Source organism: Topomyia yanbarensis, chromosome 3 (genome assembly GCF_030247195.1).
Source record: "Topomyia yanbarensis strain Yona2022 chromosome 3, ASM3024719v1, whole genome shotgun sequence".
Taxonomy (NCBI): domain Eukaryota; kingdom Metazoa; phylum Arthropoda; class Insecta; order Diptera; family Culicidae; genus Topomyia; species Topomyia yanbarensis.
The window spans coordinates 68,400,055-68,959,832 of NC_080672.1; the positions used below are offsets into that span (position 1 = coordinate 68,400,055).

The 559,778-nt window shown below is 37.6% G+C and overlaps 4 protein-coding genes across 5 annotated transcripts; 3 read left to right on the plus strand and 1 right to left on the minus strand.

The window, feature by feature from the left end:
• The first annotated feature begins 3,760 nt into the window (after positions 1-3,760).
• On the plus strand, positions 3,761-221,299 carry LOC131691768 (serine/threonine-protein phosphatase rdgC). 2 transcript variants are annotated; one of them, XM_058978400.1, is made up of 11 exons: positions 3,761-4,478; positions 105,404-106,204; positions 172,060-172,187; positions 183,160-183,253; positions 183,313-183,626; positions 183,685-184,038; positions 184,110-184,190; positions 210,426-210,611; positions 210,809-211,061; positions 219,080-219,261; positions 219,546-221,299. In XM_058978400.1, the coding sequence occupies exons 2-11, from the start codon at positions 105,991-105,993 to the stop codon at positions 220,158-220,160; spliced, it is 2,421 nt and encodes an 806-aa protein (XP_058834383.1). In that variant the 5' UTR covers positions 3,761-4,478; positions 105,404-105,990; the 3' UTR covers positions 220,161-221,299. The 2 variants fall into 2 exon arrangements, with proteins under 2 accessions (XP_058834383.1, XP_058834382.1); XM_058978399.1 differs by having other exon boundaries at positions 183,310-183,626; positions 219,546-221,298.
• On the plus strand, positions 67,325-68,137 carry LOC131686974 (collagen alpha-1(I) chain-like). Its single transcript, XM_058971007.1, has one exon. The coding sequence runs from the start codon at positions 67,325-67,327 to the stop codon at positions 68,135-68,137; it is 813 nt and encodes a 270-aa protein (XP_058826990.1).
• Positions 172,711-173,094, minus strand: LOC131691770 (histone H2A.v-like). The gene has a single exon (XM_058978401.1). It carries the CDS (start codon positions 173,089-173,091, stop codon positions 172,711-172,713), a length of 381 nt encoding a protein of 126 aa, XP_058834384.1. The 5' UTR covers positions 173,092-173,094.
• Positions 221,300-336,225: 114,926 nt separating the features above from the next.
• LOC131690866 (peritrophin-48-like) lies at positions 336,226-337,112 on the plus strand. Its single transcript, XM_058976939.1, has 2 exons — positions 336,226-336,302; positions 336,365-337,112. Exons 1-2 carry the CDS (start codon positions 336,246-336,248, stop codon positions 337,028-337,030), a joined length of 723 nt encoding a protein of 240 aa, XP_058832922.1. The 5' UTR covers positions 336,226-336,245; the 3' UTR covers positions 337,031-337,112.
• The last annotated feature ends 222,666 nt before the right edge of the window (positions 337,113-559,778 follow it).

The following is a 559,778-nucleotide window of genomic DNA, read 5'->3' on the forward strand; positions in this document are numbered from 1 at the left end:
ACAACTATTTCCAATCAGCGCAAAAATCGAAGATTTTCATTCAGTACAATAGCAGATTTTCACTTTTAGAAAAACAGGCAACATTCTGGCGAAATTTTTGAAAAATTTCGAAAAAAGGCAAAATTTTGAAACGGAGCACCTATATCGAAATGTTAGAAAACGTTCGATTTTTGTAAATTGAATCATTACACTAACCTGTCTACAAATCACACAAATAACTTTTTTATTTTGTGCCATTCTACTTGAAAGCGACGATATTGTTCACAAGTGGCTCACTTACCATCCAACGCTCTTGGCAAGCCACTTTCTGATGCTTGTAATAAAATTTCAATTCGATTCTTTGTCGATAAATTGATGGCCCTGAAAAGGGCCTTTTCTTTGGGCAGTTTTCGAAATTTACTTGGTGCTGGTGTATATGGTAACAGTTTTGGTGCCATCGAAGACGGCGTGCTTGGCCAACTCTTCTGACAGCAGCAAATGGACGGTGGTTTGAATTTTGCGGGAGACGCTGCAAACGAACTGCTGCATGCTGATGCTGCAAGCGAACTGATCGTGAACAACAGCATGCTGAGTTTTTATACCTGACTACAGCACAATGTAAGCTCGTCCTTTTTTGTGTTGTCCTCAATATGTGTTCGTCGTAGCTCCACCCCTTGGTTGGTCGACCACATATTTTTGATAAAGAACAAAATTGAAATTGTGTTTCCAATACGGAGGTTATCGAACACTCAGGGTAAAAAGAGTAATGTAATATGGCACCTTGGTAAAATGTTTGAGAATTGAAACCTTTTTTGAATGCGCCTAGTAAACACGAAACTGTAAACAAACACACAAATGATAACTTTTTATTTTATGTCATTCTACGTGAAATCTACGATATTGTTCACAAGTAGCTCACTTGCCATCGAACGCTCTTGGCAAGCTACTTTCGGATGCTTGTAATAACAAAATTTCAATTCGATTCTTTGTTGATAAATGGCCCGTACCAAACATACCGCTCGTAAGTTCACCGGAGGAAAGCCTCCCCGCAAGCAGTAAGCAACGAAGGCCGTGTAAAAGTGCCCCAGTCACGGTTGGCGTTAGGAAGCCTCATCACTACTGAACAGAAACTGTCGCCCTGCGAGAAATTCACAGCTATCAGCAATCGAGCAGGCCTAAATTGTGACCCAAAATAAACCACAAACCAACAAGTTGTTTTCAGGACCAGCCAATTATATTCCAGTAAGATATAAATGAAATTTTCGTTTTCCATTGCCTTACAACCTCTTTCCTCCCGGCTTGAATTACTATCAATCTTGATGATGCTGTGCGGCTGGGCACAGGCAGTTTCCATTATAGTGAAAAATTTAGGTTTGCGCGTTTTTCCCAAAAGTTTTTTAGCTGTGCTGTTTTCAAGGAAGTTGTAGTTGAATTCATAGTAAAATAGTTTACTTCTATTGTCAGAGGTGGACCTTCCAACGAAAACTAGTCTGGCTTGGAATCGAATTGTATGGACCAACCACTGCTTTCACAAAATCCGTTATTTTCAGTAATTGTACATTCTACAGAATTAGTCACAACTATTTCCAATCAGCGCAAAAATCGAAGGTTTTCATTCAATACAACAGCAGATTTTCACGTTTGAAAAAACAGGCAGCATTCTGGCCGAAAATTTTGAAACGGAGCCCCTATATCGAAACGTTCGATTTTTGTAAATTGAATCATTACACTAAACTGTCTATAAATCACAAATAACTTCATTTTGTGCCATTCTAGTGAAAGCGACGATATTGTTCACAAGTGGCTCACTTACCGTCCAACGCTCTTGACAAGCTGATGCTTGTAATAACAAAACTTCAATTTCATTCTTTGTCGATAAATTGATGGCCCTGAAAAGGGCCTTTTCTTTGGGCAGTTTTCGAAATTTACTTGGTGCTGGTGTATATGGTAACAGTTTTGGTGCCATCGAAGACGGCGTGCTTGGCCAACTCTTCTGTGACAGCAGCAAATGGACGGCGGTTTGAATTTCGCGGAACATGCTGCAAACGAACCGCTGCATGCTGATGCTGGAAACGAACTGAGCGTAAGCAACAGCATGCTGAGTTTTTATACCTGACTACAGCACAACGTAAGCTCGTCCTTTTTTGTGTTGTCCTCAATGTGTTCGTCGTAGCTCCACCCCTTGGTTGGTCGACCACATATTTTTGATAAAGAACAAAATTGAAATTGTGTTTCCACTACGGAGATTATCGAACACTAAGGGTAAAGAGAGTAATGTAATACGGCACCTTTGTAAAATGTTTGAGAATTGAAACCTTTTTTGAATGCGCCTAGTAAAAATTCACTTCACTCCAGTTTGTTTCTGACCATATTTGCAATTTGCGTACTGAAATAAATCATAATTTAGGGTTTAACCCAAATAGCTCTCCAGGGAGAAACAGTCCATGAAACAGAAAATGCAAACTCATTCTTTGAAATGATTTTGGTGGCTCTGAAAAGGGCCTTTTTTATAATGATACAAGTGAGTTCTACCTTTTCAACTTCCAAATCCATACAAAGTGCGTCCCTGCCGCTTCAGAGTATAGACGACATTCATTGCGGTTTTGCGCTTGGCGTGTTCAGTGTAGGTCACGGCATCTCGGATGACATTTTTCTGCACACCATCAGCATTCGTAGATTAAATTGGAGATGCATTTTACATCACCACGACGAGCCAGACGCCGACTGGCAGATTTGGTGATTCCCTAGATTTTATCACGAAGAACCTGGCGATGACGCTTGGTACGGGAACGCAAACATGATACCGCTCATTGTACCGTCCGGACGAGCATGTTGCTCGTGTGGTAAGCGAGCACCCACTGATACAAAACAAGCTCGCGTGACCTGTATATATAACATTCCCGTATGTAATGAAACGCTTACATGCTCCTTTTTGACGGCTCTGCGTGGGATATGCTGACAAATTGCGCATTTTCCTCGCTGTTTCCGAAGGATTTTCTGAAAATCCTTGTTTTGGTTTATTTATAGTAGTCGCAGTAATTCCGAAATTTAATACGATATACGTGCACAAATTTCCGATCAGATAGTGCAAAAATATTGCAATTTCGTCCAGTAGAACGGAAGATACTCGCATTTCAAACCTGGGAAAATTTCTCAACTGAAATTTTTGAAACGGGACCCCATATTGAAACGTTAGAAGTATTCTACTTCAAAATATAATTAAAATAGATTGAAGCATAAAACTTGTTAATCCTCATTCAGACAGCATGTAGTTATTCGTCAAACCACTTATTAACCGAGAAGCATCTTATCTGTAGAATGTTTGGACATTATTTTTTCTCGCGCAGTAAAACATATGAATAATTGCTCAATCATCCACTAAACTGCATTGAACTGGATGAGTTCCTCAATTCTTTCCGAGATAAATTTCGCCCGTTCGATTCTCTGGCTGCGTGCTGAGTAAGTTTTATACTCGCTCTTTCTCTCCCCAATCGTTCGCTTTCAGAAATCCGAACAGAGAACGCCGTCGTCGGTAGCCGTCATGCATGCAGCCGATCGGCATGAAAAGCAGAGAGAAAACATACCAACCGCCCGCCGTGGGAATGTTTTGACTGCTCGCCTAATGTGTCCCGAAATGTTTTCCTCGCAATGGGGTTTCGCTCCCGGCTCGAACTCGTCCTATCCCCAGCTGCCGTTGCTCACATCAGCTGGCTATTGTTGGTCCTGCCTGGCCGGTCCGGTTCTTTTGTGTGATTTTCGCCACATCCAGCAGTCGGTCGATTCACTCGCTGCTAGTATGACGTGCTTTTGCTGTCGTCGTCTCTGATCGGTTGGCGCGTGATGTGGAAAACGCTTTCCTCCACCACCCCCACCGACGGGAACGCAGTGAGTTTTCTTTCCGGTTTGCGCGTATCGTTCCGTCAGGCGTCAGTCAGTCAGTCAGTTGCTCGTGAACAGTGGAATCGAACGGGCGGAAGTGTAGTGTTTCGGGTGATCTCAGTAGGATGTTACTACTGATCCTTGGTAGTAAGTGGATAGCTCGCTTTCTGGATGGACTGGCGTTGGATGGAAAAGTTTTGAATTATTTAACCCGGGAGGAAGTTGGCTCCTTCCGTTGTGACACCGAGGATGTGTATTTGGCCGTGTAATTTATGTGAAAAGTTTCGATACCGTGGATGTGAGTCTATGTGAGAAACAAAGCCCGAAGGTAGTGGTTAGAAACAAAGAAGTGCGTTGCATACCGATAACGAAAGTGCTCCCTGAAGAGTTCAGATAGAATATTAGATATGCAGTGTGGTGAAAAAAATAACTTCAACAGTGAGTTTTAGTTGTGCAAACCCGACGATCAATTGTGCCAAAAATATCAAAGAAAAAAATATTCAAACCTTTCACACTGGATTGGCTTGTTGGCGCACCACAGTCTTCAAGTAGAGTTAAAAGGCAATTCAGCAGTTACATCCATGGTTGGACAGTAAAATCGCTTAATTGAGGCTAATTCGGTTAGTAGATTAAATTAACAATTGAATGTTTGCCTTTTATTAGCACTGCACAACAGTCCCTTCCGAAACAAAAAAAAGAGGGGGAAACGAGCGACTGATTGAGTTAGTCCGCTTGAACGAACCACCGTGCGGCTCCATCCATTTGAGAAGTTATTGCACTATTAAAGGCTGGTTGTTATTTCCGACCTACCCAGCATCCGGCCGGTCTGGTGGTTCCGACGGTGATGATGGTAAGCCTTATTTTTATGGCTTTCCCACCAACTGCGGGAATTGGCAATGGCTGAAAAACAGAGCAACAAAGGTAGCCAGAATCGACCGAAACCGACGGAAAGGTATTGATGGCGGAAATTGCAAACTTTGCAAAATTGAGGGGATGGAGAAGAATTTCTGATGAATTATTAGCATTACAACGATTTGGGTGTACCGTTCAAGCACATAATGGTATACATTTTGTAGTGGCATCACTTGGTGTGGGAAGTAAAGTAATGTATCGCATGATAGCGATTTTTTTTGCGTTGTATTTCTTTAGTAGGGGAAACCGAAGCTAATACTGTGGGGGTAATTCAGAACCCCTCGATTTCTCAGACAATCGTAAGACTTTCTGACTATCGTACATATTCGTGGAGGCGTCATTCTGAAATATAAATTTTGACAGATGAGTCTCATTGTGCAGTTTTTTTAGAAAGGAGATACAACTTATTTTTCCATTCTCAAAGCAAAATCATTATAACGGCAAACCCGTGATTAAAGTAACAAATAAAAACTACAAGGGACAGCCCCAACCATTGCACGAACTGTAGACGTAGGACTATATTGCTTAATACAAAATATTTAATTTCTTAGTACATTTAGAGTAATAATAAATCAAATATATTTCTTACGTATAGTTTGAGTACAACCAAACAACATCGAATGTTACATATTGAACCAAACCTTCTTGGTTATTAGGTAATTTCATTTGTAGTAGGTGATCGAATCCGATTAAACTTATTTGAGAAGATCTGAAGGAAGAAGGCAGAAAACTGTGACCGAACTAATATCTGGAACTAAATCGTTATACCACAAGATCAGCTTCTAAAAATTGTAAAAACTTTTCGATTGTGTATGGTAAAGCACCCGGACCGGTGAAGAAAAATCAAATTTTAGACAATCACATTTCATGTATAGACCAAGCTTTCTAGTTATATTTTGCCATTATTGTAACTTTCCTAAAGTACGCATACAAATGTAGCGAATGCAATGGTCTTAATCATATATCGAAACTATAAATATACAAGAATCGAAAACAATTTTATAAATGGACTTAGATGCGTTTTTGCAACGGTTTTTCGAGTGGCAGTGTTCATAAATAGGATTTGTAGTATGTACCTATTAGCAGAATCAGAATAGGATAGGCTGAGTGGAAATGAATCACTTGAAGTGGAAATGAATTGATCGAAAGTAAATAATAAACTTTCGTTGGGCTTTACATCGATCCGCGTAAATTTGTTGCTAAGAAAGTTTTCGGCTTTGCGCAACGAAATCACAGATTGCTATCGTGCAGTTTATGCATGCAATCGCTAACAAACAAGGATGCCACGTTGAAATCTGTGTTTCGGTCAAAAATATCTTTTTACCATCTGTGCTAACTGAAACAGGAAAAAAAATCTGTGAAAGTCTGTGATAAATTTCCGAAAAATTTGTGAAAAATCACAATATTTCAAAAAATCTTTGAAATTTTCATCAAAATGCCAAAATTCTGCCATTTGGATCAAAAATTGTGAAAAAAAATCTGTGACAAACTGTGAATATGGCAACCCTGTAACAAATTAGATATATCTACCTGCACATTCGCCTCAAACATTGAACCCAAGCGCACAAAGCAAAATGAGCCAACGCTGATGATGATGGGTAGAGTGAAATAGACAACTAGTACCACGACACTATGTTAACCGTGTTTGCAAATGGAGCTCGAATGTACAAGCGATTTTGTGTACGAATAATTGTGTTCGAGATTGTACATAAAAGTGTTTTGAAACGAGCACAACACAAAAGAAAGCGTAGTGTTTGAATGGACAAACTCAGTCGCTTGTTGGAAGGCACTGGGTAGCGTACCTCCACAGCCAGTGTAAAGGGCTTCTAACACACAGCGCAGTGATCTGCTCCGCCTGCCGTTCAACGGGCAACTGAGCTTGTCCGGCCAAATCCGTTCTTTAAATAGTCGATGATGACGTCATTCATAGAAGCGTAGCGCGCTAGGTACATTAATTAAATTTTCAATACCATGATATCAAAAATCTTTGGGTTTATCTATTGGAATCTATTCTTAGAAGTATTTCGAGGCGATATGTGCAAAAAGTTTAAAAATTTATCGTGAGATGGCTGAATTATATGCCTATAAAATTGGACCACTTTTCGTTACATAGCAGTTTTGTAGAATTTGCAACGTGCACCCACTATCGAAAACAAAGACGTAATCCTATGTCAAAATTTTAAAAAGATTGAGGCTCCTATTCTATGGAATGATGTTCTTTGGGTGAAAACAAATATTTTAAAGACGCTTACCATTTTTGTGTGAAATGAGCGTATGGGGCTATTTGTACCGCCAATTCCATCAACCACCGTTCAGCGGCTTGCGTCGGCGTACACGATTGCCACGCCACAGCAAACTAGATAATTTGGACTCATATTGTTAATATTTTAAATTCGTTTTGTCAGCTTCTTTCTACATTTTTTTTTCCAAATGAATGCACTGGATTTGCTCAAACTTCGAAAAAAAATCCGAGGCCCGCAGGGACTAGTATCATATGCCAATCGAATCAGCTCGACAAATTCGGACAATACGTAGAATACCTATCCGTCTTTCAATTTCATTTACTTTCGTTTCTCTTAGTCTTAAATTTGTCGAAAATAGCCAACAAAATCGATACAGTAAATTCGGACAATGTATGTGCATGTATTTTTTTTGCTAGGGCAAACTTTGCCACTGCGACCACTATTCAGGTTATCTTTTGTGGCTGCCCCTGTTTGCTCTACATGTTACGATGTCCCGCAAATAAACCTGTGATTATACGTAAATCTGATCCACCGAACATGTTTGATGAACCACGCCTGGCTAATTCGTCGGCCACTTCGTCACCATCGATTCCTTGGTGGCCAGGTACCCAGAATATCATTACTTTATTCTGAGTTGCCAGTTATTGTAAAGATGTGATGCACTCCCAAACCAGTTTGGACTCACATTTCGGCGACCTTAATGCCAACAGTGCTGCTTGGCTGTCCGAGAAGATTGCGATTTTTACATGTCTGTAGCTAGGATAGGATCCGCCAGCTGGCTTCTTCTTATATTTTACTAATCCCTGTTGAAAACGACATACCCCCACTCGACCAATGTTGCCAAAATATTTGTTTTGTTTCGGTCGTATATTTGTTCTGATTAAAATATTCTATATTATGTACCAATTTCATGGAAAAATCAAAGATTTAGTCTTTATATCCGCATTTAAACGATTATAACGTTTTTTCCATCGGAATACAGCAAAACAAAATAATATATATTCGTTGTTGGACATTACGAAAAATATCTTCACGCCTCTTCATTTTTGTAAGTTGCTTTCTGAGTCAAGCAACCTCTGTCACAAGAATAATTTTCTCTGTTCGGATTTATTTTAAATATTCTAAAACTACTTTTCTGCAAGGTTTAATTTTTGTTTTGGAGGAATGTATAGGTTTTTACATGTGATTGTTTCGGAGAAAACAGCAGTAGAAAATACACTCTCCTATTTACACCGATGATCGATTCAGTTGAAAACTGTACAATTCAACTGTATCGATAATACCAAAGGAAGAACAAGAAGCGACTTCCGGGATAACTTTCTCCCTGTTTGCTCAGTACTTCCAATTTACTCGGTACTGGAACAAAGACAATTTTTACATGATGTTCAAAATATTTTCATACTTACGCTACACAGCCTGTTGATTTCGAAAAGAGGCATTTCCGCATTACTCCGCACACAGAACAGAATCCACGATAACCGCGCTACCGGATCTCTCGGGAATTTCAGTTCTGGATAATATGTTTGATTTCGTCTGCCAAATAATGCCTGCACTTCATAATTACAGACGGATGTTATAGAAAGAAAGCGGTATCTCGAGAAAACAAAAAAATCAACACGGTTAACAATCGTCGTTTTATGTTTGATATCACAATATGACAACACTTCCAAGCAGCCCTTTGGTACTTTTAGTTTCCAAGCCGAAGGTTTGCCTATGTCACTTTCGTCCAATCACGAGCTGGTTCAGAATTGGTTCAAAAACAGAAGACAGAGCTGGCGGATCCTATCCTAGGTCTGTAGTTTCGTTTCCTGCAGACCTGGTGTATATTGCATATACCACTTCCTAGAAAATTGTAGGCCACTTTCCCATTGATATCGTTTCTTTAATTCTTGGTCTGTAGACTCCTGAGCCAGTCAGCTCACCCATTTTAGAACAATTCGTATAGAATGATATTGCACCTTGCGGTAGTATGGGACCCCCTACATCCCATATCTGACGATGTGGACCTTAAATAAGATATCGAAGTTCGGTTTAGCCTCCATTTGATCTTGAACTGTAGTCAAAACAGGGCTTAGTTTCAGTTCCTTTATTATACTCAGGTGACCATTTAAATCCCCATCAAATAGTGGTTTACCCTTTAGCACTATCAGAGAGCCAAGTCTCGCTTTCCCCATAACATGTTTGTGCAATGAAGGTAGATGCAGCATGACATCTGTATGTATGCACACTAATGTCATGTAATTACCTCAACAATAGCTGAACAGATCTTAAGGGGGTCCTCTTATATAATTGTACAAAAAGTACCAAATGTTTGATAATTTTTTTCGAAGAAGTAAAATGACTTAGACATTTGCGCTATTCTGCAAAATGTTTATTAGGACTTAATCTATACAATAAAAAATTTCGAGAGTAAAGCGTCAAAAATTGCGTCCAAAATGGCGGCTCCAGCTAAAGGTGTTTTGAAAACCGACCTCGTCTGCGGGTACGATACAGGTCACAATTCGCCGTCTACAAGCAGCAAACCAGAACGGTCTTAAAGATTACATTCAGTAGAGGCGCCTCAACCTAAAAAAACATGAAAAAATTCGATATAGAAACAAAATGGCGGCCACTTGAAAATAAAGAACCGTTTTTTTTTGTATGATTTTTCCACTTTGGCCGGCTGTAAAAATCGTTAATGATCACAATATTTCGATTTTGTAGGTTACAGCGCCCGAGAATGTTGTCTTCTTTTAGGCGGGCAAAACCGAAAGTTGATTGGTTAAATAGATCAAAAACGAGAATGAAGGACAGAACCGAGAAGATTCGAAAAATCTTGTTCCGTGAAAGCCGCCATTTCGAACGCCATTTTTGGTACCTTACACTCGAAACTTTTTATTTTATGGATGAAACATTAATAAACATTTTGCAGAATAGCGCACATGTGAAAGTCATTTTACTTCTTCAAAAAAATTATTAAACATTAGTTTCTTTTGACATTAAAAATGTCTTACTCCACTATCTGGGGCTGGGTGTTATTCTAAATTTTGAAAATCTCCTATGTAACGAAACTATGTAAGGTTTGTACGGTTATAACTTCGCAATTAGTTGACGGATTTCAATCATTTATACACCAATCGTTTCAGAAACACCTGACTTGAATATAATTGCCAATTAGATTGATGTACTATATAAGTATTCTGTTGAAAATCGGTTGAATTAGAATTGAAAAATTTCACGAAAAAAGGGAAAATATGCATACACGAGGCGGCTATTCCGAGCAGAGCCATCAATACAGAGCATTTAAGAGGTCAATCAAACAAAAGTTATAAATATATGTGCTGAATTTCATTTTTGCCTTATCATTCGATACTTGATGGTCGACGAGTAGTGTACGGACGTACGTACCTAACGATTCCCACAAACAAACGGCCAATAATTGCCGCTGTACTGTACGGAACAAACAGATTCTTGCGTGATTTGGGAAATAATCATAACAATTGTGTAGGAGATTCCGTAGAGGATGTGATTACCGTAAATTTTGATAGAAACAATTTTGTAAAAGCATTAATTAGCCGTGCTTTGATTGGTGGTTTACTCGTTAGTACCGCCTTTTTGGCGATGAACCACATCTGAGATACGTAAAACGAATTGTCTGAGGGAAAATGTTTTCAGTTTGCATTTGATCATCGTTGAAATCACTTCGTTTACCGCCGGCGACCCGCTTCGTTAGTTCCTGGAAGGAACGCTCTCCGTTAGCAGCAACAAACAAAGGCGCTCTCAAAATTGCCTCCATCACTAGACGTGTACAAAAGTCGCATTGTTGTTGGCAAGGAAAAGGTGAAATAATATTAACAACAAACGGTCCTTATTAGGACCACAAAATCGTTCTCAGAAGAATTACAAATGAAATTTCCATTTCGTGATTTGGCAAATAACTTCCCTCTTATCGGGTTAGTTATCTTCTATAATAATATCCGAAAAATGTGCGATAAAACAAATAAACTGACCAATTGGATGGAAGCAAGAAAATACCTACAAAAATTTGAATCAGAAAAGTGACATTGACGGAAAAATGCTTCGATCGTTTCTTTGGCAACTGAAGTTGCCGATTTGTTTTCCACGAATAATATGGCTGGCTCACAAAAATGGTCGCATTTTTAATGTCATCGTGGTCGTGTATTGTACACAACCCTTTAATTTTTTTCCACAATTGTATAAGAGGATCCCCTTAAAAACATAAATGAATAAAATAGATTAAATTATTGAAATTGAAAAAATCAATATTGTATACAAATGGAACGAAATTATGGAAAGAAAAAAATTACTAAAATGAAAAAAACTGAAAAACATGATTAAAACTGATAAAATGAATGTCATAAATAGAACAAATTAAAAAAAATAAACCAAAAATAAATGATATGAGTAAAAAGACAATAGTGAATAAAATTAACTAAATAAATTAAAACAAAGAAATTGTCTAAAATGGATAGAATAAAATGAATCAAATGTTAAAAGTGAATAAAATATTTTCTGATTCCTGATGCCTGGCTTACCAGTATCTGAAGAAGGTACTAAATAAAATTACAATAAACCTTTCTGTGTTTCCATTATATGTGTAAGCTTATTCGGCATACAGTCTGTAAAATATTGTGGGCAGATTTTTACCTTTTCTCCTACGTTTCGAAAATGTATTCTTCGCTTGCCCAGGGGTTGCGTCAAACGATTGTTTACGAGTTATTGAAAACATGCTTGTTATTTTTCGTTTACTCACAATGTTTTCTGTATCTTTGTGACCTTTTTGTGAAATCATCGAAATTTTCTATTTACTATTTAGTGTAATTGGAATTATATGAAAAAGTTGTTTGCGTTGTTAGCATTAGGCAACTATGTGACTTACTAACCAGTATTTTGAATTAAAATTATAAATTAAAACTCATCCTAATTAAAAAGCTACACTATCACGTAGCTTTGGGAATTTATTGTGCTATAATAATTTTACCTTTTAATCGAGAGCCAACCCAATTGCTTATTCGGATCCAAATAAACATGCAGGTTCAGAAGCTGGTAGGAGAGCCGGGAGCATGTCCGATCTCTTAAGCGCAATCATTTTTCTAAAATTCCACAAAACTCCTACAATTGTAAATTATGTAAATAATCCTTGTTTAGATGGTTCTTTATGAGATATAAAATTTTTCAGTGCTTTCAAAAATTGGATTCATTAAAAATTTTTGATTGCCATGAAATAGAGAAACATGATATTTTTAAAGCGCTGCGGGTAAGACCGACACCCTTTTTTGTTTCTTTAAAAACGGTTTTATTTCTGTAACTTTCATAATTTTTATTTTCTACTAAAGTATGCTTTGGACAACTTTAATATTGCTTTAGGGAGCACAGTTTTTTATACACCAATTACTAAACGTGTTTCATTAAAAAGTTATGAAAAGTTTGCCAAGCAAAATATTTTTTTCAAAGAGCATTATCTTCGATTAGTGCACGTAACATCAAATACCGTGGCTAAATGAAACTTCATGCTTTGTTGTGTAGATCACCAAAAAATGGGAAATACGATTTTTTCTTCTATCTTACAATATTTATTCAAAAATAGTTTTATTTGTATAAAAAGTATATACAACTTTCGACCGAAAGAAGGTAGAAGAGGTTCAGTATATTAAGGCAAACTGTTCTCCTTCACAATATCTGAAAAAAATTCCAAAATTATCTCAATGTAATATCAAAACTGCAAAAATTATAGAAATAAAACCATTTCTTATGAAGGAACATTTTTTTGGTAAATCTCTGGTAAAAGTTTCAGTTTCTTCGATAAAGTTTTTCAAAATCTGATTTTCATTAATTCCCTGGAAGACTCCGACCCATTAAAAAGTAAATTTTTTGATTTTAATAAATTTAGAACATCCCTGCTCCCTATATAAAATAATAGAAAAGTCTTCAAAATGCAAATTTTATCATTAAAACGAAATCTTTCATATTGTCTACCGTGAAAGTTATTTCAACATATAACCAAGGGTTAATTAATGAAATCTAAACTTTTAATATAACTTTTCCAGTTTCCATTTTTTTTCTAACATATTTAGATGTTTTTCATAATTTTTGAAAACGAACATTTTCTTCTAACACATCAAAACTTTAGCTTCTTCTATTCAAAAGATACAGGTACCTACTTATAATATTAAAAATTGATTTTTTGAAATCAATTTTGTGAAATTTAAAAAATTATCGTCTTAGCCATTTTTTGCTCAATTATACCTCGAATCATGATCTTATATGTAGTTGAAAAAGAATTATCTTTCTGTTTGTCATAGTGAGCGATATTGGTATGCCAAAGAACCTCATTTTCGAGGAAAACGTGCTCATAACATTTTAGCGATAATAGTTGAATATGTGGTGCTATGAAACAAATTATTCGCCCTAAAACGATCTTAAAGATGTGTGAAGACTACCTTAGTTGTAAATTAATACTGCAATAGTTACATGAAAAAAAAACCGTTTTTCTAAGAAACACCCTAAGCCTTGATTACTAAAACATGTCAGTCGCGCACGGAGCATTATGGGTTCAACACTTACTTGAAGAAAAATATTCACAAAATCGTGAATAAAGTGCAATGAATTCTGGAACAATCACATTTTTGCGTTACGAAAAAAGGACCACGAACAAAAATCATGTGTTTTAAAATTATGTTCGATTTCCCTTCAATAACGCCCGCATAGCATAGTTTTATTAATGGAAAGATTTGGTTCTGTTTTGTGAACTTCAATCACTGTTTCGGTCATTTCATTAGCAAGTAGATTTTCTGTACGTGAATTAGTTCACAACTTCATGAATATTATTTTTAAAACCAAAAGTTGACTCATGCTGTTATTCATAGATTTAGTAACACTAGTTCACAAAATTCAAACATTCCGGATATTTTCTCGTGAACTAATTCACGAAACTTGGAATTTATTCATGAATCCATTCAATCCTCATGAACTAATTCATGTCTCCTATTATTTTATTCACGATCCAATATTCGTTAACTTACCATTCGTGTCCGTCAAATAGTTCACAAAATCATTAAATATTATTCATGGAATCGAAAACTAATTGATTTCATAAATATGATATATTTTGCGTGCTTGTAATATTTTGAAGATATCCCTAATCATTTTCAATTTCATTCAGCATGGTAATCAAATTTCCATGCAAACTATTTTACTAAATTTGGAAAATTATTCGTGGAATCATTTTTGTTCCATGCACTTTTTCATGAAATGTCACCTTACCGTAACCGTCTTCGAGATTCAAAAGGACTCGAGAGTGTCTCTGATACTCGAACAACGCACATCACGCGATCCATCGTCGCTTTGACTGACGTGTTAGCTTATCCGGAATACCGTGATCGTTTGCCATTTCAACCTGATATGGGCAGATATCCCAACTCGCTTGGTGTCTTCATAAACAATAGTTAGAATAGCACACATTAATCTCCACCATAAACGTACAGCAACTATTAATTTATCTCGACTTATACAGAAAGGTAAAGTTTCCATATCGTTGTTTCAAGAACCGTACTTTCCTGAAGGAAACTTCTATATGGGTCATTCCATGCGAAGTGATCAAGGCACGTGTAATCGACCTTCACGGATTTCAACCAAATTTGGAGTAATTGTTCATCTGAGGTGAATATACAAAAACCCAATTTTTTGTGACAATTGAACCGCCCCTCGGGTCATGGGAGCACCCCCCGTTTTGGCAAATTGCCAAAACCCTTGATTTTCTTTTGATCATATCTCCGGTTCTATTTACTCTAGATTCAAACCGCAAGATGGCTTTTGAAGAAAATTGTTCAAGGAATCTAGAAAAAATATTAATTTTTGGCGGCAGTGCTGCCAACTATGCGATTTTTTCAGTTAAATATTAAAAGGTTATTTTTCTCTCAATACATATATTTTAATTTTGAAAATTCTAATGCCATCGTGTTCCTCAGACATTTTTAGATAAAAAACACTTATAATCTCAATATAATTTGAACGAATCCTGAGATACACCGTTTTGAAGACAAAAAACCACAACTTCCCATATAAAATAGCAAGCGTACAACACTAAAAAACCAATTTGAGTATTCTGAGTTCAAACATAATTTTTCGTGAAGTAGACAAGAAATGATGAAAAACTGCGTTTTTGGTTTGCTTCTAGCAGATCAGGGTCAATTTTTATGACCATTTGAAGATTTTCTCAATTTTGGCCAATAAAAATGGATTTTTATATGAGAAAATGGGAGTTTTTCCCTTCAAAACGGTATATCTCAGGATGCGGTCATATTATATTGAGATGATAAGTGTTTTTTTATGTAAAAAAATGTGAGGAACGCGATGGCATTAGAATTTTCAAAATTAAAATATATGTATTGAGGGAAAAATTAACGGCAAAAATGATTTTTTTCTGACTCCTTGAACAATTTTCTTCAAAAGCCAACTTGCGGTTTGATTCTAGAGTAAATAGAACCGGAGATATGATCAAAAGAAAATCAAGGGTTTTGGCAATTTGCCAAAACGGGGGGTGCTCCCATGACTCGAGGAGTGGTTCAATTGACACAAAAATTTGGGTTTTTATATATTGACCCTAGATGAACAATTCCTCCAAATTTGGTTGAAATCCGTGAAGGTCGATTTCAAGTTTGCATCTTTTTTTGATCACTTCGCGTGGAATGACCCATATTGATGGGCCAGTCTGATCCACGTGATATGTCTCGTGCATGCATTTCTGCAAATAAGGCTATTGACGCATGTCTTTTTTCGGAGCTCTCAACTCGTGATATGTGTGCTGTCAAAAATACTCTGACTGTTGGTAACATAGACAAAAAGTATATACATACTGTTCGGCATATCTGTCGCATAAAGAGACATCACCTTCTAATGATTTCCAAAGTGTTGTATCATTGTAGCACAACTGGGCTTCCGCAGCTCAGATATCAATTTGAGAGGCTCTGAACTGATGGAGTACATAAGTAGTGCAAATCTCCATATTCTTAATGTAGGAAACCGATCAGCTTTTGCGAGGTCTGGGAGAGAGGAGGTGTTAGACATAACACTTTTGCTATGAAAGAGTTTCGCATGAGCTGGGAAATTGGCAAGTTTCAAATGAAACTGAACCTTCCCTATCAGATAATCAAATATATTTTTCGATAATCTTGATGTCTCGTCGAACAACAGTTCTTTTTGTAAAACCGTGTCCAGCGATTTTTAAAAACCCTCTTACACTTTTCGACACAATACTGTGGTATGCTGATCAGGGCTTTAACCGGCCGCCACACACTCATGTGGCTGCTATTCAGCGCGCTGAGTCGTTTTCATGTGATCTTTGGGAATTTGACTACGGAACCTTACATCATCTGATATGTAACTGCCGAGAAGCATCACTATTGCGATTTAGAGTATTCGGTTGTCCTTACATTGTTGAATCTGTGTTTGAGCGACTGAAAAATGCTACAGTTTTTAGCCCCTTGCTGTAAAGAGCTCAACGCTTTCTCGCAGACGATTTTAACAAATTATGAGTCTAGCTTACCTACAGATGCGAAGACACAACAAGGCACAAACTCCTAACTACACTCGGGGAACGTACCATTGGAGTGACTATTGGCTATTGATGCTCCCACTTATGAATATATAAACGTAATAAAAGAATAATTTGACAATCATGGATTGCAAAACTTTCCATCGAGTTTCTTTATATTACTCTGATTTTACCCCTGATTTAGGATTCAGCTCACATTTCTTCCTTTTCTTCCCATCATCTTTGACAACGAACGTCAATAGAGAGTCTACAAATCCCCGTTCTAAGAGTAACTCAATTTTGCCAGCCTCCTGAAATATTCCAACCTATCCTCGTCGGTAAATTTATTCCTCCACTTTTTATTAATATAAGTCAATTTGCCTATTTTACTTCACCGCGTTCGGCGCTTCTCGATTCACATCACTGACTACGGGATAATCTCGGATCGGAAGCTTAAGGACGATGCCGCCGCCATCACCACCACCACCACCAATGCCGTTACAATGCCTGACTGGAGGATAAAACAAATTTGAGTTTTCGCTGAAAGAATGCCTCTCTGCTCGGTTTGCTAGCTGTTGAAGTTTACCGAGCAGGCCCGTTAGGCAGAACTGATGTGACGCAGGGCCTTAATCTTCACTGAGCCGATTTACGGGACGGGATTACATCATTCCACTTTACCTACAGGCATATGCTGCCACCTTTCCGATATCGGCGATGAGTAAGAATCCTTTTCTGGAATCGAACAACCGCCGTCCCGACCCTTCGTCGTTGGAAACCAGGGGCCTCATTTCAACCCAACCTAAATCCAATATGTATTTGATGGAAGAGCGACACGATAAATTAATATTGATGATGGTGCAATTTACATGACAGTCGGTTGTTTTGCATAAAAATAGTAACGGATAGGATATGCGGGCGGAGTGTTCGTTTGGACTGAAAAGTTTACATCTAGGTCACGGCTGGTTGGCATATTTTAAAAACATGGTGTCGAGTGTTTGGGATTTATTGCTTCAAAACGAGAAAAGGAATATCACAGGGAAGATTTTTTCCAGCAAGTTATGCAGAATATTTGATGTTTTAGTGTAAAAACAAGTAATGTTCTTTTTTTGTATTCGACGCCGTCGCGTCGGTTGTCATATACTGAAAAAAACTAAGCGTTTATCATAAATTACCAAAGAATATTTCATCGGTTTTTCTCAACTACATAAAGTTTTTTTTTTCTAAAATTTAAAACGAGCAAGGATTAACACAGGAAAGATTATTCCGAACAGTTTCCAACAGGTAGAGCAGTTTAGTTTTGTTACAGTTCTAAAATTCGTTGATTCTTATTGTATTGAACTTGTCATTAGCCGCAAAGTAGTGTGTAGTAATGCATTATTTTCGTATAATTGTGCCATACACAGGTCCCATCAGCAGAGGCAACTACCTCCGGGCCCGTGTCTTTTTGGGGGTCCGTAATTTTACCTGAAAATATAACTAAATGGATGGAAAAAAGATTTTCAGATAATCAGAGTAGAATAGTTTTCCAGATTTGATGCATAAGTAAATGTCGTTGATAAATATGAGAAAAACAACTGGCCTCAGGTGGCTTCCTTGAGAAGCATCGGTTAGCGTTTCAAATACGCTTAAGCGCGTGATGCCAATTTTAACAAGAGCGGATCGTTCGGCGAGGTAAGATTGCTGTCATCTGGAGGAGATCCAAGTTGCTCCGGTTTCATAACAGCAATGTTGACGGTCATCTTGTCCAATGCTTTCGCGGAATAAAAAGATATTGTATCTACAGATTTTCGACAGCTGAAACTAGAAAACTTGTGTACGTAGTCTTGAAGAGGCCGACAGTTTTTTTAGAAATCCGTCCCCTCATTCGTCAATTATGCTGGAAGATGCAGCGTACATCGCTTTGTAGATAAACTTTTCCAGAAAATTATCTTATAACATATTGGTGTTCATTCGTCTTAAATTATTATATAATGAAAGGGGGTTTACTAAAACCAGCCTCAAAAAATATTTAAATTTACTAACTTAAAATTTTGAACCCTTATTGAGGGTATCAAACGTTTATTTTGATGATTTTATTTTGTTAAAATAAAAGATTTTGAGGTAATGATCTACTTCGCAAGGTCAAAGAAATCACGAATTTAGTACTTGATTTGATAGGTAAACTATCAAGGCATATACTACAAAAATTCAGAATCCAATTCAAAGTATTTCCGAAGCCCAGGGTAATGGAGCGCAAACATGCATGCACACGTTTGGATGAACATTGTGATGGGAATGCCAATCGTTTGTGCAACCAGGTGTCCATGTCTTCTCTTCTTTTCCATTATAAGATTGTTTGAATTAGATTTAACCAAATCAACTCTTCTCATCTGAATTGAATTTTCTTCTAAATGGAAATAAATCTTTGATTAAAATGGTTGTTTTTGTTTGTATTTTCGTAAAATGAATATTTCCCGAAAAATACATTGTGTCGAGACAGACTTTTCGAAACGTCCCCTAAACATTCGCAAGTTGGTGGAAAAATTATCAATAGAGCAAATTGAGCGTAAGAGGGCAGATGTTTACAGCCTACAATTTCATCATGTCAGACATAGCATACTGATAATGTTCCCAGACCATTACCACAGTAGAATGGTTTGTTGCATAACCAATATGTATCACCTCGTCGAATGTGAAAACGCAATATATAGGATCATAGTTGGAACCTGTGTACATTTTTCGCGACATGTCAAGCCACCCGCACATTCACGCTCTGCTGAAAATGTCTCATGTCTCAAACATGTTAGCTTCCAAGCCTCGATGGTTGGTCTCGTGACATGTCATGGAATTTAAATGCGTCATTGGTCTTGAGACTGGTCATGAGGATAATTTACCTGTCGCACGTAAGGCGATACCAGTCACAAAGTTTACGAACCTGTACAAAGATGAACATTTTGTTATGGTTTGCTAGTTTGACCTGTATCTTATTCTTGATCGTTTAAGTACCGTGCAGTGGCATATAAACGGAATGGTAGACGCTATATAAATTATTTTGAACTTTTTTCAACTTTTTGATAATAAATGTTGCGAGTTACGAGGAGTAGAAAATCAATAGTTTTAGACATTTTAAACGCACACTGGGAAATGCGCCAAATCGAAATTTTTTTACAGATAAATATTATATATTCCTTGTTTGGACGTGAGTCTTTGTTTTTTTCCTTTCTTAAGGATTTTTTTATGAACGTGTCCACTGGAAAACAGACAGAGAAAGAATGACTGGAACGGTGAGAATGAAGAAACGGTAAAAATTCATCTTTATTGGAAACACTGAGAAAAGATATGTCCTCAAGCAGGAATCCATAGCTCTTTCACTGCCAACTGTCTGGTGGCGACTGAGTTAGGAAATGGGGGCAAACAGTGATAATAAATATCTCAAGCCTAGAGCGCAGTCCACTGGACCTAAAAATAGATAATGAAAGAGATTTGGCCCGATCGGTGAGAGGGAGAGGTGACGATCTGCTTATAGGAGACATTGGGGGTCGATGGGTCAATTAGGCGGTATTGGAGGCTGCAGCGGTGATCACAAAAGTTGTTAGGAACATGTGATGGCATCATCTCAGTTCCTCGATGGCGGAGTGGTTAACGCACCCAACTAGAGACAGGGAGATCGCAGGTTCGATTCCTGCTTGAGGACATATATTTCTCAGTGTTTCCAATAAAGGTGAATTTTCACCGTTTCTTCATTCTCAACGTTCCGGTCATTCTTTCTCTGTCTGTTTTCCAGTGGACACGTTCATAAAAAAATCCATAAGATAAATATTGTTTGTTATTGCGAGTTACAAGGAGTTGAAAATCAATAGTTTTATACATTTTAAACGCACACTGGGAAATAAATGCGTCAAAATCGAAAAATTTTCAACTTTTCACAGATAAATATTGTTTGTTATTGCGAGTTACGAGGAGTTGAAAATTAATAGTTTTAGACATTTTAAACGCACACTGGGAAGTAAATGCGTCAAAATGGAAAAAAATCAACTTTCACACAAAATTTTTATTTGTTATTGCTAGTTACGTGAAGTTGAAAAACGATAGTTTTGGACTTTTTAGACACACATTAGTAAGTAAATGGAAAATTTTTCAATTTTTCGCTAATAATTTGTTTTTTGTTTTTCGAGTTATGTACTAATATATGAAAATCACTAGTTTTGAACATTTTAAACGCACATGGGGAAGTAAATGCGTCAAAATCGCTAAACTCACAACTTTTAACAGATAGACACAGAGATTTGGACTTGAAAATCAAAAGCTTTGAACATTTGAAATGCACAATGGGAAGTAATTTCGACAAAATGGAAATTTAAAAATGCGTTTAAAATTAGAGGTGTGCCCAGCCTGAAATCGGCGGCGCGTCGCACACCAATATTTAAAATGCCTAAAACTATTGATTTTCAACACCTCGTAACTCGCAATGACAAACAATATTTATCTGTGAAAAGTAGAAAAAATTTCGATTTTGACGCATTTACTCTTCAGTGAGCGTCTAAAATGTCTAAAACTATTGATTTTCAACACCTCTAAACCGCAATAACAAACAATATTTATTTGTGAAATGTTGAAAGAAATACAATTATCTCATTTTCTATATTTCCAATTATCCGCCTAAGTACGGTATTCAATATTTTACCCATTTTCAATACCGGTTTTTTGTCGACATGTCATATAACAAGCAAGCCTGTTTTTCTATTGTCGCGACCGTTCGCAAACGAACATACATGTCACAGTTCAGTAAATGTACAGCCGCTTGACAAACCAGTTTTGTTTTGAAACATGTACAAATTTTATGACATGTCACGGGGAAAATGTATAGTGTCATAGTACACGCGCTTGTGTCACATGTCGCAAGAATCCGCAACTTGTACATGTCACGAGCAAACATGCAACCAGTCACCAGATGACTGGTCATAACCATGACATTTTCCAGCTATGTATAGGATACTTATATGGAGGAATGTGACTGTATACATAGGCGATGACACAATCGGGGTACGAATACACGATTTCTCACCGCCTACCTTCAATATCGTTGCAAATCGATATGTCTTTAACTTTCCGGTAGTCGCGCTAGTGCACTGATCGCACTGATGCTCTGAAAATCTAGCGAAATCGTCTTAGGAAACTTCCGGGTCTGGATTTCCAGTTACCCACAAATTGAAAAGCACATAACCATGACTATTTCAACCAATTAGGTTACCATGGAGTAAAATGCTGCCGAAATCAGTATGCCTGTCAAATAATCTACGAATATTACAAAATAAGTTAGCCCTTTACAGCATTCTGGATCATACACAGACATCTGCATCGACGAATGCTTCCAAAATGAAAGTCTCACTAAATTTTGAATATATTTTACGTCCTTCCAGTATGCCCGGAGCGCCTTAAACGTTCATAAAAGTAATAATTTTGTGTTTTGAACCGTGGTAGATCAACCATCTCAACATTCAGGAGCTACCATCAGGGTAGATCAGAGGTAGATCAACCATCTAAACATGCACCCTACCGTTGCATTTAAGACACGATTGTCTTAACTGACTACTTTCATTAGGGCATTGTATTTTTTTTTAATTCGCAAAAGCCCCCCCCCCTCTTATATTGTGACAAATGTCAAAGTAAGCTCAGATGCCAAATTTCACATCATTTGAACAATTCTAGACACCCGCCCACTTTGCTTGAAATTTTTGAACTTGGTGCTATGGGAAAATATGGAAGAAAAATATATTAAATGCTATAAAATTACAATTTATACCTCATTTTAAAGAAAAAAAAACCTTAGCATTTGAATGAAGATATTTCTGTTGCTATAAAAATACGGGAAAGTGGGGTACTGGGTCATTTTGGCCCCAAAATTCCCCATTTTCGTATAATTTTTCTCCTCCGTGATGAAAACTATACATATTTTACAGTTTTTCTAATCTGAAAAAATGTCACAAATCGAACGGAACCTTTTTGACCTTTGTCCGAATACGAAAAGTTGGGGTTATAGAGCCTTTAGTCATTCATATTAAATTTTATTATTTTCTCGTGCATATATCTCAATTATTCTTTAATCAATCAAATTCATAAAACATATTTTGATAAGCATGGAAAATTCTTAGGAATGCTACAGAAATAGATCCGTTAGCGGTAAAATTCAGAAACGTCAAATGTTTTGACATTATCTCCACAAATCACATTTTTTCATCAAATGTCATAATACCTCAACTTCCCCTATTTTTCCAGGATGGAAACTTTTCTCATGGAATCCCCAAACGTATTTTACGCCAAAAGTAGTAAATTAAATAAGAATTTTGTTGTTAAATGGAGTTAATATGTGCGATTTTATAATAAAAATGTGAAATCGAGACTATATGTCAGATAAAATGATGTTTCTGAATTTTACCGGTAATAAATCTACTTTTATTTTGTTCTTAAGGATTTTTCACGTTCAATAAAGGTACAATTTATTAAAATTTATTGAAGAGTAATAGAAATATATGTACGAGAAAACGATAAAATTTAATATGAATGACAAAAGGCCCTATAACCCCAATTTCTAGTATTCGGACAAAGATCAAAAAGGTTCCGTTCGATTTCTGAGATTTGTATGATTTGAATCACGGAGCGGAAACATTAAAAATAGGGGATTTTTGGTGCCAAAATGACCCAGAACTCCACTTTCCCGTATTTTTATAGAAACAGAAATATTTCTATTTAAATACTAAGGTTATAAATTGTAATTTTCTAATTGCTACTTCAAAAGTTATAGTATTTATTATAGTTTTCCTCCATATTTTCCCATAGCACCAATTTCAAAAATTTCAAGCGAAGTGGGCGGGAGTCTAGAATTGTCCAAATGGTGTGAAATTTGGCATCGGAGCTTACTTTGACATTTGTTACAATGTGAGAGGGAGAAGGGGTTTCAGAATTCAAAAAAAAAATTTTTTTGCGGTGCCCTAACTTTCATGATTGAAAGGGGTAAAACCCCAAAAAATATAGGGAAAGCTATGGTTTCAGGTGTGCACGCAGACATCAAGTAATACCCAAAAAGACCAGTACTCTGGTTTGTCCAAAGTGGTGGAGCTGAGGCAAAAAGTCGAAGAGCTCTGCGAATTCGTGAAAAGTAAGGGAAACTCTCACGGACAGAGCAGGGATCTAGTGATTAGCATCAAATACACCGTAGCACCTACCGAATGCGAACAGATGGTATTACTGGAGAATGGTGAAATCACCGAAGAGGCACTGAAGAACACGGAGGTATCGAAAGCAGAAGCCTATGAGACGCCGAAGAGTGACCGTTATTCCCGTGCCATGAAAAAATAGTGAGGGAAACAGCAGGAGATGAAGAAGAACCGAAGAATGCCAAGAAGAGCGGTGAAGGTTAGCGAAACAACTGAAAAATGGAAAGTGGATGGCAAGCTATAGAATCCGTAGAAGGGAGGAGGAGAAAAAACAGAAAAAAGGATGAAAAGAAAAAAAAGAAGACCTTCGACTGCGTCAGGAGAGGTATTAAGAAGACGCTCTAGTCCTCAAAGCAAACGACGACTTAGCCTACACTGCGATCCTCAAAATGATGAGAGAGGATCCCAAGCTCAAGGACCTGCTGAAGAATGTAATAAGAACAAGGCGCACTCAGAAAGGTGAGATACGGTTTTAGCTGAAGAAGGATGCAATTATCGTGAACTCTTGACAGAAGCGGTGGGAGCAGAAGCGAAGGTTAGAGCTTTAGTCCAAAAAGCAGCGGTCGAGTGCAGGAATCTGGATGAGATCACAACGGAAGACGAATTGAGGAGCGCGGGAGAAGGAAGACATTGCTGGAAATTGAACAAAGCAACCGAAGTGCATGTTCTACCCAAAGGAAGACGGAAGGTACCACACGACGGGAGGCTTCGTATGCCAAGAGTACAAAAAGGCGGGGGCCAGCGTGACCTCAATCATTGCGACATTGTATAGCAACTGTTGTGACAGTCAACAACAAAAAAGAAGTGCGACGTTGTAATTAACAAGTACTAACCGTTCCGTTAGTCGGACGAATACCGGTTGTTGTAGGAGGGTTTAACACTTGGGACTTGGGGTGAGGTAGCGGGCTGACCAACGTAAGATGCTACAGCTTTTTTTTTATCGTGGAGGGCCTTTTCCTGAAGCAGGATCCAACCGCATGGCCGCCTACATTGTAAGTTGATGCAAACAGGTGTAAATGCTGGTGACGATCGAGTCTCCAACGACGAGCTCCTTAGAGTGGCGAAAGAGCTGAAAGCGAAGAAAGCTCCCGAACTGGACGGTTCCCCCAACGTGGCACGAAAGACCGCGATCCTGACGTTTCCAGATATGTTCAGGAAAGGTCCACAGAAATGCTTGAACGAAGGCTACTTCCCGGATAGGTAGAAGATCCAGAAGCGCGTATTACTGCCAAAATCAGGGAAGTCACCAGGAGATCCTGCATCATATCGGCTAATTTGCCTGCTGGATACTCGCGGTAAACTTCTGGAAAGAGTCATTCTCACCAGGTTGACGAACTACGCTGAAAGTGAGAACGGATTGTCGCAGAGGCAGTTTGGATTCCGGGAAAGGATCTTGATGGTGGACGTCATTCGCACAGTCATCGCGAGCGCGGAGAAAGCATAGAAGCAAAAGACGTGAAGAACGTCTTCAACAGTGCTAGCTGCGGGGCTATCGCCATAGCACTGCAAAAAATACGGGTTCCGGATTATCTGTGTAAGGTTCTCAAAAGTTGCTTCCAGAACCGAGTACTGATCTACGAAACGAACATGGGGCAGAGGTCGATTAGGGTTACGGCGGTAGTACCTCCGGGTTTCATACTCTGGCCCAATGCTCTGGAATATAATGTACAATGGAGTGTAAACACTGGAACTGCCCAGGGGAGTTGAGATCGTCGGCTTTGCAGATGATGTTGTCCTGACGATATAAAGCAAGACCCTTGAGGAGGTGGAGATGTTGACGGCAGAGACAATAGGTATCGTGGAAACCTGGATGGCTGATGTCAAGTTGCAGCTGGCTCACCATAAGACCGAAGTAGTGCTGGTCAGTATCCGTTACAAAAATCCAGCGTGTCGAGATCAGCGTCGGTGGACAATCCATCCTATCGATGCGTGCGCTAAAGCACCTGGGTGTGATGGTCGACGATCGGTTAAATTACAACAGTCATGTCGACTATGTATGTGAGAAGGCTACGAGGACAATTGACGCATTGGCAAGGATCATGACGAATCAAGGAGGAGCAAGAGGCAGCACAAGACGTCTTCTGGCGAGTGTTTCATCCTCAATACTGAGGTACGGCCTGGGCTGCTGCGCTGAACTCAAAGGGGAACCGGACGAAGTTGAGAAGCACGTTTCGCCTAATGGCTGTTCGTGTCGCGAGTGCGTACAGAACGATATCGTCGGTGGCGGTATGTGTATGTATGATTCCCAACTGCATCACTCTGGCTGACGACGTGGAATGCAAGAAGACTGGTCAGAGCGGACTCGTTGGCTCTTTGCCCGGAGTGTGTGAACGTGCAAGAGACGCCGGAACACGTGGTATTTGAATGCCCTAGGTTTGTAGAAGTTCGAAGGGGTCCGGCAGTGATAGTCGACAATATCGTCGAAGAGATGTAGCAAGATGAGCATATATCCGATGCGGTCAACAGCGTAGTTATGAGTGTATTCTCTGAGCTACAGATGAAGTGACGAAGGAACCAACAAATCAGGACCGCTGACTGGAAATTCACCATAAAAAAACAAATCGTATTCGGGAAAATATCTGCCGCAGGGCAACGCTCCACCGCAGTAGATTAGATCCACCGCCGGGGACTAGTTGAGTAGTACACGATGCTGCACCGGGTTTGCATCATCGGGGCGCCAGTGAACCGGACACCAGGCTCCACTGCAATCACCGGACCAACCTCGTCACCCTACTGCTCGTTAGTAGGCTAGATCTACCGCCGGGGATTAGAGCGAATATACCGCGTCGAAAAGTTAGCAGTGGGTTGTTGAAGCGCCAGTGAACCAGAAGCTAGGCTCCACCCGCAATCGCTGGACAGACCTTAGCACCTACTGGTTGGCTTGTTGCGTAGGCTAGATCAACCGCCGGGGACTAGATCGAGTAGATTGGAACGAAGCGGAAAGCTAAATGGCTCACGAAAACAAACATTGGTATTGGGGTTAATCCATCGCCGACGAATTCATAGTAGGGTAGATTCTAATTGGCTGGGAGCTAATTGGCTCACGAAACTGACATCGGTACCGACTAAAATTTCACTGCCAGGGAACTCTCAGTTGAAGTAGGATATATTCACCACCAGATAATATCCGAGTAGATCTCGATATAGTTGAATACTGATTGGATAAAGAAAGCGGGTATCTGCATCGGGAGAAATTCCTCCGTCGGGGAACTCTCAGTCGGAGTAGGGTGAGTTAACCGCCCGGGACTATCCGACTAGATAAGGCTAGGAGCTGAATGACAGGAGCTAAATGTCTCAGGAAATCAGTGGCTCACTGAGACGAGATCAAAATGGCGAAGTAATAGAAGGAAACGAAAAGCAAGAAAAGAATCGAGAGCAAAATGATTTAAAAGTCGAGCCATTTTATGGATCTAATAGACATGTGTGCGTGTATCGCTATAGAAAGTACGACCTTGACCCGGAAGAGCTGCTGCTGTTACGATCTCTAGGTTCTGAACAGAGTTGCCAGTCTTCTCGTTATGTAATTTTCGATATGAGATAATGTAAAATTTAGTCAAAATGGCGAATTTCGAGACTGGGCGAATTTTGAGTCCCACCGGAATTCGCCTTATTAAAGTTGGTTAGAAGCGGATAGAATGCATAAATGCAAACATGCAAGGCGTTACAGCTCTTGAAATCGCAGGAGATTCATGCAAAAATGATAACATAATTCAGGTCATGTTTGAGCTCTATCATTTTCGGTACAAATTTGTACCTCATCGGCAAAAATCTATAACGCAACGGCATTTGCTTGAAATAATTTTGCAAGCGTATTTTTCTCTGCTAAATAACATCAATATAGGGTGGAAAAAAGAAGACCGTCTCGCCGTCTTCGCATGTCCCGTCCCAGGCTTTTACTAAATTATGCTCAGTAATGTTCAACCGGAAATGAGCTGGAATTTTGGCTGGTTCTAATTCGTATTCCTAGAACTAGAATCGGTTGTGTCACTGGAGCAGGAATACGAATTAGGAACACCCAGTATTTCGGTTGAGCTTAACTGGGTACCTGCAGCTTTCGAACCAAGCCGTAGGTTGCTAGATTGATGAGCCTCATTCTGTACGCGGAATTGAAGCACACCCGCTTCTATTCCGTTGTCGAGTGTTTGCATTTTAATCTGGTTACAAATTACAGTTTTTTCGCGTCTTCTAGACTGCCTACCCACACGGCTGGTTTCCTTCTATTGGATCGCGTTCCATCGTGATTATAATAGGAGAAGCTTTTCGTATCTGAATCATAACACCACAATCCACACGCAGCAGGCGACGCTTTGTTCACCAGACAAAGAAAATGAAGAAGAATCTTTTCCCATGCATACTCGCTGTTCCTTTTTGCAAGCTTTCTTCGAGATAATGTGGCTTCCCGAGTTGAAAAGAGCACGTTATTTCAGTGGAAATTAGAATGCTCATATATAAGAGGATCCTTCGTCTTATCTCGCGGGTTTTGAATAATTGAAACCTTTTTGTTATGAAAAGCTTTTCTGGTGCTGTAAGCTAATGCGCATCTTTTCGAGGTTATGTCGTCTATTGAAAGCAAACAGTGGAAACGTATAGCAGTTTTGAATTGGGTTTAGAGATGAGTGATTTTGTTGAAAGCTGTCGTAATTTAAAAAAAAATCACATGTCGAAATTCAGAACAACGTGACGCCAACGAAACATGAAAACAAAAAACATTTCTCTAAAAATATGACGAGATCCATATAAGAAATATTTCATAGGAACAAAAAATGTTTTCTGTACACAGAGCATTCCCAGGACACCTCACTAGAGACTGAAGTATTTTATTAGATTCACAAAACTGTTATGCCAACAATAAAAGATCGTCTCCATCACTGCCACCCATCCCAATCGACACTCACTCTTGAGTCTTGGTGGAATTCCAAACATGTCACTTTCATGGTTGGCACATACGGTGCAAAACTGTCGTCATCAACCAGTCAGTACATACAGTAGTGGATACCGCTCCCCGGCAAGCAATGGCGAGGTTACTCGCTGGTCGACCGGGCTGTACCGGGATGGTGTGGCGGAACTGAAATATGTTTCCGCTTTTCCTTTCTTCCTCACTCGAACTCGTGGCGTAATTTCATATCCTATCATCCAACATACATATGAGTGGTGGCAATCTGCCAGGGTCTAGAGATCTCGAATCGATTCCGTGCTCCTTCACTGCATCTGTGTGTATGTGTCTGTGTCTATGTGTTTATTTGGTACCATTTCCGTTGATGGCTTCTAGCCTCCTTCTAGACCTTCCCGCATTATTGTCGAGGACAATAAAATAAGGCGACAAAATCCGGGTCATGCCGGCGCAAAGCCGGAAAGTGAGATTTTTTCCCACGAGACCTTTCCGGGCACGGATGAATGTGGGACAAAAGGTCTTCTGTCGCCAACGTACAAATTGCTTGCCTGGAAGGCTATTATCGCAGATTTTCGAATTGTGTGCGTTGGAATTAGACCGGGTAGCGTGGTTATGACATTTTGCGCAGTCTACAATCGAATTATTTTCGATTGTTAGGCGAGAATTGTTTGCTCTCACACGTCGAATACAGTGCCGTCGTCGGGCCCGGAATTTTGGGAGCCCCGCACACGGGATAAATAATTACATTATAGGGTAGGCGATCCTTTATTCTTCTCATTAGTAGCACGGAAAAATTTGATTCTTCTGCAATATATTTAACAATTAATAAAAGTTTTAGGCAAAGATAGCTTACTACATATAGACCTACAAAACTTGAAAACTGAAACTTTGACACTAATTTCACTTAATAATGTTTTAAAGTTGTGACTATCGCGCCCCTGATTTCAACTCAATGCTCCTAAGAGTTCGTCGCAGCGATGCCACATGTTTTTTTGTGAAACATCTGTAGAAGAATAGTTAAAATGTCTGTAAAAGTCTGTAGATGGTTGTGTAAATCCTAGTTACAATAGAATATTGCTTCAAAATTAGATTGAAATTCGAATACTATTGTTAAGAGGTGATCCCTTGTATTCAAATACAGCTATTATAGTGTAATTTTACTAAATAATTATACTTTTTAATAGTCTGTAGATCCCTGGCTCTTTCTGTAGGAGACTATCTGAAGTCTGTAAAATACATACATATCTGTAAATCTGACATCGCTGGTTCGTCGTACAGTTCCCAAATTCCGCTCAATTAATGAAGGTAAAAAAAGAATTAAAAGCTCCCAGTCAAACCCAACTGGAAATTGAATCGGATTTTCGAATGACTTTCGCTGAAATTCAGACTCAAATGAAACAACAAAATTCCGAGTAGGGATCGGTTGTGTTATTTGAGCAGGATTTCTGACAGAATTCAGCCAATCATATTCCGATTAATTTCAATGGGGTGTACTGAAGTACTAACACACATGTAAAAATCATCACAATAATTTTCGAAAGGGCCTAATACAATATTTAGTTCCGCTGAGTGCAGAAGTTTCTATATTCTAGATTCAGATCCAAAGTCATTAACCGTTATGTGTCCGACGCGGTACCCGGGTACCTTTTTTGGCTTCAGTTAATGAAATTTCCATGTTTTATCCACAGCTGGAAATTGAAACTTTGTGACATCTTAGAACTCCACTAAGTCAAGCTTTTGAGTTAATAATATTGTTGATATAGTAAGGGGGGTGAGTAAGGAGAGGCTCCTAATTTTTTTACTACGTAACAGGCCGACGTGGGTACCCGAGTACCCACAAAACTGAAATGCCAATAACTAAGGTAATTTCCAACCGATTTTGATACTTTTGGGTGTTTTAGATTCGGGAACTCATCCACTTTGGTAGTCAACCTAAAAGTAAAGCCATTTGATGAAGAGTACACAACGATTAGATTTTATCCCAGGTTTGCAAGCATTTTTATTGTATGTTGTTCAAATTCCGTAGGGCATATTAAGCAGCGTTGTATTTTATATAGAAGGTTCAAAGAAAAACTGGAACGGAAAGAAACCTTGCATATTATTTTTTTATTTTAAATATTAAAAGTGGTACACGCCGCCATTCTCTTTATTGCTTCAATTGAAACACGCTTAGAACTTCTGTAGTACAGTTCTAGATTCATAATTGTGATAGTTCCATAATATAAAACTGAAAATTTTAAAACTAGAACTTTAGTATTAGGAGGTGAATTTTACTACAACGTGGTAGTTTTGTAACATATGTAAAAAAAGAAACACCGGCGTAAAAAGCTTTTGCAAATGCGTTTATAAAAAAAAAGAATTATGGAAAATTTAATTGGAAAATAATATTTCATATGTCATTGTAAAACCAAATATTTAATTTAGAGAGCGTGGGGTTATCGTCAGTAGACCGTTGAGTGTATCGATTTTGTTTCACAAAGTTGCCAATCGCGATAAATGCTAATAGATAATTGATTAATTGAAATAATCGATTAGATTAAACGCATAACAGAAAGTATGGTGTTGTACTAGAATTTACTATTTTCGGAGAGCAAATAATAAATTAGGCTTACGGGTATAAAACAAATTGTAACATATAGAATCGGAAAGTAAACTAGCTTGTGCCGTAACCTGTTTTTACCGACAACACCAACAATTTTGAAAAAAAACTGCATTTTCAATGTCATAGTGGTTGTGTTCCTTTAATTTTTTTTGCTATCTATAGTATTACTGTAAATTTTCTGAGAAAACTCTGCGTGAAAAAATGTGGAAACACTAAAAACCACATCGTTCAACAATTGTTGTGAATATAAATGTTTGCTTATATACAGTAAATATAATAATAAACAGCGCTTGGCCAAAAATGATTTCCCTGGAATTTTCTTTTTAGATGGAATTTGACATCTAGTTTTTATACTTAATTATCGAGGGTTTATCTTTAACTCACGGTCGGCATCGGTGGCGACGAAATCGAGGTGGTTGAAGAGTTCGTGTACTTGGGCTCACTGGTGACCGCCGACAATGATACCAGCAGAGAGATTCGTAGACGCATCGTGGCAAGAAATCGTGCTGACTTTGGCCTCCGCAAGGCACTTCGGTCGAACAGAGTTCGCCGTCGTACGAAGTTGACCATCTACAAGACGCTGATTAGACCGGTAGTTCTCTACGGGCACGAGACCTGGACCATGCTCGTGGAGGACCAATGCGCACTTGGTGTCTTCGAACGGAAAGTGCTGCGTACCATCTACGGTGGAGTGCAGATGGAAGACGGCACATGGAGACGGCGAATGAACCATGAGTTGCATCAGCTGTTGGGGGAGCCGCCCATCTGTCATACCGCGAAAATCGGACGACTACGGTGGGCCGGGCACGTAGCCAGAATGTCGGACAATAGCCCGGTGAAAACGGTTCTCAATTGCAATCCGACCGGTACAAGAAGACGTGGCGCGCAGCGAGCACGATGGATCGACCAGGTGGAAGACGATTTGCGGACCCTTCGCAGACTGCGTGGCTGGCGACGCGCGGCCATGGACCGAGTGGAATTGAGGAATCTTTTGTATACGGCACAGGCCACTTCGGCCTTAATCTGTTAATAAATAAATAAAAATCTTTAACTCACCATGACGCAGGTGTACTCCAAAGTAAGCCAAATGAAGAGGCATCTATCATGATATGCAGATATTGTGAATTTACTCTAAAGCTGGATTTTAGCGGCTACTTCTGCAGGTTCTCAAAGCACGCGTTTAAATACAGGGGATATACGAATGATGTATGCGATTTCGCACTGCATGGGGTATTGAGTCATTCAAATTCGCATATATGAGACCATTCATAAATTACGTAACGCAAAAATTGCAAAAAATATACTTCCTCTCCTATACAACAAATTGTCACAAATTTCCCTACCCCCTCTCACCTATTACGTAATAAAGTCTTTAAAAACAATTTTGACGTAGGACTACGTCTTTGTTTTCGATATAGGGGTGCACGTTGCAAATTCTACAAAAATGGTATGTAACGAAAAGTGGTCCAATTTTAAACGCATATAATTCAGCCATCTCACGATAAATTTTCAAATTTTTTGCGCATATCGCCCCGAAATACTTCTAAGAATAGATTCCAATAGATAAACCCAAAGATTTTGGATATCATGGCATTAAAAATTTAAATAATGAGCAACCTAGTCAAAATATCGCGCATTTACACACAGAAGATAGCGCTTTCCAAGTCCGGCACGACATATTTGTGTACCTAGCGCGCTGCGCTTCTATGAATGACGTCATCAGCGACTATTTAAACGGACGGATTTCGCCAGAGCAGCTTAGTTGCCTGTTGATCTGCAGACGAAGCAGGTCACTGCGTTGTGTGTTTTCACAGCCAGTGCAGCTGAGTTAGAAGTCCGTTACACTGCCTGTGGAGGTACGCTACCCAGTGATTGCGACTGTGCTTGCCGTTCAAACATTATGCCACGGCTCACAGAAAGTAGGCTTGCTATTCCGCGAATTGACAGTTTTCGGTGACGTCAGAGAAATCGTTGAGATAAACAAATGGATTTCTCGAAAGTTGTTAATTGACAATATTTGAGCTCTTACGGTGCACACCTAGAAAAACATGACATATACGAGCATCAAAAATGACTTAGTTTTACGTTTGATTATAATTTTACATGACGTTTAATTTCGTAAATCATATAAAATTACTCCACATACAGCGTTTGTTCTGAATGGTAGGAAGTGTAATTTTATGTCATTGCGCATGTAAAGTATATGTAGCATGTAAAATTAAACGGAACACGGTAATGTTTCGTCATTTCGTGAATAACTAGTTGTTGAATTGTGTCATGTTTGCAATTACGTCAACGATAAAATTCAGATTTTTTTGGTGTGTGGAAAAAATAGTGTTCACTGGATTTTTTACGTAAATTACGCCATAATTCCACTAGACAGAGTGGATAATCAGTGCATCTACGTGATTATTAGCGTAAATCGGGAATTTGGATGCATGCCATAGAAAACATATCCCACCGTAATTTTCTGATCACAGCAAAGGTTTTGAACCATCGCATAGCTTCCTTTTGATTTACCAGGTGCCGACCATTCGTTAGCAGTAAACAATATATGAATTTCATGTAATTGTTTTCGCCGGCGATTTCTATGACGCGCTCTTGTCGTTTCCAGCACACTTTTATGTATAATTATTCGTACACAAAATATTTTGTACATGCGAGCTCCATTTGCAAACACGGTTAACATAGTGTCGTGGTATTAGTTGTCTCTTTCGCTCTACCCATCATCATCAGCGTTGATTCATTTTGCTTTGTGCGCTTGGGTTTAATGTTTGAGGCGAGTGTGTAGGTAGGTAGATCTAATTTGTTACTAAATTGCATAACGAAAGTTTATTATTTCCGGTCGATCAATTCATTGATTCATTTACCCTTCACGTGATTCATTTTCACTCAGCCTATAGTATTTTGATTCTACTAATAGGTACATACTACAAAGCCTATTTATGAATGAATACACTGCCACTTGAAAAACCGTTGCAAAAACGCATCTTGTCCATATATAAAATTGTTTTCGATTCTTGTATATTGATTGCTTCGATATATGATTAAGACCACTGCATTCGCTATATTTGTATGCGTACTTTAGGAAAGTTACAATAATGGCAAAATATAACTAGAATGCTTGGTCTATACATGAAATGTGATTATATTGTCTAAAATTTGATTTTTCTTCACTGGTTCAGGTTTTTACCACACACAATCGAAAAGTTTTTACAAGCTAATCTTATGCTATAAAGATTTAGTTCCAGATATTACTTCGGTCACAGTTTCTTTCTTCAGATCTTTTTAAATAAGTTTAATCGGATTCGATCACCTACTACAAATGAAATGACCTGATAACCAAGAAGGTTTGGTTCAATATGTAATATTCGATGTTGATTAGTTGTGATTAAACCATACGTAAGAAATATATTTGATTTCTTATTACTATAAATGTACTAAGAAAATAAATATTTTACATTAAGTAGTATAGTCCTACGTCTACAGCTCGTGCAACCCCATAGGGCTGCCCCTTGAAGTATTTTCTTCAGTTAAAACATGTTACGTGACGTTCTAGCTTACTCCCCCTCCCCAACTTGTCACAATATGTCACAACCCCTTTACGCGTCACGTAATTTATGAATGGTCCCTATGTCTGTCGAAAAAGCAGTACTTTCAAAATGCAAACAACGATGACATATTTGAAATGTTTGCAAAATATAATTTATTATCTACACGTAAAAATAAAACAACACAAAGAATAAGTTCTTTTAACTTAATTTTGAGTGGCGCGTCGCTTTCGCACTTATTAGTGTTGTCAAAAACAAAACGAGAGATTCGACTCAGTCGAGGTCTTCCGTGCAGTAAGGTACTTTTGAGTTGTTTGGGGTATACTCAAAATTAGGAAAATTCAACTTAAATTTAAGTAAATTGAACTCAAGGTTGAGTTATGATTTTTTCCGTAGTTAAATGGAAACTACCTTCAATGCGTTTTTTCTAATTTTTCCTTCTTGCACGATACCCCGAGATTTGTCAAAAGTACTCAATTTTAGGTAGTTTTTCATTTGCGTGTAAAAAAATTATTTTATTCATCAGCCTTCTAATAATTACGAGTATTGTGACCCTCCGTGCGGTAGAAGTCAACCCAAAACAATCATTATGCACTCGCTGTCTCTTGCTGTTTCATTCATTTGTTGGTGTTTTCAAGATTGACGGTGCGGTATGTACATATTTTCCTTTCATATTCCTACACGCAAACGAAAAACTACCTAAAATTTACTTTTGACTCAATCTTGGGGTATCGTGAAAGAAGGAAAAATTAGGTAAACCGTGTTGAAGGTAGTTTCCATTTAACTACAGCAAAAATCATAACTCAACTTTGAGTTTAATTTATTTCAATTTAAGGTGAATTTAGGTAACTTTACTTTTGAGTATACCCCAAACAACTCAAAAGTATCTTACTGCACGGAAGACCTCGACTGAGTCGAATCTCTCATTTTGCTTTTGACAACTATAATAAGTGCGAAAGAGACGCACAACTCAAAACTACTCAAATTTAAGTTAAAAGTACTTATTCTGTGAGTTGTTCTATATTTGCGTGTACATGTACGTGATAACGCTGAATATGAAAATCGCAGACCAAAAAAATGACAATCGCTCCTAAATATCAAAATAGATCCAGCGACAGTGTTGTTGTATTTTTTGTTTAAAGTTGAGCAATAGGGCATTGCAAACTTTTTTTTTTGAATTCTCATATTGTGACAAATGTCAAAGTAAGCTCAGATGCCAAATTTCTCATCATTTGGATAATTTTAGACCCCCGCCCACATCGCATGAAATTTTTTGAAATTGGTGCTATGGGAAAATTTGGAAGAAAATATATTAAATGCTGTAACTTTTGAAGTAGCGCTCAGAAATTTCCTTTTTTAAAGGAAATAACCTTAGTATTTGAATGGAGATATTTTTATTCCTCGAAAAATACGGGAAAGTGGGGTACTGAGTCATTTTGTCCCCAAAATCTCCTATTTTCAATAATTTTTCTGCTCCGTGATGCAAATCATACACATTTTGCAGTTTTCTTTTGTGAAAAAATCTCTGAAATCGAACGGAACCTTTTTGACTATTATACGAGAAGTTGGAGTTATAGGACCTTTTGTCATCCATATTAAATTTTCCCATTCTCTCGTGCATATATCTCTATTATTCTTCAATCAATTTTCATAAAATGTAACTTGTTGTACATGGAAAATTCTTAGGAATAAAACAAAAATAGATTCGTTACCGGTAAAATTCATATCGCCGTTACAGAACATTGAATCCAAATATCTCACAAATATAAGTAACTGTTTTTACATTTCTTAGAAAAGAAATGTATAGAATTCGCTCAAACTTTCGAGATTTTTTCCGAGGCCCTGAGGGCCGAGTCTTATATACCAATCGACTCAGCCCGACGATTTGGGACAATGTCTGTGTGTGTCTGTGTGTGTATGTAACAGACAAACTCTCATTCGTGTTTCTCAGCAATGGCTGAGCCGATCTTATCCAAACTAATTTTTAAATAAAAAAGGCCTATCACCCAGACAGAACGCTATTAAATGGTTTTTTATTCTGATGTTTAGTTTCCAAGATATGAATGTTTGATGGTGCAAAAATCGTTTTTTTGCAGTTTTTTGAAATTTTCTGCCGAAATTGACAACGTAACTGAACAATTTATATATTTTTAGAAAGGTACGAATACTTTTCGAACGAACTATAGATTGTTGAAATCGGACTATTATCAAAAGAGATATTCAACATTAAATGCGGACGAAAGATTTTTATCATTTCCCATAGCTAGAAATAAGACAAAAAACATTCAATGTATTATTAGCATCAAAACGGATTATTTTAGGTCAATAGTATCTTCGGAGAAGAGTGGGATATTTTCATAAATTTTCTTGGAAGTGATTTTATTGAAATAATGCCTTCAGCAAATTTGCTCTTCCTTTGCGAATAACTTTACTGAAGACATCAAATACATATTTCGAATACTTTAAAAGTTATGGCTTGTTGTTTGTGGATTTCCCTTTGTCACCTATTTATTGTTCAATATAGTAATAATCCATTTAAATGAGCCAAATATTATTTCGATAAAGCGAATTTCGTATTTCATTTTTCTATTTGCAACCGCTAGAATAACCACCAAACAATTCCAAGTTGTCTAGATGGAACTTGATCACTTATCGGTGCAAAAAAAATTCATTTGCGTGAACCTTCTGACTTATAACCATCGGATAGATCTGAAACATATCTCGGAAAGCGAAATGAATAACTCCAAGCAGTGGTGTAGCCAATAGGATGCTTTGGGGTTTAACCACCCCCCCCCCCTCAACAAACAAAAATTGGATTGAAATTAAAAATTTATTGATGCTGACTGATTTAATTCAATATTACAATGATAATTATCTGATCAGTACATTGATAACCTATTGTTTGAAACATCATGAGGACATTTGAAAAATTGTGGGAATGCGATCCTGATCTGTAACTGATCTATTGGTTTTGATCTCACAGTTGTCTAATAACATCAATATCAAATACCTGCCTAAAAACATTCCAATAGAAATTCATTTCAGAGTTCTGAAATTAATCATAATCATAATCATAATTTCCTATCATATTCAGTTTTGAAAGGGTTTACTGCAATATGGATTAGGGCCATTTTTTAATAAGAAGCGAAATTGGAATTGCTTTAATGTCTATGAAACGTAGAATTGTTCATCGAAAAATTGCATTACTTCCAACATTTGCTGAAAATATTTTTATTTTGGGAATGCATCGATTTGAAACGAAAACTTTATAGAATTAATAGCTGATAAGATAGAGGTACGGCTACACGACTTAGCGTCGCGTACCTCCAGTGAACCAATTACAAAATACGGAAAAAGGTAAACTTGTTACACCTGATACTTGCAAAATTTTTTTTGGGTTTTCCTGACGGTGTTTTTATCGTAAGCGTGTAGTTCGAAAGACCTGATCCCTCCCCACTTGTTACACAATTCAAAACACATCGAACTATCACTAAACAAACCGCACTACATACCTATCAAGAACAGATTCCTACGTGCCAGTTATAAAATCGAACACCACTGAGTCTGGTTCCTCTAAACCAACACACAGTACTACCAGCAAACAAGCAGATGACAAACAAGACCCGTAAGACCAACGGACAAACAAAAACATACAATAGTGTCCCCAACACATCATCAGCGATGACAGTGTGAACGAGTATGATAGGTGAATAGAAAGCGGACTAACTTACTCTCAAGTAGCAGATGGCGAATCGGCAAATGAATTCTCTAAGAGAAAGAATATCTTCACTCGTAATAACAAATTCAGTAAGCAGTACTGTAAATACAGAAAGGAAACCACCTTCCAAAAGTGGGGGAATTTATGAAAAATGGCATTTTCCGTTCCGCCAATTTAGTATCTTCGATGATTTTGCAAACGTTAAACAGCACATCATTTGATAAAATAATTTTGGCGTTATATCCTCCAAGAAGTATTTATGGCGAATTTACTCTTCAAACAAATTTAGTTCCAGACTTAATGTCTTCTATTCTATTCTATTCTATTCTATTCTAACCCTTACACAGCCAGTATTAAAAAGCATCCTGGAAAACACTGCAGTTATTCTGTAGTGTTTTTCTTGTCAATATTAATATTTGAAGCATATTTTCATATGTCGCAAACGCAACGGCTAGGACTACTGTGCAGAGTTGGGTTTGAAGATGTTTCAAAAATAGACGGCAATAAAATTATTCATTTAATGAATAATTTAATTACCGAATTGTTTTTAATCTGAAAGGAGGAAGAAACGAGGACAACCGTACCGACCGCTTCAGTTTTAAGGGGATATGTATAATAAATCGTTGGGAGTGACTTTGCTAAGAAGGTTAATGTCACTCCTTTGGTCCTTTGGGATGGGACAGAGGTATTTACACCTTGCCCTGGCTAATAAGCCTAGGTTATTGCGCCTTTACTCGCTCTAGTTCCAAACTTAATGTCTTCAGCAAAATTTTGTGGAGTGCTATTGCGAACCACTTTGTTGAAGACATGAAGGCTCCACGTGTTCAAGGTATTAACATATTTTAGGCTATTTCTATTTAATTTTAAATTAAATTATTATAATTTTACTGTTTATGATAAATCTCTTCTATAAATCTTCTACATATCTTCTTTCAAAATGGATATATGAGCTAGGAAGGAAACTCCGAGTGCATTGCCAATTTTTCGTCTTATCTTTCGTAGAACCATGAAGATTTTTTCTACTATTTGAATAAAGTTTCTGAAATAATCTGCACATAAAATGTGCAATAAGTTGCTAAAAGCCGCAAGTATAAACACAGTTGTTTAATTCAAGAATACTTGAAACGTTCCTAAAAATCCAAGTACTTGAAAACAGGAAAAGCTTTCACCTGTTCCTGAGTGTTTCGTGTTGCAAGCCGTATTAAATAGCAGAGAACATAATGCAATGAAATTGTACCGGCTTGGAATGGTGGTGGGTGTTTCGTGCAGTATTAAGCACAGAGAACTTTTCTGCCACTGTTCCTGGAAATATGTACATAACTCTGAGGTAGCGGTTTTAGAGCCATGCCGCTGAATCAAAGGTCAAGCGCCAGATACGTTACAGTATTCAAATGTCGGCAACCTGTTTCGGGTATCTGCTGTAATTGCTTAGCTTCTACCTTCGCCATTCACCGTAATTACTGTGATATAATTGCATGTACATTTCAACCCACAAATGCAAGCACAGAGACCAATCAATTCGTCCCACACAGAAACGGAACCAAACTCAACTTTATTGATTTCAATCGCATTAGTTGGGAATTGAATCTACATACAGAAGGTAGAAAATATTGAAGCAAAGTTAATCTGATTTCGAGCATTGACTTTTTGTAATCTAATATATCTACAATTAAAATTCTTATTCGCGATTTTGTGATTTTTCTTTCGTTTAAATATTCATCCTATGTGAAAACGTGAAGAAAATGTGAACGTTTTGCACCCGAAATATATCGTTTTTGACAAACATTGACGTGTTTTTATTATTTGTGCAATGTACGAGGATCTACTTATGAATGGAATACTATTTTCCTGTTCAAATGTTGACTAAGACAAAAAATTCAATATTAATATCACGTTCAAAAGTGTTGTATTATTTGGCGAAATTAATTTTACCTGATCTATTAAAAATTCCTTTGCTAACCATTATTTTAGTCAATTTCTTTCAAAATCAACAATGCGTTCTTTTCAAGAAAATAAACATAGCTATGAGGGGTGGGCGTAGCGTAGTTGGTAAATCGATTGCCTTGTACACAGCGCACCTGGGTTCGAGTCCCGAAGAGGCGAATGACCTTAAGGTTAAAACCACTATAATCGAAATTTAAAAAATAACAGCTATGAATAATTCGAAATATAATTCATCCTTGCAGAAAATCAGTAGCATTTGCTGGGAAAGGTGCAACACAAGATTCGTCGTAGTCAAATAAAGCATTATTCAAACAAAAACGCTCAATGTACAGCACCATATCGCTTTCGCACAATTACAAACCGGGCGAATAGAAGACGTGTTCCATCTCGATGTGATCGAATCTGTAAGCTCTGTAGGAAATCCCTCTCAATGTGGAGGAGCAAACAATTTGGTCTACTGGAAAAGAGCTTAAGTAGACGAATGGAAATTTCTTCCTCGAAAACGCCGCCATTGTTGCATCGGTGAAGGAAAGGCTGCTGGAACAATGAATGCCTTTTCCGAGAAATGGGCAACTTGATGTGTATTTTGATGTTGATACATTGAAGAGCAAGGGATTTGTAGAGCTAGTGCATTTGTGAAACATGTTTGGAAACTAACTTGAGTATTGGATAGTGTTTCTTATTTGAAGAATGGCAAAACATCAGTTGCAAAAATATATCGTCGCTGTTGTGCTATCTTATGACAAACACCATTTTGGGGTAAACTGAGTTATATATGCCATATAACTTGTCTAAAAAATCTCTATAAAGTGGCGTTTTCAGAATTTTGGTATTCTGCTTGGTTACTGAGATATTGCTGAGAAATTGTGGAGTTTTTGCTTCATATTACTGTGTCTGGGGATTGGATAAAATTATCTTGATGTATTGATGCTTTTCTGTGTAAAACTACCTGAGAAACACAATGTCATAATCATTTTCAAAATAAAAATGTACGAATTGTGAGAAAAATGCATTTTAAGTTTTAAACTGGAAATATAGCATATTTGGCAACACTGCACCTAAATAAGATAGCACAACAGCGACGATATGTGGTTGTGGTTGCATAGGGTGATGAGCCTATTTTGGCACCATTGGGGAGAGGGTCGCACTATTTGTTGAACAGTTTTAAAAGAAGCCATATTATCTATAACCTTTCTCAGAATAAAGTATCAGTGTACTGTTTCTTAAACATCTATATAATGCTTATTTAGCAGAATTGCCTCAATTTTCAGCATAAATGAAAATAAATGTTCCATTCTGTGCATCTATTCCCACCTCAACGATTCAATTATCGCCTCATGGGTGTGCCAATTTCCACCTCATCAAAAAACAATCTAGTTGAAACGCAATGCCTCATATTCCATTTGCGTCGATTCTAACTAGGTATCCAGATCATGGACGCCAACGTGTGATTTGTAAAACGAATCATTCTGCTTTTTTCAGCCGATCAAAACAAACGTAAACATCACGCACATCAATGAAACTCATCAGCTGTTAGTAGAAGAGCGCCCAGAATTGCGCACGCAGAAAAAAACCATTCGAAGGTTAGCAACTGGAATGACAAGTTTCACATCACACATTGCTTTCTCGCGATCCGAATTGTATGTGCAGATGAAAATAAAATATCTGCAATCAACAATTAGTTGAATAACTTGAAATATTTGATTACTTATACCTGAAATTGCATTACATTATATTTACAAGTTCATGTTTTGGTTTGGCCGCACTGGTGATTCTTTTATGTATGATGGATGCAAAAAGTTGGTTTTGATTGTGGTAGTGTATCAGCAAAACATGCCAATAATAGGAACCCCCGTATTTAGTTTTATCCTATTATAACACTAGGCCTATTCTAGTGTTTGACGAGTGATTTTAAAGTGAAATTATCGTAAAAAGGTTCTCCAGCTAAAATAAATGTTACGTAACGTTCTAGCTTACTCCCCCTCCCCCACTTGTCACAATATGTCACAACTTGTCGAACCCCCCCCCAATAAAAGCGTTACGTAATCTGTAAATGGTTCCCTATCTGACGGAATCATAGGCGGCTACAGCCGCACGTCAACGTGAGGTCACGGCTTCTTAAAAAATATAGTCTTTCCACTTAGTTAATTTACACGTGTCTCCACAAGTCATTAAAGGGAACAAATGGGAATAAAAACAAATAAAAGAGAATAAAAAGAAATAAAAGGGAATAAAATAAAATGAATATAATGAATAAAATGAATAAAAGTAATAAAATGAATAAAATGAATAATATCAATAAAATCAATAAAATGAATAAAATCAATAAATTGAATGAAATCAATTAAATGAATGAAATCAATGAAATCAACGAAATCAATGAAATCAATGAAATCAATGAAATCAATGAAATCAATGAAATCAATGAAATGTATGAAATGTATGAAATGTATGAAATGTATGAAATGTATGAAATGTATGAAATGTATGAAATGTATGAAATGTATGAAATGTATGAAATGAATGAAATGAATGAAATGAATGAAATGAATGAAATTAATGAAATGAATGAAATGAACGAAATAAACGAAATGAACGAAATGAACGAAATGAACGAAATGAACGAAATGAACGAAATGAACGAAATGAACGAAATGAACGAAATGAACGAAATGAATGAAATGAACGAAATGAACGAAATGAACGAAATGAACGAAATGAACGAAATGAACGAAATGAACGAAATGAACGAAATGAACGAAATGAACGAAATGAACGAAATGAACGAAATGAACGAAATGAACGAAATGAACGAAATGAACGAAATGAACGAAATGAACGAAATGAACGAAATGAACGAAATGAACGAAATGAACGAAATGAACGAAATGAACGAAATGAACGAAATGAACGAAATGAACGAAATGAACGAAATGAACGAAATGAACGAAATGAACGAAATGAACGAAATGAACGAAATGAACGAAATGAACGAAATGAACGAAATGAACGAAATGAACGAAATGAACGAAATGAACGAAATGAACGAAATGAACGAAATGAACGAAATGAACGAAATGAACGAAATGAACGAAATGAACGAAATGAACGAAATGAACGAAATGAACGAAATGAACGAAATGAACGAAATGAACGAAATGAACGAAATGAACGAAATGAACGAAATGAACGAAATGAACGAAATGAACGAAATGAACGAAATGAACGAAATGAACGAAATGAACGAAATGAACGAAATGAACGAAATGAACGAATTGAACTAAATGAACGAAATGAACGAAATGAACGAAATGAACGAAATGAACGAAATGAACGAAATGAACGAAATGAACGAAATGAACGAAATGAACGAAATGAACGAAATGAACGAAATGAACGAAATGAACGAAATGAACGAAATGAACGAAATGAACGAAATGAACGAAATGAACGAAATGAACGAAATGAACGAAATGAACGAAATGAACGAAATGAACGAAATGAACGAAATGAACGAAATGAACGAAATGAACGAAATGAACGAAATGAACGAAATGAACGAAATGAACGAAATGAACGAAATGAACGAAATGAACGAAATGAACGAAATGAACGAAATGAACGAAATGAACGAAATGAACGAAATGAACGAAATGAACGAAATGAACGAAATGAACGAAATGAACGAAATGAACGAAATGAACGAAATGAACGAAATGAACGAAATGAACGAAATGAACGAAATGAACGAAATGAACGAAATGAACGAAATGAACGAAATGAACGAAATGAACGAAATGAACGAAATGAACGAAATGAACGAAATGAACGAAATGAACGAAATGAACGAAATGAACGAAATGAACGAAATGAACGAAATGAACGAAATGAACGAAATGAACGAAATGAACGAAATGAACGAAATGAACGAAATGAACGAAATGAACGAAATGCACGAAATGAACGAAATGAACGAAATGAACGAAATGAACGAAATGAACGAAATGAACGAAATGAACGAAATGAACGAAATGAACGAAATGAACGAAATGAACGAAATGAACGAAATGAACGAAATGAACGAAATGAACGAAATGAACGAAATGAACGAAATGAACGAAATGAACGAAATGAACGAAATGAACGAAAAGAACGAAATGAACTAAAAGAACGAAATGAACGAAATCAACGAAATGAACGGAATGAACGAAATTAATAAAAGGAATAAAGTGTATGAAATGAATTAAAAAAATAAAATGAATAAAATTAATAAAATTAATAAAATGAATAAAATGAATAAAATGAATAAAATTAATAAAATGAATAAAAGGAATAAAATGAATGAAATGAATCAAATTAATCCAATAAGTAAAATTAATCAAATTAATGAAATGAATAAAATAAGTAAAATGAAAAAAGTCAATAAAATGAATAAAATGAATAAAAATCAATAAAATGAATGAAAACATTGAACTCAATGAAATGAATGAAATGAACGAAATGAACGAAATGAACGAAATGAACGAAATGAACGAAATGAACGAAATGAACGAAATGAACGAAATGAACGAAATGAACGAAATGAACGAAATGAACGAAATGAACGAAATGAACGAAAAGAACGAAATGAACGAAATGAACGAAAAGAACGATTTGAACGAAATGAACGAAATGAACGAAATGAACGAAATGAACGAAATGAACGAAATGAACGAAATGAACGAAATGAACGAAATGAACGAAATGAACGAAATGAACGAAATGAACGAAATGAACGAAATGAACGAAATGAACGAAATGAACGAAATGAACGAAATGAACGAAATGAACGAAATGAACGAAATGAACGAAATGAACGAAATGAACGAAATGAACGAAATGAACGAAATGAACGAAATGAACGAAATGAACGAAATGAACGAAATGAACGAAATGAACGAAATGAACGAAATGAACGAAATGAACGAAATGAACGAAATGAACGAAATGAACGAAATGAACGAAATGAACGAAATGAACGAAATGAACGAAAAGAACGAAAAGAACGAAATGAACGAAAAGAACGAAATCAACGAAATGAACGGAATGAACGAAATTAATAAAAGGAATAAAGTGTATGAAATGAATTAAAAAATAAAATGAATAAAATTAATAAAATTAATAAAATTAATAAAATTAATAAAATGAATAAAATGAATAAAATGAATAAAATGAATAAAAGGAATAAAATGAATGAAATGAATCAAATTAATCCAATAAGTAAAATTAATCAAATTAATGAAATGAATAAAATAAGTAAAATGAAAAAAATCAATAAAATGAATAAAATGAATAAAATCAATAAAATGAATGAAAACATTGAACTCAATGAAATGAACGAAATGAACGAAATGAACGAAATGAACGAAATGAACGAAATGAACGAAATGAACGAAATGAACGAAATGAACGAAATGAACGAAATGAACGAAATGAACGAAATGAACGAAATGAACGAAATGAACGAAATGAACGAAATGAACGAAATGAACGAAATGAACGAAATGAACGAAATGAACGAAATGAATGAAATGAACGAAATGAACGAAATGAACGAAATGAACGAAATGAACGAAATGAACGAAATGAACGAAATGAACGAAATGAACGAAATGAACGAAATGAACGAAATGAACGAAATGAACGAAATGAACGAAATGAACGAAATGAACGAAATGAACGAAATGAACGAAATGAACGAAATGAACGAAATGAACGAAATGAACGAAATGAACGAAATGAACGAAATGAACGAAATGAACGAAATGAACGAAATGAACGAAATGAACGAAATGAACGAAATGAACGAAATGAACGAAATGAACGAAATGAACGAAATGAACGAAATGAACGAAATGAACGAAATGAACGAAATGAACGAAATGAACGAAATGAACGAAATGAACGAAATGAACGAAATGAACGAAATGAACGAAATGAACGAAATGAACGAAATGAACGAAATGAACGAAATGAACGAAATGAACGAAATGAACGAAATGAACGAAATGAACGAAATGAACGAAATGAACGAAATGAACGAAATGAACGAAATGAACGAAATGAACGAAATGAACGAAATGAACGAAATGAACGAAATGAACGAAATGAACGAAATGAACGAAATGAACGAAATGAACGAAATGAACGAAATGAACGAAATGAACGAAATGAACGAAATGAACGAAATGAACGAAATGAACGAAATGAACGAAATGAACGAAATGAACGAAATGAACGAAATGAACGAAAAGAACGAAATGAACGAAATGAACGAAAAGAACGAAATGAACGAAATGAACGAAATCAACGAAATGAACGGAATGAACGAAATTAATAAAAGGAATAAAGTGTATGAAATGAATTAAAAAAATAAAATGAATAAAATTAATAAAATTAATAAAATTAATAAAATTAATATAATGAACAAAATGAATAAAATTAATAAAATGAATAAAAGGAATAAAATGAATGAAATGAATCAAATTAATCCAATAAGTAAAATTAATCAAATTAATGAAATGAATAAAATAAGTAAAATGAATAAAAAAATCAAATGTATAAAATAAATAAAATCAATAAAATGAACCATTTTTGAAGGAGACGATGTAGTGCGACCAGTGTGTTTTCAGATCTGTTATTCCCTGTTCCTTCCTTAATCTAAGTGTCGGAGAGTATCGCCGGTTGTGGGTCGGCACCGGTTGAAGGCCATCCGCTACATTTGACGTGCATATTTTAGTAGCCTCGAGACACAATTATGTAAGCTTTAGTACATATCAAACCGAAATCTATTCGCACTTTTTGTGCCAAACTCTGTGTTGAAAATCAACCGAAAACGGATTTTTTACATTTTAGTAATTGATTTTTTCCCCGTAAAATCATAAAACCATCGAGATGGAAAGTAAAAAATGTCTTAATAAATTATTAAAAGTGTTATTTATGAGCATGAGCATGATGACCGTACACACCGCAGTTGCTACTCCCTGATTGACCTGAACAAACGAAATTGCGTACAAAATCAACGAGTTGGGTCTGAGAGTAGCTATCCATCCTCAATTTGTACGCTTCGAGTTTAGTATACTTTTAAATTTCAATAACGACACCGGCCACTTCTTTACAGCCATCGGGCAAGGAAAGGAATGTTAGTGCAGCAAACGTTGTTATGGAGACCGTGTGTACTTCTGCATCTCCGCGCTTGCCACGGGAAGGTGTTTTTGTTAGTAGGATGGGGTAACGAGTAAGATAAATTTGGATTCATCTTGATAAGTGATACCCAGTAGGGTTATCATGTGTTTATTGCTCTGGGCAGCTGGCTGCTGAGAATTTATAATAAATTTATCGTTCATTGAATTAATTTTGAAATTCTCAATTTGTAGAAAGAGCAACTTCAACTTCGGTCAGCCGGCAGTTGGGAGTTTAATTTAATCAAACGTCAGGTGAACGATTTTGTTATTTCTTGATACTTCATTCCGGAGAAACACGGCATTCCAAAAACAATATAGTATAATGAAAAGCGATTACCTCTAGTGTCTCGAGATTTTTGTTAATATACCTGTATAGTTAAAGGTTTCGTAAAACACGCATTATTTATCGGGTGTAAACTTCGGTATTATTATTAATGACAATTATGTATTGACTTCCTTATCCGCGGACGATTGATTCTTATGTTTTATTTATTCGCGCGTGTTGTTATGCTATCTAAGGCATATTTTAAACGGTATAAAATCGGCACTACCGAAATATCTGAAACGACTAACTTTGTATGTGTGATATACAACCGATGACATGTATGCGTTTTTTACGCTAACTACTTCAACAAGATTGAAACCAACTTGTCGCCTTTTGCGTCAATAATCAAGCTAGAATATTTTTATACTAATGAAGAAATATGGAAAACGTGACAGTAATATGGTGCATTTATTACTCCAAAGCTTATGCAAGTACTCAATACAATAAGAAAAATTAATATAATTTATTGATGATTGAATGGAATAAAAGTAAACCAATGAATATGACAATAAAACATATGTTCTTCGTGCTGATATGACTGGTAAAAATTGGTAACTGCTTATGAAATCTTCTTGTGAATAGTAAATTCTCAACACTCATACATACATAATTCGAAAGTCATCATTCACTTAGACAAGACCATGCGTATTCGACACGCGCATTAAATACCCAGTGGATTAGTTGGTCAAATAGACACTAAACAAGCAAATAAATTAGTTTGCTCAGTCTGAAGAAATGTCAGCTCGATTGGTATCAACCGGTTGATATGTGTTCCCTTCCCAAGTAACAATTGAAGTTTTATAGCACGCTACAACTGCAATCTAAGTTTTATGAGTGGGTATAAAACTATCATAAAACCACAGTTGTTACTAGGGTTACAATGCCATCAAATCAAGGAACATTTAAAATTACATACGACAAAATATGTGCAATTCTAAATAGAGCGAAACGAAACCTGCTTAATTATTTGCATTAAATAAGATCGGAAAGAGCTAATTGTATAACCTAGGTGGTTCATTTTCAAAGATAGCACTACTGATGAATCATTTAATAAAAATAAGTGATAAGGGACGCGGACGAAAATAGCTGACCACCGTCTATTTTTATTGGCGCATACGGTACTGCTGATAAAAAATATTTAAAAATGAGTAAGTGTTATCTACCAAATTATTTGTTTCGACATGTCCGCTCCGAAGAACTTTGCACATCCCATATCATCCTTGGGCGATAATTCGTACTGCTGATCCCGTATGTAAATTGGTATTCCCTTGTTTCCGATATTAGCGGAAAAAGACTACCAAGATAAATGATCGGTATCGTATAATATATTCAAAAACCATTATGTCTGCACATAAGGTGCGCACATTGCATAGTATTGAGCGGTATGAGTTCATTTAGAAAATTCCATCCTCCAAGTAACGATTCAATATTGAAATTTTCATAATGGTGTTAGTGTCCGTACCTACATCCCCGCACTAGACTGGCTTACGAATATGGTACAGACGGAAATTTAGCAAACATGAGTTTGGCAAATGCGACTAACTTTTTTTTTGTCGGCAAGGATTGCAAACATCCTATACCTATAGTAAACATACATACAACCAGAACGTGTTCAGTTTTTCCAATGTTAACACTCACTCCCCCCTCGGAACCAGCAGAAACTAAAAAATAGTGACATGTTAATTTCATTGCTTGTAAATTGTGTCACGTTTCTTTTATCTGACCATTAGGGAAATTTTTGCCGGTTTGAAATTATGTATCTGCCAGATTGCGACCGGAACGTTATCAAACCTGGAACGATTTTGCCTCGGCAGTCGTAGGCTACGTTGTAGCCAGGGCACTTTAATCCTGCATCAAAAAGACTCTCTCGGTTCAGAGGGAACGCCGGCACGCGTGACCGTTTTTCCCCCAAGTGCGCGACGATGGTCAGGATTCAGGGGCAGTAAAATACACATTTTATGGACCAACATTCTTTCCCACATATTTATATATCCATGCATGTTGGAGGTCGGTTTTTCCCTTTCCGCTGGGTGACCTTGCCTTCGGGCGGGACAAAGCGTGGGTGGGACAAAGTTTTACGATAATGATGATCGCATTTTCGTTTAGTGTTCGTTCATCTTACGATAAGCCCTTCTTGTCGCTAGCGACATAATAGATTTGTGACTTTTTCGCTGGATTTGTAGGTGGGCGTACTAAACCTGCAGAGAATCGGTGTAGTGCAAGAGTACAAGAACAGTTGAAGGTCAACTGAATTGCTTTTTGGTTACCGGCTTCATCGTGTCTTTACCAAATTCGCAACAGCGCACCGATGAGAATAAATCGACCAGAAAGAGATTATTTATTTCCATTCCAATTCATTTGATTTAGACATTGATTGGTGCGTACTTCCGATCAACGGCCGGAAGGATCCGGAAAAAACATCCAAACCGTCAGCAAACCATACCGAACCAGCCGTCAAAAGTATTCGGAAAATTCGTTGATACGGTTCGTAAAAAGGCGAAGAAAAACTTTCCTTTTCACGTCTACTTCATGGGGGGGGGTGAACTTTTCCGTACTCAATTTGTACAGCGCGCGGACAGAGTGAACTCAAGTTGAAGGTTGAACTATACTTGATATAGGAAAGTCAGTTGTTTTTTTTTGTTGGCTTGGTTCGGTGAAACAGCTGTTTGACGGAACGCTTCGTGATGAGTGCAGTAGAGGGGGCCTTGTGCGTTTCGTTTAGCGGAGGAGAAGGTAATGAGCGTGTTATAGCACGCAAAACAAACAGGTTGTCATGTGTTATAAATCTGGGTTGGATTGCATCTGAATAGCTCCTCGGTTTTTATTTTTACTCTTAGCTTGCTTGTAGATGGACAGACAGGATTAATGTGCTAAAAGATGTCTTCAAAACTGCCTACACTTTCAAAGGTATTAATTTTCATACTGAAAACTGAAATATTGCATATATGTATTGGACTGTGAGCGAAAATTTTTTTCACATGACTGCCACTGAATGCATTTTCAATCGATGTGTTTAAAACATAGAGTAATTTCGGGAGAGATGCAGCACATCTCTAAAAATCAATTAAAGTAAACCATAAAATAATTGATGAAATTATTTCTATCAATTCTAACAAGTATCCAAAATACATTGACCTAATAATTGAAGATGTGAAAATACGACAAGCTCTGTTTTCTCTGTGGAGTATTTGAAACGACAGCCTTGGAACCTGTAATGGAGACCACACCGACATCTGCGAGCTGCCTTAGCGTGCATTAATTTACAACAATTCCATCATTGTCATTTACGTACATATTGTAGAGGAGGGGGCTAAAACATGAGCTCTGAGGAAGCCCCATGAATTTTTGAGGGTAATCTTGCCCCTCATGACTGGAGACAAGTGAAAGTCATCGCCAACCAAAAGCTAGGAAAACCGACCACAATTCGCATCGACCGATTGCAATGACGTTCTTTATCCGGAAGTTGTTCGAGAAATGATCGTAATCCGCCTCGACAATTGGGTCGAAGCAAATGGCATTCGTGATGTCTATTATTCACCATGCGAAAAATGCATGTGTTTTTCAGACAACAAGTTTACAAGATAGTTGTTTATAATCGGTGAAAGACCATGCTGGTGCAGCTTCTCAGAAATAATTTTAATGGAAACTGAATCAAAAGCCCCCTTAATATCCCGAAAACTGATGCTATCTGCTCTTTACTGGCATTGGCCATTTAGATTTCTTTTGAAAACAACGCAAGACAATCATTCGTCCCTCTGCCTTTTGTGGAAACCAAATTGTGTATCTGACAGTAAGCCATTTGCTTCGACCCAATTATCGAGGCGGATTACGATCATTTCTCGAACAACTTCCGGATACAGAACAGCATTGCAATCGGTCGATACGAATTGTGGTAGAAGGCTGGTTTTCCTAGTTTGTGGATGGCGATGACTTTCACTTGTCTCCAGTCATGAGGGGCAAGATTATCCTCAAGAAACTTATTAAGTAAATTCAACAAGCGTCTCTTAGCAGAGTCTGACAGATTCTTTAACATATTAAATTTGATTCTGTCTGGCCCTGGGGCTTTATTGTTACATGATAAGAGAGCAAGCGAGAACTCCACTATGGAGAACGGCGATTCGTTTGCATTATCGTGAGGGGACGCGGCGCGGTAGATCTTCTGTATCGGGGCGGAATCCGGACAAACCTTCTTGTCGAAATCGAATATCCAACGGTTTGAATATTTCACGCTCTCGTTAGTACTGTTACGGTTTCGCAAGCGTCGGGGTGTGCTCTAAAGAGTGCTCATCGATGGTTCTCTCGTTAGCCCGTCAACGAATCGGTACCAGTAGCTACGTTTTTTGGCTTTTATCAATCTCTTCATCTTCTCGTTTTCGCCATCGCGTACTTATACGCCACAGCCTCCTCCGCGTACACGTCTGAGCACTCTTTGTCCCACCATGGATTGGGAAGACACCCGCGAGAGTTCGCATCTGATATGCGTTTAGTCTGAGCTTGAATTGCGGTATCGAGAATCAAGCCAGCCAGGAACCCGTACACTTCCTTCGGAGGAAGCTCTTGAGTGGACTTGATTTTGTCGGATATCGCGGACGCGTAGCTCTTCCAATCAATATTTCGTGTGAGGTCATACAAAACATTGATTGTATTCGGTGGTCCTGAACCGTTAGCAATATTAATTACGATTGGCAAATGGTCGCTGCCGTGTGGATCAGAGACTACCTTCCACATGCAATCTAACCGCAGCGATGTCAACCAGAGGGAAGGTCCAAGGGGCTCGGACGCGCTGGAGAGGCAGAAATCCGTGTCATTTCACCCGTGTTCAAAATGATCATTCCCGGACAAACTGACGCGATTAGTGAAGGCGACGATGGATCGGGTGATGTGCGTAGTACGTGTCTCAGGGACGCTCTCGAGTCCCTTCGAATCACGCAGAGGGTTACGGCAAGGTGATGGTCTCTCGTGTCTGTTATTCAACATCGCGCTGGAAGGTGTAATAAGAAGAGCAGGGATCGACACGAGTGGTACGATTTTCACAAAGTCCGTTCAGCTACTTGGCCTCGCCGATGACGTTGATATTGTTGCACGAAACTTTGAGAAGATGGAGGAAGCCTACATTAGACTGAAAAGAGAAGCCAAGCGCGTCGGATTTGCCATCAACACGTCGAAGACAAAGTACATGATAGGAAGAGGTTCACGAGAAGAGAATGAGAACCGCCCGCTTCGAGTTTGCATCGGTGGCGACGAAATCGAGGTGGTTGAAGAGTTCGTGTACTTGGGCTCACTGGTGACCGCCGACAATGATACCAGCAGAGAGATTCGTAGACGCATCGTGGCAGGAAATCGTGCTTACTTTGGCCTCCGCAAGACACTTCGGTCGAACAGAGTTCGCCGTCGTACGAAGTTGACCATCTACAAGACGCTGATTAGACCGGTAGTTCTCTACGGGCACGAGACCTGGACCATGCTCGTGGAGGACCAATGCGCACTTGGTGTCTTCGAACGGAAAGTGCTGCGTACCATCTACGGTGGAGTGCAGATGGAAGACGGCACATGGAGACGGCGAATGAACCATGAGTTGCATCAGCTGTTGGGGGAGCCGCCCATCTGTCATACCGCGAAAATCGGACGACTACGGTGGGCCGGGCACGTAGCCAGAATGTCGGACAATAGCCCGCTGAAAACGGTTCTCAATTGCAATCCGACCGGTACAAGAAGACGTGGCGCGCAGCGAGCACGATGGATCGACCAGGTGGAAGACGATTTGCGGACCCTTCGCAGACTGCGTGGCTGGCGACGCGTGGCCATGGACCGAGTGGAATGGAGGAATCTTTTGTATACGGCACAGGCCACTTCGGCCTTAATCTGTTAATAAATAAAATAAGGGGGGGGGGTCGTTGCGGCCGTTCTGGAACACACGAGCTATAAGAAGAGAGTACTTGCCACACTCCTACCGTCGAAGATTTCTCCTGATTCAGTATCGGGAACAGAGTTCTTGGGTTCCGATCTCGATCGCAGGGACATGGCGGTTCCGGAATCGTGGTATTGGCCTGAGTGCTTCTTTATTGGGCTATAGCAAGCGGGGGAATACCCGCCGGGCCTCACCAGAACCCTCACCTCCAAAGCTGTGGTTACCGTCCTCCCGCAGCGTGTGACACAACATAAACGGGTACTCGTTGGCCACCAGCACGGAGCTCAACGGCTTTCGTCTTGATCGACGTAACACGCCAACCTTTTTCGTCTTCGAAACGCTTCCGTCCTCGGCTACCTTCCTTTGTTCGACGCAGTATCCGATGTCACTTGGTTCCGGACAGGAGTTCTCTCGACTCGACACAGCAGACAGGCAGCATGGGCGACCAATCAGGCCCATACACGAGGTCTCTTCTCCTTTTAACGACCTTCGGGCGAACTCACTTTTTTAAGTCTCCGATACGTTTAACGCCATATTAACTGCATCAAAAATGTTTTTACTGCGGGGAGAAAGTTTATCAAGATACTTGTAAGAGGGTCAGATATTAAAAGCTGTTGAAATACGGTCCATTATATCAGAGAAATTTATTAATCCCGCGCTAGTTTCTTTTCTTGGCTGAGATATGGGAACACTAGAGGTGTTTGATGTCCCAGGAAGTGCTGGGAAATTATTTTCTGAGCTCAGGTTTCTGACACCGGAAACCACTTGCTTCGGTTTTACAACAGTGCATTCTCGAGTAGTTACTTTTGGAGGAACTTGGAGAGGTACCTTCTTGGTTTTGCAACGAAGCTAAGGAGAGGAAATGTTCCCCCTTTATCTATTACTTCTAGATAGAGCAGAAAATGTTCCCTTCTGGGGTTCATCCTTGTTTAGTAGACAAGTTAGTAAAGATATTTGTAGAATCCGGTTCTGAAAAAGTTCGCTTAGAACGTCCTTGAAGGAAAGCTTAAGTTTTTCCTCGCGTTTTTTGTACGTGGGACCTGTCGAAGATCGTGTGGGTTTCCCCACAATAGAGACACTTTGGATCATCCCTTCCACAAGAATCATCCACATGATTACCACACCATGTCCTACAACAAACCTGATTGTTACAATGGGAGGTTGTGTGTCCCAGTTGTTTGCAGCTGGTACAGTTCATGACCGGTGGCACAAAAAGGCGAACAGGTAGACGAGCCTTGCAAAGGAGCAGGAAGGGGACCATTCATAAATTACGTAACGCAAAAATTGCCCCCCCCCCTCCCCCCATGTAACAAATTGTCACAAATTTCATTATCCCCCCCTCCCCTATTATTTAACAAATTTCTTGAAAAAAAAATTTTTCTTCGGTGAAAACATGTTACGTAACGATCTAGCTTACTCCCCCTCCCCCCTATGTCACAATATGTAACAACTTGCCGAACCACCTCCCCCCCCCCCCCCTAAAAGCGTTACGTAATTTATGAATGGTCCCTAGTTAGGTAGTGCAGATCCGGTGACGGTCACCTGATAAGAGTCGTGCGCAGAAAATTCTCAAGGGGGGGGGGGTTGAATTTTAAAAGAAACGTATCGAAACTCTCAAACTTTGAACATGTTTTCAGAGGCCTGGACCTAGTCTTGTGCACCAAACGACTTAGCTCAACAAATTGGGTAAATATTCTGTTATCGAAAAGGAGTCATCAAAAGACACCGCTGCATAGTGGTCAGAAACCCCAAAAACGAGAACTTAATTCACTAGAGGCCAAACCATCGAATATATTTACAAGGTATCTTTGGATGAATTATTCGTAAGAATATTCCCCACAACCTAATAAAAATTAAAATTAGGCTTGGCTTACTACGCTCAAACTAAAAAAATAACTTTTTATGCTGAAGAAGTAGAAAGTTGGTGTCTTCGACAAAGTTTTAGAAATGCTCGTAATGAAGAATTTGGTGAACAAATTGAACTTGAGGAACTTAAAATTATCGATTTATAAAGCGTTTTCTATGCCAACACACTTAAATTTAGTTTTTTATTAATATAACTTTTTCCACTGTGACTTTTCGTGCAAACCATGTTCCAAACAAATGTGAAGGCATTAAAACCACATAATATTGTTGAAGACTGTAAGTAAAAATATTCATTCATTTCAAAGTTATTGAAGATGTTAACATTTTTTTTTACCGTTAGGTACAAAATTTTATGAAAAAACCGAAAAAAAAAATTTCGTTGATTTTTATATGGAAAAAGTAAAAAATATTACAAAGAGAGCTTACCCTATTCATAGGGTTCTAGAATGCCACTCATCAAACCTTCTTACCTTTATTATGCGTAGTCTGGACATTGCAAATAGTGCCTGCTCGTCCAGTTTGGTTTGCACCTTTCTCTCGTATACGCAGTTGAACTTGGCGTAAAAAATTTAAAATTCTTCGATAACTCCAAACGAATGAGTATTTTTACAAAAGGTGTGCGCCGCGCCGCCGATTTCAGGTAATTTTTTTTCATGCGGTCTTCAACAATATTTTTGCATGCAGTCTTCAACAATATTATGTGGTTTTAATACCTCAACATTTGTCTGGAACATCGCTTTCACGAAAAGTCACAGTGAAAAATTTATATTGAAAAACTAAATTTAAGAGGTTTGCGCTAGAAAACGATTTATAAATCGATAATCTTAAATCTTATTATTTCAAGTTGTTCAACAGAATTCTTCATTATAAGCACTTCTAAAATTTTGTCGAAGACACCAACTTTATACCTCGTCAGTATAAAAAGTTATTTTTTCTAGTTCAATCATACTAAGCCATGCTTCAATTTAATTTTTATCAGATTGTGAGGAATATTCATACGAACAATTCCTCCAAAGATACCCTGTGAATATATTCGATGGTTTGGCCTCTAGTGAATTAAGTTCACGTTTTTGGCATTTACGACCACTGTGCACTGCCGGCTGGCTCGTGGTAGATTCGGATTGGTTTGTAGTAATAGTTAAGCCAACTGACTAAACCTAAATCTCTTGTATCTTGTTATCCTCATCCATCCGAGGCAACCGTTAAGTATTGCTTTAGTAGCGATTGCGTTCTTGCTTATTTTGTTTTGTGTTAATCGTCATGTTTTCATCCATAGCTACTTTTCCTTACTTGCTGTCCACCTTTTGCGATATATCTGACCTGCTCAGGTCTGCTGCAAATATCGTCACCTGTTGACTCAGGAACCGATCCGGAGGAGTCGACTATAAGGATATACATCTGTTTACTTCGCCGGGCTTCTTATCCTTCTTGGTGCTAGTCGTTACTATTGATCTGCTAACTGGTGCTGAGAACTTCTCGGCGGCGGTATTTCACCCTATACCGATGCCCATTTTCGCGATCCATTTCGCTGCCACTCCAACGGTAACTATGTTGCTAATATCGACGCTTGTCGAAACGTGAATCGATCCTTCAGAGAAGCCGTCCAACTGACACACATCCCTTTCCAGCCACCCTCGCAAAGTTTCGTCCTTGGTTTCTTCATTGACTTGTTTGTAGAGTGACCAATCTCAAATGACATTTTATGTGTCAAAGCGGTTTGCAGTATATTTTTTTCCTGAACAGGATAATAAATTTTTAAAAGTTATTCAAGACCCTCATGGGGGGTGTGTTTGAACCCTCAAAGCCCCCCCCCCCTTGCGAACGGGGCTGAGAGTCTGTGTTGACATACGTCCTCTTTCCGTCAGCTGCTGCGACTGATACTGAATACAAACATTTGCACCCCAGTTCAGGAGTGCAAACGTTTGCATTCAGTCTTTAAAATTCCGTGTGTCCTCGCAATTCAAACTCGAATCGGAGACGACCCCGCAAACTACAACCCGATTTTCTGGTATATATGTATACTCTGTACTACTTCGTAAAGGGCCCGTAGCTAGCGTTATCATTTACCTGAATTAAACTGTTTCTGTCAGATCCGTGAATATTGGGTTTGCAGCCTCTTGTGATTTAGCATAAGATGCAAGCTTTTCCATGGTGTAGTGTTTCATTACAGAATTGGCACGTAGGAATCTGACCTGGGTGCGTGACCAGCGTTCTCAGATTAAAAGTGGCATTTTCGGTTGATCTGGTTATAATGGTCACGTATGAAGGTAATGGTTTGATCGGACGCATTCGAACACCATTTGTAACACCCGGGAAGAAGTTCCTCCAAGTATCAGCTGTGACGGAATCCACTTCTCCGTATCTTGACATGCATTTTTAGCACGATGTCGGGGGTACGCAGGGATCAGTCATGTAAGCGAACTTCCATAGAGTCGTTGTCAATAAATACGGGGATGCTGATTTTAACATTGGCGCATTCAGTGGAGTGCTGAATATTGTTACGCGAATCGAATGACTCCGCTTGGATAATATCCTTGAACATAATTAGCACTTGATGTGAAATATGATGCAGTTGAGGAGTGTTGACTTCTGCTAGCTTCAGCTCCATCTGCACTTTTCATAAAATTTATTTTGTTCCACTTCCCGAATAGCTGGTCTTACGGGACATTTTGAAAAGTCAATATCAACACAATTAGTCCACTTTTCCAATCACTTCGCTAAGAGGATCGAAGGACATATGGTCAAGGCTCCGAAAATGGCAACCACAGGCGAAATTTTTTTTTATCAAACTATGCGTCAAACTGTTTGTTTTCCGTACGTATATAACCTCTTATATTAAAAAATATGAATGGTGATCCCAGAAAAAAAAATTCATGTCTGTCATTTATAAAAGTTTGTTGATGTTACTTTCATGACCTGAAAATGACTAAAAGAACGTAAGGAGATAAAAAGGTAAACAAAATCCATATTTTCAACTTTTTACTTGCAACCACATTTTTCTATCGTAGTTTAATTTAAATTCAATGATATTGCTTGAAAATTTTTGATGAATATGGATTATTGCATATTTTCAGTTGTGAAGTAATGGAAACCAAATAACTTGTAACGTGACAGATCAAAAATTCAAAAACGTTTCGTGGACCACACCAACAGCATGCATTCAATGTCTAACCTGCATTTTTTCTTACTACTTTGAGTCTACAGTCTAACACAGTTTATCTTATGTAACGTGACAGATTTTTTCTGCTGTAAAGCAATTACATCAAGTTTGACGGCGCCGGTGGTTGAGTGGTAAGCGTGACCGCCACTCATTCCAATTTGCCTGGGTTCAATTCCAGCCGAGGTCATTGAGGTTTTTCTGAGGTGACAAAATCTGTGGTCACGTCTTCCTTCGGAAGGGAAGTAAAGCCGTCGGTCCCCGGTCTATGAGTTTGGTGGATCGATATCTAGTCCAGATAGTGAAGTCACCTTTCTGGCGTCGGTAAAGAAGAAGTGATCCAACTTCTATACTCTTACTAACAAAAATATCCTCCTCCTGTAATTCTTGTGGAGTGCGCTGTAGTATATACAGCCTCTAGCAAAAGCAAGTATCGGACTAACCATTCCTTCCCTTTCCTTCGGCGATCTACGTTCGGGCCTGGCCGGCGCCGGTATTGATCAATACTTTAGTATTACCAGGAGTTGCACATTGAAAGATGTTTCGCTATTCCCAAGCATAATTATCTACTTATTCTCTGTGCAACTTCAGCTAGTCCAGATCGATAACGGAGTAGCAGCCAGGGGTGGTCGCACAAGCTAAAGCTCAAGCTGTAAAGCAATTACATCAAGTTTGATTCAATTACGTCAATATTGGTGACCATCTTTTATTCTGATGAAACCTTTTACGGGATTCTATACGGGAGACTAAGTATTTTTCAATATTTAACAAATAATTTTTATTCAAGAGTAATATTTAAAAAGCGCGTATGAGATCTTGAATACACTACTTTCAATATATATTGTTCGAAAATCGTCATTTGTGCAGCAAAACTATATGATAGCGAGCTCTAGCGAATTAATTGTTCTGTGTGAATATTTTTTGGTGAAATCTTTCCAGTAGATGTTAAAAATACAAATACATTGTTAAAAAAACAAAAATAAATGAAAATGCAATTACAGAAAAACAATGATTTTTTTATTAACGAAAGCCTAAAAATTGATGAAACTATAATTGCACTATTAGGAAGTTATTAGTAAGAAAGCATTTTTAACTTCAAGTATTCTAAATTTCTTAGTATTTGCTAGTCATAAATGTAATTTTCTTATACAATATTAATACTAAATATAATTTCGAAGCAAAATCGTCTTAAGAAAAAAATTCCAAAATAATTTGATTTTTGTTTTCAACAAAAATATCTAGTAGTGAAAATACGCCCTTTTAATAAATTACTCACAAATGCCAAACGTAAAAAACATAACACGTTTAAAATTTATTTGCGAATAAAAAAACTTTAAAATATAATTGCATCGTAGAGAAAAAAACAATAAAAAGTTTTAACATATTTCAACAATTCTTTTAATTTTGAATTTTTATTTAAATTTATTTTTCTTTAAATAATTTAGTTATAAAATGTATCTTGAAATGAGTTTTCAATTCAAAATGCTCACAACAAATTATTCTTCAAAATGTAGATGTTTTCAAGTTATTTTAGATTTCCTTTCGACATAATATGTTACGTCGTGAAATCACGACCTTTTCAAAACCAATATGTTTTTCAAAATAGTTCAAATAGTTCAGTTCCTAGATTAAGGATGATTTGTGTACGATTATCTTGATATCCTTGCTTCAATGAAAATGCAGAACTGTAACGTGACAGATTCTGGTTGTAACGTGACAGATCATTGTGAATACTCCATAAAATCGAAACAAAGTTTTTCTTCAGGAAAACTATATTTCAAACTCTTCCTTGTTTTCTAATCTTCACCTTGAAACTGTGTTCAAGCAAATTTGGGGGCCAACCGAACATACTTTTTCTATTTAGTCGGGCAACCCCCAAACTAACTGCGAAAATTGTGTAACGTGACAGACGTATCAAAATGACAATAAAATGAAAACGGTTCATGATAGAAAAAAATTTAGTGACCTTAATAATGTGCAGTTGTGATAGAATATGGTTTTATTGTTTTTGCTGACTTATCTTATGAAATATACGTAAAAATGTAACGTGACAGACAAAAGCCTTGACCATATATGCTTTGCGAGCCAACATAAATGCCTCAGACCCGTCCTTGCGTCTGCGATTCTTTCGAACAAGGTCGGTATTCCACCAAGGTGTTCCTTTAAAAACACGCATAGTTTGAATGTAACAAGACTCTTGATATGCTGCTACTATGAGTGAGCCTGTTTTACTCACGACCTCATCCTAGTCACTTGGAGATTAAATCGTCGGAAGATACCCATGAAACCTAATCGCCAAGCCCTTATGATTAGATAACGACGGTCAAGCTCGTTTGGTACGAGCCAGTTTGCCAACTCGTGCGTAATACAGGTAGAGTAGAGAGTTACATCTCACACCTCTTTTCTGTCAGCTCGTGCAAATGTTGGGCGCTTTCCTGCATTAAGAATGTGCAACTTTGTACTACTTAGGTAATCCCCTAATAAGCCTCTCAAATTGATATCTGAACCGCCCCAAATTATGTTGTGGGCATTTGCATCACTGTCGATTATGATGGGAAACCCATTTCAGCCACCATCTTGAAATCATCAGAAGGTGATGGTTCATTATGCGGCAAATATGCCGAACAACTGACGCATTTCTTGTTTATGTTGCTAACAGTTATATTTACCGTGACAGCACAAATATCGCGAGTTGTGAGATTGGATATAAGACAAGCATCAATAGCACTATTCGCAAGTATACATGCACGAGGCATTTCACGTGGATGTGATATGTCATTTTTGTTGAAAGCCACGAGGACGGGGTTAAGTAGCTTTCTAACATAGAAGTTTCCTATATGGAAATACGGTTCTTGAACTACAGGTTTTCCTTCCTGCACAAGGCGGGATAGATTCATAGTTGCTGTACGTTTATGCTGAAGATTAATTTGGGTTACTCTAATCATACTCGATCACAGCACTACACATTTCATCATCAGCACTTATTGTACAGCAACTAGAAGATATCAAACACGTTGACTTATAATCGCCTATAGCGAACCTCGAAATGGGTGTTAGGGACATGACCATCATTTGAATCCCACGATTTGCGATGAAACAAACGTCCATTGTGTCACAGATTCGCATAGCACAGCAATGTTTGGCGACAGGCATGTTTTAGTCCTGCCAGCCATTCAGTCCTCGGCACGGAGAAACATCTTGACTTGAGGGCTCCTGTCTTCAGTGGCCTCCTAAGCCATGGAAGCAGGAACTCAGTGGATCAATTCCGGGTTGAGAAACTTTAACCCGCAGGTGCGACACGACATATAGGCTGGTTTTGTCCAGAGAAAGAAAATAGACTGTTATCAACCTCCTAATGGACCACAACTACAAATTCATTCCCATGTGCATCTGGGTTTTGGTGAGATGGAATATTTTTGGAAAATTTAGTCGAAATAGACCAAAATTGCATGCAAGGAAATACTTGTACTCAAGCGTCTGGCATTTTGGCATAGTGAGCGTAGTGAAAGAAAAATAACGAAATTTACGAAAATGTGAACGTACTACAATGTCACGCTGTTAGGGATGATCCATAAATGACGTAGCATTTTTTGAGTGATTTTTAACACCCCTCTCCCCCACCGTAGCATTTCGTCACAAACTTCTATATACCCTCCTGGTAATTACGTAGCTTGACGGTAACCCTCACCCCCTCGTTGTCCCCGTAAAAAATTAAAAAAAATCAAAAACGATGTTAGTTAGATGAAACGGTTGAGATTGTTGTGAGCTCAGGTCAACCCGTATTCCCCTTTAAAAAAGCTACGCAGTATGACATGACCCCCTACCCCACTGTCGTCACACATCATCACAAAATACAAAACTCCCCCCTCCCCCATATAATGCTACGTCATTTATGGATGGTCCCTTAGGTCCGATAGTTTGTGGATATATTTTATAGAAATTCTGTGCTTACTATCGAGGCATCACTCGGTACCAGCCAGTTATTTAGTGTTCCACATAAGACGTGCGACTTTTTTGGATTTTAGAATCAATCTAGCGCCAATTTGGTGCCGGTTTGGACTTATCTAACTAGCATTAAGTTGATGTTAGTTACTGACGGGGATAGTCCGAAACACTAAAAACCATATTTTATTAATAATATTTTTGTAATTTAATAATAAGAATTATTTTACATCTTCAGTGTTGTAATTCTTCGAAAGACAAACTCGCCATATTGTATTACCGTGCTAAAGTAACTCTCTATATGAGATATAGAGAGAGCGGCATCTCGCCCGAAATTACCCTATATTTGTTTAATAAAGTTTCTCCCTCCTTGCCATAACCTCTCTGCTTCATCGCCTCGTCTACATTGCGAAAACAGATACTCCCCCCCATTCCGAAGGGCATGCTTTCAAGGACAGCAGAACCTTTGTGCTCACTGAGCTGAGAAATGGTCCCGCATTCGAGTTTGGGTTGAATGAACCCGTCCTCTACCAGCTGGTAGTTAAGGAAATCAACAACGTCAAATAGCCGGTTATGCTGTGAAAGGAATCCGTGGTTGAACGCAACCGAAATGGTTCGTTGTCCAACTCGAAAGGCGTGGAAAAAGTGGCGCTCTGGTCGAATTTTGGTGCACCATGCGTAGGGATAATGATGGTAGCCGAATAGACTGTACACAATGAACCCCAGAAAAAATAACAGTAAATGTGATAGCCTTATCGGGAAGGGTTTCGGATGGTTAACCTCTCTAATGATCTAATTTTCGCCTGATAAAAATAATAGAAAACGAATCAGTTGTTCGTAATGAGGTCGTTACTCGTTGATCTAACTATGGTTATATGATAAGAAATGCACTAACCGGGTTAATGGCCTGCGGATTCAAGCACAAAGCGATAATCCACGTGAAGTAAGATAAAACAAACTCGCGCTGAAAGAGAAGATTTTAATGATAAACCTCACTATAATTCTGGCACCATGTCACATGCAGCAGCAAAAAGTCTAATTTACGGAATTTGCGATTTGACTTCGTCTCGTCAGAATCTAACACTAACTTAGTGACAGGGACAGACTAGCGCCGAATCGACGCTAGCTCCAAAAAAGCAACACACAACTTATGTTCCCGAACAAACCCGCGGTTAAGCGTAATGTCCCGCTAAAAAAGAAACTCATTTTAAGCTGATAAGAACTAGTGAAATCGAAACAAAGAGAACTAGTCAACTTCTCATGCCAACCCGCTTGATTGTTTTTGCAAGTGTCCAAATTCTTCCGATTGTGTGATCTCTGTAACCGGGAAAGCAACAATAGTCTGTTCACTTAACCGATCTGTCCGTAAAGTCTCCAGAAAACTTCTTTTTTCGTCGGTTTAGTTGTTAAATTACTGCAATTATCAATCATTTCCATTATCACCTGCACAGTGTTCTGTCCGAGGTCCTCAATTAGCGGGTTCCGAAGAGACAAATCTGCAGTGATCCTATATTCATAATTTTACGGAAGTTTGGTGCTCGGTTGAAGCTCTTTATTGATGGCTCTGCCTGTAATTGATTGCAAAATTTCGTTTTTTGCATTGTTTTCAAAACATTTTTTTAAATCTATGTGTTATATATAGTAGTGATTTATATTCTGAGATGCAATATACTTGATTGATTGGTAAACCAATATTCACTGATCAGTTCCAAATTTTTGTAAGTCCGTAAAAGTTGGTAACGTTCAACAACTATCACTCCTCTTTTCCCGAAATTTTGAAACGGGTCCCTGACATTGAAAGATTAGTCGTAGTCATGATAAAAGAAGACATACCATGTTTCTAAACGGAGCTTTAAAATTCCTATTTACTGTTTCGATCTTCCCATCTCCGACTAAATCGAAACACAATTCAACGTATAATATTCGTCTCCTTCCGTGATGGTTCCCATCAACCACTCCATAGCTTTATATAAATTGAGTGATGCTTTGACATATTACCGAATCACATTTGAATCTTCTACTGCAAACCACATCCATCTCCGTTGAGCCTCAGATCCTAGTCATTGGAATCGACAGCTGTGCCAGCCAACAACGACACCGACAACAACTACTCTGAAAGCGTACCGCAACCAAGACAAAGATTGATTGATTTATACTATAGTCTCTATCCGTGATAGAGCGGCGAAGGTGCCTTGAATCAAACAAACCGTCATCGAGGAGCGAAACTGGTATGAAGCCGTACAAGGTATACACGGTAAACCAAAATTGCGATTATTTAAATAAAAATTAGTACTATTTGCACATTTCCATGTGAAGACAGAAAAAAGCTTTTTCCCTCCGCCAATCTATTACAACCGCGAGACTGTACACAATTTTTACCACACACGGCTTTAACCCACTCACGTGTCATATTTATGTTCTCTGTGGGTGGCGTGCCCAACCGACGGACGCGAGGGTGCCCGATTTGGGTAACTGGCGGAAGGGTCACACTACAACGCTTCAAATTTATCACAATCAAAGTGGAGCTCGGATTAATGGAGGTTATAACGTTTGGACGATCCGGCTATCCATCTTTAGGGTGCCGGTGCGTACTGCGGGCGTTCCAGTTGATCGAATAGTCCTTTGGAATCGGGAAAATGGTTGGTAGTTGTGGTAAACGGCAGGATGATTCATCAGAAAAAAAGTGGCAATCATTCTGATTTCGATTAGTTTTTGGGCGAACTGCGTTTCGGTTGAAAGTAATGGCTATTGATTTCACTGTTCTGGTAAATGCGTAAAATAGTGGTTGAGGCGTTGTCAGCTGTCAATCTCAGCTTGGGGGCAAAGTTTTGTGAAAGAACTGTATCTGATTCATTCACCAAAATGAATGGATTCACGTGCCTCTATTTATCTGGAGAAAATTCCAGTAAAAAAGCTTTTGTGTTCCATCAGAGTTTGAAATTTTCCTATTCTCCAACAGAAGCAGACAATATTAGTACATTTTAGCGGTGTCCGGTCATTTGGCCGAAAACCGCCTGCTGTTTTGCCGTACGGTATTTGTTTGACTGTCACTCAGCCGAAAGGGCAAATTGGCCGAATGGTTATACGATTTAATGCTTATTAGCTGAAAGAATCATTTGGCCGAATGCCGATTGGTAGAACGGGTCCTTCAGGTGAATACCGTTTACCTGGAAGGAGTCATTTGGCCAAATGTCGTTTGCAATTTTGCCAAATGTCATTGGGCCGACTTATTTGGGTTTAATAGTTATTTGGCCGAAAGTAATATAAAAATACTTATTCTATTGGCCGTGATAGAGAAACATATAGATACAACTTAATTAGTAACGAAAGTGATTTGTTGCTCTTAAATTGACGACTGTACTGTGTCTTGTGTTTACAATATTTGTTATTATTGGTCTAAATATTCTGCGGATATTTGCGGAAAAATTTTCATTCTTTTTAACATGAGTTGTTCTTTCTGTACATTTCTTTTATATCTGTCTGCAAGAAAATTGAGTAAAATTTTCCATATACTTCGTAGAGCTTCAGTTTTTAGAAAGAGAGAGAGAAACATTGATAGGTGACATGCATTCATTTCAGGGTTACAGATTCATTGCTATATAATTTATTAGGATATTCTTCTTTTCTCAGGATGAAGAACTTTTTCATTTTAACCTTTTTAGACACGACAACTGACAAAGGTATGAAATTTACTTGGTTTGTTGGATTTTCCGACTCAGAAAAATTAATTCGGAAGAAATTTACAGAAGTTTGAACTGTACCATATTATGTTTATTTCCATGATGTTGAAATATGCAATTCATTTTCAGTTTTTTATGTATCAGGTGTATAAACTTTAATCCGCTGTTTGCTCATAGATGGTGTTAGTGAGCATATTTAGCTACCACAGAAACATAAGTTTTTTGTGAGTTCGACACCTGTTTACATCAATCATTGCACATCATCAGTGATTTCATATAACAACTTACATTTTCCCTTGCCTAATCATGTCTAATTTCGTGCCACCAAAAGAGCATATGTGGGAAGCTCTACTTTTTTGCTTTAATTTGAAGAAATGTCTGCCTAATCACAACATATGGTTGTGAAGGCCTATAGTAACACTGTGTTATTGGAAAACAAAAAAATTAAAAAAAAGTAAATCAAAAAATTAAAAAATTAAAAATTTAAAAAAAATTGACACTGTCAATGCTCACCGCTGCCAACTAAGGCCAGGTTATGAACAAAGACATGAGAAGCCTCCATCGCACATGTCAAAAATGGTCCAAAACTACTTGGAGACACTCAGTTGGGAGATGCTACCTCAACCCGCTCTTTCGGTCAAATGACCCTTTCGGTCAAATAACCCTTTCGATCAAATTACCCTTTCAGTCAAATGACCCTTTCAGTCAAATGACCCTTTCAGTCAAATGACCCTTTCGGTCAAATAACTCTTTCGGTCAAATGACCCCTTTCTTGTCAAATGGCCCCTTCCGGTCAAATGGGCCCTTCCGGTCAAATGGGCCCTTCCGGTCAAATGGGCCCTTCCGGTCAAATGGGCCCTTCCGGTCAAATGGGCCCTTCCGGTCAAATGGGCCCTTCCGGTCAAATGGGCCCTTCCGGTCAAATGGGCCCTTCCGGTCAAATGGGCCCTTCCGGTCAAATGGGCCCTTCCGGTCAAATGGGCCCTTCCGGTCAAATGGGCCCTTCCGGTCAAATGGGCCCTTCCGGTCAAATGAGCCCTTCCGGTCAAATGAGCCCTTCCGGTCAAATGGGCCCTTCCGGTCAAATGGGCCCTTCCGGTCAAATGGGCCCTTCCGGTCAAATGGGCCCTTCCGGTCAAATGGGCCCTTCCGGTCAAATGGGCCCTTCCGGTCAAATGGGCCCTTCCGGTCAAATGGGCCCTTCCGGTCAAATGGGCCCTTCCGGTCAAATGAGCCCTTCCGGTCAAATGAGCCCTTCCGGTCAAATGGGCCCTTCCGGTCAAATGGGCCCTTCCGGTCAAATGGGCCCTTCCGGTCAAATGGGCCCTTCCGGTCAAATGGGCCCTTCCGGTCAAATGGGCCCTTCCGGTCAAATGTGCCCTTCCGGTCAAATGGGCCCTTCCGGTCAAATGGCCCCTTCCGGTCAAATGGCCCCTTCCAGTCAAATGGCTTCTTCCAGTCAAATGGCCCGATCCGGTCAAATGGCCCGATCCGGTCAAATGGCCCGATCCTGTCGAATGGCTCGATCCGGTCAAATGGCCCCTTCCAGTCAAATGACCGCTTCCGGTCAAATTCCTCCTTCGTTCAAATGACCCGTTTCGGTCAAATGGCCCGTTTCGGTTAAATGGCCCCTTCCGGTCAAATGGCCCCTTCCGGTCAAATGGCCCCTTCCAGTCAAATGGCCCCTTCTAGTCAAATGGCCCCTTCCGGTCAAATGGCCCGATCCGGTCAAATGGCCCGATCCTGTCGAATGGCCCGATCCGGTCAAATGGCCCCTTCCAGTCAAATGACCGCTTCCGGGTAAATGCCGCCTTCGTTCAAATGACCCGTTTCGGTCAAATGGCCCGTTTCGGTTAAATGGCCCCTTCCGGTCAAATGGCCCCTTCCGGTCAAATGGCCCCTTCCAGTCAAATGGCCCCTTCCGGTCAAATGACCCAAGAACCGATCCAATGGGTTTATTCTTCCATGTCGTAAGAGGTCATGTCCTTATACTCATTTTGGAGTGCGCTTTGCTAGCCAACGTGTTTGGTACCTTCTAGTTGCAGTGCTGGTGATGAAATGTCTAGTGGTCCGATCGACCATGGTTAGAGTAGCGTAAATTAACCTTCAGCATAAACGTATAAACAGCTATTAATCTATCCAGTCTTGTTCAGGCAGGAAACGCTTCCATAATTTTGGTTCAAGAGCCGTATTTCCATAAAAAAAACTTCTAAATTGGAAAGCTATATAACCCCATCTTCGTAATTTTCAACAAAAATTGAATGGCAAACCCTAGTGAAATGCCTCGTGCATGCATACTTGATGCATACCAATATTTGACTTCCCAACTCGCGATATTTTTTCTATCACAATCACATTGACAGGAGATACGTCCATTGTTCGGCATATTTGCCTTCGGATGATTTAAAAAAGAACTATATTGGACTACGATACAGTAGATCCTAGCGGCAATTGAAACATAGTAACATATATAAGGGGCCATGCATAAATGAAGTAGCATTTTGGGGGGGTAGGGGGGTATATGAAATATGTGACGAAATGTGACGAGGGGGAGGGTAGGGTCGGATGTTGTGCGACGTAGCATTAAAAAAACTTATAGATTAGAGAATTTAATGTTCCTTCATTTCCATGAGAAATAAATTTAAATTCACACAAGTAACTTTTCACGCGGTTTTTCATGTGGTGAATTTTACGATTTGCAGAATTGCAAGTTCGCAAAAAACGAAAAGATTTTGTATGCGGATTTAACTTGCTACATTAGTAAGCTAATGTTGTTAATCTAAGGTGAGTTTCGGCAGTACAGTCAAATATCTTTGCGTCGATTATTTCTTTATCTTCGCCAACGTTTCGACCCGCGGTTTGGGCCTTCTTCAGGGCACATTTATTAAAGGGACAATTTAAGCATAAAACATATATAACATAAAAACATAAAACCGAAAATCTACTCACTCGACAAAGTTCGACAAAGTCACAAATCGTTTTATATACGGGTAACAGTCAGTTTCGATTGGGTTAACATCTGATATCGCTATGGAAGTATATATAGTACTAGCTAATACCCATCGCGCGTTGCTGCGACACTCTGCGAAATAAGACGAAAACATAATTTATTCCAAAGCGCCATCTGGCGGGCAGATAATCTCCAACTAATAGCACACAAACACGCCCCATACCAAATACCTACTGTGTACAAATTTTTACGGAAATCGGTTAAGCCGTTTGGGAGTCTATAAATCATATACATACAAACTTTGACTTTTATATATATAGATAGATAGATAGATAGATAGATAGATAGATAGATAGATAGATAGATAGATAGATAGATAGATAGATAGATAGATAGATAGATAGATAGATAGATAGATAGATAGATAGATAGATAGATAGATAGATAGATAGATAGATAGATAGATAGATAGATAGATAGATAGATAGATAGATAGATAGATAGATAGATAGATAGATAGATAGATAGATAGATAGATAGATAGATAGATAGATAGATAGATAGATAGATAGATAGATAGATAGATAGATAGATAGATAGATAGATAGATAGATAGATAGATAGATAGATAGATAGATAGATAGATAGATAGATAGATAGATAGATAGATAGATAGATAGATAGATAGATAGATAGATAGATAGATAGATAGATAGATAGATAGATAGATAGATAGATAGATAGATAGATAGATAGATAGATAGATAGATAGATAGATAGATAGATAGATAGATAGATAGATAGATAGATAGATAGATAGATAGATAGATAGATAGATAGATAGATAGATAGATAGATAGATAGATAGATAGATAGATAGATAGATAGATAGATAGATAGATAGATAGATAGATAGATAGATAGATAGATAGATAGATAGATAGATAGATAGATAGATAGATAGATAGATAGATAGATAGATAGATAGATAGATAGATAGATAGATAGATAGATAGATAGATAGATAGATAGATAGATAGATAGATAGATAGATAGATAGATAGATAGATAGATAGATAGATAGATAGATAGATAGATAGATAGATAGATAGATAGATAGATAGATAGATAGATAGATAGATAGATAGATAGATAGATAGATAGATAGATAGATAGATAGATAGATAGATAGATAGATAGATAGATAGATAGATAGATAGATAGATAGATAGATAGATAGATAGATAGATAGATAGATAGATAGATAGATAGATAGATAGATAGATAGATAGATAGATAGATAGATAGATAGATAGATAGATAGATAGATAGATAGATAGATAGATAGATAGATAGATAGATAGATAGATAGATAGATAGATAGATAGATAGATAGATAGATAGATAGATAGATAGATAGATAGATAGATAGATAGATAGATAGATAGATAGATAGATAGATAGATAGATAGATAGATAGATAGATAGATAGATAGATAGATAGATAGATAGATAGATAGATAGATAGATAGATAGATAGATAGATAGATAGATAGATAGATAGATAGATAGATAGATAGATAGATAGATAGATAGATAGATAGATAGATAGATAGATAGATAGATAGATAGATAGATAGATAGATAGATAGATAGATAGATAGATAGATAGATAGATAGATAGATAGATAGATAGATAGATAGATAGATAGATAGATAGATAGATAGATAGATAGATAGATAGATAGATAGATAGATAGATAGATAGATAGATAGATAGATAGATAGATAGATAGATAGATAGATAGATAGATAGATAGATAGATAGATAGATAGATAGATAGATAGATAGATAGATAGATAGATAGATAGATAGATAGATAGATAGATAGATAGATAGATAGATAGATAGATAGATAGATAGATAGATAGATAGATAGATAGATAGATAGATAGATAGATAGATAGATAGATAGATAGATAGATAGATAGATAGATAGATAGATAGATAGATAGATAGATAGATAGATAGATAGATAGATAGATAGATAGATAGATAGATAGATAGATAGATAGATAGATAGATAGATAGATAGATAGATAGATAGATAGATAGATAGATAGATAGATAGATAGATAGATAGATAGATAGATAGATAGATAGATAGATAGATAGATAGATAGATAGATAGATAGATAGATAGATAGATAGATAGATAGATAGATAGATAGATAGATAGATAGATAGATAGATAGATAGATAGATAGATAGATAGATAGATAGATAGATAGATAGATAGATAGATAGATAGATAGATAGATAGATAGATAGATAGATAGATAGATAGATAGATAGATAGATAGATAGATAGATAGATAGATAGATAGATAGATAGATAGATAGATAGATAGATAGATAGATAGATAGATAGATAGATAGATAGATAGATAGATAGATAGATAGATAGATAGATAGATAGATAGATAGATAGATAGATAGATAGATAGATAGATAGATAGATAGATAGATAGATAGATAGATAGATAGATAGATAGATAGATAGATAGATAGATAGATAGATAGATAGATAGATAGATAGATAGATAGATAGATAGATAGATAGATAGATAGATAGATAGATAGATAGATAGATAGATAGATAGATAGATAGATAGATAGATAGATAGATAGATAGATAGATAGATAGATAGATAGATAGATAGATAGATAGATAGATAGATAGATAGATAGATAGATAGATAGATAGATAGATAGATAGATAGATAGATAGATAGATAGATAGATAGATAGATAGATAGATAGATAGATAGATAGATAGATAGATAGATAGATAGATAGATAGATAGATAGATAGATAGATAGATAGATAGATAGATAGATAGATAGATAGATAGATAGATAGATAGATAGATAGATAGATAGATAGATAGATAGATAGATAGATAGATAGATAGATAGATAGATAGATAGATAGATAGATAGATAGATAGATAGATAGATAGATAGATAGATAGATAGATAGATAGATAGATAGATAGATAGATAGATAGATAGATAGATAGATAGATAGATAGATAGATAGATAGATAGATAGATAGATAGATAGATAGATAGATAGATAGATAGATAGATAGATAGATAGATAGATAGATAGATAGATAGATAGATAGATAGATAGATAGATAGATAGATAGATAGATAGATAGATAGATAGATAGATAGATAGATAGATAGATAGATAGATAGATAGATAGATAAATAGATTGATAGGTAGGTGAGGACTTTGGTGGTGAGATATTTCAAATTATTGTGAGGTGGTTTGAACTTACGGAGCTTACTCATCGAGATCGTTAAATGAGTTTTTAAAAAATGTATAATCACTCGTTAAATTCGCTGGGAACGCGCACTAGGTCTGATCACTATAATGGTTTTCTAGCTGCTTGTTATGGATGTATGGGTTATGTCTGGTTTTTGGAGAGCGATGGAAGTTAAGTCTTTTCTCGCTCTCAATTCCTTGATGGATGCAAGAATGTTGGAGTAAGCACTATTTAAATTGTCGGTGTTTGTTCGGCGGTTTACCGCGTGAGAAGTAGTGGCGATGTGGCACACCTCCAAGATGGGGATAGCGCTGGGTTTGTAGCTGTTGTCGAGGATCCGATATTACATCGAACGAAACGAGGAGGTGTTCGGGTGGTACAGGTAGATTGTTTGCATATTAGCAGAAGTTCTTGGAATCTGTAGCATTGTATTGGCAGTTTGGGGATCGTTGCAGGATGTTGGAAATGTGTTTCGCTAAATTGTACGTTGGTGACGTGATGTTTGGTACTATGGGGCGTAATGGGAGGTTTGGTTTGTGCGCTTTGGGTTGACCGTAAATACGTGGACAGGTCGCGTTGTAACTCATCAGTCGGTGTTTTGTTTTGTTGTCGATGAGTTTTAGATTAGAGGTATGCGCCACGCCGCCGCCGCCGCGCCGCGCCATCGATTGCATGTAAAAATAGTAAGCACATCGGCGCGCCGCCGATTCTTACCTGATATCGGCGGCGCGGCGCACACCTCTATTTTAGATTGAACAGACGCTGAACTATGCTGTTATTCTGACGTTGATATTTTGCTGTTGGATCTGATTTTATGGGCTGGTATATGTTGATGTCAATGATCAATTGATGTATTTTGGTGTTGTAGTCTTTGATATCCATAATAATGGTCCTGTTGCCTCAATGATGAGAATATCTGGGTTGTCCTTGATAAATCTCTTTGTTACGGTAACGGCTTTGTCATAGAATTTTTCCAGTGGACTCCTTGCTGTGTTGTGCTGTGCTTGGAGCGGTGAAGCAAGTTTTGTATTTGGTTGATGATTTGGCATCTGGTATGTTATCTTATGTTCTGGTCGCTTTGTTTCGTTAGGATGCTCTCTACATCTGCTATCAGATGGAAAAATGGAATTTTGTCTATGTTTTGGTATGGTAGTGCAAATTTGAAAACCAAGGCTTAGAAGCGTGACGGTTTCAGCAAGGATTTATTTGGCGGTCGCGTTGAGGATGGCATTTTGGTTTAGCGTTGGTAGTTCTTGATGATATTGCTGTTGTGAAGTATTAAAAATACGACGATATTTCTTGTTTGTTTTGTCCGATTTACGTTGGTAGTTCTTGTGGTAGGCAAATTCTTGTGTGAAGAAGAAATATTTGTACGTTTCGGAGTGCATGTTGTCGATTACTTGTTGTTTGAGTGCAATAATTTCGCTGTTTAGTGTTTTAATGCGGTAGAACGTATCCTGTATTTCGATATTCAGCAGTGTTTTTTGGAATCGTCCAATAGCATTGGTGAGCTTTTTACTTAGAGGGCTCCGTGCCGCTAGAAGCTCATACGCACATTTTAAAGCGTGTTTTATATGCTGGGGAAAACACCGTTTTTAACCTGCATTTGATAAGAAAGTACTTTCTATTGAGCATGTTGCCGAGTTTTTGGTTATTTTGTGCATATGATTTTTATATTTGCATTGTGGATAGTCCGTAAGTATGTCCTATTTGCACATAAAATGATGTTGATTCATTGATTGCCATGTTTATAAGTAAGATGGGATATTCAGTCGAAACGTTGGCGAAGATAAAGAAATAATCGACGCAAAGATATTTGACTGTACTGCCGAAACTCACCTTAGATTATTTAATCACCAGTCGAAAACATCCCATCTTACTAATGTTGTTAGCTAGTTAGTTTGATAGCTGAATTAAATTTTCTCTTCGGATTCAACCAAACATAATTGGCAGCTGTAGGATTGTGAACTGAGAGAACTTCTCTTCGTGCTGCATGACATATAAAATTTAAAACAAAACTATTAACACTATATTTGTCATAGAATGGGCTTATTTTGTACGCAATTTGCTGTTATAATGAAAATATTGATAAAAGTTTGTAAGGACATGTATTTAAAAGAATTAAAAAACATATGTATTTTTTTCATCCCTCGCCGCGTTGCGTAGGGGGAAGTGTAGGGAAATGCTACGTTATTTACAAGGGGAAGTTACAATTTTGTGACCAAATGCTACGAGGGGGGAGGGAGGGGTCGAAAATCGCCGAAAAAAAGCTGCGTCAGTTGTGTACGGCCCCTAAGAGTATGTGTGTAATGGGCTTCCACTAATAATCGGTAGACTGGGGCTGGAATAGTTTAGTTCAAACTGGAATGTTGGTGTCGCTGGATGCTTTCATCGCCCCTAGTGCTAGGTACTAACGGACGAATGGAAAAATGTCTTCGGAAGCGACACCTGCTTTTCTTGAAATCTCGTGAAATACCTACCTAAACTATTTTGGTATGAGTTGGCAATAGGCCCGACATGTGTTGACCAGATACCAAGCAAACGATATTCATTTCAAATGAAGTTTTATAGGTTCACATTCCCTCTTGTTTTAACTCATACTGAGAATGTTAATCTAATTTGATACTTGCTTTTTCCATCCACAAGTCTCAGTCTCGTCTTGGATCCTTTGGTGCACTTGATAGCTCTAGCACGCTTTTTTCTGATGTGTTTTTTTCCAAGTACTCGTAAATTAAGTCTGCTCTGTTCTACCTGTCAGCTGCAGAAAATTTGACTCATTTGTTCATAGTGAAAATATAATTATTAAAATATTCACTACCGTCAGCTCCATGCATACCCCCATGATCGTTGCAAAGAGCGGTAATATATTTATAGAAAACTGCTTTCAGACCGTCAGACAACAGCAAAATAACAGGGGGTTCGTCTGTAATTGTATGTAAAGAGCCCTATTTGTGCACTGTTTTTATTTCTACTGCTTTGAGTGTGAAAAGTAGATGAGCCGCCTACTATTCCTGTCATATGTTTCAAAGGTACCAAAGTCCTTGTATAGGAAGGGCTTAGCATGCGTTAAAACGAAAACTGCCTCTATGCTCGTATGTGTGAAAGTGTCTAAGGTAGTGTTTACGTCATCAATATTACATTTTATAGGCCAACCACTAACAGTTTTGACGCATATTAGGACCTTGTTTAGAGGGACTAATATGTTTTTTGAATGCCACCTGAACGGAAGTGAGGATTTAAAAGTTAAACTGATTTCAATACCTTTGCTCACAAACGTAGTATACCTGAAACAGGTCCATAACCCCATATGTATGATGCACATGTTCAATAAATACGATTTTACGGCTTCACCGGTACTGCACAGAACCAACTTTTTTTGTACGTCAGTGCTGTGACGCGTGGACGGAACAGCCGGCACCACGTCAAAATACGGCGCTTTAATGGGATTTTTATTCGGTCGGCCGACGATAGCCGCCTAGCCGTATGGTGACTCATCAGAGGACCTTGGCCCTAACTGATCGCGGCAGACCGTTGCGTTGCTTTGCATGTGAGCAAACTAATTTCAACTGGCAGCTGCAGTTTTCTATCTATCGCTGAATATCATTCTATAGGTTGTCAGGTCGATTTTCGTTTCACACCGGCTTTTACTGCACTGTTTCGGGTAAATGCAAACAGGGCTGGTTGCCAACCGGGAGCAAGCCAATTTTTCCCATCCATTAGCACTCTCTTCTTTTCCGTGACCTAGTACATACTTCACAGTGGTTAGAACGAGATCACAGTGTGGTCTAAATATAAATTATTATTTCCTGTGTGTTTTATCTTACACATTTTTAACGAAGATGTAACTTTTCACTTTTCACGGTGACTTTCTTGATCTTGACTTTCTTTGATTCCGTTATTTTTATCCGGTGAGGTATAACATTTCCAAAATATCAAATATAAGCGATCCACTTATCTATTGTTAATACTTAGTCTTATTCTTTTATTGATAGCTGTGAGACGCACAACTAAATACATGTCCACTATCGTACTCATTGGTAGAAGGGGTCTCAATTTTTAAAGTCATTAATTATTTCAGAGACATTAATTTTTAATAGTTTTTCACGAATGACAAGAACTGGGTAAAATAGACACCAACAAAACTATTCAGTTTAGTACCCTATCAATATAATAGAGGGAGAAATCTCTACAGCGTTTCAGTGAAAAACTTTAGTTACGTACATCATTAGTCCAGCTCTCGACAACTGTGCGGTACACGGTACGTCGCAGATAATAGGAAAATGGAGCAAAAACATGACTGAATACTCCAAAATAACGTTTGACATCTGCACACATCAGGTGCCGATCGTGCGAACCGAGGTGAATACATATTGACTGAGTGTCACACGTTACACTGAGTGTGGCACGAAGCGAGATTGTTTGCTGAGTCTAATGGGTACTGCTGTGTTAATGTGATACAGTATGGCTATTAGGAACCAATTTTGCCGAAGTGAATCTGCTATTATTATTACCTATATTTATGTTAACACAACTCTGTGCATTAGTTTTCCCGGTATTGCTATGAAACGAGAAACAAAACTTGAATGCCCCGAAGCGAATTTCAATTCGTTTTCCGTTGAACATGGCATTGAACAATTGATGTTATCGAAACTACGTTTCCTATTCACATATAGAATTGAAGTTAGTTAACTGAGAGGTTTCTGTTGTCTCGAGTACAATCTATCCCAAGTAACAATCTATTTACTAATTGGTGTAATCTATTTTTTAGTTTTATATGATGGACGGGTTTTAAAAGTGTCTCGAGAATATTTTAAATTTCCTTAAAACTTCATAGTTCCTTAGTTCAATGACGTTCTTGTTGGAGCCAAAATTATCTTAAGGAAGTGAAAACAGTTTTGTTTAAGGCAAGCACGTAGCCAGAAAAAAGTTTCGGGAGAGAGCCAAGAATTTAGAAAAATAATACCGGATTTCAAAACCGATACCAGAAATTATGTTTCGATATACGCTGAAATTTTTTAAGCGACTCTTATGTTGATTTTTTGAGCAACGCGTTTTTTATGCGGAACCTTTTTTCTATATATGGTATTACCAGACAATGTCGTATATACAGGTATGGCGAAGATGGCACTTTGGTATTCGAAAGATGAATCTTACATGAGTGGTGTGAGTGATCACAGAATAAATTGACTTGTTTACATATTTTTACATATTTTTGGTTGCCAACACTAGCAAACCGTGTGTTCTGCCACACCTATATATATACCTCATAGATTACCAGAGCCGTAGCGTGCGGTTGGCCGGGTTGGCCCCTGCCAAGGGCCTGAAGCTTAGGGGGGCGCTGAAATCGTGATCTATTTTACAAAATAAGTGAGGATAAAGCATAAGATAACCCATGCAAGGAGTGCCATTTCCAAGCACACACTAACTTATTGTTCGAAAATCTAACTGAAAAGAAAGCCAATGTAAACATCAAAGTAGTGCAAATTCCCAAATGGGAAAATTTTTTGGACGATGCCAAATTTTTTGTGCATAAGGGCACATACCGTTGCGTTGCGTTGCGTTGCGTTGCGTTGTGACGATGATTTTGGCGGATTGCACACTGACTTCATCATGTTTGACTGCTGATTATCTAATAAGAGTTGCTTAGGAAGTGGTAAGTAGGAATTCATACCAATCCGACCCATATTAAAACCTCAACAGCATGATAGCCATCATTGCCGGCCGCCCCCATCTCCATCGTTCACGGGGAAGGATAAAGGATAAGGTAGACGGGAAGTGTTGATGCTCCACCTACTTAACGGAAGGACGACGATTCATCAGACTCTTCCATAGGTGTCGCGGAGTTGGTAGTTTGGAAGGGTATCAGGTCTAGGATTCGCTCCAAGCAAACGATGCGACCTGTACAGCATATTTTATTAGGTAGTTGTTTAATTAGTCTTCGAGTGCACGATCACTCGAAAAAGAGAAGATCTTGTTTAGTTTTTGTTATTTTTAAACTCTGGGCAGCCGGCTACCGAGAGTATACTATGTTCCCTAAACAAAAGCAATTTGAACTCCACACAGCCGATCGTGGGAGTATTGCCTAGAAAAGCTAATCTTATCTGCGTAATGGGCCGGATCACTATTTATTGCAACAGTATTTGGACAGAATTCGCTACTTCTTCTCTACGATATATTTATTGGCTTCAAAACTACCGAGTGACAACATATTATACTGGCAAAAATAGCGCGAGATGTTACAAATCAAGGAAAGTATTTCTTATTTTCATATCGGATTGTTTGTGGAATACAAGTATACGAGCGATAATACCGAACACTGAAGGGAAATATAAAGGATTGTTAACCTGATGCACGGGCTTGTTAGCAATAACGGAGCTTTAAATTAGGTTCATAAAAACAGACGCGGCGAATTTTCAATACGTATTGACCCGTGTTCATAGATACTAGTCAGATTAGTCGTATTGGGGCTAATTTCCGATCAACTATTCATTTTTACGGCAATGTTTTCTCGACTAGATCTGTTCGCACCCTCTCATTCTGCTACTATCGACAAAAAGCTGATAGCACCCAGTCGTCGCCGGTCTAAGGACCAAATATCATCAATAGACTTAGACTCGCGTGGAGGCATGAGATAGGAAACTAGTGAGAATTTTGCTATCCCACCGTTTGACGACCAGAATGGATGGGAGAACAGCAATACTAGCAAATACCGACTACCATATGAGCGGTGCAAATTCGAACGAGTGACGTAGAGTACTGCACTGGATGATTTTGAAAAAAGGACCAGGAGTGCGATTTTACGAAGTTTTAGCTTCCGATGGCCCTACATTTTCTGACAAAGTGAAGTTCTTGAATGTTAAGATTTTTATTACTGTTTAGAAAAGCAAAAGTATCATAAAGCTAGTGTCAGGCCTTCATGAGACCTCAAGGAGTCACTTTTGGAGGTATTCGTAAATGTAGATTTGTCGGTAGACGGTTCCAAATATAATAGAAAAATACCTAATTTAACACAACTACAGATCACTTGCAACATAAAAAGCTTTTTGTGAAATTCGACAGCTCCATCTTAGGCCAATTCAATAAATTTCCTACATGAAAGTTTCCATTTTTTAAAAACGGTTTTTAAACCAAAGCTTTGGAAGTTAAACCTTGGCGTGGAAGTGCCGGTATATTAATATATTCTGTTACTTAGTGTAGAATTAGATTTCGTCATTTACGGCTAATATACAACCGCCAGAAGAAACTTAAAACGTTGGTACACAATCAAGAAAGGCGAATCAGAAAAGGTGAGTATATGTCAGTGATTCACTAAATACAGACTGGAAAGAGAAGAGGGTAATATGGAAAACCTTAAGGTCCGTCCAGATTAAGTCTTCGGTACGGAGCAAAACGTCGGCCTAGGAACTCCTAGCATGTTGTTAGTCGCCTCTTACGACATGGGAGCAGTTCCCAGAGGTTCTATTCTTGGTTGAAATAGTGCAAAAAGATTTCAGCCCGCCGGACACCACACGGCTTTTTGTGCATAAGGGCACATACCTTACATAAAGTACGGTTTTTGTTTTAGTGTTTTGGATTCTCCTCGTCAGTAACTAGCACCAACTGGGTGTCTAGTTAGACGATGTATCTAAGCTAGTACCCAAATTAGCACTAGCGAGTGATGTCTCGATAGTAAGCACAGAAGTTCTGTTTGTTCGGTATAAGCCAGTTGTTTAGTGTTCACACAAGACGTGTGACTTTTTGGATTTTAGTGTCTAACTAGTGCTAATTTGGGTACTAGCTTACATACATCGTCTAACTAGACACCCAGTTGGTGCTAGTTACTGACGAGGAGAATCCGAAACACTAAAACAAAAACCGTACTTTATCAAAGTAGTGCACATTTGAGACCCCACCAAAGGCGCTAAAAGAGTACGCTACGCTGAAGTCTTCCCGATGCCAGAAAGAGTTCCGTAATATCACAAAGTTGCCAGTGATCAACGCGTTTTGCACTAAGTTGAATTTGTGGTTGATTGTCTGGTTATATCATATGAGACTATTGCAGTTCCTAGAAGCGTTGGAAATTCCTTGTTTTATCTCCAAGACTTTGTGTCAGAGGTTCCTCAAGCTGGTATATTTGACGGCCTCTCAAGAGAAAAATTTAAACCTTTATAAGTAATCTCACCTGCCTATAGTTTTCGGAGCAGTAAAATATGCCTACACATGGTGATAATCAGAGTCACGCTTCTCCCAAGTAGCATTTAAAGTTTTATAGCATGCTACAAGTGCAATCTAAGTTTTAAGAAGCTCTCTAAAACCAAAATTGCTCTTTAAGAACTAAAACCACAATTGCTACTTAGGCTGAGTCAAGTGAGCATAATGATTTATGGTTGTGAGTGGCGCTGCTATTTTTAGTATTTCTGTAATAGAATATTAAGAGCATTTTTAAGGGAATGCTTCACATTAGTCGGATGCTTTTTGTACGCGAGATGGTTATATAGAGTCTCCTGCCAAAAGTTACCTGACATGAATTTTGAGAGTACACACCATTTTCTCCCGTCCAGTGTAATTGTCATTCAGAATCTTTGCTCGCTGGAGTAAGGGGTGTTTGAAATAACCCCGTGCTTCAGTAGTGCATGACAAACTCGAATCAATGACTACACTGTCGATTTCAACTTTGTGAGGGGGTGGGGGTGGCGTAGTTGGTAAATCGATTGCCTTGTACGCAGCGCACCTGGGTTCGAGTCCCGACCCCGCACATAGGGTTCGAAATTTTTCACAAGAGATTTTTCAAACCCGAAGAGGCGAATGACCTTAAGGTTAAAACCTCTATAATCGAAATAAAAAAAAAAAAAAAAAAAAAAAAAAAAACTTTGTGAGCGGGCATGTAGACGTGGTAGTCCTTCATAAAAGACAGAATATCACAATTCTGAGTTTATCTGTTACCGAATAAGTCGTAGCTTTGTTTTACTTGCTGCAAGAAGATGGGTGGAAAATGTCTGGGAAATAATTTGAATGTCGTGATGGCCCTTGGACTAATGATTCGAATGTAATAATACGCACTGCAATGAGCAATTCACAAACAATGTCACAGTTCCTAAAAATAGTCTTCTCAATATAGTGTCTTGATATACAGAATACAGAACATCGAAAAAATTCCCCATCATTCAGAAAAAAACATCCTATAATGTCATGAAATATGCAGATCTGGAGTAATCTCTAATTGTCTTACTGCGGCAATAAAATTTTTTAATTGAGATGCGACCTGAGTTTGGAAATGCAGCTTTTAATTCCAAAACCTTTACAGAAATCACGAGATGATACAAGATCCGACGTTTCATACATTTCTAATGCTTCTTGCATCAACAAGAAATTAAAAGCCCCCTTTCTAAACTCTAATATTTTCCAAGTTCCGTAAAGGCTATCCACAAAAAAATTTGAGATGACACTAAATCTTCACGTTTTTTAACCATCTTAGCTACTTTGCATCAATACTACGGTGCCTGGTTGAAAAACAAATGAGTGTTTTTTTGCTCATACGTGCCATTGGCACCCTAATATACAGTCCGTCCGTCGCCTTTAAATACCTAGAGTCTACTGATTTCTCAAAATCTCCCGAAAAATACTCCGTCAATGGGGTGGGCGTAGCGTAGTTGGTAATTTGATTGCCTTGTACGTAGCGCACCTGAGTTCGAGTCCCGACCCCGCACATACGGATAGAAATTTTTTATAAGAGATTTTTCTATCCCGAAGAGGCGAATGACCTTAAGGTTAAAACCTCTATAATTGAAATAAAAAAAAAAACTACTCCGTCCATCGCCTTCAATGATATTAGATGATTTTTGGATTTAAAATTGAGCGTCCAACTAGTGCTAATTTGGTGCTAGTTTAGACTTATCATGTAATTGGCATCAAGATGGTGATAGCTACTGATGAGGAGAATCCGATAGACTAAAAACTATTTTTGTTTTGTTTTAAAGGTTTTCTCTCATATATAGTCCAATATATTTCGATATTTTGAATACACGGAGTATTCATGTCTGCAATAAAATTAGTTATGGAATGTCTTCAACAAAGTTTTTTTTGCTTATTTTGATTATAGAGGCTTCAACCTTAAGGTATTTCGGTTCTTTTTTTAGGTATGAAAAATTAAAATTCTATGTGCGGAGGTTGGGAGTCGAACCCAAGTGAGCTGTGTACACTCTATCGACTTACCACCACGCTTTTTCCGCCCCATTCAACAAAGTTTGTTGAAATTAGCATTTTTGAAAATTTTGGTGAATCCATTAAATTTCGAAGTAAATTTGTTTGACGAATGAATATTTTATATAGTATTTCTAGGAGGATTAACCATCAAAATTGTTTTATTAGAAGAGGTGCTGCTTTACGTTGTAATATTCTTCAAAGATACTACACATCCAAAGTTAACTGGTTCGAAAAAATGTGATCGTCTCGGAAAAATTCAATTTCTCTTTTCTTCACGATGAAAGCTCACAACTCCAGAACGAGTTCTCTTATACTAAACGTTTTTACACCATTCAATTCATAACTGAAATATACATAATTAATAGCCACTAACTTGAAATATTTTAAAATCTTTATTATTTTCAATCCCACCTAAAGGCTATGAATATAATAGATAATACAACAAAAATCAACTGCTTATAAAAACTGATCTTGACCTACCAAGGACAAACGGAAGACGTCATTTTTCATCATTTTTTGCTTTCGGAAATATTATTATCGTTGTTAACCACATTGAGTTTTTGTCTCAACTCCACGCATTCTAAAAAAACATTTTAGCACATATTGAAATGCATACAATTTTTCGATGGGCAAGTTTTTGATTACAGGTAGGTAATCAACTTAATCAAACATCACTTGCCATTCGAAGCATTATCCCTAATCCATATTTCGGAACATCTCTTCGAAAAAGAGCTCAGAAAAATTCAACAACTATGGTACCTTTGCTAGAGATCGTGCATCGGACCCTTTGGCTGGCTACGTCCTTGGCTTTAAAGCTCAAGTTACTTTCTTTGGGCATGTGTACGAATTGAACGCTTTATAGTAAGCGTTGGAAAAAATGTATACATCGTTGCCGACCGGTTCATCCATATAAAGCATTTATGAAACTCGAAAAGAAGAAAATCAGTCGATTTATTGTATCACGATTCAAATTATACAAAATAGTTGACGGAAAACAATCGACCGGGCGGAATGGTGCTTTTGAAAAAGTGGCTGTGGTTTTTGAAAAAAATACGGACAATGTTTCATCGTACGCTTGGGGGTACGATAGGTCAGCCGTTCGGAAGCGCTATAGGTCACTACTGATCGTCTCACAGCTAATCAACCGCGAGAGCCGGAATGAACAACTTCAATTCCACACTCTGGCGACGACGAGGACACCGAAGAAATCATTCGCAAGTACAGACAAGACGCAGCTGCCGAAACAACATGTTTTTCAACATTTCCTTTCTCCGTTTCATCATTTTTCACATCAATTTGCCACTTTTCTTACCTGAAATACATAAATTTAATTTTTAAATAATCTGCAGTATAAACACTCTTCAAATAGAAGTTGAACCGATGATTTTCTAGGCGTGTACATTGTTTAATTCAACCTCGAATGTAGTGACCTAACTTACTTTCAGATTTTAAAAACATCGAAAAACGTACCTTCGGCTTATTGGGTTTGGCTTGAACAATATTTAGACAGGCATGAAACCATTATTACCAAAACATTGCCAGATGTATAACCTTTCCAACGAGTGCTTGTTTGTCAAAATCAACTGACCTACTTGAGTCCACTATTCTCTATATTTTGTATAGGTCATAAGTTTGAATACACTGGAGAAGCAAATATTCTAAATAAGTAATTTTTTTTCGTTTTTCGAGGTCGTTGATATTTTTTTGAGGTGGAAAAATCTGGAATTCCTTCGGCAGGGAAGTAAAACCGTTGGTCCCCTGTCCATGAGTTGATGGATCGATATCTAGTCCAGATAGTGGAGTCACCTCTCTGGCATCGGTAAAGAAGAAATAAAATCCAACTTCTATACTTACTAACAAATATTCTCCTCCCGTGATACTTGTGGCGTGTGCAGTAGTATATACGGCCTCTAGCAAAAGCAAGTATCGGATTAGCTATTCTTTGCCTTTCCTTCCGCGATCTACGTTCGGGCCTGGCACACGCCGGTATTGATTAATAACACTTTAGGATTACCATAAGATGCACATTGAAAGATGTTTCGCTACTCCCAAGCATAATTATCTACTTATTACCTGTGTAACATCAGCTAGTCCAGATCGATAACGAAGTAGCAGCCAGGGGTGATAGCACAAACTCAAGCTCAAGCTCAAGCACATTGACCGAACCGATCGCTAAAGAGGGATTCCATGAGAAACCGGCCGACCGCAAAATATGACCATCGTCGATTCGAACGAAACTTTGCAGGTGTGTTCGGTTTATGAATCTCCATGATATTCTCTGGCAATTGGAATATTTTGATACAAGAGCAATTTTTCAAAAGGGCGTAAACGTTTCTACGTGCATGAATTTCAAAATTTTGTTGTTCGATTACTGTATTTTATACAGCAAAACTATCGGAGAACGAGTTACAGGGAATGAGTACTTCTGCCCGAAAAAATATACACTGAAAAAAATGTTGTGTCATTTTTCAAAAAAATAAAAATTTATTTTAAAAATTTAAATTGCGAAAAAACCCATTTTTATATTTTGTCAAAAAAAACCTAAAGAGAAAAGAAACATTTTGAATGTAATCGCATGATGGAGAACTTATCGGTAAAAAAGTTTTTCTAACAATAACTTTATACATGTTTTTAAATTTCATGTTAATTGGCATACAAAATTGTAATATTATTACAGAATATCATTTTAAGCATTATTTAAAATCAAAATGCATTTAACAAAAATCTTCCAAAATGCGATAGTTTTCGAGATATTTGGAATTTTGCTCCATCAAAAACAATTAATTCGAGTAATTATGCTCTTTTTAAAAGTTATTCGCGTTACCCCATCATAAAATGTCAACAATCTAATGTTTATCGTTTTAAAGACGTAAAAGCAACTTTTTTAGTGTATTTGGATCATGGAGAAACTTTCAATAAAAAAGTGTTCCCAACAACAACTTTTGACATATTTTTATAATTCATACTATTTGCAGTCAAAAATAAAATTTTCTTTTTGAATATGATTCTAAACGCCATTTTAAATCGAAATGCTTATAACAAAAATTTTCTGGAATGTATTAGTTCTCGAGATATTTTAACTTTTGTTTTAACAACACAATTATTTTGTTTTATTACGACCTTTTCATAAGTTATTCGCGTTTCTCCATCAACAATAATAGGTTTTTCAAAAGGCCCATAAACTTTACTGCAACTTTCCCTTTGACATCAAGGCGATATTGTAAACCATTTGAAAGTTACATGAAAGCAACCAAAATATTATTCAACCAAGAGACTGTTGATTAAACTTTGAAGTTGAATCATATTATGGTTGTTCTCTTGTAACTATTAAATGCTTTACAATATCACCCTGATGTCAAAGGAAAAGTTGCAGGAAAGTTTATGGTCCTTTTGAAAAACCTTTTATTGTTGATGGAGAAACGAGAATAACTTATGAAAAGGTCGTTAAATAGTATGAATTATAAAAATATGTCAAAAGTTGTTGTTAGGAAAACTTTTTTGTTGAAAGCTTCTCCATGATCCAAATACACTAAAAAGTTGCATTTACGTCTTTAAAATTATAAACATTAGATTGTTGACATTTAATGATGCGGGTAATGCGAATAACTTTTAAAAAGAGCATAATTACACGAATTAATTGTTTTTGTTGGTGCAAAATTCCAAATATCTCGAAAACTATCGCATTTTGGAAGATTTTTGTTAAATGCATTTTGATTTTAAATGAAGCTTAGAATTATATTCCGTAATAAAATTACAGTTTTGTATGTCAATTAGTAGTAAATTTAAAAACATGTATAAAGTTATTGTTAGAAAAACTTTTTTACCGATAAGTTCTCCATCATGCGATTACATTCAAAATGTTTCTTTTCTCTTTAGGTTTTTGTTGACAAAATATAAAAATGGGTTTTTTCGCAATTTAAATTTTTAAAATAAATTTTTATTTTTTTGAAAAATGACACAACATTTTTTTCAGTGCATATTTTTTTCGGACAGAAGTATTCATTCCCTATAACTCGTTCTCCGATAGTTTTGCTGTATAAAATACAGTAATCTAACAATTTTTTTTTTGAAATTCAAAGACGTGGAAACCTTTACGCCCTTTGAAAAGTTGCTCTTGAGGCAAAATAATCTTATTACCTGTGGAAAAGGTTTAGTCTTCCATGCTGGTGAAACGTGTAAAGTTTCATCAGAATCGAAGATGGTCGGTCACGATTTTAAAGATTTTCGGACGGATCTTCGTGGAATTCCTCTAAATTGATCAACGATGTCGCAACTTTCGCGTAATCATATATAAAGCTTTAAAGTCGGGATTTGTTGCATTTTGGTATTTTTGTATGGACATGAAGTGGATAATGCTATTTTATTCTCGTTATAAGCAATCTAAAATATGTCGAAAATCATCCATGCTCATAATAAAAGACAAGATGCACTACAATCAGCCTTGCACACTTAAATTTATGTTCAACTCTGAATATTTGGAATACCTTTGAATCTTTACGATTTGAAATACTGTACGCTCTCAACAACCGAATGTCTATCGTCGTTCATTTAAATTACAAGTGCGTGCAGATGTTCTAAACTACCCCAACTCAATCGCACCACTCCATCCCTCCGCCCCCCATACACAATCGGACGGTTCAAGCTTCTATAAATTAAAACACCAATCCATCTTACCCAACGAGGGTTGACTTTCGTTGTCAGCCAAGTTCGCTTTAATCAGTCCTAGGTCTGTCACCCGGGTTGCTTCAGGATGCAGCACTAAATCAACCCGTGCGATACAAGCAACACGCCATCGGTAATTGATTTCCTGCCTTTCCATATGTCTGACTCGACGAGGTGTAGCACCGAGCGGAGGGGGTGTTTGGTAGTCCATTTGATGACTCTTGGCTGTATACTTTCCCGATGTGTGTCGATAACAAAATCCAATATCTTTAGGTCACAGGCGATGTTGATCCTGGGTTCTTTAAACGTGAAACGAAACTGATAGAAGAAGAAGGTGTGGAACTGTTCGGTAGAAGACACTCGCCTTGCTCCGTTCGTGACTGACCTGGTTGGTGTAAGGCAGTTCGACTCCAAGAACCTCTACCCACCATCGGATTGATACCGTATTTTAGGCGGGCATCTAATCAGGTTAACGTAAATTGATATTGTCACTCAACCCAATACTTCACTTGGGCAAGAGTTCGTACATCACTCCGGACATGTGTGTACATAGCGAACGAGGCCACATACGTCTTGAAAGGAGGAAGAAAATTTATAGGCAGACGATGGGAAACATTATTCGTCTACTTGTTATAATTATAATTTCTTTGATCGTTCGGAAATTATGTCTCGTACCCATCACTCGGGTGGGTACTTAGATAGTATCATCTCCTTAGAAATCTAGAGAAAAGATATCTTATCATGATACTGTCTTCCACGCGCTGCCAACGGCGGTCATCATCTTCCGATGATAGAAAAGCAATTACAAGGAAAGGTGAAAATCTAAATGGGTTAATTAAGTCACGAAGACACAGTATTGCGATGAAGACGTTTTCGACGAACGGATGGCACTGAATATAAAATTACCTGCGTGAATGATAAAACTAAAATTTGAAGATTTTATTGTTCTATGTTTGAAACAGGTCAATCCTGTATGACACCCACTTGGCAAATTTTCAAATCCACACGAACGTCTTCTCTAATTTGCAAACAGACGCGCTAGATAATTAAGAACAAACCATTCGGTTTGAATTCATCGCACTGAAAATGATGATTTATATAGAAGAATGTACGGCAGCTCAAACATTACATCGTGCTGGCAGCTCACAGTGTCGTCTTGATTCATGGGCATAATGGACGAATCTCCGAGGTATGGGGCACCGCCAGGGCTGTAAAAAGAAATTACGGGCCCGGGGAGTCTAGTATAAGGGCCCCCTTCATCATTGTAGATTTTTGGATTTTGGAGCTATTGGAAAAATCGTTCTCTTCTATTATGTATATTGCATAGAAACTTTTGTGACAGAACTATAGTAGAATACACTTAGTGCTGTGAATACAAATTTTCATTTCAAAGTCAAGTTTTTTTGTTTATTTTCTGTCGGTCTCTGTCCGCACTGAGTGTCTATCACCGACACCAGAGATGTGACACCACAACCAGATATCGGATCATCAACAAATGAGCTAGGACCAACGGCTCTACTTCCCTTGCGAGGGAAGACGTGACACAGCGTTTTCACCTCAGAAATTCTCAATGACTTCGGCTGGGATTGAACCCAGACGCACTGGGCTAAGTGGCATCACGCCAACCAACCATCTCTATGATCAAAATATTGTTAAACATGAATGCATGTAAATTGATTAAATTTTTTTATGAAAAAAAACATTTTTTTCGTAAGCTCAATTAGTATAAAAAAAGAAAAGCTTTCGGTTGAACGTCTTTTAACCACTGACTGCCATCAAATGCTATAGCCACCTCGTCCATTTTGTTCGACATAGCCAGTTTACTTAAATAGATTTGGGTCTTCTTCAGGCTTCGCTTGACGATAGACCAATACTCCTCGATTGGGCCGTGCTCTAGCGTGCTGGGACTGTTCTTGTCTTTGGGGGCCACCTGAACATTGTTGGCGGCATACCACTACACGTCCTTTTTTCGTAGTGGCAGAATTTCAAATCCGGCCAAAACAGCATTGGAAAATCGTGTTGCTTCATGAAAGGTAGCAGACGTTTTTTCATGCACTTTTTCAAGTAAATTTTCTAGTTGACGGTCTTGGTTGCAATGAAAATGTCATTTTTCAAACCACAGGTACAAAAAGCCTGCCAAATCAGATATTTCTGTGTGAACTTCGACGGCTTGCTTGAATGCTCGAAAACCAGTTTTCCCATCCGGTTGCTATTGCACTGGTAGCAGTTGATTTGGCCCTTTTTTATCGCTAACTTGGCGTGCAAGTAGTTCGATACGATAGTAGGCGATACGCGAGTAAAATTTCGCTGCGTTGTTCTTCGTGCTTCGACACTTTTGTAAATGAAGTAATCTTTCGACGCGCAGGCAAATGAGGGTTTTTCAGTCGACCAAATTTTGATCGTAAAACCTTTTAAATATCTCTACGAAAATTTTAGTGGTTTTGGAAGGAGCCGATTTATTAATAATTCATATTTATTGCATGGATTTGTTGGGATCTTAGTCTGGTTTCACTTAGAATTTGTTTAAAAAAGCACATTCGGCCAAGTCGGTGCGCTACTACAATGCCATCCTCTAAAAGTACAACATCTCATTTGTTCGATAGTGTAGCTGACTTTCTTCGGTTTCGGGGAAAACTGATACAGGTGATTTTTGCGAGACCTTCATTTATATATGTGATACAATTTTATTCAAAAATTCACGATAGTAAAATGGAAATGCAATAAATTTAAAATTAAGCAAAAAGAACATTAAATAGATAGAATTTAAAGAGAGAAAAACGAAACGAAAATAAATCAGTAAGTAACAAACGAGGAAAAATAAAATACCTGTTTTAATCCACCTTGCGGTGCAATTGTGCCTTTCTCATTTCTCTAAATTATGGCACGGAGGCTTTTTATGTTCAACATAATTGTGGAAATGTCCATTACATTCTTAGTACACTTTGCACTTATACACAATGACAGCCACGAACTTGATGAGCTACGTGTCGACGGTGAAACACTTGAAACAAAAAAATATCATACTCCATTAGCCTAATCAGCATTAGATCAATGTTATCTGCTTGCTAACTCATTTTGTCAAGCGGGGGTGGGTATGTGAGGAGGGCGAAAGTCCCATGAACGAACGACTCCCCAGCTTAAATTGGTATGCTTTGTGATATAGTGGTGGTTTAAAGATGATGGGGTTGAAAGGGAGGGGTATGAGGGCTGGATGGAGTGGTGGTCTGAGGGGTGATTTAAGGAGATTTTTAAAGGAGGGGAGTGAACAGTAGAGGGGGATGTTACCCCTCTCCGTAAACCATCAACTACGCCCCTGTTAAAATCCAGAAACCTTATGCGAGTCGAAAAAAAATTAGGTTTAGGCCGGGATTAGGTTGACGTTTTTCAGAGTGATTGCATAACCTTTCTATATGAGAAAGGCATAAATGTGCCAAAATCCAAAAAAGTGAATTTTCGTCAATTTTTTTTTTCGAGTTTGCATCAAATCTCGACGTTTCATGCACCTTGAACACATTTAGCATCAAAAATAAAAATTCTATTTTTAATTTTTACTATAGTTTATATGAGAAATTTCTGTGTGGCCGCACTCTGAAACCCGTAATTCCGGAACCAGAATTCCGATCGATCCAAAATTCAATAGCAGCCGATGGGAAGGTTGCACCTTTCATTTGAGATTAGGTTTGGGCAAATCGGTCAAGCCATCTCTGAGAAAAATGAGTGACATTTTTTGACACATACGCACATACATACACACACACACACATATATATACACACACATACACACCCATACATACACACATACACACACATACAGACTTTTTCCGATCTCGACGAACTGAGTCGAATGGGATACGACACTCGGCCTTCCGGGCCGGGATTAGTTTGACGTTTTTCAGAGTGATTGCATAACCTTTCTATATGAGAAAGGCAAAAATAGATAAAATGGAACATAACGAGAAAGCTGAAAAATTGCAACTAAAATAATGGAAAAAGATTAATGATATGCAAATAGTCGAAAACCTAGCAATATCCAAAATAGAAAAAAATGCAAAGCAGAAAAACAACAGAAAATGGACAAATTAAAATTTAAAAGCATGTCAAAAATTGGAAGAAATAGAAATATAGTACAGATTGAATAATTGAAACAATCAAATTAAACTAACATTATTAAAAATTAAATTAGACTAAAACATTGCAACGCGATTAAAAAATGTAAACGGCAAACGACAAAATGAAAAATACAATATCATAAGCGTGGAAAACAGGAAAAACGACAAAAGGAAAAAAATGAGATCAACAAAAAATAAAAACTATGCTACAAACACAATACAGAAATGACCAAAATGGGCTCACTGAGTTAGATGTAAAAATAACAATAATATAAAATATTTAAAATATAAAAATTGGTCACCAAATTCATAAAAAATTGAATGAATGAAAACAGAAACAAGAATTGAATAACTAAATAAAAATAAAATAACAATGAAAAATAAAAAACGAGCAATTTTTTGAAAATAAACTAATTTAGAACAAAATAAGTTTCATGTATTAATGGAAGTAGAAATAAATGGTAACAATTGGACGGAATAGATTGAAGAAAATAATAGAAAATTGGATCAAGGGCCCAAAAATAGACAAAAGTAAAATCATAGAAAGCATGTAAAATTAGAATGGTTTAAATGCATAAGAATGAAAATGCTGGATGAAATTGGAAAAATAGGAATACTACAATAAAGAAAAATGAAAGAAAAATAAAAAAATGGGAATATCAAAGAAAATAAATTCATATGAAGTAACAGCGGAAAAAAATGACGAAACGGAAAACATGTACAAATCACAAAAAGATCGAAATAAAATAATGCGTAAAATGTTAAAATGATTAAATGAACAAAACGGAAAATATGAAATTCAAAATTGTTTAAATGGGTAAAAAAAGAAAATGCTAAAGCTAATGAAACATAACAATAAAGAAAAATGGGATAATACTAAAAAGCCCATACAAAAGAAAAGCACAAATTCCAAAAACTGTAAAATGGAGAACAGAAAAATACACAACACAAACAAAAACTAAAACGAAAAAAAAGAAAAAAAAATATTTTAAATTGAGAGCGACCCAAAAATTAAAAATATGAAAAAGAGCGGATGGGGCAAGTACTCAAATAGTTACAAAAAAAGAGAAAATACTAAAACAGAATAGGGACACCCGGGGCTATTGGGACCGTGGGAGTAATTCGGACCCCCTCGATTTCTCAGAAAATCGTAAGACATTCTGACTGTCGTACATATTCGTGGAACCGCTGTTCTAAAACATTAAATTTGACCAGACTTCCCATGAACATCGACAATTTTGTACCTGTGTACAAAATTTCGTGCACACGTTCAATCTTAAACATGTTTCGTCCCGATGTACAGGTTTGTCTCAAACATCCAATCCAAGCGAACGGTGTACAAACTCTAGTTTAAACTTCCATGTACGCACACCGGGTGCGCACACGAGAACGATTTGCACAAGGTAAAAATTGTCAACGCTAGTGATGATGAAAGTGAGAAAGAGAAAACTAGTGCCTCGAACTTACGTGTACGCACACAGTGTACGTACATAGGGCTCGGTTGTTCAGGCAAACATGTGCACGTGTTTAGGTACGAAATAGCGTGTTTGAGTTCGTATACGAAGTGTGGGTATAATATGAGCACAGAACCAGAGCGAACATTTTGTGCGATGCGCATATGGTCTGTGTTAAGTCAGACCGGACTAAGTGACAAAATATTGATTTCGAGAAAAACGAGTTTAAAGTTTGAATCGCAGCATCCTTTACGTTATAAATGAAAATAAATTTTTGTCGTAATTCTTGTTTATTGTTACATATTTCAAATCTGGCAAGAGTCTAATATAGCCGAAGAAATTCTTTATCCAGTGCTATCATTATCTCTCTTTGGTGTTTTGCGACTTAGTCCGGTCTGACTTAACACTGACCATATGGGAAGACTGAATTTGACAGCTGCATCTAATTCTTTGTTTTTTTAGAATAGAGATACAACGTGTTTAATTTTTCGTCATTCTCAAAACAAAAATCATTATAATGGTAAAACCGTGATTAAGACAACAAATAAAAGTGAAAAACATAACAAGTAGGTGTTTTGGAAAGCTTGAGACTCCTATTTTATGGAATGATATTTGTTTTGACAAATATCACACAGATGAATGCAAGACGCGCACCACTGTTTTGCGAAACGAGCGTGCGGGGTTATTTGGACCCCATATTCCATCAACCACCGTTCAGCGGTTTGCGGTTAGGCAGACGATTGCACACGCAATGAAAATACGTGATGCACCAATCGACAGCCTGTGACTAACCAGATTAATTTTTTTACGCAATTTTTTTTTTTGATTCATTTTTGGAGTTTCTCTAATAAATATTTCATTCCATTACAAAAAAATCAAAAAAAAAATTAGCGGTCTGAATTTCCCCGCAGGAAGATTCGAATTACCCCTACATTTGAAAATGATGGAGAAATGTAGAGTTCATTCAATTTCATTGCTTTCGTACCTCTTAGGGCCGATTTCATCACCCTTGATTATCTTTTAAACCAGGTTCACCAGTACATTTAAACTTGGCTTAAGTGCGGGTGAAGAAATCGGCCCTTAGTCTTAAATTTGCCGAAAATAGCCAACAAAATCGATAATGCAAATCGTCGCCTATAGTTGCCAATGCGTGGTGAAAATTTTGTGGCACCAAAATGTAGCTGAAGTTTCAAACTAATAAACGTTGACCGGTAATTTTTTTCACATCTATCCACCTAAATGGTCGACTAACTCCGGGTTCCCCTACAAAAAAAATTGGCAAATAAAAATTTCGTGGAATAAATTAAATAAATTTAATAAAATCAAGTGAACAAACGGATGAAAAAGAAACAAATTAAGCGTCAGATAAAATACAAAAATTAAAAAAAACATGAAGAGATGAAACGAATCGAATAAATGGGGCAAATTATAAAAAAGCAGCAAAAATGGTAAAAATAGCGAAAGGAAAATTTCGAAAAAATATCTAAACTAAAATGTAGAATAAGAATAAATGAAGCAAATAGAAGGAAAAAAACCTGGGTGGAATGGAAAAGAAACAATAAAAAATGCAGACAATTTAAATATGAAACAATAGAATAAGAGAAAAAGTGGAATCAGTTATATGAAGAATATAGAATTTCTCCGACGAAATTCCAACAAGTGGAAAAATTTATTTAAATTGAGAAAGTTAGTAAAAGATAAAAAACTTTTGGGGTCTCGTATTTAAATATTTTTTTAAATGAACACGAAAAATTATTAAAGAACGTTTTCATCGTGAATTTTGATGCTCTTGATTTGTAGAGTTATTCAGGATTCCTTTCTGGAGTCCTATTTGACCAATTGAGCACTCTAAAAGAAGGTTGGTGAGTTTTTTCTTCTTTATAATAGATACTTCAGGGATTCATTTAGCAGTTACGACGGATTAAAATAAGAAGAAATAGAAATCACATATCATTTTGAAAAGATAAGAAATCGCAATTGACTAAGGCTTCTATTTTAACCGTATAGCTTAAGCAAAAATGGGCCACTGTTTTTGAATCCTATCCGCTGATTGCAAAGTGTCGAACTCAAAATCAAAATCCATGAGATAATTATAGCAAGTATTAAATAGAAAATAATTTTCAGTCTTTTAATACACAATCTACAAAAAACGATCATAGGTATTTTTGCCTACTGCGCGTTAAAATCGTTTTTAAGTTCTCAAAGTTTTCTTTTGATCAGTTTTTCCTTCATTAAAAACCTTTTGGTATGACATACGATAGAAATAGAAATTGGACCATATTTGGTAATTTCTCTTTTTGCCAAGACGAACCGTTCACCACAGTTCAGTTTGGTCTTATCAGTTGTAACACCTTCATTTTGGTATCGTCCATAAAATCACTTACGACGTCGTCATAATTCATTTCAATCGAAAATACGTGCTTTTAGAGAAAAACATTTTTATCCAATTTGCGAAATTCTTACGAGATCCAAAAAAATCCTCATAATATGTCCTAAAATCATCAACATTGTTTATACCATGAAATGTTTGATCTTCTAATTGATAAAATGATGTTTTTCCCAACATGCTGCACTTTAGAGTATAGGCAAGTTATTCTGAATAAATCATGCCAATATTGAAACTTTAATTGCTTTTTCAAATAAATTGTTATTGAAGTAATATTTGTTAGAATTATTATATTTGTTCAAAGTCCGGGCCCCATCTGCAACTCCGGACCCGGGGGAACCACACCCGTCCCCTCTCCTCCTTCCCCTCTCGGCGGCCCTGGGCACCGCAAATAGCATAGTTATAAGACGAAGTGGCCAGTACTGCCGAATCTCCCAAACGCGTCAGCCATCGTTCTGATTTTTTCAGTGAAATAGACTCCCCATCCAAAGAAAACGGGACAATTATGCGATCATGGGTAGTAGAGTGTAGTTAAGTGACAATAGGAATTTACCATTCACCAGATCTTTTTCCCGGCGACTAGTGCAATTCTGTGTGGATATTGTATCACAACTTCTAATAATTTTGACAAGTACGTGCGTGATTCGAGTCACTACACGCTCAACGCAGTTCGGTAATTTCCGATAGCTCAGTAAAGTGGATTAAATTTGTTGATTTTTAGTGATATATTTTCCGAGTTTCCGCAAAACAAACGGCCTTTCTACTGAAATCTCGGTAAACGCTTTGTTAGCCGTGTGCTCGGCTGTGTAAAACTCGGTAAAAGTTGCGAAAAAAGCTGGAGTTCGGTAGAACCAAATTAAGTGTGTAAATAGTACACCAATTCCTTCCGCTTGCCATCTGCAACGCCATCTGAAATTGACTGGCTGATTCATCTCCTTGGTTGATCGATGTTGGAGGAGATATTCGCCGCAATGTCAGCAATATATTGATTAGGAGCCGAACTCTGGAGATCGTTTTATGTTATTTTTAGACGCAAATATAAACTTCATCAAAAAATGTATTGATCAAATGCTTGAACTAAATGCATGCCAGAATCAAAATAGTTATTTTTTTATTTTGGAAGTGTGAATATATAGCACGTACCAAAATGTTACGTGCATGTATTCGTGCCGGGTTTATTACAAATGAAGGCGATCTCAGAATGTACGTCTAAGACCAGGAATTCCTGGAATGGGTCATTAGATATATTTTAAGGCTATCACCTTTCATTTCCAGGGCGGAAACTGTTTGCAACAAATACATACATATATCAATAAACAGGTGTAGACAAGTTTCATTCATAAAATAATTGCCGATCAGTGAGAAGTGGATTGTATACTATGTGTGTGGGTGTGTTAACTTCCACTGGCCGGCAATGAAAAAAAGTTTTCTGCATATGGTCCAATCACTGCATCCTAAAAACTTAGTCTCGGGATATAGTAGGTGTTAGCTCTATCGATTTTCCAATGACTCATTTCGGAATGACGGTCATTTTCCCGTCGGCAAGCCCCGCTCAGTTTTAATACCAGTATTATACAATTATTATTATTGTACTACATAATTATTATTTACTTGCGTTTAATATATAAATTTGTTGGGTATCCTAGAAGAAAGAAGCTAGACTTCATGCATCTTTCAGAGTTTTGAACACTTTTGTTATTATGCTTCCCAGAGAGAGCCATTTTGAAACCAATTTCTAACCAATAAAGCAATAACTTGAAGGGGATCATTGTGTTCAAAGTCGAAACATAGTTATCCTCCCCAACGGATTCATATTACACCGCTTTACCCTATTCACACTTCCATAAAGACCATAAAGAAATTTAACAAAACTGGGATGCTGGGGAGTCTTGCTAGGATAGGAGTTGGGATTGAGCTCTGCTAAATCTGAAAAAAGCCATAACTCCGAATGCAGCTCCGACGAAGCGAGTCTGTGCCGCTTCTGCTAAGATCCTAAGATTTCAGTATTAAGATCATATCAATAAAATGTGCCAACCGGCACATCGGGATCGTCTCCAGTAACATCCTGATTATGGCATACTGGTCATGGCGAACGCCAACAGACAGGACACGGATCACGAATTGGATGGCGACTTTGGACTGACAGGCGTGCTTTTATACTCTCTGAGTAAGGATCTTTCTGACACCGGCTTGAAATGGCAGGCTAACAGCACGGCTGCCTCCGTCTCGACAAAAACCTGGCAGGTCTTTGGGTACCGTCAAAACTCGATTTTATGCCGATCCGGCTCTGAACACTACTCTCCATGATATATAGTGTCAACACTAGTATAACCTCCCTGTTGCATAGATAATCATGGGATCACAAGAGGTGACTACGTACAACGAGTGGAGATAGCGGCCCGGAGTTGGGACCCAATAAAATGGAGAAAAACCAAGAAACTCATACATATGGAGCAGGCGCGGTTAATCCGTTTGCCAGAGGTGGTTTGGTGAGGTCACCACCAGCAGCAGTACCTGAGGTCATTCAGCAAGAGCAGAAGGAGGGGAAGCAGTAGCAACAGCAATATCAGCCAGAGTGAGTTATACCAAATACAAATTTGTATTTGGTTATACCTAAGCTGACCAACTCCGACAAAAAATCCGCACACTGTGCGGACTGTTTGCCTGAGCGTGGTGAACGATTTCACTTCGTTGCGGTACGAATTTTTTCGTCAGAGTTGGTCAGCTTAGTTATACCCCACATAAGCCAAAAATAGTGACAGCGAAGCACTTGGTGGCGGAGCTCCACAAGTTTGTGGATGCGAGAAACAATGTCCACAAGGACATTAAGAAGATGGTTCTCAAAATCCGAATGGCACTAGTGTCTACCATGAAGGAGTATGACTCGGTAACGCGGAGGGCTGATGTAGCTGAGCAAGCATTGTCGTCGGCTAAGGCTACTATCTTCCTAGCCCCTCCGAAGCAGTGGAAGGAGAAGCAGATTGGAGCGGAGAACACGCCAGTTTCCGTGACCCCAAAAAGGACAAGAACCTCGCCTGGAGACGGAAGACCAGATGGGCCCAGGAGGCTGATGTTCGAGGAGGCTTTCATTGCCGAAGGAAAGGACGTCATCCGGCAGGGAGAAAACTGGAGTACCGTTGTAGGTCGGAAGGAGAAACACGGAAACAGCAAAAAAGAAGTTTGGAGCGAAAAGGGAACAGATGAGGAAAGGAAATCCCTCGGCTCGCCAGAAGGCACCAAAGCGAGAAGCTGTGCTCGTCAAAGCCAATGACGCGACCATGGTGGCCAGATAGAATTCCTTAATATCGGTAGGGTCACTAAAAGTTTATCGGTAGTTATCGGTAGGCCGGGTTGTTGTCCCAAAAACGTAGTATTGACATAGAATTGTAAAATACTGACAACACAGATCCCAGACCAAATCCAACCCAAAAAATGAATGTTGAGTAGGATGTGTCCAAAATCAATAAAAATCGGTAGTTTTCGGTAGGAATAACAAAATATCGGTAGTTTTGCCTTGGTCGTCTGTGAATCGGCAAGGAAGACCAAAATCGGTAGGACTACCGATAAATCGGTAGGTCTGGCCACCCTGTATACAGCGCTGCTCAAGAAGGTCAGAGAGGACCCGGAACTGAAGGATTGTAACGTGCTCCGGTGCAATTGTAATTGCCTGCGATTTCGCCAACATAAAAACACCCCGGTAGTAAAGTAAACGTTGCTCCTATAAACTTCCAAACGCAGTCTCAAGCATTAACCCACCACTCGCGCGATCATGAAACGGTCACGTATGGAAGTCTAACCTCAGTCCTAGCAGTCTAGACTAATACCTCAGTTGAACCAATCAAAAAAGTGACGCTCATATTCACTAGACAACACGTGACATGACCTGGAACTTTAGTTATATGGGGAAACTGACATTCTTCTACCATCTGTACCATACATCAAAAATGAAGCATCAGATTCACGGTCCGCGCGCGATCATTCAGGAATACACGCTACATGATTATAAAATCGAAATTATACACGCGAAGTCACAAACACGTGACAAACACGTTAATATATAAATGCTTGAGCCCGTCGCGACCATCCACGGCACCTACACCCGCGATCTCGCAAACATAATAACATCCTGGTGGTAATGTAGAAAACGTCTCAGCTTCTAAAAATTTTTAAACGCGGTCTCAAGCTCCCTCGCTCGCACGATCATGAATCGGTCACTTCCAGAAGTTTCTATCCTTGGTAACAGCAGACTAGATCCATGCCTTCAATTGGACCAATTAAAAAAGCTTTCATATCCACGTTCCATGGTGACATGACCGGGAACTCGGGTATGATATGGGGTAACTCACTCCCTGTCAGAAAGTGAATTGCACACCGAAAACTAAATATCAGAATGACGGTCTGCGTGACCATCCCAGAACGCATGCGAATATATGAATGGTTACACGGTTACAAAATCCAGTTTTATACACGCGAAGTCACATTCAGGCGAGCGCACGTGACAGATACGTTAAAATACGAACGCTTAAGCCTTTCGCGATTAACAACGCACACGTACGCCCGAGATCACGCGAACTTGATAACTCCCCGGTAATAAGGTTAACGTTTTAGCACTTACGGAGTTTCAAACGTTGTCTCAAACGCAAACCTACAAACGTCCGTTTTCGCACGATCGTGTATCGGTCACGTCCGAAAACCATTACTCTCTTTTCTAGTAACATGGGTCCATTTATTCAGTAGGACTAATTAAAAAATAAAGCTTATATCCACTAGAAAATACGTTCCATGTCGACATGTCCGGGAACTCTAGTGATATGGAAGATCTCACTTTCTTCTAGCATCTGAGTCGTACACCAAAAATAGAGTATTAGATTCACGGTCCATGCGCGATTATCCAAGAACACGCGCGAATGTGCGAAAGGCACACGGTTATAAAATAGAATTTATACACACGAAGTTACATACACGTTAGCACACGCGGCATACAAACACGCACACGCGATCGAACACGTTAACTTACAAATGCTCGAGCCCTTCGCGATGATACACACGATCGCATAGTCCCTACACCCGCACATACCTGAACCGTACAATGAATATTACATTCAAAATCACGGCCCGCTGCAATTGTCTGTCTCGTCTGCAATTGTAGTGTCTGATTCTGATGGGGAGCCCTTCCGAGAACCTAGCTCTACAGTTCCAGTAGGACAACTCAAGAAAAAAAAAATTATAACCCTAATCATGATCTTATTTATAGTTGAAAAATAATTATTTTTTGTTTGCCACAATGAGCGATATTGTTATTCCAAAGAACCCCATTTTTGGCAAGAAATCTCAACAGGTGAGGTCTCAGTAAACGGTTTTTTACATTTCTTATAAAAGAAATGTATAGAATTCGCTCAAACTTTCAAGATTTTTTCCGAGGCCCGGAGGGCCGAGTCTTATATACCAATCGACTCAGCTCGACGATTTGGGACAATGTCTGTGTGTGTGTGTCTGTGTGTGTGTGTGTGTGTGTATGTAACGGACAAATTCTCATTCGTGTTTCTCAGCAATGGCTGAACCGATCTTATCCAAACCAATTTTAAATGAAAGAACTAAAAAACAGTATGAACGCTATTAATTTGTTTTTGATTCTGATGTTTAGTTTTTAAGATATGAATGTTTGAATGCGTAAAAATGGCGTTTTTTGCAGTTTTTTTAAATTATCTGCCGGAATTGACAATATAGATCAACAATTTATATGTTTGTAGACAGCTTTAACGAATACCTTTCGAACAAGCTATAGATTGTTGAAATCGGACTATTATTAAAAGAGATATTTAACATTAAATGCGGACGAAAGATTTTTATCATTTCCCATTGCCAGAAATATGACCAAAAACATGTAATCTATTATTAACGCCAAAACGGCTTATTTTAGGTCAATAGTATCTTCGGAGAATTTAATGGAGGTAATATGCTATTTCTTTTCGTATTATGCTTTTGCTGATTAATCCCCCTATGAGTGAGATATTTTCACAAATTTTCTTGGAAGTGATTATAACGAAATGATGCCTTCAGAAAACTTGTAGCTCTTACTTTTGCGAATAACTTTACTGAAGACTTCAAATATCTATTTTGAATACTTTAAAAGTTATGGCTTGTTGTTTGTGGATTACTCTTCGTCGCCTATTTTTTGTTCAATATAGTAATAATCTATTGTAATAAGCCAAACATTATTTCGATAAATCGAATTTTGCATTTCATTTTTCTATCTACAACCGCTAGAAATAATCACCGAACACTTCCAAGTTGTCTGGAAGGAACTTGATAACTTATCAGTGCAAAAATGTTCATTTGTGCGAACCTTCTGACTGCAATTTTTCTAACATATGACCATCGGATCGATCTGAAACCTTTCGGAAAATGAAAAGCGAAATAAATAACTCCAAGCAACGGCGTAGCCAAGAGAAGGTTTTGGGGTATAACACCATACAACCCCCCCCCCCCCCGCCCACCACACCAAAAAAAAATTGGATTGGAGTTGAAAATTTATTGATGCAAACTTATTTAATTCAATATTACAATAACATTATCTGATCCGTAGATTGATAACCTGTTGTTGTAAACATCATGAGGACTTTTGATAAATTGTCGGAATGGGGTCCTGATATGTAACTGATCTATTGTTCTTGATTTCACAGTTGTCTAATAGCATCAATATCAAATTCCTGCCTGAAAACATTCCAATAGAAAATTCCAGAGTTCTGTAATCAAACATAATCCTCAGATTTATTTTCAAATTTTCAGCTTTTTTCCTACACAATATTACGAAAGCTTATTAAACAATTTTTCCTAATAAGTTTGTGAAAATTATAAACTATTTGAAATTTTTTAATAGTTTTATTTTTTATTTAACCGTGGTTTTTTAATAAATAGTGACCATCGCTTCACAACGTAGTCTATTTTTCATGGCTTGCGGTGAGCACGATCTCTCGAATTGCTGAACCGAAAATTATGGAATAGAAATTAATTTTTAGTATTCTTTACAGACCCGCTGGTGCCCTAAGACGATTTCGCTAGATTTTCAGAGCACTGTGCACTAGACTGCCCAGAAAAATGATGAATTTTTGAAAACTCACCCCTGAGTCGATTCCTAGTCCCACCAGGAGTACTTGTACCAAATTTGAAGCAAATCGGACAAGTCTAACTACCGGACCAACATGCCTGAAGTTTATATTGGATTTTTCAACAATTTACATAGAGAAGACTCACTAGCTCGTATTTTCGCCGCTAGGTGGCACTGTATACATCGTATTATCACTGTAAGTGAAAATAAGAAAGATATTTTAATTATCTACAACTTTGTCGAAGACTGCTAGTAAATCCGGCTATGTTAAAAGAAGTTATTAAACTTTTAACGAAGTGATGTCTGAGTCAGTTTTGCATGGGGCCTAGCAGTGCATGGTTGTGTATCAGTACTCGACTCCCGCGAACTATATATTTTTGTGAAATAATGGTTAGATTTAGCCGAATAGTATGTTTACAAGAATTATAGTAAATAATACGAGTTATGTTTTGGTTAGAAAATTTTAGTTCCACCTGTGACCGCATAGAGGGCGCCACTACTAACTTTTCATAGAAGAGAGATAGAGTATCAAGATGTTCAGAAGAAATACTGAAAAATGCCTGTTCTATAACTTTGTAAAAGACACCAAATTTCTATCTCTCTCCGTTGAAAAGTTAGTGTTGGCGCCCTCTATGCGGTAACAGGTGGAACTAAAATTTTCTAATCACAGCATGACTCGTATTATTTACTATAATTCTTCTGAACATAGCATTGAGCTAAACCTAACGATTATTTCACAAAAATGTTTAGTTCGTGTGAATCGAGTACTGATACACAACCATGCACTATTAGGCCCCATGCAAAACTGACTCAGACATCACTTCGTTAAAAGTTTAATAACTTCTTTTAACAAAGTCGGATTTACTTGCAGTCTTCGACTAAGTTGTAGACAATTCAATTATCCTTCTTATTTTCACTTACAGTGATAATACGATGCATACAGTGCCACCTAGCGGCGAAAATGCATGCTGGTGGGTTTTCTCCATGTAAATTGTTGAAAATTCCCATACAAATTTCAGGCCCGTTGGTCCGGTAGTTAGACTTGTCCGATTTGCTTCAAATTTGGTGCAAGTACTCCTGGTGGGACTAGGAATCGACGCAGAGGTGGGCCGATAGGGGTCATTTTTTCCTGTTACCCTACTGTGCACCCAGTGCATTAACGCAAGTGACGGAAGGTTATCGAAAAGTTTCGTGAAAATGAAAATTCCAGTAATGATGATGATTTTCCCAAACGGTTCGTTTTCGTGAGGTTTTTATTTGTTCCTTGGCATTGGGATTAGCGATAATAATTCAAATCAACAATACTACTGGGAAGTCACCTTTAGAAAAAGTCGATGTCGAAGTAAAATTTGAAACTATGCACGCATGTACTTCAGAGATAGCGTGATATAAGGAGCTGCGATTTCATTTCAACGCTTTTTTGTGAAAAGGGCGATACTTACAAATGTAAACATAGGGATTTTTTCTTACATGCGAATGAGGGCTTTGAAACGCAACAAATTAACCTAAAAATTTTGATTCTACGATATTGCTTTCTTAAACTACAGCAAAAAATACAACGGGCGAAAGTGTATTTTTGTTTGTTTATTTAAAGTTTCGCCCTCCACGCTCCATGCAAACAAACAGGGCGATACTTTTTTTGCTAGCAGTTTAGAAGCGAAACTGTCATTTTCGTATTTTTTTAGGATTATCAAGCTGATACCAGCTGTAAATAGTAACAATGATCGCTATTGAAAAAAAACCCGGACGAAATCGGTGATGTAGAACGGTAGTTATTGTAAAAAAACGTAAGAACGATACTTCAATGCTGATAGGAAATAGGAATAGAAATAGGACCGAAAAAGTAAACAATCGCCAAAGGGGCGATACTATCATTTTGTAAATTTCAATAGCAAAAACAAATTTTAATTTAATAATTTCAAATACTTTATGAAGTTTTGGGTTTCGATCACTGAATCATGCAATCTAGGATGTCAAAAAACACAATAGTTCTTAAATATGAAATAAAACCAAGTCTGGAAATTATCACTGTTGATTTTCTTTGAATGGTATCACTGCTAGTATCGCCCTTTTCAAGAAAAAGCGTTGATTTCTTAGTTCTCAGTCGTGTTGGAAATTTGAGTAAAATATAAACTTCAAATCAATTCAAAAAAAAATTCGCTTTTAGGAAAATTCAGTTTTCCCACACCAATATAGATATTTTATTAACATAGCATTAACAAGAATTCGTTGGTATGTCTATTTTATGGGCCATTTTTTCGCTTTCCCATTGATTTGGTTTGAGATTTCTAGCACTGATGTTGTTCTATGCTGATTTGAGCGATTCTCTAAGTCCTGTAGTATGTGTTATCAAAAACATCGCGAAGCATCAAGTTCTAAATGTTCTTAAACGATATAATATCCGAAGAGAGTGATAAGAGTTATAAGAAATGTCTCATCACACTGTTAGGTGGATTAAACACGTTTTTACTGAGTAAAAGTGACGTTTGATAGCTGAGATTCGGACAATATTTCACCGCAAATTAGCAAACAAATCTCACTTAAAATGTGAGTCTAGCAGAACCATTTAATATTACTTGATTCCATTCGAAGCGTCCACATCTCACAATTTCCATAGATGGTTCGTTCTACATTGACTCCATTGTTGCTTTCTTATTTATTTTCAGACAAAAAAAAAAACCGGAATCAGTCCCCGTGGTGTACTCCAACCGGACACCCCTCCACAGAACACAGGCCGTTGTGGGAAAGTTAATTGAAGTTTTCGCCATTTCCTCGGTTACTGGTTCTACCACGCAGCAGTACATTCCGGTTGCGGTTTTGCGGCACTGGAATAACGGCGTGGAGCGACGGTAAAACAAATTAAAAAGTCGTCCCACCTACGCCTCAACATCGACCCAACGGCAGCGGCGGAAAAGTTGAAGTGTTCATGTATGTAATAGGTTTCACCGCGAACGGCAATCCCTCGGCTCATCGTAGTCGAAGTTCCGGGAACAAAATGACAACAAAAGTGATTAAATCAAAGAAAATCCAATGAGAAGATTTGGCGTGCCCAAGCGCGAGTTGCTGTATCCAGAGGAAAAAAAATCCGGTCTCCGATATTGGTTTAGCTGGTGGGTAACTGTTCGCGATAGCGGGTGCTGGGAAACGACCCCTCCCATCTTCATCCGTGTGGAAGTGATTCCGAAGTAGGGAGAAAGGTGATCCGGTGAACTTAAATATTCGCTGCGGTGGTTGTGCAGGAGTAAAGTGGAAAATGACTGAGATGTTACGGAGCTGTGGTTGCTTTCAGCGCACTCGGCGTGGGTCGAGTATCGAGGATTCATCCTCCTGCCGATCGTCGGAGATTGAACGTGGCGGGGAAATTACGCCGCACAGTGGCAGTCTGCTGAAGCTGTTCACCTCGAAGGGCTGGTACCGGCAGTGGCGGAAAACCGGTCGCGGTATGAGCATGACGAAGATTGAACGAAGTAAGTGGTTTTTTTTGTGTACCGTTATTGAGCTCGTTATGGTTGCGCTGAAAGGATGGATTTTTTTAACTTGTCAGAGGATTTTATCCTTGTTTTGGGCGATTCCAATCAAACTGTGACCAGAGTGTCGCATCGTTACCGGTACCGGTATATATATAATAGTTGATTGCGTTCCTAGAAACTTCTATTCGATAGGTTAATTGAAGCGAGGATAACGAACGGGTAATTCATAGCCCAGTTCCCACCATCATCGATCATGCAGCTTAATTTACTCGTCGTCCAAATGTACAAGTACCGTGTTTGTTCGAAAAGTTATTGTTTGTGCTTCTTCTATGGCGGGGTGATTGCTTTAGTATCAAACCGACCGTCGATGTTTGCTGCTGTAGACTGTTTCATATTATATAGATAGATATCTGAAGAACAGGTCATACCATCAGGCGAATCGTTTCCAACCTGTTCGTTTCACGGTGGGATAGATGGTGGAAACGCGGGAAATATAATTCATAACACAGCATGAGCAATTGCGAGTTGCATGTTTGTGTGAAGTTAGTTCTGTTGAATCTTATGTGATTATTTCCACTGAAATTCTAACCACTATATTTTCCACTCGAATTCACCCCACTGTGAATGACGAACCGGTTGAAATTTACGAGAATCGATTCTCGTCATTAGAACGCGGGTAGTCAGCCAAGCAATAACAATAAATAGTTAAGTGCTTCAAGCGTGGGAAAATGGTGGGAATTGGAATGAAACCTGCATAAGGTGGAGTGCTTGAGTCTGCAGTATATCTCAAACTAAAATACTCCAAGGTTTTTACAGCTCCTCTCTATATTAAGTTAGTGTTATTAAATTTGTGTTTACTTCTGATTGTCTGGAATTGAATCGTTTTTGAAGTAATAAGGCAAAATATTACAAGTATACCTCGATACTACGTTTTAGTGAATCCCAAACTTGAGTTTTAAAATGTTATATGTTCTTAATATTATATGAACCTTTAAAAAATTACTATTGTTAAATAAACTCATAAATTAGTTGTAAATTGTTTTTTCCTTTTTTATTTCGACTATGTTAGTCACATTTTCTTTTTTACATTTTAACGACATTCAATTAGCTAGAGATTACTGGGTAGGGAAAGTTATGAAAATTAGAGCAATAGTACTCAAGTGAGAGCAAGGATGTGAAGTTAACAGATCAGTACTTCACCGTGACAACCGACTCGGTCGTCACGGTAAATATGGACACGTCTATCTATACCGGGACACCATTTTGAAATTCAAGATGGCTGCTATAAAAAATAAATTTATCAAAAATTATCATCAACATGGGCGTCATTTGAAAGGTGGTGGTCAGTATATGAAGGAAATTGATGATTAACACCATTTTTAAACCATACCATTCAAATCCAGGATGGCGGTTTAACGGTTCCACAAAACAGTGAAAAGCTTCATCAGTTTTGGTGTCAATTGAAAGGGAGAAACCAGTATACGGTGGAAATGGGTGATTTTCTCCAATTTGATATTCAAGAGGAGGGCTTCCGGTAACCACTACGCTATATATAGTATAGTACATACTGCATTGGATGCTAAGCCAAACCAGTTTCATTAATTCTCATCAGCTTAATCAGAGCTCCTTTTTTGCAGGGCATCATGCACGATTAGGAGTTTGCCCAGAAACACAAATACTGTTTTCGTTTTTGGAGTCAGCGTTAAACCTGCGCTAGCTTAGTCTTGTCACTAAGTTAGTGTCGGATTGTGATGAGACTAAATCGAAATGCAAATTCCTCAACTAATTTACTCTAAAATCATGACACCCGGTCAACTGAAAGGTGGTAGTTAGCAGATAAATGAAATTGGTATTAGAGGCTACTTTGAAATTCAATATGGTGGCTTCCGGTATCTTTAAACACCGCCGCCCGCAATCTTGACATAAATCCTCAATAACACCCCTGATTTAAAATTTTTCGTGGTTTGTGAACGACACATATAAAACCCAGAATTACTCTTAGGGATCATCCATAAATGACGTAGCATTATATGGGGGAGGGGGGTGTTTTGTATTTTGTGATTATGTGTGACGACAGGGGGTAGGGGGCCATATCATGCTACGTAGCTTTACCCGTTTCATCTAACTAACATCGTTTTTTTGTTTTTTTTTTTTAAATTTTTTTACGGGGTCAGGGTGGGGGGTAGGTTTACCGTCAAGCTACGTAATTACCAGGGGGAGGGGTTTGGGGGTTTGTGACGAAATGCTACTACGGGGTAGGAGGGTATCAAAAATCACTCAAAAAATGCTACGTCATTTATGGATTATCCCTTAGAAATCCAAGTAACATGCATATTTACACATATTTTAAAAAGTTCAGCAATTTTGATACATTATGAATTTTATATATAATCGAATTTATTAGTCTAATAAAATCCGATTAAAAATCTATCAATAACTGATGAAAACGGGTCATCACTTTATTAATTTGGGTCATTATGGGTGTTATTTGAAAGGGGATCTTGAGTAGATGACGGTAAGCGATGAGTCCGGCCATTATGAAATATAAAATCGTGAATTTTGATAACCACACAACATTTGAGACATTACTCAAAACTCATGTTGCTATAAGAAAGTGGTTGCCAAGTACAGTCTAAATTGGTGAGTTTTCTGCAAATCTTTAGAATGATCATAAATACTGACATAACTTAAAATTGAGTAGTGGACAGACATTTGTTATTTGTAAATATAAAGTAACAACTTTTGATCATCCTACTGTATAAAGCCACATTATCTGTTGAACACCAAAACCAAGCGGAAGTTTGATTCAATCGAACCACGTTCGTTCGAAAAATCAATCCGTCGTAATTCAGAATAAGTCTGATAATTCGATATCGTATTCGTATCTTATTTTTCCATGAATCTGTCTCCTGAACGTTTATTTTCGATATACTAAACATTTATATTTTCATGTTATTTATAATTGCTGGACAAAGTGAATGTTATTTTTTTAATTTCAATTATAGAGGTTTTAACCTTAAGGTCATTCACCTCTTCGGGATAGAAAAATCTCTTATGAAAAATTTCTAACCCTATGTGCGGGGTCGGGACTCGAACCCAGGTGCGCTGCGTACAAGGCAATCGATTTACCAATACGCTACGCCCACCCCTTGAATGTTATTAACCCAACAACGGTTTCGTGACTTTTTCTATACGTAAACAGTTTTGTGGGGTACATTTGTACCCCAGAACTAAAATCGCTCCAGAATATATTTAATTTTTATTGGATTTATAATTAAATTTGATAGTTTTATTCTAAACTCATTTGTAAAGAATTTTGTTCAAAAATATTCGTGTTTTGTCTATTTTATTATGTATTATTTCAATTTTTATACGACAAGTCTTTAAAACACGTCAAAATTCTCTTTTTTGCTTAAAATTGCTATAACTCCGGTAGTTTCTAACAGATTTTGACCATCTATACGGCGTTGTGAAGATTATTAAATTGCCTTTTGTCAATTATCCAAAAACTGGCCAAAAAGTGTATTTATTCCGATGCTTTTTTGAACACCAAACGCAAATACAAACAGTAAAAGTGCAACAATATGCAGTAACGGTGATAAAATAGGAAGGCGTCGAAGAGAGAGGTAGAGCCTTATAAAAAGTATAAGCATGTTGCAGAGCCTGGGCTACTGAAGATGACGAATAGAGTGGTGCTTGGTGTATATTATATACAAATCATATTCACGAATGTATTTTGCCTCTTTATCCGCAAAAGCAAAAAATTCGATAATGGTCCAAGCGTATATTTTAGTTACTTTGCTATAGTAGTTTTATTATATAAAATAACAGATTCTATTGTCCAGCAATGTTGAAGTTTAGACAATTTCACACAAGTTTCTCGCTTACTATGTGTTGATATTTTGTTTTAAAAAAAAAGTATAATAAATTTTCCGAATCATGTACACATGACAAAACACTAACTTGAACGGTTTTGTGGGGTACATTTGTACCCCAGACAAACTTTAAGCGGGCACTGATAAGTTTGTCAAGTGAAACAAAGAGGTTGCACCTGCTTTTATGGTAGTTTAATGATAGAATAGATTTATGATAAGGATTGCTTGCAGTTAAAATAAATCATAATGAAATAACGGGGATTGCAAATAGCTCTGGGGTACAAATGTATCCCACAAATACGTTCTAGGGTTAATATACATATGTTTGTACTGATTTGAACTTAATCAGAGCGGCTAAATAAAATTATAACTAAAATAAATAATTCTGATACAATACACTGAAGAAGGCTGCAAGTCGTAGCCGAAATGCGTATCTGTAACAGAAAAGTGCAATTTTGCATTTTGTGCATCATAATGGAATTAAAACGGAAGACAACGGTAAAAGTGTTTAAAATAAATTGCCGATCATGGATGGTATCCAGAAGTCGTCATCTTGACAATCAAAATGACTTTTAACATCGATTTCCGTCATCCTCTATCTTCACTTTTTCAAAAGAACACCGTTTTCTTCATCTCCTGATTAGCCTCTTTCAAATGATACCGACATTGATGATGGTTTCCACTGTATGGAACTAACCAAAAGTTGCCATCTTGAATTTTAAAATAGCATTGATCATTAATTTCCATCATCTACTGACTACACTTTTCAAATGATACCCATATTGATCGTATTTGTCACTATTTTGTGGTAATCGGATTCCGCCATCTTGAATTTAAAAATGCTTCAATAGGGGAACATGGGGAGACTTGACCAGCTTTGCAACCAAACCTGCATAAATCTCTAAAAAAGTTTTGAATCCTTCCAAAGTTATTGAGATATAATATGGAAAGGTATTGTGCGTGGTCATGATTTTTTGCAGAATTTTTAATTTACTTTTTTAAAAGTTATAAAAGTTTTTCTAAGATCGTTTTTTTTTGGTCAGGTCTCCCCACTGTGGGGAGACTTGACCAAGAGAATTTTGAAAAATCAGAATAAAAAAATAATTACATAAATCGTAATCCTTTTTATCCATATTATCGAGGTCCTTAGGCAGCAGTAAAAACATAAAAGGGTTGCATTTTTTAAAATTTAGACTGTGTTTAATGCATTTCATTTTAAAAATCAACTGTACTGCTTATATTGCATAATCACACGTCACGAAATCAGCCATATTACTACTAACTTTGTTTACTAGTACTAAAAGGTACAGACTGATGTTTGATGTAGGATTTTTTGTGACGTGATTAACACTAACAGTAGGTACCACAGCACAGTAAATATCAGAAAAAATTTCTTCGGCTTATTGCCACTTGGCCAAGTCTCCCCATAAAATCTTGGTCTCCCCAACATTAGCTATTGCTTTCAATCTCAGGCAAGTTTTAGTAATAACTATTTCAATGTTCCGATTTATGTAAAATCGTTTCACTAGTTCGTAAGGAATAAAATAATGTATGAGTACTTTAGAAGTAATTAATGGTCGAGTAGATATTTCAATACAAAGTTGGATAAAAATTTACATCATTCAACGCAAATTTATTAAACACGGAATATTTTCTATAAGCAAAGAGTTTTTCATTCCAAACTTTTAAAATTACTTTAAGGGACCGAAACAAGTATAAAAATATTTTTGAAAATTTTTTAAGAGCTTAATAGAACACATCATAGCCAATAATAGAATTCTGCGCTTGGTCAAGTCTCCCCATGTTCCCCTAATCATTGATCATATTGATGGTGCTTAGACTGTTTTGTGGTAATAAATCCATAATTTGCACAATGATTTGTGACCAGAGAAACAACTTTAAAATGCTGTGCCCGCTAATTAGGATCATTTTTAATTTTTCATCGCGCGCGCCAGTATAATGCGTCGTATTTTGATGTAGATAGCGCCCGTGTATTCCAAAAGATCATCCCTAATCATTTTAGATATAAAATACATAATGTTCGCGATTTTCTCATTTTTCAATATTAAAAAAGTTCATGTTCCTATTCCGTCCCAGTCAAGATTGTTGTACACTGATATAGTTTAACCCAAATGCTACTAGATTAATGAAATATTCTTCTCTATTTGAATAATTTGATATTTTTTATGTTTTTCTCGTTTTACTAAATCCTCGGGGCCTCGCTTAGACAGTCGATTTTTGGAGCAATTGCATTACTTTTCTATATGAGAAAGGTAAAACATTATAACTGCAAAATCGTGGTTAAAGTAAAAAGAAAAATGAAAAAATAACAACTGAGTATTTTGGAAAGTTTGAGGCTTCTATTTTATGGAATGGTTTTTGTTCAGTTGAAAACACACGGAGCTATTCGGACCCCCTATTTCATCAACCACCGTTCAGCGGCTTGAGCCAGTGCTAACGAGTCACAGCAAAGAAAATTCATGATGCGCCAATCGACAGCGGTGACTACCCAGATTAGTTTTTTAACACCATTTATTTATTTATTGTTGCTTCTTAAGGAGTTTCTCCAACGATGATTTCACAGGTAAACGTAATTCCATTGTAAAATTAAATTTAAAAAACCTGTTTTAATCCACCTAGAGGTGCAATTGTGCCTTTCTCATTTCTCCAAACTATGATATAATAGCTGGTTCGTACAATATAACATTATGGAAATCTCTTTCATTCTTATTACACTTGGCAAGTACATATATAAGAGCACCTTTTTGCATTCATCGCGGTATCGGTTTGAATCGGAGTTTTCTATGTGATCGCACTCCACAACCCGTAACTCCGGAGCCGGAAGTCGGATGGAGATGGAATTTAAAATCAGTTTCCGGGGACGCGACACCTTTCATTTGAGACTAAGTTGATCAAATCGGTCTAGCCATTTTAGAGAAACCAATATAACCGTTATTCTGAATTTGGATATTTCAGGATCCGTCGATGGTGGCCAGTGTGACCAAAGAGCCTTTGAATGACTGTTGGGGACCTAGATTTACAAATTCAACAGTTGTGCACATTTTGGAAAAAAATCACCTTTTTACATTCATCGCAAAATTCGTTACAATCGGAATTTGCTGCGTGATCGTACGTATCACCCTGTAATTCAGGAACCAGAACTCGGATCCACACAAAATTCAACAGCAGCTGATGGACCTTTCATTTAAAATCAAGTTTGTCAAAATCGGTTCAGAAAATTCCGAGAAACCGATGTGGACAAATCAACAAATTTTGTTTTGTAACCATACTCTTCAACTCGTAATCCGGATCAAGATGTCGGTTGAAAATGAAATTCAATAGCAACCTAGGGAATATTATACCTTTCATTTGAATCTTAGTTTGTAAAAATCGGTTCAGCCATCTCAGAGAAACCGATGTGGACATTTTGTTAACAAATCCGCACATACACACATACATACATACATACATACATACATACGTACATACATACATACATACATACATACATACATGCATACATACATACATACATACATACACACATACATACACACAGATATTTTGCGATCTCGGCGAATTGAGTCGAATGTTATATGAGACTCGGCCCTCCGGGCCTCGGTTAGAAAGTCAGTTTTTGGAGCAATTGCATAACCTTTCTATATAAGAAAGGCAAAAGAATAATATTTAATTAGCTTAATAAGCATGAGTTCAATCCATACTATGTAGCATAATGAGTTCAATGTTATCTTCATGTGATTATAATTTGGAAAGGTTGGTGGAATGGGTTTGAACATGTAGGGAATGGGGGGTTAGTAGAGTGGGAGTGGAGGATGCGTCAGAGATCCTTCATCTTATTTTGGTATACGGGGTGGATGAAGGAAATGCGGGCGTGAGGGTAGTCCAAGAGGAGGGGAGTGATGAAGGAGGGAGGCGCAAGGGCAAGGCGGAGGGGGGGGAGGGCCGGCGACGCAATACTCAACTGCATATTTTGCCTTCCATTTGAGACTTGGTTTGAGAAAATCGGTTCAGTCATCACCGATGAACCGATGTGACTTTAATTGTGGAATATGCCCGAAATTCCGGACTTCCGGAATCGTCGATAGTGGACAATATATTCAAAGAATGTTTGATTGGCAATCAGTGATCTAGATCTGCGATTAGAAGTAATTTGGTGACCATTTCAATAGTTTTTAGCCTCTGAGGTATTACGATTGTACCGATTTATATGGAAAATTCCAGTGTATCCTTACTAACACCCCTGTAACTCCGGAAGCAAGGTTCAGAACCGAATGAAATTCAGCAGCAGTCAATGGCATTACTGTATCTTTCATTTGAAATCAAGTTTGTAAAAATCGGTAGTGAATTCGTTGTGGAATGGGTGTGATATTAGTTTAGGAACTTGGCGGGTTCCCCGGGGGTGTCATGAACCGTCATAGGTGGCCAATGTGGTCAAAGCTGCTTTGATTGATCATTAGTGATCCAGACCCGCAAACTAGAGTAATGTTACATCAATTTTAATATGTTTTACATCATTTGAACATTATGGTGGTACCAGTTTATATGGGAATTTGCTGTGTGACCGCACTTTTCAACCCGTAACTCCGGAACCGGAAGTCGGATCAACTAAAAATTCAATAGCAGCTTATGGGAGCGTTATACCTTTCAGATGAAACTAAGTTTGTGAAAATCGGTTCAGCCATCTCTGAGAAAATTGTGTGAGTTTAAATGACACACACACACATACACACACACATACATACACACACACACACAGACATTTGCCGATCTCGACGAACTGAATCGAATGGTGTATGACACTCGGCCCTCCGGGCCTTGGTTAAAAAGTCGATTTTTACAGTGATTGCATAGCCTTTCTTTATATGAGAAAGGCAAAAAAATGACGGTTTGAATTGCCTCGTAGGGAGATCCGAGTTATCTCTACATTGCAAAAGGATGTCAAAACGTCAAATTCTTTCACATCTACCAACCTAAAAGGGCGATTTGTTGAGGTAGGTCCGAATGGTCCCGGGTTCCCCTATATAGTTCTAAATCAGTTTCCTTTTTTCCTTCCTGTTTGGTCAGCTAAATATTGTATATTTCGGCTAGAAGATAATGTAGAGCTCATCACAAGCGACAAGCCAAATTGCGCCGCAAAAAAACCTTCAACACTCGCAGTTTCATTCTTTCACAACATTCTTTGATACTAACGGATACAAACCATTCCTTCAGGATTTTGTAGTACATTCTAAGTACTTCAAAGATAATACTATTTCATCTGCACATTTTTGTAATCTTTTAGAAATTTGACATTTTTAATCAAAGAAACCGCTTGACATATTTCTATAAACTTCGTAGCGTCTAAAAATATTCAACAGAGTTTTAATAATATTTAAAACATTGCAGAGAACATTGTTGTAGAGATTTGAATGCGACAAAAGTTAATTTAAAAAAAACTGATTTTTAAAGGGCTCATAGTCATAAGAACATAACGGCGGTAATAAGAGTTTGAGCATCTTTAGTTATATTATTAAAAATAACAATTTCTACAACTTTCCTGAAGACTCAAGTTGTCTGTATCCTTCCAGTAAAATGATACATTTTGGAAAGGCCTTTACACTTTAATTTGGAATATAGCCGCCTTCTTCTGAAAATCCGTCTTAATAACTCCAAAAACTTACCTGAGGTCATGAAAACTCAAAACCTTATGGTTTAGCTGCAGAATAATTAAGAGGGTCCTCTTATATAATTGTGGCAAAAAGTACCTAATGTTTAATATTTTTTTTGAGCAGTAAAATGACTTAAACTTGTGCGCTGTTCTGCAAAATATTGATTAAAATTTCATCCGTAAAATAGAAAATTTCGAGCGCAAGGTGTCAAAATTTGTCGGAACATGATTTTTCGAATCTTCGTGCATTCTCGTTTTTGAACCATTCAACCAATCAACTTCGGGTTTTGCCCGCCTAAAAGAAGACAACATTCTCGGGCACTGTAACCTACAAAATCGCAGTATTTTGATCATTACCGATTTTTCACAGCCGGCCAAAGTGGAAAAATCATGCGAAAAAACGATAACTTTATTTTCAAGTGGCCGCCATTTTATTTCTTTATCGAATTTTTTGATGTATTTTATGTTGGGGCGCCTCTACGGAATGTAATCTTCAAGATCGTTTTGGTTTGTTGCTCGTAGACGACGAATTGCGACATGTATCGTGCCCGTAGATGAGCTCGGTTTTCAAAACACCTTTAACTGAAGCCGCCATTTTGGATGCCATTTTTGACACCTTACACTCGAAAATTTTTATTTTATGATTGAAACCTTAATAAACATGTTGCCGAATAGCGCAGATGTCAAAGTCATTTTACTTCTTCAAAAAAAAATATCTAGCATTGATACTTTTTGCACAATTACATAAGAGGACCTTCTTGAAGGCATGAAATCGTACATTTTGACCACTGTGGAATGCACAGTGATCCATTGATTATGCCTAAATCATTAAATTTGGGCCAAACGTCTTCGGAGAAATTTGTGGACATTATAAGCCCTTTCATAGGGTGTTAGTATTTTAATGATAAATCTCCCTAAAAGTGAGAAATATATACCAACTTTCTTGCAAGAACGTATATTAAAATTGTCTTCAGCAATGTTGTATAGCAAGCATTTACCAATAACTTTGCTGAAGACACACAGTCTTTACCTTTAATATCTTCATCATTTTTGTTGGTTGTTTGTGGATCATCCCAATGAAGCCAGTTCATTAATATAACTTTTTAAATATCTTTCTGACAAGTTCGGCATGTTCCGTAAAAAGGTTTAAATTATTAAAATGAACAACTTTCTACATTACAATAATTGCTTATCTCGCGTATTTTCAAAGTAATTTGGTAATTTTTGAAAAATAAAGTGTTTCAATATGGTGAATGATTATTAACGTGGAAATGACAAAGTTTACATTAATAGTGTTTTCGGACAACACATCAAAAATAGCTGCTATGATTTTCATGATTAATCGTCCTATAAGTCATTTCAATACTTTTTTTTTATTTGACAAATAAAAAGGAGTTGACGAAAGTTGTGGGGATAGCTTTCACGAATATTTTTGCTGAATACACAAAGCCTCTTCTTTAAATGCTTGAGAACTTATAGCTGGTTATATTTGGGTGGCCCCACGAAACTATATTTTTTAAATCTCTTACCAAATACCATTCCCATTCAGGATTTGTATAATGTACGAAATTATTTCCCTCGCCAAAATACATAAATTTTATAAACACATATTTTTTCTTATTTCAAGTATTTTCGGAGATATTGGACGATTTTTGAAAAACAATAAATTTTTCACATCATCTATAACTCTACTGGAGACAACGAGAGACGAGGAAACTCTATTGAGTTTTATAGTGTTGATGTAGCATTTCTAACTGCAGCTAGAGCTGACTGCCCGGTTTTGCCTATTCAAAAGTTATTACTTTCAAAACTTTTGCTGATTTAAAAAAATAATCACCCAATAACTTCTATGTCACAAGAGATAGACCGACGATCTCTTCTGAAAAGCTATGTATCTTGGTAATACGAACAACTTTGTCGAACATGCTGAAGCATTATCTATGATATTCAAGAGGTTTTGTTGAAAAAATGTTTGTCGCTCAATAATTTCAAGTGTACTATAAATAGAGATTTTTGGTCTTCAGTAAAGATGCTCGCAAAAACCAGTTCTTCAATAATTTTGAAGACTTCATCTTGTTTTTCATACTTTGAAAAAAGTTGCTCCAAACATTTCACTTCAATCAACTAATTAATCACTATAACTATAGCATCAAAACGAAAGTATTCCACAGGACATCATTGCTTTACGCTTAACCATTTTCGGGTGAATAATTGTTCGCACGTTTGTGACGAAAAAAACCACTGTGAAATGGTGTTAAACATAAAGCCCGACAATTCGCAATGCGGACATCAGAAGCCTAATCACATTTTTTTTTGGGTTTGTGGTCACTGAGCTTCAAAAGGAAATAGTTTGCCTGTCTATGTATGTAACTATATAGTCAGTGTGCACTTAATCTCGTTTAACCGCTCCACCCTTCACCCAGTTGCTCAACTTATGACCGAAACAGGATCTCGTGATTGCATCTAGCGAGCTCAAACTCAGTTCCAAAAAAATAAATGGAAAATGGTAAAACAAAATCAACACCCAGCGAATCGACGAATACTCGTTCATTCGTGATGATGGTTCAAATTTACGAGATATCTCCCAATGTTGACACGCTTCATTCGTTTCCGACTTGTTTCGATAAAACAAATAATATAGACAGATAATCATTCTTGTTAGGAATAGAAAAAATGACTTCATCAAGTTCGCCTCCGTTTCATAATGGACTTTGAGTTTGAATTTTTGCTTTAGCTGTTTTCTTTTTGTTTGCCTCGTCACGCTCAAATATCCGCAGTGCTTGGCATAATGAACCAGGGGGGGACAATTCCGCGCTCGGTGTCACCTACCTTCTCAAAGGCGAAATCCTGATTGGTTTGCTGGGTGGCTGGCGAGCATTCCCCCGAAAATGAGGCAAACCGTTTTATGAATGAACAAGAGAATGGTGTCGTGAAAAATTCCCTCCCCCTTTAGCGCCGCTAGCATCACCATGCCCTGCATTTTCTTCTGCCTGTTCAACGATCTAAAATTATACAACTTTCTGCTGTCGAGTAATTTTTCCACTCGACTGCTTACGTCTGTTTGTGTTTATATTATGGTTTCATTTCTGAGGTTCAACCGATTTGCTCCGCTTCGTAGCAGCAGCTGTGTTCGGATTGTCACTAGCGGAGTGAAATAGTGAAGAGATAAAAATGTCACCATGTTTTACTGATCCAGTCAATAAGTTAGTGTACATTTCGTATACAGAGTTGCGCATTCGTATGATGGTGAAAAGTAAAACATTTTACTACGGCTTTGAAATCGGTAGAAACCTGTTTTATCCTCATAGCGATGCAATCGTGGTTTTACCATTCATGAACCTTATAGGATTCCATGGTTGGGCATGTTTAGTATGAATTCGTAAATGTTCAATTCAATGGTTAGTATACATGGCTATTACAGTAAAAATTAGTACACCTGTTTTGCATCCTTCCACTATGCATTTGAAATTTTGGAAAATTAAATTGAAAGCAGAGGGCTTGCTTCAATACATACATGCTGCTGGGATAATTGATAAATTAAACGTACAAATCTTAAAGAACTGTTAGTTAAGTTTGAAATTAAATTCAGAGTGATTAAGAATCACAAACCGGAGTGAACAAGAGGAGACAAAATCAGGAGTGAACACCTAAGAGTCAAAACCTACTGGGATTGCTTCTGATTTTTTTACTCACTCCCAGAAACGTGCATAACAATGCACAGTGGTCCAGATCGCTAATTTAGGAGGAATTTTTACTTTCTGACAAACCTGTATAATTTAGCCGTATCATGTCTTAGGATGAATTTGTGTACTTTAGAAGATGCTTCTTTTTATTGGAATAGTTATTAGGGTGGTTCTAATTTATCTAAAATACGAAAATAAACTTTTTACTGATGAAAGATAGAGCTCCACAGTCTTCCACAAAGTTGTAAAGTAACTTATTTTGAATAAATTTGTTGAACATATTAAAGCTCTATCTCTTTTAGTTTTTGTTATACAAGAAATTTAAAAAAAAAAGATTAGGGTGTTCCTGAAAAAAACGTTTTTTTAGTATAACTTTCGTATCTTTTACTTTTTGTTAACACAACCTTTGAACAGCTTATTGAAAACTTCAAGCCGAGTATTTTTCTCCAAGACACCGAAGGTCTAACTTTTTTCTTTAAAAAGTTATGGACACTTTTCGTTAAAAAAATAGCCTATTTCAAGGCTCAATATCGCTGATGCGGGCACCTAAAATTGAATTCTGTTTCCACCACATGAAAGACCATACTTATTAGTATATTTGAGCAAAAATTGGCGAATACGATATTTTTTTAAAATTTGCAATTTAGATTTAAAGTTTGTAGTTTTGCAGGTTCAACGCATTAAAGCATTTACACACATATCGTTGTATTATGAAAAAAGCCACTTTCAAATATCATTCTCTCATCGCAGCAAGCTTTGCGTAAGTGAAACGACTGTCAAAAAAGGTTTCTGATTTTATTCGTTTTAAATAAAACTAGTAAATATGGATATTAGTCGAAGAGAGTTGGCGAATTTGCTTATTGCTGGTAAAAAGACAGATGAACTGCTTAAGTTCATTACAAGTAGTAATCCAAATGTAAAATTGAGACTTGTTAGTGCTCGGAAGAAAATAAAAATCTTCATGTTGGAATTTAGAAGGTTGTGGATTCGGAGTAAGCGCACGCAAATTCGGTTTGAGCTGGAAAATTTTGTGTGGCTTGAAGGAAAGCTAAGATTCGAAGTCGAAGGTAAAGGTAAAGCCCGAAAGAGGAAACCATTTTCCGAAATATGTCGCAGAGCCAAAATAAAAAGATTAGGAAAGTTGCACGATAAGTATTCCACGGAAGAACTTGGTTTAGCGTCAGCCGTCAACGCTAATTCTACTGGTTTCCGTTTAGTTGGCAGACAAATCGAACGATTGTCGAAAAGTCCCGTCAGATCTACCGTAGAGAATTTAGGATCTATGGCTGTCCCGATTGCAGAAGCGTTTACTGCGGAGGAGGCACTTAGATTTATTTGTGAAAATGATTTTTCTAAGGCGCAGTACCAAAACATACGCAGCTCAGTTATGCAGAAGGGTTTGGACATTTATCCCGCGTATAATAAAATAGTAGAAGAAAAGAAACTATGCTATCCGATCGGTATGTACTATTCTCAAAGATTCGTCCCTGAATCAACAATTTTTTTCAGGAATTTCTGTTTAGCCTTCTTGTGCGTATGTTCCCCTTCAAGCTCTTGTTAACCATACCGTGGAACGACTCATCTCGTTTCTGAATATTGGAGTTCTACCACTGCATCCTGAGGATAATACGTTTGTTATCTTTAAGTGGGGCTGCGATGGAAGCAGCAACCATTCCCGGTAGGCAACATTATTTTTCTTCTAAACTTTGACTGACAGTCTCTTTTCCACTTGAACATAGATACAAGCAAATGTGCGTTGACGAAGATGAAAATGGAGAACTATTCGAGTATAACGATTCGCATATATTTGCTCTATCTATAGTACCTTTACGTGTAGTTAGTCGCCGGAAAGATGAGTCAAGAGATTGCATTCTTTGGAATAATGATTTTCCATCTTCAGTATCCCTGTGCCGACCAGTAAAATTAATTTTCAAGAAGGAAAATCCTGAACTAACAAAGGATGAAGTTGCCGCGATGAACAAGCAAATCGATGAATTAGTCCCGACTATAGTAAATGTTAATATGCGCAAGATTCCGATTAGTTCAATTTTCCATGGTTGATACGAAGGTAGTGAATGACATAACAGGCACACCGTCTCAAGCGTGTTATATATGCAAACGCTCCGGAAAGCGATTGAATGATCCTTTACTGGAAGCCAGCGATCCACCGGATAGTTTATATGTTTTTTCACCTTTACATGCATTAATACGAGCAATGGAGTTACTATTGAATATTGCTTACCGTTTAGCTCTAGCAAAACCGCGTTGGCGCGTAGGCAAAAATACCAGCGAGCTTAAGGAACGACAAATAAAAATTCGACAAGCGTTACGTGACCGTTTAGGTCTTCGTATTAGCGAACCTTTGCCAGGTGGCGGAAATTCTAACGATGGTAACACAGCTCGAAAATTTTTCAGAAACCGAGATGTCGTTGCAGAAGAAACCGGGTTGGACGAAATGTTGCTAGAACGTATGTATGTGCTATTAACAATCATCAACAGCAAATTGGGAATTAACGCGGATGCTTACCGGAGTTACGCCGAAGATACACGATTGCTTTATGTACGCCTGTATGGTTGGTACGCTCTCTCACCAACCGTGCATAAACTCCTGGTCCATGGAGGAAGCATTATTCAACATAACATGCTGCCAGTAGGTATGTGCAGTGAAGAAGTTCAAGAAACCAGGAATAAAAGTATTCGCAGATTCCGAGAATTCCACGCACGCAAATTCGATCGACTCGTCAATCTTGATGACGTTTTCAAGAGACTTCTTGTTTCATCAGATCCTATAATTTCTCTTAAATGTAAACGTCGAATTCAACGAGGACCGCTGGATATACCTGAAAATGCAATGCATCTACTTTTGAATTAATTGGCATTGAATAAATTCTCCTTATATAAATCATAAATTGTTGTCATAGCCAAATTATTTTTAATGAACACATTCTGTATTGTTGATATATAAGCAAAACAGAAAAGGAAATACAAAGGCTTTAGGCAATTTCTTTTATGTCGCTATGCGATAAAATTTAAAACTTTGGTTAGTAAATTTAAAATCACATGCTTAACAAAAAATAATATTTTCCAATTTTTGCTCAAATATACTTAAAAGTATGTTCTTTTCTATGGTTCAATCCGAACTTACTTTTATTTGCCCCAATCAGAGATAATGACATTTGAAAAAGGGCTATTTATGAGCGAAAAGTTTCCATAACTTTTGAAAGTATAAAGTTAGACTTTCAGAGTTATGAAAAAACGTGGATTGAAGTTTTCTAAAAGCTGTTCAAAGGTTGTTTTAACAAAATATAAAATTTCTTTCGAACATTAACAAGTCTCAATTTTACATTTGGATTACTACTTGTAATGAACTTAAGCAGTTCATCTGTCTTTTTACCAGCAATAAGCAAATTCGCCAACTCTCTTCGACTAATATCCATATTTACTAGTTTTATTTAAAACGAATAAAATCAGAAACCTTTTTTGACAGTCGTTTCACTTATGCAAAGCTTGCTGCGATGAGAGAATGATATTTGAAAGTGGCTTTTTTCATAATACAACGATATGTGTGTAAATGCTTTAATGCGTTGAACCTGCAAAACTACAAACTTTAAATCTAAATTGCAAATTTTAAAAAAAATATTGTATTCGCCAATTTTTGCTCAAATATACTAATAAGTATGGTCTTTCATGTGGTGGAAACAGAATTCAATTTTAGGTGCCCGCATCAGCGATATTGAGCCTTGAAATAGGCTATTTTTTAACGAAAAGTGTCCATAACTTTTTAAAGAAAAAAGTTAGACCTTCGGTGTCTTGGAGAAAAATACTCGGCTTGAAGTTTTCAATAAGCTGTTCAAAGGTTGTGTTAACAAAAAGTAAAAGATACGAAAGTTATACTAAAAAAACGTTTTTTTCAGGAACACCCTAATCTTTTTTTTTAAATTTCTTGTATAACAAAAACTAAAAGAGATAGAGCTTTAATATGTTCAACAAATTTATTCAAAATAAGTTACTTTACAACTTTGTGGAAGACTGTGGAGCTCTATCTTTTATCAGTAAAAAGTTTATTTTCGTATTTTAGATAAATTAGAACCACCCTAATAACTATTCCAATAAAAAGAAGCATCTTCTAAAGTACACAAATTCATCCTAAGACATGATACGGCTAAATTATACAGGTTTGTCAGAAAGTAAAAATTCCTCCTAAATTAGCGATCTGGACCACTGTGCAATGATTGGTTTTCACCGGAAATAGGCTCCTTGAGTGAATTGTGTGGTTTATTTGAAAACACTGTTTTAAAAGCATTTGGAACCAAAGCTGGAAGTTTGATTTCTGTTTGATTTCGTTTCGAAAAAATAATTCCATTCTGCCTCTATGGGAACTTATTATGTAAGCGAACAATTCATCCCGTATTCCCGAAACCTTTACTCCGATCCGTACGAAATTCGATCTTTGGAGATATTATATTTTTCCATTTGAGACGAAGTATGGCTCGGTTGCAACTCGGTTAACTCTGTAATGTACCTGGATCCTCGTACTTGTGTAATTTTTGATGTTAGACAATGTTTCTGGAGAAACATAGGCTAACCTTTTAGGTACCATGATGGTACAGGCTTATATGCAAAATTTCGATGTGACCGCACTTACTAACATGCGACTCTGGAACCGACGTTGGATAGAGATGAAATTTAACAGTAATCCATGATTTAATTTCTTTATTAAATTTTAGTTTTTTTTGCCTTTCTCATATAGAAAGGTTATGCAATCACTCTGAAAAACATCAACCTAATTTTTTTTCGACTCGCATAAGGTTTCTGGATTTTAACAGGGGCGTAGTTGATGGTTTACGGAGAGAGGTTACACCTCCCCTCTACTGTTCACTCCCCTCCTTTAAAAATCTCCTTAAATCACCCCTCAGACCACCACCTCATACCCCTCCCTTTCAACCCCATCATCTTTAAACCACCACTATATTACAAAGCATACCAATTTAAGCTGGGGAGTCGTTCGTTCATGGAACTTTCGCCCTCCTCATATACCCATCCCCGCATGACAAAATGAGTTAGCAAGCAGATAACATTGATCTAATGCTGATTAGGCTAATGGAGTATGATATTTTTTTGTTTCAAGTGTTTCACCGTCGACACGTAGCTCATCAAGCTGCTGGCTGGCATGCCATTGTGTATAAGTGCAAAGTGTACTAAGAATGTAATGGACATTTCCACAATTATGTTGAATATAAAAAGCCTCCGTGTCATAGTTTAGAGAAATGAGAAAGTTTAAATTGGTGTCACGCCAACTCAGGAACGTTGCCTTTCCATAAAGCCGCAGCTAGTTGTGCTGGTAGTTTACCAGTTTCACTGTTTTGAGGGCAACCCTCCAGTGTTCTGAACAATTACAAGTAGGGTTCTTCACCAAACTGAAGATATTTCCATTGTGCCTATCGATGCTGTCGGAAAAATACTCAATGTTTAGGGGTTTTAGTCACCTCAACAGTGATAACCTGCAGCCATTTAGCTGTGGGCCTGCTACACAGAATCCGATGATCTCGAGATATTCTTGATTAAAATTACAATCCCGGAACTTGGGTTTCGTTTGACTTGAGCTTATGGAGTTTTTGATCAATGCTCATCAAGTAGCTTTCAGATGTTTCAGACTGAAGGTATACGTAGGGTATCCATCCCGAGTGATGACGACCGAGCTCGAATTGCTCATTAATGCGGCATTCTAGGATCATGCCCCTTCATTCTTTCAGTTTAGTTCGTATAGCCACTATTGTTGGGCGTCTCGGTATCCCTGTAACGTTGTGGTTTAGTTAGTTGGAATTTTAACGAGCAAAAGTGCGCATTTGTGTTCTCAACAGCCATAGATAGCTCTACTTGACCACTGTCCGATTACTCCCCTAGTCCAATTGAACAGTGGGCGAAAGAAGAAGTTTTCATCTTTCCAATCTTCTCTAAACTCATATTCACCATTCTTGTTGCTAGCAAAATAAAATCATCAAAGTCAGCCTGACAGGTAAGAACAAAAATACCATGAGGAATTATTTCCCGTAGGCCCGGTGATATTTGCCATCACTTTGAATTTCAGTGCTAGTTTGACGAAGGCTACAATTTAAGTACCTCCTTCCCCGCTATTCATCCCAGGAACGGGTCGGGTCTTGGACTGAAGCAGAAATTTTACTGTTCGGGTAATTTAGCTTATTTAGCTGGTACGGCAGAAGGCTGAAAGCACCTAATCGATGGTGATCTAAGGAAAAAATGTTATCAATAGGTGCACGCGGTGGCATGAGATAGGAAACTTGAAAACACTGTATTACCGCACCGATTGACGATCAATTTTCAATCATTTATCTTAGTTCCAAAAGCTTCTATGAATATGTAGAAAGCAAAGCCGTTACGGAACTTGACGATTCCATATTTCGCCAGACTTCGGAGCCGACTGCAAGTGTTCAGGACCATTGCAGTGCTACGATACTGGTCATCACTAATCTATGAATATGTACTGCATCCATGTACTATAGAGAAATTACAGGTTGCAAGAATCGGGATCGATAATTTTGAAGTAGAATACTTCCAACGAATCAAAGTTAACGGGCTTTTATGACTACTTATCATCTGATTCATTGAAATATGGGTGTTTTCTGGAACGGCTATTTTTAAATCCAAGACAATAAATCCAAATTCAAAATGACAAACTTTCGTCATAATTTACAGTAAAACCATGCAAGATGTTAACTGAAAAAGTTTCTAGATGCCGAAAATGTATGATCGGCACAATGTTTAAATCCAACATGACTGACCTATAAAACGGCCTTACCAAAGCGATGTATTTTAAGAAATCAAGCAATACATCACTTTTGGAGCGAGAATATCTCTAGAGCTCAACAACAGTTATTTGCTGTTTTCAAATTCGATATAAAGAACCTGATTATAACAAAGGTCATTGTTATAAAAAAACCGCAGTGTAAGTAAACTTAATCACCAAAAGTTCTTTTCACTGCTTTGAAGGTATTTCAAAAGTTCTTTTCACTGCTTTGAAGGCATACGTATAACTTTAAGCGGTTTCGAATATTGGATGTAGATAACAACGTTTAGTTAATGAGGGTCATATAAAAAAATTTTACTTTTGCGCAAAGTAAATACCCCCGTTGACGGTATGTTAAGACATCTGCTCTTTAAACAATCATAAATGTGTGTATCTTCATCATAAATCTTCAAAAATATTGTATTTTGTCTCTAGTATTTTTCATTCAATGAATCATAACGGAAGTTATGATTTTTTGAATGTTGAAAGTTTGAAAGTTGAATTTAGATCGATAATCTTTAAGTACAAACCACTAGCTCTATATACTTTCCCCAACTAAAAAACCAATCCTAGGGTGAAATCGACATGAAATCTAAAGTTTAGATTCGCTGTCTTGGATTTCAAAACGACCTTTTCACCTTTATATGTCCTTTGTGCAAGTGTATCTGTATACTGCATTGTAGCTATTATCGAGTTAAGGATTTCAAAAGTTAATCTTTATTCAACCATATATTACATAGTTATCGATAATAAAACGTGATAAAATTTGCTCTGCTGAGTTTTACTCCGTGAGCTTGGATTTTGCGATGATGGTGGATATCAAATTTTCATGATGAAAGAGCCACTATCGTAATTTTAGATCCACGGAATACTTCAAAATGATTGTTAGATTTGAGTTCTTATAAAAAATATCTTATGGCATGGTTGGAGCTGATACATTTTCATCAATATGGTATGATTTTTAATGTTTAATTTAATGTTTTAATTTAAAATTAATCGTGATTTCAATTGTCTTTAAATGTTCCATCAAATTATCATTCTCTTGAAATCATTCATATGTAAATATATTGTATGATTTCAAATGATAGATCGTTATGAAAATAACGCTGTCTGGGAGTTCAAAATATATCATTTTTCAATCTATGACATCAATTTTTGTTTTTTGGACATTGTCCTCATATGAAACATATCCATTATGTACGATTTCAATTCACGACTTTTAGACATATTTTGAATATTAAATCCATATTGCACACTTCTTTAACCCATTCATGCTTATGTTGTTTGTGGACAACAACAGCTATAACTTTTGATTGGGGCAAGATTTGCTCACAAAAACAAGTAAGGCTAATAATGTGACAATAAATAAATAAATTGCCTTTCATTTGATTACTAACAGTTATAAGGATCAGCTTCTAAAACTGAAGTTATTGCAATTAGTCTGATTGGATTCCAATGGAGCAGTGCTGCCAGGGGCAGTTTACGATAATGACGAGAAATGATTTTTTCATATATCTTCGTTATTGTTCAATATTATTGAAAACTGATAAAACTTATCAATTTAGAGTACCTTTGGCTACGTTTTTCACGTAAGTGGACTATTGTAAATATTCTAGGAGAATTGTATTGAGCATTGGAAGGTAAAAATTGAGCAGCTTCTAGCACTGCGGGGTTAGCACCTATCTTTATGAAAAATGGCTTTTCATGTTTTTTGACCAAACTGCTTTCAAGAAGAAATAGTTTTGAAATCCTATGAGCACTAGAAAAAAGTTGGGCATGAAAGGGTTAAAATAAATCATCATGAAATGGCGATTTGAAATCAGTCATTGAGGATATCAAATTGGCGACGAACATCGTTTTTCGATACAGGTAAGACGCCTGAAGACAATTACCGAAAAATACTCAATATCATATCCACAGGTAATTCTTGAAGAATTTTCATTAAAAATACTGGCATCACTAGTGCACCAGATAAACATCAACCCGAATACACAATCACAACACAACCAGGTTTGGTTTCGTATTTTTTATTGCAGACACTTCTTAATCATGTCCAAATTAGATCATTTTTGACGAAAGCTTCCCAATTTACACCTAGGGCAAGTGACCCATGTACATTTTCAAACTTTTTTAAAAATGTGGAGAGGTCTAATGCACATGGCAATCATTTTAATTTGGAACTCTTTCACCACGTGGTACTAGAGTACATTTGAAATAATACATTTTGAACATGTTTTATCTGGTGATCTTGATTTCCTAGAAGATTCACGTACTCAGCGAAGTTGTGTAGAAGGATGCATACACTACCCGTCTATAGTGTACGCCGGGAGTTTAATTTTGTTGTTATTAAATTCGACCCCGTGTTGCATGTTGTTCTTTGCAATGTAGTTTTCTGTTAGTGCTAAACTTCTAAACGTAATCAACCCAGTTTTTCACGTGGTGTAGCATAATGTACGTAGCTTCCGCTAGGTAGAGCTCCATTTTAACTTTAACTAATTGTTCTACCTCTTGAAGTGCGGGTCTAACACGAGTTTTATTAAAGTTGATCGAAATTGTGTTATCCCGTAGCACGGGCACTTTTATTTCCTTTGGATGACTCATTTGAGTGCACATCTGGGGCCAACGATACAATACTGTTTGCGCACTGTCTATAGAACAAAGCACTGCAGCTTGCCTTACTGGTGCATATAGTGTAGCGATTTTTATTTGCTTTTGCTTTGCGTGAGGTCAGAAGGTAGACTGGACGTAAATGCTTTGTTCGCAGCACTTTTAGAACGATATATGGCGTATATTTTTCTGATGTGATAAAGTTGTTATCCCGCATATTTGAAAAGTTATGAATTACACGGTGCTACAGTGATTTTATACTTTTTAAGAGACGTAGTACAGGTTGTAGATCTCATCAAATGCAACACAAAACAATGTATGAAAAATGTTGTATACCCTCAAAATTTCGATTTATAGTATAAAAACGATTTTTCGAAACTTTCGACACTAAATATTTTTTTACGCGGTCATTTTTCAACCGATTTTAAATTTTTTAAGTGTTTTGGAAAGAGAAACCTTTCCAACGATATGCAATGTTACGTCCTTTTGTTAAAAATACTATGCGGTTTTGGGACAACAATGTAAAAGTTACCATTGTTTTGCCGTTTTTTCAGTAAAAATATAAAAATTGCTCAACATTTTTTTCAAAGAACGTCTTTTTTTTCAATAAAAATTTAAAGCGAACATTCAATTCTGCATCCAACCACCTAATTTTGATCAAAATCGGTTGAAAAATGGCTGAGTTATTATTTTTTCCAAATTAGAAACCTGCTCGCATGAACTCTTAAGGGGTTAGTGAGGTATTGTCTCGCGCTATAAGATGCTATCATTATATCTTCCGTTATTTTATCCAATTTTATGTTTAAAGTTCACACACATACTTTTGAATGTATAAAAAATCGTTTTTTTTTTTGAAAATGTTATATGAGACTGTCCCCTTAAAAGTTCATGGGAGCATGTTTCTAATTTGGAAAAAAATAATAACTCTGCCATTTTTCAACGAATTTTGATCATAAATAGGTCGTTAGATGCGAAATTTAATTCTCCCTAAATTTCTAATTAAACGAAGACGCTTCCAAATAAAAATGTTGAGTAATTTTCATATCTTTATTGAAAAAATATTAAAATAATTGGTAACCTTCAGATTGTTGTCACCAATCCGCATAACAAATGAACATAACATAGCATATCGTTGGAAAGGTTATTTTTCTTCTTTCCAAAACACTCAAAAAAAAACAGCTGGAAAATGACCGCGTAAAAATTTTTTGGTTCCAAAAGTTCCGAAAAAACAATTTTTTGATATAAATCAAGATTTTGAGGGTATATTAAATTCATCAAACGTGGGTTTGTGTCGTATTTGACCAGACGTACATCCTTTACTATATCACTTTAAAAGTACATCCAATTATTTTTATTTTGTAGCACCGGTTACTTGTGTTGAAAATATGCACCATTTTTAAAAATTAAAAGTATTTTTTAAAGAAAGTCTCGAAGTTTTTTCTTTAAGAATTAACAAAGTTCAAATTTTTCAAATGAAAAAGACATATTGAAAATGCATTAGCAATCCTAGAAGATATATAGCTTTCATTCGTTTTCGAGCTCTCCATCGAGACAGAGGTTGTTTTTTCTAGTCCGTAGTGCTGTGTGAGGCGATAAAGAATAGTTTTAATCCGCATTCAAGGTTATTTTGCCAGTTCGGTTCGGTCCTCAGTCTTTTGTTCGCGTGTGAGGATTAAACAATAGCCAGCTGTATAAGCTGGATCGGTTCGTCGTTGGACACCAGTTTAAAGCTAAGTGGTTTTTGTCTTTTGTAACACATTTATTGCTTTCTTCCGTCTGCGCGGGCGCTGACCCCGTGCGTTGACGTTTTCTATGGTTCCCTCTCCGGATGGTCAAATGGAAGTTGAATCGGGTTCAACTTGTAAGGCTCCCCCCCGGCCCAAATGCTATCCAGAACTCTCAACTGGTCCATTTGTGGTCTTCTTTCGGCCCAAGACTAAATCACTGAATCTTCTTCAGATTTCTAGAGACCTGACGGAACGGTTCTCGGCTGTGACCGAAATTTCAAAGGTCCGCTCGGACAAGATAAGGGTGTTGCTAGCCAACTCAAAGCAGGCAAACGATATTGCTTGCTGTGAGCACTTTACGCGGGATTATAACGTGTATATTCCGGCGGTAAGAGTACAATCCGAAGGCGTCGTAACCGATGAGAGTTTGACGTGCGAGGATCTGCTGAAGTACGGGGTTGGCCGATTCAGAGACCGCTTACTCCAGCCAGTTAAAATACTTGAGTGCAAACGTTTGCACTCAGTAGTAGTTGCGGGGGATGGTTCAAAAACGTACCCCCAATCAAACTCTTATCGGGTGACCTTCGCTGGTACCGCTTTGCCAAATTTCGTCCTCTTGCACAGGGTTCGTCTGCCTGTGCGTCTGTTTGTGCCGCGGGTCATGAATTGCACAAAGTGTAAACAACTGGGTCACACAGCCACCCATTGTAGCAATAAGGCCCGCTGTGGAAAATGCGGGGAGAATCATCTAGATGATTCGTGCAGTAAGCAAGCCGAAAAGTGTCCTTACTGTGCGGAGAGTCTGCATGATATCTCGGCATGTCCCGCGTACAAACTACGCGGGGATAAACTGAAACGTTCCCTTGCGGGACGATCCAAACATTCTTTCGCAGAAATGTTAAAGAATGCTACGCTACCATCCTCAGCAAACATCTATACTCACTTGCCTCCTGACGAGGGCGAGACATCAAAAATCCCAAGTGTTCCTTTGTTTCAGTTCGAGAGTAATCACAGCACTGGAATTATAAAACTCTCGGACATAGTGGAGTGGATAATAAAAACTTTCAATATTACTGATCCTATTAAAAGTCTTATGTTAGCTTTTCTCCCTACAGTGAGAACATTTTTGAAGCAGTTGACTGCTAAATGGCCCCTCCTCTCAGCGATTGTATCCTTCGATGGCTAACTCATCGAACGAGGTCACGGATTTGATCACTGTTCTACAGTGGAATTGCAGAAGTATCATCCCGAATAATTTGAGTTGCGATGCATTTGCATTATGTGAAACTTGGTTCACTTCCGACATCGATCTCAACTTCCACGACTTTAATATTATTCGCCTGGATCGAGACACCCCCTATGGAGGAGTGCTTTTGGGGATCAAAAAGTGCTATTCCTTCTACAGAATTAACCTTCCCTCGATAACAGGTATTGAAGTTGTCGCTTGTCAAGTAACAACCAAAGGCAAAAGCCTTTGCATAGCTTCCATATATATTCCCCCAACACCGCGGTTGGGCACCGACGGCTACAAGACATCTTAGAATCCCTGCCAGCACCGCGACTAGTTTTAGGAGACTTCAACTCTCACGGTACAGCATGGGGTTGCCTCTATGATGATAACCGGTCTTCCTTAATTCATGATCTTTGCGATAACTTCAATTTGACAATTTTAAACACGGGTGAAATGACACGGATTCCTGCTCCTCCAGCGCGCCCGAGCGCCTTAGACTTGTCCCTTTGCTCAACATCGCTGCGGTTAAATTGCACGTGGAAGGTAATTCCTGATCCCCACGGCAGCGACCATCTGCCGATTGTAGTCTCAATCAATAACGGTTCAAGGCCATTGAAATCAATCAATATTTCGTATGACCTCACACGAAATATCGATTGGAAGAGCTATGCTGCCGCGATATCCGACAACATCGAATCTACCCAAGAACTTCCTCCGGAGGAAGAGTACAGTTTTTTGGCTGGCTTGATTCTCGACAGCGCGAATCAAGCTCAGACTAGGCCAGTACCCGGCGCGAACATACAAAAACGTTCTCCCAATCCCTGGTGGGATAAAGAGTGCTCAGACGTGTACGCAGAGAAGGTCGCCGCGTTTAAGACCTTCCGGAACGACGGGTTACCCGCTAGTTTTCGACAGTACGCGACGTTAGACAAGCGAATGAAGAGTTTGATGAAAGCCAAAAAACGCGGTTATTGGCGCCGGTTCGTCGACGGATTAACGAGAGAAACATCGATGAGCACTCTTTGGGGAACAGCCCGACGTATGCGAAATCGAAACAGTACTAATGAGAGCGTGGAATATTCAAACCGTTGGATATTCGATTTCGCCAAGAAGGTTTGTCCGGATTCCGCCCCGGCACAGAAGATTTACCGCGCCGCGTCTCCTCACGATAGCGCGAACGAAACACCTTTTTCGATGGTGGAGTTCTCACTTGCTCTCTTGTCGTGTAACAATAAAGCTCCGGGGCCAGACAGAATCAAATTCAACTTGTTGAAGAATCTGCCTGACTCTGCCAAGAGACGCTTGTTGAACTTATTTAATAAGTTTCTCGAGGCTAACATTGTCCCACTCGATTGGAGACAAGTGAAGGTCATCGCCATCCAAAAACCAGGAAAACCAGCCTCCGACCACAATTCGTATCGACCGATCGCAATGCTATCTTGTATCCGAAAGTTGTTCGAGAAAATGATCCTATCCCGCCTCGACAATTGGGTCGAAGCAAATGGCTTACTGTCAGATACACAATTTGGTTTTCGCAAGGGCAAAGGGACGAACGATTGTCTTGCGTTGCTCTCAACTGAAATTCAAATGGCCTATGCTAGCAAAGAGCAGATGGCATCAGTGTTCCTAGATATTAAGGGGGCTTTTGATTCAGTTTCGATCAACATTCTTTCAGAGAAGCTGCACCAGCATGGTCTTTCAGCGACTTTAAACAACTTTTTACTAAACTTGTTGTCGGAAAAGCACATGCATTTTTCGCATGGTGACTTATCGACATCACGATTTAGCTACATGGGCCTTCCCCAGGGCTCATGTCTAAGCCCCCTTTTATACAATTTCTATGTCAACGACATTGATGAATGTCTTGACAATTCCTGCACGTTAAGGCAACTTGCAGACGATGGCGTGGTGTCTGTTACGGGACCCAAAGCTGTCGATCTACAAGGACCATTACAGAATACCCTGGACAATTTGTCTGCTTGGGCTATTAAGCTGGGTATCGAATTCTCCACGGAGAAAACTGAGCTAGTTGTATTTTCAAGGAAGCGTGAACCAGCACAACTACAGCTCCTATTAATGGGTCAAACTATCGCTCAGGTCTTCACAGTAAAATATCTAGGGGTCTGGTTCGACTCGAAAGGTACTTGGGGATGCCATATTCGGTATCTGAAACAGAAATGCCAGCAAAGGATCAACTTTCTTCGTACAATAACCGGAACATGGTGGGGTGCCCACCCAGGAGACCTAATTAGGTTGTATCAAACAACGATACTGTCGGTAATGGAATACGGATGCTTCTGCTTTCGCTCCGCCGCGAACATACATTTCATCAAACTCGAAAGAATTCAGTATCGTTGTTTGCGTATCGCCTTAGGGTGCATGCAGTCGACCCACACGATGAGTCTCGAAGTGCTGTCGGGCGTTCTCCCGTTGAAAAATCGATTTTGGGAACTCTCATATCGATTGCTCATTCGATGCGATATCTTGAACCCGGTGGTGATTGAAAATTTCGAAAGGCTTGTTGAGCTCAATTCTCAGACCCGTTTCATGTCCCTGTACTTTGACTACATGGCGCAGAATATTAACCCTTCTTCTTACAATCCCAACCGTGTGCATTTCATAAATACTTCTGAATCTACTGTTTTCTTCGACACATCCATGAAAGACGAGATTAGTGGAATTCCGGACCACATACGCCCACAAGTGGTTCCAAACATTTTTTATAATAAATTCCGAGAAGTCGACTGTTCTAAGATGTTTTATACTGGCGGATCAAACCTCGAAGGGTCCACTGGCTTCGGTATTTTCAATCAAAAGTTCACCGCCTCCTACAAACTCAGTGACCCTGCTTCAGTTTACGCCGCAGAACTAGCTGCCATTCAGTATACCCTTGGAGTCATTGAAACATTACCCGCAGGCCATTACTTCATCGTTTCGGATAGCCTCAGTTCCATTGACGCTATTCGCTCGATGAAACATGGAAAGCACTCCTCGTATTTTTTGGGGAAAATACGGGAGCTACTGAGTGCTTTATCTGACAACTCTTTCCAGATTACCTTGGTATGGGTCCCTTCTCATTGCTCCATTCCGGGCAATGAGAAGGCAGACTCCTTAGCTAAGGTGGGTGCCTTAGAAGGAGACGTTTACGAAAGACCAATTTGCTTCAGCGAATTTTTCAGTATTACTCATCAGAGAACCCTCGAAAGTTGGCAAACTTCGTGGAGCAGTGGAGAGCTGGGAAGGTGGCTACATTCGATAATCCCTAAGGTATCGACGAAACCTTGGTTCAAGGGGATGGATGTGGGTCGTGACTTCATTCGTGTGATGTCCCGACTCATGGCAAACCATTACACGCTGGATGCACATCTCCGGCGTATTGGGCTCGTGGATAGTGGTATCTGCGCTTGTGGCGACGGCTATCACGACATCGAGCACATTGTCTGGGCGTGCACCGAGTATAGTTCCGCTAGGTCTCGGCTAATGGATACCCTGCGGGCCCGAGGAAGACCAACCAACGTCCCGGTTCGAGATGTGCTGGCAAGCCGCGATGTCCTCTATATGTCCCTTTTATACACCTTTGTGAAAACCATCAATATACAAGTCTAACTGCCCCTTGTTATTTTCCTTATCATTCTCAGAACCCTCTTCCACCTGTATCAAAGCATCTGTATCGAATGAGCCAACAAACACGGGACCTACGGCACGAAAATAACACGCTTAACTCGAAATGTAGCCGATCCACATCTGAGCCGTACTACGAAATCGTCTGGAAAAACCCCTGCCATCTTGAGGAGGGCCACCCGGCGTCCCAGTACATGATTCCCCTGATGAAGGCCACCCGAGTTTGTGATCCATCCGTTGATCTCACGATGCCTGAAACTGAAATAATTTTCTCTCCCTGCCATCTTTGTCTACCCTCCCTCCCCTAACTCTTATATCCAGAAGTAACACCCCTACCCCCCCCCCCCCCCCAATATCATCACGAAGCATTTAGCTCTTCTTGTCTCTTCTAGTTTTAACTATTATATTGTATAATCTCGTTGAAAATGCCCAAATCTACTACCCACAAAAAATAACTATAATTACGAATCTTTACAAAATTCAATCATGTCCTCTAGTTATTCCTAGTTTTAAGTTAGTCGTAAAAAATTGTCCCCCTTAGTTAAACATTATTTGCTCCAATTATCTCACTGATAAAAATGTCAAACCATATTGCCACAAAAACTAAATGACCCCCCTAATCTTACGAAAATAATATTATCCCCTTGTGTATATATATAAGATAGCTATAAAATCGCATTAGCTTCATTTAAAAAAAAATCAATATGTAATCCCCTAGTTTTAAGCAATTTAAAATGTAAAACAAAACAAAATTGGCACCTTTAAGCTAACGCAACGTGCCCTATCAAATAAACGATTTGAATAAAAAAAAAAAAGATATATAGCTTTGAAGAAAATATCTTTTGTTTTAAAAATTGTTGTTGTAAATGTTCTGAAAATCTCCTGAACAAAGTATTTGCGAGTGTTTAACACATCAAAATATATTAAAATAAAACAAAGAGCCACCCTACCATTAGAGATTGCTATATAGTTTATTCAGTAAAGTTGCTTTAATTTAATTGTATTATACTTTGTAGAACATTACGTAGATTAATTTCATATATCTATATAGCTGATACTTTGAATACCACCCTGACAAGGACCACCCTAATTGAACTAATTTTAAAAAAAGTACCAGTTTGGACGGAAAAAGTGTTGTCTTCCTAAATACGGCTTCGGGACCATAGTGCAGTGCAATTGGAAACTCTGCTATGCCACTTTACATGTGGCTTTGCTGGCTTCTGTATGCGAATGGATCAGGTCAGAGGTGATCACACATATCCAGTTCTGGTCCAAAAAACAACTTTTGGTCTTTGTTAATTTTTTTGTAAAAATTCGTTCATTTTACCAAGGTGCTTGTCAGTATTAGAAAGATTTTCGTGTATTTCATCGAAGAATTCATAATAGGCCTCCGAAAATCGTTTCGTGAATTCCACGAAAAACTCTAATAAATATAAAAGTGTCTACGAAATATTCATCATATCTACTGAAAATTCGTAAGTTTTGCGAAAGCTTTCTATACGAAAACAAAGCAGATTTAAGAATTTATTATCTCAGGATATTGATTCTCTGTTGTAAGAAAGATGAATAGCGAAGTTGAAACCTGGGGTGGTCGCACAAATTCAAAATCACCAGTGGTAAACAAATCGGTTACAGTATAATTGTGCAAAGTAAAAGCACCCAAACATGTATCTATAATACTCTGCAGGTTTTAGTTAAACATTATTGTATTCATCAGAATTTATAAATATTAATTTCATTCATAGATACACTGAGTGAAAAAAAATATGTCAGAGAACTAACGAGTTTACCAAAACCATCCGTGGCGACATAAAGTCAAAAAATCCTGGGTATATATTGCCCTAGATTCCGAAGATTTTGAAATCCAATTGAATCGAACGCTTTATCTTTAAATTTGATTTCCATATTCTTACAACAACAAAAATAATTAAAAAGCAAGCCATGAATTAAGTTGAAACATGTAGTGTTTTCGTTTTTTTCTTGGTGCTACACGGGTGTAGTGCAAAGAAAGAGATAGACTGATTACACCCAAGTTTGAATGAGTGTAGCACCGACTCCACCGGTGTAGTACACTATCAAAAACAAAAATGCCAATAGTGATGCTTCATGTAATTTGATACATCAATTTCCTTTGTGTGATTTCCACAATAATTCTCTCGAGCAGGCAACAGCAATTATCAAGACGATGGGAGCAACCCATGAATTGATCATTCAAGTAGAAGCAAACATCAACAGTGTCAGTTTCGTACGGTTCCCCCCCCCCAAAAACAAACCTTATATTTACGAATCAAGTGTCAATTTCACCACTCTGCCAAGTGTGATGTGCTATGTCAAGGACAGTGTCTAGTCCAGAGTTCAAACAGTCCCGATGGGAAACAGCAAATCGATCGACCGGCAACGAGTGCCGTCTGTGTTCCGGCGACGCCATACCAGTCACATAATAGTCAACTGTAAGTGTCTCTTCCGTGCATTATATTTCCTTTTTAATCTCTTCGGAGCCCCAGCGTGACCATCGGCCACCATCGGACCGAATAGCAATTGGCCGTAGAAAGGTCAGCGGTCCAGGCGCGGTGGTGACCCGCTCCGCCGTTATGACGGTTGCTTTCACACGCAACGGTTATGTCGTGTGTCGAAAAAGGGTGGAAAACGCAACCATTTTGCCACGTCGTCATCATAAGAATACGGCACAGCAAAATATGCATCAACGTTTTAGTGCAGATATAAATTTTCTCCCCGGTGTTGTCTGAAATCGTGGGTCGGTGTCATTACGCGAAACGCTAGTACCGGGCCGGCCTATTAGTGACCGGTGGACACGCGATTGGGGCTTTTGTTTGTTTTCCCGCTCGCTTGGGAGTGCTGATGATGGTGCTTTGGTGAAGGCTGATGCCTCCGAGGGGAGCTCTATATAAGGCTCGTGTCATTTTTCGCGCATTTTACGCCACCGGGTTTATAGGTATGCTAAATGCTAAATTGCTGTGGCATTTCGGAAGCAAATCTAAATTGGCGGGAAATTGCTGACGGTGAAATAGAGCGAATTTTATGGTCGTTTTTAGTATTATTGCAGGCTTTGGGGTGTAATTTTAGATTGAGCTACTGAAGGATTTGGAAGCGTAGCTTCAGGATGAACATCAATTGAACAATTGTTAGCATTTTGATGGTTCTAGTTTGATGCGTTACATATTTGAAATGTTTTATGCCAAATTATTAATAACGATTCTATAAAATTGTATGTTTCCTTTGGCGTTTAGTCAAACCATAACTCATTTTGTTCCAAATTTCCAAATTAATTTGCGAAAAACGCGTATTTTTTTGTGCTGTGAGCTTACTTATGCACATTAGCTATTATATAAACATATCCTGCTTTGGAAAATCACAGTATGAACAAATAGCACAACCAGTCAGACATAATTCTGCTCCTTTGCAAGGCCTTGATGTGTCGATTGCAGATAAAATTATTATTAAAATATATTCCTATATCGCTAATTAAAACTTTTTCTTTTCCTTTGTATTACTTTCCGCGTTAGATAGCTCTCAGCAAAAACATCTGCTTGAGAAGGTCTTGTTCGGACGTTTTTCTTTAATCTATGTCTCTCAGACTTAAAAAAAGAATCCAATCCCCTTCCGTACAGCCTTGGTGTTTTTCTGTAATAGGAAACCCGTGGATCTGGATCTGTTTGAAGCTACCAGACGAGCGCCATGTTCCAGCGGTGATACTACCGAGATACTAATTTAAGACTGGAGAGAATTAATTGATATCCATAGCCAATGTCGTGCGACGAGTTCGATCTAGTGAAATTTAATTAAAATTGTACACCTTGTGCTGGGTAGCGTGCCGTTTGGGTCGTTCTATCGTTGAGATGTGTTGCTCCAGTTGAGATGCACTATAGGTGGTGTCTGTTGTTGGATGTAGAATAAAATGAATTACAAACGGAAATGAGGGAAGGGGGGAGTTATTTTTTAATTACAATTCTTTGACCGATGTCGCTATTCTGGATTCCACTATATCTACTAGTGAGTCTTGGAGGTATGTGATTCCATGTGATAATTAAAACAACGATACACTTAGCATCGTGATGAGATATTTCTTATGCACATGACTACACTTAGAGAATATATTAGTAAATCTGCTACGAATAGGTTTCGTACATAAAACTTTCGTAAAATATGCGTATTTTTCGTACATATGATGAATCATTCGTAGTTCTTCGCAAACGTTTTTATTTTCATTGCGAGTTTTTCGTAAAAACTCCAAAACAATGTTCGTAGGCTTATTACGAATTTGTTTCATTAATTAAACGAATTGTTTGATGAACTCGTTGGTGTTAAGTCAGATCGGACTAAGTGACCATTTATTGATTTCGAGAACAACGGGTTTAAAGTTTTAATCGCAGCATCCTTTACATTATAATTAGAAAATAATTTTCGTCATAATTCCTGCTTATTTTAACATTTTTCGAATCTGGCAAAAGTAGAATGTAGCTGAAGAAAATTTTTACCCAGTTCTATTATTATCTCATTTTTTGATGTTTTGCGACTTAGTCCGACTTAACACCGACCAACTGCAGGGAATACTCTTCATATGAACGATTCTATTCCTAAGAATCTCCAAAATAGTTGTGCGCCAAAGATTCATATCGATGAACGAATTTATTCGTTAATTAGCTAAAAATATGTTCATCCACGGATCCGAGCATTTTTATTTTCTTACTGTTGGGAGAAAAGCTAACATAAAATTTTTAATAGGATCAGTAATATTGAAAGTTTTTATTATCCAGTCCACATGTCCGAGAGTTTGATAATTCCAGTGCTGTGATTATTATCGAACTGAAACAAAGGATCACATGGGATTTTTGATGTTCCTGGAAGTGCTGGGAAGTCCTTCTCTGAGCTTAATCCTCCGAGACCAGCAGCTACTTGCTTCGGTTTGGTTGCAACACTTCCAATAGATGTCACTTTCGGAGCCCCGTCAAGGGATACCTTCTGGCCTTTACAAGGAGCTTTAGGAGAGGAAATGTTCCTCCTCTTCGTATAATTTCTAGGCACCCTAGTAGATGTTTCCTCTTGCCTCGCCTTCGTCAGGAGGCAAGTGAGCATAGATGTTTGTTGAGGATGGTGGCGTAGTTTTCTTTAGCATTTCCGCGAAAGAACGATTGGATCGTCCCGCAAGGGAACGTTTCAGTTTATCCCCGCGTAGTTTGTACGCGGGACATGCCGAGATATAATGCAGACTCTCTGCACAGTAAGGGCACTTTTCGGCTTTCTTACTGCTCTCTCGATGATTCTCCCCGCATTTTCCACAGCGGGCCTTATTGCTACAAAGGGTGGCTGTGTGACCCGAGGGGCTGTTCACTCCCCATTTAAAGTGAATTGAAAATACCCAATTAAAAATATACACGAGAAATGCTTCAATACACTTTAATACATTTAATACGCCGAAAATACACTAATGCACTAAAAATACCTTACTTCTGGAAGATTTTTTCAATACGTCGATAATACGTCGAAAATACGCTAATACAGAAAAATACGTTAATACCTGAAATATTTTTCAATGCGTCGATAACAATCCAATTCGTCAAGTAATACACTGTTGATACAAGCCATACAAATATTACATTAATTTCATGCTGAATGAAACTAATTCACTATATTTCTTATTATGACATAGCGTATGTTTTTTTCAAGCTAGATTGTTTACTTTTCTCGGAATTGGGACTCCCAGCAAACGGACTCAGAATCGGTGAATCATTAGAATGACAAGCAGGCAGAAATCAATCAGAATTCTTGATAGTTTGAATCAGAGGTACAATCCCATAATCTTTAAAGAAAATAAACATCCCGTACATTTGAAAATACTCCCAGGGGATGTGAACATAGGTAAATCCGAAACTTCCTACCAGCATCAGTAGGAAATTTTTGATCAAGAATTCGCTCGTTTTAACGACATAAACAATGGTTTAATGTTTACCCTAACCAGTGAAGCTCTGAAATCTTGCAAGTTCGAAGATTACATTGCGATGGATCATTTTGTTTAGATTATTGCTTGTGGCACTAAAAACTGGATTCTAACCGCAATGCGCACTTACTATTTTTCTATTAATTTCTTATCATAGACTGGTTAGCTCGACTGGTCTGTCTATGAAAGTACGATCTCTATCACTTGAAGTACATGTGTTTTGACAGCTCGCAGTTTTCAGTAGCAGTTGGATCACTCGCACTTTGAAAGTGCGGAGTCCAGGTTGGTGGGAAGTGCGCAATAATAGGTTGCATTATAAATCAACACTCGTTGGGGGAATAGAATCGAAACCAATGCTCGATGGATTGAGAATACAAAACACAAGATTGTACGCAGCTCACCTGGGTTCGATTCCCAACCCCGCATATAGGGTTAGAGATTTTTCCACAAGAGATTACTCTAACCAGAAAATAGGCGAATGACCCTAAGGTTAAAACCTCTATAATCAAAATAATAAAAAAAATAATACAAAACACAAGAATCCGAATTACGAGTTGCTTCCGATCAACTTGCAGAAATGTGTTCGGCCATAACTCTAAGTTATGCAAATTCCCAAATGGGAAAATTTTGGACGATACCAAATATTTTTGTGCATAAGGACACATACCTTACATCAAGTACGGTTTTTGTTTTAGTGTTTCGGATTCTCCTCGTCAGTAACTAGCACCAACTGGGTGTCTAGTTAGACGATGTATCTAAGCTAGTACCCAAATTAGCACTAGTTAGACACTAAAATCCAAAAAGTCACACGTCTTGCGTGAACACTAAACAACTGGCTTATACCGAGTGATGTCTCGATAGTAAGCACAGAAGTTCTGTTTGCCGACGAAGAATATGAACCGAAACTGTCTTATGGTTTGAAGACCCAAACGCCTGAAATTATGCAAATTCCCAAATGGGTCTAGTTACTGACGAGGAGAATCCGAAACACTAAAACAAAAACCGTACTTGATGTAAGGTATGTGTCCTTATGCACAAAAATATTTGGTATCGTCCAAAATTTTCCCATTTGGGAATTTGCATAATTTCAGGCGTTTGGGTCTTCAAACCATAAGACAGTTTCGGTTCATATTCTTCGTCGGCAAACAGAACTTCTGTGCTTACTATCGAGACATCACTCGGTATAAGCCAGTTGTTTAGTGTTCACGCAAGACGTGTGACTTTTTGGATTTTAGTGTCTAACTAGTGCTAATTTGGGTACTAGCTTAGATACATCGTCTAACTAGACACCCAGTTGGTGCTAGTTACTGACAAGGAGAATCCGAAACACTAAAACAAAAACCATAACTCTAAGTCCAGTTGGAATTCCGGCTGGATTCTGCCAGAATTCAGGCTCCAGTGGTACAACCGAGTCTAGTACAACCAGTAGGAATTTCGGCTGATTTTACTGAGAAGCATCTCAATTTTTCAAATAAATTTAGATAATACTGCAGTGATCAAATATAATACCGCGTTGCTCAAAAATCAAGCCTATTTAGAATTCACCAAGCCTAATTAGTTGCCACTAAACTAAGGATAAAGGTTGCTTCAATCACGTGAACGAAGTCAGCTGATGAAACGGTATTACACGGCTGATGTATACGGAGACAGACTATCGAAGGGAGTATTTTTCTTTAATGTATTCGTGTGCAATGTTCATGTTTAGGGATGCGGAACGAAGAATCGAACTTTTTTCAGGCTTTGTAGGTGAGCACCGCGGGGGGTGTTCGCTCGAATTCTGTGCTCTTTTTAGGCCCGCATTTCGCGTCCAACTGTGTGTGTGTAAATTTGGGTTTTGAATCAGGGGTGCCAACCTTCCAGATTTATCTGGATTCTTCCAGATCATTTTTAACAAAATGAGATACAAGAATGCATCGTTGATTTTTAAACCACCTTTTCGAGCTACGATTTTGAAAACAAAACTTTTTAGAATAGCTGAAAACACAAATGACAAAGTTCTTGTTCGCTAAAAGCGAATAAATTTTGTTAAGTTTGCATCAGCTGGAAATTTCAACAATCCAAGATGCTGAAAGCTCACAGCCTCAAATTCAATCCTCAAGCTTTTTCAAAAAATAGGTCATCCAGACAATTCCAGACTTTTTCGAAAATTATTACAAACTTCTTGGAAAAACACTTGGCATCCCTCTTTTGAATTGAGTTCTTGTTGGTACTCATGCGGTTTCTTGGTTGAGGGCGGTCCCATTTGCTTTTGCCGTCTTTGTCCACCAGCCGGTGATGTGGTGTTTGTGTCGTGTGACGTGTGCGTGCATGAGCCGTAGAAAAGTTTATGGGCGCGGAGCTTTCGAGGGTACCCTTTTGTGGTGTTTATTTGCAAAGAAAAGACTATGGTAATTGGAGCAGGATTTCTAACTATTTTAATGTGATTGCGATTTCTGCGTATACTGCCGGATATTTCATTTGTGCATTCGCTATGCCGGGTTTCTGAGTATTATTATGCGCGATTATTGTTATATTACCTGTATTACGAGGACTTTAACTGTTCTACGGTTCTTTGAATGTCGTGTATACAAACAAGGTGAAAGTTAATCGTTCACGTGCCGTTATACAATTAATAGCTCTTCAGGATCGCGCATAGATCGAGGACCCTAATTCTGTACAGCGCTGCGGCGATGGCCCCTCAGCTGGTGCTGTTAAACGCGTGTGGGTATAAATGTGGATATATGTATATGTGCACATAGGTGTGTGCGAATATATGTGTGTGAATGTGTGCATGAGTGTGTATGTATACATGTAGACATGCGTCTTTTCATATGTATGTATGCAGGCATGCATACATGTGTGCATGTATGTATATATGTGCATACACTGGTTATTTGAAAGTAGATCGCGATCGGTGGTCCGGCGAAACTTTGCCTTAGAGGTTGGAGGTAGGTACAGCCCGCGGGGACTATGACTCGATATGAGAAAAGACAAAGTTGTGGCTTTATTCAAAAGTGCATATTAAAAATACTCTTATCTTGTGTTCCTACTGCCCAATTCTCAAAGGAAAATTGATATCAGACTAGCTCGCACTTTTAGCAATACTCCTACGGCCGGCTGTTTGGAGTTCAAATTGCTGTAGTTTAGGGAGAAACTAAATCACTCTCGATGACCGGCTATCCAGAGTTTAAATACAAGAAAAATCATAACTAAATACATTTTTGCTCTGAATATACGTGTACTCGGAGATTAACCATCCCACCGCATAAAACATATTCATTTTGTGGTCGCATTGCCTGCTTGTGGCGAATCCTAGACCTGCGCCTGTCCTTCAATCCAACTCCGTAATACCTATGGAAGCGTCGCTGAGTCGGGGGCCTTCCTTAAGTAGGTATTACATCAACATTTCCTACCCTATCCTAAGTATCGGTGAAGATGGTCGTGGCCGGCAATAACGATTCTCATGCTATTGGTTTACTGAACTCATAAGAGATAAAGTTCATTCCCGATCATTTATCTCACAAGCAAGATTAGTTGAGCTACCTATAGGCAACATGATAGTCGTTAGTATGCAATCTACGAATAGCACCGTGCTTCACAACGCAACGCAACGCAACTAAAGATAAAGGTTGCTTCAATTACATGTTCATCAGCCTTGGTTCAACAATAGCAGCATATCTGGTAAATCTCCCCGCTTCCTGCTTCGTATGTCATGTCCAAATTGGTGATTTCTTTAACATGCGTCTAATGGAAATCACTAGTAGAAGCAAACTGAAGAAGTCACTAATTCTCCAAAAACTAAAATTTGGCATAATGCTTAATTGTTCGTCAATCTTGAAAAATCACTAGTAATTCGATTTGTACTAATTTTATTATTTGCGTTTATGAAATTATTCTACTTGCATTCTAAAGTAACATTTAAACGTCAAAATTCAGTAACATTCGGCTTCAATTGATTATTCAACAAAAATGCAATGCTTGCGTTTTAGTACACTAATCCATAAGAATTATAAAATAATTCACCAATACGCATAATAGATTGCATTTCGTGAACAATACACAAATTCGTCTTTAATGCACTAATACGTAAGAATTATGAAAGAAATAATCAATACTCATCAATATACAAAATACATGTCATTTCGTGAAAAATACACAAATGCGTCTCTCAATATGTTAGCCTGAATCGAAAATACTAGAGTGAGTCGCTCCTCGGTGTGACCCAATTGTTTACACTTTGTGCAATTCATGACCCGCGGTACAAATAGACAGGCAGACGAATCTTGTGTAAGGGGACGTAGTTCGGCAAAGCAGTACCAGCGAAGGTCAAATGATAAGAGTTTGATTGGGGGTACGTTTTTGAACCATCCCCCGCAACTACTACTGAATGCAAACGATTGCACTCAAGTATTTTCACTGGCTCTCTAAAACGGCCTACCCCGTACTGCAGCAGATCCTCGCACGTCAATCTCTCATCGGTGACGATGCCTTCAGATTGTACCTTTACAGCTGGAATATATTTTTTTTATTAATAGCCCGCCTCTTACCCCCACACCAAAAATCTCACAAACGGAGCCCCCTGGTAGTGGACACATCAGTTCTCAGCGTACAAAAAAAAGGTCAGCACAACAAAATAAAGTTACGAATCGCGGAAACGCTGATAACAAAAAAAAAAAGAAATACGAGACCGACAAAACACAAAATTTGACAAGAAGCTACGGCGAGTACCCAGCGGAAAAGAATCCTTTTAAGGGTCCCATCGTAGCTTTGCAGGAAGCTTATAATAATTTAAATTTATTTATTACTTATTGCTAGAAAAAAATGCATTTATAAATTGCTTTTATTGAAAAAATGTTAACCAAATGTAACTAAAGGAATAAGCTCGATTGGTGGTGAACGAAGTTTAAATTAAAAATTCTCCTATTTTATTTTTTAAAATAAGTTTCAATTTTGCTTGGAAACGAGTGCGACATGTTATTTGCTTTAAATCAGTAGGAAGCTGGTTGAATAACTTAGGTCCGATAAAAGAAATGCGTCTTTGACCAAGGTTCATGGATACTCTGGAGTATAATAAATGATTGGCTTGTCTAGTGCTGTGAGCTCGAATGCCTGTTGTAAATTCTAGATTATTATGAGCAATAGTATTATGCAAAGCATTGTGGATGTATATTATTGTTTGGTAGTTAATCAACCCAAGCAAAGGTAAAATGTTATGGGCATTATTATTGTATAACAAAATAGTAGAGTACATAATTGGTTTTTTATAAATAATTTTAAGACATCTGTTTTGAAGCGTTTGTAGCTTTTTCAGATTCGAAATACTGGCACGGCTCCACACAGATACAAGGTAGTTCAGCAATGAGTGGATGTGCGCATAATAAAATTTTAGAAGTACATGCTGGGGAACAAAAGAGCATACCTTACGCATAGCACCACATAACGATGCAACTTTTCTCTCTATAGATGTTATATGCTCAATCCAGGAGAGTGTGGGGTCTAAGTGAAGTCCTAAATAGGGTTCGTCGCGGTTGCGGTAATTACCGCAACCGCGCGGTATTTACCGCACCCGCACCGCAAAAACTGCGGTACTGTGAGACACTTTTTCCCGCGGATGCGGTGCGGGAAATGGCTTTTACCGCGCGGTATTACCGCAACCGCACTTCAAAAAATAATTGATAAAGTCTGCAGTCTGCATTAAAAAGTGAATTAAAACTATGACTTTTGCCATTTGAGAAGAACGCAACTAGATTTATTTTATGAACGAATGCTTAGCAATGTCATTATTAGGAAAATCCCTCTGTCAGAACGTTCGAGTTTTACTTATTACCCTACAATAGAGAAACATAATAAACATTTAATTGCTCTAATTTCCATAGACTTGACAATGGTTTGAAAAGAAATCCGAGTATAATCTGTATTCGACCTATCGCTACATGATTTTTACATTTTGGTCGTTATAGTAGGATAAAACATACTGTTACTAAGAAATAAAATCTATAGGCTGTGCCCAATATAATTTGGCACCATTATTTTACGACATATTTTGAAAACTATTTATTTTATACTTCAAAGAAAAAAATTACAAACGAACCTTTTCAAATACATAAAACGCAAAATCCAATCATTGAAAAACAATTAAATTGTACTGTCAAATCCAATTACAAAATGCAGCATTTCACCCGATTCCTCTTGGCAATCGTGGAATTATGAATCATTTTCGATGACATTTTCTCAACTGTGAATTTTGATCAATTTCGATAACTTGAAGAACTACTAATACTAACACTTAAAAACAATTCAATGTAATTATCATCATCAAACCAAACGAATTTGGAGGAATTTTTTTTTCTATTGTTCGTCCAACTGGAAATATTTTCTACCAAATTAACAAATAATATTCTTCAGTTAAAGGTATTTTTTAACTTTTTGAAAGTAAAGCTTTCGAAGTTAGTGTAGGGCAGTGCGATTTTTTTGTGTTTCTCAAAGTCTACCTCAAGGCCTCCCTTCATATTGTGACAAGTGTCAAAGTTATCCCAGATGCCAAATTTTGCATAGTTTGGACAGTTTTTGCCCTAATTGAAAATTTATCTCGAAATCTTAACTTAGGGGTTGGGTATCATTTGCATAGAATCTTTATACAAAGTTTGAAAGAAATCGGTTAAGTAGTTTTTGAATGGCAGGTAACATCGCAAATCATGTTTTTCCAGAGACGTTATACAGAAAGCTTCGTCACCGAGTCGTTTGTCGATATTTTTGCATGGAAATATTATAGCATATTATGGAAATGATACACTATAATGTACAAAAGTTTTGATCAATTCGCTTTACGCAAAGTTTAAAAAAAGCAAGAGAAGTTTTTTACGCCATACCCCCTTTAAAAAACTTGCAAAGTTGAATATTTTCATAAATGTTACATTCATAGGAGTCCGTCAAAGTTAATTTTCGTGTAAATAAGAATAACATTTTATTATATATGGCTATACAAAACAAATGAATAATTTTTCAGCACAATTTTTAAAATACATGATTTTTACCGCATTTACCGCATTACCGCGCGGTGCGGTGCGGTAAATGCAATGCGGTTGCGGTAAGCGGTGCGGTTTTAATATTTTTTTGCGGTTGCGGTGCGGACTATCCATTTACCGCCCACATCCGCACCGTGACGAACCCTAGTCCTAAATATTTGAAGCAGTTAGTTTCCTGAATTACAGACTGTCCCATTCTTGGGTCTGGATGCACGCTTATAGCTTTTCTAGATGAACGAAACAGCATATATTTAGTTTTTGATAGGTTCAAGGAATATACACGTTATAATCCCGCATAAAGTTCTCACAGCAAGCAATATCGTTTGCCTGCTTTGAGTTGGCTAGCAACACCCTTATCTTGTCCGAGTGGACCTTTGAAATTTCGGTCACAGCCGAGAACCGTTCTGTCAGGTCTTTAGAAATCTGAAGAAGATTCAGCGATTTAGTCTTGAGCCGAAAAAAGACCACAAATGGACCAGTTGTGAGTTCTAGGTAGCATTTGGGCCATAGGGGGAGCCTTAGGAGTCGAACCCGATTCAACCTCCATTTGACCATCCGGAGAGGGACCCATCGAAAACGTCAACGCACGGGGTCAGCGCCCGCGCAGGCGGAAGAAAGCAATAAATGTGTTATGAAAGGTAAAAACCACTTAGCTTTAAACTGGTGTCTAACGACGAACCGATCCAGCATATACAGCTGGCTATTGTTTATTCCTCACTCACGGACAAAAGACTGAGTATCGAACCGAACTGGCAAGATAACCATGAGCGCGGATTAGCACTATTCTTTGTCGCTATACAGAACACGGGCTGGAAAAAATCACTTGTGTCTCGATCGAGAGCTCGAAAACGAATGAAAAAAACTTTGTTTATTGCTGGTAAGCTGCCAAATTAAATCATTTTCTTTTGGTTGTTTTCTCTATTATTCTTCAATCAATTTTCAAAAAATGTACCTTGTTGAACGCAAGCTACATTCGTGTCTAAGCTTGTTCTCGCTGAATATGGCGTTTCCGATCTCATATCACACATTAACCTCTACGCACCAAGCCGCGCTCTCCGGCCTCGAACAGTGCTGTAGACTGAAATGCGCAACACTAGATAGGCTGCCAATAGGCCGATATTAGAAATGACCCATAGATTAAACGATTATAGCGACTCCGTCATTAGTTCTACTCATCTTCGTAACCGTTTGTTGGCACTGTAGGTCTTTTCTTTTTAGTTTATTTCATTAAGACTCAGTGTCAGTTGGTTTTCAAATATTTTAATATTTAACGGACCACTTCAAAGTCAACTGTGGATATTACCTTAGTGTAGAGAACGATTTTTTTCACCGTGCATATGATAGATGCAACCTTCAATTCGCTTCATACCCTAAAGCAAAGCATAACAAATATTTTAGAATGAATATAAAATAGGTATATTCATTCGTACGGAAGATATCCTGTCGAGAAAATTGGAGACCTACGACAGGTTCATATAGTATGACGTTATCGTGCGCTGCTATTTTCTGGACAGATTATCTTCACTAGTACCCTAGAGAAAGCACTCAACTCACCTTGATCCCTTCGTGACAACCGAAGAAAGCTTTCTAAATTTATAGAAACTGCAAAAACGGCATTAGAGTCGACTTTTCCTATCCGAGAAAATTATGAAAATATTTCAATGTTTACCTTTATATCGGCAACACCATGAAATGTGCATGCACTGTGTGCATTTTGTAGTAATTTGGTCAGAACTCCATATTGAATACGTCAAGACATGATTATTAGAGCATAATTAAGTATTTTTTGTATACTACAACGTAGACAGCATGCTTTATATTGAACAAAACTGCTTTTGACACACATTCATTTTAATTATCGCTCAATGATTGAGTGAAACATACTTGCGTTTCTGGCCATTTATAGTAGCTCATTTATTACATTGTGAAAACGTTTTGCCTAAAATTTTATTCCATGGCCATCTAGCTAGTTTTTCTCGTATTTGTTGGCACTAATAGCATCACTTGCATTGCTGTCATGCATTTTATCTAGCTAGCTAATTGAAAAAGGGCAATTTCAATTTCAGGGAACCGATACAAATATAAATGAAGAAATGCATTAGACGATATTTCAGATTTTAGTAGCGCCCGTATCTAATGGGGGCAAATAATCAACATACTTCATTCAGATATAAGTTGCTGTTGAAAACTGTGAAATCCAACTAGTGACAAACGTATTTTTTATACTCTATGCAATCAAATCACTACTACGCACCTGCACAAAAGAAAAATGGATCGGCGCTAATTGGATTTTCTAGTTTCCATCTGTAACGACAATAAATTGGTCCTAAAGGTACTACTTCAATGAAAATAGTTGACTATTCAGTCTGCTCAAAATTGTTATTATCCAATAATAAATAAATAGAGGGTGTCTACACCGAATCTAATAACTGGTTGGAAACGACGAACAAGGATTATGATCTTACGATCGTTCCTAGGCAAGGATTTGTGCAGAACCGAACAATTACGAATACTGTGACCAAGTTGATTAAATTATGAGTAATAAACCTCGTACTCATGAAACTAGTTGTCTTTCCAAAAAACTAGTTCGCTCCGAATATATAAACGACGTTACATTCGAACGTTTAGTTGGGTAACTATGGTTGTTTCCTGGGCATGTTTAGTTTTTGTGATGATTCTTCTTCAAAATTTGGAGATAAACTACATCAACTAAAAGAGCCGACAGGTGAACAATGTTCATGATTTTAGGAGCTTAGTCGCAATTTTCGCAATTTCTCATGACATTGCCGAGATATTTTACTCATGAGTTCACTATCGGATTTTTCTGGCAGAGTAGCGTGATTTATGTTCACGATATATTATACTAGGAATCATGAACCAGTTCATGAATACATGAATAATATTTGTTGATTTTGTGAACTAGCACTGATATTGAATCGTGCCTAACATATTAGGATTCATGAATTACGTTTACGTTCTTTACACTTCTTCTCTGTCATGTTTGTGATTCTATGTATTCCAAGTATATTAATGATTTTATCATATCTTTGATTATTATTACGATTTCTTTGATAAACTACATGTATGTTATACTTATTTGAACGAGTTGAGTTTTTTAACTAACGGGTGGTAAACGTAAAATTTGTCAAAATTTACCACCAAACTGAGTCAGTGTCTAAACACAACTGCTGACAAAATGTATGCACTGACAACAGTTGGGGTTAGAACCTGACTCAGTTTCGGGGTCAAGCAAAAACGCCAAACAAAACCATGACAGTTTCTTAAAATAAGTGTTCCATGAAACAAAATTAGGTCCTTACAAAAAGGGTGACCAGGGTCAAATGAATTGAATGGATGTAATGAATTTAATAGATTAGTCACTTTTGAGTGATTGATTTTTAAATTCATCTACGTAGAAAAATACAAACTTACTACAGATTTCGTATAGTAATAAAATAAAGGTTGTATTTTTGGTATTTAGTATTACTTTGCCCTTCTAGGAAAAGTTCTACTGTCTCTTTGCGTGTACTGATGGAACTCTCTGTCTCTCTTCAGTATACCGTTATCTATTACTTTGCCTTGTATAAATCCAACAAAATAAGTAACAAAGTATGAGCCACACGATGCTTCGGTCGGTGTCAGCTACGCAGTACTCAAATTATTTTTCGTGCGTGTTTGTTGCTGAACATTGTATAAATATTTGTCAAAAACGACTTTTTTAAATGAAACGCTAGATTTTTGCCTAGCATGTTTTGTCAAAATAATCATAGTAACCAACAGTGTTCCTAGAATATTTTCGCTGTCAACATATTTTTTTCCATTGAAGTGGTCCCTTAAGCGCGGCTAGAGAATGTTGAAATTCGCTACAAATCTTCTGATCAGGTTCATAGGAATCATCACCTTCTGATGATTTCAAAAGGATCGTATCATACTATGGCAGAAATGGGTTTCTACTCATAATTGGCAGTGATGCTCCATATAATTTGAGGCAGCTCAGACTTCAATTTGAGAGGCACCGAATTAATGGACTATTAAAGTAGCACAAATTTGCACATACTCAATGTAACAAACCACCCAACATTTGCACGGTTTGGCAGAGAAGAGGTGTTAGATGTAACTCTGCTCTGACTGTATTAAGCATGAGTTGGCAAACTGGCTCGTACCCGACGAGCTCGAACCTCCGTTATCTGACCATAAGTACATGCTCATTTGAACGCCTAGGTGTAGCAACCTCTTGTGGTTCTGTGATAATTCAATTTTAAATAAGTGGTAGAAAAAATTGGATTTAATTGCATGGGCTTTGCTAGATTGTGAATTCCCACTCGTTTTGATGAAACCTTTGGTGCGTCTAGATCATTTTTGAATTTTCGAGGAATCGAAAATTGAGTCACTTCCCACAACATTAGGTGTGAATACTGGTAGTTGCGAGAAACGTGCTTCTTCTAATACTTTAAAATGGGGAAATATTGAACAAAATCAAAGAAAAGAAGCACAAGCACAGAGGTGCTCTCTTCAACAATGCTTCGGCTAATGTATAGAGTCTTCGAGTTTCAATTGTTATCGATTGCAAGCAAGGTTACAGAAAGGTCACTTTTCGATTACGCTGAAGGATGATCTGTTAAAAGATCTTCACGGGTGTCTCCTTTCAATCCCTTCTAACTCATTCATCCCCAATTTCATTGAGTTTGGTTAGGTATGGTATTGTTTAGTTCTCTCCGGATAACGAAGAAAGCTGTACCTGGCTGAAATAGAAATTGGAGGAGATAAGTGAGACGGCAGGGAACTTTCGTTTTATTGTCGAACCATATAGCCTTCACTAGGATAAGGTATTCCTTTACATTCCGTGGAATCTCAAGGAATGTTTGAAGAGTACTGATGTTTTGATGCTAGAGTTCCGTAATCCTGGTTCGTGGGTAGTTTGCTGGGAAATTCTGAGAATCAAGGCGCTTACAGGAAAAATACAGATGTGTTTTTGCAGTATCGACGACCGTTCTCTAAAATTTCTAACGAAAAAGAGTTATAAACTGAACTATGTCTTCCAAATGTCACGACGATGGTTTTGTAAACCTAAATCGGTTTAAGCCGAATTTGAATGTCAATATCTTTTCGGGGGCGTTGTCTTTCTGTTATCTCAATATCCCCCCGGGGGTGTTGATATATCCGCTTATCGAGAAGTGTTTTTTTTCGCTTGGGAATGAAGAATACTTCCGTGTTGTCTATGTTCTCTGTGTCGTTATTTTCCTTATCCCTAACCTTACCACTTTCCCAATCCTGCCCATCAGGGAAATGACGAAAACACAAATCCTAGTATGGAATAAATCTCCGATAAACGTGGGGAACGTGCCATTTGAGCCAGTCGCTACTGATTCCTGATTCCCGATAAGACTCAGTGTCAGTTGGATTTCAAATATTTAAATACAAATACAAGAGAATGTTGGAATTCTCTACCAATCTTTTGATCAGGTAGGCGGTTTGTAGATGCGGAGAAACGCGATTTGTAGATGTAAATTTATAATATTTTCAATTTAAATGATAATACATTAAAGAATATTTGCGGCGATATTATCAGACAAGAGAGAAAAACTGATGATTTATCCATTAATTATTCAGATTTTTTAACAGATCCTATTTTTTGTTAAATTGATACTTTTTGTACCATTAGACAGGCTGATTTTTCTAAGCAATTCATCTACTAGATCCTTGAAACTATAGCAAAAGGCAGACCAGTTATTTTTCTTCTGTGCAAAAAACTACTACTCTACAAAGCATAAATAAGACTTCAGCTCTATTGCATTGAAATCTTGCAAAACCGTTCAAACTCGATAATATTACCTAGATTAAGCAATGTTTAAGTATATTGTTTATGTTCGGAATTTTTTGATTTCACTAATCGAAATGAAATCTGTTAGTACTGATTACTGTTATCTACCAGTTTACGTAATTTTGTTTAATGTTAAAATTGATGACATCACCAAAATAACTAGAACCTATAAATATGGGTGAGCTCAGTAATTTTAGAATCACACTTGCTTCCGACAAAAATCAAAGAGAACACATCGAACTAGCTTCTCCTGTGCCAAAGAGACGTTCTTTTAGATTTCTCTGTTTTAAAATTAATGCAATTTATCCGATTCCTGTGAACCTTTTGCAAAAGTTTTGTCAGCGGCACTGTGTAAGCCCTACCTAGTTCCTTCTAGCAGTTGGATTTGCTATGATGCTTGCAGTTACACTTTCTAATGTCGTTTTTCATTGAAAAACACTGGGGCAGTGAATCGCACTGGTTTTGCACTTCCTAGCAGAAGTGGGAATGAAACACGTCTAGTATCCTGCTCTTGTACTAGAACATGTAACAGCAGTGCAATCCACCACCTCGGAGTTATTCAATGAAAATCCCCATAAGTCAATTCAAATATTTTGACACTAATCTGCTCAGTAATTGGTTCGTTTTTAATTAGTTCAAGTTTTTTATTAACAATCACCATCCACATTGGAAGAGATTCATAACTGCTCGAAGAAAGCTGTAATGCTGCAATTATTTTTGATGTTTTAACAAAATTTGGGAAACAATTGCAATTAAAGTTGTTACACCTAACGCTGAGCGTTGTGCGGGTAACGAAGACGTAAGGTGCTCGCAAACTTGCTTGCTTGTTGCCTTTTTGAGTGTGTATTTCCTCAATGATTGTGCTGGCTGTAGATTTTGAAATACTTGACGCAACTTTTGCCTTTTGTCACTATTACCTGGACAGGTGCCACAAATTTGGTAATTGTTTGTGTTCAGCGGTTTCTGATCAGGGTAAACCGTAATGTGCCGTTTTTTCACAGAACTGGAACGTACGAGTTTGTCTTCGATATTTACAAAGAATACTATGTGTAATTGTCCTATCGCATTAAATTTTGTACTGCATTTCTCATGTAGCTGCATCTGCAATAAGCGATATCCGATCTTGTAACCAGAGAATCCATTTCAAGTTCTGAATTATAGCATTGTCACACATAATCATGTGTTTTAAATTACGCGGGGGATACGTATCGCGTAAAAAACCGCGTTGATTCGAAAATCCACGCGGATTTTCGAATTAACGCGTTTTTTTACACGAATTTTTCAATTAACGCGGTTTTTTACGCAGATACAGTACGTATCCCCCGCGTAAAAAAAACCTGGGTGTACTCGGTCTTATGCGAGTCATCAATAATCACAGTAGGTGGGAGCACAACTTCTTGCTTCTGCAACTCACTTATCTGTACAGATTACTAGGACAAGAAGTATAGTAAAAGTTTCCTTTATCCGTCAGACAAGGCACACAATACAAAAGAAACTATATTTGTCGTTCGTTTCGCACTGGCTTGGACAGTACTAAGTATCGTGACCATTGGTTTTGGTTGTTGTAAACAGCAGTCTTCTTTAACATTTTCTCAATAATTTGTTCACACCAAACGAGCTACAAAATTGTTAAAAATTGTTGATAATCATGTTTTACCTTTCTCATATAAAGAAAGGCTATGCAATCACTGTAAAAATCGACTTTTTAACCGAGGCCCGGAGGGCCGAGTGTCATACACCATTCGATTCAGTTCGTCGAGATCGGCAAATGTCTGTGTGTGTATGTATGTGTGTATGTGTGTGTATGTGTGTGTGCCATTTAAACTCACACAATTTTCTCAGAGATGGCTGAACCGATTTTCGCAAACTTAGTTTCATATGAAAGGTATAACGCTCCCATAAGCTGCTATTGAATTTTTAGTTGATCCGACTTCCGGTTCCGGAGTTACGGGTTGAAGAGTGCGGTAACCCAGCAAATTCCCATACAAACTGGTACCACCATGATGTTAAAATGATGTAAAACATATTAAAATTGATGTAACATTACTCTAGTTTGCGGGTCTGGATCACTAATGATCAATTAAAGCAGCTTTGACCACATTGGTCACCTATGATGGTTCATGCGCCCCCGGGGAACTCGCCAAGTTCCTAAGCTAATATCACACCCATTCCCCAACGAATTCTCTACCGATTTTTACAAACTTGATTTCAAATGAAAGATACAGTAATACCGTTAACTGCTGCTGAATTTCATTCGGTTCTGACTCTTGCTTCCGGAGTTACAGGGGTGTTAGTAAGGATACACTGGAATTTCCCATATAAATCGGTACAATCGTAATACCTCAAAGGCTAAAAACTATTGAAATGGTCACCAAATTACTTCTAATCGCAGATCTAGATCACCGATTGCCAATCAAACATTCTTTGAATATATTGTCCACTATCGACGATTCCGGAAGTCCGGAATTCCGGGCATATTCCACAATTAATGTCACATCGGTTCTTCGGTGATGACTGACCCGATTTTCTCAAACCAAGTCTCAAATAGAAGGCAAAATATGCAGTTGAGTATTGCGTCGCCGCCCTTCTCCCCGCCTTGCCCTTACACCTCCCTCCTTCATCATTCCCCTCCCCTTGGACCACCCTCATGCCCGCATTTCCTTCATCCACCCCGTATGCCGAAATAAGATGAAGGATTTCTGACTCATCCTCCACTCCCACTCTACTAACCCCCCATTCCCTCCACTTTCAAATCCATTCCACCAACATTTCAAAATATAAGCACATGAAGATAACATTGAACTCATGCTGATTAAGCTAATTAAATATTATTCTTTTGCCTTTCTCATATAGAAAGGTTATGCAATTGCTCCAAAAACCGACTTTCTAACCGAGACCCGGAGGGCCGAGTCTCATATAACATTCGACTCAGTTCGCCGGGATCGCAAAATATCTGTGTGTATGTATGTGTGTTTGTATGTGTGTATGTATGTGTGTTTGTATGTATGTGTGTATGTATGTATGTGTGTGTGTGTGTATGTGCGGATTTGTTAACAAAATGTCCACATCGGTTTCTCGGAGATGGTTGAACCGATTTTTACAAACTAAGATTCAAATGAAAGGTATAATATTCCCATAGGTTGCTATTGAATTTCATTTTCAACCGATATCTTGTTTTGGATTACGAGTTGAAGAGTATGGTTACAAAACAAAATTTGTTGATTTGTCCACATCGGTTTCTCGGAATTTTCTGAACCGATTTTGACAAACTTGATTTTAAATGAAAGGTCCATCAGCTGCTGTTGAATTTTGTGTGGATCCGAGTTCTGGTTCCTGAATTACAGGATGATACGTACGATCACGCAGCAAATCCCGATTCTAACGAATTCTGCGATGAATGTAAAAAGGTGAATTTTTTTCCAAAATGTAAACACAACTGTTGAATTTGTAGATCTAGGTCCCCAACAGTAATTCAAAGTCTCTTTGGCTACACTGGCCACTATCGACGGATTCGGAAGCATCCAAATTCAGAATAACGGTTATATTGGTTTCTCGAAAATGGCTAGACCGATTTGATCAACTTAGTCTCAAATGAAAGGTGTTGCGTCCCCGGAAACTGATATTAAATTCCATCTCCATCCAACTTCCAGCTCCAGAGTTACGGGTTGTGGAGTGCGATCACATAGAAAACTCCGATTCAAACCGATACCGCGATGAATGCAAAAAGGTGCTCTTATATATACTTACCAAGTGTAATAAGAATGAAAGACATTTCCATAATGTTATATTGTACGAACCAGCTATTAAATCATAGCTTGGAGAAATGAGAAAGGCACAATTGCACCTCTAGGTGGATTAAAACAGGTTTTTTAAGTTTATTTTTTAAAAAATTCGGGAGGGGGCTTTAGCCCCCTAGCCCCCTTCCCTCTAGCTACGTTTCGAATGGATAACCGAATCCTTTAACAACGAATCTTGTTCGACATCCGTTTCCCATTAGGTAGGTTTTGCTTAGAGAATGTCCATAATGCACGGACCTGGAGCAAAGTAAAGTAGGAACATCAAAATAACGAATGGTGTGATAGAAATTACGGGAGTTATTGGAAAGGAGCAAGGAACAGTGTAGGATGGTAACAGGGAGGACCATTATCTATTTACTCATTATATGACAGAATAACAAAACAAGTCCGTTCGGCCGGCCACAAACTACCAAACAGCTATAGACAAAAATTCTTTTAGCAGAACGAAAACAAACGCTCCATTATTTCATTCGGTCAAAGGATGTGGAAAAAACGGGTAGAGTCCGTCATCCGCAAAACAACCTATCACGTTGTCTGGATATTGATGACGTCCACCTTCCACAATGCATTTACACTTCTACAGACATGTATTGATATTTTGAAAGAATGATTTTCCACATTTTTCGACGGCCACGTTGTTCATGTTAGATCTAGACAAGCATGTTAATATCCGGATGGGTACTAAAACACGAATGATTTGGCAAAAAATCATAAACCCGCACTGCAGATATTTTTAAAATTGCTCAAAACCAACAGCATCAATGGCGCGAACCACCAACTTTCATCAGTAATGACAACCTAGCAGAACTTCAGTTCCCGCAACCAGCAGAGTCGTTCATTATTGCGCAGATTCATCAGCAGCTGTCGCCAATTAACTTTCTCTGATGTTTTTATACGCCCAATGAACGCCAGATATTTTCCAACCGTATAGCAGCAATCAAACAGTTCCATTCCGCGATTCGCTGCTTGTCTATAGGTAAAACAGCTGTGAATACTCGATTTGGAATGTGTTCAGAGATAGAATACAAATATACTGAGCTCTGCCTAAATTCAGCCGGCTTTCATCCGGACGTGAAGCTATTCGTTTTCACTGTTGTATTGCTTCTGGGGGAAAATAATTTTCGATAGGTAGCTACGAGTCTCGCAGTTTTGTAGCCTTTGATGTATTGCCAAGATTTAAATATGCAAGTTATTGCAACATTCCAGTAGAAATATGCACGTTGAGAATAGTAAATATTTCTGTTCTGACATTTTTAATTAATATATATTAAACTCACAGACTATCCTCCTACATCCTCCCAATATCATTAAAATTGTGTGAGTAAAAAAAATCATCCAGGTAGTTCCTCGCCTCGACCAATTTTTTTGTGACAACTTTTTTCAAAGACCACCGAAGAGCAAACCCGCATTCAACAGAAATACATTTTCAATGAGGTATACCGCTGAATAACATTTTTTTATCTTGCATCAACCCATTTGACTGCTACAGTTTTGTTCCTCCGACTCTATTCCATATCCGGTAAAATATTGTTATCCTTTGATAATGAACCACATGCTACGTTACGGCCAAATGAAAATAAAAGTAAGCCAAACGAGCAGAAGTGCGGGATATTTTCCGACTGCGGAAAAAAACTCCCCGCTACAACCTCCAATTTTGTCATTTTTTTTTATCCGGCTTCTCCTGGGACACGTGACGAGCGAACCATTTCGCACCTTTCACGCCGCGGATTTGCTGTGTTTGTTGTGAATTTATGATTGCATGTGTCCGCATTTACACACGGACATTGTACCGGAGAAAGGAAAACTAGTTAATGGATGGAAACGAGAGATAAGAACTTAGGAAACAGCCCGGTCCTAATCGCGGAAAGGCGGTTTCCGGTCGGTTAGAATTGGATACACCGTGCAAAGTGCGATGCGGAAATGTTGTACGGAGACCATTGCGGGCTGGTGCTTCCTAATCCAATTTATTTTTATTCATAGCGGTATTTTTAGGAAATGTTATTTTCATTATCTGGTAGATTTACGAAGGGTGCCCTAAAACGACTGATTTCGTTGAAGCGATCTATTGTTGGCGCAGTAGATCTTTGAGGTTGCGGTACTCCTAAACAAGATTGGCATTGGGTTACGGAATAAATACCACAAAAGGCGACATTGCTATTTTTATCATGGGATTCCGGCAAGGCCCCGTTATTTATATTATCTACTGAGTGTAATGGGGGGACGGATTTTCAGAGTGCTTATATATCCTTTCACTGTGAGAAAAGCAAACATGTGCCAAATTAACTAAGTCCAGAAAGCCGATTCTCGAAAACAAATTTCGAGATTGCATCAAATTTCGACGTTTCCTGCAATTTATAGACATATAGTCGCTGTTGTGCTATCTTATGACAAGCGCCATTTTGCACATTTCGAGAAAAACGCTTTTTAACAGTTATGTGTCCAACCAAAAAAACACCTTTAACAGGCCAACGAGGGTACCAGGGTACTCACAAATTGAAATGCTCATAACTATGGCTTCCTTTAACCGATTTGGACAATTTTAGATATTTTGGATTCAGGAACTCGTCCACTTTTTGGTTCTGTACAATAGGACCGGTATAATGGATCTGGTTTATGGTAATCCGGATTTTCCGGAGTAATGTTCCAGTATTAGGATATGATTTGTAAATTTTAATAATGTACTAGCAATATGAGTATCAAAACTTTTCAAATTGTCTCGAAAGTCTGTTTTTTATTGTTACGGGGCCGTATGGCAATTTGAAAAATGGAATTGGAATGGAATGGCCACTCACGGCCCCACGGGAACGTGCTCCGGAATGTGCGTTCCGGAGTCAAATCACCAAATGGTTCCAAAACCACGAGATACAGCCTACTGATGCAATTCCAAGAATTTTGATACCCATATTGCTAGTATTCCATTGAAGTTCGCAAATAGTACCCCAGCACTGGAACCTGCTTCCGAAAACCCGGATTCCCGAGAACCGAATGAAGTAACCCGATTCATTTTTACCAAGTCCAAAAGTGGATGAGTTCCTGAAACCAAAACGGCCAAAAGTGTCGAAATCGGTTGGATATTACCTTAGTTACGGGCATTTTAGTTTTGTGGGTACCCGGGTACCCACGTCGGCCTGTTACGTAGTAAAAAAAATTCAGGAGCCCCTCCTCATTCCCACCCATACTATATCAACCATATTATTAACCCAAAAGCTTGACTTAGTGAAGTTCTAAGATGTCACAAAGTTTCAATTTCCAGCTATGGATAAAACATAGGAATTTAATTAATTGAAACTTAAAAAGGTACCCGGGTACCGCGTCGGACACAAAACGGTTAAAGTTTGAGATTGAGTATCTTGAAACTTATAAATGGCACAAACAATTCAAAGAAGACAATTGATGCTTCTATCTATTCTGTATTAATCTCTCAAATATTACGAAGATCAGATGACTATGTTGCGAGTTTTTACTATAAATGTAATCAAAAGTCGCACTCGCACGTGTCATAGGTGTGTATTGATGACAAAATTTGTATGGCGTGTCATAATCGTGCATGGAAAATTTTCCTTAGAAAAACATTAATTATTAACTTTTATTCATATCTTTGGTTTCATTCAGTCTATAAACAATCGATGAGATGCATTTTGAAGGAAATGAGTCAGGGAATCTAGAAAAAATATTTATTTTTGGTTACAGTGTTGCCAAATATGCTATATTTCCAGTTTATAACTTAAATTGCATTTTTATCGCGATTCTTGCATTTTTGTTTTGAAAATGATTATGCCATTGTGTTTCTCAGATAGTTTTACATATAAAAACTCCTTACACATCAAGATAACTTGAGCCAATCCCCAGACACAGTCATTTGAAGCAAAAAATTAAAAATTTCTCGGCACGTTTCTCTCTATATCTTAGTAACTAAGCAGAATGTCAAAATTCTGTAAACGTCGCTTTGTAGAGATCTAACTCAGTTTACCCCAAAATGGCGTTTGTCATAAGATAGCACAACAGCGACGATATGGTATCAAAAATACAAATCCGATTTTTCAAGTTTTCCTTTGAACTTATTCCAATTTCTGTTTATGTATATGGATACAAAAACCGTCGAAGGGGGGCAATGTGTTCAACAGCGACTTTGGTTGGCCATTAGCGATCTAGACTGACAAATCCAAGTGATTTTGCACCCATTTTAACAATTTTGTCATCATTTTGATATCATGGTGGTACCAGTTTATATGGATATTTTCTGTGCGACCGTGCACGGAAAAAAATGTTTCCAAAATCATGATTAAAGTGTCATGAATTCTGGAATAAGCATGTTTTATGTTATGAAAACAAGATCATAAACAAAAATCACGTGTTTTATGATTATGTTCAATTTCCCTCCAGTAACGCTTGCATAACGTTTTTATTAGTAGAGATATTTGTTTTTGCTTTGTGATCTTCAGTCACGGTTTCCGCCATGTCATTACTAAATCGATTTTCTATCACAACTTGATGAACATTACTCACGAAACCCAAGGTTGACTCATGATTTTTTCATAGATTTAGGAATGTTATTTAGAGTCCCACTATACGATATGAACTGGTTCATGATCAATTGCATCTGGAACATAGTCTGATTTTCGTGGTTTTGAATTAGTTCACAAAATCGAAACATATTTTCCGTGAATTATACCACGAAGCTCGGAAATTCGGTCATGAATTATTTTAATCGTCGTGAACTAGTTCATGATTTCTAATATATTACCAGACTTCAATATCAGTGCTCGTGAAATGGTTCACAAAATCTTAGTATATTATTCAAATATTCATGATTATTATATACTAGCTAATACCCATCGCGCGTTGCTGCGACACTCTGCGAAATAAGAGGAAAACACAATTTGTTCCAAAGCGCCATCTGGCGGGCAGATAATCTCCAACTAATAGCACACAAACACGCCCCATACCAAATACCTACTGTGTGCAAATTTTTACGGAAATCGGTTAAGCCGTTTGGGAGTCTATAAATCATATACATACAAACTTTGACTTTTATATATATAGATAGAATAGATAGATAGATAGATAGATAGATAGATAGATAGATAGATAGATAGATAGATAGATAGATAGATAGATAGATAGATAGATAGATAGATAGATAGATAGATAGATAGATAGATAGATTAGTGTATGAGTCTAAACCCACCTTTCGTGCTAGTGAAATATTTCACAAAATCATGAAATAATGTTCATGTATTCGCAAACTAGTTCATGTTTCCTAGTATAATAATCACAACTCAACATTCGTACTCGTACTCTTGCAATCTTATTAATGGAAACATGAACTTGTTCATGATTTCTAGGATAATAGTCACGCCCAACCATATGTGCCCGTAAAATAGTTCACAAAATCGCATGAGATTGGCAATTGGCAGGTTCGAAATGAAACTGAACCGACTCTATCCGATCATAAGTATATATTCTTCGATCATCTTAATGTCACCTTCAATGTGGTAAAATATCGTAATCCTAAATCTACAAACTGGGACCTCTTTTCGGAAAACTTGGCGACTAAATTTAATGGATATTATCCAACAAATTAGTAAACTTGACGACTTAGATGACGTCGTGGATATGACAAACTCATCCATGGTGGCATCCAACGAAGAAGCTTATTCACTTCGTATTGTTAAATAAACCCTCGGTCTAGGGCTGAGCTTGAAAGAATGAAGAAGCACATGAGAAGGGATTGGAACCAGGATCAGCGTGATGACTCTAGGGCTTTCAGGTCAGCTCGTAGTGTGTATAAGAAATGTCTTAGATCTGCAGAGCGAGCCGGTAGGCAAAACCTGTCTCTAGTTTATACAAGGCCAGCAGATTAAATAAAATTCTCTCAAAATTGAAAGATTTTCAGATAAACTCCTTTAAAACCAGAGATGGTGTTTTTGTGACGGACAAAAATGATGTTCTTAATTGTCTCTTCGACGCACACTTTCTAGGTTTTATCGATCCGGATCTGAACAATGCCACTGTTACCACTGAATCGGTCAAGTGAACAACCGGCTTTGCTCCATACAAATTGCGCGGAAAAGATGGAATCGCGGTCATGGGGTATCTGCATGTGTCTCGGGTTGGATAAACGCAATGCTTAGTAAGCTTGTCACTGAGACAGAGGAGATAAGGAAATTGATTATTGTCGGCTGTCCTCAGGGAGACGTTCTGTCATTTTCGCTCTAGAACCTTGTTGCCGAGGGCTTTTTGAGCTTGGATATTCATTCTACCGCGATTTCTCAAACTATTTCGCGAAAAATGTTTGAAGCGACGGATGGAGCGATTTTTCAACAGACTTGACGCGCAGATTGTTCTACTGGACAGACAAACCTACAACGGTTTCGTGACTTTTTCTATACGTAAACGGTTTTGTGGGGTACATTCGTACCCCAGCACTAAAATCGCTCTAATATGCCTAATTTTTATTCAATTTATTATTAAAATGGATAGTTTTATTATAATCCATTAAAAGCAGTCTTTAAAATACGTAAAAAAAATTTTTTTTCTTAATATTGCCATAGCTTCGGTAGTTTCGAACCGATCTTGACCATCTGTACTGCGTTGATAAGATTGTTAAATTACCTTTCGAACAAGTAGTAAATTATTGAAAAACCGGACCGCAAAAATTACGATAGCGATCCGAGCGCATTTTCTAGTTACTTTGCTATAGTAGCTTTATTATATCAAATAACAGATAGTATTGTTCAGTAATATTGAAGCTTGTACAATTTTACACAATTTTCTCGCTTACTCTGTATCGATATTTTGGTTTTAAAAAAAGATATTATAATTTTTCCGAATTATGTAGGGTAAGGTGGGGCAAATCCGACCGTTGGGTAAACCCGACCCCCCTCTGTTATCGAAAATCGGAAGCACAACGCGAACTAATAACAGTGTTGTCGTGTAGAGCATCAAAAATAATCATAATGGTGGCATGACAGCATTTTATTAGTCTACACTGAGATGCTCAAACGACAATAAGTGTGTTTTTACAACTTTTGATTTGATTTTAGTGCATCATTGACTACAGGATATTTCTGATTGTTAAAGTGATTGCATCAAAAATGTAAGTGGATTTAAATTCTTCGATTAAAGTCCTACAAAGTGCATAGATGAATTTAGTCCAACTTTTTTCATAACGTAAACGGTTTTGTGGGGTACATTTGTACCCCAGACAAACTTTAAGCGGGTACTGTTAAGTTGGTCAAGTGAATCAAATAAGTTCCATCTGCTTTAATGGAAGTTTAATAATCAAATTGATGATAAACCGTAACGGAATAAACGGATTGCAAATAGCTCTGAGGTACAAATGTACCCCACAGAACCGTTCTAGGGTTAATAAAGGAAATAAATCCACCACTATTATAGAACTATCCGAAGAATGTATTTGAATCTTTTTCCTGCAGTAACCGTTATAGCTATTTAGTTGGGAGCTTGTAAAAACAACGAAAAACTCGATTTCCAAAAGAAATTATCAAAGCTTGTTCGCATTTGACTATCGCTGCATATCTTGAATTGTATAGTAATCAGTTGACATTAGACCAATACACTGAGTAGACCATTTTTAGTAGTAATGACCTGGTTGGTGGATTGTTTATTATGGCGCATCATAACTCAGAAAAAAACAATTAAGTTTTCACTTTGTCCAGGGCTTAAGACTCGTTCATAAATTTCCTGAAAATAATGAATGTCGAACCAAATTCCTCATCAAGAACTCCGATTTCTTGTTTAAAATCATGCACATTGAACTCGGTCGGATCGTAGTCGTTACTAATATATCGAAAGTTTGCATAGATAAGCTAAAAATGTGATATACATACTGTCTAAAGCAAGCAACTGACGCTATTGGCGACGAGTCTTTTATGAAGGACTACCGCCTCTGCATGCCTGCTCACAAAGTTGAAATCAACGGTGTGGTTACCGTTGGGAGTTTATCATGGATGGATCTACTTAAGAACAGAATTGGCTTTTATCATTGCTCTAGTAGGCTATAATTTAAGGGGGTCCTCTAATGTAATTGTGCAAAAAGTACCTAATGTTTAATATTATTTTTGGAAAAGTAAAATTACTTCGACATGTGCGCTATTCTGCAAAATTCTTATTAAAGTTTTATCTATAAAATAAAAATTTTCGATTGTAAGTTGTCAAAAATGGCGTCTAAAATGGCCGCTCCAGCAAAAGGTGTTTTGAAAACCGACCTCATCTGTGGGCACGGTACAGGTCGCAATTCGTCGTCTACAAGCAGCAAACCAAAACGATCTTGAAGATTACGTTCCGTAAAACATAAAAAATTCGATATGGAAACAAAATGGCGGTCACTTGAAAATAAAGTATCGTTTTTTCGCATGGTTTTTCCATATTGGCCGGCTGTAAAAAATCGTTAATGATCAAAATGTTGCGACTTTGTAGGTTACAGCGCCCGAGAATGTTGTCTTCTTTTAGGTAGGCAAATCCCGAAGTTGATTGATTGGATGGTTCAAAAACGAGAAGGCCCGCAGATTCGAAAAATCTTGTTCCGAGAAAGCCGCCATTTTTGACACCTTGCACTCGAAAATTTGTATTTTGTAGATGAAACATTTTACAGAATAGCGCACATGTCTAAGTCATTTTACTGCTTCAAAAAACTATTAGGTACTTTTTGCCACAATTATATAAGAGGATCCCCTTAAATGGCGATAGCACTGGACGGGACCGGAAACTTTGCAATAGTTCGGAACTTCCTTCGGCGTTGAGGACATTTAAATTCTTACTTTGTGTGGAATTGTCTTCTCGATGATATCCCAATTAACCAGGTGTCGTATAGTGATGACCAACAAAAATCGTTTAAGTGTGAAATTTTTATCCGAATCGTATGATGGTTATACGCATTATACAAAATTTATCTTAACTATTGCGTTGTAATGACTCCTTTACGATTCTCGTATATGAGTGCAAACTAAGTCATATAATGTATAAAAAGGATCGTTATTAGTGCAGTAATATGCCACAATTACCACTACACAAGTATATGTCGGTAATAGCCAAATTAATCCAAGTACACTCAGGTTTTTTACGCGGTTTTTTTACGCGGATTTTGAAATTTACGCGGTTTTCATTTAATCGTAAAGCAAAGGGTGGTGGGTCTAATTTCGTATGAAATGCTGGCTTGGTACCGATTTGAATTCAATCTCCAAAATAAAATACCAGTTCTGTCAAGTTTTCGAAAAAATGAATCAATACTTTGTAAAAAAGAGGGTCTCAGTTATATGTTCATATTGCCTTCAATTCGTTCCCATACCAGCATGATCGTACAATAAATAAGAACTTAGAACCGTGGGAATATGAACAAGACATTTAGGTAATAGTTAAAATTATGAGTTTTTCTATATGTAGTTTATAAACAGCTTAAGTTAATTTCAAGACTGGAGCGGGTACTTATAAAATATAAAAAGCGTGGATAGTATGCACAGAACTCGAAACATTTTACAACTAAAGTGTATCCTAAAGTAAATTTTAAAACAGTTAATATCATTGATTCATTTATTTCTATGATTTGATAAATTTCGCAAACCATTTTATTGGGTATCTATTGACGAAAACTACTTATTGAACAAAAGGCAAAAAAATACCAATGGGGTTTCTTACGCCAACTACTTATATATTATTCATGATCGCAAATATGTGTTCCATCTTCTATTGATTTTCCTATCTTTATGGGACTGATTCTACGAAACATATAAACTGATGGGCAGTATATATGTTTCGTAGGACCGAAGCAAATGGTACTTATTTATATAATTACAATTTATTTAAAATAATCGAGGCATTCCTTTCAATGTTTGTGGCAAAGACGTATAGCTTCTTTACTTTTATAGAATTTATACCAATTTTACATTAATTGAATTTCTATATGTACATATGGACATATATGTATGTTTTCATCAGTACAAGTAAGACGTTATAATATATGATTTGGTAACAATACATTTCGGATATCATTGAAAGTATGTTATGATAGGTGAGTTAGTTATCTCGTGCTCGCATAGACGAAGTCGTATATCAGAAAAGTGGAAGGTATGCCGCTGATACGTCAGGGTTCGAGACCGAGTGAACCTATTTGTAGGAAAAAAATTCTGGAGCGTTTTTGGATGCGAAAATTTTAAATTGATTCTCGTTCACAAAAAGCATGTGGTAGGAAAATGTGTCTCATTCTTTCTTAACTGTTATTTTATATTAAAATTTTACAAAACCCTGATGTAATCGTATATAGTACTGTTTTGAGTCGCAAGAGTGTATAAAAAGTGTCAGTCTCTTGCCATATGGAATCGGACTAAGTACCGAGCACAGTCGCATTTATGTACAGTTTACATCGTATATTAAAACCCAATTTTATATCAAAGTATATATATTGCCTCCACTTTTGTCCGTATACAGCATATTTGCGCATTGTATACGACTTATTTGTACCGTATATTTACATGTACAACTCGGTTGAAATACTATAATAACTACTAAATTTCCGATCAGCCACAAACTGCCACTATGTAACCGCCGTCGCCCTTACCACTACGGAAACTGAAGCGAGAGCGACTCGAGGTCCGATGACTTTTGAAGGATTCCCCGCGGGTCCGAAGCATACCATCCGCAATGAAGTTTGGGATCATTCTTGGGCCTTTTTGTTTGTGAAGTCACAAAAATTCGTCTTTATTTTGCTACTACGGAACTTACAAAAGTGTTATAGAATTATAATTGTAATTAAGCAGTACCACGTTCCTGATGTGACGGAACTGGACACAATTAGACTTCAGAAAACCCACATTTTGTTTTTCAATATACATTCCACTTCGCTAATAGAAGCCTTTGAATTCAATCAATATTGTGTTGGCGAATCCCTCTCAGATGATTTGGAATCAGAATGATACTTTTTCGAGCCAGGCGTTTCTTGCTGCAGGGTAAGAAATAACGATTCTTCGGATGGTCGAGTGTCTGTCGCCGTGACTCATATTTTATCTTTGCGTTTGACATTAATCAGATTAAATGAATTTGAAATCAGAAGCTTAACAGTTATGTGTCCAACAAAAAAAACACCTTTAACAGGCCAACGAGGGTACCCGGGTACCCACAAATTGAAATGCTCATAACTATGGCTTCCTTTAACCGATTTGGACACTTTTGAATATTTTGGATTCAGGAACTCGTTCACTTTTTGATTCTGTACAATGGAACCGGAATAATGGATCTAGTTTCAGGTAATCCGGATTTTCCGGAGTAATGTTCCAGTACTAGGATATGATTTATAAATTTTAATAATGTACTAGCAATATGAGTATCAAAACTCTTCAAATTGTCTCGGAAGTCTGTTTTTTATTGTTACGAAACCCTATGGCAATTTGAAAAATGAAATTGGAATGGAATGGCCACTCACGGGCCCCGCGGGAACCTGCTCCGGAATGTCCGTTCCGGGGTCAAATCACCAAATGGTTCCAAAACCACCAGATACAGCCTACTGATACAATTCCAAGAATTTTGATACCCATATTGCTAGTGTTCCATTGAAGTTCGCAAATAATACCCCAGCGCTGGAACCTGCTTATGGAAACCCGGATTCCCGGGAATTGAATGAAGTAACCCAATTCATTTTTACCAAGTCTAAAAGTGGATGAATTCCTGAACTCAAAACGGTCAAAAGTATCGAAATCGGTTGGATATTACCTTAGTTACGGGCATTTTAGTTTTGTGGGTACCCGGGTACCCACGTCGGCCTGTTGCGTAGTAAAAAAGTTCAGGAGCCCCTCCTCATTCCCACCCTTACTATATCAACAGTATTATTAACCCAAAAGCTTGACTTAGTAAAGTTCTAAGATGTCACAAAGTTTCGTATTTTCAAGTTTTCTATAGGTCATAAATCCTTACTAGATCCGAACAGGGCCCGTACTTAAATACTAAAACTTGGAAAAATACCCATTTCTTTTTGTTCCCGTAATAATCCCCTAAGGACAATGAAAGTTTAAAGCGCACGTGCATTCAAGTGTTGATTTAGCTTTGAGATCGGAGTCACTCTAGGTTTGCTCTGAACTGTCAATTTTATATAGATTGTGCAAGTATTAGAGCAAATCTAGAGCGACACCTATCTAGAACCGAGATCAGAATAAGTGGAGGAGAGCGAGTAAAGGCGCTTTAACCTAGGCTCAATAGCCAGGGCAAGGAGTAAATGCCTCTGTCCCATCCCAAAGGACCAAAGGAGTGACATTAACCTTCTTAGCCAAGTCACTCCCAACGTTTTATCATAACCCACTATAAACTGAAACGGTTGGTACGGTTGTCCTCGTTTCTTCCTCATTCAAGTTTCAAAACGATTCGTTGGTTGAATTGTTCATTAAATGAATAATTCAATTGCCGTATAATATTGAAACATCTTCAAACCCAACTCTGCACAGTAGGCCTGGCCGTTTTAATATTTGCGTCATATTATAATATGCTTCAAATATTAATGTTGACAAGAAAAACACTAAAGAATAACTGCAGTGTTTTCCAGGATGCTTTTCAATACTGGCTGTGTAAGGGTTAGAATAGAATAGAATAGAATAAGATGTCACAAAGTTTCAATTTCCAGCTATGGATAAAACATAGGAATTTAATTAATTGAAACTTAAAAAGGTACCCGGGTACCGCGTCGGTTACAACGGTTAAGAATGTTCTACTTCTGGTATATTAATCCTAGAATGCTCATCAAAATATTATTCGAAACAAACAATGATTGGCCCGCTCTTTTATTTTGATGTTTTCATGGCGCCAGTAATGCAGACAGCTAGTATGATTTTATGCATCCATCCTCATCGCGGGGCCCAGTGTTCCCACGCAGGAAGACAGTACTGGATTTCAATATCTGTTCTCTATCAAAAAGATTAAAAATTGTTGATCTATATTGAAATGTCTTTTGAAATAGTTTTGTGTTTTCTAATGGCAAGCATTTTATTTCAATTTTATGTTCCCAAAGCGAAATTAAATGGCGAACGGCAGTCATCGAGCTCGCTAAATTATTCAGTTCCCCGAAGGATAATCTAAAATTGAATTATTTATTGAAATACAAAACTTCTTTAAACTTGCGCCTGTCCCTATCGTGCCAGTCGGTTCGAAATGTTTAGCATTCATTTATGTTTTGGGTCACAATCATGCTGACGTAACATCGATCCAATAGGAAAAAAATTACACTTCTTTTATCGCACAGTTTGTACAGTGACATTACTCAATTTCAAAAATATACACGCGACTTTCGCCTTCGATAATGGACAATCTTTGCTCATTTTCTGTAAACCGCAAGCCCAATTCTGCTTAATCAATTTCTTCAAAACTGAATTGGTTCGAATTTTCGTGTCATTTTTCCTCATCTCTCGGAGCTCTATTTCAGATTCTGCACAAGTGCAGGACTTGCCCAGTGTACCAAGCCAGTTCCAGCGAGATCCTACTGAATGAAAAGCAGGATGCCATAACCCACACTTATTTCACTTTAGATTGAGTGGAACGCTTTACTACCATTCGAGCATGATCAGGCTGCTGCTCTAACCACACTGTTATAAAACTATTTATAAGCTCTTTCAATGCACTACCGAGACCAATCGAAAAGTTTCTGCATGCTTTTTCCGACTTAAGATGTACCAATAATGTGGGTAAACAAAATCGATTTCTCCGTGTCCCTTTTATATGACACATGCTTTAAGTGAAAGCATTTCGGGAGGATGCTATTAATCCGATCAATAATATCATAAGAATAAAATCAAATCAATTATTATTTTAACTATTATCGAAACCTGATACGAACATTGCGTTATGTTATAATTCTGTATTATTTAATTTTGATGGGGAAGCTATAACATCATTTAATTCGACGTATCTTGGCCCCGTTCGCAACCAGCCATCATTGGAAGCTTCTAACATCAGCCTTTCTGCTTGGGTTTCCGAAGCGCTCATGAACTCTCCAGCTTTATCATTTTTTTATCGCTTACAATTTTTTCATCCAATCCCTATCTTTCTTTCTCTCCGCACAGCTATGAAAGCTGCCATCCTGATACAGCGCTGGTACCGAAGGTTTCTGGCACGGATCGAAATCCGTCGCCGCTACACGTGGACCATCTTCCAGAGCATCGAATACGCCGGGGAGCAGGACCAAGTTCGGGTGAGTTTCGCATTCAATTTATTTTATTTTAAACAATGCAGGGACAGGTCGGTGGTATGAAAGGACCAGGAAAAATTCCAACCATTCCAGCCTACGCATTAACTGGTCCACTGGTGGTCCCGCGAAGGTTAACCGTACAATGGGAATTGTTCGAAATGTGTATTATTCAGCGAAGATATTTTTTTTTGGCAAATGGAAACTATTCGAAATATTTATCAATGTGGGTTTATTAGCCTGTTACGGATCTTATGAACTAACTGGGCGAAGAAGTTGATTGGAAACAATCTTAATCGCATAACGTGTTTGAAATTTACTCTAACGAAAAGTAGCTACCTTATTAACACCATGACAGCTTCAGTTAATAGGAATATAAATGAAACACAAATTCTAATCTGTCAATATTATATTTATTATTTTCCACTTCCAAAATAAAGTGTTACACTCTTAAGAATATATATTTTCACAAAATTAATCCTACGACTAAACGCACATCTCCGGTCCAAAGAAACTTGATTCGCACACCTCACTCCAACCCTTCCTTCTTAGCCAGCAGTGCTTTGTTGATGTGCGGAATAACACCTCCACCAGCAATCGTTGCTTTAATCAAGCTATCCAACTCCTCATCGCCTCGAATCGCTAGCTGCAAATGGCGCGGAGTGATCCGCTTCACCCTCAGATCCTTAGAGGCATTACCGGCCAGTTCGAGCACCTCAGCCGTAAGGTACTCGAGGATGGCGGCGGCATAAACCGCTGAGGTTGCTCCGATTCGGCCGTGGCTGGTACCGCTATTCTTCAGGTGTCGATGAATTCGTCCAACCGGGAACTGAAGACCGGACCGGGCCGATCGGGAGATGGCTTTCGACTTCAGTTTTCCAGTGTTCTTACCAGCTTTTCCGGCGGTCATTTCGATGAGTGCTTTCGAACTAGCTCCAAAGGATTTGATGATGAACAGCTTAATTTGCAAGATAGATGCGTACTGATGCTGATAGCCAACTCTTTGGTTTATATATCGCAAAAGCCGCCATATTATTTGCTGTTATTTGAGTACCTATTTTTATTGGTAATGGTGTGATACTTGAGATTGTTTTTTGTTTACCCTGAATCCTACAATTTGAAATAAGTCTACCTGTGATTCTGCCACATTTTATTCAAGCATTGCTACAGGTAATCAAACAATTCAAATCTTTCCAAAAAAAAAATGCTTTTAGAATGGGGAATTCTAAACTTTTTTGGACAAAATCCGTTGCGTTGCTAGCTCGTTATAATTAGTTGGCCACAAAGGTTTTGTTATAGAAATTTATATATAATTTCACAACTTAATGACGCAATATTTACCTCCATTAAAGCGGATTTATTAAAAAAGAAACAAATGATGTATTTTATTTTGAAATATGCGATGAAAATCGCAACTAGACCTGTAATTTTATCAACAGCGTTGCTATGATTAATAATAAAATCCACTTCTTTTGAAGTCATGCTGTTTCTTTAGTTAATAACTTTCCTCAGCGAAATTTTATAAACTTACAATGTATGTGTATGTACGAATATGTTCAGTTGAAGAATACCTTTAGAAATAGTGTTCTGATTAATTGATTGATGAGGTAATTTTTTAAGAATTTATTTTCAATATTAACCAAATTTTTGGAGGGTCCGTAGACATAACCGATCGGTACCAAAATTTGCACAATTACTAAGGGCCATAAAAGTAATCAGTAGAGCATGGTGGAGCTAGAAGTCAAAAATTGAACCAGTCTAATGTGCACTAATGTCATGTAATTATCTTAGTAACCGCTGAACCGATCTTAACGAAATTAGTTCAAATGAAAGGCCGAACGTTGCCATTTAACACTATTATTTTTGGTTTTCGATATGTTGTTAATTTTCCGGGATATGTGCACATAATTAGCTTGTAAAATTACGTTTCGAACAAGCTATAGGTTGTCAAAATCCGTTCACGAGCGGCGGAGATATTAAACATTTTGTATTTTTTTCCACGTTTACCAATTTTCACTAAATAAAAATGAGACCGTTTCATACAGAGTATTGCTTGCTTTATTGGTGTTTTAGGGGCAAAACTAGACCGATTTCGAATATCCAGGTATGAAAACACATCTGCGTGATGTGAAATTCGATTCCGAAAACATTTTGTGAATTTAATTAATAATTAATTAACTATTTCTCAAATATTAATACGCAAGAAAAGACAAAAACAATAGTAGTTGCATTATTGATAATAAAGATGCAAGAAATAAATATGTCGCCCTATATACAAAAATAATGTTACAGCACTAACCATCATTTACCATTCCTCACTTGATGTACAGCTTTTGTGCCATCGACAATAGTATAATTGCCAACATAGCCTAGACACTTGACACTCTTTTCTACAAACTTTAATGCAAATGAATACTATTTACAGGTGGCCTTATCTTAGTTTACTATTTCAAATTACGCGTTAAAATACTGGACCTGAACATTCTATTCTGTACAAAATTCATTTTTAGATATCTGTGACCAAAAAGATATCTTTAAATTCCAAAGCAAATTTCTGACTTCTAGATTTCATAATGACTAATTAAGACCCATAAATAAAGTAGAAACACCAGATAATCTTAGGGATCATCCATAAATGACGAAGCATTTTTTGAGTAATTGTCAACACCCCCCTACCCCATCGTAGCATTTCGTCACAAACCTCTAAATACCCCTCTGGTTATTACGTATCTTGACGGTAACCCTCCCCCCGTGGTCCCCGTAAAAAAATAAAAAAAAAATACGATGTTAGTTAGATGAAACGGGTCCCTATTCCCCGTTAAGGAAGCTACGTAGCATGACATGACCCCCTGTCGTCACACAAATACAAAACTCCCTCTCTCCCATATAATGCTACGTCTTTTATGGATGGTCCCTTAACAACGCCGTCAAGGAAAGAAGAACGTGTTCTTTGCAATGGGATTTTTACAAACATTTCAGAATATTCTGAAACAATGGCTTTGGAATTCGTGAAATTCATTTTATTCATTTACTTCAAAGAAATAACCGTTCGCGTATATATTGTATATTCTTTAAATTTTATTCTATATACTCATTTTTTCCAGTTTCCCATCCAAAAGGACCAAAGGAGTGACAATAACCTTTTTAGCCAAGTCACTCCCAACGTTTTAACCCAACCCCCTATAATCTGAAACTGTCGGTACGGTTGTCCTCGTTTCATCCTCATTTAAGTTTCAAACGATGCTGGTTAAATTGTCAATTAAATGAATAAATCAATTGCCGAATAATATTGAAACATTTTCAAACCCTACTCTGCACAGTATGCCTGGCCATTTTAATATTTGCGACATATCAAAATATGCTTCAAATATTAATGTTGACAAGAATAACACTAAAGAATAACTGTAGTGTTTTCCACGATGCTTTTCAATACTGGCTGTGTAAGGGTTAGAATAGAATAGAATAGAAAAGAATAGAATAGAATAGAATAGAATAGAATAGAATAGAATAGAATAGAATAGAATAGAATAGAATAGAATAGAATAGAATAGAATAGAATAGAATAGAATAGAATAGAATAGAATAGAATAGAATAGAATAGAATAGAATAGAATAGAATAGAATAGAATAGAATAGAATAGAATAGAATAGAATAGAATAGAATAGAATAGAATAGAATAGAATAGAATAGAATAGAATAGAATAGAATAGAATAGAATAGAATAGAATAGAATAGAATAGAATAGAATAGAATAGAATAGAATAGAATAGAATAGAATAGAATAGAATAGAATAGAATAGAATAGAATAGAATAGAATAGAATAGAATAGAATAGAATAGTAAAATATACTCATTTTTCCAGTTCATTCATTTCATGGATTATATTTGCTTTGTTTGTTTTTTTTTCATTTTAATTGTTTTCAGTTTAGATTTTTTCATTAAGCATTCTTTTTATTGATTTTTGTTTACATGACTTAATTTTATCTATTGTGTTCATTAAATTCTTTGTATGCATTCCGATCAGTTTATTATCTCATGCATCTTATTCGAATCAATCATTTAACTTATTTTATCGTGTCATGCAATTTTGTAATATTTTTCCGGTTCACACATTTTATTCGTTTTATTAATCTGACTTATTTTGTTCACTCATTCATGTCATTTATTTCATCTACAACATTAATTTTAGACACAGTGTAATTTATTTTATCATTTCTATTACTTTTTAATATCGCTGACTGTTTCATTTCAATCGTTTTACTGCTTAAAAACAAACTAAATGAGAAAAATGGTAAAATGTATAGACTGAATTTTTTTTTAATTCATTTTATCACTTTCTTCATTTTGTTTATTTGGTTCATTCCATTTATTTTATTGATTTTATTAATCCTCTGTTTACCCTATTGGACAATAACGTTTTCAAACAGCTATAACTTTGGGGTTAGACAAGATTTCCTCACAAAAAAAGTAAAACTGCTAATTGTGACGATCACCGTTTATTTGAGCGCTGATAGTTACAAGAAATATCCGTAGAACTGAAGTTCTTCGTTCTGAAGCAATTGTTCTGATTGGATTCCACTGGAGCAGTGCTACTAGAGACATTTTCAGTTATCAGAGAAAAAATATGCTTTGATATATCTTCGTTGTTTTCAAATATTTTAGAAAACTGATCAATTTGGACTGCTTTCGGCTACCTTTTCTGTCCGATCGAACTACTGAAAACATTGCAGGAGATGTATATTAAGGATTGGTATGTAAAATTTCAGCAGCTTTTAACAATGCTAGAGAAGCATCTATCTTGATTAAAACAGGGTTTTCGTGTTTCTTTACTCTAACACTTAAAAAAACGGTTTTGGAACCCTATATGTGCTAGAAAAATATTAGGTATGAAAGGGTTAATTTTATCCATATTGTTCATATTATTTATCTTGCTAATCCAACTATTTTTTTTTTTTGGTTTTATTCATATTATTTATTTCATTTATTTTAATCATTTTATTAAATTGTTAGTTATTCCCAGTTCATATATTTTATTCAGTTTCTTCATTTTATCATTTCCCCTTTGTAAGTTCTTTTTGTTATTGTATGATAGTTTATTAGCTTAAAACAATTTAAAATCTCTTAATTACATAACTTTTTTTAACTTTGTTTAATTTTCATTTGAGATAAATTGATTTATTTATTTTATTAATTTGATTTATATTAATTATTCTATCCATTTTAAGAATAACTTATTCTCATTTGCTTCATAATTATTTTAAATTTTCATTTGTTTTATTATTTTTCTTTAATTTATTCAGTATATTCGAAGTGTTATTCGTTGCCGGACTCGAAACTGTGCTTATCTCCTATCTAGTTGCTTGCCAACTTCGCGTATGATCGGCAAACTAATGAATAATACAGCAGTGATATATTTAAGAAATGTCTCATCTCACTGATAGGTGGATTAAATCGGTTTTTATTATTTAATATGAAAGCACAACTTTTTGACAATATTTTCCCAAATTTTTTTAGAGATCCGGGAAATAGATCGGAAGTTACAGCGCTACCAGGCGCGTTTCGTCTACTAAGAGCAATGGTAACTTGAAATTTAGAACTCGATTATCTCAAAATGTCGTTTTTCCAAAAATGGTTTTTCCGTAATCACGATTGCCGAAAAACCACTCAACCGATTTTCTTTAATTGTTTTTTTCAATTGTTCGAAATTAATTTTTCTCGTGCCTTAACGGTTCCTGCATTTTTGTTTTGCGGAGGAGACTTTTTTTAATACAATTTTTAGAGCTTGAAACAGCGATTTTTTAGGAAAAATATTCCCGAATGCAGAAAAAATATATTATTTATTAAACTAATCGTTAAGGGACGAGAAATACTCAAATACTAATAAAATTTTTGGAGTTTTGGTATTTTAGTTGATCCATCCATCTTCAATCGTTATCACCACAAACCTCTTAAATAAAAAAGAGTCTCGGGGAAAAAGCCATAACTCCCCCAATTATCAATATATTTTTATATACTTATGCTTGTTCATTTCAACGAAAAATGCACTACCAAAATACTATAAGTTTGTTGTAATGAAATCATTGCTCTATGCCTTTACGTAAAGTCATACTTTCTTGAATTTTTTCGCACAAAAAGGTATGTAACCCCTTAATAATTTTCTGATACAATAGTTCTCAAAATCGTACAATCCAGTTTGTTCATGTCCTTTATTCAAAAATAGTTTTTAATTTCATTCTAAATAATCATTTTTTTCATTTCATGGATTTTATTCGTTTTATTCATTTTGAATATATAACTAAGTCTATGATCTTTGCATTTTAGTTATTTATTTCATTCAGCATTATTTCTATTCGTTTTCTTCACATGGGTCCAATTTACCTATTTTATTCGCTTCATTCATTGGATTCACTCTAATCAGTTTATTTTTTCGTGCATTTTATTCATATCATTCATTTAACTTATATTATTTACTCTTATCCTTCTATGCATCCCATTCGTTTTTTTCCAGTTTATACATGTTTTTAGGTTCTTCATTTTAATAATCTGACTATTTCGTTAGATTTATTCATTTCATATAAATTATTTATTTGACACAATTTATTTTTTTCTATTATTTGTAACTTTTTAACATCGCTTAATTTTTTATTTTAAAAAATTAATGATTTGATTCATTTGATTCATTTGATTCATTTGATTCATTTGATTCATTTGATTCATTTGATTCATTTGATTCATTTGATTCATTTGATTCATTTGATTCATTTGATTCATTTGATTCATTTGATTCATTTGATTCATTTGATTCATTTGATTCATTTGATTCATTTGATTCATTTGATTCATTTGATTCATTTGATTCACTTGATTCACTTGATTCACTTGAATCAATTGATTAGTTTGATTCATTAGGTTCATTTTGTTCATTTCTTTAATTTTATTCATTTCATGATCAGTCATTCCCCTTATTTATTTTATTCAATTTGTTAGTTTGAGTCAATATAATTTATTCAATTTGTATTATAATTCTTTTTAAATATTGCTTAATTTATTATTTAATGAGCTACTCTAATTTGATTTATGTATTTTATTAATTTGATATATATTAATCATTGTAATCATTCTATGAATTTGAAAACCTTTTATTTTTTTTACTTTATTTTTTTTATTTTGTTCGTTTTATTGATTTTCTATATTTTATTCAGTTTATTCGAGGTTTTATTCGTGCAGGACTAGAAACTGCAAGCTAATGAACGAGTTCTGCAAACTAATGAATGATCCAACAGTGATACGTGTAAGAAATGTCTCATCTCACTGCTAGGTGTATTAACTTGGATTTTATACAGGGTGTTTGGTTCATGAGTAAGAATCTCTCGAGGGGTGATTTACTGTCATATTTGGAACAAAAAATCGTTCTATACATACCATCAAATATCAACCGTTACAGAGTTATTGAACTTTTTGTATAAAAAACTTGTTTATCTTAAAACACGTCTAACTCAAAAAGTTTACCGCGTATTTTAAATCATTTAGTGCCATTGGAAAGGTGAGAAAATTTTCTATTGAATAATGTCCTCATATCTTTCAGATGATAGTTTTAATTACCTTCTAGTTGTAAAGTAGTTAAAAGTTAGTGTTTTTGATGAGGTTTTTGTTAATTTTCTCAAAATAATGAATTATGATTATAGCAATATCAATTATCCAAAAGTTGGCTTTGAGGACGATTCATAATTTGTTCTTCAACATAATATTCCTATCTCTTCTCGTTTCCTTGTAATTTGACTTCTATACTTTTCCTGTAATTGACTTGCAAGTTCTTAAAAGACTCTAATCTAAAAAATATGCTTTATGCTAATATGCTTCATTGGAAAGCTGAGAAAATTTCCTTTCGATGTATGTACAGATATCTTTTAGTTAAGTGTACTACCTGACTTTTTACTAGTAAAATAACTCAAAATTTGCCTTTTTTGGTGATTTTTGTAATTATTCTAATTATTAATCAACTAAATTTATCGTCACTATTGTTCATTTGGTGTCCCTTAGTATTATCTACAACTTGTTATTTGACACTTTAGCCCTATCGCTTTTCATTTCGCTGCAATTTAATAGTTAACACAGAATGACCTCATCACAAATGCAGTAGGTTCGAAATCGTTGTTTTTGCATATGAAACGAGAAGATAAAAATGATTTCGCTTCGAAACTAAAAGAAATAATTTAATGGAGTCAAAGGAAGAATTGTAGAACTTGCTGAAATGCATTAATTCTATGATAATAATGGTGAAGTTAATTTTAAGAAAATAACGAAAATGCTAATAATAACACTAACTTAAAACTAATTAACTTCTAAAAGAATATTAAATTCACTTAACTGAAAGGTATTAATACATTTTTCTCTGCAAAGTTTTCCTGGCTTTCGAATAAAAATAAGAAAAGGTACAATAAGTGCCATACTTTTCAATAAGAGCTAGTATTAGTGAATATAAGATAAAATATCCAAGTTCAATAACCCAAACACATGAAAACAAGACAAAATAAGTGTATCATGTCAAAAAACAAATTATACAACTTTCCAAGACTAACAATTTGAATTATTAAAATAGTGATGTTAACTATTAATATTTTCGCGAAGTGACCGAAAAATCGATCAAAATTGTTAAATTTTAAATAAATTACTGTGAAAAGATTACTTAACCTCATTAACTGAAACATTTGAGCACATTTTTCAGCGGAAAATTTTCTCACCTATCCAATGGATCTAAAAGATTTGAAATACAAAGTATATTTTTGAGTTAGAGCTATTTTAAGACGACTATGTTTTAACACAAAAAGTTCAATAACTTAGTAACGGTTGAGATTTCATGGTATGTGTAGAACGATTTTTTTCTCCAAATATGACAGTAAATCATCCCTCGAGAGGTTCTTAACCATTAACCAAACACCCTGTATATAAAAAAAAAAGTTTCTTCGAAGCGTTTAGTTTTTTGGTGTATTTTGTATTCTTTCAACTTTCAACTCTTTCAACTAAAAATATAGAAGCATGGAGTTTCTGAGGATCATTGCAGTGAAAGTTAAGAAAAACCATTTTATGCGCAATTCTGTCATACTAAATCATATAACTTTGAAAGTTTCCTATTTTTTCTTGAAATTACATTCGATTTGAGTTTGAGTTTAATTTTATTTGAGCTAATAGCAATAAAAATCGGTTCAACGGTTTAACGGAAGTTATGAATTTTCAAAAAATTCAACTTTTACAAAATCACGATTTTTTGGACCACCGTCTAACGTGGAAAACAACACGCTAAAGCCAAATTAAAAAAAAAAATGCGTGCCTAATATTTTTCGATGTAGCACGATTCTACTAAATGTTGCGAAATTCTGAAATATCGCATAACTTTTTTCATGATATTGCTGCATAATGACTTCTAGGAGAATTCTTTACCAAAATTATCATCAGAATACTCGATGCTCTATGTTAAAAAACTTCCTCAAAATTTTAAACCTCCAAAGATGACGGCTTCGCAATAATGTCATTGAAACCTTAATAATAAAATTATTTTTTAGATTTTAAAAGTTCACATTCACTAACTTTTAAAGATGTTAGAAATAGAAAGTTATATATAATGCTTTGAAAGCTATTGTATATTGATTCTTCTCGTTTTATCAAAGTTATCATCAAATTTTAGCATTTTCGAAAAACATCAATTTTCATCAAAACCTCCACCACACCGAATTGATGGCTACGCCACTACTCGAGCAGAAGAAAATAACTGCGGAATACTAAAGTTAGGTATCAATACCAACGACTGTTTACCACAATATGGTATTAATGAGCTCTACATAAGAGGTAAAATACCAAATAAAAATAACACAGACATGTTCTACAAATAACTATTTGATAATGAAACGAGTTATTATAATACCTGAATAATAATAAAACATTTTTCAATTTTCCAATAATAAAATTCACTCTATGGAGGTATTCAATAAGGTATTGGTTTGGTATTTGTAAAATTAAGTGGAATACATAAATAATACTAAAATAAAGTATTATACCTCATTGAGGTATTAAGCAGGTATTGAAAAATGTTTCTTCAATACCTGCTTAATACCTCAATGAGGTATAATAATCAATTAATACTAAGTTTTGGTATGAATATCAAAAAATAGTATGCTCGGGTTATTGCCCAGTTATTTTCTCCTGGTCGGGTAAAGAAACTAATCGTAATATTTTTATGCTTCGTAATTAAGTTTTAAATTTAAATAGCGATATAAAATCATTGTTGAAGTTCTGATCTGCTATTGCTGTTGTAGTACAAAGGCCAGATACAAGAAATGTTTCTCTGGAAGAAATCCGAACACTACTACCACGCCAATCACAACCGCCTGAAATGTTCACTTTCAGTCTATAAGATCTCTAGGTCCAATTGAGGCAGTATGTCATTAGCTTTTCACGAAAACAAATATTCTTCCATGCAATTCCCGTATGCGTTCAAGTATCCACTTCAATCGCACTTTTGTTTTCCCCCATTGCAGTCCACACTGGAACTGGAAATAAAGCTTGAATCACTTCACGCGGAGATTGGCTTAACTCGCGCGTAACATGCTCCTCGGTACACAGCATGATTGACGTAATTAGATTCCCTACGTAATCCGCTTGACACTCCCTTGTTTATTGCATTTGCCGTTCTCAGTGGATAAACATGGCAAGTATTTGAAATGTTGTTATTGTCCAGGCAGCACTCAGTGCCAATATCGCTGGCCATGCTGGTAAAATCTGTTTTTCCGACCATTCAATCGGAATGATGTTTTTTTCTCTGTCGATTAATTATAATTGAGGGTGATCCAATCTGTAAACAATGGAACATCGAATGAATGAATGTAATTATCCTCATTTGGAAAGCCAATTGAAAATATAAAAAAAACTCAGTCAATGAGGGCGAATATTGGAAATTAATTGCGTTCTGTTTTTATTTTACAGCTGTACAACTTTTTCAACGCACTTCTGACGCACATTCCCGAAACTGCCGGACGACCGATCGATTCGCGAGAAACATCCCGGTCGTCATCCACGGGTACCTACTGCATAAGATAATCACAAAATTTAAAATTAACTTTCAACCTCTTTCAGAAGCACTCGATTTCAAGTTTTCCGACGAATCGGATGACCTTGCCGACGAAGGTATCACCGGTCCGGAGCGAGGGTACCAGGGACCACATATAAAATTTCCGCTAGATAAAAAGGAGCTGGAGGTGATAATCGATTTGTTTCGGAAGAAGAAGAACCGATTGCACGCGAAATATGTGGCCGGCATTTTGCGGGAGGCGACATCCAAGCTGAAAAGGCTGTCGAATTTGAACCAGGCGTCAACGGCAATCTCCAAACAGGTGACCATCTGTGGGGATCTGCACGGGAAGCTGGATGATTTGTTGGTGGTTTTTCACAAGGTTTGAATTTGAATGGAAAGGTTCAGATTGGGAAACGAAACTTTCCTTAATATTTCAGAATGGACTACCATCTCCGGAGAACCCGTACGTATTCAACGGCGACTTCGTTGATCGGGGTAAAAAGGGACTGGAAGTGTTTCTGCTGCTACTGTCCACATTCCTGGTGTTCCCGGGAGGCGTGTTTTTGAATCGCGGTAACCACGAAGACACTGTCATGAACGTACGCTACGGATTCGTCCGGGAAGTGCACCAGAAGTATAAACACAACGCCGAAAGACTGCTGAAGCTAATCGACGAAGTCTACCGGTGGCTTCCGCTGGGTACCATAGTTAACAACCGCGTGCTGGTAGTGCACGGCGGCATTTCCGATTCCACCGATCTCGATCTCATTCGTAGCTTAGACCGTGGGAAGGTGAGTCGATGCCGATATTTACAACAGAAAACAAAAACTTCTTTGCTAATCGGTCACGTTTCCCTGTTTAGTACGTCTCACTATTACGACCACCAATCACGGAAAGCTCTGCTCCAGGAGCGGAAATCATCGACAAAGTGGAATGGAAACAGGTAAGCTGATACGTGTCTTTGTCTTGAACTTCGTTCTAAGTTTACCTAATTTCTCAACTGAATACACAAACGACGTGAAAATGTATTAATAACTGAGGCTATTTTAATCCTCTGACGATGAATTACTAAACCCCTCGCCAGTGGAGTGTATCTTTTAAAACTCATACAACATTTGCGACAACATCCGATCCTGGTTCCAAAGTATACTATTTCCATTAGAAATTTACCAGCCCGTACCGGAGGCGGAAAGTTATACCAGCTACTACCTTGCCTAAAATATGATGATCCTTATTGCTCTGCGATTTCCCCGGTGGGAACCACCTACCGACCCCATGATTCGGCGTCACACAAAAGTTTTCCCCGTGGTTGGCATCACCGACGTCATTCCCAATGCGATAGCTAAAATACAGTCGGTTTCTTTCGATGCGGGACACGAGGAGTTCTGCTCGGTAGTCATTTCCACCTTTTCCCATTGCGCCCACTAGAAAGCAAACGAAGCGCTTAGCACGGACTACAATTTGAGGACTTTTTTCTGCGTCGGCAAACACACACTTACACAATAAGAGGCTGTGAATCTCCCGCTGACGAGTGGGTGGGGATTCCGGAAAAATATAGGTCCTGGTGCGTATCGTAATGAGTAAATTTGCCAAGGACAGCTGATTAGTGTAAAACTTTTTTTCTTTGCTGCCTCTAGCACTTTATTCTTACATGTGATATCCTCTGATTTGGAAGTTTCTTTGTTTTATGAGACTCCTCCCAATGCTTTTACGGAAACTTAAATATTTACTGGGTGAGCTGGTGATGATCTCTGCGTGGATGGTATTTATGTTTCTTGCTCCTTAGAGCTCGCGATGAAAAACAGTCATTTGCATATTTTAAAAATATGTTAGTTGAAATTGGCTTATTTAAACCAGCGCTAGCAGACCTGTTCGCCGCCGCAACATATCTTTTTTCTACGCAGTTTACATTGTTACCACATGCGTATTCCATTAATTTCCATCTCGGGAACAACATGGTTTGGGACCGTTCATAAAATACGTAAACAAATCTTTGACACTTTTTAAACATTCCTTCACTCTCAAAATAATTCATGCAGATTTTTCTGAAACCTACGTAAACTCAATTTTTTATGGAAAATGAGAAATCAGCTGGAAGCACAGACAAATAAAAATAAATATAAATTAGATGTATTTTAGGAATTCCTATATCTAGCTATCAGAAATAGGGGAGAGACGGTAGACAATTATGCCAGTAAGAGAAAATAATAACTTTCAGTTTCAGGCAAACGGGAGATCAATGGCATCGATTACAGACTCAGACGACCTTTATCAAGGAACATTATGACGTAGGGTGGTCCTCCTCGAGCCGGACGGAGTTTCTCCGGACGATTTCTTAGAACGGTTCAGGTGTGGACCGGCAACACATCGAGTCACGTCACGTTCGTGCTGTATGTCCCATGTTTGTTAACTCTTTTGTCAGAGATATTTCGTGTCACTTTGAAGTCGCTTTAAATCATCGATGGTGTGCGGTACAGGTGAAAGAGGATTCTTCTGAGAATGATATGAAAAATAAAAGGGGCAGTTAAATCTGTATAATAATGGTTTTTAGAAAGGTGTATTCAAGCGACATATAGAAAAGATCGCCGATTGCCAATACATCCTGAACCGGGACATTGCACAGTGGTCCAGGAAGCGAAATTAGCGGGAAACAATTGTTAACGCATTCATCTTTAGGTTTAGAGATTTGGTGTCTTAGAAACATTTGTTGTGCATGACAAACTGCATCTTTTGGCTGAAACGGTTTTAGGGTGGTCCTTAAAATGTCAAAGTTGTAGACATTATTTCAAATTATAGTTCAGAGAGAATGATACTTTCTTCTGCAATATTCTAGAACAATCAATTCTGAGCAAATTTGTTGAAGATACCAAGTTTGTATCTCAAACCGTTTTCATTTTATGGTGAGTTCCATATCATAACTTAGGGTGTCTCTCAAAAAAACAGTTTTCTCCGCACAGTTTTTTAATATGATTTTACTCATAAAAGTATCCTTCAGTGCACTTTTAGAGCATGATTAGAGGCAACTTTTGCTGAAGAAAGAAAAATTTTATCTTGTCTGGTCAAAAGTTATAATTAATTTTCACCTAAAATGCGCCCTTTTCAAATGTCGATAACTCAAAAGGGGGCAAACGAAAATTGATAATTTTGATTGCATTTGAAAGGCTGTACTTTTGCCTACAATATATTGAAAAATTGGATAACGCTTTTTTGTCTTTCTCAAATAAATCAAATTTAAGTAAAAGCAGATTATACGCAGCGCTCATATTAACCCTTAAATGCGCAATGTTGTTTTAACACAACACCCTGAAAATTGTCAAAAAATTATCGCATTAACGTAATATAGCTGTGAGACACATTTCACTAAATTCTAAAAAAATGATTTGCACCTTTAAGGGTTAAAAATATTTGTTTTACGCTGATTTTGTGAATTCTTACAAAGACTTTTCAAGGATCACATACATTTTCAGGCTTTTCATAATGCAGATAGGGTAAAGACCACCAATCACCAATGGCTTGACCTATAATTTGCTTCCAATTATTGCCAAGATTTCCCAAAATCTACACAAATTTACAATCGATTTCGTTCATTTGCAGGAACGGTTTCAGCAGGTAGCAGTATCAAGATCTGCAATCTACTAACCTCAAACCAAAAAACAAAATTGACCTTCATATAACAGTATTGCTCAAATAAAAAAAAATCTGATATCCTTCTGTTATATAAACGCAACAAATTATTCAACATAGTTTTTAATATTTTTAAATGAAATAAGAGAATCATTCAAGTACTTTAAAACGACTGTCGTAGATTTGGTAGACCACTCTGCAAAGCGCTTAATTGAGTACATCAAGTGCAATACTGAAACCCAGAAGTTATCAAATGGGGAACTGATGAGAGTTCGACTCATTGCAGCTAATATGTTTGGTAACGATTTCCAGTATTACACACAATAGTAGTCATCTTTAAAAGACGCGCTTATTGTGGTTTTTAAATCATCATACTAATCTTCTACTACAAAAATTAATGGGTATGATCAAAGATTCATCGACGAAGATGAAAACAGAATTGCGCGAATGCAACAATTCCTATATACATTATGTAAAAAATAAAAACACCCCTTTATCGTTTCAGTAGTTTTGGTCATAGGAAAGGTTTGTTGTATTGTACGATGAGCATTCTTTTAAAATTTTTGATTTACCGTTTCACAGCCAACAAATAAAAACTGAATAAGTTAGTCGTCGTAATAAAGTGTGGCAGTCTAGTAGTGGTAATGGGATTAAATAGAAAAGAACGAGGATGTCTTTAATTATTTTACCTACTGTACACTTAGGCTTCTTTATGTAGGGGATGCGCGTATAAAAAACCGCCTAAAAAGACTTCAGTATATATTTGCATTTTCGATAGCTCCATTATGTTTGTTGGTGGTATGGTAGGGTGGAAGTAAGAGGAAAGCGATTCTAGTTTCTATTGCACTCGTATACAAGTTATTTAATATACTGGTTCTCAGGAATAAAGCAAGTATATTGACCCTAACGCATTGATCAAAATCTATATGCATTTCAACGATTGTACATAGGTCGAGTAATTAATGATAGAGTGCGCCACCCTAACGAGTGAGCCCAAAATAGGGTCATCACCCTATTTGCAATATGAAAAGCCTGTAAATGTACGTAATCCTTGAAAAGTCTTGACAAGAATTCACAGAATCCGCGTAAAACAAACATTTTTTAATATTGATTTATTTGAGAAAGACAAAAAAGCGTTCTCCAATTTTTCAATATATTGTAGGCAAAAGTACAGCCTTTCAAATGCAATCAAAATTATCAATTTTTGTTTGCCCCCTTTTGAGATATCGACATTTGAAAAGGGCGCATTTTTAAGTGAAAATTAATTATAACTTATGAACCAGGCAAGATAATTTTTTTCTTTCTTCAGCAAAAGTTGCCTCTAATCATGCTCTAAAAGTACATTGAAGGGTACCAGAGAAGAGAAGGGCCACTCGAAATCAAAACTTCTCACAATTCTTTTTAAAATCACTAGCGGCACGTGGTGTCGAAGCCCTGCAAAATACACTGTTAATCAACACATTAGTTAAAAATTATACGAGGTTACTGGTATAAAATGTCTAGCAAATTCATCCCCGATAATCCGACAAGTGGTCAGAATATGTTCTTCCAAATAAAAATTTTCATGCAATAATTAACCCATCTTTCAAACACTGACTGCGTTTTTGGGTTACAAACGGATATTTTACTTTAAATATTAACCTATCCTTTTCCATCGAAAAACGAAAGTTTTAATGTAGAAGTATGTAAGCATATATTTACGTTTAAATATCGAAACTTTTAACTACATAGTTCATTCTTAGTGCACTGACCAAGAAAGATTTTCAATGGATATCTTCCCAAGGGTTATTATATGTCCTTTCTTTTGAGAACCACCACATAAGGATATTAAATTTAAACACAAACAGCATTTTGATAGCCAACCATTTTCCTTTTCCAGGATTCGATATAAGTTTTTTGGTCCTAATAAAAGTAGAGGAAATTAGTTTTTAATTATTTTCAATCTTTAATATTAAAGGCTGCTTTGTATAAATTCTCATGAGTACCTTTTCAAGGATTTAACGTCGCATTACAATTTTTAGGAAATGTCACCAAGGTCTGTAAATCATGATAGGCTCAAAAACCTCAGCGGATTAATTCGTATGATAAATGCAAACGACAATCGGTCTGACTACTCACCAGTGTTGCCACAATTAAATCTGCACTGGGAGTTGAAAATTTTTCGTATTCTGTACTGACACAATGACAAACAAAATTATTTTATATAATTATTTTTCATTCGAGATAGTAATATACTGAGTTGGTGCTGATGCTGATATTTGGCTGCGAAAAATCAATAATTCCGACTCGGAATCAGTTATTTCATTTGCGATAAAATTTCGCCAAAAACCAGTCAAAATTCCAGAGTATTTAATTCTCGTTGTAATTTTGTTTTCAACCTAAGCTGAGCTGCGGCCAGGGCCACATTGGAAGCTGTGTTTCAGTCTAGAAAATCATTTAGCCATCTGTTTTGCTTTAAACAGAAGGAAGATCTGTGTAAAATTTCCAAAAAAAATATGAAAAATTGAAATATTTCCAAAAATTAGTGGAAATCGGTGAAATTTTCATAAAAATGTTAAAAATCTGTCTGCTGAATAAAAGAAGCTGTGACCAAAAATTTGGCAATCTATGAGACGTTTGATTGGCAACTCAGTGATGGGTTTTGTCAACAAGTTTGATTTGCTTTACTCCTGCGAACAGAAAAAAACCCTTCAGACAAACATCTTTCATTAGTTCAGATTCGTTGGATGTTGGATAGAAACAACGGTTTTGTCGGACGTTGTGCCCAGCAGTGCGGAGTAACGTCAGAAGATACAATCAAGAAATAATCAGCAACACGTCTCATGGATTGCCTAATTGTTAAATAAATCTGCGTCATTAAAGAAAAATTTGTGAATGTGGCAACTCTGTCTGTGGCTTGTACTAACATTTGGATGCGAGATGTGGCAAACCTGGATTCAGCAAATCAAATGAAGCCTATAGAGCTCTATGCAAATCATTTCACACACACACACACACACACACACACTAATTGGAGGTTTGTTTTCCACCAACTGTCATATATAAAACTGTCAGTCAATTTAAACATTTGAAGTAGCTCGCTTAAAGTATTTTTTTCAATGGTGTTGTCATGATCTACGCCGCCGTAAAACTTATTCCAGATACATACAATACTGATTAGTTAGGACCAGTATAAATAAATAGCATTCCAGGAATCTTCGGAACCATTTCCAAACTATTCGTATAATGCTCACCATATTCGGAATACTACTGATATATTTCACCATTATAATTTAACTGTTATACTACCATACCCATTTTAGTTACCATTTCCAATGCCTTCCGTGTATCCTATATTGAAGATTTGTATACTGCATTGTCCTTTGGCGCCAGAGGTTAATATTGCTCTGGTGGGCTTTGTTATTCGTATATCTGTTTACCACGCTCCAAAAATCTGTAATTTAAGATGGTCAAAAATCCTCGTCTAACAATATTACGGAGATAGCTCAATTGGATAAAGTGTCAGTCCACTTAGTGTCAACGAAGCATTCTTCAGAAGATGGCGAGTGCAAAATAATATTTCATCAATCGATAGAATTTAAATGTGAAGTGGAAGAGATTTTTTTCTCCAGCTAATATTTGATCCATCGCTAGACCCAAAATATGCATGCCACTATAATCTGTATGGTTCTTGAATGGTATGTTGTCAAAATGTATATGGAAAACAGCACATTTTGGTATGGTGACTGTTCTTAACAACCCGTTGTTTGTATGGTCGAGTATGGAAAAACGACACTGGTTATGTTCGATATGATACTAGGCAATGGTTAATCTATTGTTGAACGAACCATATTGAAAATGGTTTTGAAACGATTGATGCAATGGTTGGCATTTGGTACACATTTATGCGGGGCGATCCATCATGAAAATATTCCGACCGAAAAGCTATTTTCGATTTGTTTTTCTCCACTTATGACAGGTGGAGTAAAGATGCTGAATTACTGAAGTCGACTAAAGACTCGCCATCTTATCCCAACTAAATAAAATGGTTTGGCAACATTATTTTCCGCAAACTGGCACCGTAGAGTTGCAACGTCGATAATTTCTTCATCATGAAGTGCTGTGTGAAGTTTTGTACCAATAAAACTACCGCCGGTTTTAAAAATATTGGTTTTTTTCGCTTCCTGGAAAACTACGACTTTCGTGCGGAATGGGTCTGATTCGGTGGTTTACCAGAAAATAACAACATTGCGGATAGCTGCAATGGTTGATGCAACTTTTAGAAGGCACTGTAATGATAAAAGTTGTGTTTTACCTTGCCTTAGAGATTCGAAACAGAAATTTATTCAAAATATTTTAACTCACTATCACAATACTTTCCAAAATTCATTCATCAGATTGCAACATTTGACAAGTCTTCTGCTCGATTGGAATGACATTGACAGGTCTCGTGCTCGATTGGAATGACACTGACAGATAAATGGTAAACAAACGATTGACGTGTCGAGCCTTCATCCAGAAGGATTCAGCGTCGTTAAGGTGGAGGAAAACAAATCGTTGAACACACTAATACAGTTACAGATTGTCAAGTACTCTATGGGTGCTTACAGAGTGGCGGCGAGAAGCTAAGCTGGGGCTAGAGCTGACATTATAATGCGAGAAACCTGCTTGCTGCAAACCAAAGGGATGATGTCAAAGTGAAAGCCGAGCGGATCTGCACCGGTTACCTACTTTCACTCTGATAGGTTCCATTTGATACCCGAATAGAATTATACGGTAACAAAACCATGATTTTCACTGTGACAGCACAGTAATTTTACAATAATTTATAGTAAATTCTAGTGTTATGCTACCACGCAAAAACAATAAACTTTAACGTTTCTACAGTAAATTTCAATGTAAAATCGATTTTTGCAATAGAAAAAGGGGTGGTTATGTATCTTAACATCAAAAAAATTGATTTTTCTTCATACTTTTTTTTCTCGATAACAGTCAAATTTAATGTGAATTTACTGTATCAGTTTTTTTCTGAACAGTAAAATTGATTATTACATGAAATTTTATTGTAAATCTACTGCGAGAACGCTGCGTCGAACCATGTTGAAACAGTAGAAACTATAATATTTATTGTTTTATGATTGTTTGTAGGGTAAATGCTATTGTAAAATTATATCCGGGTAGGCTGCAAGCAGGTTTCTAGCATCTCGCATCCTACTGTCAGTACCAGCCCCTACACAGTTTCTCGCCGCCACTCTGTAAGCGGCCTATCACAATAAACGCAAGCAATCCGCGCAGATCCACTCGGCTTTCATTAGGTTTGTTTCAATACACGCTTCTTGCTCCTAGCTGCTCCGTAGCAAACAGGAACAAAAAAACTTGCAAATTTTTAATTCGGTTTGATACTAGAAGTAGAAAATAAGAAGTACTTCCAGTTTCTCCCGGTACTGTAACAGATCTATTTTGACATCAATCCTTTGATTTGCTGCAAGCAAGTTTCTCGAATCCCGCATCCTAATGTCAGTGCTAGCTCCAGTTCAGTTTCTCGCCATCACTCTGTCAGCGGTCTAACTCAACATTTACAACCTGTTTACTGGTATTCATCGCAGTGTTAAATTATTTTATATGTCATGTTAAAAAAAATCAGTACTTTTTTACAAAAATATGTTATCCGTATCGTATAGAATCTGTACCAAAAATACTCGATACTAAACCTTTACCTTTCTAGATAAATCTGTACTTGTGACAAAGCTGTTACACACTTTTCAGATCTGCGTACCGAGAAGCAATTATTTATCAGTTACTCAGCAGCCAATTTTTCTAAAATAAATTTAAAAATAGTTAGACTGTTAGAGAAAACAACTCAAATGTTCCGACGATGGCGAGATTGTATACGTTAATTGAGTCACTAAGCCATATGCTGTTTTCGATTTGTTCTGATGCAGCTGACGTATGATCGAACTTTTATTTATTTTCTTGTTCGCAAAATTACAAATATTTTTTAACAAAATTGAATTGTCACGACAAAATCTTCCATTGGATTCCCTAATATGTGCTAAGTGCTCTTGTGACCTTAAGTACTTACATTAGCTTTCACTGCATTGGATTGGAATTCAAAAAAAGTTTACTTCTTCAGCTTAATTATCACAAGTAATATTTTGACGACAAATTATGACAAATGGAAAAATCCACCACCCATGCGGAAGATCACGTTCCACTACTTAGGATGCAATCATGTGTTGCTTAGTAAAGGTTCCTTACGAGTTACGCTTCAATGTGCCAAATTAATAAAAGCACTCCCGTCGGACCGGGTAATTAGAGAACATTCCGTTGAAACTGGATGATTCTTTGGACGCCCCGCCAAAATAACAGATAATGTCGTTTTAGAAAACGAACGTTCAATGATTATATACAGCAATAAGCATAATATCAATCAGAAAAGTAAAATCTATGACACGAAATGCAATAATACATTTCTGTTATTTACTGTACGCTTTAGCGAAGCTCGACCGTACTGTCTGGAACGATTTATACGAGCCAGTCTTAAAATTTATACTAGTTGAAACGTCATACGGGTGCACTCTCAAATCAAAGCAAGGAAAACCAGCAACAAATCCGATTCGCTTTTGTGAGAACTTTCGTGATTTTTTTGTTCTAAGTGGTACTTCTCTTCTCTGAGGGTACTTTTGTGAGTAAAATCATATTAAAAAACTGTGCGGAGAAAACTGCTTTTTTGAGAGACACCCTAAGTTATGATATGGAACTCACCATAAAATGAAAACGGTTTGAGATACAAAGTTAGTATATTCAACAAAGTTGCTCAGAATTAATTGTTCTAGAATATTGCAGAAGAAAGTATCATTCTCTCTGAACTATAATTTGAAATAATGTCTACAACTTTGACATTTTAAGGACCACCCTAAAACCGTTTCAGCCAAAAGATGTAGTTTGTCATGCACAACAAATGTTTCTAAGACACCAAATCTCTAAACCTAAAGATGAATGCGTTAACAATTGTTTCCCGCTAATTTCGCTTCCTGGACCACTGTGCATTGCGTGATCTTTCTCGAGCCCGAAGGAAATCCAATAGTTGAGATCTGGCAGAACAATACTCGGCGCATGTCCAGACAATATGTTGAATATCGTGATAAATGTCGCCACAAGCGGAGATACCGCCATTCGCGTGCCCAACACGTCGGAGATGAGCATCCAGCGTGTAGTGATTGGACATGAGCCGAGACATCACGCGATTTCCCGACCCACATCCATCCCTCTGAACCAAGGTTTCGTTGATACCTTCGAGATGATAGAATGTAGCCACCGTCCTAACTCTCCTTTGCTCCAAGATATTTGCCAAGTTTCTAGCGTCCTCTGACGAGAGGTATTGAAAAATTCATTGAAGCAGATTGGCCTTTCATAGATGTTACCTTCTAAAGCGCCCGCCTTATCTAAACAGTCCGCTTCTTCATTACCTGGGATGGAGCAATGCGAGGGAACTCAGGTAATCTTGTACGATCTTACAAACAAAGCACGCAGGAGCTCCCATATTTTCCCCAGAAAATTCTAGGTTTCAATGAAACGAGAGCTTCTATTAAATTGAGGCTATCCGAAACAACAAAGTAATGATCGGTGGGCAAAGTATCTGTTCGTTCTCAGCGGTAGGACCCATTTCTTGCCATCCAACTTTCGACGCACAAAACTCTAACGTATACGGAAAAGCATCACAAAGACGAACAGTGGTAGAAATGGAAAGAAAAACAATGAACTACGATCAAGCGACCGCCGCCGGCGGTTGTTGGCTTAGAGCGGTACATGCTGGGCGTGGTGGTTAACAGACATCGATTCCAAGACACAGGCTCTTCGCTGTAGAAAATCGATCAGACAGTTGAAGTCAGGGTTTTCAGCAGTAGTAGCGAAGTCTTCCCAAGCTTTGAGGGTACCGGTATCAAGTCGCAGGCAAAGGTGATGTTCCAGCATGGTGCTTCAGGTATCAATTGGTACTCCAAGTTGACGAAGGGTTTTGGTGTGACGTTCGTATACATCGACGACAGAATGTAATGCAGCACCAGATTCTTTATTCATTCGAGGGCAGTCTAATAGGGCCTGAAGGTGACGTTTTTTCAGCAGATACTCATTGGCAAAGCGTGAAACGAGCGCTTGCCAAGCGATCGTGTACTTCGCGGAACTAGTCCCTATTGATTCGATAAGCTGTGCTGCTTCTCCCTTGACAGCAGCGCGGAGGTAATGAAATTTCTGAATAGCGGGAACTTCTGCGTTGTCGTGAATTAAGCCAACGAAAGTGTCATGGAAAGCTAACCACTGGTTATAGTCTCCGTTGAACTCCGCTAACGAAATTGTCGGTAGCTTTATAGCAGAGAGCCCAGGATGAGCTTGAGGGATCATGTTTGTTGAAGGTGATAAGGGAAGGTACGATTTCAGAGCAGCCTTTATTTGCAAATAGGAGGTTTCATAATGGGAGCGGAATTGGAGGTTTTGTGCCATACCTTCGTTGGTTTCTTCCATGCCCTCGAGTTGCGATTGAACTTCATCCAGTCCCATCCACACGGTGTCCAGATACTCGATGCGTATTGACACTTGCCCGGCGTCCCGTACCACCAGGTAATTCTCGACGAACTGTTCCGCTCTCCCGATCGACGCGATAAGTGTTGTCCGGCGATTAAGAATCTTCTGCTTCGTACGTTCTTCGGTCACCGTGATAAATTCAAGCGTGCACTAGACGGAATACACAAAAAAGACCCAGTAGAGCCGGACAAACGGAGTAGAGAAATTGGAACAGTACTACAAGGCTAGTTTTATGCCTTATATTTTATACTTTGTTCAGGAACAACTTCTCAATTCCTACCGGCACGTAGAAAATGGCGATAAGGAGCAACTAGGTCCTCTTAGTTAGAGGAGAGCTCAAATCTGGCGGGCAGCTTTACGGTTGAATGAGGTTGATTGAAACACTCGACGTCGCGTAGAAATGGGTGTAAGCGGTAAAAAAATGCGGAAATCTCAAGACACCTGTGGTTAACTCCTGCGCACTTTGGAGATATACGTGCCGTGTGCCTGTACTAATTAGGCCTAGTATTATTTTTTTTTTTTTTGGTTGAATTATGGGATGAAGATGGCGATCTTCTAAATACTAGTTGGAGCGTTGATCCGGAAACAATAGCAGTGAACCAAAATGATGACGGATAGCATCGATTTTTCGATGTGCGATGGATAATTTACTGGAAGGACACCGTACCACGGCACCAAAATGTTGAGGCAGGATCGTGGTTTCCGGCGAAATTCGTTTTATCGGCCTCACAGACAAGCTCCAGACGGAAGTACCACCGAGCCGAACCGACAATCATGAACAGTGAAATAAATTGTCTCTTTCCCAGTCAAACCGTTGAGTAGACAAGATCGGAATTAGAAAGCTTTTTTATCGTATAATAAAGTATCCCGAAGTGTTACTAGTGCGTACAGCCTTCTGTTGCTTTATTTCCCGCTCATGATTGTCAGTTTGGCTCGGTGGTGCTTCCGTCTGTAGCTTGTCTGTGAGCCTGATAAAACGAATTTCGCCGGAAACCACGATCCTGCCTCAACAGTATCAATAATCCCAAGGGTATACTGAACGGCAGCAAGTTCTGCGACGTAAACTGAATCTAGACCACTGAGTTTGGAGAGGTTGAATAGAGTCTTCTCGAAATATTAAGTCCCGAAAACGAAAGTTCAATTTTTTACAGAACTTCAAAGGTGAAATAGATGATGAATTCTGAGAAAAACTGTTTTCAAACCTAAGTTATTCAAATAAATATATCTTTTTAGTTAAGATTCCGATTAGGGTTGAACTGGTTTCATTTGAAAGGTTATTCGCTGGGCTTATACTGCCGCTCTAAGCATAATTGTCCCATGTATATAGGAAATCCCATAGAACATGGGACAATTAAGCTTATAACGGCAGTATAGCTGCCATTCGATTTAGTCGATACAAGCCTTTTTTCTCGCTCAGACATGAAGAACAAATAATAAATCGTGCAATAAATTGAAGTTATAATGTTCAAAGTGGCTGTACTTTTTTTTGAAACAGTTCGGAAAGATCCATTGTTATTCATTATACTTGCAAATTACTGTACTTTCCGAAAATGAATATCTTGTTTTGCCCCTTTTCTGCCCCGAGGTATGAAAAAAGGCGATTTTTCACAATATATCCGAAGGAGACGCATGGTAGCCTTTGATTACCCAGGGTTTATAATATAATTTATTGATGTGTCTTATCATTATCAACAATTGAAAAAAATGTGAATTCTGCTAAAAAAATCACCACGCCTAATTTTTTGAAAATGAATTTTTGGATATAGTGCACTTTATATTCGTAAATGTTGAATTTTCGAACCACCCTAAGTGCCAAAATTTTGAGGTAATAAAAAAACAAAAAATAAACATCAAATATGATTTCGGCGTCACAAAATTACCTTAATGTAAAGTTTTTACCAAATTCGGGCCACTCTTGAGGTTTTGTCCGGCTTTTGTATGGAAGGTGATCACTGTGCGGAGCAGTAGATCTTCTGTGTCGGGGTGGAATCCGGACAAACCTTCTTGGCAAAACCGAATATCCAACGGTTTGAATATGCCACGCTCTCGTTAGTAACTGTTTCAGTTTCGAAAGCGCCGGACCATGCCCCAAAGAGTGCTCATCGATGTTTCTCTCGATCTCCATCTACGAACTGGCGCCAGTAGCTACGTTTCTTTGCTTTCATCAAACTCTTCATTCGCGATGCTAATTTCGTATATTGTAGATGGCTAGCAGGTAACCCGTCGTCCCAGAAGGTCTTATACGCGGCGACCTTCTCCGCGTACACGTTTGATCACTCTTTGTCCCACCATGGATTGGGAGAACGCCCACGAGAGTTTACGTCTGGCACGCGTTTAGTCTGAGCTTGAATCACGGTATCGAGAATCAAACCAGACAGGAACCCGTACTCTTCCTCCGAATGAAGCTCTTGTGTGGACTCGATTTTGGCGGATGCGTTGCTCTTCCCATCAATATTTCTTGTAAAGAAAAGTTGATTGTATTCGGTGGCCTTGAACCGTTAGCAATAGTAATTACGATTGGCAGATGATCGCTGCCATGGGAATCAGAGACTACCTTTCACATGCAATCTAACCGCCGCGATGTCGAGCAGAGGGACAAGTCTAAAGCGCTCAGACGCGCTGTTGGGGCTGGAATCCGTGTTATTTCACCCGTGTTCAAAATGGTCATATTGAAGTTGTCGCAAAACTCATGGATTGAGGTAAATCGATTATCGTCACGAAGGCAACCCCATGCCGTACCGTACGAGCTAAAATCACCTAGAAATAGCCTCGGTGCGGGGAGGACTTCCGCAAGTTCGCTAAGCTGTCGGTGGCTAACCGTGGCTAGAAGGGGGATGTAGGTGGAAGCAATGCAAAGGTCTTTGCCTTTAATTTCGGTTTGGCAAGCGACAACTTCAATTAGTAATGCAGAGGAGAGGTCGATTCGATTGAAAGAATAGTACTTTTTGATCCCCAAAAGTACTCCTTCGTAACAGTCTTCTCGATCCAAGCTAATGATATTAAAATCGTGGAAGTTGAAGTCTATTTCTGGAGTAAGCCATATTTCGCATAATATAAACTTCTTGTCTGTGGTCTGGAAGAAGTTTACAAATGGCCCGGTTGCGGAGTGTAGGTACTTTTTCAGTCGGGGAGGCAGATCATGATCAGAAGAAGTTATTTTTGCACGGGCCTATTACCCAGTACAGGCTGATATTGGAGACGAGAATGGGAAATGTAATATTATTATGGTACTTTGCTTGTGCATATAACGGTATCCAGATGGCTTACTAGGAAGAAACACTGCTGCTTCACTGCTCTACTGGCCGGTAACGGTAAACGCGCAAAGCACAAAAGAAGAGAAAAATGCTGAAACCCCGACGAGGCAGGAAATGCGCAAGAGAACCTTGACAGCGGATTAGCACTATTATTTATAACGTTACACTGCATGGACTGGAAAGATCTACCTATCGGTCCGAGACTCACCGAACGAATGAACCTAAATTTACCTTATCAGGGAATTCTTTAGAATTAAATAAAGTCAAGTAGCCTCCTGCGGATCCCCATGTAATATTTTCAATCTCTATATGCACATCTAATATTTTAAAGTTTAATATGCACAACTTTTTGCCTTTCTCATATAAAGAAAGGCTATGCAATCACTGTAAAAATCGACTTTTTAACCGAGGACCGGAGGGCCGAGTATCATACACCATTCGATTCAGTTCGCCGAGATCGGCAAATGTCTGTGTGTGTGTGTATGTATGTGTGTGTGTGTGTGTGTGTGTATGTGTGTGTGTGTCATTTAAACTCACACAATTTTCTCAGAGATGGCTGAACCGATTTTCGCAAACTTAGTTTCATCTGAAAGGTATAACGCTCCCATAAGCTGCTATTGAATTTTTAGTTGATCCGACTTCCGGTTCCGGAGTTACGGGTTGAAGAGTGCGGTCACACAGCAAATTCCCATATAAACTGGTACCACCATAATGTTCAAATGATGTAAAACATATTAAAATTGATGTAACATTACTCTAGTTTGCGGGTCTGGATCACTAATGATCAATCAAAGCAGCTTTGACCACATTGGCCACCTATGACGGTTCATGACGCCCTCGGGGAACCCGCCAAGTTCCTAAGCTAATATCACACCCATTCCACAACGAATTCTCTACCGATTTTTACGAACTTAATTTCAAATGAAAGATACAGTAACGCCATTGACTGCTGCTGAATTTTATTCGCTTCTGACTCTTGCTTCCGGAGTTACAGGGGTGTTAGTAAGGATACACTGGAATTTCCCATATAAATCGGTACAATCGTAATACCTCAGAGGCTAAAAACTATTGAAATGGTCACCAAATTACTTCTAATCGTAGATCTAGATCACTGATTGCCAATCAAACATTCTTTGAATATATTGTCCACTATCGACGATTCCGGAAGTCCGGAATTCCGGGCATATTCCACAATTAAAGTCACATCGGTTCATCGGTGATGACTGAACCGATTTTCTCAAACCAAGTCTCAAATGGAAGGCAAAATATGCAGTTGAGTATTGCGTAGCCGCCCCTTCCCCCCCTCCCCACCTTGCCCTTACACCTCCCTCCTTCATCACTCCCCTCTTCTTGGATCACCCTCACGCCCAGATTTCCTTCATCCACTCCGTATACCGAAATAAGATGAAGGATTTCTGACGCATCCTCCACACCCACTCTACTAAACCCCCATTCCCTACACGTTCAAACGCATTCCACCAACCTTTGCAAATTATAATCACATGATAACATTGAACTCATGCTTATTAAGCTAATTAAATATTATTCTTTTGCCTTTCTTATATAGAAAGGTTATGCAATTGCTCCAAAAACCGACTTTCTAACCGAGGCCCGGAGGGCCGAGTCTCATATAACATTCGACTCAGTTCGCCGAGATCGCAAAATATCTGTGTGTATGTATGTGTGTATGTATGTATGTGTGTATGTGTATGTGTGTATGAATGTGTGTGTATGTGCGGATTTGTGTATGTGCGGACATCGGTTACTCGGAGATGGCTGAACCGATTTTTACAAACTAAGATTCAAATGAAAGGTATAATATTCCCATAGGTTGCTATTGAATTTCATTTTCAACCGACATCTTGTTCCGAATTACGAGTTGAAGAGTATGGTTACAAAACAAAATTTGTTGATTTTTCCAAATCGGTTTCTCGGAATTTTCAGAACCGATTTTGACAAACTTAATTTTAAATGAAAGGTCCATCAGCTGCTGTTGAATTTTGTGTGGATCCGAGTTCTGGTTCCTGAATTACAGGGTGATACGTACGATCACGCAGCAAATCCCGATTCTAACGAATTCTGCGATTAATGTAAAAAGGTGATTTTTTTTCCAAAATGTAAACACAACTGTCGAATTTGTAGATCTAGGTCCCCAACAGTCATTCAAAGTCTCTTTGGCCACACTGGCCACCATCGACGGATCCGGAAGCATCCAAAGTCAGAATAACGGTTATATTGGTTTCTCGAAAATGGCTAGATTTGCTCAACTTAGTCTCAAATGAAAGGTGTTGCGTCCCCAGAAACTGATATTAAATTCCATCTCCATCCGACTTCCAGCACCGGAGTTACGGGTTGTGGAGGTCGATCACATAGAAAACTCCGATTCAAACCGATACCGCGATGAATGCAAAAAGGTGCTCTTATATATACTTACCAAGTGTAATAAGAATGAAAGACATGTTATATTGTACGAACCAGCTATTAAATCATAGTTTGGAGAAATGAGAAAGGCACAATTGCACCTCTAGGTGGATTAAAACAGGTTTTTTTTAACAAATTCTGCTTATATTTGCCATAAATAATACTTACACGTTGCGGGTATATATGCTCCTATGATAATAATCCATCCATTATTAAAGAAGTTATAAGTCTTCAAAATTTGAAAACTGTTATTAAATGTGCAAAAAAAACCCCGCACGACGGTAATGATTTTTAGCCCTACAGCCTCCACTCTATCCCACTTATTTCTATGTATAATGACAATAATAACGATCTGTTAACATGTGATTTTAGAATATGATATCTAATTTCAGGGGAAGCAACTTCTAAATATTTGTTAATTCCGGGTCATGTTATTCTGGGGACAGGCTTATCTCTAAACGTTATGTCGAAATGCTAGTGTATTTATGTAGTTAGTGCAACATAAAATAATAGATTAGAAATGGAAAACTTATTACAATAGTCGCTCTGGACTATATGCTCTGATGCCTTTTTCAAAGGATAGTCTTTCGATTGTGCTAAACCACAGATTTTTTGACGAAATATATATATCTAAAATACACCAAATTGGAGTGGAATTGTCTAATAAATCTGGAAATGATAGAATTTTGTATAAAAATGAGCTGAAAAGGAATCCCGAATAAAAACATATTTTATCCTCAAAAAGGCAAACTAAAATTGTGACTTCAAGCAACATTGCTCATAAGACCCAATGAAATCAAAACCTCTTTTATGTTGTTTTATCAGTGAGAGAATCAAATTTGTATTTCAAATTTCAAGTCCATTGAAACTGGAGTATTTTAACTAGCCGGGCCTTTGAGACCTCTTGCCATTTTGAGGGTTTTTAAAATATAAAGATTCGCGAAAAATTAATATTTCGCGAATAACCAAAGTGTACTTTAGAATTCATCCATACAAACCGAGGTTGTTTCAAAGAACTATAAAGTTTTTAAAATTGTCTTTTTTTTTTCAAAGCAATATATGAATATTTTTCCACGTATCGAATACCTCTCCCTAAGCCCTTTCAGAAAAAAACTACGCAGTATTAGATATCTCATCAGTATGAACCAGAGTTGAAAAGGTTTTAAAATTTAAACCTATTTCTTCGTACCAGTTTTTAATGTCCGCTGTTCCATTTCGCGTCTGAGTAGAAATTACATCAAAGTCCATCTCAAGTTCGTAAAAATAATTTAAGCAATATGAAGTTAATGAAGTTATGAAGACGGAAATCGATGTTTAAAGCCATTTGAAATCCAAGATGGGGACTTCTGGTTTAGATAAACTATCTTTAACCTCCACAATACGGGTATTTTCGGAATGGAATAATTATGTAGTAGATACAGTGAAGACCTGATTTGTCAGGTCCCGATTTTGTCTACCTCTACCGTCGATTTTGTGTCAGCCTTCTAGCAGATAAACCAGGCCAAATTCGAGTAAATCCTTTCTCGAGCACATGTCTAGATTTTGTCAATATCTTTGTTTTGTCAGCCTGAAATTCACTAAAGTGTTGATAAAATCGGATCTTCACTGTATCTAGGGATAAATATAGTGATGATATGGTTATAAAATTTTTTGCTAGTCCGGAAGTTTCAAAAAGTGTTATCGAGAATACCGCCCATCCGGAAATAGCCTCTTGGATTTCAAAAAAAGGTTCCAATTACATATGACTTAACACCGAAGTCAGACCGGACCAAGTCGCAAAACATCAAAAAATGAGTTAATGATAGCACTGGATAAAGAATTTCTTCATCTACATTCCACTTTTACCAGGTTTGAAATATGAAACAATAAACAAGAATTATGGTAAAAATAATTTTCCAATTATAATGTAAAGGATGCTGCGATTCAAACTTTAAACGCGTTTTTCTCGAAATCAATGCGCTGTCACTTAGTCCGGTCTGACCTAACACCGACCATATTTTCTATAATCTACTCGTTAAGTCCATTCCAAAAATACTCATACTTAATAATTATTGAACTTTGTGAACTGTTTTGACGAAACGAATTTTAATAAAAACGAAGCGACCTTATTTTACGAACTAAATTCCAAATAACGAACTCTTTTTTTACGAACTAAATCCAAAATAACGAACACTTTTTTACGAACTAATTCATTTTACGAAACCCTGCACAGTGGTCCCAAAGAAGAAAAAAGAGTTTTTATTTAGATTGCGTCAAAACTGTTTACTTTAGCAATATCTTCGAGAAAATTTCTTGGAATATAAACTCTTTTTCAAAACCGATAACTTTTAAACGGACAAACCACTTGCTAAACAAATTAAAGTGCAAGAAAAGCACAAAAAATGCTGGAAAAATTTGATCTCCCCAAGGAGGCCCTCTATGGCAATACTTGAGCTGAAGTTTGTCTTATTATGTCATCAAATACATCACTACTTGGGTCATTCCACGCGAAGTGATCAAGGTACGTGTGATCGACCTTCATATATTTAAACCAAATTTGGAGGAATTGTTCATCTATGGCTAATTTGCGTTGCGTTGCGTTGCGTTGTGACGATGATTTTGGCGGATTGCACACTGACTTCATCATGTTTGACTGCTGATTATCTAATAAGAGTTGCTTAGGAAGTGGTAAGTAGGAATTCATACCAATCCGACCCATATTAAAACCTCAACAGCATGATAGCCATCATTGCCGGCCGCCCCCATCTCCATCGTTCACGGGGAAGGATAAAGGATAAGGTAGACGGGAAGTGTTGATGCTCCACCTACTTAACGGAAGGACGACGATTCATCAGACTCTTCCATAGGTGTCGCGGAGTTGGTGGTTTGGAAGGGTATCAGGTCTAGGATTCGCTCCAAGCAAACGATGCGACCTGTAAAGCATGTTTTATTAGGTAGTTGTTTAGTTAGTCTTCGAGCGCACGATCACTCGAAAAAGAGATGATCTTGTTTAGTTTTTGGTTATTTTTAAACTCTGGGCAGCCGGCTACCGAGAGTATACTATGTTCCCTAAACAAAAGCAATTTGAACTCCACACGGCCGACCGTGGGAGTATTGCCTAGAAAAGCTAATCTTATCCGCGTAATGGGCCGGATCACTATTTATTGCAACAGTATTTGGACAGAATTCGCTACTTCTTCTCTACGACATATTTATTGGCTTGAAAACTACCGAGTGATAACACATTATACAGGCAAAAATAGCGAGAGATGTTATAAATCAAGGAAAGTATTTCTTATTTTCCATATCGGATTGTTTGTGGAATACAAGTATACGAGCGATAATACCGAACACTGAAGGGAAATATAAAGGATTGTTAACCTGATGCACGGGCTTGTTAGCAATAACGGAGCTTTAAATTAGGTTCATAAAAACAGACGCGGCGAATTTTCAATACGTATTGACCCGTGTTCATAGATACTAGTCGTATTGGGGCTAATTTCCGATCAACTATTCATTTTTACGGCAATGTTTTCTCGACTAGATCTGTTCGCACCCTCTCATTCTGTTCGCACCCTCTCATTCTGCGGTCTAAGGACCAAATGTCATCAATAGACTTAGACTCGCGTGGAGGCATGAGATAGGAAACTTGTAAGAATTTTGCTATCCCACCGTTTGACTACCAGAATGGATGGGAGAACAGTAATACTAGCAAATACCGACTACCATAAGAGCGGTGCAAATTTGAACGAGTGACGTAGAGTACTGCACTGAAAAAAAGGACCAGGAGTGCGATTTTACGAAGTTTTAGCTTCCGATGGCCCTACATTTTCTGACAAAGTGAAGTTCTTGAATGTTGAGATTTTTATTACTGTTTAGAAAAGCAAAAGTATCATAAAGCTAGTGTCAGGCCTTCATGAGACCTCAAGAAGTCACTTTTGGAGGTATTCGTAAATGTAGATTTGTCGGTAGACGGTTCCAAATATAATAGAAAAATACCTAATTTAACACAACTACAGATCACTTGCAACATAAAAAGCTTTTTGTGAAATTCGACAGCTCCATCTTAGGCCAATTCAATAAATTTCCTACATGAAAGTTTCCATTTTTTAAAAACGGTTTTTAAACCAAAGCTTTGGAGGTTAAACCTTGGCGTGGAAGTGCCGGTATATTAATATATTCTGTTACTTAGTGTAGAATTAGATTTCGTCATTTACGGCTAATATACAACCGCCAGAAGAAACTTAAAACGTTGGTACACAATCAAGAAAGGCGAATCAGAAAAGGTGAGTATATGTCAGTGATTCACTAAATACAGACTGGAAAGAGGGTAATATGGAAAACCTTAAGGTCCGTCCAGATTAAGTCTTCGGTACGGAGCAAAACCTCGGCCTAGGAACTCCTAGCATGTTGTTAGTCGCCTCTTACGACATGGGAGCAGTTCCCAGAGGTTCTATTCTTGGTTGAAATAGTGCAAAAAGATTTCAGCCCGCCGGACACCACACGGCTTGGAATTGTTCATCTATGGCTAATATATAAAAACCCAAATTTGTGTGTCAATTGAACCACCCCTCAGGCCATGGGAGCACCCTCCGTTTTGAGAAATTGCCAAAAACCCTTGATTTTCTTTTGATCATATCTCCGGTTTTATTCACTCTAGCATTAAATCGCAATATAGCTTTTGAAGAAAATTGTTCAAGGAGTCTACAAAAATATATTATTTTTTGGCGGCAGTGCTGCCAACTATGCGATTTGTTCAGTTGATATTAAAAGTTATTTTTTCTCTCAATACATACATTTTAATTTTGAAAATTCTATTTTTTTTTGTTTTTATTTTGATTATAGAGGTGATGACCTTAGGGTCATTCGCCTCTTTTCGGGTTAGAGAAATCTTTTATGGAAAAATCACCAACCCTATGTGCGGGGTTGGGAATCGAACCCAGGTGAGCTGCGTACAAGGCAATCGATTTACCAACTACGCTATGCCCGACCCTTTGAAAATTCTAATGCCAACGTGTTCTTCAGACATTTTTACACAAACACTTATAACCTCAATATAATTTGATCCTATCCTATCATGACTCTGTTTTGAAGCAAAAAAATCGCAATTTTCCATATATAATCGCAAGCGCACAACAATAAAAAACCTACTTGAGTATTCCGAGCTCACGCAAAATTTATCGCGACGTAGACGACTTTAACCCTTCGTTTTTGAACTATAAGTCATTACGCGCGAAGTGGTCAAAAAGATATGCAAACTTTAAATCGACCTTCACGGATTTGAACCAAATTTGAAGGAATTGTTCATTTAAGGCCAATATATATAAAAACCCATTTTTTGTGAGAAACTACATTTTGGGTTTGCTTCTAGCAGGTCAAGGTCGATTTTTATGACCGATTAAAGATCTTCTCAATTTTGGCCAAAAAAAGATTTTTATATGAGAAAATTCGAGTTTTTTCCTTCAAAACGGTGTACCTCCGGATGAGCTCAAATTATATTGAGATCATGTGTTTTTATGTAAAAATGTCTGAGGAACACGATGGCATTAGAATTTCCAAAATAAAATATATGGATTGAGAGAAAAATGACCACATACTTATGTATTTGATGACGGAATGAGACAAACTTCAACTTTAGTATTTTCATAGACCGACCGCCACAGACCGCCTTGGGGAGATCTGATTTTTCTTTTGAATATCTCCACAATACCAGCGATAGAAAATTTCTGTCTTCGACAAAGTAATGCAGTTTAACAGTCCAAACAATGTTTTTGAGCATTTATATAACGGAAAAAATCTAGAAGAAAACTTCTGATGAAAAAACTTTTTTAACCCTCCGGAAGTCGCGCAAATGGCCCACTGAATGAGCAGCCGCTGGTGCGCTAAGACGATTTCGCTAGATTTTCAGAGCAGCGTGTACTCAGTGCACTAGCGCGACTTCCGGAAGGTTAAGGAGCCTTTCACAAATAATGCCCTATATCTCAAAAAGCTTAAAAGATAGAGAGCTTAAGTCTTCAAGTAAAATGTTTGTTACGAGTTTCATTACTACTTTGCTGAAGTAAATATTTGTCTATCTGAACTATTGAAGAAAATTTGAAGAAAATAAATTTCGTAAGCCACTATTAGGGGGATTATTCATCAATTAGATAAGACAGAAAGAAGGGGAGTTTTATTCCAAGAAAATTTCCAAAAGACACCAGATTGCTAAAGTCAACAGTTTTGACGCAATCTAAAAAAACCCAGTGGGACCAGTGCACCCTGGTTTGGTTCTTAAATAGCGGTTCCAGTGTACAAAGAAAGTAAAGGTTCCGATAGAACAGAATACTAAGTTACTTCATCCGGACATGCCGCAGACACAGTTAATTCGCATACGATAAAACAACAAATCATCCTGACTCCTCCGGTAGAAGACAAAGGATTAAGCTCTCGGAAACACTAAGTTTTCTCATAAGACTGGATTCGTGAACTTATTCATGATTCCTAGTATATTGGTCACAACTCATCATTCGTGATTCGTTCACAAAATCATTAAATATTAGTCATGGGTTCGTGAACCGGTTTATGATTCCTAGCATATTAGCCGTGACTCCACATTCTTGCACGTGAATTAGTTCAATAATTCAGCTCCTGGTAAAGACAGACTTGTCCCTCTTTACCATAAGAACCTACAAACGAGATGTCACGTAGGATCACCACTGTAAACCTATTCACGGTTAACAACATTAATGAAAATGTTGCTGTTATCCAGTGGGAGTGTAAGTCGAAATATTAAATGAAAATAGGAAAAGAAAATGATAGGAATCCATCGGGAGCGGTGAGTAGCCGCTGTAGCGGCCGGCACCACGTACATATAATAGCGGACCCGCTACCACTGTAAGAGCAATAGCAATAGCCCAATAAAAATCTACTCTGTCATTTGAAAGGCATACAGAGAAAATAGCAACATTAATGTTGACAGGTTTTCTGTGGTGATCCTACGTCACTTCTCTTTTGTCGGTACTCACGGTAAAGAGAGACAAGTCTATTTTTATCAAGAGACATGTTGGTAGACTTGAGCGATTCGTAGTTTTGCTGCCTAAGGTCGACTCTTGCCAGCAGAAGACAAAAGATTAGTCTGCAGGATTTTAAGCCTGTTTCTAATGACCCAGCCAGTTTTAGTTTTCCGATCTGTATATTACACATCCTTGCTCTCACTTGAGTACTATGGCACTAATTTTCATAACTTTCACTACTTAGTAATCTCTAGCTAATTGAATGTCGTTAGAAAGTGAAAAAGAAAGTATGACTACATAAGTCGAAGTAAAAAAAATGAAAATACAATATTTAACTCATGAACAAAATACAATGTTAACCTACATAGAAATTATGAAAACCGTAGCTCAAAAATCACGAACATCAATTACATTACTTCACGAGAAAAATCGTATTGTTGCTTCATAAATATCACGATAACACGAAGAAGAATTATGAAACACAAAAAAATTTAAATCATGAACATGTATCACATCACATAATCAAAAAAATCTGATACTAAACTCATGAACCAAAATCATCATACAAATTATGAGAATCGTGATTAACCATCTGAGATTATGAATGTCGTTTAATTCTCGTCTCTTTTAGACGATGTAGTTATTGCAAATCATTGGATCTCCAAATTATGAACCATAATCATAAAAAAATTAACCTATTCAATATGCAACCACAGTAACCCTTCCCTACAGTTACAGTGAAACGTCATGTATTTAAATGTAAGTACGCGTTCAGGAGGAGCTTGGTCACGATCTTCGTAAACGGTTCCTCTCAAGAAATTGTTATTTTTTCATGAATTTATGAACAGATTTTTTCCGTGTTTACACTAAATTTTAATTACTGAGTTTGCTAGGGTTTGAATTGCAAACCGGACCCAGTGAAATAAATTTGCTACCGAACACTCCGCAAAACACTGAAGAATAATTAGATCCGATAATCATAATACAACGCAACCAACATATATGTATTAACAAAATTTATTGGCAGAACTATGTATGGTCGATGAAAATCCAGAGTGCCTTCTGTATATGCTTCTCGTTCAACTAGCGAGCGACGAATGAGGCACAAAAATACAGACGAGACTTATACAACTTCCCAATGTTCGATTAGGTCTCTTAGGTGCCCCATAGTGATGGCTCTGTTTGAAATAGTCTGTGTAATTTCGGTTTTCTCCACGTCACTTCCGAAAGATCTGAGCCCTTTAGCAATATTTAGATGTATGCATGCACGAAGCATTTCACGTGGATTCGTCAAGGCGGTCTTGTTGCAAGCAACAAGGACGCAGTTCAGTAATGTTCCTGTGTAGAAGTTTCTTCCGTGGAAATGCGGTTTTTAAATCAAAGTTGCAGAAGCTTTTCCTTCTTGCAGAAGTCAAAATACCTTCATCGTTTCTGTACGATTATGCATGAGATTGAGTTGGTCTATTCTAACCATCGTCAATCAAAGCACCTCATATCCCCTTAGTACAACGTCATTTATTGGCAAGAAAAATCCCACAAAACATTTTTGTTCCGCAACAAAACGGGCTCCATATTAGCAAGGTTGGACTTAGTCCACATCAAAACAAAATGCCCTATTGAGGTTATTCTACCAACTATTTATTGAGAGCCGAACCTCACATCCTCTGCCACCAAACGTCAGTGCAAATTTCTCTTTCAACTGCAATGAAAAATCCATTTCCCTCCACAAGTAAGCCTCACACACAGCCAACACTATATGATTAATTTAGCCGGCCTTCGTGTGTTGTGTGTTTCACGTATGCATTCACTACTTTCCACTGTGTAAACACATCACGCCCGTACCATTCGATTATGGGAACCGACAAAAGTGTGGCGGTTCAATGAACAGCAGCCTCCATTCTACCGTCAATTGCTATTGCTTCCAGGTCAACAATTTGTGGACTCACTCGCCGCAAAGGACGACGCAGACCGCGACTATCGACTAGACTAGACTTTCAAGCGCTTACCGATGTACCTACCTGGGTCTTTGAATTATGCATATCTAATTTTCCCCGTCTATTTCCACGTCCATCCGATGCGAGCGGTAACAAATGGATGAGTGCAAACTTGTGTACTTTTACCGCAGAAATGCTCGCAAAATTCGATTTGTGCACAACCAACCGTACCGGTGATGACTTTGTCATAAGCGTTTACGTGTCTCGTGTAATAAATTTCAACTCGATTACGATAACGTTCGTAGATTTCTGTTACGTCATCTTAACTTTTCCGTACAAATCGAATTACCCCCCACAAAATGGCAACCCTGTTAATGCTTTGTTATCGTTCACCATCCATCCACCCGCGCTGTAGGTTTTCGACATCCTCTGGAGCGATCCACAACACAACGAAGGCTGCCGGCCCAACTCGCTCCGTGGCGCCGGTACCTATTTCGGTCCGGATGTGACCAACAAGTTCCTACAACGCTACAAGCTGCAGTATCTGGTACGATCGCACGAGTGCAAACCCGATGGGCACGAAATTATGCACGGCGGAAAGGTAAGTGGCCTTTTACACATACAACAGCGGACCCTTAGTCCCTACACACTCGCTTGGCGTCCGTCCCTTTTGCGGTCGTCCACCAGACGCCCGACGACGTCGACGGCATACTACGATGCAGTGCTAATAAACATTTCCATTCGATTGCATTATTCGCGTACGGATGCTTCTTGCACGCCGGCCGCCGGTTTATGTAGGTCATCACGATATTTTCCGCCTCCAACTATTACGAAATTGGCTCCAACAAGGGCGCCTACCTCAAGCTGGATCCCCAGCTGGATACCCATTTTGTGATGTACACGGCGGCGGCATCCAAGACACGCAAGCTGACCTTCCGGCAACGGGTCGGACTGGTGGAGAGTTCGGCACTGAGGGAACTGGCTGCACGGTTGAGGGAGCGCCGGGTAGAATTGGAGCGCGAGTTCGTTTCCCGGGATGAAGCCAAGTCCGGTGAGTAGTAGACACGCGAAGCCATTACCATGCATCATACACATATATAGATTTCAATTTACTGATAACCGCATCCTGCAAGAGTTTGGTGGAGAAGAAGGGTCGTTTGTTGGTGTTTTGCTAACAACGTGTGTCATCATAATTGTTGGTGTATGCAAATTTCGGTCCATTTTCTATCTATCAGCAATTTTCTCGGAATCCTATCCCGTTTTCGAATAAAAATAATGAGCTAAACATCTGACCACCATCCTGAAAAGATCTAATTACCATCAGGACTCTGCAGAAGACGAAGAAGGAATCGTAAATCTTGCACGCGCAAAAAAAAAAAAACAACAAAAGCCGGAAAAGGGATCAAATGTCGGTCAACCGAAAATGGATGACGATGGGTCCGGATTCGTGAAAATTCAAGCGAAGGATGAAACCTATAAAGTAGAAACTCGTTAAACCCATGAAAGACTGTCAAGTAATTAAACTGGATTTAATGGGCTCTTTTTCTGTGCGATGACGGCAACGAAAGTCATGAAGTAATGTATCTTTTTGTTGCTTGTCGGAATAAGGACAATGATGATGCTTGAGTTGTATCACATTTATTGCGAAGTTTTATATACACTGATGCTAATTCAACGCCAATCAGTGCGTGTAGAAAAACTACTATGTTGTGTGTGGCTCATGAAATGCCTGAGCTGTCGAAAAAAATACTTCTGAGCATTGTTGTGATGCAAAATATTAAATCCTAAACGAAGTAACATCTTGAGAACGCAATTAAATGAAATTTATTGGACCTCTTTCGGTGGACTCCAAGATGTCCCAAGCGTCCATAAATCAGCCATTTCAGCCATATAGGAACATAACCCGTTTAAGGAAGTTTAAAACACTTCAGATGAAGCTATCGGACGAGAATAACTTGACTCAGTGAAAGGGACCATTCATAAATTACGTAACGCTTTTAGGGGGGGAGGGGGTACGACAAGTTGTGACAAGTTGTGACATAGGGGGGAGGGGGTGTTAACTAGATCGTTACGTAACATGTTTTCATCGAACAAAAAAAATTTTTTCTTGGAATTAGTTACGTAACAGGGGAGGGGGGGATGGAAAAATTTGTGACAATTTGTTACATAGGGGGAGGGGGGAGTCAATTTTGGGCAATTTTTGCGTTACGTAATTTATGAATGGTCCCAAAGACAAACTATTGCGGAAGTCTGCCAATTGTTTACGATCTGCTCTCAGATGCCGTTACAAAGTTGTAAAGCTGAATGCTACGAACAATATTTCAATTTCGTCCTTGCACACAACCATCAGTAAATTCGGTTGCTTCCTGTCGGTTTACGAGCACTTATATATTAAGCGAACCGGTCCTTTTTTATCCATGTTTCACATAAAGTAAGTCTTTTCGCTTATCCTCGGTCGCTGGCGCAGTAAGTGGGCTGAGGTCAACCGACGACAGCTAGCCCCACTGTTCCATCCAGTTTCATATTGTGAGGAAGCGGAAACGACAGGAACTGCGACGGAAGTGTAGAGTGTAGAATGCAAGCACCATCAGCATCAGCGCTGACGTATGGTGAAGCTCGGTATGGGTACTAAAATAGCAAGAAATATGGCAATGGGTATGACGAAACGGGGCCCACAGCTGTGCGTTGTCGACATTGTCATTGTTGTTGGGGTACAATGTGCACTAGCTGCTCGAAAAAAGGATGGATGAGAGTGGGATGAGGTCAAAAGCGTCACTATAATTATTTTGAGACATTCCAGACATTTTTTTCATGAATACAAAATTTGTCTTGTGCTCGTTCATATAAATCTTACAATTACTTATGATACATATTCACTAAAAATTTATGAAAGCGGACTAACAATCCTTAGAAAGAATTCGTGTAGTTTGAAAGAAATTTCTTTTGCTTACAATACAATAAAACGCTTTTAGTCCACCTAACAGTATGATGAGACATTTCTTATAACTCTTACCACTCTCTTCGAATATTATATCGATTGAGAACATATACAACATGATGTATCGCGATGCTTTTGATAACACATACTACAAGGGACAGTGGTAGGCCTCAGAGAAACGCTCAAATCAACACCTTTTAAATGGCCAACAATCCACTTAATACTAATGCTTTGTGAATAAAAGATGGGTGGGTAATGTCAGAGACATAACCGGAGTGAAGTAGAATACACTGTTAATACGAATACTATAATATTGACTATCTTCTGATAGGTTATATTAAAACCAGCTATTTCGTTATTTCAAAGGGAAATACTGAAATATCGGTACACGTTCATCAAAACCTAAAATATTCGAACATATTTATCCTCATATGGTAACCCTGAAAAGAGCATTTAATGAGAGTGAAACAATTCATTTGGCAACAGCAGAGAATCGGATATACTTGTACCGCTATTTCGCTATTTTCATTAGATGATAATATAAGAAGACACCATCAGTGCATTATTATAATTGGGGCTCCACACTTCAGAGCAACATTCTAGAATTGATCGGGATAAAGAGCAGTACAGCGATTTGAGACAATAAACATCTGTAAAGTTTTTGGCTGTCCTGAATATGCATCCCAGTGTTCGAGACGCTTTACCAACTGCATAGGAGACGTGTTCTTTAAACGTTAGTGAGAATCCAGAATCACTCCCAGATCCTTCACGTGACTGACACGTTCGATTTCTGTTTCTAGTAGATGTTAGTTAAAATAAATCGAATTCTTCTTCCGCGAAAAAGATATTACCGAGCACTTCATCGGGTTTACATACATGCGGTTCGTATTGCACCAATCAGCAAAGACTTGAAGCTGCTGCTGGAGAACTCTGCAATCTTCAATTGAACGAATTAGGCGAAAAATCTTGAGGTCATCCACGAAGGATATTCGTGGAGTCTTCAAAATTAGATGTACATCATTGAAGTATATTAGAAACATCAACGGTCCCAAGTGGCTTCCTTGACGTATTGCAGATGTAGAAGTGAATGTAGGGGCCTGACATTCTCCTATGACAACTGCTATCTCTCGGTCAGTGAAGTAGGATCGAAACCATTGCAAAATACTACCATTTAATCCAAATCTCTCCATTTTTGCTATTGCGATATCGTGGTTTATCTTGTCAAAAGCGGCAGATAAGTCGGTGTAAACAACGTCGGTTTGAGCTCGATGTTCCATACTTTCTGTTATGAAGGATGTAGTCTAGACGATTAACCCGCCTTACTCCGTCATTCCTCATTATTGAAGGAGGCATTCTTCAGCCTCAAACAACGTCATACAAATATGAAGGTTAGATTGTATCATATGGGGTGGGAATAGTGCAGCTGGTAAGACCATTACACTGTACGTAGCTCACCTGAGTTCGAACTCCCACAACCATATATAGTTTGTTAGGCCCTTTGCCACGTTCGGTCAGATTGGTCAGAAATGCTAATATACTTTTAATATCTACCAAAATGTTAGATATCTTCTAGATATCTTAAATTTGTTATCGCAGTAGCTAGTGGTTGAACAAAGGATTTTAATTTGAACCATTATTACTAATCCTAATGCCAAAAACCAAATTAGGACTCTCATTACCTGAAATTTGTCGTACTTATTGAACAATTTGTTTGAGAAAACCCCTTCATTAAATCACTAATGAATGCTTAAAACTAACATTTTTTTAGCTACATATTCTCCAGTTGAGCGATTCACGTTCACCGTATGCGCCAAAAAACTACGTTGTGGAGCGAAAGACATAGTTCCGTTCAAGGTTGTTAATCGATAATTAATCGTCATCGTCGATAACGTTAACCACCCGTCAACGTCATCGGAAACTCCGTTAACGATAATGAATCGTCGGATTCATCGTCATCGTCGATAATTCATCGGTGGTTATCGCGATACATTTTGCGTTACTTTCCCGTTTAGTGGAGTTGAAGTTAATGCGGTTGACTTTCAATTGTTTAGAAATAAATAACTATTAAAAGACATGTTGCTGGCAGTTGAAAATCAATAATTTTGGACATTTTCAAGACTTACGGGGTTCGACGATGTGTCAAAATGGATTTTTTTTTAACTTTTGAGGAAAGTTTATTATATTGAAGAAGTTATTGGAAAGTGAAAATCAATAGTTTTGGGCATTGTCAATGAACCGTCGGTGCGTCAAAATAGAATTTTTTTAAACTTTTCGCGAAGTTTTTATATTGAAGGGCAAGTTGTTTGCAGTTGAAAATCGATAAATTTGGACATTTTCAATTCACAGGAGGATCCACCAGTGGACAGTGTTTCCAAAGTGGAAAAAAGGCGAAAGAAATTCTTTGAAACACGAAAAAACATTTTTAGCTATAGTGTCTTCAGCAAAGTTTATTTATATATATTTTTGCATTTAAAAAGTATAAGTTGGGTGATTAATCCTTTCAAAGCTGAGAAGCAAGTTTTTGTTTGGTCTTTTATGAAAATAAAAAAAAATTAATTTGACAAAGTTGTTGAGAATATCTTAAGTATTAATTTCGCTGAAGAGACTATGTGTCTATCTGTCGATATTAATACACATTTGTGGAGATTTCTTTGATATACCGCTGAAAATGGTTTTTTTTCAAAATACTTATCCTGGTAATTTTGTAAAATTTCAAAATGTTCCAAGATTTTGTTCTGCATAAGAAAATGCAGAATTTTTGTAATGTAAGTTTATTTGTATCTCTTACAACTTAGAAGTTATCGAATGTTTTGGTGTCCAAAAAGCAATATGGAAGCCGCAAATTTCCGCAGCCGAAGCTATACCAATACGAATCTGTAAAACAAACACTATCAAAACCGTTTGGTGGGCTCTAGCCTTCGTTCAAGTCAAATTCGAGTAAATTCCTTCTTTAGCGTCTTTTTCTTATCTTAGAAAGACGGCGCCGGTGGTTGAGTGGTAAGCGTGACTGCCACTCATTCCAGTTGGCCTGGGTTCAATTCCAGCCGAGGTCGTTGAGATTTTTCTGAGGTGAAAAAATCTGTGGTCACGTCTTCCTTCGAAAGGGAAGTATAGCCGTTGGTCCCCGGTCCATGAGTTGATGGATCGATATCTCGTCCAGATAGAGTGGAGTCACCTCTCTGGCGTCGGTAAAGGAGAAGTAGAATCCAGCGAATGTGTATGCAAAGTTTGAAAGAAATCGCTTAAGTAGTTTTTGAATAGCAGGTAACACCGCAAATCATGTTTTTCGAGAGACGTTCTACAAAAAGCTTCGCCACCGAGTCGTTTGTCGATAATTTTGCATAAAAAAATTACAGAATTTTATTGAAATGATACACTATAATATACGAAAGTTTTGATCAATTCGCTTCAAGCAAAGTTCTAACAAAATTCGCAAAAGTGTTTTTTTTCACGCTGAAACCTTTAACTGTCCCCTCCCCCCCAATGAAAGCTTCTCCATGACCCAAATACACAGAAAAAGCATCTTTTACGTCTTTAAAACTATAAACACTTTGATTTTTGACATTTTATGATAAGGTAACGCGAACAACTTTTAAAAAGGGTAAATATGCCCTTTTTAAAAGTTATTAATTGTTTTTGTCGGAGCAAAATTCCAAATATCTAATTTTAGTATTCATTCCCTGTAACTCGTTCTCAGATAGTTTTGCTGTATAAATCAGAACAACCAAACAAAATTATTTTGAAACTAATGAACGTAGAAACATCTATGCCCTTTTAAAAAATTGCGCTTGAACCAAAATAATCTTATCGACTGTGAAAAATGTTTTGTTTTCCATGCCAGTGAAACCTGTAAAGTTTCAACGGAATACAAGATGATCGGTCACAATTTTGGAGGTTTTTGTGACGGATCCTCGTGGAATTCCTGCTTTGCTCGAATACGAGAACTTCGGGTTCTAGAGCATTTTGCTGTTCATATCATATTTTGCCATTTTCTAGCGCAAATTTCTCTATTTTTCTTCAATAAAATTTCATAAAATGTACATTGCTGAACACGTGAAATCGTCCGGAACAAAATAGAAAGGGATTTCTTACCGGTAAAATTCAGAAACATTAGATTTTTTGACATTTAGTCTCGATTCTACATTTTTATCCTTAAAACTTCAAGCGAAGTGGGCGGTTGGCCAAATGATGTGAAATTTGGCATCTGAAATTATTTTGCCATTTGTCACAATATGAAACCCTTCTTTCAAAAATTATGTATACTCGTTAAGACATTGCAAAAACACTCAAAGACTTTGAGAATTCAAAAATGAGAGTTTTTGCAATGCCTTAACGAGTAGACATAATTTGTCAAAAAGCTAGAACGTTTCTTTCCCTTTCAAAAAATTACGAAAATAAACATTGTTTTTGTCTCCTAAAGCAGTCCCCAGGTTGAGATGTTGGATGATCCCAATTGCTTCTTGGAAATACATGAATTCCCACGATCTTGAGGAATTGATCGTAACAATATTGTGTGTTCTGTTCAAGCCATTAGCGGATTTGTAGAAATTCCGAGAACTACATTGGAGATGTCGAGATGACGCGCATACCAATCTAGCTAATGATGGGACACCAAGAACGTGGCAGAGAATCTTGATTGACACTCGTCGACACGAGTTTGATCGTAACAAATAATAACGCGGGTGGCGTCGTGTAAACTGTCGGATACGAATTGCCAATTGAGATTGTTTAATAATAATACATTATACAGGAATGGTTTTCGATGAAAAATTAGAAGCTTTGGTTAAGTACGACGGGTAAAATTGTTTGAATCTGTCATCATTACGCCTTTTGTTTCCCCATGCGTTAGCCGCCGATTTATCCTGCTTTCCGGTTAAGACATCGACGTTTTATAAGTTTCTCAGAACATTACAAATTCGGCGTTCAATAATAGTAACTATAGATGCGAACTCCCCTCGTTAGTAGTTCGTTTTGCCATAGGCAGACTTAACTGGACGCGTATGGTGCTACTTTAGGTTCAAGTGATTCTAAAATTCTTGGATGAGCCTTGGATCCAGCTCGGGTGCATAAAATAAAAAATCGTCGGGATGTTCAGTTGATTCTCCATGTCAACAAGTCCGGTTAAGATCGAGTTTCTCAAATCACGAATTTTCTTGTTCGGGTCGGGTTCGGGTTTTTAAATTTTTAAATTTCGGGCTCGAGTCTGGTTCGGGTTTTTCAAATTTTAAAATTTCGAGCTCGGATCGGGTTTTATAAAAAATAGATCAATTGAAAATTTATTTAATATATTCCTAATGTAAAATCCAAGAGTTGTGACGACTCCCCTCAGCTTATCATAACGATTGGGATTTATTGAACAAACCCATCGACGCGATGCGCCAACAACCATTTGCCCGGACACTAATCACTGTTCTTCGGAGAAAATTACGTCTGTTGAACGGAAGTATCATTTCGTCTCCCACGCGAGGCCAGCGCGCAGGCAAAATGAAATCTAAGCCCCTAAAGATTTTATCTTGACATTTATTGAATAAACATCTTATTATGCACTTGCTGCCAGCCGGCTTCCTGCACGGCAGCAGCTCGGCTTTGATAAATAACAGCCTGCTATCGATAGCTAAATCCTATTACGATATACATAACTCCTACATAAATTCACCATCCCAGCCAACCAACCGCTCGGGTCGAGTGTTGGTGGGAGTGACTTGGAAGAAAAGTCCTTCGGATAGCGACACGCATAGAAATGGCACAAGCGAATCAATTTATCGCTCCCGCTCGAAAGGCCACGAGGTGGTTCAGTTCCATCTCGAAAACATAGTTTTGCGAATCGCACATATGAAAGGTCGTACGAGTTGGAATGATCTCACCTTTGTAAGTCAACATGTGAATGCTTTTGAGTGGATTCTGGGAATGTGGGTGGAACAGGGAATCGATTACTGGTGTGGCCTTTAAAACTTTTTTTTTATTTTGGTTCCTGTCATCTGTTCTGAAAAGGTGAAACGGAACCCTTTCCGGATGATTTCGTCTAGTTGTTTACTTGGTTGGAAGTTTGGCGAGTGGGAAACAAAATGTGTTGTGTTAGATTGGTTTTTTTACGCAACTTCAATTTCTGCTTCGTTTTCTGTTCTCGATAGGTATGCTAACCATTACGAAGTGGTGCGAGGCGATGGAAGCTGCCACCAATCTGGGATTGCCTTGGCGAATGTTGAAGGATAAATTGGCCCCGGTTGATAATCCAACGGCCGCAACAACCGCAGCAACCGTCACCGAAGTTTGCTACCGGAAAACGCTCCATCTGCTGGATACGGATTCGTTCGTAAGTATTTGCTACCACACGACCTAAATCAATCGTTGCCTTTCGTTTGGTTTCATTAAAACTATTCACAAATAGGCGAACGTGTTTTATTCGCTTTCATTCGGTGCGGTAATCCAGACATTTCGAAAATTAAATGAGCTTCAACCGCACCGCTCGCATTGGCTCCCGACCGGTATTTTCATTAGCAGAATTCATCTGTTATTAGATTTGATTAGAACATTTTTTCACCAACCCAACTCGTTCGGTATCATTTTTTTAACTTTCTCCTATTTTTATTACGGCAGAAATCCGCCCAGAACGGAACGACGTCGGTAGCAGAATCACTCTACAAAAACAAAAGCAGCTTAGAAACCATCTTTCGAATACTGGACAAGGACAACTCCGGCCAGATTTCGCTGGAGGAGTTCGGCGAGGCTTGTGAGCTGCTGAAGAAGCACTTCCCGCACAACACCCACGAGCAGCTGCTGGACATGTGCAAGATGATGGACATCAACAAGGACGGTCTGGTCGATCTGAACGAATTCCTGGAGACGTTCCGGCTGTGCGAGAGTGCCAAGGATCAGCTGCTGAGCAGTTTCCAGGAATCGGCACAGGCCGCGGCAGAGGAGAACGATAGCGACCCTAAGGGTAAGGAGGGTGGTTCAAGGTCAGATAGCACCCGGCAGAACGGGGATGCCAAACGTAGTAGTAGTAGTCGAAAGCGAGCGGGTGGTAAAAAATTTGATTCTTCCAAAACAGCCGAAGACTCGGAAGATTACGAAGATTATGAAGCGAACGAGGAAAACCCGGAAAAGGACCAGAAGAAGCGAACGGTAGTGGCGGCTACTAGTGCAAACGGTACGGTAACGGGTTTGGCACCACCGGCTGGGAAAGGGGAGGTGGAGGGTGAAAAGACCTAAGCTGATGCACGGCCGATAGTTTTGGTTGCTTTCTTTTCCAGTCTTTTCTCTAGTGAAGGCTCGGCATTTCGATTTTTGATTTTTTGCTGGAACTGGTAGGATTGGGTTTCATTTGGTAGTGCAGTGAGTTTGCATCGGAAGTTTTAAGCTAAGCGCATTTGTGTTTGAAGATTTTGTTTTAATGGAAACATTGCATACATTGCATTTCAACTCGTTATACGAGTTGGAATCCCCAATTACCCACCCGTTTTTTAAGTTTTTCAAGCTTCTATGGTATTAATAACTATATGGGGTTCAAACAGTCCTGCAGTCTTGGTTGCTTCATACTATCTATTAAGGTGCATCACTTTACTACGGAATTTAAAACTGGTTTTAATCATTGACCATTTAACCAAACTTTTATAGAAACGAATGTCCAGTACTATTTTCAAAGAAAGTAGGCAGATGAACATTTGCAAAATGCATACATTCTCAAATTTGAAAAGTTTTACCATGCTTTGAAATTTAGTAAAATATTGTACAGCATAATAAGCTTTGTAACATTTTAGTATGAATATAGTTAACCTTACGAATTTCAAAAAAAGCATCAAAACAAACTTGACCAGACAAACCAGAATGAAACTCTAACACATTTCAGAATTCAAGTGAATTTTACAAAGCAAGAAGACCTTTGGAAAGCTCGAAGTTATAGTTTACTTCAACTAGAACAAAATTAAATATTTTGAAAAGCTTTTCAAGCTTTTTATGCATTAGAATAAACCTAGTTAAACTTCCGAAAGTTATTTCATGGTTTCGATTACTTTTTTTGAAGAGTTGGAAAGCCATTTCCAAGCCATTTTCACGGATTTAAAGAATTGTATTTTTTGTGCTTTGAAATTTTTCCCAAGCCCTAGACAACTTAAGAAAGCAACAAGCTTTAGAATGCTTTAGAAAAATATTTAGCATTTTTTTGTAAATCTTTTACCAAGCTTTAGACAGCTTTTTTAATATTTTGGGAAGCCTTTTTCTGGTTTTAAAATGATTTCGGAAATTTTTCAAGCATTCGAAAGCTATTCATGCGTGGGAAAGCCTTACAAGCTTCGAAAATTTGTTGAAGCTTTGCTAAGTTTATTTAAAGAAACAAAAAGTTTTATTCATGCTTCTCAAAAATTGGGAAGTTTTTTTCGAGATTTAGAAAACCTTTTTCAAGCTTTAGAAATTTTTTAGAGATTTGAAATGCATTTTTTAACCTTTGGAAATGTACTTTCAAGTTTTGTAAAGTCTTTTCAAGCATTGGAATGCTCATTAAGCTTCGAAAACTTTTTCGAACTTTTTGGTAGCTTTTCATGTTTTTTTAAAGCTTGAGCTTTTAGAAACCTTAAAAAAAAAAATTCATACCTTTCGAAAGCGTTTTGAAAGCTTTTTTATGTTTTGAAAAGCATAATCTTCGAGTTACGAAAAACATAATTCTTCTGGTTTGAAAAACTTTATTTGGAAAGAATTGGAAAGCTGCTCAAACCCTTGAAAATCTTTGTCAAACTTTTTGGAAACTTTCTGAAGCCTGTTGGAAGCTTTCAAACTTTGGAAAGCATAACCTTATAGGCTTTCAGTCCCCTGTTTTGGAATGTTTGATTTTCTTGCTTTTAAAATTTTAGCTTAAGAAAACTAAACTTTCAAGCTTGGAATGCTTAATTTTAAAGTATTCTTAAGTTTTATTTGGAAAGCATTGCAATGCTATTGAAAGCTTTTTCATGCTTTTTAAATAAGCCAGTTTTCTAAAAGGTTTTGAAAACTTTCTTGAAGTTTTGAATGCTTTTTAAAAGCTTTTTCAAGCTTTTTGTAAGTTTTTTAAAGTTTTTTAAAGCTTTAAACTTTTTCAATATTTTAATATTTTTTAAGGCTTGTTCAACCTTTTTCAAGCTTGAAGGCTTTATTCACTTTATCGGAAGCTTTAAAACATTAATGAAAGCACTTTCAAGTTTTTTGAAAGCTTTCTGTAATCTATTATAACCGAGTTTTCAAATTTATGGGAGCACAATTTTCTAGCTTCGGGCAACATCATTTTCAAGCTTTGGAAAACTTTATTTGCATAGCTTTGAAAAGCAGTACATAGTCGTGTAAAGCTTTTTGAAAAGCTCTTCGAATGCTTTTTCAAGCTCTTTTAAGACGTTTAGAAGCTTTTTCAAGTTTTCTCAAGCTTTTTGAAAGCTGTCCTACGGTTTTTGAAAACTTTCTCAAGTTTTTTCTAGTTTTTGCAAGTTTGCCGAAAGTTTTTAGAAAGTTTTTTCAAAACTTCTTCGAAATTTTTGTTATTTAAAAAAAAAATTAAAAGCTGTTTTATGATTTTTGAAAGCTTTTATGGGCCTTGGAGAGCATGTTCAGGATTTTTGAGTTTTTTGGATATTTTTTATAAATGCATTTGGAAAGCTTTTCCATCCTTTTTGAAAGCTATTTCAAACTTGTCTAAGTTTTTTGAGAGCTTCTCCGTGCTTTTGAAGGTTTTTTTTTCAAGCCTATCGAAGTTTTTTTGGGATCATTCTAGATTTTTGAGACCTTTTTGAGTTCTGAATAATTTTTAGGTTTCCTAAAAGCTTTTTGAGGATTTTTGAAAACTTTGTCAAACATTTATGAAAGATTTTCGAATTTTTTTTCAAGCCTTCTGAAAGCTTTTTGGAACATTTTTCAAGCATTATGAAAGTCTTTTCATGCTCATGTGTGCTTAATTTTCAAGTTTCGGATGGTGCGATTTTCAAGGTGGGAAAGATCATCTCCAAGCTTTAGTAAGCTTCATGTATATGCTTTGGAAAGCTTTGCATTGCTGTGTAAGTCTATTTGAAAGGATTTTGTGCTTTTTGAAAACTTCGGTTTTTGAAGAGCTTTTTAAAGTTTTTTGAATACTTTTTGCTTGAAAGTTTTTCTTAAATCTTTGTAAGCTTTTCAAGTCTTTCTTGAGCTTATTCAACCTTTTTAGAAGATTTTTACGCAAGCTTTTCTAAGGCGTTTGAAATTTTTTTTAAAGTTGTTGAAAGTTTTTTCAACTTTCTCGAAAATATTTTTGGAAACCCTTTCAAGTGATTTAATTACTTTTCTGAAATTTTTGGAAGCTCCTCAAAAATGTAATCTTTGTCACATTTTTTCAACACCCTTTTAAAAAAATTAAATTCATTTTAGAGTTTTTGAAGCTTTTCTGCTGCTTATCAATTATAATGATAGCCTTTTCCAGTCTTTCGAAAGCTTTTTCAAGCTTTCCTAAAGCTTTCTCAAGCATTGTGGAAGCTTTTCATTATTCTACGAAGCTTTTTTCAGTTTTCAGAGCATTTGAGCTTTTTGAACCTTTTGTTACACTTTGCCAAAGCTTTTTGAGTTTTTTCGAGTTTTTTGAACGCTCTGCAGGAGTTTTTTTTAATTTTCGTTAAGCATTTTGAAAACATTTTCAAGATTTTTGAAAGCATTATCGACTTTTTCTAAAACCTTCTCAAGCTTTCGAGTTTTTCGAAAGCTTTTTCTACGCGTTTTGAAAACTTTTTCAATCTTTTTAAAACTTTTCCAGGCATTATTAAAGCATTTTCAAGCCGTTTGAAAGCTTTTCAAGCTTTTTGAAGAATTGTTCAAGCATTATGAAAACCTTTTCAAACTTATGATAGCACAATTTTCAAGTTTTGGGAAGCATCGTTTTTAAGCTTTGGAAAGCTTCAATGCTTTGGAAAGATTTCTATTGCAGTGTAAAGTTTTTTCGTGCGTTCTGAAAGCTTTTTTGAGCTTTTTGCAAACTTTTTTTTGTTTTTGAGAGCTTCTTCCAGCCTGTCGAAATATTTTTCAAGTTTTTTGAAAGCTTTTACATGTTTGTTGCGGGCTTCTGCGGGTTCCTTAAAAGAATTTTTAAGCTTCTTAAAGATTTTTGGAATTTTTTAATGCTTTATGGAACATTTATTGAAAGCTTTTTCAAATTATTTGAAACGTCTTCAAGCTCATTGAAAGTGCTTTCTCAAAATTTGAAAAATATTTTTGAAGGCTATTTCAAGCTTCTTTAATGCTTTCTTAAGCTTTCGGAAATCGTTTTGAAAAATTCTCACAATTTGATGAGCCCTTTTGAAATTTTTTAACGCTTTTTGAAAGATTGTTCAAGAATTTTGAACACTTTTGAGGGTTGAAAAGCTTTTTTACACTTTTCCAAATTCTTTAAAAGCTTTTTCAAGCTTTTCTGATTTTTTTTTAAGCTTTTGTAAAATCTTTCATGCGCTTTTAAAAGCTTTTCCGAGTTCTTTATAGTTTTTGCAATCTTTTAAACTTTGTATCACAACACGTCAAAATTGTTTGAGTGCTTTTTCTAGTTCTTAAATGCTTTTGAAAGCGTTTTCAAGCATTTGGATAGCTTTTGCAAGCTTCTGGGAGCTTTTCAAAGTTTTTTTGCCCTTTTGAATTCATTTCATATAAGCTTTAATGGTTCTGGATACTTTTTCATTCTTTTTGAAAGTTACTTTAAACTATTCCGAGTTTAAGTTTTTACCATGCTCTATGAAAATTGTTTCGAGCTGCTTGAAAACTTTTTTAGGGATATTGAAAGTTTTTGGAAAGCAATTTCAAGTCTTTTGAAAGCTTTCCAAACATTATGAAATCTTTTTCGCACTACAAGAGCATAATTTCCACGTTCCGCTTAGCTCCATTTTCAAGCTCTGGAAGTAATTAGTTTCAAGCTTTAGAAAGCTCCATTTTCATGTTTTGGAAAGCTTTGCAAAGCTGTGTATAGCAGATTTTCTGTGCTTCCTGAAAGCTTTTTGAAAGAGTTTTTAATTTTTTGAGGGCCTCTTCAAGTTTTTCGACAGAATTTCCAAGTCTTTTGAATGCTTTTTTAAGCTCTTTGGGAGCTTTTTCAAGCATTGAGAAAGATTTTGTAAAGTATTTCTAAAGCTTTCTCGATATTCTTGAAACTTTCTTATAAATAATTTTTCAAGTTTTTTGAAAGCTTTTTCAAGCTCTTTGAAAATTTTCTCAATTTTATTTAAATATTTTTAAAAACTTGTTCAATGTTTACTCAAGGTTTTTCAAAGCTTGTTCATTGAGTTTTCAAGACTTTTCAGTGCTGTCTTATGCTTTTTAATGCTTTCTTAGGCCTTTGAAAGCTTTCTCGAAGTTATTTTTCGAACATTTGAAAACAAATCCTTCTTTTATCTAAAATATCACTCTTTGAAAGTTGGTCTAGGATTGTTTCATACGCTTTTTAGATTTTTAGTCCTATTTCAGCCTTTTGAACCTTTTTAACTCTTCGTCAAAACTTTTTGAGAGTTTTTTGAATGCGCTTTTCGGGATTTTTTTTAATTTTCCTCAAGCTCTTTAAAGTCTTTCTGAAGCATTTTGATGGCCCTTTTATGCTTTTTGAGAGCTTCCGAGAGCGAGATTTTGAAAGCTTTCCAAAACTTCTTAGAATCCTTTTTTTAAAGCTTTTTCAAGCTGTTTGACAAGTTTTTTAAAAGTTTCTTAGCTTTGTCAAATTTTTAAAAATGTTTTTGGAAGCCTTTTCAACCATTTTAATGCTTTCGCAAGTTTTTGTAAGCTTGTTCGAAATGTTTCAACGATTTTACGAGTTTCAACTCAACTCCTTGAACATTTTTCATACCGTTTCAATACATTTTGAAAAAAAAGAAAAGTTTAAAAATGATTTTTTGTGCTCTTTAACCTTTTTAGAAATCGCATTTCAAAGCCTTTTCAAGCTATTTGTAAAAATTTTCGAGCTCTTGAATAAAGCTTCTCTTTGAAAGCTTTTTCAAGCTCAATTTTTAAGTTTCGGAGACTTCAATTTTCAAACTTCATGGAGATTAATTTTCGTGGCTTGATAAGCTTAGATTTTAGGCTTCGGAAAGCTCAACTTTCAATCCACCAGAGCTTAATTTTTGTGTTGTTGAAAGCGAAATTTTCAAGCTTTGGACAGCTTTTAAGTACGATGGATGACCTACCTTTGGAAAGCTTTTTCCAGCTTCAGATAGTTTATCACAGTTTTAGACAGCTTTTTACAAGCTTCAAAATGTTTTGAAAAGCTTGTTTAAAGCTATTTTGAAGCATTGGGAAAGCTGTTGACGACCTCTTCGAGCTTCGTGAAGCTTTTTTTTCAAGTTTCGGAAAGTTCTTTACAAGCTTTTTTGAAGCTTCGAAAAAGTTTAGGTGAATACTTTTTTACGATTTGGAAATCTTTTTTTTTCGGATAGCAAGAAAAACTACGAAAATCTTCGAATTAGAGCAAATTTGTGAAAGGTTGGGGAAAGCTGCGAAAGATTTACCAAGACTGAAATTATATATAAAATTAGGAAGCTTAAAAAAAAAATTGTTGCGTTGCAGATGATGCACGAATCCGAATGGATTTTGGAAACCTTGGACACATTGAGAGATATTGAAGGGTTCGAATTTCTGTGTGATTGAAATGATGTAAATATTCCGAAAATTTGAGTTCTTTCATAGTCCCAGGTTCGCATGCGTGAATCACTATTGTATCCAAGATTGCATACAGGACCCTATAACTAGCGTCGGCTAGTGACAAGTTGCTACTTGCCAGCTAAGACAAGACGTGACAATCGGCTTCTCATTTTTCCTTCAACATTCTTCTTTTCGCACATTTTCACCCTGCCGAAATCTTCCGAACAGTGTTGCTATTTTTATTAATGAAAATGGAGTGCTGTTAATTTATTTTATGCCGGAAATATTTTGTATCTTGAATCCACTATATTGATGAAGGGCACCGTTTTTGCATGTAATGGGTGTTTAGTTGATGAAGCCACTATCTGAAAAATTTTAGATTATGGTGTGGTTTTTGTCTTATTTTTGTTAAAGTTAATCAACCACGTATACGGTAAATGCATTATAAATACCTGAGTGCATATAAGGAGAGTGACGACACTGTCAAAATTGGAACAATGATTATTTGTCAGTGTCATTCCAAACGAGTCAAATCCATGTATTTTGAGAGGTCGTTTGTCCATTTGGAATATCACTGACAGAAGACAGCTGTCTTCACTCTCCTTACATACACTCTGATAAATACTTGGTTCACTTTGCCGCACAATTTCCTGTTCAATTTAGTCATTTTTATTTTTTTCAACGATAATAATTTTATTTGTCAAAAGTAATGACACTCTTTCCAATAAATATAGCTTAACATCATTTCGCTATCCCTGCACTGCCCATGATCGCATAACAGTCCCATAAACATAGGAAATCCCATAGAAAACGGGACAACTATGCGATCATGGGTAGTGCAGTAACATTGCGTACGGTGCGAAAAGTCAGAATCAACCAATCAGGAGCTGGACCATTCTGACGTAAAATTGGAACAAAAACGGCCCCCCTTATTGTCACGTTTTGTCTTAGCTTGCCAGTAGCATTTCAAATTGACAGTTTTATTTCTTACGCACGTTGAAAACTTGATTTGTATTTCAGTTATCAGCGCTTATATAGCTTTAAAAAGTTTTGATGTCAATGGAGTTGTGAAAGTTCGATTGGAATACGTCCGAAAGCTTTCAATGATCGTAATGGTTTCATCACAAATTTAAATTCGGATAGTTCAACGAGATTACACAACTTTTAATTGTTTTATTCAAACTATGGCGATGTGGAAAGCGCTTCGAACAGATTGGTAATCTTAAAAAGAACTTGCAATAGCTTTGAGGATTGACAAAAAATAAACTACCAAAGCTTCCTCAAGTTGAGTCATCACTGCAATCGTAGCAGAACTGGTAGAGATTGAAGCTCGGCATGAGTCGTTCCAACTTAAACTTGTTGAAACGACTCATGCCGAACTTTAATTTCTACCAGTGACCACCAAACTTTTATTTTGCAATGCTTCGGTTAATTCAGCAGAAAATCACTCGAACCTCAAGCCACCACCAAATCGCTCTATTCCCAGTTCTCCGGTTTATCAAGAGTCGAATTTGCCAAAGCTGTGTTTTCTGCCTGCACCACGAAGGATGTAGGAAGCACCCACCACCCACAGAATCCGAAATTCCATCTTCCGCTCGATTGCTCCTTCAGGGCTAATTCAATTTGCCACCGAATCGTGTTTCTCGTTCTCGGTCCACTTTTCGGCATCGACACGGAAGCTGACGGTCGAAAATTTTGCCGCCGTACCCGGGCAAGCTGGGTTTTGCGACGACCGACGACGCAGCGAAAAAGTTTTATGCTTCAAAATTTGTTTCGTTTCTCTCCAACAAAAATATTATTGCTTTTTTAAAATAATGGCACCTTCTGTAAATTGATTAAATTGACGTGCTGGTTCTGCAGCTGGGGCGTTTGGTAATTAATTAAATTTTATTTGTTTAATCTTAAGATGAGATGCTTTTCTTTGATGATGTACCTTTTTCAGCCGACCACCAAAAGTTACCATCTAATCTCATATTTTTAGGTCAACCTTTTTCATTTGATCAAAACCAACTTCTAATCAATATTTGTGGGGTTCGAGCGCCGTACTGATTATTTTTAACTCGGTCTAAAAGTTGTTTTTGTTTTTCTGCACAGGTCGAAGTTACAGGTTTAGTTTTTAACCGAATCCTATCCTGCCAGATGGTTGAACGTTGGGAGCAAATTGAAGCTAAACTCTACTATCTTGAACCGTATCACTAGAAATAATCCAGAGCAATACCAACCCTTAACTTATAATATAAAATGTTTGATAAAACTTTTGAGACGTACAAATTTAAAGTAACACTTTTTCCTATACAGCCGATTACAAAAGTTCCCCTTGGAATGTTTAGTGCAAGGTTAATTCGTCCCAAAGTGACAAAAAAAGCTTTAATTAGTTTGATTCTTCAATCGTCGCTTAGATAAACGAAATATATAAAATTATATGATGTTAAAATTAATCCAAATATAAATAAATATTCGATATAAAACCAATGACCCTCTGAATGTAATGAAGCAAACCGATGGTTTCCACAACAACACATCCAAAACCCTCAACGTTTTCTCACTTTCTCTCTCTATCCGCTATACAAAAATATATAAACGAATACTGAAAAAAATAAATTTTAAGCAACACATGGCCAACTACTCGTACCATTTCAAGTTTTAGAAATCTTTAACGTCGTCCTTCAAAGTCCCACGCTATTTGAACCAAACGAAATATTAAACACACATACATACTCAAAATAAAAACAAAAAAAAAACAAGCACCACTTTTCGATCTTATTGTGTAGCAAAGGTAGAATATTTAAGGAAAATCTTAAGCGATACAAAATAATTACTAAAATTGCGCATTAAATTTGAATGGTAGCTGTTTTACAACAATATTCGATAGTCCAAAAAAAAACAAACAAAACATGCCAAACAAAATTCCCTTCGCCTAAGCAAAAAGATACCAATTGAAGCACTAAGAAACGAACCAAATTTGCAAATGTGTTAGAGCTAAGTTTGATCAAATTTAGTTCAGTCTTCAGTTATTTCGTCGATCGTGATTAGGTATTGTCAATCCAGTGTAAAAGACTATTGCTACGCTTAAAACTGCTCGAGTATTAAAATTGTTGTGTTACCATATGTAGCAGATAATTTATTTTCCCCCAAAGGATGTTTGTTGATCAAACTAGATTTAGGAGTAAGATATTTTACGACCCACCTTCATGCCTCACTCTTCTTGTAAGTAACTTTTGCCTGCGTTGAGATTATCAAGCAAAGCTATTTTTTGCGAAGCGCTTTAACGAACAGATTTACGAGCAAACTAAATTGAAGAGAAACAAAAATGGAAACGGGAACTAGGTAACCCGAAACAAAAAGTATGATATTTACTGATACAGAGCTGTAGAATTTTCTATACAACGTTAATGAAATCAATAAATTTCCTATTTCATGTTTTTGACTCAGTAAAAGGTATTAAATGGTAAAATGGCAAACTAAGTGTCGCTGTTTTTGTGACGATGTTATCCCAAACAAAACAAAAGACATGATCAGAATAAAAATTAAAGTTTGTGAAAATCTTACACTTAATTTATTTGCTTTAGTGTGAAACTATCCCGTGGTTCTTCTTGCTATAGCCAACATAAATAAATAATAATTGCTTGAATTTATTTTTTCAATTCAGTGGGATCTCGATTGTGACAATCTTCGATTTTGTCGTGCCTCGATTTTAGCAACTAGTATTCGGTGGTCTAGTCGTCGCCAGAGTGTCGATTTGAAGTTGTGCATAACAGCTGACGTGGTTGCTTGGCTGCGAGACGATCACTTTTATGCTTCGGAGCATTTTTTGGATTTGAAAAAAGGAGCGAAATCTGTTTTTCGATCATGTTTTTTTCGATTATCGACTTCAACAACACCTTAAACTTTTATATTGTTAACTCACGCGAAATATCTGACGTGCTTTCATTGATGACGAGCACTTTTCTTTCAGGAATCAGGAATCAGTAGCGTCTGGCTCAAACGGCACCTTCCCCATGTTGGTCGGACATTTGTACCTTGTCAGGAATCATCTTTTCATCATTTCCTAATGGGAGGGATTGGGGAAGTGGTAAGGTTTGGGGTAAGGAAAATAACGACACAGATAAAATCAAACAGAGCATTCTGCACCCCTGGAGGGATGCTGATCGATCTGCAGGTGCTGCAATAGCAGGAATTAAATTCCAACCCACGGAAGGATTTAGAATTTAAACACACGGATAAAAATGTTCCCAAAATCGTGAATATAGTGCCATGAATTCTGGAATAAACACGTTTTTACGTTACGAAAACAGGACCATGAACAAAAATCATGGCTTTTATAATTGTGTTCAATTTCCCTTCAATAACGCCCGCATAACGCTTTCATTAGTGGAAATATTTGTTTTTGTTTTGTGAACTTCAGTCACGGTTTCCGCCAAGTAATTTCTAATTCGATTCGCAGAATGCGAACTAGTTCACAACTTTATGATAATTATTCATCAAACCAAGTTTGACTCATTATTTTTTACTCTGATATAGGAACATTAGTTCACAATATCAAAATATCCTGGCTATTTTTTCGTGAACAATTTCGCGAAATTCGGAATTTTATTCATGAATCCATTCAATCTTCGTGAACTAATTCATTATCCATTAAATGGTTCACAAAATCAAATATTATTTACGTATTCGCGATCTGGTTCATGATTCCTAGTACATGATTGACGATCTATCTTGCGTGCTTGTGATATTTAGAAGATATCCCTATATATATATATATATATATATATATATATATATATGAACGGATTTTTTCCATGCAATGGGCGGATATTTCAACACCTCCGAGGTGAGGCAGCAGAAGGACAACACCCCCGAAGAGATATGATCATTGAAATAAGGCTAAAATAATACGGAAGGGGTCCGAAATTTCGTTTTTAAAAAGGTCAATATTTCATACGGAATTTCGCCCGAAAATTCCTTGCGAAAATCCGTGCGAAATTCCGTGCGAAATTCCGTGCGAAATTCCGTGCGAAATTCCGTGCGAAATTCCGTGCGAAATTCCGTGCGAAATTCCGTGCGAAATTCCGTGCGAAATTCCGTGCGAAATTCCGTGCGAAATTCCGTGCGAAATTCCGTGCGAAATTCCGTGCGAAATTCCGTGCGAAATTCCGTGCGAAATTCCGTGCGAAATTCCGTGCGAAATTCCGTGCGAAATTCCGTGCGAAATTCCGTGCGAAATTCCGTGCGAAATTCCGTGCGAAATTCCGTGCGAAATTCCGTGCGAAATTCCGTGCGAAATTCCGTGCGAAATTCCGTGCGAAATTCCGTGCGAAATTCCGTGCGAAATTCCGTGCGAAATTCCGTGCGAAATTCCGTGCGAAATTCCGTGCGAAATTCCGTGCGAAATTCCGTGCGAAATTCCGTGCGAAATTCCGTGCGAAATTCCGTGCGAAATTCCGTGCGAAATTCCGTGCGAAATTCCGTGCGAAATTCCGTGCGAAATTCCGTGCGAAATTCCGTGCGAAATTCCGTGCGAAATTCCGTGCGAAATTCCGTGCGAAATTCCGTGCGAAATTCCGTGCGAAATTCCGTGCGAAATTCCGTGCGAAATTCCGTGCGAAATTCCGTGCGAAATTCCGTGCGAAATTCCGTGCGAAATTCCGTGCGAAATTCCGTGCGAAATTCCGTGCGAAATTCCGTGCGAAATTCCGTGCGAAATTCCGTGCGAAATTCCGTGCGAAATTCCGTGCGAAATTCCGTGCGAAATTCCGTGCGAAATTCCGTGCGAAATTCCGTGCGAAATTCCGTGCGAAATTCCGTGCGAAATTCCGTGCGAAATTCCGTGCGAAATTCCGTGCGAAATTCCGTGCGAAATTCCGTGCGAAATTCCGTGCGAAATTCCGTGCGAAATTCCGTGCGAAATTCCGTGCGAAATTCCTTGCGAAATTCCGTGCGAAATTCCGTGCGAAATTCCGTGCGAAATTCCGTGCGAAATTCCGTGCGAAATTCCGTGCGAAATTCCGTGCGAAATTCCGTACGGAATTCCGTGCGAAATTCCGTGCGAAATTCCGTGCGAAACTCCGTGTGAAACTCCGTGTGAAATTCCGTGCGAAATTCCGTGCGAAATTCGTGCAAAACTCCACATTTCAATTTCGTGCGAAATTTCGTGTGAAATTCCGTGCGAAATTCCGTGCGAAATTTCGTGGGATATCTCGTGCGATATTTCGTGCGAAATTTCGTGTGAAATTCCTTGCGAAATTTCATGCGAAATTCGGTGTGAAATTCCATGCGAATTTTCGTGCGAAATTCCGTGCAAAATTCCGCACGAAATTTCGCACGGAATTTCACACGAAATTTCGCATGGAATTTCACACGGAATTTCGCACCGAATTTCGCACAAAATTTCGCAAGGAATTTCGCACGAAATTTCGCACGAAATATCGCACGAGATATCCCACGAAATTTCGCACGGAATTTCGCACGGAATTTCGCACGGAATTTCGCACGAAATTGGAATGTGGAATTTTGCACGGAATTTCGCACTAACTTTCACACGGAATTCCGCACGGAATTTCGCACAAAATTTCGCACGAACTTTCGCACGGAATTTCGCAAGGAATTTCACACGAAAATTCGCGCGAATTTTTGCACCGAATTTCGCACGAAATTTCGCAAGGAATTTCACACGAAATTTTGCACGAAATATCGCACAAAATTTCACACGAAATTGGAATGTGGAATTTTGCACGAAATTTTGCACGGAATTTCGCACGGAATTTCGCACGGAATTTCGCACGGAATTTCGCACGGAATTTCGCTCGGAATTTCGCACGGAATTTCGCACGGACTTTCGCACGGACTTTCGCACGGAATTTCGCACGGAATTTCGCACGGAATTTCGCACCGAATTTCGCACAAAATTTCGCAAGGAATTTCGCACGAAATTTCGCACGAAATATCGCACGAGATATCCCACGAAATTTCGCACGGAATTTCGCACGGAATTTCGCACGGAATTTCGCACGAAATTGGAATGTGGAATTTTGCACGGAATTTCGCACTAACTTTCACACGGAATTCCGCACGGAATTTCGCACAAAATTTCGCACGAACTTTCGCACGGAATTTCGCAAGGAATTTCACACGAAAATTCGCGCGAATTTTTGCACCGAATTTCGCACGAAATTTCGCAAGGAATTTCACACGAAATTTTGCACGAAATATCGCACAAAATTTCACACGAAATTGGAATGTGGAATTTTGCACGAAATTTTGCACGGAATTTCGCACGGAATTTCGCACGGAATTTCGCACGGAATTTCGCACGGAATTTCGCACGGAATTTCGCACGGAATTTCGCTCGGAATTTCGCACGGAATTTCGCACGGACTTTCGCACGGACTTTCGCACGGAATTTCGCACGGAATTTCGCACGGAGTTTCGCACGGAATTTCGCGCGAATTTTTGCACCGATTTTCGCACGAAATTTCGCAAGGAATTTCACACGAAATTTTGCACGAAATATCGCACGAAATTTCGCACGGAATTTCACACGGAATTTCGCGCGAATTTTTGCACTGATTTTCGCACGAAATTTCTCAAGGAATTTCACACGAAATTTTGCACGAAATATCGCACGAAATTGGAATGTGGAATTTTGCACGGAATTTCGCATGGAATTTTACACGGAATTTCGCGCGGAATTTCGCACGAAATTTCACACGGAATTTCGCACGGAATTTCGAGCTGAATTTCGTACGTGCTTGTTTCATATATGTACCACTGATTTGATGATGGCGGTAGTATACTTTCTCCATACGAGTACCACGAACAACGAAAAGAAAAAGTTTCAAGAAATGATCCGTAACTGGAAACCGTCAGCAAAGTTACATAAATCTTATTATAAATTTAGCTGGTACTAGCATAGATACATCGTCTAACTAGACACACAGTGCTAGTGCTAGTTACTGACGAGATGAATTCTAAACACATAAAAAATCAAACTTATTTTAAATTAGGTTTTGTGCCCTTAATGCGCAAATTGGTTTAATCCAAGTTTCCTTTAGGGAATTAATATTGCATGATACCAGGCGTTTGGCTCCCTAAGCCATAAGACAAGAGTTCGTTTTCGCTTTCTCTTCAGCAAACCAGAGCTTCTAGTTTTGCTTCACGGGACATCACCCAGGATTAGCCAGTTGCTTAGATGTTCACATATGTCGTGTGAAACGGTTTGGAATATTTCTGTGTCCAACTGTTTTTTTTTTCGCTTTTTCCGCTCTCACCGTACCCCAGTGGATCGAGTGATGGTAAGAGCAAGGTATAAAATTATATTTTTATTTAGTATTCATCTTTTAACATATTTGTCTGGCTGCTGCTGCTGTTGCCATCTCTGCCGGGCCGCTAGCCTTAGATAATATCCGCACCTCGGACAATACTGAACGAAAAAGAAAATAATTAAAAGCATTTAAAAAATGTAAGCCCTGCTTACGTTTGGATCTGACATGGTGAACTCGAATTCCATAGATGGTTTTCTCATACCTTGCTCTCGCATCACATATATGTGGTACATATTCGGTTATCGTTATACTTAAGCTGACCAACTCTGACGAAAAAATCCGTACACCATACCGCAACGAAACGAAATCGTCCACCACGCTCAGGCAAACCGTCCGCACAGTGTACGGATTTTTTCGTCAGAGTTGGTCAGCTTAGTTATACTAAACATCGTCGCTGTTACATGACAAACGCCATTTTGGGATAAATTGAATTAGACATGCCATGTTACTTAATTTTAAGATCTATACAATGTGGCGTTTTCAGAATTTTTAAATTCGACTGGGTTACCGAGATATAGCGAAACACGATTATGACAAGCGCCAATTCCTCGAGTGATTGAATTGGGCCATCTTGTGACAATGAAAAAACAGACAACAATCCTAGCTTGCTGGCTTGATATAAGCCAAAAAGCTAATAGCAAGCCACCAGATGTATATGAAGACATAGGGTGATGAGCCTATTTGCACCATGTTTCTATTATCACCCTACCCATTTGAAGCCGTTGGTTAGAGCAGTGTCTGCCATCTTTGTTCAACGCATTGAGTCAAATGGTAGCGCAACAATAGGGGCACTCGATTCGAGTTTTCATTGTGCTCAAACGCGAGAATTTTACTGTTTTCAACGCATTTGTGTTATTATATTGGTTCTTAACAACGAAGCAAAGCGGTTCATGTCAATTTTTACGCATTCCATTGATTGTAAGGCAAGAAATTACCGAATTAGTGAGGCACCTTGCTTAGTATGGTGAAAACAGGCTCATCACCCTACGTAATTCCTATGCAGATCATTAGCTAGGTTCTTGTCTTGGGACCAAAACTTTTCCTACCATAGTTTTTTCTACGAATTGTTGGCAAGTGTTGCTGCATTGAAATCTGTATTTTTTTCGCTAAAAAGTCTAGAAATCTATGTCGAAAATCTGTGTCTAAAAGTTAAATCGCAGCTTCCTAAAAAAATATGTTAGCAATGAAAAATTTATTATGATAACCGATCACATAAATAATAACCAGATTGATTTTTATCTTTATTTGGAGAACAAATGATGTCTAAATTTGGCATTTTTTCCACCCCTTAGTAGATGCTTACGATCTGAACAGTACAGGGTGTTTTTTGAGTGTCATTCAAAATTCTGATAGGCTGGGTACAATAAACCTACACTTAAATCTGTATTTTAGCTAAAAATCTATAATCGGTATATGCAGAATCTTGGAAATACAGAAAGCATGGGACATACAGTATTGTCAAAGATGAACAATAGGACAAGGCCAGAGTGAGTCACTTCTTGACCAATAAATTTTGTTTACTGTCGGTACATCATAATGCAGCGATAACAAAAAAAAAGCCCAACGGTATGCAATTTAAAGGCATTCCGCTTTATATTCGCGTAGGAAATATGTTAACCCATTATAACCCAGGGGTTTCAAAAAGTGAGCCAAATGCAGTGATATCTTCAATTCCACCAAAAAAAAGTATCAAAGATTATGGGAAAAATAAAATCACCGCTTAAAATGGTTTTGAGAATGAAAATATCTCGCGCAAAAAAAAATCGTCCGCTTAAATAAAAACAACAAATTTTAAGTTGTTTGACATATTTCTTCGGATTTTCTGATAGACAACACTTCTTTTACACCTGTAGGAACGTTTTGTCACATAATGGAATTATTAGCACGAAATCCAACAATAAAATTCAATTAAATGTATTGCTTACTTTTCAGCCGCCATTTGCCCAACTATACACGGTTCAAAAATGTAAACAAAATTAGAAAAAAATGGCAGTTGTCTTGTTTCACAATGATATATGAGGTGCAATGATCCCATTAGTGCAATAATAAAGCAGTTAGATGCCAAAATTCGGCAGTAAATACGCGTTAAACGATGGATAGTTCTGCGTATGAAATTTCATACGCTAGGATATAATGGGTTAAACTTTCCCTACCCTACTGTGTCATCGTACAGGATACCGTAAAACGGGGGAACATTGACCATTTTTTCTACATTTTTTCGAATAACTTTCTTCAAACCAGGTAGATGTAACTGTTTGCATTATTAAAAACCCATATATTGAAAACATCCAAACTGTTTGGTAATTTATTTCGTTTTGCTATAAAAATAAAATAAATTTGTTGTAAATTTTCATTCATTGATTTCGGGGTAACTTTGATCAGCAAAATATGTGTATCGAAATAAGAAGTAACGCTGCAAATCTTGTGTAGATTGCATATCTGCAGGCGATTTTTTGACCCGATATTGTGTCGTCTCGTAAGAAAACGAAATTGCCTGGAAGGATACGACCGACTTTTATCGAACTGTTTTGGGAAAATAGTCGAAATAAAATAGTTAGCAATAAAAATATCGGATTTTAAAAAAAAAATTATATTTACGGTTTCTAAAAAAGTGATCAGTTCAGTTGAAGTTGGATGATTTCATAAATATACAAGGAATTGTTTGAAGAGAATGAAACAATGCATGAAAGTTGCTTCATTTTCAATTTCAATTTGTGTTCATGAAAGGTAGATTAAATGACGAAATAATCGTTGCCGGTAGATGCTTAACATGTTTTCAATATGGTTTGTATTTTGTTTCGATAATTTTGTTAGAGGGAATCTTATCTTATCGTACATTACTGAAAAAAGTCTCAATTGATCAAATTTGCCCCGGTGATCAAAGATACCCCGTTTTACGGTACCATCCTAGCCATTTACATCACGAAATGGTGCTTATCTAGCTCCCAATATTACTTCTGATACAACAGCTTTAGAATAAATTGTTTTACCTTGTTAAATACACTTTCAATAGTATATTGTCCCGGTACGTCACTTTGGTAAAAAAATGGCGTCTACGTCACTTTGTTTTTCTTGTTTTAAAAGGCCATTTTGCATAATTTTTTAAAGACAACTACACTGAAAGACGTGAATTTTCGTGGAGAAATCAGAAATATGAAAAAATAAAATTTGACCAAAGTAGCGCTTACGTCACTTTTGCATATAAGGGCAGAGTAACTGTGTTTAGCGTGGTTTAGCTCTATCTACCATACACACTTAAATTCGATTTCGCTGTTCGGTAATTTCATTGACGAAAATTTTTGGTAAAGTGGGTTTTCGGTAATCAGAATTTCTTTTACAGAAATTTCGTTAAATTGTACCGGACATCTTATTATATACGAACTTTTTTACCGATTCTGTAAATAAAAGTACAATACGTTTGGTAAAATCGGGTTATTCCCGAATACGGTAAAACCGATTACCGAATTTGTTGTAAATATAATGTTCGTTTAGCGAATATCGCTAATCAGTTAGTTCACGAAAATAAAATGTCAAACCGCGGACATTTGTAATTATGAAAAATGTTTTAGTCTATTGCTATGTGTGTTGTTTAGTCGAATGTAGGTGAATATAGGATAATCTGATGGCAGCTTAAAGATAATGTAGAGTGTCTCATCGCAATTCCCCATAAACCGTACGTATATTATTTATCTATTGAAACCTGATGCCACCGCAGCCGCTCCGTTCTATTGCATATCGTTCTTCATTAACCGCAACTAAAACTTTTTCAGGTGTTTCCTCATGATGCGTTAAATACATTTTATCGAAAATGATTTGTACCAAACATATAAGTGAAAATAAAATGAAAAATTGCCAACTAGTGTTGTTCCAAAACAAATATCCGAAATTCCTTTCTTATTTTTTATTGAAAATAAAAACTGGAGCCAATCGGTGCTCTTTTACTAAAATTACCGAGCTATTCGGTAGTTTTTTGACAGATCATCGAAAAATTCAATTACCGAACGATCTGTAATTAATCTGAATGCTGCAAAATTTTCTAAGTGTGTATGGTCAGCTGGCGAAACTATTGGAATGTGAGCAACGCATTTCGTGGGGATCTTCTATTTCTATTCCATTCTTACGGCTCACATAAACCAGGGGTGGCATTACGCATCTCGATTCGATCAAAATTCTATCGACTCGACCTTGTTTCGCATTATGTATTTCGAACCGAGCTCGAAAGTAAATTTTCGTTCGAGTTCGCTCGAAGAAATACTAGATTATCGAGAAGTGTTGGCATTATGGAACCAAAACAATCGAACTCGAAAGCGACTCGAGTCGAACGTATTTGCTCGATAGTTTTATTGCTGTCGACTGTCGTTCAAGATTATGATTTGTGTTTTTATTTTATGTCATTCTTTAAATTGGTTAACAATCGTAATACTTAGAGGATATAAAATTACCAAAAGGTGGAAAAGCACCCACGTACTTTGAGCTACTTTATGTTATGTTATTTCACCATCAGGAACATACTTTGTTTGGAAAAAGTTATACTAAATATTGCTAAGAAATTATCCTACACCAAGTAATAATAAAAAAAGTGTTAAAACAAATCGAGGGAGCAAAGTGAAGACACCTTGACTTGTCTAATCGCTATTTGATAGATGTATAGAATCACAATCATTCTTGATTTCAAAGTGGTAATTTAAACAATTTTATATTCTAATTGATGCATTTGTTTCCGACTATACCTCAATAGGGATCTTTAGGGGTGTGCGGGTTAAGGCATATTCTGATGCAGATTAGTACCGTGAGTTAATATCTCAGTCCTTTTTCAATTTTTTGGCCCGAAACTATTGAAAAAAAACATTTTTTAGTTTGTTTCCTTTTAGGACAATAACACATCCAAACCCATGCGACTTGCACGACCCTATAGGTTGCCTTATCAGATCTACCATAGTTTGCAGATGAAACTTGGGATGGCAGGTTGCTAGCGGATTGACAAAGTACCAGATCATGCTGTGTGGGGTGCTGTCCCGGTTAACAATGAGGCGAACGAGATATTTGCAGATACGTCATTTAGTAGGACAACTGTCAGTTTGCTGGTTGAGTTTAATTTGGTTTTTTTAAATTTAAAAATCATAAAAGAATAATTAAGGTTTAAGAATGATATGAGTGTACTCGTAAGGACACCCGCTACCAATACATATGAAAAACTGGCACATTTTTTCCAAATTAAAGATCCCTATTGTTTTCAATATCACAGTATAGTCTTGAATTCAATCCCTAATAAACATCTAATGATCCAAGAGCCTAACGACCTGTTCAGGGTATCATCCATACAATATGTGAAATCGTTGGACTATATGGGTTAAAGTTTGTGTATAATTTTTTTTTTATTAGGGATGCCATAATGTACGTTTTATACACCAACAGAATTAGATGTTATATCGTTATATCGTTAATGCATGAAAATACAGAATATTATCTTATATAGCAAAGAACTTTGAATCAAATTGAATTACTAACCGATTTGAATGCATCAACCGATTAAAAATTATACCATCTACAATTTCTGGAAACACTTCATTTTGATGGTGTTCTCCCTATCTCTAGTTGTGTGCTATAACAAAATAATAAACTAACAAGTACACGGAAAACCCCGCAAACACGAAAACGAATGACTATTTCAACTAAAAAGGGCTAATTTAACGAACTAGTTTTTAAATTTTTGCGTCATCAATAGCTGAAAAAAATTGTTCCTTTTGGAAGCTATCAGTTTCCTGAAAAAAAAACCTGAAAACCAAAATTTTAAAGCAAAATTCCTCTTTTTTATTGAAAAGGGCAGTTTGCTCGCTATAATTATTTTCCAAAAAGATTTGATAAAAGCGATTTCTTCAGATAATACATTCCATCATGCGACTGACGTCCACTCAAAAAAAAGTAAACGTTATGCCTATTGATTTTACACATAGATTTTTGCAATTAACGGAGCATATAGACACTATTTGCAGGCACATAAACCTAATGTGTGTATTTACAAGAAATATTAATCTTACATTAACATTTCATAACTTTTAGGCACATAAAACCCCATTCTATAATAATATGCACATATAACTTATGTGTGTGCATACATAGTTTATACAGTTGACACATAGAAGGTATGTGTGCGCGTGATAACAATAGCATTTCTTCTTCATATGAATTTTAAGCGGTTTGAAGCAAATAGAATTAACGTTTGGATTTTTTTCAGTGTCCGAATAAGAGACACTACCAGCTAGGCATTACGATGTTTCGGTACTTCAACTTAAACAGTCAAACAGATATACTAAAATTTTGTGGTAAGAAGTTCAAGAATACAGTTATATCGATGTAAAATAATGCCCAAGCATTGAAAAAGGTGGTGAGGGTGAGTGACGTGAACAAATTATGAACATGTTTGGGTCAATTTATTTACCACTATCACTATTTTTATTCAGTGAATTTACACCGAAAAAAATCTTAGGTGGAATTGAAATTACCATGCGATGAACAAAATCATTACTCGTTTTCTGCAACGAAGCATTTTCGTGCATCTTAAATAGTTCGTTTCGTCTAATTCACGGCTTCTTGATGAACGAAGAATTGAGTAATTTTACATATTCAATGTACGGGTCACGTCAAATTTACAACTACAATTTTAATTCCTACCAAAAAAATTTCTTGCATTCTTAGCACAAAATAATTGACATCTATTTTTTGTTTTGGCTGAATACGATAGATTTTTTTCAAGTTATGAGTTTTTGAATTTTATGAATTGGACTATTTTTCAACCACTGATAACTCGGAAACTCTTAGTTGCACGGAAAAATTTATTAATAAAAAAGTGCGTTTTCGAATGAGCTCACCAATAAAAATCTGATATAGTTTTTTTGTTATTCTGCAAATGTTAGAAAGATATTGATAAAACAAGCTTGGACTAATAAGTTTTTTATTCTATTAAAGCATTTATAATTATTACTTTACGAGATATTTCAATTGAAGCTGGCCCATAACATAGCATTTAATGTGAAATTGCCCTTTTTAATGTTATAATTGTTTTATCTCGCAAAACATTTTGAGATCCGCTGCAAAACTTTTACACAACATTTTTAACATGATTTTTATTATTTAAAAAATAAGCAAAAAAATTGATCCAACTATAAAAAAATACTCTCAACTCAACTTTTTAAATTTAATATTTTTTCCATGCATCAAATACTTTCCAAGCTACCAGCGATTGAAAAATGTTCAATTTTTCTAACTTCAAAATTTGAAAGTTCATACCTTGAAGTAAATATTATATTCAGCCATATCAAAAATACCTGTCAAATATTTTTAGCTAAAGAATGCAAGAAAAAAATTTGGAATGAACAAAAATTTTATTTGTAAATCTGACGTTGATTGGCCCGTACGGTGCACAAAAGTTATCATCGATGTCTAAACTATTTTTCATGAATGAAACGAAATGATTCGTTTTTTATCAATAGTCTTATATAGTATATTTATTTTTATATAGTAAATTTATTTTTCGTACATAAAAGGAAAAAAAACGTATTTCTATATTACATCGGATCTTTTTGGGTCGATGTTTGACAACATCGATTTTATTTCAAAGTTATCACCCCTATTGTGTACTAGAAAAAATGTTATATTTGCGAAACTTATCCATATATATTTCGATAAAAATCAACTAAAAACAAAATAAATTAAAACAATTCTTTTTTTTTATTTCAATTATAGAGGTTTTTAACCTTAAGGTCATTCGCCTCTTCGGGTTAGAAAAATCTCTTAGGAAAAACTTCTAACCGTATGTGCGGGGTCGGGACTCGAACCCAGGTGCGCTGCGTACAATGCAATCGATTTACCAATACGCTACACCCACTCCCCAACAATTCTTAAATTTTACCAAAGTTGAATTTATGAAATTTATGCGTAGCAGAATTAAAAATAAATGTTCTCAGTGTATACTCTTATTCGACAGTTTGCACTCGAACAGGCAGTCGAAATCTAGTACCGTCATCTAACAAGCTCGAACGCTTGGTCGAATGCGATACGTAATGCCGCAATTTAGTCGAAACGACTTCAAAACATTTCGAATCGAGTCACTCGAATCGAGATGCGGAATGCCACCCCAGGCTAGCCATTCCGCGAATGTCAGTTTTCTGTGACGTTAGAAGAATCGTTGAAATAAACAAACGGTTTTTCCAAATGATGTAAATTGGCAATATTTCAGCTTTTATACTGAAAAATATTAATGTCCATCGAATGGTTCACGTAAATTATGTCATATTTAGGCTAGACACTAGAAAATATTTAACCGTTATTTTCTCTTCCCAGCAGAGGTTTTAGCACTGAGAACTGACATACAAGTAAAGTTTTCAACTTGTGTAAGAAATTAAACTGTCGCTTTGAAATGACAACAGCAAGTAGCAACTTGCCACTGGTCGGCGCTTCGATCGGCCAGCAATCGCTATTCGGGACTTGTATGCAAACTTGGATACAATGGTGACTCACGCATGCAAAGCTGTATGCGATGGTGATTTTCAACGTATTTTCATTTAAATGTCTACACAGGTTTTTCGGGAAAGTTTGTTCTAGCCTATTTGTCTGTTCTCTGTGGTTTTAGTTTTCAGCATAACTTCCTTGTGATCTATCAGGTGTCGATCACGCATTAGGAACAAAACAAATATCAATTTCACCTAGTTGGTTATGTTAACGATTTCGATAACGCCCGTTAATACAATGTTTGCACTCTAATGAGTTAGCCTATAGTATATGTAAGCCGTGTTCTATTCTATTCTAACCCTTACATAGTCAGTATTGAACCGCATAGTGAAAAACACTGCAGTTATATTCTGTAGTGTTTTTTTTATCAACATTAACACTCGGAATACCAAGGGGGTAAAAAGTTACGCGGACTACCATGGGGGTCCAAAAAATGAGAACGCTTACTTTGACCGGTAATATCTCAGCTGTTACCTAATAGGGGCCCTTACACGCGCAATAAAAGTGTCATTACTAAGTAGTGACATTACTGGAATTGTATGGGAATTCTATCATTACTCGCCTTACACGTTCATTAAAAGTGACATTACTGCTCAGTAATGACATTACTAACGCCTCGTGTACGGGGCCCTAATCGATTTCAAATCTGTCTTCACCACTAGAAAGGTATGTCTTTTGTTAATACATTGCACCGAAAAAATTGAATAATAAGGTTGTCTACCGTAAGTTATAGTAAAATGAGTAAAACAAAGTCAGAGAAGAAAAAAATGGGAACGCTACTTTGCCTGGCCATATCTTAGCTGTTTGTTCACCGATTTCAAATTTTTCTTTACCATTGGACAGGTATATCTTTTACAAAAACGGTGATCAAAAAGTAATGGAAAACTAAATCGTATATCCGAAGTAATTGTAAAAACAGCTTTTCAGTTCAAATAATTGTATCTCAGCCGTTTGTAAACCATTTTCAATATTTCTTACACCAATAAAATTCTTAGAGCTTCTAGATTCGTAATGTATGCAATAGATAGTAGATTGTCAAAAAATACAGTACTTTTTCGAGGTTTTAGGCGGTATGGTTTTCACAATGCACGTGGCACAAGGTTGGTTAAAATTTTATCCGCCTTGTTTAGTTTTACGGTTTGAAATGTAACATGTTTACTCAATATTTCTTCGTATCACATATGGATACTATTATATCAAAATGTTCGCACAAGCGTGGAGGAACTCAATATAGTATGTAAGTTACAAAATAATGTTGTAGTAGGAAAAGTTCAGTAAATACGAAAAAGTTCAGAATTTTTAAAATATTCTTCATATAACTTTAAATTAAAAGCGTAGACCTATAGTTTTTTTACACCAATCGATTGTAATTGATGGCAGCTACAATTTTTGAAAGAACAAATACTTATATTTTCTAAAAAAAATAGACAAAAGTACGTAGAACTACAGAAATTTCATTTCATTGGCAAATAACTTGAAATTCAAAGCGATGACTTATACTTCTTTATATACCAGTCGATTGTAATTGATTGCGACTACAATAACTAAACTTACAATTTTTATATTGTCTCACTAAAATAGACGAAAATACACAGAACTACAAAAATTTTATATAGTCTGTTTTCTGAGAAAATATTAGAATTTGTTCTTTCAGAAATTGTTTGCTGAAATCAATTACAATCGATTGGTACATAAAAAGGTATAGGCCAACGCTTTGAATTCGAAGTTATTTACCAACTACATTGAATTTCTGTCCTTCTACGTATTTTTGTCTGCTTTTTGAGAAAATATAATAATTGATCGTTAGGAAATTGTAACCGAAATCCAATCAAAATCGATTGGTGTATAAAGAAGTATAGGTTATCGCTTTGAATTTCAAGTTATTTGCCAATGAAAAGAAATTGCTGTCGCTCTAAGTACTTTGGTTTATTTTTTTAGAAAATATAAGAATTAGTTCTTCCAGAAATTGTAGCTGCCATCAATTATAATCGATTGGTGTATAAAAAACTATAGGTCATAGCTTTTAGTTTAAAGTTATAAGACGAATATTTAAAAAATTCTGAACTTCTTCGTATTTACTGAATTTTTTCTTACACACCATTATTTTGTAACTTACATACAATATTGCGTTTCTCCATGTTTGTACGAACACTTTGATATAGTAATATCCATATGTAATACTCAGAATTATTCAGTTAACGTGTTACATTTCAAACTGTAAAACTAAACAAGACGCAAAATTTTTTAACCAAACGTGTGCCACGTGCATTGTGAAAATCAAACCGCCTAAAACTTCAAAAAAGTATAGTAACTTTTGACAATCTACTATCTATTGCATGCATTACAAATCTAGAAGCTCTAGGAATATTATAGGTGTAAGGAAAACTGAAATTGGTTGACAAACGGCTGAGATACGATTGTTTGAACTGAAAAGCTAATTTTGTCTGTTCTGACTTTCAATTACTATTTTTACAATTATTTCGGATATACAAATTTGTTTTCCATTATTTTTTGATTACCGTTTTTGTGAAAAATATTCCTATCCAATGTTGAAGAAAAAATTGGAATCGGTGAACAAACAGCTAAGATATGGCCAGTCAAAGCAGCGTTCCCATTTTTTCTTCTCTGACTTTGTTTTACTCATTTCACTAAAACTTACGGTAGACAACCCTAATATTCTATTTTTTCAGTGCAATATGTTAACAAAAGATGTACCTTTCCAGTGATGAAGACAGATTTAAAATCGATTAGGTAGCAGCTGAGATAGTACCGGTCAAAGTAAGCGTTCCCATTTTTTGACCCCCTTGATATTCCGAGTGTTAATATTTGAAGCAATATACTCCTTTGGTCCTTTGGGATGGGAGTATTAATTATGGTGGATGCGAAGATGGAAATTTTGGAACTTCCTTTTGTAGCAATATATATTTGATAACAACAAAAAACCTGTTTTAATTCACCTAGTGGTGCAATTGTGCCTATCTCATTTGTCCAAACTGCGATTCCATGGCTGGATATGTTCAATACAATTATGGAAATGAATATTATATATTGAGTACGATTTGCATATACATACAATGGATCGACAGCCAAGATCTTGAGATACTATGTGTCGACACTGGAATATCGCTTGAAACCAGCGGCGGATCAAGGAGGAAGATACGGGGGGGGGGGGTCCGGACCCTGCCGAAAATTTTCAACTTGTTAAGAAATTTTAAACTAGTTTTAATTTTAAAGTAGCAACCCCTCATTGCATACTCCTACCTAAGCCTTTATAGGCCAAACAATTTTTTGGCCGGGATTAGGTTGGCGTTTGTTAGAGTGATTGCATAAGTTTTCTATATGAGAAAGGCAAAAAATGTGCCAAAGTCCAAAAAAGTCAATTTTCGTTACAATTTTTTTTTCGAGATTTCATCAAATCTCAACGTTTCATGCATTTTAAAGTCATTTGGCATCAAAAATGCAAATTTGATTTTGAAATTTTTCCTTACTCCCCCCTTTAAGAATTTTTTTCATTTCAGTTTATATAGGAATTTGCTGTGTGGTCGCACTCTTCAACCCGTAACTCCGGAACCGGAAGTCCAATCAATAAAAAAAATTCAATAGCAGCTGATGGGAAGGTTGTACCTTTCATTAGAGACTAAGTTTGTACAAATCGGTCCAGCCATCTCTGCGAAAGAGAGGTGACATTTTTTTCCACATACACACATACATACACACACACACAGACATTTTCCTATCTCGACGAACTGAGTCGAATGGCAGATGACACTCGGCCCTGCGGGCCGGGATTAGCTTACCGATTTTTAGAGTGTTTGCATAACCTTTCTATATGAGAAAGGCAAACAGGATCAATATAATTTACAGCAACAATCCACATCAGATGAGTTGACTTTACTAACCTATATATTATTAAAGATTCTTATTATCTTGTTCCAACACTTTGATAGTTTTCTTGTTTTTAATCCTTACTGTTTGCGTGGTAAAATACTTTATTAAAACACTAGAGTGTCAAAAAATGGGTGTTGTACGAGAGCGAAAGAGATAGAACTAACTAGGGTCTTGTGGTACCGGTAATACCGGTACCGAAAATCCCGGGAATACCGACCCATTTTTGGTACCGTAATACCGGTACTGAGCAAGAGCCAGTACCGGTATTTTCGGTATCATGCGAAATTTTGTTTGAAATATATGTAGATCCTATTGGTAGACCCGTTTCCAAATATCGGTCTGCAAGGTGGCTTTTAATTGAATTATCTTCTACATAAATCGTTCAGCTTACGCCTTTGTGTGGAAATGAGGTGGGACCATCATCATAATAATTCTAGAAGTTAAACATTACTAGCTCCCGTTGTACTGATCGATATGTTTAAATTCCTACACTATTTGGTCGAAATAAAATTTCAACTAGCTTGTACTAAATTTCAAAGTATTCACATAGGAGATGTTTTGATCATTGATGTTTAGATTTTTTTATTAGCGACATTCTGATTGGTTCCAATTATTCACTGGGTGGCGCGTAATGAGACTGTGGCCTAAGTCATGTCTGTATTTGCTTTGCGCTTAAATATTTATCTATAAAAGAATAAACAGCGATTTAGTAGCTTATAATTTGAAAGTTGGTGAACTGCTTTGAATGGTGCGATTCGGAATAGTTAGCAGGAAATTAGGAGCCTTGGTCTGCATAAAAGTCAGCACCAATTTACAGCAAAGCAATAATGCCGAGTGGAAATGCGACCAACGTACACGAATTTACTTTCTCATTCCGATTTACTGTTGATAATAGGGTTTCTTACATTTACCATATGTTGAAGTCGACGAAAGTCGCACCGCTTAGCAGTTATTGAATTCAAAGTGGTCTAGATCTCGAAATAAAAGGTGTCGATTCGAAAAATACCTTCTGCTGCAATGAGATATCAGTTTGAGCATTCAATTTTACTTTGAAGCGTTTCTCGAATCTTTTGAAAAAAATATTCGAGTACCGGTACTTTACCGGTTACTACCGGTACTGGGGGTTTCAGTACCGCAGTTCCGGTTCTCGCCAAAATGGGTCGGTACTGCGAACCCTAGAACTAACGGTATAACTAGCGACAATCCTAATCTTTTGTTTTGTATGTACTGTTAAAACAATTGAAATTTGATGTGGGAACATCAAAGCTTGTTGTTTTTTTACTGTTACTTTACTACTTTCATTCCAAGTAAAAATATATTGAGAGTTTACGAGGTGGGTTGCACCTTTGTTGTAAAACCTTGTCTTGAGAATTCACAAAGGCACATCATCGTTCGCGTTCCTGTGCGCCATTTCTAGCGTGCTTCTCGAAGGTTCTGGCTGCTTTTTTAATTTTCCGCGAGCTTGTAAAATTTATGCAGTAAGCAAAATGCCTAAGCGTGTTCGAAAAATTTGTAAAAAATTGATTAATGGTAAACTTAAATGTTATTACAACTAAGGTATTAGGATAACATATCGACACCAAGCTTTGTTTTAAATTCTTAATCAGTTCTGAGTGCTTGAAGTTGAACAGGAATTCCAAGCGAAATTTACTTTACTTTGCAGATGTCGGAAAGAAGCGCAAGGGAGCTACAAAAGAAACCAACAACATGTATCTCCACGAAATGATAAAATTTCAATGAGGATTCCAGCTCAAATCCAACAACCAATTCCGACTCAATCGTTTTCGGAATCATTGCATTGCTGCTGTAATTCATACTAATGGTTTGACAGAGTAGTATTGAAGATTTTCGTATATTTTTGGAAAGGGTTGATAAATTTGTGATTACGCATTATTAGAACGAATGTCAAAATTTGATAAAAGTATTTTCTTTCTCGCCTGCTAATACGATCTAGATTGTGAGAGTAATAATTCGTTCTGAACTCAACATCTCGTGTTATGTCATTTACGCGAAACCTGCCAAGTTGGACTTCAAGAGTTTTGAACGTTACTCAATTTATCTTCAACAAAACCAGGCCCGTAGCCAGGATTTTGTTTCGGGAGGGGCTTAAAAAAAATTGCATAAAGCTTTTAATTCTGACAATTTGATATAGTCACTAGAAACTAAATTAAATTTTGAAAAGCTCATAATGAAATGAATTTCAAATCTAAGACAATCCTAAAAATATGTTCATTGTCACAAGAAAGGTTATAGTACTTACTCTCGTTACAACAAAGTATATTCTAGAGTTCACAGTGTTTATGCGCTAACCGAATATGACAATGCTTGACGGTGCTGGAAAACACTAGGTGTTCCAAGCTACACCTTTAAAAGGCGTAGAAGATGCTAAACCGAAATGAGTAGAAAAATATCCATAAAATGTTCGAACGAAGAGAATGTCGAAATTCGCACAAAATCTTCTGATTTAGCGAGCGATTTGTAGATGCCCAGAGACGGTTCAACTTCTATTTTCTTTGTCTTGCGTTCTGCGAGTATTACCAGTTCTATTTAAATGAAACTATTTTCAAGACTAGCCTTGGTCTGGTAGATTAGAGATTAGAGGATTTTTGGTGATCAATAGGATCAAAATATAAATTTAAATGATTAAATAAACTGAAGGAAACTGCCCACAATTTAATTTATTAAAGAAAATTGTCTACAAATCGAACGAAAACACTGATTACTAATATCTTCTAATTTTCCTTCAACTCGCCAGTCGCCGTGCATATTTCGTTCACCGTGCTGTTTCAAAATCGCGAAATTTAAAGAACTAGCTCCTTGAATCTATCGGAGAGATCCAGATCCCAAATCCTCTCGTTTTATTGAAACATTCCAACTAAAGTTGAATCAAAATTTTAAATGCATGGTAAGTTGATCATATAACGTGCACTGGTGCCAAACAAACTACTTATTCTCGTTTTGTTGCTAATAGTTTTATATTATTTCTAAATTGTGACGTATTTAGATAGGTATTTTTACGGTGACTATGAGAGCGGTTTTCATTTTGATAAAAAACAGAGTTAGAAGTCACGTCAAATCCACCTAAACGCACGGTAACTGGTGACTTGACGGTACGTGAAATTTGTTAAATGTATTACCAAAATAACTAGAATGTCTATCTTCTGACGTCGCAAAAAGCAGAAGCAAAAAAAATTGCTACGCTTTAGCAGGCTATAGGCACCAGTGAATCAAGCTAGCTATTGTTCTATATCAGTGCACATACAAATTGTATCGTTGCTCCTGGCTGCGGAGTGAAATGAGTTTGCCAAATGAAGCAAAAGTGTCTGTGCTACGGGATAACACGAACAGTTCAGGAAGTGGAACAATTAGTTAAAGTGAAAATTGAGCTTAATCTCGCTGAAGTTACCTACATTCAGCTACATCACGTAAAAAACTGTGTTTTGATCACGTTTAGAAGCTTAGCACAGGCCGAAAACTTCATTGCAAAGAACAACATGCAACACGAGGTCGAATTTAATAACACCAGAATCAAGATCCCCGTGCATATGGAAAACGACATGGTGGACGTGCGTATCCATGATTTGGCCCCGCGCACGAAGGAAGATTTCATCAAACGAATCATGTCGCAAATGGAGAAGTAGAATCTATTACGAATGATACCTAGAAAAAAATTTTCACCGGCATTCCCAACGGCGTTCGTATTGTGAGAATGCGAGTGACTAAACCAATACCTTCTTACATGACTATCGAATGCAAATCACCGAAGGATGGCGTGACCTATAAGCAAACAACGCTAATCACATATCCCGGGCAGACCCCAACATGCCAATTCTGTAACTATACAGCCTACTACGGAAAAACATGCGCCGAAGCAACTAGTCAAAACTCATCTACTACAGCCAACTCTAACTAGCAGCCACCGATACCTTCAGATAAACCTAAAACAACGATCCAATTACCCAATAATGCAGGTACAACGACCACGACAACCGCTCCCAAACCAACAACTAGCATCGCCAATAAAGAAGCAAATACCGATGAAGACGGATATACAACAGCGACCCATAAAAACAAGAAACAAATAAGAACCTCTGATCGTGAACAGCAAGAAAGCAGTACCGATGACGACATGGACGGGAACGATAACGCGAGAGAAGGCAGACTGAATGACCCCCAAGCGGCCTCACCACCAAGGAAAAAGATCTCAACACGCAGCAGCAAACTGCGTCAACAAGATCTGGCAGACCAACATTCTTAGATTTTTTTTTAATTTTTACTTATTGACCCACGGCTCAGTTGTGCTAACGCATTGAGCCGTTTCAAATAAAACTTTAGATTGGAAAAAAGAACTAGATATTATTAATATGAACAAGCTCAATAATTTCAGCATCTTTTTATTCCGACACATGGACGGGTATACATCGCACTTACTTCACCTCTGCCGAAGAGTAACGTAAGGCCAACTTTCTTTGATGATTTCTGTTGTTCTGTAGTTGAGTGCCCAGAAAATATAGAACAGCTGCTCTTGGGTCGATTTCAATTTATTCATTATTTTCTCTCTCTTTTTCTTCGTGATCTCTGCTCATCTCTCTCATTTTATTTCGTAACGAACACAAATAAAACGAAAACATGAAATCGAAACATTAATCCCAACTTATTGACTGTAGACTCAACTAGTTACAACATTTTAGTCGCTCTTCGTGATAGGCTACTGATGTTTGTTCACTTTATCGTCACGTCGTTTTTAGACTTACATGGACATTAATTGGAAACCATCGAAAGAAACAGAAATGCTACTGCTTACAACATTAAGTTTATTATGACTGATTGACTAATATGTGGTTTAGCATCAATTGACATCCGTTGAAAAGTAAGGATAAAATTACAACAGATAGTCCTACCGCTACTATGTACGTTTCTGTATGTCAAAAACATTAGTAATATACGACGGTATACAATTCGTGGGTTGATGAACACCTCAGAAAAACCACTGTTTTACCACTTTTTGGCTTGTTTATTTTTTGGTGTTTTTCTTGCTTATTGTTCGTTTGTTAAAATATCACTAATTTGCGGTCTAACAATGTTTAAATACGGAACGCATTCTCCGCATAAAATGAAATTGAGTGTCAACCGAAATACTTTACTATTGCATTAAAATGACGCGAAAACAAAAACTGTCTTCTCGACTATATTGTCATCAACTAACGGAAATGTTTTTGTCTAGCACGCTTGAGTGAGATGCCTGATGTTTCTACTAAGTGTACAGTGCACTAACCTATTACAGAAATTCAATTTGCTTATGCTTTAACTAACTTTATTCTGGCTAATATATAACATGATATCTGAGTTTTGTTAGACACAACCACTAGCGATAAAGTTCTCATTTTGGGACAGTTTTTGAGCTCACTTTTCTATAAAACTTCTGCATTTTATTATATATTTCGTTTATTTTATTCGGTTCAATGCATTAGCTAAATGAAGCCTTGTGTCTTCAATATATTTCCATGATGTGAACAATGAAAGTGATAAAACGTAAATAGTTGTCCTACAGATCTCGTGCGAACAACTAACGATTGCGTGTGGAGAACTATTTACTAGGCTGGGAAATATTTTTCCTAACCAACAGTGTCGCGGTGGTTGTTCATTTCTATCTCGTACACTTCCTTATCATCATAGTGGTTACTGCCACGTCCATGTTCGCGAATTTCTGACGGGTCACGAGTGTCGACTTCCTCAATGATGGTGCCGACCATTGATTTTGAGATACTAGACGCAGTTTTTGCCGTCAATATTATCCGAACAGCAGCCAAAATTTGGCAAATGTTTGTTTTTCAGGAAATGGTTTTGGAGACTATGTATATGCAAAGATATAATGTGTAAAATAATACTATCGCATTCAGTTTTTACGTGCAGGGTCAGGTTGGAGGAAATATGTCTGTTCACCTAGATTTTCACCACAAAAACACCATTTAATATATAGGGAATTACTTCCTAGATGTGTCCTTTATAATAAATACCATTTTTTTTCAAATGTGACAGGAGCCTTTTAATAGCCACGGTCCAAGTAAGTGGTATCAGATCTTGTAGCCGAGCAATGATTTTCTCATCGTCCATATATATGAGGATCAACCACATGTTTCAAGTTGTTATGCAAAATGACTGGTTTCGCTGGGCTAATTTGTTAAATGGCATCAGTACTGAACGCCTGACAAGGTTAAACTCGTTAAAGGCGATGTTCGTAAGCATAACCTCCATATTCACCTTCAGCAAATATTTCACATCATGAATGTTGCTCCAGCCAAATACGGAGGCTATTGACTTCAGGTCTTTTCGCATAAGATCGATCTTATGCGAAAAGACCGGAAGTCAATAGCCTTCGTATTTGGCTGGAGCACTACTTCTTGCTTCTGCGACTCAATCATTCGACAGATCCCCACAGCAAGAATTAAAGTAACAATTTCTTTTGTTCTTCCGACGAATCACACAACATGAAGGGAACTGTTTTATCACACTCAGCATACTGAGTAGATATCCTGACCGCTGTCTTCGGTGGTTCGAAATAGCAATCTTCCTCACAATTCTCGCATTAATTTGTTGAAACCAAACAAGATACATTTTGTTTAAGAGTCACCGAAAAACAGGTTGTTTCTTAAATTTATTTTTGAAAATTTTCGGGGGGGGGCTTTAGCCCCCTAGCCCCCCCTCTGGCTACGTGCCTGAACAAAACCTCGGTACAACCAAATTTCTCTGCAAAATTTATAAGAGCAGCAAATATGTAACCCGTGGCAATCTGCTTACGAAAAGCTGAATGCTATTTGCAGTAAAATTTAGAAATCAGTTAAAATTAAAAAGGACTGAGATTTGTAAAATAATCCGCATAAGGAACTGCGGTATCTACATACCCTGAAAGTTTCTATTTTTTTGCAACTCAATGAAGTACTAAAAGAACATGAGGTGGTACTAAGTCAGGAAGGGCATGCATTTATAGATGTGGCAAGCGCTCGCATATCCACTTTTATAGAAGGAATGGATGATCCACTAGATTTGTCAACGGTCCACTGCACTAGTGTTGATGATGGCGACAACGATCAGAGTAATGTAAAATCAGAAGCGCAAACACATGACGAACATGTTGTGAGCCATATGCCGGTTGCAGTTGACAATATTGAGATGCAGAAGCCTGCTCGGGCAGTTCTTGCTGAAATAGATCAATCTGCCATTTCGAACGTCGATATGATTGTCGCTGATGAAAGATCGGTTTAGTTATCCACCAAGGCCCATCTATCATTGCAACCCATCTATAGGCGCAGTCGTATGTATTTCTTTTACCAGAGCTAACGTTGCGTATCTTGAAACGAACGTTCTTAGCATTGAAAAATCTTTTCTCTACTGTATGGGGCTGGGGCTAGGTGTAAAACTAAAATCTGATTTCGAACAGCGTCACGAAAATGTTCTATTCTATTCTATTCTAACCCTTACACAGCCAGTATTGAAAAGCATCCTGGAAAACACTGCAAATATTCTGTAGTGTTTTTCTTGTCAACATTAATATTTGAAGCATATTATGTGTAATATGTCGCAAATATTAAAACGGCCAAGCCTACTGTGCAGAGTTTTGTTTAAAGATGTTTCAAAATTATACGGCAATTAAATTATTCATTTAATGAATAATCTAATGAATTATTTTGAATCTGGAAGGAGGAAGAAACGAGGACAACCGTACCAACCGTTTCTGTGTAAAGGGGATATGATAAATCGTTGGGAGTGACTAGGCTAAGAATGTTAATGTCACTCCTTTGGTCCTTTGGGATGCGACAGAGGTATTTACACCTTACCTTGGCTAATGAGCCTAGGTTATAGCGCCTTTACTCGCTGTTATGGACGACTGCACCCAGTAAGGCAATAAATTTCATACGTTCTATAGTACCTTACTGGGACCGCGCCTATAGTCAGAAATCGGGAATCACCTCGCTCTCTGAAATCATAGATAAAATTGGCGAAATCGGTTATTTAGTACTAAACATAAAAACTAAAAACTCCCAAACAGCTTCGAGATCAGAAAAAATGAAAATCTTACGAAAACGCTTCCAGAAAAATCAAACTTCAGTGATTCTCTTATTTAGTACGTGTGTGAGCGGAGTTCCCGAATATTCAAATATATTATGTATACTTGCATTTTTGAACTGGACCATAACTGAGAAACTTGGGAGACAATTTATTGTCCTCGTAATACTTCATTTCAACAAACCTGCTTTTGATAAAGAAATCCTGACTGAAAACGATACACAAACAAATCACATTGACGACCGTGGCGCTGCAGGTTCGGTACATTCGTATGCCGAATTTGGAGAAAAGGAGAATTAGTATTAGTAGTAGTTTAGCCTCAAAAGGGCGCGCGGATCCTAGTTGAACCTCTCGTCTCAACGTTCCGCCGATAGGTTCTTAAGGAACGGTGTGATGTCATTATTGGCTATGGACTCGTGCAGTTCACCAACATATGCCGCAACGTCGGTATGGCTTCGTTCCACCTACTGAATGATGACGCGCTGGAACAGTCTACTGTACATAGTTCGATCGGTCCTACTCGTCTGATTAGGCAAGTATTTTCAAAGATTCCTTAAATAGAATGGTCTTAGTGCGCGACGATAGATAATTTTCCTCTAAACTTATTTTGAGGTGATAAACAATGTTTTCAAGGCAACTGAAAATTTTTCTGGTAACGATGACACGACCAGTATTATTTTTTTGCACGTTCTTTTACCTTGTTATATAAGACCTCCAGTTATTAAACCCGTTTAAATTTGTCCAAAAAACACGCAACGATACATGGCACTCGTCCATAGTCGATTTTTTGTGAGTATTTAAAGCGTTTGTTTGGTATATAGTTCGTACCGCATATAAATCACGTTACAGTCAACATTACAAAATAACGCGGTAACGAAAAATAATTTATCATATTTTGTTGAGCATGTGTAACTAATTTCTAATACTTATCTTACTGCTTTCTGGATGCTCTACAATGCGCTGTCCGTTTAGTGTTCGACTCTTCCACTTAGCGTAGGCAAATTTCTATTGAGACTGAATACACATTACAGAAATTAACTAAATCTCTAGTTGTCGCTTTTGCATTTGAGACACCATCTCTTCATATTCCAAGGAATATAGCGGGCACAAGATATCCCACCATACATTGTAGAGTAATATTGGAGTAAAATTCTTCATTTCGAACGGAAAAATTTGGTTTTACACTGTCACTACACATCCAACATGCGAAAGGTTTTTCCAGACTCAACAGTTTCAAAGTGAACGGCTCTCCACTTTACTTCTTCCGCGAATTAACAACAAAACACTTCCGGAATTGAAACCCCGAAACCGGTTTTTACTATGAAAAAAAACTTTCAAAATAAGAAAATATCGTGGGCAAAATTATCGACTGAATAAAAATTTAACTGTCTCGAATCTCGAACAGCGTCACGAAAATGTGGCATAATTTTAAATTACTGTAGCGTTGTTAATTGTTGATGGATTTGCGTCATTTATACACAAATCAATTCAGAGAAGTTCAACTTAAAAACTGGTTGCAACTAAAAATTGGTATTTCAACTGTACGCTATTGAAAAATCCGTATTATTGTGAAAACATTGGAAAAATGTAAGAAAATAGACAAAGTTTTCGCTTACGTTTTGGTAATTGTTGATGGATTTTCATAATTCGAACACCAATCGATTCTAAAAATTGCCAGCAAAAAATTGTTATTAAATTTATCTGTGTATTTTATTAGCACAGTATTGAAAAATCCGTTAATATGGAATAAATAGTGATAAACGTATACAATTTTCACAAATTTGCGCAAGACTTTCCCTAATACGGACCTCATCTCGACATTCATAAGCATTCTATACATTCCATCGCTTGATATAAAAGTAATATTTTTGACCGAATTTCTTTATTGCCATGCCTGCTCTGCTGGCATAACCAATTAGTTTATCGCTACTGTTGCTTGTAGGATAGCTGTTAAACCTTTTATTTGACACGAGCTATAGAAGAGGAACGTTTATCTGTCCGCTGGAAGGATTTTGTTCGCAGTACCAAATGACGATGGCGGAACAGAAGCGAGATGGCGAATTGCTGGTTCATACCGTTAAGATTAGTCGTGCAGGTAAGGCTCAAATCGTTCCATAGAATTTTCGTCCGTAACCCAAAACATGGTTATAAGCAAACTGTCCTTATTAGGACGAATATACAATGGAAAAATAATTCAATTAGAAAATTCTTTTAATGAACTTGTATTAAGTATGTGCTTGTTCCTTTACCATATGAATCATAATATAAGCAAATATTCAAAATAATAATCCCCGATGATTTCTGCAAAACCTATAAGAAAATTAGTGAATGTGACAACCCTGCCACTAAGCGAAAGCCACACCAAAAATGCTGCATTTTCAATGTGACTGCAATCGTGTCTTGTACACAACCCTTTAATTTTTTTCAACCCAACTAATTTTCAGTGACTTCGCCACTGGTTAGCTTAAGTATAACGATAACGGAATATGTCCCACATATATGCGATGCGAGAACTAGGTATGAGGAAACCATCTATGGAATTCGAGTTCACCATGTCAGACCCAAACGTATGCAGGGCTTACCTTTTTTAAATGCTTTTAATTATTTTCTTTTTCGTTCAGTATTGTCCGAGGTGCGGATATTATTTAAGACAACGACAGAAACGGCTGGCGGCCTGGCAGAGAGGGCAGCAGCAGCCAGAACATCTAGCCTGAAAAATATGTAAAAATATGAATACTAAATAAATAATTAATTTTTGACCTGCTCTTACCATCACTCCTAATGAGGTACGGTGAGGGCGTAAAAAGGGAAAAAATTAGACACAAAAATATTCCAAACAGTTCACACGACATATGTGAACGTCTAAGCAACTGGGTTATCCTGGGTGATGTCCCGAGAAGTAAAACTAGAAGCTCTGGTTTGCTGACGAAAAAGCGAAAACGAACTCTTGTCTTATGGGTAGGGAGCCAAACGCCTGGCATTATGCAATATTAATTCCCTAAAGGGAACAATTCGATCAAACCAATTTGCGCATTAAGGGCACAAAACCTAATTTAAATTAAGTTTGATTTTTTTTGTGTTTAGAATTCATCTCGTCAGTAACTAGCACCAACTGTTTCGCCCAAATCTCAACTAGCCGAGTTTAAAAAGCTAAGGGCTTTTTAGTTGAAATTTTGATAAATCCATTTTCAGTATAGAAAAATATGCTAACGATGGCTGAATAAAGTTCTCCGTGTGCCGCTGCTTACAAATCGCGCCATCTCAACGATGTATCTACTACTCTGCTTCATACCCCCTATGAAAGGTAACGCTGAAACATTTCAACTGTTTCAGCCAAGAAACGAATCAATACTTCTGACAAAGAGCTGTCTGCCGTGAAATATAACCGTAACGTCTTACCGTTACCGAAACTCAAACAAGGATAATGCCGACAGTGAAGATCCTAACCATCCATGGTGAGTTCACGCGTTCTAGGGTGTGTGCTTCGATATTCGGATCGCACTTCTATTTACAATTTACTGCACGAATTTAAATTTCTTTTACGTCTGCTGGGTACAAACAGTGAAACGAATAAACGGCACTGAAAACGAACGAATTCACTGACTCTGATCGGGAGCAAGCGGTGGTGGGCTTTTCGCTCAGTTCACTTCGCTACAACTGATGATGGGTTGTACAAAAAAAAATCCAGATGCTATCGAGTTTCACGTGCGAAGATTTGCATTGATGCGAGAAACCACAGCGAGTTGTATGCCAGTCAGTGTGCTTGGTTTTCCGTGGCCAGATGCTGCAGTTGAGAATGTTCCTGGTGAGTTATCTGGAAGAAATCGATGTCATCAACTGTAACACCTGAACCGGGGGGTTTGTTAGCTGACTCCAGGTAATTTTAAAACATGGGTGCCGAATGGAAAACTGGAGCTTTGTTTGGAGTGTCCTATTAGGACTGACAAATTCGAGCATCAACCCAAGTTCATCGCTCTCGGAAGGTGTTGTCCTGTCAATTAGGCTAACAATGACCGTAATCGAGTTTGGCAGTTTTCTCAAATGGTGCTGTGCGTTGTTTACTATGCAAACTAACCAGAGGGTCGAAGGACTTCGATGGGAAGTCAGCGAACTCGATCCGGGATTCCTCGAAGTCAACGAACCGGTGCTATACGTGTGCCCGCGAAAATATCACACTCTCTGTTACGGGTTATTCAGAGTGAAGTTGACAGGTCATCTCTTTTTTTTGCTGAGGGCATTCGCTTACGCATGGTACAGCAAATCTGCGCGTTCGACGATACCGAAGTGTGAAAATTATCTGTTTTTGTGGTAGCTGAACCCTTCAGGGGAGGTCACCCATATTTGGTGTTGATGCATAACGCACTTTTTTTCTTGGTCATTTTGAGGTCACTTGGCATTTTTGGGTGGCCACACTTCTGACATTTTTCGTAAAACTGACGACAGTTGAGTAAAAGTAGGAAAAAAAAATTAACAAACTGTTCGACAAACGAGGCGCGCCATTTCTCTTTTTTTGTCTAACCGACGGGGTTCGACCCTCCTTCCAATGAATTTAAAGTGTGGGTTTTCCACCACCACAGCCGTTTTCGATGGTGGTTGGTTGCAATGGTAGTTAACAGCCCATTTTTTTCCGATTCGTTTGCCACCCGCTTTCTGGCACCGGATTGCATGCAGGAAATGATCGAAAACGGTAGTTTTTGGTAATTTGATTTTATTTGCTCTATAAGTGGTAATTATTTGTTCTTTTTTCCCTACCCGACTATTTTTGTTTGTGCCGTAGGCTGGAACAAACGGTCCGATGTTGGCTCGGGGATTGAAGCGAATGTTCACGCGAGGTCGAAGGAAATGAGCAATCATTGAGCTGTGTTAAATTTTTGTCACGCACTTAAGTTTTCTCGACTAAAATCTATCTACTTTTGGAAGGATTTTATAGAAAAGATGAAGTTAAACAATCATTGTAACGGTAACTAAACATCGTGATTTTACACAGTAAAAGTATTTACTTCAAACAGAATGGTCCGCAACTCACAATACCTAATTACATTTCCCCAAAGCAGCAAACGAAAAAGAAGCATCGAAAAAGTCAAATGAAACAACTACCTACTAATTAGAGTAGTAATTATAGTCTGTCTCTCTGCAAACAATCCACACCGGATACGACACCCATTGTCGGCCGGTAAATGTTGGACTAGTTAAAATTTCAACCTGCCTCTGCTCAGGTTCGACCTAGCCATGGCTGGGTTCAAATCGGCTGGGCGAGCGATATGCAGGTCTACGGTCCGCTGTCTGTCCGCTACTATTTGTGGATTTCTATTCCCTCAGCTTTTTTTTTCCTGACGCAAATTGACGCTACTGCATGACAACTCTGATGTGGCCAGTGCGGGGGCTAGGGTCCTGTCGCAGGCATGCTACGCGTGAGAGGAAACGATAATAGAACTAGATAATTGGGGATGATTTGTTAAGCTGATCAGTCGTGTAAATGGGCTGCGAAATTCCGCCATCTTGCGTTTTTATTTAGTTTGAGTAACGTAGGAATTTGGAAGTTAGTAAAAGTGCTTTTGACACATTTCACGCTCTTGTATCGCTTGACTCTTTCAACCCAGGGACAACTTGAAAGATAGTGCTTGTTTCATATATGTACCGCCGATTTGATGGTGGCGCTAGTATGCCTTCTCTGTACGAGTACCACGAACAACGAAACGAAAAAGTTTCAAGAGAAAAGCGTGTTTCGTTACGTGTGTTATAAAGTCGTCAATGCGTCATTTAGAAAAAAAACGTATTCCAGAATGTGGATAAAGAAAACTATTATTAAAGAATAAATTTATCCCTAACTGGACACCGTCAGCAATGTTACATAAATCCTATTATAAATTTGGCTGGAAGTAGTTGTTTTTAGCAACCGGCTCACCTCCTTCCTAAAAATGTTTTAGTTTTCTTGTTGTGTGAAGTTTGTAGTCGGTAAATCATTGGTGCTTTTTTCTCCAGAAATATAAATGAAAAACATTTTGGTCAATGAAAGTAAATCACCAAGCTTAACATTTCGTGAACCTACGATATCTTGTTTCAAGTTCATTAAGAACGTCAAGAATTCTAGTATTTTGATCGGGAAAATAAGCAATATATGTAGGATTTTCTACCTATTTAGCAAAATTGGTTTTAAATAGAATTTGTGTGCTTCATCAGAATTCTGGCAGCAACCCGGTAGTGCTCGGTTTCAGCAAGAGTGCTGCCAGGAATGTACATTTTTGTTCGACTCCTGCCAGAGTTTTGCTCGACTTTTGCAATTATTCTGTCCGGCAGATATTGCGATGGTTTTGGAACCGATCCCTTCAGAATTATTCTGGCAGTTTGATAGAAATCTAACGGAACTCCAGTTTGAATCCTAACGGAACGGCATCTACCGGAGGATTTCATGCCTGGGGAAATGTTGATTCGATCCGGAAGATTTTCGGGTATTTCAATATAAGTGGAGGCAGGGCCGCAGAGAGAAAATAGGGGCCCGGGGGGTCCAACGTACGGGCCCCTACCGCTGTGTATGGCCTGAGACCAAAAAAGTCAATGTTTGAAATCCATTGGAGTTCACAGATATTATGTATAGTACACTGAAATTTTATGTTTATGCACCATTTTTTTGCTTCAGTTGTTTGTAGTGCCAATGAAGGAAAAAAACGTAGAGTTTTTTAATACTTTGGGAGTTTTTAATACCTCTTCGACAGTTTTGGTGACTTTGAAAAGCGCCATTTTTGTTAATAGTATTTATTAAAGTAATAAAATGGCAAGATTAAAAATGTAGTAGTTACAAAAATTAAAAATATCTAAACGACGATCAACAGCAAATGATTAAAAAAAGCAATAGGAAAATTAAATATTAAAAGAATGTACAAAAGAGCTAAAAACAACAAAATCAACCAAATAAACAAATTAATGTCAATTGTCAAAAAATGTTTAATCGAGAAAAAACCAAACCTATAAAAATTGATAAAGGAAAACAGGAAACTAGAAAAACATATTGCGAAGATTAAAAAAGTCGGACATTATTGAACAAATGGTGAAAATAATGAAAAATCGATAGGTAAGTAGGAAATGTTTTTAGAATCAATTAAAATAAAAAAACTACTAAAATGAATACAAACATTAATATAAAAACCGATTTAATCCACCTAGCAGTGAGATGAGACATTTCTTACACATTCACACACTATTGGATTAGTTTGCAGAACTCACGAGAAATAAGCACCAAACTAGAGGTGGGATGAAAACAGTTTCTAGTCTTGCACGAATACAATCTCGAATAAACTGAATAAATTATAGAAATCAACAAAACGACCGAAATAAAAAAGTAAAGCAAAAAATGAAATAATAGGTTTTTAAATTCATAAAATGAGTAGAAAAATTAATGTAAATCAAAATTATAATATACACGAATCAAATTAGATTAGGTTATTAAATAAAAATTAAGATTATATTTAGAAATAGTTATAAGATTAATAGAATAAATTGACTCATACTAACAAATTGAATAAAATAAAACGAATGACTGAACATTAAATGCATAAAATTAAAGATATGAATAAAATGCATCTAATGAATCAATTGAATCAAATGAATTAAATGAATCAAATGAATCAAATGAATCAAATGAATGAAATGAAACAAATGAAACAAATGAATCAAATGAATCAAATGATTTAAATGAATCAAATGATTCAAATGATTCAAATGAATCAAATGAATCAAATGAATCAAATGAATCAAATGAATTAAATGAATCAAATGAATCAAATGAATCAAATGAATCAAATGAATCAAATGAATCAAATGAATCAAATGAATCAAATGAATCAAATGAATCAAATGAATCAAATGAATCAAATGAATCAAATGAATCAAATGAATCAAATGAATCAAATGAATCAAATGAATCAAATGAATCGAATGAATCAAATGAATCAAATGAAACAAATGAAACAAATGAATCAAATGAATCAAATGATTTAAATGAATCAAATGAATCAAATGAATCAAATGAATCAAATGAATCAAATGATTCAAATGATTCAAATGATTCAAATGATTCAAATGAATCAAATGAATCAAATGAATCAAATGAATCAAATGAATCAAATGAATCAAATGAATCAAATGAATCAAATGAATCAAATGAATCTAATGAATCAAATGAATCAAATGAATCAAATGAATCTAATGAATCAAACGAATCAAATGAATCTAATGAATCAAATGAATCAAATGAATCAAATAAATCAAATGAATCAAATGAATCAAATGAATCAAATGAATCAAATGAATCAAATGAATCAAATGAATCAAATGAATCAAATGAATCAAATGAATCAAATGAATCAAATGAATCAAATGAATCAAATGAATCAAATGAATCAAATGAATCAAATGAATCAAATGAATCAAATGAATCAAATGAATCAAATGAATCAAATGAATCAAATGAATCTAATGAATCAAATGAATCAAATGAATCAAATGAATCTAATAAATCAAACGAATCAAATGAATCTAATGAATCAAATGAATCAAATGAATCAAATGAATCAAATGAATCAAATAAATCAAATGAATCAAATGAATCAAATGAATCAAATGAATCAAATGAATCAAATGAATCAAATGAATCAAATGAATCAAATGAATCAAATGAATCAAATGAATCAAATGAATCAAATGAATCAAATGAATCAAATGAATCAAATGAATCAAATGAATCAAATGAATCAAATGAATCAAATGAATCAAATGAATCAAATGAAACAAATGAAACAAATGAATCAAATGAATCAAATGAATCAAATGATTTAAATGAATCAAATGATTCAAATGATTCAAATGAATCAAATGAATCAAATGAATCAAATGAATCAAATGAATCAAATGAATCAAATGAATTAAATGAATCAAATGAATCAAATGAATCAAATGAATCAAATGAATCAAATGAATCAAATGAATCAAATGAATCAAATGAATCAAATGAATCAAATGAATCAAATGAATCAAATGAATCAAATGAATCAAATGAATCAAATGAATCAAATGAATCAAATGAATCGAATGAATCAAATGAATCAAATGAAACAAATGAAACAAATGAATCAAATGAATCAAATGATTTAAATGAATCAAATGAATCAAATGAATCAAATGATTCAAATGATTCAAATGAATCAAATGAATCAAATGAATCAAATGAATCAAATGAATCAAATGAATCAAATGAATCAAATGAATCAAATGAATCAAATGAATCAAATGAATCAAATGAATCAAATGAATCAAATGAATCAAATGAATCAAATGAATCTAATGAATCAAATGAATCAAATGAATCAAATGAATCTAATGAATCAAACGAATCAAATGAATCTAATGAATCAAATGAATCAAATGAATCAAATAAATCAAATGAATCAAATGAATCAAATGAATCAAATGAATCAAATGAATCAAATGAATCAAATGAATCAAATGAATCAAATGAATCAAATGAATCAAATGAATCAAATGAATCAAATGAATCAAATGAATCAAATGAATCAAATGAATCAAATGAATCAAATGAATCAAATGAATCAAATGAATCAAATGAATCAAATGAATCTCAAATGAATCAAATGAATCAAATGAATCAAATGAATCAAATGAATCAAATGAGTCACATGAATCAAATAAATCAAATAAATCAAATGAATCAAATGAATCAAATTGATTTAATTCATCCAGTAAATACAATGAATCAAATTAATGAAATGGATCAAATGAATAAAAAGAATGGATGAACAAAACGAATAAAGTAAAAAATAAATGAAATGCATAAATAAAACAAACGAATCAAATAAACAAAATGAGCTGAAGTGATAAAATGAATAAAAAGAAGAAAATGAGCAGAATTTAATGCATTGATTAAGATGAAAAATTGAACAATGGTAAAAGGTTATAAATTAATATAAAGAAATAAATTGAATCAAATAAATTATTTGGATGGAATGATTAAAACTGAAAAAGTAGTCAGATTATTAAAATGAAGAAACTGAACAAAATGAATAAACTGGAAAAAATGAATAAAATGCATACAATGAAAACAATGAATAAAATAAGTTAAATGAATGATATGAGTAAAATGCACAAAAAGAGTAAACTGATCAGAGTGAATCCAAAGAATGAAACGAATAAAATAAGTAAAATGAACGCAGATGAACAAAACGAATAAAAAGATGCGGAATGAAATAATTAATTAAAAGGAAATGGTCATATATTTGAAGCCAAAAATATTTTTGAATAAAAAAAATGAATAAACCGGATTGTACGAATTTGAGAACCATTGCATCAGAAACTTTTGAAATGTTTTTGAAAATCTCATCTTCTGAGAAAAGGCTAATAAATATGCAATGGACTTTCTAGAGCTTCCATCTTTTTCTGGTTTTACATTTCTTACAAAAGAAATGTATAGGATTCGCTCAAACTTTGAAAACTTTTTCCGAGGCCCGGAGGGCCGAGTCTCATATACCAATCGACTCAGCTCGACAAATTGAGACAATGTCTGTATGTGTGTGTGTGTGTGTGTGTATGTGTGTATGTATGTATGTACAAAATGTCATGTAATTATCTCAGCAATGGCTGAACCGATCTTAATGAAATTAGTTTCAAATGAAAGGCCTAACGTTGCCATTTGACACTATTATTTTTGATTTTCGATATGTTGTTTACTTTTTGAGATATGGGCGATTTTGTCAAAACACGGCAGTTTTTTAGCAAATAACTTTCAAACCATACAATTTTGTCCCACAAACTGCATATAAATAGAAAGCTTGTAAAAATACCTTTCTAACAAGCTATAGATTGTCTAAATCCGTGCACGAGCAGCGGAGATATTGAACAATTTGTATTCTTAGTCCACGCTTACCAATTTCCCCTAACTAAAAATGAGATTGTTTCATACAGAGTATTGCTTTACTGGTGTTTTAGGGGCAAAACTAAACCGATTTTGAATATCGGCGTATGAAATCACATCTACGTGATTCAAGGAATTCAATGTTAAGAACATTTTGTGAATTACCTTTATAATAAATTAACTATTTCTCAAAAATCAATATATAAGTTCACTTCAAAGACAAAATAATGTGTTGATAAAGAAACAGTGAGTTCTAGTATTTATTCCTTGGATTAGGCATTGCGTTCAATCATGAGGTAATTGTTGGATGATATATCAATACACAGATCAACAATCAATTCACCTAGTAGTGAGATAAAAGATTTCTAATATAATTATACTTGTGGCGTCACCGAAAGCAACTGTATGTTTGAAGCCCAAAAATCTAGCGAAAATTTATCTCTTATGCAAGATTTAGGTTATACTGGTTATGACGCAAAAATTACTACTTACATTATTTATGATAAGAATGTAAGAATCAATATATCAAAATAATATACCTATAAAAATAATGTCACTGCATTAACCATCATTTGCCATTCCTCACACGCCCCCCCCCCCCTCCTCCATCTCTCTCTCTCCCTCCCTCTCTCTCTCTCTCTCTCTCTCTCTCTCTCTCTCTCTCTCTCTCTCTCTCTCTCTTGCTCTCCTTGTCTCTCTTCTATCGCATCTATCTAACTATTTCTGTATCCATTTCTAAGTTGTGTGATAACATCTTCTGCCAATCTGAAATATTTATTAATTGTAATTGCGAAGGTTTGAGAAAACAAAACTATGTCTTGTCTGCTGCTACATCAACTCAACTTTAATTCAATTCTATTCAAAGCCTGTATCTACACTATAATTAAGGAAATTCATGGCTATATCAGAAAAATATTTGGCTTAACTGGGTAATATGAAAGTTTGACGATGGAAATTTTCAAGAGACATTCCACGTGAAATATTTAAACTATTCGTATCTCAATTGAATTTTGAATGAAATATATGTTCAAAAACTGAAAGCTGAAGCCAGAAGGATTGGAATTGCCACCAACGTTTCGAAGACAAAATACATGAGAGGTTCTAAAGACGACAATGTGAACCTCCCACCCGAGTTCGGATTGACGGTGAGGAAATCGAGATGGTCGACGAATTCATGTATTTGGGCTCACTGGTAACCGACGACAATGATAACAGCAGAGAAATTCAGAGACGGATCTTGGCGGGAAATCGTGCCTACTTTAGACTCCGGAGGACGCTCCGGTCGAACAAAATTCGCCGGCGCACGAAGTTGATTATCTACAAGACGCTGATTAGACCGGTGGTCCTCTACGGCCACGAGACCTGGACTATGCTCGTGGAGGACCAACGCGCCCTTGGAGTTTTCGAAAGAAAGGTTTTGCGTACCATCTATGGTGGCGTGCAGATGGAAGACGGAACGTGGCGCAGGCGAATGAACCATGAGTTGTATCAGCTGCACATTCGTTGTATTGGTACGAACTTTCATGAAAAATAACGGATCAAAGACCAAAAATATCCACAAATTAGATCCAGGAAAAGAAGTCTCCCAAAGTACCCACTCTCGATGGGGGATGCAACTACAATGTGTCTTCTAACTTATCGTCGTCTATATCTGGATATACTGAGTAGCTTGAACCATTTCTTTTTCACAGTATTGGTCGGCATAGGACTTTTTGATCCATATTTCCTGCACGAGAATTTTGAACGAAACAATATGAAAGCTATAAGGATGAATGGAAAGTAGTCTGCAATCAACTGAATGCACGGCTTTTGTACTATCGACATAACCTAGACATTTCACAATATTTACTTAAATGCAAATAAAAACATTGAAATATCTACCTGTCTCATTTACGAATCGCATTCTCTCTGTCGTTCTCTGTTCAAGGGACTTGAAAGCACATGTGACCTTGTCTCACTTTACTATATTCAATTGCGCGTTAAAATACTGGACCAGTAGGTTTTATTCTGTACATAAATCTTTTTTTAGGGAATATGTGACCAAAAACTAAACTTCGAATTCCAAAGCAAATTGAACGTTCCAGGTTCCTGATAACTATTTAAGGTCCAACAATAAAGTAGAAAAACCAGATAATCTTAAAACGAAGCCGTCAAGTAAAAAAGCATGAAAACAAAAGAATAAAACCAGAAAAAGATGGAAGCTCTAGAAAGTCCATTGCATATTTATTAGCCTTTTCTCAGAAGATGAGATTTTCAAAAACATTTCAAAACTTTCTGATGCAATGGTTCTCAAATTCGTACAATCCGGTTTATTCATTTTTTTTATTCAAAAATATTTTTGGCTTCAAATATATGACCATTTCCTTTTAATTAATTATTTCATTCCGCATCTTTTTATTCGTTTTGTTCATCTGCGTTCATTTTACTTATTTTATTCGTTTCATTCTTTGGATTCACTCTGATCAGTTTACTCTTTTTGTGCATTTTACTCATATCATTCATTTAACTTATTTTATTCATTGTTTTCATTGTATGCATTTTATTCATTTTTTCCAGTTTATTCATTTTGTTCAGTTTCTTCATTTTAATAATCTGACTACTTTTTCAGTTTTAATCATTCCATCCAAATAATTTATTTGATTCAATTTATTTCTTTATATTAATTTATAACCTTTTACCATTGTTCAATTTTTCATCTTAATCAATGCATTAAATTCTGCTCATTTTCTTCTTTTTATTCATTTTATCACTTCAGCTCATTTTGTTTATTTGATTCGTTTGTTTTATTTATGCATTTCATTTATTTTTTACTTTATTCGTTTTGTTCATCCATTCTTTTTATTCATTTGATCCATTTCATTAATTTGATTCATTGTATTTACTGGATGAATTAAATCAATTTGATTCATTTGATTCATTTGATTTATTTGATTTATTTGATTCATGTGACTCATTTGATTCATTTGATTCATTTGATTCATTTGATTCATTTGATTCATTTGATTCATTTGAGATTCATTTGATTCATTTGATTCATTTGATTCATTTGATTCATTTGATTCATTTGATTCATTTGATTCATTTGATTCATTTGATTCATTTGATTCATTTGATTCATTTGATTCATTTGATTCATTTGATTCATTTGATTCATTTGATTCATTTGATTCATTTGATTTATTTGATTCATTTGATTCATTTGATTCATTAGATTCATTTGATTCGTTTGATTCATTAGATTCATTTGATTCATTTGATTCATTTGATTCATTAGATTCATTTGATTCATTTGATTCATTTGATTCATTTGATTCATTTGATTCATTTGATTCATTTGATTCATTTGATTCATTTGATTCATTTGATTCATTTGAATCATTTGAATCATTTGAATCATTTGAATCATTTGAATCATTTGATTCATTTGATTCATTTGATTCATTTAAATCATTTGATTCATTTGATTCATTTGTTTCATTTGTTTCATTTGATTCATTTGATTCATTCGATTCATTTGATTCATTTGATTCATTTGATTCATTTGATTCATTTGATTCATTTCATTCATTTGATTCATTTGATTCATTTGATTCATTTGATTCATTTGATTCATTTGATTCATTTGATTCATTTGATTCATTTGATTCATTTGATTCATTTAATTCATTTGATTCATTTGATTCATTTGATTCATTTGATTCATTTGAATCATTTGAATCATTTGATTCATTTAAATCATTTGATTCATTTGATTCATTTGATTCATTTGTTTCATTTGTTTCATTTGATTCATTTGATTCATTTGATTCATTTGATTCATTTGATTCATTTGATTCATTTGATTCATTTGATTCATTTGATTCATTTGAATCATTTGATTCATTTAAATCATTTGATTCATTTGATTCATTTGATTCATTTGTTTCATTTGTTTCATTTGATTCATTTGATTCATTTGATTCATTTGATTCATTTGATTCATTTGATTCATTTGATTCATTTGATTCATTTGATTCATTTGATTCATTTGATTCATTTAATTCATTTGATTCAATTGATTCATTAGATGCATTTTATTCATATCTTTAATTTTATGCATTTAATGTTCAGTCATTCGTTTTATTTTATTCAATTTGTTAGTATGAGTCAATTTATTCTATTAATCTTATAACTATTTCTAAATATAATCTTAATTTTTATTTAATAACCTAATCTAATTTGATTCGTGTATATTATAATTTTGATTTACATTAATTTTTCTACTCATTTTATGAATTTAAAAACCTATTATTTCATTTTTTGCTTTACTTTTTTATTTCGGTCGTTTTGTTGATTTCTATAATTTATTCAGTTTATTCGAGATTGTATTCGTGCAAGACTAGAAACTGTTTTCATCCCACCTCTAGTTTGGTGCTTATTTCTCGTGAGTTCTGCAAACTAATCCAATAGTGTGTGAATGTGTAAGAAATGTCTCATCTCACTGCTAGGTGGATTAAATCGGTTTTATTCTTTTGTTTTCATGCTTTTTTACTTGACGGCTTCGTTTTAAGATTATCTGGTTTTTCTACTTTATTGTTGGACCTTAAATAGTTATCAGGAACCTGGAACGTTCAATTTGCTTTGGAATTCGAAGTTTAGTTTTTGGTCACATATTCCCTAAAAAAAGATTTATGTACAGAATAAAACTTACTGGTCCAGTATTTTAACGCGCAATTGAATATAGTAAAGTGAGACAAGGTCACATGTGCTTTCAAGTCCCTTGAACAGAGAACGACAGAGAGAATGCGATTCGTAAATGAGACAGGTAGATATTTCAATGTTTTTATTTGCATTTAAGTAAATATTGTGAAATGTCTAGGTTATGTCGATAGTACAAAAGCCGTGCATTCAGTTGATTGCAGACTACTTTCCATTCATCCTTATAGCTTTCATATTGTTTCGTTCAAAATTCTCGTGCAGGAAATATGGATCAAAAAGTCCTATGCCGACCAATACTGTGAAAAAGAAATGGTTCAAGCTACTCAGTATATCCAGATATAGACGACGATAAGTTAGAAGACACATTGTAGTTGCATCCCCCATCGAGAGTGGGTACTTTGGGAGACTTCTTTTCCTGGATCTAATTTGTGGATATTTTTGGTCTTTGATCCGTTATTTTTCATGAAAGTTCGTACCAATACAACGAATGTGCAGCTGATACAACTCATGGTTCATTCGCCTGCGCCACGTTCCGTCTTCCATCTGCACGCCACCATAGATGGTACGCAAAACCTTTCTTTCGAAAACTCCAAGGGCGCGTTGGTCCTCCACGAGCATAGTCCAGGTCTCGTGGCCGTAGAGGACTACCGATCTAATCAGCGTCTTGTAGATAATCAACTTCGTGCGCCGGCGAATTTTGTTCGACCGGAGCGTCCTCCGGAGTCTAAAGTAGGCACGATTTCCCGCCAAGATCCGTCTCTGAATTTCTCTGCTGTTATCATTGTCGTCGGTTACCAGTGAGCCCAAATACATGAATTCGTCGACCATCTCGATTTCCTCACCGTCAATCCGAACTCGGGTGGGAGGTTCACATTGTCGTCTTTAGAACCTCTCATGTATTTTGTCTTCGAAACGTTGGTGGCAATTCCAATCCTTCTGGCTTCAGCTTTCAGTTTTTGAACATATATTTCATTCAAAATTCAATTGAGATACGAATAGTTTAAATATTTCACGTGGAATGTCTCTTGAAAATTTCCATCGTCAAACTTTCATATTACCCAGTTAAGCCAAATATTTTTCTGATATAGCCATGAATTTCCTTAATTATAGTGTAGATACAGGCTTTGAATAGAATTGAATTAAAGTTGAGTTGATGTAGCAGCAGACAAGACATAGTTTTGTTTTCTCAAACCTTCGCAATTACAATTAATAAATATTTCAGATTGGCAGAAGATGTTATCACACAACTTAGAAATGGATACAGAAATAGTTAGATAGATGCGATAGAAGAGAGACAAGGAGAGCAAGAGAGAGAGAGAGAGAGAGAGAGAGAGAGAGAGGGAGGGAGAGAGAGAGATGGAGGAGGGGGGGGGGGCGTGTGAGGAATGGCAAATGATGGTTAATGCAGTGACATTATTTTTATAGGTATATTATTTTGATATATTGATTCTTACATTCTTATCATAAATAATGTAAGTAGTAATTTTTGCGTCATAACCAGTATAACCTAAATCTTGCATAAGAGATAAATTTTCGCTAGATTTTTGGGCTTCAAACATACAGTTGCTTTCGGTGACGCCACAAGTATAATTATATTAGAAATCTTTTATCTCACTACTAGGTGAATTGATTGTTGATCTGTGTATTGATATATCATCCAACAATTACCTCATGATTGAACGCAATGCCTAATCCAAGGAATAAATACTAGAACTCACTGTTTCTTTATCAACACATTATTTTGTCTTTGAAGTGAACTTATATATTGATTTTTGAGAAATAGTTAATTTATTATAAAGGTAATTCACAAAATGTTCTCAACATTGAATTCCTTGAATCACGTAGATGTGATTTCATACACCGATATTCAAAATCGGTTTAGTTTTGCCCCTAAAACACCAGTAAAGCAATACTCTGTATGAAACAATCTCATTTTTAGTTAGGGGAAATTGGTAAGCGTGGACTAAGAATACAAATTGTTCAATATCTCCGCTGCTCGTGCACGGATTTAGACAATCTATAGCTTGTTAGAAAGGTATTTTTACAAGCTTTCTATTTATATGCAGTTTGTGGGACAAAATTGTATGGTTTGAAAGTTATTTGCTAAAAAACTGCCGTGTTTTGACAAAATCGCCCATATCTCAGAAAGTAAACAACATATCGAAAATCAAAAATAATAGTGTCAAATGGCAACGTTAGGCCTTTCATTTGAAACTAATTTCATTAAGATCGGTTCAGCCATTGCTGAGATAATTACATGACATTTTGTACATACATACATACACACATACACACACACACACACACACACACACACACATACAGACATTGTCTCAATTTGTCGAGCTGAGTCGATTGGTATATGAGACTCGGCCCTCCGGGCCTCGGAAAAAGTTTTCAAAGTTTGAGCGAATCCTATACATTTCTTTTGTAAGAAATGTAAAAATGCATAAAACTGAAAAGCTCGATGAATCAAGAATAGTAAAATTTATTTAACATTAAAAACACGACATATTTAAAGCAATAGAAAAAATAAATAAAACATTAAGAATGCATTAAACTAGAGGAGTATATATAAAAGAAAAGAATAAATTAACCATATAGAAATTTATAAAAAATGGACGAACCAGAAAATTTTGAAAAACTGGGAAATTGAAATGATGAAAAGACGAGAAAATTGAAAGTATTGAACAAAAACGGAGCAAACAAACAAAATGGAAAACAAAAAATAGTAGAAAAAAGCCAACATAGTATACTATAGAAACACAAAAATGAAAATACTGTATCGATTTTGTTGGCTATTTTCGGCAAATTTGAGACTAAGAGAAACGAAAGCAATGAAATTGAAAGACGGATAGGTTTTCTAGAGCGAATCAGTTATAAACTTAGAACGGAAAACTAAAACTAGGCAGGCTCATATGGGCATGATCGAAAGGAAATGTGAAGAATTCTTTGCCTTCTGCTTAGTAGGAGTTAGGCGTTGCACCCAAGTCTACCGCATGGGCTATGGTAGAACATATCTTATCATCATCATTTTACCGCCAACGCCGGCAAAAAATTCTTCACAAATCCTCGCCTAGAACGACCATGCGATCATTCTTCTCCCTTTCTGCTAGCATCAAGCCGTGACGTATACATTCAATCGACACCAAGCTATCGGTGTCGCACCGATCCTATTGTGATTGAACTACTTATTGAATTTTCGTTCCGCACACACGGATGGCTGACAGCAATTAATGACACAGCTCAGCTAGCAGAAATCGAATTTTTATCTACTTTTTTACCAACTAGTTTATATGTTACTATGTTTTAATTGCCGCAAGGTTCTACTGTATCGATTTTCTTGGCTATTTACGTTCTGAGCGAGGATTTGTGAAGAATTTTTTGCCGGCGTCGGCGGTAAAACATGATGATGAGCTATGTTCTACCATAGGCCATGCGGTAGACTTGGGTGCAACGCCCAACTCCTACTGAGCAGAAGGCAAAGAATTCTTCACATTTCCTTTCGATCATGCCCATATGAGCCTGCCTAGTTCTAGTTTTCCATTCTAAGTTTATAACTGATTCGCTCTAGAATACCTATCCGTCTTTCCATTTCATTGCTTTCGTTTCTTTTAGTCTCAAATTTGCCGAAAATAGCCAACAAAATCGATACAGTAGAACCTTGCGGCTATTAAAACATAGTAACACAAAAATGAAAATATCAACACGAAAGAAATGAATAAAATGGATATTATTTAAAGAATAGAAAAAGCACTACAAATGAAATTTGAAATAAATTCAAACAACGAATTAAATGTAAAATTAAGAAAAAGTGCGCATAGTATCAAGAAAAGATAAATTAAATGTTTTTTTAGGAAAAAAAAATCAATGTAAACGTATAGGAAAATGGTCAACAGAAAAAGTACTTTCAAAATAGGTTAAATGGAAAAGAAGAAATAACAATAACGAATTAAGTCTTAAGAAAAGGTATAAAAAAAATAAAAAATTATTAAATAAAATTATAGGGGGTGGGCGTAGCGTAGTTGGTAAAACGATTGCCTTATACGCAGCGCACCTGGGTTCGAGTCCGACCCCGCACGTAGGGTTAGAAATTTTTCCTAGGAGATTTTTCTAACCCGAAGAGGCGAATGACCTTAAGATTAAAACCTCTGTAATCAAAACAAAAAAATAAAATAAAATTATATTGAATGAACAATATGAAAAAATAAAACTACGATAAACGGAAAGCTAAAAACTAGAAAATGAGGAGAAAATAAGAGAAAGGTAAAAAATTAAACAATAAGACAAATTGGAATGAATTTGAATAAGTAAAATTGCGTTTGGAAATGCAAAAAATATAAAAAAGGAAATAGAAAAAGGCTATGACAAGAATAAATGTAGTAAATAGACAAATTCTAAAAATTAGATGGAATGACAAATGAAACAAATAAAAAAGCAGGATATTTAAATATGAAACAATAAGAAAAAAATCAGAATTTTCTCGTAAAAATTGCGCATAAAGTTCAATAACAGAGAAAAAACTATAAATTAAAGTAAGTGATAGCAATAGAAAAAAAGCAAAAGTAAGGAACGTAAAAAGATGGATAAAACAAAAGTGTGCAAATAGATAAAAAAGGCAGAATCTAACAATTGTAGAAATACAAATACAATCCACAACTTTAAAAAATAGATCAATGAAATTTTAACAAAATAAAAAAAATCCATGTAGGAATAAAAAAATGAGAAACATGGATCATATTTCAAGTAAGGGTTTTGGTTGGATTTTACGCTATGCTGGATTCGAAAACATTCATAATCCTATAAAAACATGAATTATTCTTTTATTTGTGTTGGTGTGTTAGAATACCTTAAAATATTTTACAAGAATGTTGTAACTGATTTCTAGAAAATAGTTCAAAAATAAAATAAAATCGTTACGTTCAGGAAGCGACGTTCAAAATCTCACGCTCACTCCTCCAAAACGAAAAGTTTTGTATGCGGATTTAACTTGCTACATTAGTTAGCTAATCTTGCTAACTAGTTGATTTAGTTTGGTAGCAGAGTTAAATTTTCTCTTCGAAATCAATCTAACACAATTTAGTAATTTAGTAGAACGTATGCTTTTTAGAATTATTGGCAGCTGCAGGATTGTGAACTAAGAGATCTTCTTTTCATGCTCCATGACGTATAAAATTCAAAACAAAACTATTAACACTATATGCGCCACGAAAGTGGCTTGTTGTGTACGCAATTTGCTGTTATAATGAAAATGTTGATAAAAGGCTGTATTTGAAAGAATTGTAAAACGTATTTATTTTTTTCCATCCCTGGCCTCTTTACTAAAGGGAATTGGTAATCGAAAATCACCGAAAAAAGCAACGTCATTTGAGTATGACCCCTTTACAAAATTGTTTTATGTATCATCTCGTATCTGAATATGATTTTTTATAAATTTTGTATCAATGAACGGCAAACCAAATATATTAAATTTTAAATTTAAATTTTTGGATTAATTTCGAATTTTTTTTGGTATATCAAGAGTTTTTGATGACTCATTTGACCAATTGAGCTCTCAAATAGAGATAGGGTTACCGCCTCGAGTGGTACTTTCCCGATCAGAAACACATAACAGAAATATTTCAAAAATATAACTCGCATTGTAACTTGTTATAAATTTCTGTTATTTTAACTACTAACGAGACCTAATTTATAACACAATATGTTACAAAAAATGTGTTCTGCTATAATCTTGTTATTTCATTCTGATCGGGTTGACCGGCAGAATTTTACTGAGCAGAGGATAGACTTCATGAGACACATGGGTATACGTTGAAATCAATCAGCATTTCAAATTAAAGTGATCTCGACTCGACAGAATTTTGGAGCGCTTCCATTGCTTTTTATTGTATAAAACGCTTAAAAACAAATAAATATGCAGTTTTATTTCCTTTGTAGCTCGTAGCACTAGGAGGAAAAATATCTTATTTTCTTCACATTCACCGCAGAGTGTAATGTTTTGGTAAAGCACTCCACCTTTCTATGTCGTTCACATTTAGTTGTACATATATTTTGCATTTGTTAACAGTTTTGTTGATTTAGTTGGATGTAGTGATTCGCTTTCTCGGATATTCACAAAGAATCCAAAAGCACCAACCACTCTCGCTGTGAAGGATAGCCCGAGCGAGCTTTGCTCTGCTCCTCAGTAAACAAACACGGGGTGTGAAATCATACTTCAGTTTCTTTCGAGAATCTTTGTGAGGAACATAGGGCCTGCAACCCGAGGATGATATTTATGAGGGCTGGGTGCTGGGTGATTCCTGGTAAAGAAAAGAGCAACGCAAAATAATGTAATGGATTCTTCCGGAAGAATTCAGATTTACCTGAACGAAGACACGGAATTCGCTTCTAAAAACCGGTGTGGCAACCCTAAGCAGTTTTTTTTTCTTTCAATGATTACTTTCGATACTAATCCAGCGCTTTCGAAGATTGGAAATTCAATAAATCAAAAAAATCGATTTCAAATTGGCGAAATTTGAAGACAACCTCATGACTTCTAATCAAACCATTTAAATGTTTAACCATTACAAGTCTGATCATATTTTAATTTCGATTATAGACATTTTAACGATAAGATCATTCGCTTTTTCATTCAGGTTAGGAATTTTCCTATAACAAATCTCTATTCCTGTGTGCGGGAATGAGATTCGAACCCAGGTGAGCTGCGTACATGACATTCAATGTACAAATTCCGCTATGCCCGCTCGAGTCTGATCTTGTTTCGATGCAAGAATTAGGTTGGTATAAACATAGTTGATATCAAATATGCAGTAGTTTAGAATTTTCGCTATTCTAGTTACCTCATACACAAGATATTGAATTTTTAATTATATTCTCAAATAATTTTTTGTCGAAAAAGTATTTGTCAAAATTTTAGTTTCTGTTAAAAATCTGGGCCCTCTTCAAAGCTCCGGGCCCAGGGGGAAACACCCCGGTCCCCCCCCCCCGCCTCTCGGCGGCCCTGAGTGGAGGTGGCTTGATTTTGAAAGTCATCTTCTTGTATTTCCGAAAATCGATTTATTTTATTTTGGATTTTTAAAATTCAAAATGGAATCTATGTTTCTGTTTATGTATGATGGAATGAGGATAGTTTCTCATTTGAACAGCGAAATAAATTTGATGGTAGAAATGCTAAAATTGTTTATTTGTCACAGATATGGAAAATAATAAATGGGATGCGAAATTTTTCAAATTTTGCTCCATTCGAGCCGCCATAACATCACCACAAAATTTGCCTATGAGTTCAGTATATGGGAGCTGTCAAGTCGCCTTCTTGACAAAATAGTGTCAAATTTTGGAAACTCATTTCTTAACACAGTTCTTATTAGGAACCCTTCCCATTTATCGTAAGTTGCATGAAACCTCCGTGTTTGCGATGATGTCGCCACCAAAGAAACCGTCCACTGTGATACTTAGAATTTCAATGCGAGAAACTAATTTTGTGACGTTTTTGCCTTTCTCATATAGAAAGGTTATGCAATCACTCTGAAAAACGTCAACCTAATCCCGGCCCGGAGGGCCGAGTGTCATATCCCATTCGACTCAGTTCGTCGAGATCGGAAAAAGTCTGTATGTGTGTGTGTATGTATGTATGTGTGTGTGTATGTGTGTGTGTGTGTATGTATGTGCGTATGTGTCAAATAATGTCACTCATTTTTCTCAGAGATGGCTGGACCGATTTGCCCAAACTTAGTCTGAAATGAAAGGTGCAACCTTCCCATCGGTTGCTATTGAATTTTGGATCGATCGGAATTCTGGTTCCGGAATTACGGGTTTCAGAGTGCGGCCACACAGAAATTTCTCATATAAACTATAGGAAAAATTAAAAACTGAATTTTTATTTTTGATGCTAAATGTGTTCAAGGTGCATGAAACGTCGAGATTTGATGCAAACTCGAAAAAAAAATTTGACTACGATTCACTTTTTTGGATTTTGGCACATTTTTGCCTTTCTCATATAGAAAGGTTATGCAATCACTCTGAAAAACGTCAACCTAATCCCGGCCAAATTTTTTTTTCGACTCGTTTAGGGTTTCTGGATTTTAACAGGGGCGTAGTTGATGGTTTACGGAGAGGGGTTACACCCCCCCCCCTCTACTGTTCGCGCCCCTCCTTTAAAAATCTCCTTAAATCACCCCTCAGACCACCACCCCAACCAGCCCTCATACCCCTCCCTTTCAACCCCATCATCTTTAAACCACCACTACATTACAAAGCATACCAATTTAAGCTGGGGAGTCGTTCGTTCATGAGACTTTCGCCCTCCTCACATACCCACCCCCGCATGACAAAATGAGTTAGCAAGCAGATAACATTGATCTAATGCTGATTAGGCTAATGAAGTATGATATTTTTTTGTTTCAAGTGTTTCACCGTCGACACGTAGCTCATCAAGTTCGTGGCTGGCATGCCATTGTGTATAAGTGCAAAGTGTACTAAGAATGTAATGGACATTTCCACGATTATGTTGAACATAAAAAGTCTCCGTGCCATAGTTTAGAGAAATGAGAAAGGCACAATTGCACCGCTAGGTGGATTAAAACAGGTTTTTACGCACTTGTTTTCTTTATTTATATTCGGAAGAGATAATCCAAACAGCGTATTACCACAGACTAACAGACATAACACTCAAAAACAAAGCTTCGCCCGCTTTAACGGTCATTTTAAATATATTTGTAGTTGGGACTGTGGCCACATTTGAAATTATGGCGCCACTGACATATGAACAAGCATATGGGGGATAGACCACTAGTGAAAAATTGTTCCCAAACCTGAGGGGTAACCCACCAGTAAATGAGTGATTGGGACTGTGAATAAAAGGTGGAGCTAGTGTTCTGGGAAAATTGTCGGATCGATGTTTTTTGAGGGAATTCCCTCATAGTGTTATGTCTATTAGTCTGTGGTATTACTTTAAGGCTCACGTTATTTTCTTTGAGCATGTGTAAGAATTGAAGGCTTGGTAGTATGCGTAGGAAGCATTTATTAAACTCTAAAAGAAGAAAATCATTTGAATGACGATTCAAAATATGCAAAATAGTTGGAAAAACAATTGACCGGGTGGAATGATGCTTTTGAAAAAGTGGCTGTAGTTTTTTCATTACATAGTTGTGCTGCACCAACAGTTTGGCATAATTAGAATCGTGAGAATCTAAGAAATCGACTGATTTTCTTTTGTTAGATTTCTAGAGAAAATTTTCAATAGGACTAAAGTAACAATGAGAGATTCTCTTTGGGGTCTTTCTCTTCTGTTCATTACTCGGCCATTTCAACATTCACTACTCTACTCTTTGCATAATATTGTAGTAGAAAACGTCGGCTTTCGATATGTACTGGAAAATTAGTGCAAAGTGTTGTAATGACGTCGTAATAAACGAAAGAGAAAGTAAACAAAGAGAGGCTCTCAATGTTATTTACGTCCTATTGAAAATTTTCTCTAGATTTAATTAATGCTTTATATGGATAAACCGGTGACAAAGTTGAACGCATTTTTTCCATCGCATACTATCAAGCATTCAATGCTTATAGACGCTCACCCAAAGTTCTTTGAACCTTAATGCCTTTGTTTTTCCTTCTTGAAACGCATACAAATAAGGGATCATCTATAAATGACGTAGCATTATATGGGGGAGGGGGGAGTTTTGTATTTTGTGATGATGCGTGACGACAAGGGTGGTAGGGGGTCATGTCATACTACGTAGCTTTTTGCCTTTCTCATATAGAAAGGTTATGCAATCACTCTGAAAAACGTCAACCTAATCCCGGCCCGGAGGGCCGAGTGTCATATCCCATTCGACTCAGTTCGTCGAGATCGGAAAAAGTCTGTATGTGTGTGTATGTGTGTATGTATGTGTGTGTATGTGTGTGTGTATGTATGTGCGTATGTGTCAAATAATGTCACTCATTTTTCTCAGAGATGGCTGGACCGATTTGCCCAAACTTAGTCTCAAATGAAAGGTGCAACCTTCCATTCGGCTGCTATTGAATTTTGGATCGATCGGAATTCTGGTTCCGGAATTACGGGTTTCAGAGTGCGGCCAAACAGAAATTTCTCATAAAAACTATGGGAAAAATTAAAAATAGAATTTTTATTTTTGATGCTAAATGTATTCAAGGTGCATAAAACGTCGAGAGTTGATGCAAACACGAAAAAAATTTGACGAAGATTCACTTTTTTGGATTTTGCGCATTTTTGCCTTTCTCATATAGAAAGGTTATGCAATCACTCTGTAAAACGTCAACCTAATCCCGGCCAAATTTTTTTTTCGACTCGCTTAAGGTTTCTGGATTTTAACAGGGGCGTAGTTGATGGTTTACGGAGAGGGGTTACACTCCCCCTCTACTGTTCACTCCCCTCCTTTAAAAATCTCCTTAAATCACCCCTCAGACCACCACCTCATACCCCTCCCTTTCAACCCCATCATCTTTAAACCACCACTGTATTACAAAGCATACCAATTTAAGTCGTTCGTTCATGGGACTTTCGCCCTTCTCACATACCCATCCCCGCATGACAAAATGAGTTAGCAAGCAGATAACATTGATCTAATGCTGATTAGGCTAATGGAGTATGATATTTTTTTGTTTCAAGTGTTTCACCGTCGACACGTAGCTCATCAAGTTCGTGGCTGGCATGCCATTGTGTATAAGTGCAAAGTGTACTAAGAATGTAATGGACATTTCCACAATTATGTTGAACATAAAAAGCCTCCGTGCCATAGTTTAGAGAAATGAGAAAGGCACAATTGCACCGCTAGGTGGATTAAAACAGGTTTTTTAAAGGGAAATAACTAACATCGTTTTTCATTTTTTTTAAATTTTTGCGGTGACTAGGAGGGGGGGGAGGAGAATTACCGCCAAGCTACGTAATTACCAGGAGGTATTTAGGGGTTTGTGACGAAATGCTACGATGGGGGATGGAGATGTCAAAAATCACTCTAAAAATGCTACGTCATTTATGGATCATCCCTTACTGAAAAAAAGTCTCATTTGATCAAATTTACCCCGGTGATCAAAGATACCCCGTTTTACAGTATGCTAGATGTATCACTAACACCAATGCAAACGAAATAGTTATGAAAATTTATCACTTTTGCAAGCGATGTGGATTTCCATTAACATTTTCATCGCTTTTCAGTCGTGATTATACAATTAATCTATATGGGAGTGAGCCGTGAAAAATTTAACGTCTACTAAGTGTCTATTCAATACAAGTTTCACGCAAATTTTGTTATTTACAGTGCTTTCGATTTCCGCATTTTAAAATTGATGCTAAAGGAGAAAGTTCGAGGGAAAAAACTACCGGTTCTATCTTTCATTTTTGGAAGCAGCTCGGTTTGTTGCTAAGAAAGGGCGGAGCTCGAACAAACAATTGGCGGAACAATTCTCGAGTACTTTTTCAAATGGACGTAAGTAACAATGAGAGATTCTCTTTGAGGTCTTTCTCTTCTGTTCATTACTCGGCCATTTCAACATTTACTACTCTACTCTTTGCATAATATTGTAGTAAAAACCGTCGGCTTTCGATATGTACTGGAAAATTAGTACAAAGTGTTGTAATGACGTCGTAATAAACGAAAGAGAAAGTAAACAAAGAGAGGCTCTCAATGTTACTTACGTCCATTTGAAAAAGTACTCGAGAATTGTTTTTAAATCAGTGGTTACAACCATAATGTCAAAGTGCCATGTGCCAGATTGCACAAGCAAACTTTCGCAATCTAGTGGCATAGGAAGAGCGTCTGACAAAGTGTCATTCCATCGGCTTCAGTTTCTTGGACAAGACACATCGCTTAATACATCCAACAGATTTATCTGTTCGCAGCACTTCCGTCCTGAAAGCTTTCGAGAGCAGAACCAGCCATATAAAGGTCATCAGCGGCGTCGTTTAAGATCCAATGGTAAACAAAAATAAAAAAGTGTTTGTCTAGGTAAATTGTGTTTACTCTTTTTCATTTAAAGCTGTTCCCAGTAACGTAAACGTAAGCGACTACCGGACAGAATGAAGTGCTCGAACACGCTTAAATGTCATGACTCATCAGCGAGTATCCAAAATCTTCAGGAGTACAAGTTTATAGTACCTCAGTCTCATCCAGAGTTATTTTGGCAAGACAAAGTTCGTTCGTTGCAGGCAGAGATAGTGGAATTGCAGCATGCACTACATGATTCTCACAACGAAATTAAATACTTACGTTCGCAGAACGAGGAAGTGTGTAAACAAAACGCAGAACTGAAAAAGGCCATGTCGCATTTGGGAAAGGTTCATGATCAACAAGTGATGGAAAAATCAAAATCTCATCTGTCGAAAAATTGGTTTGAGGGCGAAGAAATTTCCCAAGGATGTATTCTTCGTTATTAGGGTTCGTCGCGGTGCGGATGTAGGCGGTAAATGGATAGTCCGCACCGCAACCGCAAAGAAATATTAAAACCGCACCGCTTACCGCAACCGCATTACATTTACCGCACCGCACCGCGCGGTGATGCGGTAAATGCGGTAAAAATCATGTATTTTAAAAATTGTGCTGAAAAATTATTCATTTGTTTTTTATAGCCATATAGTATAATGTTATTCTTATTTACACGAAAATTAGCTTTGACGGACTCCTCAGAATGGAACATTTAGGAAAATATTCAACTTTGCAAGTTATATTAAGAGCGGTAAGGGTTTTGGCGCAAAAAAAAAACACTTTTTCTCGATATTTTTAAACTTTGTGTGAAGCGAACTGATCAAAATTTTTGTACATTATAGTGTATCATTTCTATAACATGCTGTAATTTTTCCATGCAAAAATATCGACAAACGACTCGGTGACGAAGCTTTTTGTATAACGTCTCTGGAAAAACATGATTTTCGGTGTTACCTGCCATTCAAAAACTACTTAACCGATTTCTTTTAAACTTTGTATACAGATTCTATGTAAAATACCTAACCCCTACGTTAAAGTTTCGAGATAAATTTTCAATTAAGGCAAAAACTATCCAAGCTATGCAAAATTTAGCATCTGGGTTAACTTTGACACTTGTCACAATATGAAGGGAGACCTTGAGGGAGACTTTGAGAAACACAAAAAAAATTGCAATGCCCTACATTACTTTCAAAAAGTTACAAAATACTCCTAACTGAAAAATATTATTTGTTTATTTGGTAGAAAATATTCCCAGTTGGACGAACAATGGACGCACGCGAAAAAAAATTCCTCCAAATTCGTTTTGGTTTGATGTCGTTGGTTTGATGATGATAATGACATTCTTTGGATTGTTTTTAAGTCTTAGTATTATTATTTCATCTTTAAGTTCTTCAAATTAATCAAAATTCACAGTTAAGAAAATGTCATCGGAAACGATTCATTATTCCACGATTGCCAAGAGGAATAGGAGAAATGATGCATTTTGTAATTGGATTTGACAGTAAAATTCAATTGTTTTTCAATGATTGAATTTTGCGTTTTATGTATCTGAAAAGGTTCGTTTGTAATTTTTTTCTTTGCAGTATAAACTAAATAGTTTTCAAAATAAGTCGTAAAAATAATAGTGCCAAATTATTTTGGACACAGCTTATAGATTTTATTTCTTATGTTTTATCACATTAGAATGACCATAATGTAAAAAATCAAGTAGCTATAGGTCGAATACAAATTATATTCGGATTTCTTTTCAAATCATTGTCAAGTCAATGGAAATTAGAGCAATTAAATGTTTATCATGTTTCTCCATTGTAGGTTAATAAATAAAACTCGAACGTTCTGACAAAGAGATGTTCCTAATAATGACATATGCTAAGCGTTCAGAAAATAAATCTAGTTGCGTCCTTCTCTAATGGTAAAAGTCATAGTTTTAGTGCACTTTTTAATGCAGACTTTATCAATTATTTTTTGAAGTGCGGTTGCGGTAATACCGCGCGGTAAGGGCTCATTTCCCGCACCGCATCCGCGGGAAAAAGTGTCTCACCGCACCGCAGTTTTTGCGGTGCGGGTGCGGTAAATACCGCGCGGTTGCGGTAATTACCGCAACCGCGACGAACCCTATTCGTTATATTAGTGCACCAGGGTATGAGTATTTAACAAAAACTCTACATTTTCCATTACCAAAACCAAGCTGGCTACGGAGTTACGCATCAAAGATGGACATGCGAAAAAGTTTTTTCGAAGAAGTGTTGAAAATTATTTTAGCGACTTCAGTTAACATGTCCGAATTTGACCGCATATGCGTACTGCAGTACGACGAAATGTCTTGCAGCGAGCTGTACGAATACGATAGAAAACACGATGATGTGTTCGGCCCACATTCAAAAATGCAGGTATGTTCTCTAAAAATTATATAACAAACTTTAAATAAACAACAAATTTCAACAGGTGCTGATGATACGAGTTATATTCAATGACCGGAAGCAACCAATCTACGCGGCGTTTGACGTCAGTATGAATATGGATCTACTTCTTAAAGTGGTCATAAAAGTACATGAGGCAGGATTTGAAGTTGTGGCGGCTGTTTCTGACTGTGGTGGTGGGAATGTAGAGATCCGGTCCGGTGTAAATCTACAAGAACCAAAAACTTTCATTCTACACCCAGTTACTCAAAGTAGGTTGTTTCTGTTTGCGGATGTCTCTCATCTTTTAAAACTGATCCGTAACTGGCAAATTCTGTAGCATAAGCAAACCATCCAAATTATCTAGCACAGCGTTTTCCAACCGGGGGTGAATTGCGCGGGATACATTTTAACTTGTTATTTTAACGTTCTAACGTTAATTGATATGCTTACTGAAAGTGAACAGGAACAGCTTTCTAATTGGAAAATTTTGAGTTTCATGCAACTGAAAATATTTTTTTTTTCTAGCAGGGTAACGATAGTAGGCAATTTTTTGAAAGGAGTACATTATGGAGATCAATATTCGGAAAGGGGTACACATGGAACAAAAAATGTTGAAAACCACTGATCTAGCACAACTTTCATAGTAGCTTTCGTCAACTTTAAACAATTCTGATAATCTAAGAATCGAACAATGATATCATTACCTCTTTTATGTATATGGGTCATTCCGAGCGATGTGATAAAAAATTAGAAAACTTGAAATCGACCTTCACAGATTTGAACCAATTTTGGGGCAATTATAGATAGATATATAAAAATCTAAATTTTTGTGTCAATTGAATCACCCCTCGGTCCATCAAATGAATCAAATGAATCAAATGAATCAAATGAATCAAATGAATCAAATGAATCAAATGAATCAAATGAATCAAATGAATCAAATGAATCAAATGAATCAAATGAATCAAATGAATCAAATGAATCAAATAAATCAAATGAATCAAATGAGTAAAATGAATCAAATGAATCTAATCAGTTTAATGAATTCAGTTGAAACAATGAATCAAATGAATGAAATGGATAAAATGACTAAAATGATTGAAATGAATGAAATGAATAATATTAATAAATTGAAAAATAAATGAATCGAACAAAATGAATAACTAAAACAAACGAATCAAATTAATAAACTAAACGAATTGAATTGATAAAATAATCGAAAAGAAGAATATGAGCAGAATAAAATGAATTGATTAAAATAAAAAAATAAACGTTAGCAAGTTGTGAATATATAGAAAAACAAGAAATTGTGTCAATTAATAATTTGGATAAAAATCAATAAAACTAAAAAATAGAGAGCTTTTTAAAATGAAGAAGCCTATGTATGAACCGGAAAAAAAAACAAATAGAATGAATAGAATGAAAACAGTGATTAAAATAAATTAAATGAATGACAGGAATAAAATGCACGAAAACTGAACTGATCAGGGTGAATTCAAAAAATGAAACGAATAAAATTGATAAAATGAGCCTAAGTGAGCAAAATGAATAAGAATGCTGAATGAAATAAATAAATATAATGGATCATTACATTATACTTAAAACTAGTCAAATATTCAAAATTAATAAAATCAGCAAGTCGAATGAAATCCATAAAATGAAGAAACTGAAAAAATACTATTTAGAATGAAATTAAAAACAATTTTTGAATAAAGTAAATGAATAAACCGGAGAGTACGAATTTGAGAACCATTGTATCAGAAAGTTATGCATTATTTTTGAAAACCTCATTATCTGAAAGATGGCTAATTTATATACAATGAATTTTCAAAGCTTCCATTATTTTTTGTTTTCACTTTTTCGTTTTTCTGTTCTTGACGGTTTCGTTTAAGATTATCTGGTGTTTCCACTTTATTGATGGACCTTAATTAGTCATCAGGAACCCGGAACGTTCAATTTGTTTTGAAATTCAAAATTGTCGTTTTGGTCACATATACCCGAAAAAAATAGAGAGCTACAGATCAATAACGGAGTACCAGCCAGGGGTGGTCGCTCAAGCTCAATCTCAAGCTCTTTTCGCAGGTAAAATTGCATGCAAAAGAAATGTTTAATATATCATTTTCTTGTCGCGGTTTAGAATTTTTTTACAAAAAATAGAGTAGAATGGGGTCAAATAGGTCTGGGGATACAATAGGTATAGGGTAGTGGTTTTCAACCGGGGGTGAATTTACCCCCAGGGGAGAATTCGATTTTTGTAAGAGGTGAATTTTGAGGGGTAATTTTTAATTTGTTATTCTAACATTCCTGTTGGATAATTGACCAATGTGTCAAGAATTAAGATGAGGGCTGAATGACTCTAGAAACAGGTTTCACATTGGGACAAAAATGATGAAATGAAAATTACTCTAACAAAGAAAAGGATACACGATGGAGATAAATATTCGGAAAGGGGTACATGGCACAAAAATGTTGAAAACCACTGGTATGGGACATTATCTGTGCTATGTTATTGCAGAGGCCGCTCATGTTAGGTGAATTAGATACACGGTAGAGAACATCATTGACGACTGTCATTTCGGTTGTTACTGTGGATCAGCTGAAGGGGAAGATGGGGTAAAACGCACCTCTAAGGAAATATGATCATTACTCAGCTACAGAACATTAATTGGGATAACCTAATAAATAATATCGTTTATCAACCCATTATATCCTAGCGTATGAAATTTCATACGCAGAACTATCCACCGTTTAACGCGTATTTACTGCAGAATTTTGGCATCTAACTGCTTTATTATTTCACTAATGGGATAATTGCACCTCATATTTAATTGTGAAACAAGACAACTGCCATATTTTATAATTTTGTTTACATTTTTGAACTGTATATAGTTGGGGCAAATGACGGCTGAAAAGTAAGCAATACATTTAATTGAATTTTATTGTTGGAATTCGTGCTAATAATTCCATTATGTGACAAAACGATCCTACAGGTGTAAAAGAAATGTTGTCTATCAGAAAATCCGAAGAAATATAACAAACAATTTAAAATTCGTTGTTTTTATTTAAGCGTATGAAATTTTTTGCACGAGATATTTTCATTCTCAAAACCATTTTAAGCGGTGATTTTATTTTTCCCATAATCTTTGATACATTTTTTGGTGGAATTGAAGATATCACTGCATTTGGCTCACTTTTTGAAACCCCTGGGTTATAATGGGTTAAACATTTTCCTTTATAATCACTTTGCAAAATATTCAAAAACACGAAAAGAATTCAATGTTTCAAAATCATTAAAAGTTACTCTTTGAAAAATAAGCGAGGCAAAACGGGTCGTCAAATGGTGGGATAACAAAATTCTCACAAGTTTCCTATCTCATGCCTCCACGCGAGTCTAAGTCTATTGATGACATTTGGTCCTTAGACCGGCGACGACTGGGTGCTATCAGCCTTCTGCCGATAGTAGCAGAATGAGAGGGTGCGAACAGATCTAGTCGAGAAAACATTGCCGTAAAAATGAATAGTTGATCGGAAATTAGCCCCAAGACGACTAATCTGACTCGTATCGATGATCATGGGTCAATACGTATTGAAAATTCGCCGCGTCTGTTTTTATGAACCTAATTTCAAGCTCCGTTACTGCTATCAAGCCCGTGCATCAGGTTCACAATCCTTTATATTTCCCTTCAGTGTTCGTTATTATCGCTCGTATACTTGTATTCCAAAAACAATCCGATATGGAAAATAAGAAATACTTTCCCTTGCCTGTATAATGTGTTATCACTCGGTAGTTTTCAAGCCAATAAATATATCGTAGAGAAGAAGTAAAAAAAATTCCGTCTAAATACTGTTTCAATAAATAGTGATCCGGCCCATTACGCAGATAAGATTAGCTTACCTAGGCAATACTCCTACGGTCGGCTGTGTGGAGTTCAAATTGCTTTTGTTTAGGGATCATAGGATACTCTCGGTAGCCGGCTGCCCAGAGTTTAAAAAGAACCAAAAACTAAACAAGATCTTTTCTTTTTCGAGTCATCGTGCATTCTAAGACTAACTAAACAACTACATAATAAAATATACTTTATAGGTCACATCGCTTGCTTGGAGCGAATCCTAGACCTGATACCCTTCCAAACTACCAACTCCGCGACACCTATGGAAGAGGCTGATGAATCGTCGTCCTTCCGTTAAGTAGGTGGAGCATCAACACTTCCTGTCTACCTTATCCTTTATCCTTCCCCGTGAACGATGAAGATGGGACGGCCGGCAATGATGGCTATCATGCTGTTGAGGTTTTAATGTGGGTCGGATTGGGATGAATTCCTACTTACCATTTCCTAAGTGCAGAATGCTCGGTGAACAGCACGTACTTTTATTTTCTGTCGGGATATCACAAAAGTGTGCCATTAAATAGCCTTAAGTTATGCAATTTGTAGGTTTTCAGACCGATTTTTCTGTTTTCGATTAAAAAAATCAGCAAGATCAAAGAGGGCATTTTGCCCCTGACGGAGCAAAATCATAAAATTAGCAATTAGCATTATAAAGCAAAAGATTTTCATATGCAGTGCGACAGAATAACAAAAAATGGTCAAAACAGAACTGGAATGCACTGATATAATATTAAAACAGCATTTATAAGGGAAGAGGTCGTAAAGAACACAATTTCATCTGTTCAAGATGGCGCAAGTATTCGATCAGCTTCTAAACAATTCAAGGTTCTGTTCAATATATTACGTGCTCGTGTGAAAGGAAAGTTCTCGACATGAATGAAAGCGCGTCAGGTATTTCGGGTGAGTTAACAATATAATAATTTATGGTGTTGTTGAAGTAGATAATCGAAAAAAAATTATCGAAAAAGAGAAGAAAAAGGAATCAAAAAAAAATGCTCCGAAGCGCAAACGTGATCGTTGCACAGCTAAGCAATCACGAGAGCTGGAATGTACAATTTCTGTTCCACACTCTGGCGACGACGAGGACACCGAAGAAGTCACTCGCATGTACGAAGACAGACGCAGCTGCTGAAAAAATATGACTTCATATCATTTGCCACTTCCTCATTTTCTTACCTGAATAATGTCAATGGATTGCATATATTATTCGTGTTAATATTTTTTAAAATAATCTGTAGTATTCATAATCTTCAAATAAAAGTTGACTTTCTAGGCCTGTACATTGTTTTATGTAACCTCGAATAAGGTGACCTATCGTACCCGCAGATCTTTAAAACATCGAAAAAAGTACCTTAGCCTTATTAAATTTAGCTTGATAAATATTTGGCCCAGCATAAAATTGTTGTTGCCGAAACATTACCAGATGTATAACCTTTCCAATGAATGCATGTTTGACAAAATCAGTGCAAAAATACCAACGCAAAAAAACTGCCCACTTTACCCCACTCTACTATACTCTAACTTTGCGAATTTTAAAATCAAAAGATTTTAAAATTTGAAAGAGTGACCTGGAAGCAGTACGGAAGAGTGAATCATAAACTAACAGACATAACACTATGAGGAAATTCCATAAAAAAATATCGATCCGGCCATTTTCCTAGAACACTAGCTGTCCCTTTTATTCACGGTCCCAAACATTCATTTGCTGGTGGGTTATCACTCAGACTTTGGAACAGTGGTCTATCCCCCATATGCTTGTTCATATGGTAGTGGCGTCATAATTTCATATGCGGTCACAGTCCCAACTACAAATATATTTAAAATAACCGTTAAAGCGAACGAAGCATTGTTTTCGAGTGTTATGTCTGTTAGTCTGTGAGCGAATGTTGAAAAATCGGATTTTAGAAAATACCACGAAATGGGGCGCTAAAATGGAAATGAAAAAATTATCTCTCACCTATAATACATTGGTAACACGAAACGCTACTGTTACGGCAGTTACAGTGCGCAAATTAACTTGCAAGCCATTATTTTGAAAAACTATAAAAAAATAAAAAAATCAGCGTAAATGAAAACAAAATTTTTATGCTTCAAAATTAAATTAAACTATAATTGAATAAATCATTAAGAACAATTACGTAATACTAATTGTTACTTACGTTGTAAAACAACCGGTATGTGAACTGATATTGTCACGAGTCACACTCCCACTGACGTGTCATGGCATGACACCACAAAACGCTAACGGCAACGGTACACTGCAGGTACAAATGAACCCCACGCCAACTTTGACTCCTGCTTCCGCGAAGGCCAAAAGCAAGCTGGTTCTACCACCTTTTCCTACTGTTACTATGAACTCTAAATTATAATTTTGGTTAGGGTTCCAGGTCGGTAAATGCCGAATTCTCGTTTTCACACGGCTCCAAAGATGACGTGGGGTACATTTGTACCCCAGTGCAACGTTCTACGGTTAAAATGGACTGTTTCCTGCAAATTTCTTGCTGTACCAACAGACCGAATGAAACAGCACCATTTCCGGGAAGCGAAATGGATGCTACACTGTTCCAGCAACCCATCATTACCGATATCTCAGTGACGTGCTTAGGCAAAACCACAAAACTGTCTCGTATCGGTCAGGTGGGTGACTACATTCCCGGAGTGGATAATTAAGCTCGGTTCCGAAGCGCAAAAAACGACGAGTTTTGTAAATAATCGTTCTTCTAGCATTACCCAGTTGGTACCAGCACCCCTCCCCCCTGGCCACTTCAGTTATTTATCATCAAACCGAGTTGTCATTCAGTGGTTCGTACTACTCAACATAAAGCATACAGTGAGGATGCATGCAGTACGGTTTAAGGAGATCAGGTTGGATTGATGAAAATAGGTATAAAGATTCTGATTTGAAATGTGGCGTAGCTATAAAATAATCATACGTAAAGTTTTAAATGGTATGGTATACAACCATACCACTTTTAATCATACCTGTGTATCTGACGATTGTACACTGTCAACGGAGACTCACTCTGCCTTTGAGTCTGGTTGATTACAACTGGCAACGTTTGATTTGAAGCCTATATATGCGACATTTTTACGGAAGCAAAGGCGTATCTAAGTGGGGGATTGCAAACAATGTTTTCAAAAATTAGATTTAATGCCACGTTAATAGCATTATCAATCCACCGAATATTCCTATACGTAGGCTGACAGCAATTTTAAGTAAAAATCGGCGAAACATAATCCACCGGAAATAGTTTCCTTTATGATCTTCGTTAGAGACAAAATTGAGAGTTTAATTGAACCATTCCGACTTCCTAAACACAATACAGATACCCCTTCCACTAGCCACACCAATGAGAAAGCGAAGAATTGTGTAGATGACAGTTGACGACGCCGACGAGTAGGTTACAATAATTACCCATTTTCGATGAACGCCTACACGGCGACTTCATTACAGAGAATGACTTTCAGCATATATAGCAAGTGTATAATTGTAGGTACTATTCCGGCATTGTGCATTGAAGGCACTGAACGACACATTCATTCTGATAATGTATAATTTTATTTTGCATAGATAGTTTTAAAAAACATGTGTGTAATTTATATAGAAACCCAACTCAAACTGATGGAATTTTAAATTCAGTTAGAAAGATGGAATAATGAACTCAAGCTGTACCAAAGATGAATCATTGGATCATCTTCATTTAAAACTATTAATATTAATCCTAAACAGAAAACCGCAAATATTTAGAAAATTGGTAGCATCAAGGTCACCGGAACAATTTTCTTCAATCATCTCGAACGAATCCCAATTACTGGGAAACCGCCTAAATTGACTTAATACAAAACAATTCCAGAACCGCTTAAATTACAGGTTCGTACTCAAAAGTGTGAGAAAATCGTTTTCTCAGGTTCAGCACCCTGATTTCGGTTACTGCTACCAGAATGGATATTCAACAAAACAATCTCGCTAAACTCCCTGAACTGGTGCGTTTTTATATTAGGAAGCAAATCCCATTCCCGAAAAAAAACACCGAAACCCGTCAAAAAGGCAAAGACCAACGTCATTTTCAACCTAGATAATTGTTTTCCCTGTCATAATTGCTTATATGTTTATGAAATGTTGCAACCCACAAAATATGAAAAGAAAATCGAAAAAGCCACACAAAGGATAGAGGTCCATCCCGGTCCATCACTCCTCGGGAGAAGACAATGAACTTTTTTCCTGACGGCGGTCGTTGCGATTCAGCTTCTTACGTAATGATACCAACCGAAAACAATCTGAGCTCGAAAAGGATCCGTTAGAACAAGGCAGCTCAAATGCAGGAAGAGTAGCTTCTTCTCATTAAACATCTGTTGTTATGGTCAGGAACTCTCAAAATGTAACAAAGGATTGCGAAACATGCCAGGACGGAACCTGGGTCTGTAATTGAGACCGGCAAAGGAAGGATATTTTTCCACTTCACCACGATACTCAGCTGAGGAGAAATGATCTTCGCTGCGTGATGACGACCTGCCTACAGTCGGAACGGGACCCCCGGGGCCTGTGACGTTTTGAAACACTGATTTGTAATTGTGGTGCTATTTTTGGCGCCAAGGGAAATGTATTTGTTTCACTCAAGACATAAGGATGATGTTTGAGTTCTGACGTGATTTCCTGTTGCTTCGAATTGAAACGAACGACACGACAATGTCGTACTGCACATGTTCTTTCGGAGTGCGTTTTGGCGGAACAGAAGCTAACAGGTGTTTGGTGCCCGGCGGATTTGGAGTTAATTTCCAATGAATTTGTTTTGAATTCAAATTTAAGAAAAAAAAAACTTTCAATTTCGATTCAATAATAGTAGTCAACAATAATAATCACAAGTAGGGGAACAAGGGGAGACTTGACCAGGTTTTCAGTCAAACCTACGTAAATCTCTAAAAGAGTTTTCAATTCTTCAAAACTCATTAAAACGTTATATACAGTATTATAATGCATATTAAAGTGGTTCGCGGTGGTGTGGGAAAAATTCGAAATGATTTCAACTAGCGGGCACAGCACTTTTTGAGTTCCTTTTGTGGTCCCAAATTCCTGTGCAAAATTTGGTAGTGGTTGGTTGCTTCCCGGGTTTGCGCATTGCGTTCAAAGTTTGTATGGGATTTTATATGGGGAAGACAATTATTTTGCATTTACGTTAATAAAGATTTCACTTAATATGAAAAACCAGCTTTATAAAACAATGGTTCAAACCTTGGTTAACAACTTTGTAGAAGACGGTAACTAGCTACGAGTTTTCAAAAAATTCAAAAGATTCGTAGTTATACTGCCTAAACTCGACCCTCATTAACAGAAGACAAAGATTAAGCCCGTACGATATTAAGCCTGTTCTAATGACCCTGCCACTTCTAGTTTTCCGATCTGTTTACTTTCTCTAACTTGAATACTATGGCTCTAATTTTCATAACTTTCCCTACCCAGCAATCTCTAGCTAATTGAATGTCGTTAAAATGTAAAAAAAATTCAAAAAATAGTTATAACGATTTTAAAACTTATGGTTCAATCCAAATGAAGAAATTAATTTTTTTTTTTCCAACACTGTCAATGCACCACCAACATCGACATTTAAAACTTCGAGACTTGGTATATTTGAATGAAATGTCAAGAATGAATGGCTGAAAAGAAGATGGGACTGGGTAGTACACAAGCCCCCCCCCCCCTCTTCTTTCGATTTTCTGACTAAGTTTATGTTATTCAGCAATTCATTCTGAGCATTTCATTCAAAGGTCTCATTACCTGCCGGTGTCGGTGCCGAAAATCCATAGTAGACGCTTGAGCTTGACCTGCTGGCTGCTACTCCGTTATCGATCTGGACTAGCTGAATTTGCACAGGGAATCAGTAGACACAATGATCAACTCATGGACCGGGGACCAACGGCTTTACTTCCCTTCCGAAGGAAGACGTGACCACAGATTTTCTCACCACTGAAATATCTCAATGACCTCGGCTTGGATTGAACACAGACTAACTAAAATGGGTGGCGGTCCCGCTTACCACTCAAACACCGGCGCGGTCATGAATCTAGGTAGTTTATGAGCAGCCCTTTACCGGTAAAAATGTTTCCATTATTCGGGAGCGCCTAAAAAAATGAATTTATTTTAGCTTCAATGATTGATGGCACATGGTTTTTTTTGCCAAGATGGTGCGATTTATTATTTACGCCTAAATCGTTAAATTTGGGTCAATGACATCTTCCCCGCCGAAAATCCATAGTAGACGCTATTACGGCCGGCGGATAGCGTGGGTAGTATGGGTAGTACTACCCACTCAAAAATATCCGAGTGGGTAATTACCCACTCGAAATTTTGAACCAATTGAAAACATTTAGATGGGTAACGCATGTATCCCTCATTACACACATTTGAAAACGTCGATGTACCACAATTCCATTTGCATAAACGAACGTGATTTAATATGAATGTAATGTCAGCGTGTGCATTGCGAAAAGCGAAAAAATCCTTACTAATGGACCCCTCACCCTATGCTTTCTACCCACTCGGGTGTAAAGTGTTTCGCTGCCCCTGGACACTATGGATTTTCGGCAGTGGTGGCATTAACTCGCATACTGTTAAACCGTTTAGAACTTGCCCCTGGCTGTGTACAAAGCTTATCGTGCGCTCTTCGTGTACACATGATGATTTGGAATATGGCTCAGAAGGGTTGGTTTTGGAATGAGTTCAACACAGCATACAGGTGATTCCTCTCCATACAAAAGTCGGAAAAAATTAAAAAGTTCACCAAAAGTTTTCGAACAATGGTAATTTTGGATCGCTGATACGAGTGGAGGTATGGTAGGGTAAATTCGTATAAAAAACTTGTGAATTTTTTATGGCGATGTAGAGCGTGTTATTATATTCAGTCAATTTCTATATTAAAATGCAACATCTAAAAAATATTTTCCTAAGCTTTCATTGCAAAATAACGTAAATTGAACGAGTGACAGCGAATCTTCAGTGACATTTTAAGAAAGGTTGTTGGACCAACCGTTTTGAAATTTTGTACAATATTTTTTCACATAATTTCCTAAGTAACTTCTCTAGTTTTTCCCTTTTTGTTCAATTCATGGGTTTGATTCCCTAACCCGCACATAGGGTTAGAGATTGTCTAACCCGAAAATAGGAAGATGACTATCAGGTTAAAAACTTAAAATAGAAAACCTGTTTTAATCCACCTAACGGTGCAATTGTGCATTTATCATTTCTTCAAACTATGACTCCATGACCGATTATGTTCAATATAATTGTGAAAATGTCTATTACATTCTTAACCCTAGAACGCTGCACTTGCGTTTTCCACCCTAGAACGTTGCACTGGGGTATAAATGTTCCCCACGCGTTTGATCGCATTTTTCGCAGGTAAAATGCAAGCAAATGAAATATATAATACATCACTTTCATCATCTTTAAATTTCGAAAACAGCTGTGTAAGTGAAAGTAAGGAATTTATTGAATCAATGATACATAAATTGGTCTAATCAAAATAAAAAAATCGCTTACTACAATTTTGCGAATTTTGAACCGATTTGAAAAAAATCAAATGATTCTAAAAGTTCAAAGAATGGTCTTGAAACGGTACAAAATGGAATTTCGATATTTTTGAAAAAGTGCAATTATTTTGAAGAGTGAAAGTTTAAAAATCGTGTTTTGGAAAATACCACGAAATGGGGTGGAAATTGAAATGAAAAAATATTTCTGACCATTAATACATTGGTAACACGCAACGTTATTGTTCCTGCAGTTACTGTGCGCAAATTATTCTTGCGAACCATTGCTTTAAAAAACTATAAAATATAAACAATAAAACAATAAAAATCAGTAAAAATGAGAACAATTTTTTGATCCGCTTCAAAATTAAATTAAATAAATGATTAAAAACGATCATATAGTACTAGTTGTTATTTACGCAATAAAACAATCAGTATTTAAACTGGTATTGTCACGAATCACATTTCCACTGACAGCACGAAATCTGACGAAACACTAACGGCAACCGTACACTGGGGTACAAATGTACCCCACGCCAACTTTGACACCTGCTTCCACAAAGGCTATAAGTAAACCACCTTTTTCTACTCTTACTAGGAACTCTAAATTGAATTATGGTGAGGGTTCCAAATGCCGAATTCTCGTTTTCACACGGCTCCAAAGAAGGCGTGTGGTACATTTATACCCCAGTGCAACGTTCTAGGGTTAATACACTTTGCACCTACACACGCTCGCCGGACCAGATGTCCTCCTTACTTTCCTAGCTACGCTCCTGTAAAATCCATAAATCCTATGTCAGTCGAAAGAAAATTAGGTTGACGATTTTCAGAGTGATTGCATAACCTTTCTATATGAGAAAAACAAAGGCAAAAAGAGATTTCATAAAATTTCGACGTTTCATGCATTTTAAAGACATTTGGCATCAAAAATATAAATTCGATTTTTTAATTTTCTTATTCAGTTCCTACTTCTGTGAACTCAGGAACCGTCGTAGATGCATATCAAAAAATATGAATTTTATCGTTGACGCAATTGCAAGCATGATAGAATTTAACAAACCGTAATTCACGAAATGACGAAATATCCGTTTAATTTCACATGAAACATATACATTACATGCGTAATGATATAAAATTACACTTACTGCAATTCAGAACAAACGCTACATGCGGAGTAAAATTACGTGATTTACGAAATACAACTTCATGTAAAATTAAAATCAAACTTAAAAGTAAGTTATTTTTGATGCTCGTATATGCCGGGGTCAGGATACGTAAATTTACACATTTTTCTAGGCATATGGCCAATGTCAAAGCGACTTTGGGGTGTCATTAGTGATTTAGACTGTTATAGTGGTATCAGTTTATATGTGTGGTCGCACTCTTATAATTGTGACTTCAAGAAGCATCACTCCTAAGACCCAACGAAATCGTAAGCCTTTTTTTGTCGTTTTATCAGTGAGAGTATCGAAGCCCCGAAAACATTCGATCATTTGTATTTCAAATTACAAGTTAATTGAAACTAGAGAGCAGTAACTAGCCGGGCCTCTGCGATCCTTTGTCTTTTTGTGGGTTAATGTCGTAACTCCAGAAACGGATTCAAATCGACATAAAATTCAATAGCAACCAAAAAAAATTTCGACATACCACAATATCTAGTCGTTTCATGCATTTTGGAGATATTTAGCATCGAAAGTACGATGCTTCGATTTCTGAAACTTCATGTAGTTCCCTTAAGAAAAAAAATGTTCCGGCTCATGTGGGAATTTCATATGTGACCGGAGGGTTCGGTCTATATTTCTGGAACCATATAACCGAACTGTACGAAATTTTATAGACTTGTATGGCGATTATATACCTTTCATCTGGGACTAAGTTGTGAAGATCGTCCCAACCATCCCCGATAAACTGATGTGAGTTTGTTAATTTTTGTAGATGGCGATTCTTCCGGGGCACTTCCGGAACTGTCTATGATGGTCAATGCAGTCGACGAGACTTCGGTTGGCCATCAGTGACCTAGACGGCTAATGCAAGTTGTTTGACACAAAGATATAGGGTAAGGTGGGGCAAATCCGACCGTTGGGTAAACCCGACCCCCATCTGTTATCGAAAATCGGAAGCACTACGCGAACTAATATCAATGTTCTCGTGTAGAGCATCGAAAATAACCATAATGGTGGCATGACAGCATTTTATTAGTCTACATTGAGATGCTCAAATGACAATAAGTGTGTTTTTTCAACTTTTGATTTGATTTTTGTGCATCATTGACTTCAAGATATTTCTGATTGTTAAAGTGATAGCATAAACAATGTAAGTGGATTTAAATTCTTTGATTTAAGTCCTACAAAGTGCATAGATGAATTTAGTCCAACTTTTTTCATATTTTTTTTAATCGCGCCGTAATGAAAAATGGCGCGGTGGGGCAAATCCGACCTCTAAATAGTGGGGTAAATCCGACCGCTTTTTTTGCTAAGAAAATGTTTATTTATCAATTTGAAAAATATTTTTATTATTATTATTTATTATTTTTTTTGCACAATGGTTCATAATTACAAACGAAAAACACAAAAACGTGATGAATATAGTATTCGCCGAGCAATTGCTCCGCTGCAGATGGAAATATTTTTACGTGCTACTACTGGTGATTTTGATATTCCAAGATCGACATTGAATTCCATTTTCTTTATGTTACAATTGAATAACATAACATTCATCGATTTATGATTGAACACCCATAAAATTTGGGTAATAGCTGTATTAAATCAACCAAAAACATAGGCGGTCGGGTTTACCCCACCATTTTTGAAAACAGTAAAAATGAGCTTTTTCGTAAAACGCTTGTATCTCCAAATTTCCAAAGATACGAATAAAATGCAATATATAGAAAGTTGCCCAGAAGTCTACCTTTAATTTGGTATATAAAACGACTTGATCCGATGTAAAATGAGCATTTTACAGCAAAATCCATTTACTAGGTCGGATTTGCCCCACCTTCCCCTATTCATTTTAGCGAAATTTTCACCTTTTTGCCTTCATCGAGGTATCATTTTGAGTGGGAAGTTTCTATGTGACCGCATCCCGATCAGAAACACATAACAGAAATATTTCAAAACTATATCTCGCATTGCTACTTGTTATAAATTTCTGTTATTTTAACTACTAACGAGACCTAATTTATAACACAATAGGATCGGGATGCCACAACCCGCAACACCGGAACCGTAAGTCGGATCAGAATTACATTTAATAGCGGTTTACGGGGTAGTAAAAGCTTTCATTTAAGTTTGGTTTAATCGGTCTAGCCATCTCCGAAACACCGATGTAATTATTATTCTTGGATACTTCCGCCTGGGCCTTTGAATGACTGTTAGTGACATAGTACTACAAATCCAAGCAGTTGTGGTCACATTTTTGAGAAAAAAACTGCAAGGGGCAGCCCTATGGGGTTGCACGAACTGTAGACGTAGGACTATACTACTTAAAAAAATGTTTATTTTCTCAGTACATTTAGAGCAATAATAAATCAAATATATTTCTTACGTATAATTTAAGCACAACCAATCCACATCGAATGTTACATATTCAACCAAACCTTCTTGGTTATCAGGTCCTTTCCTTTGAAGTAGGTGGTCCGATTCAAGTTATTTGAGAAGATTTGAAGAAAGAAAACCGTGATCGAACTAATATCTGGAGCTAAATCTTTATAGCATAAGATCAGCTTTTAAAAATTGTAAAAAAAAATCGATTGTGTGTGGTTAAAAACACCCGGACTGGTGAATATCAAATTTTTAGATAATATGATCACATCTCATGTATAGACCAAGCTTTCCAGTTATATTTGGCCATTATTGTGACTTTCCTAAAGTACACATACAAATGAAGTGAATTTTAGATATGGAATTAGCTGCGTTTTTGCAACGGTTTTTCGTGTGGCAAAAATGAACAGGTTGTAACGCTAACCTCAAGTTACTATATCTTCACTGCTCTCCAACAGATCCTAAAAGTTCAAACACCCTTGGATAACCCCAAGTTTGTAGATGTGTTTCGATACCACAGGATTGTAAATTGGTTAATATTACGTCATGAAAATTCAATTTTTCCGTGACAAGTTTTTTTTGCCTACAAAATGCCCTATGTGTATGCAAAGCTCATGATCCGCTGGGGTATTAGTATTGATCGGAAAATGCTTTCCAACGCTGCGCATTGCATACATACAGGACATTTTACAGGTCACCAGAAGTTGTTCATTTTACCACCGCCACATGTTCGTTTTACCCACACGCTATAAACATGTCTCATCTTTGGACATGTTTTGAAATCAAGAATCATATTTGAAAAAATGTGTTTATGACGAAGTATTTTTACCAGATATGTACAAAACATGTCTAACAAGAAACATATAAGGTGATTGTAATATCTCATTCACAGATTAGTTAGAAAATAATGACTTTGCTTAACGTGTTCATTTTACCGCCAGTTCCCCTACCTACCTACACATTCCCCTCAAACATTGAACCCAAGCGCACAATGCAAAATGAGTCAACGCTGCTGATGATGGGTAGAGCGAAAGAGACAAAACTAGTACCACCACGACACTATTAGCGCATTTCCCCAAAATTCCACGCGGCTTTTCCCGATTGAAAGGAACGGCCGCGCTCCATGAAACGCCGCGCTTCTGTCATAATAGCGAAGGGCTGAATGATAATACATTTTGTTCCTAAAAACAGCCCTGCGTTGTGCAACACTTTGTGCAGGTTGATTATACCAGTTGCAAGTGGTGCCAAATTCACCACGTTCCGTATAATTCAAGAATTCCTTTTTAAATTACAGAATTGATAAAATTGGTTAAATGAGTTAAACTAATTAATCAAATCCTGTTTTAAAAACTGTCCTTCCGTTTAAACCAAAATGGGAGGCTTCTTACTACCACTAAATTACTTAATTTCAAGCGCAAATAGCAAAATACATGTGCTAGTTAAACCAAAAATTTACTGGCAACCTTACAGCAGTTGGAGCGGCGTGTACGTTTCGGTGAATATCTCAATATGTCAACAGTGTTTGCAAATGGAGCTCGAATGCACACGCGATTTTGTATACGAATAATTGTGTTCGAGATTGTACATAAAAGTCTGCTGGAAACGAAAAAAGCATAGTGTTTGAACGAAGATGCTCAGTCGTCTGTTGGACGGCACTGGGTAGCGTACCTTCACAACCAGTGTAACGGACTCTACACTGGCTGTATTAAAACACACAGCGCAGTGATCTGCTCCGCCTGCCGTTCAACAGGCAACTGAGCTTGTCCGGCCAAATCCGTTCTTTAAATAGTCGATGATGACGTCATTCATAGAAGCGTAGCGCGCTAGGTGCTCAAATCTGTCGTGCCGGACTTGGGAAGCGCTACCTTCTGTGTGTAAATGCGCGATATTTTGACTAGGTTGTACATTATTTAAATTTGTAATGCCATGATATGAAAAATCTTTGGGTTTATCTATTGGAATCTATACTTAGAAGTATTTTGGGGCGATATGTACAAAAAAATTGAAAATTTATGGCTGAATTATATGCGTTTAAAATTGGACCACTTTTCGTTCCATACCATTTTGGTAGAATTTACAAAGTGCACCTCCATATCGAAAACAAAGACGTAGTCCTACGTCAAAATCACCTTTATACATTAATCGCAGTATCCGTTGAAATCGGGATTTTCTGCGTTATCGTACTCATCATCCTGTAATTCAGGAACTAGAAGACCAATCCACACAAAATTCAATAGCAGCCTATGGCAACGTTGTACCTTTCATTTAAGACTAAGTTTGTGATAATCGGTTCAGAAAATTCAGAGAAACCGATGTGGACAAATTATAATAAGATTTTCTATGTAACCATACTACTCAACTCGTAACTCCGGAACTGAAAATCAGAATGAAATGAAATTCAATTGCAGCCGATGGGAGCCTTGTACCCTTAATTCGTGACAAAGTTTGTGAAAATCGGATCAGCCATCTCCGAGAAAACGATGTGGACATATTGTTAATATATCCGCACATACACACACATATATATATATATACACATACAGACATTTTCCGATCTCTACGAACTGAGTCGAATGGTATATGACACTCGGCCCTCCGGGTCTCCGTTAGAAAGTCGGTTTTTGGAGCAATTGCATAACCTTTCTATATGAGAAAGGCAAAACGCAAAATTGCAATAGTTTTGTTTTGTTTGTGGATACATTTTTTTACATGATACAGATGCATATCAGGAATCAGATTATATTGGCTTAAATAGCACGTTCCCCGTATGTAGTCGGCGATTTGTGCCTTACCGCATCTTTTCATCATTTCCTTAGCGGAAAAAAGGAGAAAGCGGAGGGAGGAAAAAGAATTATAAATGTAGAAAAAATAGCGGCACAAAAACCAAAACAAACAACAGGTTAGTTAAACTCACAAGTAGTTCAAATAGCCTGCGAGTAAGCCTAAAGCTCTTTACCACATTGAATAAGAAACTTAGATAGTATTTTTTTTACATTTTAACGACATTCAATTAGCTAGAGATTACTGGGTAGGGAAAGTTATGAAACTTAGAGCCATAGTACTCAAGTGAGAGCAAGGATGTGAAGTAAACAGATCGAAAAAACTAGAAGTGGCAGGGTCATTAGAACAGGCTTAATATCGTACGGGCTTAATCTTTGTCTTCTGTTAATGAGGGTCGAGCTTAGGCAGAATAACGACGAATCACCCGAGTTCACTAACATGTGTCCTGATAAAGGTAGACGTATCTATCTTTACCGTGACAACCGACAGAATTAGATAGTATATCTCTGAGTTCCAGTCGTCCAAACATGGTGTCGTCTATGTAAGGACGAAAACTAGAATTCGCAATTGCGCTACTGCTGGGCACTTGCACATCAGATGATCTAAGGTTCCGTAGTCGGATTCACAAAGATCACATGAAAAAGACTCAGCGCGCTGAATAGTTGCCATGTGATAATTGAGTTTGCAGTGGTCGGTTAAAGCTCTGGTCAGTATGCCACAGCGGAGCTTCGAAACATGTAGGAGATTTTTCGAAATCACTGGAAACGGTTGTGCTAGAAATGCTTTTGTTTGGCGACACGTTTGTAGATTTATAATTGCGATGCTCGGACGAAGCCTACGACCGTATTTTTTTTTCTCTTATCCAACTTGTCGAAATTGGCAGGGTGGGCTCAGGACCAACGAAGTCAATCGCATAATCTGCTCTGGCCAATTCGTCAGCACATTTATTTCCAGTAATACCGGAGTGTCCGAGCACCCAGACAAGGTAGATAGTGTTGACAATGTTTAGTTCTTCGATTTGAGTTCGGCACGCGATCGCTAGCTTGGACCGTGATTTGTCTGAGCTAAGGGCCTTGATTGCAGCCTGACTTTCAAAGCAGAAGTTTATAACTCTGCCGGACAAACTCAGTTGAAGGGCCGATTGTACCCCGCACATGATCGCAAAGATTTCTGCTTGGAATACAGTACAGTATCTACCTAGTGAGTGAGATTGTTCCAATCTCATTTCACGACAGTAGACACCAGCACCAGCACGTTCCTCCATCAGAGAACCGTCAATGTAAGAGACCACTTGCGTTTTTTTTCTTGTCTTTCCATATAGCCAGACAACCACTCCTCTCGAGAGGGAATCTCCACATGGAATGTCCTGTAAGGAAAACTACACATGAGTGTAATATCGCTGGGAGCAAGAATATCTTCACCCCATGTAACCATTTGTGACCACAATCGTGTATGACTGGTAGCAAGATCAACATGATTACTGTTCCAAAGCCCAGTAACCTGCAGTCTGTATGCACATGATAGTGCTTCTTGTTTGAGGTGTATGTGTAATGGTTTGATATTTAGAAGTGCCTCAAGAGCAGCAGTCGGAGTCGTGGTGAAAGCACCAGTCAACGCCATGAGCGCCATTATCTGTAGATGGTTTAGCTTTGACTGGACTGTCATCACCTTTCCCTTCTGCCATCACACAAGGCATCCGTATGGCAGTATTGGACGTACAATTGTCGTGTAAATCCAATGGATGTATTTAGGTTTGAGACCCCAGGTCTTTCCAAAAGTTCGTCTGCACTGCCCGAAGACCATGCACGCTTTCTTGACTCTGAACTCAATGTGAGCAGACCAATTCAGTTTGGAATCCAATATGACTCCAACGTATTTGACTTGATCTGCACACAGTAGCTCCGAATCAAAGAACTGCAAGGGACGAACCCCAGTTGTTATTCGATTCTTCGTGAAAAGAACCATTCAAGTTTTGCTTGGGTTAACTGATAGTTTAACTTGTCGACACCACTGTTCGACAGCTCTTAATGCCTGTTGCATTAAGTCAAAGATTGTTCCGATGCAAAATCCAGTAATTAGTATTTGGTAATCGTCAGAAAACCCGTAGGTTGGAAATCCAAGCTCATTGAGTTTCTTCAACAAGCCGTCAGCTACCAAGTTTCATAACAAAGGTGACAGAACGCCGCCCTGAAACAACGTGAAGCAGAGTGATCGTGGATTTCCCACACTGATATGCATGTTGCATTTTGTGCAGTGGATGTTCAACTAAACTAACATTCCTGATGTGATGATCGATTATCCGCTCCAAAGCTTTCAGAAGAAAAGAACTTAAGCTGATAGGCCTAAAACTCTTGGCTTCTTCATAGCTTGAGCGCCCCCCTTTGGAAATGAATCTAACAGTTATTTCTCGCCATGCTTTCGGGATATACCCGGTAGCAAGACTGGAAAGCAAAATCTTTTTCAAGACATGTTTAAGAATATCAAATCCCTTTTGCAGTAGCACGGGAAGTATTCCATCTTTTCCGGGTGATTTATATGGAGCAAAGCTGTCAACTGCCCACTTGACCGATTCAGTGGAAACCAATGTGCGTGCTAACGCCCACGAGTCCGAATCACCATTTCGTCGCTGTTGTGCTATCTTATGACAAGCGCCATTTTGCACATTTTGAGAAAAACGATTTTTAAAGTTTAAGATTGAATATCATGAAACTTATAAATAATAGAAACAATTCAGAGAAGACAATTGATGCTTGTACCTATTCTGTACTAATCTCTCAAATATTACGAAAATCGGTTGACTATGTTGCGAGTTTTCACTAAAAATGTAAACAAAAGTCGCACTCACACGTGTCATAGGTGTGTATTGATGAAAAAATTTGTATGACGTGTCATAATCGTGCATGAAAAATTTTCCATAGAAAAAAATCACCAATTATAAACTTTTATTCATATCTTTGGCTTCATTTGTCCTATAAACAATCGGTTAGATGCATTTTGAAGGAAATAAGTCAGGAAATCTAGAAAAAATAGTTATTTTTAGTTACAGTGTTGCCAAATAGGCAATATTTCCAGTTTAAAGATAAAACTGCGTTTTTCTCCCAATACATGCATTTTTCTTTTGAAAATTATTATGCCATTGTGTTCTGATGACATTTTTACACATAAAAGCAACTAAAACTTTATTATAACTTGAGCCAATCCTAAGATATTATGATTTGAAGCAAAAAACTCACAATTTCTTATCACTTTTCTCGCTTTATTTCAGTAACCAAGCAAAATTTCAAAATTCTGGAAACGCCATCTTGTAGAGATTCGTTAGACGAGTAATGTGGCATATCTAACTCAGTTTACCCCAAAATGGCGTTTGTCATAAGATAGCACAACAGCGACGATTTGTCTTAGCTTAGAGCCTTGATTGTAGCCTGACTATCGGAGCAGCAGCTTATAACATTGCCGGACAAATTCTGTCAAAGGGCCGATTGTACTCCGCACAGGCTACTTGCGTTTGTTGTTGTCTTTCCATATAGTCAGATAACCACTCCTCTCGAGAGGGAATCTTCACATGGATGTCCTGTAAGGAAAACTACATGTAAGCTAGTTAGATACTCGACACAAGTTAAGTGATATACGATTCTACTGACAAGAGCATATGATGCTTCCATTTTAGCCAGAAATAGGTTTGCATGTTTCTAAATTGTAAAGGGACCCGGTCAAAATAGGACATAGCAAGGGCTTATGAGTTATAGAACTGAATCGTGTCAACCGTTTGGCAAAATCAGGTGTTTTCCTGACAGTCCGATCGATTGCTTTGAGTCAATTCCTAATCCCACCAGGAGTGTCTGCTCCAAATTTGAGCTAACTGAACCAAGTCCTAATACTGAACCAACGTGCTTAAACTTTGTGTGTGATTTTTCGATAGAAAAAAACTTTTCTACTGATAAGTTCTCCATCGTGCAATCACATTCAAAATGCTTCTTTTCTCTCCAGGGTTTTGTCGGGAAGCTGGCATAGCGTAGTTGGTAAATCAATTGCCTTGTACGCAGCTCACCTGGATTCGATTCCCAACCACGCACATAGGATAAAAAATTGTTCTAAAAAGATTTTGCTAACCCGAAAAAAGCCGAATCATCCTAAGGTTGAAAACTCTATAATCCAAGTAAAAAAGGTTTTTGTCTACAAAATGATTTTTTTTAAATGAGTTTTTTCCGTAATTAAATTTTTGGCACAAATTGTTGTTTATGTGAAACATGACACAATATTTTTTTCAGCGCATATTTTTCCGTGCAGAAGTATTCTTTCCGTATAACTCGCTCTCAACAAATTGGAAAGTAATGCACGCAGATACGTCTTTTCGAAAATTGCTCTTGTACACCCAAAACAAAAACCTCTTGCAATAATTGTAAGCGACAATCACTTGCAAATAATGTTCGCATCGCTTGCAATTTTGCAGTTAAAGCCGCTTGCAATGTTTGCAAGCATATAAAACACTTCATTTCTTGCTATATCTACATGCGTTTCTTCAACACACTGTCACAGGATTGCCACCACATTCACGTGCCTATGGCGGTTTGTATGGCAACGCACGCCGAGTTTTTATTTACCGTCTGCTTTTTATTCATTTCTCACCAACATCCTCAAACGCAATATTGTGGCTTATTCATTACACACGAGGCAGCATCGAATTCCGGATGTGCTGATTGTACGAGTTTTAACGCTCAACTTTTATGTGTAAGAATAGATCAGTGCCTATAGTCTGTGCTACGATATTCAATGGCCCGAGTTCAAATCTGGGTGCGTGCTTTACTTTTTTCATTAATCGTGAATTCATCCAAATGTTTATATATGACTTTTATCCACTTATAATTATCTGATAGCATAATTGGCTGGATAAGGTATTGATTAGTGATCTGTTCGTGCAGTGTTCGTTTTTCAATACCAGCTGTCTTTTTTATCTAACGCATATTGGTCACCAATACACATACATCGCTAATACATAGGCAAAACTCGTTTTTTCTGTTTCTTGCATTACATGCAAGGAAGCTTCTTGCAATTTTTGCACATTACCAGAACGCTTGCAATTTTCGCACGCATTTATTGCAATAATGTAAGCGAATCTTACCGGGTACGTTTTGGGTGTATCAAAATATTGCAATTGCCAGAGAAAATCATGGAGATTCGTAAACCGAACTCAAACGCAAAATTTCGTTCGAATTGACGATGGTCATATTTTGTGGTCAGCCGGTTTCTCATGGATTCCCTAGATGTTCGATATAATCAGCCGACATAACTCAGAAAAACCAAAGATATTGTAACGAATTCAAATGACATGCTTAGGTAGTGAAATTTTTTTTGGGAAAATGTGATATATGAATAGAACTTCCCTACAAATTTGGTTTTATTCGATACAAGCGCTTTACTTTAATGTCGTAGTACATTTACTGTGTCGCAATTAATTCGTGTTCGCCATTAATTTCATATTATTAGAAAACAAGGATTGCGAAATATGGTGACAATAGGCTATAGTGTTCTAATTGGCGCAATACTCTGTGTTAGTCTTTAATGGCGTTTTTGCTTGAACCCGAAACTGAGCCAAGTTCTAACCCCAACCGCTGTCAGTTCATACATTTTGACAGTAGTTGGGGTTAGAAACTGACTCAGTTTCGCTTCAAGCAAAAACGACATAAGGAACAAATCTTAGAAGTGTTCAAGTGTGCATACTTTCTAGTTAATTTTGTTGGGTACAGATTATTAAATTATTAAGTCAGTATCATAACAGTTCCAAAAATAGAAACTGAGAACCGTTCACCTACCATTTCTAATGATATATCATTTGACAAGTAGAAACGCCCCACCGACCTCTCATTGATTCCGGAAGATCCGACCGCGTCGCGTGAGTGCTGCGATGCCATCACGCAATCCTCATTCGCTCCGGCCAAGACGATTCGACCGTCGTGATAATTTGTCCTAATTCCCCGTTGGCTCTAAACTTTTTGTCCTCAAAACATGTTTTCCGCCCGAGTGCATCCAGTTCCCTATAATCAAATAGTTTTTGCCTTTCCATCTGACGAACTTTTCGGATGAAAACCGCTACTTTCTTCGTCGTGAATATTACAGCTCAAGGGACGACCGCTGGGTTCTATTTTATAAAATTCATTTTCGACTCACCGAAACTTACCTGCCGATGGATCGACAAACGGTTGGCTTTATTTTTTTCTTCCTCTCGTTCGATTCCGCTCCAGGAAGCTCACGCTGGGGTGGAAAATGAGCAGTTAGGTTTCTGTTTTCGGAACGGTTGCTACCGCCGCGTCGGAATTCCAACCAAACCGATGATGATGACCGATGGCGTGCTGATAATTGACTTTGTTCGGGGCGAATCGAGAAGAAATATGTGTACAACATTTCATTGGCATGCAGGTGAACTATGCAGACCGCGGCGATGGGCTGTGCGTAGGACAGTTCCGGCGGCTACCGTTTTGTGCCTGCGATGTTCCAACCAGTGGGAAACGTAATGATTCGGTTGGATGTTCGGCATCTGGTCAGGTATCTCCTGCTGCTTGCTCCAGTAATTAACTCTTAAACTGCCGGCAAAGAAAATTAAAGGAATTACTGTGATGCTGTCAGATATGTATCTAGTATATTGCCCAGGTGGTACAAACACAATAAGGTTTTAAAATTACGAAGAGCAAATGCAGATAACGAGCTAACTCTTCAATGCCCAACCTACTCTAATTACACGGTGCCACAATTATTTTGAACTTTTCAAGTAACCCAGTAGGTAACAGCCTCTCTTAGAAAAAATAAAAATTACATTTGACGAAAACAACGTAGCGACGTATTTTTCTGTATGATAATAGGATTTTACATGTTATGATATGTAAAATTAAATATTGTCGCTCTTTTGATGTAAAACTCAGACTGATTGACCTAGGAGAAGCCTAACAACTCACATTTTTACATGTAATTAAATGTAAATTTATGTGAATTGGGACGCTCCTTTTATGTGCATCTGGCAAGACGTAAAGTTACAAGATTTTTTTTTTGCTGTGAGTTTATTTATCGCAAAAAAATCTAGGACATTTGCCACCAAAAAATTAGCTTTTTCAGCCGATTTTCGATTTTCAGTAGTTCTAGAAAGACGGAAAATAAACCTTTCCAACGGTATGCTACGTTATGCTGCTTTTTTTTTTAATTCAATTTAAGTTTATTTGATAAGACACGTTTGCGTTAGCTTAAAGGTGCCAATTTTGTTTTGTTTTACATCTTAAATTAGGGGTGGGTGTAGCGTAGTTGGTAAATCGATTGCCTTGTACGCAGCGCACCTGGGTTCGACTCCCGACCTCGCACATAGGGTTGGAAATTTTTCATAAAAGATTTTTCTAACCCGAAGAGGCGAATGACCTTAAGGTTAAAACCTCTATAATCGAAATAAAAAAAAGTTAAATTACTTAAAGCTAGGGGATTACATATTGATTTTTTTTTAAATGAAACTAAGGAGATTTTATAGCTATCTTATACATCTATACAAGGGGGTTATATAATTTTCGTAAGATTGGGGGGGTCATTTAGTTTTTATGGCAATATGGTTTGACGTTTTTAGCAGGGAGATTATTGGAGCAAAAAATGTTTAACTAAAGGGGACAATTTTTACGACTATCTTAAAAGTACGAATAAATGAATTTTGTAAAGATTCGGGGACATTAATTAGAGTTATTTTTTCGTGGTAGAGTTGGGCATTTTCAACGAGAATATATAATATAACAGTTAAAACTAGAAGAGACAGGAAGAGCTAAATGCTTCGGAAGGATATTTGGGGGCGGGGGGTGGTAAGGGTTTTATTTCTGGGTATAAGAGACAGGGAAGGAAAGGTTGATAAAGGTGGCAGGGGGAGAAAATTATTTCAGTTTCGGGCTTCGGGTGATCAACGGATAGATTACAGACTCGGGTGGCTTTCATCAGGTAGAATCATGTACTGGGGCGCCGAGTGCTCCTCCTCAAGATGGCAGGAGTTTCTCCAGACGATTTCGTAATACGGCTCAGATGTGGATCGGCTACATTTCGAGTTGTGCGTGTGATGTTCATGCTGTAGGTCTCGTGTTTGTTGGCTCATTTGACAGAGATGTTTTGTGTCGCCTTGGAGCTGCATCAAACCATCGTGGTACAGATGGAAGAAGGCGCTTCTGAGAATGATAAGAAAAATAAGAAGGGGCTGTTAAATTTTATATTGATGGTTTTTACGAAGGTGTATATAAGGGACATATAGAGGAGATCGCGGCCAGCACATCTCGAACCGGGACGTTGCTTGGTCTTCCTCGGGCCCGCAGGGTATCCATTAGCCGAGACCTGGCGGAACTGTACCCGGTGCACGCCCAGACAATGTGCTCGATGTCGTGATAGCCGTCGCCACAAGCGCAGATACCACTATCCACGAGCCCAATACGCCGGAGATGCGCATCCAGCGTGTAATAGTTTGCCATGAGTCGGGACATCACACGAATGAAGTCACAACCCACATCCATCCCCTTGAACCAAGGTTTCGTCGATACCTTAGGGATTATCGAATGTAGCCACCTTCCTAGCTCCCCACTGCTCCACGAAGTTTGCCAACTTTCGAGGGTTCTATGATGAGTAATACTGAAAAATTCGTGTAAGCAAATTGGTATTTTTTTAATAAATCTAAACGTCACCTTCTAGGGCACCCACCTTAGCTAAGGAGTCCGTCTTCTCATTGCCCGGAATGGAGTAATGAGAAGGGACCCATACCAAGGTAATCTGGAAAGATTTGTCAGATAAAACACTCAATAGCTCCCGTATTTTCCCCAAAAAATACGAGGAGTGCTTTCCATGTTTCATCGAGCGAATAGCGTCAATAGAACTCAGACTATCCGAGACGATGAAGTAATGGTCTGCGGGTAATGTGTCAATGACTCCAAGGGTATACTGAATAGCAGCTAGTTCTGCGGCGTAAACTGAAGCGGGGTCACTGAGTTTGCAGGAGGCGGTGAACTTTTGATTGAAAATACCGAAGCCAGTGGACCCTGCGAGGCTTGATCCGTCAGTATAAAACATCTTAGAACAGTCGACTTCTCGGAATTTATTATAAAAAATGTTTGGAACCACTTGTGGGCGTATGTGGTCCGGAATTCCACTAATCTCGTCTTTCAAGGATGTGTCGAAGAAAACAGTAGATTCAGAAGTATTTATGAAATGCACACGGTTGGGATTGTAAGAAGAAGGGTTAATATTCTGCGCCATGTAGTCAAAGTACAGGGACATGAAACGGATCTGAGAATTGAGCTCAACTAGCCTTTCGAAATTTTCAATCACCACCGGGTTCAAGATATCGCATCGAATGAGCAATCGATACGAGAGTTCCCAAATCGATTTTTCAACGGGAGAACGCCCGACGGCACTTCGAGACTCATCGTATGGGTCGACTGCATGCATCCTAAGGCGATACGCAAACAACGATACTGAGTTCTTTCGAGTTTGATGAAATGTATGTTCGCGGCGGATCGAAAGCAGAAGCATCCGTATTCCATTACCGACAGTATCGTTGTTTGATACAACCTAATTAGGTCTCCTGGGTGGGCACCCCACCATGTTCCGGTTATTGTACGAAGAATGTTGATCCTTTGCTGGCATTTCTGTTTCAGATACCGTATATGGCATCCCCAAGTACCTTTCGAGTCGAACCAGACCCCTAGATATTTTACTGTGAAGACCTGAGCGATAGTTTGACCCATTAATAGAAGCTGTAGTTGTACTGGTTCACGCTTCCTAGAAAATACAACTAGCTCAGTTTTCTCCGTAGAGAATTCGATACCTAGCTTAATAGCCCAACCCTAGTAGCAATTGAGGTTTTATGGTAGTCTTATAGCCACTGATAAAACTTAGATTGCAATTGTAGCGTGCTATAAAACTTCAATTGTTGCTTGGGAAGCAGACAAATTGTCCAAGGTATTCTGTAATGGTCCTTGTAGATCGACAGCTTTGGGTCCCGTAACAGACACCACGCCATCGTCTGCAAGTTGCCTTAACGTGCAGGAATTGTCAAGACATTCATCAATGTCGTTGACATAGAAATTGTATAAAAGGGGGCTTAGACATGAGCCCTGGGGAAGGCCCATGTAGCTAAATCGTGATGTCGATAAGTCACCATGCGAAAAATGCATGTGCTTTCCCGACAACAAGTTTAGTAAAAAGTTGTTTAAAGTCGCTGAAAGACCATGCTGGTGCAGCTTCTCTGAAAGAATGTTGATCGAAACTGAATCAAAAGCCCCCTTAATATCTAGGGACACTGATGCCATCTGCTCTTTGCTAGCATAGGCCATTTGAATTTCGGTTGAGAGCAACGCAAGACAATCGTTCGTCCCTTTGCCTTTGCGGAAGCCAAATTGTGTATCTGACAGTAAGCCATTTGCTTCGACCTAACTGTCGAGGCGGAATAGGATCATTTTCTCGAACAACTTCCGGATACAGGATAGCATTGCGATCGGACGATACGAATTGTGGTCGGAGGCTGGTTTTCCTGGTTTTTGGATGGCGATGACCTTCACTTGTCTCCAATCGAGTGGGACAATGTTAGCCTCAAGAAACTTATTAAATAAGTTCTTGGCAGAGTCTGGCAGATTCTTCAACAAGTTGAATTTGATTCTGTCTGGCCCTGGAGCTTTATTGTTACACGACAAGAGAGCAAGTGAGAGCTCCACCATCGAAAAAGGTGTTTCGTTCGCGTTATCGTAAGGGGACGCGGCGCGGTAGATCTTCTGTGCCGGGGCGGAATCCGGACACACCTTCTTGGCGAAATCGAATATCCAACGGTTCCAATATTCCACGCTCTCATTAGTACTGCTTCGGTTTCGCATACGTCGGGCTGTTTCCCAAAGAGTGCTCATCGATGTTTCCCTCGTTAATCCGTCGACGAACCGGCGCCAATAACCGCGTTTCTTGGCTTTCATCAAACTCTTCATTCGCTTGTCTAACGTCGCGTACTGTCGAAAACTAGCAGGTACCCCGTCGTTCTGGAAGGTCTTAAACGCGGCGGCCTTCTCCGCGTACACGTCTGAGCACTCTTTATCCCACCAGGGATTGGGAGAACGTTTTTGTATGTTCGCGCCGGGTACTGGCTTAGTCTGAGCTTGATTCGCACTATCGAGAATCAAGCCAGCCAAAAAGCTATACTCTTCCTCCGGAGGAAGTTCTTGGGTAGATTCGATGTTGTCGGATATCGCGGCAGCATAGCTCTTCCAATCGATATTTCGTGTGAGGTCATACGAAATATTGATTGATTCCAATGGTCTTGAGCTGTTAGTGATCGAGACTACGATCGGCAGATGGTCGCTACCGTGGGGATCAGGGATTACCTTCCACGCGCAATCTGACTGTAGCGAGGTCGAGCAAAGGGATAAATCTAATGCACTTGGGCGCGCTGGTGGGGGAGGGATCCGTGTCAGTTCACCCGTGTTTAGAATTGTCATATTGAAGTTGTCGGAAATATTGTGAATTAAAGAAGAACGGTTATCATCATAGAGGCAACCCCATGCTGTACCGTGAGAGTTAAAGTCTCCTAAAACTAGTCGCGGTGCTGGCAGGGATTCTAAGATATCTTGTAGCAGTTGGTGCCCAACCGCGGTGTTGGGGGGAATATATATGGAAGCTATGCAAAGATCTTTGCCTTTGATTGTTACATGACAAGCGACAATTTCAATGCCTGGTATTGAGGGAAGGTTAATTCTGTAGAAGGAATAGCACTTTTTGATCCCCAAAAGTACTCCTCCGTAGGGGGTATCTCGATCCAAGCAAATAGTATTAAAATCGGGGAAGTTAAGGTTTATATCGGAAGTTAACCAAGTTTCACATAAAGCGAATGCATCGCATCTCAAGCTATTTATTAAAAATTTGAAAGAATCTATTTTTGGGATGATACTTCTGCAATTCCACTGTAAGACAGTGATCAAATCCGTGACCTCGTTCGATGAGTTAGCCATCGAAGGATACAATCGCTGAAAGGAGGGGCCATTTCGCAGTCAACTGCTTTAAAAATGTTTTTACTGTAGGTAGAAGAGCTAACAACAGACTTTTAATAGGATCAGTTATATTGAAAGTTTTTATTGTCCAGTCCATAATGTCCGAGAGTTTGATACTTCCAGTACCACGATTATTCTCGAACTGAAACAGAGGAACACTTGGGATTTTTGATGTTCCGGGAAGTGCTGGGAACTCCTTCTCTGAGTTTAATCCTCCGAGACCAGGAGCTAATTGCTTCGGTTTGGTTGCAACACTTCCAATAGATGTGACTTTCGGAGTCCCGTCAAGGGATACCTTCTGGCCTTTACAACGAACTTTAGGAGAGGAAATGTTCCTCCTCTTCCTATAACTTCTAGGCGCCCTAGTAGATGTTCCCTCTTGTGGGTCATCAGCCTCGCCCTCGTTAGGAGGCAAGTGAGCATAGATGTTTGTTGAGGTTGGTGGTGTAGCTTTCTTTAGCATTTCTGCGAAAGAACGTTCGGATCGTCCCGCAAGGGAACGTTTCAGTTTATCCCCGCGTAGTTTGTACGCGGGATATGCCGAGATATCATGCAGATTCTCTGCACAGTAAGGACACTTCTCAGCATTCTTACTGCACGAATCATCTAGATGATTCTCCCCGCATTTTCCACAGCGGGCCTTATTGCTACAATGGGTGGCTGTGTGACCCAATTGTTTACACTTTGTGCAATTCATGACCCGCGGCACAAACAGACGCACAGGCAGACGAACCTTGTGCAAGAGGACGTAATTTGGCAAAGCGGTACCAGCGAAGGTCACCCGATAAGAGTTTGATTGGGGGTACGTTTTTGAACCATCCCCCGCAACTACTACTGAGTGCAAACGCTTGCACTCAAGTATTTTCACTGGCTGAAGTATGCGGTCTCTAAAACGGCCTACCCCATACTGCAGCAGATTCTCGCATGTCAAACTCTCATCGGTGACAACGCCTTCAGACTGTTCTTTTACAGATGGAATATACACGAAATAGTCCTTCGTAAAGTGCTCGCAGCAAGCAATATCGTTTGCCTGCTTTGAATTAGCCAACACGACCCTGACCCTGTCTGAGCGGACCTTTCTTATTTCGGTCACAGCCGAGAACCATTCCGTCAGGTCTTTTGAAATCTGTAATAGATTCAGCAATTTTGTTTTGGACCGAAAGAAGACCACAAAGGGACCGGTCGAGAGCTCTGGATATTGTTTGGGTCGGGGGAGAGCCTTGGGAGTCGATTCGACCTCCATTTGGCCGTCCGGGGAGGGAGCCATCGACACCGTCGACGCACGGGGTTAGCACCCGCGCAGACGAGAATAAGCCATAAATGTGTCAAAAGAGGTAGATTTTACTTATCTGCAAATTTGTTTCCCACGACGCACCAGTCCAGCTTATATGGCTGGTTATTGTTCAATCCTCACTACGCGAACAAAAGGCTGAGGACGGCCTAACGGTTAACACACGCACAAAAGAAGAAAAAATTCCAAAACCTCGAGAGGTAGAGAATGTGATAACCTTGAACGGGGATTAGTACAATTTTTTATCTAACAATGACGGACTGGAAAAAACACTTGCTTCTCGATAGACCGCTCGTAAACGAATGAAATAAGAGAAAATCTAAACAATAAATAAAAATAAAATAATGGAAAAAATGCTCAAATGAAAAAAAAAATAACAAAATAGGAAACATGGAATTCAATATTGTTTAAATGGGTAAAAAAGTTAAATGCTAAAGGTAATGGAACATAAATTAAATACAATCAGGAAAATATTGAAAAAATCTACAAAAAAGAAAAGCATAAATCTCAAAACAGAAAAAAATCATGACACGAAAAAAGTAAAACGAAAAAAATTGAAAAATGATTTTTCAAGCAGAGAGAGAGAGAGGCCTAAATTGAAAAATATGCATAAAAGGTGGAAAGAGAAATACTAAAATAGGTTTTTCGAAAGATATAAAAAAGCAGAAAACAGACGTTTAGTGAAATAAACCAAATCAATTTAATGAAATCAATTGAACAAACGAATGAAAAAGAAACAAATAAAACGAAAGCTAAAATGAAAGATATGAAAAAACATGAAAAGATGAATCAATGAATGTAGAATCTGGATGAAATGGAAGGATACAAAAAAAACAAATATGAAACAATTGAATGAGAAAAAATTGAAAACAATAGAAACTCCAGATTATATGAAGAATATAGAATTTCTCCGACGAAATGCCAAAAAAATTAAAAAAAAATCAAATTGAAAAAATTAAAGATGAAAAATAACTTTAGGGTTCGTATTTAAATTTAAATAATATTTTCCAAGCGAACACGAAAATATTACTATGATTCGTTTTATTTGTGGTTTTTCATGTTCTTTCTTGGTTAGTTATGTTATTCAAAATTCGTTTCTCAAGTCCTATTTGACCAATAGAGCACTCTATATGAAGATTACTGAGTTTTCTTCCTCTTACTAATAGATTCTTTTGTGATTCATTTAGCAGTTACGATGGATTAAAATAAGTGAAAATGGAAGTTACAAATCGTCCTGAAAAGGTAAGAAATCGCATTTGGACTAACGATTTTATTTTAATCGTATAGCTTAAAAAAACTCTTTTTTTTAAGACCGATTCATAGATTGCAAAGTTTTGAATTATTTTGTAAAATACGAATCAAAATAAATTTCGAGAACCCGGAACTTAAAAACACTTGAGAATTTTTGAAATAGTTTAACTAGATAAAATTCATGAGATAATTATAGTAAAGTATAAAATTGAAAATAAATTTCAGCCAAAAATTACAAAAAAAAGGTTTTATGTCTATTTGCCCACTTCGCGTTAAAAGCGTTTGTGTGTTCTAAGTTTCAAAGTTTTCTTTTTTTTTTCTTTTAAAGTACATAACTTACGATTAACTTTATCATAGAAATTGGAGAAAATTAATACCAATATTAAAACTTTAATTCAATTTTCAAATAAATTGCTATTGCAATAATATTTGACAGAATCATTCTTTCTGTTCAAAATCCGGATCCCTCCACAACTCCGGGCCCGGAGGGAAACACCCCATCCCCCTCCCCTCTCAGCGGCCCTGCATATTTGGGCCCATAAATATATTAAGAAAGTGCAGTCGTTGACATTTACAAAGACGTAATGATTCTTTGTCTTATACACAACAATCTAAAAAGGGACTGGGGAGTACACAAGCCCCCCCTCTTCTTTTCATTTTCTGACTACGTCTATGTTATTCAACAATTGATTCTGAACATTTCATTCAAAGGTACCAAGTCTCTGCGATGAATATATTCTCATTTATTTAAGTTTTTAATGTCGATGTCGGTGGTGCACCGGCAGTGTTGGAAAAAGTAATCAATTTCTGCAGTTTTAGAATCGTTATAACTATTTTTTGAAAACTCGTAGCTAGTTACGGTCTTCAAAAAAGTTATTAACCAAGGTTTGAACTATAGTTTTATAAACTGGTTTTTCATATTCAGTGAAATAGGAATCTTTATTAACGTAAATGCAGAATAATTGATTTCCCCATATCAAATTCCATGCAAACTTTAAACGCAATGCGCAAACTCGGGAAGCAACCAATCGCTACCAAATTTTGCATAGGCATCTGGGACCACAAAAGGAATTCAAAAAGTACTGTGCCCGCTAGTTCAAATCATTTTGAAGTTTTCTCATACTGTTTCATAGACACAGTATTTTTACCCAAGTGTTAGCATGAATCTAACATATGTAGTCGCCTATCCGTTATTGATCAGAGCTGAATAAGATAATAAAATGTTCTTTACATACTTGCATTGCACAGTTGTTCTTGTTATTTTATATCCTTATATTTAATTAATTAATATTGTAGGTTTTCTTGTCAAATCTATTTTACGAAGAATAATAATAAATCATGTGCCAAATTACCAATAACAGCCAGGAAATCTGAAAATAAAATCCAAGAGAACTGGCAATGATTTTTGTAATATCGTTAAATTTGGTATCATCATCGTTCTTATTTTCAAAAGGACAAACCATTTAAAAGCAAATAGAACAAAGTTGTCATCAATTCTGTCTTTCTCATCCTGTTTCAGCTGCATGATGACATGATTGACAACATTTATTTACGTTGCCCGGTATTACCGTGAAACAATTTGCCGCAATACCCATTAGCCTGGTTGACCTCGTTTTGTTTAAACTACCATCCACATTTTGGCTGCTGACATTCCTTCAGAACTTCTCGGAAACCACCATCCCATCAAATCCCATCAAAACCCCCCGCTGAAATTTCCAATGAATCAACTCACCAATTTCAGGCTCCCGATTGGGTGCTCCCACTAAACGGTATTTGAACAAAATCTCGCACCTAATCCCAATCGCTTGACGTCCCTAAAAACTGACGCAGCTCCCAGAAGCGATGACTAGACAGCACCCGAATTTGAACAGCACCACACGTCTCCAAATCATCCCACCCGAAAACGGTCGATCTTGTTACCGGTTGCAGACTCAAACCATCAACCGAGCTAATCAGAGGTGACAAGCTTGTGTCTGAAAATCGCTCAATGGTTGGTAGTTGGTACCTCGGGCTCACCTCTAACTATTCCTAATTAAAATCTCGTTTACGCCGCGACGTCTCAATGCTCCAGCGGTGCTAATCCCCGTCTCAAGCCGAAAAAAAACAGCTTCCACCAAGGCCGCCGCTTATTCGACTGAATCTCAACCGGGCCCGGTCGGTGTCGAGTTACAAATTCACTGTGAAAAGGGTGTTCTCCCGGATTACCGGCCGTAGCGAGTGTGGCCTGCAATCCCATCTCCCATCAGTAACGTGTCAAGCAGCAAATTTTCCTCGGACGGGTTCGAAGAAGTGTTTGGCTGGTTTTCGGGTTTTTGGGCTCAGAGGATACCCGCTACCTGCCGGTTAGATATTGTCGTTACGCCGTTTGAGCTTTTCGATTCAAGATCATGCTGTGATCTGATTTTCTATTGCTTCGTCATTGCTCTGCTGCTTTGTCGAGTGGTAAACGGATTCGGGGTGACTGGACCAGGGAAGGGGATTACTATTTAAGCTGTTTCGTATGAAATTGGATTAACTCTAGTGTGCTCGGAATTCTCAAACCGGTAGCATGATTAGCGTGAATTGGCAAGATCAACCTTCAACCGCGCGCGAGTGAATCAAATGGGTCATGGGTGACGTTTAGAAATACTGTAGAACATTAATGTTCTCGAGTTCCCAACAGATCATTTCAGGCTTTGTGACAAGTGTGTATATAATTCACCAATTAGAACTTCAATTACTGAAATCCACCACCATGATTGACACCCAGCTGCACAATAAAGGTGCAACCGAATGAACTGAAATCACAAGAACAGGTGATAAAAACGCTGCAACTCATTCCAACTAGATCAACATTTCCAATCGATGACGGCTTCCCTAACCTCGGGAGCCCTCTCCTGAAGCTATCAGTTCATCTAATTTGATAGTTTTTTGTTTCCTGTCCGGTACTCGAAAAAACATGGAACAAAAAGGATCGAACAAAGATGTAATTGACTTTGCTGCCAGTTCTTATCTCTCTCCGGTGTCCGATCAAGAAGCGATGATGATCCCACTTAATCTTGGGACGATGGCTTTTGATCTTCTACCTGCTGGTGGCTGACAGGTCCTCAATGGAACAAGGGTTACCTTTCCTTTCTTAGGTGCGTTTGGGATCACATCCCGGCAACGGCGGCAATAGTTTGTTGAAATAATTACTCAGGTGCTATTTGACATGATTCTTGCCGGAGCTGCATCAGCTCATCACACACAGGTATAACTTGACACTCGCCGGTCGTATTGAGTGGGAAGGATATTAGCGAGTGTTTAAAAACATATTTATAACTGTCAACAAAACACTTTGTCACCTAGGAGTAGTTTATGTTGTCCGAGTGGCAAACAAAGGCCCGAAAAAAAATGTTTGAATGGAACCCGAAAAGGTCAACCGTGAAATTTTAGTCATGTACAATCTTTTTTTTTCAGTTCGTTTCTTTTCCGATAGATTTGAAGCGTGAATGGAAAGCATGTCCCACGGCTGAGTGATGAGCTGAACATTTTAATCTGCTACTCATTTTTTTCGTTTTCGGCGGAAGATTTCATCTTTTTCGTTCGGCCAAGCAGAAGCCACGAAAGTGGATCGCGTACCATTAATAATTTATGAATGATTGCCACGAACAGTGAAAAATTTAGATGTAATTTCAGCATAAATCACGTTTCGCCTTCTGGAGTGGCAGAGGAAATACGTAAGGCAGCAGCCATACATCACATCGATTCGTATTCTTCTTCGCCTGATGCAGCTCAGTGACGGCCCTGTGTGATGGTTAGGTGACTCTGCAGGTGAAAGGAGTCCGCAAAGTGACGGTGAATAGACGACGACGATGACGACGTCGGTTAGTTGGCCGCTTCGCTGTGAGAGAGCTCTTATCGCAGATGAAGCAATACCTACTTCGCTTGAAGGAACGCTTGTGAAAGGAAGTTTACTACTTGCGCGATAAATACATGATTATTTATCCATTTAAATAATGCTACCCCATTATGAATATGGAATTTTCGAAACGGGGGCTCATTACATTCAGCAGTAGCTCGACGTGTTCCACCGCAGAAGGGGATTTGAGTTTCGTTTCTGCTTGAATTGGGGATTTGATGCTCGGTTCAGGGACATTATGGAATATATTAAGTAGGGGAGACGAAGGAGATTCGATGAACCCATATGTTTGTTCGGAGCCGGCCTGGTACAATTTTGAAATAGTTGTACGCATACGAATTGTAACAAACTCAGAATGAAATAGAAACGATTCGTTTATTTGTTTATTTTGTTTAATACATCAACAGGCATATCAGAGCCCCAATGATGTTGGCCTAAATACTAATCTTATTTCTAATAATCAAGTCGCACATAAAAACAATAATCATACAATAATTACAAACAAAGAATAAAAAGGTCAAGTGTTGTTAACGAATTGATTAAACAATCTGGAGAAGCGTATACGCAGAGTTTGTCGAGAAACGTTGAAATCAAATGCTGAAGCTACCTGGTTAAAAATTCGTTGCAGACTAGTGATGGCTCCATACATACTATAATTTGTGCGTCGGAATGGCAATCGGAACATAATGTTATGTTGATTTGTTCCAAAATAGCTGGGGCATCTATACGGCCTTGCAGAGTGTCAGCGATGAACAAAGCTCTTACGGTATTCCTTCGAACATGTAGGGGCTCTAGTTGAATCAGATGACATCGGTTTTCATAGCTAGGTAGTCGGACAGGATCTGTCCACGGCAATCTACGGAGCGCGAAACGTAAAAAGCGTCGCTGCACACTTTCAACGCCATTATTATAGTTCGGGCTCCACACTTCAGGGCAAGATTCTAGAATTGATCGCGATAAAGAGCAGCACAGCGATTTGAGACAATAAACATCCGTAAAGTTTTTGGCTATCCTGAATATGCATCCCAGTGCTCGAGACGCGTTACCAACTGCATAGGAGACGTGTTGTTTAAACGTAAGTTGAGAATCCAGAAACACTCCCAGTTCCTTCATGTGACTGACACGTTCGATTTCTGTCTCTAGTAGACGGTAGTTAAAATAAATCGAATCCTTCTTCCGTGAAAAAGATATTACCGAGCACTTCTTCGGGTTTACATACATGCGGTTCGTATTGCACCAATCAGCAAAGACTTGAAGCTGCTGTTGGAGAACTCTGCAATCTTCAATTGAACGAATTAGGCGAAAAATTTTGAGGTCATCCACGAAGGATATTCGTGGAGTCTTCAAAATTAGATGTACATCATTGAACTATATTAGAAACATCAACGGTCCCAAGTGGCTTCCCTGAGGTATTGCAGATGTAGAAGTGAATGTAGGGGCCTGACATTCTCCTATGACAACTGCTATCTCTCGGTCAGTGAGGTAGGATCGAAACCATTGCAAAATACTACCATTTAATCCAAATCTCTCCATTTTTGCTATTGCGATATCGTGGTTTATCTTGTCAAAAGCGGCAGATAAGTCGGTGTAAACAACGTCGATTTGAGCGCGATGTTCCATACTCTCTGTTATGAAGGATGTTGAATATAATAGGTTAGACGCAGTTGACCGTCCAGACGTGCAGCCGTGTTGATCGTCACTACTTACAGTGAGCCTGAAGAGGTTCCATAATCACAAGCTCGAACAACTTCGAGACAGCACTCAATGAAGTTATTCCACGGTAGTTATTGACGTCTCGCTTATTTTCCTTTTTATGTACTTGGGAACATGTTCGCTGATTTCCAGCAAGGTGGAAAAATACCTCTGTCAATAGATGTTCGAAAGATGTGAAGAAGCGGATTAACCAAAACTTCGATGTGCCTTATCAGAAAAGCGGAGGGGAACCCGTCGGGTCCCGGATTGAAGGATGACTTAAGTCGAGAGGAAGCTCTGGTAATCATCATTGCATTGACATCGATACTACCCAAAGTTTGACCCACAAGTGGAGCTCTGCTAGCGGCGAGTTTGATTTGCTCAATAGGTAATTCCTCATTTGTGAACACATTCGCGAATTTTTCCGAAAAAAGTGCACATATATCTCGTGATGTGGAAGCTGTGCTTCTCCAGATTCCTTGCGCTGCTCGTTCACATATTTTCAGAAACGTTTAGGATGCGACTTAAGATTACGCTAAATATTTTGCTGATATCGATAGAAACAGTTTTGACTGGCTCGTTTGTACGCATGGTTGAGACTGACGTAATAGTCTCTGAGTGATATTGTTCGATACTTGGTAAACCTTCGTAGGGCAGCTCTCTTGATGGACTTCAACCGTCGCAATGTACTCGTTTTCCATGGAGGGCCAGATTGTCGATGGTGAACTTTCTTCGGAACATACCTGTCAATAACGTACGCCTGAACGTTGGAAAAAGTTTGAACAGCGGATTCGACATCTTCGAGGTCCAAAATATTTTTCCAATAGATGGTGGAAAAAAGGTCTGCGATACTGCGATGGTGGGCTTTACGGAAATCGTACGTGACAGAAAGTGGTGAAATATCGAAATCATGCACCACAGTGTTATCAATCGTAGCGATCAATGGAGGATAATGCATCACTGGTTTTACTAGAGGAGAGGGCGCCATCACTATTGATGTGGCGGAAACCTGATCGCTGGCAAAACAAAGATCGAGATGGCGGCTGTTTTCATTGGCAATAGAATTTATTTGTAGTAACGTAGCTGAGCTATAGCTGACAAGTAGCCTCAATGCACCTGGGTGGAGTACGGAATGGTCCGTATCCAGATAAATGAATACGTTGCGGGAAGACTTCCATGAAATGCTAAGAAGATTGAAATCGCTTAGTACCATGATCTCATCAACTGTGTTCGCGTCTTCGAGGATAGTAAAAAGTGAGCTGCAGTGTGCTTCAACATATTCGATATCACGAGCGCAGTCGGGTGGAACATACAACGCACACAAGTACAACTTACGGTCGCCTAGCTCGATAATCGTCCAAACCTGCTCTAGGTAAGCCTAGGTAATATTCTCGACATTTTTTGCCTTCAAACTGGTATTAACTGCTACTAATACGCCGCCTCCGGTGGATTTTCGGCTATTGCTAGGGCTCCGGTCGCAACGAAACACTTCGTATCCAGTACCGAACACCTGACTGGAAAGCGTGTCATCGTTCAACAACGTTTCGACGAAGACAATGATGTCAAAATTCTTATCGGATATTGCAAGGCGTTATTGCTCGACGATTGAGTTGATACCACCAACATTTTGGTAGTATAACAGCAGCTTATCCCGTCGTTGACCAAGGCTGGAAATCGAAGAGCTTTGAGGCAAGGAAGATCTCACAGATGCATTGTACTTGCCTGAGGTAGGTTTGCGGAAGACCCCTCGTCCCAACTCCACCACAGGACCGGGACGGCTGCTGGGTGCTGGCAGGAATGGCTCGACTGTGATGGGGAACTAAGGGCTTCCTCACGACTAGCGGCAAGTGTGCGTCCCGGTGACCGAAGAGACGAGATTACGTGGGATGTATGCAATATAGCTGGACTAGATACCTCATGTAAACAGCAGCGGTTCGTTGGCAGGAGGAGCAGCATCTGGTGCTGATACGACGCAATTAACGGAGAACTGGAATCGGGGAACCTTTCAGCGCTTGAATTATTCTGAATGGATGGGTACTTGCCGCAGTATGAAGTTTGGAAGACCCTTTCTCCACTCCCACACACAGGACCGGGACGACTGGTGAACGTTGGCAGCAGTAGCTGGACTGTGGCGTGGGATCGAGGGCTTCCATAATACAAGCTGCGGTGCATCCCGGTATCCCATTAACGAAATCTATCCTGCTTTGACTGGTCGAAATTAAATTCACGAACGAGTACTCCAGTGGGCCAAGTGGACGGTTTGAGTGCAGTATCCTTTAGCTCACTCGGAAGCTCAACTCGGAACGAGACGAAATTGAGTTTCATGAGATCGGTGTCTTTTTTGACCAACAAAATTGCTTTGGGTGTGTCGCTTATACCGAGGCATTCTTGGGTCATAGCAACAATCTCCTCCACTGTATGGCTCGGGTCGAGGCGACTCAGATAGACCCAGAACTGATCCCGTTCATCAGAAACTGTTCTGATTTCTCGCTGGATGGCTCTAGTACCACAGACAGCGGCTGCAGTGGCACGAATTTTTGCATTATTCTCACGACTGCTTTTTGGAGTGGGCAGGTCCCCCGGAAGTCGCTTCACAAACAGCCCCCTTTGATTTAAAGAGCCAAAATTGGCCGGAAAGTGAGTCTCAATGCGGCTCGAGAGATTTGAGATGACCGCGTTTAGATTGTCTACTGCCTCACATAACTTGTTTGTGTCCACGATAGAAGCAGCGGAATCGGATTGCTGCACCCATGTGTTGAAACAGCAAACACAATCGTCACACAGCCAGTACAGATTTTTATTGAAGCTAGACATCAAGTCTAGTGCTGATCGCTGCATACCAGGAATGCAAGTGCGGTGGAAAACCGATCCGCAACGGCCTCGGCATACAATTCTCTCAATCCCATTAACGGAAGAATCACATGACTTGTAACTCATACTCATGGTTGCTTTCAACCCGCCCTATGTCCTGCTTTTTCGATCACATCTCGCGATGCGCCAAACTGGAATGTGGGGAACACTTCCCACTGTTCTCGTGCAGGTGGCGAAATGATCCCGTACGATTTTTGTGGGGAATTACACACTAGTCACGGCAATGTAAACAATGTGGCAAAGTGAGCAGAATTATTTCACAAAATCCTCAATTTCTCGCGACAATTTTGCAAAACAAACACAACACCGTACAGGAGACAACTTCGGGGAGCAACTATCCTCGATTTCAACGGAAGTAAGATAAGTATTATACACAATTAAAAACACTTTGAGGCACAAAAAACTGACAAGTGCAGTACGTCAGTGCACCAAACAAGAATTGATAAAATATGACTGAGCACAGGACCGTCTTAAGACCGTTGAGGGCCCATGGCACTATTGAGCGAAGGGGCCCCTATAGTTGAACAGTAGACTGCCAAAAAATAATGAATTTTTGAAAACTCAATCGGCCCACCACTCAGTGCACTGAGTCGATTCCTAGTCCCACCAGGAAGCACATCGGACAAGTCTAGCTACCGGACCAACGTGCCTGCAGTTTGTATGGGATTTTTCGACAATTTACCTGGAGAAAACACACTAACTCGCATTTTCGTCGCTAGGTGGCACTGTATGAATCGTATTATCACTGTAAGTGAAAATAAGAAAGATAATTTAATTGTCTACAACTTTGTCGAAGACGGCTAGTTAATCCGGCTTTTTCAAAAGAAGTTATTAAACTTTTAACGAAGTGATGTCTGAGTCAGTTTTGCATGGGTCCTAGCAGGGGGCATGGTTGTGTATCAGTACTCGATTCCCACGAATGTGTAGTTCGTGGGAATCGAGTACTGATACACAAATGTGAAATAATAGTTAGATATAGCTCATTAGTATGTTCAGAATTATAGTACATAATACGAGTTATGCTCTGGTTAGAAAATTTTAGTGCCACCTATTACCGCATAGAGGGCGCCAACACTAACTTTTCATAGAAGAGAGATATAATATCGAAATGTTCAGAACAATTATTGCAAAATGCTTGATCTATAACTTTGTGGAAGACACCTAATTTCTATCTCATTCCGTTGAAAAGCCAGTGTTGGCGCCCTCTATACGGTAACATGTGGAACTAAAATTTTCTAACCAAAGTATGATATTTTTTTGTTTGAAGTGTTTCACCGTCGACACGTAGCTCATGAAGTTCGTGGCTGGCATGCCATTGTGTATAAGTGCAAAGTGTACTAAGAATGTAATGGACATATCCACAATTATGTTGAACATAAAAAGCCTCCGTGCTATAGTTTAGAGAAATGAGAAAGGCACAATTGCACCGCTAGGTGGATTAAAACAGGTTTTTTTTATTTCGATTTCTGTATTTTATACAGCAAAACTAGAAATTTGAACGGCTTTTTTACAGGCCTTAGTGGATTAAAACGATTTGTTTGCTTTTAAATCCCGATATTAACGAGAAACGATAATCAGTTTTTTCTCCCCTGAAGAAGGCGCAAACAAGGCGTCGAAACGTTGGGATTTAAAAGCAAACAAATCGTTTTAATCCACTAAGGACTGTAAAAAAGCCGTTCAAATGATTTAAAATAGCGTTTAAAATCATATTCAAAAAGAAAATGGTATTTTTACTGCAAATAGTATGAATTATAAAAATATGTCAAAAGTTGTTGTTAGGAAAACTTTTTTATTGAAAGCTTCTCCATAATCCAAATACACTGAAAACGTTTCTTTTACGTCTTTAAAACGATAAACATTAGATTTTTGACATTTCATGTTGGGGTAACGCGGATAACTTTTAAAAAGGGCATAATCACACGAATTAACTGTTCTTAGAACAAAATTCCAAATATCTCGAAAACTATCACATTTTGGAAGATTTCTGTTAAATACACTTTGATTTAAAATAAGACTAAGAATTATATTCTGAAAAAAATTACGGTTTTGTATGTCAATTACTATGAAATTTAAAAACATGTATTGTTAGAAAACTTTTTTACCGATAAGTTCTCCATCATAAAATCACATGCAAAATGTTTCTTTTCTCTTTAGATTTTTGTTTCTACAGTACAAAACAATTATAAAAAACGGGTTTTTTCGCGATTTAAATTTTTAACACAAATTTTTGTTTTTGTGAAAAATGTCACAACATTTTTTTTCAGAGTATATTTTTTCGCATATAAATATTCATTCCCTGAAACTCGTTCTCAGAAAGTTTTGCTGTATAAAATATAGTAATCGAACAAAAAAATGTAATTAATGCACGTACAAATGCTTACGCCCTTTCGAAAAGTTGCTCTTGTATCAAAATATTGCAATTATCAGAGAAAATAACGAAGATTCATAAACCGAACACAACTTCAAAGTTTCGTTCGAATCGACGATGGTCATATTTTGTCGTCGGCCGGTTTCTCATGGAATCCCTACAGAACAACGTGTAATCTTCGTAATCTGTAAATTTGGTGAAATTGCTTTATACAGTTTGGTAAATTAGGTGAGATTTCTGTCTATAAATTAACATAAACAGAAATTTTAACCAAGCAAACGAAAAAAAATTCAGCTTGTTCATCGCAAAAATTCGAAATACACACAACCAATAAACCGAAATTGGCGAAGATTTTTCTGGCTTGGTAAGCAATCTGCAGTTGCGGCAAACAAAGATAGATTAAGGTCACCACCGGGATATGAACCAAGGCAAAGAACTTGCCACATCGACTGCTTCCAAAAACGTCGACAGCCGCCCTGAGACAAGACTGTGGTTCTTGGTTTTTGACTGACTTGACACCGTACCGTTATGCAAAACAAAAAATAATAAATAAATAATAACACATTTTTATTACATTTGACATGACAACCATATATAAGAAAAGAAATCATTATGCGAGTTCTAAAATTTTCTAAAAGGAAAAGGACCAAATCGAAAACTTGAACCATCACTACCAGCAATCGGCGATCTGAGACTTAGTTTAGTCGTCTTGATCAGCTGGTGGGAGAAGAAGGGCAATAGTCGCAAAATGTGTAGGAAGGATTCTTTATGCCCAAGGGGTCTAAACACCACAAATTGTTTTATGAAATTTTTTCGAAGCAACCACGATATTATTATATTTAAAAACCTGTTTTAATCCATCCAGTGGTGCGATTGTGCCTTTCTTATTTATCCAAACTATGATGTATTAGCTAGTTTTGTTCAATAAAATTGTGGAAATGTCTATTATATTCTTATTATACATAGCACGTATCCCACGACTTCCACGAAACTAACTAACTTTAAATATAAACTCATTTTAAATAAAAAAGTATAATATTTAATTAGCTTAATCAGCAAGAGTTCAATGTTATCTTCATGTGATTATATTTTGGAATGTTGGTGAAATTAATTTGAAAGTGGAAGGGGTGGTGGGTTAGTAGAGTGGGAGTGGAGGATGCGTCAGAAATTCCTCATCTTATTTCGGTATACGGGGTGAATGAAGGAAATGCGGGAGTGAGGGTGGTCCAAGGGGAGGGAAGTGATGAAGGAGTAAGATGTAAGGGCAAGGGGGGATGGGTACGCAATACTCAACTGCATATTTTGTCTTCCCTTTGAAATCGATTCAGTCATCACCGAAGAACCGATGTGACATTAATTGTGGAATATGCCCGGAATCCGAGACTTCCGGAATCGTCGATAGTGGACAATATAATCAAAGAATGTTTGATTGGCAATCAGTGATCTCGACGTGCGAATCGAAGTAATTTGGTGACCATTTCAATAGTTTTTATCCACTGAGATATTACGATTGTACCGATTTATATGGGAAATTGCAGTGTAACCTTACTAACCAACCTGTAACTCCGGAACCGAAAGTCAGAACCGAATAAAATTCAGCAGCAGTCAATGGTATTACTGTATCTTTCATTTGAAATCAAGTTTGTGACAACGGGTCAAGAATTCGCTGGGGAATAGATGTGATATTAGGTTAGGAACTTGGTAAGTTCTCCGGGGGCATCAAGAACCGTCAAAGGTGGCCAATGCGGTCAAAGCGACTTCGATGGGTCATTAAAAATCTAGACACGCAAATCCAAGTAATGTTGCACACATTTTAATATGTATTGCATCATTTGGACATCATGGTGGTACCAGTTTATATGGGAATTTGTTGAGCGATCGTACTCTTCAACCCGTAACTCTGGAACTGGAAGTCGGATCAGTAAAAAAAAATCAATAGCAATTATACCTTTCACTTAAGTTCGTGCTAATCGGTCTAGCTATCTCTGAGAAAAATCGATGAGATTGTTTGACATACATACATACATACAAACCTACACACAACGGTAATGGAGATAATCCAGATAAATCTGAATCACTGTGACACCGCACAGCAACTGTTGTGGCAGTCAACTACAGAAACTAAGTGCGATGTCGCTTTGATCGCAGAGCTGTAACAGCAGCGATACAAGTTATGAGCAGATTCTTCATTCAAGAAGCGATAGAACTCTCATACGAGGGCTTCGTGATCGCCAAATTCAACGGTTGCTTCGTGTGTAGCTGTTACGTGGACAGTAGAGCAGTTCAGCATAATGCTGGAGCAGTTAACCGAGCAGTTGATCGGTCGGAAGCCGGTTGTCATTGGTGGTGACTTGAACGCCTGGGTTGTGGAATGGGGCAGTAAAGTAACCCACACAATAGAATGTATCTTGCTGGAAGCTCTAGCGAAGTTAGACGTACGTTAGCATATCTCGGAGAGACGTAAGGAAGTCCATCGCCATCACATTCTATAGTCATTCATTGACGGCGAACATGGATAGGAGAGCGACCACCAGGCAATTAAATACCATATCGGTCAACGGAACCCTGTTGCAGCACGGAGAAGGATGGTCGGCGAGCTAAAATGGAAGACGAAAGCCTTCGACAAACACCTCTTGGTTGAGATATTTCGGCTGAACGGCGGAGCCGAGAACGTGGATGCGGATGACCTACCAAGAAGGCTTCTGACGCCACAATGTCCCGAAAACTTGAACCACGCAATAGACGGCGACCAGCTTTCTGGTGGGACGAGAGGCTTAGTACGCTACGCGCTGCTTGTCTCAGAGCCAAAAGGCGCGCTCAGAGAGCAATATCGGAGCCAGATAGAGAAGAGCACAAGGTAGCGTTACGGGAAGCTAGGGCTGCTTTAAAACGGGTGATCAGGCTTAGTAAGTCAGATTGCCACAAGCAGCTGTGCGGAGAAGTAGAAGTCAATCCTTGGGGCGACGCATACCGAGTCGTGATGGTAAGCTGAAGATAATAGTCGAGGATCTTTTCCGGAAGCACGATCCAACTACCTGGCCACCGACACCGCACGGCGAAGAAGAAGGAGCAAAGACGAAAGATCGGCAAGTAACTAAAGACGAGCTCGCAGAAGCATAGAAGCTCCTGAAACCAAATAAGCCCCCGGTTCCGATGGAATACCAAACCTTGTGCTGAAAGCTGCGATCCTGGCAATCCGGACATGTTCAGGGTGGTGCTGCAGAAGTGTCTAAATGCAGGCAACTTCCCTGAAATGTGGAAGGTCCACAAGCTGGTGTTGCTGCCGAAACCAGGGAAGCCAGCGGGAGATCCGGCCTTGTATAGGCTCATATGTCTGCTGGATACACTCGGAAAACTTCTGGAAAGGATCATACTTAACAGGTTGACGAAATTCACGGAAGGTGGGCGCGGACTGTCCAAGACGCATTTCGTATTCCGCAAAGGAGCATCGACAGTGGATGCAATTCTGACAGTGCTCGAGAGTGCTGAGAAGGCATCTAAACAGAAGCGATGAGGAGATCGATACTGCGCTGTGGTCACGATAGATGCGAAGAACGCATTCAATAGCGCCAGCTGGGAAGCCATCGCTGCAGCGCTGCATAGAATGAGGGTTCCCGCCTATCTATATCAGATCCTGAAGAGCTACTATCAGAACAGAGTGCTGCTGTACGAGACAAGCGAAGGCCAGAAGTCAATGCGAGTCACAGCGAGTGTTCGTCAGGGCTCCATTCTCGGTCTAACTCATTGGAACAGGATGCACGATAGGGTCTTAGCACTGCGACTACCCAGAAAAGTGACGATCGTGTGTTTCGCGGACGACATGTGACTAACGCTGATGGGTGAGATACTTGAATAAGAGGAGGTGTCGATAATGGAGACAATAGACGCGATTGTTGTTGGTCAGCAACTTCAAAGCGGTTCAGCGGATGCAGATCGACATCGGAGAGCACGTGATTGCATCGGAGCGTGCACTGAAGGACGACAGGTTGAGCTTCAACAACCACGTCGACTACGCCTGCGAAAATTTCGGCGAAGGCAACGAACGCAGTATCGTCGGAGGCAGTATGCGTTATCACCGGGATGATCCCCATCTGCATCACTCTGGCTGAGAATGTGGAATGCTACCAGCGGAATGCACGAAATGCAAGAGGATCGGCCCGAGCGGACTCGTTGGTTAAATGGCAGCAGGAGTGGGCCAACGCGAAGAAAGGAAGGTGGACCCACCGACTCATCCCAAATGTGTCAGCTTGAGCGCATAGCAGGCACGGGAAGTATTTACATCGGTTTGGGCATGCTTTGTCACCCTTTTGCCCGGAGTGTGCGAAGTTCGCACTGCGAACGAGCAAGAGACATTGGAACACGTGATCTACGAATGCCCTAGGTTCGAAGAAGTTCATAGAGGTATGCCTGGTGTAACTATTCACAATATCGTCTAAGAGATGCGCCACGATGAGCATACCTGGGACGCTGTCAACAGAGTGGTTACGAGTATACTCTCCGAGCTGCAAAGGAAATGGCGAAGGGACCAATAAAGTAGCGCCATTGGCTAGAAAGTCGCTGTGAAGCCACAAATCGGGTTTCGAGAGAAATTCCGCCGCCGGGGTGTAGCCTATGTCCACCGCCGGAGACCAGTTGAGTAGTATACGACGTAGCACAGGGTTCGGGTCGTTGGTACGCCAGTGAACCGAACGTCAGACTTCACCGGAATCGCCGGCCCGACCTCGACACCCTACCGGGTAGCTCGTGAGCAGCCTAGGTCCATCGTTGGGGACTGGATCGAGTAGATAGGGACGAAGCGAGGTACTAAATGGCTCACGGAAGTGAACATCGGTATCGGAAGAAATCTATCTCGCCGGGGAATTCTCCGTCGGAATAGGCTAGATGCATCGTCGGGGACAAGACCGAGTAGTTCACGAACAAGATTTTTGTGAAGTCGTGAGCTGAATGCCTCATCGGGGAAGTTGAGCGAAATGAAACGAGAGGGGAACCAAAGGGCTTAAAGGAGTTGCGGTGCTAAATGGCACCGGACAGGGAAGGGCTTAAGAAGCTGTAGTGCTAAAACTAAAGAAGAATCGGTATCGGGAGAACTATCTTCGCCGGGGAACTCTCCGTCGACGTAAGCTAGATTCACCGCCAGGGACTAGACTGAGTAGACCGCGACGAAATGTGCTACTAGTTGAAATAGAGTGGGTGATAAAGGGCGAACACGAAATTATTGCGACACCGAAAATGTCATGCCAATTTTCTTATAATGTTTAAAATCAAACCAAAATTTTAGGGTAGTTTTATACATATATTTTCATCAAAAATCAAAAGAAAAGTTAATCGAAGGAGGCTTGAGTGTAAAATTGAACGCATTTTCGCTTGATACCCTCCATTAAAGTCTTTACAGTGTCATCCGGTACGTTTCTCAGTTTTTCTTAACATGTCCTTCTCGTCTTTGACTGTCTTCTTGCTCTTCCGAAGTTCCCGCTTCATCATTGCCCAGTACTGCTCCACCGGGCGCAGCTCCGGACAGTTTGGCGGATTCATGTCCTTTGGAACAAAATGGACAGAATTGGCCTCATACCACTCCAGGACACTTTTAGAGTAGTGGCATGATGCCAAATCTGGCCAAAATAGCGGAGCTTCGTCGTGCTGCTGCAAGAACGGCAAGATGCGCTTCTCGAGGCACTCAGATTTGTAGATCTCGCCATTTACTGTGCCCTTTGTCACGAAAGGCTCACTCCTCAGTCCGCAAGAGCAGATGGCCTGTCAAATAACATATTTGGAGGCGAACTTCAACATTTTCTTCTTCTTAAATTTGTCGTCCACATAGAACTTGCTCTTGCCGGTGAAAAACTCCAACCCCGGAATTTGCTTAAAATTGGCTTTTATATACGTTTCGTCGTCCATCACACAGCAGCCATATTTTGTCAGCATCTTCTCGTAGAGCTTCCGTGCCAGAGTTTTAGCCGTCGATTGTTCCTGCTCATCGCGGTTTGGGAAGTTCTGTACCTTGTATATATGTAGTCCAGCTCTCTTCTTTGCATTCTGGACGTAGCTCTGCGACATGCCGATCTTTTTAGCCAAATCACGGCTTGAGACGTTGGGATTTGCTTTAATCACCCGCTTCACCTTTCCCTCCGTCTTTTTGCTCTCCGGTACCGGTTTTCTTCCAGCTCCTTTGCCGTGGTCCAACGTCAACCGCTCCTGGAACCGCTTCAACACTCTGGAGACGGTTGAATGGTGAATGTTCAACATTTTTCCCAACTGCCGGTGCGACAGGTCAGGAAATTCCAGGTGTTTGAAAAGAATTTGTTCTCTCGACTCGCGTTGGTTTACCTCCATTTTCGTTGAATCGGAAAACACGACTTCGAGTTTGACAGCATGTAAACAATACACATCAATGAGAAAGTGTGCAAAATTTGGTTGATTTTTGCCCAATGGTAAAAAAGTTATGCCCTGTTGTATGTGCCGCAATAATTTCGTGTTCGCCCTTTATCTACATAAAAACCCCTCCCCGAAGTAAAGCTGAAATGTAGTGCCGGGAAGAAATCAGGTCTGGCAAAAAGCAGTGGTTTTTGGCGGGTCGGGTGATGGCGAGCCCAGACCCCACAACGGGACCAAACCGAAAAAAGTGGGACAAAACATATGTGAGGCCTTAGATGTCATTTTAGAGTCAGCATTTCTTAGTAGGATATGTTCAAAATATTATTCTGCAACTTTTTAAATAGAATATTTTTTGGGTGGACTAAAGTAGAGCACCCGAGCAAAAAAAAATTTCAAAAGAATTTTTGTAAGGTTCGATGTTTTCGACAAAGCTGTAGAATACTATGTTTTGAATAACTTCTTCTAAGATACCACAGACATCAGGCCTCATTTTTTGAGGCAAAATTGTTGTTTTTCGTAAATATGAGCATGAAAAAGTCGAAAAATTGATTTTAGGTCATATTTACGAAAAACAACAATTTTGCTTCAAAAATAAGGTCTAATGTCTGTAGTGTCTTAAAAGAAGTTATTCAAAACATAATATTCTATAACTTTGACGAAGGCATCGACCCTCTAAAAAAAATTTTGAAGATTTTTTTTGCTCGGATACTCTACTTTAGTCCAACTAAAAAATATTTTATTTAAAACGTTGCAGAATAGTATTGTAAACATATCCTACGAAGAAATGCTGGCTCTAAAATTACATCTAAGGCCTCAAATAGGTTTTGTCCCACCTTTTTCGGATTAGTCCCACTGTGGACCCGTTCCCTGAGACGTTAGGGTTTTTGTATATTTTTTTCCTGCCGTATCAGGGCTTTTTGAAAGTTTTAATGCTCTATAAAAACAGACATTTTCCGATCTCGACGAACTGAGACAAACGGCATATGACCCTCCGGGCAGAGATTAGGTTGGCGATTTGTAGAGTGATTGCATAACCTTTCTATATGAGAAAGGCAAAAACATGTTTTGGCCTGATAAAAATGATTTGGGGAAAAACCTTGGTTAAAACCCAAAAATAAAAATAGATTTATTCTCGGCGGTACATCACTTAAAATAACATAAGTACTTCGGAAAAGAATTTTTAGATTTGTCACTCACGAAAACGTTTAAGGGCACCCGATAATTTCTAAGCAATGTAGTTCGACATAATCGACAGACATACTGACACATATGTCACTATTTACAAACAATTTCTGTCAATTCAACTGATTTCCAGTGGAGCGCCGAACAAACTGCACTAATTTGATTTTTATCGTGCGATGTTCCTTGTCAGTGACTAGCACCAAATCTCACAACAAAACTGATAAGAATAATATATATAAACATTGCCGTCATCAGGGATCCCCTAATAAGAACTGACATTTGAAAGCATCCGCCTCATAATGAAATCACTCATCTTACTAGTAGCAGTGCTTGCCGTGGTTCACGGTAACTCATTGGTAAGTTAAATTGCACTCGTGAAATCCAATGTTCGATTAAAACAAAAGAATTTTCTTTCAAGATATGTCGCAACTATCGGGCAGGTGCACTGCTCCCCAATCCCGAAAACTGTGCCGAATTTTTCATGTGTCGTCCAGGACGAGCAGTACGATTCACCTGCCCGGACAACACCAAATACAACGCAGCCATTCAGGCATGTGACCCGACAATGGCAGTGCGCTGCAAACCCGGCAAGCTTCCGGTGGACATCGAATACACTCCGATCACCGCTCAACCGTCGGTCATCGAGCACACCAACACGGCCTGCATCAACAAACCGGTGGCCACGTTGCTGTCGAATCCCCGCGAATGCAACAGCTTCTACCAATGTTCGCCGACCGGTGTGATCGTCTTCGAGTGCCCAGCCGGAACACTGTTCGATTCTAATCGTCGCTACTGTGAACGCAGCGATGTGGCTTCTTGTCAATTCTTGCCTCAGTTGCCAATGCCTATTTTGCCGGAGTATCCCGGCATTATCATTCCGGAGAATGAGGATCAAGTGCTGATGCGTTGCCGTGGTCAACGCGAGGGTGCCAAGATTCGGCATCCGACAAATTGTCGTCAGTATATTCACTGTAGCTCACTAAATCGATCCCAAGTTTTTACCTGCCCGGCCGGAACGGCTTTCGATGAACTGCGTATGACGTGCGACTGGGAACGTAATGTTAAGTGTAACAGAAGTGAGTGATTAAAATAATTATTTTTGGAACAATCAGTGGCAATAAAAAGTATTAGGCTCATTGAAAGCTAAGGTGGTGGGCAACGGGAAATTGTGCGTACACTTTTGGTCATCCGAATATTCTGATTGTTAGAACGTCGTATGTCAAAATGCTAGGAAAAAGTGTGCGATGAGAAGTACGTTCGTACACTCACTTTTCAGAGGTTATAGAGGTTTGTTGTGAACGTAAAACTTTTCTAATTACCAGATCATTCCAGACAATAATCTTTTGTAAAGACTAGTCGTAAAAGAAATCCTTCATCCAATGCCGAGATTGCATGACTTTGCTGAGTTCCGGCGCACCTGAAGAAGCGCTCAACTTCACTCTTACAAATGTTTTCCATGGCAAAACACAACACCCCTAAATCATCGCTCTTATCAGATTAGCCGGTGTGTTTCAATAATTGAAGAAGGAAGCAATAAATCTCACTCCGCTTAATCCGCCCAACTTCCCAACGCGGCCGTGGTCGGAAAGAGTACACTTTTCCGCAAGTAGGTAAGTATCGAAAAGTGCTACCTGGCATAAATTACACCACAGACTCTCGACGGAGGAAAAGAGTGCGATATTCGAAATTGTGTAAATCATGCAATCGACTCGCGGTTGCAGAATTCAGTCCGATACGATCCGAACAAGAAGGAACAACATGAGCACCTGACTGATATACCTTCAATTTGATCTCGCCTTCACTGCCGAGGCTGCGCTCCGCTGCAGTTGCAGTTCACCTGCGTAAGCTAAGAGATCACCGCTAATTGCTATAATCACTGTTCGTTCGACTGAAGTGAAATACGAGTCGTAGTTGCAACTTTTCGAATGTTAATCAACCGTCAACGACTCGATGAAACTAACTAGGGTTGATTGGGGTAAAACATTGAAGTAATGTTTGAATTTCTGTAATAACGGAGTAGCGATAGCGTTTCGATCCTACTTACCCTGCAAGGGACCAATGTTACTTGGCGTGCTATGGATTTCGTTGCATGGGTCGGGTGCGGCCGTAATCGTTGCAAGGCGCCTGTAAAAACAAATTCCTAGGAATAAATCACTTCGTGTTATCACACTGGCCGTACTGTTGCCAACATGGCTCCGGCTCCGGTGTCTTACGAGATCAGACTCTTGAAGAAAATAAATTGTAAACAAACTCATAACTTACGTCGCTGCACTCGGGTCAATTATATTGTTTTAGGCAACTTTGATTTATTGAGTTCCGAGCTGGACATCTTAATCGGCTGCTGGGGAACTGTGGATTATGAAGCTCGATAGATGAAAAATCTTGGAAGCAATATTTCTTTCAGCACCAGACATACTACTTTGAACGATTTTTTTGTTGAGACATAAGCAGTGCGGAATCTTGCTGGATATGAATAGAAGGTTTTGGTACTTTGACTCAACAATCGGTGTAAAGAGCTCGACTTCAGCATGTGATTGGAATCCCAAGAATCCAATGCTGTCTTTTGTTTCTTTTTTCTAATTACACTTTAAGTTTAACTTTTAGTTTTGCGCTTTTCCGTTTTTATTTTTCACCTTTTATTTTTTTACTATTTGCTTCTAACTTTCTACTTTTCATTTTTCAATTTTTGTTTCTTACTTTTGACACTTGACTTTGACTTTTTCATTTTTTGTTTTTTACTTTTGATTTGACTTTTGATTTTTGACTCTTGACTTTTAAATTTTTTGCTTTTCAATTTTGACTTGACTTTTAAGTTTTGACTTTTGAATTTTTCATTTTTTCCTTCTTACTTTTGACTCTTGATTTTTGATTTTTGACCTTTGACTTTTGACTTGTGACTTTTGACTTTTGAATCTTGACTTTTGACTTTTTCACTTTTCACAGTCCACATTTCACATTTCACATTTCACATTTCACATTTCACATTTCACATTTCACATTTCACATTTCACATTTCACATTTCACATTTCACATTTCACATTTCACATTTCACAATTCACATTTCACATTTCACAGTTCACTTTTCAAATGAAATATATAATACTTCCATTGACTGCTATTGAATTTCTTTCAGTACTGACTTTTGGTTCCGGAGTTACAGATTGGTTATTAGAGTTACTTAGAAATTTCTCATATAAACCGGTACAATCGTAATACCTCATAGAATAAAAATCTATTGAAATGAATATCAAATTACTTCGATTCGCTGGTCTGGATCACTGATGGTGAATCAAAGATTCTTGGGATAGTTTGGCCACTATCAATAATTCCTGATGTCTCGGGTTCCGGGTATATTCCAGAACTAAAGCCGCTTCGGTGATGAATGAACCAATTTTCACTAACCTTGTCTCAAATTGAAAGTATAACCAACCTCACACCAGCATTGCCTTCACCCAACCGTGTACCAAATAGATTGTTTCCAACGTATCCTCCTCTCCCACTAATTCTCTTCCTACCTTCCTTCACCATTATATTTTTGTTTGTTTCCAGCGTGTCAGTGTAATAATAATAATTTAACTTTTTCCATGTACGACAGCAGTCTAACCAATTTCATGAAGTTGTTGTAATTTTCTAGCATTGTAAAAAAATCGAGATCATTGCAACGAATACACGAAAGATATTAGAAATATTCAATTCAATAGATTTGCGGGTAAATGAAATGGGCGGAAATCAATCAAAAAAGATGGGTTGGTAATGTCAGCGACATAATCGGAGAGATGTAGAATACATAAGGAGCCCGTGATTCAAATGTGTTCAAACTAGAATGCTTCTAACGTTTCAATATAGGGGTCCCGTTTCAAAGTTTTTGCTGGGATATTTTCCCAGTTTTCAAATGCGAATAATTTCTGTTGTACTGATAGAAATCGCTATATTTTTGCACTATCTGATCAGAAACATGTGCACGTATATTGTATTTTATTCCGTAAAATGTACTATTACTATAAGTAACAAAAATAATGTATTTTGTAAAAGTAGTAATTATCAGCGCTGATTGGTCCGAACAATTCAACCAAGCAGCGAGCGTTGCTAGGACCGCCTCTTTGCCATTCAATAAACGGCGACACACATATAAAAGCAGCACATAAGAAAAAATCGTCAGTTTGCTTTCTGATCTCGTAGTAGTTGCTACGTTCCGTCAGCTCGAAGCAATATATTCCTTGACTGCCGCCAGGCATCATTTCAATGATGTACAGGCGCGCCAGTTTTATGCATACAATGATCACAGACCACAGAAAAAACAGAACGCTCTTTCTTTTGGAGCTAAATAAACGAATTTCAAGGCGATGGGGTTGGTGCGAGAGGCCGCGCTCTCTTGCTATTTCAATTATGTGTGGCGTTCTCAAATAAATTCACCACGGAGTGCTCTGCGAAGGAGTGTGCTCTTTCATTAGCTTTCATTAGCAAACGATAGTGTGGCTGGGATCGACGATTTAAAGGAGATTATGTTGGTTTGTTGAATACTGATATAAGTTTCTTTTAATGGATGGATACTTAGTAAACTGGGAAACGTGAAATGGGATTTTATTTTACTTATTTTATTTGCGAACTTCACTGCACTACAAGTGAAATGCTCCGTTAAAAGAAATGTCCTGGTACTACATTTTTTGTCGGTTACGTGACGTGACAATTGCAGCGTTATTGCGAAGAAACCTGGTTGGTTAAGGTTTGAATATATTTTTTATGTAGCCTGATCTCTCTAATGCTGATATTCCACGCGCAAATTCCTATTCTATTGGCTTTTAACTGTGGAGTGAGTTTAACTTCCAGTGATTCCAAATTTTATTTATTTTATTTGTGCATGGCATGCTTTAAAGTGGCCTATTTTCAAAAATAAAGCGGCTAGACGAATGCCTTTTGACTATGCATATGTGTAATGAAATATTCAATAATGTGAGTAGTAAAGGTAGTACTATCCACTTGAAAAATAACTACCCACTGGAAACTTGGGAACAAACCTAGCAATTGAATTTTGCCACACATGTATCTCGGCCGGACCTTTACAAGTTTCGAGGTAGGACAGAAATTTCATTTGCATAAACGCATCGCATCGCATCGTAACAGAAATACTTGATAGCTGAATTTAAACAATGCAGAAGATAGTACAGCATCCGGATTACCAGCCTAAGTGTATTTTACTTCACTTCGGTTCTGTCTCTGACATAACCTACCCATCTTTTTTGAATTCTCAAAGGCCCACCTCTCATATTGTGATAAATGTCAAAGGAAGCTCAGATGCCAAATTTCACATCATTTGGACAATTCTAGACTCCCGCCCATTTCGATTGAAATGTTTGAAATTGATACTATGGGAAAATATGGAGGAAAATATATTAAATGCTATAACTTTTGAAGTAGCAATTAGAAAATTACAATTTATACCTTTTTTAAATGAAATAATCTTAGTACAGTTTTGACCCATTTTTATAAACTCCCGATTTTATGCACCCCCGTTTTTATGCAACCCCGATTTTATGAACCTTTTGTACCCGATTTTATCAACTTCCTTTAAATTCGTACTTTTATACCAACAATTCAGGCCTACAAACTTACAGATGCATTCAATCAAGGTAATGGGCCCTGCATTGTAAGGTAGCAGTCAAAATGTAGGGTAGTTTACCCAATTTTGGTCCTATTTAAGGCAATTGACGATCCAGAATCACATTTTGCTTGTATTCTCAAAAAAATTCAGGGCTGTGTGTTTTCATGATAAACTAACACACTTTCACATGTTATCCGTGGAAAACCTAACAATTGGAAGAGATACCGTATCTAGTAAAAGTTATAAATTTAGTAATATTCTGTTTTTATTATGTTAAAATTCGTGCCAAACCGCAAGCAAAATTTTAATCAAAAACAATTTTGGCGGACTGTCCGTGAACACCGGTCCAGTGTATACAATTTAGTGCCTATTTGTCCCAGTGACTGTGATGTCTGTTCTGTAGTTTATCTATTCAAATAAAACGATCTCCTCTCAGTGCACTTGAGTCATCACCACGCAAACTACGAATTGAAGCAGTCTTGTTCCTGTTCTCTGTTGTTATCTCCTATGTCATTCAAGTGAATTGATCCATTCATTTGTAAGTAGGAACATACCAACTAGTCCGAACTAACAAGAATAGGTCATGCCAGTCGAAAGCCACAGACCCAGGCTCAAACTGCCCATCTCCAAAAAAAATACGTGTGCCGGATACACACTCTTGGATATCCGTAACGAAATATTGCCTGGTGACGAACAAACCCTAAAACGTATCAAACATGTTTGTTCTATTGCTGAAAATCTACGAATAACTGCCCCTCAAATAATATTACCAAAAAAGTAGACATTAAGTTTGCGGAAAGAAAAAGTTTCATTAACTAAGACATGGGTACGATATTATTAACTACAATAGTGAGATCCATCCTGTAAAACTACCGTAAAACCGTCGTCGCTTCCAAAAACTTAAAGCATGGTGCACTCATCCATTTCTGATTTTAATAAAACTTAAAGTCACCCGCTTACCCAGAAAACTCTTAGCGAACTTTCTTAAACAAAATGAATAAACCACATCATTTGTGTGGATGGTGACTGGACCAATATGCTCAGAATTTTCTTATTTCTATTGATTTTCCCATTGAGCATGTTTGGTTAAATTTACCGTTCACTCAATTTTTCTAATGGAAAAGTGGACTAAATACACTAGAAACATTGAATATGAACGTAATGTCAGACGATAAAGCAATATTTGATCCACCGTTTCTCTCCAGATCGCTAATTTGATCTTCATCTTGGATCGCGTTTTTCTTAGTTGTCAGTTTTGGAACATAGGCGCAGAATGACAGTGAACTACCAACGCTCTGTGTCTAATTAATCAAAGAATAATTTCGTCATCGCGCTTTTAAGATTAACTGTTAAATTTCATTGGCAGAATACATTGTCATTCATGATGAGTCCATCTGAAAAATTCAAGATCGATCCTATGCTTGGAAGTTGGATCAGACAATTGTGGGACGGTTCGGTTAAATACGATTTTTGCACGGATAGGGTATTAAGTTTAATTTTTCTGCAAACTAACCACTTGAGATTATTCTCAGGTAGCTTCTAGGATGGACAAATGAAGTTAAAAAAAATCCCGATTTCATCAACTTCCCCGTTTTATCAACCAAAATTGTTCAGTTGGTTGATAAAAACGGGTCGTTACTGTATTTGAATGGAGATATTCCTGTTTCTAAAAAAATACGGAAGCCCTAAAATCACCTATTTTTAATTATTTTTCTGCTTCGTGATGCAAATCATACATATTTTGCAGTTTTTCTAATGTGAAAAATCTTAGAAATCGAATGGAACCTTTTTGACCTTTGTCCGAATACGAGAAGTTGGGGTTATAGGGCCTTTTGTCATTCATATTAAATTTTACCATTTTCTCATGCATATATCTTTATTATTCTTCAATCAATTTTTATAAAATGTACCTTGTTGAACGTAGAAAATTCTTAGAAATACAACAGAAATAGTATATATCGCTAACGAGATAAAATTCAGAAACATCAATTTTTTTATATTAACTTTACGAATCACATTTTTTTCATTAAATTTCATAATACCTCAACTTCCCCTATTTTTCCAGGATGGAATCTTTTCTCGTGTGATCCCCAAGCGTAATTTACACTAAAAGTAGTAAATTAAATAAGAATTTAGTTGTTAAATGGAGTTAATATGTGCGATTTTATGATAAAAATGTGAAATCGAGACTATAGGGGAGACCGGGGCTAGTTGGCGGCGTTTTCAGTTTTTAATTTTTATCGCTTTGATGTAGGTAGATCTTGCAAAATAGAACACGCGGCATGAAAGAGCAGACTGTTGGCAATATCTCTGATTTTTTAAAAGTGTTTGATGCATTGTCTACATTTTTGGAGACAAAAATATGTGACGCGGAAAGCGCACCAACTTACCCCGGCTCCGGGGTAAGTTGGCGGTATATGAGGATACGCCAAAAACTAAGCAATTAAATGGAGATTCAATTACTTAAGGGTCGTTTTGGAACGTGCCGAATGTTTTTTTCGAGAAGACTTTATATTAACCGACATTTGCTATTATATTTCAGTTTCAATACCCCGGCATTTAACTTTGACGCGTACTCCCTATTCAAAAGCAAATTTTCGAAATTCTTCATGGAATTGGCCGAAATAAATGTCTCCTAAATTGGCGAGATGCACAAGAAAAAGGTTTTCTTAATTTGGAGTGAATTCCAGAAATAAATTTTTTTGATGACTTTTTACACTGTAAATAGTATTGCCAACTTGCACCACATGCAGCACCGCCAACTTACCCCAACCGCATATTTTATTAAAAACGTGAAAAGATGTAATATCTATACGGATACTGAAAGCCCTTTTCGCGCACTAACGAAAAATATAATCATTCGGGAAATAGATTAAAAATCACCCCAAATTACACAAAGTCTTTAAAATTTGGAAAATTTACTTGGTATGCTCGAAAACACAATATCACCCACAACTGCCACCAAACAAATCGTTTTGAAACAAAAACACATTGGATAACGGGTTTCACATAACTTGAGGTACACAAGAAGAGGCAGCACCATATCTCTAATAGAAACAGGGAAAAAGGGATTACGCCTACTTACCCCAACCGCCTACTAGCCCCGGGCTCCCCTATGTCAGATAATTTGATGTTTCTGAATTTTACCGGTAACGAATCTATTTTTATTTTGTTCCTAAGGATTTTCCACGCTTAACAAGGTACAATTTATTAAAATTGAGTGAAGAATAATAGAGATATATGCACGAGAAAATGATTAAATTTAATATGAAGGATAAATGGCACTGTTGGATTTATGTCGAAGGAAAAAGGATTTTCCGTGATTTCAACTCCTTCTATTTGATTCAAAACGTCCTAAAATTCATACAAATTCAGTTTCATTTATGTTAGGTTATCTTCACAATTACTTACGTTTAGTTTCCCTTATTCCCTTTACCTTTTTCAGTTCTATCCAACTTACATAACCTTCACATAACCTTCTACTCTCTCGGTAATCAGTAATTAATCGTAATGCCTATACAAATTTTAATATTTGCAACAGCTGATTTTATGTAAAGTAAATATATCTATACCTCTAATAGATTCCGTTATTTTGTAGTTAATTTAATTAGCTTTAAATAACCTATAAGGGTAACAAGATGTGGAACAATCCTACACGTTGTCTTCTCATTTTGGTCTGTCCTTGCTGTCATGTAGACGGGTTCGTGGTGACGGTTCTGCCTGTCAATTGGGCCATTAAGCTATATTTAGTTTTCCGTTCCATTCGATAAATTTTAGATCCAATATACATAATATAGCATTATTTAAAAAAAATTCATTGTAATGCGTAAAAACGATTTTTTTGTTTTTTATAATAAATCTTATGTAAACTTGGCAACCATACATAGGAAAACTGCGGTTGTTTACATCAGGCCTATCAAGACAATGCCCAAAATGAAAAAAAACTATATGCATTGGATGGTGTTTATGTCAAATAAAAATAAACCAGCGGGAAAACCGGGAAAGCATGTATTAATTTTTTTCTGACAGGGCATCATTTGTCGTGAAATTCGATATGTCAAATGCTTCTGATAGTGTCAAATCCAGACTGTCAACATATTTCTTTATTTTAAATTTTTATATTATTTTCATGTTTGCTGAGTTGGAAAAAAACATTGTTGCAATCACGAAAATCAGCTTTATCGATGCATGTAATAAATAAAGATTTTTTTTCCTCATTTAATTAGGAATCGCGAGGCGCGCCGACCAAGGGGTCATAACACCCAACTTCTCGTATTCGGACAAAGGTTAAAAAGGTTCCGTTCGATTTCTGAGATTTTTTCACATTAGAAAAACTGTAAAATACGTATGATTTGCATCACGAAGCAGACAAATACTACCCCACTTTCCCGTATTTTGTAAGAAACGAAAATATTCCCACTCAACTACTAAGATTATTTCTTTAAAAAGAGGTATAAATAGTAATTTTCTGATCGCTACTTCGGAAGTTACAGCATTTAAAATATTTTTCCTCCATATTTTCCCATAGTATCAATCTCAAAAATTTCAATCGAAGTGGGCGAGAGTTTAGAATTGTTTAAATGATGTGAAATTTGGCATCTGAGCTGATTTTGACATTTGTGACAATATGAGAGGGGGGCCTTTGAGAATTAAAAAAAATTGCTATGCCCTAATTGATATGCATCGGAATTTTCGGATAAAAAGTGATTTGGGTGAGAAATATTTCAAATTATTCTTTATAAAAAATATGGTTTCTGTTGGCGTTATGGTCGTCGGCGTTTGTGGGAAGATCCTCTGGCTTCGATTTTCGTTGGAGGCTTCTGATTTCTTACTATTTCCGGGCTTAGCTGTTGTCCAGGATGCCATGCGATAAACCACTCGATTAATCAAACGAAGTATTGGTCTTAGATACGAAAAGTGCGAAATACATCTTCTACTTTCTTCAGTGACGTTTATCTTTACCAAGCAAAACACCCCTTATCAGCGCTAAAAATTGTTAAAATGTCCGAAGTGTAGTCACGATACTCCGGTTATATCAGACATTACCCACCCATCTTTTGTCCAGTCCCGTATAAAACGAAAAGAAATTAAGGCGTGTGTTTAAGTTAAAATGACTTTAAAAATACAACAATTTTACCGAGCGTGCAATAAAATCCGCGAATGATTATTTATTTATCAAAACTATCGACCCATTTCAGAACAGAAGAGTATGTAAGTTTTGATTTAATATTACTATTTCACTTTCATGAGAACTATTGCATTTTTAATGCCACCATGACCATGCTTGTAAACAACGTTTTATTATTTTAGACAAAGAAATAGTAGAATTTCAAAAACAATAGAGTAAAGTTACAATTCCTTTTTCTCTTCAAGATATTAACCCTTAAACTTTATTGCATGATAAAATTGAAAATTTTATATCTCGAAAACTACTGAAGATAATTCATTAAATTTTTGCACACTTATGGAATGATATTTGCACTATCTTACAAAAATATTTTTACTTTATAATTTTGTGAATAACGGTACTTTGCATCTATTTAAAATTTTCAATTGTATTTTTTCTTGTGTTCTTCACGCTAAAATTTTTCAAAACGTATGTCAAATTACGCGAAAATCTTTCACCTTGAATAATCTGTATTGATAATTTTTCATTTTTGTTCCTATCGAGAGTTATAGGGGATATTGTAACAGTGCGCTCTTTCAACGCACGGCCCACTTTGATGCTACCCGCGAGAACGTTCATATTGGCAACGCCGCACGTCGCAATGTCCTAATGCGCATCGCTTTGAAGGAGCGTATCTCATGTTCAAAATTGGCATCTCTGAAATTAAAGTAAAAAGTGAAAGTGATGTTTTCTGTGTAATTTGCTTGCTCTTTAGCGCTATTATATTGTTTAGGAGTTATTTAATTTTCTGTCACTCAATACCTCGGACAAGCGCGCTCGGATGTTGCCAGCCAATGAGCAAAGTTGAGCAGTGGGCATGTTTTAACCTACGTTGACATATATTCGCAAATTGACATACTTCACCACGTTTCATTTCCAGTTGGTTCTGTCTGAGAGGTAGCACGGTATATTTCGAAACTTTTCTTAAATCCACATAGCGACTTCTCAGCCATGCGCCATCGGGTCGCGCGTTAAATTACGCGCTCATTTAATTTGCATCAGTGCGAGTGAGAAAACGTTTTGACGTTTGTTTTTGTTTCGATCGTACTAGGGTGTTTCTCATATAGAGACAACTCGCGAAATGCTATATTATCTCAAGATAGACAATATTTGCTCATAAAACATTCGATTGTTTTATGTTATAAATATGGGTCGATCACACGAATGATGCATTCCGTAAAAAAAAATTCATAAATATGTTAGTCGTATCTTGTTTTTATGGCATCCATGTGGAGTGATAAATTAAAAATTGTATTGCCAACACAAGTGTAGCATATGTCGTAATGGGCGCAAAAAATCCAACGAAAATATATGTGGACATGAATAAAACACAATTTCCGTTAAATTTTCAATTTTACATCCCATGTTTATAGTAATGGGTTAACGCGTTTAAAATATAGGAAAATTTAACGTTTAATTTATTTCTTATGATGCTTGCCAAAGTAATGGAATTGGAATATTCGATGACTCAACAAGTACATGCGGAAAACTGTAACGATGATTTTAAAATAAAGATCGTTGATGATTAATTGAAATTCGACAAAAATAAATAATATCTTGCCAGAACCTCCCACCAATTAACAGAATTAACAGAAGCAATAGTGATAAAAAAAACTCCCAACATCGATACGATTGAACAACATATTTTATGTAAACTTTTTTCAAAAGACGCATCGTTGTTTAAAGGTAATATCACTCGCGAAAATAAAAACGTGAAATAAAATGCTGTTGGAATAAGATTTTCCATTTTCATATATTAATGTTGCAGACTAAAAATGAATTTGGATATAACGTAGATTAGTAGATTAGATTAGATTAATTGTTAGTAACGTTAAATTATAATATAATAATAAAAATATATTAAACAACTATAATTTTTGTTGTGCACTTCGGTCAAAAAAATTTAACGCATCTCAAAATATCCGGAAAAAATCACCTTCGATAATCCGTATTGAAAAGTTTACCCTTTTGCGCTAATTGAGAGATGTGGTTTCTTTTAGTCATACAATACACACTTCCCACGCGATGCGCATTCTGACGTAGCGACGTGCGACGTTGCCAATATGAACGTTCTCGCGGGCTGCATCAAAGTGGGCCGTGCGTTGGAAGAACGCACTATTACAAAATCCTCCATAACTCTCGATAGGAACAAAAATGAAAAATTATCAATACAGATTATTGAAGGTGAAAAATTGCCGCATAATTTGACACACGTTTTGAAAATTTTTAGCGTGAAGAACACAAGAAAAAATACAATTGAAAATTTTAAATAGATGCAAAGTACCGTTACTCACACAACTAAAAAGTAAAAATATTTTTACAAGATAGTGCAAATATCATTCCATAAGTGTGCAAAAATTTAATGAATTATCTTCAGTAGTTTTTGAGATATAAAATTAACAATTTTATCATGCAATAAAGTTTAAGGGTTAATATCTTAAAGAAAAAAAGGAATTTTAACGAAATATTTATACCAAAAGCTATTCACCACAATCCCTATACAATAAAATATAACTCATGAAGATCGGTGATTTTGCGAAAAATTCGAGGAACACGACATGGCTTTACTCAATATAAAGAAAGCGTAAGAAAGATTTGTTTCCCCAGGATAGGAATCCCCAGTAGAACAGCTTGATTTCAAATACTTGGATTCACCCGAAGCAAAAAGTTTTGCAAAAGAAAAAATCAAAAGTTTTTTTTTATTTTCCATTTTTAAGTATGACGAAATATATCAGAACAAGTTGTTCTTGAATGCATATTGACGCGTCCTCTGTCGTCACCATCGCAACTATAAACGGTTGGATGTGTTATTAATCGTAATCAATTAATAACATGCTTTATCCTTTTTCAACCTCAACCAGATTTCATTCACAATGAATATAAAACCGTCAGCATCATCATCAAAGCAGTCGATCGAATGTAAGTATCTACCATTCATGACCGGTCAGCATCCTTCTCTAGACGGTGGTAATTAAATGCTGCGGATCTGCACCTACCTGCGCTGCGATGTCTTCATTGCCTCGAAGGTGCGCACAATGCAATGGATACAAAATCTGTTAAAACTACCCATTTTGGTGACGCTTTCTAGCTTGGACTGTGTCTGTCGGTAAGTAATCGACAGAAGACGAAAATTAATTGCAGTCAATAAGTCACCAACTCCCGCGTGCATGACAACGATTCATTCACCAGCAGTCATGTCCCATTGCGGGATCAAGCGGCATATTAGGGAGCTTATCGCGCTCACGTATTTGACATTTGCTCAAGTTTTTCCTCTCACTTTTTCTCCGCCGCCCGGGGAAACCAATTTTTCACGCTGATGCTGTCACATCAATTGCTGACTTCTTCGGGAGTTGGGTTATTGGCTTTGGAATGCGCTTCGGTTGCCAAGCGATTGTGTGCAGGAAGCAGAAGTTCAATAGAATGGTGCTACGGTTGATAATTGATTCCAAGCGATTAACAATTTTCGCTGATTAGGTAATTGGATTCCTGATAAAGCTTGAGGATCAGACTACACTTTGTGTTTGATTACCTCATGTTGGTGCTTATCGCTTAATTCCGTGAGAAAATATGGCATGGCAAGGATCTTTTTCGAAAAAATTTCCAACTACTCCACAACAATGTGATCATTATGTACCACTTAGTACCTCCGAGCCATGCAAATGGCATTCCACGGAGCCAACCCAGGCCGATCTCATTTTACCACCCATCGCCAGCGTAGAATCCAGCTCAGTGTGATGCTTTTGATGCTCACCATTTACGGTCGAGTTTTATGATTGAATGCAAGTTTTGAACATCCCTCATAACCATAAACCTGTTGATGATCCGATGCTTCCACCAAGTACGAGTTTAAACATCTTATTAAAATCGGATTGTTTGTTTTGCTCGGGCATATTTTCCCCCCGCATCGGAACCAGGCGCAGAACTTTATTAGCCGTAATTCATTTTTCTTTCTCCTTGCATTGATTTGGCAGGCCGTTGTTGAAACGAGGGGTGATAAAAGTTTGCAATGTTTGGCCGATTATTCCCGCGAGGATTATTCAAATCTGCTGCAAGCTCGTGTCAAGCTCGATTTTGAAGTGCTCCGAACGATCCGGGCGACTGATCATTTAAGCAGAATCCAATCATGTTCAGGTGCGAGCCGTAAAAGGAGGTATTTTACATGTGCATTTTATTGACAGCTCACGTATACACGTACTTTATTGTCCATCCTTCGTCATCGCCGTCATTCCGGTGCTCTGGTGAACCCGTGGAAACATTGTCGTCCGAGTCCGAGTCCAAAGTGAGTGTTGCTAATAATGGCCGGATGGAATGCACTCTCTTCGCTCTCCCAGTCAGTCACTGATGACAATTGCACGAAGCGCGTACCTCGTAACGTCTTATTAGCATAATTACTTGCTTCCAATTGCGCCTGTAATTGCACTGTCAATTAAATTCAGTCGTTGCTGTGTCGATTGGACCTTCGCTTGGCAGCCAAACGAACGAACGAACGAACACAGAGCAGCAATTGCAGACGGCGACAACACGCATTTGAGTGCGCTTTTTACAGCATCCACGAAGACAAAAGAGCCGTGCGTGTTCATGAGCAGAAAGGGAGATGTGTTCGCCCATTCGATGGCGTCCTCTGGAAACTGGTTCCAGAATCAATTTAGCTGACTGGGGAAGGTATCTTTCGTGCATGAATTCAGCTAATTATTAGCACGCAGAATAGAGTTTCAAAAATAAAAAATAAAGAATGAAAGAATGTAAACAAAAGGTAAAAGGTAAAAGGTAAAAGGTAAAAGATAAAAGGTAAAAGTCGAAAGTCAAAAGTCAAAAGTCAAAAGTCAAAAGTCAAAAGACAAAAGACAAAAGTCGAAAGTCGAAAGTCGAAAGTCGAAAGTCGAAAGTCGAAAGTCGAAAGTCGAAAGTCGAAAGTCGAAAGTCGAAAGTCGAAAGTCGAAAGTCGAAAGTCGAAAGTCGAAAGTCGAAAGTCGAAAGTCGAAAGTCGAAAGTCGAAAGTCGAAAGTCGAAAGTCGAAAGTCGAAAGTCGAAAGTCGAAAGTCGAAAGTCGAAAGTCGAAAGTCGAAAGTCGAAAGTCGAAAGTCGAAAGTCGAAAGTCGAAAGTCGAAAGTCGAAAGTCGAAAGTCGAAAGTCGAAAGTCGAAAGTCGAAAGTCGAAAGTCGAAAGTCGAAAGTCGAAAGTCGAAAGTCGAAAGTCGAAAGTCGAAAGTCGAAAGTCGAAAGTCGAAAGTCGAAAGTCGAAAGTCGAAAGTCGAAAGTCGAAAGTCGAAAGTCGAAAGTCGAAAGTCGAAAGTCGAAAGTCGAAAGTCGAAAGTCGAAAGTCGAAAGTCGAAAGTCGAAAGTCGAAAGTCGAAAGTCGAAAGTCGAAAGTCGAAAGTCGAAAGTCGAAAGTCGAAAGTCGAAAGTCGAAAGTCGAAAGTCGAAAGTCGAAAGTCGAAAGTCGAAAGTCGAAAGTCGAAAGTCGAAAGTCGAAAGTCGAAAGTCGAAAGTCGAAAGTCGAAAGTCGAAAGTCGAAAGTCGAAAGTCGAAAGTCGAAAGTCGAAAGTCGAAAGTCGAAAGTCGAAAGTCGAAAGTCGAAAGTCGAAAGTCGAAAGTCGAAAGTCGAAAGTCGAAAGTCGAAAGTCGAAAGTCGAAAGTCGAAAGTCGAAAGTCGAAAGTCGAAAGTCGAAAGTCGAAAGTCGAAAGTCGAAAGTCGAAAGTCGAAAGTCGAAAGTCGAAAGTCGAAAGTCGAAAGTCGAAAGTCGAAAGTCGAAAGTCGAAAGTCGAAAGTCGAAAGTCGAAAGTCGAAAGTCGAAAGTCGAAAGTCGAAAGTCGAAAGTCGAAAGTCGAAAGTCGAAAGTCGAAAGTCGAAAGTCGAAAGTCGAAAGTCGAAAGTCGAAAGTCGAAAGTCGAAAGTCGAAAGTCGAAAGTCGAAAGTCGAAAGTCGAAAGTCGAAAGTCGAAAGTCGAAAGTCGAAAGTCGAAAGTCGAAAGTCGAAAGTCGAAAGTCGAAAGTCGAAAGTCGAAAGTCGAAAGTCGAAAGTCGAAAGTCGAAAGTCGAAAGTCGAAAGTCGAAAGTCAAAAGTCGAAAGTCGAAAGTCGAAAGTCGAAAGTCGAAAGTCGAAAGTCGAAAGTCGAAAGTCGAAAGTCAAAAGTCAAAAGCCAATGCTACCTAATTTTTAGTTGATCCGACTTCCAGTTCCGGAGTTACGGGTTGAAGAGTACATTCACACAGCAAATTCCCTTACGAACTGGTAACATAATGGTGTCCGAATGATGTAATACATATTCAAATAGATTCAACATTTCTTGGATTTGCATATCTAGTTCCCTAATGACCAATCAAAATAGCTTTGAACACATTATGACGGTTTTTGAGGCCCCCAGCGAAACGACAAGTTCCTAAGCTAATGTTACCAATTTTCCAGCGAACTCTTAACCGATCTCTACAAACTTGATTTCAAAAAAAATACTTCCATTGATTGCTATTGAATATCTTTCAGTACTGACGTTTGATTTTGGAGTTACAGGTTGGTTATTGCGGCCACACAGGTATTTCTCATGTAACCCGGTGATAACGACAAATTTTCACTAACCTAATCTCAAATGGAAGGTAAAATATGATGGTGGCTGTTGCACCCTCCATCCACTCCTCTCACTCCTTTTTCTCACACCCCTCCTCAACTCTCCCTATGTTAGACTTACCTCACTCTCCCTATGTCAGACAAAGCTCTCCCTATGTCAGACAAAGCTCACATTCCTTTCACCCATCCGTATACCAAAATATGTTAGACTGTTCCCAACGCATCCTCCCCTCCCAAATCTTTTTTTTTAAATCTGAGGGTACGACAGGTCACTAAATTCGAGGTCAATGTATGCACCTAGACAATCAGCGGTTCAACTTTTATTGGAAGCATATGAACACTGCAGATTATTTAAAAAATAGTAACACTGGCGTCATTCAGGTAAGAAAATTAAGAAATGGCAAATGATAGGAAAAAATCATGAAACCGCCAAAGAAAAAGTTTAAAAAACATGTTTTTTCGGCAGCTGTGTCTGGATTTCTACTTGTGATTGACTTTTTCGGTGTCCTCGTCGTCGGCAGAGTGTGGATTGAAGTTGTGCACTCCGGCTCACGACAATCACGGTTGCACTTCGGAGCATTTTTTTTGGATTCCTTTTCCTTCTCTTTTTCAACCATGTCATTTTCGATTATCTACTTCAACAACACATTAAATTATCATATTAACTCACGCGAAATAGCTGATGCGCTTTCATTGATGACGAGCACTTTCCTTTCACACGAACACGCAATGTTTCGAATGGAACCTTGAATTGTTTAGGTGCTGATAAATTGTGTTCGTTATGTCCTCTTCACTTTACTTTGGCGTTTTTTGCACGAAATTACGCACAATTTTTCTGTCAAAATAATTCAACTTTATATTATAGTAGTGACCTATAATATACCCAAACGGCTGATCTATCGTGCCCCCAAGCGTATGTTTCATGTTGATCTTCGTATTTTTTTGAATAACAAACATATCGAAAAACCAACACAAAACTCGTACTCAGCCTCAATTTTTCACGTACGAGAATTCTTTTCGCTCGGATGCTATCAGTTTACTCGAAGATGGCGTCGAAACAGCAAGCACTTCGCGTGCGTGTTGTACGGTTTTACGAAACGCATGGTCATCAAAGAAAAAAGTTTACGGTAGACCACTTTCGAGACGAAAACGTGCCCGTGAGTACAGTTTATCGGATCCAGGTATCCTGAGCGAGGAGAGGAAGGCCGGTAGCAGCCGTACGGTGAAGTTAATAATGAAAAAGAAGAAGGAAGCTGTTCAACAACAAGGACGGAACGAGTTTGCGTGACGCCGGCAGAAAATATCATAGCTCCCATACCTTGATTCACCGACCCTCAAAACGGAGGATATCATCTGTCGGAAAAGGGCTCGGTCCCCCTAGTACTCGACCGAGCAGATAGCGATCGTGAAATCGCAGTGCTGGTGGATGACGAAGAACTACCGCGGGACGTCGTTCGTGCTGAACGACAAAAGGTACTTTCTGCTCTCGTAGACCCACATTCCAGAAAATGACAGCACCTATTCCAGCGACAAGTCGGCCACACTGAAATAAAATATAAGTTTAAGCATAAATTTGGAAAAAAATGTTATACTGTACATCGCCATATCGGATAGAGGGATTTCAAAGCCGTGGTTCAAGCCGAGCGGTCTGGCAATCAATCAACAAGTGTACCAGGAGGAGTGTCCTGAGAAAATTCTTCTGCCGCTCTTAAAGGAGCATCATGCGGATGGGAAGTACGTCTTCTGGCCGGACAAGACGTCTTCCTATTACGCCAAGAAGACGCTGTTAAATTGAACAACTTAACTTCCTGCAATGATCCCAAAATTTATAAACTAGTGTTATATATGGCGTTCTACTGCACGGACTAAAACGATCGTCTTGTCGATCTAAGAGTCACCGAACGAATGATTTATCGAACTTGACGAATTGATTCGAATGGTATATGATTTGATATGATCGCTTATCAAATGAAACCAACAACTCTGATGGCTGGAACTTATTCTGGGCAAAGTCAAATCTATACATCTAAATATTAGTTGAGCAAGTAGTCAGCGTTACCTACCGCAAACAATGGTAAACTTTGCAGGGAAACCACCTGGTTGAGAACTGTACCTAAGTGATTATTATCGGGTCGGTATTGGGGATATTTAGGCTGACCAACTCTGACGAAAAAAATCCGTACACCATACCGCAACGAAGCGTAATCGTTCACCATGCTCAGGCAAACAGTTCGCACAGCGTACGTATTTTTTCGTCAGAGTTGGTCAGCTTAGGTATATTAGAGTTGCAATTTTCTACAACAATTATCCGTTGTTAAAAAAAGATTCGTAACATTTCAATGTTTTTTTTTCATTTGAGGTAGTACTTAAATTCAAATCGCGTGAGGATTGAAATGTTTTGTGTTGAACACGCAATCCTTAGCGTTCTAATCTCATTCCAACTGCCCGTTGGGATATTTCATTTAAAGCGCACATTAGGCCCAACAAATTACATCCATTTCGTGGTCGATTGAAGCCTACGGAAACCTAGCCTTTCGTCATGCATAATTCCGAAAAAAAATTGCTGATTGCTCAATTATCTTTTCTGCACCAACTTCTTCAGCACGACGAACCCAGCAAAAAAATGTGTGCATTCTTATGAAAACCATTTAATGACAAGCATCTTCAAAACATTTCCCCCGTTCGGTTGTTGCAGCGAAGGCTAACTTGTCCAAACAACAGTTCAGCAGAAAATGACCGAGGAAGGACGATGAGCAGAACCAAAATTACCCAATTTCGCACGAAGCTTTTCCACGAACTGTGATGAAACGTGAGCTTCAGAATCAATTAAAAGTGACGCTTTCCGAGTTTGCCGGCAGGGCACTTCGCTCGCTCGCTCGCCTACCGAGGATGCTACCGTCCTGCCAAACGGGGTTGGTCTTTGCCACCTTCCCGCTGGGAAGTGGATTCCGCGTCATCATCGCATCATCAGACAGGCAACAAACCCGATCCGTAACTGTAACAAGCGATCGAATATGTTAATTTGGTAAGCTTCCGTGCGGGTGCAGAAGTCAGCAGTCAGAATCCCACGAATCATAGGAACGCTCGAACCCGTTTAGGGAGGTAGTCAAGTATAGAAAAATTTTAATTACAATTTCAAGAAGGTAAGGAAGGTTTCAAGAAGGTAAGGAAGCTTCCCGCTGGGAGGACTCGCAGTCAAATGTTTTTTTTTCTTTTCGAATAACTTTTTGGGTTGCTGTAAGGGTAGAGCCTGAGAGGAGTTCACGATTCAATAACGAAACACAAAAGGGGCTTTTTCTTCGCCGATGCGCAGATTCGTGCTCCTTCAGAATTTAGCCTCGAGACGTGGTTGGAGTTTGCGCTCCGGTGGGTAACCGTTGTCAGGGTGCTACTTTGTTGGAACTCACGATTCGATTGACCTCCAATCAGGAAGGATTTTTACTTGTCATGGCAGATTGTTGGGAACTTGCCCGCGGTGTTGGAATGTCATTGACTACTGGAGTGGATGTTTGTGATTCAACGACCTGTTGATTGAGGATGCAATTTTGTGAGCATTATTAAATTTTTGGACAAAATAAAAATTTGGTCGAAAAAAGACGAATATGAAAATGAGATTTGAATGTGCGTGCGTTAAAGATCACTTATTTATGTTCTGGCCGATTCAGATGATTTGGATTGATCTTTTCAGACAGTATCCAAATAACTTCCAGGAAGTGACCCGTTTCTACATTCGGCGTTATCGTGATGTGATCACAACTAACTAATCAACCGATCGCTACCGTGTGTCTTCAGTTACCGCCATTTTCTAAGAATCCAATTGCTTTCGGCTCTACCGTTACCACAAAACTACTCATTAGTCCTCCATTTTGACCTCCATTATCTGAACGCACACACACCTTCAAATCAGCCATCCGCAGCAATCGAGTGTATCAATCATGATTCGATTTCCGTCCTGGCGCCATCAACCACACCATCCATCTCATCGATTGGTGCCGCTGCAAATTATATCCGAGGCCAGCAGGGCTCATGCAAACCCAAGCACAGGAACCCGTTCCGTGATTTGCCGCCAGTTTCGTGCGCCGAGATCAAGCGTATAATTTTAATCCTCCCGCATTATCATCCCGCCCGCCCCTTCCACACCCGGTCGCTAGAGTACGTCAGAGACCAAGCACGATTCGCACTGTGTGGCAGCTCGTCGCGGCGGCGATCATTCAGTGGAGCCTATTTAGCAATGAGTAGCACGTCGTCGTCGTCGTTGTCAGAATACAGGCGCTGCCGGTGAACAGCATGCAGATAATTGCAATTTGCTACCGTTTTTGCCACTTTCCGAGCCGAGTGCAGTGCTTGGGTTTGGATTTGACGGATTGGAGTTCTACAGATGAGGATCATTTACTGTCGTGTTAGCTGGGGGGCATTGCGAAAAGCGGCTTTTTTCTTTTATTATAGTTGCAGTTGTTTTGTCGAAATCATATGGAACTTTGAACTTAATCCCATCGAATGAAATAAAAAATGATTAAATCCACCTTATAGTAAATTTTGTGTATGTTTATTTTCACACTTTTCTGAAATTCACTGAATTTAATAGAAAACTGAAGCTCTAGCAAAATATTATTAGTTAATGATTAGACTAGGATAAGAGCATGACAAAATAAAAATAATTAAATTTAGGAACTGTCTTTAAAAATGATAGATTAAATCCTTGCACAAAAAATCGCCAAGTTAAAGATGTCTCAAACAGGAACCTAGATTGATCTTCACCGGACTTGTAAAGAATCTACTAATTGGGATCTGGCTTCACGATATTCAGTGCACGCCCAAACAACATGCTCAACGCCGTGGAACCCTCTCGGCATGCACACTTACGGCGGAGATGCACATCTAAAGTATAATGATTGGATATGAGCCTAGACGTCACACCAATGAAGTCTCGTCTTATATCCAGCCCTTTGAAGCATGTCCTAAATAGTTGAAACTTTAGGGATAATTGAGTGCAGCCACCATCCGAGATCTTCATTGTCCCAAGAAAGACTCAGTACAACATTTTATGGCAGTCAACGTGTTGGTATTTACTTGTGAATATTTTAGGCATCTCCAACGAGCGCAGATAATCAATGATTCCATTTTATCGAGAGATTTAAGTCGTTGAGGTAAAGCAAGAATATGAAGGGCCCAAGATGGCTACCCTGAGGGACCCCAGAGCTGGCAGCAAATGGACAGGTTGTGCAATCACAATAACCCATTTTTACAACCATTTCTGGTCCAAATAGGTAGGAGTAAAGACAATAAAAAATACGTTTTTAATCCACCTAACAGTGTGATGAGACATTTCTTATAACTCTTATCACTCTCTTCGGATATTATATCGTTTGAGAACATTTAGAACTTGATGCTTCGCGATGTTTTTGATAACACATACTACATGGGATAGTGGCAGGACTCAGAGAATCGCTCAAATCAGAATTTTTTGGTTAATTTGTTGCGTTTCAAAGCCCTCATTCGCATGTATGAAAAAAGCCCTATGTTTACATTTGTAAGTATCGCCCTTTTCACAAAAAAGCGTTGAAATGAAATCGCAGCTCCTGATATCACGCTATCTCTGAAGTGCATGCGTGCATAGTTTCAAATTTTACTTCGACATCGACTTTTTCTAAAGGTGACTTCCCAGAAGTATCCTTGATTTGAATTATTATCGCTAATCCTAATGCCAAAGAACAAATAAAAACCTCACGAAAACGAACCGTTTGGAAAAATCATCATCATTACTGGAATTTTCATTTTCACAAATCATTTCGATAACCTTCCGTCACTTGCGTTAATGCACTGGGTGCACAGTGCTCTGAAAATCTAGCGAAATCGTCTTAGAGCACCAGCGGGTCTAATTCAGAACTATCTGCGCGGCGAGTTAAATCTGTAAAGAATACTAAAAATTATGTTTCTATTCCATAATTTTCAGTTCATCAATTCGAGAGATCGTGCTCACCGCAAGCCATGAAAAATAGACTACGTTGTGAAGCGATGGTCATTATTTATTAAAAAATCACGGTTAAATAAAAAATAAAAATTTCCAATAGTTTATAATTTTCACAAACTTGTTAGGAAAAATTGTTTAATAAGCTTTCGTAATATTGTGTAGGAAAAAAGCTAAAAATTTCAGTATTTTCTCTATCTGCAACATATAAACCCTTAAGTATACCAATTAATTGGTATACGAATTGGAATAGGTTCGCTAAATTTTGGAAGAAATCTATACCTTGAAAGCTACCAAAAAATTGTTGTAGTTCGATGCAATAAAAAATCCCCGAAAATGAAATGTACCTATTAATGTGAAACACAGTGAATAATACATAAAATAAAGACCCATTTTTTTGGTGTATTTTAGGCTGACAAAATGGGGACATTGACTAAATCGGGCATTTTTTTTCTTTATAATAAACTGAAGCTGTTAAAATATTCTTCCCGTCCCTTGATGTAGTCTAATAACTATTTCTGATTATGATGAACTTTTTATTTTTGCATATTTCCATCTTCATGATAAGGAAAACATGCTCAAGAAAGGATTTACTCGAAATCAGTCTTGTTCGTCCGCTAGAGCCCATCAAAGATATGTTCATATTTGGCTGATAAAATCGGGCTTTCAATGTATTATAATAGATATTCAGCATTCGAAAAAGTTTCTTGTGAACGAGTGTAGAACGACTTTGTTTCTACCTACTTGAAATCAGCGGCGTAGCCAGAACTTCGGTTTGGTGAAAATCGATCATACTGTCCAAACGGCATAATTCCGAAACCGTAATTTTTGAAGTTTTAAAATTATGCAGAATTAATTTTTCAGAAAATAGTAACAGAGTTCGTGTCATTAGCGAATTTGTTGTGACTTTATTGTAGTCATGAATATTAACCTGAGAAAATTCACCATAAATACTTCTTGGACGATATACCGTCAAAATTATTTTATCAAATGATGCGCTGTTTAACGTTTGTAAAACTCATCGAAGATACTAAACCTCCAAAATTGGCGGTTTCAAAATGATGTTATCTTGACCTTAAATTACTGTTTTTAAACATTTAACCTATACATACAATTAGTCATAGAACAAAAATCAAATGCTAATCAAAATCGATCAGAACATGCTAGAATCGAATGGAAATCGTTATTTTTCATAAATTTCTCTCTACATTCGGAAAGTGTTATCCTCGTTATTAATCATATTACGTTTTCGTCTCAACTCGACGCATTCCCAAAATAAAAACCTGTTTTAATCCACCTAGTGGTGCAATTGTGCTTGTCTCATTTGTCCAGACTACGATTCCATGGCTGGTTATGTTCAATACAATGGTGGAAATGAATATTACATGTTCAGTACGATTTGCACATACATACAATGGATCGACAGCCACGATCTTGAGATACTATGTGATACTGAAACATCGCTTGAAACCAGCGGCGGATCATGGAGAAAGATCCGGGAGGTCTAGGTCCTGCCGAAAATTTTCAACTTGTTAAGAAATTTTAAATTAGTTTTAATTTTAAAGTAGCAACCCCTCACTGCATACTCCCTCCGGGCCGGTATGATTGACGATTTTTAGAGTGATTGCATAACCTTTCTATATGAGAAAGACAAAAATGTACCAAAGTCCAAAGAAGTCAATTTTTGCTAAACATCTCAATGTTTCATGCATTTTAAAGTCATTTGGCATCAAAAATACAAATTTGATTTTTCATTTCAGTTTATATGGGAATTTGCTGTGTGATTGCACTCTTCAACTCTTAACTCTGGAACCGGAAGTCCAGTCAATAAAAAATTCAATAGCAGCCGATGGCGATCACCTTTCATTTGAGACTAACTTTGTGCAAATCGGTCCAGCCATCTCTGAGAAACAGAGGTCTCATTTTTTTACTCATACACACAGACATTTTCCGATCTCGACGAACTCAGTCGATTGGCATTTGACACTCGTCCCTCCGGGTCGGGATTAGATTGACGAATTTTAGAGTGAATGAGAAAGGCAAAAACATTTTTAGCAAATGTTGAAAGTTATGCATTTTTTTGAAGAGCAGTTCTATGTATCATAGACATTAAATCAATTTTAACTTCGCTTCCTATTAAGTAAAGACCCTTATTACAGTACATTTCTACAAAAACGAGCTCAATTTGAAAAGAAATCTGACGATTATGATTGATTACAGAACTCTGGAATTTTCTATTAAAAAGGAGGAATTTGATATTGATGCTATTGGACAACTGTGAAATCAAGACCAATAGATCAATTACATATCAGGACCCCATTCCGACAATTTATCAAAAGTCCTCATGATGTTTACAACAACAGGTTATCAATCTACGGATCAGATAATTGTTATTGTAATATTGAATTAAATCAGTCTGCATCAATAAATTTTCAACTTCAATCTAATATTTTTTTGGGTGTTGTGGGGGGGGAGGGTTATATGGTGTTAAACCCCAAAATCTTCTCTTAGCTACGCCGTTGCTTGGAGTTTTTTTTTCGCTTTTCATTATCCGATATGTTTCAGATCGATCCGATGGTTATAAGTTAGAAAAATTTGCAGTCAGAAGGTTCGCACAAATGAACATTTTTGTACTGATAAGTTATCAAGTTCCTTCCAGACAACTTGGAAGTGTTCGATGATTATTTCTAGCGGTTGTAGATAGAAAAATGAAATACAAAATTCGTTTTATCGAAATAATGTTTAGCTTATTTCAATGGATTATTACTATATTGAACAATAAATAGGCGACAAAGAGTAATCTACAAACAACAAGCCATAACTTTTAAAGTATTCAAAATAGATATTTAAAATCTTTAGTAAAGTTATTCGCAAAAGTAAGAGCTACAAATTTGCTGAAGACATCATTTCGATATAATCACTTCCAAGAAAATTTGTGAAAATGTCTCACTCATTAATCAGCAAAAGCACAATACCAAAAGAAAGGGCATATTACCTCCATTAAATTCTCCGAAGATACTATTGACCTAAAATAAGCCGTTTTGGCGTTAATAATAGATTACATGTTTTTGGTCATATTTCTGGCAATGGGAAATGATAAAAATCTTTCGTCCGCATTTAATGTTAAATATCACTTTTGATAATAGTCCGATTTCAACAATCTATAGCTTGTTCGAAAGGTATTCGTTGAAGCTGTCTAAATATATATAAATTGTTAATCTATGTTGTCAATTTCGGCAGATAATTTAAAAAAAACTGCAAAAACGCCATTTTTACGCATTCAAACATTCATATCTTGGAAAATAAACATCAGAATCAAAAACAAATTAATAGCGTTCATACTGTTTTTTAGTTCTTTCATTTAAAATTGGTTTGGATAAGATCGGTTCAGCAATTGCTGAGAAACACGAATGAGAATTTGTCCGTTACATACACACACACACACACAAACAGACACACACACAGACATTGTCCCAAATCGTCGAGCTGAGCCGATAGGTACATAAGACTCGGCCCTCCGGGCCTCGAAAAAAATCTTGAAAGTTTGAGCGAATTCTATAAATTTCTTTTATAAGAAATGTAAAAAGCATTTAATCCACCTAGTAGTGAGATAAGACATTTCTCTACTATCATTCTCTATGGATATTATATCGTCTAAGAACATTTAAACTTGATGTTTCACTATGTTTTTGATAACAAATACTATACGGAACAGTGGCAGGACTCAGAGAAACGTTCATATCAACATAGGACAACATCAGTGCTGGAAATCTCAAAGGCTACACCAAATCAATGGAAAAGCGGGAAAATGGCACATGGACCTATGAATTATTACTAATGATGATGATGATGATGATGATGTAGTGAACCCACCATCAGTGCAAGGGTTACGCCAGTGGCTGCAGTTACTTTTAACGGGTAAGCCAAAAGTTGCTTGCGAGCGACTTTCAATTCATCGCTGTATGAAGGGCCAAAAAGGGTTGGATCCATAAGCAGAAGCTTTTATGCGCTCTGCACATGGACAAGAATCTCCTTCCAAAAATAAAATCCAGACGTTTAAATAGCTACATTTGCAATATTCGTTACGGCACTGCCTGATGGTTTGTGTGAGAAGAGCGCGTCAAACTTACTGTACCGTGACAGATGATAATATTACCCATAACTACATAGCTCTGAAGGATTAGGGAGTCAGTGTAAATATTACTATTTTCTGACTAGGGACAGGCGTTCCACGTACCCCAATCAATGACACGGTTCGTATGATGCCCTGATGCACCCTCCCTTCCCAAAAATTTCAATATAATTTTATGACATAATTCAAACGATGAATATAAAAGGAAAATTTATTAATATAATAAAAAATATGTAGGGGAAAGTGGTCGGTTGTCGGCACCCCTATGTAACTTTTGACAGCAAGCAGATATGGTCATACTGACAAATTTTATTTGTGTGTTATATTCGCACCTTATTTTTGTGCCGATCGCTGGAGCAAACAGCTTCGCATGTTCTGCTCAACAACCAAAATATTTTTTAAATGAGTTACAATTCACTCAAAAGTTTTTTGAAACATTTGCTTAGTGTTATAGACAGGGCCGTCGAGAGCCGCACCGGGCCCCGGGTCTTAAATTACTGACGGGCCCTACTCCAGACGACTTCTTATTTGAATGGGACTAAGTGTATAAGTTTATTGTACGGAGAAACCGTTAAAAAATAAAGATACCTAAAATCATCGTGCAAGAATAAAGGTTCTTTAAAAAATGCACACAGAACAAATATTAATGTTTTTGTCGTTCGCTTTACGCTGGCTCGAGTCTACGCTGAAAGTAGACTGAGAATCGTTGTATTTGTTGGAAAGAAACAAACGGTATAGCGAACCTTGTTGGGTTAGTTCGCTTTAAATCTTGGTGAAGCCCAATTCTTATGCTAGTGAATCATAAATTATGCGAATCCAAATTGAAGTTTGAACTTCTCTAATATAACCATAAAATGGCCAGTTTCTTATTATTTACATAGCCGCACATTTTATTTCAATAGGAAATTTATCTTCGTTTGTTAAATGGTTTATGCAGATTCATTCTTCTTCATATCTATCAGGAATATCACCAAGCTCAATCGCAATGTATAAACATTTACTGTGAAGTTTCTTAAAGTTTAATTTTAAGTAGGTTTATTCGTCCAAATACACTCATTGAAATTCGTCGTAACACAATCGTAACGAAGCCTTGGACACTTTTTGACCACTAAATTCTTCTTCAAGTGCCGGTTTCGATGTTTACTGGCCCTGTAGTTGGTATTGTGCATTTTGGCCATCGATGGATTGGATGTAATGCACCTTACTTCTCAGTCCTCGGTATCTAGTTCAGGGTTCTTTAACATTCGTGGTATTTGATTTGATTTCGGTGAATTCAGTATTTTGGCTCAGAACTTGGAGCCGGACTATTCATAATTAGTGTACACTGCAAGGTGAGAATTTATCTTTATGAATATTGCATCAGTTATTCTTCGTACACCCAAAACAAACCCTGTAAGAATGACTTGCATTAATGCAAGGATCGCTATCTCAAATAGCAAGTGTTCTGGTAATGTGAAAAAATTTGCTAGAAGCTTCAGAATAGAAAAAAACGAATTTTGCCTATGTTTTAACGATATGTGTTTTGGTGACCAACACGCGTTAGGCAAAAAAGACTGCTGGCATTGAAAAGCGGATCCCGCACGGGCAGATTAACGTTCCGGCAGTCGCGCTAGTGCATTGAATACATGCTGCTTTGAAAATCTAGCGAAATCGTCTTAGGGCACCAGCGGGTGCTCGCTCAGAAGGGCATTTGCGCGACTTCCGGATGGATAACCAATTCTTTAATCATCACACCATGCTATCAAATAATTATATTGGATAAAAGTCATATATAAACACTCGGACAATTTCACGATTAATGAAAAAAGTAGCGGACATACACATTTGAACTCATGCTCATGCGCATCGCACATGAGAACAGAGCGTTAAAACCCATACCATCAGCACATTCGCAATTCGATGCTGTCTCATGTGTAATAAATGAGCCACAATATTGCGTTTAATGGTGTTGGTGAGGAATGAATAAAAGCCGACAGTAAATAAAAACTCGCCTTGCGTTGCTATAACAACCAGTATAGGCTTCCCAAGTAGCATTTCTAGTTTTATAGCACACTAGAAGTGCAATCTAAGGTTTAAGGAGGATTTAAAGAGTGGCATAAAACCTTAATTATTACTAGGGCTGTGAATGTGGTGACAATCCTTTGACAGTTGTGTTGAAGAAACGTATTTAGGTATAGCAAGAGATGAAGTGTTTTTATATGCTTGCAAAAATTCCAGCGGCGTCAACTACAAAAATTCAAGCAATGCTAACATTATTTACAAGTGATTGTCGCTTGCAATTATTGCAAGAGATTTTATTCGAAGAATTATTGTTGCGACGAACAGTCACACGTGCAGAAACTCCATTCAAAAATTCAATAATCGCACGTGCAGTGAAAAAATGGAAGCTTCCGACAGGGAAGAGGAATTAAAACCTTCATTTCATCGGAAGATATTTTTAAAAAATGTTCACAATAATAGTTCATATTTTGGGAATTTTTTCATTACGCTTCTATCAGCATATTTTTCAATGGGGTTAATTAGTATAAGGATATTGCAATTAATGTTTGTCTCGCATTATTCCTTTTCAAATTTTCTATACTCTTCATCCAGTTTTATTTAGAGGAAAAAATGCGGGCCCCCAAGATAGACCCGGGTCCCAGGGTAGTTGCCCTGTCTGACCCCTCCTCTCGTCGGGCCTGGTTATAGAAAGAAGTAAATCGATCGAAAAAATATGCGCATTGAACACTTTCGAAGTAAATTTATTCTATATTATGATCCAACATTGAATGGCAACGAAATGTCCGCAAAAAAAATTTTTTTTTGATTGGTCCGGTTTCATAAAATAACCCGCCAAGGAAAAGTCACAATTTTTAATTTTGAGGTCTCCGCCATCTTTGTTTTTAGAATGACGGCGAACATCAATTTTTGAGCTCTATAGATCATCTCGAAACCCAACATTACCCAAGTAACCACTATATTTGAGGTAATATTTCGGCTTTCAGTCTAAAGAAAATGTCAAACACGGTTTATATACTTTATATCCGACGTTTCGGCGACATAAATTGCGCCTTTTTCAAATAAATCTAAAACAATTTTACTTAGATGCATTTACAATACAAGATACACTGATTTTCTTAATCACTTACTAAGTTTGTTACCGCGTTATCGTTAAGCACACCTTTGTTTTCAGGTATTCTCGTTACACTAGGCTGTTGCGAATTTGCCAATGAAGATAATTTGTATTTGTATAATTGTATTTATACCGATATATCAACGTTGAATCTCGTATTCGATGGCTGCTGTTCTTCAAAAAAAAAAGAAAACGCATAGAATATGCTGTTTTGAAGGCACCATGCTGATTATTCCCGAGGCCGGTCACGCCTGAAAACAGATCCTCTGGGGAATGAAGATACAACTGAATCATGTTGCCACCAGAGTTCGTGGAATTCTCTGGATTTGCACGAGTATCCTAGAATAAAGGAACTCGCTATTACATGTATCTATACGATAGCATTTGATACTCTGGGAATCCAGCTGCCGTGAACTAGTAATAGTTATTACTTGATGCATTAATATGAAAATTCTCGATTTGCGATGCGCAAGTAACTTTCCGAATAAACGACAATCGGAACTGTCACCTACACTGCTGGTCAATAAAATAGGTGTGAGATAAAAATACATGAAATTTTGAGTTTTCTCTAAAAATATTTCTATATTCAAATATTTTATAGTTAGGCACAGTCGTAAATATGAAAAAGAACACTTTTATTTGTAAATTAAATGTTATGCTTTATCGTAACTCTTTCTTCTCTATGAAATCCAAAAAAGTACCTGGTCAATGAAATAGGTGTATTGTAATCCATTGCATTAAAATTTTTCAAATTCAATGATTTTAAGACTTCAACATTTTTAGCAACTAGTAACCTGTGTAAGCTCCCTTATTCAACCAAATTTTATCCATTTGTCTTGACATTGAGTCATTCAAACGCTGATAAGTTTCCGTTGGTATAGGGTAGCATTCCTTTTAAGCTGCTTCCCACAAACGATCCTTATTTGTGAAATTTCGATCGAATAACTTCTTTTTAAGTACATTCCGTAAATTTTCTACGGGATTTATGACAGGAGATTGGCATGGTCCGAAATTATAGTCACTTTACTATCCCGAAATCAATCCTTTATATACTTCGATGTGTGTTTTTGGTCAATATCTTGCAGAAACTGTCATGTAAAGGCACGTTATCTTTGGCATAGGACTGCATGACATCCTTTAGGATGTCCATCCTTTAGCCTTGCATTCGAATCTTGTCATTATAGTGGCGTTGCGAAGAATAGGACCTGCGCCATTCCACGAGAAGCAAGCTCCAAACCTCATTGTTCTCGCCTCCGTGCTTTACCATATTTTGCGTATGTCGCAGATCAAACTGTTTGCACTTTGGACGTTTAACGTTTCGTTGTGCATCGGAGGAAAACAGGTTTACCTTTGATTCCTCCCTCCGAAGGATATGTCGCCATTTTTTGATTCCTTTTGAACCAGGCCTATTAACGCTGTTGAAAAGCAAATTGCATTTTTCTTCAAAGGCTTTGGCTTCGAAATAGTGGAACCTTCTTAGCAATTCTTTCTGGAAGATTGGAATTTTACGGCCTACAGCGAACTGTTCTCGGACCTGCCACTTTTCCGATTTGTGCTGAATTGGTTTTGGATGACGCGAATAGATCAGATTTCGCTAAAATTGCAATACGATGGTCAGCTGCTGTAGATGTTTTCTTGGGTTTTTTGCGTGTTTCCGTTTTTCAAAGGTTTTAAGGCATTTGTAACGAAGTTTTCGGAACGCCGCAGTGTATTCGCGATTTATTTATACGTCTTATCTTCTTGAACAAAATTTCTTAGCACTGTACTTCGTTCCACTTGAGTACAGTGAGATGCTCGACCCATTCTATAACAAATCTTTGACTTATTCAACATTTGAATACATTTATTAACACGCAGAATTTAAACTTCACCAAATAAAACGTATAATGGCATCATGTAAAATAATAACACGTTAATATATTTCACACACCTATTATATTGACCACACGAAAAAGCCTGCGGTAGTTTTGTTTTGCATCTTTACAAAGATTGCAAATATAATCTGCGCCAACAACCCACTAGTAACTTGACAGATCCCAAGGCTTCTGTGTGCGGTAGGTGTGATTGAGACTGCTGCAACTTGGTATGCGTAATTGAGAGAAAAACAAAATAATCTATCACACACCTATTTTATTGGCCAGCAGTGTACATTCCGTTGAATCACATCTGTCAGATTTTTTTCGTCGAAATTATGAAAAACGAGTAACATGAAGCCAATATCCGCATATGATTCTCCAAATGTTAAGCTGCGCAAATCAATACAATTGATATTTGGAATTACATACACAATTGGTTTTTTCCGCAGAAAACACCACATACTAAAATAAAATTGTCTATAACTTCAAGACGCGTAAAATTTGATTGATAAAATGAATGCTTTCTCTAACTCCGTAAAATAAATTATTTCATACAAAGAAATACACAAGAATTGAACCGTAACAATAATTTGAAGGAGGGAAACTATTATTTTAATGTCATTCAAACATGTGATATGAAAATGGAATAGAGTTCATTGCAATTCGAACCTTTGAATGCTTTTTTTAGTGGGTGAGATTTTAGTAATTAAAACTAGTTTAACCAATAATACCGATGTTGTTCCGAGCCCTCGGGCTCGTAGTTACAGAATCGACAACTGTCATCTTGACCTTTGCCAATTTTTTTCAGATGATACTTAGCAGGACAATGTCCCGTAAATAAACCTGTGACTGTACGCAAATCTTTTCGTTTTTGATTCATTAGTTTTTTGGCTTTCGTTGTATCAGGATCAGTGCTGTGCAATCTCACGATGGTCTTTGAATTGTGACGGTAAATATGAAGTGACCGTATCACCACAAAAATGACCGTTATTTCATTTCCATTTTCCTCGGATAGTGTTTCAGTTAACTATCTCTCACAGAAGCCGTGCGAGAGAGAACGCATTGAACTGATAGACAGATTGAGTACCATTTATTTTGTATTGGTATGGTAAACTAAATATTATCAGTGTATTGTATTCAGGCAGCATGCGGTGCTTTGTTAATTTTTTCTCCACCTTTCAGCTTCTTTTATGCAGAGCTATTTATGTGAAACCGCCTGTTTGTAAATTCTAGCTCGTTATTTGTAATAAGATGACCGTCATAACCGTATTTATATTGTCAATAAAACGACGGTCAATTTCCCTTCCTCTCGATAATGATTACAATGAGTGAGAGATTCAGAAGAGAACTATCTGACTGCTGTCGATTCATTGGAATGAGAACCGTAACTCAATAAGCATCGTTTACTGCTTTAACTGCTAACCGTTTCATTCTCTTTTGTCTAGCCGGTTTGCCATCAGTACCGTGATGGAGCTCAGCACTGATCAGGATGTAGGAATTTCTTAGCTTGTCGAGCGCCTTCTACGCTTCGCCAGTCGCTTAGTAGTTGGAACTTACCCAAGTCGAAAGTGTTAGTTTAATGGCACAGTATACCTAGAAATGGTTCTGATACAACAAACATGTTTGATGAACCATGCCTAGCTAATTCGTCGGTTACTTCGTTACCATCGATTCCTTGGTGGCCAGGTACCCAGAATATCATTAATTTATTCCGAGTTACCAGTTGTTGTAAAGATGTGATGCATTCCCAAACCATTTTGGACTCACATTTCGACGACCTTAATGCCAACAGTGCTGCTTGGCTGTCCGAAAAGACTGCGATTTTTGTATGTCTGTAGTTTCGTTTCCTACAAACCTCCGGGCAGGCACTGATCGTTTTTGCAAGGTTCACGTTGAGTCTCTCTTTGAAACACCATGTCATGATGAAGTTCAGGGCTAATTGAATCCGATCGCATAGTACAGATTCATGTTTTCCCTTCACAATTAGGACAATGTCATCTGCATATCCAACAATCTCGAAACCCATTTCAGTCAGATCATTGAGAAGATCGTCCACCACTAGCGACCAGAGTAGGGATGATAGCACGCCTCCCTGGGGATAGCTTCTATTGGCTGTTATAGTTGCTTTCGTGTCTTCCAATATTGCTGTGATCTCTGGACTCCTGAGCATTGCAAGAGTCCAGTCCCCTAACAATTTATCCACTCCTCTTTTTATCAGGGCCTTGTGAATTGATATGTAGGACGTATTATCAAAAGCACCCTCGACGTCAAGAAAAGAGCAAATCGTTATTTCCTTGCAAACAAAGCTTTTCACAATAAGTTTCACTAGGGTATGTAGGGCTGTTTCCGTAGATTTGCCATTTTGATATGCAAACTGGTACTTGTTTAACGGAACTTTCGATAAGTGCTCCGTTCGAATATAGTGGTCCAGCAGTTTTCCCGTCAGTTTCAGAAGTGTTGATGTCAAACTAATAGGTCCAAATGCCTTGGGTAGTGTCAAGTCTTTTTTACCTGATTTGGAATAAATATTACCCTAACTTATCTCCAGCTCATAAGTCTGTGCCCCAAGACTGGATCTGAGGATGTTTAATAGATCCGGAAGAATTATGTAGCGAAAATGCGAGGAAGTGGAGTTTCTCTATGAAAAAAAAAATCCAAAACAAACTTCAAATCCAATGAAAACTTCAAACCCGTTGATCCGGTGGCTAAATTTGGTTGATTTTGTTCAAATTCAAAATTTTTCGAAAAATCAGTTTTTCGGAAATCTACTAGCTGCTTAACGTTTATGTGAGACAGTTAACAGAAAATTTGTCTTACTCATAGATAAATCCACGTGAGTCAACCATAGCTGGCTCTAGCTAACTGACAAGGAAGGTGCAGGCACGTTTTTCTGACAAATTCAAGATTGAAATAAGGTTTGGAAAATTTAGAACAGTCGAGTTTTGAAAACTTATCACCTGACACGGGTCATATGCAGAGAATGGCGAATAGTTAATTAAACCACGCCGTTCTTGATAACAATCATTAAAATGAGTAAATTATTTAATTTTATTTCAGTCTTCGACTCATCAGTATGGTACAGGCTACTTGTCCAGAACACATAAACTTAATATCTAGTAAGGATGGATTGGCGCATGAACTATTGACCGTTGGCGTAAATGTATGTAGTTTTTTTTGTTTCGATTAAAGAGGTTTTAACTTTAAGGTCATTCGCCTCTTCGGATTGGAAAAATCTCTTATGAAAAATTTCTAACCCTATTGTACGGGGTCGGGACTCGAACCCAGGTGCGCTGCGTATAAGTCAATCGATTTACCAACTACGCCACGTCCACCCCCTAATATGTATGTAATTCTAATGACTCTTCAGACGTGTTTTTATTCTCTGTGAGAAACAGATACAAAGATCTCAGTACTGGCAATTATGTCGCAAATACTTTCCAATGCTACGTTCCCAAAATGCCGCTATTTAATAACATCTTCAAAAAACAAACAGTTGTCACTAGCATCAGTATCCAAAATCCCCAAATTTATTCAAACTAGATTCAAATTAATACCATAAGCTCCCCTTTTCACTCTATTCAATAATCGTGTGATCAGTGAATTCGAACCCGCCACGAGGTAGCAGCAAGCAGGTTGTCTAACCTAAACCTGTCAACGGGTCATTTTAATTTATTTACAACAACTCCTCCGGTCACTTGTATGGGAAAGAATACATGGCATGACAGAACTCGGCAACGTTAACGAGCGAATAAATTACAAATTAAATTAAATTAGATTAAACAAATTTCCGTATGTAGAAGCATTCTGATACGTCAAATAAATCGAATTCTGGAAGGGGAGCTCACCCTACCTAGGTCAGCAAAATACAATAATCATCGAATGTCATCGATTTGGAATACATTTTAATTGAATATAATCCAATTAAAATGACCAACGGATCTGCGCGGCTACTTCGAAGCAGGTGACAATTTAACATTTTCTCTTTTGTTTTCGTTGGTCCCCTCGATCACACACACAGACGGTTCCGCACAATAAAACAAACCATGAATGAATGATGAATGGTTATGGTCGCCCATGGGTCGACGAAAGTGCGGTCATCGAATGCTTCCGAGCTCTCATAATATGTGAGTTTTAGGTTGAGATATTGCTATGAGAAACTGCCTGCCCGGCGGATCAACGAAAGTCAATATCGCACGCTAACGACCCGCAGCAGGTATGCACGTCAATCGTTTATTGAAGACTGTTGCTCGCCGGACAACTTGGGCCGTGACAATAAAAATACTTCGAATGGCTTTTTAACGATCGGCCGTAAAATTTGATTTTCGAAGAATCTGCTGCTCACTAAAACTGATATTTGAATAAAGTAGTTTTGTTTTGCCTTATCTGGCAGAATCGATCGGGATGAGAAGCAGTAAATTAAAAACTGAGTGACTTTATCGTGCCGATTGGCTGCAAAATGATTTGAAATCTTCAATCTATTAGAAGACTTCCAAACTGTTAGTGCCAGCACAAGCTATTCTGTTGGAGCATCTTCGTCCTTTATAAAACTGCGATGAGATTTTACAACTCAGTGGTGTTTGGTGATTTTTTGTCGGCATCGTATAACCAATGAAACCAATTTTTATCAAAATTATCACTCATCATCAAACTAAACATGTGCATTCCTCTGTATCTCTACGTTTGCCACGGGAAGGAGTTTTTGTTGTTGGGATGGGACGATCAAACTACCAACAAAACACATGAAAACACTTTTGAGAGTTGTGATCTACATATGTAACCAATGTTTATCAGCTATCAAGTTGAATTCAGATTTGTGTAACACTTTATCCTAAAGACGCTGAATCCCTCTGGATAAAGATTCGCCATCTCTATCTTATTCTTAATATTTATCAGTAAGTATGTAAGTATGTAAGTAAGAAAATTACTTCGAATCCTTCTGGAACGAGGGCCATGGACAGGTTTGGTGCTCGATTGGAATGACATTGACAAATAAATGGTAAACAAACGATTGACGGCTCCAGTCTTTATCCAGCGGGATTCAGCGTCGTTAGGAAAAGGAGTTACAAAAATCTGAATTCAACTTGATAGCTGATAAACATTGGTTACATATGTAGATCACAACTCTTAAAAGTGTTTTCATGTGTTTTGTTGGTAGTTTGATCGTCTATTGAATTAATTCGGAAATGATTGGTTTACCATATCCTCCCCTTCCACGAATAACAATGTCTCATTTTGCAAAGGTTAAATCGTTTACCGTTCCCACCATGTTCAGGAATCTTTACGGTCTTATAATCTCTCGCATCTTCCGGCGTTTCGCAATCGGCTTCTCGTTATCGGACACTTGACCTTCAAATGGACGGGTCCTCTTAGCATTCTTCATAGACGGTTCCATCATTGGCTGATCGTCTGAGTTGCGATTCGATTACCCTTCCTCCAGAGGACCTAAAGATAAATGAAATAAATTAAACCAAAATTAAATGAAACATGAAAAATAAGATGGAAGTCTTTAAATCCTTTAATTTCAAATTTAAAAGAACTTTTTTTCCATAATTACCCGATTTGTCCGCCTTGCGTTCTACAATTTTCATCAAATATTTCACCTTCCGGTCGTACGTTTTATCATTTGACATATCCATGATGGTGGCTTTTCCAGCTCCCGTGATCTTCATTACCTCGTGAAAAGTATTTTTTTATGCAGTATCAGTCTTGTCACGTTTTTGTTCTTCAACTAACACCGTATCGCCGACCACGATATCGTTTACTCGATCTCCACGTGCATTGTCTTCCCTCGTGCTACGATTGAATTTTGCCTCCTGATCTCGATCGCGTAATTCTTCGTCCAATAACTGCTGCTGATCAGTACGTGGATTCGGTAACACACTTCGAACGGATCTACCAAACATTAACTCAGCAGGTGAAATTTTTGTTACATGATGGGGCCATGTGTTGTATGCTGCTACGTAGTCGGATAGAACATCCTTACAGTTTAGCTTTCCTAGCTTTGCGATAACCGTTATTTCGTTTATGCCTTACATATTCCTATCCACAAGACCATTTTCCGTTGGATTCAACAAGGTACTGTGAATCAATTTTATTCCCCACATGTCCGAAAGCCAAGATTTAAATTCCACGCTATGTATTGAAAACCCTTCTCAGTGTCTTTTTGACATCCATTTTTTCGACTGGCAGAGCAACAAGAAATCGGGAATAATTATCGGTCATAACCATCGGATGCTGAATCAAAATCCATCGACACATAGTCCCATGGGTTTTTGGGAAGTTCGGTCATTATAATTGGAAGTGGGCTCGAAGTTACAGTTATAAGTTGACATTCTGGACAGCTTCTAACAAACTCTTCAATATCTCGACTCATGCCTGATGGTAAAACCATTTTCTCACGTTTCATCAAAAGATTCGCTTGCAAATACAAATCCTCTTGAAATGCCTGGTAATTAGCGATATGAGTGGGCCATTTTTCTTGCTTATTCATCCACTGAATGACGGTTTGAAGTGCGTCATCAATTAACATTTTTTTGGACTAAAGTATTCGTTAGTGCCAACATCTGATCGTTGATTATATCAGGCTTGGCCGTGACGGAAAACAACTCACGAGGTTCTTTCTCCGTACCAAATTGTAGACATTTTCGTTTGGTACCGATCCTAGAGGCGGCGTCGGCAATATTGTCCTTCCCGGCAACGTGTTCGAATTTATAAGAGAAATGGTCCATTCGTAGCATCCAGAGAACTTCTCCATCGCCCAAACGATTGCTAGCGCCTCTCGATGTAACTGTGAGTAACGACACTCTGTGGATGACAGGCGTTCGGAAGCACACGCAATTATCCGATGCTTGTCATTTTGTTTTCCTTCTTGGACTCAAAATCGCTCCTAGTCCCCAAGGCGATGCATCGGTATAAAGGGTTGTCTGATCGTTTTCATTAAAATATCCCCTTTTCACCAAATCAAATTTTCAACCACGTTCTTGAGTGCCTCGAATGTTTCCTGATGTTGTATTTTCCACTCAAACTTGGTATGCTCTGCTAGAAAATCGCGCAATGGTTTAGTCTGATGAGAGAAATTTCTTATGAAAGGGCATATGTAGGTGAGCATTCCCAAAACACTGCGAACTTCAGATGCATCCTTAGGTTTTTCAAACAATGCAACATCCGATATTTTTTTCGTCGTTGGTGATATTCCGCTGCCATCAATAGTAAACCCAAGAAAATCTACAGTACTCTGATCATACACCGATTTCTCTTCGTTGACTGTGAGATTATTATCAACTAGTACTTTCTGTACCTCGGCTACATGTTGTTGTAACTCCAAAATAGTATTCCCAAACACCAATGTCGTCTAGGTAAAGGATAACATGTTCACATTTTATCAGTAGCTTTTCCATCACGCGTTGAAGAAGTTCAGGCGCGCATGACAATCCGAACGGTAATCTTCTGAAACGCATCAATCCGTTGGCAGTCATAAAAGTTGTAAAGTGACGAACTTCTTCGTGTAATTCGACGTGACGACGACTCGGCAAAGTGTCCTTCTTTACCACAGGCATAACTCTTCACTCGAAAGGCCTTACATTCCTTAGATCCGTGAACCCGTCCACACTTCGAGTAGTTCTGCCTGTGAGTGTAACAACGACCTGCACGACCACGTGTGCTCTAACCTCGATAAAGGGAATTCTTATAATCTGCCCCCGAACGCGATCTATGATTAAAACCTTGGCGCTCTGGACCATAAGAAAACTTTTGACCAAGTACTGCGTTGATCGGTTTTACTACTTTACTATCATCATCAGTTGCTGTTCTATGGAACAGTAGCTGCTTTCGGCCTTCACCGCCTGCTTAGCCTCATCTGTTTCCATCCGGTGTAATCAAGGTGTCTCCCGTGTGCCATAATTTTCTCTAGACTGTTACTGAATACATCACTCATTTCGTAGAGCCTTTTGGCAATTTCCGGTACCGAACGTCAAAGCAATGCTTGCATGAGCTCTTCTTTCGACTGATCCAGCTCGAATTCAGAAAACTTCGCTTGAGTCTCCAATCGCAAAACCCAATCGATGAACGGTTCCGTGTTCCCTCTATTCTCATCTCGCGAAATTTCATTCGTTCATTCGTATAATCGCACGTCTGATTGAAGTACTTATTCAGTGCAAATATTATAGCAGTGTAAATATTGTCAGTGTCGCTCGCAGGAAGCTTTTCTTGAAGTTCGATTACACTTAGTAAATAATTACCAGCAAAAATCTTCATTCCGGCTAGCTGCATTTCGGGTTCAACGGGTTCCTTGCAAGCAAAAATTCGCTCAAACTGATTCAGAAACCGAATCGACTCAGCCTTGCGTTTGTTGAGAGGCAAATTTTCCTCGAACGCTTGTAACGGCCAATAGCCTGAAAGCCATTTCGCAGTTGATTTTCCTCGCACTTCCATCCGCTTAGAATTTTCGTTATATAAATCATCCGACACTAAAAACTTCTAAAAATTGCAGCGGCTTTTTCTAAATGGTCTTCTTTCTCAGCACTCTCGACTTCCGAACTTGATTCGATAGATGACATATCCGTTTCATATCACAATCCACTCATTTTTGCCAAATTTTCCAATCGATCAGTAGATTGATAAATTTCCACAACTAGAGGGAACAAACAGACTTTTACAAAATGGCTGCTTACTTGCGATGTCAGTATTCTTTTTGCGACTCTACTCACACATACCATTTCATCGGCGTTCCTTTCCCGTCTCAAGCCAAGCCGCGATAGTTTACTAACACAGTTACAGACTGGAAAGTGCACTATACAAATACGCAATGTCGTATCGACAGTTCGGTGCTTGGCATTGTAAGTATTCCAGACAGTGTGGCCATCTGTGCTGCTTTTCGTTAGTTCGATTATTTGCATTTTCTATTTCTAATTCCTTTTTTTTTTGCTCATGTTATTTTCAAAGATGGTCTTAGACCTAACCAGACTCACATGAAAAATGTTTTGGCCTTGAGCTGAACTCGGTGCATGTTTGTATTTCTTGGTATTTTCAGAGATGGTCTGAGATTTACCCTCACGTGAAAAAAAGTTTTGGTCTTAAGCTAAACTCGGCGCTGAACTTCGACGTACAGGTTTGTTTTGGGCCTAACCTGACTCTACTGTCACGCCTATTTGTTGGCCTCGAGATAAATGTTCGATGTGAGAAATTAATGTGATGGTCATGGGTCTCAACACTATAATATTTTTTAATGGGTTTTTTCACTTCAATTTAATTAATAGCTAGTTGGTCATGAACTTTACTCGACTCAACTGTATCTTGACGTTAGTGAGTTTATATTTAAAGTTAATTTTTACAATAACAAAACAATTTTTTTATGACTCCTCGAAACACTGGTTCACTCACGCACTCTTAGAAACCACAGCGACACACACGCTAATCAAGGATTCCAGATTTCCATTTGTCGTAGTGATCTCGTATGCATTATATACTGATCTCGCGCAAACAATTAAAAACTTTCGCGCATTGATTTTTTATCTCTCCTCAAACTATCCTCTTCCGTGAACTTAATCACTCACCTATTGCAGACTACTTATACTGTAAAACACTTCCACAACGCTTCAATCATGGCAGGATCGCCAATGTGATATTCTCAAAAACAACATACTTAATTATCTTTACATTCTATTTATTGTCTCTATGGACGTCTGAGACTCGTGGTTCGAACGTCTTCACTCCTCGTCACTCCAAGACACTCTCCTCTCTTCAGAATACCACACTGCATTCACGAAATTTTTAATTTCTTACTACTATTATTGTAGTCAGTCATTTCTCGACAAACATATGTTTATGGCTTAAAAGCCAACTGTCAAAATTCTCTTTGAAAGGATAAACCGTTACTCGCCATTCGCAGATGTTGGTAGTAAACAAAAGAGAAAAGATTTCTGTTTCATTAACTGCTATAAACTGTGTTTAGCCAGTAACGGTTTGTCCGGAATTTCTTTTCAAAGAGAATTTTGACAGTTGGCTTTTAAGCCGTAATCATATGTTTTTTATTCATTTCGTTTATTTGATAGGCACAAATGCGTTAGCTTGGCGGTTCCAAATTATCTTGTTTTTACATTTTGAATATCTTAAAACTAGGAGGTTACAATGTTGAAATATTCTTTTAATAAAAGAGAAAAAAAATTCAGTTTGATATACAAGAGGGGAAGTACTAGTATTTTACGCAATATTTTACAGTTATCTTAAAATTAATAATATAGTTTGGTACACAAAAGGGGGAAAAATATTTATGAGAAATTTCACAGATGTCTTAAAACTAGGGATACAATTCTATTTACAAGATGGAGGACATAAGTTTCAATAAAGAGTAAAAATTACAGCTATCTTAAAACTAGGAATACAGAAAACAAATTTGATTTTTTTAACGAAGACTTATGCTTGGCCAAGATATTCAGAGGGGGGTTTATTTCCACATCAGTGTAGCAGCAGTTGTATCAAAGACAGGGGAGAGAAGGCGTGGATGGTGACGGGCAAACGGGAGATCAGCGAAACAAATTAGCGCCTCAGTCTAGTAAGTCGTTGAGTACCGGATTAGCGGATGGTATTCTTCGGACCCGCGGGGAATCCTTCAAAAGTCGTCGGACCTCGAGTCGCTCTCGCTACAGTTTCCTTCTATGCAGGCGTAGTGGTAAGGGCGACGGCGGTTACATATTGGCATTCTGGGGCTGATCGGTTCCACAAGGCAGTAGGAAATTTCTAAAAACGAGAAATAAAAGAGAAGGGCTGAATTGGGATATTTATCGTTTTTATGAAAGTATAAATAAGGGACATATAGGGAAGATCTCTATTTGCCAGCATATCTCGAACTGGGACATTGGGTGGTCAACCTCGGGCCCGAAGGGAGCCCTTTAACTGAGACCAGGCGTCCAAATACCCGGCGCATACCCAGACAACGTACTCGATGTCGTGATAGTCCTCGTCACAAGCGCACAGACTACTCTCCGCAAGCCCAATACGCCGTAAATGCGCATCCAAGATGTAGTGGTTAGACATAAGTCGGGATATTACACGAATAAAATCCCGACCCACATCCATCCCCCTGAACCAAGGCTTCGTTGATACCTTTGGGATAATGGAATGTAGCCATCGTCCAAGTTCATCATTGCTCCACGAGGTTTGCCAACTGTTGAGTGTCCTCTGACGACAAATACTAAAAAAATCGTTGAAGCAGATTGGTCTTTCGTATATGTCACCATTTAATGTGCCCGCCTTTGCTAATGAATCGGCCTTTTCATTGCCCGGGATAGAGCAATGAGAGGGGACCCAAACAAAGGTAATCTGATAAGATTTTTCAGATAACGTACACAAGGACTCCCGTATTTTCCCCAGGAAATATGGGAATTGCTTTTTGGGCTTCATCGCACGAAGAGCCTCGATAGAGCTGAGGCTGTCCGAAATGATGAAGTAGTGATCTGTGGGCAGAGTGTCGATGATCCCAAGGGTGTACTGAATTGCAGCTAACTCTGCGTCGTAAACTGAAGCGGGATCATTGAGCTTGAATGAAGCGGTTATTGGATTTGTTGAAGATACCGAAGCCAGTGGACCCATCGAGATTTGATCCGTCAGTGTAGAACATTTTGTCACAGTCGACTTCTCGGAATTTATCATAATATATATTGGTGATCACCAATCATATGCTTGTCGAGATTTTGAAAGAATTAATTTCTTCCTACAGCCTTCTCCATTATAAGGTACAAAACGGCATGCTGTACAAGCAATAATACTTTTCAAATAGGCTGGAGTAGCAAACTGACAGAAATATGCTTCATGCAAAGAACTCTGAATACATACATCAGCTAAGCTTTAATTCGATTAACTAAATAATGCACTACGTATTGAAGGTTTAAACTAGTTCAACTGATTCTACAAGTATTGTTTTGATCCAATTAATAAACTCCGGTATGTTAAGCTATCCCGACAAATACACTGAAAAACTGTCGTCATTTTTGTCAATTTAAAAGAAGCTTTTTTGTGTTATCTTAAACAATATTTAAACAGTTGCCATGTAAATAGGCACACGAGCACGGGGCCATGTTTATGAGCTCAAAGCAAGGCAAATCAATCCAGCGAAAAACTGTATCTCGAAGGAGAAGAGTAACTAAGAAACAGTTGAAAAAATATGAATCTGAAATACAGCAAAGCTGTGTAATCAATTTGTTGAGTTTGAATGTCATACCCATCCTATCTTTACCATTTTGGATACTGTTTAGTTTCTACTTGTATCGCAAACCTATAACCTGAACTTCAACGTGACACGAACGGTTTCTAACTTTTACGAATTTTTCAACAACCAACAGCCCAATGAAAGGCAAAAGTTAAAATATTCATTTTGACAAAAATCTGCCACCTTAGAAGCAATTCATCATAGGCCAATGGAGTAATTACTAGATATTAATGACTGGCCGCTTTTAGTGGCATGTTCCTCCCATTCCAGCAGCAGCAGCAGTGATTATGTATTCATTGCGCTATCCGCCATCGTTTCCTATTGTTGTTGGCACCGAAACGCTACCATTTTACACCGTCCGTCGTCCATTGCGTCGTCGTCGTCATCGTCTTTCTCTCCCCCCTACACACACGTTCTGCCTGAAACTGGAACCACTTTGAGTTTGTGCTTGGTCAACGTGTTCGGAGGCGAATTTTCGCATGACCCACAACCTCTCCCGCATGGGGTGTCGGTAGATTGGTCGGTTGGTATTCAGTGCGGGCAGCTTTCAGTACTGTTGGTGGTCACATGGGTTCATTAGCATAAAAAATTATGAAAATAATATTTATTCAAATTTTTCCGCTTTAGTTTTCGTACAGCCTCGATCACTGCGGACCTCGGGTATAATACGTGCTGTGGTTTCGGCTAAGCCTGGTCAGTAGAAGGTAAGAGGGCACAAAAACACACCACCACCACACGACAAAGGGTACCAATCTGTGGCTGTTGGTCTGTAAGTTCTAATTACCATTGCGCCATTATTGGTTGCGGGAAAAAAAACCTTTCCATTGTTGTTGGCGATCTGTACTCAATTCAACCATCGAAAAGAGAAAAATAATGAAGCTTCGCTGCCACGATCCGCCAGATCTTCACCGACAAGATCTTGAGTAGCAGCAGTAATTTCCTTACTTTCCCTATAACAGTCACTGCCCTCTGCCAGAGCAGGAGAAGCCGCAGCGACAAAAGCTCATATTTTTCCACCTAATTGTAATTGGTACCTGCAGCTCATTGAAGCCTAATTTCGGCCGAGTTCATCAACCTTTCCTGCCTTTGCTTAAGGTGCGGATCGCAGGATACCACCATTTCCCACAAGGCCGAACCTTCTGGACGTCGTGATGCGAACTATTTCTTCGGGTGGTAATTTCAATAATTTTCAACGGGAAGGAGCGTGTTTTCTTTTCGCCAGAGGAACACAAAAAATCCTTCAAAAAACCTAGTGAGTGAGATGATTATGCTTGCGTCACGCGATGCTCTCCGAACTTCGGATCGTTGTTACAGCACACGTTACTGTGGCGTTTTGATTTACGGGGTCCAAACAGTAGTAGGTAGGTACGTGAAGTCCATCACTCGTGATGGTAATTTAAAAGTTGGACTTTGACTGCTTCCAGAGTGCTGCCGTTGACCGCTTTCGGTCTCACGAACAGGTACAAGAAAAAAAAAAAAGGCTATTATTTCTGATTACAACAACGGTACACTGCTTTTGCAGCTTCCGTTGTGGTTGAAAATCCTGCCGAATCGGAACGCACCGTTGCAACGTATTGCCCCGGGGGAAGAATTCCACTGTTGGTGCGATAAGGGCAGTTCGGTAAGGTTTGGCTCCACCATCTGTTGGAGTTGAGTTGACCAAAAATTTCCGGGATTTTTAAGGATTTAATTCGAAGATATCCAAAGCTTTTGACAAATTCAGAACGTATGAACCGTTCGTATGCTAACAGCAACGTTCATACGATATACCGGACTGGGATGAAATTGTGTCTCACCTGTTTGAAAATCATTCAGTATCGGTGTTAATCTGAGTGCGTGCCACTCAGAAAATCAAGCGAAAGCGTCTTTGAACACCAGCGCCTACTCGTTCCGTGAGTCTCCCACGCGACTTCAGGAGAGCCAGACATAAAGATTTTAACGGAGTATAACTTCTGAACGCGCACTTATGGACAAATGTTTTAGCCTTCATTTTGTAGGTGAAATCCAGTCCTATCAGAATAATTTATAACATTATTACAGTTTTTGCCCATAGTTAAGTTCCCTTGGCATGACACTATACCTTGATGTGATCCGGGGGCTTTTCCACCAAAGCAATATTACAGTGATTATATCACAGAAACTTGGGATACGTTTATTTTCTTTTTAGTTAAGCTACATTGTGATCAATTTCAATACTTAATTTGGCGACCGCCATGGTCAAATAACATACAATATGCGTTAAGGGCCCAATTATCTCTGGAGGCACCCTTCTTTTATTGCTATATTTTAAATTAGATCCATGCTAACTCCCACTAACACAAATTGCTTATTCTCTCATATACACTCGCAATCTCTCATTTAAAATGTACAAACGATAACACAAACCTGGTCACAAATGCGAACGTCCGCTATCTCGCCAACATTCAAACACCCCGGTAACGTCTGTACCTAAAAATTTACTCATGCATCAACCCACCGCTCGCGCAATCATGAATCGGTAACTTTCGGAAGTTTCTGCCCTTGATCCTAGTAACCCAAACTCATGCCTTCAGTTGGACCAATAGAAATAACAAGACGCCACACAGTTATAAAAATAATGTGTCCACGCAAAGTTAAATACACACTAGCACACGCGACAAAAACGTCAACATACAACCGCTCGATCCACGCACAACCACATCCACGATCTCGCAAACAGGATAACACCTCGGTGACTAAGTGAACGGTTTAGCACTTATAAATTCACAAACGTGGTCTCAAGAGTGAACCCTAAAATGCCCGCGTTCGCACGATCGTGAATCGGTTTCGTCCGGAAATCCCTATTCTTGGCCCTAGTACCATAAGTCCAATGCCTTTAGGTGGACCAATATGCTCATATCCACTAAACCACACTTCCCATAGCGATCTAAAAATCGAATTGATAAACATGAAGTCATATACACGCGACAAACAGACATACAAATGCTTCATCCTTTCGCGATCATCCACGCAACCTACATCCGTGCTCTCGCAGACCTGATAATATCCGGGTGATAATATGAACGTCTCAGCACTTATAAACATTCGAACGCGGTCTCATGCGTGAACCTACAGTCCCCCGCACTGGCGCAATCATGAATCAGTCACGTCCGAAAGTCTCTATCCCCGATTCCAGAAGTTTAGGTTCATCCTTCAATTTAATCAATTAAAAAGAAACCTCTCATATTCACTGGAAAACACGTTCCATGGTGACATGACCTGGAACTCTAGTGATGTGGAGTAACTCACTCCCTGTCAGAATGTGATCCGTACACTGAAAACTAAATATCAGAATGACGGTCCGCGTGGCCATTCAAGAACACACGCGAATATGTGAATGGCCACAGGGTTACAAAATCGATTTTTTCACGCGAAGTCACATACACGCGAGTACACGCAACAAACACGTCAACATACGAAGGCATAAGCGTTTCGCGATCGTCTACGCACATCTGCGTTCGCGATCGCGCAAACTTTATAACACTCCAGTAACAATGTGAACGTTTTAGTACTTACGAGGTTAAAAACGCGGTGTCAAACGCGCGCGACCATGAATCGGTCATGTTCGGAAATCTTTACCCTCCATTCTAGCAACTTAGGTCCATATATTCAGTTATACCAATCAAAAAATAAAGTTCATATCCACTAGATAACACGTTCCATAGCGACATGACTGGGAACTCTAGTGATATGGAAGAACCCACTTTGTTGTAGCATCTGAACCGTACACGAAAAATTAAGTATCAGATTCACGGTCCGCGCGTTTAATATAGAATTTAATACACGCGAAATTACATTCACGTTAGCACACGCAGCATAAAATGCACACGTGATCGAACACGTTAACGTACAAAGGCTCGAGCCCTTCGCGATGATACACGCGATTGCACACACCTGAACCGTACAATAAATATCACATTCAGAATTACGGCCCGCTACTATTTCCCTAAAGCAGTTTTTTTTAGTGGGCGCCATTGCCTGTCTCGTCTGCAATTGTAGTGTGTGATTCTGGCGGGGAGCTCTTCCGAGAACCTAGCTCTCTCGTTGTTGGAAAAAAGTTATCTAATGAATAATGATAATAATAATGAAAACCGCAACATTCAGTCCACAATGCGGTCCTAAAAATCTCGGTATTCCACTACTGTACTGAGTCTTTTTTATAATAAAAGGGTCCATAACACAGGCGAACTTCAACAAATTTTTGTACACTTCACTTCACACCTTGCTCGTTGCCCACACCGTCGATCTCCACTGCCCGAGCTGGCACGTGAAAGCGATGGTGCTATGTAAAACGATCTCAGCAAGCAATTGTCTGTTTTAGCCCATGCACAAACCACGTATCTTATTTGATCTACCCCTTCTTACTTGGCATCAGACGTGGGTAACAAAACCAACCGGTCCGTGCATGTACCGGCACGGTACTCAAAATCTCATAAATTGTGAGTTTGTGCTTCAAATGACTGTGACTGGGGATTAGCTAAAGTTCTCTTGATGTATTAGATGTTTTTCTGTGTAAAACTATCTGAAAAACACAATGGCATAATCATTTTCGAAATAAAAGTACACGAATAGTAAGAAAAATGAAGTTTGAGTTTTACACTAAAATTATAGCATATTTAGCAAAATACAACTCACCCCGATTGCTTATGGACCAAATTAAGCCAAAGGTATGAATAATTGTTAATAATTAATGCTTTATTTGCAAGGAAAAATTTTCATGCGCGATTATGACATGCCATACAAATTTTGTCACGTGACATGTGTGAGTACGACTTTTGATTACATTTCCAGTAAAAACTCGCAATATAGTTTACCGTTCTTCGTACTATTTGAGAGATACATAATAGATAGAAGCATCAATTGTCTTCTCTGAACTGTTTGTAACATTTCTTGGTTTCAAGATATTCAATCTCAAACTTTAAAATTCGTTTTTTTCTCGAAATGTGCTTGTTATAAAATAGCACAACAGCGACGATATAAGCTATTTTTTTAGGTATGCCAAAATTTGGGAAGAGGTTAACCCTAGACCCCACATTCCCCGAAAAAAGTTCTATTGACTGTAATGATCGAATTTACACTGTAATCAGACATGTTATTGGTTATTTGATTTTTTTTTCGAAACACCCGGATAATCGAATCATTTTTCCCGGATAATCGAATCACGAATAATCGAGAACCACCGGATAATCGAGCCCGACCTGTATTTGACCAAATAGAGGACTAATCCATAGGGTATTTGATGTGCATGGGAATTACGCATGATCTTGTCTGAGTCGATTCATGGCTGTTGAATCTTGTAAAGAGATTGAGAATTGACATTTTGCAAAAAGAATCGAAAATCAGTTACCGATTTGTGGTTTAGAATAATACCAAAGTTTACGATAAGGAATACTTATATAACGAAATACATATTAGCATTTCTATTTCGACAAATGTCTTGCGATTTCTCGTTAAATCGCATTGTTATTGAAATGTCTTTTTTTGCCACAATAATGAAACAAAAATAATTTGTGAAATCGTTCCCATGCCGTTTGATTCGAACATAAATAACATTCCCGACGGTCGGATGTCCGGAGTAGAAGTTCCATTTTCTACAAACTGAGTATTTTCGAAATTCAACAAACGATAAATCTATCATAAATTCTCGGTGGACGGCTGCCCAGAACAATCGACACATAATAACACTTATGAGAGTTGCCTTAATAACTTATCAAAGAGAATCCATATTTATGAAACTTTCCATCAAATCTCACTATCAAAAACAGTTTCCCGTGGCAAATGTGGAGATGCAGAAGATAGCAACGTTTGTTGCACTAACAGTCCCGGTCCCTGTAAGGACGTGGCTGGTGCCGTTTTTGGCATTTCAAGCTTTGAACTCTCAAAACGTACACATAATCACTTGGAACATTTATGAACATTTTACTCACACTCTAGCTCCTACACCATTGCCACCATTGCACCATGGGCCACAAATCGATTTTTTTGGTCGAAAATCCAGAACTTATAAACCGTTAGTACTAGACTTTCAGTGTCTTTGGAACAAATTCTCTACAATAAGTGCTCTTCATTTTAGGGGAAACAAAATTAGGGTGGCTCTCTCGATTTTTGAAATAAAAAAATTATCTCCTGAATGAAAAAAGATAGGAGAATATGATCTTCCAAAGAAATGTAGAGAAAACCATTTTGAGTAAATTTACTGAAAACGTCGAAATTCTATCTTCAGCGGTTTTTATTTTACAGCGATTTCCCTTGTTCCGTTTAGGGTGGCTTTTAAAAATTCAGTTTTTTTAATATAACTTCTTTGAAGTTGATCTATCAGAAGGTCATTACATTGATTGCCACTTTTTGCCACCTTTGGAGTTATTTAGCTTAGAAAATGTCGAATTTAATCGTCAATAACTCTGCTTATATAAAAGTTAATGAGTTGATCGCTGAAGAAGAAATGTGCGCATTTGTAAAAGCTAACTTTTGTCTGAAGTCGACATTCACGAAAAATCAACTTCAAAGAAATTATATTAAAAAAACTGAATTTTTTAAAAGCCACCCTAAACGGAACAAGGGAAATCGCTGTAAAATAAAAACCGTTGAAGATAGAGTTTCGACGTTTTCAGCAAAGTTATTCAAAATTGCTTTCTCTACATTTCTTTGGAAGATCATATTCTCCTATCTTTTTTCATTCAGTAGATAATTTTCTTATTTCAAAAATCGAGAGGGCCACCCTAATTTTGTTTTCCCTAAAATGAAGAGCACTTATTGTAGAGAATTTGTTCCAAAGACACTGAAAGTCTAGTACTAACGGTTTATAAGTTCTGGATTTTCGACCAAAAAAATCGATTTGTGGCCCATGGTGCATTGCCATACCATGGCCAAATCGATTTTCTGTACGTGAACTAGTTCACAACTTTATGAACATTACTCATAAACCAAAGGTTGAATCGCGATTTTATTCATAGCTTTTAAAATATTATTCGGAGCCAGACTATGCGACGTGAACTGATTCATGATTTGATACAACTTAAACATGATCTGGTTTTCGTGGTTGTGAAGTAGTTCACAAAATCAAAACTTATTTGCTCGCAAACGATTTCACGAAACCCGGAATAATATTCATGAATGCTTTCAATCATCGTGGGCTAGTTGATGATTTCTAATACAATAGTTATGATTCAATAACCGTGCTCGTGAAATAGTTCACAAATTCACAAAATGTTACTCATGTATACGTGAACTGATTCCTGATTTCTAGCGAATTAGTAACATTTCACTATTCATGCTCATGAAATAGTTCACAAACACATGAGATAATTTTTATGTAATCGTGTACTAGTTCATGATTCCTAGTACAATAGCCTCGACTTTCCTTTCGAACTCGTGTAATAGTTCACAAACATGATTCCTAATATAATAGTCACACCTGACCATGTGTGGCCGTGAAATTGTTCACAAAATTATAAAATATTGTTCATGTGTTCGTGAACTGGTTCATGATTCGTAGTACAATTTTCACGACTGACTCTTCGTGCTCATGAAATAGTACACGAAATTATAAAATATTATTCATGGATTCGTGAACCGGCTCATGACTACTAGTACATGATCCACGATTTATCATGATATGAAGAAGACAATTTCTTGCAACTCTGCATATGGTCTTGAAATTTTCACGTGAAATATTTCACAAAATTATGGCTTTGTCATGAAATGTCATACAGTTATGTCTAGCCTATAGCGACTAGTAATAGGTGCGAACAGCAGATATAAGAAAACTACTAGCATCTCGAATATCATTATTTGTTCGATAAGGTTCAATGTGATGTCTGAACAGAAAACGACAACTGCGCTGGGCTCCAAAAAAATATTATCGAGCCACAAATCGTGTTCGTGATGTAGTTCACAAAACAAGATACCGCGAATCAGTTACGCTTTAATGAACCAGATCATATTACCACGTTACTCCGAGTAAAAAATCCGATAGTAATTAAATATGAACATCAGCCACATTACTCCACGTGTCAAATTTGAACGTGAGCTCATGAATCAAATATCATGATAACGTGCATATAAATTACAAAAAAACGTGACAAAGATCCTGTATTCATGAACAGAAATAATACTACTAGTGACTAAAATATCAAAAATCATAACTATGATTTTGAAATCATTAACATAAGTCACACTACTCTGCCAGAAAAATCCAAAACGAAACTCGCGAATAAAATATCACGAAAACGTGAATATAAATTACGAATATCGTGACTACATACCTGAAATCATGAACATAAATCGTGCTACTCTGCCAGAAAAATCCGATATTAAACTCATGAATACAGTAACGTGATGAGAAATTACGAAAATCGTGACTAACCTCCTGAAATCATGAATATCGATGAATAGTTGATATACTACAACCAGTGTATCCCAAGTCTATTCTCAACCACCAAAGACATCAGTCACAATACCAGTGTGCTCTCTGCTGCTACCCAAGCCAGCGCAAGCAGTTGCTTTTTTTCTTGTGTGCTTTGTCTGAAGAACAAAGGGAACCGTTACTATTATTCTATCAAGATGACTGAGTCTCGACAACAAAATGTGATTCTTCGGGCCAACACGGTGGCCATTGACTTCCGGTCTTTCCGCATAAGACCGAGTATTGGTGATGTGGAACATTTGCTGAAGGAGAAAATGCAGCTTCGGTTTTCAGACGTCAGTTTCATTCAGTTGGAGCACGTCAGACACGCGGTGCTGATAACGTTCAACAAATTCGCCCAGGCAAAAAGATTCATTTCGCAAAACAACTAGAAACACGTTCTGGATTGTGACACCGCAAAAATCAAGATCCCTGTGTATATGGATAACGGAAACGTGGAAGTTAAATTACATGATTTGGCACCACGTACTTGCAAAGTGGCCATTAAAAGATTCATGTCGTATTTCGGAGGATACGTGGAGGAATTACTTTCCAGGTATTTCAAATGGTGTTTTTGTGGTGAGAATGCGGGTTGACCAACCCATTCCCTCATACCTTACTCTGCAATACACAACAGAAGGGGGTGATACCATTATACAGCGAACTCTATGTACATATCAAGGACAAACTAACACGTGCCAGTTCTGTGAACAAACGGCACATTACGGACAACCCTGCCCAGAAACCGCTAAGAAAAGCTCATCTACAGAAAGAAATACCAACACTCAGTCTCCAATATCATTCCCTGAGCCACAAACGGTTGCCAAATTTGTGGCTGCTGTTCAAGCAATAATGACAACTGCGAAAGCCGCGTCAAGTACCACAAACTCAACAGCTAATTCCAGCAATGAGGGATCTACTAGCAATGACGGAGGGTTCACGCTCGTGACCCGAAAGGGAAAGAAGTTCGGAACAACACCTGATCGCGAACATCAAGGCAGTAACCCCGATGACGACCCTGGCATGTGCGAAGACGACAGAGATAGAAATGACCCCCTTGATATAGTTGACGTGAATGCAAGGATTTCCCCGACACGAAAACGGATCTCCGCGTGCAATGGCAAGTCGCGCGTACGGGATCGATCTTAGCATTAATTGTTTGATATTTTTATTGTTTACTTCATGTAAATATATAAAAGACCCACGGCTCCGTGAAGCTAACGCCTTGAGCCGTGCCAAATAAACGAATTAAAAAAAAAACCAGTGTATCCCCAAAGTAGGAAAAAAATCATAAAATCTGAACATGTCCGGGGAACAACCGCAATAACCCAACTGTAACACCTTGTACATTTTTGCGCAAACTAGTTTCTTGAAAACACACATAGTTTCATGAATACGAGGTATATGGTTCGTAATTTCGTGAGCTTTGTCACGATTTTCGTAAATCGTTCAGTTCATGAAATCGTGAGTTTTTGTTCGTGAATTTATGAGCGGATTTATGTCCGTGTACATTCGACTTCTTCAGTTCAAGTTCCCAAATTTTTTTGGCCTTCTATAGTATGATCAATGTTTCGTTTTATATTTTAAAACAAAAAGCTACTAGTAATGCTTCCACCCGAAGGCAACTCACATTTCCTTCCAGGGTTAGCCAGAAGTGCCCATCGAAAGTTGTGGCGGTAGCGTTGCACCCTAGAAAGCAAAGAGAAAAAAAAACAACAATCCAAACACAATAAGCCAACTTTAGCGAACTGCACCAGTGCATAATTATCAAACAGTTTGTGCGATTGCTATCGTGGCACAAAACACCGTACAATTTGATGCGAAAAGGCGCATAAATCAAGTGGCAACCTGGATGGCAAAATAAAGCGCCGGGTCAGGGAACGTAAATTTTTCTCCATTCTTTGCTGCCATGTTTTTTTTTTGTTCAGCATACGTTAGTTTCATACAGTGTCAGTGTGTTGTAATTCTCTGTTGCGATCCCGGTCTGGATTATGGATTAAGGAGCGATGTGTTTGAAATGTGAGTTGAGCTCCGAACAAAACTGAACCAAAACAAAAAAAAGGAAATTCGAATCACAATGGAAATTTCAAGCCGAGCAATAACCTGACACGCCATATGCTTGACGGGTGCGTCATAATTAAATTGTTTCGCTTTGTTAAATAAGGCACATATTTCGTACGTTTCGCAAAGTAGGGGGGATAAGATTTATGTGATTCATGCAAGTTCTTATAAAGTTCCGGAGAGGCGTGTTTTTTTCAGAATCTTAGTTCAGGTCACAAAGTTATTTGTTGAATGTTTTTCAACACTGTATGATCGTGAGAGTTCATAAAAGAAATTGAGTAGCCTCAATTAGGTTCCAGTTGAAGTTGATAAAACGGAACATATAAAAATGCACAAAAAATAAATTCGCAACTAGAAGTAAGTAGAAAATTGCTCGATAAGGTTATGAAAGATTCTAATGATTCATAACGCACTTAGATTTTGAAAATGTACGAGAAATGTTATAGCATAATTTGTGTATATGTTGAATTTCTATAAAATTTCAATTATTTTATTCTGAACAAATTTTCATGTCTTTTGACAGATTGTAGTAATTGAATATATCGAAATATTATTTACTTTAACGTAATTTTTGTCTGCACATATCAATTTCAACATCCCGTTTAACCATCAAGGAACATAATTAACGACACTTGTCTTCGCTTACGCTACTATCGGAAAACATTTATCGCCATCCATGTCCCCACTAACGTGTTAACGACATTTTACATGTGTCACAATTTGTATGAACACACATGTTGAGCGACCGTTTAGCTCTGAAGACGACCCTTTATTGCCCGATCCTCGGGCCGTCATCGCCGCCGCAGACTTCCTTCGGTACGGGCAAAAAGATCCTATCGGTGACACTTGTTCATTATGCATTCCGGAATAAATTTGAACGCATCGGAGCAAAGCAAAAACTACAATGCGAAGAGCCGAACCTCAAGTAGATCATTGCCGCACCCGGAATAAACACAGGTGCATTCTTTCTCGTCCTTATCGAACTCGAAATCGAAGTCCTTATTTCGGCACCCGAACACGCTGTGTTAGTTTTAAACTGATAATTCCATAATCCGGCAACCCCCGGGGGGGCGAACTACGGAACACACTGTTTGCATACGGAGTCGGGTTGGTCGATTCCATTCACTAGGAAAAGGCGTTTCACATCCTGTTGGAAGGCGGACGCAAATTTTATTACAACTTGCACGAGCATCCTTAAGCAACCCACGAAGGTTGGATGGAGGTTTCTTCCAATGGCCAGTTGGATGCGCTCAACCAGTGAAATTGGCTGGATTGTGGCTAGGTAATCATAGATAATTTTATGTTTAGTCTGATGGAAATAAATCTGCATGCGCTAGCTACAACTTGGCATGGGTTGGTGAAATTGTTTGCGCGTGCATAATTTAACTTTACTATCGTCGGTTTACTACTGTGGAGAGAGAAAGAGAAAGCCGTGGCTCTTCGTCAGGTCGAACAGGGATGAACCGTGGTCACTGGATTCAGTTATGTAGCAGTTCCTATACGAAAAATTATCCGAAACTGAAAATAGTGTCAAATTCTTTGGCGTTTTCGGACTGACTCTTTTTACATTAATTACATTACATTTTACATTACTTCTCATAAATCGAATCATCAATCACGTATGCAGCAAACCAGCAGCCGATACAGCTATGGAAGTGAACAGAGAAACTATCGAAACGGACTTTTACTACTCACTCACCAACGTCGATGGAATCACACATAGAATAACTAAAACATTGCGAAAAGAATTCCCTCGAACAAAAATAGCCAACAAAAACACTAAAACCGTTGGTGCACTTCTACCACCGGTTAAAGACATAACACCAAAAGAGGAACTGAGCAACATAATATATGAAATAGCCTGTGAGGAATGCCCTGGCTCATATGACTACTGAGACTGAGATGATCCATAAATGACGTAGCATTTTTTGAGTGATTTTTAACAACCCCCCCCCCCCCCCTCCCCCATCGTAGCATTTCGTCACAAAATTCTATATACCCCCTGATAATTACGTAGCTTGACGGTAACCCTCACCCCCCTCGTTGTCCCCGCAAAAATTTAAATAAATCAAAAACGATGTTAGTTAGATGAAACGGGTAAGATTGTCGTGACATCAGGTCAACCCCTATTCCCCTTTAAAAAAGCTACGTAGCATGACATGACCCCCCTGTCGTCACACATCATCACAAAATACAAAACTCCCCCCTCCCCCATATAATGCTACGTCATTTATGGATGGTCCCTAAGTTGGTATGACGAGTTCACTGAAACCTCCATTTACGAACTCTTTTTTTACGTAATATTCGATTTACGTAACTTTTTTTACGAACTAAATTCGAAATAACGAACTCTTTTTGGAAAGTTTGGAAAGTACATTACAGCATGAAGTTATATACTTATGTATTCTTAGTTAATTTTTTTTTATTCATTTCGTTTATTTGATAGGCACAAATGCGTTAGCTTGGCGGTGCCAAATGCTTTTGTTTTTACATTTTGGATATCTTAAAACTAGGAGGTTACAATGTTGAAATATTTTTTTTTACAAAGGAAAAGAAAGTTTACAGCTATCTTAAGACTAGAAATAAGATTCAATATACAAAAGAGGGCCAAAAGATTTTTTTTATGAAAAAATTTAAAACAAGGGATTCACTTTGATATACAAGAGGGGGAGTAATAGTATTTTACGAAATATTTTACGGTTATCTTAAAACTAACAATATAGTTTAGTACACAAAAGGGGGAACAAATATTTATGAGAAATTTCACAGAAATCTTAAAACTAGGGATTCAATTCTATTTACAAGATGGAGGACAAGAGTTTCAATAAAGAGTAAAAATTATAGCTATCTTAAAACTAGGAATACAGAATACTAATTTGAATTTTTTAACTAAAACTTATGCTTGGTCAAGATATTCAAAGGGTGGCTTATTTCCGCATCAGTGTAGCAGCAGTTGTATCAAGGACAGGGGAGAGACAGGGAAAGAAGAGCAAAACTTGCAACTTTCGCTCGAACGGCGGGGGGGGGGGGGGAGGGGGATCAGCCTTTCAAATTTGCGCCTCAGTATAGTAAGTCGTCGAGTACCGGATTGGCGGATGGTATTCTTCGGACCCGCGGGGAATCTTTCAAAAGTCATCGGACCTCGAGTCGCTCTCGCTTCAGTTTCCTTCTATGCAGGCGTAGTGGTAAGGGCGATGGCGGTTACATAGTGGCACTCTGGAGCTGATCGGTTCCACAAGGCAGGAGGAAACTCTAAAAACGAGAAATAAAAGAGAGGGGCTAAATTGGGATATTTATCGTTTTTATGAAGGTATAAATAAGGGACGTATAGGGGAAATCACGAGTTGCCAGCATATCTCGGACTGGTACATTGGGTGGTCTACCTCGGGCCCGAAGGGATTCCTTTAACTGAGACCTGGCGTCACAATACCCGGCGCACACCCAGACAACGTGTTCGATGTCGTGATAGCCCTCGTCACAAGCGCACAGACTACTCTCCGCAAGCCCAATACGCCGCAAATGCGCATCCATGGTGTAGTGATTGGACATAAGTCGGGACATTACACGAATAAAATCCCGACCCACATCCATCCCCCCGAACCAAGGCTTCGTTGATACCTTTGGGATAATCGAATGTAGCCATCGTCCAAGTTCCCCATTGCTCCACGAGGTTTGCCAACTGTTGAGCGTCCTCTGACGACAAATACTAAAAAATTCGTTGAAGCAGATTGGTCTTTCGTATATGTCACCATTTAATGCGCCCACCTTTGCTAATGAGTCGGCCTTTTCATTGCCCGGGATAGAACAATGAGAGGGGACCCAAACAAAGGTAATCTGATAAGATTTTTCAGATAACGTACACAAGGACTCCTGTATCTTCCCCAGAAAATACGGTAATTGCTTTTTAGGTTTCACCGCACGAAGAGCCTCGATAGAGCTGAGGCTGTCCGAAACGATGAAGTAGTGATCTGTGGGCAGAGTGTCGATGATCCCAAGGGTGTACTGAATTGCAGCTAACTCTGCGACGTAAACTGAAGCGGGATCATTGAGCTTGAATGAAGCGGTGATAGCATTGTTGAAGATACCGAAGCCAGTGGACCCATCGAGATTTGATCCGTCAGTGTAAAACATTTTGTCGCAGTCGACTTCTCGGAATTTATTATAAAATATATTGGGGATCACCTGCGGGCGTATATGGTCCGGGATTCCACGAATCTCTTCCTTCATGGATGTGTCGAAGAATACAGTAGAATCAGAAGTATCTAGGAAACGGACACGGTTGGGATTGTACGAAGAAGGATTGATGCTCTGTGTAATGTAGTCGAAGTACAAGGACATAAAACGGGTTTGAGAATTAAGCTCGACGAGCCTCTCGAAGTTTTCAATTACCAACGGGTTCAGAATGTCGCATCGGATGAGCAATCGATATGAGAGTTCCCAAAATCGATTTTTTAGCGGAAGAACGCCCGCCAGCACTTCGAGACTCATCGTATGGGTCGAGTGCATGCAACCCAAGGCAATGCGCAAGCAACGATACTGGATTCTCTCCAGTTTGATGAAGTGTATGTTCGCAGCGGAGCGGAAACAGAAACACCCGTACTCCATTACCGACAATATCGTTGTTTGGTACAACCTGATCAGGTCTCCTGGGTGAGCACCCCACCATATTCCACTTATTGTTCGGAGAAAATTGATCCTTTGTTGGCATTTCTGTTTCAGATACCTAATGTGACATCCCCAGGTACCTTTAGAGTCGAACCAGACCCCGAGATATTTAAATGTGAAAACCTGGTTGATCGTTGCACCCATTAATAAAAGCTGGAGTTGCGCCGGCTCACGCTTCCTAGAAAAAACAACCAACTCAGTTTTCTCCGTGGAGAACTCAATACCCAGCTGAAGAGCCCAAGCAGACAAATTGTCCAAGGTATTTTGTAATGGTCCTTGCAAGTCGGCAGCTTTGGGCCCTGTAACAGAGACCACCCCGTCGTCTGCAAGTTGCCTTAGCGTGCATGAATTGGCAAGACAATCGTCAATGTCATTCACGTAAAAATTGTAGAGCAGGGGACTTAGACATGAGCCCTGGGGAAGACCCATGTAGCTAAATCGCGATGTTGTTAAATCGCCATGCGAAAAACGCATGTGCTTTTCAGACAACAGATTTAGCAAAAAGTTATTTAAAATTGGTGAAAGACCATGCTGGTGCAGCTTCTCTGACAGAATGTTGATAGAAACTGAGTCAAAAGCCCCCTTAATATCCAAGAAGACTGATGCCATCTGCTCTTTGTTAGCATAGGCCATTTGGATTTCTGTAGAAAGCAACGCAAGGCAATCGTTCGTCCCTTTGCCTTTGCGGAAGCCAAATTGTGTATCTGACAGTAAGCCATTTGCTTCAACCCAATTGTCGAGGCGAAACAAGATCATTTTCTCGAACAACTTCCGAATACAGGACAGCATTGCAATCGGCCGATACGAGTTGTGGTCGGAGGCTGGTTTTCCTGGTTTTTGAATGGCGATGACCTTCACTTGCCTCCAGTCATGAGGGACAATGTTACCCTCAATAAACTTGTTAAATAAGTTCAGCAAGCGCCTTTTTGCAGTGTCAGGCAGATTCTTCAGCAAGTTGAATTTGATTCTGTCTAACCCTGGGGCGTTATTGTTGCATGATAAGAGAGCAAGTGAAAACTCCACCATCGAAAACGGTGTTTCGTTCGCGGTATCGGGAGGAGACGCGGCGCGGCACGTTTTCTGTACCGGGACAGAGTCCGGACAGATCTTCTTGGCGAAAGCGAATATCCAACGGTTTGAATATTCCACGTTCTCGTTGGTACTATTATGATTACGCATACGTCGAGCCGTACCCCAAAGAGTGCTCATCGCTGTTTCTCTCGTTAACCCGTCGACGAACCGGCGCCAATAACTGCGTTTTTTGGCTTTCATTAGACTCTTCATTCGCCTTTCTAACGACGCGTACTGTTGATAGCTAGCGGGTAACCCGTCTTCCCGGAAGGCCTTATATGCAGTGGACTTTTCCGCGTACAGCTCTGAGCACTCTTTATCCCACCACAGGGTGGGAGACCGTCCATGGGTATTCGCGCTGGGTACTGGTTTAGTCTGAGCTTGATTCGCACTGTCGAGAATCAAGCCAGCCAAAAACCTGTACTCTTCCTCCGGAGGAAGTTCTTGAGTGGATTCGATTTTAACGGATATCGCGGTCGCGTAACTCTTCCAATCAATGTTCCGTGTGAGGTCATACGATACATTGATTGTTTCCGATGGTCTTGAACCGTTAGCAATTGAAATCACGATAGGCAAATGATCGCTACCGTGGGGATCAGGAATCACCTTCCACATGCAATCTAACTGTAGCGATGTCGAGCAAAGCGATAAATCCAACGCGCTTGCGCGTGCTGGTGGTGTAGGAATCCGCGTCATTTCTCCCGTGTTTAAGATGGTCATGTTGAAATTATCGCAAAGATCTTGGATTAATGTTGATCTATTATCATCATGAAGACAGCCCCATACCGTACCGTGCGAGTTAAAGTCTCCCAGAACTAGCCGCGGTGCCGGTAAGGATTCCGTGATATTACAAAGCGTTCGGTGCCCTACCGAGGCTCTAGGAGGAATGTAGATGGAAGCAATGCAAAGGTCTTTACCTTTGATTAAAACTTGACAAGCGACAATTTCAATGCCTGGTGTCGAAGGGAGGTTAATTCGGTTGAAAGAATAGCACTTTTTGATCCCCAAAAGTACTCCTCCATAGGGGTTTTCTCGATCCAGACGAATTATATAAAAGTCGTGGAAGTTGAGATTTATATCGGAAGTTAACCAAGTTTCACATAATGCGAAAGCATCACATTTTAAACTATTTAGTAAAAATTTAAAGGAATCGATTTTCGGGAGGATACTTCTGCTGTTCCACTGTAGAACAGTGATCGAATCGGTGACCTTGTTCGATGACTTAGCCATCGAAGGATACGATCGCTGCAAGGAGGGGCCATTTAGTAGTCAACTGCTTCAAAAATGTTTGCACTATAGGGAGAAAACGTATCAGAAGGCTTTTAAGAGGATCAGTAACATTGAAAGCTGTGAAAATTAAGTCCACTATGTCAGAAAATTTCATTAGTCCGCTACTGGACTGAGTATCTGTTTGAAAAAAGGGGACACTTGAGGTTTTTGGTGTCCCTGGAAGTGGTGGGTACTCCTTGTTAGAATTAATATTTCCAAGTCCTGGAGCAAATTGCTTCGGCTTTTGTGCATCACTTCCGTTGGATTTATTGGTTGTAGATGGCGCACTCTGACTGGACGACACCTTGGCACCCTTACGAGGCAATGTAGGGGAGGCTGGATTTCTCCTCTTCCTGGATTCCCCTGGGTTAACCAAAGATGTTCCCTCTCGTGGGTCGTCAGATTCTTGCTCAGCGTTAGCCAAACCAGCATAGGGATTTTCGGACAGGACAGATGGCGAAGCATTCTTTAGCATTTCTGCATAAGAACGCCTTGAGCGTTCCTTAAGGGAGCGCTTAATTTTATCCCCGCGCTGCTTGTACGCAGGACATGATTTAAGAGCATGTGAAGGACCCCCGCAGCAAATACACTTTTCAGTTTCTTTGTCGCAAGAGTCATCCTCATGCTCTCCTTCGCATTTGCCGCATCGTTTCTTATTTCCACAATATGTGGCTGTGTGGCCCAACTGCTTGCAATTGCTGCAGCTCATGACCCGCGGTACAAACAGGCGAACTGGTAGGCGAACCCTGTCAAGGAGGATGTAGTTGGGAAGAGAGGACCCGGCGAATGTCACCCGAAGCGAGCCTGATAGAGAGTAGGTAGTCTTACCTCCCTCGGTGTTTGCGGTATACAATTGTTTGCATTCTAAGATCTTAATCTGTTCAAGAGAGGGGTCCTTAAAGCAGCCAACACCGTGCTCCAACAGTTCTTCGCATTTCAGGCCCGGTTCGGACACTACCCCATCGATTGCACAGGCCACACAAGGCACGTACGCTTTAAATTCCCGTGTAAAGCGCTCACAGCAAGCAATCGCGTTTGCCTGGCCGAGATCATTCACTAGAACACGTATCTTGTTTGCCCGAACACGTGTTATCTGAGCTACAGCCGGGTAATTAGCAGTCAGATCTCGAGAAAGTTTTAATATATTAACCGGTTTCTCTCCGGTCCGAAAATATACCACCCATGGCCCAGAGGAACCTTCTGGGTACTGCTTTATACGGGGAGCAATGCGAGTATTAGGGGGATCAGGGACTTCCATGATTACATCAGATGGTATTTCGCCCTCGGCCATTTAAGCACGAGGGCAGAGTGTTATATAAACGGGAATGTGTCTTATTATTTGATTACAAGGTAGAGTAAAAGTAGGGAAAAGGAAAGAAAGCAAACGAGGAAAAAAAAATAAAGCAAAACTTATCTGCAAACAACGTCGATTGTTCCGCACCAGCGAAAACAATGTACTGGATTTACTGTCGGCACCAGCAGAACGGCAGCTAACGAACGAACAAAGGATGACCTTGATTCACTAAAATTTACACACCGAACACCACTGTGAAATATAACGATCCGTTCCGTTCAAAGGTTGGGAGACGTATGATTCTTAGTTAATTGTTATTAATATAAGTTATATAAGGTATTTTTGGAATGGGGTTGACGAATGCATGACGGAAATAGAACACATATTGTTCGTTGCCAAGAATATTGCTCAACCGGAAGACGCCATCATGGATTTCAAAACGGTTCCAATTGTCCATTTCATCATCTACTTGTCAAGCCCGTTCCAAAAATACCCTTATTGTTAGGGTTATCGAGAATATTGCTCATCCAACGAATATTAATAAGAATGTGGAGCAAACTTTTTTTACGAACTAAATCCCAAATAACGAACACTTTTTTTACGAACTAATTCAATTTACTAACCCCCGCTTTGGTTCGTAAATGGAGGTTTCAGTGTACAAAACTAAAAAACCGACTCAGCGGACACCGTTCAAATATAAAAAACTGAACACTCTGCGAGATGCCGGATACACTAACGACGACACAGAGATAGCTTGTATTATAGAGAAAACAGCATTGGTTGACCACGCAGCTGCCACAAGACATACCTTCAAGCTAGATAGTCCAGAAATAATCGATCGCACATTCAAAACAGCAAATTTGCATGTAATTGAAAGTTGCCATATAAAAAACACCCATCATACAGTCAACAAGAACACAGACATGGACAATTTACATACAGCATATGGTGGTATACTGCACACGATACACACGAGAAAGACGAAGAGAGAACCAAAACTAACCAGACACACAAACACTAGTCTTGCTGCAGAGAGAGAGAGGGATTGCGAGAAATAACCTAAGGTAATCACACACAGGGTACACACGCACCATCATGTAGCAAAACACAACACACTCAAAAAGAATTGACATTTGCAAAAGTTAGCAGTTAGTTGAAAGATATTGACTGAACCGAATTCAGAGGAAAAAGACGAGCGTTTCGATCCCGAAAAGACTTTACACGATCGGAACAGATGATCGTATGTACACGGAGAGAATTCGTTCTGGCGAAAATAAGAAATATAGGGTGATTGTCTTTTATTTGAACAGCTGAAAAACCACATGACAATCCATTGTTGTACAACAACAGATCTGACAACAAAACAACAATTATCGGTAAAATTTATACCACAATGTTATACAGTAATTTTCACATCAATAAACTTTTAGAATCCTTGTAAAAGGTCCCAAAAGGACCGAAACGTCGGATGAAGACAAAATAGTTTGTTTTTGCTTAAAAATTAGACTGCAAAGCCGTACACCTAACCTTTACACGTTATAGTTAACGTTCGGTAGAAAACCCTATTTTCATATTTTTTCAGCGCTGCATATAAATAACACCTTTTGGGCATTATATTCGTGTAATTAAATGGTAAGGTTTTTCTTTAAAAAGCGACACGTATAAACGATCTAAACAATTAATGGACAAAGATGGCTTCATACTTGAAATCTGGTAGAAAACCCATCTATGACCGCTTATCGCATTCAAATCGTTATAACTTTCGATTTCGTCAATGAAATATTTTCAAACTTGCAGCGGATATACTTGATTACCATATCTTTCGAATGCCAGGTACCAAATAAGAAAACAAATATTTCTTTGTTTATAAAGATAGGAAAAAGCTAGTCGCCAAGCCCTCTTCATAAAGGTCTCAGTTCGCAGAATACTGTCAGAACAGAGAGTTACATCTAACACTTCTTCTCTGCCAGATCGTACAAATATTGGATGATTTTCTACATTGAGCATACTACAGATTTGTGCAGATTTGATTTCCGAGCTGCCCCAAATGATGTTGTGGGCATTTGCATCACTGCCGATTATGAGTTGAAATCCGATCAGAAACACATAACAAAAAGATTTCAGAACTATATCTCGTTTTGATATTTGTGATAATTTTCTATTATTTTAATTACTAACGAGACCAGATGTGTAACACAATATGTCACGAAAATTGTTATAATTTTGTTATTCCATTCTGAATGGGAAGCCATTTCTGCCACAATATAATTTAGCCCTTTTGAAATCATCTGAAGATGGTGATTGGTTATATCATACTGATATACTCCCTAGTAACAATTGGTAGGTTTTAAAGGTAGCTTTATAGCTACTAATAAAACCTAGATTGCACTTGTAGCGTGCTATAAAACTGCAATTGTTACTTGGGCTGTTACTACTGGCTTATAATCACCTATAGCGAATCCTCTTCCGTCCTCGGTACCTTTACAACATGGGAGCCGGAATCCAGTGACTCGACTAGACTCAGTTTGAAGGTAGCTATGTTCAAGGTTGCAAGTTTAACTGTTTTTGTTCACGTGAGTGTACATATGTGTAGAGTTTGCTCCTCAAACTAAACGGCGAGCGACTTTGCTCCCTTAGAGATTTTTGAAGCTAAGCAGTGCTAATAACGTCAAAAACAAAATTCAAAATTCTGCGGAAAAATTCAAGGACGGATTTTGAAACGCAATTACAGTTTAAAAATTTAGAACAGTATTTTTACTTACATGTCACCTTTGAAACTGTATGTAGACCAGTGCGCAAGGGGTTGGTTTTAGAGATTCAAATCCCTCCTATGAAGATTTTGAATTACTTTTAAGCCTTTATAAGGTTGTGGCAACTATACTGCCACCATTTCGTTTCGTTCATAACGCAGGAATATGGAGTGAGAAGTACTCCAGCATTATGAAATATACTTGTTAGGAGTCTGGCAACTCATCTTTTATTTTTTTTTTGAGATACTGTGAAGAGATTGGTGAAGCGTTTTTCGAAAAAATAAAAAAAATTCTTTTGGACGATAAAGTTTGCTCGATTTCGAAAAAAATACTCTAGACCCTTTGAGTTGGTGATGCAAATTTGTAAAAACAACTATTTTTAATCTGAAAATTTAGTTTAAGAGTGTTAAAAATTGCAAAGAACAAAATAAATTGAATAAATGAACGTCTGTAATCTGTGGTCTCATTTTTCAACTTATCCTCAGAATACAGGGGTTATTTACTGTTAATCAGGTAATAACCAGTAACCCACCTTAATTTATTTCTGAATTTCTGATCCAGCTCGATTTGTCTTTATATTTGCACCAATCTCGTTGGAAATACATCAAACATTACGGAGACTGACGTTTTCTAACGGACGGAAAGCTAGTATATTTTCAAAACAGTTTTTATTACGAAATAAATATAAATATATTCTAAACCAGTGGTTTTCAACCTTTTTCGTTCCATGTACCCCTTTCCGAATATTGATCCCCATGATGTACCCCTCTCTGAAAATTGTTTACCATTGACCCGGAGACTCCAGTTTTTGGAGAGGATTGCCTCCGGGTTTTGCATCTATTTCTCCGAGTATAGATATACGATGAATAATTTCAACTCAATATGTTCAAATAAGTTTCTTCGGTGTCGGACCTTAACTGTTGGTCAGGTAGAAAAAAAAGCTACTTTGTTGGAACCTTCCTAGCGACTGTGATGACGAATAACCGAATGTTTTGTGCCCAGCAAAAATTTCGGAAGACACCGCAGTGTGCTTCACAGATGCTACCGCTTTCCTGCTTGCTTCACGGTACTTATCTGTCGCAGAGAGCAATGGTTTTTCGGCTGCTCCTCCACAGCGTGAGGGGCCGGTGCTTTTAGATTTTTGTCGTTAGCCAGGGAAGTGAAATTTCACACCTATCCAAGTGGACAATACGGTTTAAAAACGCAAAAAAAATACAGCGAATAAGAAAAGCTCAAAGTAGTGGTGTGCATCATGCTTTGCCAAAACAAAACCACAAACGGTCAATGTGAGTCAATTTTGGTGATTGATACTTCGACGAGTTACAAAAAGAATGAAAGAGTTTATACTTGTCTAATTTAAACTCAGCAGATAGATCAGATAGGTTTAAAGTGATTCTATAAAAACCTATCCCAGGCCAGTAAAAATTTCCGGGTAAAAACCTTACCAAAGGTGGTAACCATATTACCCTGTAAAAAGATTTTTAATTGGATGAATGCCACAACCTAACCTAAGTGAAAGAACCGTGTTTCTATTAATATAACATTCATTAATAGCCCAAAGCTCTGGGCCTTATAAAGGGTTAAATATGTATTAAGTTTTCTGTTCCGGAAAAAATATACTGCGAACTGTGTCGATACATAAAGTATTCATATTCGGTCACTCTAAAAACAAATTGTTGAAGAAACGAAGGAAGAAACGAGGGTGGCTGGAAGGGTTTTATTTAAATTCGTTTATTTGGCACGGCACAAGGCGTTAGCTTCACGGATCCGTGGGTCTTTTATATATTTACATGATGTAAACAATAAAAATAATAAACAATTAATGCTAAGATCGATCCCGTACACGCGACTTCCCATTGCGCACGGAGATCCGTTTCCGTGTCGGGGAAATATTTGCATCCACGTCAGCTTGGGGGTCATTTGTATCTCTGTCGTCTTCGCACATGCCAGGGTCGTCATCGGGGTTACTGCCTTGATGTTCGCGATCAGGTGTTGTTCCGAACTTCTTTCCCTTTCGGGTCACGAGCGTGAACCCTCCGTCATTGCTAGTAGCTCCCTCATTGCTGGAATTAGCTGTTGAGTTTGTGGTACTTGACGCGGCTTTCGCAGTTGTCATTATTGCTTGAACAGCAGCCACAAATTTGGCAACCGTTTGTGGCTCAGGGAATGATATTGGAGACTGAGTGTTGGTATTTCTTTCTGTAGATGAGCTTTTCTTAGCGGTTTCTGGGCAGGGTTGTCCGTAATGTGCCGTTTGTTCACAGAACTGGCACGTGTTAATTTGTCCTTAATATGTACATAGAGTTCGCTGTATAATGGTATCACCCCCTTCTGTTGTGTATTGCAGAGTAAGGTAGAAGGGAATGGGTTGGTCTACCCGCATTCTCACCACAAAACACCATTTGAAATACCTGGAAAGTAGTTCCTCCGCGTATCCTCCGTAATGGATTCCACTTCTCCGAAATACGACATGAATCTTTTAATGGCCACTTTGCAAGTACGTGGTGCCAAATCATGTAATTTAACTTCCACGTTTCCGTTATCCATATACACAGGGATTTTGTTTTTTGCGGTGTCACAATCCAGAACGTGTTTCAAGTTGTTTTGCGAAATGAATCTTTTTGCGTGGGCAAATTTGTTGAACGTTATCAGCACCGCGTGTCTGACGTGCTCCAACTGGATGAAACTGACGTCTGAAAACCGAAGCTGCATTTTCTCCTTCAGCAAATGTTCCACACCATCAATACTCGGTCTTATGCGGAAAGACCGGAAGTCAACGGCCACCGTCACATTTTGTTGTCGAGACTCAGTCATCTTGATAGAATAATAGTAACGGTTCCCTTTGTTCTTCAGACAAAGCACACAAAAAAAGCAACTGCTTGCGCTAGCTTGGGTAGCAGCAGAGAGCACACTGGTATTGTGACTGATGCCTTTGGTGGTTGAGAATAGACTGATCTACTGGAAGGGATTGTAAGTCTGGTTGAACTCTTCTCCGGATAGGTTCACGTTTCTACAAGTTTCGTGATATATGTGTGTTGTTTAGTTACACAGCAAAGTCGGTCAGCAGTAGCTAAACAGGATAAATACGAAGTCGGTGGAAACCTGGAGAAATTTTTGCGGACGCTGATCTCTTCGTTGGAGTGGCTGACAGCTGAATGGCTCACCCAAAAGGGCATCGGTATCGGGAGAAATACCACCGCCGAGGAACTCTCAGCACCAGTTAGTAGAAATATAGGAACGAATAGCGCCAAGAAGGGTAAGAAACCATACGAAGGTGGTTGTAGAGATATAAATCAATATGGTTGACACTTTCGGATCGGTTTCGTGTTGGTGACGATATTTGCAACAGATCTGAGCCGATGAGATATACCGCGAAGGTTGGACAGACAGCAAGAAAAAGCAGCAATAGAAAAAACATGAACGATCAACACAAAATAAAAAGAGCATAAGCACATCCCTACTGTAGCAGTACCTAACAATTGCCCTGGATGAGTGAGGATTGCGTGATACAAGAGATTAAGGTTTAGTCGGTAGGCTTAACTACTACCAAATATTATAAATAACAATATAGCCCACTCTTGCAAATGTCATACGAATCATAGAAGACACAAAACGTACGTCATCTCGCAACGGAAGAGCATTGATCATTTTTAGCATACCTGCGTTTAGCGTGTACTGTGAAATTAACTGTCAAAATGAAATCGATTGCATGGATGCCAGGTGCACAGATTCTGTCTTACACAGTTTTTCAATGTAGTGCACAGACTTTTAAAACTGCACAGAATTCCACAGTTTTCTATTATTATAGCGCAATTTCCACCAACTTGGACTCCACACTTTCAAAGGGCGAAAAATCAAACTGCGGACTGTCAAAACACATAAACTTATCCAACAGCGTGCCGTTCTGACGTTTGAATTGGGAGGAGAACAAATCATTTACACGGCAAATTGGGATGAAAACAGGAGTGATTTTCTCTATATCTCCACAATAATCGCGGTCATGCTTGACGGTTCTATTTGAGTTGATAGTTACAGGAGATTTCAGATACATGGAACCGAATGATCCATTGGACCTTCATTCACTTCCATTGCACGTTAAATTCGTCTTCGAAACAGATGCTATTTTCATCTTCCATAAGATGAACATCATTGGTTGCACATTCGGGCGCAGAAAGTGTTTCTGACCGGGATAAAGAGATGGGTGAATAAGATTAAATCTTTATAATGCAAATTCGTGAAATCAATACGATCTCACGCTTATCCTTGTGATTTATTTTGTGGGTTAAGAAAATCTGAAATTCGGAAATGCAGGGAGCAAATAACGCCATTTTGGCTGAGAGAAGCATAGCAGAAAAATCTTATCCAGGCATCTATGTATTTCAAAAATGTTAATCCAGTTTGGTTCTCCATGATAAATGGTTGTCTACTTTTAATCACCTATTTACGGCATTTATCTGGAAGAATGACAAAGATGTCGGGGCATTTCTGGAGCTGGATTACCGCACATTTCGGTCTAAGCATCATCTTTCTTAAACTTTGCGCAAAAACTGAATTCAAACAACTTTCAATATATTGCATTAATGGCACGTTATACAAAAAAATGCGGACGTAGGAAGGAGCTTGTTTCAATATTGTAAAGAAGAGTCATTTCTAACGTTGCACAATACAATGACCGGTTTGGCAGCGCTTATTGACAGTTTGTTTGGCTTCTACGAAAAGCTCTACAAGTCCCTGGGTCAAATGTGTGTATTTTGCATTATTATTTCCTTCATTTCTACAAAGCAATTTTGAGAATTGCGTCATGTGATTTTTTTTCTAATGTTTCCACCTTGTACTATTGCACCGTGGGCAACTACTGATGAAGATCTGTCATTTGCACATCCCAAAATTTGTAGTGTACTAGTGATCTTTCCCAGTCAAAAAGGGCAAGTCGCTGGCTAACGGAGGGCTATTTGCCAGCTTTGTCTGTACGAATCTAATTCGTAGCGATTTTCGAATAAATTCTGTCAGTGCATTATCTCGAAATTTTAGGACCCACATAGATAATACCTTCAGAAGAGATGCTCATCTAATACATCGAAGACACCATGCTTCTATTATGGCTTGTTGGACAGCCACCCAACCCGCTAAAACAACTTCTCTTGCACGGAACTTGACTCCTCTCGACACTACCTTACGGCTATACTTCGGGGAGGGGATTTTTATGTGTATAGCACATACTCTAATCCAACTACTTAGTAGTTAGTTTCTTCGGAAGAGTTACAGAACCCCTCCTCGACACACTTCCAGTTTTCGACAATCCATACAACGTGAAAATTTCTGTGTGGAGGTAGAAAAGACAGCTCTGGGTAGAGAATTAGTGCTCTTCCCATACGAGAACAGTCTGAGCGGCAAACGCCAGATTGTCTAATTTACCGAGCCCTTCGGCTCCATTGTGCCATTCAACACCGCAACTTCTTGAGCCCTTTGGCTGTCCATCCGGTGCCACTTAGCACCACAACACCTTTAGGCCCTTTGGGCCCCTTCTTGTGCCATTTAGCACCACTTCCTCGCTGAGCTCTCGATTTGTTCGCGAACTATTCGGTCTTGACCCGGCGATTGTTCTAGCCTACCCTGGCGAAGAGTTTCACGGCTTTGATTACTCTTCTATATGTATAAGTCGCTTTTCATTCTATAAACTACATTATCCGAGTTGATATCCAGTCCTCTCGCTTCAACCATCTCCCTGCGTGTCGCTTCTAATCCTGAACATTCGAAGACTACATGCTCCGGTGTTTCCTCGACGTTTGTGCACTCCGAACGAAATGATAACACCACGTGTCCAAACCGATAGATAGCGTTTGAAACAACAATAACCAGCCTTTCACCTTTCTTTTTCCGACTAATCCCAATCTTGCTGCCATTGGGCCATCGAGTCAGCTCTCAGTGTTTTCCGTATTCCCCAGGTCCCCTTTCGCTTATAGCATATGTTAACTTTCACTAGGATGATGCTCATAGGGATCATTCCAGCGATAACACAGACTGCTTCTGATGAAATATTCCTGTTCGCGCTTGCGACCTGCATGGCCATGCACCTTAATATACTACTCAGCTTTACACGATTCCGCTGTCTCCAGCGCCGTAACCTAGACACTATTGCTGCTACTTGGCTCGGCGTTGTGCGGTATAATTCTGGCTAAAGCGTTTATAGTTTCGGCGTCCTTCTCGCAGACAGAGTCGACATGGGTGTTGAAGTTCCGTCGGTCATCGATCATTACGCCCAGCGGCTTCAGCACCCGCTTCGAGGCTATGACACGCTCTCCAACAGTAGTTTCTGCTCATAGCAGCACTTGCAGTTGCTGACTAATAGCACCTTCGTTTTGTGGACTATCTGAAACTTCGCTCCTTAACTGGTTTAAATTAAAAGCGACTGCGAGGTTTTCAATTTTTTGTGATATCTGTAATAAATCTGCATTCTGTATCGTGTCTGTGCGTCCAAAAATCCGTATAGCTCAAATAAATCTGTATAAATGGCAGCTCTGATAGCAAAAAACCGTCCCGGTCGTACTCCTGCTAACGGTTTTCTTGGAAACAAAAGTGCGCATTCCAAAACTGAAACCGAGAACTTAAACTTTTTATCGAAGCGTTTACTTGTAGACTTTCAGAAGAGTACTTAGCTTCGTTTTCCTCGTCTAACAGGAATCTACCTAACGAAGTCCGACCCCACGCGTGGAAAGCTCTGGCTGCCGTTGATCCGACGAAAGGACCTGGTCCGTATCAGACCGCGTACTCCTTTTTTTTGCTTGTACGTTCATTGACGAAGGGCAAATTGCCTACCATGTGGAAAGAAGCAACCATGGTTTGTAACCATAAAGCTGAAAGCATTCAATACGTCGAAACTACAGAAAAATCACCTATCTCTTTGATAGGTTGGCGTTATGACCACCGGAGTACCGCAAGGTAGACATCTAGCCACCTAAGTTTATCCTTTTTATCAAGGTTCAATTGAGAAAACTTGGAAAAGCCGCCGTTTTGGAAAACGAAAAAAGCAGTTTTTTCTCACATTATTGGAAAAATCTTCATGAGAATCAATCTATAGTACCGAGTTTTAATCAGTACCTTACGAAATTCCGAAACACATCCCTGTCCCAAACACTGTCCACCGACCACAGTTCGACTAACCCCAGCAGATTCCTCAGCCTGGATCCAGTTGGACGTAAACAAGCAACCCTGCTATCCCTGCTTCGGTAGCAAGCGCCCGCACCATTCCGCAGAAATTACGACAGTCGGTGGCCATGGCGCGGTTTCAAAATGATTGAAGTATAGCCTAATCACGATATTGCAATTGCGCTGCCATCGTGCGGCTTGCTCGAACTTGTACTGTTCGGGCTTTGGCCATTTGGAAAATTGCACCTGAAGACCTTTTGGCGAGCACGATTCCATCCGCTGCTGCTGCTGTTCGGTTGGTTAGTTGAAGGATCCTTTGGTCTGAACCGGTGCAGGATCGACCGGACACCGATAGCATTTGCTATACATATAACAGTAATGAGTTTGGTAGGAAAATATGGAATGCAATTTCGCAACCATTTGGCCGCTTGTAGCTATAGTTGCGTCTTTGCAGAAAGGTTGCCCTAGCCAAGAAAAATCGAGCACTTCACCAGCTGTTTCCTTCGCTCCTCATACTGAACCTTAACAGTTTGAGAAAGCCAATTACGATCACCGTTACAATGTGATTACGCGGCAAACCGTGCAGGATGTGATATTTTGTGCAATTTTATGCTAATGTTATATAAATATGCGAAAGCACCAGTCCATTGGAGCGATATGAACGATGTTTCACTAACGAAGCAAATTACAGACGTCGGTCTTCGAACGGGTGCTGAACAGGCCGCCGAGGCAAGCAACTAACGATGGTATTTTGAATGTCAGATTCCCGCAAGTAAATACTCAGAGAAATCGGTTGATAAAGTGCTAGCGAAGTAAAATGCAAGGTAGCCATGACTTACAATCACCCCTCCGATGAAAGGCGCATATTATCCGCTTCTACCCTATCAGCCCATAGGTTTTCGCCGCACAGATTGGCACAGGCAGCTGCACCAGGCGAATCAGGCGCTTTTGCTGCAGATGCTAATTTCACACTGCAATTTTTCTCCGCAGCACCGCCGGCAGTAATTAGCTATGGGAGAATTAATTGCAGTAGTTTTGATTTTATGCTAAAGCTGTACCAGCTTAGAATGGCGTTTTCCGAGAAAATATTTCATTCGTGAATGCTACATCATGAAAACCCGCCTGCAAATCAAAACGTTCCAAGCAGCGATCGAATTGTATTTGTTTTTGCAATGCAGTTCGCCCTTCCATCGCCCATACAACCAAACAGTGCTGGACGAAGAAAGAACTCTGACCGGTATTTTCCACGAATCTGAAACCCTTCAATGCATTCTTCAACCCTCGCACCAAAAGCAAAGCATGTTTATTTTTTTAGAAGCACGCTCAAATCCCTTAACTGAACCCCATGTTGTCAGGCGAAAGAGCTATGGCAGCCGGAAATTCGATACGCACACTGCCCAGCCCAGTATCCCTTTTCGTTGCAATAGATTGGCACGAGTGCTGTATAGAGAAATATAAAAAGTTTAATAGAGGGTGGTAAGAAAAAAATGGCCGTATCTCAGTTACCCCCGTGAAACATGGCATATGTACCAATTGAAAAGGTTTTTGCTCATTTTGTGTAAGATATTACAGTAGTGATAGATTATCTGCTAAAATAAATAAATAATTAAACATTTCCACGTGCACAATGCTATTATTTCTTCTTAGTGGAGAAAAATTTATGCAAAAACTATTTTTCTCTATTAAGGAAAAAATTGTTTAAAACCACCTTTGCGTGTGAAGGGCGCAAAACTCATAACTAAATTAGTTATGGAATTTGCGTTTAGACTTCGTCGCATCAGAATCAGAGACTAACTTACTGACAGGACTAGGTTAGCGCCGGTTTGACGCTAGCTCCAAAACTCATTTTTTGCGGGATATCACGCAGCAGGACTAGGGATTTTCTCAGAAACACAAATAGTGTTTTCGTTTTTGTAACTAGCGTGAGTCCGATACTAGCTCAGTCCTGTCACTAAGTTAGTGTCGGATTCTGAACATGAGCATGATGACCGTACAATTCGAATATGCTACTCCTTGAGCGACCAGAACAAGCGAAATTGCACAGAGAATCAACGAATGGGGCCTGGGAGTAGCTATCCATCCTCAATGTACACGTTTCGAAAGTAATATACTTTGAAACGCCAATAACGGCGCCTGCCACGTTCTTGCAGTCTTCGGGGAAAAATAGAATGTTAGTATAACAATCGTTGTTATGGACACCTTGTGTACCTCTCCATCTCCACGTTTGACACGGGAAAGAGTTTTTGTTAATAGAATGTGGTAAAGAGTTACACAAATCTGGATTCACCTTAATGAGTGATACGATTTATGCAACTCTCAGTAGTTGTAATCTTGAGAGAAAAAAGGCTCGCTGACCCACTAACAAAACCGAACAGAGTGCCTGAGGTAAGATGAGAAATGTGCAGACTTACCGCTCAACCGTCGTGGTTCCTCCTCTTCCTTTGGAGAGTCTATTGGTGTCCGTTCAACCTGGCCAGGTAAGTTGAAGTTGGATTTACTGCTTGTAGATTCTTCACTGTCCGGCACGCATTCGTCTGTCTTCTTAACCCTTGCCAGTGGCGCTTGTGTCGCTCCCTTTGATGAACAAGCTAAATAAATGCTGCTTGCTAGTGGCAATCCTACAACTACCACGAGGACGGCCCACATCCATCGGTTTTCATTGGCGAACTTCAAAACGCGGCAGACAAATGTTTCCGCTCTATCGTACGATACACTGGCCGTCCGTACTCCTTCGGCTCACAAGTTACCGTTAGCTTCTCGCAATCACTCCGAAAAAGATAGCGACTGGACCCGTACACTGCAACCTACACTCGCGGGTGGGGTGCGTTTACGCGCGTGCTACGCACTCCCGTCTAACACCTCATTATTGCACTTATAATTACCCTTTACCCACTTTAAACGTAACATAGTGTTATCACGTGTTTATTGCTCTGGACAGCCGACTGCCGTGAAAAGCTTGGTTTGTAAAGCAATGAATTTTAGCTCCGGACAGCGGAAGTTGGGAGTGTTGCTTATGTTCAATTGAATCGAACGTCAGGTGAACGATTTTATTATTCCTTGCTTCTTCATTCCGGCGAAACACACAGAAAAAATATTTTGTAATTTTAAGTTTATTTTCATGCACATATTTGGAGCATGAATATAAATGTAAAATTAAGTTCCACCACAAATCCACACGTCTTGTCGTGCTTTCTTCAACGAATTTTATTATAATTCAACACGTGGATTGAAAATTACAGTTTCTTCAAACGGAAAACCAATGCACTTCAATAGATTTTTTACACGCTTATTGCTGTAAAATGAATGATATGTAATATTATACGAATGTAAGTGTCAAATTGTATGCTTTTTGATGCTCCAATTGAGTACATTGATTTTAACATAATTTTCAATCAATGTTTTGATTCAATCTTTGTATGTTTACAATCGTATTGATTTACATGTCGTTTAAATTTCATTATTTTGTTGTGTGCACGGCATACCAAAAACAATACAATATAATGAAAAGAGATTACTTTTAGTGTTTCGAGACATTTGTCGATATATGAATTATGGTTTCGTAATACCCGTTATTATTATTAATTATTTCTCCGCTGACGGTTGATTCTCATGTAACAATTATTCGGGTGCGTTGTTATGATATCTAAGGACCATTTAAATGGTATAAATAAGCCCTACCAAAATACCTGAAACGACTAACTTTGTATGTCGGATGACATATGCGCGTTTTTACGCTAAATACTAGAACAAGATTGAAAACAATAGAAACGAAAAGAAACTAACTTGTCACCTATTGCGTCAATGATCAAGCTAATATAGTACATGTACTACTCCAAAGCATATGCAAGTACTCAATACAATAAGAACAATTAATATAATTTATTAACTATTAAATGGACTAAATCCAAGGATAATGATAATAAAATATTTGTTTTTCGTGCTGATATGACGGCCAAAAATTGGCAACAGCTTTTGAATTTTTCTTGCGAATAGTCAATTCTCAACTCTCATACATAATTCAAAAGTCATCATTCACTCAGACAAGACCATGCGTATTCCCCACGCGCATCAATTAGTTTCCTAGTTGGTCAAATAAACAGTTTACTCAGTCTAAAGAAATGTCAACTTGATTTGCATCAATCGGCGGATACGTATTTCCTTACAATTTCATGAAATCAAACAACATTTAAAATTATATACGAAAAAAAATTCAGCATATATCAAAATCAAGACTCCAATTATTATAGTTACATAACCGAGGTTGTTCATTTTCAAAGATGATGTTGATGAATCACTGATAAGTGATAAGTGATATGGGACACGGAGGAAAACAGCTGACCACCACCACCCTAAGTTAGTGTCGGGTCACGATGAGACGAAGTCGAAACGCAAATACCATGACTAATTCATTTCCACGTGGTTCAGCCTGTGCCGCATTGCGAGATTTTATTGATTTATCCGGACCGTAGAATATACCCATTGCCCAAATTTTCGTTTTGATTGAAGAAAATATTGTAGATTGATTATCAGATAAAAAATCGAGAACTAGCGTATGAAGTTACTGATTTTTCATTTGAACTTCAATGGCAGAAAGCTGGATTATGCAGCTGGGCCAAAAATGAATGAAAAACAGTCATGATGATTTTAACAAATACAAACTGAATACGCCAAGGTATCGTAGAAATTGGTCATCTGTCTTTGGCTCAACTAATACACACATTATACTCTATAATTTCTTAGAAAATTCAAAACTTTTTGAGCGACTTAGTGGAATGTCAAAAAAATATAAAACGTATTATAGTGACAGTCGGAAAGAAAACAAAATATTGTAACCCTACGCATTTTTGTTATTAGCTACATCCGCAAATTTTGAAAAAAAAAAATGACAAATGGTAATCTGGCCTTCATTGTTGCATAGCGTTGTTTGAACTTGATGGGTACTTTGGATAAGACGAAGGAATGATGAAGTAGAGCACGTTATTTTCTTATTCATCATTAGCAATCTATTGTCGAGATCTGGGAGGTTCTTCATCATACTTTATGGTGTGTTTAACATAGTTTTAATGCACTCTGTTATTTATAATTTCTGAATTACTTCAATGCTACGGTTTTTCCTTGTTGAACCTACATTGAAGTTTCATGTAAATAAATACCAAATTCCGTTGACAAAATGCTTTGACTTTAGGCGTCAAACACTGAAACATTACATTTTTCAATCCGCGCAATGCGGACAGAATATTGAAACAATTATTAGTTATTTTCCTTTGTTCGTTTGTACTATCATCCATAATATTGTACAACATGAGGCAGGCGCTGAAGTCTTTGTTGCTTTTTAAAATAAGTGAAGATGATTCATAAAATAAGTCATGATAGAAGTCGTCGCTGTTGTGCTATCCTATGACAAACGCCATTTTGGGGTAAACTGAGTTAAATATGCCATATTGTTGGTCTAAAAAATCTCTACAAAATGGCGTTTTTGGAATTTTGCCATCCTGAGAAATGATCCCAATTTGGAAATTTGCCATCTGAGAAACACAATGGTATAATCATTTTCAAAATAAAAATACACGAAAAGTGAGAAAAAAGCAATTTTAGTTTTAAACAGGAAATATAGCATATTTTGCAACACTGTACCCAAAAAATTACTATTTTTTCTAGTTTCCCTGACTCATTTCCTTTAAAATGCATCTCACCGATTGTTTATAGACCAAATAAAGCCAAAGATATAAATAAAAGTTAATAATTGATGATTTTTTTCTATGTACAATTTTCCAAGCACGATTATGACACGCCATACAAATTTTGTCATCAATACACACCTATGACACGTATGAGTGCGACTTTTGTTTACATGTTTAGCAAAAACTCGTAATATAGTCAACCGATCTTCATAATATTTTCTGAATTGTTTCTACTATTTACCAATTGCAAGATATTCAATCTCAAATTTTAAAAATTGTTTTTCTCGAAATGTACAAAATGGCGCTTGTCATAAGATAGCACAACAGCGACGAAGTGCCATTTTCAGGTACACGCAAGATTATTGCTGGAAAATCGAACTGAAAAAGAAAGCCAGTTTAAATCTCAAAGCAGTTCAGAAACACGCTTGGCATAGATATGTGATTATGGGCAGTGACGCAGCCCATCTCCTTAACACATATTCTACAATGTTTGTGTGTGTAAAAATCGCCATCTTTTGGCAATATTATTTTTTTCAAAAAAAATGATCATAATGGGCTACAGAAAATTAACTTTTGAACCGAAAGAGATAGCGCTTGGCTGTCTTCGACAAAGTTGTAGAGGAAAGTATTTTTATAAATTTTGCAGAAGACATGTTGTCTCTGTCACTCATAGTAATCGAGTTATGAGAAGTTCTCTATGGTGAACTCCTTCATTTCCTATTTTTACTTATAGCTTCTTTATTTCTGATTCTTCGCGTTAACAATGTTCTAAGGTATTTTTATCACCACAAAACACGCAACTTTTCCGAAGAAATCAGATAGCTGTGAATGCTGTGTAAAGATTTATAGCTACATTTGATTTGATTTTGGACTGTTTTCGAACACGTGTAACTTCACTATCGGCACAAATTGTAATTATACTATCAATTATTCTGATAGGACTAGGTTTCATCTACAAAACGAAGGTAAAATTGTTTGTCCATAATCACCGGTTCAAAAATTATATAATTTTGAAAACTTTATGTCTGTCGCTCCTGAAGTCGCGTGAATGGCTCACTGAACGAGCAGGCGCTGGTGTTCAAATACGCTTTCGCTTGATTTGCTGAGTGACGCGCACTCTGTGGAATAGCGCGTGTGCCAGAAGGTTAACACTGATATTGAATGATTTTCCAAAGGGTGATATACAATTTCATCTCGGTCCAGATTATCGTATGAATGTTAGCTTCAGGGTAAAAAATATGATGCATAAAATTTCTGCATTCATCACAGTCTGTAATATTTGAAAATATCCAGCCGGTTAATGCAGCAATTAGGGTGATGAGCCTATTTGCGCCATGTTTCCATTATCACCCTACCCATTTGAAGCCGTTGGTTAGAGCAGTGTCTGCCATCTTTGTTCAACGCATTGAGTCAAATGGTAGCGCAACAATAGGGGCACTCGATTCGAGTTTTCATTGTGCTCAACCACGAGTATTTTACTGTTTTCAACGCATTTGTGTTCTTAACATCGAAGCAAAGCAGTTGATGTCAATTTTTACGCATTCCATTGACTGTAAGGCAAGAAATTACCGAATTAGTGAGGCTTGCTTAGTATGGTGAAAATAGGCTCATCACCTTATATTGGAAACGTGTATCTTCTACTTCTTTATCCATATCCTGAAACTAAAATTCATACGGTAAACCGGATCTAGATAATATTGAATAACGTAACTGCATTGTCGAGTCAGCAAAACTTCTGATGTGATTACCTGTAAATGAGAAAACACCAAGCTGCATTGTAACGTGAAGTTAGTTGGTCTTCCTTAATCACCAATGAACATTGTGACGTTGAAGTGAAAGAAGTGCTCAACCTGAATTCTTGTATTTACATGTTACTAAGCATAAGCATAAGCATAAGAGATCGCCCGTAGTTGCTACTCTGTTATTGACCAGAACCAAATTAGGTTGCAAAATGTTCATTGGAACAACATGCTTGGGAATAACATGTTGAGCCACATTGTACAATCTATATTGATCCCTGCATGTTGATCAATACCGACGCCGGCCACGTAACAAACCCTATATAAACAGAAATTAGTTTGCTCTGTTCAAAGAAACAGTACAGTACCATCACATCAACGAACACCCAAAATTTACCTCTACTCATTTGCAATCAAATAAGAAAGCAAAAAAAAAAACAGTTGAATATCCAAGGCTCATTTTCAAAGCTAGCACCGCCGATGAAACACCCAATAAAAAAATAGGTGACAAGCGACGCGGACGAAAATAGTTGAGCTATGACCGGCTGATTTGCCACCTATTTTTCGGGCGAAGAATATTTGGGCGACACCTGGTAATCGCTAGTCGCCGGTGAAACGCCAATTATTTGAATATGCCAATTTTTCTTAATGCCGTATTTTTTCACTTTTCGGATCGAATTTTTTCTCTGATAAACAATTTTTCACTATTTTTTGAATGTACACAGTAATGCCAGGAAAAGATTTTTTTTTTTCATTTGCCAGAGTTCGATTTTCACAAACTGTCACTACTCGCGTCAGTCGAAAATATGCCGAAAAATGCTTTTATTGTCCATTTCACTTTGTATAATCGTTAAATTGCACCATTATTCACACTTTCGATAACCGGAAGGGAGGCAGTAAACTGCCGAAAATGATGAAAATTAATCGACCTCTTGTATGTTACCAAATCGACGAATTATAAGTTTCTCAGAACATTACAAATTCAACGCTCCTCAACAATAAATATAAATGCAAATTTAACTCGCCAGTAACAGGACGCATTTGGTGCTGCTTCAGATACGCGTCATTCTATCTTAGATGAGCTTAGGATCCAACTCTTCTTCTTCTTCGCTTCTGTTTGGCTTGTTTGTGAAACAAAGCCCAAAATGGCACAGCATATAAAGCTATATTGCCAGTTAATCTTCGTTTATAGTCCAATGGACTTTACTTTCTGTGACTAACCGACGATAAACTCGCAGCGCCACAAAATTGGTCCACCACAGCACGAGTAATTCGCCCAATCAAGGTGAAAAAAGCGAATTATCTAGCACTCGGTGAAAACCAACATGTCGACACGTTGAAATTTTCACCGGAAGTGTAGGATCCAACTCGGTTGTTTAAAATTCCAAATTTTCGGGCTTATTAGTTGAAATATTTTTCAGGCTACGTATATTAAGGCGAAGGCACTTTTTCCGCCGTTTTTAAAATCTGGGGGCACGATAGGTCACTTTTTTCGAGGTTAAACAAAACGATGTACAAGCCTAGAAAATCAGTAGTTCTACTTTTATTTGAAGAGTATGAATAGTGCAGAATTTTATAAATTAATAACACAAATAATAAATGGTATTTATTGACGTAATTCAGGGAAGAAATTCAGGAAGTGGTAAATGATGTGGAAAATCATGAAACCATGTAGGGAAATATTGAGGAAACGTGTATTTTTCAGCAGTTGCGTCTGGTTTTGTACATGCTAATGGCTTCTTCGGTGTCCTCGTCGTCGCCAGAGTGTGGAATAAAACTTGTGCATTCCCGTTTCACGTGCTTAGGACGACCATGTTTTGCGTTTCATAGCAGTTTTTTGGATTCTTCTTTCTTCTTCTTTTCGATAATTTTTTGTTCTTTTTATATCTGTTTCTGCCGTTTTTCTGTCTCTCCTGTTTCTTTTTCTCAGTGGCAATTTTTTTTTAGCATAGGCGGTTGTTTTTTTAGCTGTAGCTGCTTGCGCAGCTCGTAAAGACTCCAGAATCACTGAATCAGTGAGAAGCGTTACGTTGCTTTCGGCTTCGATTCGATGGTTTGCGCAGTGGAGCTTTGGGAAACGGCTGAAAGTCTTCAATTGAAATTAATTGCTTGACCTATAGTACCCCCAAACGGATGGCATATTGTGCCCCCAAGCGTTTGTTTCATGTTGATGCCCGTTTTTTTTAACAAAAAGGATCGAAAAACTAAAACAATACTCGTATTCAGCATTATTTTTTACATAAGAAAAAAACTCACTTGACATTTTTTTTACATTGATTAAATGTACTGTACTAAAGACGAAAGACAATGAGTTTTCGCAGAACAACCCGCGAAAAATTAAACGGCGCCGTAGCTTCTACAGCCGATCCACGGTAACAGCCGAAATATCAGTCGTTAACGATGTTCTCTACCGTGTATCTTATTCACACCACATGAGCGACCTCTGCAATAGCACAGCAAAGATAATGCCCTATACTTATTGTGCCCCCATATCTATTTGACTCCATTCTACTCTATAATAAATTGGAGTTTATTTCGCAAGCCAACATTTAATTCAAAATACCAATATTACCTAAAAATATATAATTTTACCTGATTACTTTTTGAACCGACTTTGTTAAAAATAAAATATCCATTATAAGCTTAATTTGCGCACAAGAACTACTTGAAACATACATAGAAGCCATGGAGAGGCCATGTTGATGTCTGCCTGAAAGCCTATCGGCAAATTCTAACGACAAATCCAGTCGTTGAAGGAATTTATACATTCCTTGTTTTTGACGTGAGTCTTTGTTTTTTTTTTTCCTTTTTAAGGATTTTTATCAACGTGTCCACTGGAAAACAAACAGAGAAAGCATGACCGGAACGGTGAGAATGAAGAAACGGTTCACCTTTTTATTGGAAACACCGAGAAAAGATATGTCCTCAAGCAGGAATCGAACCTGCGATCTCCCAGTCTTTATTCTCACCGTTCCGGTCATTATTTCTTTGTCTGTTTACCAGTGGACAAGTTTATAAAAATCCTTAAGAAAGGAAAAAACAAAGACTCACGTTAAAAACAAGGAATGTATAAATTCCATCAACGACTGGATTTGTCGTTAGAATCTGCCGATACGCTTTCAGGCAGACATCGACATACCGTCTCCATGGCTTCTACCCACAGCCAAAGTCTGGCGGCGACTGAGTTAGGTATGGGGCAAACAGTGATAATAAATATCACAAGCCTTGAGCGCAGTCCACTGGACCTAAAAATAGATAACGAGAGAGATCTGGCCCGATCGATGACAAGGAGAGGTGACGATCTGCTTAAAGGAGACATGGAGGGTCGATAGGTCAATTGGGAGGAATTGGAGGCTGCAGCGGTGATCACGATACTATTGGGAATATGTGATGACATCATCACAGTTCCTCGATGGCGGAGTGGTTAACGCACCCAACTAGAGACTGGGAGATTGCAGGTTCGATTCCTGCTTGAGGACATATCTTTTCTTGGTGTTTCCAATAAAATGTTAAATTTTCACTGTTTCTTCATTCTCACCGTTCCGATCATTCTTTCTCTGTCTGTTTTCCATAAAAATACTTGAAACATCTCTTTTTAACCGTAATGACAAATTAATACTTTTTTGGCAATTGAACGGAAATCTTGATTTTTACTACGTTTTCATGTCCAACATGATTTCAATGTATTGAAATTGAAATCGAACTACGCTTAGCACCTCCAAACCAACAACCAGCATCACCAGCAGAAAAGAACGTGGTAAAAAAACAAACACGCAATCATAATCCGTAAGCTCTACAAGTAAACAAGAATACCAGGCAGTGCTACAGCGATGATGAAATGTACGTACAGAAAAAAGATGCAAATTATAGACTAAATTACCCTCAAATTTTAATTACCAATGCTAATGATTCCCCATCGATAAAATGAATCACTACGAGAAGTAGAAAGGTGCGTTCCCTAAGGAACACAGCTTCATATTCTTTTCTTTTTTATTGTTACATAAAGTATATATAGGGGCAGTTATTTTGGCAATGTTAGAATTCTGTCCATAGCCGGTCATAAAATAATTTAAGTTGTAAAACAAATGTGCGAATTTGGGCTATATGAACGCTTGCTCCAAGGCGACCATATGGAAAATAAAATATTTAATGTGAGTTCTGAAAATATTCAATTACTTTTTCAAATTTCGCTATCCTGACATCTCCTGCAGCGATGGAGCCTATCAATTTAGAGCACAATAATAGTTCCATAACCCTGCTACAATCGGTTCAATCGAATTCCATCGAACGAAGTACGTTCCAATCAGGCAATCAATTACCCAACTCGAAGCGAAAGGGACACCGGAAGACAGTTCCTACATCTGCTCGTAAATAGACACCCGTCGACAAGTGCGCGCAACCCGAAAAGGAAGAGACAGTCGTCAGTGGAATAAAAAAAATACATTTTCCAATCATTACGATGTCATCATCGATTACTTGCTACCTATACCCTACGCGCAGAGGTTTGTTTGTTGCAAGTCAGCGCGCCAACGCATTCTCCCCGTCCTCAGCCTTACAGCGATGGCGAAGAACCAAAAACAAAATCCTCCGAACCACAAACAGGTAGGTAGGTGGTAGGAAAGTGAACAAAACGCAAGCCAGAACAGAATACCTACGTAGGTACTGCAACAGTTTTGTTGAACCATTTCACCCTCAATCCTTTCGATCCCCTCCTCGGCCACGTTGAACGGGCTGAATGTTTTGTTTGTAGGCTGGACGCTTCCCGTCTCTTCGGAAGCAACCAGTGTTCGCACCAAGCTGCGTCCAAAAATGTGGCCTTTCTTCACGTCGTTCGTCGATCCCTCGCCGATTTTCGGCGGAGTGAAAAAACACAAGACGGAGGCCTTTGCTGGCAACCACTCGATTCAAGAAGCGCTACCCGTTCGTTCGTTCGTTCGTTTGTCCGTCTGTCAGACAGGTGTAATGTGGAATAATAAATTATTAGACGGGGTAAGGTGATTGATATCGGATATCGGGAAGCTTCTTGTGCGTTGGTTCCGAGAAATCGGACTACGAAAAACGAGTCCAACGTCGACGATGACGACGACGACGACGACGCTGAGAAGGGATTAACGAAATTGTAATTACACGCATGATGGCGGCCACAAACGTTGCTACTGGCCCCCGGGGGTGGATGGAAGACGGTTTGTTACACGATGCGTGTCCTTACTGGAGGCGATTTTCAAATGTTTGGGCTACCCACTTTGGTTGCTTTTGTTGAAAGTTACCAGTTTCGGTCGAGGTTACGGGGTGGAACATTTTTTTGCTTTTACTGAAACTGATACAAAATTGGAAGAACATGTCACATAAATGTGAATATAAATCAACAGTAAAAATTGATCGCGTCCATCACAAGACCTGTGTTGAAAGGCATCGGTAATGAAATGTTCCATTTAAAAAAAGTGGCTTCAAACCCAATTCGACGATACGAAACAATTGATGTTTACATAGTTTGTACGTAAATGCAGCCCGACTCCGCCACCCACCAACATTTTCGAAAGCTAAGCAAATGGAGCCAACTGGCTGCTACTGTACTGCGGAGCTATAAATTATCGAACCTAATTGTGGATAACGATTCAAATTTCGACGAGCGGCCATTTTCCACCCTAGTGGAGCCCCGTTCTCTTCCCCAGGCAAATTATAATTGACTTAGGTGTGTGTATCGTTGGTTAGCTAGAAACAACAGCAGGAACCAACCAACGAATAAAAAAACTAACTTTTCTGATGGAGAAATAACACTCGCGCGATACTGTGTACCGGCAATAGCAATAATGAATAAACAAAATGAATAATCTAGATCTTCGGAGTGACCGAAAAAAAAATGCTTTTCCACGTAAGTACATATCACACACTTGAGTTCACATCGGGGGCCCCCACTTCTATTACAGTTTTGCACTCGTGTTTAGGTCTTTAGGATTTGTTTTGTTTCGAAGCAAACAAACCTCACACTAGGTAAGAAAACCAGTGGAAAGGGGGATTCGTAATACAACAGAAAGCATTTTCTCTTCTTTTGTGGATGTGGGTGAGTGTGGTCAGGTGGAATTAGATTGCTCATGAATATTCCGACCAGCGTATGTCCAATTAAAAGCTAAGAAAATCGGAGATGGGCTTTGCTAGACCTCGAAACCGAAACTGGGGCCATCTTAGAATCGAAATTGCGTAGAAAAAATTGTGATTAAATTCAGTTTAATTGAATGTAGACCTGCTTAAGCAAATCGCCCTTTTAGGTGGATAGATGTGAAAAAAATACCGGGTAAAGGTCCTAATTGTTAGATTGAAACCTCAGCTACATTTTGGTGCCATAAAAGTTTCATTTGTCCTCACGGGCAGCGTTTTTCCATCCTTTTACAATGTAGGGGTAATTCGGACCTCCCTACGAGGCAATTCAGACCGCCATTTTTTATTTTTTTTACAATGGAATTATGTTTACCTATGAAATATTTTTAAGAGACACTACTTAAGGAGCAAAAAAAATTGCTTTGCAAAAACTTAATCTGGTATGTCACAGTTGTCGATTGGCGGCCCTTGTATTTTCTTTGGTGTTGCGTGTGCAATGGTGTGCGCAACGGCGAGCCGCTGAACGGTGGTCTACGGAATAGGGGGTCCGAATAGCCCCGTACGCCCATTTCGCACAAAAGTGGTGAGCGTCTCGAAAATCTGTGTCGTCAGTGTTTTCACCCGAACAAAAATCATTCCATAAAATTGGAGCCTCAACCTTTCCAAAACACTTACATTTTATTTTTTTCACTTTTATTTGTTACTTTAATCACGGTTTTATCATTATAATGATTTTTGTTTTGAGAATGGCAAAACAACAAAACACGTTTTATCTCCTTTCTACAAATACCAAAGAATCAAATTCAGCTCTTAAAATTAATGTTTCAGAGTAGCGGTTCCACGAAAATGTACGATAGCCAGAAAGTCTTGCTATTTTCTGAGAAATCGGGGGAGGGGGGTCCGAATTACCCCCACTGTCTTAATAGCCCCGGGTACCCCTAATTATGTCTAAAAATTTAAATCTCCTGCGTCAACTATTTTCCTTCTTTTCAAATCTGCAACATTCTTCGAAAATATTGTAGGAATGTTATTGATGAACTTGCAAGAGGGAAAAATCGACGCGTTAAACTTTTGCAATTTTCTTATGGTTTTTTTGTCGTTTTAAACCTTGAAAAGTGTTCTGCGGCTGCAATAAGCCTAAAAACATTTAAAAAGTATTAAAAACACCTGTGAAGTGGAACAAAAAGCCATTTTTTTCACTTTTGTAAATTTCCTCGGCGAAAACGTAAAATATGTTAGTGTGTGTGCCGGTGAAGCGTCAGCGTCCTAGGTACAGTTGAGTTAGTTCGAGGAAGTAAATGTGTAGTGCAAATATCATCTGTTTACAATCTTGTTCACTATGAAAGGCGAAGATACCTGCGGAACATGCAATAATGCAATCCCCCCGGCCAAAGGAAGAAAAAAGAAGAAGCCAGAATCCATCCAGTGGATCTGCTGTGACACCTGCTTCAGGTGGTTCCATGCTGCGTGCGTAAGAGTCAGCAAATCTCAAGTGGAATGTGCGTCGAATTATTATTACTTCTGTGAGACCTGTGCTGTAAGAGGTTGTCTTATCGCGAAACAACATACAACTGCCAACAATGATGACGTCGAATCGTTGAGGAAGACTATCAACGAGCTAACAACGCAACTATCTCAGCTACGAGCCGAGCTGAATGAAGCACGCGCCACCAGTAAGAAGCAGTTCGACCGCATCCAGAGTAAACTCCGCAACACAGATCGATGCAACAGTCAGTGTACCGCACAGAATCAGCTCGTGAATGATATCGGCGAGAAGCTAGAGATGATTCAAACAGGAGCAAAACTAGCCCGTACTTGTTCCAATGCAGTCAACTCTTGCAGACTTGCAATCAACAAGATTCCGTGCTGCGAAGGGGAGAACATCCAAACCATTGTCCAAAGTGTATTAGGTTTTCTTAGTGTCGAACAGGAGATGTCGCATGTCATTTGCTGTTTCCGTATGCCGGTCAAACCGTCAAAACGGGCAGACCGTTCCCTTACTCCAACGATCGTGATTATTTTCGATAGTGCTGATTCAAAACAAGCGGTTCTGCGAACGTATTTCAAGAAGCACAAAGAAGCAAAACTGTGCAACCTGCCGGGCGGGCTCGCTCTGGACTACAGATTTACTATTAACGAAGTTCTATCTATAAGCACCTTCCGTATACGAAACCTCGCACTCAGATTGAAGCAGAACAAAATAATCAAGTCTGTTTTTTGTTAAAAACGATACAGTCTCAGTGTTGCTTCCCGAGCAGAAACGATACGTTTTAGTAGAAAGTATAGACATGCTTCGAGAATTAGCTGAGCTCTCATCCCGTTCCATGGACTCCACGGTTTTCTTCGATGCTTTATCGGCGGATGTCACAACATCCTCGCACTGCTAGCTCTACCGCGTCGCTGACGTTTCCTCCAAGTACATTATGCCAAACAATATATCCAACCTGCGTATTGGCCACCTGAACGTCAGGGGTCTCGAACACAATAGGGGCCATGCATAAATGACGTAGCATTTTGGGGGGTAGGGAGGGTATACCAAATTTGTGACAAAGTGTGACGAGGGGGAGGGTAGGGTCAGAAGTTGTGCGACGTAGCATTAAGTTTAAAACCCATTGTTTAGAGAAAACAATTTAATGTTCCTCCATTCCCAAGAGAAATGAGTTTAAATTCAACTTTTGATGCGGTTTTTCATGAGGTAAATTTTACGATTCGCGGAATTAGTCGCAAAAATACGAAAAGATTTTGTATGCGGATTAAACTTGCTACATTAGTTAGCTAATGTTTCTAACTAGTAGACTTAGTTTGGAAGCTGAATTAAATTTTCAGTTCGGATTCAACCAAACAAAATTTAGTAATTTAGATGAACGTATGGTTCTTAGAATCATTGGCAGCTGCACGATTGTGAACTGAGAGTATTGTCTTCATGCTCCTCTTAACATTTAAAATTCAAAACAAAATTATCAACAGTATATTTGTCATGAAATGGGCTTATTTTGCACGCAATTTGCTGTTATAATGAAAAAAGTCGTCAAACATTTTGAAAGGACATGTATTTAACCCATTCATGCCCAACAACGTTTTTAAACAGCTATAACTTTTGATTGAGGTGAGATTTGCTCACAAAAACAAGTACGGCTCATTAATGTGACTATTGCCTTTAATTTGAGTATTAACAGTTACAAGGATCAGCTCTAGAACTGAAGTTATTGCAATTAGTCTGATTAAATTCGATGGAGCAGTGCTGCCAGGGACAGTTTACGTTGACGATGGAAAATGATTTTTTCATATATCTTCGTTATGGTGCAATATTATTGAGAACTGATAAAACTTATCAGTTTAGACTGTCGTTGGATACGTTCTCCACGTAATTCGACTATTGTAATTATTCTAGGAGAATTGTATTGAGCATAAGAAGGTAAAAATTGATTAGCTTCTAGCACTGCCATAGAAGCATCTATCTTTATGAAAATAGGCTTTTCGTGTTTCTTGACCCAACCGTTTTCAAGGAAAAATAGTTTTGAAACCCTACATGCACTAGAAAAAAGTTGGCCATGAAAGGGTTAAAATAATTGAAAAACATGTAATTTTTTTTTTCATCACCCGTGGGACGAGGGGGAGGGGTATGTAAATGCTACGTTATTTACGAGGGGGAGGTTAGAATTTTGTGACCAAATGCTACGAGGGGGGAGGGAGGGGTCAAAAATCGCAGAATAAAAGCTACGTCATTTGTGTACGGCCCCATATCGATAGTGTGAGACTTATTTTAGACACGAATCAGTACCACTTTTTGACGTAGGACTACGTCTTTGTTTTCGATATGGGGGTGCACTCTGCAAATTCTACAACAATGGTATGTAACGAAAAGTTGTCCAATTTTAAAAGCATATAATTCAGCCATCTCACGATAAGTTTTCAAATTTTTTGCACAAATCGCCCCGAAATACTTCTAAGAATAGATTCCAATAGATAAACCCAAGGATTTTTGATATCATAGCATTAAAAAATTAAATAATATACAACCTTGTCAAAATATCGCGCATTAACACAGAAGATAGCGCATCCCAAGCCCTGTACGACGGATTGGTGTACCAGGCGCGCAACGCTTCTATGAATGACGTTATCATCGACTATTTAAAGAACGGACTTGGCCAGACACGCTCAGTTCCCTGTTGAACGGCTGACGAAGCAGATCACTGCGCTGTGTTTTTTACAACCAGTGTAGCTGAGCTAGAAGTCCGTTACACTGGCTGTGGTGGGACGCTACCCTGTGTCGTCCAACAGGCGACCGCTCCAACTGCTTCCTAAATGCCGCTGTAATGTTGCCAGTAAATTTTTGGTTTAACTAGCACATGTATTTGCTATTTTCGCTTAAAATTAAGTAATGTAGTGGTAGTAATACGCTTCCCATTTTGGTTTAAACGCAAGGACAGTTTTTAAAACAGGATTTGATTAATTAGTTTAGCTCATCTATCATTTTATTTTATCAATTCTGTAATTTAAAAGGAATTTTACGGAAGTTGGTAAATTTGGCCCCACTTGCAACTGGTATAATCAACCTGCACAAAGTGTTGCATAACGCAGGGCTGTTTTTTGGAACAAAATAATTCAGCCCTTCGTTATGCAAAATCACGATATTATGACAGATGGGTTAAGCGCGGCCATTCCTTTCAATCGGGAAAGGCCGCGTGGAATTTTGGTGAAACGCGCTAATAGTGTTGTGGTGGTACTAGTTGTCTCTTTCGCTCTATCCATCATCATCAGCGTTGACTCATTTTGAATTGTACGCTTGGGTTCTATGTTTGGGGCGAATGTGTTGGTAAGTAGGGGAACTGGCGGTAAAATGAATAGCAAAGTCATTATTTTCTAACTAATAAGTGACTGAGATATTACAATCACCTTATGTTTCTTGTTAGACATGTTTTGTACATATCAGGTAAAAATACTTCGTCATAAACAAATGACATGATTCTTGAGTTCTAAACATGTCCAAAAATGAGACATGTTTATACTGCCGTGATACGCATAACAGTCCCATTTGCTATGGATTTCCTATGCAGGTGGGACTGTTATGCATATCACGGCAGTATAGCGAGTGGGTAAAATGAACAGATTCTGGTGACCTGCAAAATGTCCTGTATGTATGCAATGCGCAGCGTTCGAAAGCATTTTCCGAACAATGCTAATATCCCAACAAATTATGAGCTTTGCATACACACAGGGCATTTTGCAGGCAAAAAAAAATTGTCACGGAAGAATTGAATTTTCATGACGTAATATTAACCATTTCACAATCCTGTGACATCGAAACACATCTACAAACTTGGGGTTATCCATGGGTGTTTGAACTTTTAGGAGCTGTTTGAGAGCAACTTGAAAGCTTGCTCTATACATGAGATGTGATTATATTGTCTAAAATTTGATTTTTCTTCACCGGTCCGGGTGTTTTTTTCCCACACACTAAGTACTAAGAAAATAAATATTTTACATTAAGTAGTATAGTCCTACGTCTAAAGTTCGTGCAATCCCATAGGGCTGCCCCTTGTAGTTTTTGCAACGACGGAAACAAAGCTTCAGCCCTCCTCACCTGTCGGCCCTATCCGTGTTCCCGGATATAATTTCATCAAACACACGCTTCCATCCTGCCGTGGTCGAGGACTGAAAACATGTGGTGGAGTAGGGTTGTATATACAGAAGGGAATCAAGGCTATACCTTTCGTGAAATCTACGTTCGATCCTGAAGTTCCAATCGCCTCACGTTTTGAATTCCTTGCAGTTCAAAGCAAGTTGAACGACCTCAACATCTGTGTCGTAGTAATATACAACCCTTCCTGCTCGAACCCAAACTTCAGCAAATGCTATGAAAAGCTCCTTCTGGACTTGTTGGAACACGATTTCGATCGAACATATGTTGTAGGTGATTTCAATTTAAATGCTAGCGCATCTCAGCCATCTGCGAATGTGCGTGCAATGTGGCAGATCAACTCGGCCTTCAATTTGACTATATTGCCGACGGGTCCCACTCGCATTACCGAGAATAGTGCCACTACGATCGACCTTCTCATCGCGGATTCACCTAGTACCGTAATCAAATCGACAGCATCTACGAATACCATATCCGATCACGAAGTGATCTATCTTTTAGCTAACATTAAGGTACGCAAGCCTGTTGCGCAGACCACTTCAGTACGGAACATACGTGGAAGCGACCAACTACAACTCCAGGTGGCTCTAAACACCAGAGATATGCAACCATTTTACGACGAACGGGATGTGAACAGGAAAACAAATTTGCTGAGTAGAGAATTAAGAGGCCTATTGCAGCAGTTTGCTCCAGAAAGGAACATAGTCGTGCGCGACCAACGCACGCCATGGATTACACCTGAAGTGAAACAAGCAGTAAAGTTGAGGGATCTCGCCTTCGCTCTTTATCAGCGTAACCCAAACAGAACTCGCAACGACATGCAATGGCAAGACTACACCAGCAAACGTGATAGAGCTTACTCACTCATTTTCGTAGCAAAAACTCGTTACTCGGAACTGCATTTTAACACAAATCTGCCTGCCAAAAAGCTCTGGAGTAACCTAAAAAGGGAAGGAATTCACAACTCCAAAAAAAAATATGTCATTCGATGGAGCGGATGTTGAAAGCCTCAACCATTTCTTCGCTGAAGGTCACAGACAACAGCTCCCAGCAAATCGCAATCGCTCATACTCTGAACACCATGATCAAGCGGAAATAGACCCGGCGGCAACAAATTTGAATTTCCGGTACACCAATGTCAACGAAATCTGCCGGAAAATCTACGAAATTCAAACGAACGCTACAGGCTCAGACGATATTCCCATTTCTTTCATTAAACTCCTATGTCCCTTTATCCTTCCTGTTCTTTCCCATTTGTTCAACTCAATTATCGACACAAATTCATTCCCAGCCTCATGGAAGAGAGGAATCATCACCCCCATTCCAAAATCCTCAAATCCAACACAACCAAAGGATTTCCGTCCGATCAGCGTGCTACCGGCAATTTCTAAAGTTCTCGAAAAGATCCTTCTTGATCAAATAACAGAGCACTTAAACGAAGCCAATCCACCGCTACTCGCATGCAAACAATCCGGCTACAGGAAAGGATTCAGCACGACTACCGCTCTCGCGAAGGTTGTTCACGACATCTACAGCAACTTCGATGACAACCGCTGCACAGTGATAGTGTTGGTAGATTTCTCGTTAGCCTTTAACTGCGTTGACCATCCGTTGACCTGAAGGACAAGCTGCTTAACGAGTTCCGGTTTTCTCAAGCTGCGTGCACCCTGATCGCTTCATTTTTAGGAGGGCGTTCTCAAGTTGTGCGTGTTGGAAACATCCTGTCCACTGTAAGGAATATCCCAGACGGGGTACCGGTTCTTGTCTCAGCGCGCTTCTGTTCAGTCTCTACATTAACAGTTTACCTAGAACGATGAAATGTGAATGGCAGCTGTACGCAGACGACCTTCAAATCTACCTGTCTGGACCTGCGCATGAAGTAGATCGACTTGCACGTTCCATTAACGAAGATTTGGTTTCGATCGTCGACTGGGCCGAACGAAATCGCCTTTTCCCGAACCCAAAGAAAACGCAAGCGATAGTTTTCAGCAAAAATGGTTCAGTAGAAGTAGAAATCACGTTCAGTGGCATAGCAATCCCTCTCGGCAACCGTGTCACAAACCTCGGACTACACATGGATAACAAACTAACCTGGACATACCAAGTGAACGACATCGTGATGAAGGTCTACAACACGCTCAGGACTTTCAGAAGATTCGCAACTGTGCTATCACTATCGACACGTCTTAAGCTTGTGCAAGCTGTCGTGGTTCCATTTTTCACCTATAGTGACGTTGTGTATTATCCCGGACTGTCAGCTGCTTTATGTAATCAGTTACACCGCTGCTTTAAATCAGCCATTCGTTTCGTGCATAACGTTCGTCGTCGCGACACAACAGCTGCAGTGAGGAACTCCATCCTGGGACACGACTTGCCGATCAACTACCGTCTTCGAGAATTCTTTTTCATGAAAAAAGGCGTATGAGAAGTCCCTACCAGGCTACATCATGCAGCACATACAACCTGGCCGACAGGAACGCTCTGCTAGTTTCATTGTCCCCAACCATACGACATCCAGTGGCAAAAGTGTGCTAGCGCACGGGGTATCAAGCTGGAATGCACTTCCATTAGCCATCAAACAAGAGCATCGACAGGGCGCGTTTAAACATGCTATAATTAGGCTAAACTAAGCTTATGCTACATTGTAACTCAAATTTTATCTGCTCTAATCAAGTAACTTGTATCCAAAGCATTTTTCCTTGTCCTGATACTAGGTGTAAACCAACAGAATACCGTATGCAATAAAATTACAATTACAATTACGAAAAGCTGAAAATCCGAAAACTGAAATTCCAGCGAATCAGTTTTTCACCATTCACATTTGACTGCTGTATTAGTAGCCAGCATCAGCAGCAGTAACGAAGAATTATTTGCGCCATGGTCCGTAGTGAAAACAATTTCAACTCCTTATGCAAAGAAAATAGTTGCTCTGAAAAGGACGTTTTATGTTGTTTCGGAAAGAAAGTTTGCTTTTTAAGCTGCGCAAGCCTTCTTTTGATCTATTTGTTATCACGGGAAGCATTTCCTGCCAGCTCCAATACGAAGGCAAGATATTCACTGCTGCCAGGTAGACGACACGCTCGACGTAGTGACCCTTTCTCAGCAAAAGAACAGGAAACTGGAAACCTGCACGAACCAAGCGGGATTTTTGCTTTTCTTCCGCCTTTCCTCATATATCGCAATCAGACGAGCGCATGTTGCCAGTACGGGTGTAACACACGAATGATACCGCACTCGCATACGAACCCTGGTTTTGCACTCGGTTCAGTTTACGTTCGAAGCCAAACGGGCTGGCCATCGAATGAAATAAGTTCACTTGCATCGAGAAAGAGGAGGAGCTTCGAACAAACAATGTTAAAGATTTGCAGCTCGGAGAGTATAATTAGCGGGTACCAAAAAGGAATGGCTTCAGTCAGATGATTTAAATCGGGTTTTTCCGTGTGTGTGTGTGTATGTGTGTATGTCAATTTCGAACCGTCGGAAATAAAAATAACAGTTGATGAAGGAAACGATGTTCAAATTTAATTCTTGGTTTACTGTTTGATAGCACTGATAAGTGGTAATTAGTTTTCCAAAATAAAGGTTCTCTGGGTGGGAGATTTTCGTTCCAATTGGCCTTCGTTACTAGCACAAAATTATTATTACAATCAGTTCACGGAGTCGGCTGAAAATTAGTAATCACCTTCTCTTTCGATGTTGAAATTTAGTCCATCCAACAAGGTTAACTAATAGAAACCGACTATTTCAATCAATACTTCCCGAAGATCAGCGGTTTAGTGCATAAAGTTAGCGGGAACCAATCGGGAACGAGCTTGTAAAAGCGGTGAAAAATGAATTTTGCACAGCTTTTAGAAGGGTGTAACTCCAGTGTTTTTACATAATTAGCTCTTTGGAACTTTATCCGGTTATTATTGTTTAGTTCCTATGGCATAGGTTACTTCAGCGAAATTATTCGTTTGATTAAATTACATTGTGAAATTATCACAAATTTGTTACTAGTTTGTTTATTCGTTGTTTAAATAGGTATTTGTCATGATAATTAATGAAGCACAAATTTCTGAAGCCATAACAACTACGACGCTCGCGAACGCCCGCTATCACACTATACTCATTCGAAAGCATTTAATTTTCTCCTTCACTTGAGCCCATGGTAGTTTTGCGAAAATTTGAGATAAGCAACCAAAATTTAGAAAAACTGCAAAAGGAGACGCATGGTGTTTATTGATATAAAATTTCAATGATTATTTTATAACTAGCATAATGGCATGAAGACATGCACAGCTTACAAATAATATTGAGAGGATGATCCGCGAAGTTTCTACAAATACACAAATAGGGGGAGCTGAGTGGAAAGACTAATTATTTAGATGTTGATAGTATCCATTCCATGAAGCAAAAAATATCGGAGGAATCATCATCAGAATCGGATGGAGATTAAAATAAATTATGCTTATTTTTTAAATATATGAACAAACATAGACATTTTTTATCAACATGAAATCAAACAGTATCTTTTTAAAATATCGTTTGTAGAGAGATTGATTCAGTGTCCCAAAATAACTCAAATAAAATAAAATCTCTTTGAATAAATCACATGATGTGATAGGATATGAATCCACAATAATTACTAGACTTTTCCAGCAGATGCAGGTAGACTTACAGCAGTCCCGAAATACTTTATCAGAAAACATTTATTATGCATGAACCAAACTACTGATCAGTAAAGTTTTTTTTTATTTTTGAATCGTTAAGACATAACAATTATTTTAAAAGCGTCTAATGAGATGGAAACTACTTCTTTTGAATACTAAACATAAATGCGGCGTACCAAAATTGACAAAAAATAAGAACCTTAACGAAAAATAATTATTTTAGCCTTCCTAATGAGTGCTTTTTTCTAGTGTTTTAATATCAAAAAGGAATGCAGTGCACAAACATTACTACTAAAAAATATTAAACGCTGCCACAAAATAATTATTTTTGAGTCACCCTAGCCACTAATGACTTTCTTTCTAACATGTTTTAATATTATAAACAGATTCAGCGCACGAACATTACAATTGAACAATTTTATAAACGATTACATAAAAATAATTATTTTTGAGCCACCCTAATGAATGAGAATTTTTGCCTTTCTCAATAGAAAGGTATTGCAATTGCTCTGAAAACCGACTTTTTTAACGGAGGCCCGGAGGGCCGAGTGACATATACAATTCGATTCAGTTCGTCGAGTTCGGCAAATGTCTGTATGTATGTATGTGTGTATGTATGTATGTATGTGTGTGTGTGTGTGTGCGTCTGTGTGTGTATGTGACCAACAATGTCACTAATTTTTCTCAGAGATGCCTGAACCGATTTTGACAAACTTAGTCTCAAATGAAAGGTGCAACGTTCCCATAAGATGCTATTGAATTTCTAATGGATCCGACTTCCGGTTCCGGAATTACAGGGTGATGAGTACGAACACGCAGAAAATGTCGATTTTAATAAATTCTGCAATGAATGTATAAAGGTGAATTTTTTTCCAAAATATGACCACAACTGCTTCGATTTGTAGTATTAGGTCACTAACATCCATTCAAAGTCTATTTGGCCACATTGGCCACCATCATCGGTTCCAGAAGCCCCGGCGGAAGTATCTAAATTCAGAATAACAGTCACATCGGTTTCTCGAAAATGGCTAGACCGATTCAACTAAACTTGGTCTCAAATGAAAGTTATTGCGTCCCCGTAAATGGCTATTTAATTTCATCACGATCCGACTTCCAGTTCCGGAGTTACAGGTTGTGGCGTGCGCAGTGATGCACCAAATCGGGTTTTTATAATTTTGGGGAAAAAACCCAAGGTTTTTTCTCGGTTAAAACGGTTTTTTCGCGGAAAGATTGGGTTTTTTGCGTATTTTGATATTTTATTAATTGAACATTGATGTATTGTTATCCAAACATTTTTATTTTATTTATGAGCATTATTGTCATAAAGTTTTGCATGTATATTAATTCTAAATGGTTTTCCTCGATTGAATCATTGTTATAGCGGTGATCCAACATTTCTTTACAAATATTGTGGTTAAATAAGTAACTTTTAACTTTTTTGTGTTTAAATAAGTAAAACTTTTCAACACGTTTTGGGCTAAGTCGATTGTGTTTCTTACTGTGATTCCACCTAAACGTACTAAACATTTTTTCTACTGTTGCTGATGTAGTTGATGCCGAAAGAATTCGGATTGCGATTTGTGAGAGTTCTGATTACTGTTCATACTAAAGACGAATGTCATAGTTGCTTTCTGCATATTACTCACTTTTACTTTTTACCGAACTAAATAGATATTTTATAAATTTTGTGTGAATACCTACCTTATTTCGCTAAAAGTATAGCAACCCCTAAAATGAGTAACAAGCAGAATAAAAGTAGTTGGGCATCACACGATTATTCTAATTTTCACTAGTCAGAGTAACAACTACTATTGTTCCCAGTATTATATGAAACAAGTTGGAATATGGAATGGACCGAAATTAAAGTCGCAGGAACAGAAATTGCCACGTAAAACCCGTTATAAATATACTAGAATGTGAAAATTGGATTTAAACTTCAAGTTTCAAAATCGGACAGGAGCTTTTCGATTATGTCCTATAGAATAAAAACCGTAAAAAAGTATATCCGGTTCTTACAAAGGACTTTTCTTTATCCAACTTTTAATCTTGAATGTAACGTTGTATGGAATTTCCTGTGAGCGAATTATACTGGAGGTTCATACTTGCCAACTTTTTCGCGTGAGAATATTCTAAGCGATTCTCATGCTCAAGGATCTCTGTCCGATTTTTACGCTTGATGTTTATATTCGATTTTTACATGCTAAGATATCTGGAGTGGGTTCTAGAAGCCATGTTTTATGCTTGTGACTTTTATTTTAGGTCTCTTAAATGTAAATGCAAGATTCTTTAACCCTCCGGAAGTCGCACTTATGGCCCACTGAACGAGCAGCCGCTGGTGCCCTAAGACGATTTCGCTAGATTTTCAGAGCAGCGTGCACTCAGTGCACTGCCGAAAGGTTAAAAAAACATTAAATGAACATCATACATTCAATAAAACGAAAAAACCCATATTTCGTCCGGGTTAAAATGATTTGGGAAAAAACCCGGTTAAAACCCAAAAATAAAAACCCGGGAAGATGGAATTTTTCCCATCGGTACATCACTGGGCGTGCGATCACATAGCAAATTGTGATTCAAACCGATACTCCGATAAAAGCAAAAAAAGTAAAAATTTCGCTAAAATGTCTCTCAAACAACTTCAATTTGCTGTTCTAGGTCACCGATGGCCAACCAAACTTTCGTTGACTACATTGACCACCATAGACGGTTCCGGAAGTGCCCGGGAAAAGCGGCCATATTTCAAAATTTACGAACTCACATCAGTTTCTCGGAAATGGTTAGGCCGATTTTCACAAACTAAGTCCCAAATGATAGCTATAATATCCCCACAGATGTCTATAAAATTTCCTACGGATCGCTTATATGGGTCCGGAAATATAGACTAAACCGTCCGGTCACATATGAAATTCCCATATAAGCCGGAACTCAAATTTTTTTCAAAGGGTGCACCCCATGAAATTTCAGAAATCGAATTCGTATTTTTGATGCCAAACATCTTTAAAATGTATGAAACGTCGAGGTTATATGTTATCACGAAATTTTTTTTTTTATAAAAATCGACTTTTTGGGACTGCCGATTTCGCATCTTTTTTCAGTTCAATACTACCGTGGTTGTTTTTTCTTTTACAAAACTTTAGAACTCGAATAATGATTTTTTTTCTGTTTATTTGTCATGTTATGTATAATAATAGAATGTAATATTTGCATTTGAAAGCTTTTAATGAATATAAACAACGCAAACATTCTCGTGTTCATGATTGAGAAAGGCACAATTGCACCGCTAGGTGGATTAAAACAGGTTTTCTGACATGGTTTAATATCAAAAACGAATCTAATGCACAACAGTTACTTTTTAAATAATTTATGAACCGTTTCGACAAAAAAATATTTTTGAGGCACCCTAATGAACAGTGAGTGTTTATTGTTAATATATTTTTATATCCAAAACGAATTAAACTATCAAAATTACATAAAACCGTCCTATTTATACTGATATGGCAGTTATGACGTTCGGTTAGTGCACCATATTGACGGCTCCGACCGAGACGCGCTGAAATTTTTGCAATTTCCGACTAGTTTTCGAAAGAAGTTTCAAAACTCAATTTTTCGTTATTAACGCATGTTAAACATATTCCAAATTTAAATACAACATATTTTCGACAAAATGACCCAAACATCAAATCATTCTGTTAAGTATAATGTTATCCTGCTAACTAATTTTTGTATACGGGGGTGGGTGTGTGAGGAGGGGTAAAAACCAACGAACGATTCACTCCCCAGCTTATTTTGGTATGCCTTGTGACATAGTAGTGGTGTAAAGATGATGTGATTGAGTGGGGGGTGGGGTACGAGGGATGAACAGGGTGATGGTCTGAGGGGGTTTAATTAGGGGTGGTCTAAGGGAGGTTTAAATGAGGGAGTTATCAGCGATGGGAGGAACCCTCTCCGTGCACCCCTAGCTACGCTCCTGTTAAACTCCAAATGGTGTTGCGTATGGTTATTGGGTTTAGCTATGTTACATATCGCCAGGAGCTAATCAAGGACGTTTAACTTTTTATCCCACTGTATAAACTTAAAATGAGTCTTGATCAAATAAAAGTAATAGCTAGAATACTTGCAATGGTGGTTGCAGTCAGGGCCGCCGAGAGCCATGCCGGGTACCAGAACTAAAAATACTGATGGGCTCTACTATAGATAACTTCTATTTGAATATCGATTAGGGCAATTGAACGGTTTCACCCTTTCAAATCAAATCAATTTAACGGAGCTTTGGGTATTTAGAAATTTAAAAGATGGAAAAACATAAAGCAAACGATTAAAGGGTGTACAGATAATTATTGCACCTGGGAGCACGCGCGGAAGACATTACACTACCGGCTCCGGATCTCCAAGAAATCCAGGAGGGGTGATTACCAAGATTTGGGAGGAGGAGATTTTACCGGAGGAGTAGATGGAAGGTGTCGTGTGTCCTATCTACAAAAAGGGCGACAAGCTGGATTGCTGTAATTACCGAGCAACCACCCTGCTGAACGCCGCCTACAAGGTACTCTCCCAAATACTATGCCGTCGACTATCACCAATTGCAAGAGAGTTCGTGGGGCAGTACCAGGCGGGTTTCATGAGCGAACGATCTACCACGGACCAGGTGTTCGCCCTTCGTCAAGTACTGCAGAAATGCCGCGAGTACAATGTGCCCACACATCATTTGTTCATCGCACGAGTACGGATTCCCAGACAAACTGACGCGATTAGTGAAGGCAACGATGGATCGGGTGATGTGCGTAGTACGTGTCTCAGGGACGCTCTCGAGTCCCTTCGAATCACGCAGAGGGTTACGGCAAGGTGATGGTCTCTCGTGTCTGTTATTCAACATCGTGCTGGAAGGTGTAATAAGAAGAGCAGGGATCGACACGAGTGGTACGACTTTCACAAAGTCCGTTCAGCTACTTGGCTTCGCCGATGACGTTGATATTATTGCACGAAACTTTGAGAAGATGGAGGAAGCCTACATCAGACTGAAAATAGAAGCCAAGCGCGTCGGACTTGCCATCAACACGTCGAAGACAAAGTATATGATAGGAAGAGGTTCACGAGAAGAGAATGAGAACCGCCCGCTTCGAGTTTGCATCGGTGGCAGCGAAATCGAGGTGGTTGAAGAGTTCGTGTACTTGGGCTCACTGGTGACCGCCGTCAATGATACCAGCAGAGAGATTCGTAGACGCATCGTGGCAGGAAATCGTGCTTACTTTGGCCTCCGCAAGACACTTCGGTCGAACAGAGTTCGCCGTCGTACGAAGTTGACCATCTACAAGACGCTGATTAGACCGGTAGTTCTGTACGGGCACGAGACCTGAACCATGCTCGTGGAGGACCAACGCGCACTTGGTGTCTTCGAACGGAAAGTGCTGCGTACCATCTACGGTGGAGTGCAGATGGAAGACGGCACATGGAGACGGCGAATGAACCATGAGTTGCATCAGCTGTTGGGGGAGCCGCCCATCTGTCATACCGCGAAAATCGGACGACTACGGTGGGCCGGGCACGTAGCCAGAATGTCGGACAATAGCCCGGTGAAAACGGTCCTCAATTGCAATCCGACCGGTACAAGAAGACGTGGCGCGCAGCGAGCACGATGGATCGACCAGGTGGAAGACGATTTGCGGACCCTTCGCAGACTGCGTGGCTGGCGACGCGCGGCCATGGACCGAGTGGAATGGAGGAATCTTTTGTATACGGCACAGGCCACTTCGGCCTCAATCTGTTAATAAATAAAAAAGATAATTATTGCGATGGCATGAAACTTGCATAACTTTTCTCATACTTCACCGAAAATTGCAAAAAAAATGTACAGTTTCTCGTTAAAGTATATTATTTACTTTCGAAGTTGTCAGTGAGATTCCGTTCGAGATGAAAGAAAGTCAGCAAACCTTTCGCGAAAGAATTCTTTTCACAAACAAGCAAAATCCTGGCTTCACGCATCGCTTCTTAGGAAGATTGACTAAGGTTCATAAGTCGGATGACAGTGGACCACTAGTCAGTAGCTGGACTAAAACTAGGAACAACGATTAAAAACCAACAGAGCATTGCACTGATTGCTCATTTCAAGCGGAATCCGAATATTTCGACAAGGGACTAGAAGTTTCGTCTAGCGGGCTAAGAAAAGATCCTGATTGAAAACGCATAAGATGCAGAACTTCCAAATCGGGACGAACACCAGCAAATTGTTGACAAAACGTGTGACCAAAAACTTTACATGACGTCACAAACGAAATACCGGTGCTGTATCATTGCTAATGAAACCAACATCAAAGCGGATATCAAGCAGTTGCCGGAACAGGAATTTTCACGGGTAAGGACTGCTGTGCGTGACCCTTTCAAATGAAAGAAGCTGTTGAAATTCGCTTCGAAGTACCTGATTTAGCAGGCCATATGTACTTGTGGAACATGTAGCTCCATCAAATATGAGATTTATAAAACTGCGTGTCTCTCAAATAGCTTTTGCCGTTATAAATGCTGCACGATCAAAAACAGTTTTTTGGCCTAATTTGACGTCATGTCATTATTCCAAAACCGTGCAAAAGTTGTATGCGAATAATTTGGTGTATTTTGTGCCATGAACCCACCAAACTGGTCTGAACTCCATTTGATCGAAAACTATTGATTAAGCGTGAACTTCGAAAGATCAAAGGAATGACGGATGACGAAATGGAAATGATGATGAAGTGGACTGTACATGCACTGCGGCAGGGCGTCAATCACAACTGGCTACTCCCCAGCAAACAATTTTGTAGTTATACCGAAATTTCAACTGAGTTATGTATATATATATATATATATATATATATATATATATATATATATATATATATATATATATATATATATATATATATATATATATATATATATATATATATATATATATATATATATATATATATATATATATATATATATATATATATATATATATATATATATATATATATATATATATATATATATATATATATATATACAGTACAACTAAATCGTATACAATGCGCAAATATGCTATATACGGACAAAAGTGGAGGCAATATATCTACATTGAGATAAAATTGGGTTTCATTATACGATGTTAACTGTATATAAATGCGACTGTGGTCGGTACTTAGTCTGATTACATGTGGCAAGAAACAGACACCTTTTATACACTCTTACAACTCGAGAAAATACTATATACGATTATATTTGGCGTTCGGAAAATATTAATATAAAATACAAGGTAAGAATAAGACATATCTTTCGACCGCCTGTTTTTCAGAATGAGAATTACTTTGAATTTTCGCAACCTTAAACGTTTCTAGCATTTTTTACTACAAATGGGATTGCTCGGTCTCGAACCCTAAAACATCAGCTTACGTGCTTGCAACATACCCCATATCCCATTTGATAGGTGTGCTTAGCTCGGGCCAAACTCATTGACTCTTGGAAAGATGCTTTTATTATACCACTCTGATATACGACTTTGTATATGCGAACGTAAGATAACTAACTCGCCTATCATAACATACTCTTAATGATATCCGAAATGTGTTGTAATCGATTAATATATTGTAACATCTTTGTAATTATGAAATATATGTCCAGATGTTCATATAATATTACAATTAATGTCAAATTTGTATAAATTCTTCGAGGGCTCTATTATAGTAGAGAAGCTATACATCTTCGCCAAAAACATCGACGAGAATACCACATTGTGTTTTAAAATAAATTTTAATTATTAAAATTATTTATGAACTTTTGCTTTCCTCCTACGAAATATATATACAAGTTGGCGTAAGAAAGCCAATTGTTATTTTTTAACCTTCCGGCAGTCGCGCTAGTGCACTGAGTGCACGTTGCTCTGAAAATCTAGCGAAATTGTCTTTGAACACCAGTGAGTGTTCGTTCAGCGAGCCATTTGCGCGACTTCCAGAGGGTTAAATGAGCAATTTTCGTCAATAGAGATACCCAATAAATTGTTTGCAAAATTTATGAAAACATAGAAATAATCGAAAGAGTGTCTGAATCAATCATATTAACTTTCCAAAATTTACTTTAGGATACACTTTAGTTTTAACATGTTCCAAGTTCTATGAATACTATCCACGTTTTTTATATTTTTTATACCTGCGCTAGTCTTAAAATTAACTAAATCTGATTATAAACAATACATAGAAAAACTCATAATTTTAACTATTACCTAAAAGTCTTGTTGATATTTTCATAGTTCTATAAGTTCCTATTTATGGTACGATGCAACCATGCTGGCATGGGATCGAATTGAAGGCAATATCAATATATAACTGAGACCCTTTTGTTACAAAGTATCGATTTATTTATTTACTTTTAAAATCTAACAAAACTGATATTTTATTTTGGGAATTGAATTGAAGTCAATACTTGGATTAATTTGAATATTACCGACACACATTTGAGTAGTCGTAATTGTTGCTTATTATTGCACTAATAACGAGCATTTTTATATATTATTTGACTTAGTTCGCACTCATATACGAGAATTGTAAACGAGTCATCACAACGTACTAGTTAACATAAATTTTGTATAATGCATATACATACGGTGTACCATTATACGATTCCGATAAAAATTGTATTCTTATACGATTTTTGTTGGTCATCCTTATACGACACCTGGTTAACTGGGTCGTTCGAGAGTTCAACCGATATATATTAGCTGAAATCAATGTTTACCGAACCACCGGCAAGTCACCAGTCACCATGCGTTTAAGTGGATTTGCCGTGACTTTAAGCCCTGCATTAGCATTGCAAATGCTTTACTCCATTATATGGGGCTGGAACTTGGTGTATAACTAAAATATAAAATTCAATCCGCGTCACGAAAATGTGGCATAATTTTAAATGACTGTAGTGCTTTAATTCCATATAAAATTTACAAAAGGGCGAATAAGATTTGTAAACAAACTTTTATTTTGATGGTTTCTCTTAATTTACTATAATTTCGAAGCAGAAAACAATTGAAATTACTTCTACGAAGGGTAAAAATTTACATTAACGCATATTTTTCATGAAATTCCACTCTGCAGCAGACTAATGAGCAAAACAAGTTTGTTTACAAAAACACTTACGCCCTTTTGACGAATTAATATTGAATTGTTGATGGATTTGCGTCATTTATATATTTATATACCAATCGATTCAGAGACCTTATATTGGTATTTCAACTGTACACTATTGAAAAATCCCTATTATTGTAAATCCATTGGGAAAATGTAAGAAAACAGACAAAGTTTTCACTTACGTATTGTTAATTGTTGATGGATTTTCATGATTCGAACACCAATCGATTCAGAAAATTGCCAGTAAAAAATTGTTATCAAATTTATCTGTGTAATTTATTGGCACACTATTGAAAAATCCGTAAATCCGAAAAAATAGGGAAAACATTTACAATTTTCACAAACTTGCGCTACACTTTCCCTAACACAGATTTCATCTCGACACTCATAAACGTCTTACACATTTCATCGCTTGATATAAAAGGAATGTTATTAGGACGAATACATAATGGGAAAAGAATTGATGAAGGAAATTGCTTTTATTAACATGTATTAAGTTTGTGCTTGTTAATTCTGTACCTTTACCAGTGAATCATAATATAAAGAAATATTCATGGTGTGTCATATCACATTTTCAATGTCTTGTACACAACCCTCTATTTTTTCTATTATTGATATTGGTAGGTTTTTGGCTATTTGCATATTATTAATCTTCTTCCATTACTTTAAATGTCATTTTGTAGCTTTCTTGTTTTTCTCCATTTTATCTATTTATTAGTTTTTCCTCGTTCGTTCCCTTTATATTTTTCTATCTATAAATTCTACCTCCATTGAATGTTATTTTTGTTTTTATTTAAATTTATTACATTTCCATTTTGCTACTATATTCGTTTTAATTATGAGTATTTCATTATTATTGTACTAGATATATAAATGTAGAGCTCGTAAAAAATATCTGAATCTGTTTCCTCTGAAACCGAAAAATTTCAGCAACACTATCGAACCAATGAGAAGTTGTATTTTCAGAGACTGACAATGTTGTAGCGGTCTTGGCCGAATGTGTTGTTTCTTTACCGAATTCTAGGTGAAACTAGACAAAGACTCGAAAAAATCCATGCAATACCGACATCGAAATAAATATGAAAATATTGATAAATTGCACTAAAAATTTCGTAGAGATATTGTTTGACCAAAATTTGGTCGACTTAAATTTGACGCATTTCTTTGCACGATGTTCAACAAATCTGCAAATGGCTCGTCGAGCTTAATTCTCAAACCCGTTTTATGTCCTTGTACTTCGACTACATGGCACAGAGCATCAATCCTTCTTCGTACAATCCCAACCGTGTCCGTTTCCTAGATACTTCTGATTCTACTGTATTCTTCGACACATCCATGAAGGAAGAGATTCGTGGAATTCCGGACCATATACGCCCGCAGGTGATCCCCAATATATTTTATAATAAATTCCGAGAAGTCGACTGCGACAAAATGTTTTACACTGACGGATCAAATCTCGATGGGTCCACTGGCTTCGGTATCTTCAACAATACTATCACCGCTTCATTCAAGCTCAATGATCCCGCTTCAGTTTACGTCGCAGAGTTAGCTGCAATTCAGTACACCCTTGGGATCATCGACACTCTGCCCACAGATCACTACTTCATCGTTTCGGACAGCCTCAGCTCTATCGAGGCTCTTCGTGCGGTGAAGCCTAAAAAGCAATTCCCGTATTTTCTGGGGAAGATACAGGAGTCCTTGTGTACGTTATCTGAAAAATCTTATCAGATTACCTTTGTTTGGGTCCCCTCTCATTGTTCTATCCCGGGCAATGAAAAGGCCGACTCATTAGCAAAGGTGGGCGCATTAAATGGTGACATATACGAAAGACCAATCTGCTTCAACGAATTTTTTAGTATTTGTCGTCAGAGGACACTCAACAGTTGGCAAACCTCGTGGAGCAACGGGGAACTTGGACGATGGCTACATTCGATTATCCCAAAGGTATCAACGAAGCCTTGGTTCGGGGGGATGGATGTGGGTCGGGATTTTATTCGTGTAATGTCCCGACTTATGTCCAATCACTACACCATGGATGCGCATTTGCGGCGTATTGGGCTTGCGGAGAGTAGTCTGTGCGCTTGTGACGAGGGCTATCACGACATCGAACACGTTGTCTGGGTGTGCGCCGGGTATTGTGACGCCAGGTCTCAGTTAAAGGAATCCCTTCGGGCCCGAGGTAGACCACCCAATGTACCAGTCCGAGATATGCTGGCAACTCGTGATTTCCCCTATATGTCCCTTATTTATACCTTCATAAAAACGATAAATATCCCAATTTAGCCCCTCTCTTTTATTTCTCGTTTTTAGAGTTTCCTCCTGCCTTGTGGAACCGATCAGCTCCAGAGTGCCACTATGTAACCGCCATCGCCCTTACCACTACGCCTGCATAGAAGGAAACGACTCGATGTCCGATGACTTTTGAAGGATTCCCCGCGGGTCCGAAGAATACCATCCGCCAATCCGGTACTCGACGACTTACTATACTGAGGCGCAAATTTGATACGCTGATCCCCCTCCCCCCCCCCCCCCCGCCGTTCGAGCGAAAGTTGCAAGTTTTGCTCTTCTTTCCCTGTCTCTCCCCTGTCCTTGATACAACTGCTGACTGATGCGGAAATAAGCCACCCTTTGAATATCTTGACCAAGCATAAGTTTTAATTAAAAAATTCAAATTAGTATTCTGTATTCCTAGTTTTAAGATAGCTATAATTTTTACTCTTTATTGAAACTCTTGTCCTCCATCTTGTAAATAGAATTGAATCCCTAGTTTTAAGATTTCTGTGAAATTTCTCATAAATATTTGTTCCCCCTTTTGTGTACTAAACTATATTGTTAGTTTTAAGATAACCGTAAAATATTTCGTAAAATACTATTACTCCCCCTCTTGTATATCAAAGTGAATCCCTTGTTTTAAATTTTTTCATGAAAAAATCTTTTGGCCCTCTTTTGTATATTGAATCTTATTTCTAGTCTTAAGATAGCTGTAAACTTTTTTTTTCCTTTGTAAAAAAAATATTTCAACATTGTAACCTCCTAGTTTTAAGATATCCAAAATGTAAAAACAAAAGCATTTGGCACCGCCAAGCTAACGCATTTGTGCCTATCAAATAAACGAAATGAATAAAAAAAAACAAATCTGCAAAACCCATTATTTGATATTTGTTCTTCAGCTATAAAAGTGTCGTCCAAGCAAGAGGAGCAACACAGAAAATTTTTCCTCGCGAACACACAACGCAGAAATTTTTTAAAAGTGAGCAAATTAAAATTCACCAGCGTGCTGGCAACCGGGTGGAACAGTGGCCGATATTTTCAAACATATGAAGCTATCAAAATTCACACAGAAATATCTGCTTTGGCAGGCTTTCTGTACCTGTGGTTTGAATAGCGACATTTTCATTGCGGCCGAACCTGTCAACAAGGACATTTTTGTGAAATAGTGCATGAAAAAAGGTTTGTTACCTCTCATGAAGCAACACGAATATTCCATGCTATCGAGGTCGGAGTTTGAATACTGCTATTACGAAATAAAGGACATGTAGTGGTATAACAACTACAAAGTTCTGGTGGCACCTAAAGACAAAAACCCTTCCAACACACTAGAGCTCGGCCCAATCGAGGACTATTGGTCCATCGTCCAGCGGGACCTGCAGAAGACCCCAAAACTGTTCAAGTAAACTGGCTGTGGACACCGAGAAGACGGACTCTTTAACTACTTTGCTTACTAGAGAACCCTCGAAAGTTGGCAAATTTCATGGAGCAATGGGGAACGAGGAAGGTGGCTACATTCGATAATCCCTAAGGTATCGACGAAACTTTGGTTCAAAGGGATGGATGTGGGTCGTGACTTCATTCGTGTGATGCCCCGACTCATGGAAAACCATTACACGCTGGATGCACATCTCCGGCGTATTAGGCTCGTGGATAGTGGTGTCTGCGTCTGTGGCAACGGCTATGACGATATCGAGGACGTTGTCTTGGCGTGTATAGAGTACAGTTCCGCCAGGTCTCAGATACTGGGCTCGAGGAAGATCACCCTATGTCCCGGTTCGAGATGTTATTGCAAGCCGCAATCTAAATTATTATTTTTTCCAACAAATTTCGAGCTTAACAGTTTCTGTGTTCGAAAAATCTACAATGATGGGGGGGGGCTTATGCTGGACCCCCCCCCCCCAGGTCTGCAATTTCTCTCTACAGCATGCTTTCAAATATTATGCAATTGATGCATTGCCAATTAGTTTCCATCTATCACTAGCGGTTAGCTTAGCTACGGTCTATCCTAAAAGCACCGGCTAAGAGCTCTAATTCGCGAAGCCTTTTTTATTTCCATTTAAAACCCAGCTTTCTAGCACCCCGAATCGGTAGCACAACCCGTTACCCCCATGCATGTGAAACAATCATATCGAAAGAAAATCAGACCGGTCTCGCATTAGCATTAAAGAGAAAAGTATGCTACCATTTTGTCTCGTTCGGATTTTCTAGGCCAACCCAATGTGGTGGTGGATGGGGGATGCGGTGTGGTAGTGGCACTCTCCTAAACAATCTACGTCTCCGAATAAATCAACTTCATAATTGCGGTTATTATATGCAAATTAATTATTAACAATTTTTTTTTGTTACCGCTTCGACTATACTAAACACATGCTTTCGCCTTTGATATCGAACGAATAGCTCTGCGATATCGGGCTGAAGCTTTCGTCTAACGTGTGAATGCAGTTAGGCGTTGTTTATTTTTTACACGACCAACAAGCAATAGGACGGCTAATTATCACGTAATTAATGTTACCTCACAGCAACCGTGTTTAATGTTGTTTGCAAAAAAAATATCCACAGGCTCGTAAAGAGCTCTATTGCAATTACCATATAATCAATGCCGGTGTAAATTGTACAAAATAGGCGGTGCTATAAGTTGCAATGGATGACGGGTCTAGTTGCAGTAATTCTACCATATCGAATCAGCAACAATATTGTCCTGATGCTAGAAGATTTAAAACAGTCATATCGTTTCCTGATCCAATTACGTCACGTCTGCTAATAAATATCCTCAATTAATTGACTCCAGCTATCCCCAGAGCGGCAGGACTAGTAGGAAAATTATTCACTATTTATAGAACCGAACGCGGAACTTAATTGCAACCGCTGAACATAACCTTAGTTTTTCCAGCCAGCCCAGCGTAACGGGGCCGGTGCAGCCACGATTTATAGGTTAAGTGCACAAAAAGCAGACCTTTCTGGTGGCCCAACGATATGCCATCTTTCAACCGACAGTCCTCAACTTTAACGGTAATTTCTTCGACCCCGCACCAGTTTTCCGAAGGTTTCCTCCTTACTCGAAGCCTTCATTGTTTTATCGCTTGATTCCTCCGATACAGCACTGGACCTAGCTAATCCAGTTCGGTGCCTATTTAGATCAGCAGCGGGTTGCATCGCAGAAACAAAAGGCAGTCCGTGGCGGCAGCAGCAACAAAAAAGAAAGAACAACAGCCTGCATCAAGCCAGCAATGGTCGTATTGCATATGTACCGGTTCGGTGGGGGGGGGGGGGGGGGGGGGTAGATGCATTCAAAAAACTGCAACCGTAACTTGGGCCAACTTTATGGGGTCAGAGTTGTAGCGCAAAAATTTTATTCTGATGAGGCGCGGCTGGCAGCCATCACGGCGATTGTTTGCCTCCGCTGCCATGCTTTTGTTTCGCCTAACGCTGAATGAAATATCGGGACGGAAATGGGAAAACATGTGCACTTGAGTACTCACTCTTTGGTTATGGGTTTCAAGCGGATCGTTCCACCCGGTCCTCGTCCCATCCACTTACTGTGTCCATTCCGTTCCTACGAACTATGGCAAGTTCAAAGCCATTTGTTGTTTTTTCGTTATTTTCTCCCCCCTCTCACCGTTGCTCGTGCTCCGATGCACATTGGCTTAGCGTATGCACTGCGGGGCGAACACGTCACAAACTGCAATGGCTATAAATCCTGGGCGGGCTTGCATTCGTAACTAGATGCAGATTAGGTTCGCTTGGGAGGGGAGTTGGAATATCTACAGGCAATTTTTGTTTCTCGTTGAACGAGTGAAAGACCGTGCGTTTCCATTGCTAGCGTTCAGCGATAAACATTGGTCAGTCATGCAGGACCAAATCAAGATCCGGTCCGGGCTTGGGGTACCGTTGTTTGGGCGGTCGGCCGGTCAGTAGCAGCTGCTGGTGCACCATGCCACAAAATATTGTTCGAAGGCATTGAGTTGAACCGTGCGCGGAAAGGTCTGTAAATATTTTTTTTGCATTTCAGGTCAAATGCTTTCACTAAGAGTTTTTCGCAGAATGAAACTGGTGGAAAAGCAGGGGGTTTCTAGATTGGAACCTAACTGAAATCGACCAATCTAATTCAGCAAACAATACAGCTTATCTGCTTCCTGGAATTTATAAGAAGTCTCTGATCCAAATAAAGTTCGCTGACTAGTTAGTTAGCGAACAGACAAACCCAGTGCAATAGGGTTGGACTGGTGAATGATATATTTGAAAATTAGATATTTTTGGTGCATATGATGAAAACTGGGTAGTTACAACTTAAAAGGGAAGAATTTAAATATTTTTAAATGCGTGGTTTTAACTGCATGTGTGATTTCCATAAAACACACAGAACGGCCAATCACATTATTTTTCACAGAGGAAAACTAGTGAGAAAAACTACTTTACAATTGATATAACTTGAGACTCATTACAAATGCATCAATGAGGCATGTTTGATAGCATCCAATTGACAAACCATGTCAAATTCACATGAATCACTTCTTAAGGCCCAGTTGCAGTTGTGCCCAATTTATTAATCTCCATATTTTCCACTGCCAATCTGACTATTCTGTGTTATTACTATTAAAATGCCAGCCAAAGTTGTTAATCCAGGACCGAAAATATACAGTGCATTGTCCTAGTTTTCCATTCCAAGAGATGATGCGGATGCGGCAAGCAATCTGTGGCTGTAGTGAAATAAATGCTCTTAAATTACTTCTGCAAGGCCGCAGAGAGAAAAAATATGAGTTCAGGAGGCAACGTACGGGCGTTCACCACTATATATTGCTCGAGCACCAAAAAGTTAAAATTTGAAATCCAATAATATGAAATTTTGTAGCCATGCACCAGTTTTTTGCTCTAGTTGTTTGTAGTGTTAATGGCGGAATAAACGTAGGGCTGTTAATACATTGGAGCATTTTAAATGGATCCTCGAAATTTTTGCTATCTTTGAAAAGAGCACTTTTGTCAATTTGTAGGGGAGAGTGGGTACACTTGATCCCACTTTTGTTTTTTTCATATAACTTTTTATTGAAATGAAAATTTTAATTGCAAATATCGTCATTTCACAGTCAATTAAAATTATAAGAGCTGTGAATAATGTGTAAATCTAATAACCATGTCCTGTCAGTAATATGAACAGGTTTGAAAATCATGTCAAAATGAAGTTTTTTGCAAAAACGTGTGGTAACTTGATCCCCTGCCTACAAGGGCTAAACAAACAGAGCACACTATGACTAATAGAAACGAAAGTTAAGCTAACCACCTAGCCTGAGAAAATAACTAATAAGACTACCTTTTTAGATGCAAGACAAGCTTTATCACCAATAGAAAGTGAAGCCAGATATTTGCGGTAAATCAGTGCTGTTTGATTGCCTTTTCCAACTTTCAATAACTTATATCAAAATTTGTTCGCGAAACAAACATTTTAGTTCAACTTATACTGACAGGTACTTTATGTAAGTTATTATTTCTATTCCTATACATTTTCGAAGTGTGTGTGTGAGAGTTGATGATAGGGATCAGGAGTACCCAGTGTTACAGAGATCAAGGGTACCTGTTGTATGAGGTGAACAAAATTTAGTTTTTTTTTGTAGAAGTTGTATAGCTATTTATTCGAAAAACGTGTTTTTCTAGGCAAAAGCCCTTATAAAGTAATTGTAACTCATGCAATCATTAAAAAAATCGTAAAAAGTTCTTCATGATGAATTTTAACCCATATTTTCAAAAATATGATGCAACTTTCCCAAAACAAATTTAATTTGTTTTTCAAACATCATAAACTACCAAATATGTTATTTTCTTTTTAAATTGTGATAACTTTTTGTGTTTAGATTATGCGATATGGAAGGGGCATCAAATATCCCCAAGGATCAAGTGTCCTCACTCTCCCCTAATGAATATCCAGGTTGGGGTTTTGCATGAGATTATTCGGGACCTAATGTCAATGGTTTGGTTATTCGGCCCGGTTGGTCAAAGAGTTACATTACTCTAATATATTGTCTTTCTGTGAAAATAACACGTCTCATTTGTTGCTTTTTCTAACTGACATTTTTACTTATATAAAATAGTAAAAAATGCAACGAATGGAAATGGAAAAGGTTTTAAAAATGAAATAATATACCTACAAAAGGAGGACTATGCTGAAACAGAAAAAAATATATAAACATCAAAATATAAAGAAGGAACAAAACCAAAAAATAAAGAACTGAGATAATGGAAAAAAAAGCATTAGTAAAGGTGCGGAAATGGAAAGATCTTAAAATTTAGTAATTACGCAAATGAAAAATATTATCTAAACGGAAATCAATTTAAAAAGAAAATAATAAAACAATGGGTAAAGTGAATATTGAAAGAATGTACGCAGAAAAACAATTTTTTGTGAAAAGAGCCCTTTTGTCAAGTTGTAATGAATATCCAGGTTGGGGTTTTGCATGAGCTTATTCGGGACCTAATGGTTTTGTCATTCGGCTTGGTAGGTCAAAGAGTTACATTACTCTAATATATTGTCTTTCTGTGAAAATAACACTCAATGCTCATTTGTTGATTTTTCTACCTGACATTTTTACTTCAAATAGTAAAAAGTGCAACGAATGGAAATGAAAAAGGTTTCAATAATAAAATATACCTAATATACCTGCAAAAGTTGAAATAGAGAAAAATATATAAACATCAAAATAGTAATGTTATAAAAATATAAAAAAGGAACAAAAGCAAAAAAATAAAGAACTAAGAAAATGGAAAAAATATTAGTAAAAGTGAAGAAATGGAATGATCTTAAAATTTAGTAATCGCGAAAATGAAAAATATTATCTAAACGGAAATCAATTTAAAAAAAATAATAATAAAACAATAGGTAAAGTGAATATTGAAAGAATGTACGCAGAAAAACAAAATTTGGAAAATCAACCAAATAAACAAATTAAATTCAACTGTCAAAAAATGCACAACCGAGAAAAATTAAAAAGTAATTATACAATATTTGATAAAAGAAAACAGGAAACTAGACAAACAATTTGCACAGATTAAAGAAGTCAAAAATTATTGAATTGCATTAACATTAACAACATTAACATTAAACGTTTAGAATGGATAATACTAGAGGAATGGAAATAAAAGATAAAAACAAAATTAACCTGAAAAATTAAAAAAAAATATGCGAAGCAGAAAATTTTGAAAATTTGATGAAAATGGCGCATTGGATTAATTAAAAGGCTAAACAGCAAACTGAAAAAATGGAAACCAAAACATTGTGGAAATTCCGAAAAGTGTACTACAGCAACACACGAAACACGAGATAATAAAAAAGAAGAAATTGAAAAAAATATGAAATGGATTAAATTGTTTCAAGAATTATTACCTGTTTTAATCCACCTAGCGGTGCAATTGTGCCTTTCTCAATCATGAACACGAGCATGTTCGCGTTGTTTATATTCATTAAAAGCTTTTAAATGCATATATTACATTTTATTATTATATATGACATGACAAATACACAAGAAAAGAAATCATTACTCGAGTTCTAAAATTTTGTAAAAGAAAAAACAGCCACGGTAATATTGAACTGAAAAAAGGTGCGAAATCGGCAAAGTCCCAAAAAGTCGATTTTTATAAAAAAAATTTCGTGATAACATACTACGTTTCATGCATTTTAAAGATGTTTGGCATCAAAAATACGAATTCGATTTCTGAAATTTCATGGGGTCCCTCTTCGAAAAAATTTTTGAGTTCCGGCTTACATGGGAAATTCATATGTGATCGAACGATTTAGTCTATATTTCCAGTACCATATAAGCGATCCGTGCGAAATTTTATAGACATCTGTGGGGATAATATAGCTATGATTTGGGACTAAGTTTGTGAAAATCGGCCCAACCATTTCCGAGAAACTGATATGAGTTTGCTAGTTTTGAAAGATGGCCGGAACCGTCTCTGGTGGTCAATGTAGTCAACGAAAGTTTGTTTGGCCGTCAGTGACCTAGAAAATACAAGGTCAAGTGCAAATTGAAGTTGTTTGAGAGACATTTTAGAGAAATTTTTACCTTTTTTGCTTTCATCGGAGTATCGGTTTGAATCACAATTTGCTATGTGATCGCATGCAACAACCCGTAACTCCGGAACCGGAAGTTGGATCGGGAATTTAGTAGCCATTTACGGGAACGCAACATTCATCATTTGAGACTAAGTTTGGTTGAATCGGTCTAGCCATCTCTGAGAAACCGATGTGACTGTTATTCTGAATTTGGATACTTCCGCCGGGGCTTCCAGAACCGATGATAGTGGCTAATGTGGCCAAAGAGACTTTGAATGGCTGTTAGTGACCTAGTACTACAAATCGAAGCAGTTGTGGTCACATTTTGGAAAAAATTTCACCATTATACATTCATTGCAGAATTTATTAAAATCGACATTTTCTACGTGATCGTACCCATCACCCTGTAATTCCGATCCATTAGAAATTCAATAGCAGCCTATGGGAACGTTGCACCTTTCATTTGAGACTAAGTTTGTCAAAATCGGTTCAGCCATCTCTGAGAAAAATGAGTGACATTTTTGGTAACATACACACACAGACGCAAATACACACACATACATACACACTAGGGTGACAATAAAACGACCATTTTTGAAATCACTAATCTACACCCCCTAGCGTCGTTCCAAATCATGAAAAAATGACACTGTCCAAATTTGAGCGAAGTTTGTCGAAGACTGCAAGATAATCCAACCAACCGTTAAAGAGTTATTAACGTTTAAAGTTGGATACTGCTGCTTAACATTCGCAAAGGGCGTACTCCGCTTATCTCATGTATGTGAACCACGAGTGAAGGTGGGACAAAGTTAGGAAAAACTCATATATCTCTGAAATGATAAGAGATAGAAAGTTATGATGTTCCACAAAGTTGTTGAGGAATAAAAGGACATTTTGGTTTCACTAGAAAGTTTCAGGATTTCTCTGCAAGGTGGCGGTAGTGAGCCAAGCAATTTAAAGGGAACACTCCTATCTGTATAACGGTAAGAGATGGAGCATTTGAATGTTCTACAAAGTTGTAGAGCAGCAAAAAATATTTTCTTTTCTCATTTGAAAAATGCAGAATTCTACCACACGGTGGCGCCAGTGATCAAAATAAGGTAATACTCCTATCCATACAATGGTAAAAGCTAGTGCAATCTGATGTTCGGCGAAGTTATACAGTATTTCAAAGGCTTTCGTGTCTCGTTATTAAAATTGGAATAAGGACGCATATATACTATGTGTATGAAGCTTAAGGGGTTACATACCTTTTTTTATTTTTCAAAAAATCAAAAAAAAATATTACTTTATCTGAAAGTACAACTCGTTGAAAATATTTTTCCAAATTTTTATAGAGATCCGAAAAATAGATCTAATGTTACAGAGCTTCCAGGCGTGCTTCGTCTACCAAGCGCAGTGGTAATTTTAAACTCAATTATCTCGAAATACCGATTGTAAAGAAATGGTTTTCCCGTGATCACGATTCCTGAAATACCACTCAACCGATTGTTTTTATTTTTTTTTTTAATCGATCGTAATTAATTTTTCTCATACCTTAACAATTTCTTTTTTATGTTTGTTTTGCAGATGAGAATTTTTTAATACAATTTTAAAAGCCTAAAACAGCGATTTATTAGGAAAAACGTTCACGAATGCAGGAAAAATGTTGAAATGTAGTCTCCGGTTATTCAACTAGGTCGACTAATAGAAACCGACTAAAATTACAATATTTTGTTTAAGATGTGTGGTTCGGTGCACGAAATTAGCGGTAACCAATCACGAACTGGTTTTAGTTGGGTGATGTAAAATCCGTTTTTTTCGGCTTGGTGCATGAAGTTAGCAGTAAAGAATCACGAACTGGTTACGGGCGGGTGTTTAAAATCCGGTTTTTCGTCGTGCATGCTACTCTCTATCAGAAATGAAAATAATTTCCTCTGCCAGTAGTAGGTAACGACACAAATTGATTCATCCACCAGCCGTGTACAGTTCACAAATATTTTTTTTCCCGGTATTGTACAGCCCTTGGAGAACCCTGTACGCTCTAAACAGCTCTACACAAAAAATTGAAATAAAACTGTAGCGGACCTATATTTAAAATTTCTCATCATTTCAGTGTCCGGTTGGTGCATCATATTGAAGGCTCTGACCGAGATGAGCTGAAACTTTTCCCCATTTCCAAGTAGTTTTTTTCGAAAGATTTTTCAAAACAGGTTTTCGTTATTAATGCATGTCATACATACCTCAAAATTTTATACCACATTGTTGAACTTATTTTCGACAAATTCCGAAAATTGATTAATTCCATGCAGTATGATATGAAAAGATATGAGCATTCCAAACCTTACACGACTTTCATCCCGAAATTTTGAAAAGGGCCCGTATATTGAATGATAAGTCGTTAGCCACGACAAAAACGGAACAGCACTTCATAGTATAATGGGTTCCGCCGCGGTACAATTTTCGAAAAAGTACACTTTTCTTGGCTTACTTTGGGGTCCTAGAAATAATGTCACTGTTGAGTTACTTAGTACTTTGGAATGGACAGGGCTGCAGAATGTAAATTTAGCAGGAATTTTATCTTTTTGCTTAAATTAAATGATTTAGCCTTAAAATATGTTTGGCAAAGTTGTTGTACTTTGCAAGACCTTTATTTTGCTTTAAACAGAAACAAGGGGGGTTCTAACTTTAGAAATATTTAAAATGAAACTTTTGAACGGTTCGAGATAGAGCTTCAGCCAAATTTGCTAAACAACACATTTTAGCCAAATTTGCTGAAGACACGCAAGCTCTAGCTTTTATATCTTCCATTGCCCGACAAATCCAAATGTAAGTTGTAAGGTGTTCCTTAAAAACGGTTTCATTTCTATAAAAAGTTTTCATTTTACACTAAAGTACCCTATGGACAGGGGTACAAGACAATTTTAAGGTGCATAATTTTCTTTAAAACTCCAACTACCAAAAATGCTTCGTTTGAAAGGTATGAGAACTTTTTTATAAAAAAATATAACTTTTTAATATAGCATTATCTTCGATTAGGACACTTAACATTAAATACCGTTGTTGTCATGTGATATAGCATGCTTTGTAGTATAGATCGCAAAAAATGGCAAATACAATATTTTTTACGTCTTGCAATATTTACAAGTAAAAAGTATATATAACTTTCTAACGAGAGATGCTAGACGTTCGGTACATTGAGACAAAATGATCTCCTTCAAAATATCTGAAAGTTTTTCTTACGTGATCCTTATGAAAAATTAAAACTACACAAGTTATGTAAAGAAAACCATTTGTTAAGAAACATCCTATTTTTTTGGTAAATTTCTTGTAAAATGGAAAATACACGACATAGAGTTCCAGTGTCTTCAACCAAGTTTTTTAAAATTTTATTTTCTATGAAGCTCTATCTCGAACCATTTAAAAGTTAATTTTAAGATTTTAAAAAATTAGAACCACCCACTTTAAAAAGCTAGGTTCTATTATTCAAAAGATATAAGAACTTATAATATCAAAAATAGAATTTTTGTAATCAACTTTATGAACTTTTAGAAAATAACGTATTCGTTATTTTTTGCTCAATTATAACCTTAGTTATACTTGAAAAAGAATTATTATTTGTTTGCCCCAATGAGTGATTTTGTTATTGTTGGCGAAAAAGTGTTCATAACTCATCAGCCAAAATAGTTAGATATAATAGTTGCCATGAAACAGATATAAATAGTTGCCATGAAACAAGTTATTTTCCTTAAAACAATCTTAAAGTTGTCTGTAGACTACTTCACTTTTAAGTCAATACCGCAAAAGTTATTTGACTAAAACAGTTTTTCTGATAAACACCAAGAAACACCCTAACCTTCAATTTTAAAATAAAAGTATAAGTTGTAAAATGAAAAGTATGATAGGTAGAGCTCACATGTCTTCAGCAAATTTTTCCAAGATTTGTCGTTCTACAACTTCGTTGAAGGTTATTTGGCTCTAGCTGGAATAATTAAAAAGTTATTTTTATTTATCTTGGTACAATTACCCTATCTGTTTTTTTAATAAAATGAAGAAACCTAAAAACTACGAAAACTTCTCCAAAGACTTATTAAGGCTAAGTTGTTTAGATTTAGAAAAATCTCAAAATTTACATTTACATTCTGGACCACTGTGGAATGGTAATCCTTATTTCTATGACCTCACATGAACTACAATTCCAAAGTATTGATTTGAATTGTTCAGTTTGTAAGTTTTGTGTGGTATCAGATACGACGAAAAATTGACCATCGGGTCTTCAAATGGGCGTAGTTTCCTTTGCCTACTACCAAAATATCAGTCCTGTACTCGTATAACCAATATCATTTGAATTGGGTTCGCAGAGCGCTCTTAAAGTTAGTCAACAGTTAGTTAAAAAAATTAAAAATGCTATATAAATGAATGCAACAGGAGAAATATAAATGGGGTTACGAAGAAATTTAAGTATATAGGTTTTATCATAGCATGATAGTCTTAAGAAAATTTTGTAACATGTTATGTATAATAAAAGAATCTCTGCACAAGAAATAGGAGTAAAAATTCAAAAAAATAGAATACATTCAAAAGGTGTATTAAAATATATTCATACTCTATGCTGTTTGCACCACTAAGCGGTCCAAATTCTATTTTACAACGAGACGCGAAAGCCTTTGAAATACTCTATAGCTTCGCAGAACATCAGATTGCACTATCTCTTGCCATTGTATGGATAGGAGTATTACCTTATTTTGATCACTGGCGCCACCGTGTGGTAGAATTTTGCATTTTTCAAATGAGAAAAGAAAATATTTTTTGCTGCTCTACAACTTTGTAGAACATTCAAATGCTCCATCTCTTACCGTTATACAGATAGGAGTATTCCCTTTAAATTGCTTGGCTCACTACCGCCACCTTGCAGAGAAATCCTGAAACTTTCTAGTGAAACCAAAATGTCCTTTTATTCCTCTACAACTTTGTGGAACATCATAATTTTCTATCTCTTATCATTTCAGAGATATATGAGTTTTTCCTAACTTTGTCCCACCTTCACTCGTGGTTCACATACATGAGATAAGCGGAGTACGCCCTTTGCGAATGTTAAGCAGCAGTATCCAACTTTAAACGTTAATAACTCTTTAACGGTTGGTTGGATTGTCTTGCAGTCTTCGACAAACTTGTTCGGCATATCTTCAAAAGCTTAACTCCTTCCTAGGTCAGTGATCTGAAGTTTACAGCGACCTCTCCTCTAGCGGCGATTTTGTGAAGTGCGAGTGTTTTCCCATACATTTTGGCCAAAAATCTCATACAAACTTTAAGCTCTTTGGGGGAGGGGTTAGGGTTAACCGATTTCGCTCAAATTTGGACAGTGTCATTTTTTCATGATTTGGAACGACGCTAGGGGGTGTAGGTTGAGAATTTTTTTTTTTCATGTAAATCATTGTCACCCTAATACACATAGACATTTGCCGGACTCGACGAGCTGAATCGAATGGTATATGTCACTCGGCCCTCCGGGCCTCCGTTAAAAAGTCGGTTTTTAGAGCAATCGCAATACCTTTCTATTGAGAAAGGCAAAACATTTACTTGTGTGCATTGTTTGAAGAACAAAGGATACCGTTATTTTTATTCTTGCGTGATCTGTCAAGATGACTGAGTCTCGTCGACAAAACGTGATAATTCGGCCTTACACAGTGGCCATTGACTTCAGGTCTTTTCGCATAAGACCAAGTATTCGTGATGTGGAAATCTGCTGAAGGTGAAAATGCAGCTTCGGCTTTCGGAAGTCACCTTCATACAGCTTAAGCACGTCAGGCATGCGGTGCTGATAACCTTCACCAAATTCGCCCAGGCGAAAAGATTCATTTCGCAGAACAACTTAAAACACGTGCTTGTCTGTGACAACGCTGAAATTAAGATCCCTATATACATGGATAATGGAAATATTGATGTTAAATTACATGATTTATATACACTTACATGCAAAGTGGCAATTAAAAGATTCATATCGTATTTCGGAGCAGTGGGAACCTATTACGGAGGAAACACGGAGAAACTACTTCCCAGGTATTTCAAATGGTGTCTTTGTGGTAAGAATGCGGGTAGACCAACCCATTCCCTCCTACCTTACCCTGCAGTACATAACAGAAGGGGGTGATATCATTACACTGCGAACTCTCTGTACATATCAAGGACAAACTAATACGTGCCAATTCTGTGAACAAACGGCACACTACTGACAACCCTGCCCAGAAACTGCTAAGGCACGCTCAGCTGTAGAAATAAATGCCAACACCCAAGCTCCAATATCACTACCTGAGCCACAAACGCTTGCCAAATTTGTGGCTGCTGTTCAGGTAATAATGACAACTGCTAAAGCTGCGTCAAGTACTTCAAATTCAACAACTAATGCCACCAGTGAAGATGCTACCACCAACGATGGAGTGTTCACATTCGTGACCCGCAAGGGCAAGAAGCCAGGAAGAACATCTATTCGCGAGTATCAAGGCAGTAATAACGATGATGATACGGACGTAAACGACAACGAGAGAGAGACATGGATAACCCCAAAGTTGGCGAGAGAAGGAACATCTTCCCGACGCGAAAAAAGATCTCCGCTCGCAATAGCAAGTTGCGCGCACGGGATCTTACAGGCTCAAAATAAAATGTATTGTTATTTTTATTTTTTACAGCTTGTAAATATATAAAAGGCCCATGGCTCCTCTAAGCTAACGCATTGAGCCGTGTCCAGACTTGTTATAAACACTTCAACACACAATGAGGGCTGATATCCCTCCCTCAGGATGAGGTAGAAAAGAATGATGCAACGGGAGCATCTCTACGGTTGTGTGTGAGGACCCGAAAAATGAGAGAGTTCCTCTCATGCTCAACGAAATGATGTGGAAAAATATTTTATTACGCATGGGATATTTGCTCCGTGGAGGAGAGTGGGCTACACCTCATGATGATTCAAGAGGAGTTTGTGATGTCCTCACACGCCATGTGAGGAGGTAATGATTAGTTGCTATGAGGTTTTGTTATATGGGTTTGATGCGTGTGCAAAGTTTATTTCTGATATATATTTTTGTTTTTGAAATGAATGTATAGTTAAGCGTTGCATGAAGCTATTAAACTGTTTAAATATGTACATAGTTTTCAAATATGTATAGGGTCATGAGCCTCTTTTCGCCCTATTACAATTAGCTCTTAAACCATTTGAAACTATTGGTTAGAGTAGCGTCTGCCATATATTTGTACTATCTTTTGACTTAAATGGTAGTACGATATTTTGGGCACCAGATTAGAGTTTTCGTTGCACTCAAACAGAAGTATTCCACCATTATCGGGCCATTTATTATTTTAGTAGTGGTTCTTAGGAACGAAGCAAACGTGTTGGTGCCATTTATAGAAATTTCATCGATTGTAGGCCTCGTAAGTGATAAAATAGTACAGTACCCTCCTTAAGGGACCATAATTTGCCAAGCGATATATTATTAAAATATAATACTCGTTTAGGAAGAAGTAGTTAGGTATCAAAAATTGCTACGTTTTTTGACGTATGGCACCTAGCGTTCGCCGCGGTTGCGGTAATTACCGCAACCGCGCGGTGTTTACCGCACCCGCACCGCAAAAAACAGCGGTGCCGTGAGACACTTTTTTTCGCGGATGCGGTGCGGGAAATGAGCTTTTACCGCAACCGCACTTCAAAAAATAATTGATAAAGTCTGCAGTCTGCATTAAAAAGTGAATTAAAACTATGACTTTTACCATTTAATAAGGACGCGACTAGATTGATTTTCTGATCGAATACTTAGCAATGTCATTATTAGGAACATCTCTCTCTCTCCCTCAGAACGTTGGAGTTTTATTTATTACCCTACAATAGAGAAACATGATAAACATTTAATTGCTCTAATTTCCATAGACTTGACAATGATTTGAAAAGAAATCTGAATAAAATCTGTATTCGACCCATCGCTACTTGATTTTTTACATTTTGGTCATTCAAACATGATAAAACATACTGTTACTAAGAAATAAAATCTGTAAGCTGTGTCCAATATAATTTGGCACCATTATTTTAACGACATGTTTTGAAAACTATTTATTTTATACTTCAAAGAAAACATTTACAAATAAACCTTTTCAAATACATAAAACGCAAAATCCAATAATTGAAAAACAATTGAATTTTACAGTCAAATCCAATTACAAAATGCATCATTTCTCCTGATTCCTCTTGGAAATCGTGGAATTACGAACCGTTTTCGATGACATTGTCTCAACTGTGAATTTTGGTTAATTTGGAGAATTTAGAGATGGACTAATGATAGAAACAATCCAAAGAATGTAATTATCATCATCAAACCAAACGAATTCGAAGGAATTTTTTTCGCGTGCGTCCATTGTTTGTCCAACTGGGAACATTTTCTACCAAATTAACAAATAATATTTTTCTGTTAGGAGTATTTTGTAACTTTTTGAAAGTAAAGCTTTCGAAGTTAGTGTAGGGCATTGCGATTTTTTTGTGTTTCTCAAAGTCTCCCTCAAGGTCTTCCTTCGTATTGTGACAAGTCAAAGTTAGCCCAGATGCCAAATTTTGCATAGTTTGGACAGTTTTTGTCTTAATTGAAAATTTATCTCGAAACTTTAACGTAGGGGTTTTTACATAGAATCTGTATACAAAGTTTGAAAGAAATCGGATAAATAGTTTTTGAATGGCAGGTATCACCGCAAATCATGTTTTTTCAGAGACGTTCTACAGAAAGCTTCGTCACCGAGTCGTTTGTCGATATTTTTGCATGGAAAAATTACAGCATGTTATTGAAATGATACACTATAATGTACAAAAGTTTACTTCACTTCACTCAAAGTTTAAAAAAATCGAGAAAAAGTGTTTTTTCACGCCAAAACCCTCACCCCTCTTAATAAAACTTGCAAAGTTGAATATTTTCATAAAAGTTACATTCGGAGGAGTCCGTCAAAGATAATTTTCGTATAAATAAGAATAACATTTTACTGTATATGGCCACTCAAAACTAATGAATAATTTTTCAGCACAATATTTAAAATACATGATTTTTACCGCATTACCGCGCGGTGCGGTGCGGTAAATGCAATGCGGTTGCGGTAAGCGGTGCGGTTTTATTATTTTTGTGCGGTTGCGGTGCGGACTATCCATTTACCGCCCACATCCGCACCGCGACGAATAGCTAAGCTAAAACGTGACACACATGTTTCCATTGAAGCAAACCGTTTATTCGTTACGCACTGTCCAGGTGGATTAAGAATTTGTTACCAAAACTTCATCATAACTCATTTCACGGTGCTATAGTGATTTTTTAACTTTTCAAGTGAACTAGCATAGGTTATAGTGCAACATAAAATGTTTTGAAAAATGTTGCATGTCCCCAAATTGATTTATAACAGAATTAAATGTTCTTCCGAATTCTTATTAGAACCATAACGTGCCTTTGGAAGAATGTTGAACCATTTGCATATTTGTCATGAAAAAAATGCAAAACATGACAATTTTCTTATTATTGTCTCAATTTAGCACAATATTTCTTTTATAACAGAATAATACAGCATACCTTTGGAAAGGTGTAGTTGTTCTCTTTGGAACTTTCTAGAAATTGGCTAAGACTGGACAACGTAACTAATGTTTTGGTTCCAAAGGTCTCAGAAAATGTTTTTTGCTATAAGTGAAGATGATAAGGAGTAATGAGAGCAGCCTTTATTTTTTCAAATTTTTCATTGCACTTTGACGGCAATACATTCGTTAAAAAATCGGTTAACATGTTATTTAAAAAATAATAATGATGTTGTAAAGCACTCCCGTAGGTACCTGGGCAATGATGTGAGAAAGAACTCTGCAAAATTTCTAAACGATTAGTATAGGAAGTTTTAAGTTAGTGTGTACACCGCATTTTTTCGAGTTTCCTCCTGAAAATTCAATGCCACTCACCCAATGTTTAATACTTTGCAATGGAAATTTACAAATGTTGGATTCTTGTAATGGAATTGATTGAATAGGCGAAAGCCAACGTATATCCCACATATTTCATGAACTCATTATTTCATTATATTTGCTAAACAATCTGTTTAAAACATTATTTCTCTTCTAGGGGGATTATTTAGTGAAATCAGTATCAAAATAAGAAGCTTCGTCTTCTGCTCCGAATATAGGGAAAAGAGGTAAACCTCTTACAAACCTATAACTAAACTATTTATGGAGAAGCGTTTCGAGTTCGGAAACAAAATTTGTGAATCTGATTGAATTGGTATAAAAGATGTGAAATGTTCGTATTTAAGCGCAACGAAAACTCGAATCGAGTGTTCCAATTATTACCTTATCTTTTAAACCAATGCGTTGAATAGGGTTACCAACCGTCCTTATTTTAAAGGACATGTCCTTATTTTCGAGGTTTTTGGAAAGCGTCCTTATTTTACTTCAAATGTCCTTATTTTTAGTCTCAAAGCCTTGGCATATACAGGGTGGTTCAACATGATGTTTTTTTAACAGGGAATGTCATGTTATTGTAGTTTAGTATTGTATGCCACCACAGTTATTCAACTATATTTCGAAAATCACCGATCTGTGAGAAATGTGTTTCGTGCACTCTGACCACTGAGAACTGACATACAAGTAAAGTTTTCAACTTGTGTAAGAAATTAAACTGTCGCTTTGAAATGACAACAGCAAGTGGTAACTTGCCACTGGTCGGCGCTTCGATCGGCCAGCAATCGCTATACGAGACATGTATGCAAACTTGGATACAATGGTGAATCACGCACGGAAACCTGTAAGCGATGGTGACTTTCAACGTATTTATCATTTAAATATTTACACAGGTTTTTCGGGAAAGTTTATTCTAGCTTATATGTCTGTTCTCTGTGCTCTGACCATAATATGGTCGACATAATCGGCCAACTGACTTTCCTAATCAAAGAGTAAAAGTTGCAGTTCTCGTTATTGGATGATTAGCGAACAAATCGACCACATCCAGCACGCATTGCAGAAAACATCGCGGCGGTGACATTCCCAAGCATTGGAAACCAACATTACTCGACTAATTAGCCAGATACCACTTGAAATACTTGAACCCGTCATCAAAAATTGGTTGAATGGATTACCCACCAACATGGTCAACATTTAAAAGGAATTGTTTTCAAACAATAAATGGCAAAAAAAAAGTTTTCTTTCGATTGATGAATAAACATTTCGCGATTTATTTGATTTTTCAAATTTTTGCGAGATCAAAAAATCGTCATGATGAGCCACCCTGTATTAAATTATTCAGATCAACTTCATTCCAAGAGAATCAATTTCAATTGTCAATTTCAAATACTTCCAGCGATTGTTTTTGTTAATGCATACTCTCTGCGACTCATTCCAACCAAAAGTTCTTTTACTCAAAAGTAACTAAAATTTGTTGAATAGCTCGATATGAGGTTTGGCCAAATTGGTTATCTTTGTTCGATATTGGCACTACACCATTTCAATTTGTCTCGATCAAGATTCAACGTCCCAGTTCAACTGCTGGAAAATAAGCCAGAATCCCGGCTTTTTCAGAATTCTAGCTCAAGTGACAACTGATTCAGGCTCCAATTCTGAATAGATTTGGCAGGGATGTCCTTAATTTGCTTTCAGTCCATTTGGTAACCCTAGCGTTGAACAAAGATGGGAAAAGCTGCTCTAACCAGCGGCTACAAATTAGTAGGGTGATAATAGAAACAGGACGAAAATAGGCTCATTACCCTAGCGTTGGAAGATAATCAGAATAGCATAAAATTTTCGACTATGTATAATTTTAAATATTGCTGTCGATATCTCATTTTAAAAAAGTATTGCCCATTGGAAATTAATCCGCATAAACTTTCTACTTTGACATTTAGTAATAAATAAACACAAACAACTATTTTTTTAAAACTTCATTATCCATATCTTGGAAACTAACCGGCCAAAACAATCTATAATAGAGATAAAAACGAAACTTTTTGATAATTTTTTTTTAAATTTTATTGAGAAAGAACGCTAGAAAAGAATCGAATATTTGGCACCCATTTTACTTGGAAGCGATTTCATGTTGTATTAGATTTCAAAATCAAAATATTTATCTTCTATTATGGTGGTAATTAAGTTTGACGAATAGGATTGATTTTAAATTTTCCGAGCTTAGTTTTGTCTGATCGTTAGTATTTTACCAAGGCCACTGAATCCTCGCTCAATTGAAACCTGTGTACAAGAAGTGCTCAAGGCCGTTTGCCACAGTATAGTCAAAACTGGGTCCTCCAGCCTCTTACATTCCCACCACATGATGATATCCATATTCCACGAAGCACTGATCTACACCACGAAAATTATACTTATATCCCCATCCTACGCAGCAGACAAAATTCCATTAAAACAAGAGAGGGAAACAATCACTCTCGCGCTCCACACTCTCAGCATTTTGGAAGAGGGATTCCAACCCATCTTCAATCAGTTTTGCGCTCTCGCCTCTCCTGTGTGATGCACATCACATCCTCTAATCATTGAACAAGTCATCACCTCTGATGATGAGTTTGCTTGTTGAGTGGGAGAAGAGTTTTTTTTCTGCTATTGGAGAGGTATGTGAAGTCCTCCTCAGAATATTGATACCTCACCTCATTTTGGCATCATGAGTGATGCTCCAGCAAGCCTGGCCGTGTCAAATAAACGAATTAAAAAAATGTTATAAATAATAAAATTCACATTCTATTCAAGGTAGTCTCTTAAGCATACAATAAAAAATTTAATTCAAAAGAACTGGTTTGAGCAAATTTCTCAAATATCGTTTTACATTTCAATATATTGCATATGTGTAATCTTCAACATTATCAACAATCCGAGAACACAATGTCCCTTACTATTTTAAAAGAAATATTTCTTTATAATAACTTCTAGGAGATTTAATCACCAACATTATTGTATTTAAACAAGCGCTTTTTGTGTTGAAAAGCTTCTAGGTTGTTAAACCTTCAAAGCCCATATTGTTGAGGTCAGAGTTAAAAATATTCAAATTCATTGAATGAAAATTGATCATACTCAGCCGCATTCATTTGCAATATTCAGTGACGCAGCTGAAAACGTCAAACGAACAAACCGTCCATTTATCCATGCAGATTTTCATTCGGCTCCGATCATTACACGAAGCGACCGTGCAGTAACGAATCAAACGCATCAAAGTAGGCCCTGGCACAATGTAAGCGATGATGATTGTTGTTTCATATGCTTTACCGGCATTTGAATACATTTTTCTAAATAATTAGTGAAATGAATAAATTGTACGATATTCAACTGAATGAATTAGATGGATAGTTGAATGAATATTTTTTCTATTCACCGCGAGTCGCAACAGGTTCATTTTCAGCCGCCAGAGAAGAGCTTCGATTATTTTAAACTCTGGTTGAGGTACGAGTCACAAGGAGTCTTCCAAACCCGTCTCTTCCATCTTTCTTTCAGTCTTTTGCATCCTAATATTTTTTTTTTGACGTAGGACTACGTCTTTGTTTTCGATATAGGGGTGCACGTTGCAAATTCTACAAAAATGGTATGTAACGAAAAGTGGTCCAATTTTAAACGCATATAATTCAGCCATCTCACGACAAATTTTCAAATTTTTTGCGCATATCGCCCCGAAATACTTCTAAGAATAGATTGCAATAGATATACCCAAAGATTTGTGATATCATGGCATTAAAAATTTAAATAATGAACAACCTAGTCAAAATATCGCGCATTTACACACAGAAGATAGCGCTTCCCTAGTCCAGCACGACAGAGTTGTGTACCTAGCGCGCTACGCTTCTATGAATGACGGCATCATCGACTATTTAAACGGACAGATTTCGCCGAAAGCGCTCAGTTGCCTGTTGAGCAGCAGGCGAAGCATATCACTGCCAGTGTAGCTGAGTTAGAAGTCCGTTACACTGCTTGTGGAGGTACGCTACCCAGTGAATGCGAATCAGCTTGTCCGTATGCTATCTTTTGTGTTGTGCTCGTTTCCAGCACACTTTTATCTATAATTATTCGTACACAAAATAGTTTGTACATGCGAGCTCCATTTGCAAACACGGTTAACACAGTGTCGTGGCATTAGTTGTCTCTTTCGCTCTACCCAACATCACCAGCGTTCATTCATTTGGATTTGTGCGCTTGAGTTTAATGTTTGAGGCGAATGTGTAGGTAGGTGGATCTAATTTGTTACTAAATTGCACAATGAAAGTTTATTATTTCCGGTCGATCAATTCATTGATTCATTTCCCCTTCACGTGATTCATTTCCTCTCAGCATATTCTATTTTGATTCAGCTAATAGGTACAGTCGGGTCTCCTACTGCGCGATTAACTGGGGGCGTGAAAAAGGAATCCGCGTTGTAGGATACCCGTAGCTTATGGGATTTCGACTAATTGGGGCTGTGTCCGATTATTTCGTCCGCGTCAACATGTAGCGCCATACTTTCTTTGGCAAAGTTGTTGTGCTTACTTGGGCCTACAACTTAGAGTTATAGGGTATCCAATTAGTTGAGAACTATGCCGCCAGGGGTGCTATGAAAAAAGAGTAAATAAATCGAACTTCTCGTCGTAAATTCGACTATCATCAAATGGATTAAATGTCCAATATATCAAGTCTCTGATTATTTCGAAAGGTGGTGTCTTCGGGGAATTTATAAAAGAAGTCCAGAGCTTCTAGATGGTTGAAAGTATAACTCGCAATTGTCCCACCAGGCGGCGCTAGTGCTAATGCAAATATTCAACACATGTTAAAATAATTCTATATCTCAACATCGTGATTAGATAGAGTAGTACTGTCTTCAGTAAAGTTGCTCGAGAGGTCGAGGACTACCCAACGGTAACAGATTAGTTTGGAATACTCTCACTATGCGGCGCTAGTGAGCGTTGAAGATTTCAGCACATTGTAGATTATGGTGTATCGCAAAGGTTTAGACCTTTGCGATACACCATAATCTACAATGTGCTGAAATCTTCTACGCTCACTAGCGCCGCATAGTGAGAGTATTCCAAACTTGGAAAAATGGTGTTTTCGGCAAAGTTCTCGAGGAGGTCAAAGGCTACTCAATTATGGATATATTAACCTGGAATGGATCCGCCAGGCGGCGCTAGTGAGCATTATTTTTCAAAGCATGTATCTCGAGATCATGGTCATTTGGAAGGGTGATGTCTTTGGCAATATTCATAGGCAGGTTGAGCTCTGTCCTACGGCGAACAAATTAGTTCAGAACTCGCCCACTAAATGGCGCTAATGCGAATGAAATTCTATTATAGATATATTTCCAAAGTCTGATAATTTAGGTAAACGCTGTTTTGGTAAAGTTCTTCAGGGGGACAAGTGCTGTTTGACAATGTATAGAAAAAATTTGATTTTACCCGCTAGGTGACGCTAGTGAGCACGCATTTTGCTTTTCAATTTTTGCATTTCAACATTAAGGCAATTTAGAAGGGTGGTATATTCAACAAAGTTGCTTGAGAGGTCGAAGACTACCCAACGGTAACATATTACTTAAGAATACTCTCACTATGCGGCGCTAGTGAGCGCAGAAATTTTTAGGACCTGGTAAATTATGATACATCTCAAGAGTGTAACTTAGAAAGATGGTTTTTTCGGCAAAGTTCTTGAGGAAATCAAGGGCTGCTCGATTATAGACAGACTGAATTGGAATGGACCCGCCAGGCGGCGCTAGTGAGCCAGCAATTTTTTTCCAATTTTTATTTCTCGGGATCAGGATAATTTGGATGGAATTCATCGACGGCGGGGCAAAGGAGGATAAAACTTTCAGAATATTGTAGATCTAATTTTAAAGTCTGGTAATTCAGGGAACTGTAGGTGTAATTCAGAGGACTGTAGAAATATGGTGTTGTCGGAAGTTTTTGAGGAAGAATAAGGGCTACTCGATTATGAATTTCTAAATTTCTGAAGTAGCTCCAAAACGGATAAGAAGATAAATTCATCAACCCATTCTCTGGCGCTTAACAATAGTATTTAAAACCAATCTGCCATCATCATACAGCTCTAGATCTATCAATGAATTTCACAGAAGAAAGCCTTCTTCGAAACTGTCGTGATTTTGAGGTGCTGAAATTCGTAAACTGAAATCTACGTTAATCTGATAACACCATATTCATGAATTATCAAACTTTTTACTTAATCTACTATGCAGTAGAAGTTGTATTCTCCCTAGCAATAAGTGAGTTCTGAACAAATATGATCACCGTAAGATAAAATTCAACCTGTCGATGAATTTTGCCAAAGATACTACTCATCCAAATTATCCTGATCCCGAGAAATAAAAATTGGAAAAAAATTGTTTGCTCACTAGCGCCGCCCGGCGGGTCCATTCCAATTCAGTCTGTCTATAATCGAGCAGCCCTTGATTTCCTCAAGAACTTTGCCGAAAAACCCATCTTTCTAAGTTACACTCTTGAGATGTATCATAATTTACCAGGTCCTAAAAATTTCTGCGCTCACTAGCGCCGCATAGTGAGAGTATTCTAAACTAATATGTTACCGTTGGGTAGTCTTCGACCTCTCAAGCAACTTTGTTGAAAATACCACCCTTCTAAACAGCCTTAATGTTGATATGCAGAAATTGAAAAGAAAAATGCGTGCTCACTAGTGTCACCTAAGGCACAAATCCCCGACTATGTACGGGGAACGTGCCATTTGAGCCAATATATTCTGATTCCTGATTCCTGAGTGTCACCTAGCGGGTAAAATCAAAATTTTTCTATACATTGTCAAACAGCACTTGTCCTCCTGGAGAACTTTACCAAAACCAGCATTTTCCTAAATTATCAGGCTTTAGAAATATATCAATAATATTAAAAAAGTTCCATTCTTATTAGCGACGCCTAGTGGGCAAGTTCCGAACTAATTTGGTCGCGTTAGGACAGAGCTCGACCTGTCTATGAATATTGCCAAAGACACCACCCTTCCAAATGATCATGATCTCGAGATACAGGATATGAAAAATCATGCTCACTAGCGCCGCCTGGCGGGTCCATTCCACTTTAATCTATTTATAATCGAGTAGCCTTTGACCTCCTCAAGAACTTTACCGAAAACATCAACTTTCTAAGTTATTAGGCTTTTGAGATATATCATTATCTACTACTTGCTGAAAGCATCTACGCTCACTAGCGCCACATAGTGAGAGTATTCTAAACTAATCTGTTACCTTTGGGTAGTCCTCGAGCTCTCAAGCAACTTTGTTGAAGACACCGCCCTTCTAAACTGCCTTTATATCGAGATGCAGAAATTGAAAGGAAAAATTCGTGCTCACTAGCGTCACCTAGCGGGTAAAATCGAATTTTTTCTATACATTGTCAAACAGTACTTGTCCCCCTGAAGAACTTTACCAAAAACAGCGTTTACCTAAATTATCAGACTTTAGAAATATATCTATAATATAGAGAAAGTTTCATTCTCATTAGCGCCGTCTAGTGAGTGAGTTCTGAACTAATTTGTTCGCCGTAGGACAGAGCTCGACCTGTGTATGAATATTGCCAAAGACATCACCCTTCCAAATGACCATGATCTCGACATACATGCTTTAAAAAAATGCTTACTTGCGCCGCCTGGCGGGTCCATTCTAGTTTAATATATCCATAAATGAGTAGCCTTTGACCTCCTCGAGAACTTTGCCGAAAACACCATTTTTCCAAGTTATTAGACTTTTGAGATATATCATAATCTACAATGTGCTGAAAGCTTCTACGCTCACTAGCGCCGCATAGTGAGAGTATTCCAAACTAATCTGTTACCGTTGGGTAGTCCTCGACCTCTCGAGCAACTTTGCTGAAGACAGTACTACTCTATCTAATCACGATGTTGAGATATAGAATTATTTTACCATGTATTAAATATTTGCATTAGCACTAGCGCCGCCTGGTGGGACAATTGCGAGTTATACTTTCTACCATCTAGAAGCTTTGGGATTTTTTTATAAATTCCCCGAAGACACCACCTTTCGAAATAATCAGAGACTTGATATATTGGACATTTAATCCATTTGATGATAGTCGAATTTACGACGAGAAGTTCGATTTATTTACTCTTTTTTCATAGCACCCCTGGCGGCATAGTTCTCAACTAATTGGATACCCTATAACTCTCAGTTGTAGGCCCAAGTGAGTACAACAACTTTGCCAAAGAAAGTATGGCGCTACATGTTGACGCGGATGAAATAATCGGCCACAGCCCCAATTAGTCGAAATCCCATAAGCTACGGGTATCCTACAACGCGGGTACCGCGCAGTAGGAATCCGCGCAGTAGGAAGCCGCGTTGTAGGAATCCGCGTAGTAGGAGACCCGACTGTACATACTACAAAGCCTATTTATGAATGAATACACTGCCACTTAAAAAACCGTTGCAGAAACGCATCTTGTCCATATATAAAATTGTTTTCGATTCTTGTATATTTATAGTTTCGATATATGATTAAAACCACTGCATTCGCTATATTTGTATGCGTACTTTAGGAAAGTCACAATAATGGCAAAATATAACTAGAATGCTTGGTCTATACATGAAATGTGATTATATTGTCTAAAATTTGATTTTTCTTCACTGGTCCGGGTTTTTTACCACACACAATCGAAAAGTTTTTACAAGCTAATCTTATGCTATAAAGATTTAGCTCCAGATATTATTTCGGTCACAGTTTTCTGTCTTCTTTCTTCTTAAATAAGTTTAATCGGATTCGATCACCTACTACAAATGAATTGACCTGATAACAAAGAAGGTTCAATATGTAATATTCGATGTTGATTGGTTGTGATTAAACCATACGTAAGAAATATGTTTGATTTATTATTACTATAAATGTACAAAGAAAATAAATATTTTACATTAAGTAGTACAGTCCTACGTCTACAGCTCGTGCAACCCCATAGGGCTGCCCCTTGTAGTTTTTGCAAAAATCGTGTTTATTGCGAAATCCGCGCAAAAAAACTGCAAAATTCTTCTAAGTTCTTTGCATTTAAAAGGACGTTGATTTTTTTTTTCAGGAAAAGCCTAAGTCTTTTGCATTTAAAAGGACTATTTTGCGAAATCCGCGCAAAAGAAGCCTCCAAAAATACGGATTTTCGAATTAACGCGGTTTTTTACGCGGATTTTCCAATTAACGTGCAAAAACCGTGCAAACTTTCATCTAAAGTTATGGTTAATTTGATTAAAAATATTTGTACCGTAAAAACATTGGAGAGTGTATTTCATATGACTTGAAGTGCACAACGAGAAACTAACCCGTACCGCTAATTAATATCGGGTTACTCAATCCTTAATATATCTGTCTTATCCCCAGTTCTTCTACTTCAAAAATACAACTTAGAAAACTATCACGTTAAAATATTTCTTTCTCGATGTAAAATATAATAAACATTCAAATGCTGGTTCACTAGGCGGAAACTTTGCTCCATACAAGTTCTCCCTTACATCACCGATCGCCATACGAATATAGCTGCATATTTTTTTTTAATAATCGCAATTTCCTGAGCAGTTGAGAATAATTACAGCGTATCGATGAACGGCAAAAATCAAATTCTACTCAAGCTGCACCTGCATTCTATCGATTACATGCTAATCAATATGCAGCGCGAACGGAAAACAAGAGCATCAAACCGTTTACCTAAGTAGAATACGTTGCTCCAACAGTGCCCATAGCTGCTAGCTGCCCCGGGCCCGTGCCGTTCACTGAATTCGTCGACTCACCGTGTCATGGCTTCCAATGATCGTAATTACCCATGTGCTGTGGCATTCACGGCAGGCTGAAACCGACGACATCATTCGGTCTGAAACAGGCCAGCAGGAGGCAATCATTGTAATTATCCTCGACGCACATTTCTAGCTTCACTGGAACTTTCGAACTATCGCATCGGTTCCCGTTCCCCCTTTCGCGACAGCCAAACCCTTTACCACCAGTAACAACCAACGGTTTGAATTTAAGGCCTAAGCCGTACTCACGGAACGCGTTGAAGACAAATTGCTGACGACGCGGATTTTGCAACACTAGGAAGCTCCACCCACTACTCGCCCGCTCCTCGTCCACCCCTCCCTCCCCTCCATGAGGCACCGTATCGATGACCGTTCGACGCTGGCTCCCGGAGGGGCCGGATATGGGCAAGCATGCGGCTTTCGAGTTCGCATTCCCAGAAGGGACAAGTTTATTAAGTACGCAGTTGTGACACGCAAAGTGCTACCGAGGCGCGGCCGACGCTTGCTGGCCTTTGTTTGGCGGGTTAGGGAATGGATCACTGTCAGAGTCACGTGTGCCGGTTGAATAATTTAGCAAACATCACCTGGTGTCGTAAAGATTTCCAAACGGTATGGTCTTTTTTGTGCATCGCCACAGTTGTGACATATATATGCGGAAAACTGCAGTCCGAAGGGAGCATCGGTTGCTAGCAATGTCAATGCACACCGGGGCGGATATATGCTCTCATGTTCAGCAGAGGCCAGATCGATTAGACACAATTACCTACTGGACTGCCCGACAAGGTTTGAACTAGATTGCGCCCCGAAGGCAAATAACTCCGCTCGGTAGCAGTGCCAGTGACCAATGCCATCGATTATCGGTTCTCGAAAAGCACGACGAGCAAGCGTACCTCGAAATCGGGTTAAGGTAGTCAACTACCATCGGCATCGGAAGCGGGGTACGGTTGGACCCCGAAGCGATTAGGCTTATGCCAATTAGTGTGGACAATCAACTTCTAGGGTGAACATAATTATGGGACTGATTATACCAATTTGTGTGCTGCTAGACTTTTCGAAGTAGTAGTTGTTAGCGGGAAGGATGAAGATTTGTATAAGTTTTCGAGAAAGTGTAACTATAATCTTAAAGATATTACCCGAAAGAAAATTCTGTAGAGTGAAAAAAGCCAAAATGACAGGTGGCTCCAACCAGATGGTAAAGGCGTCAATGCCCTTTCGGCAAAATGTATCGTTTCTCGACAAACATATGATTACGGCTTAAAAGCCAACTGTCAAAATTCTCTTTGAAAGGAAATTCCGCACAAACCGTTACTGGTTAAATACAGTTCATAGCAGAGAAAACTTTTCCCTTTTGTTTTCCACCAACATCTGTGATTGGCGAGTAACGGTTAGTCTGGAATTCCCTTTCAGAGAGAATTTTGACAGCTGGCTTTTAAGCCGTAATCATATGTTTGTCGAGGTTTGGAAAATGATATATCGAATTTTGAAAACGCGTTTAGGGTTGTGGTACCGGTAATACCGGTACCGAAACTCCCGGGAATACCGACCCATTTTTGGTCGCCAAAAGCCAGTACCGGTATTTTCGATACGATACAATTTATTAATTACCTTCTAGATAAATCGTTGAGCTTTGTGGGGGAATGAAATGGGGCCATCATCATAATAATTCTAGAAGTTAAATATTACTAGCTCCTGTTGTACTGAACAGTATATTTAAATCCTGCACTAGTTTGTCGAAATTAAATTTTAACAATCTTGTACTAAATTTCAAAATATTCACATCTAGTGTAAAAGACGTAAAAATTTGCCATGATTTTTTTTATTAGCGAAATTTTGATTGGTTTCCATTATTTACTGGGTATATCTGTATTTGGTTTGCTCTTAAACCTTTATCTATAAAAGAACGAACAGCGATTTAGTAGCTAACAATTTTAGACTTGGCGAACTGTTTCAAATGGGGCGATTTGTAATTTTGTAATTTGTAATTATTGGTGATCGGAAAAATCTGCGAAATTCTATAGTTTACAGGAAAGCATGCATAAGGTATGCATAAGAGAATAGTAGGCAAACGACATAAAGGTCGAAACCAATTTACAAAAAAGCAAGAGATGAAATGCGAGCAACCTGTCATTCTCGCTTTGATTTACTGTTGTTAATAGTGTTTCTTACCTTTACCATCTGTTGAAGTCGACGAAAGTCACACCGCTTAGTAGTTATAGATTTCAAAGTGGCCTAGATTTCGAAATAAAAGATGGTGCCGCATACGAAAAATATCTTCTGTGAAGTGAGTCAATGAGTCAGTCGAAAAATATCTTGTGTGAGTCATGCCATTCCGAAGCAATTAAAAACAATAAACATGTTTTTTTGATCAGCACAAATCAATCATCTGAGAATAAGGTCATCAGTTTAACTTTTTTTTCACTTTGAAGCTTTTTTTGAATTTTTTGAAAAAAAAATATTCGAGTACCGGTACTTTACTGGTACTACCGGTACTGAGGGCTTCAGTACCTTAGTACCGGTTCTCGCCAAAAAGGGTCGGTACTGCAAACCCTAAGCGCGTTGCGTTTTCTTACTTGCGTGGAATGGCGTAGCGAAGTATTTAGGAAAACCATGCAAGGATGCCACTAAGCACTAGTCGTATCTGCTTTATTCATCAATGATATTGGTTCAATAAGCTACACTGTACTGAATAAAACACATTTACACAGCATTCAAGCATTCATTCAACCAAGTATTCACGAAATTTTAATTTTAATTTCTTTTATTTCGATTATAAAGGTTTTAACCTGATGGTCATTCGCCACATTTTGGAATAGAAAAATCTCTAACTAATCTTTTTTCGCACACCCTTGGTAAAATTTTTATGAGAATCAATCATTAGTATTCAAACAATGTCCCGAATACATTGCTTGATGATCATGAAAATTTTGTAACTCACCCTTCAAGAGTAGCGAGAAAAACTTCTTGTTTTCGTTTTCAATGATCACTTATTGAAACTTTCTTAGTTGAGCCTTAAGTGTATTGAAAACAAAACATTGAACAAAATTCTTCTTCAGGTTTATCTCTTCAGAAATATCATCTATTCTGAATCATTTCAAACAGCTAATCCATCATAGCACGGCATCCAATGTTGAAACATAAGAGAACAAAAAAGCACCGACAATAATCACAACCCGTTTTGTAGCCTAAAGCACTTCACGGTGGTCCCGGAAAGGTATGATCCCGCTAATCCCGAAACGGGCACAATAACAGAGGGATGATTGAAGAGAATAATAATTGGCTTCTGTTGCTGGGTTGCTATGAAGCGGTAGTGGCAGGTCAAATTCAGTCAACCGCGACGGAGGCTGCGGCAAATGTGATACTCCAGAACAGCTTGAATTGGAGCTTGTGTAAAGATCATAAGTTTTACATAATATAAGTCATGGATTGCGTTTCGATGTCGCCTCATCAGAATCTGGCACCATTTGCTTTGGAACACAAATCATGTCGCCGGTTTTGACCTAGCTTCAATCTGGTTTAGCAACAACAACGGAGTTGGTAACAGATTATGATGAGACGATGTGACATATATTAGTTAGAGGTGGTGTGCCATTCATAAAGTGGATTTTCTCATTTTTCCATTAGAAAGCATTGGAGCATCTTTATTAACCCTTTCATGCCCAACTTTTTTCTAATGCAGACAGGGTTTCAAAACTATTTTTCCTTGAAAACGGTGGAGTCAAGAAACACGAAAAGCCTTTTTGCCTTTCTCATATAAAGAAAGGCTATGCAATCACTGTAAAAATCGACTTTTTAACCGAGGCCCGGAGGGCCGAGTGTCATACACCATTCGATTCAGTTCGTCGAGATCGGCAAATGTCTGTGTGTGTGTATGTATGTGTGTGTGTATGTGTGTGTGTGTATGTGTGTGTGTCATTTAAACTCACACAATTTTCTCAGAGATGGCTGAACCGATTTTCGCAAACTTAGTTTCATCTGAAAGGTATAACGCTCCCATAAGCTGCTATTGAATTTTTAGTTGATCCGACTTCCGGTTCCGGAGTTACGGGTTGAAGAGTGCGGTCACACAGCAAATTCCCATATAAACTGGTACCACCATGATGTTCAAATGATGTAAAACATATTAAAATTGATGTAACATTACTCTAGTTTGCGGGTCTGGATCACTAATGATCAATCAAAGTAGCTTTGACCACATTGGCCACCTATGACGGTTCATGACGCCCTCGGGGAACCCGCCAAGTTCCTAAGCTAATATCACACCCATTCCCCAACGAATTCTCTACCGATTTTTACAAACTTGATTTCAAATGAAAGATACAGTAATGCCATTGACTGCTGCTGAATTTCATTCGGTTCTGACTCTTGCTTCCGGAGTTACAGGGGTGTTAGTAAGGATACACTGGAATTTCCCATATAAATCGGTACAATCGTAATACCTCAGAGGCTAAAAACTATTGAAATGGTCACCAAATTACTTCTAATCGCAGATCTAGATCACTGATTGCCAATCAAACATTCTTTGAATATATTGTCCACTATCGACGATTCCGGAAGTCCGGAATTCCGGGCATATTCCACAATTAAAGTCAAATCGGTTCTTCGGTGAAGACTGAACCGATTTTCTCAAACCAAGTCTCAAATGGAAGGCAAAATATGCAGTTGAGTATTGCGTCGTTTGTTGATTTGTCCACATCGGTTTCTCGGAATTTTCTGAACCGATTTGGTAAACTTGATTTTAAATGAAAGATCCATCAGCTGCTGTTGAATTTTGTGTGGATCCGAGTTCTGGTTCCTGAATTACAGGATGATACGTACGACTACGCAGAAAATCCAGATTCTAACGAATTCTGCGATGAATGTAAAAAGGTGAAATTTTTTCCAAAATGTAAACACAACTGTTGAATTTGTAGATCTAGGTCACCAACAGTCATTCAAAGTCTCTTTGGCCGCACTGGCCACCATCGACAGATCCGGAAGCATCCAAATTCAGAATAACGGATATATTGGTTTCTCGAAAATGGTTAGACCGATTTGATCAACTTAGTCTCAAATGAAAGGTGTTGCGTCCCCGGAAACTGATATTAAATTCCATCTCCATCTGACTTCCAGCTCCGGAGTTACGGGTTGTGGAGTGCGATAACATAGAAAACTCCGATTCAAACCGATACCGCAATGAATGCAAAAAGGTTATATTGTACGAACCAGTTATTAAATCATAGTTTGGAGAAATGAGAAAGGCACAATTGCACCTCAAGGTGGATTAAAACAGGTTTTTCATAAAGGTAGGTGCTACCCTCGCAGTGCTAGAAGCTGCTTCATTTTTTCCTTCCAATGCTCAATACAATTTTTCTAGAATATTCACAAAAGTCCACTTGAGTGGAAAACATAGCCAAAGACTGTCTAAATTGATAGTTTTTATAATTATTCAATAATATTGAAACATAACGAAGATATATGAAAAATTCATTTTCCGTCATCAACGTAAACTGCCCCTGGCAGCACTGCTCCACCGGATTCCAATCACACTAATTACAATAACTTCAGTTCTAGAGCTGATCTTTGTAACTGTTAATACTCAAATGAAAGGCAACAGTCACATTTAATAGCCTTACTTGTTTTTGTGAGCAAATCTTGCCTCAATAAAAAGTTATAGCTGTTTAAAAACGCTTTTAATCCACCTAACAGTGTGATGAGACATTTCTTATAACTCTTATCACTCTCTTCGGATATTATATCGTTTGAGAACATTTAGAACGTGATGCTTCGCGATGTTTTTGATAACACATATTACATGGGATAGTGGCAGGACTCAGAGAATCGCTCAAATCAGCATAGGACAACATCAGTGCTAGAAATCTCAAACCAAATCAATGGGAAAGCGAAAAAATGGCCCATAAAATAGACATACAAACGCATTATTGCTAATGCTCTGTTAATAAAATATCTAAATTCCTCAATCAATGCATTGTGGTGGGAAAACTGAATTTTCCTAAAGGGGTACATATATATTGTACTGATCCAGAAAAATCGATTTTTTTTAATCGATCTGAAGTTTATACTTTACTCAAATTTCCAACGCGAAAGAGAACTAAGAAATCAACGCTTTTTCGTGAAAGAAGCGATACTAGCAGTGACCCCATTCAAAGAAAATCAACAGTGAATATTTCCAGACTTGGTTTTATTTCCTATTTAAGAACTATTGTGTTTTTTACATCCTAGATTGCATGATTCAGTGATCGAAACCCAAAACTTCATTAAGTATTTGAAATTATTAAACTAAAATTTGTGTTTGCTATTGAAATTGACAAAATGATAGTATCGCCCCTTTGGCGATTGTTTACTTTTTCGGTCTCACCTATCAGCATTGAAGTATCGCCCTTACGTTTTTTTACAATACCAATTTTACAATTGGTGGGGGTTTGGTGAAAATTGATCTTACTGGCATAATTCCGAAACCGTAATGTTTGAAGTTTTAAAATTATGCAGAATTAATTTTTCAAAAAATAGTAACAGAGTTCGTGACTTTAGCGAATTTGTTGAGACTTTATTGTAGTCATGAATATTAACCTGAGAAAAATCACCATAAATACTTCTTGGACGATATACCGTCAAAATTATTTTATCAAATGATGCGCTGTTTAACGTTTGCAAAACTCATCGAAGATACTAAACCTCCGAAATTGGCGGTTTCAAAATGATGCTATCTTGACCTTAAATTACTGTTTTTGAACATTTGACCTATACATATAATTGGTCATACAACAAAAATCAAATGCTCATCAAAATCGATCAGAACCTGCTAGAGTCGAATGGAAATCGCCATTTTTCATAAATTTCTCTCTACATTCGGAAAATGTTATCCTTGTTATTAATTATAGTACGTTTTCGTCTCAACTCGACGCATTCCCAAAATAAAAACCTGTTTTAATCCACCTAGTGATGCAATTGTGCTTGTCTCATTTGTACAGACTACGATGGTTATGTTCAATAAAATGGTGGAAATGAATATTACATGTTCAGTACGATTTGCACATACATACAATGAATCGACAGCCACGATCTTGAGATACTATGTGATACTGAAACATCGCTTGAAACCAGCGGCGGGTCATGGAGAAAGATCCGGGAGGTCCAGGTCCTGCCAAAATTTTTTAACTTGTTAAGAAATTTTAAACTAGTTTTAATTTTAAAGTAGCAACCCCTCACTGCATACTCCCTCCGGGCCGGTATGATTGACGATTTTTAGAGTGATTGCATAACCTTTCTATATGAGAAAGGCAAAAATGTACCAAAGTCCAAAAAAATCAATTTTTGTCAAACATTATATTCGAGTTTGCATCAAATCTCAATGTTTCATGCATTTTAAAGTCATTTGGCATCAAAAATACAAATTTGATTTTGAAAATTTTTCATTTCAGTTTATATGGGAATTTGTTGTGTGATTGCACTCTTCAACTCGTAACTCCGGAACCGGAAGTCCAATCAATAAAAAAAATTCAATAGCAGCCGATGGGAAGGTAGTACCTTTTATTTGAGACTAACTTTGTGCAAATCGATCCAGCCATCTCTGAGAAACAGAGGTCATATTTTTTTCCACATACACACACAGACATTTTCCGATCTCGACGAACTCAGTCGATTGGCATATGACACTCGGCCCTCCGAGTCGGGATTAGATTGACGAATTTTAGAGTGAATGAGAAAGGCAAAAACATTTTTACCAAATGTTGAAAGTTATGCATTTTTTTGGTGAGCAGTTCTATGTTTCATAGACATTAAATCAATTTTAACTTCGCTTCCTATTAAATAAAGACCCTTATTACAGTACATCTCTACAAAAACAAGATCAATTTGAAAATAAATCTGAAGATTATGATTGATTACAGAACTCTGGAATTTTCTATTGGAATGTTTTCAGGCAGGAATTTGATATTGATGCAATTAGACAACTGTGAAATCAAGACCAATAGTTACATATCAGGACCCCCTTCCGACAATTTATCAAAAGTCCTCATAATGTTTACAACAACAGGTTATCAATCTACGGATCAGACAATTGTTATTATAAAATTGAATTAAATCAGTCTGCATCAATAAATTTTCAACTTCAATCCAATATTTTTTTGTGTGGTGGGGGGGAGGGGGGTTGTATGGTGTTAATCCCCAAAACCTTCTCTTGGCTACGCCGTTGCTTGGAGTTATTTTTTTTTCGCTTTTCATTTTCCGATATGTTTCAGATTGATCCGATGGTTATAAGTTAGAAAAATTGCAATGAGAAGGTTCGCACAAATGAACATTTTTGTACTGATAAGGTATCAAGTTCCTTCCAGACAACTTGGAAGTGTTCGGTGATTATTTCTAGCGGTTGTAGATAGAAAAATGAAATACAAAATTCGTTTTATCGAAATAATGTTTAGCTTATTTCAATGGATTATTACTATATTGAACAACAAATAGGCGACAAAGAGTAATCCACAAACAACAAGCCATAACTTTTAAAGTATTCAAAATAGATATTTGAAGTCTTCAGTAAAGTTATTTGCAAAAGTAAGAGCTACAAATTTGCTGAAGGCATCATTTCGATATAAGCACTTCCAAAATAAAATTTGTGAAAATATCTCACTCATAGGGGGATTAATCAGCAAAAGCACAATACCAAAAGAAAGGGCATATTTCCTCCATTAAATTATCCGAAGATACTATTGACCTAAAATGAGCCGTTTTGGCGTTAATAATAGATTACATGTTTTTGGTCATATTTCTGGCAATGGGAAATGATAAAAATCTTTCGTTCGCATTTAATGTTAAATATCTCTTTTGATAATAGTCAGATTTCAACAATCTATAGCTTGTTCGAAAGGTATTCGTTAAAGCTGTCTAAAAATACAAACAAATTGTTAATCTATGTTGTCAATTTCGGCAGATAATTCAAAAAAACTGCAAAAAACGCCATTTTTACGCATTCAAATTTTCATATCTTGGAAACTAAACATCAGAATCAAAAACAAATTAATAGCGTTCTTACTGTTTTTTAGTTATTTCAATTAAAATTGATTTGGATAAGATCGGTTCAGCCATTGCTGAGAAACACGAATGAGAATTTGTCCGTTACATACACACACACACACAGACATTGTCCCAAATCGTCGAGCTGAGTCGATTGGTATATAAGACTCGGCCCTCCGGGCCTCGGAAAAAATCTTGAAAGTTTGAGCGAATTCTATACATTTCTTTTATAAAAAATGTAAAACGTTGTTGTCCACAATCAACATGGGTATGTCAGTCTCAGGCCCGTAGCCAGGATTTTGTTTCGGGAGGGGCTTGAAAATTATTGCATAAATGTATAAATTCTGATGACTTGAGATAGTCACAGTAAACTGAATGTAATTATGAAATGTTCTTAGTGAAAACAATTCCATAACTAAGACAATAGACACTAAAAACCCTAAAAATATGTTGTCTGTTACAAGAAAAGCTATAGTGCATCGACGAATTAAATTTGATTATCATTAGTTTATAAGTTAGAAATTCCTCTCAAGATTCATCAAGAGATCAAAGTATTTAGGGCTGATTGAAAATGCTACGCATTCTAGACTACACGTTTACAAGGTGTAGAAGACGCTAAATTGGAATGAGTACAAAAATATCCAAAAACCCGCCTAACGAAACTTTACACGCATTTGCTAAACAGGAGAACGAAACCAACGTCAAGGTTGTCTCCATGGATAGGAATATATCAGTATGAAATCCAAGTTTATCGTTGCAAAGAATGTCCGAACAAAGTGAACTTCAACTCCTATTTTCATGATCAGGCTACTATTACTAGTTCTGTGACTTCATCCGAAGTATGCGTAATTATAATCCTGAGAAAAACACATGTTTTTCATTTGACTCTCGTGGGGAATGGGTTAAACGCTATCTTCGACAATATTATCAGGCAACTGAGAATAACTATCTATTTATTTATTTAAGTAGATTCTTTTTAGATACTTTCATATCATTGGACTTACGAATTAAAAATATCGTAGACTGATTTTCCTAGATCCTTGAAACTATAGTAAAAGTCAAAATGTAAAGTGAGTGCAAAAAACTACTGATTCCACTACAATGCAAGAATAAGTTCATTAGCTCATTGACGTTCAGAATTTTGCAAAACCGTTGGAACTTGAGAAGATTACCTAGATTAAGTAAATATTATATTTGAACATTTGAAGGTATTATTTCGGATTTCATGGGTTTTTGGACAATGTAAAATATATATTTCAATGATTTAATCTACTAATGAAAACTACCCAGAATTTAATCTACTGAGCGAAACTGCTCAGAACTTGTTCACTAATCGAAAGAAAATTACTTAGCACTGATTCTGAATGCTTCTAATTTACGTAAAATTAGGTAAATATATCACCACCAAAATAACTAGAAACTATAAACACAAGTGAGCTTAATAATTTCAGCATCACTTGCTTCCGACACATGGAAGAGAACACATCGCACTTACATCTAATTTTCAAAAGAGGCTTTCTTTTAGAGTTGTCTGTTTTCAAATCACAGCAAATTATCCGTTTCCTGTGAAACTTTTGCAAAACTTTATGTCAATTCGTCAATTTTGACTTTATGTTTGCGAATGTCTGATTTGTTCCTTGCTTCTCGCTCTCAATAATTATCCTTCCGAATGGATTCCATTTCTCCCAAATATGACATTAATCTGCTAGTATGCGATATCCGATCTTGTAGCGGAACATTGATGTTCTCATCGTCCATATATAGGAGGATCTTAATTATAGCATTGTCACTTTCAACCATGTGTTTTAAGTTGTTCGAAATGAATGGTTTCATCTGGGCTAATTTGTTGAGCGCTAAATGCCTGACATGGTAGAACTCGCTTCCGAAAGTCCAACCTCCATTTACACCTTCAGGAAATGTTCCACATTATGAATACTCGGTCCTAAGCGAATCATCAATAATTTTATAATCACCGTATTTGGCTGGAGCACCACTTCTTGCTTCTCGACAGATTACTACAGCAACAATTATAGTAACAGTTTCTTTTATTCTTTAGGCAAGACACAATATAAAAGTTACTATTTTTATCGTTCGCGTCGCACTGGCTCGAGCAAAAGCATAAAGTGACTGAATTTCGTGACCATTGCCTTTGGTGGTTAGAAATAGCCTTCTTCAACTTTTTCTCAAAGATTTGTTCAAACCAAATGAGCAACAAATTTTGTTAAACATCGCCGGTTTTTGAAATTCATTTTTGAAAAATTTCGGGAGGGGCTTTAGCCCCCTAGCCCCCCCTCTGGCTACGTGCCTGGCAGTCTGCTTCCTCATCTCGTACAGATCAGAAGCCAAATAGCGCACCGCTTGCAAACAGCACACAAACAAAAAATACTATCCGCGCCGCGCCGTTCTAACGTGTTCGTGTAACACAGGAAAGTTCCGTTGCACCTAACTTCGAGTGAAATGAGTGAACAACAAAATAAATTTCGCCCATTACGGGAGAACACAATCGCGATTGATTTTTCGCAAACCCGTCTTAGACCCTCAGTGCGCGAGGTGGAACAGTTAGTCAAGGTGAACTTGATCTTACAGAGGTTTCACACGTCCAGCTTCACCACACCAGGAATGTAGTACTATTAATGTTCAACTCCTTAGCCGAGGCAGAAAGCTTCGTAGCAAAGAACAACATGCAACATGACGTCGAATATGAAAACGTCAAAGCCAAGATCCCCGTGCATATGGATCTCGATCTAACTGAAATAAAACTCCATGATCTGGCACCTCGCACTGGCATGGAATATATTAAAAGATTCATGTCGAAGTATGGAGAAGTGGAATCAGTCCCAACGGTTCGGGTTGTGCGAATGCGGCTGAACCAACCCATACCGTCTTTCTTTAACCTTCGAGGCCCGATCATAGCAAGGTGTTAACTACATACAAAGAACCCTTTGCACATACCCTGGACAGACGCCCACGTGCCAGTTCTGTAACAAAACGGCACACTACGGAAAGCCATGTGCCAAAACAACTAAAGAAAATTCATCTACTACAATCCACACCACCAAACAGTCTTGGACATCTACTGATACACCACAGACAGCCGGTCAAAAATGCATGCCGGACAAACAATATTCCACGGTATCCCAAAGCCAATAGTTAACGTACGCAAGGAAGAAATAAACAAGAAGGAAGGCAGCTATACCAGAGTCACAAAAACACAAAAAGCACCAAGAATCTAACAGCGACGAACAAAGCTCCAACGATGAAGACATGGACGTAAACACGAGCGAGGGAGAGGGCAGACGGACTGAGCAGCAAGCGACAGTAGGTAAACCTAACCATTGCTCACCACCAAGAAAGAAGATAAACACGAGAAGCGGAAAGCAGTGCGCCCAGAAAGGCAGCAATAATACTTGATTATTTTTTCACTATTATTTTAAAAGGCGAATGACCCTTGTCGTTAAAACCTTAATAAACAAATAAACAAACAAACATGGGCATGAATGGGTTAAAAAGAACGATTTAACAATGTCGGAAAAATGTATAGAATCACAATAATTCTTGATTTCAAAGCGGTAAACTACACACTTCAATACTCTAATTGATGCCATTGTTCTCGGCTATATTTTCTGGAATAACTAAAATTTATATTCTGTCAACTGTTTTAATTATTACAAAAATGTAGCCTTGAATTCGATTCCATGTTGTACGTTTTGTGCACCAATGAATTTAAACAGAAACCAATATCGATAAGAACAAAATTTTATATTTTGTGTTAATGATGATGATGTAGCGAATCCACCATTAGTGCAAGGGCTACGCACGTTGCTGCAGTAGCATTTAATAGCAAAGCCAAATATTGCTAACCACTAACAATTTGTACTGGAATATAGTACAAATAATAATAATAAAAAGTAATGAAATAAATATTGCATGGAATAAAATTTAATTTATTAATTCAATAAAAATTATGTATACAGCAAGTAATATAATGTTTAATAAAAGCCGTCCAGTCCGAACTTACCACTTAAAATCAGCACCCGACTTCCAGACTCAAATCTACTCTAAATGGGTGCTACGACCTCTGCTTTCGGTAGCTCATAGAATTAATAAAAATTATAAATTAAAGAATTAATTATTTTAATATGTAATAATTGAGCATGAGCATGAGCGTGATGACCGTACAATAGAGATGGTCAGGTTTAAATTTTTTCGAACCCGAACCCGAGAGCATGAAAATTTAAAAACCCAAACCCGATCCGAGACCGAAATTATAAAATTTGAAAAACCCGAACTCGACCCGAGCCCGAACATTTTAAAACTTAAAAACCCGAACCCGAAAATTTAAAATTCCAGAAGCCCGATGCGACTCCATCTTGCTAATACGGAGAATCAACCAAAGATCTCGAAGATTTTTAATTCCTGGCACCCGAGCTGGACCCCAGGCTCATCTAAGAATAGTAGAATCACTCGAATCTGAAGTAGCACCATACACATTGAGTTATATCTGTATATGGCAAAACAAATCACTGCCGAGTAGAATCCGCATTTATATTTACTATTATTGAACGTCGAATGTTATGTTCTGAAAAACTTATAAATCGTCGATATCTTAACCGGAAATTAAGTTAAATCGGTAGCTAACTCATGGGGAAACAGAAAGGTTAATGGTCACAGTTTCCAACAACCTTTCCCGTCGAACTTAACCAAAATTTGTAATTTTTTTATCAGAAACCGTTCCTGTAAGGCAGTTTCATATAATTTGTTACATGTATTAAATTAAGCTATGGTAATTGGCAATTCGTATTCGACAGTTTACATGACGTCACCCACGTTACTGGTTGGAACGATCAAACCTGTATCGAAGGGTATCAATCAAGATTTTCTGACGTGTTCTTGATGTCCCATCATTAGCGTTAGGATGATCTATGATTGGGTATCTAAGTTATTTTATGCTTCAGATTACACGGCAAGCGCGCCAATAGAGATGCTTCGACATCTCCAATGGAGCTCTCGGAACGACTCCAAACTTTAAAAAATCCGTTAATGGCTTCAACAGAACACACAAAATTTTGCAATCAATTCCTTAAGTTCGTGGAAATTCATGTATATTCATGAAGGAATCCGGATCGTGCAACAGCTCAGCCCTGGAACAATCTGACAGAAACTGCTTGTTTCATACATGTACCACTAATTTGATAGTGGTGCTATTATACCATCACCATATGAGTGTCATGAACAACGAAACCTGGCGGAAGTGAAGCTAGGTATAGGTCTAATGGAACAAAGACAGTCTCTGGAAAATAATTTTGGCCTAAACTATCTGCTTTTAAAAAAATAATGTGCCCTTTTTAAATTTGAGCCGCCATAATGACACCAAAGTACCACCAAATTTGTAAGTTCAAATCCTTATTTTTCCGTTACAGTTTGTTTTAATTGCAAGCAATCTTTATCATAAACCAATTTGATTATTAAACTTCCGTTAAAGCAGGTACAACCTATTTGTTTCATTTGACCAACTTAACAGTGCTCGCTTAAAGTTTGTTTGGGGTATAAATGTACCCCAAAAAACCGTTTGCGTTAGTGTTTTGTCATGTGTACATAATTCAAAAAAATTATTATATCTTTTTTTAAAAGCAAAATATCGATACATAGTAAGCGAGAAACTTGCGTAAAATTGTATTAGTTCCAACTCTGCCGAATAATAGTATCTGTTATTTGATATAACAAAGCACTATAGCAAAGTAACTAGAAAATGCGTTTGGATCGGTATCGTAATTTTTGCTTTTGCGGATGAAAGAGCCAAAACACATTCGTGAATATGATTTGTATATAGTATGTAAGACGCATCATTCGATTCTGCAGCCCAGGCTCTGGAACATACTTACTTTTATATACACGTACAATGCACCGGCTCTACCTGTTCCTTCGACGCCTTCCTGTGTCATCTCCGTTACTGCATATTGCTTTATTTTTGACGTTTGTATTGGCGTTTGGTTTTCAAAAAAGCATCGGAATAAATATACTTTTTGACCGGTTTTAAAAAAAGAAATGTTCAAAAGGAAAGCTTTACAACGACGTATAAATGGTCAAAATCGATTTGAAACTACCGGAGTTTTAGCAATATGAAGAATTTTGGGAATTTTGACGTATTTTAAAGACTTGTTCTATACAAAATGAAATATTACATAATTAAAAAATCAAAACACGAATATTTTTAAACAGGTTACTTTACGAATGATTTTAGAATAAAACTATCCAATTTAATTATAAATTTAATAAAAATCAGACATATTAGAGCGATTTTAGTTCTGTGGTACGAATGTACCCCACAAAACCGTTTACGTAGAGAAAAAGTCACCGCGACCTAAGTATCGGTTTTAAAGTACCTGTCGAAATTTATATTCCATTATAGAAAGTTGAACCGATACTTTCCGATAAATTCCTGTTGACTTGGTTTATTACTAATTATCATGAAAAACAAATCGCAAAGAGATTTTAGATGTGAAACACATATTGTTAAATGCTTTCTCATGAATGTTCGTTTAAAAAATTAAATAATTCAGGCAGCTTACGAATCTAAAGAGAAGGAATTTTAAGCAAGAATGAAAAAATACAATATTTGAGCACCAGAAAATACGACGAATTCTAGCGATTCAGAGGTGCTAACATTTGGTACGGTTATATGTGCCATCCATTCGTATCACGAAGTATAATTCACTACTACAAAAAAACTACGTTTTGTGTATAGACGCAAACAGTGTCTTGAAATGGTTTGGTTGTTTTGTTCAAAACCCGAACCCGACCCGACCCCGATAATTTGTAATTTGAAGAACCCGAACCCGACCAGAGCCCGAAAGTTCAAAATTTCAAAAACCCGGACCCGACCCGAACCCGAGAATTTCAAATTTAAAAAACCCGGAACCCGACTCGAACCCGAGAAGCTTAAATTTACAGAACCCGAACCCGACCCGAAACCCGTCGGGTTCGGTCAGGTCCGGGTTTTGGGTCCAAAAACCAGAACCCGACCATCTCTACCGTACAATTCGTAGTTGCTACTCCGTGATTGATCAGAAGAAGCGAAATTGCACAGAGTATCATCGAATGGGGCCTGGGAGTAGCTATCCATTCTCAATGTTCACGTTACTAAAGTTCTATACTTTGAAATGCCAATAACGGCGCCGGTGACGTCCTTACAGTCATCGGGGAAGGAAAGGAATGTTAGTGTAACAAACGTTGTTATGGAGACCGTGTACACCTCTGCATCTCCACGTTTGTCACGGGAAGGAATTTTTGTTAGTAGGATGGGGTAAATAGTTACATAAATCTGGATTCATCTTGCTAAATGGCACGATCTATGCAACTTTCAGAAGTATTATAATGTGCCGAGAATTTATGATAGATTTATTGTTTGTTGAATTAATTTTGAAATGCTCGGTTTTTAAAAAAAAGGCAACTTCAGCTCCGGATTGCCGACAGTCGGGCGTGTTGCTTATGTTTAATTGTATCAAACAGTATGCGAACGATTTTATTATTCCTTGTTTCGTTATTCCGGCGAAACACGACATTTCAAAAAAAAAATCATGCACAGCGATTACCTATAGGTCTCGAAGCTTTTTTCGAAATAGATATTGTAATACCTATATAATTGAAGATTTCGTAATATATAATATATTATTTTTCGTGTATTAACGTTGGTATTCTAAATCAAATAAAACGACACTTATGTATTGGTTTATTTCTCCGCGAACAATTGAACAAGGGGCCGATTGTTTTATTATTCACGTGCGTTTTCAAGCTAACTAAAGCGTATTTTTAACGGCAATAAATAAGGACTACCGGAATACCTGAAACGACTAGCTTTGTATGTCGAATATACAACCGACGACTAGAACTAGTAACTGGCTTCTGATTCTTCTCGTGATCTGTCAATACTCAACCCTCATACATTTTTCAACAGTCATTACTTCACTCAGACAAGACCATGCGTATTCCCCACGCACATAAAATGCCCGATGGATTAATTTCCTAGTTGGCCAAATAAACACTAAAGTTACAAAGAAATTATTGTGATCAGTCCAAAGAAATGTCATCTTGATTAGCATCAACCACCGGATACGTGTTCCTTTACAATGCCATCAAATCAAAGAATATTTAAAATTACATACGACAAAATATGTGCAATTCAGAATAAAACAAAATGAAAACCAATTAATTATTTGCAATAAAATAGGATCGGAAAAATTAGTTGCCTAATCAAGGATGATTCTCAAAGATATCACTGTTGATGAATCACCTTATAAAATAGGTGATAAGGGACGAGGACGAAAATAGCTGACCACCGCTAGTAATAGGTGCGAGCTGTATATATAAGAATACTATTAGGTCCTCGAACTTCGTTATTCATCTGATAAGGTTCAATGAGATGCCTGGACAGAAAACGAAAACTGCTCTGAGCATCAAAAATATATTATAGAGCCGTGCTCGTGACGTAATTCAGTTTATGAACCGCTTTTATGAACCAAATCATATCGTCACGTTACTCCGAGTAAGAAATCCGATAGTAATTAAACATGAACATGAGTCACATCCCTCCACGTATCAAATTCGAAAGTGAGCTCAAGAATAAAATATCATGATAACGTTGCGTTGCGTTGCCGGCCAAGACCATCTTCACCAATACTTAGGATATGGTAGGAAATATTGATGTAATACCTACTTAAGGAAGGCCACCGACTCAGCGACGCTACCATGGGTATTACCCAGTTGGATTGAAGGACAGGTATAGGTCTAGGATTTGCACAAGCAGGCAATGCGACCGCAAAATGAGTATATTTTTATGCGGTGGGATAGTTAGTCTCTGAGTACAAGTATACTCAGAAAAAAGAGATATTTAGTTATGTGTTTCTTGTGTTTAAACTCTGGATGGCCGGCCATCGAAAGTGATTTGATTTTACCCTAAGCTACTGCAATTTGAACTCCAAACAGCCAGCTGCACCACGTAGGTATTTTAGGATTGCCTATCTGTGGTGCGATTGCACGGGTGTGGAAGATTACTATTCCTGAGGTTTCTAGGCAACGCTTTGTTATCGGCGTCTGTCGGAGGTAAAAAGGTGGGCTATAGACCGACGATCAACTCGCATAACTGTTCGGATCTGGAAACACTAGTTAGCAACGCTTAATAAGGATTACTTATGAGATAAAACAAGAATAAAATATCATGATAACGTGCATATAAATTCCGAAAATCGCGATTGAGATCCTAAAATAATAATGAACACAAGTCACTCTACTTGTGACTAAAATCCCACGATAATGTGAATCGTGACTGAGATCCTGAAATCATTAACATATAAGTCACATTACTCTGCCAGAAAAATCCATCACGAAACTCGTGATCACGAAAACGTGAATATAAATTACGAATATCGTGGCTAAAGCCCTAAAATCGTGAACATAAATCGTGCTACTCTGCCAGAAAATTCTGATAGTAAACTTATGAATAAAATATTATAGTAACGTGATGAAAAATTAGCAAAATCGCTAAGTTAAGCTCCTGAAATCATAAACATAGTTTTAATTGATATACATACTACAAACCATATCCTCAAAGTATGAACAACAATAATAACAAAAACCATGTCCAGGGAACAACCACAGTAACTCAACCAAAACATGCAATTTAACGTCATGTACGTTTTTGCGCGCACTAGTTTTTCAAAAACACACATAGTTTCATGAATACGAGGATTATTATCCATAATTACAGGAACTTGGTCACGATTTTCGTAAATCGCTAGGTTCACGAAATCGTGATTTTTTGTTTGTTGTCGTTGTGCGTTCAAAGTTGCTTAACCAGATCTTGGCGTATCTTGTCCCATAACTTATCACGTAACAATCTGACGATTGGTTGGTTCAGTGTTTGCGAGTCAATCTTCGATCTCATCTAAGGCTGGATCTCTGGCATTTTTTCTAGGTTGAGGAGGTGAATCATACCTGATTGGTGTGGTGGAGTTAGGCGGATAGATGAAAACGGGTTGGGGTAAGAGAAATGTGATCCTCAAAATTTTAGAATCAATTTATTCAAACGAAACGCGATACAATTTTGGTACGAGTCGCCGAAATGATCTCTTTTGTATAATTAATTATTGGCAACGGATTGCTAATTGTGTTAGCTGGATCGTCAATCGAAATATCATATATTACATACTAATAATTCAATTTTTTGGTCTTTTGACTTAAGTGCCAATACCTTATTTAGGACTGGTGGTATCCAACGGGGAAAAACGATCGGAAATGGTGAGTGAAGCTAAGTTATCATGTGAAAAAAAATTCCTCCCAGAGGCGAGACTCGATCTCGCAACCTTTGAGACTCCAGCCCAATGCACTAACTTTTATGCTAACACTGGGTATGATGACATCCCAGAAAGAACATATGATTATCCCACTGACGACGGTGATCGTACCCTGCCTGCAAAGCGAGAATCACACACAACGGCAGCTGATCACCCCAACACATTTGATTTATTTAATTATCTAGCGGGGAAATTAAATAGATCAAATGTGTTGGGGTGATCAGCTGCCGTTGTGTGTGATTCTCGCTTTGCAGGCAGGGTACGATCACCGTCCACAGTGGTCCAGATCGCTAATTTAGGAGGAATTTTTACTTTCTGACAAACCTGTATAATTTAGCCGTATCATGTCTTAGGATGAATTTGTGTACTTTAGGAGATGCTTCTTTTTATTGGAATAGTTATTAGGGTGGTTCTAATTTATCTAAAATACGAAAATAAACTTTTTACTGATGAAAGATAGAGCTCCACAGTCTTCCACAAAGTTGTAAAGTAACTTATTTTGAATAAATTTGTTGAACATATTAAAGCTCTATCTCTTTTAGTTTTTGTTATACAAGAAATTTAAAAAAAAAGATTAGGGTGTTCCTGAAAAAAACGTCTTTTTAGTATAACTTTCGTATCTTTTACTTTTTGTTAACACAACCTTTGAACAGCTTATTGAAAACTTCAAGCCGAGTATTTTTCTCCAAGACACCGAAGGTCTAACTTTTTTCTTTAAAAAGTTATGGACACTTTTCGTTAAAAAATAGCCTATTTCAAGGCTCAATATCGCTGATGCGGGCACCTAAAATTGAATTCTGTTTCCACCACATGAAAGACCATACTTATTAGTATATTTGAGCAAAAATTGGCGAATACGATATTTTTTTAAAATTTGCAATTTAGATTTAAAGTTTGTAGTTTTGCAGGTTCAACGCATTAAAGCATTTACACACATATCGTTGTATTATGAAAAAAGCCACTTTCAAATATCATTCTCTCATCGCAGCAAGCTTTGCATAAGTGAAACGACTGTCAAAAAAGGTTTCTGATTTTATTCGTTTTAAATAAAACTAGTAACTATGGATATTAGTCGAAGAGAGTTGGCGAATTTGCTTATTGCTGGTAAAAAGACAGATGAACTGCTTAAGTTCATTACAAGTAGTAATCCAAATGTAAAATTGAGACTTGTTAGTGCTCGGAAGAAAATAAAAATCTTCATATTGGAATTTAGAAGGTTGTGGATTCGGAGTAAGCGCACGCAAATTCGGTTTGAGCTGGAAAATTTTGTGTGGCTTGAAGGAAAGCTAAGATTCGAAGTCGAAGGTAAAGGTAAAGGCCGAAAGAGGAAACCATTTTCCGAAATATGTCGCAGAGCCAAAATAAAAAGATTAGGAAAGTTGCGCGATAAGTATTCCACGGAAGAACTTGGTTTAGCGTCAGCCGTCAACGTTAATTCTACTGGTTTCCGTTTAGTTGGCAGACAAATCGAACGATTGTCGAAAAGTCCCGTCAGATCTACCGTAGAGAATTTAGGATCTATGGCTGTCCCGATTGCAGAAGCGTTTACTGCGGAGGAGGCACTTAGATTTATTTGTGAAAATGATTTTTCTAAGGCGCAGTACCAAAACATACGCAGCTCAGTTATGCAGAAGGGTTTGGACATTTATCCCGCGTATAATAAAATAGTAGAAGAAAAGAAACTATGCTATCCGATCGGTATGTACTATTCTCAAAGATTCGTCCCTGAATCAACAATTTTTTTCAGGAATTTCTGTTCAGCCTTCTTGTGCGTATGTTCCCCTTCAAGCTCTTGTTAACCATACCGTGGAACGACTCATCTCGTTTCTGAATATTGGAGTTCTACCACTGCATCCTGAGGATAATACGTTTGTTATCTTTAAGTGGGGCTGCGATGGAAGCAGCAACCATTCCCGGTAGGCAACATTATTTTTCTTCTAAACTTTGACTGACAATCTCTTTTCCACTTGAACATAGATACAAGCAAATGTGCGTTGACGAAGATGAAAATGGAGAACTATTCGAGTATAACGATTCGCATATATTTGCTCTATCTATAGTACCTTTACGTGTAGTTAGTCGCCGGAAAGATGAGTCAAGAGATTGCATTCTTTGGAATAATGATTTTCCATCTTCAGTATCCCTGTGCCGACCAGTAAAATTAATTTTCAAGAAGGAAAATCCTGAACTAACAAAGGATGAAGTTGCCGCGATGAACAAGCAAATCGATGAATTAGTCCCGACTATAGTAAATGTTAATATGCGCAAGATTCCGATTAGTTCAAGTTTCATATTTTCCATGGTTGATACGAAGGTAGTGAATGACGTAACAGGCACACCGTCTCAAGCGTGTTATATATGCAAACGCTCCGGAAAGCGATTGAATGATCCTTTACTGGAAGCCAGCGATCCACCGGATAGTTTATATGTTTTTTCACCTTTACATGCATTAATACGAGCAATGGAGTTACTATTGAATATTGCTTACCGTTTAGCTCTAGCAAAACCGCGTTGGCGCGTAGGCAAAAATACCAGCGAGCTTAAGGAACGACAAATAAAAATTCGACAAGCGTTACGTGACCGTTTAGGTCTTCGTATTAGCGAACCTTTGCCAGGTGGCGGAAATTCTAACGATGGTAACACAGCTCGAAAATTTTTCAGAAACCGAGATGTCGTTGCAGAAGAAACCGGGTTGGACGAAATGTTGCTAGAACGTATGTATGTGCTATTAACAATCATCAACAGCAAATTGGGAATTAACGCGGATGCTTACCGGAGTTACGCCGAAGATACACTATTGCTTTATGTACGCCTGTATGGTTGGTACGCTCTCTCACCAACCGTGCATAAACTCCTGGTCCATGGAGGAAGCATTATTCAACATAACATGCTGCCAGTAGGTATGTGCAGTGAAGAAGTTCAAGAAACCAGGAATAAAAGTATTCGCAGATTCCGAGAATTCCACGCACGCAAATTCGATCGACTCGTCAATCTTGATGACGTTTTCAAGAGACTTCTTGTTTCATCAGATCCTATAATTTCTCTTAAATGTAAACGTCGAATTCAACGAGCACCGCTGGATATACCTGAAAATGCAATGCATCTACTTTTGAATTAATTGGCATTGAATAAATTCTCCTTATATAAATCATAAATTGTTGTCATAGCCAAATTATTTTTAATGAACACATTCTGTATTGTTGATATGTAAGCAAAACAGAAAAGGAAATACAAAGGCTTTAGGCAATTTCTTTTATGTCGCTATGCGATAAAATTTAAAACTTTGGTTAGTAAATTTAAAATTACATGCTTAAAAAAAATAATATTTTCCAATTTTTGCTCAAATATACTTAAAAGTATGTTCTTTTCTATGGTTCAATCCGAACTTACTTTTATTTGCCCCAATCAGAGATAATGACATTTGAAAAAGGGCTATTTATGAGCGAAAAGTTTCCATAACTTTTGAAAGTATAAAGTTAGACTTTCAGAGTTATGAAAAAACGTGGATTGAAGTTTTCTAAAAGCTGTTCAAAGGTTGTTTTAACAAAATATAAAATTTCTTTCGAACATTAACAAGTCTCAATTTTACATTTGGATTACTACTTGTAATGAACTTAAGCAGCTCATCTGTCTTTTTACCAGCAATAAGCAAATTCGCCAACTCTCTTCGACTAATATCCATATTTACTAGTTTTATTTAAAACGAATAAAATCAGAAACCTTTTTTGACAGTCGTTTCACTTATGCAAAGCTTGCTGCGATGAGAGAATGATATTTGAAAGTGGCTTTTTTCATAATACAACGATATGTGTGTAAATGCTTTAATGCGTTGAACCTGCAAAACTACAAACTTTAAATCTAAATTGCAAATTTTAAAAAAATATCGTATTCGCCAATTTTTGCTCAAATATACTAATAAGTATGGTCTTTCATGTGGTGGAAACAGAATTCAATTTTAGGTGCCCGATATTGAGCCTTGAAATAGGCTATTTTTTTAACGAAAAGTGTCCATAACTTTTTAAAGAAAAAAGTTAGACCTTCGGTGTCTTGGAGAAAAATACTCGGCTTGAAGTTTTCAATAAGCTGTTCAAAAGTTGTGTTAACAAAAAGTAAAAGATACGAAAGTTATACTAAAAAGACGTTTTTTTCAGGAACACCCTAATCTTTTTTTTAAATTTCTTGTATAACAAAAACTAAAAGAGATAGAGCTTTAATATGTTCAACAAATTTATTCAAAATAAGTTACTTTACAACTTTGTGGAAGACTGTGGAGCTCTATCTTTCATCAGTAAAAAGTTTATTTTCGTATTTTAGATAAATTAGAACCACCCTAATAACTATTCCAATAAAAAGAAGCATCTCCTAAAGTACACAAATTCATCCTAAGACATGATACGGCTAAATTATACAGGTTTGACAGAAAGTAAAAATTCCTCCTAAATTAGCGATCTGGACCACTGTGGACGGTGATCGTACCCTGCCTGCAAAGCGAGAATCACACACAACGGCAGCTGATCACCCCAACACATTTGATCTATTTAATTTCCCCGCTAGATAATTAAATAAATCAAATGTGTTGGGGTGATCAGCTGCCGTTGTGTGTGATTCTCGCTTTGCAGGCAGGGTACGATCACCGTCGTCAGTGGGATAATCATATGTTCTTTCTGGGATGTCACCATACCCAGGGATAGCATAAGGGTTATTTTTTTCACACGATTGCTTAGCTTCACTCACCATTTCCGATCGTTTTTCCCCGTTGGATACCACCAGTCCTATATATTACTTGCTCAGGGCAGTCGGCTGCCGAGATTTTCAACCGATTTAAAATTTGTTGTATTAAGGGGTTATATATATATATATATATATATATATATATATATATATATATATATATATATATATATATATATATATATATATATATATATATATATATATATATATATATATATATATATATATATATATATATATATATATATATATATATATATATATATATATATATATATATATATATATATATATATATATATATATATATATATATATATATATATATATATATATATATATATATATATATATATATATATATATATATATATATATATATATATATATATATATATATATATATATATATATATTGAGATGCGGGAAAAAGGAAAAAGTTTAGTATAGTACAATGTCCAATTTGCAAAATCCACTTGAGAAAATAAAAAAATATTAATAATTGTCGAAGCTATAGCAATTTCCGCAAAACGCATTTTTTCCAAAGAGGTTTGCCGTGACTACGATTCCAGTCCAACAGCTCAACAGAAACCATCAAACTAAAAAAAATCATTAGTATTTGTACCTGTGGTGTCCTTGAACGATCGATTAAAAAAAATTCTTTTTGGAAACGGGTACGATTTTTCCAAAAAAAATCACTATTCTCACCTGAAAAAAATTATTAAATAATTTATAACAATAATACGAAAATTTTAGACGAAAAAATGGAATCGTTCAAGGGCACGGCAGTTAGATTACGAACAAGTTAAAAAAAAGTTTTGAGATCGGTTGATAACTTTTCCGGCAATTGTAGTCACCGCAAAGACGCTTTTGGGAAACATGATTTCGATAATCGCGTTTAAAGTTTCAAGTATAAGCAACACCTCCATAAGGGAGCAAAATGAAAAACGCTATAACTTTGCGTCCACTGCTCCGATCTCTATATAAATTTGAGGTAACATTCTTAAGAGCCTAGGCTTTATGATAGAAGAATAAAAAAAATGTCGATTTTTTGGCCGACCTCAACATATACAGGGTGTTTGGTTCATGGTTAAGAACCTCTCGAGGGGTGATTGACTGTCATATTTGGAGAAAAAAATCGTTCAACACATACAATCAAATCTAGACAATTACAAAGTTATTGAATTTTTTGTGTAAAAAATCTATTTGTCTTAAAATACCTCTAACTCAATAAGTATACTTTGTATTTTAAGTATTTTATTTCCATTCGAAAGGTGAGAAATTTTCCTATTGAATGGTGTTCTCATGTCTTTCAGTTAATTAGTTTTAAGTACCTTTTAGTTGTAAAGTAGCTAAAGTTAGTGTTTTTGAGGTGGTTTTCGTTAATTTTCTCAAAATAATGAATTATGTTTATAGCAATATCTATTATCAAAAAGTAGGGTATTAGGACGATTCAAAATTTGTTTTTCAACATCATATTCCTATCTCGTCTCATTTTTTTGTAATTTCATTGCTAAACTTTTTCTGTAATCGACTTACAAGTGCTTAAAAGACTATAATCTAAAAACATGCTTTATATCATTATTTCCAAGGTTTCATTGGAAAGCTGAGAAAATTTTGTATCGATACATGTACAAATATCTCTTAGTTAAGGGTACTAAATGACTTTTTACTAGTAAAATTGCTCATAATTAACGTTTTTTCGAGGCGTTTTGTAATTATTCTAATTATTAATCAACAAAATTAATCGTTACTATTGTTCATTTGGTGCCCCTTAACATTCTCTATAACTTATTATTTGACACTTTATCCATATATATTTTCATTTCGCTGCTATTTAATAGTTAACACAACATGATCTCACCACAAATGTAGTGGTTCGAAATTGTTGTTTTTGCATATGAAACGATGTGATGAAAATGATTTTACGTCGAAGCAAAAAGAGATAATTGTATGGAGCCAAAGAAAGAATTGTAGAACTTGCTGAGATGCATTATTTCCATGATAATAATGGTAATCTTTATTATTCACTATTTAAAGAAAATTAACGGAAATGCTAATAGTAACACTAACTGTAAACTAATTTACTTCTAAAAGAATACTAAATTCACTTAACTGGAAAGTATTAATACATTTTTCTCTGTAAAATTTGAAAAGAAAAAAAAGTACAATAAGTGCCATACTTTTTGAAGTAGAGCTAGTATTAGTGAAAATGAGATAAAAATATCCATGTTGAATAATCCAAACACACAAAAACCAGAAAAGATAAGTGCATCATGTCAAAGAAAGAATTATGCAGCTCTTTAAGATTAACAATCTGAATTATTAAAATGATTATGTTAACTATTAAGATTTTCGAGAAATGAACGAAAAATCGATCAAAATTGTTAAATTTTAAATGAATTACTTTCAAAGGGTTACTTAAACTCTTCAGCTGAAATTTCTGAGAGCATCACTCAATGGGAAATTTTCTCATCTTCCCAATGGATCTAAAAGACTTGAAATACAAAGTATACTTTTTGAGCTAGAGGTATTTTAAAACAAATAAGATTTTAACACAAAAAATTCAATAACTCTGTAACGGTTGAGATTTGATGGTATGTGTAGAACCATTTTTTTCTCCAAATATGACAGTGAATCGAGAGGTTCTTAACCATGAACCAAACACCCTGTATAACCCCTTAAAACAACTATCGAGGGTGTTACTAATATTCAATATATTCGAATATTGTTAAATAATTTAAATTTAATTTTTCTCGTTTCATTATACTGACAGTACATAACTATTATCCAACAATTAAATAAACTGTAGAGCTACCGATTTTTTTTACTTGTTTAAAACTATTTGATCAATGGTACCTAAATTGAATATTCCCACTAAAAAGATCAATTAGTGAAATTATTCTAGGGTAAAACGATTAATTGCGTTATATTCTCCCCTGATGAATATAGAAATTCGTTGTTAAAAACTAAACATCTCCTATTACGACATGGGAGCAGCAATCCAAAGCTTGTATCAGCCACAAGTAAGACATCTGGTATCTAGACTGGTTTTATTCTGAAATGAATAATAGTATCAACAATCTCTTAGTGGACTTCAGACCTTTACTTTTGTACCCCAAACTTAACTTAAATAAAAAAAACTGGATGTATTCCAGAAACTTTTTATATGAAATAATAATAACATAAATGTTCCTGATTGCCAATTTCTGTGCTGTATCACAGGTCCATGCAGTGTTTTCGTTTACTCAAAGAATGATTGTGTGCTACACAATGTGTATTGAACACAGCAACAATACCATTCATAATAATGTTTGGTCTACGGCAAAGAAATATTACGCGAGCTGGCCCTCCGAAGCATTATTACATAGTGATTCGGTTCATACCTTTAGCACCTATTAACAGAATCCTGAAAAGAAATCCATAAATCACCACAATCGAAATTATAATCAGTACTTATCACCCCCACCCCTAGTCAGTACTAAACACTTCAACAAGAAACTTCTTATCCAAAAAGAAAACTCATTCGACTCGATTAGTTTCCGTTTCTACTAAAACCAGATTCGTGAAAAACGCTTGTGAACGGAAATAATAGCCCGATTCTCGCAATAGGCCATGACTTCCCAAACAGCCACATTCCAAGACACAGGAAAGCCCGGGGAGGGCAAGCAAACGGTTCGACCAACCATCGAAGGAGGCAGAAAAAAGTTCGAGCGCAAAAGCTTAACCGCAAAAGCAAGCATAAATAAGCAATGAACAGTCAGTTGATGGAAGGGTGTTGCATTTCCTACCCACTTACTTCTTTTGTTGTTCTGCTTTCAAAAGCCAAAAGAACGCCCAACGAACTATAGTAGCTCACAAACCACGCCCCTTCTGTTAGAAATCGTTTTATAACTCAAGCTTGTGTGAGTGTCATTGCGTGTCGCTTGTAGATTTGCTTGTTCTACTGTAGCAGTGTGTACCAATCGAAGCAAACTCTGCTTTGCTCGCTCCTTCTCATGACTTTCTCGCTTACTCGCGTGACAGTTGTGGTAGTAAGTAATATTGATCATAATATATGTTGCACACAAACACGTCGGTCATGTGTTAGTGATTCCAATATGGTAATTTTTACGAGCTGCCAAAGCGATTATACTTTTCTCACTCACTCCCCTTTGTTGAGCACGGCGGGCAGAGGTAGAAGCCCAATTATAAAATGAATTACCGTTCACCCCTTCCGTTCCGTTTTACCGAGAACTAAATGACGGTGTAACATGCGATTTACACCGTACTGTGTGTACTGCGCACCTCTCGCAACCCACCCGTTTCAACCAAGCCGTCCCATCTTCTGGCCAATTGATTTGTGTTCGGCTTTGCTCCGAGCTCGCACGACCTGTTTGTTCATAAATAAACTTTTTACACCATAAAAATTTAATGCTGCTCACATTTCTGGCTATGTGCAGCTATATTTGCGTTTTATGTTCTTTGAAGTTCTTGGTTGCTTTTTGCTTTTTCTTCTTCTTTTGTCAGGTTGTGTTCTGTTCCTTCCCCCGTGCTTTGATTTAGTTTTAAATTGTCTCCCTCTCCCGCCCCCCGATCAAAAGTGGTTCCCCCAGCAGGCTGCTCGACTTATCATCTCTCAGTCTCTTTGATGTCCTACTGGATCCGCTCTGGTCTGCCGATAGGTTCCCGAACTGCAAATAAATAAAATGCTTCCGATTGGTGTGGAGTGGGCAGGGAGGGGTCAGTATATTTTCTCTATGTCCGCACAGCAAATGGATGGATTGCACCCGTTTCCCACCGACGGTCACGGGAAATTAATGACCTTTGGGGTAATAAATAATTTTTATCATATTTTACCTCCTGTTGCGAATGTTTGAATTGCGTTTTGATCGAGGTTATGCGCTAGAATTGCGGTTCGATGTTCGATCGGTTATGATTTCATTACTAACGTCGAGCTTCTCTATCGGAATGTCAATTTTTATGGCATTTTGGTGAAAATTATGAATATTCTTCCACCAAAAGTTAATTGGAAAGTGTTTCTTGAGCTATTTCAATAATATTTATGTTATTTTAAGAACTCAGTCAGAGCAAACAAAAAAATTAACCAGTTTGGAAATGTTTCAACCAACCACCGCACCTCTCGATAGTGCATCAGTCTGAAAGCAATAAAAGCTAAACCAGAACGACCAATAATGTCGTTATCGAGTTCGGCTGTCTGCCTGTTACCGGAGTCCGCTGTCTCCTAACCACCACCGATCCTCAATCTTCCCACCAACCCGTTCGACTCCATCCGAACCAATCGAAACATGTACTTTAAAACTCGGCAGTCAACAAACAACCCTTCCAAAGAGAAATGTCATCGACGTCGCTTCATCCTGTACCGCGCGCGCAGATATTCACCGGGACCCTTATTACGCTGGATACTTACTTACCCACACACAGACACACACACACACGATAGGGACCCAACCCGGGCGCAGCAAGGTCCCACCGGACTCCGCAGATAATGAGAATTCCAAGATCGGGCGCGCAAAGAGCCACAGCCAAGTCGCGCCAGAGTGTGCGATTTTCTCACCATTAAGATTTAATCATCGGGCACGAGAATGAGACCGCTTCGCTTGTTGGTTTGGCTTGACTTGACTTGGCTCGCTTGTCCTCCAGGTCCCCAACTCCGGTCGGCTGTCTGTTGGGCTGCAATATCGGGAAGTTAAGAGCCACCACGGGAAGAAGAGGAACGCAGATTCACAACAGATTCGCGAAACGCTGGCTCTGTGCTTATTCTGCATTCTGGTGTGCGAGACACATAATTCACGCTTGAGCCGACGGGTCGGCATTGATTAGTTAATTATTGGCTCCTGACCGTTTGGGGTCTGGTGGTGGGGAAGGGTGCCGCTGGGGGTACTTGGCTGTATCCGTGGGTCAATGGGGTCTCTAATCTTTTGGTGAATAGAGAGATGTGGCGGGTGTACTAGTTTACCGGCACGATTAATAGTGTTTAAACTTCCTTTGGAGTTCGCTTTTTGAAACGAATAAGATGTTTGTGGGTTACACTGATCCGGAATGCAGACTCGGTTTTAGAAATTATTCCTAGTTTATGCTTTTGTTTCCAAATTTTTGATAAGGATTTTCTGTTTCAGTTTCAGATAAATATTGCCGATGTTAACCCGGTTGGCCAATACGAACCTTCGCGAAGTGATTCTCTTTCGGTCATATATAGTTTATTTGATTATTAGTTTCATGAAGTCACCGAACCAAGATGTTCCGGATAACGATTAAGATGCCGATTCCGAGTTTTTTGACAAGCGGTAATGTTGTCACCCCATGAAACTAATCCTGCATCAATCTTCAATTCATTTCATACTCCCACTAGTACTTAATAAAAAAAAGAAGGGTGGGTAATGTCTGCGACATAACCGGAGAGATGTAGAATACATAAGGAACACGTTCTTCAAATATATTGATACTCATTGGAATTTTCGGACAAAAGGTGATTTGAGCGAGGAATATTTCAAATTATTCTTTACAAAAATGATGGTAGTCCTAAAAAGGACCGGTTTTGTTGGCGTTGTTGGCCTTGGTGAGGGAGATGGCTAACGATGAAATTAATTGTTAGCATGAGGAAGTCGCGTAGTACTGGCCAATGGAAGAACAGATAATAATTGATTCCTGAAATTCAATTTTTCTTTATTCATGTAAATTATACATACTTACAAATCTAATAGAAGATTCCTGGTCATATTCCTGAATCATTAGTGCGAACATTGTGTAATTTGGTTAAGTACAATGAAAGTTACAAACTTTCCAAACTCGACCTTCTGTTCCTTCAGAAATATTGAAATGGGGTGTCTATATTAAACCGTTAGTCGTGGTCACAATAAAAAAAAGATGGGTGGGTAATGTCTGTCACATAACCGGAGCGTCGTAATTTCAATTCGAGACGTTAATTTAATTCTAATAATATTCAACAGAATCACGTTTGAATGGGAAATTTTCAAATAATTCTCTATGGTAATAATGGTGGTTCTGAAAAGAACCTTTGGTATCGGCGTTGGTGTTGATGGTGATGCGCTGGATATTTTTGGCATGATAGTTACGTGCCTGGCGAACTGTTTTGTACCCTCGAACAAAACGACAAGACTGGCTTCTTCGGGTACCATTACGGCTGAACTTTATAAGCTTAGCTCGACTTTGAAATCCTGCACAATCTCACGAATCAGACACTGGTAGGGCCATTTTTTTGCTACTAGCACGGAGCTGCACAAAAAAATCATTTAATGCAGTTAGTTCGCAGAGGCTGCCAAAAAGCTCGAATAGAAGCATGCGACTTCAACATTTCTCTTAAACACATGCAACAACACATTCGTTTTGATAATACTGATAATAACAGTAGAAAGGAATGGAAAAGCAGTGCACGAAACGAGCGAGAGGATAATTTAATTTTTTGTTCCGTGTGCAAGCTACTTCTTTCCACACAACGTATTATGTTGATTGTTGAAAATTTGTTACACACCTTAAAATGAAAGTTTCAGTTTAACTCTCACTAGAACACAATTGATTGGTCCTGAAAAGAACCGTTGCTTTTGTTGTAATTTACGCCCACTCTCAGCGGACACTGTGAGCCAGTTTGATTTCTTTTGCGAGAAAGTTACGTACTTGGCGCACTATTTTGTATCCTCAAACAAACCGACCAAGTAGGCATCACTGGCTTCATTACGGCTGAGTTTTGTAAGCGTAGCTCGACTTTGAAGTAATACACAACCTTACGAACCAGACGCTGGAATGTTAGCCAGCGGATTAGTTTCTCCGTTGCCCTTTATTTGGGGCGAAATACTGGCATGGCGACAGTTCCTGATCGGTAGTTGGTTGCGATGGGCCACCAGTAGCTGGGGCACTTTTGCGGAACGTCATCATTGCCAACTGCTTTCCTCCGGTGGACTGGCTGCTTGCTAGTGCTTGAACGAATACGAATGATGAGAAAAACCGACCGACCAGCGTTGCCAACATTTTTTTCAAAAAAACTAGAGCCTTTCTAGAAAAAAAACTGGAAAAAAAACTGGATGCTCGAAAAAACCTACTATACTCTTGTTATGTTTAAGTCAACGATTCAATGAACGTAATTTTAAGTAAACACGTATGTTCCAAACCTTTTATTGAAAATTTGAGTCAGTTTTTGATATTGTTGTCCAAATTTTAAAAAATATTAGAACATCTGACTTTGACTGTAATTCTAATAGTTACAGTCGAATTTTACTGTTTTGAAGATTTTCAATCTACACAAAATCCACAAAATCGTAAATTTAAGACCCTTTACTAAACTTGAGAATGCGCTTAATCCTTTCTTACGATACTATAGCAACTAGCTGCGAATACAACAAATGTTCATGTAAATATTTGACACAATATACTGTCACCTTTATGTTTGAGTAAAATTCATTTGAAATCGTATCAAAATGTACATTCTTGTACCGTTTTACTCACAAGTAGTATAAAAAGAGTTCAGGTCACGGTGGATTTAAATCTTATTCTGCGGCACTCTGCATCATCCCATCCCTTGCTTGAAAATTCTGTGAATCGAGTTACAATTTGTGAGAAAGAAAACTAAATAAATGAATATTAAAAAAACTGGATAAAACTGGCTTCATATATGAAAACGCGAGAAAGCACTACTATCACTCTCTCGCTCGTTTTCGTGTCATTCCTGTGCCTTTCATTTCCGTTCGGCTACCAATACTAGCATAAGCTAAACGAATATTCTGTCTTTCCATCGCCTTCAATCTAGGGGCCAGTGCTAGCAAACTTGTATGTTCAGTTTTTCAATAACAACATTCCAACAATATTTTCAAAGAATGTTGCAGATTTGAAAAGAAGGAAGGAGAAGATTTTCACAAATTTAAATTCTTTTGTCTTATTTGTTAGCGGTGATACTGGCCATGGGATGGTGGGGGAACACCCACATTCGTTTGTTATGATGGTATTAGCCGCAGAAAGGAATGGAAAAGCAGTGCATGAAAACGAGCGAGAGAGGATAATTTAAATTCTCTTTCTTTCTTTCCACACATCGTATTTCTTATATAGCTTTCTGAATATTATTTGTTATACACCATAAAATGTAAATTTCAGTTTAACTCTTATTAGAACACAATTAATTGGTCCTGTAAAGAACCGTTTATTGTTTTATTGCGGGAGCATAATTCAGACGCACTCACCGCTGACACGGTGAGCCAGTTTAACTCTTATTAGAACGCAGATTAGTTTCTCTGTTGCCCTTTAGTTGGGGCGAAATTCTTGCAGGGCGACAGTTCCTGATCGGGTTGCGATGAGTCACCAGTAGCTGGGGCACTTTTTCCGACCGTCGTCATCGCCAACTGCTTTCCTTCGGTGGACTGGCTGCTTGCTAGTGCATGAACTTGAACGAATACGAATGATGAGAAAAACCGACCGACAGATATTTTTATAATCGCGCTAATATGCACTACTATCGCTTTCTCGCTCGTTCTCGTGCCGTGCATGAGCCTTTCCTTTCCTTCCGGATTCTAATGGCCCAACCAAAGGAATATGCCGTCTTTCCCCCACCAACTGCTCTCGTCAAGCAACCCAATGCGAATAATCATAGGAACAAACATGTAGTGGACCTATATGGTCAAGGCTTCCGTCTGTCACGTTACATTTTTACGCATATTTCATAAGATAAGTCAGCAAAAACAATAAAATCATATTCTATCACAACTGCACATTGTTAAGGTCACAAAGCCGCACATTTTTTCTGCAGAAAGTTTTTTTCTATCATGAACCGTTTTCACTTTATTGTCATTTTGATGCGTCTGTCACGTTACACAATTTTCGCAGTTAGTTTTGAGGTTACCCGACTAAATAGCAAAACTCTGTTCCGTTGGCCCCCAAATTTGCATGAAAACAGTTTTAAGTTGAAGCTTAGAAAACAAGGAAGAGTTTGAAATATAGTTTTCCTCAAGAAAAACTTTGTTTTCGATTTTATGGAGTATTCTCAATGATCTGTCACGTTACAACCAGAATCTGTCACGTTACAGTTCTGCATTTTCATTGAAGCAAGGATATCAAGACAATCGTACACAAAACATCCTTAATTTAGGAACTGAGTATTAACGGGAAACTTCATGTTTATTTTGAAAAACATATTGGTTTTGATGAACAAACGTGAAAAACTTTTGAAAAGGTCGTAATTTTACGAAGTAACATATATTGTCCAAAGAAAATCCAAAATAACTTGAAAACATTTGCATTTTGAAGGATAATTCTTCGTGATCATTTTGAATTGAAAACCCATTTTGAAATACATTCTATAACTAAATTATTTAAAAAAAAAAATAAATAAAAATTCAAAATTAAAAGAATTATTGAAATATGTTAAAACTTTTTATTGTTACTTTCTCTACGATGTAATTATATTTTAAAGTTTTTTTATTAGCCATTAAATTTTAAACGTGTTATGCTTTTTCCGTTGGCATTTGTGAGTAATTTATCAAAAGGGCGTATTTTCATTACTAGATATTTTTGTTGAAAAAAAATCAAAGCATTTCGGAAAATTTTTCTTAAGAGCATTTTGCTTCGAAATTATATTTAGTATTAATATTGTATAAGAAAATTACATTTATGACTGGCAAATACTAAGAAATTTAGAAGAATACTTGAAGTTAAAAATGCTTTCTTAATAATAACTTCCTAATAGTGCAATTACAGTTTCATCAGTTTATAGGCTTTCGTTAACAAAAAAAACATTGTTTTTCTGTAATTGCATTTTCGTTTTTTTTAAATGTATTTGAGTTTTTAACATTTTTTTGAAAAATTTCACCAAAAGTATTCACAGAGAACAATTAATTCCCTAGAACTCGCAATCATACAGTTTTGCTGCACAAAAGGCGATTTTCGAACTACATATATTGAAAATAGTGCATTCAAGATCTCATACGCCCTTTTTAATTATTACTCTTGAATATAAATTGTTTGTTTAATATTGAAAAATACTTAGTCTCCCATATACATGAAACGTAAAAGGTTTCATCAAAATCAAAGATGGTCACCAATATTGACGCAATTGAATCAAACTTGAAAGAATTGCTTTACAGCAGAAAAAATCTGTCACGTTATATAAGATAAATTGTGTTTTCTTAAAAATTAATAAAACTTTAAAGTTTTCACAATACAGTTTCAAAAAGTAGACTCAAAGTAGTAAAAAAAATGCAGGTTAGATATTGTATGCATGCTGCTGGTGTGGTCCACAAAACTTTTTTGAATTTTTGATCTGTCATGTTACAAGTTATTTGGTTTCCATTACTTCACAATTGAAAATAAGCAATAATCCATATTCATCCAAATTTATTAAGCAATATCATCAAATTTAAATTAGACTACGATAGAAAAATGTGGTTGCAAGCAAAAAGTTGAAAATATGGATTTTGTTCACCTTTCTATCTCCTTACGGTCTTTTAGTCATGAAATTTTTTCTGGGATCACCATTGATATTTTTTAATATTAGAGGTTATATACATACGAAAAACAAATAGTTTGACGCAAAATTTGATAAAAAATAATTTCGCCTGTGGTTGCCATTTTCGGAGCCTTGACCATATATAAACTTTTCATTATTTTATTGTTCGGTTGGTCTACCAAAGAGACGGCTCTGTGCGGGATGGGCTGAAAATTTTCACTTTTCCGAGTCGTTTTCGAAAGATTTTTCAAAACACAATTTTTTGTTATTAGTGCATGTTATACATACTCCAAATTTTAATACAGCATAGAGGAACATATTTTCAACAAATTGGCCTAAAATCAAATCATTCTGTTAAGTATGATAAAAGTTATTAACGTTTAAAATCTGACGCGGCGCCGCAGCCGATATTTTGAAACGGGACCCCTATATTGAAAGCTTAAATGTATTCTACATTAAAAAACAAAAACTAGTATTTAATTGATATTTTACTCAAAAATAGAGGCTGCGTCGGAATATTCCGGATTTTTATTTAAATTTTTTTTTAAATTTCGTTCGAATACACTACCGGTCAAAAGTTAAAGTTCTCCTTACAATGTTATTGTAATAATCAAAAAGCTATGAGTTTCTCCATTTATTGTTATTTATTATTATTATTTATAATTATTTTTCGACCCATTTCTCTACAATACACATCAAATATGTTGTTTTTTCACTTTTCAATAATGAGATAATAATTTTCGAATTAGATCAATTTGAATAGTTATTTTTCATCCCCCTCCCTCCTACACTATGAACAGTAGCGTGTAGCAATATGATATAGTCTAGACGCACGTACTTGACAAAGTTTACTGAGAAACCGACTCAATTATGTAAAATTAAAAAAAAATCAAGTGAACTTAAACTTTTGACCGGTAGTGTAAGTTCAAGAATGTCACCGAAGCATGGTACCTATTAGGGCATGTTCAGGAGCGTTTTATTTTGTATAGGAGTTTCAAAGTAGAACTGAAACTGAAACATTCACATTCCCAACAGAGCGTTTTGTTTTATAAATTCGAACAGTTTTGTTTTAAAATTTAAAAATGCTATACGACGCCGTTCTATTTGTTGTTGATTTTAAAACACGTTTAGAACTGTGTTTTAAATACATGCAAAATTTTCAGCACAGACACTTAGACCCGATAGACTGGGGAAAAATAAATTTGAATGCAGTGACGCTGAAAGCACGGCGTGACATGAATTTTAAACTGAATAGAACATCCGCTAAAACTGCTGCTGTGGACAGCAAGTTCTAGTTTTAAAATTTTCCGTTTTATATAATAGAACTGTCGAAATTTTGAATCTAAAACTGAAACACTCCTGAACATGCTCTTAGGTTTGTGAAAGCCTACCGAAATTTCCGCAACATCGTAAAACTGCCTAATTTACAAACTTGGTTTTATGATTTTTCCCAAAATCTCGTTACAATGAATTCGAGCTTATGACCGACACATGGATCCTATTTGTTTCCTAGTGACCATCCAGCATAACAGGCAATAGTAAGGTTATATACATGTAATCTTTTAAGTGTATGTTTTCTTTATTTAATTCAAATTCATTGTTTTTTCTTAGGAAATAAAAAAGTAAACAATATTAAAAACAAATTAGTACCAATGAATCGATGCTAGTTAATAATATCCCAATATTTATTATGACCTCCATGTTTCTCTATTACTGCCATAGGTCGTTTGGGCATACTTTCGACCAAATTTTGCAATGTTTGCAGAGGAATCGTATCCCATGCTGATTGGATACCCTCCCAAAAATCATAAAGGTTTTTCCGCGAATCCATTGGAATCTTGTCATCCAAGATTGTCCACAGATGTTCAATGGGGTTCAGATCTGGCGACTGGGGTGGCCACTCAAGCATTTTTACTTTTTTCGAGTAGAAATAGCGCTTCGCCACCTTCGATGTATGCTTGGGGTCATTATCCTGCTGGAAAATATATCGTCTCATATTCATTTTCCTGAGCGACGGCTTTAAATTTTCCTCCAAAATCTTCAAGTAGGCTTCACTAGTCATTTTTCCATCAATCCTGACAATATTGCCAACTCCATTCCAGGAAAAACAGCCCCACACTAGCAGTGATCCTCCCCCATGCTTAACAGTTGCTTGGGTAAATCTGGATTGCAGGCGCTCTGACCTCAAACAACGCGTTCGCTGACATCTCTTAGTGTTTTTCAGCTCATATTTAGTTTCATCGGTCCAGATGATTTGCTTCCAAAATTCAGTAGGACGGAAAGCGTACTTCCTTGCGAAATCCAGACGCTTCTTGATATTTGCTTTCCGCAGTAATGGTTTCTTCTTTTTGAAGTAACTCTGTAACCCTACTTCTCGTAGTCGGTTGCTCACAGTTCTGCTGCTTACTTCAAGGTTCAAGTTCTCCTGAATAACCCGGCAAGATTTGTCGGGATCCGATCGGGCTGAACGACGAATCACACGATCTGTGTGGATTGAGATATTACGAGGCCTTCCACTTCCGGATTTTCGCTCTACGGTTCCTAGCGTATCATGCTTTTTTATAATTTTCGATATTGCTCCAATCAAAATTGAATATTTTACTGCAATATCATGGTAGCACACGTTCCTTTTTGCGCCAGAAACGATCAATCTCCGAATCTCTGCTGATTTTTGACCCATTATCTAGATATAAAAAATATTCTCAAAGTGAGCCAATGTTTACATAAATTATTGACATCTGATATTTTTTACCACTTCTACGATACCGAATGCGTCAAATTACAATGGACAACTACGGATTTCGGTAACAACTCACAATAGATTTGACTAAAACGTTCTTGTTTACTTTTTTTATTTTCCGAGAGTAAATCTATAAAGTTTCAGCCAAGCTTCACTACAGCGGAAGTATGCGTGAATACGAAGTATAGTTGTGTTTGTGGCATCAAGGTATCCGGATACAATAATGTAGGAATGATGAAGTCAGAATCATTGTTGTTTTTATTCAGTTAATAATCACTACTAACAACAGGTGCCACTTGTTTTCTTTTTTATTTCCAACAGTGCAGGTACTACTGCACATGTCATAAGGGTCACGGGAGAAGAAAGTGGTTCGTAGGGATGTTCGGAAAAAATCCGTTCATTAATTCATGAAAATTGTTGTAAATTGTTCAGTTCATGATTTCGTGAACTGAACTATTTACGAAAACTGCGACCAAGTTCCTGGAATCATGAATAATAAAACTCGTGTTCATGAAACATTTCCAAAAAACTTGATACACAGGCTGCAGTTGAACGATGTACATAATTGCAGGAGCTTATTCGCGATTTGATTTCTCTGTCAGAGTAGCGCGATTTATGTTCATAATTGCAGGTACTTAGTCGTGATTCACGTTATCGTGATATTTTAGTCATAAGCAAAATGGTTCATGTTCATGATTTGAGGATCTAAGTACCGATTTTTGATGTTTTGGTTACGAGATTTCAGGACCTTTGTCACAATTTTCATAATTTCTATGCATATATTTTTGTCACGATTAAAGTGATTCATTGTCATGATTTGCGGATCGCAGCACCGATTTTTGATATTTTGATCACGAGTAATGAGATTTATATTCATGATTTCAGGATTCTAGTCACAATCTTAGTAATTTCTATGCACATTATCATGATACTTTAGTCACGAGTAGAGTGATTTATGTTCATGAATTCAGGATTTTTGATATTTTGATCACGAATAATGAATATATCATGATTTCAAAATCTTAGTGACGATTTCAATAATTTATTTGCACGTTATCTTGATATTTTATTTTAGAGCTTACTTTCGAATTAGACAACTGGAGTGATGTGACTAATGTTCATGACATCTGCAGTTTTATTTTGATATTCGTAATTTCTCTTCGCCTTATCGCGATCTGCTATTTTTTGGTTATTATCGGTTTTTTACTCAGGAGTAACGTGACAATATGAACAGAGACATAAAAAAGTCACTGATTCGCGTTATCTTGGTCTTTGATCTATATCACGAACACGATTTGTAGCTTTATAATATATATTTGGCACTCTACGCAGTTCTCTCTTTCCGTTCAGATATCACACTGAACCATATCAAATGAATAACGATGTTCTAGGTCCGAGTAGTTTTCTTTTAACTACTGTTCGTGCCTCTTACTGGTCGCTAGCAGCTGGACATATGATATTTCATGGAATAGTGCATAGAACAAATATTATTCTACGAATACAGTGAAGACCAGATTTTATCAGCTCCCAATTTTATCATCTTTTTGACCCGATTATATCACCTTCATGTGAAAATTGATTGTTGGTAGTTTGATGGGCTCTAGCAGACGAACCAAGTTGAATTCGAATAAATCCTTTCTTGAGCATAATTTTCTTAACTTAGAGATTCTGTTAGACCCCCTTAAAGGAAATTTAATCTGAATAATCAAGAAAGGTGATAAGGCTATATCTAGGGACTAAAGAAGAATATTTTAAAAGCTTCGGTTTCTTAAAATAAAAGAAAAATATATGTCCCGATTTTGTCAGTGTCCCTGTTTTATCAGCCTAAAATTCACCAAGCGGCTGATAAAAACGGGTCTTCATGGTGTAATACACCACATTTTGTAAAATAGTCTACAAGAAAATTTTAAGGCCATGTTGCATGAAATTGAAAATGATTGGAAATATCTTCTAAATATCACAAGCGCGCAAGAATCCATGAATAATATTTAATGATTTTATTAACTTTTTCACGACCACGAATGATAAATCTTTACTATTACACTAGGAATCACTAAACAGTTGACGAATTCGTGAATAATGTTTGATGATTTTGTGAACTATTTCTCGAGCAAAGATATTGGATCGTGACTAATACATCAGGAGTCATGAATTAGTTCACGAGGATTAAATAGATTCTTAAAGAAAATTCTGAGTTTCGTGGAATATATCACGAGAAAGTATTCAGACTGTTTTAATTTTGTGAACTAATGCTCCTAAATCTACGAATAACACTGTGAGTCAACCTTTGGTTTTATGAATAATGTTTATAAAGTTGTGTACTAGTTCACGTACAGAAAATTGATTGGGTAATGACATGTCCAAAACCGTGTTTAAAGTTCACAAAACAAAAACAAATATTTTCACTAATAAAAGCGTATGCGAGAGTTATTGAAGGGAAATTGAACATAATTAAAAAGCACATGATTTTTTTCATGGTCCTGTTTTCGTAACTTGAAATCGTGATTGTTCCAGAACTCAAGGCACTTTATTCATGATTTTGGGAACAATTGTTTTCCGTGTAGGGATTCAAAATTTTAACAGTCTCTGGGTGTCCGTTTACCAAGAAGCTCGATAAAACCAATCCAAAGATTTGTATGTTTTACTAAGGTTTGATAGCTGTAATGTTATTTTTTTATTGATTTTGTTGATTTTATAATGCCAACGAAAAACTAAAATCGTAGAATAAAAGGAAGGATAGCTATTTTAAAGGGAACTAATTATAAACATATAACGAGCAACCAATTTAAGCTCCACATCTACTATCTGGAGACTAAACGTGTTTCGTTAAACTAATATTTTGGCCCGTAGCCAGGATTTTGTTTCAGGACGGTATAAAAATTTAAAGTAGTCACTGAAAACTGAACGAAATTTCGACAGATAAATAATTAAGAATAGTAATTAAACCACGTTTTTTGTACATTTACGGATGCCTTGTCGAATTAGAATTCTTGGATTAAATTTTACACTTATATAAAAAAAGCTATTTTGATAGGCACATTATGATATTGGAAGTAAATTACCATGTTTTACAGTAAATATACACTTCGTTTAGTTTTTTCTCTACTGAAACCATGCTGATTGCGTAATATGAAACATATTTTCTTGAGTTTATATATTCAATGTGGATTCGTTGTGAAATCAAACTTTTTTTTAATTTTTTAGTTTATTCACATAATTTAGCCATTTGGTAATAAACTTAGCTAGAACATGTTTCTATGAAATCTTGCTCAATTTCTTTTTGCAGTAAACTTTCTGCCATTGCTGTATGATCATGTCCTATTAAGCAACTTTTATATTGTAATTAAAACTGCTTGTAAACACCCTGGACAAGTGTTTTATTGAGAAGAAAATTGTTCAATATCGCACTTTTTGGGTCGTACAGTAGGTAGTGATTTAGATATTCACAACAAAATTCTTTGTTCCACATCCAGATAAGAGTACTGCATACCAAAAAAGTGTGCTACTTTGAATAGAAAAAATTGCTTGTTTTAGCCCAGCAAATATCAGCCTCTGTTCTGTACGATATGAGAAAATAACCCCTCCCTCCTCCTCGCAACCCCATTATTTTTATACCACCACTGTGTCACCAGGCCACAGTGGTCGGAAACGCCAAAAAACGTCACTAGAGGCCAAACTATCGAAAATATTCACAGGGTGTCTTTGGAGGAATTGTTCGTATGAATATTCCCCACAATCTGATAACAATTGAAATAAGAGATGGCTTACTATGATCGAACTAAAAAAATTAACTTTTTATACTGACGAGGTAGAAAGTTGGTGTCTTCGACAAAGTTTTAGAAATGCTCATAGTGAAGAATTTTGCTGAAGAACGTGAGCTTGTAGGATTAAAGTTTATCGATTCATAAGGCATTTTCTATGGCAATCCCCTTAAATCTAGTTTTTTTAATATAACTTTTTTCATTGTAACTTTTCGTGCAAACTATGTTGAAGACTTCACTATGAGCATTTCTAAAACTTTGTCGAAGACACTAACTTTCTACCTCGTCAGTATAAAAAGTTAATTTTTGACGTTTCCGACCACTATGCAGGCCTACCAAATATAACTGGGAGAGGTTCGATTGTGGGTTTTTCACCCTCCTCAAACACCCATCACTGCATGACAAAATTAGTTTGAAGAAAGATAACATTGAACTAATTCTGATTAGGTTAATTAAGTATGGTATTTTTTTTGATTCCATTGTTTCATCATAGACACTATAGTTCATCAAGTTCGTGGCTACCGAGCCTTTGTGTATAGGTGCAAATTGTACTAAAATGTAATAGACATTTCGACAATTATATTGAATACGAGCTGACCCGGCAGACGCTGTTCTGCCTATAATTATATACTGAAAAATTCAACGAAATCAAAAATAGCAATGCTTGTTGATTAAATTTCTATTATTCTCAAATCCAGTGAGTCCAATGATAAAACATGTTACGAAAAGTCCTATAATATACGCTTTTGTTTGTGCCTCTATAAACAGTAACCATACTGATACTTTACCAATATATAGACAGGGCCATCGACGTACTCCAAATTTATTCCGAAGCTTTTCAATGACTTATTTTCATTATCAAAGTCGATTCGAAATTTTAATCCATTTGAATCATGGAAATTCGTGGAAACAAAGAACCGCTGCATTCATACTCTCGTTTGTGAATATTGAATTCATACAAGTTGTTCATCAACTCCTTCACCGCTCTTCCTTTTAAATGCATGAAAGCAAGATATGTTATAAAGTAGGACTTTTTAACAAAAAAGTACCGTCGCGGAAAAATTGGACGCCAATAACACACCAATGCCTGCCAAAGAATTTTTCACAGAAAATAACCCAAAATCAAAGAAATCCGTCGTGTCGTTCTAAAGATGCGATAACACACGGAAACCATTTCATCACTCGCACTCGATGAAATTCCACAGATTGGTTCTGGGCCGATAAAATTAGTGGAAGACCCTCTTCTTGCTAGCTCATTGGCTTTTCGTTCCCTGCAACTTTTTTTTTAATCATTTCGTTTATTTGATAGGCACAAATGCGTTAGCTTGGCGGTGCCAAATGCTTATGTTTTTACATTTTGGATATCTTAAAACTAGGAGGTTACAATGTTGAAATATTTTTTTTACAAAGGAAAAAAAAAGTTTACAGCTATCTTAAGACTAGAAATAAGATTCAATATACAAGAGAGGGTCAAAAGATTTTTTTTTATGAAAAAAATTAAAACAAGGGATTCACTTTGATATACAAGAGAGGGAGTAATAGTATTTTACGAAATATTTTACGGTTATCTTAAGACTAACAATATAGTTTAGTACACAAATGGGGGAACAAATATTTATGAGAAGTTTCACAGAAATTTTAAAACTAGGGATTCAATTCTATTTACAAAATGGAGGACAAGAGTTTCAATAAAGAGTAAAAATTATAGCTATCTTAAAACTAGGAATACAGAATACTAATTTGAATTTTTTAACTAAAACTTATGCTTGGTCAAGATATTCAGAGGGTGGCTTATTTCCGCATCAGTGTAGCAGCAGTTGTATCAAGGACAGGGGAGAGACAGGGAAAGAAGAGCAAAACTTGCAACTTTCGCTCGAACGGGGGGGGGGGGGGAGGTGGATCAGCGAAATAAATTTGCGCCTCAGTCTAGTAAGTCGTCGAGTACCGGATTGGCGGATGGTATTCTTCGGACCCGCGGGGAATCCTTCAAAAGTCATCGGACCTCGAGTCGCTCTCGCTACAGTTTCCTTCTATGCAGGTGTAGTGGTAAGGGCGACGGCGGTTACATAGTGGCACTCTGAGAAATAAAAGAGAGGGGCTAAATTGGGATATTTATCGTTTTTATGAAGGTATAAATAAGGGACATATAGGGGAAATCACGAGTTGCCAGTATATCTCGGACTGGTACATTGGGTGGTCTACCTCGGGCCCGAAGGGATTCCTTTAACTGAGACCTGGCGTCACAATACCCGGCGCATACCCAGACAACGTGCTCGATGTCGTGATAGCCCTCGTCACAAGCGCACAGACTACTCTCCGCAAGCCCAATACGCCGCAAATGTGCATCTAAGGTGTAGTGGTTGGACATAAGTCGGGACATTACACGAATAAAATCCCGACCCACATCCATCCCCCTGAACCAAGGCTTCGTTGATACCTTTGGGATAATGGAATGTAGCCATCGTCCAAGTTCACCATTGCTCCACGAGGTTTGCCAACTGCTGAGTGTCCTCTGACGACAAATACTAAAAAATTCGTTGAAGCAGATTGGTCTTTCATATATGTCACCATTTAATGCACCCACCTTTGCTAATGAGTCGGCCTTTTCATTGCCCGGAATAGAGCAATGAGAGGGGACCCAAACAAAGGTAATTTGATAAGATTTTTCAGATAACGTACACAAGGACTCCCGTATCTTCCCCAGGAAATATGGGAATTGCTTTTTGGGCTTCATCGCACGAAGAGCCTCGATGGAGCTGAGGCTGTCCGAAATGATGAAGTAGTGATCTGTGGGCAGAGTGTCGATGATCCCAAGGGTGTACTGAATTGCAGCTAACTCTGCGACGTAAACTGAAGCGGGATCATTGAGCTTGAATGAAGCGGTGATAGTATTATTGAAGATACCGAAGCCAGTGGACCCATCGAGATTTGATCCGTCAGTGTAAAACATTTTGTCGCAGTCGACTTCTCGGAATTTATTATAAAATATATTGGGGATCACCTGCGGGCGTATATGGTCCGGGATTCCACGAATCTCTTCCTTCATGGATGTGTCGAAGAATACAGTAGAATCAGAAGTATCTAGGAAACGGACACGGTTGGGATTGTACGAAGAAGGATTGATGCTCTGTGCCATGTAGTCGAAGTACAAGGACATAAAACGGGTTTGAGAATTAAGCTCGACGAGCCTATCGAAATTTTGAATTACCAACGGGTTCAGAATGTCGCATCGGATGAGCAATCGATATGAGAGTTCCCAAAATCGATTTTTTAGCGGAAGAACGCCCGCCAGCACTTCGAGACTCATCGTATGGGTCGAGTGCATGCAACCCAAGGCAATGCGCAAGCAACGATACTGGATTCTCTCCAGTTTGATGAAGTGTATGTTCGCAGCGGAGCGGAAACAGAAATACCCGTACTCCATCACCGACAATATCGTTGTATGGTACAACCTGATCAGGTCTCCTGGGTGAGCACCCCACCATGTTCCAGTTATTGTTCGGAGAAAATTGATCCTTTGTTGGCATTTCTGTTTCAGATACCTAATGTGACATCCCCAGGTACCTTTAGAGTCGAACCAGACCCCGAGATATTTAAATGTGAAAACCTGGTTGATCGTTGCACCCATTAATAAAAGCTGGAGTTGCGCCAGCTCACGCTTTCTAGAAAAAACAACCAACTCAGTTTTCTCCGTGGAGAACTCAATACCCAGCTGAAGAGCCCATGCAGACAAATTGTCCAAGGTATTTTGTAATGGTCCTTGCAAGTCGGCAGCTTTGGGCCCTGTAACAGAGACCACCCCGTCGTCTGCAAGTTGCCTTAGCGTGCATGAATTGGCAAGACAATCGTCAATGTCATTCACGTAGAAATTGTAGAGCAGGGGACTTAGACATGAGCCCTGGGGAAGACCCATGTAGCTAAATCGCAATGTTGTTAAATCGCCATGCGAAAAGTGCATGTGCTTTTCAGACAACAGGTTTAGCAAAAAGTTATTTAAAATTGGCGAAAGACCATGCTGGTGCAGCTTCTCTGACAGAATGTTGATAGAAACTGAGTCAAAAGCCCCCTTAATATCCAAGAAGACTGATGCTATCTGCTCTTTGTTAGCATATGCCATTTGGATTTCTGTAGAAAGCAACGCAAGGCAATCGTTCGTCCCTTTGCCTTTGCGGAAGCCAAATTATGTATCTGACAGCAAGCCATTTGCTTCAACCCAATTGTCGAGGCGAAACAAGATCATTTTCTCGAACAACTTCCGAATACAGGACAGCATTGCAATCGGCCGATACGAGTTGTGGTCGGAGGCTGGTTTTCCTGGTTTTTGGATGGCGATGACCTTCACTTGCCTCCATTCATAAGGGACAATGTTACCCTCAAGAAACTTGTTAAATAAATTCAACAGGCGCCTTTTTGCAGTGTCAGGCAGATTCTTCAGCAAGTTGAATTTGATTCTGTCTAACCCTGGGGCGTTATTGTTGCATGATAAGAGAGCAAGTGAGAACTCCACCATCGAAAACGGTGTTTCGTTCGCGGTATCGTGAGAAGACGCGGCGTGGTACGTTTTCTGTACCGGGACAGAGTCCGGACAGATCTTCTTGGCGAAAGCGAATATCCAACGGTTTGAATATTCCACGTTCTCGTTGGTACTATTATGATTACGCATACGTCGAGCCGTACCCCAAAGAGTGCTCATCGCTGTTTCTCTCGTTAACCCGTCGACGAACCGGCGCCAATAACTGCGTTTTTTGGCTTTCATTAGACTCTTCATTCGCCTTTCTAACGACGCGTACTGTTGATAGCTAGCGGGTAACCCGTCTTCCCGGAAGGCCTTATATGCAGTGGACTTTTCCGCGTACAGCTCTGAGCACTCTTTATCCCACCACAGGCCCGGTTCGGACACTACCCCATCGATTTCACAGGCCACACAAGGCACGTACGCTTTAAATTCCCGCGTAAAGCGCTCACAGCAAGCAATCGCGTTTGCCTGGCCGAGATCACTCACTAGAACACGTATCTTGTTTGCCCGAACACGTGTTATCTGAGTTACGGCCGGGTAATTAGCAGTCAGATCTCGAGAAAGTTTTAATATATTAACCGGTTTCTCTCCGGTCCGAAAATATACCACCCATGGCCCAGAGGAACCTTCTGGGTACTGCTTTATACGGGGAGCAATGCGAGTATTAGGGGGATCAGGGACTTCCATGATTACATCAGATGGTATTTCGCCCTCGGCCATTTAAGCACGAGGGCAGAGCTTTATATAAACGGGAATGTGTCTTATTATTTGATTACAAGGTAGAGTAAAAGTAGGGAAAAGGAAAGAAAGCAAACGAGGAAAAAAAAAATAAAGCAAAACTTATCTGCAAACAACGTCGATTGTTCCGCACCAGCGAAAACAATGTACTGGATTTACTGCCGGCACCAGCAGAATGGCAGCTAATGAACGAACAAAGGATGACCTTGAATCACTGAAATTTACACACCGAACACCACTGTGAAATATAACGATCCGTTCCGTTCAAAGGTTGGGAGACGTATGATCCCTGCAACTTAAAAATGTCCTAGAACCCAATATAAATTAACACGATTTTTCTCCGTCAATTGTCGGAGTGCAAGAAAACATTCCCATACTAGTTTTGAGCGACATGTAGGGGCACTTGAGGCATTGAGCGCAGTCTGACTATCTGAGGAAATGCAGATATTTGGATATCGGTATTTTGTTTTTAGACATACGTAAGTGCATATATTTCTGCTTGAAACACTGTCGGCCAGTATCTTATGGAGATATTAGCGTTTATTGTATGTAACGGAAGGAGATGAAACATTGCATCTAATGCTTGCGATGGAACACTTCGCATGGTACCGGTTATCGCTCCACAAGCAAGCCTTTGAAGTTTACCGAGCTTTTTTGAGTTGATGTCTTTCTTGTTTTAAATCACCATACTTAGTCTGAGAGCCGAATCAATTACGAATTGTTCTACTGCATGCAATGTAGAATGCATTATATTTGAGATAACATAATCACATTTTACCCTCACGAGGATTTCAACATCCTCTGCAAATCCAATCACTTCGTATCCCATTTCAGTAAATGATTTCAATAGCTCGTCTACAACTGAGGACCATACTGAGGGTGATAGAACTCCGCCTTGAAGACATCCCTCATTTGTTTTCATAGTCAATGTCGTGTTTCTAAGCTATTTCGCGGTTTGTTAGCGTTAAGTTGATCCAATTTATTGTTTAAATATCAAACTCACGTTACCTTATTAATATTATATTAATGAAAAAATATCATCCATCACAACCTGTTATTTAATTTATCGAAATTGGACTCGTTGCAATAAACCACGTGTAGATTCGTATTTCTCTTCCGGTTTCTTTTTTCTCAGTGTTTGTTCATCCAGCTTAATGAATTTACGATTGTCATTCCTTGTCACTTTTATTTCCACTTGATAAATAAGTTTCAAATCGATAATCTGCACTTCCTAATGTACTGGTAAGGTTAATTATACCTGCCGCAATGTTTTAAGGCCATTCCAGAACCCTCTCTCGCTGGTTTCGCGGCCCCTAACATCATGTTCACAGTTTCGCTCCACAACAAAAATGACATCCATATCTTCCTTTATGATTATTTTCTTAATGGTCGCGGATTTATGTCATCACCGCTCGTATCCCATTACGACAACCATCCAACGGAATCCTTCTACGAACTGCTCTATGTATGATGGTGTGAAAAACGCAAATTGCAGGAATCACTCTTAGATTATTCATTTTATTGGATTCTTTTTACTTCTCACCTCCTAACCACTATTCTCCGTTGTCCTCTGTCCCCACCGATGACCCACAGCAGCCAACCGCCGGTGACCTGCTGCGGCAATACGAAAAAGCACTTTTCACCCGCACCGCACCAATCCATTACGATTCAGCGGGTTTTTTTCTCTGCCCTTGCCTTTGCTTTTTATTGAGTCTTTAGCGTCGATTTATATTTTTACGAGCGTGGCTAAATTACACGCACTTGAACACATGTCGCACCGCAGCAGCAGACGGGAAGCGACGCGGCTACGACGTTCACGAAAACAAAGCAAAAAAAAACATAGAAGCGCCGTTCAATATTCTGATTAATTTTAACTGTTATTATCCCGACTCCGGGAAGTGGTGTGATTTCACTCCGGCAGTCAGTGTATAGTGACGATTAATGGGAATGCTCAGCCGTTCGTACTTGGTCGTTATGGTACTGGGCTGTCGGGATGATGTCGGGTGGCCGTAAAGATGACGCCCACGATACGTGTAGGTACTGGATTTGTCCAACGGAGCTGTCGGGTTGCGGTAGATGTGGAAATAAATAGGGACCCTTGGAGATAGGGTCCGACGTTAATGTTAACCTGCGCTACGGTATGGTTTGAACTTTTTTCCGGAGAATGGATTCGGACTGTGTACTTATGTTAAGGAGGGTTCGCTTAACAAAACCACTCACAGCCGCGCCGGTCGGATTGGCTAAATTAATATTCTACTAATTATGACGTTAAGCGAGAAAACAAACAACCGGAAACTATTTTGAGTTTGTGAAGTATATGAATATGTGCTCTATGAGTCGAGCCATTGTAGCAGCTTAGCAGAGCCGTGGGTTATAATTTACGGAATGTCAAAAAATTGGGGAGTCACAATTTGAAAATATCTAATTGAGATTTGATTTTTTTGTACCAACATATTAAACATATTTAGATCGTGGCTACTTCACAGCTCACTAATAAAAAAAATTATAATCTTTGTAACATGAGCCGTTCGAAAAAAAAACAACAAAACAAGAAAAATTCAATCATTATTTGAACGAACTCATTATCAAACATCAATTCTGGATAAACACGTGAAAAGGGCATAACGCAAATGAGAGCCTCTCTGTGGTTAATTTCTCTTTCGATTATTACGGCGTGATCATAAAACTTTCGTCTAGCATATTATGTTAAGAGTTAAGGAACAAACGTAAAAGCGGTCCAGTTATCGACGGAAGAGAAAGTAAACACAGCGAGGCTCTCATTTACGATATGCCCTTTTCACATGTTTATCCAGAATTTGGTTGATGAACAACATAACCAATGTAAATAATCAGAAAAGAAAAAAAAAAGCAATCAACTACCAATTCCGCGAGTACCAATTTCGGTCTTCGCACTCTCGGAATCAGTTCAACAACAAAAGAGACCCCCATGCACTTAATCGACAACATCCGGATGACGTGTGGTTGGTTAAACCTCGATCGACTAGCCAGCAGCGGTTAATCATGATCATAGGTTCGAACGATTCATTAACGTACCGCACTCCCGGCCCTCTCCCCCTCGGGAAAAAAATGAACCCTTTCTCATCCTTAGATACAGTTTGAAGTGGGGTTAACCCCCAAGCCAATTTCGTTAATTATTTCGTTTCCCGCAGCATCACAGATTGCGTATATGCGTCAGTCGAATGAGCGAGAGAGAGAGAGAAAGAGAGAGCTCTCCGCACTTCTTTTGAAACACAAATTGAAACTTTGTATGCAAAATACAGATCATGCATGGATGCTGACTGGTTCAGGTTATTACTGCACCGCTGCTTCGATGATGATAATGATGCTGATGATGATTATGATGGGTATGTTATGCACCGGTTATGGATTGTCAGGTTTGCACGACGTTCATGTGGGTTGCGTGCTTAGTGACTTCTTCGGCGAGCGAGCAACGGTGTCATTGGGGATCCTACCATGAAACCATATACATACTGACTATAGACAGTAAGAGGATTTTAATTACCCGGTACCGAAATGGTGGGTGAGGGCTTTCAGTGGGGCTTGTTCTCAGGCGCCATGCAGTCAGTGAACTAAATATATGGGTTTCAAGTGCAGTTCGGGCGTGACTTTCCACAACGGCTACAGGTTAAGAATGACTTGATGACGTTATTAAAAAGGTTCATATCTAATCAATTCTACAATTTTAAATATAAAAAATAAAAATTGCCGAAATTCCCTCTCAAACACATTAATCAATAGTGCTAGAATGACAGATGAGATATCTACTGATATTATTGCACGTTGCATTTCCTCCAGCTGTTTCGCGTAGTGCGGTGCTGGTTGATTCCAATATCGCGGCAGCTGTCGTCGGCACGAGACGTACATCGTGGGTTAATTACGAGTCGCCATACATCGCAGTCGCAGAGTGGCAACATTTCCGAAGGAACTTGTTCGAAAGATGCAACAAACATTGTATTGCAAGTGAAAATTGCATCGTGAAAAGCTGTATCTCTTCCAGAGTGGATGTTATCCTGCGAGGAACTCAGATATACACCGGTGCGAACATTGAGCGCTCTTGTAAGTAGCCATATGTCTTGCCATGTCACATTGCTTCCGTAAGCAATGTCCGAAACAGTCCAAGTCATTTTTTAATGTAGTTCGTCAAAATGATAAATATTTCTCAAAATACTGTTACAATGTATACTTATACACCATATAAGTAAACATTGTAATTTATGGTAGCCTAAAGTAGTTAGGTAAGGTCTGATAGTACATGAGGAAAGGTGCTAGTTTTATTAGCAAGTCGCTGTATGTTCGTGACCCCACCAACAAGGGTTGTCAAGGGCAGTTGTATCGTACCAATTATTCTCTGCGATGAGAATCGGCAGAGAGGCATGTTGCAACAAAAGGCCAAGCGGAACGATTGATATACTTATCATGATGTCCTTGACCGAAAGCCATTTGACCTAAAGCTATTAAATCGACCAAATGACACTTAGCAGAATAGGTCATTGGGCCGTACGAGTCAATTAACCGAATGTCGTTCGGTTGAAAGTCATATGGCTGATCATGTTATGAGTCCAAATGCTTTTGGTACAAAGGCTATTTGGCTGAAAATATTAGTTAGAAGAATGCCCATTATATTTAACTGATTGTCATTAATTAAATATTACATAACTGGAAAATAAATGGTAACGAATGCGATTTTTTATCTTAAATTGAATGATATTTATTAATAAGCCGTGTGGGGTCCAGCGGGATAAAATCTTTTTGCACTATTTCAGCCAAGAATGGAACCTGCTTCCATGTCGTAAGAGGCGACTAACAACATGCTAGGAGTTCCTAGGTACAGATGACTTAACCTGGACGGACCTCAGGATTTTGCATCATAGCTTTTATCCATTCTGCATTTAGTGAATAACTGACATACAGTCATCTTTTCTTATTCTCTATTCCCGATTGTGTACCAACGCTTTATCCAATGTCTTCGATTTCCATTTGGCCCGTAATGCCGTCAAGAAATCGTTTCTGAAGTCGTTAAATTGTTAGCTGTAGTCTTGTGCTGGTTTCTGGTCATTAAGATCATTTGGATGTGTAGTAACTCAACCAAACATTCGAATGTAATGTAATGTAATTTAATCGGGGCGAAATAGTTTTTTTTAAACGCTTTTAATCCACCTAACAGTGTGATAAGACATTTCTTATAACTCTTATCACTCTCTTCGGATATTATATCGTTTGAGAACATTTAGAACATGATGCTTCGCGATGTTTTTGATAACACATACTACATGGGATAGTGGCAGGACTCAGAGAATCGCTCAAATCAGCATAGGACAACATCAGTGCTAGAAATCTCAAACCAAATCAATGGGAAAGCGAAAAATGGCCCATAAAATAGACATACCAACGAATTATTGCTAATGCTCTGTTAATAAAATATCTAAATTGTGGTGGGAAAACTGAATTTTCCTAAAGGGGTTATATATTGTACTGAGCCAAAAAAATCGAATTTTTTTTAATCGATTTGACGTTTATACTTTACTCAAATTTCCAACGCGACTGAGAACTAAGAAATCAACGCTTTTTCTTGAAAAGGGCGATACTAGCAGTGATACCATTCAAAGAAAAGTAACAGTGAATATTTCCAGACTTGGTTTTATTTCCTATTTAAGAACTATTGTGTTTTTTACATCCTATATTGCATGATTCAGTGATCGAAACCCAAAACTTCATGAAGAATTTGAAGTTATTAAATTAAAATTTGTTTTTGCTATTGAAATTGACAAAATGATAGTATCGCCCCTTAGGCGATTGTTTACTTTTTCGGTCCCACCTATCAGCATTGAAGTATCGCCCTTACGTTTTTTTACAATACCAATTTTACAACTGGTGGGGGTTTGGTGAAAATCGATCTTACTGTCCAAACGGCATAATTCCGAAACCGTAATTTTTGAAGTTTTTAAAAATTATGCAGAATTAATTTTTCAGAAAATAGTAACAGAGTTCGTGTCTTTAGCGAATTTGTTGAGACTTTATTGTAGTCATGAATATTAACCTGAGAAAATTCACCATAAATTCTTCTTGGACGATATATCGTCAAAATTATTTTATCAAATGATGCGCTTTTTAACGTTTGTAAAACTCGTCGAAGATACTAAACCTCCGAAATTGGCGGTTTCAAAATGATGATCTTGACCTTAAATTACTTTTTTAAAACATTTGACCTATACATATAATTGGTCATACAACAAAAATGAAATGCTCATCAAAATCGATCAGGACCTGCTAGAGTCGAATGGAAATCGTCATTTTTCATAAATTTCTCTCTACATTCGGAAAGTGTTATCCTCGTTATTAATCATATTACGTTTTCGTCTCAACTCGACGCATTGCCAAAATAAAAACCTGTTTTAATCCACCTAGTGGTGCAATTGTGCTTTTCTTATTTGTCCAGACTACGATTCCATGGCTGGTTATGTTCAATACAATGGTGGAAATCAATATTACATGTTCAGTACGATTTGCACATACATACAATGGATCGATAGCCACGATCTTGAGATACTATGTGATATTGAAACATCGCTTGAAACCAGCGGCGGATCATGGAGAAAGATTCAGGAGGTCCAGGTCGTGCCGAAAATTTTCAACTTGTTAAGAAATTTTAAACTGGTTTTAATTTTAAAGTAGCAACCCCTCACTGCATACTCCCTCCGGGCCGGCATGATTGACGATTTTTAGAGTGGTTGCATAACCTTTCTATATGAGAAAGGCAAAAATGTACCAAAGTCCAAAAAAGTCAATTTTTGTCAAACATCTCAATGTTTCATGCATTTTAAAGTCATTTGGGATCAAAAATACAAATTTCATTTTGAAAATTTTTCATTTCAGTTTATATAGGAATTTGTTGTGTGATTGCCCTCTTCAACTCGTAACTCCGGACACCGGGAGTCCAATCAATAAAAAATTCAATAGCAGCCGATGGGAAGGTTGTACCTTTCATTTGAGATTAAATTTGTGCAAATCGATCCAGCCATCTCTGAGAAACAGAGGTCATATTTTTTCCACATACACACATACACACACATACATACAGACATACATACACACACAGACCTTTTCCGATCTCGACGAACTGAGTCGATTAGCATATGACACTCGGTCCTCCCGGTCGGGATTAGATCGACGAATTTTAGAGTGAATGAGAAAGGCAAAAATATTTTTAGCAAATGTTGAAAGCTATGCTTTTTTTTTTGGTGAGCAGTTCTATGTTTCATAGACATTAAATCAACTTTAACTTCGCTTCCTATTAAATAAAGACCCTTATTACAGAACATTTCTACAAAAACGAGCTCAATTTGAAAATAAATCTGAGGATTATGATTGATTACAGAACTCTGGAATTTTCTATTGGAATGTTTTCAGGCTGGAATTTGATATTGATGCTATTAGACAACTGTGAAATCAAAACCAAGAAATCAGTTACATATCAGGACCCCATTCCGACAATTTATCAAAAGTCCTCATGATGTTTACAACAACAGGTTATCAATCTACGGATCAGATAATTGTTATTGTAATATTGAATTAAATCAGTCTGCATCAATAAATTTTCAACTTCAATCCAATTTTTTTTTGGGTGTTGTGGGGGGGGGGGTTGTATGGTGTTAAACCCCTAAACCTTCTCTTGGCTACGCCGTTGCTTGGAGTTATTTATTTCGCTTTTCATTTTCCGATATGTTTCAGATCGATCCGATGGTTATAAGTTAGCAAAATTGCAGTCAGAATGTTCGCACAAATGAACATTTTTGTACTGATAAGTTATCAAGTTCCTTCCAGATAACTTGGAAGTGTTCGGTGATTATTTCTATCGGCTGTAGATAGTAAAATGAAATACAAAATTCGTTTTATCCAAATAATGTTTGGCTTATTTCAATGGATTATTACTATATTGAACAATAAATAGGCGACAAAGAGTAATCAACAAACAACAAGCCATAACTTTTAAAGTATTCAAAATAGATGGTTGAAGTCTTCAGTAACGTTATTCGCAAAAGTAAGAGCTACAAATTTGCTGAAGGCATCATTTCGATATGATCACTTCCCAAAAAATTTGTGAAAATATCTCACTCATAGGGGGATTAATCAGCAAAAGCACAATACCAAAACAAAGGGCATATTGCGTCCATTAAATTCTCCGAAGATACTATTGACCTAAAATAAGCCGTTTTGGCGTTAATAATAGATTACATGTTTTTGGTCATATTTCTGGCAATGGGAAATGATAAAAATCTTTCGTCCGCATTTAATGTTAAATATCTCTTTTGATAATAGTCCGATTTCAACAAACTATAGCTTGTTCGAAAGGTATTCGTTAAAGCTATCTAAAAACATATAAATTGTTAGTCTATATTGTCAATTTCGGCAGATAATTTAAAAAACTGCAAAAAACGCAATTTTCACACATTCAAACATTCATATCTTGGAAACTAAACATCAGAATCAAAAACAAATTAAAAGCGTTCATAAAGTTTTTTAGTTCTTTCATTTAAAATTGGTTTCGATAAGATCGGTTCAGCCATTGCTGAGAAACACGAATGAGAATTTGTCCGTTACATACACACACAGACACACACACACAGACATTGTCCCAAATCGTCGAGCTGAGTCGATTGGTATATAAGACTTGGCCCTCCGGGCCTCGGAAATTTTTTTGGATTAGCCTAAGATGAAGCTGTCGAATTGAACAAAAAGTTTTTTGTGTGGCGAACGATCTGTAGACGTGTCAAAATAAGCCGTTTTTTTTATTAAAGCTGGAACCGCCTGCCGACAAATCTACATTGACGAATACCTCCAAAAGTGACTTCTTGAGGTCCCATGAAGATCTGACACTATCTCTGTACTACTTTTGTTTTCCTAAGCAGTGGAAAAAATTTCAACATTCTTGAACTTCACTCTGTCAGAAGATGTAGAGCCATCGGAAGCTAAGACTTCGTAAAATCGCACTCCTGGTCCTTTCTTCAAAACCATCCAAAGCAGTACACCTTTTTCAAGACGAAAACAATTTAATCCGTACAATTCCAAACAGAAGCGAAAAGTAAAGCGCTGTGGTCATGATAGATATGCAGAATTCGTTAAACCGTGCTAACTGGGAAGCCATCACCGCAGTGCTGCTCAGAACTATCAGAACTAAGAGCTTCTTCCAGAGCAGCATGCTGCTGTACGAGACGAACGAAGGGCAGGACTCAATACGAGTCACAGCAGGCGTTCCTCACAACTTTATTCTCGATTCAAATCATGACCACCTTACAGTGGAAATGACGTGATGAACAACGAGCAACGGCTTCCGAAAAGCAAGGGCCGCAGGAAAACTCTCCACCAGAGTAGGCTACATCCACAGCCGCTGACTAGTATGAGCCGTTGGGTGCCACGCTCTACCTGGAATCACCCGACCGACCACGGCACCTTAACAGTTGGCCCAATAGAAACACTACAAAAACAGAAGAATAACCAAAATTGGGAGAACATTCTGTCCCCGTACAACTCTCCGTCGGCGTAAACTAGATCAACCTCCGGAAACTAGACTGAGTAGATAGCGACGAGACACCACCAGTCGTGGCTTGTCCGGACACAGGCGAACCGGACGCATTACTTCACCGGCATCACCAGACTTCGGTACCTGACTGGTTGGCCCAGTTTCGGGAAAACTTTTATATCGGAGTAGGCTATCCTAGAAACCAATAAGCATTATAACGTTACCTAATATCGGCTTTAAACTGCCGTTATACGCACATTTGTCCCATTTTCTATGGTATACCCTATATACATGGGACAATTATGTGTATAACGGCAATAAATGTAATATGTAATGCCTGTAGGAAGTCTTTAAGCCGTTAAGCCATATATTCTGAATAATTGTGCTATTACTGTGCAGAGATTGTGTAACCCGTCAGGGTAACAATTTAGCACTGGGTGGAAATATACCTATTTGTGCGTACTCTCTCCGTAGAGTGTATTGTTTACATTAGTTATGCTCACCACTGTTCCATATGATCGTTCGCTTTTTACGTTAAATTTTGTTTATATTTTTGGTTGTGAACGATTTTGTTAGTTCAGATAGGTGTAGTAATTTTTGTTAAACATTTGTATATACACACAAAAAAAATTGGTAAAAGTAAGAGTGTTCCGCTCTTAGCAAAAAACAACCAACGCCAACTATTAGGTTGACAGTAAAACTTTTAAATCAATCAAGAATAATAATCAAAGCAAAAGTTTTCCTTTTAAACAAATGAAGAATAGTACTCCAAACAAAAGTTTTATTTTTAAACTAAGAGTATGCGTTGGTTGTTTTTTGCTAAGAGTGAAAAACTCTTATTTTTACCAACATTTTTTTTTCTGTGTACGTAACATAGGGTTTAGTTAGGACACCGCTGCAATAAGTGTGCTGGTTATGCTAGATATAAAAATGACTGCTATGCGGTGATGGTTTTTGGTGTTTGTTTTGCTGGAGTGAAAAAAGCGGCCATATCGTGAAAGAACAGAAAGTGACGAACCACGGCGTATTACAGACGTCCGCAAACAGTACTGTTTTTCGGGACAGTTTCCCGCCACGTTTAACCGGGAGGTGAAGTGCGCGCGTGCGACAAATAAAAACGCTGTCGAAAAGTGCCGGCTCGTGGTTCAGGAACAGTGTATAGTATGGTGTCGGTTCGCCAAAAGGAGTTAGCTAATTGCAAAGGAATTTCTTTCGCTACCCCGGCTAATTAACAAGGAACCAAACACTGACCGTTCTCACGAGCCAAGCTCTCCTCCACAGTTAATCGCCAAGGAGAACGAAGCAGGGCGGACAAAGGTTCCCCTGGGAAGATCACTACGGTGACTTCCGGGATCGCTTACGACGAGTAGACGATCTGGTGATTTATCACCACCGTGGCTTGGGAGGTTCCAATAAAGGAACCAAACTCACCTCTCTAGCTAATTATCAAGGACCGCTGCCGGAGCAGCCCTCTAAATTCGGAAGAACTTGCCCGTTGTGTTCCCGGCCGGTCGGATGCAGCAGCGTGAGTGGCCATTCCATTCCAATTCCATTTTTCAAATTGCCATAGGATCCCGTAAGGGATCATCCATAAATGACGCAGCATTTTATGGGGGAGGGGGGAGTTTTGTATTTTGTGATGATGTGTGACGACAGGGGGGTAGGGGGTCATGTCACACTACGTAGCTTTGAATAACTAACATCGTTTTTAATTATTTTTTTTACATTTCTTATAAAAGAAATGTATAGAATTCGCTCAAACTTTCAAGATTTTTTCCGAGGCCCGGAGGGCCGAGTCTTATATACCAATCGACTCAGCTCGACGATTTGGGACAATGTCTGTGTGTGTGTATGTAACGGACAAATTCTCATTCGTGTTTCTCAGCAATGGCTGAACCGATCTTATCCAATCCAATTTTAAATGAAAGAACTAAAAAACTGTATGAACGCTTTTAATTTGTTTTTGATTCTGATGTTTAGTTTCCAAGATATGAATGTTTGAATGTGTGAAAATTGCGTTTTTTGCAGTTTTTTTAAAGATTTTTATCATTTCCCATAGCCAGAAATATGACCAAAAACATGTAATCTATTATTAACGCCAAAACGGCTTATTTTAGGTCAATAGTATCTTCGGAGAATTTAATGGACGCAATATGCCCTTTGTTTTGGTATTGTGCTTTTGCTGATTAATCCCCCTATGAGTGAGATATTTTCACAAATTTTTTGGAAAGTGATCATATCGAAATGATGCCTTCAGCAAATTTGTAGCTCTTACTTTTGCGAATAACGTTACTGAAGACTTCAACTATCTATTTTGAATACTTTAAAAGTTATGGCTTGTTGTTTGTTGATTACTCTTTGTCGCCTATTTATTGTTCAATATAGTAATAATCCATTGAAATAAGCCAAACATTATTTGGATAAAACGAATTTTGTATTTCATTTTACTATCTACAGCCGATAGAAATAATCACCGAACACTTCCAAGTTATCTGGAAGGAACTTGATAACTTATCAGTACAAAAATGTTCATTTGTGCGAACATTCTGACTGCAATTTTGCTAACTTATAACCATCGGATCGATCTGAAACATATCGGAAAATGAAAAGCGAAATAAATAACTCCAAGCAACGGCGTAGCCAAGAGAAGGTTTTGGGGTTTAACACCATACAACCCCCCCCCCCACAACACCCAAAAAAAAAATTGGATTGAAGTTGAAAATTTATTGATGCAGACTGATTTAATTCAATATTACAATAACAATTATCTGATCCGTAGATTGATAACCTGTTGTTGTAAACATCATGAGGACTTTTGATAAATTGTCGGAATGGGGTCCTGATATGTAACTGATCTCTTGATTTTGATTTCACAGTTGTCTAATAGCATCAATATCAAATTCCTGTCTGAAAACATTCCAATAGAAAATTCCAGAGTTTTGTAATCAATCATAATCCTCAGATTTATTTTCAAATTGATCTCGTTTTTGTAGAGATGTACTGTAATAAGGGTCTTTATTTAATAGGAAGTTAAAATTGATTTAATTCTATGAAACATAGAACTGCTCAACGAAAAATGCATAAATTTCAACAATTGCTTAAAATGTTTTTGCCTTTCTCATTCACTCTAAAATTCGTCGATCTAATCCCGACCGGGAGGACCGAGTGTCATATGCTAATCGACTCAGTTCGTCGAGATCGGAAAAGGTCTGTGTGTGTATGTATGTCTGTATGTATGTGTGTGTATGTGTGTATGTGGAAAAAATGTGACCTCTGTTTCTCAGAGATGGCTGGATCGATTTGCACAAAGTTAGTCTCAAATGAAAGGTACAATCTTCCCATCGGCTGCTATTGAATTTTTTATTGATTGGACTTCCGGTTCCGGAGTTACGAGTTGAAGAGTGCAATCACACAACAAATTCCCATATAAACTGAAATGAAAAATTTTTTAAAATCAAATTTGTATTTTTGATGCCAAATGACATTATAATGCCTGAAACGTTGAGATTTGATGAAAACTCGAAAAAATAACGTTTGACAAAAATTGATTTTTTTGGACTTTGGTACTTATTTGCTCTGTTACTATTTTCTGAAAAATTAATTCTGCATAATTTTAAAACTTCAAAAATTACGGTTTCGGAATTATGCCGTTTAGACATTAAGATCGATTTTCACCAAACCCCCACCAATTGTAAAATTGGTATTGTAAAAAAACGTAAGGCCGATACTTCAATGCTGATAGGTGGGACCGAAAAAGTAAACAATCGCCAAAGGGACTATATACTATAATACAATCATTTTGTCAATTTCAATAGCAAACACAAATTTTAATTTAATAACTTCAAATACTTCATGAAGTTTTGGGTTTCGATCACTGAATCATGCAATCGAGGATGTAAAAAACACAATAGTTCTAAATTGGAAATAAAACCAAGTCTGGAAATATGCACTGTTGATTTTCTTTTAATGCACTATGAGTCACAAGGGCGATTTTTCGGTACAAAAATCAATAACTCCCAAACCGTTCATTTTAGAGAAATTATGTCTGAAAGAATATTTTTGGGGATTAAATTCGCTTTCTTTTAAAGTAAAATGTAGCTAGGGTGGTCCTCTCAAACATTCTTTTCGAAAAATTATTTTTCGAACAAAATGGTATAGCAAGGTACTTACTTCAGCAAAGTTGTAGAAAAATGTTTTTCAGTTAACATTTTCAAATGAATTAAAGTTATAGCATTATCGGTTTTTATGTTATAATTATTTTTATTCTTTAACTTAGGGTGTTTCTGAAAAAGTCAGTTTTTTAACTATAACTTTTTAAATAGTTAGTCTATCTTCATACTCTCTATAAAGCAATTTTAGTACTTTTCATTGCGCATATTTCTGCTGAAGAATGTGAATCGATATCATTTTTCGTTATCGAGTTACGATCATTTTTTTAAATAAAAATGATAGTTTTCAATGTCCTCTAACTCAGAAGGTTGCAAAAACTAGCAGCTAAATTTGTACTGAAAGTGCATCAAAAATACTATAAAATATTTCAAAATCAAAGTCAGCATTTTTGCCCTTCGATGTCAAATATAAACAACAACACCACGAGTCGTGACAGTTTAATTGGTATCAATCTCATTCATGAATCGAATCGCAGTAGCCGACGACTGCTTTGATCAACGCGTGTAGTGCTTTGTATTATTAGTGCTGTTAAAATGCATAACATAAAGTTGTTCGATCTCTGGAAAGTGGCCAAAGGTGAAAATAAAAATAAAATAAAAGTTGTGTTTGAGGAAATAATGAGATAATTTGATGTGGGACAAAATGAAAAAAATAAGTTCACTCAGAATGCAAAAGCTGTAACAATTAAAACATGTAAAAGGTTTGATCAATTTTGGAAAGACAGTAATCGAATTGAGACGAAAGTGCTCGATAAAAATTCGAAATATTTTGAGAAGCCGTTAACAGTTCCTACAAAAGATTCAAACTGCACTTCCTCCCAAACCAGCATTCACAGAAATTCGTCGCTTACTTAGAACAGAATGAAGGGTAATCCTTAATTCATTTGCTTTTTAAGGCAAAATGCGCTACATTTTATATTATGTCAACACTTCCATTACCAACAAGTTTCATGAGCGAACAAGGAGCTGAGGCTCGGAACGATCGACTGAGTCACGGTAGAAATTGTTCAAGAGTCGCGAACATGGAAGATGTTTTCTTTAGAGCAATGGACTCGTCTAATCCGGTTCTTGCAGTTAGAAGATCCCGATACAGTAAACGCACTGAAATAAGTTCAATACTAAATGAGTTAGCACTTTGAGAAAAGAGACACGATTCAGATAACTATAACGACGACGATGCTGATGATGTTGATGATTGTGATTATAATAATTATGAGGATGACGATGATAATAAAGTAGTTACGTAGAATAGTAAAATAAATATCTGTCTGAGCCTAACGTTTTCAATATTTGTGTACATATATTTGACAAGCTCAAAAAATCATTTAACAACTCGACTTTTTGATCTAGTAAAGCAGGTTCTAAATGGCAATGACCAGACCCTTAAAAACAGCCGTATGCTGATGTCATTTAATCATAATGTTGATGTCAACATTTTTCGCTGAATGACAAAAAAGCAAAAGTTGATTTTAAGATATTTTACAGTATTTTTGATGCACTTTCGAAAGAGTACAAATTTAGCTGCTAGTTTTTGCAACCTTCTGAGTTAGAGGTCATTGAAAACTATCATTTTTATTTAAAAAAATGATCGTAATTCGATAACGAAAAATGATATCGATTCACATTCTTCAGCAGAAATATGCGAAATGAAAAGTACAAAAATTGCTTCATAGAGAGTATGAAGATAGACTAACTATTTAAAAAGTTATAGTTAAAAAACTGACTTTTTCAGAAACACTAAAATGACACCCTAAGATAAAGAAGAAAAATAATTATAACATGAAAACCGATAATGATATAATGCTATAACTTTGATGCATTTGAAAATGTTACTTGAAAAACATTTTTCTACAACTTTGCTGAAGTAAGCACCATTTAGTTCTAAACATAATTTTTCGAAAATAATGTTTGAGAGGACCACCATAGCTACATTTTGCTTTAAAAGTAAGAAAATTTAATTTCCAAAAATATTCTCTCAGACATAATTTCTGTAAAATGAACGGTTTGGAAGTTATTGATTTTTGTACCGAAAAACCGCCCTTGTAACCCATAGTGGAATGGTGGGTTTTTTCAAGAAAAAGCGTTGATTTCTTAATTCTCAGTCGCGTTGGAAATTTGAGTAAAGTATAAACTTCAAATCGATTAAAAAAAATCGATTTTTTTTGGCTCAGTACAATATACATAACCCCTTTAGAAAAATCAGTTTTCCCACCACAATGCATTGATTGAAGAATTTAGATATTCTATTAACAGAGCATTAGCAATAATTCGTTTGTATGTCTATTTTATGGGCCATTTTTTCGCCTTCCCATTGATTTGGTTTGAGATTTCTAGCACTGATGTTGTCCTATGCTGATTTGAGTGATTCTCTGAGTCCTGCCACTATCCCATGTAGTATGTGTTATCAAAAACATCGCGAAGCATGAAGTGCTAAATGTTCTCAAACGATATAATATCCGAAGAGAGTGATAAGAGTTATAAGAAATGTCTCATCACACTGTTAGGTGGATTAAAAGCGTTTTTTAATTTTACATTGACAAGGGGGGGGGGGAGAATTACCGTCAAGCTACGTAATTACCAGAGGGGTATTTGGAGGTTTGTGACGAAATGCTACGATGGGGGAGGGGGGGTGTTAAAAATCACTCAAAAAATGCTACGTCATTTATGGATCGTCCCTAACAATAACAGACTTCCGAGACAATTTAAAAAGTTTTGATACTCATATTGCTAGGACATTATTAAAATTTATTAATCATACCCTAGTACTGGAACATTACTCCGGAAAATCCGGATTACCAAGAACCAGATCCATTTATCCGGTTCAATTCAAATAGTGGACGAGTTCCTGAATCCAAAACATCTAAAAGTGTCCAAATCGGTTAAAGGAAGCTATAGTTATGAGCATTTCAATTTGTGGGTACCCGGGTAACCTCGTTGGCCTGTTAAATGGGTTTTTTGTTGGACACATAACGGTTCAAACTAAAATTGACTCTCTAATGAATATCCTTAATGGGATTTCGTTCTCACAAGAAATTCATGTTTTATAAAAATTACTTTTAGTAAGCCTCGCTCATGGTAAGTGCGCTGCTTTTGTTGCGTGTGTTACATTGCATATGCTCGAATGAAATGAAATGTGCCGAATATAATTTTCAAGAATTATTGCATAACGAATAAACGACATTACGATAGCATCAGATCGGCTTTATATTTGCTCTATAATGGCACTAAAAAGACCTGTAAAGCATAAATTCTATAAAGATCCTTAATGCGTGTACGCGTTATATCAACTTTATATACGTATAAAGTATGCAATAATGGGATCGAAGTAGTCATCGACCAAAGGTGGATATTGATATTTTCTCGCGTCAATTTTTTTCTCTGCGAGTAGAAACAAATACGTAAAGATTAATTTAACATTGAATAATGTTAAATGAGTAACAGTGTAGAATAATTTGTCGTAATTTCAGGAAACCGGATTGGATAAAGTGTATAGCGAAGAAAAGAATCATTCCGGTTGATAGACTGGATGCCTTGAATTCTCCAGGGTTGGTGTAGGCGGCAGAGGAAACCGGATTTAGTCGAAAATTATACAGGTCCTCGATTGCCACTACCATTGAAGAACGTCCAGAAGTGAAGAGCGGATTCAGTCTAGAAACGCCGATGGTACAATATCAGCTGAGTGAGCTATCACGGATTGTTAAGAAGTGATCCAGAAGCCTGGAGATCGATGTTTTCAGATACAGAGTATTAAAGCACGACTGAATGGTGAGATCGTTCAAATAATAATTAAGTTGTTAAGTATTTGTCGCATCATTGTCTGTGTTTGAGCCAGATTAAGCTCCAGCACAGCTTCGCTAGAGTTTCAGAGATATGTGACTTCCGTAAGGTTGTTTTTCGTCTATTTGGTGTTTTCTTCGTCTAGTTGGCTGGAACAATCTAAGAGCGAGTAAAGGCGCTTTAACCTAGGCTCATTAGCCAGTGTAAGGTGTAGTCCCATCGCCAAGGACCAAATGAGAAACATTAACCTTCTTAGTCAAGTAACTCCCATCGTAGTGATAATGAAACGGTCGGTACGGTTGTCCTCGTTTTTTTTTTTCTCATTTGAGATTCAAAACTATTAGACAGTTTATTTATTACTTAAATTAATTTACGTAAAATTTTAAAACATCTTCAAACCCAACTCTGCACAGTAGGGTTTGGCCGTTTCAATGTGCGCGACATATTATATTATACTTCAAATATCACTGTTGATAAAAAAAACCCTAAAGAATAGCTGCGGTGTTTTCCAGGATGCTTTTCAATACTGGCTGGGCAAGGGTTAGTTTAGTTTAGATTAGTGTACTGAGCAAGGGATAATGCTATATTTCGGCAGTGCATGTATGAATTTATGATGCTAATATAGCGCTTGCTTAATGCTTCAATTGAGTTTCAATGCAATATAAGTGCAAATGAATAGCCAATATTTTGCAATGACATAAAGACTGTTGTTACTTGGGTAGGTCCATCGTCGTGGACTAGACCGAGTAGTTCGCGAACAGATCGGTAGCTAAATTACTGTACGAGGAAGTGGAGCTAAATGACATGAAAAGGGAGCCAATGTGCTTAAAGGAGTCACGGTGCTGAATAGCACTGGACAGGGAGCCAAAGGGATCAAGAAGTTGTGGCACAAATAAATCTGGAGTTCGCCGCCCAGGTTGTCCTCGTAAGGAAAGAGCACTAAATTTCGACTCACAGCTAGTTTTCGTACTGCCATACAGAAATAGCCACTTTGAGTGGAGGGTTGAAAATTTGTGGTGTATTGTGGATTGGTGCTCTAAACGTAATAAAGAAACTAAACACTAAGTAGTTGAAGTATAGCGGGTGCTATGCATATAAAAAACCCCTCAGGGATCATCCATAAAAGACGTAGCATTTTTTAAGTGATTTTTAACACCCCCTCCCCCATCGTAGCATTTCGTCACAAACCTCTAAATACCCCCTGGTAATTACGTAGCTTGACGGTAAACCTCCCCCCCTTGACCCCATAAAAAAATTAAAAAAATAAAAGAACGATGTTAGTTAGATGAAATGGGTAAAGCTACGTAGCATGACATGACCCCTACCCCCTGTCGTCACACATCATCACAAAATACAAAACTCCCCCCTTCCCCCATATAAAGCTACGTCATTTATGGATGATCCCTCACCGAAGTAATGCCGTAAGTTAGTACCTGGGGAGGAAGTTGTTTTAGCGGGCCGGGTGTTTGCCCGACCCCGTTTCCTGGGTGGGATTTTGAACATTTTTTTCTGCTCGGCTGTACATTGTTCTGCTCTAAAAAAACACGCACAGACCTCGAGCTGAGTCGATTGGTTTATAAGATTCGGTCCGGGCTTCGGGAAACACCTTGAAAGTTTAAACGAGTTCTACCCATGTATTTTATAAGAAATGTAAAACATCTCAAATGGTTAGGGACATTTGGAAAATAAATGACATTCTGTGGCATTTAGAAGAGTACTATAATGAGATAAAACCGATTTTTACTAAAGAAAATATTTAAACATATTGTGACGTCATTATTCATCTGCATGATCTTTATTTCACTTGGGGATATGGAAAATTTATAGGAAATAAACCATATCAATTGCAGTTCTTGAAATTGTCTATAAACTTAATAGACATATTCCGCGGGCTTGTACACCAGAAGGAGGTTTTTGTTTTGCCTTATTTTGGTATCACAATATTTTTTTTACGATTCGGTAGTGTTTAAACTATTGAAAAGCTATGTAATCCAACTATTGACATTTCGACAAATAGTATAAAAATATACAGCAAAGTAAGTTGAATTTCACGGAAAATGGCTCCTAAATTATTCTTCTAAGAAAACTTCTATTTCATGAAACTATGATTGAAATTATTATCTGTTCAAAGTAATTTGTTCGTTATTGAGTGTAGAACAATAAAGCTAGAAGGATTTTTTTTCTTGATTTGACCACTAATACTTTCTGAACTAATAGAAGTTTTGGTTGTTTCTGCGTTGTAACGTTACGAAAAATGCCCATTTTTTAATTTTATTAAAAAACTGAAATTTTGTTCAAATTTATATTCCGGATTCTCTTTGTGTTAAAAAATACTTTTCTAAAAAGCCTACAATTTCTTTTATTGGATGTGGGGAACTAAAGTTAGAACAGCATACACTTTGCGTTGTAACGTCACGTAGTTTAACTTTTATCAGACGCTTGAATGATTTATCAGATATAGTGTCAAATTTTACTTCGTATGGTTTATTGAAACGCTTTCAAGTTGTTTCGTGAACAGGAAATTATACTAGCGTGATATTCATAAATTCAGAATGTATATCCTTAAGTGCTTAAGGTGTTATATACCATCGACACATTCTTTCGTGACGTTACAACGATTTGACCAACCTTCATTCTCTGTTACAACTTTTTCAAATGAACTATCCGAACTTTGTTTTCGGGTTAGTATTTAGCCATTAATAATAAGTGCGTTCCCTGAATATTTCTTCGCTTCCAGCAATCAACAATTCCACACTTCGCCATCATCGACGAGACACCCGATATAAAGTTATCCGCAACCTCCCGATCAGAATGAAATAACAAGATTATAACAAAACACAATTTTTGTAACATATTGTGTTATAAATTAGTTAGCAGTTAAAATAACATAAAATAACAAGTAACAATGCGAGATATAGTTTTGAAAGATTTCTGTTATGTGTTTCTGATCGGGCTCCGTTGTAGTCGCACGTGCCGTCATTTAGTAACTAACATATACATCGTCAAAGCAGCTACATTTACGGGAGGTTGTAAAGACATAATTGGGTCTACAGATACATATCTGGGTGACCGCACTAAATCTTCTCAATTGCTTAGAGTGGGATAAAAAGGCTTTGGCACATCTCAAATGAGCTCAAAAAAGATAGATGAGGGAGTGTTTATTGGTGTTTGCAGACATTTAAAATCCCGTCGAATTGACGATTGGATGTAACACATTGTTTCGTAACATCACGGCGATGTGACGTGTTCCTTATCTTTGAATCTTTGCAAGTATAATATATACAATATTTCAGTATACTTAGGGACGATTCATAAATTACGTAACGCTTTTAGGGGAGTGGGGGGAGGGGGTACGACAAGTCTTGACATAGGGGGAGAGATCGTTACGTAACATGTATTCAGCGAAGAAAAAAAATTTCAATGAATTTGTTACGTAATAGAGGAGGGGGATGGAGACATTTGTGACAATTTGTTGCATGGGGGGAGTCAATTTTGGGCAATTTTTGCGTTACGTAATTAATGAATGGTCCCTTAGCACTGTCGATTGTCTGGCGCTTAAATTGTGCTCGCTTTATCATATAAATCCACTTGATTAAGCCCAACAATACAAATATCATACTATAAACTCGGATCGGGAAACTGATTCCTTACCAAATTAAATAAAGAAATACTGCCAGTTTACTTTTGTTAGTGAAATATGTGTTAAAAGCTGCTATTCTGGCTCCGTTAAACTACCAGATTGAGCCCTGTCAAATAATTTAATGTGTCAAATGGCTCAAATCTATCAACAACATATATGAAAACACATTTCTTGGCTTGATCAATTATTTTTGCGACAATTAAAAAAAAATAAACTGTAGCGTGATTTTTCGACTACCCCATATTGTAATTCGAATAAATTATCATTAAACGGTTAAATGTGATAAATGTTTAAAATTTTACTCAAAACAATAGCACCAGCGCATCTTACAGAGTTGAAGATTTTCGTGACGTTACAACGCAATGAGATATCGCTTTTCTGAAAAAGGAGCGTTGTAACGTCACGAAAGTTAAAAGATGCTTAATAAGAAACAAAACAATAAAAAATATATTTAATGACACCTAGTTATTTGTATGCTATTAAGAAATACATCATAGAAGATTTGTTCTTGATAAAAAATCTTATAGAGCAGATATTTTGACTTTTATAGAAATACGTTGAAAGTTCTAATTTGTGACGCGTTGTAACGTCACGTTACATTATCGGTCATAAAACAATTCTCTTCCAGTATATTCAGTTTATGTTTATTGAATCCTTAGTGAAATTTTGTCTACTTTCCGAATCTGTAATAAGTTTTGATGTAGGCGTTCATTTGATAAAGTTATAACGTATTAATGGAATGAAGAATCGTCAAATCGTTGTAACGTCACGAAAGAATGTGTCAATAGTATTATGATCATCGTATAGTAAAATTATAATTCTAAAAAATTTCGATTCAAATGCATACTCGATTTTTTTGGATAAACATTTACAGCCTACCACTGCATTGCACCATGCCGCACAAGTTCCATTAATTTGACTTCCAATTTATCATTGAAAACAGATACCGTCTGCACCATACGACCGTGTATAATTAAGCAGTAAAGAAGATACCTTCATTTTCAGGACCCCGAAGCCGCTCATCTAATATGACATCAATTTGGACCAATTGAAAGTCCAACCCAGTACAACAATATCATGCAGATGAATAATGACCGGTGACCAAAAGTAGCATCTGACACCGTCACCGCCACCGCCACCGTCGCTGCTACCGCTGCCGATAGTCCGGGTACGGGTGAACAAAAAGCGGTTCCACCTTCAGTATCTGCCGGGATCTTCTTCAGCTTCTTCTTGCCGGGTTTCTCTTCACAAAGAAAGATATTAAAATAAAACATCTTCTCGGTCGACAGAACGACATCTGAAGCATCATCCACTTAGGGGATAGTGGTACTACCACAAGTGGAACAAAAGCACCCAACCCGACCATGATCAGCAACGATCAGGCAGGGCTCAGGAAAATAAATGACGACAAATATTCCTATCGTTTCGTCACCAAATGCACAACAGAATCCGAAGAAGATCACGAACCTTCGTCAGCAGCCATTGAACGAGGTGTAACCTCGGAGAACGCGATTTTAACCCTGCGGGTTTAAACATTACTATTTGCCCCCCATGAAATGGTTGGATGACAATGTAACTCTTCATTTACAGAGAAAAGCTGCTAAGGATTCAGTGATGGCAGTATTCTGATGAACCTCTGCCAACAGTACCAAAGCTGTGAACTGGTTCACGTACCTCACAGGCGTAACGCTACCACATTTCCAACAGAGGCGGAAAGGGACGGGCCACCCGACCGGGCAGGGAACGAACCAGGTGAGTGGTAATAATTCATAACCTAAGTGTAAGTAGCTATAAATGAGCAAGCGTTCTTCGCGCTATTTTAATTGAAAAAAAAAACACCTCCAGCATCCCGCGAGAGGAAGGCCATCGACGGACGCAACAAGACACATCTTGATGTTTAACATTTACTCACTCGCTTCTGGAGCTGGCCTCGGTTCGATGCGCGCGGTGGCGTCGTCCGGTGATGCTGGTCTGACCCCTGTGGAATACAAAGTCGCAATTGCGTTTCGTTTCGATACAGGACAGTTAATATTCGAGACGATTGTTGACCGCGGGCCGTCAACACCGGTGCAATGGTTTCAGGATAAAGCGTGCTGAGGCAGCGGAAAGAAACCCCCCCCCCCGGGGGTTGAAAATGGTGTCGACCCGCTAGCGTAAGTGAGAGGGAGAGCACTGTAGCAGTAGCTTATATCCAAGCCCAGCAAAGAGGTTCAATTTCAACTAAGCTGCCGCGCGTTTGTTGGTTTTCTCTTCCCTTTTTACGAACTTGATTACGGCTCGAGTGGAACTGAGCAGTGGACTCTGTTATGAATACCGATTTTCGGGAGTTTTATTGCTTACTTTTGCTGTAGATCAACAGCCGACGGTTGATGGTACGAGAGACAGATTAGAAAAGTTTTTTGAGTGGCCAAAGATTATTTTGTAGAACATTTCGCACATTTGTGTGTGGTGCCTTAGTTTTCAAAAATTTTGCTCGCCTCATGGCTATGTTTTTGCAGGATTTATTCGATAGGAACTGTATCATCATGAAAAACCGAACTGAATTTTTAACATCTTGTCGCAAAGTTGTTTTTTAAGTCCGGGAAAATATCTGGTGTCTATCACTTGACAATTCTCTGAAATTTTTTGAGAAGATAAAATAACTTTAGAGCTAACCGATATATTTTCAGCATCTCTTTTTCCAATATTTCTGAGCCTATTTCAAATGCACAGTATCAAAACTGGCACTCAATCATCTGTACTGGGTAATCATCCGACTTCTTTAATTAGGGAGACATGTCCAGATTAAACACACATGAAATTCGACATAGATGTTATACTTAATCGATTTTCAACAAGTTTAAGAGAAACGAAAAAAATGAAACTGAAAGGTGAAATTCTAGGGCGAATCAGCTATAAACTTAGAACGGTGACAAGGACTAGGCAGGCTATTTTGATGGTATTCCAACCGGAATGGTGAGTGAAGCGAAAGCAATTATGTGAAAGAAATTCCCCCAGAGACAAGATTCGAACCTGCAACCTTCGAGACTCTGACCCGATGCACTAACCCTTATGCTGTCCCTGGGATATGATGACGTTCCAGAAATAACCTATGATTATCGCCCTAGCGAAGGTGATTGTACCCTGCCTGCAAAGCGAGATCATCTACAATCGCAGCTACCACTCAAGACATTTGATCTATTTAATTTCACTGCTATATTTTTTTACTCGCTTAATTGTTAATATTGAGCCTCTAGAATAGACTAGCCAAGTGATCCTCGCACAAATTTGCTGTCACACCCGCAGATCGCGACTTTATTTTCGGTATTTTCAAATTTGCGGCACGATAACTCAAAAACTATTCAAGGGATTGACTTGATTTTTTATGAGAATGCGTAAATTTGTAGTAGACCGACAACTTTCTAGTTCACTCACAAGAATTTAAAAGTTTTTATGTTGAAATATTTGAAAAATCGGAAATAATCAAAATTCAATAAAAACTCCCACAGTTAATCTACATACCTCAAAACTTCAGGTATAGTAGCTGTTTAATATCGAACAACTTTATAGAAAGTTGGATGATAATTAGAGGTTAACGGACAAAGAAGTTATTTAAATTCGAAGATCAAAAGAATTTTTGAAAATGTCCTATCCTGGTGTCTGGAATGGACTGGACCATCTGTAAGTAGGGGTTTGCCCACTACTCGGGTTCTTGTTTGCCCGGCGTACCCTTCTTTTCAGAGCGGCCTAGGTGCTTCTACCAAGACTTTCGGATTTTCGTAACACAACAAAAAAAGGGAGACAAACAAAATCAATTACAATTTACCGACTTTATTGTCCTTTAACTCTCCAATTCACTGCTGGTGACTCACTGCTGCGGGCTGTTTCCTCCGACCGGCCGGGACAACAACGGCCGCGTTCTCCTTTGATCGTTGGCTGCTCCGGCAGCGGTGTTTGACAATTAGCTAGGGAGGTGAGCTTAGCTCCTTTGTTGGAACTTCCCTAGCGACGATGGCGAACTATCGCCGGATCGACTTGCTCGCCGCAAGTGATCACAGAAGTCACCGCAGTGCACTTCCCAGGGGGAACCTTTGTCCACCCTGCTTCGTTCTCCTTGGCTATCAGCTATAGAGAAGAGCTAGGCTCGTTCGACTTATCCTCTATAGTGAGAACGGTCAGTGTTAGGTTCTTTGGTTTCTAGCCGGGAACGCGAGAACGCTCCTTTACGGTTAGCTGTCCCACTTCGGCGAGCCAACACCACTGTTATGTGTTCCCGAACCGGCACTCTTCGATGGATTGAACTGGCCTTCATACGCGCGCACTTCACTTTACTGGCAATAGTGGCGGAAAACTGTCCCGAAAAAACAGAACTGTTTACAAACGTCTGTAATATGCCGTGGTTCGTCACTTTCTGATTTCACGATGGCCGCCTTCCGCACTCCACAAAACAAACACCGAAAAAACGTACCGCCGCATAGCTGCCATCGCTATGGCACAGCATACTCAGACCATTTTTTCCACCAAAGGAGAGCGGTAACCTAACTAAACTCTATGTTATTTATTTACAAACATAAAACAAAAATTATTACACCTATCTGAACGCACAAAACCGTTCACAAACGCGAAACTATACAAAAATTTACAAACTAAACGTGAACGGTATCTAACAGCGGTGACCATAACTTCAAGTAAACAATACAATCTACGGAGTGTTTACTCAATAATAGGTATAGTTCCACCCAGTGCTAAATTGTTACCCTGACGGGTTACACATCGTATAGAAAACCGCTTTCGTTCACGTAATTCCACAGGTAACAATAGAAACTAGATGTATGTGGATTATAAAAAGGTTCCAATTGTTCATTTTCATCATCTATTTGTCAAGCCCGTTCCAAAAATACTAATATTTTTGGGTTATCGAGAATATTGCTCAACCAACGAATTTTAATGAAACCTTTTTTAATCCACCTAATGGTGCAATTGTGCCTTTCTCATTTCTTCAAAATATGACTCTCTGGCTGGTTATGTTCAGTATAATTGTGGAAATGTCTACTACATTCTTAGTACACTGTACACAATGGCTTGGCAGCCGCAAACCTGATGAGCTATGTCTAGAGGCTGAAACACTTGAACCATAAAAATATTATACTTAATTAGCCTAATCGCCTTAGTTCTATGTTGTCTTCCTACTAATTAATTTTGTCGGGCGGGGCTGGGTGTGTGAGGCTGGTGAGAAAGCCACGAACGAACCTCTACCCAGCTTAATTTGGTATGCCTTGTGATATTCCGGTGGTATTAAAGTGATGGGGTTAAAACGTTAAAATGGTCCAATTTGTCAGTAATTTTGCCCGGATCAAGCCTTGATTCATTTTTTACCGAGAAGGAACAGAATTCCAACATCACAAAAATAATTGTCACTGCCACTACTCATTAATTTTAAAATTTTTGATCATTTTTACTTTTTTACGCCAGTTACAACTACGTATAAGGAGGAAAGTTGCAAACCGAAATGTACGATCAGATACTTTTTTTTTTTCAATGTGTAGACTAAGAATTACGAAAGCAGAAAGGTTTGGTGGCACTCTAGGACTCTATGAATAGAATAAGCTCACTTTTTACATATGAAACTAAGCCAAAAAAGTATTTTTTTAATATACGTAAATCGTATTTAATGGTGCAGTGAAGACCCGATTTTGTCAGCCTCATATGAAAATCCGTTTGATGGGCTCTAGCAGTTGAACCATGTTATATTCAAGTAAATCTTTTCTTGAGCATATTTCTCTTATCTTCGAGATTCAAAATATGCAAAAATAAAAATTGCATTTTTCACGTAGGACTACGTCTTTGTTTTCGATATAGGGGTGCACGTTGCAAATTCTACAAAAATGGTATGTAACGAAAAGTGGTCCAATTTTAAACGCATATAATTCAGCCACATCACGGTAAATTTTCAAATTTTTTGCGCGCATCGCCCCGAAATACTTCTAAGAATAGATTCCAATAGATAAACTCAAAGATTTTTGATATGATGGCATTAAAAATTTAAATAATGAACAACCTAGTCAAAATATCGCGCATTTACACACAGAAGATAGCGCTTCCCTAGTCCAGCACAGACAGATTTGTGTACCTAGCGCGCTACGCTTCTATGTATGACGTCATCATCGACTATTTAAACGGACGGATTTCGTCTAGGCAGCTCAGTTGCCTGTTGAACAGCAGACGAAGCAGATCACTGCGCTGTGCGTTTTCACAGCCAGTGTAGCTGATTTCGAAGTCCGTTACACTGCCTGTGGAGGTACGCTACCCAGAGAATGCGACTGAGCTTCTCCTTTCAAACACTATCCTATCTTTTGTGTTGTGCTCTTTTCCAGCACCCTTATATGTCGTGGTGTTAGTTGTCTCTTTCGCTCTACCCATCATCATCAGCGTTCATTCATTTTGCTTTGTGCGCTTGGGTTTAATGTTTGAGGCGAATGCGTAGGTAGGTAGATCTAATTTGTTACTAAATTACACAACGAAAGTTTATTATTTACGTTCGATCAATTCATTGATTCATTTCCCCATCACGTGATTCATTTCCACTCAGCCTATAGTATTTTGATTCTACTAATAGGTACATACTACAAAGCCTATTTATGAATGAATACACTGCCACTTGAAAAACCGTTGCAAAAACGCATCTTGTCCATATATAAAATTGTTTTCGATTCTTGTATATTTATAGTTTCGATATATGATTAAGACCACTGCATTCGCTATATTTGTATGCGTACTTTAGGAAAGTTACAATAATGGCCAAATATAACTAGAATGCTTGGTCTATACATGAAATGTGATTATATTGTCTAAAATTTGATTTTTCTTCACTGATCCGGGTTTTTTACCAAACACAATCGAAAAGTTTTTACAAGCTAATCTTATATAAAGATTTAGCTCCAGATATTAGTTCGGTCACAGTTTTCTTTCTTCAGATCTTCTTAGTTTAATCGGATTTGATCACCTACTACAAATGAAATGACCAGATAACCAAGAAGGTTTGGTTCAATATGTAATATTCGATGTTGATTGGAATATGTTTGATTTATTATTACTACAAATTTACTAAGATAATAAATATTTTACATTAAGTAGTATAGTCCTACGTCTACAGCTCGTGCAACCCTATAGGGCTGCCCCTTGTAGTTTTTTTTAAATTTTGAGCTTTTTATCAGCCTTTCACCAAGGGGCTGATAAAAACGGATCTTCACTGCATAACATTCAATTGTGAACATTGCATTCATTATGCAATGTGTATTGAAGTATTTTCATGATATTGAAAAGCTCCTTATTTGCGCTCCCCCGTTCATATAATCGCAAATGCTGACGAATGAAGTAAATATAATGCAAGGAATTTAAATTTCAATCATCAAATTTGAGGGAAAACACAAATTATTTGCTGATTTTTATATGGAAAAAATTGATATTTAGTTACATCGTGTAAAAGAAAGTATGTTGCATAAAAGAGCAGACTGTTGGCTACAATTCAAAATTTTAAATATGTGACGCGGAAATCTCGCCAACTTACGACTGTACGGCCACTTTTGATGATACAGCATGGATCGCGTCCCAAGTAGCAAATCGCAACTAATTTTAATCGTCTAAGTCCGAACTATGTTGCAACGAGAAAACAATAAAGTTATTTTTGTTGCACTGGTTGAACATAGATAACATCAAGGTTATCTATTAACATCTTTTGTCACCAAATAGTCATTTATGTATCCAGCTATAACATGTTCATTAATGTTCCGAACTGATTGCTGATGCTGCAGAGTTTGTTGAAATTTAGTTACGATTTTGATTTTGTGATAAATATTTTGACAATTGCTCATTTGTCCAACACCAAGATTCTTACTAAAAACGTTTCAGTTTACAAAGTCATATTCGTGTTATAAGTATGTATCCGTCACATACCATCATTACGCCTTTCAGCACAAACTTACATGTATTAACAAAATGCTCTCGCAACACTGGATCAACAAATTCACAACTAATGCTTAGCAAAACGAAAAATAAGTTGTATTTTTGTTGGCATTACATTGCGAAAATTCACCGACGACACTTCATGCGCTTGACTTGACATTATAGAGGCTGAACTGTACGGTGGCGTCAACTATAATATGTTCGGTGTTTTGGAAAAATATAAACAAATAGCATGTATGTTATTACTGACATTAAATAAAACGATTAAATCATTTCCACACAGATCATATATATAATATATTGGAAAATAATTTCGGAACTAAGAACAAGAAGGGTAAAACGAGTAGTATGAATTTGAAACAAATCATTCACTTAGAGTACCTATCGAAAACAAAATAACGTGATCTTAGAGGTAATACTATTTAGAAAATTCCTTGTTTAATATGTGAAGCGTCTGAAAATACTAGTCCATGATATGTTAATTTTCAAAATAATTTTTTTTGTGATTGTTTTGCTGAATGATATTTTGTCTATGAATGCAAAAATTTCTTGATAACGCACCCGGAAAGGGACCGTCAGCAAACCGTGCAGACAAAATTCCGGCATTTTTAGACCCACTCCCCATTCGCACACTTCAGTAGGCTTTTCCCAACAAAAAGTATTTAAAAATGTTCCACTAAAACATTTTTTTCCAATTCGTGCGGCGGTAAAATGGCAGCATTTAATTTACAATTAAGATTATTTACCAAATGAGTTGATGTAGTATCCTTATTTCTTTTTGTTGCAGCCTTCATGAAAAAATCTACGCATGAACTACGTTCTCGATTTATGATATTTTACATAAAACAATTACTTTTTTATACGAGGCTAATTTTTGGTTAAATGTGCATGAAAAACAAACAAAACGATGTTGTCGGTATGATGAGTGGCCTGAAGATATCCTAGAAACTCCGTGGCATCCTATAAATTTTGCGTTTTTTTCATAATGTAGAGAACTGTTTGTTTCCAAATGTTGCCGTACAAGGTTTGCAACACCTTCAGTTTCAGTTTTAGTGGTGTAATAAGTCATACGGCCGACCATCGATTAATTGAAACCAAGTTCGAAAGATGAATCATATTAAAAAAGAGTAATGTCGATTGACTGTCTGCTCTTCCGTTTCGATATCATTCGAATTTATGTCTTTCATAATCTCAACAACTGATGAGCTAGATGCCATAATTGAATACAGTGGAACTTGGTGAACTAGGAAAAGTTTGGTTCAACGGACTGCCATTTGTAATGATTCAGAAGATAACGAAAACTGAAATAGTGAAAAAATTGATGATCACATGCCAACTCAGCCGTCAAATAATCCAAAATAAAAATAAATCGTTGAAAGCACCCTTTATCGATCAATGTATTACTAAGGAGAAAAATATTGCAGCAATCAAATACTCTCAGTTCCTATCTTTTGTAAAAATATCACATTTGCGACTAAATTTATTTTTCATGTTGTCACCTGGTCCACTAACTAACACTGGTTGCGTTATTACTAATTTCAGTTCCTATAACTATTGATCCTTATCCCTGTCCATTCATTTTTATAAGATGCGCAAGTATAAATACACTTGATTTGCCGTTGGTTTAAAATAGCCCCTATTTTAGTGGAAATAGTTTATTTTTATTGTGTCTTGTAATAATATTTTCCTGTGCTTCGCATAGGAGTATAACCCAATAGTTCAACTATTGGTATTAATGCTACTACTGCGGCAACAGAAATATTTCGTTAAAATCATTCATGTCACATGGTTACATTTTTCCGATACACCGAACATATTATAGTTGGCGCCACCGTACAGTTCGACTCCTGTATAATATGAAGTGTAGCGCATGAAGTGTCATCGGTGAATTTTCACAACGTAACCCGATCAGAAACACATAATAGAAATATTTCAGAACTATATCTCGCATTGCTACTTGTTATAAATTTTTGTTATTTTAACTACTAACGAGACCTAATTTATAATACAATATGTTATAAAAATTGTGTTCTGTTATAATCTTGTTATTTCATTCTGATCGGGAATGCAAACCAAAATTCAACATAATTTTTATTTTGCTGAACTTTAGTTATGAATTGGTCAATTCAATGTTGCGAATGCCTTTCATAAATACGTGTGAGTTTGTGATTCAAGGTATAACGATGACATGTGCTTGATACGTTCGTATGACAAGAATACGACTAGAACGATTTCAGCAAGAATAGTATAGTACAGGGTCCTATTAAGGAAAGGTATATTTGGATGTAAACTGAAAATTGTTCGATGAAGACAAAACATATGCTGGAATAATAGTTGTTTACAAATAAAAATCTTTGCTCATTGATATAAAATTGTTCGAAAAGCGTATTGTTTCGTATTCACCAAAATCGCATCCTAAATTTGGCCCTGGATGGCTTGAAAGCCATGTTGCTTATATGCATCATTTTCTATTGTATTGGAAATAAAACATCAACCGGCTCGCGAACATTTATAAAAGTCTACCGTTAAAGCAAGTTATGTTCCTGATTTATGATTAATGTGTGTTTTATATTGAATTACATTGGATTTCTAATAACAGTACCGGTCCCCTTGAAAAATTGTTTTTAAATACTATTTATAATTTGTTTTCACGAAGAGCGCGTGAAATAATAAGAAGTGGAATAAAATATCACTCGATAGACTCTGATGGGCAGTAAAATTTGATGCTTCATTGGCAATTTTTAATATGAAGAATGACGGTACTGTTCATATTTAGATAATCAACATGTATTTTGACTTGGTCTTCATTTTCATTTCCACTGGTAACATAATCTTAACCATTTGCATAAAAATATGTTACTTTTTAGTTGCGATTGACAGACCAGGTGAACGATAAAAAGGTAATCTTGTTGCGATCTACATTCAACATATTGACAACAATATGATTTCATTTAGCTATTCTCGAATCGTTATTGCAACGAAACGGAAACTAGTTTTTACAGTTTTGCTCAATCATAATTATGTTGAAAATCGGCCCAAAACTGCGCTTTTTGGGTCGCGCAGGAAGTTAGATGTCAGTTGCAACAGCACCTATTTTTTGTTACCAACTGGTTATGAAATAGTTACTGGAACAAAAATTGCTACTTGGGGTGAGATATCTTTTCAATAAAACTGCAAATCAATCGATACTTGTTAGTCAGCCTCAATGTTGCCACATTTTAAATTCGTACTCAAAAGCGAATGTTCGAATTTCTTGAGGTAAAATTTTGTTTTTGATTTTACGTATATTACATACCCAGCCACGGAAATTTCTTTTCACGCGATATCGAATCTAGTCATTCGTGAAATATCTTGATGCTTAACCTCAATAACAAAAATGTTGAAGTTTAAAAATTTCACCTAGGGTAATGAGCCTTTTTTCGCTCTATTAGCAAAACAAAAATTTGTTTACAAATCTTATTAGCCCTATTCAAAAGTTGTTATGAAATTGATAAAGACATCTATATTCTAACTGCAGCATTCGCATAAAGCTTTTAAAACAGAGTTCTTTTCAGCTAAAATGGCACATAATACTAGTTTAGGTACGATAAGTAATCACTAAAAGACTGACTATTGTTTCACTCAGATGCCCAACACCGTCTTTAGGCAGGCAAATTATTTTACCAAAAACGCTTTTTATCCACCTAATAGTGTGATGAGACAATCCTTATAACTCTCAATACTCTCTTCGGATACTATATCAATTGAGAACTTGATGCTTCTAAATTCTTCAATCAATGCATTGTGCAGGGAAAATCGATTTGAAGTTCATACTCTCAATAGCGTTTACTGAAATTTAAGCGCGATTGAGAACTAAGAACTGAAATTACAGCTTTTGATATCACGCTTTCTCTGAAATGCATGCATAGTTTAATTCGATATCGACTTTTTCTAAAAGTGACTTCCCGGTAATATCTTTGATTTGGATTATTATCTCTAATCTTAATGCCAAAGAACAAATAAAAACTTTCGAAACCCGTTAGGGAAAATCATCATCATTACTGGAATTTTCTTTTTCACAAAACTGTTCGATAACCTTCCGTCACTTGCGTTAGTGCACTGAGTACACGTTGCTCTGAGTCTATTTAAAAATTTCAAATGCTTTATAATTTTCACAAGTTTAATCGGGAAAGTTGTCCAATAACCCTTTAAAATAATATTGTGTAGGAAAAACCTGTTTTAATCTACCTAGTGGTGCAATTGTGCCTTTCTAATTTGTCTAAACTATGATTCCATGTTATGTTATGTTCAATATAATGGTCACATACATACAATGGATCGACAGCCACGAACTTGGCATGCTATGTGTCGACGCTGAAACACTTGAAACCAGAGGCGGATTCAGGAGGAGGGTCCGGGGATCAGAACCCCGCCGAAAATTTTCAACTTGTTAAGAAAATTTAAACTAGTTCAATTTTAAAGTAGTTTTAACCTGAAAATCATTTCAAACCAAAATTTTTATTGGTTTTTAATAAATTCGGTTATTGCGTATTACGTAATGTGTCTATTTCAAAATCGAAATTTCAAACCCAATAGGAAATTTTATTCTGGATCCGCCCCAGGCTGTAAACAAAAATATATAGTATTTAATAAGCTTAATCAGCATTAACTCAATGTCGTCTTTCGGCCAACTTATTTTATCATGAGGGTGTGTGTGTGTGAAGGGGATGAATAACCCACAACCGAACCATCCCCAGCCTATCTTGGTATGCCTACTGGGTGAAGGTGATTGGGATAAGTTAGGGGTGGCTCTGAAGAGGGTGAATGAGGTGGTCGTTTGAGGGACATCTGTTGAAAAGCTTTGATGAGGGGACTTGGGGGGGGGAGGTGTTTAGGGAAGGGTGTTGTGTAATGTAGGGAGATGGGGGGATGGGTCAATCCCTCACCGTACAACCCAAAAAAATGTTGAGATTATGTTGGTCATGTTCAGAGTATCTTTCTATCGCACGAATGGGAATAGGTTCACCAAATTTTGGAAGAAGTCGTTAAATTAACCCCTTGAAAACTACTAAAAATTTGGTGTAGCTCGATGCAATTAAAAAAAAAATTCCTCAAAGAGTGGAATGAACGTATTAATGTGGGACACGGTGAATAATAAATACAGTAAAGACCCGTTTTTGTCAGCCTCGTGGCGTATTTTGGGCTGTCAAATGGGGATATTGACTAAATCGGGACATATTCTTCTTTCTTTGTAATAAGCTGAAGCTGCTAAAATATTCTTCTTCAGTCACTTGATGTAGTCTTATAACTATTTCTGATTATTTTATATATCTTTCTTTTAATGGGGTCTCTGAGCGCAAAATTCAAAAAAATAGATTTGTTTATTTTTGCATATTTGCGTCTTTAAGATAAAGAAAACATACTCAAAAAAGGATTTACTCGAATTCATCCTTGTTTGTCAGCATCAAACATATTTTCACATAAGGCTGACAAAATCGGGAGCTGATCAAATCGGGTCTACAATGTATTATATTAGATAGGCAGGATTCGAAGTAGTTTCTTGTGGACGAGTGTACAATGACTTTGTTTCTACTTACATGAAGTCAGCGGCGTAGTGAGAAATTCAGTTTGGTGGGGGTTTGGTGAAAATCGAACTTACTGTCCAAAGGCAAAATTTCGAAACCGTCATCTTTGAAGTTTTAAAATCATGGAGAATTAATTTTTCAAGAAGTAGTAACAGAGTTCGTGTCTTTAGCGAATTTGTTAAGGGATTAAAATTTAAAATAACTTTACTTCAAGCATAAATACTACGGCTAGGGAGCATATCGAGTTCTAAAATGATATTTATAAAAAGTTTCTATATCTTTTTCTATATCTTTTTTTTTTTCTAAAATAACTTTCCATTGTGAGCTTTACAAACTCAAGCTTTGGATGGAATGAAAATTTTATTGTTTGTAAATAGTAGAAGAGATTTATCTTAAGCAGTAAATTCATAATTACTTATTTTAAAGGTTAATGCAAATAGCCTAAAATATTTTAATACACTGAACACATGAAGCCTTCATGTCATCAACAAAGTACTTTTTTATAGCACTCCCCAAGATTTTGCTGAAGACATTAAGTCTCGAATTAAATTTGTTTGAAGAGTAAGTTCTCTATAACTACTTCTTGGAGGATATAACGTTAAAATTATTTTATCAGATGATGTGCTGTTTAACGTTTGTAAAATACATCGAAAGTACTAAACCTCCAAAATTGACGGTTGGAAAATGATGTGATCTTGATCTCAAATTACTGTTTTCGAACATTTATTTTACCTACTCATATAATTGGTAATACAACAAAAATCAAATGCTCTTCAAAATCGATCAGAAAATTTTTGGGTAGCAGTTCTATGTTTCACAGACATTTACAGCACATCCCTTTAAAAGGGAGTTCAATGTAATAGGAAATCAGAGGATTGTGATTGATTTCAGAGTTCTGGGATGAGTTCCCAGGATGAGTGATATTTGATATTGACGTGATTTGACTACCGTGAGATCAAGACCAATTGATCAGATATAGATTAAGATCCCATTCCCACAATTTTTTAAAAGTCCCCATGATGTGTAAAACAACAGGTTATCAATGTGCTGATCAGATAATTATTATTGTAACATTGAATTAAATCAGTCAGTATCAATAAAATTTTAACTTCAATCCAATTTTTCGGTAGGGGAAGGGGGGGGGGGGGGGGGTTTGGTGTTAAACCCCGAAGCCTGCTCTTGGCTACGTCGTTGCCCGGAGTTATTTATATCGCTTTTCCGTTCCCGAAATATGTTTGCATGAAATTTTTGCACCGATAAGTGATTAAGTTCCATCTAGACAACTTGGAATTGTTCGGTGGTTATTTCTAGCGATTGTAGATAGAAAAAGGAAACACGAAATTCGTTTTATCGAAATAATATTTGGCTCATTTAAATGAATTACTACAATATTGAACAGTATATAGGCGACAAAGGGTAATTGACAAACAACAAGCCATTACTTTAAAAGTATTCAAAATAGATATTTGATATCTTCAGTAAAGTTATTCGCAAAAGTAAGAGCTACAAGTTTACTGCAGGCGTCATTTCAATACAATCACTTCCAAGAATATTTATGAAAATATCTCACTCTTAGGAGGATTAATTAGTAAAATCACAATAGCAAAAGGAAGGGCATATTGTATGCTTTAAGTTCTCCGAAGATACTATCAACCTAAAATTGGCCGTTTTGGCGTTAATAATGGATTGCAAGTTTTTGCTCTTATTTCTGGCTATGATAAAAATCTTTCGCTCATATTTAATGTTAAATGTCTCTTTAGATAGAAGTCCGATTTCAACAATCTATAGCTCGTTCGAAAGGTGTTCATATAAGCTATCTAAAGGAATATAAAGTGTTCATCTATGTCGTAAATTTCGGCTGATAATTCAAAAAACAGCAAAAAACACATTTTTACACATTCAAACATTCATATCTTGGAAACTAAACACCAGAATCAAAAACAAATTAATAGCGTATTAATAAAGGTATTATTAAGGTGTCTGGGTCAGAGCTTAAAAAATTGACATCCCTGCATGAACTTGAAAGAAATCGAAGTTCAATTCATGCCCGCTGCGATGAATGAAATGTTTGGTTTGTTTCCCTCGTCATTCGTTCTCCCGACGCAGCCATTCAGGTTCGGACATGTTCGGTTTCAGACGCAAAGTGAATTTTGTTTCTATACTAGCTTTCATCAAATTCGGGCCACTTTTGAGGTTTTGTCCGACTTTTGTATGGAAGGTGCTCACTGTGGGATGGGGGAAGTGGAGAGGGAGGTTGATGAGAGTTGCGACCAACCGCATATTACAGCTTCCATTTGATACTTGGTTTGTGAAAATCGGTTCTGTTAACACCGAATAACCGACATGACTTTAATTTTGGAATACGCCCGAAACCCGGGACTTCCAGAATTGTCGATAGTGGACACCCAACAAACATTAGGAGCTGAACTATAAGACTACGTGTTGATTTAAAGCAGATTAAAGGTTATGTAAGCTGAATAAAACTTTCGCTGAACTATTTAAACATTGACAGTTTATTCAGCCTATTTAAAATCCAGTATTCGCCAGTTCCAACTAGGCTGAACTATACTGCTAATAAATGTAATAGCGACAATATTAAAGCTTTTATTCAACCATCTTAATTAGACTGAATTGCGAGTTGAATAAACGATGCTGTTACCAATAGTATTACCTTTAACCATTAAGCTGCACTACATGTCTTCAAGAGGTTGTTTCTACCTTTACATTTGCCGTTATATCACCTTTGACTTTTAGCTGAATTATGTGTTTAACAAAGGTAATTGTAACTACTACAAAAATTGGCGCGATTAGCAAATCATGAGGAATGGCAACCGACCTGGGTTCGAGTCCCAATACACACACAATATTTTTTTACTATTATGTGAAGGATTTTTTTTTTGTTATTTCGGTATATTCCAATTGAGATGTTTTGCATATATTACAGTTAAGGAGCAATAGATCAATACATGAATAAAGAAAGTTTATTTAGTTTTTTTTTATATCTACTGAGTTTTCACCACGGGAAATACACGATTTACAGTTTTTCAATGTACAAGCTTACCAAATCACACGCGCCCTCGTTTATGTAAATTTACCTTTTAATTCGAAACGGTCTGTTTACTTGTGAAACATGAATATTCTCATATTGAACACTAGAGAAACTTTTTGTTCCAACGTTGCTATAAATTTTAGACACCAGCATTGTCACCATGATTTTTTTCTATCCATCGACTTGCAAACAAAGGTACAATGAAATGATTATTCACGCTGGCGAACTTAATTGATATAAATAAATAAACTATTGAATTCGAACAGCGACTTCCTTTTACCAAAAAAAAATTAAAATGGAAAGAAAATTATTTGGCAGGGAGTGGTAAATAAATTTAGGAGATTGCCACCTTAGAATTATAAATGACTTCAATCCATCATTCAGTTACCACCACTTTCATATAACACCCATTTTTACTTATCTAAATGTTTTGTGACAACCATAAATCCTCACCTTGGAAACAAAAACGACTATAATCATCATTTTTGAAATAAATAAATTATCTAATTTAAAATTCCCGAATGTTCTAAAAATTATTTTAAAAAAAAATTGAAATAAATTAAATAAAAAAAAATATTGTAGGTTGGGATTCGAACCCAAGCCAACTAGGTTCACTCAAATCTATAGAAGGCTACTGTAGCCTTTCTACAGACTCTATTCAGCAGCCTAGACTTGTCGGTACATCGGTGAAATCTTAAGCATTCGATGTATGCAAGATTGGTGCAGACAGTAAGGTAAGTACTTAGTATTCAACAGGTTGCTGGTTCGGATCCAGGTACGTGATATGATATCCAACAATACAATTTTTCTCTAACTGTAACGTAACACTAATAAAAGAATATGGCTTCCAAAGAGATTGATGGCGTGTGTAACTTGAAATAAATGTCTTTTTTAACAATTTTCCTATGACAATTCTCTCAGCTGAATAGCGGTAACGAAAAAGTTTATTGATAAAGCTGAACTGTGGTTTTCTTCAGGCTGTATACGTGCTGAAGAATTGGTATTTCATGTGTCTTAATCAGACAAGCTGAATAAATTCTCCAAATCCCGGATGTATAAGGGTGGAATAAACGATATATGATTACACGTATACTTCCAATGTTCAGCAAGAGCTGAATAAAGCAACTGTTAAAACGTTTATAAAACCACGAATTGTTTGTTGGGCAGTAATTTCAGTCATCTAGTTCTGCGAATCGAAGTAAGTTGATGTTTTCATTTCCAAAGAATTTTAACCTCTTAAGTTTTTCGACTGAAACGGTTTATATGAGAAATGCGACCTATGCGACCTTACTAACTTACCTTTTACTCAGGAACCAAAAGTCAGATCTGAATAATAAATAATAGCAGTCAATGGGAGTGCCATACCTTTTATTTGCAATTAAGTTTTTAAAATTCAGTCACAAATTTGTCGAGAAATAGGTGTGAACAGTCATAGGCGTCCAATGTGATCAAAACTACTTCGATTGGTCATTAGTGACCTAGACCAGCAAATCCAACTAATATTGCATACATTTTAAAGTAGACTGCAACATTTGGACAATCATGCTGGTATCAGTTTATATAGCGATTTGCTGTGTGATCGCACTCTTCAACCAGTAGATCCGGAACCAAACATCCGATCAACAAAAAAATTCAACAGCGGCCAAAAGGAACGTTGTACTTTTCATTTGAGACCAAGTTTGTGCAAATCGATCCAGCCATTTCTGAGAAACAGAGGTGATATTTTTACCACTTACATACATAAACATGCACACACAGACATGTTCCGATCTCGTCGAACTGAGTCGAATGGTATATAAGATTGGGCCCTCCGGGCCTCGGTTCAAAAGTAGAAATTCGGAGCGATAGCATAACCTTTCTATATGAGAAGGGCAAAAAAGAGTGCTTGCTTCTCGAGACATTACTCGGAACCAACTAATTGCATTAGACATTCACATAAGTTGTTTGACTGTTTGGATTTAGTGTTTACTGATACCAATTTCAATTTGCTGGTTTGGATTTGTCGTTTTGCTAGTCCCCACTTGGTGCTAGTTAGTGTTGAAGTGAATTCAACACGCAAAAATCCAACTTTATCTATCGCCGGGTTAGTTGTCAACGTCGATTTGGCATGGATTTTGACATTCAACCCTTCTAATCGGGTTATGGTCCAACTAGCCGAGGTTGAACTTAAAATCAGTCCAATTAAACAGTATTCAGCTAGTGAATTATGGCAGAGTGCATGAGTTTATGTTGAACAAAAATATCATTGACAGCTGTAATAACTTTAATAGCCAAGTCGCATTTTTCAAGTTCAAATTTGCAGCGTTTTACTTTCAATATTGGTTGCATTTAAGATTCCATACAATGAACTATACGAGACATACAAGATTGGAGGGGTCCAAATTTACCGTTTGTATGTCCACGTGTTATATCAACGGCCCCTTAGAAAACATAGTTAATATTTCAAAATAATGTTTTGAAAATGGACAGAAAATAATTCCAAAGTCTTCGTACAAATCTCAACAAATGTACCGCAATTGCCGTCGCGCTTTACACAACTCTGAACAGCCTGCCTCCGTGCGGAAAGCTTTCCAGCACAGTTCAACACATTGACACCTCGACTCCGCTGC

Coding starts and splice junctions, on each gene's coding strand:
- LOC131686974 (XM_058971007.1), top strand. CDS start 67,325: ATGGCCCCTTCCGGTCAAATGGGCCCTTCCGGTCAAATGGGCCCTTCC.
- LOC131691768 (XM_058978399.1), top strand. CDS start 105,991: ATGACTGAGATGTTACGGAGCTGTGGTTGCTTTCAGCGCACTCGGCGT. Junction 183,627..183,684: donor TGTTGGTGGTTTTTCACAAG/GTTTGAATTTGA, acceptor TTAATATTTCAG/AATGGACTACCATCTCCGGA. Junction 210,612..210,808: donor AAATTATGCACGGCGGAAAG/GTAAGTGGCCTT, acceptor CGGTTTATGTAG/GTCATCACGATATTTTCCGC.
- LOC131691770 (XM_058978401.1), bottom strand. CDS start 173,091: ATGACCGCCGGAAAAGCTGGTAAGAACACTGGAAAACTGAAGTCGAAA.
- LOC131690866 (XM_058976939.1), top strand. CDS start 336,246: ATGAAATCACTCATCTTACTAGTAGCAGTGCTTGCCGTGGTTCACGGT. Junction 336,303..336,364: donor TGGTTCACGGTAACTCATTG/GTAAGTTAAATT, acceptor TTTTCTTTCAAG/ATATGTCGCAACTATCGGGC.